Consider the following 576,716-nt stretch of genomic DNA (forward strand, 5'->3'; position numbering starts at 1 on the left):
CGTGAAGGACATCCAAAAAGTGTGACAACACCAGAAATGATTCATCAAGTTCACGATATGGTATTGGATGACCGGTGATTCAAAGTACATGAAATTGCTGAGACTAGGCATTTCAAAAGAACATGTAGGATATATTTTGCATGAATTGCAAATGAAAAAGCTTTGCGCAAGATGGGTGCTGGGCTTGCTCACAGCAGATCAAAAACACACTTGCATGAAAATCTCTAAATAGTGCTTGCAGCATGTTAACAAGGAATAAAACTGATTTTGTGCATCGATTTATTACTATGGATGAGACTTGGATTCACCATTACACACCAGAATCCAAACAGCAGTCAAAACAGTGGACAGAAGCCAAGTTGTCCAGCGCCAAAGAAAAAGTCGGTTCCATCAACAGGAAAGGTCATGGCATCGGTGTTTTGGGATACTAAAGACATTTATTAATTATCTTGAAAAGGGTAAAACAGTAACCGGGTGATATTCTGATCTTTTAACCAGACGAAAAAAATTCGTGAGAAAAGATCTGGTGTGCAGAAGAAATAAAATCAGGGCAATGCATCTGTCCACAATGGTGTTTTGGCAATGGGAAAATTAAGGGAACTGCACTATGAATTGTTGAAACATCGACCCTATTTCTCAGATTTAGCTCCCTCTGACTGCTGTCTTTTCCCAAACACTTTTTCGCTGGTCAGAGTGTTTCTTCGAATCAAGAGGTGATCGCAGTTGTAGAGGGGTATTTATTTTGCAGATCTTACTTAGAACCACTACAGGAAATGGGATAATGGCACTGGAGCATCGCTGGAATAAATGTCTTAGTCTTAAGGGAGATTATGTTGAAAAATAAAAATAATTTTGAAATTATAAATTCGTTTTTGTATTATTAGGCCAAGAACTTTTCAGATCACCTTGTATTATAGAATGTGAGCCACTCTAACAACCTTCCAGAGAGCACCAAACCTAGAGTCGCCCAACTTTGACTTTGAAATTATCCCTTCCTCACTCAGTCAAATTTATCTGCTGTCTTTATCCTCTTGTAATGCTAGCAACCATTCTGAGCCCTTTAATTTCCTCTCCTTAGAAATTGATTTTCTCCAATTCCACTCCTAACAGAAAAATCCTAGATTTTAATGTCCTTAACACCAGCTGGCTTTCCTCCTCCAAGCAGAGATGTCGGAACATTTGCCATCACTAATGACCTTACACAAATTGTTCACATGCCAACCAGAATATCAGATAACCCGAAACACTTTCCAAATGCTCTGGATCTCTTCCTTACCAATGACCCTTCCAAATATACAGTGAATGTGGTGAGCCACCTGGGTAATTCTGACCATAATCTAGTGCTCATCTCCCCCATGCAACGCTTACAATCACTCCCACACGAGCAGTTTGTCATAGCAGTGCCAAGTGGGAACAGCCTCCTAGACTGCTATGCTTCATTCCCATGGTTGGACTATTGTTTCCAGCCTTCTAATCGAAACATTCACCGAATGTATTAATAAAGTAATCCTCACTGGCATTGAAAGATATATTCCCTACACTATTCTGAATTGCCATTCCCTATCTAAACCCTGGTTCTCAAAGATGTACCAAGACTAGAAATGAAAAATCAAGCATACCACAACTAGCTGAAATCAAGAACTCCATCCTCTTCGGTTATACTGAAGCCGAAACTGATGCAAGAAAACAATGAATGCTTCCAAAACAATTTGAACAGGCAAAAAACAATGCTTGCCCAAATGAGAGCCGTGCCTTTTTGGTCTCTTGCCAAAGCACTTGGTCGTAACTTTTGCCATATGCTATTCCTGTCCCCCATCATACCCAGATGGTCCTATTGCATCGTCGCCCACAGAAAAACATCTCCTAGCTTCCAGTGCACACAACTGACAATTGCAAATGCCCCCAGTCATCCCAACTACCCAACATGCAATGCCCCACATATATCCTTTTGCCAGAAAGAGATCAGAAACCTATTGTCTAAATTAGACACAAAACATCTTGCCTCGATGGGATTCCAATTGTTCTGGAGGTCTATGCACCAGAACTGACTGGGATATCCCAAAGCCTGGAAATTGGCCTATATTCAACTCATTCTTAAGAAGGGTGACAAATCACTGCCATCTAACTACTACCCTATCTCACTCACCTTAGTCCTGTCTAAAGTGATGGAGAAAACTATCAATTCTGAACTCCTGCACTACCTTGAAGGCACCCAGCTATTAAACAATCACAAGTACGGATTTCGTCGCTGCCGATCAACAGGAGATCTGCTCTCATATATCTCCCACCTTTGGACAAATGCGAAGGAGAAATTTGGCGAATCGCAAGTACTTGCACTTGATATCTCCAAAGCTTTTGACTGCATCTGGCACAAAGGCTTACTAAGCAAACTTCCATCATTTTGGACTGTCTCATGACTTCTGAAGTTGGATTGCCAGCTTTCTGTCTGGATGGTGATGGTAGACGGTTCCCTATCCTCTCACCATTCAGCTAATGCTGGAGTTCCACAAGATTCTGTTCTCTCACCAATCCTCTTCCTTCTGCATATCAGTGACCTACTCCAATTAACTTAAAACCTATCCTCTCACTATTCAGCTAATGCTGGAGTTCCACAAGATTCTGTTCTCTCACCAATCCTCTTCCTTCTACATATCAGTGACCTACTCCAATTAACTTAAAACCTAATACACAGTTTTGCAGATGATAGCACATTGCACTGCTCCCTTTCATTTGACAAACCTTACTCTAAACAACTTACTTCGACGTACAGGACATCAACCACCACTGCCCTCAATTCTGACCTCCAGGCCATCCTTCAATGGGGCTCAAATAACCTCGTCAACGTCAATTCTAGTAAAACCCAGTTCTGTCTTATTTCACACAAAAATTAACCATTTCCCCCAGTATTATTTTTGATAACACTCAAATTTCCAGACAAGAGGAAATTTCTCTTCTTGGAATTACCCTGACATCAGTCCTCTCCTGGCATAAACACATCACAACCATTGCATCATCAGCTTCCAAAAAACTAGGATTTCTCTTTCACTCAAGACATTACTTCACTTCTAAACGGCTGTTAACCTTATTCAAGTCACAAATCCGCCAGCTATCAAATACTGCTCTCACATTTGGGGTAGGGCTCCTAAATGCTCCCTCAAAATGTTCAACTCAATACTAAGGAGAGCAATTAGACTGATAAATGACTCATCTCTTACCAACTTACGTTACTCGCTTTCACAGAGACGTTTGGTCTCTGAAATTTGTGTATTCTACAAATATTTCCATGGATAATGTTCATCTGAAATAGCTTCAATGATTTTCCCACTCAGTACTAAGCCCATTGGAACACGTACAGCTGCCTCCCAACATCCTTTGACAGCACACCTTGAATCCCACAGAATAAGTTTATTTTCCTCCTCCATCCCTGCTACTGCTGTACTGTGGAACAGTCTTCCTTATATATTTCCCAAGGAATACAATATATACAGACTTTTAAATGAAATGTCAACAAGTTTCTCCTTTCCAAACCCACTACCCATAGGTTGATCAACCAACCTCTCGTGTATGGGCCCAAAATAAAAATAAAAAAATGCTAAAACATGATCTTCCCTTAATGAACCCATGCTGTTCATTGCAAAGTAGAGATTTTCTGTCAACCCATTTCTGAATGCAAGCCCTTAACAACTTTTCCAGAATCTGCTCCTGAGATACTTATCGGTCGATAGACATATCGGTCATTGTGCAATAGGATTGCCATACATCCTTTTCATATGGAATCTTCCCTCCCTGTTCTGAGACTCAAATTATATAGCATGTTTAAAGGGATAGCCAGTTCAGCTGAACAGGCTTTTAGCATCTGCTGATATCTCAAGAGCTCTAGTACTTCCTCCTCATCCACATGAGTTTGCTTATACGATGAAGAGGTAGTGGGGAATTCAAAGTTGCATATACCAGGTTGATAGCTTTTAACGAAATGGCTACTCATTAGTTGAACAATCACTTTTGCATCAGACACCCGCACACCATCTGCATTCAGTAGAGCTATTCTTTCAAATTCGTTCTTTCTTTTACTTGCAGCATAACGATAGAATTCTTTTGGGCTGTCTTTAACTTGCAGAGGCAGTTTATTTTCATGCCCGGACTTAACTTTCCGTACAACACTTGTGACTTTGGCCTGATGATTATAATTATCATAACTGACATCCTTATGAACACGATATTCCTTCCACATCATCTTTTTCTTACGAATCTTGCTTAATTAGATTACACATCCATTTCACTCCTACTCTATTTATTCTTTGAATTCTAGGCCTGAGGACATTCTGATATCGCATTATTTAAATATATAAAAGCCTTAGCAAACTAATTCTCTGGAATTTATTTTCTTTTCTAATAACCCAATTACAAAGGGTTGTTTCTTTAACATTGGTAGGGGAAAGTCCACTTTTCGACTTTCCCGCCAATGCAGATATGTCCCTGGTCTCTTATTTAATTTACTTTGTTCAATATGTACATAAGCAATCATTTACTTTTTCTTATTTATACGTTTCTTGATTACTACCTTTTTCTACACTTAAGACCAATCAACTCAGGAATTGCTTGTGAAACAAGACTTAAAAATTTCTCCAGTCAGTAATCTTTTAGCTGACAGTCTAGCATAATGGCACAAGTCTACACAGACCATAAGTTAACTTCAAGTTTTCTCTTTGCGGCTCCTCATAATAATAGATATTCCAGCACTTGTTTCTCTTATATATGCACTGATTTGTGTGTGCATGTAGCAGGTTGATAACGTAAAATGGTATGAAAGGAGGGGCAGCTCGTGCATAGGCACTGAAGAACTGCAGCACCCCCAATTTTTCTCGATATATAAATATATTTATTAATTTATTTATATTTGCTTGTAATTTTATCATCAATAATCCTATACAATTCACTTATTTTGTATAAAAAATAATACAAATCCATCTTGTAGCACTTAGGAGGCTGAAGGACGCTAGCAGCACTGTGTTTACAACAGTGTCATATTGCTACGCGCGCAAGCATATGCAGGTCATAGTGAGATGCGAGCTATTAGCGTAATGAGGCACTGTCCGTCGCGCAGTTCCACTGTTGTTTATATGCAGTTTGTGTCAGTAGTACAGTGTTCGTAGTGCTTATCGTGTTTACTCCGTAAACACTATGTATCCCATGATCAACAAAGAAAAACTTAAAACTGAACTTCGAGTATTCTACAGTAGACCCGTCATGCATGATTATTGTAAATTAACTCACTTGTTAAAATTTATAACAGAAAATAATTTAGCTTGTTCTTAGTGAAATTGCTGTATTGATAAAAATTCTCTTGACAATTCCTATGACTACATCAGAGCCTGAACGCTGTTTTTCAAAATTAAAGAGAATAAAAACATTTCTGAGGAGCACTATGAAGGATAGGTTAAATGCACTTGTAATGATTTCAACGGAGAAAAAAATTCTTCAACAGTCACAGAAACATCAAGGAAAATGTTATTCACCTTTTCGCTCGAAACAAAAACATGAAGAATGATTTTATTTTTAAGTAATTTTGAATTATACCAAACTGTATAATTTTATAATAAACAATATTTTTTAATGTTTAATTTTTTTAAATTTTTACCATAATTTTAATATTTTATCCAAAAACGTATACACTGTACTTACAGTGTGTATGTATATTTCGCAAGTTGCAGCACCCCCCCCCTCACGATTTCAAGCCACGATCCGCCACTGGAAAGGATTGACTGGTATTTTTGTAGAGCATGGAGAAAACAATGTGTATCCAGCACAGTTTAATTCCTTCTGGCATAAGACCAGCACACTCATACATTAGTATATATGTAACAGAAGCTAGTATTACAGTAACTGTCCAGCTTAACAAATCTGAATTTTCCAGAAGGGAATTATCAGTTTGTAAGGTACCATTTATAGTTTTTAAGTAGTGAATTATAGTAACTCCATATAAACATCCAGTGCATATGAGAACTTATTTGCAGACAGGATCAAAACTATAGTGTAAAAATGAAAAATACACAGATCAATATTCAAATCATTTCTGTTATCATTTTATATTAATACTCACTGTCAAACACCACGGTGTCAAATGGTTTATTTTGGGTGGTCCTCACTAACAGACCACCTTATCAACCATGCCGTCCATTGTTATATGAGTTTTATACACCCTTCAAGTTATATGAGTCAGTTATAAGAATAAGGCTAATCCTCCTCCAATAAACTATGTTGATGACATTTCATCTGTTTCCAAAGTTACCCTTCAATCACTCCCAGGTCCCTTGCCTACTCTATATCTTTCTATAGATTCCCACCAATTATAAAATTTGCTAAGTTGGCTCTTTCCAACCTACTATGATCTGATCATGTGGATGGATGTTGGTAAATGTCTTTAGATAATTATAACTTTTAGACCATAACCCTGTATATTAGGTTGAGGTGACTTGAAAGAGTTGTGTTTAGTATCTGGAACAGGGCTTCAAGATTATCCAACCCTTCTTCCATTCCATTCATAATACTAATAATACTAATGTAGGTAGTACAGTTACAGCCCGAGTTGCGTAAGTAATACATTCTGTAAACCGTTACGTAACTCGAATTTTACGTAAGTCGAATTTGTAAATTACATACTTGTATGCATTAATTTTTTTTTGCCATTAATTAGATATTTTCCATTTTTAACATTTTTCATTTTTGGGGCGATTAAAAAAATCAATTATAAAAAATTATCAATTACATTTCAATATTATACATAGTGTAAATTTTATATCCTTATATAAGGACATATAAGGCCTTCTTATATAAGAATTCTTAAAAAAGTTATATATATAACTTATATAAGGCCTTTTCCTGGATAATCAGTAAACTTAACGGTATCTGCTTCTGTGTCAAATCCTCGATCCAGTGAGACAACAATTTCTCCATCTCTGATATCCAGCCACTTCTTGGTAATAATTGTGCCTTCAACGCTACCGCACCTTTCGGGCATTCAACAATGCAAACGTTATTCTTCGCTATTGTATTCACTGTCAAAATAGGTCAATTTATTTCCCCAGCTATTGTTGATAGAATTTTCCCGCCTTCATACATATGAATTTTTTTCAATTTTTCTTCTAAAGTAATTGCAGATCTTTGTTTTTTTAGATTTATTTCCAGCGCATTCGGTTTTGCATTTGCATCCCGTTTTAAAGGTAAAAAAAAACAACGAAGCCTGCAGTGATAATAAGTGACTGAGCTAACGAGCGAGGCATCTACTACTGTACTGCAATAAGGCTGTCAAAGATGCACCTGCGCAAAGCCGCAAATGTGTTCATACACTCTATCTTACGTAACTGCGAATTTACGTAAGTCGCGTGTTACGTAACTCGGGGTGTAACTGTATTTACATTTAAAAAATGCCTCCTTGCTTACCTTCCGGATTTCAAATATTTCTCCTGTATAACATTGAATTGGTCATATCTCCACCCATTCGGTTTATTCAAACCTGAAGAGCCACAGCAGGTCTTTTCCAATTTTTTCTCTCATCTGAAGACAACAGCATATCGCCATTAAAACTTTTCAATTAAATATTTCATGTTAAAGATACCAAGCTATTTTAAACCTGGTTTTACTCCATTTCCCAAGTAAGCATACAGACCAATAAGTCAAGTTTGCGCCTGCACGTAATGCAAGTCTAGCTGACCCTGTAGGTAGTGCAAGACCAAGATAACTCATGGTAAAAGTAGAATAAGCTCTGATCACTAATCTTAATATTTACCCAAATATTAAGGTGGGTAAATATTAAGATTAGTGATCAGAGCTTATTCTACTTTTACCATGAGTTATCTTGGTCTTGCACTACCTGCAAGGTCAGCTAGACTTGCATTACGTGCAGGCGCAAACTTGACTTATTGGTCTGTTGGCTCACTTGGGAAATGGAGTAAAACCAGGTTTAAAATAGCTTGGTATCTTTAACATTTATTATACCCAAGATAAAATACTTTCTACAATTAAATATTTCATTTAATTGTAGAAAGTATTTTCTACAATTCGAATATATAGACGCTTGGGCAGCGCTTTGTAAAAAAGATACCTATTTATGCTTCCTTCTGCTAATGCCTCTTATTCCCATATGGAGTAGGTGAGGCCATTTTAGTCTGATCTACCTTTTGTAGCCTGAGTATTAGTTACATTCCACCATTAGCTAATCGGAGATAGTTTCCCTTAAACTCTCACTAATGTTAAATGGCATCTGGTGAAGAGAAGGCATCAAACAAGTTGTCAGTTCATGGTTCAGAACGATATTATTGTCTGAGACACTGGGTGTTCCCGCAGTCAGTTTTCTTGAGTTTATAGGGCCCGAGCTTCCCGGGGATATTCCACTATTACAAGGGGGAAATAGATCTGAGATAGAAAAGATTCTCTCCTTAGGACAATTTTAATAGATCTTTGTTGGCAGAAACGTGTAAATTTCGGCAAGCATCGATATTACTGTGTAATTTGCGCTTATTATTTACTTTGATGTTTCTCTAAAGATCGAAGACCATTTCAACAATGTTTTTGTATTCATTGAGACGATACCACAACTGATATTTTAGATATCGTCTCTCAATCCTTTATCAGATAGCTTTCTGAGAAGAATTTCACCTGAGGGATTGCTATATATATATATTTTTTAGAATTTATTCTGTTTATGTTTCCTTTAGCAATCATTATCATTCGAATTCTTAGTAGATTTCACCTAGCACATTAATCTGCTTAGAAATGTGGAAAGTAAATTATACTTGATAAATAATCCTATTTACCCGATCGTGAACAATCAAAAGTTTGCTCCTGAACTCAGAAGACAATACCGAAAAATAAATAAATAATAAAAATAAAAATAAGTCTAGAAGAAGATAAATGTAAAAAATAAAAAAAAACGACAAAAATCCATTCCTACAAAATGCAATACTTCCATAACCACTTCACTAACATTTGTGGTCTTAAATCTAACAATACCATGTATGCCACCACTTAGAAGCATTGGATTACAACTATTACCTCTATCATGTCGTCTTTATCACTCTGCCGGCCTGGTTGGCAGAGTGGTTAGCGTATCCGCCCTCCAGCCAAATGGCTGCGGGTTCGAATCCCGCCATGGGCACGGATATTTGTGATTGTCTTAAAATATTACTGGTGGTGAAATTACTGGCGCTGAATATATCAGCGGTAGATGACATTGGTGTAGATCAGGGCTGTCCAAAACACTACCCGAGGGCCGGATGCGGCCCGCGGAGAGATTTTGTGCGGTCCGCCGGTGGGGTTTGATTTTCACGAGAAAAAAATTAAAATAACAATTTGAATCGAATGCTTATTAGATATTTTAATTCTATCACTAATCAATAATTGGATGTTGGTAATTTTATTTGGCGTTTTTACATCACTATATACCCACATGTTTTGCAAATATTAGATGTGTCAAAGAAGCGTTCTGACACTGTGTTGTTCCAACGCTCATGCTCTGGGCGCTTACGGGGAATATGAGCACGCGATTAGTGTTGTTCGTTTGTTCAGCTATTGAGGTTGTGTCGCTGCTGATCACCAAATTACTAGATACGCATTGTGATGCGGCCCTCGGATAATTTTTTTTTAAATGCGGCCCTCGGTTTACCTAAGGTTTGACAGCCCTGGTATAGATGATGAAGGTTGGTGGAATGATGGAGACGGAGAGTTGTGGAGTAGGTGCCTCCCTCGATGAGTCGTTGGACTCCCTGGAGGTGTTACGTCATAATAATAATAATAATAATAATAATAATAATAATAATAATAATAATAATAATAATAATAATCGGACGCTACTACCTATTGGTAGCCTTAAATGCTGTTACCACCTCGGCTTTTCAGTTTACACATGATTTCTAATTCCACAGGAATGAATTTATGCATTTGTGAAATATAAGATTCTTTGTCAGACGATGCTAAACTCTGAACCTCTCTCTTTTATGTCTTCTGGTTCAAAATTTCCTAGCCCTATTCTTATATTCGTTTGTTGTATTCATCACTTTCCAAATTCATCACCACTCTGATCTTCTTTCATTATTTGTCTTTAAAATTTGACTTTCTACAGTCCAGATATTCAAGCAGTGAGGTCATGTTGAAATCAAATCACAGATCTTACCGTCTCCATTTCACTGGAATTGTAAAAGGAATTAGAGTCTGAGGAAATGTGGTGACTCTCTATAGTGCATTTGATCTGATATGACACAAAGGCCTATTTATCAAACTGCTAATAACGGTCTAATGTTCACTCTTGAAAATGGATTGAGAATTTCATCTTTGGTTTCTCATTACATCATCGTGGATGGCTTCCCTTTAGCCCACTTCCTCATAAATGTTGAAGTATTCCTGAGATCTGTACTATTGCAATAGCTCTTCGTTGTATGTTAAATAACCTCACACAAACCTGAAGTCACACTCAAGGCTTTGTTGATGAAATTACGTCCTTATTCTTTCCCATTCGACAGACGTTGCAGTACTCAAATATGCCAATATACAAGAATCTCTATAATATGCCTCAAATATTGATCCATTGCGATATTTCATAAGGGACAATCTTGTCAACTTTGATACCTACCAAAACATCTTATCCTATTTCATACAAGAATAATCCCTTAAAAATTTCTCTATGAATGCTTGTTACAGCTAGAAGACAGTAATTCATTTATTCTCCCACACATCATGCTTGCATTCTCTCAAACTCAATCCAGTCTTTTTCACAACAGAGGTTCTGTTAACGTCTTGTGATTTTTCTGTAGGTATTTCACACACACACACACACACACACACACACACACACACACACACACACACACACACACACACACACATGGAAGCAAGTGCTGTTGTGAGAACTATTGAATCAAATTTTGGTCCTCTTTCATTCCACTTAATTCTGTACTTTGGAATTATTTTTCTTACATAGGGATGGGTGAAGAAAGAGTTAGGAAGTGAAATTCAAGGGACATGTTGCAGAAGGTTATACGGAAAATAAATTTTTGCTAGGAGGTCAATTCCACTGTACAAAGTACGCGTTTCGATTTCTGTTTACACACATCTGAATCTCTGGGTAATAAGGAAATATTTGTGAGATGTAGAGGCGAATAACTAAGTCTTTCAGGACTCTGGAATGTTCAGTGTTAGATGTGTATTTCACATCTAATACTGAACAACCAAATCCCTTAACACATTAAGGGATCTGGTTTGCAAAGCTTGGTGAAGAGGAGAAGAGATGATATGATAGATATCAGGTTGATAGGTTGTACAGGGCTGTGAGTAGTAGGGGAAGGTCATCCCGGAAACTGTGTAGCAGTCATGTGAGTCAATGCGTTGCCAGAATATGGTGAATGATACAAACGCTGAATGGTTTCATATAAAGTATGCGAGATGTGTTCAATGAGTGTGTGACCGCCAGTTGTGACGCTTTTGACTTCATGGAGTCCATAAAATAATACAGTCGACTCTCGACTTACGATGGCCATTCCATTAACACATTCTCCGAATACCTCACTCTTTCAAAACCATGGACTAGGGTGTTACTGTTGCTACTGAGGATTAGAAAACCCATGGAGACTTTAGGAATGTATATATAATGTCTTGCACTGTATACAAAGAATGTAGTTGTAGCATAGTGTACGGCGAGAGCAGAGTATATGAATGGAGTTTTGAAGAAGCTACTGGAAATATGTTCATACATTCCCACGATTTGACAAAAGACACGCCTTGCAAGAGATAGGTGACAAGAGAGCATCTAAAGCGTTAAAGTGGAAGGTTAGTATTGAAGAAGGTAATCAACAGAACAACTTCTTTATTACCTGGCGATCCATCAATTAATTAGCAATCACCAATATGAATTATGCTAATTCTCCTTCTATAGCAGATTTCCTAGCTAACCGTATCCACCTTTGGTCACAGGGCATGGAAAGTTTCATAGAATCTCACGTGATCGCTATTGGCATCAAGGCCTTCTCAGCAAACTACCAGTGCTGAAGTATCTCAGCATTGAAATCTAAAATCTGGCTTCGTTATATTGACGATGTTTTTCTTATATGGGAACACGGCCCAGACAACCTCAAAGTTTTCTTAGTTCATCTAAATAACTTTCATCACAACATGAAATTCACCTCTATAAGTTAACAATTGTCTTTCTTTTTTAGACATAAAGCTAACCAGGAGTACTGATGTTATTAAAATTTCAATCTTCAGGAAACCAACACATACAGATAGATATCTTCACGCATCCTCTCACCACTTCCTCCTCCACAGAAATATGGCATTATATCTACTCTTGCACATCGGGCCAGATCCTTATTATCAGACGACGAAGAGTTTCAAAATGAACTTAATTTCTTCAAAAAAAAAAAAAAAAAAACTTTGTCAATAATGGTTTAGCGCCAAAAAGTATTAAGAAACTTCTTTTTCACCGTCGTCAACAAACTAATTAATGTTCTACTACCCCCAGAGCTTACATTTCCTTGATTTACATTAGTTCCCTCTCCCCCAAACTGGCTAGAATTTTTAAGAAGTTCGACATCAAAACGTGCTTCTCTTCTATTCTTAGTCAGCCAAAAGAAAAACATCACCATCTTCAGTTCCCAGGAGTATACAGAATTATTTGTAGTTGTGATAAACTTTACTACGGACAAACTGAAAAATCAATCTTTCTCCGTCTTGAAGAGCACAAAAGAGACATCTCTTATAATAGAATCCGAGCCAATGCCCTCGCCAGCCACGTCTTGTTCTCTGTAAACTCTGATGAAGGCCGCCAACACCAATAGGCTGGAATCAAACTTCTAATATTCACAAATGTTACGATGAATTTCAAAGACGTATCCTGGAGTCAAAAGAAATCACCCTCGATTCTACCCACATGAATAACAACCTAAGCTATAATTTGCCAGATTCACATAGCTCTGCTGTTCAGTGCTGGCGTTCTCGCGAGATCACACGCACTCGTATAAATGTAGCTAGAACTGAAGCACGGACTCCAATTTAAACTAAACTGTAGTTTTTTTTTTTTTTTTTTTTTTTTGATAGCTGGGTTGTTGTGGTGTGTGTAATGTTTCTGTCGGTCTTTTTGCATATATCTTTGTACTTTGACACCTGACGAAGGTGGCTTACCAACGAAACTAGTTGTGTCCGTATTAAACTTTTATTCTTAATTATCTCGGGGATTAAGTCATTAAAATTATTGAACATATATATATATATAGTTATTAGGATTGACTCTGGATGTATACATTTATAAAATTAATATTTAACTGACTAGAACCCGAGAAAGTATAACACAAAAAATGTTAATAAATCATAACACAAAACTTATAAAACTAACAAGGCAAAATAACATGGACTTTCCAGCTTAATAAAAAGAAGAAGAGATTAGTAACAGTCATATTTTAGCATGAGTTGAAAGTGAGTGACAGCTAATTTTAGAGCTCCAGTACTGGATTACTGCGCTATGGGAATCAGGCAATTTGTCATCAATTCAAATATGACTGTTACTATTCTTCTTCTTTTTATTAAGCTGAAAAGTCCATGTTTTTTACCTTGTTAGTTTTATAAGTTTTGTGTTATTTCTTACTCACCTGAAGAAGTCGGGACACCGATGAAACTAGTCGTGATTTATTAAAGTTTTTTGTGTTATACTTTCTCGGGTTCTAGTCAGTTAAATATTAATTTTATAAATATATAAGTATATATATATATATATATATATATATATATATATATATATATATATATATATATATATATATATATATATATATATTTATATATTTTTATATAAATTTTATATATTTTATATATTTATATATTTATATTTATATATTTCCCATCCCCTTCTTGGAGATGTGTTTTGGCATTAAGGGTAAATATTAAGATTAGTGATCGGAGCTTGTTCCACCTTTGCCACGAGTTGCCCTGATCCTGCACTACCTGTGGGATCAGTTAGACTTGCATCAATTGCAGGCGCAAACTTGACTTTCAGTCTGTTTGCTTACTTGGGAAATGGAGTAAAACCAGGTTTAAAATTACTTGGTATCTTTAACATATTTATACCCAAGGTAAAAATACTTCCTACATTTATATCTCCTCCAGAGATTTTTATTTAATAAGGTTAAAACACCTTATGGTAACTTGTTTTGGCAAAATACTTACAAGCTCTGTATGACTAAAATCTTGGTATTTCCAGCCTAGCTCCCACTGACGAGACCTCAATAAAGGTCGAAACCGGTCTGGGTAGTGGCCCCTTGCCTTTAATACAAAACATAATACATCCCCTTCTTGAGATGTGTTTTGGCATTAAGGGTAAATATTAAGATTAGTGATCGGAGCTTGTTCCACCTTTGCCACGAGTTGCCCTGATCCTGCACTACCTGTGGGATCAGTTAGACTTGCATCAATTGCAGGCGCAAACTTGACTTTCAGTCTGTTTGCTTACTTGGGAAATGGAGTAAAACCAGGTTTAAAATTACTTGGTATCTTTAACATATTTATACCCAAGGTAAAAATACTTCCTACATTTATATCTCCTCCAGAGATTTTTATTTAATAAGGTTAAAACACCTTATGGTAACTTGTTTTGGCAAAATACTTACAAGCTCTGTATGACTAAAATCTTGGTATTTCCAGCCTAGCTCCCACTGACGAGATCTCAATAAAGGTCGAAACCGGTCTGGGTAGTGGCCCCTTGCCTTTAATACAAAATATAATACATCCCCTTCTTGGAGATGTGTTTTGGCATTAAGGGTAAATATTAAGATTAGTGATCGGAGCTTGTTCCACCTTTGCCACGAGTTGCCCTGATCCTGCACTACCTGTGGGATCAGTTAGACTTGCATCAATTGCAGGCGCAAACTTGACTTTCAGTCTGTTTGCTTACTTGGGAAATGGAGTAAAACCAGGTTTAAAATTACTTGGTATCTTTAATATATATATATATATATATATATATATATATATATGTGTGTGTGTGTGTGTGTGTGTGTGTTAAAGATACCAAGCTATTTTAAACCTCGTTTTAATCCATTTCCCAAGTAAGCAAACAGACAAGTAAGTCAAGTTTGCGCCTGCAAGTATTGCAAGTCTGGGTGATCCCACACGTTGTGCAAGTCAAGGCAACTCGTGGTAAAGGTGGAATAAGCTCTGATCACTATTCTTAATATTTACCCTTAATGCAAAGCACATCTCCTGGAAGAGATGCATGATGCTATGTATTAAAGGCAAGGGGCCACTACCTAGACTGGTTTCGACCTTTATTGAGGTGGGTGAGAGTAAAGAATAACCCCATCATCGGCCTATTGAAAAATAAAGGGGTCAGAGTGCCCCCGAAGAGAAGTAAAAGAGGGGTAAGGAAGTGACAGAGAGGTCAAGGTGGGGTGCTGGGGGGGGGGAGGGGAGGGGAAGAGGAGAGGAAGCGGAATAGGATGGGAAGGGCGGGTGGGGAGGTGGGGGTAGGGAAAAAGAAGAAAAATAGGCCTCGGCTCATTATTCTCAGCTTGCTAGCTTAAAGCTATCAAGTGATATTTCCTCACCCTCCTTGGAGATTTGCCTCAAGAAATCAAAAGGACCACGGAGGTAGCCGGTGCCCAGGTGACCCGCCCCTTCAGGGCAGCCCGCCTCGAGTTGGCCTGCGCTGCCTGGGTTTTTCCTCCGAACTACCTCCGTGGGAGACCAGGAAACAAAACAGACCTTGGGGGGGGGGACGCAGAGACCAAGAAGATGACTCGGAGTGGAGCTGCTGCTGCAGATGGAGATCTTAAAGCAGCAACAGGCAGAACTTGATGGTGTTGTTTCTGACACAGGATTGGAGGTGAACACCACTTGTTGTTAAATTTTGTGTCACCCAGAGCCTCTCTCTCGAGATGTAAAAACCTCCTTAAGGAGCCATAGAACATATAGAGGACGATCCGAGAGAAATCCAACAGACTGGGAGGATTAGCATAGTTGGAAAATTTTTCCTAACCTTCCAGATGTGATATTTAAATTCATTGATGATAAATATTAGTAACTTCTGCCTGTTGTTGGCTGGTGGAGCGAACTGCAGGAAGATCACTTGCTCCTGCAGTAGGAGGGGGATGCGGAGCACGTCGCTTAGCCTCCTCCAGACGAAGATGGAAATGGGACACCCGTAGAAAGCGTGCTCTACGGTGTCCGGGCTCCGGCAGAAGCTACATAATGGGTTCCAGTTGTTGTTGAACCACCACTTATTCACATTGACTGGAAAGTGTCCAAAGGCTATCCTCCAGGCCAGGTCCTTTCTCGACGGGTAGCCTCGATGTTTAGAGAGGTGGCCGAAGAGGATGTTATTGTTGTTGATTCCTAGATCCGGAACGTCAGTATGAAGGATGTTAAGGAGATGATCATACCACATCTTGCTGTTCCGGATCCCGGCAGTGTTGACACCCGACGAGTGGAGTTGTTGTACTAGCTGGCAAAGTCTATTGTAATCCTCTGGAATATCCGCCTTGGGACCCTGGTGGGCTGGGATCCCAAAAAAGGGAAGCTTAAAGCCTAAGAAATACCGCACAGGATAGCTGCAGGGATGGTTTGTCTGTAGTATCCTGCTAAGATGGAAGGCGGTATTGCTCAGGTATTTGATGTTAAGGACGGGGAGGCCAAAGTCCCCCAGCTTCTCCGGAAGTTGAAGGATCTTCATGGCAACCTCCTGGCGTAGACTTCCCCAGAAGAACTTCAAGGGTTTCCTGTAAAGCCGAAGTTCTTGATCCTCGCTGATGTTTGTTATATTCACGACGTGCTGGTACATAGGGCACAAGATGGTCTTGATGACAGTAGCCCTAGAGGAGAGCGACAGCTGTCCGTTTGTCCAGTCCTTGAGACGCTCGACTGTGGTGTTGATAAGTTGTTGAACGTCGAGCACGGGCTCTGCTGCAAATGGGACCCCCAGGATGGTGAGGGGGTCCTCCTGTAAGGACGAGACCCATGGGGATGTTGTTTAGGTCCCAGACTCCATACGTCTTGATCTTAGTTTTGTCAGGGTTGGGTGTTAACCCCGACACTTTGAACCTCTCTAAGATGTTGAAGAAGCTCTCTATGCAGTCGTTGTCCCTGAGGGTGCCCACCACGTCGTCCGCATATGCAATTACTTTGGAGTCATCCGTGGTGAGTGGTAGTGGAATCCCTCTCACAGCACGTGAGCTGTTGACTGCCCGTAGAAATGGCTCAAGGGCTAGTGCAAAGAGCAGTGGACTGAGGGGACACCCTTGTTTGATCCCTTTCTGGATGTTAATGGGGTCCGAAACATGTCCGTTGGCGAGGAGGCAGGTGGAGCTGTTCATGTAGCTTCCTCTGATGATGGAAAGCAGTCCGCTGCTGACCCCGACTTTCTGCAGGATGTTAAACAGAAAGCAGTGCCGGAAGCTGTCGAACGCTCGGTTGAGATCGATGGTCAACAGTGCCATTGAGTACATCTTAAGGTTGACCAGACGTAGCAGTTCTCGGATGAGGATGAGATTAAACTCCATCGATCAGCCAGGAACACCATACACTTGTGTGCTGTTGATGACGTATCTCATCCCCAGCTTCAGTCTGTCATTGAAAACACGGGCGAGGATCTTGTAGTCCGTGTTCGACAGACTGATGGGCCTCCAGTTTTTGATGTTGGATGAATCCCTGTTGGCTTTGGGGATGAATACTGTATGGCATTCCACGAATTCTCGCGGCACGTTCCCTGTGTTGAGAAAGTTGTTGAATAGTGCCACGAGAATGGGGAGGATGTAGTCCCAGGCTTCTCGATAGAGTTCTGTGCTTAGTTCGTCTGGGCCAGGCGCTTTCTTTGTATGGCACTGTTTGAAGGCTGATGTTATTTCGGCCGCTGTAATTGGTGCATCCAACCCTGCTTGGATGTGTACAGGGAAGGGGTCAATATTCCAACAGGAGTAATCTTGGGGGGTACTGTTGTCCTGGTAGAGGGTATTGTAGTACCCCCAGAAGGCCTTCAGGATGTCGGGTGTTGTGGTGTAAGTACACCCGCCTTCAGTGATGGTGGTGATGGTTCTCTCCTGTCGAAAATTGACATAGCGCCTGTTGTAGAAAGCAGCCGATTGCCTGTCTTCCGAGCGGAGGTGGAGTCGGATCTTGGTGTTCTTGTCTTCCACTTGCTTCTGTCTCTCCGCTTCAATGTCGAGATTAATGTCACGGATGGCATTGTGACATGGAAAGCCTTGGCGTTGGCTGGCCATGAACCAGCTTCTTTCCTTGTATAGATCACGAAGGCGAGATCTTCTGAGGAAGGCACGTTCTAGGCCCCATTTTATCATGTTTTCTTTGATGTTAAATTTTAGTTGTGCCCACGCGTCCCGGTTCCAGCCAGCGGTGCTCCAAGTGGAGCACAGTTGGTTAAGCTTAGCCGAGAACAAGGACGGGAAGTCTGGTGGTAACTTCCAGGGGCCCGGACCAACTTCTACTGCTTCTAGTGGATGATACGTGAGCACAACCATTTTGTGGTCCGAGATGGTATATTTATTTTGAACGTGCCTTATGGCTTCGGATCTGGAGACAAGGGAGGGTGACAGGTAGAACCGGTCGAGCCGTGTGCCGATACCTTGGCCTGTCCACGTGTAATCCCGACAGTAGGGGTTGTGAGCCCTCCAGATATCCGTCAGCTGGAGATTCTTGAGGTTAATTCCCAGTTGCCTGTAGCCAGCAGTACCTGTATTGGGATTACCCCCTACTTTATCGTAGGCCGGGTCCGCCACGCAGTTAAAGTCCCCCATCAGAATGACGTGATGGGCGCCGTATAAGTAAGTGTAAAGTGACTGGAAGAAAGTCGATCTTGATGTTGGATCTGCCGGGGCGTAGATGTTAATGTACCTGGTGGTACAGCCCCGGTACTTCCAGTCAATGGCGAGAACTCTCCCTTATGCATCCCTCTGGATATTATGGAAGGCTCCGAGGAAGGGGGCTAGCATAAGTACTCCGACCCCGGCGCTGTTTCTGTTGCCGAAGCTCCAAAACGATGTTACGGGGTACTTATGGCTTAGTTCCTGCATGTCCTTGTAGTGGAAAAAGTGTGTTTCCTGCAGGAACAAAAGCCGGATGTTGAACGCTAGCATGAGCTTCCACACCTCCTCTTGTTTTGATGGTGAGCGGACCCCTCTGATGTTGAGCGAGGCAACGCAAAAAGGGGGTGGCGGCATTATGATGTTTTACGTTGTTATACCCGGCCTAGGTCCTTGATTCGCAATTGCTTGACATATTTTATTAAGGCTTCAATTTGTGTGGGGGGGGTAGTATATCCCGCACCCTGCAGACCGGCTGCCAGTTCTGCATACGAGCTCGAGAGGACCTCGAACTCATGACGACTGTTCTTAATCTTGAAACTTGTTAATTTATTGTTCACTATTTGATGGTCAAAGCAGTTGAACTGGGAGCCGGTGTGTCTACTAATTTTAGAGTTAATGCTCTCTTGATGGCGGGAAGGGGTTTCCACCTCCATTTCGGACTCAGATGTTGTTGAGTGTCCGTGCTTTTTCTGGAGCGGCTTCGATGTTTTTTCCCCATTTTAGGGGAAGCCTGCTCCTTCCTCTTCTTAGGAGGTTCTTTGGGGGGTGGAAGTTGATGTTTCCCTTCCTCTGTCTTCTGTTTTTCTGCAGGGTGGACGCTGACTACTATAGGGGAAATATTAGAAGCGTCTACAGACGAAGCCTCCTCCGATGTTGTTGAGGGGGGGGGATAGCTGGTGAAGTGTTATCCTTGGCTTCATCTGTATCCTCGGTTGTTCATTGTTCCTCCGTCGCTGGTAGTGGTACGGTTGAAACGACCGAGGGGGGGGGGACTGTTTCCTCAGATGATGTTGTTGCTGGGGGGGGGAAACAGTACCTTCTGCTGTTGATGGTGCAGGACGTTTCGTAATTTTCCCTAGAACTGTTTGAGAGAATGTTTTCTCTCCGATGGTGTTGGGGAGTACCGGAAATTCACCGGCATCTAGAGCAGGCTGCGGGTTCAACGGTTCAATCGGTGCCCCTGCCCGCTCTGCAAATGTGTGCAGAGGACACGATGTTATTTTGTGCTCTGTATTGGAGCACTTTCGGCAGGGGGTGTGGGCACTGGCTGGAGATGTGCCCGACGCCGACGCAGTTGAAACACTTGGCTCCGGGGCAGTCACTACCCAGATGTTCAGTCGAGCCACATCGCAGACACCGTCTTTGTACCCCGGGATAATTAACCATGACACGCGACGTGCCGATGGTAACGAGGTTGGGCACTGGCTGTCGCATGTCCATGGTAAAGGTGACTTCGCCGGAGTACCAGGCGGGGTCCTCCTTAGAGACGCTCTTCTTTATATTACTCACTTTCCCCCACTTACTAAAAGTTTGTACAAGCACGTCTTCTCCGGCTTCTAGATATTCCATAGGGAAGCGGTCGATTTTAATTTGACGTACTTGTGACCACACCATGGTAGAGGTCACCTGCTTCCCTTGGACGGGGAAACCCTTTAGTTGATCTCTCGAAGCTAAATTCTTGACTACTATAAGAAATCGTCCTCCTCCATATGGGGTGAAGGAGTAGATGTTAGAAACTCCTATTATCTCCTTAAGGGCTGTAGTGAGTGCTCTATGATCCTCCATTCCTAGAATCTCCACTCCTAATGTCCGGGTCCTGGGGGGGGGGGACGGGGATTACTCTGCTCATTATTAGTCTCTGCGTTCTAGAAAAAAAGAGAAAAATAAAGAGTCCTAAGACTCTGTAAGAAAATCCCGTAGTGCGTATAAACGCACTACCAGCAAGTTAGTAGAGTTTAGTACTAAGAATACAAAAGGTTAGTACAACAAACTAAACAACAAGTATAAATAACAAAATATTAGTAAGTAACAAATTCAACAATGAATAAATACAATACTGTCCTGCCGCAATTGAAGTCTCGTCAGTGGGAGCTAGGCTAGAAATACCAAGATTTTAGTAATACAGAGCTTATAAGTATTTTACCAGAACAAGTTACCAAAAGGTGTTTTAACCTTATTAAATAAAATATCAGGATGAGAGATAGATATAGAAAGTATTTCACCTTGGGTATAATAAATGTTAAAGATATCAAGCTATTTCAAACCTAGTTTTTGATCGGTTTCGACCTTTATTGAGGTCTCATCAGTTGGAACCAGGCTTAGAAATACCAAGGTTAAGTAATACAGAGCTCATAAGTATTTTACCAGAACAAGTTACCATAAGGTATTTTAACCTTATTAAATAAAAATCTCAGGATGAGAGATACATGTAGACCGGTCTGGGTAGTGGCCCCTTGCCTTTAATACATAGCATCGTACATCTCCTCCAGGAGATGTGCTTTGCATTAAGGGTAAATATTAAGAATAGGGATCAGAGCTTATTCCACCTTTACCACGAGTTGCCTTGACTTGCACTACGTGTGGGGTCACCCAGACTTGCAATACTTGCAGGTGCAAACTTGATTTACTTGGCTGTTTGCTTACTTGGGAAATGGAGTAAAACCAGGTTTGAAATACCTTCGTATCTTTACCATTCATTATACCCAAGGTAAAATACTTTCTCTATATATACAGGGTGTCCCAAAATTCACGCAAGATTTAAATTTAGCGCCATTTGTGCGGTAGTGTTGCCAGCGAGAAAAAAAAGACAGCGTGACAGCTGACAGTTCAGAGTTATTAAAAATGACCACACACAGCGAAGAGAGTTCGTTGAATGGATTATGGAACAACAACAAGTGGATGCTTATTTTTCGAACAAAATCATCTTCAGCGATGAGACTCATTTTCATCTTGATGGCTTTGCTAATCGACAAAATTGTCGCATTTGGGATTCAGAAAATACACGAGTGATTGTTGAGAAATAAATGCATCCACAACGTGTCACTGCTGGAGGGGAGGCGGATTTTGGGCTGGAGGAGATATAAATGTAGAAGGTATTTTACCTAGGGTATAATAAATGTTAAAAATGCCAAGCAATTTTAAACCTGGTTTTACTCCATTTCCCAAGTAAGCAAACAGACAAACAAGTCAAGTTTGCGCCTGCAAGTGATGCAAGTCTAGCTGATCCTACAGGTAGTGCAAGACCAAGGCAACTCGTGGTAAAGGTGGTATAAGCTCTGTCCTCCAGAGATTTTTATTTAATAAGGTTAAACACCTTATGGAAACTTGTTCTGGTAAAATACTTATAAGCTCTGTATTGCTAAATCTTGATATTTCTAGCCTAGCTCCCACTGACGAGACCTCAATAAAGATCGAAACCGGTCTGGGTAGTGGCCCCTTGCCTTTAATACAAAACATCATGCATCCCCTTCTTGGAGATGCGTTTTGGCATTAAGGGTAAATATTAAGATTAGTGATCAGAGCTTATGCCACCTTTACCACGAGTTGCCTTGGTCTTGCACTACCTGTAGAATCAGCTAGACTTGCATCACTTGCAGGCGCAAACTTGACTTGTTTGTCTGTTTGCTTACTTGGGAAATGGAGTAAAACCAGGTTTAAAATTGCTTGCTATTTTTAACACACATATATATATATATATATATATATATATATTATGTATTATATTAATTATATATCTACTCTATAATATAAAATGATAAGCTTTTTTTGTAATATTTTTGTGTCACGTTTTTTGTCAAGTTATTTGAAACGTTTTCAAACTCAAGTTTTCAAAATTCGAGTCATCAGAATTCAAGGAGAACTGGCCTACCAGTCCGGAACTCGGGGGGTTGGGTGCTGTAGGCGCCAGGGGGAGGAACCCCCTAGTATATATATATATATAATGATAAGCCTTTTTATGTCACGTTTTTTGAAACGTTTTGAAACTCAGGGGCTACCCTGAGTGTCGAGTTTTCAAAATTCGAGTCATCAGAATTCAAGGAGAACCAGCCTACCAGTCCGGAACTCGGGGGCATTGGGCGTCGTAGGCACCAGGGGGGGGGGGAGTGGCGTATCCTCCTAGTATATATATATATAAAGATAAAAATATAAGTTTATAGGCTTCGTTGCTATAAATAGTACGCAATGCCATTCCATGCTTCTTAAACTTGTCTTCAGAAGTTCCATCCTTTGTATTTTTACTTATTTAGGAGATTGGTGTGTGTGTGTGTGTGTGTGTGTGTGTGTGAACAACAACAAGCAATAATAAAATATTTTTGCTTGTTGTTGATCAGATTAAGATGTGCCGTTCACACATGTTAATCATGTGTCAACAGTTAAACGGGTTCACCAAAGACGAGTCTTGTTGATATCGTGTGCGGTGTCTCAATCATTTATTTATATTTATACTTCACTTGTGTATTTTTCCCAAGAAATAACACCGTATCCTTGGCATGAAATGTTAAAATTCACTGTATGCATTTTTATGCGTAATAGGCATTTATCTTCCAGTTTTGTTATTAGTGATAAATGATAACTGATTATCTTAGGATTCAGTTGTGTGTGTGAATACCGTAGCGCAATTGGAAGAACGATGGTACGTTGCGCCCTTCGATTAGAAAAAGCCTAAGTTCGATTCTCGTCATGACGGGAAGAATCTTTATGTTGACTTTTTCAATTGAAGATGAGTTAGCCGATCTCATACGAAGGCAGCAGGGTTTTTTCTCCCGATGGCGTTGATGTAGGTGATTGGTAATACAGATTCTGTGTAATAGTGGAGACTGAGAGTTGTACAGTAGGTGTCCTCCCACGATGAGTCTTAGGCCTCCTTGGAGGTGTCATGAATAATAAAAAAATAACGTATGACATTACATCAAACACAGTTAATATACTTCTTCGTATTAAGAATTAATATAGTACTACTATTTTAATTAGAATACAGCTACAACTGGATAAGTAACGTATTATGCTGTGAAAGAATTTTGTCTTGAGTTTCGTCTATTTCTTCTTGAAAATTTCATAAAGTGATATCGAACACTAAGACAAATATGGACTCAAATTATGATATTCACGTCAAGTTCCAAGTCATATTTGTAAATCTTCGATCGCTTCGGATTTAATCATGACCATTTCAATCTGTGGTCTTAACACTTCGTTTTTCTTCATATCAATACAAACTATTCTGAGCAGTTCATAAGGATGACCCAGTCGAGAAGCATCTTAGCAGTATCCCTTGTTCACTGTAACTTCTTTTCTCCGCCACCATTTTATTTTTATGTGATTAATTAATTTTTTATTTTCCCTTATCGGCAATCGACTTCTTCAGTGAATTTTGTGCTTGACGTAGAGATTTGAAAATAATATTCAGAAATATGCAGAAATTCCTCCTAAAAGAAGGTCAATATTGCAATGTATATAAAATTGTGCATCGGTTTTATATTAAGTGTAGCAAAACGGTTATTTTTAATACAATTCTTGGGTATAAAATGTATTATGTAAATTCCAGTTAATCTATGTGTATTCTTATTGTCATATACCAAACGTACCCATGATTTTGTTAGCTTAAAAATATTAGGCTTCGTAATGTTAAAAATAAATACAAGAGACAAAATTTAACAAATCTAAGAAATTAGACACAATTGTGATTAGAAACTGGTTTAATTGACGTTACAGTAAAATAAGGCAAAGTGGAACCAGCGGGAAATGAAGGTCCCATTCTTTGCCTTATAAGTACAGGCGTAAAGTCTCTATTCACAATGACACTGAAAACTTGGCGGGTACATTTTTTTTGTTGTTTTTTTGTTTTTTGCACAAACCTAGATGGTTGCATGTACATCGAAATAAGTTTTTCCTTAGCAAGAAAACAAAATACTTGAGGGGAATTAGGGATAAGGTGACCGCAACAGTAATGATAAGCTACAATCAATTCTGCTTGGGTTAACGATGACGTACCCGTAATAAGCAGTGCTAGAGAGGCTGCCAAAACGGTCTATAGAAGGCTAGCGAACATTGAGCATGGCGACTGCAGAAGGGGGAAAAAAATTAGGAGGAAAAAAAATTTGTATTGTCACGATGGCTCCAAAGATGAAGATAGGAAACTTAACCAGCTACTTTGTTTATATATATACATCTTGACGATAAAACGGAGACTCCAACACCACAGGTGTGTAGGAGTAATTAGCTCACGCTGAAGACCATTGTTGGATCACCTATTCATCCATTAGCAGGTTGGATATGCGAGAGGCAAGACTAGAAGGAAGGCCGAAGATGTCTGTTTCTGATGCCTCTACACATGCGCGCTACAATCTCGCACGCATCCATACATACGCACGTTACACACACGCACATACATACAATACACATGCACGCACACACTCATACACAGAAACACACACATACTGGTCATTTCAGCCCAGAAAAAAAAAAACGAAAGAATGTGGGAGACTTCTCATGGACTTGAATGAATCTTAAAAAAGAGCAGTGAAACATCTTATGTGCTCCCACAAATACTTTTCTATCCGTACCTGGGCACGAATGAGAATAGTTTAAACTGCAGATACTGCATACCGAAAAAATAAGAAAAATGCACTGAACGGGAGAACTAGCTAATATTTTTTATCTATTTTATTTTTTTGGCAAAATCCGGAGTTTGACTGTAGATCTGCCAGTATGTCAACGCAGGAATCGTGGTCCCAATGTTTGTCTCCCGGGTCCTAAAAAGACTACATTCTCGGAGAAAGGCTTTGCTAAAAAAGACTGGTAAAACTGTGGATGTATATATAACTGATCGATCGATTTAATAAATAAAACATTTAAGAACGCGACTAATATCTACCACGAAAGCCAACGCCGACAATACTAAGAATTTATAATACAGTACTTGGGATTTGCGGGGAAAGAGATCTCGATATGATATTGTTAGTATTATCATTTTTTTGCTGACTTTATTTAGCGGGATTTTTTTTTTTTAGATAAGCGGTTGAAAAAATGCAGGAAGAAACAATATGCGACTGACCACAGACATACACAGGAGCCTTGATACATGACGGTATAGGTTGGTTACTGCTGCAAGATTCTCTTTTTTTAAAAAAGTCATAGATGAGATTAAAGAGATTGTGCTCGTGTCACAGCCTATGCCAGGACTAGATTGAGAAAAGCCACATTTGGGAGAAAAAGTTGTCACTTTCATTATTCAGTGTTGTCGTCATCAGGAGGAATATTATCGGTGGATTGCTTATGTCCGTCAATCCTTGATCGATGATTTCCTATTCGAGTGTATTGTCTGTCAAGTTAGTGGAAGTTGGAAATTCCCAACTATTTTAGTGGACCAAAATACATGAAGACAAGTGTCGAAATTGAAAGGCACTTGAAACAGTCAAGTGCCCATGATACGAAACATCAGAAAAAACACAACGGATATGCACATACTCGACACGGGAAACTAGAGAGGGAGAGGATTAGGGGGTTGGAGAAGAAAGAAGAGTCTAATGACTTACCAATCACCACTCACAAAAAGACACACTTCAGACTTGGGGCTCTAAGCCTGAAGCAGAGTCTTTTTGACACTTATTTTGTTACTATGAATTACGACCTTGACCATGTCCGTACCGATAGTCATCATGTGATGGATGTAGCGACACACACAACACACGAACGAATGCATCAACAAACGAATAGCACAAGCAAACCAGTACGGGTATTGGAGGTGAGGAAACGGGATTGTAGAGGGGTCATAAGAGATGAAAAGGTTGGTGGAATAAATAAAGGGGGTTCGTGTACTGTGGGAGAGTTATGCAATGGGAGACTCGGTATAGTGAGAGCAAGAAGTGGTGCGCAGGACTGCATAACATGACGAGGGGTGAATACGACTATGGACAAGCCCGCCTCAGTACAGCCCACATCCACGCAGGTTGTTGGCAATGATGACATCCGTAACTGCATCGAATACGAACTGGATGTTGGTGGTGTCGGTGGCACACGTCATATGGCAATAGATTTCTTTGGTCGTCGACTTGTTTTTGGCTTCAAACTGCGCCTGGATGTAAGCCGCGGCTTCACCGTATTCTTGGGCTCCTGGAAACCGAACGAGAAATAAATTTTGATATCAATCTTCGAATAAAGGATTCAAATATATAAATGCATTCTAACATATCAATGCAATTAATGGGCATATTGAATATATCCTTATTCATATAACAAGTAATGTTGATAATTGAAAATTGCAGCAAAGGAGCCTATGAAGTATTCTCCGTGGTGAAATATTAAGTTCGTATTGCGCTCGAGTCCATTCATTATTTTTTTGTGGTGCAATTGAAAGATGACAGTGATAGATATACTTAATCTGTAATGCTTACTACTAAGATAAATCTCACATTCGTTGTTAACATTTTATGATTATTCGGACCATTTCTGTTCTTATTTATTCTTAAACTTATGATTGTTCATTTTAAAATTAGAATTAAGAGTAAGTGACAAAAGAAACTCACCTGTATATTCAGGGAAGCAAATTGTTAAGGGGGATTTTTTAATCTTTTCCTCAAAGAGATCCTTCTTATTAAGAAATAAAATGATAGAGGTATCAGTGAACCACTTGTTATTACAAATAGAATCGAACAGCTTCAGACTCTCTTGCATGCGGTTCTGTAAGGAAATAAATATATAAATGACAAATAAATATATAATATATACATATCATAACACACACTATACTTCAAATATAATTCGACATAAGTAAGTTATAATCCCAGTAGACTTGAATGTAAAAATATGGTTATCCAATTTTTGAGCCTTTCAGAAAGAACAAAAAAGTAAAGGACTTAAAATCTCTATCAAAAAAGCATCAATAAAATTGTTCTAAAAACAAGGACGTGATTAATTGTCAAAACTGAAAGCACAACAATTAAACTTTGCATACAAAAATGAAATTTGTACAAATCCATAATTCCTTCAAATCTTCTTAAGGTACACGAGCAGATCATGGTTTGCCATTGTCGCTCTCGTATCCTGATGATGACAGTTCAGTACATTTGCCATGAGCATGGCCTACTTAATTATTTGATTACAATCAATGATCGGCTTATGTGATTAGAAATCAATATATTCATCTGGAACAATATATTGTTCTAACGTTGGACGTTTAACTGTGGTTAGTTGGATTAGGGTCAAGCTGCCAGTTTCTTGTGTTTGTCATTTACGTATATTCTCAGATCACCTTCTTGTTCTAGTGCAGAACCGAAGTTCAGAAATAAGCAAACTGTTACATTTTAAATATGATAATACTAAAATATTCTAATTTCATATCCGGAGATTTTTTTTTGTGTGTGAAAACATCCAGCTCTTTACTTTAAAATAAAATTTCGAAGTTAAAAATGATTAGTTCTGTAATCTTGTGATTTGGAGTGTAACACCGTATAACATGTCCTAATTTCGCAACATGTCCTATAATAAAGCATAGCGACTTTATTTAACTAATTATTACATGATTTTTTTTATATTACCTCAAACACATGAGAGATAGATAGTACATAAGTAGGTGCGCACGCGCCTACCTACTACTTACCTACTTTGGGAAAGTGGGTAAGGAGAAAGAAGGAAACTGATAATAATATTTTTTGAGTAACTGAACGCTGGTTTTTATACTCTAAAAAATAATAAATAAAGAGTATAAAAACCAGCCTTTAAAGAGATAAACTGGTGGGGAAAGGTTTTTAAAAGAACAAAAGTACGAATGAAGAGCCTGTGTAGTTCAGAAGTAGCGTTGCAAGTCATGGAGCTTGGCCGCCTGAAGAAACACCTAGGCTCAAATGTAGTCGCTAACTAGAAGAAAATATTTTCTAAGCCTTTTTTCAACAGGTTCCCGAGTTAGTCGATCTCTGGCACGGGCAAACAGGTATTCTAACCTGGAAACTCTGGTTTTTCGTGCAGTAAACAGGAGAAAATCGATCGTAGAACCCACAGCATCTCAGACAATAAATATTGTATATAATGTTAGGAGTACAGACCACGAGATGGCGGCATTTATCAGTCGTCTCTTCACTAAATGCCGTTTGTGATCAGTGATAGTCTTGGGCAAGCTATCTCTGATTGGCTACTGCTGGAGATTGAACTTCCTCTCAGTCTCCGAAAGTTAGATAGAGCTAAACGGCTTGGCTTCCTATCTGTAAGTGAATAAAAGGCTTTAGAGGATTTACTTATATTTTTTTATGAATGAGGAGGATGACGAATTGGTTCGATAAGTTCTTTGTTAAACACCATATCGATGTCAATTAATATTAGCGTTTTTGCCTTAAAGGAATGTGGAAGAATAGTGGCCAATTCACCACTTTAATACTACATGAAACTTTGACAGGTGACAAAGTAGGCAGAGCGATGCGTTTATGACATGATATTTTTGTTACAAGAAAAGTTCTGATATCGTGTAAGTTAGCAATAACAGAAATCTGAATTTGTCTGTAAAATTGACTATTCTATAATTCAGATGTCTTCGCCCCTTGTATCTAGATAGGCTCCTTGGAAAGAAGTCAAGAAACACCTCATGGGCAAGTTGCACGAATCACGTGTTTATAGCCGGTATAAATTGAAGAATGTGATGCTCCTAAGTCAGTGCAAGTGCGTCCGGGTGAAGTGGAAACCACCTACTCTCAAGTGAACTGACGGAGTTTCAAAGAGGCGTTGTGATAGGATGCATACTGCAGGTCTATCAGTTCGGCAAGCTTTTGACAAATTGGGCCATCCCAGGTCAACAATCAGTGATACCATACTGAGATGAAAGTGCAGGAAGTCAACTGCAAGTGCTACCCACATTGGATGACCATCACACTCACCGAAAGTGACAACAGGATGCTACGAAGGATAATAGGTAAAAACCTCCATTCGTCGGCGAACACATTGAATACAGAGTTTCGGAGATCGACTGGAACATGAGTGTGCACAAAAACACTCAGAACCGAGGCTCACAACATGAGTTTCCATCGTAGGACCGCACAAAAACACTCAGAACCGAGGCTCACAACATGAGTTTCCATCGTAGGACCGCAACATGCAAGTCCCACATTACCCGAACCTACATGCAGCGTCGTCTTCAGTAGTGCAAAGCGCGTATATGGTGGGATGTGGAAGCTTGAAAAGCTGTGTTATGGAGCGCCGAATCAGCTCCATCCTCTACCGAACGGATTGGCTGGTGTAGGTGTGGCGGATGCCCATGAACGTCTCTTACCAGAGTGCGTAACCTCATCTAGGAAATTCGGAGGTGGCGGTGTGATGGCATGGTCCTATTTCTCCTGTTTGGCCTCGAACCTCTGTTTGTGGTGCCACGAACATTGAACTCCGAGAGTTATCTGAACATTTTGGATAATGCAACGCTTCCTACTTTGTGATGTTTGTCACATTGTCTTTTTCAGCAAGACAAACTGCGCGATTTGTGGACATGAACGTTGCTACAGTTGACTGTACGCCATAGAGTATTGATCTCAACCTACTGAACATCAATGGGATGAACTGGAGCGTTGGGTGAGGTCAAGGGACTCTCTCCCATAATAGTCTAGGACATCATTGCATGCTTATAGGAACAACCGTCCAAAATTACCATTGATCTCTATCGTCCGCTTGTAGAAAGTATGCCTCGTAGGATTGCTGCAGTCACTGCAGCTAAAGATCTTATTAAGGTAGGCACTATGACTGTTTATTCCTTACAGTATCCTCTTCCCCATTGCAGAATGGCATGGGATCACTAGTTCAGGAAGTTTTGAATGACTGACCATTACACGTTTATTTAAACTAAGGACAAGAATGGCGTATTGTGTCACCACCAATTTCTATGTAGTAGTAACAGCGCGGATCAAGCAGCAGACTCGGAAAATCTGAAAAAAGGAAACTACCCACCATGATAAGGAGCGAACGACCATAGAGTAAACTGACAAGCCATTGCAGTGAGTGGAATATATCTATAATATTACAAGTAGGCCTGCATGCGACCCTGATCAAATTTCCTGATAATCACATGAACAGGAGTTTCCAAACCTTTCCATGAATTGTATCCAGATGTCAATGATTACGGCTGAGAGATCTGATCTGAACAGTGAAAGCGGAATTCATATTGCTGGCTATTAATTAGTTGACAAGCCTCAAGGTAGTGAATAGATTACATGGATATTGGCTTCTCAGTTATTTTCAACGCAACCGAAGTGAGAACAATGCGATACTAGTTTGATGGCCGACTTTTATCTCACTTTAGTTCGTGGGCTAACATAGGTTTTCCTAGTGTAGCCTAGATACTAGATGACAATGAAAGATAGTAAATATGAGCCCGATTTTGGGATATATTTGGATGATACCGTCACATCCAGAAGACATTTGATGGTATCTGAATAGCTATTCAAATATCTTCTGATTTCGTTTTGACGATAGAAAATATATGGAAATTGCAGGAGTTGGCCTTTGGGGAAGTATTTTGCCTTAATATAATGTGCGTAGGAAAAGAAGAATGACGCTAGGAGATTAGCGTTATCGTTTACGGATGTTATTAGGGTGATATATTAATGAAAGAGAGATGAAAGCATGGAAGGGCAGAAATTGTGCAATGGGCTTGTAAGGGGATCAAAATGTTCGATTCTCATTTTGTTCGGAACAAAGGCCTTCATTCCAGCCTGAATCATTTCGGTTATTCAATCTTAGGAAGTATTTCGGCGAAAAGATATCAGAATAACTTGGTCTCTGGCTTCTAGATCCAATAACATCTCCCCATCAGTAATCTGTCCTTTAGATATATGCTTGTCACCGAATAGAGGCAAGCATATATCTGAAGAACAGATCAGATTATTGATGATAATGGACAACGTTGTCAACAGTCAATTTCTTCACCACAAAAGGCACATCAGTTAATCGGCGACAATCAGTACGGATTTTTTTCGATCTAGATCCACGGCTAACCTCAGCCTACACACCCACCACTGGACACGTAATATGGAATGGTTTCGGAGAAACATGTGCTGTCACTCTTTGCCATTTCCATCGCTTTTGATAGTGTTTGGCATCGAAGACTGCTAAGCAAACTGCAATCCTAACTGGTACTATGTTTCTGTTATTTGGCTAGCCAGCTTTCTGTCAGGTAGTTCAATATGTGTGGTGGATGGCTTCGATATTTGCAACCAATAATGCAGGAGCCTCAGGGCTCTATTTCATCATCCATCCTCTTTCTTCTATACATAACCACCTACTCTCAATAACCACTAATCTCATCCACAACTTTGCTGATTATAGTACAGTCCATTCGTCCTACCCATTAGACAAATCATTAAGTGATGACAACTTAAAATTAAACATCATCTGCAAACGGTGCAGTAAATACGGATCTGCGTATCATCCTTCAATGGGGCGAGGATTATATGGCCATCTTCAATACTACCAAAATGCAGCCTTGCCTTGCAGTCTCACAAAAGGGATCTCAACTCATCTTCTCTTACTTTCAGTAATACACAAATCATCGACATGATTAGATCTCTCTCTTCTTGAACCAACATTTACTTTAAGCCTCCTTCCTCGGCATCTCAAAAACTAGGCATTCTCTCTATTAAAGATGCTATTTTACCCACCCATACTAACCCTATACAAATCCCAAATTCGCTCCTCTTTAGAATACTGTTCATACATCTTGAATGGTGACCATAAAATTCCCCTAAAAGTTTCCATGCCAGAAGAGAGCAAGCTGGTGGGATCATGCATGCACGGACTCATCCTCTTATCTCACAGATGCTCTGTTTCAGCACTATGTCTTTGCAACAAGTACTTCCATGACCACTGCTCCAATGAATTAGCAACATTATTCCTTCACTTTGTATGGTACGTGTTAAAACAATAGCAGCAGCTACCTAAGATATGCTTTCGCTATAACAGCAAACCATTTTCACTCCTTCTTCATCTTCCTCTTCCTTTTTTATTCGATGTTACTCTGTCCTCTTGAATAGCCTTCCTTCTAAAGCGTTCTCAAACAATTACAGCCTTCAACTGCTCAAGAAAAATTACGAATAAATTTCTTTTCCAATCCTCACCTGTTGTATCCCATCACTGATGTAGCCTTTTATCTCTCGTGTACAGGATCAATAATAGGAAGGAAAGGTGGAAATCAAGGAAGTTATGTTTAAAATAAAAGTTGGACGCTAATTGGAGAGCTGATACCTGCAGTGTAATTGTGCTAAGAGTTGATTAAGGAAAGAGGTCGAGAGTGTTTGGTGGATGATGTCTGTATAAATGAACAATTTTTCTTACATCATGATTAACACCAAATGTTTTGGACTTTTATGATTTTATGGAATTTTATGACATTAGATGATTAGAAAAGCATATCATGAGTTGTAACTCATGTGGCAGAGTCAAACATGTTCTCAAAGTGTAAAGATATAAAACAGAGAATAGTCATCTGCCTGGCATGGCCCCCACAAGGCTGGGGCTGACAGGGCTCTAGCCTGGGGACCCGGAATTAGAGGGCCTCTTGTCGGGGGTCGGCCAGTTAAGCGAGACTAACAAAAGACAAAAACAATTTATAAAATATGAATGAATATGTGCCGAGAGGGATTACTAGCTTTTGCAATCGTTTCCAACTCATTATCCATCTTTTTCAGACTTATGGTTACGCTTCTGAACTTCACATTCGAAAGGATTTACTTTAGTTTTCGGTTTTCGTTCCCATCTCGCTTTCTCCTTCAACACTGAATATACTGAATACGCAATTTATTGTGTTCAGTGTTGAAGAAATACTTCAGATTTTATAAAGGTATGTTAATGACAATGTTTTGGCACAAAATATTAGCAAATATTGACAATAACAACATTATTATACAAAGTAAAGGAATATCTCTTGAGGTCGAGTCCGCACTTATAAGAGAATTAGTGCAAGAGATAAAACCCTTACGTGACTCGTGGGAAAGTGTTGTTCAAGAAGCAAAAGTAGTTGCTGAAGCAATCGGTGTGCAACCTCAATTTGGCGAAAATCGAGAAACTACTGTAGAACCTGGACAAGATTTCGAAATTTTTGTAATTTATCCAGTATTGGATTTCATTATGAATGATTTAAAAACAAGGTTTGAAGCAGCAGATAAAATATGCGAATTATTCTCACCTATTTTAAATTTCCACAACTTGGACGATGGTTAACCTATCGCAAAAGCAGCAAAACTTGTGAATGTGTATGAAAAAGATCTATCAGAAAAGTTATTGAATCCAATAACTATCTTCACCTTAAAAGTATTCATAAGATAGTTTTTGGCACAGAAACAAGTCCGGTGAGACTTCTGAACACAATTTATGACAAAAACCTGCAAGGTATATTTGCCAATATCTGCCTCGCCATTAAACTATTTTGCACAATACCAGTTACTGTTTCTTCAGCTGAGAGATCATTCAGCAGACTGGCCAATTCATTGAAAACATGGCAAAGAAGCACAAATAGCCAAGAGCGACTTAATCACCTAGCAATTTTGTGCATCGAAAATGATTTGGCTAAGCGAGTTGATTTTGCTGACATTATTGATAAATTTGCGTCGACGAAAGCTAGAAAATATACTTGGAAGCATTTTTGAATATTATTATTAGTTTGTATTATGTAGATGTTGGTAGTTTTTTAAATAAATATTACTTTTGTGTTATCATTTAAACTAATTGATCCTAAACCCTGTAGACTGTATAGCAATGCGTTGTCCTTAACCTGAGCGACAAGTAGGGGCCCGCCAAAAATCCTGACCTGGGGGCCCGCTTCAGGATGTGGAGGCCATGCTGCCTGGATTATTAAAATATAAATTTAGATAAACAAGTTAAAATATCCTCTAGAAGAAGCGAAATGGTCTTTTCTGAATGGCAGGCTTTTGGATTACAGTACATGGACAAGAGTACAGAGAAAAATTAGCAGACTGTTTTGTGGTATGAAAGCGACAACAGTTTTGTTCTGCCACTGTTCTAGTCGTAGAAGCAGTCAGCACAATTTTCTTAGTGAGTTTGCTCCATAATCTGTATAATAACGGTTAGTTTTTTTCTCTTTCTCAGTAACACACTAACAGAACAAACTAAAAGCTGGAAGCAAAACGTTTTGGAGTTTCATTTCGATCTTTCTATTCCCATAACTATTCTGCGCAATTGACTCATCTGACTACCTAATTTTTAATTTTATAGTTAACCAATTAAATACAGCAATATCCCCCGATTAATGCGCCTCCGATTAGTGCGTCATTTTTTTTTTCTATACCTAAATTCGATTAGAGCGCCTACATACATCTCAAAAATAAATGTTACAGATTTAAAAATTTTTCTATCTATACTTTCTTTATGGCTAACTATTTTAAAAAATCACTCGCCAGGATGAAATAATTCATTACCGATTTAAAACATTTTACAAAGTTATTTTTAATGGCATACTACACTATTAAGTCATACTACACTATTAAGCCGAACAATTAAGTCAACATCCAAAGGAGAAGAAAGAAAACGAAGAAGGTCCTCTGAGAGAGATCCTCTAAATTTACCGCCAAAATTTATGTCGTCTGCTAATTACACAGTACAGGCAACCCTCGGTTTACGCCTCAGTTCCGTTCCTGAAAAAACGGGAGTAAACCGAATCGGCGTAAAACGAACCCAATTTTAATGGGAGGTATGAAGTTATGTTCAAAAAATATGCACATGAAGTATGTGTAACATTATTATATTTAAAGCTTTGGTAATACATATTTGTTAAAATAAAATGATTAATAAAGAAAACAAAACAATAAAATTATATGAAAAAAATATGAAACTTCGAAAAGATATTATATATTTATTTCTATGTTGAAGTTCCTGGTTTCGAATCACCTGCATTTTTTTTAAAGTATCCAGTGTTAACTGCCTAGATTTTCTTTTTCTTTCTTTAAGGAGTTCAGTGTAAGTTCGAATAGATGCGATCACACTCCTTTTTACGTTCGCACTCCGTTCCCGATCGTGGTCCATTTCGCAGAGTTCGTCAGTCAATGTCTCTAGTTTGCAATGATACGCTGTAAATCGGCCGTTTTCATATCTCTCAGAGGACCTTCTTCGTTTTCTTTCTCCTCCTTTGGATGTTTACTTAATTGTTCGGCTAATTCTTTTAAGTCTTCATTTGAAAGTGGTTTACCATGGCTCTCTAAGACTTCTGTCACATCTTCAGCTGTAATATCGTCCACTCCCACTTCTCGCGCAAGCTTGGTCTTCAATAGCATTCTCCTCTTGCTTTAATTCCTCGAAGTCGTGCATAAATGCTGGAAGAAGTTTTCGCCATGCTCCTTTTAAACACTTTGCTGACACGCCGTTCCAAGCTGTCTCGATGTTGTTAATGCCCTTCAAAATATCGAATGACCGCCAATAGTATTTAATAGTTTTTCCTTAAGTGTCCAAGACGCTTACCATTTCCATAAATGTTATACGGAGGTAATAGGCTTTGAAGATTGATATAATCCCCTGATCCATCGGTTGCAAAAGCGGTGTTGTTTTGGGGGGCATGTAAACAACCTTGACATCCAATGGTGTTCTTACTTCAGCAAGGTTTTGAGGATGTTCAGGGGCATTATCCAAGAGAAGCAATGCCTTCGCTGACAAATCATTTTCTTTACAGAAGCGAAACACGGTAGGACAAAAATAATTTGTGTACCAATCTATAAAAACGTCTTGTGTAACCCAAGCTTTCTTGTTCCATTTCCAATAGACTGGCAGCATGGCTTTTAGACCCTTGAAGGCGCGTGGTGTCTGTGAATGGTACACCAACATTGGTTTAAGCTTCAAAGTTCCGGAGACATTTGCACCTAACAAAAGCGTAAGTCTATCTTTTGCAGCTTTAAAACCTGGAGCGGAACGTTCTTCACAGGAAATGAAGATGCGTGATGACAAGTTTTTCCAGTAGAGCGCAGTCTCATCATCATTAAAAATGAGATCAGTAGGATAACTTCCTTGTTCTACACAGTCTTGAAATTCTTTGGGAAAAGCAGCCGCTGCAGCAACATCTCCACTTGCCACCTCACCACATAATTTGACACTGTGACACTTACTTCGAGACTTAAATCTCATGAACCAATCTTTGCTTCCTAAAAATGTTTCTTCGCCTCCATCTCTCTTTTTAAGATCCTCAAAAATTGTTTTTGCTTTCTCACTTATAACAGTCTGCGTCAGAGGAATGTTTTTCTGATTCAAGTCATCCACCATAATGATCATAATTTTTCCATTTTTTCATGAAGTTTACCCCTGCTATAACTTACATGCTTTGCATTTAGTGCTGCCGTAGATTGTTGCGCAGACTGTTTTATTCTATCTGCATTTTTAGTAAGTATGAACTTACCTCCATCGACTGTAGTAACAGTCGATGGAGGTAAGTTCATACTTCTACAGACATTAGCATGTGTCTGCCCATCTTTCATGCTTCGAATCACCTCCATCTTCTTTTCAAGTGTGATTGATTTTCGTGCCTTCTTAACACCAAGTTCTGCTAATTTTTCTGCACTTCTATTATCAGACATGGTATGTCTCATAATATACGTACTTTATCAATTTTAATACGTATGTACATAAAAAAATTAAATAGAATAATTAGGTAGATTCAACATTAAAACTATGTTTGATACATATACGTCGTAGCAGTTCGGTAAACACTCAAACACTAGTGCCTGCTAGCGTCGTTTCTCAGTCAACCACACTACAGTAAGAAAGCACGCGCAGGTAACCGGCGTTATTGTGAATCAGCGTAAACCGAGGGCTGCCTGTATTTTCATGATCATATCTCGTGCCTCCTTTGCAATTGCTTACGTTTTTTTTTTTTTTTTTTTTTCATTTTAAAGTATTTTCCCAACCTTAATCGTGAGTAAAAAATTAGTGAGCAAAAAAAAAAAAGTGGAAGTGTGAAAATGATTCGAAAAATAATCTCATTGTTGGAAGAAAAGTTTGCAATAATAAAGAAAAATGAACAAGGCAAGTCCAGAACAAAGAAACAGAATAGGGCTAAAACACAAAAATGGGCGAATCAACTATAAGAGCATATAGCCTACATAGCGAATCAACTTTAAGCAAAGCTACTAAATACTCGTACAAAGAGAAATGTAAGGCTGCTTCAAGCTTATCATGCATGTACTCGAAATCATATTATAATGATTGAATTAGAGCTACGTCTTTTTACATGGATCCCAGATTGTAACCCAAAACGGATCCCGCTAAGCATTGACCTTATTAAATCAAAAGCATTAAGTCTCTTTGCAACCTTGAAAGAAAGGGCTATAAATGATGGAAAAGAAGAAGAATTCAACGCTAGTGCTGGGTGGTTTGAGCCTTTCAAAAAGAGAAATAGCCTACATAATGTTCTAATCACAGGCGAAGTTGTAAGTGCAGATAAGGAGGTGGCCGCAAATTATCCAGAGATTTCGAAGAAAATTGTAGAAGAAGGGGGGGGGAGGATATTGGTCACAATACCCTTCCCCTTTCTTCCACATTTCATCGACAAATACTTAATGTCGATAAGACCGGTCTTTTTTTTTGAAAGTGAATGCCTTCCAAGACTTTTCTAGCCAAATCAGAGAAATCTTAGCCTGGTTATGAAGTCCCAAAGTCGAATGAAATTACTGCTAGAAATATACGAGCCGATTAGAAGCACATTCTTACACATTGTGCAAATGATTTTAGAGACTTTTCAAATGAATCCAAGTTAATTAAATGTCATTCTGAGAAATGAGGGATTCCGACCTGCTAAATCTAGATGCACAGCGGGAAGATCCTGAAGAATATGAAGAAAATTTAATCACTGACAAGCCCAAAGAGGTTTCACAGAAACAATTTGAAAATATTTTTCGTACAATCGAAGTTTTTAAGCAGAAATGCTTAGATGCTGACCCTAATCTTCATCAGGGTCAGCATTATAAATATCAGGCTACCAAAGAAGCAGTAAAATTTGCAGAAGTAGTAGAAGAGGTAATAGAGTCATACCTTTCAGTTGTATGAAAAATGGAAACAGAATACCCGCCAAACTACGTTAGCATAATTCTTTGTTAAGAAGTAGAGTAATAAATTTATATTCTGAATATGTTTTATTGTCTTTCAGCTTCATAGTTTCCCTTTAACTATGAGATATATCCTAATTCTTTTATTAAAAAAAATTAAGGGTCAAAAAACAAATTTGAGGAACGAATTATACTTTTTTCCCATAGGTTATTATATTCGATTAGTGCTTTTTCGATTAATGCATCTGTTTTAAAGAACGCATTAGGGGCATTCATCGAGGGAATGCTGTAGTGAACTATACACCAACGAAATGCGTATTGTTAACACGATCAACCAACAGATATTACAAACAAACAAAAAAAATGCTAAATTGTTTTCAAAATGACAGTGCGTGCGTGCGTGCGTATGTGTGTGTGTGTGCGTGCGTGCGTGAGTGTGTGTGTGTGTTAAGCTTTTATCTCGCAGTAACCTCTTCGACGCTTTGCAAGTCAACAGCTGATAAAACATTTCACAGGTTGTGATTAAGTTATTCTTGCTTTTATGTATACTACAGGATGTAAAGAAATAGGAGTATCCGATATAGAAAAAAATTTAATAATTTGCACTATTTTTTTAAAGACCTGAAGATTGTTGTATATGCAGGCGTAGACTTCTGTGGCTAATTGGTTCAAAAGATATATTTCGGATTACACCACATATTTTATTATTCAGTTATACAAAATACTGAAATAATAGTTCCCGACAAGTTTCGTAAATCGTAGGATTTACATCTTCAGGGGATAAATAGTATAACTTAAAGTTTAAACGAGAGAATTAATAAACACAAATCATTAACCGTCTGGCTATTCATAAACTCAAATAACAAAATGCAGATATGAAACCTTATTGATGTTGAACAATACTGGACGATGTCACGTGTTCTTGTTCTCGTTCATACCATCTGAGCTCAGATTGAGGTAGATTTTTTATTAGAGCTGACCATATTTGATGGAGAATTAAACCTTGATTTTTATTGCATTGGGTTGGTTTTTTTAGTATATTAGCAGCTTCTTTAAATTTCCTTATATAACTGTTGTTTTCTATGTATGACATCGTCGTTTGCCAGAGTACATTGTGTCCAGTGGAAGTGGTATGAAAAGCAAGACTCGTTTTTTGTTCACTTTTGTATTGTACGTCTTTTTGGTGTTCAGCCATGCGTATTTCTCCAGATCTTCCTGTCTGTCCTACGTAGCAAATCCCGCAGGATCAATGGATTTTGTAGACGTAGACTCCTGGTTTTTTAAAAGGATGATGAGGTGGTTTTGGTAGATGTAGGAATCTTGAGAGATTTTTTCCATAGGAAGGAAGGATAGATTTATGTTGTGTTTGTTCATTAATTTGGCTGGCTTATCTGTAACATTTTTGATACAAGGAAGCGAGATTGTATTTTTGTAATCCTGTTTTATTGTGTTGTTAGTTGGAGGCATTTTAAGGATTCTCTTGATGGTTTTTGTTTCATACCCATTCTGTTGGAGGATTTGTGTTAAGTATTTTAGTTCTTCATTACATCTTTCATGTGTGCTGGAGATATTGTATACTCTGTCTCGAAGAGTTTTAATTATGCTTATTTTTTGTGAAGGATGGTGGTGTGAGGCTGCATTTAGAAATCTTCCTGTATTGGTCGGCTTCCTATATACTGAGAATGAGAGTTTATTTTCTTCATTACCTTCTAATAGAATATCTAGAAAAGGAAGTTTTTTATTTTCTTCTTGTTCTAAAGTGAATTTTATGGTGTTGAGAAAATTGTTGAGATAATCTTTGAAATTGATAAGTTCATCTGTTGTTCCATTGAATATGATGAAAATATCGTCCACATAGCGTATCCTTCACAAAAAATAAGCTTAATTAAAACTCTTCGAGACAGAGCATACAATATCTCCAGCACACAAGAAAGATGTAATGAAGAACTAAAATACTTAACAGTATTTTAGTTCTTCAACAGAATGGGTATGAAACAAACACCATCAAGAGAATCCTTAAAATGCCTCCAACTAACAACACAATAAAAGAGGATTACAAAAACACAATCTCGCTTCCTTGTATCAAAAATGTTACAGATAAGCCAGCCAAATTAATGAACAAACACAACATAAAAGTATCCTTCCTTCCTATGGAAAAAATCTCTCAAGATTCCTACATCCACCAAAACCACCTCATCATCCTTTTAAAAAACCAGGAGTCTACGTCTACAAAATCCATTGCTCCTGCGGGATTTGCTACGTAGGACAGACAGGAAGATCTGGAGAAATACGCATGGCTGAACACCAAAAAGACGTACAATACAAAAGTGAACAAAAAACGGGTCTTGCTTTTCATACCACTTCCACTGGACACAATGTACTCTGGCAAACGACGATGTCATACATAGAAAACAACAGTTATATAAGGAAATTTAAAGAAGCTGCTAATATACTAAAAAAACCAACCCAATGCAATAAAAATCAAGGTTTAATTCTCCATCAAATGTGGTCAGCTCTAATAAAAAATCTACCTCAATCTGAGCTCAGACTGTATGAACGAGAACAAGAACACGTGACATCGTCCAGTATTGTTCAACATCAATAAGGTTTCATATCTGCATTTTGTTATTTGAGTTTATGAATAGCCAGACGGTTAATGATTTGTGTTTATTAATTCTCTCGTTTAAACTTTAAGTTATACTATTTATCCCCTGAAGATGTAAATCCTACGATTTACGAAACTTGTCGGGAACTATTATTTCAGTATTTTGTATAACTGAATAATAAAAAATGTGGTGTAATCACCGAAATATATCTTTTGATTGTTGTATAGTTTATTAACTCCCAAAAGGACGCATTCGAAGGTGAACGAAGAGGGATAAAACTGTTCTTTAAGTTTGGAGTTGATGGGCCATGACTAGCTGATGAATGCGTCTTAAAAGATTCAAAGAAAAGGTATTGAATTGTAGATGTCAAGTCTGATGAGTGGACCATGGAAGTATCCATAAAAATGCAATCATCAGAATTGGTGAGTGTCCGTTCATTAGTGAACCTAATTTCTCCTTTTATACTGGATCAAAAATTTTTGTGAGATTCTTACGAAAATTTCTTACAAATATTATCTCAAGTATGAAAACAGTATGTAAGTTTGGACGTCTTTACTATTTGCAGGAGGTCAATAGGTATTCAAAGCTAAAGTAATGTAATGCCTAAATAACACAATGATTTTTTGGATGCTAATGAGATGTTACTTCTGATATATTTATGTCAAAAAAGATTACATAATAGAATTATTCTGAAAAGACACATGCTGATATTGAGTTATCTTATTGAAGAATGGGTAGGAGAGCAGAACATGGATTTACAAAAGTAGATATTCTTAAAAAAATTATAAGATTCTCATAGATTCCTGTGGCACCCAACATTGCATACAATGATGATAAAGATCCATCCATCATTAACCGTAATGTGCGATTTACTAATTGCAAAAGACGGACAAAATCAACCATTATATGGAAGCTTATTAAGCTTACATAACATACCTTTGTACTAAATCAATCAAATACTTTAAAAATATCGAGAGCAACTGCTTGAGTTTCTTCAAATATTCCATAGTATTTGTTGTAAGGAGGATGACCTAAACAAGAATATCCCGTATCGAGCAAAGTGGGAAATTCATAAGTCGCTATTATTTATAAGTTGAGAGGTTTCAGTTAACGTAGATTTTGAATTTTAATGGTTTCATATTACCTTAGAAAGAGTTAATGCGAGAGAAACTGGACGGCAATTTAATTTGGTAGTCAAGATTTGTCTCCTTACTTAGGAACAGATTAGATACGGGAATCTTAAGAGGATCTTTTTAGCTCTGATTTGTCTTTCATTATTTTTAGTTGTGACAGCTTTTCTTCCCTTGCATATTTTCTAATCTACTTTTTGAAAGAGGAATGGAAGAGAAAGATTGATGGAGCTACCCCTTATGGAATAAGAAATATTTTAATAAAATGTATGATTCTTTACAGCCGGTATGCGAATTCACATTTCATGATACAGCAATATAGCAAAAATCACATATTACAAGGACAGCATGCAAATCTAAGGAGAAAACAACCATCCAGTACTGAGAGAATTGGTTGGTCCTGTACTCTCAGTTATGGCGTCATTAAAACATTACTTTTTTTCTGTTGTTACTACTTCCACCCACAAAGATTGTAAACTTATAGTATATTCTTATCGTGGGTAGGCTAATGCTTTTTAAAATTTTTATTAATTTTTATAATTTTGGCATTTTCAATTCAATTTTAGATGGTCCGGAAATCCTGCTTTACAGATCAAACAACCTTTACAAGCCCAGCCTCCAATAATCGTGGTTATTTCAATTATTTTTTGTTCTCCCAGCTTGAGCCAATCGTCTAAAATTACACTAAAATGATTATACGAACACGAATTTAAAGATTACACTAAAATGGTTAAACTCGAATTTAATGGAAAAGTATTAATGGAATCGTAATTAATGGAAAAGCATTTTTTTTTAAAAAAAGCGAGTCAAGGTTTCTGAGTATGAAAACAAATCAGTAATAGGAATTTAGGTTAATTTCGTAAGTATTCGACAAATCAATGCCTTTCAGTGTTGCTGTCTTCAGTGTTCTGGATATATCAAATTCCAAAATAATTAAATTTTTTACGATTTTTTTGTCATCCTGTAGATGTCGCTGACTCATCGTCTGAACAGTAGTGGCGTCATTGTGACTGGCAATATACATTAAGCTCTCAGTAATTAATTCGTTTTTTTAATTCATGTCTTTAAGCATAACCATAGACGATAATATTTTTCAAGATTAATGAGTGTCAGTTCAGAAGAAGTTTGCGCTGAGCAGGCAAGCATCGAAATGTTTTTATATTACTTACTAAAATCACTAATTTGCAATACTATTTAGTTTCGTATATCTTAACGCGACGATAGTCTTGTTTATCTGAAGTAGTTTTTCGAATTAAAACGCTATGGAGTCGAAGGGAGAATGCGAGAGAAGAAACCTAATTTGCAATTTCACGAATTTTTTCAGCCATTTGGCTAATCACATGTTACGGGAAATCAGGAAAACATAAATCAGAATTCGTATTTTTAAAATGCCCAGTGGAAAGTAGAACAATTATATATGTTTGTCATGTCATATCTAATCGCGTATGAATACTATATTGAATAGGTTAAAAGGTAAATATCTAATACTGTTTTTTTTTCCATTTTTTCTTCTTCTTTCTTTATTTTTTCTATACTGAAATCCATCGAAATTAACGCTGACTTTTAAAGTCTGTTTTATATAACATGAAAAATTGACTAGTTTAATATTTGGTTGTTTTCGTATCAGATGCAATATTAACTACGATGTAATATTTATTAGCCAAGAATTCGTCTGCAAATAGTAAAACGATGTCAAGAAAACTCGCCATATACATCAAATACATTTAATTAATTAATTATATTTATGACACGAATATATTAAATGACACCTGATTCAGCACCTCAAGAAGTCTATCAAACACTCGAAATGACAGACTGTGCTATTATTAGCGCAGACTATCATAATTACTTATAGATCATTTGATCCATCAAGAACTAAAGAAGCATTCTTCAGAGGCGTTAACTCGGAACTGTGAAACCCCCGCAATGCTCTGATTGTGAGGTTTCACGATCTTGGTTGCGCTCTCTCAGACACATTGGCATTTGTCAAGTATATCTTTTGATAGTATGTATGCTTCCTGTATTTTTGTAAGGCATTAAAGTCTGCTATAGTTATTGTACGTTTAAAATCACTGCCTGGACAATGCTCTGGAGTCATTGTAGCTGGACAGCCGTTTAAAAATGGATCCATACGTGGAAAGGTAAATAAATATATAATTTTGATGTTTAATGAAAATTAATATTCTAAATCAAAATTTATTTTTATGTTAATTAATTTATATTAATTAACATAAATTCTTTGAAGAAAGACAACAAAAACTAGCGTGATTTGCATTGAAATATCAACTTCAAATGACTTCGAATTTTCTTATAATATTTATTGTAAGAATGTTCTTGAGCGAAAAAAAAAAACAAATTTCTGACAACGTGCACACAACCCGGAGTGATACTTACAGTTGTCTCGTCTTCATGCAGCACCTGGTCGTATTCACTCATTGCCACACAGAAGATAATTGCTGTGACATCTTCAAAACAATGAATCCATTTCTTCCGCTCCGATCTTTGTCCACCAACGTCAAACAATCTGCAACAACACAAACAGGTTATATTTCTTATTTAGTAAGGTGTGTTTAGAAATAAGCTTTTCTTTAAATAAAAAATACAATGAAAAGTGAATAAAGCAGTATGTGTGTGTGTGTGTGTAAGGGCACGGGCTTGAACATTAGGTTGCAGAAAAGTAAGCAACAGCTGAAGCTATTTCTTTGTATACTATCTATTTATCGAACTGAAGTTGGCGTGGAACACACATAATGTCAGCAAGGGGGTTAGATGCATTTTAGTTACTGCCGAATATGCATATATTTACTTTTGATCACTGGTCTCGTTTTTTATTAAACAGAGATTTAATATCCGAGTTAATTCTGATTTCTGAATATATAAAGATGCGAGTTTTTAACATAGCTTGGAAATGAAAGCTTGGGTTTCTTTAAGATGGGTAGATATACAGTGATTTTCTAAATGCTTGACCGGTGTAAGACTCTCTATGCGATCAATTATTGGAAGAAAGGTGATATTAGATTTGTAAACTTCAGGGTTCCTTATAGTTGGGCCAATATGATAAAGCTTTAGCTTGATAATGATTTCTTTTCACCCAAGAAATTGTCACGTGCAGGTATTTTGATGAAAAGGGGAAAAAATACAAAAACAGTCAGCAAGGGTTCCCATCGCTCTCCCACCAGTTACTGTAGAACCCAGACTTAGAGAAAAGAAAAGCATTCAGCATAGCTACTCTCTAATCTGTAGTTGTGTGTTTGCTATTTAGATCCATGGCCCATGCACATTAAATGCATTTTTAGTGCAGGTAAGCAGTCCGTACATTATCAGATTCTATTATTAGAACCTTTCCCACATGCATACATAGATTATACACAAACAATCATACCAACATCCAACCCAGCAATAATGACATTCTAAAAATACTAAAACATAGAGCCAGAGATCAGCTGATGTCCCTAAAATAAAAACGCTGCATTCCCTATTTCTCTCCCCTTCTCTAAATACACAATACCATAGAATAGCAAAATTATTCCTACTCCTATTCAAACCACACATTAAATTAGAAATTCTCGGTTAACTTGAAGTTAAACTCCATCCTCTATATCACTCAAGAGTATGAAGTGTTCTGTGCTTACATATTGACCCGCCATGTACACACAGGGCATGATCTGTGTGTACATCTGTTTGGTAGAATATAAGAAATACTTTCGCTGACATCATAATGGCAATTTATGACTGATACACCATGCTTTCTCCACTTCTTCAGGATAATATGAAAGTAAACAACAGTTCTACATACTGTAGATGTGTTTCAACTCATAGAGACTATTCTGGGAATTAGCAGCGGCAATGACGCACTCCACAAACCTAAATAATTATGGCTGCATTAATTTACCAAAATTTTGAGAGACATTCATTTTAAGACTGGCTCCAACCTAACAACTGCAGACTTCTTTTTATACAATAGAGGGCGCACCAAAATAGGATGTTAGTTCGCATCATCTACAATTTTAAATTGTTTCCGCTATTGTTTGATTGTTAGTGCCTATATATTGTAAGAATTTGATCTTGCTCCGATTTGAAATACAGAGAAATACTGGCAGCTAAATAAATTTTATTTTATTTCATTCCCACCGCATTGCTTGATACTGGTAAACCTAAGATCAACGAAGAGAAAATGAAGATTAGAGAAAGAAATATAGTTTGAGTTATGAAGTATCCAAGGAAAACGGCTTGTTCACTATTTAGATTGCGAAAATAAAGTCTCAGAAAACATCCAAAGTGGTAGCTAGAAGTGGCACTCAAAACTGGAAAACGATAAAGAAGCAAATGGTTGCAACAAAGGTGGCAAAAATTTTTGAAGGTAGAGGAGATCATGAAGAGAACATTTTGGATTAGGAATCTTCTGACACAGAATGTACAAAAAAAAAAAAAAATGCCACCTTCGGGACGGAAGAAGTCATGTAGGGGTGAAGTAAATCTCCGAGCGAGACCAAACCTAATTTCTTGGAATGTATCGATATTTGAACAGTTGGTGTTAAGCCTACCAGTTAAGATTCTGTTGAAAAAAAAAAGTCGGATCGAAATGTCTACAAGTAGTGGTACACATTACTGATAGTTGTATTAAGACGACAAATGTTGGTGAAGTTCTTTTTTTTTATGATAATCCGTACACGAGAGGTTACTCAACCAAGTAACTTAGCACTGTACGTTTTATGAGTTTGAATTTGGTGTTGAATTGTGAAGGAATGTTTAATGGAAGCTTCAGCTTTTAACAAATTTAGAGGAGATTGTGGCAATTATCTACGCACATTTTTATGAAGAGTGAACATAGAAATATTTCCAGAAAATGAAAGCAGCAGAAATTGAACATTATGTATGAAAGAGAAGGCTTTAGCGAATTACCTGAGAGATGTTCATTAATCAACTTATATGCTTTCTTCTGTATTGAGTCAACTATATAAAAATAAAATTGCGATATAGGAAAGGAGTCAAACTCTGGAGCAAGCACAACCTTCAGATCAATTGGAAAAATGCCATGACGACTACGAGACATTTTATATCATGTTTGGACAGAATGTTCTTATCTCTTTTTAACGAAAAATTGAAATGCGCATTGTTTGTTGCATTTTTGAAATGGTTGGAAGACATCAAGATGATTCATTCAAAAATTGGAGTAAAAGTAAGATGCCAGGAGACCGGATTTTTTTTTTTTTTTTTTTTTTACGTTTTTGTAAGTAAAGATGAACTAGAACTATCTGAATGGAAATGAGAAGACAGGGTTGGAAAAAAGGTTCAACTAATATTTTTGGCACAAGACCAGAAATAACTATTTGTACACGATGTCCTATTTTCCCACTCAAAATTAGATTTGGATTTTTTTAGTCGCAACTATTTAGAGGTGAAATTTTCGATGAAATGTAACTGCAATGTGCTTGTTTTTCAGCTGTACAGCCGTGGTACAATTCTTGAAGAACCAAGGCATAGATAAAAGATGAGAATTTAAGGCGAAATGAGGAATAAACTTGTCGATGTCACCAATAATAGTTGTTTCAACAATGCATTCAGCGCAAATTCAGAAAACAATAATTCAACCAAAAAAATTAGGAATCGCGAAATTTGTCCCACTTAGCATTGTTATAATTGCAGACAGAATGTAGATGTAGGTGTGTGAATGTCTCTCCACTAAATTAACTAGAGTTGGTACGAGTGGTAAACAACATACCTTTTATACTTGAAATTGTCATTAATAAGAAGCTATTGTCTGAAAAGTGATTATGGTTTTCACTCTGATAGGCATATGAAAACTTTTGTGCGAGACTATTGGTGATAGCAAATAGCTCGATATATCTACCCTCTTGTACAGGGGTATCTAGTATGACAGATTGTATTTTTGTTGTTTATTTATCGTATAGATTTATTGTTGCATTTTATGAATTTTGGTTTTTGTGAAAGATTTTTTTCTCATGCCATCTCATTAAATCATATACTGTATGTGCTGTAATTCGGGTTAAAGGAGGTCTAACATGGTATTAAATAAACGTTTCTAATTCAGTCGCTGGTATGTGTAATTCCAGTACATCCAATCATGTGAAATCATAATCGACAATTGATCAACGTCTAAAGCAGTTGTCTCAATGTGACCATAAGACTGTATTAAACTGCTGGTTTTGGCGGACATAATAAAGATAAATAAATATATTACGTCGTTTATGATTGTATGGACAATATATATCATAAAATTTCTGGTCTAAATTAAATAGTTAAGGTTTTAAAAAATATTTTGATAAATATTTGCCAAATGTTGGCGCGAGCCGCTTATTCGACACCACTGGTCTAGAGTATTGCGGCAAAAATAAATAAATAAATGATAAGTAATGAGAATGAATTCGAAAAATATGGATAAGTAAAATATTTTTTAATTATCCATATCCACAAAGCAAATGAATCCATTTGTTCGAACATTCACATAAGCTTTAACTCGGAAACTCGTTTGCTGCTGATTGTCTTGTGAATTCATAAACATTATCAGATCAACTTCAATTTCAATTTCCAAAACAGAAAAAGTCTCTGCTGGAGCCAACTGAGAAGAATAAGAAGAGTGGTTGAATACAATTTGTGTAAATTATGCACTTCTTCCACCATTTCAAGGCTCCAGGTCGTTTACTGTTATCCATCCACTTCGTGGAAAATTTGATGCAGCTGCCCCCCCCCCCACACACACACACCACCACCACCACGCCTCTTTAAATCTCTTAACCAGCTAAAATGTTTGTGTTCGGGATAACGCGTCATACTCATTCGCTGTTTTTAACATTTCATACGTTTCGAAATAGAAGGTGAATAATACAGGAGTTCTCCACCCGCACGCATTCAATGATTTTGTACTATCTGCAGTAGTGTCATCTATCAGTCAATCCAGAAATGTTTTGAGGAGTATTTCGCAACATTTTAAGTGTTTTAAGTGAGGAAAAAGTGGGACTTTTTTTCCAGCTTTACATAAAACCTAATATTGAACCATTATTCATTCAAACACCATTCACAGAGAACATTCGTAAAAAAAAAAAAAAAAAAAAATCACTCGTATGTTTCTCTAGTTCCGACTCCCGGAGTTGAAACTCTCCTCTTTAGATACGTTTTATTTATCTATTTTTTTGACGCAACCTTATTATTTTCATTGATAAACAAACTCCTTTTCTGCCATATTTTCTGTGGTTTACAACCGTACAGTTATTCATGACAACCGGAAACCACCTTAACCCGTCCAGAATTCTAGGCAATTATATAGGTGTTTTAGGTTGCTAAGATGTAAGCAGAAAGACAGTCGCAACATACTACCTGCATCTGCGTTTGTGAACTGAGCTTTTAAGTTCAGTTTATTTCTTAGATGGGAGGAAAGAACTGCAGTTTCCTGTAATGACCAAAGAACTGCCACCTGGATCTTAATTAATATTTTCCGAACATTTTCCTCATTAAGAAATCAATACAGGTCAGTTCATGGATGATATCAAAAACAATAGCCTTCAATATTCTGTACTTTTAAGTTTAATATCAGTGATTTTATTAGGTTTTCATAAAGATAGCAAAATATAAAAATAATTATTCGACGCTTTTTATTCCCTAAACAGAAATTTTAGTATAATGAGAATTGAAAAGAGCTTCCGTAACTCAATCGAAGCCCTTTGCTCGGAAAGACTTGGGTTTGATTCCCGTCTATGACGTGAGGAACCTTTAGTTCAGGGGTTCCCAACCTTTTTGGTCCACGTACCCCCTTGGTTTTGTAGTAAATTATCTGGTACCCCTATTCATTGTAATAAGAAATAAATTCTTAAGTTTACCATGCAGGTTCAAAAAATATAAGAAATAAACAGCAATTAAGTCTTCATAAAAGCTTTATTCCGTAAATAAATCAATTACATTGTCATAAAATTGTAAAATCTTTATTAAACTGTAGTAAATCGACTAGTGAGACCCTTGATTCTGTTTCTTATCCACCAACAGTTTTATTCTTGGTACAGTTTTTGAAATAGATACCCGCATATCACGTTCAGGCTCCAGTTTGTTTCTTGTTTTGGACTTCATTGAAAACAGAACTGAGAATCCTGAATCACATAGATAAGTCGTTATAAATGGAATTATATCCATGTAAGCATGTTTGGTGATTGCGGGATATGCGTCTCCAAGTGTATACCAAAACGTTTGTAACTTCATTGATTGGAATTCAATTCGGAGTTTCTTGTTATTGCGGAGATCAATTAGCTCGTCTTTCACTGGGTCGTTGTCACTGCTTTTTTCTAAATCAATATGAAAAGGGTTACGTATCCAAACTTCATTCATTTGGTCAGGAGTAATTATTCTTGCAACTGCCTCTTTCAAAGTTTTTAAATGCAATATAATGCTATCACGAACTTCCTGTTTTAGTTCATATGCCGGATCTGAAGTGATTTCATCAAGAGATTTGAAATTGGCAAAGTTACCTAACTCCACCCTTCTTCCCCAGAGAGTCAATTTTTCTTGAAACGATTGTATCTTTTCTTCAGCCTCCGCGAGAATGACATCTGTACCTTGCAGTGAAATGTTCACAGAATTAAGAATTCCAAATACATCAGAAAGATAAGCCAGAGAAATCTCAAAGTTTGGATCTTTGAAATATGAAGCAAAAGCAGATTCTTTTTTCGACTAAAAAAATTTCAATTAAATTTCTAAATTCAAAAATCCTTCCTAAAACATTTCCTCTGGATAACCATCGTACTTCTGTATGAAACAGCAGTACGATATGATCTGCTCCAATCTCTTCACATGAAGATTTAAACACACAGTGATTCAATGATTTTGCTTTGATAAAATTCACAACTTGAACAACAACATCCAAAACGGCTTTCAAATTATGTGGAAGTGTTTTAGATGCTAAAGCATACTGGTGAAGGGTGCAATGGCTTGTAAAAATATTTGGGATGATTTCTTTAACTAAAGCGGTGAAACCTGATTTTTTCCTCAACATAGCGGGAGAACCGTCAATACAAATAGATTATTCTAATTCCCATGAAAGGCCATTTGAAAAATAAAATCATTCACCAAATTCATAATGTCCACTGCCTTTGTTGTTTCTTTCAAGGGTTTACAAAAAAGAAATTCCTCTTTTATTTCATTCTGATGTATATATCTAGTAAAAACAAGAAGCTGTGAGCAGTTAGAGACATCAGTTGATTCATCCAACTGTAAACTAATTCTTGCTGGACTTTTCTTGATTTCCTCCACTACCTGTATATGTATGTCTTCTGACATTTCTCTAATCCGATCACAAATTGTATTATTTGATAATGGTATTTGAGCAATTTTCTCTTTTGCTTCTTTACCACACATCAATTCAACCATGTCCATATCACACGGCTTCACTAATGTCTCAGCAATTGTATGTGGTTTCTTTTCTTTGGCGACCCTCAATGCGACGCGATAACTGGCCTCCAGTGCTGGCTTCTTCGGGGTAATAAATCCATGGTCAAGAAGTGTGATAATCTTACCAAATCGTGCTCGTTTTATTCTAAATGAGGACTCTGACTCGTTAGAAGGTTCGGGATGAACATTCTGAAGATGATCCCTCAATTTTAATGGCTTCATACTGTCATTGCTGAATATCTTTGAGCAAATGAAGCACTCCGGTTTTTGCACACCTTCTTTGTCAAGCACAAAAGTAAAACCATATTGCACATATGAATCTTGGTAACAACACCTTTCTTTGGCATGGCTATTCCTTGGGTCTGCAAAAATAATATTTTTTTGTATATAAATCCTGATCTAACCTTTCCTTTTTGAAAATAAGCTAAAAAATAAATAATATTTTAATGTATTTAAATCTTGATCTATCCCCATATTTTTAGAATAGGCTAAAAATAAACTATAAGCTACTTACGATTAGATTAAAATTTAGTCAGCAAAAGTAATTTAGCTAACCTATGTTTATCACTGAAACGTGTGTACTCTCAGCATATCGAAATGAAGCAGTTGGAGTGTGTATACAGTGCGTCACAAGCATGCGCAGGAGTTGCAGATGCCGCGGAGGCGTGCCTCGAGGGAACGCCGATCTGGCAATTTCACTAGCTATCTTGAATCTTAACCGGACATTTCGAGTTATCGGACCCTGCAGTGAGAAAAAAAGTCTATGCAACCTCACTGTGTCCGAAAAGAGACCTGAAATGTTGCTGGTGTGTGGCTGACAGACAGTACCAACATGGAATAGCCCGGAAATGTTGATAACATTTTTGGAATATATTAATAGCATAATATACTTTTACAGTTTATAATATAATTTACCATCTATTCACCGTACCCCCTGGACAAGTTTCCTGTACCCCCCGAGGGTACGGATACCCCAGGTTGGGAACCCCTGCTTTAGCTGGTCTCTTTCGACGAAAGGTGAGTTAACCGGTCTCATACTAAGATGGAGGGTTTTTCATCCCTCAAACACAGGCAAACCGGTCATAATATACTACGGCAAGGAAGACCACCGGAAACCCTTTGCTCATAATCAGCTCCCTAGTACGGTAGCATATACTACCCCCACCAGCCGTATGGTTGAGGGAATAGGATAGGGAAAATTGAAACATAATATATAATGTTCAGTTTTATATGCCAAAAAACAAAAAAAAAGATTTTAATGCTTACTTGAAATTTAAATTTTTAAATGAGAAATGCACTTCTACAATTCCAGTTGTTTTTACTCTCGTCCTCAAAATGTCTTGTTCTGTAGGCATGTACTCCTTCTTTCCGAGGCGTTCTAAATCATCCAGGAAACTACCAAGATAAAAATGAAACTGAAATATGTTTCACCGTAATAAATATAATTTTAATGATGAAGTACCAAAATGTTTAAACTAATCCGTTTAATCCAAATCGTTATTCTTAAAGAAAAACAATTTTAATTAAAGTTATAATATTTCCAACAATAATTTCAACAAGCAATTCTAAAATCGTTTAAAGGTTTCGCCGAGTATCGCTGATTTCAATAACATCTAAACACAATCCTGCATGAATATCTCGTGCATTATTTGCTTATGTGAAAGTCAGTACAAACAAAGGTGGTAGGATTTTTTCACCAGATACTAAACCGGAATGATAATGTAAATGCTGAACACTATCGTAGTTAACTGGATCGGTATCGGATAGCCATTCATCACAGGTGCTGTGGATTGTTGTGTGAAGGCAACACGTGGCACGAAGGTACCTTCCGCACTCTGTCAACGGACATGCGACGGTTACAGTATAGCCGGAAGTTCTGGACCATACTGCTCTGGTCTGGAATCTAGTGAAAATTGCTGACACAATTAAAAATAAAGAATGCACTACACTGTAGTTTTTCCCTGCTTCAAACTTAGTCAATTTCCTATTCGAACAAGAAACATTTATATGAACCAATATATAAACATCTTTGGTGATTATGGAAAAATAAATGATATGCACCAAAGTACAATCATATATTGTCTATGCATCTATATTAGAAAAGTCCTTAATCTCTGCTTAACGCTTGCTCGTAGACCCACACCATACCATGCAAGATTTCAAAACAATCCGACAGGATAGAATGGTTAATCCCTATTCCAGTAGTTTCCTATATCTATCTATATATATTGCATGTGATGTTTTGTTTGCTTGTTTCGCGGGCTGAAAAACTTGCGGGAGAAAAAAAAACCCTCTGCCACCGTATGAGGCCGGCTAACTCATCTTTAATTGAAAAGTAATGTCTTTCATATGAGTGTTTCTTACTTTCTTTTTTGAAATACTCGTATTATATAAATTTTATAATCAGACATACTTTTTTTTGCTAAAATTCAGTTTCTAAATATCGAAGATAATTTATTGCATTTATGTACACTAACCATGCTGTCAAAAGTATCGGCATATCCAAGAAATACAAACAAAATATGTCTTTTGTCGGGATCATAGCATTTAGTGTGTGGTTCATTTTCCACTTATTTCTAGGAGATTAATCTCAGTTTTCCGTGCAGAACTAACCTAGAGTTCTGTCAATGTTCAACACGTTATCCTGTTTCAATCCATAAGTGTTCAGTCAGGTTTAGATTGAGGTTCGGAGTCGGACATTCAATTAGGAATAGGTTGTTATTCTCAAAATGTTCCATACTTGATCTGTGAAAGGCACTACCTTATTGGAAAGGTATGACCATTCACTGTATATTATAAAAGGAAGTTGCAAGAAATATAACGTTCTCCAGACAGGTTTTAAAAAAAAATCTATTGGCAAGTCCAATTTTACGAAAATCATCCTTTTCTCTTCTTTCTGCCGCCATGCTTTACAAGTGAGAGAATGCATCCCTACCCCCTAACATCCCTAATTGCAACATCACCCACAGAAAAAGCTAATCTCCTGGCTTCACACTTTGCCTCCAATGCACGCATAACTGACAATGGCAAATACCCCCCAGTCATTCCAACTGCCCAACATACAATGCCCCCTGTATCCTTTTGCCAGAAAGAGATCATAAACTTGATCTGACTCCAATTGTCCTGAAGGTCTGTGCAGCAGAACTGACTCCTATCCTATATTCAACCCATCTAATTGCCGCCCTATCTCACTCACCTCAATCCTATCTCAAGTGATGTAGAAAACTATCAGTTCTCAACTCCTACTGTGCCTTGAAGATACCCAGCTATTAAGCGACCACGGTGACCTGCTCTCATATATCACCCATCTCCGGACATATGTCATGGAAAAATTTGGCGGATCCCAAATAGTTGCACTTGATATCTCTAAAGCCAGACCAGGTCTGGCACAAAGGCTTACTAAGCAAACTTCCATCATTTGGACTGTCTCCGGACTTCTGCAGATGGATTGCCAGTTTTCTGTCTGGACGCACACTATGTGTGATGGTAGATGACTCCCTATCCTCCCACCATCTAACTAATGCTGGGGTCCCACAGTTCTCTCACCGACCGTCTTTCCTCTTTATATCAGTGACCTACTTCAGTTGTCCTCCAACCCAATACATAGTTTTGCAGATGACAGCACATTGCACTCCTCCCTTTCATTTAAAAAACCTTACCCTATAGAACTCACTTCAATCCACAGAACATCAACCACAACTTCCCTTAATTCGGACCTCCAAGCATCCTCCAATGGGACTCAGAGAACCTCGTTAACCTCAACGCTAGTAAAATCCAGTTCTGTTTTATTTCCCACAAAAAAGAGCCATTTTCGGCCCAGTATTATTTTTGATAATAATGAAATTTCCAGACAAGATGAAATTTATCTTCTCGGAATTATCTTGACATCAGGCCTCTCCTGGCATAAACACATCACAACTATTGCATTCTCAGCTTCCAAAAACTAAGTTTTCTCTTTCGCTCAAGACTTTACTTCACCTCAAAGCAGCTGTTAACCATATAAAAATCACAAATCTGTTCTCACATTTGGAGTGGGCTCCTAAAAGCTCCCTCAAAATGCTTGACTGAATATAGAGGAGAGCAATTAGACTGATAAATAATCCATCACTTACCAACTAACTACTACCCCCACTTTCACATAGACGTTTAGTCTGTGCAATGTTTATATTTTATAAATATTTCTATGGAAAATGTTCATCTGAAACAGCATCAATAATTCCCCCACTCTGTACTAAGCCCACTGGAATACGTACAGCCGCCGACCAACATCCTTTCACAGTAGTACACCTTTAAACTCGCAGAACAAGTTTCTTTTCTTCCTCCTTCATCTCTGCTACTGCTATACTGTGGAATATTCACCCCCCCCCCGATGTTTTTCCCAAGGAATACAACATACAGGCTTTTAAATCAAATGTCATCAAGTTTCTCCTTTTCCATCCCACTACCCATGTACGGTACTAAAGTACTATAGGTTGACCAGCCAACCTCTCGCATATGGGCCCAACATAAAAAAAAATAAAATAAAATAAAAATTTACAGTATTGCTTTCCAGGTTTCGTCAGTTCTACCTATTCCTCCATTCGATTCATCTCGTTGGCATTTTCATCATCATACCAGTCTAAAGCCATCGAGTCCGATTTTTACTGTTTATGCTTCATCCTGCGTGCCATTTACGTTCAAATTGTACATGATACTTTACATTAGACGTATTACGTATATTTTTATGACGCCATCTGTGCGATTTGCGCAGCTCCTGGTTGAATGTTATGTGTACAGCGCGCTTCTATAGGTATATCAAAACTTTTGGCAACTATAATTATATTTTATTTTGTTTGGCGGGATTTCAGACGTCACTATTACTCTCTCTCTCTCTCTCTCTCTCTCTCTCTCTCTCTCTCTCTCTCTCTCTCTCTCTCTCTCTCTCTCTTTGTCTTATTTCCACTTGAAAAATAACTGCTTTTTTAAAAACAAATAAAATTCCCTAAAGTAAATGTGGATATTCCAACTGAAATTCGATGTTCGCAGACCATAAAACACACACCGTTCATTTTAATGTAGATCGCAACGCAATGGTTTTGGGACAACCTTTATATCACTTGCCAAGTTTTACGTGATCCTCTTTGTATAAACTTGAATTATAAGTAAAACCACGTCTGCGTTGAAAAATAAATATTTTCAAATGAATAAATAAGTAGGCTGGAACAGCAGTATTTTGGCTCAATCATGATTTATTTAAAAGCATAAATATATTGATACGCACTACACACACACACGCACATAGTTGGAAACTTAACAACTACGCGCATGAATTATTTCTAAATTATGGCATAGCTATCGGCCTGAGGGACATGAGAAGGTGGTACTCTCCCTTTGCAGGCTACGTGTTTGAATTCCACTATAGCACTTAATTTTTAGGCGGTTGGTAATTTACATCGTCCAATATGAGACAAACATCCTGCTTATCTGAAGGTTGAAGTGACTTGAAAAAATCATGATTGCTGTCTAGTTCAAACATGTTTATAACCTATTTTGTGTATAAGATCGTCACTAAAAAAATTTCAGCAGTTTCTACAACCATCTGTAGCAACTTAAATGAGTTAGCGATTTATCAGGCTTTTATCTTTTTTAAATAACGAAACCTGTGGTGCGTTCATAATTAGAAGAAACACACGTATAAACCACAGTGAAAATTATTTAATTGTAAATATTTCATCCTAAGTATCTTAGGATATCATCATTACAGTATTTAAACAAAAATTAGGAATAACATACAGTTAGGGCGCATGATTACAATAGAATCTCATGAAAACGTGCATAACGTGCTAAAGTAGTACAAAAAAAAAACGTTAATTATTTAACACAGTTTTGTATGATAATTTCCCATACTTTAGGAATAGTAAGAACATCGTTGCGGTTTAGGTTTGGTCTGTGTAGTAGGGCTTCAGAACTTTCTTTGTATAAACGTTGATGTTTAAATAAAGATCTATGTAAAAGTTTAGCCTTTTCCCAATGGATCCTATGGTTTGGATTTTCAATTCCGTGTTGAGAGAGGCCAGATTTCTGCGGTTTAAGAAGACGAATGTGGTCTTGATGTTCCGAGATGCGTTTCTGAACAGACCTACCTGTCTGTCCAAAGTAAGATAATTTGCATGAACATGGAATCTCATAAACACCAGGTAACATCATGATGATGTCCTAAGATACTTAGGATGAAATATTTACAATTAAATAATTTTCACTGTGGTTTATACGTGTGTTTCTTCAATTAGGCTTTTATCTGATTTTCAGAGAGTCTCCGTAGCTTAGTGGGTATCTGCGATGTCCTCAAATTTCATCTCTGGAGCCAAGAACTTTTATCAGAGTTGAGTTAGCCGTCTTCTTATACAGGAAGCAGAAGGGTTTTTTCTTTCGGTAAATCAGACTTTTTAACCCGCCAATAGAATACACGTGTAATTAATAGGCATAATACAGGACCCCCATATCCTTAAGTTGCTTTGGCCGTATTTCTAAATAACACTAGCAATATACTAACATTCTGGTTTCCTGTGGTGACCAATGTAAGCATATCAAATTCAATCCATACGATCATTAAAAAAAAGACAGTGACTAACATGAAAATGATAAATCTAAAAGCAACGGCATTTCAGTATTACACATTATAAATTTTTTTCTCAAGAAAAAGAAACAAATCAGTGATATGATTGATGAAAGGTCTTGACTTTCAGTGTTAACCTAATATAAGTTAACTCTGAGGGAAATATTTTTTTTTCTTTTCTCATTGAATACGAAATATTAACAAATGAGGTACTCAAATTCAAATATTGAACGTCTAGGCTGTAAATAATTTAGAGAAAAATGTTGTACTTCGCATTAAAGCCATGAAGAATGAGAAGTAAATTGCCCATTATACCACTTATAAAACCCACAATTATTCCAACGGATACCTTTGAGAAATATCTTATTAAAAGATGGAGGTACAATGCATGCGTTTTCTTTAAAATTGTTCAATATATTATGAATCTGAATTTCAAACTTGCATGAAGTAGTGATGAGCCATTACTGTCGATAAACCATAAACAGACTACTCAAGAAAAATATTTTAATTCATCTAATTTTTGATATTTTTTCAAAAAATTTCAATAAACGTAACGAATTCATTGATTTATTTCATTTCATTTTTCTTTAAAAAATTATGCGATTCTAATAATGACGTTAAAAAACGCACAGCTAAAGCTACAAGTAAGTTAAAATTAATTTAAATTATTTTAACTATTGTATTTATTTTATTTCTTTACTTTCATCATTGTTCTTATGTTGGAGGTTCTATTTATCTTCTTATTCATCTTCCATAAATGATCTCTGATTCTTTCTTTTCTACCATGTATTAAAAATCTCCTTGTATCTTTTTCATAAAAACCCGCTCAATAACTTTTCAGAAATACATTATATGTCATGCGGAAGGGATATGTGAGAAAAAAAAAAAAGAATGTTGCAAAATTGACCACCAGAAGCATGTATGATGTACCGAATGTAGATGTAGTAATTTTTCTGTGTGTGTGTGTGTGTGTGTGTGTGTGTGTGTGTGTGTGTGTGTGTGTGTGTGTGTGTGTGTGTGTGTGTGTGTGTGTGTGTGTGTGTGTGTGTGTGTGTGTGTGTGTGTGTGTGTGTGTGTGTGTGTGTGTGTGTAAGAAGGAGAAAAGCGACATAAGCAGAAATAACACATTTTTATTCACTGCCATTATGAATTCATGGGCTGTCCTGTTCAATGTGCTGCCCTTCCCGATACGCGACAAACTGCACTGTTGTGTCGTGAACAACAGCATAGTGTGTTCACGACAGAACGCAGCTATTCGGAACTGGTGTTGTGCATATGCTGCGTTACTGTGTTTCAGACTGGCCAGTTATCAGGATAACCACAATAAACGCTGTTTTTGAGGAATCCTCAGGGCCAGAAGTTACAGAGGTCAGATCAGGTGAACGAGACGGCCATACAGTGGGAAAGGCACAGATGATCACTGGCTTTCGCGAAATTCTCGAAGAACCACTTTTACGGATCGACCGATGTGTGGATGGACTCCATACTGCATGAAAATGAGTGAATCCAAGCACAGACGCTGCTTCATCCTTGGCACAACAAAAATGTTTTATCATATTGCGATAGCTCTCGGCTGTAACTGAGCAGGTCACAGGATCCGACTGGCGAATGTCCTCAAAGAAGAATGGTCCGATGATAAACGAAGCTGTAAACCTGCACCAGACAGTAACTTTGAGTGAATGTAAAGGAATTTGTTGGATTGCATGCAGGTTTTGCGTAGCCCATACCCGGAAATTGTGGATATTCACAGCTACGTACAGTGAAAGTGAGCCACATCTCTCCACAAAATTATTCACGGCCACGCAACGTCCAACTCCACTCGAGCAAGGAATGTTAAAGCGAATGTAAATTTCATTAGAAAATTCAGAATCTTCCGTAAAATTTTCCAGACAGTTGTGTAAGGCACATCCATATGTCTCGATACAGCACGTGCATCGAAGAAACCAGCGCTGTAATTCATGGCCTGCTCCACACGGCAGTAGCCGGTCATCCACTTGTGAACTGTTTGGTTTGCAACCTCTGCTAGGTCTAACTCCTAACGATCCCGATTCTTCAAAACCACTAATCATTCGTCGCAGAGCACATGGAGATAGTGGACCTCGTCAACATTTGTTCAGACTGAGAAATTCGCGAAGCACTTTATTCGCGAATAATTTTATTATTCAGCCACTTGACACTCACTCTTCTTATTCTCCTAACTCTAGAACGCAATCTAGCATCCCTGTCAGAGTGCGTCATCAACTTCAGGAGATCCATGAACACCTTCCTAGCACTATTATCGCCTGTCTAACAAATTTGTCATGCCAGCGTATGTATGTTTACAAGCTACTGTCGGAGTGTTTCATATTCTCCTGTTCATAATCCTGATTGAAACGAGCATGTGGTTAACCCATATCCCATGCTAGCACAGCATGATCACTCTCACTAATAAAGTTCTTATCTCATGATAAGAACTTTATTCTTATCATCATGTTGGAACGTTAAATTTAGAAGAAAGAAATTATTCAATTCACTTACAAATGTTGGTTTCTCTGTCCCTGTTAAACTTCAGTGATTCAGTTTACACCATTCCTTTTATCTCTCATATGTGAATATGACAATATCTTTCGTATCAAATATGAAAACCAACCCAAAGATATTGTCAAAGATATTGACAATATCAAAGGCCTGGCTTCGAAACCTAAGACGCTAAGGATCTTTGTGAGAGTTTTTCAACTGCAGGTAAGTTAGCTAGTTTTAAAAGGTGGGTTTTCTTTCCGGAAACTCAGGTTTTTCGACCTTCCGCACGACAGACAAACCATTCAGAACACATGCAGTTAACATACATTACAAGCTGGACTCGCTGCCATTTCTTTGACTGCCATTCAAAACAAGCAAACAGTATATTTTTCAATTTTTAAAGTGGCTAAAATACGTGAAAAGAAAAAAAGGAATAGGGTACGTACCATGGTAGCTATCGCTGACAGTCAAACTCTGTATCTCTTTTATATAAGAAATTAATGAAAATATGGAATTTTTAAAGAAAAAGCACCATGTGGATATATGACATTTTGCAATACATGTTACCGAATTTTTGTAGCACATACATAGACAATAAACGCCTAACTTAATATCAAACAGGAGGTTTCAAGACTGATAAGCATATTCAACAAACTGCACTAATACTCTTTGAATAGAATTATTGTAATCTGCATGAAAATCATTTGAAAGTAATACAGGGTTTATAATTTAAGAGAATGTAAGACGATATTTCCCCTGAATTAGCCCAGGATTTGCATATTCCTTTTTCTTTTTATATGAATCCTACTACGAAGGTTGTAAATCTATTGAGTATCTTGGGTGGACTAAGGGAGTTTTAGATGATCCAGAAACTATTCTCTACAGACGACCAAATATAGAATTTTTAAAGTCTCTTCAAACCTGTAGTAAGAAAAGAGGCAGTCTTATGTTGTATAATGATATTTATCTACAGTCAAAAGACATTCTGAAATCCATACCTCAGAGAGATTCAAAGCGTCCTAGTAGTTGAAGAGTGGAAACAGCTGTCAAATGGCTAACCGGTCGACATTTCGGATTAGCAAAACAGTGTTCCCTGTATGGAGTTAAAGCTATAATTCAGTTTATTTAAAGATTGGTGTATAAGTAGCTCGCTTTGCAGTAGCGAGCTTATACCGTTTCCATAATTTAGTATTCTTCTAAAAAACTACTTAATGTCTTTATACGTACCGAATTTCAGAATTCAATTCAACTGGAAATGTCTTAAAAAGACAGAATAGGAGAGCATATATTGCTCCCATACCAGTTTTGTGATTTATAAAACACAGTCGTTGTAGCTCGTATTCATGCAGAGTTTAATAAAGATCGGTTCAAAGTTATTAGGACCGATAAAGACGCATGACAAAGTCATCACATGTTCTGGATGTGAATTATCTAAACTTTTATCTGCTTTAATTTATTCAATAAATCAATTAACAAATGTTAGTTTATCAAATTATTTAACCAACATGATATTTAATAAACGTATAGTGATAACAGATAAACAGAATTGTTTCAAGAGCATCATATCAATATTCAGGCTTCGGTCTGCTTATCAATAATAAACCCAGGAACCTTTTTTTAAGAATAAGAAAAAGATTTCAGAATAGCGAGATAATATGATATTCTTAAAGGAAATACATCTGTTGAATTTACTCTCCACAATCTATGACACAATGACGTCGAGAAATTTAATGATTCTGGTTAAAGTATAGTCGACAACCTAGAGTAGTCTAACAAAAGCATATTCTAGATTTTTCGACTGTACTTTGATCTCAGTAATTTTCTCGACATGTCACAGATTGTGGAGAGTAAATGCGACAGATGTATTCCCTTTACGAATACCATACACAATATTCGAACATATTCAAAAATATGAACAGATTTTGAAAATGTTACGTTTCCAAATGCGAATATTTTCAAAGCTTTCTCAGAAATGTGAATCGAATAACTTATTTGGGATCCCATTTTGTAAATGTTATTATTAAATCAATAATAACCTTACTGAATTACGGCGAGTGATATGGTTATCAGAGATACTCATCTAGCATGTTGAATTATCATAAGTTGGTCCAACAAGCTTAAAGGTGCTTGTCACCAGCATCTAATTCCTCCCCCCCCCCACCCACACACCCAGAGATGGGTGTGGGGGGTATTGAGAGGTGGCTCAGGATCTCAATCCATTAATATAAAGGCGCTATGATATTCTTGTGACCATTCTTAGACGATATTCTGTAATAATCTTGGTGAAAGTGTACACTGTGCAGAGTAATGTGCTATGAGGGCATATACTTGGTTAGCAACGATGTTCGGATAGACTGCATCATTCAGTCTTTGATCGACTGCTATCAAAGAATCGTGTCGGCTTTTCAGGTGAGTTAGCTGATCTCTTATAGTTCTTTACTTGGGTAGCAAGGATTTCTTTCTAGAAACTCAAACTATGATTTTTTTTTATTCCACAAAAGGGGTAAACCAGTTGTTTATCTGTTTTGTTATATACTGGCCTCATGACTAGCTTCTTTAGCCATATTTGTAACCAAACGTGAGAGCCACCGCCTCATTATGTTGACTAAACATAATTGGGTCATGCCATAGGAACTGGAGTATGTCAAACTCCGCGCCTTTCTCCAGTGTCCGATGCTGATCTTTCGCCATCTTAGCCATTGCAACATGTGTCTGTTGGATAGCTATGTTACTTTTTATCTGTTTTTATCCTCCATTTGGGAGTGTAAAAATTCGTGAAGCATATTGAGCTGTGCATTCATTTGACCTAACATAGCATGTATACTAGATTTTACTATTTCAGCAATATTCTTTGTCTTTCGCATGAATCCAGCCATATGCCCGACATTGATTTAGTGGAATAAATAAAAACATCATCCAAAGAAAGAGAGGTTGCTGAGAAAGTTTTCAAGCTATTTTTAGGTTGTCTAGCTGCCTATTTCATTTAAAGTTCGGAGATCACGACCTTTGCTCATTATCACACTCATGAATGCAGATAGTCTACTGCAGATACAATCTATTTATAGCGGCTGTTTGGTCGTGTATTTATCTTTATGTTATGGTAAATTCCTTTTCGCATATGTGTCTAATTATTTTGGTCCCTGAGTATATATTTCCTCCTTTAAATAAATCTAAATCTACTACCCGATGAAGATCACTTCATCACAAATCTATAGCTCACTTAAGCTGACTGTAACACAATCACTTATTGTGATGCTGTTTTTAATAAAGCAAATGTGCAATAATAAATACAAATATAACTTCCGTTTATGAATTTTTACGTCATTTATGGACTCCAAAGGTTTCTCATTTTCTTCGATAGGAAAGCATTTTGCATAGAAAATACATTTCAACTCACATCCCTCATAAAATCGGCAGTCGTTTTCTCCCATCCACGGAGCATCGCCAGTAACTTAGTAATACGCTAACCCAATAAAACAGATGTTAAAATCGTCTGTCCTTCTGTCTACATGCTGATTTACAAAGTAAGTTTATTTTTGGTCAGTCGTTGTTGCCATATGGGTAGCAGATGTTCTCTCAAACACTGTCATGTTTGGGTTTCCGCTTTTGCGACAGTAAACGAACTACTTATGATCATACGTAACTGCCCGTAGTTTGGTAACTGGAAGGGAGCGCAAGTGATTACGGATATTAACGTGTGCCGTAAAATAACTGAGCTGGAATTCTCAAGACGGCGACGTAAAATCGGAACCGGAGGCGGTATGTGGCCCTGAAGTAAGCCTAAATACGAATTTGCTATAAATAAATGGACTTAAAGGTGAACTTTTTGCGTATTTCGATCTGTTTTTATAATCTGTCTTATAAATAAGCTTTCTATAATACGAAATGAGAAAATGAAGAAACTACCACAGTTATTAATACCTACAGAACCCTTTTCTAGTCTTTTTCCCATAGTGATTGTTATTTACAATTGCTTCAGGGGCAATTTATCATGTATGCTAATTGTGTGTATTCTGTGGCCACTGTTTTGAGGAAGTAAAAACCTGAAGTATCCATGATAAATGCACGCGAGTGAGCGCGCGTGTGTGTGGGTTATCCAGTTAATGCATGTGTGGCACATAATTATGTGCTAGTCATTTTAAAATCTCCATAGCTCGCCTTGGTAATTAATGAGCTTAGCCAAGAGAGAAAGAGAGATCAAAGTCGATGTTGGCATCAAATAACATCTATAATGCGTCTTTGTTTATAGTTCTCTCTTTCTCTTCTATTTTTGTTTCGCAGTAGTCTGTGTGTGTGTTAAGGTTCATATTTCGAAATGTCTATTAAATGGATGTTTTATACAAACAAACACCACCACATTATTTATAACCTACTATTTGAAACTGATGTTACATGTATATTAAGGAAACTTTGTTACCAAGCCTAAACCACTAACTTAGCATTGGAAAAGTAAAAGTCCGTGAAGCCAGTGGTGGAACACGAATCATGATGTTTTTTTTTTCTGTCTCAGAAGCTGTCAATGATTTAATGCTGGGGGATATTACGGTATTCCCTCCCGTTTTTTGCGAATGCTTCAGAATGTTCTGCAGATGTATTCGATAATAGATTCATCTTCATATTCCGCTTTTCATAGAATATAAATATTAAAAACGACGACTTCATCCCTAATCATGAAATAAAAGCCTTCTAAAATAAAAGTAAACGGTAAGTACAAGCGATAAAGCTATGTAAAAGTGCAAATATTTTTAAAATTTCAATCAAAAATGCACTAAGATTACAAGTGAAGTTGCCTTTTTACTTCTATCTTTAATAGAATGGAAACAAGTATTCATTTTTATTGCTGTCACCGTCTATTGCAGTGAAGTTTACAGTTTCCTCTCTGCTCTTTCCTTTTCCTATAGATCTGCGGTGACATATGACGTCAGCACAGTTTCACCTATCGATGCAGTCACCATGGAAACGGCACCGGACAGGTTATTTACTCTTTGCTCATATATTTCCCAGCAGGAGGATCAGCAGAATTACAAACCCACCCACTCACACACACACACACATGCGCGCACGCACGCACGCACACACACACACACACACACACACACACACACACACACACACACACACACACACACACACACACACACACACACACACACACACACACACACACACACACACACACACACAGCATTGCGAGGAAAAGTAAGAGAACAGAAAAGAAAAGCAAGAGGCAGAGAAAACAAAACATTAAAGTCGTTTTAGACATGAGTAGTATCAAATAACCTTTATAATGTGTGTTTGTTTACAGATCTTTTCCGCTAGCTAAAAGCATTAATTACCCGGATAAGCCGTATCAAAATAACTAGCAGTTAATTATGTAGTACTGTGCTGCTGCATGCTTTGCCTACATGTGCTTTGGATTAACTGGTAAACATTAATTGAAAACATATTATTAATAATAATGGCACCATTGCAGTGAGAGTAAGGCAGCAAGCCTTCCAGGATGTTTGTGTCATGGGAAGAACCAGGATCGATGCTCAGAGGTAAGCAAATAGAAATCTTCCTTGGCGAAGAATTAAAAGATAATGATTCAAGATGTTTTATTTAGAAATGCAGAGGCGTAGCTAGAGGGGGACGATCCTCCCCGGGCGGCACTTTGAGCAGTTAATTCTAAAATACAGTTTCGAGAACTCAGTTCCAACTATTGTAATACTACAGCGAATTTTCCTCACAATTGCTGTAAGTGTTGCTAGTTGTGAGAGGAGTTTTTCTAAATAAAATTGATTAAGAATTACGTATATTACTATGAAATAAGCTTCGACAGTATCATCAAACGATTTTGTTAATAGAAAAGCAAGAAAAATGACATTTTAGAATGTTGAAATTAAAGTTTTACTTCAAAAATAAACATAGTGTTTTAATTCATTTTCCTGTACATCGTTTTGACTTTTTGTAGCATGTTTGGTGTGCATTGACAGGGACGGAAAATTCAGGGACTGCTCCGGGCGGCAAAAGCTCTAGCTACACCACTATAGAAATGCTCTTCATTTTTTTATCCTAAGCATTAGAAAATTAGAACCCTATAAGTCCATCATGGATAGAACAAATAAGTTAAAAATATTAACCACTCTTGAAATACTATAATTGTTTCGATATACTCTTTCAGATGAGCAATATACAGGAGGGAAACAATTTATAAGAATTAAAAATATTAACTAAACATTAATAGGTATTTCTTTACAGATAGAGAGTACTGCAATGGGTTCTCCCCTCTCATCCATGTTGCCCATTTTTACATGGAGAGTTTTGAAAAGCATGCTCCTGACATAGTTTAATTTAAGCCTGCTGCATGGCTAAAATATACTGATGTATTTTCAATTTGGCCTTATGGCCTAAACGCATTAGACACGTCCCTCCTTCACCTCAGTAGTCAACATCTACGGATATATGAAAAAATAAATTAATGATTAACATTACTATTCTAGTCTTTACTATGGAAAAAAGAGACTAAAAGTAGTCTGACCTTTAGTATGCAAAAATAGATTATTAACCTTTCTAGACACTTTAGTAATGCGTCTCCTAAATGGTAACCTTTATTTATTGTATATATGCAGAAAACTTACATTTTCTCATCATAATCCCCCTCCTAACAGCATGGTATTGTTAAAACTCTTACTAATAGAGTCTCTATACAAATGAAGCATGTCTTCCAGTTGAACATACACCACTTTTTCTACTGGTAACATTCTACATAATCCGACAGAATTAACGAACTTAATCTTTCTCTCTCAGTCCTCAACGTTATCCACATACAAATAGCAATGCAATCACTGTTCCCTATACCTGGCATGCTACAATCTTGAAGAATACAATTGAAACTTTAACTAAAAGCGAATAATCGCTTTCAGATAAACAAGATGATTTATTAGTTATCATTTCACTCCATACTAATAGGTTTAAAATGATGTTTTGACTAGTATGTTTGACAATGATGTTTCTCTCTTAATTAAAAAGTGGAATATATCGCTAAGAATTAATTAGATATTGTGAAGAATTCAGCAATTAAAACTATACAGCCTTAACAAGCAATACTCGAATTGCACACACTTCACTAATCGCCCAAATCACTAATGTAGTTGAATGATCGATAAAGACTTTTCGTGTTTACACTTTATTGTCGCTCTATTAATAAAGCCGGCTTTTCTTCTGTTCTTTCCTTTCAGTAATGGTTTTCGCCGTTACGTATTAGTCCTCTAAATTTAGCGATCAAAACTCATCTTTGCTTTCGATATGGTAAGGATTTCTTTATCGGCGTATGAAAACATTGGATTAAAACTCAGGAATACGAACGTGCGAGAACCAGGGCTTAAGTTCAAAATGCGGACTCATTTCAATTAGATATTTCGTGTACTTGAAGGGAAAAAAAGGAGAGATTTCAAAGATAAGAAATTTTTATCTTTTAGTTTTCTTAAGTAATTTGATGGGTAAACAGATTTGCAGTCTTCGCACTGTTGCTCCACATCGAAAACATTTGTGAGCGGAAAACTTGGGCCTACTGTCAGAAATTTACTAACTTGGTAGTGAAAGAAGGTGACAAACCCTTCATGTGATCATAAAGATCAATTACTTTGTTGGTCTTGGAAAAGTAATTGATAAAAAAAAACACCAACTGTTAAGTTATCGGAAGTGGCTTTGTAATGTGGATGCAAAATCACTTTCCATATAAGCTGAGCTGTGTAAAAAAATATAAATAAATAAAAAGTTTGATTGAAGAAGAACACGCAAAAGGAAAATTAACTCAGCTTGACTAAATTTTAAGAAATAAAAGAAATAATCTCTATAGCCAAACTACGATCTTTAAAAATCTTAGTTAAATATCACCTCTAGAAAGGAAAAAAAAAGACATTTAAATTGCTGAAAAAAAAAGAACTTTAATCGCAAATTACTTTACTAGAAAAACGAATGGTTAATTGATAAAACTCACCAGATAAATTTAATTTTAATGAAATAGAAACAAATAAATAGGACTACATTAAAAAGATAATGTATCATAGAAAACAACTTGACTGGATCAAAATTTATAACCATTTCAGAAATTAGTATCTGATTTGAAGTTCATCAAGAGTTCTTTTTTAAAAACTGGCTTAAGGATTACAGTTATCCGAGGGAAAAACTATGTATGGCACAGAAAATTAAAAATTGAAAAAATATGTGCTTGCACATTACTTGCTACGTACAGTATCTGATTGACTCCAAATCATTACTCACACTAACGCATGAGACATTGTTTTACTGATATAATATCATGATGTATTTTTAAAATATACCGTTAGATATGTATGATATACTTCATAATCTTCCCATATAAATAGTATTTTCTTTTCTTCTCCTGATTCATCAGCTTAACATGCTATTAATATCTATGATAGTTTTATTCCATTGTTGTCTTCTTCCATTCTGCTAAAATTTATTTTCCAATTTTCTGCAGTTGCTTAATTCATTGTCTTTATTTCAAAAACAAATTTATTTCGTTATCTGAGATGTATTGATTTACTTCCAAGAACGAAATCTCTGTAGCTACGTCGATAACGATGATGTCGTTTGGTTGGAAATATCTGGGTTTGAATCTTATCTAGAACGCGAAGAACGTTTATATGAAAATTACAGGTTCTCATATGCAGATAGCAGATTTAAACTCTTGGAAAGTAGAGTTTTTCATTCTACAAAACAAGCTAATCGACTTGGAAAACATAATATATCGGCGTTATAGCCCTAGTCGCTTCTGCCTCAATTTCAAATAACCCAACCTAATCCGAAAATATTCAGAAATGCTTCTTATTTTATTACAGGATATTTCCTTTGTTGTGCACTGAAAAGAATTTCGATATATTCTTATTTTTTTCAACCGAAAAAAGCACATGTTGCATTAACTTTCCATTTGCGGTACTAAGGTTCTAGTGGGTGGATTACAATAATTACATTTGTTCTATGTTTTGTGCAGTCCTAAAAAAAGAGTTAGTATATAATTCTTGTCCATTGACATTCTTCTGCTTCTATCTTTTTGGGTTTCACTTTTGCCATTGGATTCATTATTATGAAAAAAATTATCAGTATGGCCATTTCTTAGAAATATGTTCAAGATAGTTTACCTTCTATTTCTGAATTACATTCACTGTCGTTATTTATTTATTTATTGCCTTTTTCGCATTCTTTTGATTACGTAGGTTCTCTATTGATCCCTCTGTGTATCCACAATATCGTGCATAGGCGTCTGTATATATCCAATTTTATAATTATGCCTAAGATTTTTTTTAATTTATTTATTCTCCATGAAACAACTCCATATATCAGTATTCATCACATATATCATTTTATTGTTGACCATCTCAGGCTCTAAATTCATCCAAGAGGATAATCAAATGGATAAAGACAGATTTCATTGTGTTTCTCTTTATAAAATAGTTTCTTCGCAAAAAGGCTAAATGGTCTTTTATCTTTCGCCATTATGGTCTCAGTACATCGAACACCGATTAAAAAAGAAACTATTGAAATTTTCATCACATTAATTTAGCTCCTTGTTGATGCTATACCTTTGAAATTTCGCTTTGAAAGCAAAGCGACATTTAACTTTTTCTTTTCAATTTCGCTTTGCTTTCAAGTATTGGGACCCTGTGTAGCTCAGTGGATGTGGCGTTTACACACCACGGCGCTTGGCCGCACGAAGGAAGACTTGGTTTCGAGTCTAGTCGGCGACTAGAGGAAATTTTTCTAAGCCTTTTTTCGATCGGTTCCCGAGTTAGTCGATCTCTGGCACGGGCAAGCGGGTTTTTCCTCCCGTAAACTCAAGAAAATCGACCGTAGAACCCACATTATTTCAGACATTAAATATATGGTTAGGGACCACGAGATGGCGGCACATTTGAGCCGTCTCTCTTCACTGCGTACCACTTAATTAGTGATAGCCTTGGGCCATCTATCTCTGATTGGTACCAGTGGAGATTGAACTGCCCACTCAGTCTCCAAAATTTAGATAGGGCTAAATGGCCTCGCCTACTCCCCGTATACGGGAATAAAAAGGCGTTAGATGATTTTTTTTTTTTTTCAAGTATTGATACATAAAGGTACGGATAGACAAAATGTTTTGATTTTTTTTAATATATTTGAAAGTTCCTGTTTGTAGTTCATGACTCAATATTCTGATTAGCCAAGCGAAACAATTACCCAAATTAATACTAGAGGCTCTACAAGAGAAAAAAGAACAAACAACATCTATTTTTTTATTTGGTTTCCACTTCCTTAATACCGTTTCAAGATAACATACATAAATAAAATGGTAAATGTTGTCGTTTGAACAGTACAGTTACTTTAATTAAAAGTACAACTGCTGATGTGTTTACAATCAAATGACTCCAGCCTCCTTGGACTTAAACTATAAATAATGAAACACATTTTACTAAGTTTACTATCAGTTGATAGTTTTTTAAAGCAGAACTTCCTAACAGAAAATAATCAGATAAGAGGAATTTAAAGTCAAAGTGTGCATCATATAATTCTTACTTACTATTTGGCGCTGTCGTTCAGCTGATATTCGTTAGACCTGCCAAAACATTCCTGAACTCCAGAATCAATCCATAACCGCTTCATCGCACTCAGGAGTTCTTCAGAAAATGGTTCGGTATCCTCCATTCGAGATACTACGTCGAACACCATTTTTGCGTCGGCCTATAGTCGAATAAAGTACCACATTAGCTATACTTTCTGTTATACCACTAGATTCTTCAGCGCGCTAATTGCCAAAATTATTAGACGATATTTGCATCTGCGACTTTAAATATCATCTAATATTCATAACAACGTATTTTATTGGTTTACTTATTGTTTATTTAAATGATTGCTATTCACGTAATGATCTCGACTAACCATTTACTTGCTTGTATTCTTAATCATTTATTTGCTTATTTCCTTAATTATTTAGTTTTTACTTGTACGTATTTCTTTACTTCTTTATGTATTTCTTTGCTTTAATATGTAATTTTACGCACTTGTTTTCTTTATTCATAAACGATTGATTAATTTTTTACTTAATTATTTACTTGTCATAGTTGTCCCTTTTTAATATACCTGAATTTGTCAATTACAATTACACTTTCTGTTTACTTAATTTACTTGATAACTTATTTTTATGTTTGTGTTTGTTAACGTGTTAATTATATTCCCGCAAATAATTCATAAAATCATTGAACAAAAAATAAAATAAAAACGTTAATAATTATTTTAATTTATACCATTTTATCTACAATACATAAACATCTAATGCTTATAAAATATGTTATAAATAAATAAATGTGCTTTTATAAATATATTTAGAACTATTTACATATTATTTATAAATAATTTGTAAATAGCTTACATTCACTCACAATGTCTGGCAGCTTATTCCAATCACTCACTACTCGACATGAAAAGACCAGGACTTGAAATGCTTGGTACTTAATGTCTTCCTAATCAACTTTTAGGAAGACATTAAGTATTATTCTTACCTGACATGAGCTGCAAAATTTTCTATATTGTTAGATCCCCTTACCCAGCTTGTATGTTTCTATATCTCAGCTTCTTCTTCTGTTTCTCAACTTTGAAGGCCATACTCCTTTAATCTATCTTCATATGCTAAGTGCCACGGGCAAGATATGAACTCGGTTACCAGGGGCTGTTTCCTCATCTCCATGGAACCCGAGTCTAGATTTGGTCTTAGCAAGGCCTTGTCAAGTGGGAGAATACAGCCTCTAATTTTAACTCGCGGTCCTCCATCACCTTTAGGTCTCTAGATTCATGATCCCCCTGAAATTCCCATTAATATAATACTCAGTCTGCAGTGTCCTAAATCTAAAATGCAGACTGCACTTAGCAACATTAAACTCACGTTCATTAACATTTTCCCATAGAATCAGTCTGCACATGACATCTACAGGGATTCAGTATCAGATCTATCCATTATCACCCGACCTAACTTTGCATCCCGCATATAACCGAATGCTTTCTTGAAGAACCATTCTCAGTATCATTACTATACAAAGTTAAACAGGAGAGAGGAAGAGAGAGAGAGAGAGATATTCATGGACAGAACCCTGTAGTACTCCACTAGTCAACCTCAATCTCTTAGACCGAGAGCTTCCTTATATACAGTATATTCTTTGTTACCTATCAGATAACCACCGTCCAATCCTTACTAGAGGCTTATTTTGCAAACCCATTCCCTTGAGTTTATATAATAATTTTCTGTGTAGAATTCTGTCAGATGCCTTGGCAAAATTCAAAAACATTATGGAATATCCATTTCCATTATCCAACTCTGCTGTGATTGTAAGGTGTGAGAAGATTGGTAAAGCGAACCCCAACAAAGCTATTCTGTCCTCTATAAAAGTGTCGTCTACCCACCTCTGGATGCAGTTTCTGACCAGTCTTTCCAATACCTTAATGACTGCAGAGATACAAATCGATATAAAACTGAGTGCATCAAGTTTTCCTTTACTCTTTAACAGTAAGATTATCTTGCATTCCTTCCATTCATTTGAATCGTGTTCATATGTAGACTCGGGTTAATAACGTAGGGGTATTGTAATTCTCTTGAACAATCATTTAGCACACTTGCCGATGTCTCCAAACCCACCACTATTTTCCCGTGTGATTCTACCTAGGCTTCCAAAGAATCAATGAACACTGTACCCAACTGATTACCTAACGAAAACTCGGTTATTTTCAGTGCATCAGACATTTTCTGACCGTTGACTAAGATTATCCTTTTATGATCATTCTTCTTTTCACTTGTCACATATCCAAAGAATTCTGTCGTATTTTCTTTGATCTCTTCAGCTGATTTCATAGCCTGACACTTTCCTCAGCAAGGTTGTCACTCTCTTGGCTTTATACGTTCATCTGCCTACTCACCACGTATCTTCCAATATTAAATCGATAATGTTTTCTTTTTGTATACTTCCCTCTTTAGAGCTTTGTTCATCCATTTACTTCAGCTGTGATTTATTCCCCTAACTCCGGAAAGGCAGTCAGCTATAGCTTCCTTGATTATTTCTTACTGAATTTCTCTACCATGCAGTTTCTCATGCATGGCACAGTGCAAACTGTTTTCGCAGTTTATTATAGTCGCATGCCTAATAGTTCCACATATACTACCTTTTTAACAAACTCCTATCTGCTTGGTGCTACTATTCAAGCTAAAACTGTTAAAGGCATACCAATTACCTCATTTACAGTCAGACTCTCATATGATAAAACAGATTTAATATTTTTGTACTACGAGTCTCTTCCATAACAGGCTGCTTAAGAAAGTTGTACCTCGCTAACTGTATTAATTCTCTTTCCTTCTTCTTACATAGTTTCTCCTCCTTCCAGCGTACCTCCCAATAGTCGAAATCACCCATAATAATAATAATGCTTCTTGTATGTAAATACAAGACGGATTGTCGTGTGTCCACCAGTTATGTAAATTATATACTTAGGAATTATTTTTATAAAAATATTTAAAAATATTTTTGTAATTACAGTATATAATTTTATTATATAGATGTTTCATATTTAAATATGCCTCAATGTTAATTGCCTCAGCAACATATAATGTTCATGAGTAGTTTATAACCATATCAAGTGAATAAATTGCATTAGGGTTGCAAGCTGTGAATACTACTACTACTACTACAACTACTACTACTAATAATAATAATACATTTTTCATTAATAATTATACATTTTAGTCAAAATATAAAAATCAAATTAATTCTGTTTTTTTTTTATTTATGTAAATTTAAATATTTGGAAAATTGCAAGAACAAATATACAATGATGATCAACTATAAGCATAGCGCTGGTAGGTAAAGGGCAATCTTTCCCTTGCTAAATAACGTGATATGTGAAAAATGCAATTTGCTAGAAGACGCACAACATGCTTGTATACTGCATGGTTAATTATAATAATGCATAACCAATGCTGGCCTAGTTGGTCGAGTGGTTAGGACATTCAATCTCCAACCAACAGGCCTGCTTTTCGAATGCCGCCGTGGACACGGATGTCTGTGATTAACCTTACATAAGAGATGAATTACATCACCCACTGCGAGGTCACCGTCCCGCTTATCGGAGACCTGAAAGTTCCATGTTTGGTCTCTAGAGGAAGGTTTTTCGAACCATGCAGAAAATAAGTAAAAAGTTAAAAAATTATTAAAAAGTAGAAAAATCTTAGCCCATCAGCGCACATCACTTCGCGAGTGGGAAGTGATTAAAAATAAAACACATAATCAGATTACATAATATAAAATACTTGTTCCCTGTAGAGGTTAGTCTTGAAACGATGGACAATATATTTTAATTTTTATCGTATTAGCTTCACAAAAACCAACCTCCTAACCATCTTTAGCCGGACCACGAAAGGAATGTATAAATATATCCTTTTTTTTCAGTTCCTGAGTTAGTTGATCGTTAGGGTATGTAACGATCGACTGTAAGGTTTATTCTTCTGTAAACTAATCACAAATGCTGGCCTGGGTGGCCGAGTGGTTAGCGTATCCGCTCTCCAGCCAAAAGGCTGCGGGTTCGAATCCCGCCGTGGGCATGGATGTTTGTGGTTGTCTGTGAAAATACTAGTTGTGATGGTCGGCGGTAGATGGCGCTGTACATTATGAAGGTAGTTGCGGTTGGTGGAGACGGAGAGCTGTAGAATAGGTGCGCTCCCTCGAGGGAGCGCACCTACTAAAGACTACTAACACCTACTAAAGACTCATCGAGGTGTTATTACATAACATATTATTATTATTATGCCCTGGAGGTGTTATGTAATAATAAACTCAGTTCTTAATCCTACAATTTTTAAAAAATCGACTATAGAACTCACTAGAGTCGATTTTAATCTTTAGTGTTTTTGTATATATAACACGGCGACAGTTGTCTGTCGTACACTTGCCCTAATGTCTTGAAATTGTTGTAGCTCTGAAATCAACTTCCGCCGACGTTCCGATAAGCTAAGGTAGACCAGCTGTCCACCTATTTTGAAAAGTTAATGCTAAGAGAGAGAGAGTTCCAACTAGTCCCTTTGGAATAAGGCATTTTAAGCCGAGCTCAAGAATACTAAGGGCATTCAAAATGCCTCCAAATGTCAGCAAACCGTTTGCAACTTAATTTATAGGTGTGTGTGTGTGTGTGTGTGTGTGTGTGTGTGTGTGTGTGTGTGTGTGTGTGTGTGTGTGTGTGTGTGTGTGTGTGTGTGTGTGTGTGTGTGTGTGTGTGTGTGTGTGTGTGTGTGTGTGTGTGTGTGTGTGTGTGTGTGTGTGTGTGTGTGTGTAAAGAGCACTTTAATTGTAGGTGAGCTAGCTGATTTCACATGAAGTTGGCGATTCTTCCCCTCAAGACACCAGGATTTCATCGCCACAAACAACCAAACAGGCCATAAGAACATACGCATTTTACGTGCAAAGATGGGTATATAACTACTTTATCCTAGCAAATTATTGTTGTGGAAAAAGCAAAATATTTGGCAGGTCAGTGGATCGTGCATCATAGGAAAAGACCGAAAGAAGAAGTAATTTTTCACCAGGATATTTCATGAAATAATAAGTAAATAAAGTAAAGTAAATTAAATAAAGATACGCGCTCTTATAATTCCAGAATTATTATGTATCTTTTTGTCTTATTATTTTGCTTTTATTTTATTTAAACCAACTCCTTTTAATCCCTTATAGGGAGTAGGCAAGGTAGTTTTATCCCTCTCTAACTTCTGGAGACTGTGAAGGCAGTCAGTCTCCAATAGTAGCCAATCAGAGATGGCTGGATGTTGTAAGCTGTCAGTAATTTTAAGCAGCATCCAGTGAAGAGAAAACAGAGAGGTGCTGCCATCTCGTGTTCCTTAACCCTAACACAACATGTATGTGTCTTGAAATAATGTGGGCTCTACGGTCGATTTTTTTGAGTTACAGAACGACAAACCGAGTTCCCGTATAAAAAAAAAATCCGCTTGACCGTGGCAGAGATTGAAAAAGTCTGGAACCAGTTGAAGGCTTAGAAAACATTCCTCTAGTCGACGACTATAATTGAACTTAGGTCTTTCTTCGGACGGTCTAGCGTTGAGGAAGCAAACGCATCTTCCACTGCCACCATTTTATTAAAAACCAATAGTACATATTATGCATCATAGTAAATATTTGCCTCTTCCACTGAGCTACACATTCCTTTTATTTTATATTTTATAATATTTTAATAGTATATTACAATGCCAAATAGCGAGGAAATATCTTAATTAAATGAACAGCATGCATTATTAACTTTCGAAATAATGGCTTATAATATGATTTATAGTACTATAATACTATAAGTTATTGCAAACTACTATAAGGAAACTGCACAGGGAAATCAACCAAAACACTGAATCCACAAATATCTTAGATGAAAACAGACCTATATGAAATGGCAAGAGGAATTACTTTTCTGATTACCATAGAATAACCTAAGCAAGTTCCGTCTATCAAAATAGATGGAATCCATATTAATCACTATTAATTTAGAAGGGAAATTTTAAAATAGTCAAAAGGTTAATGGATTTTTCTCCTTCAGATAGATAAAACATCTCGGGTAGCGTTTTAGATCTTCTAGATTTAATGGTCAGTTTCCTTTCTGATTCTAGACAGTTCGTAATGGGAAAATGGCTGCTTTTATACATAAATAATCAAACTAATATGGGAATACCGAACATGACGTTGCTAACTGTTTCCATTTTATATATCAATAATCTGCTGCTTTGTTCAAGCAAATATAATCCACAGTGTCGTTGGCAATAATGTACTAACTTTTACATTATTTCTTATTTATTATTATCTACACTTCCAAACTCTGTTGGATCACATGAGACCTGCTGGTCAAAAACATACAAAAAAACGAATATCTTTTTAATTCGATTCCTCTGTTTTCATTCTTCGGAAAAACCTTCTTTCATACACGCTTCCTAAAAACAACGTATCGCATTCAAATCCTGTGTTAATAAAAGTCTACTTGTTTTTCTTTTCTTTTTTTTTTTATCCTCAATCCTCCATCGATTCATAGATCTAACAACGTTTATTGTTTGCAACATTTTTCTCATTTTGTTTTACTATTAAATAACTTAAACTAATAAAACGTTATTGTATAACGTTTAATCATTAAAGTTCGGTTTATTTAAATCGAGCTGTTTTCAGTTAAAATCAAAATTTATGCAATTAATTTATTGACACGCCAAGAATTGTATCCTACGAGACAGAGGGCGCAACTGTTTGCAACAATGAAAATTCAGTCTGATAAACATGTTTTATTTTTAAGTAAGCTTCTATGCATTATGGCAAGAAATAAATTGTCTCCTTTTGCTACTTAAGCTACTGTCATATAATACTTTTACTTCAGTAAGTAATCCGTGCTGCTAAGAATAGGAAGCTAGAAAGTTAGCTTTTCATAAGTGATTCTCAATTCTTGAAAGAGGTAACGAATTGCCACATTGTTCATCAATAAAATAAAGTACACCTTTTAAGCCAGTGATTCTTAATCGGGGGGGGGGGGTGCTGAGTCCCCCCCTAGGGGTCAGCGGAAAATTTATAGAACGTTTCTAGTTTTTAAAATTTTGAAATCTCTTAAAATAATATTTTTTTGGTCTTTACTTTACTTTGTTTCAAACTTGTATCGTTTTGTATTAGTAATCTGAATTATGCAGTAGTTTCTTTTGTGATGGCGCCAAAAGTCGACTTTCCACTGCTGTCAACATTGCCAGTCGTGTCATCTGCCTACTGGATACGTGAACGCGTGATAGAAGTGATTTTCTGAAGTTTTAAACAATACTAGTACGAATGCATGGAACTTAACGCTGTTAAGTGCCACTTGAGTGCTATTACTTTCAGTGCTGTAATACTGATTTTTTAATTCTTAAAATTTGCCCCCTTATAAAATGAGCAAACAAAGAACTCTATTTGAGTTCCTAAATATAATTACATCTGGTAGTTCAAGAACAAGTGAATATAGTGATAGTGATAATTCCACGGATGATATAAACGCATGTGAAACAGGAAATAATAGCATTGAGTAACATAATTGAAGCAAGAATAGACCAATTAGTAGAGTGTTCAACAACAGGTCTCATTAAAATACATTTAAGTAAAGTTGATTTCTGTTTTCTGACTTTTTTTTGTCATCATAATCAGTAAATAAAACCACTATTTTTAAAAAAAATTTTTAATTATTATTATTATTATTATTGCGTTACTACAAACTAGGGGGAGGGGGAGTACGACTACTAAAAGATTAAGAACCACTGTTTTAGGTGATATAATGCCCATTGCGTAATTCTGACGTTGCCTATTTAAGCAATATAACGAGTAACTTCCAATATATTTTATAAATTAAATTGTGCTGCTGACAATATATTTTAGAGTTAAAATTTTGAAAATAATTTAGGTATATATATTAAAAATAACAGCCTGATAATATTTTAAAGAAAATCTTTTAGTGAGTGAATTCACTTCAGTAGTATAAATACTGAGGTGAAGGTACAGCTGTTTCGACGCTAATTGGCGTCTCTTCAGAGGGTAGGCAGGATTAGTTTCTCATTGTATATATACTACTACTATGCAGATCTTTTGTTTCTTTCGTTCTTTCTGACAATGACACATAAAATTCAGTAAATGGCTCTTTCCAAATGAAGAAAATGTGTTTTGGCCACATTCGAGATATTTTTTCATTTCTATAAAATTAAAATTATATTTTACTTAATTTAAAAAATAAAAATATTTTGGCCATGGTCAAAACACATATAGTAAGTGCTTTATTATGCACTTATTTTTCGTATTGATTTATGCATGTGAGTGATGAAGTTTCATATTTAGTAAGACTGATGATCCTGAGAAAAAATCCACTACCCTTACAGCTGCCTTATTATACTTGGTGTTTGAAGAAGCAGAAATATTCCCGTCTTCCAACTTACTTTTATTATAAAGTCAAATTAAACGATTTCAGCAATTAATATTGTATTTTCGAAGTATTTCAATATATTTGAGTAATTAAACTTTTCAAAATGCTTAAAAACTAATCTTATATTCTGATTCCCCAAAGGATTTTGGAAATTAAGCAAATATTTTGACGTTGTCGTCCTGGTTGAAAGAGTCTTTAGTGTATCCCTTCACTGACCACCAGACTGCGGGTTCGAATAGACCGTGAGCATGGATGTTTGTGATTGTCATCGTCGGCGTGAAACTACCGTCCCATTTTCAAATGACTTGAAAAAGTTCCATGTTTAATCTCTAGAACAGCGTTTCCGTAAAAATGAATAAAATATACAAAAATGATATAAATAATAATAATAAATAGAAAAAAAAAAATAGCCAGTCTACGGTACTAATGCTATAGGCTTACGATGTTTCGTGGGTGGGTGGGAGTATTATAAAAAACATTCTTCTACTTATTAATATAAAGCAAAGAAAACTAACAAAATAGGCGAATAATAAAAAAGATTTCCGAAGTGCAAGTTTCGTTTATACTCCAGGAAGAACAGATAAACAACAATTTCTGAGTACTGGAAAGATCTACCAGTAGCAGTCTATTATTTAATCATTATCTTCTTGTGTATGATACAAAAGGGATGGGCTATTATAATACCAAGTATTATAAATAGTCTCCAAATAATTATAAACTTTCATGAAATCAGTCATGGAATTTGTTATTTGTGCAACTCTTATATTTCGATCTTTTAACGGTCTAAATGCATCAGTATTCTTTTATCTCAGTCTTCCTTCGGTATCATTTTCTTTCTCTCTTTCTTTTTTGCTTTTAAATACTTGTTTTGCAAAACATTCATTTCCATTTTGTTGAAGTCATACAACTTTAGATCAGCTGTGCTTATATATCTTGAATGTTTCTGACGGTAAGTAGTTTTCTAATATATTCAGTGTATTCAGTCTTTTAGTATATCATATTTTTAATATGATGTCATCTCTCACTCACCTAATTTAACCTCTAACTCTTGTACCTTTTCCATTCTTTCATCAATTGTCTTATTTCTAACCCAACTTTTAAGTTCAGAATTTCAATTCAGTCATCTGTTAGAGATGATTCAATTCATGTCATTCTGTATAATCCACTCGACATTTATCCCTAAAAGGAATCCGGGGAAAAAGTCGAAATAATATTATAATATAACATAAAGATTTTTAGTTTTATTTTTTATAATATATTTAGCTGCATTATTTATAGTATTTGCAAAGCGAATCCTAGAAATAGGGAAGATCAGTTTGAAACATTCGTTCTGTTTTTTATCCGTATAGGGGAATAATAATAGAAGATGTCTCGAGTGGAGAGGTGTCCCAGGTGTTTTAACTGAGTCTTCTTCTTTCTGGTCACCGATGTGATTAATAGTAGTCGTTATTCGTTAGGATGGCGCATCATCACAGAAGGATAACGCCATTTAAAGGTAAGAACAATCTCATGCTAGGATGCATTATAATATAGAGTTACATAATTGGCGTAGCGTACTGTAATATAGAATGATAATCAAATAATTGTCGTCAGTAGCAGTTGAAGGTAAACTTCTGACTTAGATCAAAAGCGAGCAGTTGCTGCTATCGATTATCTCTGCTCAAGGTCGCGTGACAGAACGTCTATCTCGGGGGTTTGAAACTAATGCAGCAACAACTTGCAGAAGAGATGCCACAATGTGAGAGCCATGCCACACTGCTGCAGAAAAATTAGACGGTTAATTTTTTTTTAAGAGTTAACGACTACTTTCATTTCCTTGGTGAAAAAAAAAGAGGACGAATTCGTATTACAATTCCTTTCTTCATAATTTCTAAAGCTCTCTTTGGAGGAAAATTAGTTTAATATTTTACAGTTCTTTTGACAATAAACAATAACATAAACTAAAGCAGTTCCTGTTATTAACAAGAATATTGATATGACACTTAGAAGGCAAGAAACCTGATATTACTAAGCTGCGACAAGGAAAACATGAGAATAATTATGTACCTTTTCATATAAAAATAAAAATAAAATGAAAAGTGGTTATTCGAAATGCTCTTCAAACTACTATTTCTGAATCTAAGAGGCTTAATTTCAGCAAAATATTCTTAGAAACACGCACCGCATGATATACAGTACAAGCATTTGTAGAAATGCTCGTACTGTATATCATGCGGTGCGTGTTTCTAAGAATTTGCATTACGTTTTAAAAAAATAAATGAAAATAATAACCGATAGTTATTGGAACCACTACTGCCATATGTTTTCTGTGCAATGTACTAAAATATGCGTTTTTATTTTTATTCTTAGGTAAGATATCTTGTCCAAATTTTCACATACACACACACCTACAAGCATGCGCTCACACACACTTGCATTTCTATTATATGTGTGTGTATGTTCAATTATTTGGTATCAGACCAACTTTAGTTAGATTAAGGCTTTTTTTAAAATTTTAATTAACGTCGAGGATGATCGTCACCTGCCTGTAGTAGCTCACTGGCCTAGTTAGCAAAGTGGATGGCGTAACCGCTCTTCAACCAACACTCGGATTGTCTTATAGTATAAGACAATCACTTTGCCTTATTAAAAGCCTGAAGTGGCTCAAAAAAGTTTCATGTTTGGTCTCTAAAGCGAAGTATCCAGATTGTCTAGACATTAGTTCATCCAAGTTATAGGCCAACTGCGCTTCATGAGCAGGAATCGCATTAAAAAAATGCTAAAGATAATGAGCGAAAGAGCATGGAGGTTTATCGATTAACCGTGGGCTTTTTTCCCAGAAAACAGGCAAATCATAGACAATTGCATAGAACTAACATAAGAAGGTGTCATATACTTGAACGTCTGGTATCCCTCTCTATTTTTATTCGAAAACAAACTACACTTGACTTGGCGACATTGATGATGATGAAGAAACACAAAGAAAATTAGAGCGTTGTCACAAGAGGCAATCTAAGAAAGAGAGGAGGAACAGGAAGATTGTTCATGACAAGGTTCTAAACTATGAAACTGACGACTAATAAAATGCATCTATGATGACAGGCGATGATGGGTGACGATTCTGTTGGTAGTGATAAGGAAGTAACAAGTTGAAATTTTAAGAAAGCTAATTTAAGAAAGCATTATAAGAGAACTTGAAGTCATGAATTGAGAGTCATTCAATGAAAGAACGCTAAGAGTAAATGAGATGCATTTATGGACATTTTGCAAATTAAAACTGTCGCAATTTATTCTGAGAAGGAAATTTAGGAATAAATTCAGCTGAATTAGTAAATTCCTCAAATAAACTTAAGGGGAAAAAACTTTATTAAATTTATACATTTGAAAAAATTACCTGATAAGTAGGAAAACACAATTAGTATTAACGTAATTGTTAATTAAGGATTGTAACGTTAAATTTGAGTTGTAGTTATCCAGGAAATCTAAGATAAAGCTTAAAGATTTATGTATACGTGTAGAAAAAGTAACATAAATATGACTGCTGAAGCTATCACAATGAGGTCTGAAGATATGATTTCGAAAGATTCTCCTTTGATAGCTGGCAATTTCTTAAATCATTTTGCATGTGAAATGTAAATGAAGGAAACTAGAAGGTAGAAAATTACAGAGTGGTAAGTGTGATTCACCTAACGATATGATATATGAAATGTATTATTTCCTGATATTTTAAAACTTATAATAAAACTGGAAGTTGAGCGGACGTATCGCCATTAGTAGTCGTTTAAGTGACTGTTGGGAATTACTTAGGTTGGAGTATATGCCGGATGGGTGGGGGCGGTAGTAAAGTTTACGGGGCCTCTAAAATTTCTGCATATGGAAAAGTTGAAATTTCTCTTGCAGCCTGGTATACTTGTGTGGCAGTATTAAATTATTGGTCTTAAACCAATTCTAATTAAGTTTACTATTTTTTTACTATCACTTATCAGCTGTTAGGAATCACTTATTGAACAAGGCAAAGCAGAAGTTCATTAAAAGCCATCGATTTTGACAGGACTGCGAATTTTTTATGAAGAAATCATTAGAAAAATACAATATGATAATGCCTATAATCTAACTTATTTGATTAAAATATGCTAAATTGGTGATAATGATTATTTAGCGAGATGGACAAGAAATTGGTTCACATGTGACTAATAAGGAGGTAATGGGCGGATGATTGGCATGCAAGAATCAGATGGTTCAAAACGAAATCCCCTACGGATTTGGTTTTAAGGTAGGCCTTTGTTTAATACATTCATTAAGAATTTAGTTCCAATGATTAAGGGTAATCAATTCTCTCCAAGATGACCATAAAAAGTTTGGTAAAGTGAAGAGATGTGGAAAGAGATTAAAATCTAATATGTATGTGGGTTTGGGTATTTCTGTACTACGGAATTTAACTTCAGGAATCATATTTGGAAAGCCAATTAGTGAAGATTAGAATCGTGTTAACTTAAAAGAATCTTCACTTGTATGTGAAAAGAAGTTCGGAGGCCATTTTATGTTGTTTTTTATGCCAATATTAAGTTCTGAGCTTTCAAACAGCTCGATAAGATTCACATAGTGTGTGTGAAAGGATTATATCGTGATAATTACGAGACTCAGCTAGTTAACTGTAATTCGATAAACTCAGCTAATCAAAAGAAGACGACGAAACAACTGAAGAATGAAAATCAGTGTAACATATAACGTAGATTGGACATGATGGCACAGTCAAATGATGCATTTGACCGCCAGGCCTATCATGTATTACGTCCCATTTTTAGCATAATAATATTTTTAGCGGATCATTTGTTGAAGTTCATTCTTATGGAATGTACTTCACCATAGTGTGAGGAATAAATAGCCGGTGGGCATTTTGGACCATTCTTCCTGTAGGCATGTACTGACATACTGGACGTTGTGGGGAAGACGTCCTTTGACCTTACCTGACGCTCCACTTCATCCCACAGATGTTCAATAGGACTGAGATCAGAGCTCTGTGGAAGCCAGTCAAGTGTGGTGACGTTCATGTCCACAAACCACGCAGTTACAGCAGACTTGACACGGTGTATTGTCTTGCTGAAGAAGACAATGGTCATTTCTGTAGAAACACCACAAAGTAGGAAGCATTGCATTGTCCAGAATGTTTAAATACCTCTCGAAGTTCAACGTTCGTGACACCACAAACAGAGGTCCAAGGCCAAACGTTAAAACAAGACCATACCATCACACTGCCATCTCCGAATTTCATAGTTGGGAGTTACGCACTCTGATAAGAGACGTTCATATACAAGTCCCACATTACCCGAACCAGCATGCAGTGCCGTCTTCAGCGGTGCAAAGATCGTGTACGGTAGAAGATGTTGCGTGATTCCTCACTCCATAATACAGCTTTCCAAGCTTCTGCATCCCACTGTACATGCTCTTTGCACCACTGAAGATGACACTGCATATTGGTTCGGGTAAAGTGGGGCTTGCATATTCCATTCCTACCATGGAAATCCATCTTGTGAGTCTTGATTCTGAATGTTTTTGTGCAGATGCGTGTTCCAGTCGATGTCCGGAACTTCAATGTGTTGGTCGACGAATGGCGATTTTTGCATGTTATCCTGGTCCCCTGCGGTCACGTTCGGTGAGTATGGTAGGTCGTCTACTGCAGGTAGCACTTGCGATTGACTCTCTGCACTTTTATCTCAGTATGGTATCACTCATTGTTGACTTAGGATGGTCCAATTTGTCAACAATTTGCTGAACGGATAGGCCTGAAACATGGCATCCGATCAACTCTTCCAAATATATAAAGAGTTACCAATGTGACTTTCGATGGTTTGTAGCCAAAGATGGTTGATATTAAATAGATCTGCTCTAAACAGAATGGCGGAATTCATAAACACATACTGGTAGTCATTAATTAACGGATAGACCTCCAGCCGCCTTCGAAAGATTATAAACCTATATTATAAACGAATGGTTATAATATATTACTACTGTGGATGGGCTAAGAGTTCGGTAGTCTGATAGCACTACTCTAAAGACCAAACCAGGAACTTTTTCAAGTAATTTTAGGCCTTCTATAAAGAAGTATGATCTTTGCCAAGCAGTGGAATTCATCTTCCACTTAAACACAACGACAAATATCCATTCCCACTGTGTTATTCGAAACTACGATCTCTTCAACCGCTCCGCGAAATTTCGCCATTATTTTCGATAGAATTGAGATGAAGAAAGAACTATAACTTAATCTTACTGTTATCTCTGTTTTCTCTGAATCGGAATATAACTTGTTTTCATGATAAGGATAGATGTTAGAGGAATAGGAGATGTTGTAAAGACAATATATGATAGGTATTAATTCCAAGGCACAAATTTTGTGCACAGCCGTGGTTGACGGGAAGCATCTTGATCATAAGATTTGCTGGCATAGCTATTAAGGATTCTCTGTCTTTGTTTCGAAAGACTACACGATGCGCTGCAAGCTGTTCTTTTTTTTACTGTGGCAGTAATTTGCCTGATCGTAAACAGAAGACTTTTACAAGGAAACAAAGCATTTTCGTTTTACAAAGATTATCTGTTTCAGAAAATTTGCCTGTATAATTTAAAATAAATTATTTAATATGTACATTATTCCTGTGTTGTTTACTTATGGACGTGTGACAACAGCAACGACTATAAAGCAGAAGAATGCTTCACATAACAAAAAGGATTAAATTTAGAAATAATAGAATAAGAGAGCAAGCTTGATTATAGGATTGTGAGGTATTGTAAAGCGTTTAAATGGAGATGGGGTGGCCACAATAGCAGATCAGCAGACCAAATGTGGACCAAATTAAGCACTGGCTGGATGCCAAGAGAATGAAAGAGAAGCGGAGCTCTCCAAAACAAGATGGAGGGATGATGTACGAATGTTTGAAATGGTGGAAACTTTACGAAAGTGAGATGGTGGAAATTGGATAAAGATAGAAAGAAATGAAAAGTAGTTGATGGAAAGAAGAAGAAGAAACAGGAGCTGGAGGAGAAGAATGATATCAGGAAATCAGCTTTATCGAGTAATGTTACAGAGTTGTTATATGAAGGGGAAAGAAAGAGAGAAAGAGATTAAAACGAAAGGAGAAATATTTGTAACCGAATAGGTTTGACAAGGCATCAGAATGCTCAATTGCATTGCCATTTGAGAAGGTAACAAAAGTTTTTCTGTATTGTTGTCTTCAAAGTTGGGTTGGATTTGTTGAAGTTCCTGTAGGAACAGTGGTGTATGTTTCTATAGCAGTGGGGGCTAAGTGCAAAGGTTGAGGTTTTAATAATGGAGTATTTAGGATGTAATGAGAGGTAACGGTCTTCATAGCGAGAAGGTTATTTCATTTATTAAGTTAAAGCAGTTGTTTGGATCCCGAGAGCTAAATAATAGTCAGGTGGATAGAAACGAGTAAAAGCAAGCATGGATGCTTTCCAATTTAATACTACTGTAGTGCCAAAGCCTCCATAGCTCAATTGGTACATTGAGCAATTTGGTTGGAAAGATATGGGTTCCAATCCCGTCTAGCACGCAAAGTACCGTTCTTAGAGCTTTTCAGCTTTAGGTGAGTAAGCCGGTCTCATATGGAGGTCGAATGGTTTTTCCTCCAGGAAACTCGAGCCCGCAACCAGAAAAACCGATCAGTAGAACACACGCAATTTCCATACAGAAAAGAATACTCATAGGGCTAACCACTTTATCCTGAAATTACGGTTACGAAATCCAAGGGTACTTGGAAGGTCGTGGGCGCTTAAGAGTTTTTTATAATCACTGATGATGATGATGATGATGATGCAGTGTCAAAAGATATGAAACTGAAGCAGGCTAAGTCAAAGAAGTGGGCAGAAAAGGAAAATGAACTAAATTATGGTCTGAGTTATCCAACGAAGAGCTGACATCCACAGTTTATTTGCCTGGATTACTTGTTTAGAAAATTTCCTCCAAGGTATGGTTGAAGGTTACCTGTTATTTATTCTGACAGATGCGCAATCTGTGTTCTATCATTACTAGTAACAAACACTGGCTTTCTCACTGAAAACAGAGAAGGAAAACAGTTTTGAATTGTGAGCATTGAATATGATCTCACTGTTTCTGCATTTGGCCTCCGAAAATGCGAAAACAGAAACAAATAATCAGAATGGTTATCAGAATTCGGAGAGCGATAAAGGTAACAAATAAATGCAATAGAGCGAATTAAGGAACTTTTGAGCCAGGGAAGATTATAAAGAAAGACTCTATATTGGTTCGTATTCTCTGACATTGCATGTTGGAGTATGAAATTCTCCAACATGGCACATTGAATATATGCACATTTACGATGTATGTTTGTTTGTGAAAATTTCTGTTTTATTGTGTTTTGGTTGTATTTTTGTAGTTTTTAATAAATTTTCTTATATTTTGGGTACTTTTTATGAATCTTTTAGTAATGTTATTTTAATGGATTTTTTTTCTTATCCACGAATTTGCTGCATTTATTTATATGTTATTCATGGTTAGTGATGTCGCACACATCTAATTACAATATCAGCATAAATTGTGGGAATACAATTCTTGTCTTACATTTTCGAAATACTGTTATTGCGAATTCAATACAATTCAGTACACATGAATGAGTTCCATATTATCTTTTGCAACATTATCTTTCTGTTGACATTAAAAAGCTTTTTTATGCTTATCACATCGTTAACACATTCAGTGTTGATATGATACCAGCAATATCATATTCACACTGAGTAATTAAAGGTAATCTTTATAAGGAAAGGAGCTTCCGTAGCTCACCTGGATTCGAATCTAGAACGCGAAAACCTCTGTAAGATAAAACTAACCACCTTATCCTTAGAAATTAAGGTCAGGGAACTCAAGGACCCTTGGCCGTTAGGTCATAAAGGCCTGTAAGTACCGGTGATTATTATTATTATTATTATTATTATTATTATTATTATTATTATTATTATTATTATTATATAGCAGAATCTTAAATAGCAAACTAATGAAATATTCCGAAAACTTTATTTTAGAAGTACAGAATGGATTTAGAAAAGGACGATCATGTATAGACCCAGCCTTTTGCCTAAAATTAACAATAGAGAAAAGAAGAGAATACAGTTTAGAAACACATATTGCATTTATTGCCTTTGAAAAAGCATTTGACAAAGTTAAAATAAACATATTATTTAACATATTAAAAGAAAGGCAAATACCAAATAATATTCTAAAAAGCTATCACAAGTATATATGAAAAGAATCAAATAGAAATAAGATTAAATCACGAGCTATCATATACGAGAGAGATAAACCAAGGGGTCCGACAGGGATGTCCCCTCTCAGCAACTCTTTTTAATATCTACTTAAATGAAATAATAATAAAATGGAATAAAAATTTACATCAAGGAATTAAACTTTCTCCTACAGTAAACTTAAACACTCTCCTCTTTGCCGACGACCAAATAATAATTACAAATTCTGAAGATAACTTACAGAAAGCTATTTTAGATCTAAATGAGATATCCAAAGATTATGGTATGATAATATCAACAGAAAAATCAAAAACGATGGCCTTTAAAGGACAAGATACAGCAAAAACTAAAATAGTAATAGATAACAAGATCTCAGAACAGGCGAATTCATTTAACTACCTAGGATGTACGATCACATATGAAAATGAAAAAGATATAAACGTAAAAATTGCAAAATATTTAAAAATAACAGGTGTAATTAACTCTATATTTAAACCAAACCTAGTTCAAAAACAAACCAGACTAAAAGTATACAATACATTAGCCCTACCAGTCTTAATGTATGGAAGCGAAATCTGGACAATAAAACAAAAAGACAAACAAAGATAAGATTAACATCAGAAATGAAGTTTATGAGAAAAACTGCAAAGTATACCCTATTTGATCACAAAAGAAATGAAGAAATTATGAAAGAATTAAACCAAGAACCGGCAATTGAAAAAATTAAAAAATATAAGCATAAATGGATGGAACACGTTCAAAGAATGAAAACAGAAATATTACCAAAACAAGCCTTAAAGTACAAGCCATTAGGAAAAAGAAAACCAGGACGTCCTCTTAAACAATGACGTCTAAGGCCGGAACAGGCAATGCTAGGCCTAAATCCTTGATACGCATGATTATTATCATTATTATTATTATTATTATTATTATTATTATTATTATTATTATTATTAAGCCATAAATGTGAAGAAAAGAGCACATTTAATGTTACACTGAATGCTACTGTAATTATATAATATTAAAGAAATAAAGAAGTTTATATATTGCAGTTCTATTTTAGAAGCAGAGTACTTATAAAAAAAGTCTATTATAAACAAGATGCTGTTCATTGTTGTTTTGTGAAATGTAAAGGACTTATTTAACAGCAAATAATGGCTTGTTTTTTTCTTTTGCATAAAACAAAAACTGCCACCAGGTGACGCGACTTCATCTACAGCTTATAACTGTTGATCAAGCACAAGCTAAAGACCATTATTATGTCACTAGCAATGCGGAACTTCTGTATTAAATTTCAAACTTCCGCTCACAAGATATACATGTCTCGTAGGTAGTTGCAGCGTGGCTGGATGTTTGTCTACTACGAGGCACCAACCTACTGTTTAAGAATTAAGAGAAAAGTAAAAATTAATGAGGAGTTACATTTAGTAGAATTTGACTAAATTTATTATGAAAACTATTTTAAAAAGGAAAACTTCGGATGAAAGCTAAATTTCTGTCGGTTTATATACTGCAAAAATCAGTGTTTGATAACACTTCGAATAATTTGTCGTCACGCAATCAGCCATCACTGGCATAAACCCTTCAAAGAAATTGAGTAGATAGTCAATGATGTTTTTAATTTTAAGCCTACAGATTTTCGTAACCCTTGACGAAAAATGTAAATTAAAAAATAATTAAAAGTTTATTGCAAAATTAATTCTATTTTTACTTCAATTATTTGCTTTTATTATTCGTTAAATCTGTTGTAATAATCATTGCTCTTCACTCTTAACTTAACTAGGGATGACTAAATGTCTCCATTTCTACGAGATAGTCATTATTCAGTGAATGGTATCATTCTTTCACAATAAGCTATGCAAATAAAAGGAAGCGTATTAAACTTCGATAAATGATTGCAAGTTATTGTATCTAATATTATAGCAGACTTTCTTTTTGGATATTTTTATTAAAAATATTTAGTCGACAATTTTATCGTAACATAATTAAAATACAAAACTAAACTAAAATAACATAACAAAACCTTTGGGGCATATAAATATGATTTGTGTGTGTGCGTGTGTGTGTGAGTGAAACAGATAAAGTGTTTCATGAATAGCTGGAATTTGTTATTTTGGGAAAACAAATGCGTGTGAGGGAGGTTGTGCAAAATAAAGGAGATAAATGGGATGAAAAAAAGGATGAAAAGAAGTTGATTTGTTAGGTTTAGAGCTGGACAGTAAATGGATATCGAGTAATATTTTATTCTTCTTCGTACCAGTGGCGGCTCGTGGCTTGAAATCGTGGGGGTACTAAAACTTTCGAAATATACATACACACTATAAGTACAGTGTATACGTGTTTGGATAAAACATCAAAATTATGGTAAAATTTAAAAAAAAATAAACATGAAAAAATATTGTTTATTATCGATAAAATTATACAGTTTGGTATAATTCAAAATTACTTAAAAATAAAATCCATTATCATAACCTCAATAATGTTCTAAAATAAAAACTATAACAAATGTTATGTCTTTAATTGTAATGTCCAAATATTTAAAGAGACGGAATAAACGCGATAAGCACTACGAACACTCTACTACTGGCGCAAACTGCATATAAACAACAGTGGAACTGCGCTATGGACAGTGCCGCGTTACGCTAATAGCTCGCATCTCACTATGACGTGCATATGCTTGCGCGCGTAGCAATATAACACACTGTGGTAAACACAGTGCCGCTAGCGTCCTTCGCCCTCCTAAGTGCTACAAGATGGATTTTTATTATTTTTTATGCAAAATAAGAGAATTGTATAGGATTGTTGATGATAAAATTAAAGATTAGAAGCAAATATAAATAAATTAATAAATATATTTATATATCGAGAAAAGGTGAGTTAGCCGATCTCATACGGAAGTAGCAGAGTTTTTTCTCCCGGAAACTCGGGTTTTTCATCCCGCATACAGACAAATCGGCCTTTCAGAACACACGCAATTTACAGATAAAAAATACTAGTTGTATGGCGGTAGATGGCGTTGATGGAGATGATTGGTAATAGAGGTTCGGTGTAGCGGTGGAGACAGTTGTATAGTAGGTGTCCTTCCGCGATGAGTCTTCAGACTCCTTGGAGGTGTCACGAATAATAATAATAATTATAATAATAATAATAATTGCGGGTGCTTCAGTTCCGCACTGCGTGTGCACGAGCTGCCCTTACTTCGTATTGACTTAAAGAAAAATGGAGAATGTGGTGGTCAATTTAGTGGAGCATTAATCATGAAAATGCCTGTAGATGAGATGAAAATTCTCAATATGCTAGACCAGCAATTTTCAACAGGTGTGCCGCAAGATTTTGATATAAAGGAATAAAAATTAATGTAAAAGAAGCTTTTTTTTGCACATTTTGCCTACAAAGTATACGAGGAGTAATAATGTTTATATTGCATCAAAAGGAATTGTTAAGAGTGAATAAAATTTATGATTATATTGGTATAATACAGATTTATTATACCTGTTATTGTAGATATACATCGCTGTATCGTTTATGGGTTCCTCCAGTTGTGCGACAATTATAGCATGCGCTGTGATTACACTGTAACTTCGGCGCCGTATAAAGACGAGACAGATTTAATCAGCAAGCAACGGAACTCTTTCAGCATTTTTCTCGCCGACACAGCTGAATCTGTTTCATTTCTGTAGGATCTATTTCGTTGTGTTACAACGGTGTTGAATTTTAGTGAAAACTATGAGTGCTGTACTTTGAAAACGTTACAAGACCAGTGATATCAAGTGATACCCGTATTTCTTTTAACTGGTAAGAGTTAATTAATTTTTCTTTTACTTTGGCTGATTTCTTTTATTTTCTTGACATCTGTAGTCAAAACACTTGTACTCAATGGAACTCGTCAAGCAAAAAATGGACCAAATTTGTGACAATATCAGAAAAAGCTCAAGAAGCAAGTCACGCTGTCGCTGAAATAGTTGCCAAAAAGATAAAATCTCACACATAATCGCCAAAGGTGTGGTGAGGAATCAACTAACGCCACTGCGCTCAACTTCTAGCATTCAGATTTGTTTATAATACAGATATCATAGAACAGTTTTTATTTTGTCAACCACTCCTGGAAACAACAAAGGTCCAGGATATTTTTTATATTGTTAAAAATTACGAGTACAGTATTTCAATTCTCACTTGTCCTGGCAATCATGTATTAGTATTTGTACAAATGGTGCTTGCTCTCTGTCGGGAATTGTAATAGGATCTGTCACGCTGGCTTAACAAAAGAAACCCAGAATTGTTTTTATTCATTGTTTTCTACACAGAGAAGTACTAGTTTCAAAGTACAGTGGTATCTTGAGATACGAGTTTAATTCATTCCATGACCGAGCTCGCAAGTCAAAATGCTCGTATCTCAAATCAATTTTCCCCACTAAAATTAATTAAAATGAGATTAATTCGTACCAGCCCCCCAAAAACCACTCCAATTTTTTATAATAATGTATTTATAATGAACAAATATTGTATACAAACAAAATAAAACCAAATACATACATACATGTAAAAGAGAATCTAAAGAAATAAACAGATGTTGGCGGAGCCGATTAGCGTATGGTATTAATTTTTTTCTTTCACTTCACTTTTGCTTAATTTAATTTTCTTCTTCACTAGTTTTTTCTTTTTTGTCACGCTCTGGTCACTTTCATCCGCAGGGCGTTTCAATAGAAACCTGTCCAAGGAGCTTTGTTTCTTCCTCCCTTTTAGAATGTTTCTGAAATGAGTTAGGCAAGTATTATTAAATAGCGCCGCTGCACGACCACTTGCAACTTTTTCAGGGGGTTTCTTTTCAATAAAGTCCGAAACTTTTTCCCACATTGCCAACACTTTCTTTATCTCACTTGAAGAGACAACCTCATCTGCCTCTGCGGTTGTACTAATCTCCTGCAGAACCTCCGTATGTTGCTGCGTGTGTAGTTCCGTCAACTCTTCCGTCGTCAGTTCCTCGGAATGTGCGGCGACAAGGTCTTCAATGTCTCCCTCATCCACCTCCAGGCCATGGACTTTCCGAGGGACACAATCTCCTCCAGCACTTCTTGTTCAGGTCTAAATCCTTCAAAGTCCCTTTCAGCCGCAGCTTTTTCCATGCAGGGGTCAAGGTCCTTTTTGTAACACCCTGCCAGGCCATATCAATAATTTTGAGGCATATGACAATGTTGTAATGGTCCTTCCAGAACTCTAGAAGGGTGAGGTTTGTGCTCTCCGTAATCTCAAAGCAGCGTCGGAACATGTGTTTGATAAAATGTTTCTTGAAATTGGAGATCACCTGTTGGTTCATGGGCTGTAGGATAGGGGTAGTGTTGGGTGGAAAGTAGAGAACCTTTATAAAGCTGAACTCCTCGAGGATATCGTCCTCAAGGTTTGGTGGGTGGGCAGGAGCATTGTCAAGGACGAGAAGGGCTTGCAGGGATAGTAAGTCATTGACCTCGAGGTATTCCTTAACAGCAGGCCCAAAGACCAAGTTGACCCACTGCACAAAAAACTGCCTGGTTACCCACGCCTTTGGGTTAGCCCTCCACATAACCTGCAGTTATTCTTTTAAAATCTTGTGTCTTGAAGGCTCTGGGGTTTTCTGAGTGGTATACGAGCAGCGGCTTGATCTTGCAGTCGACACTCGCATTTGCACACAGTGCGAGGGCCAGCCTATCCTTTATGGGCTTGTGACCTGGCATCTTCTTTTCTTCTGCCGTTATATAAGTTTTGCTTGACATCTTCTTCCAGAAGAGCCCTGTCTCGTCACAGTTGAAAAAACTTGTTGGGGGATGTATCCTTTGGCTTCAATCAATTCAGAAAAGGTTTTTACAGATTCCTCAGCTGCCTTAGAATCAGAGCTCGCTGCCTCACCATGCCTGACAACGGAGTGAATGCCGGTCCTTTTTCGGAAATTTTCGAACCACCCACGACTGACTTTTAACTGCTCTTGTGAAGCTTCCTGTTCTAAAGTATCTGGGGTCTGCTGCAGCAAATCTGCGTAAATGGATCGTGCCTTCTCGCAAATTATAGTCTCTGTCACAGTGTCTCCTGCGAGCTGCTTCCCTGTCAACCAAAAAATCAGCAGGTTCTCCATCTTTTCATGGACAGAGTTGCGTAGCTTTGAAATAATTTTAACGCCCTTAGCTGGAGTTATAGCCTTTATCGAGTCCTTCTGCTTCAGAATAGTACATATCGTAGAAGTAGTGCGATCGTACTGCGTTACTAAGTCTATTATTCTTACGCCTTGCTCATGTTTGTCTATTATCTCACGCTTTAATCCCATGGATATCACCTTTTTCCTTTTCTCACCACTGTTCTTTACACTCACCTTCTTTGGACTCATGGTTATACGAAAAAAATTAGCTAAATAACTGTACATACAAAAAAAAAAAAAACACAAAATTAAAACTCAACACGACAGAAAGGCTTCTGCGGTGAGGTAAACATGTGAACTGAACGACGCGCAAGACTCGAGAATCTGAGCAGAGTGGTGGTTGTGACGTCACCGAAGCAGGCTCGTATCTCAAATGCTGGCTCGTAACTCAAGGCAAAAAATCGACCTAGTGACGGCTCGTATCTCAAAAAACTTGTATGTTGGGGCATTCGTATCTCAAGGTACCACTGTACTAAACGAGACGGTCAAAATTGTTAATTATATCAAAAGTGGGCCATTACAATCGAGATTGTTTGCAGCACTATGTTCTTCAATGGAAGATTCTCACACGCATCTGCTAACGCATACAGAAGTGAGGTAGTTATCTCGGTGGCGAGTCCTGTCAAGGTTCAATGAACTAAAAGAGGAGCTTCTAACTTTTTTGACAACTCAACAATCTCAGTTAGCTGACTTTCTTAGCGTTGAACTGCAGTGCAATAGGGTTGCGTTCCTTGCTGTTTTTTTTTTTTTCAAGCTTCGAACACTCTTAATAAAAGTATGCAAGGAAAGTGAAAATATACTTACTTGCACCGACAAAATTAACGCTTTGGCAAGCAAGAATCAGAAGAGAATACACAGCAGAAATGTTTGAGCTAACAAAAGGTTGCAGACCGAATAAAAATTTATAGATTTGATTTTACGATTGCTTAGCAAAAATATTGAAAAATATTTCCCTCACTTGATGTATCGTCCTTAGATTGGGTAAGAGAAGACAAGTGCGTGTCAGTTGGCAAATCTAGACACTGCAGAAGACGACGAGCTAATGAAAATAAGGAATGACAGAGGATTAAAACTTAAACATTTCAACAACAGATACTATTTCATTCTGCTTCTCGCTTCGAAGTGAATATCTCATTATCACTAAAAAGGCAATTGAAGAAATTCTTCCTTTCTCCACTTCATATTTGTGTGATGCTAGCTTTTCTGAAATGAAACAATAAAAAACAAGAATAGTTCGCCACTTGAATGGAAGAAGAGTTGACGGTATGCATATCGACAATCCGACCTCGCACAAAGGACATAATGAAACAACGCCAAACTCAAGTGTTATTAATTAAAAAAAAAATACATTTATGTTATGTATGGTATATTAAAAAAATATTAATAAATAATTACTCTAATAAATAACTTTGGTTATTCTTTTGTATTTCATTACAAGGTGTCATAAAGAAATAGGTTTTCAAAAAGAGGGTTTTCATAAAGAAGGTTACGATAGGGTGGATGGCGTTAGTGTAGTTGATGGATTGAATGGCTGAGACAGAGAATTGTAGAGTAGGTGCCCTCCCTCGATGAGTCTTTGAACTCCCTGAAGGTGTTACGTAATAATAATATTTTTTTCGATTACATTCTAAACAGACGAACAGAGAGAGTATACAGAAACAACAGGATTTTTACCTAAATATACCACCACGAAATATTATTTAGTTTTTAATTAAAATTAAAAAAAAATGATATAATTGAGGTGTTTTGAATGAAATGATGAGTTAGCGTGTCTCACACGAAGTAGAAGTTTTTTTTTTTTTTTTCTCTCCCGGAAACTCGGGTTCGTCCCTCGATACAAGCAAACCAATAGCAAATAGAACTACGGGAATAAGGATTAATCACCCTATTCAGTCGGATTTGGTTTCGAACACCTGCCCGGTGAAGCCTGGGTCTACGTGTAAGCGTAAATTCAGGAAAGGATTAATCATTGCTCACTTCAGGTATAAGAGAAGTACTGTATATGCCCATAGAGGGAATGAAACCTTTTCAGATAATTATTTAGCAAGCTCTAAAATAGAAATATTAACAAATGGAGAATGAAATAAATAAGAAAAAAATTAAGAGATATACCAAGTGTAAAGTATATTTTGTTGCAAGAGGAAATAAATATTCTGTCAAATGTGATTAAGAATATGCTTTTAAAAAAAGTCCAAAATCAACGAAGACATAGAAAACGAGAACTTGATAAAAGATAATCCACAAAATTGTCTCTGCATTACTTAGAAAGAAAAAGAAAATATTTAAAAAGAACAGGATTAAAAACATGGAACGAAGATATAAAAATGCTAGAAATTTTGGGTGTTAGATTAATGTCATCGCTTTGTGTGAGACCATCACATCGCTTAGTGGATGTCTAAAGTAAAAAAAAGGTCCATTTTGGTCTTTAGAGCAAGGTTTCTTTTTATCTAACCTTTATCCCAGGTAGGTGGATTCCAAAAATAAATAAATACAGAAATAAACACAAGAAACAGTAGGAATATAAAAATAAACTAAATATAGTGAAAATATGGTAAAGCCAGCTTACCAAGATTCCTGGGACAGATTTATGAATAAAATAGAAAATATACGAGGACATGGAAAACAAGAAATAGCCTATAGGATATTAAAGAAATTAAATAATAAAGAGAAATACAGCACCAGTATGTCTAAGAGAAGGGAAATAATGAATATATTACAGAAATTTACTTATAACCTAAATTTGAAAAAGAAGCAAAGAAGATGCCGAAAATAGAAAAGTAAATGGACTGGATGGTAATAAATGCAGGTCATTGAAAGTAGAATATTTAAAACGAAAGTTATCAAACAGTTACTGAGGAAGAAATATAAAGTAACATCATATTAGTAAAAGCTAAGGTCATACCTATATTTAAGGCATTATATGGAAATAAAAATAAAATAATAAATAAATCCTCTGTTAGCACACCGATTTTCAAAAAATAGTGGAAGTTATTCTTGTAAATTGGCGAGCTTCCTGTAACCCCGTGTAGGCCACTATTGCTGAACCCACGGCTATCGGTGATTTTATAGCGGAGCTCAAGTATAGCAGATAGATTCTAATTCCTAACACTCACATTGCTGTCTGAAATCATTAATTCTAAAGTCGTTATGTTCTTCTGAGATGCGGTATCTGATATAAAGAACGGGTGTTAAATCTAGAGTAACAGTTTTGAACACAAATGGAGGAATACCATCTGAATCATGAGATTCAGATGGTATTTTGAATCTCATGATTCAGAATTAATATCAACCCCCCCCCCCCTCACACACACACAGAGCGCACTGCGGCTACTGAGCCCACCTAGCGGCAGGTTTTGACAACAAACTGCCATTTGCCACGTTATGCTATGAACATTAGTCGTCGAGTTACATTCGCTGAACAGAGCACGTGCACAAGCTGTTCATCGAATTAGTGATAAAGTGACAATGGAAAAGCAGTGTGTATGTGTGTGTGTGTGTGTGTGTGTGTGTGTGTGTGTGTGTGTGTGTGTGTGTGTGTGTGTGAAATTTTGCTGCAAACGTGGTAAAACCTTTAGAGACATTTCAATTGCTTAACCAAGCATGCAGAGAGGACTGTATGAGCCAACCGCAGTGCTATGAGTGGTTTAACACTTCCATTGCCAAGCTGAAAATTGGAATTTCGTGTGGTGGGCAAATTTTTTTTATGTTTTTATTTAGTTAGCGACGTCCACGCTATAACGCGTGATCGGCCGTTTGGTGAAAACTCGCATCACGCGTATCGTTCATTGCCAAGCTGAAAATTGGAATTTCGTGTGGTGGCCAAATTTTTTTAATGTTTCTATTTAGTTAGCGACGCCCACGCGATAACGCGTGATCGGCCGTTTGGTGCGAGCTCGCACCGCGCGATATCGCGTGATTGGCAATGAACATGTTAAACGTCGATGGATGAGTCGATCAAAGATCAAGATGATGTTGGTTGTGTTTATTAATTGGAAAGGTATTGTCCATTATGAATTCGTACCATGTGATCGGATGTAAACAAAAAGTTGAACCATGAAGTTTTAGCGCGTTTGAGGGTGTGCACAGGAAGAGGCCTGAATTGTGGGAAAAAACCAGATTTGGATTTTTGCACCACGACAATGCTCATCCGCAGTTATATTGCTAAACATCAGACATCCGTTGTGCCCCATCCGTCCTACATCCTATTCTCCGGACTTAGCCCCAGCAGACTTTTCCTGTTTCCCAAAGTTAAAACCACTTTGAAAGGACGTCGTTTCCAAACCACAGAGGAGATTCAGGAAAATGCGATAAGAGAACTGCGCCATCACAGAAAGTGCATTCCAGGAAGCATTCCAACAATCGAAGAAACGTTGGGAACTGGGTATCGCCATTAGAGGGGACTACTTTGAAGGGAACAGTGCTTAATATGTTGTAAAATGAACAATAAAATGAACACGCCTTGTATAGCATTATGGAACAAGAAGCGTTGCCATAAGGCCGTACAAATGAGATAAGTGTAAAAATTATAGAGGAATTAGCATATTAAATACAGGTTACAAAACATAATAAAATTCTGAATCAAATACTTTACATCATCAAATACTTTACTCTCAGAAAAACAATACGGTTTTCGATCAAGGAAATCGCATGAAGATATTATATATCGATATGCGAATGCGATCTTCCATGGATTTCCTGCATTTCAAAAACAAAGTATTGAAAAGAGCTGATGATTTAACTTGGAAAAACACATTTAATCCTTACAGATTTTTATAATATACGAGGAGGAGATGAAAAGTTCTGATAAACACCAAGAACAAAACTGATATAACCACAAGAAAGAAAGAACATATCTTAAAACTCTTTAACTCCCCATGTTTCATGCTGCAAGAAAACCGCAACTGAGATTCACCGAACTTTGTGTGAGACTTTAGTTGACTGTGCCTCAGCATATCCGACAGTTGCTAGATGGGTGGTCATGTTTAAAACTAAGTATCATGAGACAACAGATACCCCCCAGGTCAGCAAGACATTCCATTGATATCACATCTGAAATCATCGATGCAGTGCATACCATGATCCTTGTTGATAGACGAATACCAGCAAAAACATTGCAAAGACTCTGGAGATATTCAAGAAACGAGTTGGAGTCATTATCCACCAATATCTGGACATGCAGAACTCTCAGCGAAATAGGTCTCCAAATGTTTGAATACCGACCAAAAGAGAGAACGTATGCTGTCATATTAAGGGATTTTGGGTCATTTTGAGAAATCAGGTGCAAATTGTTTGGCTCGTATCGTGTCTGCTGATGAAACATGGCTTCATCACTATGACCCAGTAACCAAACAACAGTCAGTGGAGTGGAGACACAAAAGTTCTCCATAGTCAATGAAGTTCCGCTCCCAAACGTCAGCAAGGAAGATTCTTGCCATTGTCTTTTGGGATATTGATAGTGAAATCCTTACCAAGTACCTAAATAAAGGTGAAAGTGTTACAGAAGCAGTTTATGCAACATCTCTGAAGGAAGTGAAGATTCTCCACGGGAAAATGAGCAGAGGCGTGTTTCTTTTGCAGGCTTCTTACACTGCTCATGAAACTCAACAGACAATACACAACTTGAGCTTTCAATTTCTACCTCACCCACCCTATTCGCCAGACCTGGGCCCCCATTTGACTATTTCCTATTCCCAAATTTAAAGAAGCACTTGAAAGGAACAAAAATTACCAGAAATGATGAAGTCATATGTGCAGCTGGGGACTGGTTTGTGCAACAAGGGAAAAACTTTTTCTCAAAGGATTGCAAATGATGCAGCACTATTTTAATAAGTATATAACACTTCATGGGGTATATGTAGAATAATGTATAAGTTACATGGTTCTACCTCAATTCCTTCATGGTGATTATAACAACTTTTCGGCACACCTTCGTATATACTGTATTACAGAAAAAAAAGGTATGAAGCTAGCAAGATGATTGATATTAATACAATGCAATATTTTGAGATATCATCTGAATGGATCCAAAGATCAGTTTATGAATTAAATAAAATAAGATAGCATACAATCTGAAGATCTAAAAAAATTCAACATTTTAATTTTTGAATTTGAATTTTGAATTTGAAAATTTGAAGATCAACATTTAAATATAAGGATGATAGAAGATCAAAAACAGTCAAAAGATCAAACAGTAGAACATGCGATGCAATTTAAATACTTAGGTTGTATGATAACATATCTGGAAGACAAAAGTGTACATGATTTGTCGAACGATTAAAAGTACTTTGAATTAAAAAAAAAAGAGAAATACAGTTTACGTTTTATAAAGGCAACCACTGGCACTCTAATTATATTACAATGGTTCAGAAAATGTATATGACATGGTGATGAATTTGAATGGAGAAAACTGTTTAAAATGCACCCTGAAGTGTAAATGAAATTTTATACTGAGATAATTATACTTGCAAATCTGCACTGGAACAGAAGGATGTACAGGAAAATGGTTTCTTGAATCAATTGTATTAAACCTTATATCCAAATAGGAGATATTAATCTTAGTTCTTATTCTACACAGATAGTATTATCCTTCAAGTCTACAAGTGAATATTTTTATTCAAATTAAATAATTACTGTCAAGATTTGGTACGAAAAGCAATAACAGAAAACGTAAACGATGAAAGTAGGCATAAAAATAGAAAATATTAATAATATTTATCAGTTGTGAAGCTATATAACAAGACTAACATTATAAGTACTTTAATTAAAAATAGCAAGAAAATAACTACAAGCTACAGTTGGGGGGATACGAGTAGGAATTCTTAAAAGATTATAGTGTAAGAGATGATCATTTTAGAAGTGACAAATAATGCATCAATTTGAAAGAAAATTATTGATATATTGTGTATAATTATCATACCTTCTAGTACACCCCCCCCTTTTTTATGTCATCTATCCTATCCTATCCTGGTTTACATATAGACCTATCCTTTTACCTTGTAGGCATTCGGAACCGAGAATTCTACGGAATAGGTTGGTTGCTCCTTATTCCAGGAGTGTCTTATGACTGTAGTCGTGTGTATTCACGGGGCCGGTTTGCCTGTTCTGTGAGAAAAACCGGAGTTTCCAGGTGATTAAACCCTCTACCTCCATATGAGACCGGCTAACTCACCTTTAGTCGAAAGAGACAGATAAAGGTTCCTCACATCGTTGACAGGAATCGAACCCAGGTCTTTGTCTATACTGACTGAGCTACGGAGACTCTTTTGAATACAGCAGGAAATTATAACAAGTTCGACAACTGCTCAGATTCTGAAGAATGCTTTGTTCCTCCTCTACCCTAATTGAAGTAAACAAAGAGATATGTTTCAAGAAAAGGCTTCCTTATGAAGAAACCTGTAAAACCCTTTAAGTTATATTTCTATAATGCTTAAACCATTAGGTTTGGTTCTCAAACTCCAGATTGGCTGGGAAGGTAAGCAATTTGCTTCCCAATATTGGGATTTTAATTTGCAATGCTAACATTGCAATAGTTATGAAAATGAAATCATGTCATTTTGAGGTAATGAACATCGATCTCTTTTGTACTTTATCATGCTTGCAAACTTTGAAAGACATTTGAGATTGTCAGTAGGCCTTTTTAGTTGACAAGTTATCAAAGCTAATCAAACAAGTGCATCCAACGACCTGCTATTTTTGCATTAACGAATATTTTAAAAGTTTACCAAAACTAATAATTAACAGCACTTGAGAAAAGAAATAAAATTTCTAGTTACTTCTTTAAAACTATCAAATAAATCCCTTGAAGAAAATTCGAGTTATTTTAGATGCGATGCTTTAGTCTAGTTATGGGAAATAAAAAAAAAATATTGTGAAAGGTCGGTCAAGAAGATGATTCATGTCTGCGTTCAATAAAATGCGATACAACATAAGTAGACCGAACATATCTTTAACGATTTCCGCAAATATATACAAAATCGTATTTTCATATTTTTCACGAAAAATATTTTAAACCAAACATTTAACACACCTTATTGTTTTACTAGATATTCATAACAGTTAAGGATTTAATTATCAGTCAGTTTTTATCACTTTTAACATCCCAATTTTAGTTGCATCATTACAGAACACAATACTACAAATCGATATGGTTTGACGGTATTGGATTTGAGTATTAATTTATTAGTTGATATTCGTTAAAAAACAAACTTGATAATGTATACTTTGTTAGCAGCTAAAGGTCAGCCGATAGTTTAAAAATACTTCTTTCGGATCTCCTCTAGCAATTTCGTTGCTAGAGCAACAAGAGCATAGGATGTAAAATTTTATCGCTGTGCGCATTTGTTTTATCTTTAGACACACTTAAGCAATGCATGTCAATTTTTGAAAAATTAACAGCAATCACATGCATGTACCCTGCAGGTTTTCTCTCATTATTTGAACCTCGGGTTCATATTAGTTGTGTGTGTGTGTTCGCTTCTCACCCACTTCATACTAATGGTTTGTTCCACTGTAGGGAGATCATAGGTAGCAGCTGGATAAGAGTAACAAGTTTGCTGCTTGCCTACCGAGAGGGACGCTTTTCCACGAAGGTTGCTATAGCAACTGGTGGTGCTGATGACAAGCAGTTGAGTAAGCCGGGATTGGCAGCAGTTGCTATCATAAGGCAATAGAACTTAAAGAAAAAATACTTTATATGAGCATACAGTTCAGTTAAACTCGCATTTTCAATTCATATTGACGTTAGTTTACGTAAAACGAGACAGAACTATTCAGCCATTTTTGTTAGTAATATACTCTAATTTTTGAAAATTCTGTACACTTTTATAGAAAGTTAATACAATATGAATTAGTCAAAAGGAACTCGGTTCTGGGCTTCTTTACGACAGTTTGCTGGCTTCTTATTTTGCCTGGGAGAACAACTTCTTTCATATTTATGGGGGAATTAGAGAAGGGACAATTCTGGTACACATCTGTTTTAATTAATTTTGATACATTTAAACCTACATGAAAGTAAAGTGTATATTAAAATATTAGTTGGTTGTGCAAAATTCCAGCAGTCAGGGTTTGTTTACGAGACTTGAGGCTTAGTCTGAAAATGAAAAACTAAATTAAATCAAAACAAGAATTTAAAAAATACGAAAAACGCACGCATGAACTTAAATAGTTTTTGCGTACTATATCAAGAAAGGAATAAAACATAAACAGATATTATGGAACTATACTAAATAATGAGCTATCTTTTGAATGAATTAAAGGCACTGGTACTCAGTTTTCGAAGGAGAAAAAAAATATTAAAAATAATAAATCCTTTTTATACAGTAATATTTTCCATTACGTTTGTTTAGCATTTGTATAAACAAAAACAAAACCGCAAAACAAGAACTTTCGTATAAAAACGATACCTAAATGTTAAAAGAATAGGAAATTAAAATTGCATAGCATAATATTCTAATAACACGTTTATCGGTGCTCGACTGCGAGTTCAAAACCGTTCAAAAATTTATTAATGGCATTTCCTAATTCGTAACAAAGACCAAAGAAGATGAACCAATCCATATATGGTATAAAGTTTTCTTGGAGTATTTTCAATTTATTCTTAACGACAGATGTGTCCTTCGTTTCGTCATTCATAAAATTAAAAACAAAAAATTTCTCTCTGATGACGATCATAGAGAAATCTTTTTTGTTTTTAATTTATAGTAAAGAACATTGAGAAAAGTGTGGATGATAGACGATTTTGCGTCATCCGGTGTGAGCCCACCCCTCTGCTTATTGGAAGCGTGAAGTGGGCTTGAAAAAGTTCTAATTTTGATCCCTAGAGCAGTTGAAACTGGATTATGCAACCTCTACAACACGCGTGTGCTAAACTACGATAGATTTATACTTTAGTGGAAAGGATTATGACGTTTAACGAATAAGTATTCATACGTATATATATATATATATATACGTATGAATAACATACGTATATATATATATATATATAACATTTATTAAACCAAATGCTTTCGCCAGTAATTTACTGAACTTTTCAGTGCATGAAAAAAACTCTATATGCACAGCTCGCAATACATCATGAAAATTTAAAATATAATACTAAACAAACATGCGTGTGCCGCTCAATTGGTGTCAGCATGGCCTGGTCAGTTTGAGACATCATCTCCCATTCTTATGACCTAAGAAAATTTACCAGATCCAGATGATTTATACTGGGTTATTACGATTTAAATGAGGACTAACCTTCATAGTTTGGGCAGGTTCTTTCAGAAACCTCCCAGACAAACTTAGAAGAAGAAAAAGGAGAAAGATAATCCTAGGGATTAGTTTGTTTCTTCCTGGATATCTTATAATCATTAAGAATAGTTTATGATCATCAAAGCTACAATTAATGTGTGGAAAAGAACAGGATTCCACCAGTCCTTTGTGAATATTTGTGGACAGTATTTCTATTTTTATCCATTACGAATAAAGAAACTTCCCAAATGTCGTAATTCTGTTTGAGGAGAAAAAATTAGAGTAGAGAAAAAACATTGGTGAACTTTCTATAGATGAGATCAGAAAAGTGGTTTGTAATTTCTCTAAAAAAGGCTTATATTGCGATCTCATCTGTTTACCTTGTATCAAATGCATCTCTGAACACATAAGACTCTTCTATCCAAATAAATATTGGGATCATTTTCACACCACTATCAAAATATCAGGTGCTATACCTGAAGAAGAACTACCTTGACTCACTGTCTTATCCTAGAATGAACAAACTAAAGATCATACATTTGTGATATTCGGATGAACTAATAGAACTCATCTAAACAACGTATATCGAATTTCTGCAAAAAAAGAATTGCAGAGAATGCTTTAATAACACCGTAAGTTACACTACAAGGCTCAGATCCAAGTCTGAGACAGTTCTGGAAGAAATTATTGAAATCATTTAAACTGTAACGATCCAGTATAAAATTGCAGAAACTAGTCGACTGTCTTACACAAGGATAATCTTTAATATTTTCATATATATATTCATAGGCACTGCTTTGCCGAACGAGCCACCACCATTAGTCAACTTTCATCTAATCATGTAAGATCACAAGCAACCTATGGTCACACCCATGTAAACTTCAGCTCCAATCTCATTATTCTCCTACTCATTTTCAATTCCATCTACCTATACTACTTGGAAACCGACTTTCCCATGCCAATTTCTCTAATGAATACAACCAGCAACTCTTCAAAAATTCTCATTAACAGTCTTTCATGTTCTCTGACCATCTGCCCACCCATGACGCTGGTGCTGTAGATATTGTGTCTACGGCATAGGAGTGCTACAAAGTGTCTTAAATGTACTATGTATTGAAAAAATACAATGCTAGGAAAGAATCCAATGCACACTCCTTCCCCACATGGACAAGATACATCATGCAATGTAACGAGTCACGTGTTTGTAGCTAGTATAAATTGGAGAAATATGATGTTCCCAAGTACGTGCAACTGTGTCCGGGTGAAATGGCTGCTAGAAGGGAACTGATGGAGTTTGAAAGAAGCGTTGTGATAGGACGTCATGTTGAAGACCTATCTGTTCGACAAATTGGGCCATCCAGGTGATACCATATTGAGAGGGAAGCGCAGGAAGTCGACTGCAAGCGCTATCCGAAGTGGACGACCCACCACACTCACTGAATGTGACTGTAAGGTGCTATGAAGGATAATATGAAAAATTCGCTATTCGTCAGCCGACACGTTGAATGCGGAGTTCCGGAACATCGACTGGAACACAAATCTGCATAAAAACATTCAGAACCGAGACTCATAACGGGGGTTTCCATGGTAGGACCGCAGTATGCAAGATCCACATTACCCGAATCTGCATGCAGCATCGTCTTCAGTGGAAGCTTGGAAATCTGTGTTATGGAGTGAAAAATCACGTTACACCATCTACTGAGCAGGTGGACGGGTGTGGGTGTGGAGGATGCTTGGTGAACGTCTCGTACCAGTGCGTAACCTCCCCCCCCCCCCCAACTATGAAATTCGAAGGTGGCGGTGTGATGGTTTGGTCTTGGAGCTCTGTTTGTGGTACCACGAACATTCTGGACATTCTAGACAATGTAATGCTTCCTGTTATGTGGCGTCTCCACAGAACTGACCATTGTCTCTTTCAGCAAGACAATGCACCGTGTGTAATTGCTGTAACTGCTTGGTTTGTGGACATGAACGCCACCACTGACGCTTTGATCTCAATCCTATTGAACATCTGTGGGATGAAGTAGAGCGTCGTTATGTATAATGTAAAGTATAATGAGGTTTAGGGACTCCGCCCCACAACAGTCCAGGACCTCATTATACGCTTACGGGAAGAATGGTCCCAAATTACCATTGATCGCTATCGTACCTTTGTGGAAAATATGCCCCGTATGATTGTTGAGGTCATCGCAGCGAAAGGAAGTCTTACATCCTATTAAGGTGGTCGCCATGACTGTTTGTTCCTCACACTATGGTGTTCGTGGACTTTTTACCAAGTAGTGTATCTGTCAATACGTGGTACACGTAATTTTTCATTAGGGAGAAGTTGTTAATTTTTTTCTGTACTTATTATTCCTAGTTACAGTTTCCATGCAAATATCTGTGGACACTGCATTACTGAAAGCGAGTTTTGCTATCTTTTTCACGTCATTGAAGCAGCTTGTTCGTTCGTTCTTACCCCTGATTTTAGATTCTAGCATTATTTTAGATTAATTTTTGAATTTGTGAATGATCTTATTAAATTAATATTAATCAGTTGTCTCAATACTAAATTTTTTTATTTATTATTATAAAAATTTCATAATAACCGAAATACATAAATATACTGAATTATCAATGGCTTGAAATCGTGGGGATGCTGCAACTTTCGAAATATACATACACACTTTAAGTACAGTGCATACGTGTTTGGATAAAATATCAAAATTATGGCAAAAATTAAAAAAAATCAAACATGAAAAAATATTTTTTATTATCGATAAAATTATACAGTTTGGTATAATTCAAAATTACTTTAAAATAAAATCCATTCCTTTAACTGTAATTAAAGGAATGGATTTACACTTTTTGGACATTACAATTAAATCCTTTAATTGTAATGTCCAAATATTTAAAGAGACGGAGTAAACGCGATAAGCACTACGAACACTCTACTACTGACGCAAACTACATATAAACAACAGTAGAACTGCGCTACGGACAGTGCCGCATTACGCTAATAGCTCGCATCTCACTATGACGTGCATATGCTTGCGTGCGTAGCAATACGACATTGTGGTAAACATAGTGCTGCTAGTGTTCTTCGCCCTCCTAAGTGCTGCAAGATGGATTTTTATTATTTTTTATACAAAATAAGAGAATTGTATGGGATTGTTGATGATAGAATTAAATATTACAAGCAAATATAAATAAATTAATAAATATATTTATATATCGAGAAAAATTGGGGACGCTGCAGTTCCCAGTGCCTATGCACGAGTCGCCTCTGATTATCAGCATATTCTATCTCTCGTGATTTGGTTTATTTGATGTTTTAGTGAGAAGTTTATTCATTGTGGACATACGTACTTTGAGATTTTTCTTGCGTGTGTGTGTGTGCGTGTATATTCCTCATGTTGAAATACAGTTTATCAAATAAATAAACACATTTTCATTAATTTTTTCAATATAAAAGTAAGCGAAATGCTATTCATTGCTGAATTAATCAAATTAATTACTGCAATAGAGCTCATTGTAAATGTTGAGCTTTTTTCATTAAAGCTAACTGTATTAATTAATTAGAGCTTATTTCATTTTGCCGAATTTGAATATTGAAATACCTCATGGATAATGATTTCATGTGACACTTTGTCTCAAAACGAATAAAAAAAAAACACAGTCATCTCTGTAGTAGTTTATTTTAAGCTTCTATGAATAAACTCATTTGGTTTAAATTAATAAGCGGGGAAAGTAAGCTGAAATTTACGTGGATTTCGAAATCATAGCTTAACAAAGATGTTCTGTATACGAGGAGAATCGCAACATTCGTAGAAAAGATTAAACAGGGAAAAAAGGACAGAAAGGCAGCACTAAGCTTTAGTTACGAGTTGATTATGATGGCAGTGGCGAAATTTATATTACCTAAACAACTCACTCGATTGGCGATATAACTGTAAAATGTTATAGCTTTTATTAATCTACGCTCGGGTTTGGCTTATATACTCTGGACATATGTTTTGCTAATTTTGTCACTTCAAATAGTTAGATTGTAATCAAAATTGAAACGACGACAAATTTTAATAGAGATATTAAATACTAAATTTCAATATTTCCATCCAGATAGCGAGGAATTTTGAAATTTAGTATTTAATACTAAATTTCAATAATTTATACAGCCAGAGAAGGGGGGGGGGGGTTTATCCTTCCTTTATCGAAAAGTTTATCGAAAAGTTTATCCTTCCTTTATAGTCCGATTGAACAAACAATGGGATGGAGATACATTAATGTTTCTTGTATTATAGTTACAACTTCATTAAAAAAATAATAGATAACTATGGCCTTCCTTCCTTCCTAGTTCTTCTCAGACATTTACAGACTTTCGCTTCCATATGTCAAACAACATTTGTCTGAACATTTCGCCAGACTTTTGTGCTAAATAAACCTTTTCTCCTTCCATCTAGTTGATAAATTAAACTCGTTCTTATTCTACAAAAGTTTTAATTCCCTCTTCTTTCCTGAGCGCTTACAGAATTACCTGTTCATGCTGTTGCATCGACAACAGTTATGTTTCATGACTGTTGTCAGTGACTTATTTATATTTATTTATTTCATGATTTTTATTTATTTTTCAAACTTAAAACCAATCCCTGAAGCTAATTTTGGTAGTATTGCTATGTAGAAGTTAGGTATAAAATTGGTTACTGCTTAGACTTGATGCTGTTGTCTTCCTATATATATATATATATATAGGAATTCTTTATTTATATTCTTTATATATATATAGGAATATATATATATAAAGCAAAGCTCTGATCATGGTAGGAGGGTAACAGCAACAGCCAAGCCTCAGTTAAAACTTCATTGGCGATGCGTAAGTAAAGCTAACTAAAAATTTAAGACGATCCCTAGACCACTCCTCTCTATAGTGGTCGAAAGACCGTCTCACTCAGCGTTAGTTCCACTCAGTGATGGCCTTCCACCGAGCAGAACCGCTCATATTCCGAAGAAAAGCATTCACCGACAAAGCCCTTCACCGGGCCGTGCCGGAAAACACTTTCCCCGGAGACTCAAATTGCTCCCTTAAGGCAAAAACGTTAAGAGAGCGAACTCAAACTCTCGAATCTCTGCGTCCCAAGGGGTAACAGCAACAGCCGAGCCTCAGTTAGAACTTCATTGGCTATAGCATTGCTATCCATTACCCTCCCGTCTTGTCTTCCTATAGTCCTTATAAGGACTGGCTTAAAGGGGCGAAGCAAGAATGCTTTTCATCTTCCCCGTTATCTGTAGAGGACACTGTAGGTATAAGGTGTTATTGAGCTATTAAAGCTCTGATCATGGCAGGAGGGTAACAGCAATAGCCGACCCTCAGTTAGAACTTCATTAGCTAAGCATTGCCATCCATTACCCTCCAAGGGTATTGAATTGAATGAATCAGTCACCGCATCTCACGGTCGATTGATTTATCCGTCTTCCTATAGCCTTATAAGGACTGGCTTAAAGGGGCGAAGCAAGAATGCTTTTCATCTTCCCCGTTATCTGTAGAGGACAGTGTATGGATAAGGTGTTACTGAGCAATTAAAGCTCTGATCGTGGCAGGAGGGTAACAGCAATAGCCGAGCCTCAGTTAGAACTTCATTGGCTACAGCATTGCCATCCATTACCATCCAAGGGTATTGGATTGAATGAATTCAAACCTTTTCGTTTTCCTATAGAGATTTATGTGGGAAATTAAAATAAAGTATAAATAAATAAAACATAGGTGTAGGAGAAAAATATACCTTTTAGCTGGAAATTTTAAAATAAAACAAATATTATTTTTTAATTTTTTTATATTTTTATACGTCCATACTTATTATTTTTTTGTTTTGTTTATTTTGTGGAAACAGGTGAAGAGATTACTATGAAAGCTAATGTTCTGTAAATTGCTGCGATTCAAGTATGGAATGCATCTGTTGAGAATAACTCCATCTCTTGGTCTTCTTGGGAAACTCTCCGAAAATTTTATTACACACAGGTAAGCTCAGAGAGAATTTTAAAAAAGAAAAGAAAGAAATATATGTTTCGAAATTCAACAAAAATAGTTATGCTGCTTCTTCGAGATGCCTTTACAAGATAATTCAGATTCAGAACAGTAATTGGATTCAAATAAAACACTTTCTTTTTTCTGAAGGCGTAGTTACACGCAAAAGTCTAGTTAAGGACACGATGAAGCGGGGGGAAAAAAATCCAATGGATCTTTCAGCTTCAACATGCTTCATGGGAGAAGGACATTACCGTGCTTGAGGCGCAATTATTAGTCAAGCTTAAGCATCGTTACTGCAGCAAAGGGAACAATACCCTTACACACTCAACTGGTAGCTTAATTAATACTTTTGAGGCAAGCGTTCATTATCCTTGACGAAGAGCCAGGGAAAGGACTATTAAGGTAAATGGGGGTTCATTTAAACTTAAAAGAGGACTGAAATTAATGCTGGAAAGAAAATAGTTAAAGATTATGTTATAATACTTGAAATAGTACTCACGTTTTACATGTATGTCGGATTGTAAGAAGTCGTAATTAATATAGGTAGCATATACTAAATAAAATACAGTACTGCTTATAAAGAGAAAATTTATCGTACATTTCACCTAAATCATTTTACTCAAGTAATTATTATAATTATATAAATGATATAAATGAATAGCAAATATCATATAGTTCGATCAAGCATGTCCTAATAAGGACTGTTTCTTAAGTTCTTAAAAGAACTGGGCGATGGACTGAGTCCTTGACTCTTTATCCCGTCATCTGAATGAAGTAAATCTGGATGGATAGAGTGTTATTGAGCTAAAAAGCTCTAGTCATGGCTTGGTAACGGCAATAGCCGAGCCTCAGTTAAAACTTCATTGGCTATATAGCATTGCCATTTGTCACCCTGGAAGTCCTAAAAAGGACTTTTCCGGGAATCAGGTGTTCATTCCCCTCTCTCTTCACGATAAGGACTGTTTCTTTTTGTCTAGAATCTAATGCATTATTTTAAAATATTAAAAATAATTTGGTGTGTATCGGAGATTATTGTTATAAATTTCCATTTTTTAGTTAGTCATTTATTTTATTTATGTATTATTTTATTTATTTTATTTGCTTTTATTCTATTTAATAATAAATCGGCTTCTTTTTAAAATGATATTTGCAAGCCTATTCTGGAATATTCTCTAAATCATCGCTTTTTTTTTTATTTTAAATTTAGCTCTTATTTCATTGATTATTCCTAATACTGGTTCTGATTACAGTCTGGATCTGTATTAAGGAGAAATATAATATTTATATTTTGGAAGATTTTTTCTTTCCGAAAATAGTTCATCTTGCAATCACGCCAAACAGCCAGGATTCGCAATTAACACACACACACACACACACACACACACACACACACACACACACACACACACACACACACACACACACACACACACACACACACACACACACACACACACACACACACACACACACACAACCACCGAATTTGTAAACTGATTCCTTTTTTAAAATATCTGTTTGAAATTATTTATTATTTATTATTTATTTCATATCCAATAAATTGGCGTCTTTTTTTGTAATATGACATTATACTCACAGCATCATTACTTCTGTTACCCGTTTGTGAAGTATTTTTCGTGTAATGAGATCTCATTTCGATTATGATTTGTATTTTTATTATATTCACATGCGTCTTGGGATGGATAAACCTACACAGTATTAAGTTAAACAATGGCAGAATGAATTTTTTTTTTTCCCCTTATTATGTGGAATGTTTTGTATGTGACTTGGGTATAGCACTCGCGTATCTTTTTCACCGAGTTGAGCACAAACCACGTGGTAACGCGACACACACACACACACACACACACACACACACACACACACACACACACACACACACACACACACACACACACACACACACACACACACACACACACACACACACACACACACACCGGCTAGAATAATTCGATGTGATCGGGTAGTCGAATGGCTACGAAGCCTACCGTAAACAGCTCTTTTTTTTTCCCCTCTACGCACTCTTCGCAAAGGACTCAAGTTATTACCGCTGACTCGTTGGCGCCATGTGTCGTTCCACCGAAACACGTGGATACGCACGTCATTCAATTCCTGTGCCCTCGTTCAATAGTTTTCGACTCTTCTGAACCTCTAGTCGCATTGAGAGAGAACTAGAAAGCATCGATCGATGTTTAATGGTATTTATAGATTGTTTAGCGAGTTGCTAACAGAAGATGACGAAGTTAGCATCTCAATTTTGTTGAACAGGCAAACCCCCAACACTAAATATTATTCGATCATTTCAATGATGAGTCCGTTTGGGTGTGGTATTTGTAGGCAATAAAAAAGAAATGATTGTGTGTAAAATATAACTAATGATTGATGTGATGTAATGGTAATAATAATTTTGATTATTTAAATAACAACTGCGAATAGATTGAATATCAAGACAAAATGAAATCAATGCTGATTTTCGAATAGACATCTGCGATTGAGAATGAAATTAAAACTATTGCATATTTACGTATAATATTTGAATCTAGAAGACTTCATTTAATATTATTGATACAAAACACCATAGTTTTATGTGAACGTAACTGAAGAGTTGACAGTTGTTGGGTTAGAACTCACCTCCCGTTCATTGTTGATAAAGCTGATACCTAAGTTGGGCATAGCACGCAGAATGGCCACCATGGATTGAATTGTGTTGCTGTAGACAACGGGCTTGTACTGTTTGAAATCTTCCTGTGTGAATCCACTGTCGTGAATAATCCTAGAAAAAATGTAAATCCATTAATTAGAACAAATGTATGTAGTCAATGGAATTGTTTTATGTAATAAACACGCGATGGATACAAGAAAAATTGTAGAATCATTTGGATCTTTAATATTCCCTATTTCTAATTATATTATTAACTAATAAAACCAAAACAATTTTTTTCAGCTGTACACTACTAACTAAATCAATGTACTAGCTAAGTACACTGATCAGGATTCCTGTGTATCTTTTCTCGGGCATCTTCTTATATGAAAAAAGACCGTTGCCATTTTCCTAACAAGAGTTTCTTAAAGATAATAAGACAATAAAAAATAATAATAGCATAGAAGTATACAATGCACACTTCAGAGGGCTTCAGAGAGAAGGCATATCTGCACGTACCGAACAAATAGATCAACTCATTAAATAACAGATGGACACACCTAACAATTTTATTAATGTAACAATTACTGGGAGACTTCTCTGTTAAAATTCAACGTACACCTCACGTGACTTATGTTCTTAGTAATTAGACAACTATTGCTTCTACGAACAATCGTTGTGTTTTTCTTTTTGATATTGTCTTTTGGCTTTATAAAGCTATTATTTTAAAAACAAGCCATTATTGTTTTTAAAATAATACAGTCTGTTAGTTGAAATGCCAAAATGCTATGCGGTAAGTACATATACTCGTATTTAGCATAATTTGACCAGCTGGTCACGTGTTGGTGGCATTTGCCCAATAAAAGAACGTCGATACAGTTCATTCAAATAAAAATTTTGAATAAGAAGTAGTTACTGAAACGGAAAGAAACAATCTGAAGGACTCCAGTTCATCCGCAATACTCAAATCGTAAATGTTCGATAAATTTACAAACTCTTCATGGATGAGTACTTAAAATAATAATAATAATAAACAGAAATCTAGATGTTGTTCAGTTCCTTGAACTGTTCACAGTTCTGTCGCTAAACACACGATTTTTAAAATCATTTAGGGAACTGAGTCTTATTGCTTTATAACGGTTGGTAATATCGTAATTAAATCAATTGAAAGCGTTAGAAGGGGAATATCAGCATTCCCATGACCCCACAGTCAATCCACATCACCGTTCATGCCAAATGGTAAATTCTCCAAGGGATGTATCCATATAACGATTTTAATTAATTGAAGAGCTAAAAGGTTTTCACAATTGTGAAACATCACTATGGAGCAACGCTGTTTACTGTTGTTTCATGTACGATTGGCATAATCATTAAAAGATTAGCAGTAATCACTGGATGAATGGTGAACACACACACACACACAACGGATGCTACAGACCAACAGGAGAGCGATATTGTAAGACACATCGTAACACAGAAAGCAATCTAACATATAGATGTAAAAATTACAGCTGAAAAGCCCTTATCGCGTCCTAGACAGGATTTGAGCCATTTTTTTCCTAATCTAAGGGCATTGTGGATGATATTGAGTAAGTTATGGCACGTACAAGCCAAACTTCACTCCTAACAATATTCTGGTTAGTCGTGCGTTGTGTAAGGCTCGTTGTGATTAGAAACTTATCAATGAACATCTGTAGAATGAATAGAGAAATCCTTATGCACGTCACTAAAATCAAATGGAAGCATTTAGGTACCGCATCCTCCAGTAGAACCTTAAGAATGCTAGCGATGGCATAAGGAGTGCAAAGGCTTCTTCTCGTTTGGACTAAGATCTCTTTTCAAACTGCTTCGAGGAAAAAAGAACACTAAATGGTCTACTGCCATTTTGGACTATTCGAAGTTCCATGTAGCGTTGTGACAGAGCCGCCGTAGTTTAGTTGGTATTGGTGATGCCCATTGGGTTGAAAGACCCAGAGTTTTGATACTTACTGTTAGTTTATTTCTTCTATGGAAAATTATTTATTCGTGCTTTATTACTTTTTTCCAGTTCATTGACTCCTGTTATCTTTCGGACAAACGTCCTATGAATGTTGTATTTTTTATGCAAGTCCCATAAAGGCTGTTAGTACAATGAATTTCACGCTACTCCAAGCGTCCAATAAGTGGAGCAGTGGTAGAAGTCTCAGGGTCAGGCAATGAAATTGATCTCCCACCTAAAAACATTCGCATGCATCTACGCTGTATTCGAAGTTACAGCCTGCTAACTGAAAAGAAGGTTACGCTAATCATGCGACTAACTATCTACTTTAATTCCTTCAATGTAACTTTATTTTGAATGTTTATCGTTTGCTGGTAATTTTTCAAATCTCGAAACCACTTTCATGTGATTTATTGAATAGAAAATTTTTGAAGCAAATAAACATGTAGGCATTCTTAAATTCATACCTTTTATCCTATTGACAAGCCACTTTGCATTTCACTAATTTCATTTATAAGTTTTAATTTTGTACCTTTCGATGTTATCATTAAAAACAATTGTTAATATGGTAATGCTAATTAATGTGGGCCATATACAGTTCTTTTCTTTCTTGTATTTCTGGGTAACTATTTCTAGTACTGTTGAATGATTTTTTTTGTATATTTTCCACAGTATACTCTTATTAGATGGGGATAGATAGGGAATTCAGCCTATTTTTATTCATTTTTAGTACTTTATAAAATAATTTTATTTATTTATTTATTTGTTTCATCATCTTTAAGATTTCATCATTTTTTTTCATTGTCCTTTTTGGAATTATTTTTTCATCATTTTGTAGGTTTTGTCGACCTCATTGACTGAGCGGTTAACAAATGTCCTCTCCAACTAGCAGGCGTCGGGTTCAAATCCTGCTGTGGACATAAATGTTTGTGATTGTCGGGAGATGAATTTCATTATCTAGTGTATGACCATCATCACGCTTACTGAAGCCCTGAAGTGGCTTGAACAAATTTCATGGTTGATCTATAGAGCAGAATTTTGTGGACTATGTAAAAAAATAAATAATTCCAAATAGAAATATAAAAATTAATGAACAAATTTTTATAAAAAACAACAACAACAACTTAACTTATCCATATTACTGATATGCTATAGGTTTACGACCTTTCGCAAGTAGAAGATATAAAAAGGATCAAGTTCCTTTACACTTTACCATTTATTATCTAACGTATTTCTAATCTTACTACATTATCATATAATCTTTGGAATTCTTCACTAGCTTCATTATTTTAAATATTTTTTTCTTCTAATTGCCTTCCTTTAGAGATGCATGTCCTAATCTAATTTATCCTGGCTAACTTTTTCTTATTTATTTTCGGTTTAGTTTCAATATTTTCTAGACTACCATCTTAGTTAATGTCACCTCCCGAGTTTTGATCTCTTTAATATAATTCTTAAACTTATTTTTATGCTTATGAAATCTATTTGGTTTCTAATAGAAACTGAATTTTTCCAAAAGGGTATTAACAATATGTAAGTCTTTTTACATCTATGTCCTCTTTGATTTGGTTTCGCATATCCCACTCATTTAAGGTATTATTTTTTTTATTTCTTGTATAAGCGTGTCAAGTTCCTCTTGTCCCTACAGTATTTAAACATTCGTGTGGAAATTCTAAATCTCCTCTTCGTTTTTTTCAGCGTTGTTGTATCGAATGGAACTGCCCAAAATTAAGTTAACGTTTTCTGTAGTCCTGAAAATCTCATATTTCCAAGTTCAGTGTCTTTTTCTCAATTACTATTGAGAAGAAACTATTACTATAGCATTGAAGGTTGAAGAAAGATAAAGACTACCATTTTATTGGAGAAATGGGCTAAAAACGTTGTTTCTTTAACAACATTTATAAGAAATATTTGCTCAATAATGTGACGAGTGACATTGCATTTAAAGATAAGCAATGTCCTGAAGTTTATGGAACACAGAAACTTTTCACTTAATTTTTTTCAATATAAAACTAGTTTTTATTTGCTATTTATGTCTTGTATTGTCTTGTATTAATTCTCAATTATAGACGGTGCTTATTATGTAAAAAGGTTTGACATTTTGGGGTGTTTTGAAGATTTAATCCAAACAATAAATACGTGACAAGTATTGAGAAATATAAAAGCATTCTTCCACAAGTTTTAACATTAACAGAATAATCGACTAATTCAAAAATCCAATAAAGAAGCCTTTTTGCAGTAACCAGTTAAGGTGTATCTTATCACACTTGCATAAAAGAGTGCAACAATTACATCAAACAAGGTGCAAACACCTTTGATGAAAATAGTAGTAGAGAACAGGTTAACTTTTAATTTTCAACAACAAGTCATATTCAAAACGTTACACGATAAACTGAAAGACTCAGAAAACACCAACTATCTCTTTGTCTATGGTTTATTGTGTTACAAAGCTTCGACACAATGGAATACAACCATCGTCGAATCACCAAAAGAAAAGGGAGTAAACAAGTAGGCTATACTTACAAGTATTGCACGAAAGCCATCTACTAACAAATGGTAACAATATTATTGTTTTCATCCAATCCATCGAAATCAATTTAAACAAAGTACACTAAGAAGATTTCGTCTATTTTTTCTTATGGCAATTCTCAAATGTATCTTAAAGGAAATCTGAAAGAATAGAGAATTAATTCAGATGGAAAAATACTAAATGTAATTCTTTTGTCTAATGATGTTCCTCCAATTACTCAAATCCCTTCAGAATTAAAATCAATATTACATGAAACAGATCAGCGATGCGAAAGAGTGTATGGATTGAAGATATATTCATACAAAATCAAGTGGATGAAAAATTTAGAAATAAACCAGCTATTTGTAATTGTTATAATCGTATAGATGATGATGATGATGATGTTAATAATAATAATAATAATAATAATAATAATAATAAATCAAAGCTTAATTTTTAAATTAAAGTCTAATATTTAATGGTCAGAAGATCTAATTATAACACGAAGTGCAATAGAAGGATGGAAGCATATGCAATACACAGAAAATTTGAATAAATTAAAGAATAGAAAATTCATTTTTTTCCGTGTCATAATCTTCATAATTACTTTAAACACCTCAATAAGAGATTGCTGTTGGATTCTTTAGTCTCCATAGTTCATTCAGTATCGATGATTCCCTTTGCCGAAATAAACCTTGGTTCGACTCCTGTAGAGTGCAAAGAACTTTTATAACAGCTTTTCAACTGAAATTAGTTTAGCCGAGTATTATACTTATACGTACGTGGAAGAATTTCCCTCCCGGAAACAGCTTTTTCATCCCTTTAACTAAGCAAACCAGTCAGGAGAACACACAAAACCAGTTGGCAGGCTTCATAACCTCAGCCGCTTCGGTTGTAAATCAAACAACTTGGCTAAAGCCAGTTAGATTGCCGATAGCTTCGTTGTTGCTACTTTTACGACAGTATAACCGCTCCGTTACAGTGCTAGGTGTTTTTGAACAATCTGCTAGACTGTTCAGCAGATTGTCCAAGAACACGTACTTCGTCGTTGTCTCCTTGTAAATCCTTTTTCGCAAACAATATTCTGTGATTATTACAGCTTTTTCTATCATTATTTCAAGGATTTTATATTACAATCATTCAACTTAAGATATGCAGATTGTTGGATAATTTTGGTGATTGAATGGGATATAGATGTATGCCCAAGAAACGAAATCCGGTTCTGCTGATAAATCTAAGTAAAGTGGACAGAAAACGAAATGAAAAATTACAAAGACGATATACAATGAATGTTCATTCTGTATCAAATACCGGAAGTGAAGGATACTATTAAAATGTTCTTCCTGTATCAAATATTTTGATCAGAAGGGAAGTATACAATCAGGACTTAAACTTGATTGATGACAAGCTATTTAGGATTTCTGGGGAATAGCCAGAGGAAGCATGCATGCAATCAGCTATTCTTGAAAGAGCTGATTTGCCTAGATCGTACGGGATCTGGAGAAGAAGAAGAAGAAGATTGATGTCAGACGATCATCCTTTTCTTTTTATGATGTTTCGAAGATATACTAGAAGATGTAGCATCCAGGCCTCTTAGTGTGAGGTGTGAGGATGAAACCAGAATGTTTACTGACAAACGAACAGGAAGATAATTTTCTGCATTTGCACTTTCAAAGTAGGATTTGCATTTCTAGGTGTTTTTTGTTGTTGTGAGCTGCAGTGTAACTTTTATTTCCATGAAAAATTTTTTTCATGAAAAAATGGAAACGATATCATCTCATTTGAAACAGTTGTAGTGCCAAAAGACACAAAATGAAGACGGACTGGGTGACGATGTTTTACAGTAAACGAAATATGAACAAGGATATTGTCTGAATTAATATGAGAAGAAATAGTTAAAATCTAAAGTATTCACAGATTCGAATTCAGAGATGAGTAATGAAAGCGGTTCGAACGGTTATGAAATTTGCACAGCAATACAGATAGCAAATCGATTTAGCAAAGAATTCAGCAGAACAGCTCATACAGAGGGGGGGGATTCTAATTTTGGTACTTTCCATCACGGGATGTTAGCTCTGACAAATGTACAAGTGCCAACGATGTGACGGCAGGAATCGTGTGGAATGTTAAGGAAGTTAAATGGACAGTAGTTGATGAGGTGTTATTGGCATGTAGAGTTCTGTAAGAAATAACAGATCTAATATGGATGTAAAAAAAAATTGTATGAATTTTTACTGCATTTTGTTCGATTTTAGTTGTATTTTATGGATTATTGCTTTATTTCAACATTCTTTACACACACACACACACACACACACACACACACACACACACACACACACACACACACACAGAGAGAGAGAGAGAGAGAGACCAGGAAACGTCAGTAGGTAGGTTGCAAACAAAAGCAGAACGAATAATTTGGTGAGGAAAAGTTACAAAACGTGAGCATGCGTGTCTACTACTTGTATGGTCATCATCCAGATTGCCACCTGGTGATGTATACTGAAAACTATTCACTATCGACCAGAGTGCTGTTGTTTCTTGAGCGCAAAAGGAACTTTCTGCAGAGCATTTATAAAGAAATGTATCCTGTTTATTGGGAAAAGTGTTTGTCACGTGCAGTAGTTCAAAAGTGGTCCGAAAATTTAGCCCAGACGCTCGACACGTCACGATAAATAAAACAAGCGAAATACGAATCTCAGATTATACACTTCTCCCCCTTTCTTTATCAGTCCTTCAAATCCATCAGCATGGAATTCTTTTGTCTGTCTCAACTCCGTATCCCATTTTCCAACTCCTGGTCATCAGCAAAATGTTTAACACCAAGGTGCTGTAGAGGGTGGCCAGATGTTGTAAAATGGGATACGGAGTTGAGACAGACAAAAGAATTCCATGCTGATGGATTTGAAGGACTGATAAAGAAAGGGGGAGAAGTGTATAATCTGAGATTCGTATTTCGCTTGTTTTATTTGGCATAACCTTTTTTTACTGAGTTTCCCTTGCATATACAGTTATACTCGTACATTAAGAGAAAGAAGAAAGGTCTTCTAAGCGCCTCCCCAATTCCACTATGATCTGGAATGGGGGAAGGCTCTGGGTCACTGCAGGATTTTTAGTGATTCTTTTATTACTTTCTTTAAAGAAAAATATTTAATAGCAGCATTCTTCTGATCATCACAAACGATTAGACCACATGAGGATAAAATACATAAAAAATAGAAAGATCATGCTCGATATCATCCTTCAAGATAAAAGGAGATATTGTACTAACCATTAAAAGATTCATGTGACAATTAATAGGTCATAAATGCAAGAAACAACACTCCAAAATGGACAAAGATGATATCCAAATGATATCCCCCCCCACAGATGGAACAAAGCCACAGAAAGACCAAAGAATTATTGAAACAATGAATGTGAAGTGGCTGCATCTCATTGGCATAGTAAAACTGAACTAAAAACAGCGAAAGAATTATCCGCTGATAATTTGCAACAACCATTCATTTCAGTAATTTAAAATAGCTGCTTATCTCTATTGATAACATAACAATATTTGCATTCGATTGATAATTGAATAAAAAATTGAATTGAATGAAATATTTTTTCTCTAACAAGTATTCAAAGGGAAAGTGTAATAGGTTTGGAATTTATTTAAATGACCAAGCCATCGTAGGTAGTTTTGACAGTTAATGAAATAATTTATTTTTTGTTAAGTTAACTATCTAAAAATATGAAAAAATTCCAAACATTTTGTAGTTTAATTATAATATTTTAGACCGCTTGAAATCTAATTTTTGATAGTTTTAATCTAATCCAATTGAACGAAAAAAACGGAATTTATTATGTCCATCTGCAACGTCAGTTCTTTTAACCTCCAGCGATTGTATGTAACTGATTCATTGCCTTCGTTTAATGACTTGCTCGAAGAGTATTTTATGCATTTTATGGAAATATAAACATTTATACACTAACGTCCAATTACGTTATAAAATAGTACCAATATTTATATAGGATATTCTGAAATAGAATTGATTATCAGTTAATTAATCCTAACACAGGTAGATCTAAAGAAGGAGAAATCCCTTATCTTGGAGGATGAGGGATCGTATCTATAGTAAAAGAGCAATAATAAGACCAATAAAGATCAAATAGGTTAATACAGTAATAAATCAACTTCCAAAAGTATAATTTCTGAAAATATATTCGTAATTGGATGCATAAAAGCATGCCGTTTCGTTAATTTTAAATTTTCCCTCTTTATTTTAAATCAACAAAATTATTTTGTCAAAACGGGAAATATCTGTGGGAGATGTCTGAAAAAATAATTATCAGAATTTCTCCCCGAATACATTTCTGTTTGTATATTTGAAATCATGCATTACTAAACCCCACCAGTGCCTTACATAAATCATTAAAATACAAACAAACAACACTGATCTCTCTCTCTCTCTCTCTCTCTCTCTCTCTCTCTCTCTCTCTCTCTCTCTCTCCCCTAGTCAAAATGGCCAGACTCAACGTCTCGCATTTTTGAGTCAGTCTCTCGCAACTCAAACAATGATCATCCTGTCTAATACAAATTTAAGAACATCTCCTTCCTCGAAATATTCACGCATTTTGTACATAAATATTTATTCATAGTAAAATAAGACGAGACTAATTTATACTGGCTTACATATTGACTTCTACAGTCGGTTTTAATTTGCATATAAAGTAGTATTTCCAATTATCGATATCTATTTTTATCTTCGTCATTAACACAGAAGAAATTTCCGGAAAGTTGATTTTATCAACTGTCCGGAAATTTACCTTCCTTCAATAACTTTTACAAACCGGTCATTCTCATACAATGGAGTTTTATGAGGTTCGGTTGCAGTCATCGACTTAAGGAAGTTTTTAGGCATTTTTTTCTTTATTTGATCTGAGTTTCAAGTGTCTGTCTGGAGCGCTTACTTGGACCCATGTATATCAAATTGCATTTTCAATACTATCCGTACAGATGCTGAAACAAAAATATTATTTTCTTCATATTTACCGATTTTTTAAATAAAAATGTATTAAAAATAATACAAGTGAATTATTCTACAAAAATATCGTCTAAATCTGCACTGCTTATAAAGAAGTCAACGGATAACAACACCCATGGGCAAGGTGTACCGTGTCGTGTAACGAGTCACGTGTTTGTAGCCAGCATAAATTGGAGCCAGTGTAAAACAGGACGTTGTAGCATTCCATGTTGTAGGGCTATCTGTTCGGCAAACTGTTGAGAACTGAGCCATTCCAGGCTAGAAATCAGTGATACCATACTGAGATGGAAGCATAGGGAATCAACTGCAAGTGCTACAGCAGCGGACAACCCATCACATTCACCGAACGTGATCGTAAGGTGCTATTAATGATTATATGCAAAAACCGCTATTCGTCAGCCGCCACATTGAATGCGAAGTTCCTGGCATCTACTGGAACACGAATCTGCACGAAAACATTCAGAACCCACGCTCGCAACAAGAGTTTCCATGTTGCGAGCCTGGTTTCTGAATTACCCGAACCAACACAACAACATAGTGGGAAATGGAAGCTTGGAAATCTGTGTTATGGAGCGACAAATTACACTACACCATCTACTAAGCGCGTGTGGGCGTGGTGGATGCCTGGTGAACGTCTTTTACCATGGTGCGTAACTCTGGCTATGATTGGAGGTGACGGTGTGACGGTCCTGTTTTTTCTGGTTTGGCCTCGGTCCTCTGTTTGTGGTGCCACAAAGGTTGAACTCCGAGAGGTATCTGAACATTCTAACGTCACCACAATTGACTGGCTTCAACAGAGCCCTGATCTCAACCATATTGAATATCTGTGGGATGAAATGAAGCGTCAAGTGAAGTCAAGGAACGTACTCCAGGACCTCATTACATGCCTACAGGAAGAATGGTCGAAATTACCCGTTGATTTGCTATCGTATGTCCCGTAGGGTTGCTGTAGTATGTGTTTAATGTTCAAAATATTAAACTCAGCAAAACTGCTGCACAGTTTGTTTAATCACTGTTGCAATAGTAAGAAAAGCTGTTGCATAAATTCTCAGATCAAGTTCTCAAATGTAAGTCTGTGTTCTCAGCGCCGGCTTCGTTGGTAGCCTATCCACTCTCTAGTCAAAAGGCTGTGGGTTCAAATGCCACCTACGGCAAAGAAGTTTGTCTTTCATCTTCATACATTTATTAAAACGGTATTCGATTATACATGTTCACACTGAAGAATAGTTCGGCGATGATTAATTATTAGCTATTTAACACAGTTAGAGTAATTGTGGAAATTAATATTGATAATATTTTAATTGATTATTGAAATGAATTAACCATTAAAAAGATATTCAGTGCTTAGCGAGCTGGTTTCATTAAATGACCTGTATTTTATTTTATGTCATTTTAGTGTTTCATCGAAATTTATAAAGCTTTTTGTAGCGTTTGCTTTATTGTATGAGCCAATGAGCGTTAGGTTTAGTGTAACTCTTCTTCTCATTTCCACATTACACCTGAATTGGTAAGGATTCCGAATTACTGTTGTCATTTAATCTAAATTAGCAAACCAAGAAAATAATACTGCTACTCAAAATACTGAAATACAAGTGAATTAAATGATGTGAGGGATTAGAAATATTTATTGAGAAAAGAATCATTAAGAACCAGAATATGAAATTCATACTGTTCATTATAGCATGCGCAATGTTACCATACTTATGAATGTTCACTGTAGGCATACTAAATTTCCTTCTAATCAAATAATCTTGCCATTGGCCTGCGTATACATTTCTTCCGGTCATTCATGTTTTGTGGCAATCGGAACATATGAGATGCTCTTCAGTAACTCCAGAAAGAAACGTCATGGAGTAGTTAGATCGGGTGAATGGCAGCCAGACTATTGGTCCACTGGAGCAAGCTATTGCAGCTAACTGTATATTCAAAAAGAATGTCAGCGTGATGGATGTGAAGGGGGTGTTACATTCTTGTTGGAAGACACCACTGGATTTGTCCTTAAGGAGCAGTAGTAATAATCATACCTTCAGCATGTTGCAGTATAAACTCTTTCGGTTGCTGTTTTTAAGAAAAAGAATGTTCCATAGATTATGTCACACATGTGACGTCACAATAGCTAACTTTGGAACTGTTACTTTAATGTGCCACGCTGAGGTATGGATTTTCAGGATCCAGTATACAAATGCCATTTTGTTCTCTTTTCCTGATATCTAAAACGTAGCTTCGCCACTAAAACTTTGCCTCCCTCTCGATGCGGGCCATTATGTCCATGTAAAACATTCAACGGGCTACTTTATTGTTGTATACAATGGCCTTCAATACGGGTGAAATGAAACTCCAAGATCCAAAAGGCACAGTCTTGTCCACTTGCCATTTTTCTCTGCACCAATTCGACAGGTCGGTACAATCATATGTTCTAACAGTTACCATTGGAAACAATTCTTGCGCTTGTGTACACTGTTCCGATTTCAAATTATGCATGATGTATTTGCCTGCAGTCAATTGTTTTTTTCGTAAAAATTGTTTTAGACATTACTGTCATCATTTTGACTCACTCTATATATCCAAACTAAGAATGTCTAACGTATTATAAATATATAAATAAACGCAAAGCAGATATTACGAGCGAAAATTTAAATCTCATTTCTTTTCAAGATATGAAACCCAAAAACCTCTTTAGTCTGATTAATTCAGAAATTAAGATTAGCCAAACAATATTTGTGTTTTAAAAAAATACAGTTTTTTTATTTTTATTTCTTTCGATTTTTCTGTTTTGCCTGTGAAATCTATTTAGCCCTGGTCTCTTACTATACAGGAAAACCTCGCTTAAAGCGAATTCGTTATGCGCGAATGAGTGAAATGATACCATTTCCCTTTTTAAGCGAGTGATTAATCAGTTAACTGATTAATCACTCGCTTAAAATTTTTTACGCTCGATTTTTTTACGTTTTGCGAAATCTTATGTTACAGGAAATTTTTTTGTCACCAATCTGCAAGGAGTGAAAAAGCTGGAAGTCATTAAGAGATACGAAAGTGGTGCTAGTAATACAATGATTGTGAGACCTGGGATACAGGTCTACAGTTTGGACCATATTAAATAAAAGTAAAGAATACAAAGAACAAGGAAAACTTGCTACTGCTTCTTTAAGCATGCAAATCATCCGAAATAGAAGCCATTTAATGATCGAGATGGAGCGTCATCTATCACTCTGGATTGAGGATTATGACCAAAAAAGAATACCGCTTAGTACAAGGAATATGCGCAAAAGCTCTGAATATTTTTATTGAAAGAGACAAAATTTCGAGAGGAATGAGAAAGCTTTACTGCGAGTTTAGGGTGGTCTGACCATTTTAAAAATCGAGCTGGACTGCATAACGTAAGAACAACTGGGGAATCTGTTAGTGCTGATAAAGATTCTGCGGCCAAGTTTCCTGGAGAATTGTAAAGGATAATTCAAAAGGGTGATTATGACGATCGTCAAATATTAACGGCGACGAAATTCGTCTCTTTTGAAAGCCTATGCCAACAAAAACTTTCCTAGCTAAAATTGAAGCATCTCAACCAGGATACAAAGTATCTAAAAATCGTCTTACGCTTTTATTAGGAGGCAATGCAGAAGGCAACTTTAAACTCAAGCCTATCGTGCACAAAATCCAAGATCTAACCTTGTTTAAGAAATCCAGACGGATGGAAAAGAACTTGGATTTAATGAACTAGATAATGAAGATGTAAGAAACTTGCTCGATTCCCATTCAGAACATTTAAGCGAGAATGATCTCCTTCAACTAGAAGAACAGTGTGCATATAAAGAAGAAATTAAGGAGTGCGAACAAGAAGAGAATGCTACGACTAAGAAGCTACCTGCAAAAGAACTTGAGCTAGTTTTCAATCACATTGAGTATACTAAGGAAATTTTGTTGCATGCTGATGCTGATATATAACGAAGCTTCGAAGTCCGCCGAAATTTTGATAAAGCGAATGCTAGCTATCGCAAATTGCATGACAAGATGAAAAAGTCGAGTACGATTCTAACATCTTTATTTTTTTTTGTGTGTGTGTGAAAAACGTAGCTCAATCAAATGTTTAGACATTAAATAAAAATTTAAGCAATTGATTTTTATCTTCTAATATAGCTTATACTGTATTTTTTTTCCAAATTTACGCTAACTGATTGATTAATTATAATTTTTCCTAGTGTTTATTGTATTCGCTTAACGCAATTTCGCTTAGCACGCATTAATTGATGGATTAATTAATCGCGTTAAACGGGGTTTTCCTGTATCGAAGTCGGAATGCTAATAAAAAAGAATTTTTATTCTTAATTAAGTCCAAAACTTAAACATGTGATTTGTATCCCTTAATTAGGCCTGCTTACATTGTGTTTCTAGATGAAACAAACAATGAAATCTAAAGCCATATGATGTATTTAACTGCACCTGTTCTACCCGTGCAATAATGTGCAATATTTGAGACAAAGCCTTCAGGGAAAAACTCTTTATCTTACTCTATTACCAGTGGAATAAGTTGATTAAACCGAATAGCAAATTAATAAAATCTCTGTTTGTATAACCAATATAAAAATTTTTGAAATTAATTTCTGCAAGTTTGACCTCATTCGAATTTTATCTCTTTTAATATAAATAATATAAATAAAATATTTTATAGAAGATTTATGTAGACTTAATTATCAATGCAAGAACTCGTTTACGTATTTTGACAATTGACATTTATGTCTTTAGGGGTGAAGCAAGATGCTTTTCATATTCCCCGCTATCTGTTGTGGTTGCAGTGAAGGTAAAATTTATGAGCAGAATGCTCGCCCTGATTGGGCATGGAGATTATGCATCACTAAAGGAGGCCAATATAGCTTTTGGTCTTCTGTATTTGAATATGTCCGTTGGGTCGTATGCTGTAGCTTGTTGAACCAAATCGTTGGGATGTGTGGACGTCTTTAGGAAAAACTTGGTGGCTAAGGATCGTAGAAAAGAGAAGATATAGGGAATATTTGTGTCTCTGTGGAGTTGAGTGTTTCTAACATACCACGGGGCATTCAAAATCATTCTCAGGCACTTGTTCTGCACTCGCTGTATTTTGATGATGTTAGCATTAGAGGTGTGGCTCCAGGCCGGAGAGGCATAGGTGATTATAGGACGAATCGTCAACTGGTATAGCTGCAATTTGATTCTGTTGCTGAGCTTGCTATTTCTATTAATTAGCGGATAGATCTGTGCTATGGCTTTAGATGTCTTTGTGCATGCAGACTTGTTGTGTTGATTGAAAGATAGCTTTTTGTCGAGAATTACACCCAGGTAATTTGTTTCTGACTGCCAGGGAATTTTAATATTGAATAGTAACAAATCTCCTACAGGAGACATTGGCCTTTTTGAGAAAAGAACGGCTGAGCTTTTCTGGGGGTTGACTTCCAATCTCCATTTAGAGAACCAACCCTCCAGCTTTAGAATGTTTTCTTGAAGCTTTCTGGTAATGAAAAGGGGTCTGAGAGATCTGGTTAGTATTGCCGTATCGTCTGCATATAGGGCCAAAATGGAAGTCATCGGATTGTGTGGGATGTCTGACATGTATACAGAGAACAGCAATGGAGCCAGCAGAGATCCCTGCGGCACTCCAGCAAAGATGTGGCGCTGGGAGGATGTAGAACCGTTGATTTTTACTTGCATTGATCTATTTTGAAGATATGAGTGGATTAAATGAACCATTTTAGGTGAGATGCCGGCTGAGATAAGCTTGTGCAGGAGTCCAAAATGCCAGATTTTGTCAAATGCTTTGGATAAGTCTAGGAAAACAGCGCCTGTGTACTGGCGCCAGTTGTAGCTGGTTGTGATGTATTCAACAATTCTGTGGATTTGCTGGGTAGTACTATGGTGTTGCCTAAAACCAAACTGTTCTTTTGGAAGGATGTTTAGGTCATTTATTGAGGTTTGAAGTCGTGAGAGGATGACCTTCTCTGCAACCTTACCCAGATTTGAGATGAGACTGATTGGACGATAATTTTGGGGTAGGTGTGAGTCTTTGCCTGGCTTATGTATGGGAATTACGTCAGCCAGTTTCCAGGTGGAAGGAAAATAGTGAAATCTTAAAATTGCATTTATTATACTGGTCAGGTACACTACTGCCCTCCGGGGCAGAAGTTTAATCACACGATTAGTAATGCCGTCTGGTCCAGGAGCTTTTTTGTTCTTTAAATTTTTAATAATGTCATATATCTCAGCAGGTGATGTTGATGCAATATGGTCAGTGCTGGTGATAGGAAGTTTGAGTGAGTGTCTGACCTTGCTGTGAATCTTATCTATGTGGTCAAAGTCAAGGTTTCCATACTGCATTGCTCTTCCAAGCTGTGCGCTATAACCTCTGCTTTGTCCACATCTGTGTGAGCAAGGCCCTGATCAGTTAATATTGGGGGAAGGGATCTGCCTTTGTTTTTGGTATTTTTCAGTAGTCCCCAGATGGAGTGATCACTAGGTGAAATGGAGGATAACTTTTCATCCCATACATAGTCTCTGTGAGCTTTCAGTGCATCTCTTACTGCCCCATTTAGTCTGTTTAGATTTGTTTTGTCTTGTGGTGCACACGTGTTACGGAATCTCTTTCGAGCTCTGTTTTTATCTCTGATTAAGTTCATGATGTCTTCAGGCAAACGATCTGGCTTGCGGGCAGATTTGTAGGAGGAAGCTACCTTTATAGCAGAATTAATTTGTTGTGTGAGATTTGTAACTGCAGTTTCTACTTCTTCTTTTGTGCGTATGTGAGGAACAGGTCCAATATGATCCTTGAGTGCGGCTGACAGTCTTTCCCATACAATGTAGGAGTGAGAAGGAGGACACAGGAATTCCTGATTTCCCAGCTGCAGCAGTATTGGATTGTGATCGGATGATAGTTCATCCATAGAAATGATACTGTACTGAAGTTTAATATCCTGCAGGATAGCTATATCCAGGATATCAGCAGTGCCGAACGTACTGAGATGAGTTGGTTCGGTGGGGCCTGCCACAACAGCGTTGCTTGATCCTAAGTAATTGAAAAGGATGCAACCATTCTTGTTTGTGGTTGAACAATTCCAGGCAGGGTGCTTGGAATTCAGATCCCCGGCAATAATGGTGGGCCCTCTGATGCCTAAGATGGCATTTAGATCAGAGTGAAGTAGAGATTTTTGGGGAGGGTTGTAAGCTGAGTAGATTTTCAGTTTGCCAGTGGAGCTGGTGACTACTTCCACTCCTGTGATCTCAAGGTTAGTGGTTGAAGGAATGCTCACAGAGTGGTGCTTAATGTAGTTTTTAATGAAGATGGCAGTGCCACCACCTCTGTAGAGTAGTCTGTCATTTCTGTATAGGTGATAGCCCCTTATTGTAGGGTTGTCTGAGGGTCTTAGATGAGTTTCGCTGATTAGAATAACATCTGGCTGATACCTAGATGTGAAGGCACGGAGTTCCAGGATTTTGTTTTTGAGGCCATTTTCGTTCCAAGCAACTATCTGAAGAGATGCTGGAATGAGTTTGTTACTATTCATTTATGAGAGCTGTGAGGATGACCTGTGTTTCACGAAGAAATCTTTTAGTGGAGGTTTCAGTAGGGTTTGATAGGCTAAAATTTTGTAGCATGTTTGCTAGTGAGGCCGTGATAATAGCTGTTAGGTTTTTAGGTGCTCTTGGTTGATTTTGTTCTGGAATTGGCCTAGTTGTACGGGTCACATCGGCATAACTTCTTGTTTGCTTTTAGTTGGAGGTCTCCGACTGTGGTCGATGAGTCTCCGGTTTTGATGTCTGGGCCGCTGGTGTTCTTGTACTGTAGGAGGAGGGCTGATTGATTGCCTCCATCCGTCTGTTCTTTGGGTGTTGAGTACATCCTTTGTAGTTCGCCGGATGAGGGCCACTACAGTTGGCACATTTGGCCGAGGTGGTCCTTGGCTTAGTGCAGGTATTGGTTGGGTGGCTGTCTCCACATTTTAAACATCTATATTCTGCTCGGCATAGATTCTGGGCATGGCCAAACTTTTGGCACCTGTGGCACTGCCCAGAAGATGATCTTTTACGGAGTGGTTCCGGTGTGACGATGAGACCACAGACTGTTTTTAAGTTGTAGATATCCTTATATATTTTGTGAATCTCAACAAGGACTAATGGCATGGGAGTTTTGTCTGCTTTGTACATTCTGCTCACTTTGACTGGTGGCAGATCCTGAGAATTTAGGTCAGCAGCGATTTCTGCTGTGTCAATGTCTTCACAGACACCACGAAGGACTACTTTTAAATTTTTTTCTGAACTGAGCGCAAAGGTATGATACTGGATGCCTCTGTTGTCCAGTTCCTTGGTCAACCTTCTGTAGTCTGTCACTGTTGCTGGCTGAATCTTTATGCCTTCATCCATGTTTTTGGCCTTAATGAAGCCAATATGCAGATTGGACATTGTGGATCGTAAAGCTGCCCACTTTTGTTTTTCTCTAAGGATGACCGGAGGCACCTTTTCTTTGGGAGAGGTAGCGGCGTCCGAACCCTGAGAATCCTGTTCCATTACAGTATTGTCATTGTGCGGTTCTTCTGTTGTTCTTCGCTTTTTGCGAGCACGCACTTCTACAAAGTCTGAAGGTGTAGAAGGCATCGATAGTTGTGGTCATTTATCAGGCTAAGTTATCAATATCACTTGGTGGTTTATAAATGCTATATGAAAATAACCACTAATAATTTTAAAAATAAGGCAAATGCTTAAAATTAGTCGGAACAACATTAAACTTACAATCTACGTACAGACTCACATATCTGTTGTTGCAGATTTTGTTGGAAGAAAACTGAAATATATCCAGACTTTTATTGCATTGAGCTGAATTACGGACTTTACGTGTACAGAATCTTAGTAGCTTGAAGACGATTCCATGATGACGATGAGTCTTTCTTAGTATTAGCGCGCTCATTTCCAATTCTCGTTCCTCTAAAATACGTATTTTTATGTGTTTGTCTAATATATTTGACATTGGCATGAATTTTGCAATGAATATCATGTAAGAAACTGTTTAATTTTGTTGTTGTTATTATTATTATTGTCATAGTTTGGGGTTTCTTTGATCTAAGAGAGTTTTCTTGGTTGGAATGTCAAAGATAAGATTGGCTCTTTTTAAAAGAAGCCAACATAAAAGTTTCCTTCACTCTATTAAATAGACTAGTAACGTTCCTACTATCAGATCTGTAGTGTTTTTAAACGTTGTAACAAACTGAAAACAAGTGCATTAGCTGATATGTGTTTTTAAACATATTTCGTTGATGGTTTTCCAAGTTTAATACATACTTTTACATTATTTTGTAATTTAATATCACGCTTTGCACTCTCTACTTCAAAAGTTAAACAGGAGAAACGATGAAAATAACCTTCTCTCTCTCTCTCACGTCAATGTGGTGAATAACACACACACACACACACACACACACACACACACACACACACACACACACACACACACACACACACACACACACACACACACACACACACACACACACACACACACACACACACACACAGAGTCAATATTCAATTCTGTCTGTTTGAATTTTTTACTTTTTATATATGACACCCTCTATAGCTCAGTTACGATGCCCTTGGTCTGTGATCTAGTTCGGATCCAGTCTAGAATACGAAGAAACGTTATCAGGGCTTCTTTTCGACTGGAGGTGAGTTAGCCGGTCTCATACGGTGGTAGCAGGGTTTTTCCTCCCGAAAATTCGGTATATCATCCCGCAAAACGGGCAACTGATCAGAAGAAAAGGACACGCGCGATTGACATCCATAATACAATATTATGCAGACGGGATTAACTGCTCTATTCCAGTATTGTTTACAGAGTTGGTTTTCTAAGAAACTATGTTGCGTCTTGGCCGTGACAGACCATTGAGTGTGACACTCAAGAGATATATAAACTATCCCTTGCGAGATCAATTTGGAATGCAAGTAAATCACAGAGAAATACAGATGTAGTATTGTTTGCAGATGATCAAGTTGTTGCACCGAAATATAATATAGAAGGAGTATTAAAATCATTAATGAAATCTCAGAAGAGTACAATACGAAAATATTCAAAGAAAAAAAAATAATAATATTCAAATGAGAAAACTAAATAATAAAATATTAGAAGAAATAACTATTTAGAGATCGCTTGGATGTGCTGGCATATGAAAATGACTGAGCACATTCTCATATGATATATGCAGATATTGACATTAAAATATAAAATTTTGTATATTCTTTCTATCATGGATTTTAAGCCGCGTTTCCTGTTTTGATCTCAAGCTATCGCTTTCTTAGTCTTCCAATTCTTCTTTTCCATTTTTTTTTATATCCGTATAGTATTTTAATTTGTAATTCCTACCCACGAAGTTATAAACCTATAGTACGGTGGGAAAAATTTTTTTTTTTTAATTTTATATATTTTCTACATAATCCTGAAACTCGGTCATTGTCTCATTGCAGGTGATGACATTCAAAAACATCAATCCCTCCATTGAAATCGAGCCTGCAGTCTATCGGTTGGAGACCAGGCGTACTATCCCCTTGACTAACTAGACCAGTAAGTCTGGTTAGTCAAGTGGATAGTAAGTAAATATAATCAATGTAGATAGAGCATCGAAAGCCTATGATAATAATAGTACCAAAATCATCATATATAAATAAACTAAATGAAAAAAGAAGAGTTGGAAATATACCACGAAAGAATGGCCCATTTGACATAACTCCACGACAGAAAGAACAACAACAGCTACCACCAACCACCAACCACCCCAACAACAACAACATAAAGTTAATGATATGTTTTTGATAATTTTGTTATCTACAACCGGGTATTTACATCTAGTGTTTTAAGCCTTTTATGGTCACTAAAGATCACCTTAATAATACATAACATCATAACATATCAAGTTTATGCAATATTACTTTTGGAGTAATATTGCAATATTACTCCAAAAGTAATATTGCAATATTGCATTGCATTTTGGAGTAATATTGCAATATTACTCCAAAACGAAGCAATATTACTGCACACTTTATAAATTTTATTCCCAGAAACTCAGATATTTATCCTCGCAAAACAGACAAACCAGTCAAAGAACCCACACGGTCAACCGAAGTTGTAGTTGCCTGAGATAATATTAAAAAACCACAACCGCTTCTTTCTTTGATAAATATTAATTGTAGAAGCTGAATTTGTATGCATAAATACAAAACAATTGTTGTATTTGTATATTTACTTTTCCTTTTTTAATTGTTGCGTATGGTACAAAAGACTATTTTAATTACTAAAACAATATTTTTTAGAATATTTTAATGCAGTTTAAAATATTAATAATATATTTTTGATTCGCTGGCCCAGTTTTATTATTGTCATTACTATTTATTAATAAAGTATTGTAGTTTCATATGCTGTTTTCACACGTCATCGATTTTTATTTTATTTATTTTATTCTATTACATTTTATTATTTTATTTTATTTTATTATTCTATTCCATTTTATTCTCTTCTATTTTATTCTATTCGTTTTTTACATTTCAGATGTATTTATTAATTGCTGTAAAAAAAATTATTTTTTTATTTTATTTTCCCTTCAACCTTGAACATGCGTAGCCAGCGACACGCAGGCGACATCTGACCGCCTAATCCTAGGCGTAGTTACCGTATTTCTGGTTCATTTCTGTAATTTAAGAGGCAAGCGATGTTAATCCGAGCCTTGCGTTACCACAGAGAACAAGTAAGTATTAAGAGACTTCGAAAGATTATCAAGTACAACACTTATTAGGTATCATTCAGAAATTTAAGTGGCCAGATCGGAGTGAGTTAGCTTGAAGTTTTGAACGACTGGTTTATATTTGCTTTAAAAAAAAAAATGCCATCCTTGAAATTTTTCGTTTCTTTTTCTCCTTGCTAATTTGTACTCATACACTTGGAACAAGTTGACCAGTTCCGCGAATTTCTGAATTTTATTGACCTGTTTTACATGCGCCAATAAGTTGTAATAGTTATGTATCATATATTCTATTCTATCTATGATTCAATGCAATTAAATCTACATTTAATTGCATTAAATGTAGATTTCATTAAATCTACATTTAGTTGCATTAAATGTAGATTTCATTGCATTTAATTAATGCTACACATCTATTTGTTTAAATCACTAAACAATTGTTTTTAATTTATTGTAGGTGGCGTTAAGCTTCTGTGACGTCACATCCGGTTTTAGCAATACCGCTTATATTATTCTTCTGAACAATTGGGAGATTGCATTCAGCGCACGCTAAAACAAGCAAATAAACAATTAACTAAATACGTTAAAATTAAACAAGTAAACGCACACGTAAAAAAAGCAAATCAAGTAAATGAGCATGTAAAAATGCAAACAAGCATTACCCGACAAAAAAGTGAACAGTTAAGTAAACACATCTACGCACACACGTCAAAATGTAAACCACATACAAAATGTAAGCACGCTTAAAAAAAAAAAAAAGAAAAAAAAAGCATATTTTAGCAAACGTACCCGTAAAAAAGTACATAATTTTAGTAAGCATTCGTGTAAAAAATGAACACTTAAATAAACAACTACCCGTAAACTAGTAAACAAGTAAATTACGTCGTCAAGACAATCATATGTTCGCTGACAGACGCAGATATTGTCTGATGGTTTCGACGACGTAATTGCGAATTCGCGTGCTACGCGCAGTGAAGAGTCTAGCATTAATATGAAATGAAAAGTGTTTCTTCCGCCTAAAGACCCAGAGTGCTATACAGTTAAAGTGGTTTATATCGAGTTCTTCAGTAGAACCAGAATCCTAGGATTCTGTGATGAATTTGGATGTTATGTCAGTTAATTTCAAATGTAATGCACCATTGAATTGTCGAAAATGCCTATTTTTGTTAAGTATAATTGTTTTGGAATGAAGGATCAAGAACATTCATCATATTACGGATACAATACAGATATTACCACCGACAGGGATGAGATGAAAATCAAAAAACAAACAGAATATGAAATTCTGGAACACAGCTTAAACAAAGTTTCCCTGGTAGAATGTATGTATAAAGTCAGGTCTTTCTTAAGAGGAATAATATAGGGCTGAGTTTTAGTAGCAATAACGCTGACAAGGCTGAAGAATGGAGAGATCAATGTTTAAGGTCGTAAAAGATTCAAAACGTCATTTATATATTGCGTAAATGATATTAGCGAAGCATAGAACGAGGTCTGGATCATTTTATTATGGAAAGGGAAATCTGATACTGGGATCCCTAGAGGAAATTGACCAACTAATTACCAAGAGTCGAAACTAGATCGTAACATGGTATTTTGATAAATAGGCCTTTATACTAGATGCTAGCAAACCTTAGAGATGTCTAGAGCGACTACCCGAGTTTCTCCAAACGTTTCCATGGCTTATGTCGAAAACTGGTTGGTGATAGCTACGAGATCTGCTGTGAATAGAGAAATGGTTGAATCTATACTTGTGGTCGCTGATAATTTGATGGGACCAGGCGATGGAATTATTTTCAAACTTATTTCTTTATGAACAGACTGAATTAGGTTTCTTAATTCAAATAAATGGAAACCAGATGTATACGTGATATATATGGTATATTTGAAAAAGGAAAACTGGCTAAGGAAAATCTCAAGAAAATCTGTAGCATAATGAAGATTAGCTGGTATTCCCATGGCAACTAGACGGTTTACACTCGATCGCTTGCTAATAGTAGATACTTAAATTATTAATAGTTAATACGTAACGTTTTTTAGTTTAGTCATCAGAATTAGAAAAGAGAAGTCAGTTGTCCGCCTGGTTGATTGAATAGTTAGCATATCTCCAAAACTCTCCAACCAAGAGGGCGCGGGTTCGAATCTCGCCGTGAGCATGGATGTTTGCGATTGTGTTCAGGCGAGAGTTGAATTTTATTGTCCTATGTCAGACCCTACTTATTGGAGGCCTGAAGTTGTTTGAAAAGTTCCACCTTTGATCTTTAATCATCAGAGTTTCCGGAGTATATAAAAGTACATGGAAATAAAAAAATATAAAATTAAAAAAAATAAAAATCATTAGCCCACTTACGGTACTATAGGTTTACACAAAAACCATTCGTTTAATGATAAAATGAATGCAACAAAATGGAGCGGGGAAATTTTGAGAAGAGCAGGTCAAAATAATTTAATACAAATAAAATCTAAGTTTAGCTAGTTGCATGTGAGATAAATGCCTCTTTTATTCAACTAAAGTAAGTGTCATTAATTTTCAGGAAACATTTTATAGCACAAAAGGAAAAATAAGTATTGTCATTTTAACATTTCCATGACTATGTTATTTCCATCACTAACAAGTCTTCGTTGGATTCTATGAGTGCTTTCATTGAACCCTTCGAAATATTTCAGTACCCCCTCCCCCTTCTAGGCTCTTACAAATTCCTTCCACTCACTCCAAACTGCGTAGTGTTTGGCAATAGTTTCCTCAATTGAATATTGTCTTCCAGTTCCAACTGGGAAAAAATATCTTGAAGTGTAAAGAGTTCGAAGCAACAATTGCATTGGTCTAAAAGCCTTCTATAGACAAACATCATATTTGAAATCGATCCAAATGAAACTCCATCTGTTGAGCTTACTCGATAATAATCATCAAACTGTTTTCATGGAGAACTTTTTGAGTCCTGTCGTATTTTTCTTCCTTTCAATCGCTCTTCAGTGGATGAATGTCTACCATTATTAACAGACGTCACTCCACTTTTGAACTTCATAAAAATTAATCAAATATTTGAGTTCTCTTCATGGTCCAAAAGAAGCAAATGGAATAACTCGAAGATTTATGTCTTGGATTTTCACAGTTTGAAGAAAACGATGCACTTTTGAATGGACGAAGCGGAAACTAACAAACTGCAAAGGCACAACACAGAATAACACTTCAATACTCGTATATTTCAATAACCCAAACTACAACTTCGAAATAAAAGCAAATTCTACTCTAATCATTGATAATACTCCATCTTGCGGAGAAGGAATGCAATAACTTAAGTTGGATCATCGAGCAATCGGTCTGAAAAGTTTGATTATCTGTCTCTTAAGATCTGTATTGAGTCACGTGATGAAGATCCTTTTACAAATTGAGCATTTGAAGAAATTCGATATTTGTTTAAAAGATAAAGATTACAGTGCACAATTAAAAAATGAGACTAGTTGATTCCTCGTTCTAAATTATCCTATTACGATTGCTGTAACCTAAATTGATTAGCATTATGGACGGACAGACGGTCTTCGTAATCATACCATCATTCCAAACTATGATACGAATAGCTCCTTCTGTAATGCTATTATTTGAAACAATTGCATCCAGCTTCATCCTCGTGTGAGTTTTTCTGTATCTATAATACTCCCTCGAGCCCCTCACTTTTATGTAAATCCTAAATGTATAATAGGCTTAATGATTTTAAGCCTATCATACATTTAGGACTATGGGTGGGTAAAGAGTTAGATAATCTGGAAATACAGCTTTAGACACCCAAATATTGAATTTTTTTTTTCAAACCACTTCACGTCTTTCCCCAAAATGCAGACGAATTTTGTCTACTATCATGTGATATTTAGGTGGTAGCCGAAGCATCTATGCCATAATGAGATTCAACTAACAGCCTTCTGCTTTTGACAGCATCGGTCTAACTAGGAGGTTTGACTACGTTCGAATCTCCTCAGGGAAACCAAGAACTGTTATAAGGACTTCTCATGCATAAAGAAGACCAGTATAACTGTTTTTCGTCGAGAAAAGCAAGCAAACTATCAGAACACTCCCACTTATCAAGAAGCGTAATACACTAGCTTTATGTCAGCAGCAATTCCAATCAACCTGTCCCATCCCAATACTATTTTAGACTATTCTTACTTCAGACATTTTCGACTTCCGATTACAATAAATTATGTTTTTCAAATATCCTAGCGACTGCGCTACATCATTCTCTCTCTCTCTCTCTCTCTCTCTCTCTCTCCTATGAATATAATTCCACTCATCTAAGCCGGATATTATTTACTACTTACAGCATCACTTATCTCTTTTTTTTCTATTACTACGTCAACGATTTTCTTCTCAATTGCATATTTTACATGGTGAATTTTTACCATATACGAGAGATTGAAACACCATTAGCATAACAGTGCCTCGTGTGATTTATGTGAAGAAAGGGTTAAGAGGAAAGAAAGAATCCATTGATGGGTTCTTTAACAGCTGGAAAAAACAGCAGGCTGTTCTGAGGTAGGTTGTTCCGAAGGACAGAATTAAATGGGATTAAAGATGAAAATGAGAAATTTCATGTTGTGCTATGATAGAAGTTGCACGTGTTCTTACATGTTCAGAGGGATAGTCGAGGAATGACGGCGGCCAGTTCAATAGAGCAGACTCTTGTGATAACAATCATAATGCAAATACAGAAAATTCATAAAAAAAATACTGCATGGAGTTTGTAAGAGAGAAGCGGTCATCTATTGAATGCACTGTCCTTTTTCCAGACAACATTTAGGGCTATATTTTGGTTCTCTTATTCAGGCTGCCCCACCCTAAATGTGAAAATAATATTTTAAGGTCTGGCAGATTTGGATTTATAAAGTATTGACAGTTAAGAAGGCGAGAATGTCTGTAAATCATCAAAAGAAAGAAGAAATTTGATGGCTCAATGGCTTTTCATGGGAATGTAAGGTGACATCGTAGAAATCACAGAAATGCAGTTAATGCTCTTATAGGGCAGCCAATCCTCTTTGCGTATTGTTCTATCTCTGTCAACGTGTATTCTTTGTGTGTCTTTCGAAATGAAAAGCCAGATTTTCTGGGAGGAAACCCCCCTTCCCTGCCACTTCCGTATAACACAAGCAAACTCATCTTCATTTTAAACGCTCTTATGTAAGTGCTTCGTCTTCCAGGCTGGATTCGAACCCAAGTAGTTACAACCAGAGGCATCATTGTTAGCGATTGACCTGCAGATTTGTAAATTCCTAAAGGTAAGGGAGAAGTGAAGGAAAGTGGGATTTTTCTTATGATCCCACTGTTTAAGACATTGATTATGGAAGATATTGAAGCTTAGAGTGTTTAAGGACAGTAATATTTGTCTGGAGAAGAGGAATGGTGTGCAGAACTATGGACAGGACAGGACTTGCGATAGGGCGAGTCGATTGTTTATGTATATGGGGAAAAGTACTGGCGAAGGCATAAAGCCATGTGATACTATGCTACATTCTCATAGCATAGTATCACGATCCAATTAGGAATCATCTGAACAGAGGAAATCATCCAATGAGGCATAATGAACAACCAAAGAGGGAAAATGGTGTCTAGTTGTAAAAGGTGGAGGGTTGATCATAAGGTCAGCCTTTATAGATACTGGCTGAACTTTCTATACCAGAAGAGTATGAAAGAGTTTATAGATAATACAGGATGTTGTTAATTCTCGAACCCAATTTTCACAGAAACGGGGGGGGGAGATACCATCACCATCAAAATGTTTTGATTTGTATCTAATCATTAATAGATTGAATCCAATTTCAAAGCAATAGATTTTGCAAGGCACCAGAAGGCTCACTGCCATTCGAGCAGGAGGAAAGTATTGCATTTAATCATTGAAAAGTCGAATATGGATTTGTGGATGTTTTAGCATATTTTTGTTATATAACCAGGTATTGTACGGTTCCCATGAGTTTTGAGTGAGGTGGAGAATGAAGGTTCTCATTCCAAAAAGAATTATTTCAGTTAATGAATCAGAGCGAGTGTCTGGATAGGGAGAGAAGAAACAGTCATCATGCAGAAGAGTTGAGTTTCTGCTAGAAATACAATCTTCGCATTTAGATGTATGTAAATGACGTCAGTTTAGAATATAATAATCTAAAAACTGCAAACATTACTGCTAATACGAATTAATAATTACTAACGGAGGAAAAAGATCGATGAATATGGTGTAGAAAACCATCCACAGTTACAGAGTGAATTCTGATAATGTGGGAAAAAATGACGAAATGGAAGAACCTGTGCAAGCAAATATATTTTGGTTAATGAAAAAAATATCAAGTATAGTGTGGAATCTTAAACAGAAACAAAAGAACAGTTTTTACGGTATTGTTGACGATTGTCTGGCGTGGTTGGTTGAAGTAAACATTAACCCGACATCAATTCATTAGAGAAACACACGACTGTGTGGGATGTATGAAGTCATTCATCCTTCTCATATTACTATGATAAAAAAGCAACTAATTGAAAAAAATGGGCCATTATATATAAATAATTGATCGATATGTTTCAAACCATACAGAAAAAAATAACTAAGAATCAAAATCAAAACCTACTACGTACCAAATTCAGTTTATTTCTTTCATTTATTAGCAATATTTCGATGAGACAAGTATCTTCTTGAATTTAAAAAAAAAATGTTAAAAACCGTTTATCTCGGCAACCAGTTGTGAAAAGATAAAGAAACAGATGTTTCGATATCACTTTAACACATCCCTTCCTTAGGAACATTAATAACGAACAGTGCTTTTGATAAAAAAAAAGAAAAAAAAACATGAAAATGATTTTGAAATATATCTGCTGTTGCTAAGCTACGTTCACAGTTAATGTTGCTCAACTACAGTGATATATTTATTCTTGAGCTTTGCGTGCGGCATTAAATTAGTTCGAATAAAAATGAAAGTAGACGCTCGCTAATAACCGAACTTTAGCCACAATTCGACAAGTGAAGATAATATTTTTTCCCCTTCTAATACGTGTTTCCATATGTTGTGTTTAAGGTTCCATTCGACTGTTGATTAGTTTTGAGAGAGAGGGAGAGAGTACCTTTAATATTATCAAGCAGAATCATTTTGTCACGTGATGCTGGGATTAAAAAAAGGTTCCTAAAAAAAGACAAAATATGACATTGAAAGCCAAGTATAAAGTAACAGGGTGTAATCATAACGAAACTAGATATAGAAATAACGACGCAATGGATTTTCTATGAAACTAACTAATCATATAATGATAACGTTTATCAAAAGCGAAATCCTGTTAGGTAAGCTGATTTTAATATTTAAATGTGCATGAGCTTCAATTCTGATAGAATTTGTCATTGTGTATTTCGGAAGGAAAGAAAGAACGATTAAAAAATTAAAAAAGCAAGCATAATGATATTACCTAATAGAAGGGAAAAAAATGTGCAAATACAGTATTATTAAAATCGGAAAATTATACTGAAAATAATTATATGCAAAATAATATGCAAATGATAATATAACATATTATTTTCGTACTGTTTGTTAAAATGAAACGAATGTTATTTATAAAACAACTATAATCTACGATGAGATAGTACAAAATTTGTAAAAGCTATGTTCACAAAAATTTTTGTGATGGCATAGCATTTCCAAAATTATATACTTTTCCAGGTCTAAATAAAATGCTACCCAAGGTTCTAAACATTCGTCAGAGAAGGATACATATACATCGTTGAAGAGAAATTATAAAGTACCACTCTAAATTTTTTTTGTTGTTGTTCTGCGATCTCTTTTGACATTGGAAATAAAATATGCAAAAATTGCCATTGGCAAACTGTAGATATTCAGATAAAGGATTGATATGTTTTTATAGGTTTAAGAAAAAACGGTTGCTTTATTCTGGTTTGTACCAAAAACAGAAAAGTAAAATAGTTATTATTCTCCTTCAACCTTCCCTCAGGACGGGTAGAGTTCCCTGAGGAACCCTGTATATCCGTAATAACACTAGACGTTTAGTGTTAGTAATACCACTAAAATATTTAACATTCGAATAACTGATTTTTAGAATTATTATAGATCAGATAGTCGGGTTCACCATTACCATAATACGTTGAAATATAAGAAGAAATATGAAATATTTCTGATAGCTATTGGTTTTAATTTTCAACAAGCTAACATAAACACAAGTTGCTGCAAAGAATGTGAATAGATGGTATCCATGAAGAAACGGAGAAGGCAGTTTGGAGTTGGACGATAAAAGAATGTGTCTGGTTTCTGCATATGTATACTAGGAAATTGTTCGAAATATGTTGGAATAAAGAATCAAGAATGAAGAACAAATGCTGTTTAATTTTGACGGTATATATCAGAACACAGAATTATAAGTAAATAATTATTTATTGACTTATCGCTGATATTTCGCTGGTGTTATAACCAGCATCTTCAGAGCACAAAAACAATTTGTCACAGTACGTGAGACTACGACAACATGGTATAATAAAGGGACCATTTTAAAGACTAATCAGACAGTAAACGTTCGTAGTGACTGAAAAATGATGCAGTTCTAATCATTACTCGAACTGAACAGGACCAAAAACAAAACGTTATTAAAACCAAGGATTCAAGAGGAGTTGACAATCATATGGAATAAACAGTTATACAAAGAAGGCTATAGCGAAACGTTATCCTGTCTCATAACTGCATTTATTCTCAAATCTTCCTCATAAAAGAAAAAATACCATTTCCTAGGAGACTTCGATACTCCTCATATGAAACCACCTAACTCGTTTTAACCCGGCTGTTACAAAGCTCTGTAAATTTCCCCTGTGCCCTAAAACGGCAACATTTAGAAGAAAAATGACAATTGGAGCAAACATATAAATAAATATATCATCTAAGGCTTTCCCCATGAAAGAAAGTTTGAAATGATACATTTATTCCACGAAATGTTAAATTTGTTGGTGTTCTCTGGAAACCAAATATTTTTCTGATACAAAAACATGCTCGTGTGTCGTGATGAAATCTGGAATATATGGGATAGATTTTGAATAAGCAAAATTTTTATTTCCTTCCTTTCCACTAAAAAATTGACAACTATTTTTATTTTTCATAAAGCTAGTTTTCTATATTAACAATTAATATCAATCGCTTTCCACTGGAGAACATTTTGAAAGAAAGAATTTGTCTTGGATAAATACAACGGTTGTGTTTGTAGTTTTGTGTTAATCCCAATATTTCAAAAGAAGACAGAAAAATGTGAAAAAACAGAAAGAAAATAAAATATTGAGAATTAACTGAAATGAGCTATTGATCAGACCCCCCGCCCCAAGAATAAAGCAGAAAATGTGGTCATCCATTGAATTATATTCTTATTATCCTCAAGTAGTCCTATTAATGACAATAGAAAGCATGAAAAGTTCTATATTATCCGAATTGCTACACTGTTTGGAAACCTTTACCTTATAAGCGATGGGCCAATATGATTCTACTAAAACTAGCTATTTTCCTTGAGATATTTTTGTTTGTATCATTCCCAATTCGATCAAGTCTAGATATAATAGATATAGCCACTTCAGTTTCTAGTGGGACATTCCATACAAGACCGGAAACACCAAACCACTTAAAGATATTCAGCTGACGCTGTGGCACGATATCCCAACGCCAACAAAATTCGACAAATTCTTATCCATTCAGATCTACGCATATTCTGCAACCTGCCTCGAACCCTGATCTGTACATATCTGACCACTCCTGTAAATAATAAAATTATCATTTATGCTGTGGACATTGCCTCCACTACATGCAATCAAACAAAAGAGCTTAAAATACTACTGGAATCAAGCTCACACAGATCAGAAGAGACACAGGATATGCAACAATCTATTCGTAGGTGTAAAAACAATTGTCTACAATTTCCACTTAAAATACGTAAGCGAAAATGATCATTCATTTATCACACAGTCTAAGACAGACCTTGTGTGGTGTGTACGCAAGAAACTACACAGCTGAGTATGCTTGGAGTCTCACTACTCTAACTCGATTCAACCCTTGGTGTCCACGTTCAGGCGCAAACTTGACTTACCTGTCTGTTTGCTTACTTGGGAAAAAGGATTAAAACCAAGGTTATAAAATTACTTGGTATCTTTAACACACACACACACACACACACACACACACACACACACACACACACACACACACATATATATATATATATATATATATATATATATATATATATATATATATATATATATATATATATATATACAGAGAGAGAGAATAGAGTAAAAATATATATTCAGAGTCTTCTGAAGCTTTTTACAACATCCGACAGTTTCAAGAAAATATACTGCATCTACCACTACGCTAGGGCATTCATGCTCACCCTCTGCACGTGCCTCGCAATGATGCAGATACGCAGTAATGGCACATCTTGTCTACTTCAACTAAGCTCCAGTAATAATGAGCGAATAAGAATCTTTGTCGCTTTTACATCATTCCAGTTACCTTGGAACAGACATAGGACTTGTTCACATATGCCCTGGATGCCGTCTGTTGAACCTGCAACCATGTGTCAAGAAAATTGCTGCATGTGCTCCTTACAAATAAGAAGGGATACAGCACATGTAACTTCCTCTTCATTTTCCACTAAGGTCATCATCCACATTGAGTTGCACTCTTGAAGAGCTTACATATAAAACAAGGCAGAATCCTTCTTGAATATCACAGTCATAGAAAATGAGCAATTTGCAGCCTACTTCAACGAGGCATGGAACCTTTTAAGAAGAAAATGTGAACACACGATGTAACTGAAAGTGATCCTGCATCATTTTTCCATGATAAGAAAGACAACTTTTTTCTTGATTATTTGGTTCTTTTCTCCTTTGTTTTTACAATCCTTTTTTTTCTTTTGTCATATATATTACATATTTGGTAAAATGTAAATGATTTTTGTTCCAGTTATTGAAATGTATATTTTTATCGAGTTTAAATCACAATTAAATGGAACTTCTCTTGACATTAATATGTCAAGATAAGCCTGACCCGCCTCGGTATTCAGAAGAAATTGATGTTGTTTTACCTTATTCTAAAAGTTCATTTTCTGCTAATCTTACATCTTCTCTATTACCAACCAGATGTTTCAAAATGCGCAATGATCATCTCGATCCTCCTCAGAAATTTTACGCTCAATAGAGACCGATTGCATTGGTGGACGATCTCTATAACACAATGATGCCGTGTGTAGGCAAAACCTAAAGGAGAAGGTACCTGATATTTAGTGGGGAGGGCTGTTCCAGTGAAAAGAAACAACTGGAATGACAGTTGAAGTGTAGAAACAGGTTTGTGAATTTCAAGTCGGATTGTAAAATGATGTTGAGAAATCTTCATTTTCCTGTTCAAACACTTCTCGTGTTTGAACAGGATTAGAGCAGAGACTCATGAAAGTATCTATAGAAGAATCATAAGGGTGAAACGTCTGTGACACAGTGGATGAAGTGAGTGAGTAAGAGATATATCATTGATCAATCGGACTTCTATCCTCCCCAAAACAGCGAGAATTTCGTTGGACAAATTTGATATTTGCACATAGTAGGTTGTGGATGAAAAATAGCATCTCGAGCGAAAAAGGATATCAAGTTTTTAGATACAGAGAAGATAAATTTGTATTTGCGATGTATTTGTGCCAGGAAAAACTAAAGGATAATATCACTCTGAAAAGAAAGATTGATGCCTGGTGATTTGTGTGTTACTAAGAATAAGAAGAAGGAGGTGAAATTAAATCCTTTTTTCATGAAAATATAGGCAAGACCCTGTTTTGATAGCACTGAAGGTGACAACTTATCTTCACCCCATTGGAGAATACCATGTTTAAAAGATTATAGTTATAGTTATATGTACTCTCAGCAAAACTATGAATAGTTATGATAGAAGGCTATTTGCATATTGGAGAAAGATGGTATGAAAAAATAGAGTCATTAAACACTCTTGCATTAGTAGAGAACACCGTCATCATTACTTATAATAAATCGCCACAAAAAATTGACTATCCGATTACAGAGCGGAAAGCAGGAGTGGACATTTACTTCATAAAAATCTTCAATTTCCGTTTTGTATCTCTTATCCATTTGCAGTCTAAGTTAAAAAAAACTATATTACTCCTGTACCTGTTTATTTGTCTCTGCTTAGGTCTAGTATCGCGCAATCTTTTCAGTGAATATTTCTTAAAATTTGCAAGGGTAAATATTTAAACAAAATGTAAACAAATTTCTGTTCCCTTTAACCCGCCCATAACACTTTTGCCAACTTATGGAATTAGTAGCCTATGTCAACATTATGGAATCAACTTGGATAGCTTCTATAACATCAAGTGGGAATACTTTCAAAAGAATTCACTGAGTGATCATGGAGAAAGCTGGATGACAATTGCAAAACATGAAACCCAACTGAAACTGACTTCTATCTATAGATAGTGAATGATAATCAAATAGAGAGAGAGAGAGAGAGAGAGAGAGATCCCCCTCTGAAGTGACAGTGATGAGGGAGAACTGAAGGAAAAAAAATGTTTCTCTAATAAGCCAATAACTGAGTGGCAAATTCACTTTCTCTTTTTTAGAAGTGGATGAATTATCCTATTAAATATAAAACGCCAGTCAAAGAGAAGAATGCGATAATTGCAATAACTAAATAGAATGAAAATATCAATTCTTAACAAGACAGAAGATGAAAATAGGAGAGGAATATTTGTTAGTATTTATTTCAATTAATCCATTTACGAGGAGATGTAACTACAAAATAAACAACCTTTTATACTGATTTATTATGTAATGAACTGAGATATGAACAAATATTTATGAACTTATATTGCATAATCGACTGTGTAAGAGAAGAAAAGAATGATGAGGTAATCCTTAAAAAACTGCAGTTGGATATCTGACATAATGATAATTGCATCATTGAAAACAATTGAGAAAGAAATTCTATCTCCACGTCCCACAAAAGAATCCGAAAGCTAATAATGCCTACACATAGCATATTAATTTCTAAATTTCTGCTGCAAGTGACATAAAATATCTAGGTACTCTCTTTTCTTCTTGGGGATAGGTGGGTGTGTTTACTGTCGATCGTGTTCTTTGTTAATTTCAGAATATCGTTGGATGTCTCCGTAGTGCAGTGGAATACGATACCTATCTCGCAATTGGAGTAGAAAGATGGTTAAAATCGTATCGGACCAGAGAGGAATTTATCGAAGCATTTGTTGACTTACTTTTTTCGAAAAATGTGGTGTCACCAAAATCCAATTTGGATCACTGTTTCAGAAGAAAATATATTTTCTTCGGGAATGAAAATAATCCATATTTTTCAGTTAATTAAAAGAAAATCAACAAAATCTTTCTGACCTGGTTGGCCAAGTTAATATCATTTTCAATCTCCATCAAATAAATTGTGGGTACGTATCCCACTGGTGATGGACTAAAATAGCTTTAAAAAGTTCCAGGTTTAATCTTTTCCTCATTATATAACCCTGAACTCATCTAAGGTATTAATGTCTGATAGGGTGATTCATATAAAAAAAAACCTTTTAGTGAACCAAGAGAGGTTAGATCTAAAATAACTGTTACTAAGTCGTTGAAACTGCATAACAATATACGATTACTAGCTGAAATAGTGGTTCTTCGAACAGGGTGAGTTTACAATAATATGTATAAATTAATAAAAAATATTTCATTCCCATTATAGCTAAAGTATTATAAGGTATTATAAGCCAAAGTATTATATTATATACTTGTTTTAACGCTGCTTTAGAAAGTACTTTCCTCACCACAGCATATATGTAGAGAATATTACTGCTACTCGCCCTGGTGCACACTAATATAAATGCCCATGTGTGAAACAGCAGACTTACATCATCTGACTCATTAATGAATACAGAGGGGAGGAAAAATATGTCTAGACTCACACACACACACACACACACACACACACACACACACACACACACACACACACACACACACACACACACACACACACACACACACACACACACACACACACACACACGCCCTCACACTGTCCAAGGTTGATGCATCACCTGACTCATTTCTGTTATTGGTTTTAATATAAAAACATTCACACAAAAATATGTACTTTAACATGTTCATTGCCAATCACGCGATATCGCGCGATGCGAGTTCTCAGCAAGCGGCCGATCACGCGTTATCGCGTTGACGTCGCTAACTAAATAAAAAAAATTTAGTCACCACACGAAATTCCAATTTTCAGCTTGGCAATGAACGATACGCGTGATGCCAGTTCTCACCAAACGGCCGATCACGCGTTATCGCGTGGACGTCGCTAACTAAATAAAAAATAAAAAAATTTGGCCACCACACGAAATTCCAATTTTTAGCTTGGCAATGGAAGTGTTAAAAGGTTGTATTCCTGGTATTTTTCTTCTTCAACAATACATCGCTGTAATTTATTGGCTAAAATAATGAAGTAGTCTAGGTCATATTCAACAACAAAACTTAAAAATATCCCTAAAATTTCGCAGGATTGATTAAAACGTTGGTGTGCGTGTGTAGCCCGAAAAAAGAGACCTCATTTGAACTTTATATATATTAAGATTATTTATTTTATTAACTTTATATTAAAGTGAATAAAACGTTCATATAAATAGATGGTTTATTACGTGAAAAAACAGGTTGGACCGGGTTGTTTGGGAACGGCTGAAGCAATGGAGGTTATGAGTCCAGTGTATTACGTTTGTTTATTTGCATGTGCTGTTGTAGCTAGTTTTTTTATCGGACGGAAAATTCTCCTGGAGAACAAACCCTACTATCTCCTTATGAGACATGCTAAATCAGCTTCAGTTAACCAACATTTATAGATGCTGGCCTGATTGGCTGAGTGTATAGCGTAATAAGTCATCAAACAAAACATATTACCAATTCGTATCCCAAGATAGCTTGGATATTTGACGATTGTCTTTGCCCGGTATGAACCCATTACCTTGCTATTGGAGAACTGAAGTTCTTGCAAAAGACCGTGTTTGCTTCCTTTATTAAGGTTGCTTGATTATGTAACCCTTTTACCATCTGCCGTTTAACTTACGATAGATTTACAGCGTTTCATGAGTAGGAGCATAAAAAACATACATAAAGTTCATTGAGACGTAGGGAAACAAATAGCAGGAAAAAATGATAAAGATTATCTTAATACAGAGATATAGAGGTATATAATTTAACTCCTTTAGCTGCTCATTTGATTATCAACACGTCAGACTTCAACAAAAAAAGGCATTTGTTTTGTAAATGAACTCATTTTTAATAAATGCAGAACATGCTGCTGTACATTGTTAATGTATGTACAGCAGCATGTTCTGCATCAAAGATATTTAATGAAAATTCGCAAATATTACAATGTTAAACATGATAATAATTGTCAACAAGCACAGAAGTGTCCCGAATTTGTGCAATTGTTGGAGTAAGTATATCTTAAGAGAATCAGATCTTTAAAAGATGTAATTGCTGGGCTTGTAGAGTGTCATTACATCTTTCTTATTGAAAGGTTACTGCCTCCATGAGCTGCTAAATTCCTGTCAAGAGGAGATAAGCAATGTAAGAACGGTATTCGGTTACCTCTATGTGTGTGTGTGTGTGTGTGTGTTGTGTATGTATGTGTGCGTGTATGCATGCCGATCATGCTTTATCGTTGCAGATAAACCTCTCCTGCTCTCTACCTCGTTACCATGGTAAGCCCGGAGTATCTTCACATTACGGAAATGTCAAAGGTTGAGAGACGCGTGACGTCGCTAGCCCTATCAGGACGGTAGCTGGCCGTAAAAATAGCCGTATATTTCCAGGTACATCGCTGGGTGACTTAGTTTGCAATCTGATCAACCGTTTCCTTTTTTTTTTTTTCTTACATTAAATTCGCATATACCTATCGCAAACAAATTTTAAATGATACAAATTCGATTCGCCAAAAGCAATAAAGCGATGAAATATCTTGAGGAAAAATGCAACATTCGATTCGCGTAGTGTACAAATACACAAACGCATTAACAAAAAAATATTTAGATATTCTCGGTTGCAATTCATGAAGCTATTCTAATAATTATTTATATGTTAAAAAACATGAATCCATAACATCTGTTTAGCGCATGCGCATGAATTCTAAAAGCTCTCTCGATAGCGTTACAGTGCATACCTTTACTAACAAATAATATGAAGCTACCAGGAGGTTTGGACTTTCTTTCAAGTTAAGGATTTTAGATATTACTAAGTAAGCGCGTATCAGGAGATGCCTATGGAAACTACAATACACAATCCGTTTAAATCCTTTGAATCTAAAATATATTCTGGTAATCTAATAACAAAAATAATGGTAATCATTATCAGAATTTTAAAATATTCTTAGTCATATTTAAATTACAAGCAGTAAATTAATACATCGCACTTCAATAGTTAGAAATCAATAATGATGTCACTGCTCAAAATATTGGCTAACATATCAAAAGATTACGTAACTGATGATATTAACAGCTTCAAAGATGATATTAAATTAATATAATATCCCTCGGTTTTATTCTAAACATTCTCATCTTGAAACTAGTGATATTTCTTTTCAAACAAAATCATTGTGTAGCCTACGAAGTGAGGTTTGTTCTGAGCCTAATCTTAGCTCCGTAGATTGTAATACCGGTTTTTTTTTTTTATCAGCGTATCAAAATGTGCGCGTGATGCAACTATATGCAGTTTTATCAGTGCTATGTAATGTAAGTTGAGTATAACACGCTATCAAAAACGTCACTTGATCCTATAATGTCATCTTCATGACCGCTTATATCTGAGTTTTATCATTTATCTACATGTTATGATAGCGCATTCATGACATTTGTCCTTCGGTTAGAAATACCTAGGTTCCAATCCTTTCTAGGATGAGAGGAATTTTACGATGGCTTTACAAATGATCAATAGTTTGTTGGTTTCATGTAGAGGAGGGTAAGGTTTTCTCCTCCTAGAAATTTAGGGTTTTCATCCCGAAAACCAGGCATAAATAACACATACACATAAAAGTAACTGACACAATAATACTGGCTTCATAACTTTAGTTGGTTCTGTCATTCCAATAATCTAACCTTCATATTAAAGCCATTCGTATTAGTCAGCCTTTCAATAAATGAATTGTAATATACAATAAATATACAATTCTAATAGCAGAAAACAGAAACAAATTAATCAAATTACTGCAGATACTAACTGAAGAAGGTAAAGAGTGTGAATGAGATACAAATGCAACAAAAAGACCACATTTACGAAAATCTCAAATGAAAACAGATCCGAGCCAGAAATATTCATAAACAATATGAAAATGGAACATACAAATATTTAAGCACCTACTTTACTGCAGATGAAAAGCAAGATAAAGAAATAAAAATAAGAATGGCCATAGCTAAAGATGCATTCTTTAAAAATAAAGATCTTCTCAGAAGTTTTGTGAGTATCGAGACAAAGAAAAGGATGATAAGAACATCAGTGTGGCCAATTTTCACATATGGACGTGAGACCTGGATATTCAAGTAGAGAGTAAGGCCTTTGAATTGTGGTGCTATAGGAGAGCTCTGAAAATCCCATGGACAGAACATGTGACAAATACAGATGTCCTACAGAGAATGAGAACACAGAGATCTTTATTACAGGAAATGATCGAGAGAAAGATGAGATTGGCGGGACATGCAATGAGAGGTTCAGCAGGACAGAGGATACTAACAGTTTTAGAAGGGAAAATTATGGGAAAAGGATCGAGGAGGCAAAAAACGAAGGACATGGCTTGAAGATATAAGATCATGGACAGGATCAAATGGTTATGCAGAAACAAAAAGGAAAGCCACCAACAGCGAGAACTGGAAGAACATAGTGCTGCACCCTCTCTCTGAGGAAGCTACATGAAGAAGAAGAATGTACAATAAAATAATTTTATATATAATAAATGAAATAGTTAGAAAATAAGTATATGCAGTTGTCAATAAACATTATATATTTTCTAATTAAAATATTTCATCAAAACGATTTTAAAATTGAAATCACACTCAAGGAACAAACGTTTATCTATAACCCATCTTGTACCACTTCCCGACCCTGTAAAGACGGTTCTACTGCATTGTTGCAAAGTAATATAGGAAAACAACAGCGAGTGGAAATAATATTTATTAACTGAATAACTAAAAAAGAATTATTTCAAAAGGCAGGGAAGGTAGCATAATATTAATATTCTGATCTTTCAAAGTAATAATAGAAATGAGACAATAGTAGTTAACTATAATAACAAAAATATCAAGAAGAATATCAGAATTTCGAAATCTATAGAATATGCGATTGTATAGAGCCGTTATTCGGTTTCATCAATCAAAAATTTACTAATCAAAAAAAGTAAGAAGGCGATCAGACAATCATTCACATAAATTCAGAACCGAATTCTTGTACAGAAACCTCGTAGATTATCAGAGCATCTCTAAGTTCATTATGCCACTACGATGATCTCATTTTAGTGGCATATTCTCATTGAGAATGCTTTGGCAATAAAAGTCGTTGTATTAAAATGGCTGCACATACTTTAGCGGACATCGTAAATCCCAAATTATATTCAATTCTATCCATGTAGAGTTGATTTATTATTGCTTTTATAACTTCGAAACATTATCAAAAACTGTGATCAGTGCAATGAATCTAATTGAATCGAAACTTAAGGCAGTTCAACAGAGTTTTGTAAGGATTCCAAATACTGAATTTTAATTAAATTCATTCAACCAGAGGCTTTGAATACGAGTATGTATAGCAACAGAAGGAAAGACAAAATGGATCAAAAAGCTGATAATATACCTTTAGCGAACACTTTTTTTATTATTAAATGATATATAATAGAATGTATTATAGACCAGAGCAGACTAATTGTCTGCCAAAATATGTAGAAGTAGCATAAAAATACATTAATCAGTAACCCCAAAAGCGAAATTTAATATTATATTCTAGAGTTACGCATGCACTTTATTGGCAGATGCTCCAGGAGGTACATAATATTCAAATCTTGGAGAAATGAACTTGTCATATGACCTTTGAACTTCAGACCTCTAAGAGTCAACAGAGATCAAAAGTTCCAAGGGGACATTGCAAGAGTTGGAAACATTACACAAAACATTACTGCAATGTTAAAGAATATACCGGCTAATAGAGATAAAAAGTTGGTTTGTGCATTTGTAAGTAGCATTAGCTAGACCACAAATGAATTGTTATATGTATATTTGATCACATTCATTCTAGTGTAACGCGGAAACTATCCAGAGATGAGTTTCTAAGGCTGTATCAGAACTCTGTAATGTTAGTAGACGAGAGGTTGAGGAAATATAAATTGCACAATTTAATGGACTGATAGAAAGGAGGTAATACGATAAACGCTCTTAAGTTGGTGAGGATTTTATTCTCACCAACTTAAGAGAGAGAGAGAGTAGAGGACAGGATCAAACAGTCATCCCTGGAAGTTGTATAATGATGTAGTGAAGAGTAGATATTTTTCAAGAAAGTGGAAGACAAGTGGAATGCATTTCCAAAATGTGTTTATTAATGAGTAAGGTTCAGTATAATGGATGTTTTCAATTTAAATGAGATCATCTGTAATAATGTATTGACTCCATTGAGGTTTATCAATAATAAAAGCCCATTTCGAGTTTCTTCGTGTTAGGCTCGATATTACATCTAAGTAACCTGGCTTCATAGAAACCTACGAAGTCTCAATTGCGTGTGTTGGTTGGCAGGTTTGTCTTTCTTGTGGGAAGAAGAAACACCACAATTTTAAAGTGAAAAAAAAACTGGGCATCTCAAAATTGCAGCAGCTAACTCATTTTCATTTAAAAAGTCTTTGTGAAGGTTCTTGTCTCCTAGATTCGATTCCAGATCTTTCCTATCAAAGGTAGTAGTCGTTACCGACTCGGCCGTAGAGGCTCTAATAATGATAATAAGAAGGGGGGGGCATTTAGAAATTAATGTGATAGTTCCATCATACATATTTGATCAACCGGACATCTCGTTTCAAAGATGAAGACATTTTCGAAGGAGTTTTAAGAAGAGTGACTGAGATGTTATCATATGTGTGAAATGCATGAAGAAGACTGAAGGAATTCCATCTGCAGAGTCTGTTGAATAGGAGATTACTGAGAAAGGGTGGTTTCTAAGATTAACGCAGAAGAGATTTTTAATAAAGTGTTGAGATACAAGGACACAATAAGAGGTTATTCGTAGAAATTGTATACGAAATGTGTGCGAAAAGGAGTAGGAGCAGGTATTTTGCTTAGAGAGTCGTGGGTGAGTATAATGCATTGCCTGAGAGTGTGGTAAGTGCCGAAACAGTGAACGAATTTTTTTTACAAATATTGTATATGACGTAATGATATCGCAATTTTTCTGACTTCATAAAGCTCTGAAGATGATGATAATAAGAAAATGTCTAGAATAATAGTACTACCTATTGAAATCAGAGCATTTTGAAATATCTGAATTATGTTTTGCATCTGGAAACATTGTAATCTAATATTATTTAAAAAAACATTTAAACCTGAATATGAAGAGAACAGTTACATTTACATTAAATAATTACTGTAATGATTGGAATTCATAATGTCGTAATATGTCGTATTATATTGGTGGGATTAGACTAGAAGAAACTGATGAGGCTAGGGATCTTGGAGTTTTAATAGGTAGGAAGTTGAAGTTCAGGAGCCATTTAGCAAAGATAGCAAAAACAACTCAAAAGGTGATTGCAATGATGAAACGAACGTTCACATGTAAAGATAAGGATGTTATTTTGCCTCTTTACAATGCCTTAATAAGACCTCACTTGGACTATTGTGTGCGGGTCTAGTCTCCTTGTTGCTGTTGTGATTCTGATATATTGGAGAAGGTACAAAGGAGAGCGTTAAAAATGATATCAGGATTGTGGAACACTGATTATGAAGACAGATAGAGAATTTGGATTTCAATTGATGGAATGTTTCAATTTATTGAGGGGGGGGGAAGGACGAGAGGCCATCATTGGAAGCTGAGAATGAAGGCCGCCAAGAAGAGTGTGAGGGCTAGATTTTTCTCTCAGAGGGCGGGGCGTGATTGGAATGGATTGCTATTGGATGTTGTGAGTGCAAGCAGTGTGAATGAATTCAAGAATAAGTATGATAGCTGGTGTGTGTAGTATGTCGCCTCCCTCGATGAGTCTGACTCCCTGGAGGTCTCTCTTAATAATAATAATAATAATAATAATAATAATAATAATAATAATAATAATAATAATAATAATAATAGCAAAGAAAAAGCCTTTAGGGTTTATGGTGGTTTTGACAATACTAGACCAACAGACGAAAGACTTCTAGGTTCGATTTGGATAACCAGCTGGAGAAATGTTTTATATTTCGTCAGCTATTTCTGTGCTAGCCCGTTCGTTTATTAGATAAGAAGGTTTTTAATCAAGAAAGAACTTCATTTCCTAATCGTGCTACTCGAAAAACACTGCCTTAAAGCAGACATGATAAGAATATATGTAGTGCAAGTAATGTTGATGATTCATGTTACTTTTTAAAGAATATTATCTTATAATATATTAGAACAAAATAAATTATGCGTGTACTATATTTGCTGATATTTTTCTGTATTATACCAGAAGTATTTGGAACACAAAAGCACTTTTTAGAAGCATAAGACACTACATAGAAGTATGCAGTGAAAAACAATTCAATGGTATAAGACCATCAAAAGAGAAAGCCAGAGCCAAACTCCTCTGAATCCAGAGACAGCGATGCCAGTATTATAGTCTCTCAAATTTTAAGTAAATTAATGCTTGAATATACTACTCTAAAATACATTATCAGATTTTAATGTCCTTTATTTAGTATTTTTTTTCTTCTATCTGAACACTGCGTGAAAGGATATCCAAACATAATCTGTTTGACGTGATTTTCCATAATGATAGTAAGTATATATTTCTTATGTTCTTCAAGGAAGGTGTTACCACTTCTTTACACCTGCACAAGACAGTTTTACTTCCAAGCCCATGTATCACTTGGTACACTCATAAATGTGTAACCGAAAGACTCCATTTTTCTTTACAGAACGCTTCAGATTTGCCTGTTTGAATGCACATCTTTTTCTACTCACTTTAGAACTAGCATGCATATGAAAGACATATGGTTATTTCATTCTCTTTCTACAATGATCAGAACTTAAAGACAGAATATTTGTCTGAAGAACGTAAAAATGCATACACTACTATTATTGTAGGAATTCAGGTGTAGAAGACAACGCGTCAAAGAACATAACGTCAGATGTTCAAAAACACAGTATTATACAGAGAAGCTGTTAGAAACCTGAGATGCTACCGTCAACAGTAATGAAAAAATTCCTTCTATCTTCTCTTAACCAGCATTTAATTTATCCAAAAGTTAAGAAATTCCATTTCAAACGCACTTTCGGCCAGACGTTACCTCGTCTCTAACCCCCAGAGAGCAGAGAATTGTATTTTTTGTTACACAGAACTGTTTTCACTATATGCTTTGCTATAATGTTATGTTTAAATCTGGAAAATTATCAGAAAACGTAAATCCATAGTTTAGTTTATCCTGATCGGTGTTGTGAATGATTACTATTAACACAAATAGCAACTAAATAGTCAAACGAGTGTCGGAATTTTAAATTATGGTGAACTGTGAACGGGGTTTATTTGGAGTTACGGCCGAAGCACCTAAGACTTATAAAGGTTCTTCACATCCCAGATAGGATTTGAACCAATTGTGTAATCTACGTAATCTATGGTCTACCTCACTGCTAATATCATTTAGATGTGTCCAGCATCCTAACGAAAGTGAAAACTCGTAAAACTAATATTCTTCAAGATTATTTAATAGCTCATATATTTATATAACAAAAATATTATTATAACTAAGATGAATAAGGACAACGCTACCGTTATAATATCCTTATAATGAACCAAAGAAATTATAAAACAGGATAATATTTCAAAAGACTATACTTTGTTTGATCACAAATAGACACCGTATTAACTACACAAAAAGATAAATACACAAATTATTAGAAAAACTTATTTCTTACCTAAAGAAATTGCTAACAAGATGAAATACTACTATGCAATTCTTCCCAGATACACCTTAAATGGCTAATTCACATCACTCTCTCATTACTATAACCCTAGTTTTATAAAAAATAAATTAAAAAAAAACTAAGCTTTTCAAAACTAGTTTAAAAAATGTCATCCTCAAAATTTCAGACATCATGATCAAATAACATTACTTCGATTTCAAAAATCTGTTACTTGTGGTGATACATTAAGTCTTTTAATTAAGTCTCATTCTCCCAGAGACATTTCTGATTTTTCAGATTCACTGTTCTTGTTAATTATTTCATGTGCAGCTGAAAAATATCCAAAACATTTTGTAGTATCGTCATGGATCCCGCTCTGCCCTCCCTTAGTCAATTTCTTTGAAAATAGCTCATAAAAATAGCTACACTGATCTCGCCTCTAGTGGCTATAAAGTTAATTTACTTGCTATTTGCCCACACATGCGTAAACAACATTGCTAATATTTTATTATTATTATAAAATATTTATTATAATATTACCAGTCGGAACCTTATTTAAAATCACACATTAAAAAGCGAATGTATGGAACTGGGAGATTTTAAAGTAGCTTGAAAAATACCAAGGCAACTCAGCAGCTTATATTTTCTTAGCACATAATGAATTTCAAATTTATAAAGTTTCAGAAGTTCCTGGACTATTGAATAAAAATTAATATTTATTATCCTTTCTATTTCATAATTGTATCTATATTGTATATATATATATATTATGGTGAGTATTGCATATATTATGGTAAGTATTGCATATATTATGGTAAGTATTGCATAGCGTATAGCGCCTGTATAGTTGTATAATATTTATACAATAATCATAGAATTGTTGCATTTTAATATATAATAAATATATTTATATTATATTATGCGTAAATGTAATATTGATGTAATTAACATTTGGTTTTATTGATACCTCAAATTGTTCCAGGAAACAATTAACTTATATAGTTAACTTATATATATATATATATATACTTACATTTCTAGTGATGCCCTATTTATATTTTTATTATGATAAAACTTTTATGGTTTAATTCAAACCTCTTTATTTAAATATTATCACTAAGGGAATTATTATTAGTATTTTTGTTATTTCGTTACTTTTCATAAAATATATCTTTTTATATATTTATTTTGCTAATATATAATGATTATACCATAAATTATTTACACATGAATGTTATTTGGGTTTCCTTTTCATAAAATTAATAAATGACTCTAAACCAACAGACACAAAATACTGAAAAAAAGATGATTAGTTATAGACTCATTTTTATTAAGAAACTGGATATAGTAAAACAATGCAAAAAGTAATATGTAGGATGTTTGAACAATAAAGTTGTAAATAGATTAATAAAAGCTTGAAGTTGTTTTTGATCTCCTAATAGATCATTGTGGGTTGAGTTCTTTATAATTAGCATCAACCTAGCAAAAACATTTGAGAAGTATATAATATAATATCTCAAATTCATTTATTTACTGTTCAGTTTGCCTATATTACCGAAGACAAAAACCATGTAGTGCCGACTCAGACCAATTCAGACTGGGCTATTATGTTCCTGATGTCATAGGTCAATTGAAACTCAATGTCTTTCAAACGGCACATGCGATTCTTCAGCCTCTGCAAACAGCTTTGACTTAAATACTACCTACACATTCTTCAAATCTAGTAGTAAATGCTACAGTCGTAGAAACTGCTATACAAATTCGTAACATATCAGGAAGAAGCTTTTCTGATCTCAGCTTATAAACTTAGGTTGTACAAAAACGATTTCAATATCTCTTCTACATTGCACGTGATATGTTTCATTTTGGTTGAAATTCGGTTAACTATCACGCTTATTGCTCGGACAGACCAAGCAATGTTTCTGCCTTTGTTTAAAGAGCGTCATTCACAATTGGCAGAACCATGCTAACCTAGCAAGCGAAAGAATTAACTTTACGTTAATAATCACTACAATTGAGAAACATATGCATAAAACAAAAGCCTTTGAAAACAGTGAAACCATTTTCAGTAACCCTAAAATAATACTTAGGAAAATTATATTATTTGTTATGTGCAATATAAAGCACCCCATTTGGGGACTAACTGAATAAATAATTTTATGTTGAATATAAAAAAGTGGTATTCGAATATTTGTATAATGTTGATCTTCCTGGGATATTTTTATTTAGATAGAGATCACATCTGCATGCAACTTCTATAAATCTTTCCATGGTAAGTGTTCATCAAAACTATCGTCAATAATCCCTCCTTTCTCTCTACCAAATCTATTAAACATGTGAAGCCAACACCCAACGTCCTTTTACAGTCAAATTCCCTACTCATAGAACAAGTTTCTCTTCCTCCTTCTCCTCCTCTTCCTGCTGTATTCTGAATGAGTCTTCCCTCCCATGTGTTTCCCAAGGAATACAATGCACAGGTGTTCAAATCTAATGTGAACAAGTTCCCCGTTATAATGTAATTCTACGCAGAAAATAAACTGAACATATGATTTTAATCTGGGTATCTGATAATGCTTATAGTGGAATAAAGTGCTCTTTCCGGAGTTTCTGTAGTTCATTCGGTATGGATAATGCTCCTTGTTTGAAAATGTCTGGCTTTGAATCGGGTCTAGGATGTGAAGAACTTCTTCAAGTTGTTTTTTAAAAAAAAAAAAAACAGATGAGCAGAATAGTTGAAATTCCTCAATCGATCTTTCTTTTTTTTTATCTGTATAACATATTAAAGAACCAAACATTTAAATATGTTTGGTTCTTTAACATGTTATACAGATGAGCTGACACACACAAAATCTAGCAGCAGAATTATTTTATTGGATTGACTACCAGAAATATTTTGTGATCTGTAATGATGTATCACTCAAATGTAAGCGGGTGCTATATAAATCATATTTTATGTCGGTCTTTGCACATTGAACTCAAAAACACGGAATCTAAGAAACAGAGGACAATGTAAGATATAAAGTGAAAATGAAAAGGATTACGCAGAAAGAGGAAAGAGCTTATTTAACTAAATCAAGTAAGAAGTGGATAAGAAATAAGGAGAGAAATAGATGAACAACAGAAAATATTTGTTAGAAAAAGTAATAAACAGCTAAGGACCGAGGAAACTCGAATGCAAATAGCTGGGAATTAAAAATGAAAGCTGCATTTTATTTATGTGTTTTTTTTTGCTAAGTGTGTGTGTGTGTGTGTGTGTGTGTGTGTGGAATCATTGAGAATGGTTTTCAAGGGTGACTTAGAAACAGAATTAGAAATATGTAATTGTATCTTACGATATATCCATAAGTCGAGCTTATTTGATAAAATACTGATATTGATAACTGAAAATCGTTTGTTTTCTTCAATGGATTACAATCCTTAATTTATTAAAAGTATTTTCTTATATATGGAAATGTGGCCCTAATTGCACGAGTGGTTAATGAAGCTTCGGGTTCGAATCCAGCATGGGCATGGATGTTATGTTAATGTTTTAAATACCTCAAATATCTTCTTTTACAGTTAGACCTATAAAAAACAACTCAGAACATTCAGAGTCTGGAAATTATTTCCAAAGAGTTTTTTTTTTTAAAGTTAATGACAGACATTTCTAATTCGCTACCACAGTGCTGGACTACATAGACCTACAATGTTTACGAATGTCAAAAGAATCTACACGTTGAAAATTGGTTCTCCCTTAACAGCCATCATTGAAAGGCTTCCTTCTTTACCCATTGAAACCTAGTTATTACTTCATAGCTTGTTGGCTAAGTGCCAACTCCCCCTTCGGAGCTGTGAATTCGCTGGCGATGTGGTGTTTGCCAATGCCGTGTGCAATGGATTCAACTAAAACACGGAATTGGAGTCCTAAGTTAAAGTCAGGGATAAAACAGAACGACCTCAAGAAGCAATCAAACATAGAACTTCAAGTTCATGTTCTTTCTTATATTACTAAGTCGACTTAAATGACATCTTTAATTCATCAATTACTACCGAAGGTCCATTTACAACGCAATTTCTTTCTTTTGCGTGACTTTATAGAGTCCTTAATTAAAAAAAGAAATCTTAGAAGGTCATTTGCACAATATCATTGAACAGAAACCAATCAAAAACACCATCGTTATTTAAAAATAGATTAACGATTTTTTATATATTTTGTGCGTCTGTTGCAAATTGTAAAACTGTTTTTTTTTCTTAATAATAAGAATAGCAAGTACATTTAAAACATTGGAATATATGATTAGAACATAAATACATCCTCTAACGCCTTTTTAACACTGCACCACTTCTAAAAGGACATTAAAAAAAAACATAAAATAATTCGCAGATGACTGTCTAAAAGAATTTTGGAATGCACGACGGTAAGTCTGGTTATGGGATAAGTTTTGAAATCATTAAAAAAGCATGGAGAAATATTGTTAATATTGTTAGCATACGATACCGATGAACTGAATTTTTCATTGTGTATTATTATTTAGAGAGAAAGAGAGAGAAAGAAGGGGCGGAGATTTGTATGTTTTTATGTTTCTAATTATAAATAACTATAAAACATGGCAGACGTTTTCATACCATAACAACGGTAGACTGTTTATACTCTCTTATCACATTGTCAACAACCACCTACCGGCAAAAATTTGACTTCCCAATCAGCGTTATTGATCAAATAATTTTGTCAGCTAGGATTTTTAAGCCTAAACTAAGTGCTTCACTGCAGTAGTCACGCTTTAAGACTATATAATTTGATAAATGTTGTATATTAGGTATTAAAATTAAAATAAAATAATTTAGACGGAAAAATGGATTAAGATATAAATTTATATTTTTAAATAATAAAGAATGCAATTTAATTTTGTTTATAACACAGCATATAACATTATCTTATTTGAAATGTATATTACAGAAAATAATTAAAATTAAATTGTGATATATAATTAACTGTCTAGAAGTTAGGGTAATTTAGTTATTATGTCTGCTTATTGAAAAAAATATTATTTAAAATATTAGGTTATTTATTTTCTGGGGGGATTGGAGGATGAAGATAATCTGGCATGTCAATTCTAAAGGTACCAACATGGCTACAATTAACTTGTCTTCTTACTAATTTCCTGCCTAGTTGGCCGAGTGATTAGCGTATCCGCTCTTTAGTTAAAAGTTTGTGGGTTCGAACCTCGCCAGGTGCATTCAGCCTTCTTCTAGCAGAAGGCTTCACTCCCAGAACCCTTTGGGAGTGATCATATGGCGTCAATTAACGGCCATTTCGTGTTCCTAGCCCGTATTATTGTACGAGTTCTACGCTATATATATATATACATACATGAGGGCGATCTGGAAAGTTCTCATAACGCCTAGAACAAAAATGATATTAAAGCAACTGATATAACAACAAGAAAGATCCTACTAGTAGCAGAGTTATGCCAGTAACTTATGTTCTTATATCTTATAATCTCGTGTGTTTTTTCCTGTGGTTATATTAGTTGCTTTAATATCATTTTTGTTCTAGATGTTCATTAGAAATTTCCAGATCCTCTTCGAGTTGGGCTTTTCTTAGAAAGTCCTAGAATTTCGACAATACTTTTACTGTTGTTTTTTTTACTTACGTAAGGAATAGCAAGTGATATATAACTATATAAACGTCTTTTTTTTTCTTTTTTTTTTTTGCTTGGCGGGATGGCCTAATAGATGGCACTTAGATCTCTAGCAAAAACAAGACGTGGGTTTAAATTCCATCACGAACACCTATAGTGTTCGCGAATAGTGGCAAATTCTCCGTCAGGTTACTTAATATTCTTAGTACATCCAAAAATTGCACACGGTATGCTCACATGCTCACATCCTTTTTGTTGAGGGGATACACACAATCTCTCTCTTTCTCTCTCTCTCACACACACTTAAATATAAGATTTTCTTGCACTTAAAAGATCTAAGATGGACAACCGGATCGAACTTATATTTTACACAGCCATTATTTAGTAATGTGCAGAATGTCTTAATTAGATCAGTTTCAATAAAAAGGTTGATGTTATACAACCAAAATTCCACGTTGGTTAGTTGGGTGGAAGAGGTTTGCTCGCTCCAACCAATAGGCTGTGATTTTTAGTCCCACTGTAAACAAGGATGTTTCGTGAAGGCCTGGTAGGGAATGAATTTCACAATCTGTTTTGAGACCACCACTACCACAACCCCGCTTATGGAGTCCTAAAGGGGATTGATAAAGTTCTATATTTGGCCGCTATCTAACCTACATCTTAAAGTCCGAAACATTTGTAACAATTTATGAATAGAAGTCACATAAAATTAATGTAAAATAAATGAAATACCAGCAGACCAACTTAGTACTAGGGAGTGTATTTACTAGCGTTTAGTACTATAGTAATAAAACCCATTTGCTGCATTTTCTTAACACTAATTACACCTTGTCTCTTATCACTTAAAAGACCTAAGATGGACAACCGGATTGAACTTATATTTTACGGCCATTATTTAGCAATGTACAGAATGCCTTTATTAGAACAGCTTCAATAAAATGGCAATCATATTTCTGATCATTGAAGAAATATAGCCAAGTTGGCATTGCTATGAGTCAGGGTCTTCCTCTTGGTCGACTGCAAGAGACTTGTCCAAAAGCACGGGCACAGAAATCTGATTTTTTTTCTTGTATATCGTTGACGATATCATGGTACAATTTTATCGGAGCATTTGTAATTGCACACGGGTGTAATTTGTAATTTCATATACGAGATTACATATTACAGAATATGATGTTAGTATCAAGAACATAAATCATCTGCCAACACGGCAAACTATCTAAATGATGTTTGATATGTTTTTTTTTTTTTATCATTTTCATTTATGTTACCAAAGTACTATTGTTGAGATACCTTTTCCATATACGGATTCTTATAGGAAAAAAATATTCATTCGCATCCCTTGTCCTCTCGAGTCCGTTATATAAAGCAATTTGGCATTCAAATGTGTAGATTTATGTGCAATGAATTCAAGATTTTCAAAATTTCTGGCTTCAGGGGTATTTAGACAGATCAAGTAAGTATCCTTCAGTATTCATAGGTTTTCAATAGATACCAAAATATGATTTGATACTTTAAAATAAGTACATATAAGATGTTTTTCCACTTCGAATCTGAAATATTGAAGCATCATTACTATCCAGGCGGTGTACGAAGGATTCTAAACTACATGTAGTGTTCCAAAATGAACAAATTCTGCAATATCTGAAAAGAATAGATTCCAACAGGAATATTAGTAAACAGGGGCTTGACACTGAAGCTTGATAGTATGATTATGTCTGAAACTGAGAATTCTATTTAGTTTTCTAACTAGATCATACTAAGTTATTTGTAAAAGACGAAAATCTTAATCTCCACAAAAACAATGGTTGCAAGGTATTAGATATTAGGCTAGATATAAGAATATGGCAAACAATTAACCCCTAACATAGAAAGATATGCGTTAGTTCCTAACCAGTATAATCATAAAATTCTTAAAAGCCCAGCGGAATTCATACTACAAGACTTCCCTTATCCTATTTAAAATAATTAATACATCAGTTCATGATTCAGGATTAAAGCTTTCCTTTATCTGTAAAAATGTGTCTGGAATCGATCAAATTCTAGTAAAACAATAGTCACAAATCGGTTAATTATAAAGAGTTTTAAACATAAATCTGGTCATCCACCTTTGAACTATTGAAGAATGAAGAATACTGCTTCACTGACCAATATACAAAATGTAGATGCTGTTGATATCCACAGTGTTGTATACTATACAAAATTATGTCAACAGAAAAACAATAATAGTCCACCATATTGTGGAACTTAAAAGATTGGCGTGTTTTAATCTTGTACAACTATTGTACCTTTACGTGTGTAGTTTATCTAATTTTAGATCTATTTCTTGTACAACCCATTTAGGCAATTAAATGGATTAAATGAATATATTTGTTTAACTAGCCTATTTAAAATTTTTTTCTCTCGTATATTTTTTCTAGTAATATCACTGATGATTCTATTTCTAATTACTATAAGTATACAATTAATATTAGAAAAAAATAGAAAAAAATCAAAACATTGTAGAAAAAATTACTGGTGCTGGTCGTTTATCGGTTTGTTCTTTTAAATCACAAAATTGGCATACTGACAATAAAAAAATAAAATATAGTAGCTTAAAAGAGAATCAAATGTATACACTAAACTTGATTGACACCTTTAGGTGTCAATCAAGTTTAGCGTATACATTTATTCATTTAGATGAAAATTATCAGCAAATGTTGCCCTCTAGCAACAACCAATATCCACTGTAGCTGTTAGATTAAGAACAGTGTGTGCGCTCTCGTGTTTAACAAAGTTGTTGGACTGTTCTTCAATCCCAAGTGTTTACTTCAGGGAAGCCATACGCAACTTGTGACAGTCGATTTAACCATTACAATCTGTACTCTGCCTCTTATAGATAAGGGACACTTATCTGTTAATAACCATGTTAAATAACTTCCTGCTAAGAGCACCCATGTAAGCAATTATTCTCTTCTCTGATATGTACTGCTTCCGTTTTTGTGAAGTAGTGATAGTAGATAATACAAAAAAAAATCTACTACGGGTGTGTTATATTTTTAATTTCCTAAATTAAAAGGCTTAAATTAGGAATTAGGAACAAAAGGAATTAGGAATTAAATTCAAACGGAGGATTTCTTACTGAAAATCATTCAACTTTGAAATGTGTTAAACATTTCAAATAGTGCTGAGCGGAAGTAAAAAGCAGTTTCTTAAGATAACAAAAAAACTTAAATATTATTCAGAAGTATTTAATGACTTAAGGGCAATATCAACTAATATGTGGGCTATTTTTTCTTTGTATCTTCTATTTTTCACATCTGATAGACAGTGTTTCTGTTTAAAAACAGTTTATTATTATTATTATTATCCTGCAGGCTGAAAACTTAAGTCCGTCTACATAAATGTAAACTCACAAATTGCTGAAATCAATGCTTTAAAACTTTACATCTAACAACTACTACGAATGTGTTCAAAGTCAGTTTGTGTGAGAAGAAACCCAAGTATCAGAAGAAAAATAAGTCCTACAATTACAGTCCTCAGCAGACTTACTCTCCACACACACACACACACACACACACACACACACACACACACACACACACACACACACACACACACACACACACAACAGCAGCAACAACAATAAGGCTAAATTATATAACATTATTCATAAATATATAATTGACTTATTTTTCAGCTACAAGTATTTCATTCTTTCTTAAAATTACATACATCAATATAACTAACTTATTAAGGTCAACCCATATTTTCCATCCTAATTCTTTAAAAAATGGACTCATTATATGGAATTTAGCTCTCTCTCTCTCTCTCTCTCTCTCTCTCTCTCTCTCTCTCTCTCTCTCTCTCTCTCTCTCTCTCCTCTTCACTATCTTTTTTTTATTATTTATTGTAGTACAACCTAAACCACCTTATAAACTATCGCATTAAATCTTGTCATAATCATGATACAATCTCCACTCTAAGAGCAATTACGTCTTAAGAATCCATACTTCGAGAAGCTTCTTTAAATAACTTTGATTTCCTTGATATCCATCACGTATACAATAAGAATGTATATTAAATTTCGATATTCCAAAGCACTCTTGACTGTATGAACTTTATATTTCGGTCTTCTTTTGGATCTTTTCCTGCCATTCTAGCCACATTCTTGAATGCTATAATGTCAGGTGCTTTCCTAAATATTTTTAATATCATTCTGTCATTGATGGCTTCTGTTAACTTCCATAATTTTGCTCACAAAACTCTCACAGAAATCTGTGAGAAAATAGGTTGATCTTGAATCAACTGCCTTACTTCTAATATATATAAATCCATAAGCTAAAATCAGTTTAAACACTGTTTTGTATTGGTAGCTTGGTCGTTTAGCTGATTTCCGTGTCTTAACTCTTTCATTCATATAAATTTGCTTCACTGATTTTACTCGTATCTGTTTGCATCTTTAATTTGATATTTTCGCTCGAACGATGCTTAAAAATGTGAAACCTGTTCAGTATTGGGTACCGAGAATGCATTTGATGTTTTTTCTCTATCTATTTCCATAGTGTGTGTCTTTATTGTTAATTTTTAAATCAGATTTCTCAGAGGAATTATTCATTGGGATAAAAAAAAAACTGACGACTTGCAACAGATTTATTGATAAGGACGATGTAAACAGAATACAGAACTAAGAACATCACCTATAAATATTAAATTCATTACAATTTTACTAAAGATCGTGGTCTGTGTAGGTTATGGAGACTGTGTACATCCCCGCCTCTTACTTCATTTTACATCAAACCGTCTTTTTGTACTTCCTTCAGTTCTAACTGCTGACTTAAATATAGAGTATAACGTCCAGTTTGTTCCAAATAATTGTAAATACTTTTCCTCCTGATACCTTGTCATATGTTTCTTGCAGATCTATAAAAGTTAAACACAGATCCGTGTTATGTTCCCACGATTTTTCGACCACTCGCCTCGATGTAAAATTCTGAGCCAAATACCTCCTATCCGGCCTTGAACTCAGCTTTCCCTTCCACAACTGATCTTTTCAAGTATGCTTGCATAAATATCACTTGGTACACTACCTTGAACACTCAGTAGGGAAATTCCTCTGCAATTCTCACATTCAGTTTATTTCATTTTTCATAGATGGATTCTATATATTCTAACTCAAGTATTATATATATTCTGCCAAAAAAAATGTGATTGGAATATTACTATTGCAAAAGATCCACAGACAGTATAAACAGTAAAAGTAACAGATAATGTTCTGCATAAAGAAGTTAACACAGGATAGGCAGCAGAAATATTTTTAATTCATATGATACACAAAGCTCAAAGCAAAATTCATAAAAAAAAATCAAAGTAAAGCAAACTAAAATATTCTGTGGAATTATTCCTCTCAATGTGGAAAAAATAAGTCTTGTAGTTAGTTACTATACGCAAAGGCCAAAAAAGAAAAATCACTCTAAAAGAGTTAGAAATACTTTTCAGTTTATTCATTTTTAAGTAGATGAAATGTAACTTTAATTACTATACTATATATACTATATACTATAATTACTATACTATATATACTATATACTATAATTACTATACTATATATACTATATACTATAATTACTATACTATATATACTATATACTATAATTACTATACTATATATACTATAATTACTATACTATATATACTATAATTACTCTATATATATATATATATACTATAATTACTCTATATACTATATACTATTTATTCATTTTTAAGTATTAAAATTCTGATCATGGCAGGAGGGTAACAGCAATAGCAAATAATATCGCTTTCTATATGGATTAGGAATATTATAAAAATTTTCTTGTGTATTTCATTGAAGTACAATTACACATTAAAATAAATAAGATATTTTACAAAAGTTATTTATTTGTATAAAATAAAATTATATTTCTAACGTATAAACGCTTCTGTGAAATATACATTCTTTAAGCTAAATAATTCTAAAAAAATTAAAAAATATATATATATATGACATTATTGGTATCAAAGGTAAATGGCTAGTAGGATGGCATTTGTTTTCGAATTATGAATTACAATAATAGTTGAATACTAGATGGAGAGTTTCAACAATGGTCCACACACACTTTTTTGGCAGTTTTTTTTTAATCTCCGTTTGGGAATTTGTAATTTACAGATTAAAAACCGTTAGTGAGCAGTTCGTTTTCCTCACATACAGCTTCGCTTTGCCGGCAAGCCACACACACACACACAGACGCACGCACGCACACACACTTGCGCGTGGCCCGGCAAAATGGCGACCACTGATGCGTCTATCGATTTCCTATTTGCAAATGGAAACGGGAAAGAGAGAGAGTTGGCTGTTTGCAAGTGACTGATGTTAAAAATAAACTATTCTAAACTTCCCTAGAAACTAAACGAAAGATAATTTAACCTGTTTCTAAGAGCTTTTAAAAACTATATATATTTTGCATCATACATCCGAATGAATACGATGATGTATACGAAGTCAATGGCTTCAAAGCGAGAATGACACTTCATGTGAGCTGACTTAATATGCATGTGTGGTGTTCCTGTATATAACACTCGTTATATTAATGCTCGTGAATAATCGGTAACTATTAAAAAGGAGGACAGGTAAAGGTTTAACCAGGTCCAAAAATGTCTCATTTAATATTGGTGTGCGCGTGTAGTATGTGTGTGTGTGTGTGTGTGTGTGTGTGTGTGTGTGTGTGTGTGCAATGATGGCCACACCCATTTGACATGGCTGCCCCGATAGCTTGGTCAAGGTCTGCGTTCAACAGATAAAACTCGACTTAATTTTTTAAAAGAACTTGGAAATAAAGAAAGTACTTACTTCATCTGTTTCACTATCGTGCTTTTTCCAGATTCTCCGGCACCTGTAAAGGAACATAAAAACTACATGAGAAAAAAAAAAAAGTAATGATCGCAAATGCCGGTAGCATTGGTACACACATCATGATTTTTGTGATGGGTAGGGATAAAAAAGAATGAGGGAAAATAAGGGCATGTCAAAGACTTTCGGTCCATTCCTTAATGACCATCAGCTGCCGAGAAAGAAACTCTATCGAAAATAGATGAAGAATATCCGGAACACCTCGGCCACTTTGCAACGTTTTGAATGGCTGGAAAGATGGACCGAGGCTTAGGTAGCGTACCATAGCGGTGGTAACACTAAATATGGCGTACAAAAGCGAAGCAAATGTACTTACCCAGCAGCAATAGTTTTATATCCTTTGCAGCTTGTATTCCATCTTCTTTGAGATTCTTCTCAATCTGCTTGCTTCTGGCCAAAGCGGCCCTTTCTTCGGCACTCATGGCACAGCCCATTGCTGCGACAGAACAGGCTGATTTCCCGTGCTTACTGCTGTCACACTCCGCACAAATGGAAAAGGGGGAATCTTTAAACAGAACTATAGTGGCTGCACCTTCGGCAAGTCAAGAATCACACGTCCAACACTGAGTGCAAGAATATACAATCCTCACTGGAATGGAAAAGAATCCTTGCTTGTTGTTGATACCGAAAGATTTTTTTTTCGTGTTTTTTTTTTTTTTTTTTCGATTCCCCCCACAAGAAACGCTGTCACAGTGCCACTACTTTCCAAGCCGACCACACTGCACAAGGCTATGATAAAGAGAAGTAGTCGCGATCGGCTTCCACCAATCACCACTCAGAATGGCGTCCCCAGTTTACGGTTGCCATAGTTCCGCATCATGAAGACTCACGGGTTGATGACGTCAAGATGCCGCCATTTTGTGTCAGTTTAAAAATGTCACGGCGAAGGGGTTGTCAAAGTCACGTCGCCCTGTGTTTTAGAAACTTGTCGACAGGGGAAGGGGCTCCGTCGGTTACGTGATAATAATTATGCACTTTTTTTTACAAAAGGAATTTAGGGGTGGGGGAAAAAAGAACAGATCTGGTGGCACGAGTTTATATGACGTGTTCCAAAAGTGACGGACGAACGATATGCCGGGACGGCAGTTAAAGCGCGTCTCTGCCGCACACACTGTCCGTCGATAGCAATGGACTGACTTGCCACAGGAAGACTACGGCAGCTTTGTTATCCTATTCAACGCTACACTACCGCCACGCCTAACATCTGCTCCCTCACCGTGCGTGAAGTTAAAGGTACGAACCATTACCACGCACTTCTGAGCAACGGTGTTATTTACAGTAAGAGGAAATTTAAGGTGGGTCGACCCTTATGGTAAATGATTAAAAAGAGAGAGAGAGAGAGAGCATGTTGCATAAGAATACAGACAAGTCATGCACACATACATAAAGTAAATATAAAGACGGGGAAAAATATTATTTATTGTACACTGTTATATGATGTAGAATGTTTATTTTCTTCGTCATATTTTTTAAATATTTATCAACATCAGATGCTGGAGATGAAAGGATTCTGACCCAGAAAACGAACTCATTAATCGTATGTCAAAGACTTCGTCTCAAATGTTGCTCTGTTATACAACATGCAAAGTAATAGTATCACGAAAATTTTAATAACAAGTATTCAGAATTTTTTTTTATATTTTCTATAGTACTTATACAAAAAATAAAAATATTTATCTCTTGTTAAGTATATACGTAATTTTTTTTTTTATTTTGAGTTAATATTTCTAGTTACATTAATTTTAAAAATATGGTATTTTTGCAGCATTCAACTAAAGTGAAGAGGTCACTTGTAGGTAAAGTGCTCCATAATGCAAATTGATGATTATCCTATTTTAGGTAATGCACTAACGCCCCAGAAACTTAGACTGTGAACGATCACAGTCTAAGTTATGGTCCTTATATTTACATCTCGTACTATAGCTGACTCTGTTAATATCTTCCAAGAATCTAGAAATGCATTCCAAAAATTGACTTTACTTCTCTGTGTTTTGTTTCCTCCATAGGGTAATTAATACCACAAAAACAATTACCCTATGGAGGAAACTATACACCTGTGTGTTTAGTAATAATTCTGATATAAAAAAAAAAAAACTACCGAACAGCCTTAAATCAATCATAATACAGCTATAGATATCAGGTAGTAATTTATTCACCGGATATTTCATTTTTATTCTGTATTAATATGGAATTAATATTATTCATGTTTCTGTCACAAATTATATTATAATATACTTGTTTTCCAAAATAAAAAATGCGTTATTTATTTTAAATAATGATTGACATTAAAATAATATCTATTTACACGTAATACTATATCGAAATTTATTTTACTTATTTGATTATCTTTTTTTTTTTTGGCTTTTTTTTAGAGTGATAAAAATTAAAATTAAACTCTAAATTGTTTAATAGTAATATTATTATTTTTAATAATAATAATAAAGATAAAAAATGGATATTCATCCTTAAATTATACTGATTATTGCTCAAGTACTTATTCACAGAGTCTTCTTCTGCAGCTTCTCCCACTTAAGTGGGGGTCACTGTTGATGATGAGTCTCCTCCACATCCTCCTGTCTTGGGCTGTCACCACATCCAAGTTCTTCTTCCTCAAGTCCTCTTTTACGAGCTTCCTCCATCTCTTATTTGGCCGCCCACGCTTCCTCCTTCCTTGCACATCCATCTGCATGACCCTTCCTCCCACATATTCGTCCTCCCTCCTCATCACATGACCAAACCATCTCAACCTTGCCTCCTGTATTTTCGCTCCTAAGTTCGTAACTTTCACTGTTCCCCTCACACGGTCATTTCTCAGACGATCCTTTCTGGTCACACCGCACATCCACCTAAGCATTCTCATCTCTGCTACTTCCATCCTGCTGATGTTATTTTTCCTCAGGGCCACAGTTTCTATAGCATATGTCATAGCTGGTCTCACTACTGTCCTATAGATTTTGCCTTTCAGATTGATCGGCATCCTCTTATCGCATAACACTCCAGCCATCTCCCTCCAGTTCCTCCAACCCGCTTATATCCTGCCTCCCACTTCCTTCTCAGCTCCTCCATCTTCTTCCACTGTTGAACCTAAGTATCTAAAGTCCATCACCTTCCTGATGACATTTTCTTCCAGCTCCAGGTCTGTCTCCTGGCCGCCGCCCACTGTGCAACACATATACTCTGTCTTCTGCTCAGTCTCATACCTCTCTCTCTTCCAGTACTTTTCTCCATCTTTCCAGTTTAGTTCCCGCTCCATCTCTTGAATCTGCACACAGCAAGATGTCATCTGCATACAACATTGTCCAAGGCGCATCTTCTCTCACCTCCTCCGTCACAATGTCAAACAGAAACGGACTTAATGCTGACCCTTGATGCAAGCCAACTGTTACTTGAAAACTTTCTGTCTATCCCAGACAGGTCCGAACACTTGTCTTCACATTTCTGTACATCTCCCGCACCAACCTGACATATTTCTCCTGAACCTTCTTCTCCCTCAGACACCTCCAGACTTCTTGCCTTGGCACTCTATCGTATGCTTTCTCCAGATCAATAAATGCCAGATGTAACTCCCGTTGTTTCTCTCGAAACTTCTCCATCATCTGCCGTAACCCAAAGATAGCATCTGTTGTTGATCTACCAGGCATGAAGCCAAATTGTTTCTTTGCAATCTCCACCTCCTTCCTCAATCTTCCATCGAGAACCCTTTCTAGGAATTTCATTGTGTGGGACATCAACTTTATTCCTCTATAATTTTTACAGTCTTGTGTATCCCCTTTACCCTTGTAGATGGGGACAAGAGTACTCTCCCTCCTTGGGTATATTTTCCTGTTGGCAAACTTTCATGAACAGGTCCCACAGCAAATCAATTCCCTCTTTCCCCAGTGCCTTCCATGCCTCCACTGGAATCCTGTCGGAGCCCACCGATTTTCCATTCCTCATCCTCTTCATGGCCTTCGTCACTTCCACTCTACTGATGTTCTGAACCATCCCCTCAGAAGGTTTCCCATCTTCTCTGTGAGTCCTTGCATTTTCCTCATTCAAAAGTCCCTCAAAGTATATTCTCCATCTGTTTCTTATGTCCACATCCCTCCATAATACTCTACCTTCAGTGTCTTTGATCTGCCTCACATGTAAGATGTCCTTAGCTGCTTTATTTCTACATTTCGCTAGTTGGTAAATTTTTCTCTGTCCTTCCTTTGTTTCTAATTGATCACAGATCTTGATATGCCATGGCCTTCGCCTGTGTCACAACTCTCTTGGCTTCTTGCTTTCTCTCTCTCTCTCTCTCTGTACACCTCTCTGTCCTCTTCCACTCTTGACTCATCCCACTTCTGCTTTGCCTTCCTCTTAGCTGTCACTGCCACTTGTACATTATTATGCCGCCACCAACCCTCCTTCTGCTCTCTAATCTTTCCAGATGTCTCACCAAGCACCGCGATTGCACAGCTCAGGATTACTTTTGAATTATGTTTCCACCCATCTTGTACACTTTCCAGTCCATCCGAAATCCTCTCTAACACCCTCTCCCTAAAACGATTCCTCACACTCTCTTCTTTTAAGCGAAACCACTTAATTGTCTTCATCCCATGGCTTCCAGAGGTTCTTATCTTCGATCTTATTTTAAAGTCTGCGCACAGCAGTCGGTGTTGCTGTGCCACTTGATCTGTTGGAATTACTTTACAATTTGTCACAACCTTAAGATGTTTTCCTCTAGTCAAAATGTAGTCAATTTGTGAACTGTTGTTACCACTCCTAAATGTTATCAATGTTATTCCCTCTTGTAGAAAAACGAGTTCACAATTGCCAGATCAAACGCTACTGCAAAGTCCACAACCCTCTCTCCTTCCTGGTTCATCATTCCCACTCCGTGGCCACCGTTTCTTCATCTAACACGTTCCAGAACTCATTTTTCTCCTCTGCTGTACAGCCAACTTGTGGGGCATATACACATAATACGACCACCCGCTCTTCTCCAAGACCCAATTTCATTCGCATGATCCTGTCGTTCCTTCTACCCGCTTCCAGTACTTCGCCCTTCATTCTGCCACACACCACAATTCCTACACCATTTCTTCCATTGTTATTCGCTCCAGAGTAGAACAATTTATATCCATCTCCCAGTTCCTTTGCCTTTCCCCCCTTCCATCTTGTCTCCTGCACACATAAAATGTCCAACTTCCTCTTCCTCATCATGTCTGCCACCTCTCTTCCCCTTCCAGTCATGCTTCCAACATTCAGTGTTCCCACTCGCAACATCCTCTCCACCTGCTGGGCTCGCTTCTTTAACCGCACCCGCCCTTGATGCGGTAGCCCTCGTCCACTTCTCGAAGTTGTAGGGCGATGTAGTTGCGCGTCGCTTAAGGGGTACGCCCTAGCCCTTATATCATTTTCTCTTTGACTCATATCACAGCTAGAGCTGGCAGTGAAGTTTTACGACCGGGTGCCCTTCCTGACATCAACCCTCGCCATTTATCCGGGCTTGGGACCGGCACCTATTGAGGCTAGCTTGCCTCCTTCGGTGGCTGCATAAGACGAAATGACTTAGCAAGATAGGAAAGATTCACCCCTAGCCCTCGAATACTCTAATAGCATCAGGGGGGAAGGAGCAAGGAGAGGAGAAAGAAGGGGAGGGACCAGTCTACAGAATAATATAACAGATGTATATTACATGAAGTAAGGCATGGTCCAGCATCTGGTACCTCGGGTTTGCCATGCCCGTACTCACTAAAGTGAGCCCTTGAGGTTATATACTATGTGACACATAGTCACAGAGTATATTAGAAAAATACAAATGCAGAATTTAAAATTAAAAAAAAAAAGGAAAAACTTATTCACTGAAGAAGGATATTCTTATATGCCCGTACTATAGGAAACAAGAAGCATTCCCCCATAAAAATATCCTGGAACCTCAGGTTTTTCATCCTTCACAAAGAAGATAAACGGCCAAACATAAACATTTTTTTATTGGTCGCAAAGAAAAACAAGAAGAAAAAATATAACAATAGTTCCCAGTGGTGGATGTATTTTTTTTTTTTTGGAAAAAAAAGTCTGCCACTGGAAAACTGTTTCTTTTAAGGTGTGTCTTTCTTATTGTGTCATTCGTTCTTTCAATGTGTATGTTTAACTTTTAATGCTATCATGTAGTTCGTCTCATTTTTGAAGTAGTCCAAGTTCAAGAGTAGGACCTGTTGATAATACTCGATGCTGATAAATGCTCTCTGAAGCGAGATGCTGTCAAGTAGAAGGCGATTCAGTTAGTTCGTCAGGCTTCTCTCGCAGACTCTCTCCAGATATACTATTTGAAAGACGTACTCTAGTTCTACTGTGTAGTTATTCAACAGGTGTGTATGGGCGCTGTTTCCCCGAAATGGCTGCCATCGTTTCTTCACTTTCCTCCTCAAACTCATAAAATGCAGAAGCTTCTGACGCATTTTATTCTGATGCGTAAAAAAAAAAAAAAAAAAAAAAAAAGGAAGAAAGAAAGAAAAGCAGCCTCATAGACGAATGGAATGGACACACTAATCCGATAGGTGCTTATGCCTTTTGCGAAACACACCTAAGACGTACTACCATTCATCAGATAAGCATCGACATCGTGTATTTTAATAACTGAAAATTCATGGTCACATTTGGATAAATCTAATCTAAATCTAATATAGTAGAAAACATCAACCAGGAGCATAGATGCTGCGTGAATGTCTTTAGGCTGTAGATGAATTTCCCCCGTCCGGTGTGAGACCTCAACTTAATAAAGGGATTAATTGCTCTGAAGAAATTCTAAGAAAAAGTTTATCTAATCATTAGCCGATCCACGGTACTAATATACTAAGACATCACTGTTTTAGAATAGTCTGAATTTATTTATAAAAAAAGGTCTTAAGAAGATTTTTTTGTTTATGTAAATCCACTTAAGAAAGGCTATTAGCCTATAGTACATTAACGATTATTGGTTGGGATTTAAATAAACAAACAAAGTCTTCTTAAGGCGTTGTTTTGTAAAATAAATAAATGTAGAGTATTCTATGCAAGTACTGTCTTTAATGATAATTTGTATTTATATATTTGTTTGCTTCCTGTTTATTTTTCTAATTTATTTCAAAGATGATCTTTAGAAAATGGACGAGTCCTTCGAAATCACTTTTCTTTCCCTTTATCAGCTGGTACTAAATGTAGAATTAAATATATATATATATATATATATATGTAATAAATTTTTTAACTTGGGGATATTGTATATTAGGATAACGAAGTTATTTTAACTCCTAATCCCAAGTATGCAAATAATTAAGTTTGCGCCTGAAACAAAGTTCAAGTCTAAATATGATACAACACCAGGTGTTGTATTGTATGCAAACTTAATTGTTTGCATACTTGGGGGATTAGGAGTTAAAATAACCAAGTTTATAAAATAACTTGGTTATCCTAATATACAATATTTCCAAGTTAAAAAATTTATTACATCTATATCTTCTCCAGAGATTTTTATTAAAAATAAAAACACCTTGTTGCAACTTCTATACCACCTTTAGACTTGAACTTTGTTTCAGGCGTAAACTTAATTGTTTGCATACTTGGGATTAGGAGTTAAAATAACCAAGTTTATAAAATAACTTGGTTTTATATATATATATATATATATATATATATATATATATATATAGTCAGGGAAATTCTGTGTTGTTCAGCGCTCAACAAAGCACTCAAAACAGCCCATTTAGGTATAGACCCTTCTATATAGGTGAAGCAAATACATCTCTGACTACTGAGATGACTGCTCCGACTCCTATCTTAGGATGTAATGTAGTAATGCATGCCTTAAACAACACATTCGTGATGCTGTATGTATATGTATATTTTGTTATTCATAGACGGCGATGCTAATTTTCATGAAAGAAATAATTCTTAGTTTTTTTTTTGTAATAATCGAGAAATCCTGTATTAGTTCTCTGATTTAGTCTCCCACGTGAATGATACACATCCCACAGCAGGGCGGCATTCAGTCTTAAAACTACGTACTGTCGATGTTCGGTCTATCAACCGAACAATGATCAAGCTGCGATACTGCGCGTGTCAATTCTATCTATTCTAACTTCGACTATTTTATTGGTGGATGAAATTTTGAATAAAGAAAAGTTTTCAGACAGTTAAATTCGTGTCATATTTCTGCCAAAGAATTTCATCGGATACAAATACACAGAGAAACACACACATAAAAATTAGAAATATAGTAACAGATATTACTGGACGAAAGGCCTGCCTTTGTTTTAAACTCTTCAATGTACGTTGGAGATGCTTGTGTATGTGAATTGACTTACACATTAGCTGAATCTTAGTTGAGTAGCAGTCTGATAAGTTGATCATTTTTTTTTTTTTGATTGAGACCTTTAATTCTTACATGTTACAGAAGGCCACTTAAATAAAGCCATTGAAAGTTTAGCTACACACTGTGAAAACCAAAAAAATCAAAATTAACCATACTAAATCAGAAATCTGTGTTTTTACTATTAATAACCACCTCAGAAAGTGGAGACCAAAGATTAAGCTAAACAGTCAACTAATTACATTTAATGAAAACCCCAAATACCTTGGAATTACTCTGGATCCTTCGCTAAGCTTCAATAAACATATCAACAATGTTGCAGTCAGAGCAAAAAGAAGACTAAATAGCATGAAAAGTATCTCAGGTAAAGAGTGGGGAGCCGATGCTAAAACCTTAAAAGTCACACATACCTCCATTATCCGTCCCATAATGGAATATGCTTCACCTATCTGGATGCAAACATCGCAAACCAGTTTAGACAAGCTTATAAAAATTCAGAAAAATACAGTTAAAATCATATATGGACTAAGGAATACAACTCCTGGAAAATTAGCTGAATTCGAATCCAACCTTGTTCCTTTAAAAATTAGGTGGCAAGAAAATCTTACCAAATTTGTAGAAAAGAGCCAACCTTGCACATCATAGAACAAGTGAACTTTTTAAGAACTGGAAATCAACAAACAGAATAAAGAAAAAATCAACAATGCATGAAATCATAGAAAATAAAATTCCCTTGGATTGTCCAAATAAAATAGCCGACTTCCCAGCATTTCCTCCAAATCAAGACAGGAAAAATATAGTTATCAACTCTGAAATAGGGAAACATGAGAAAAAAAGCCTAGAAAATCCTGAAATCTTGAGATCATTAGCCCTTTCAAAAATAATGAAATATGGACCTGACTCAATAAAGATCTACACAGATGGCTCCAAAAATCCAAATGGCAATTCTGGGAGTGGCGTACTCATCTATGGCTCTCATAATAGAACTAAAAACAACTAACAGTATTGGATGCAACTCATATCATGCAGAATTAATAGCAATTAACACAGAACTGCAATATTTGGACAAACAAAACCCGCAGGAGTTTATATTTTTCACAGATTCCTTAGCAGCCCTTCAAGCTATTAAGAACTGCTACACTAGCCATCAAGAAATACTTATAGACATAGCAAAAAACATAAACAAACTACATAAGGATTCCGAAATAATCTTCCAATGAATCCCATACCATGCGGGATTAAAGGGAAACAAAACTGCAGATGAAGTAGCAAAAATGGCCGCAACATCAAGTGAAACCACAGATTTCGATCTTTTTAAAACCACCCAAAAAGAAAACATAAAAAGAACAATTCTTCAGGACATGACTCACCACTGGTACTCAGCAGAAAATCCAGGAGCTACTATCAACTCCAAGTTTAATCGCAGTGCCACTACCATGATCTCTCGCCTCAAGACCGGCCACACAAGTCCAATCAAGTTTAGCAATGGCATAAAAGTCTTCCCCACCTGCAAAATCTGTAACATCAAGGAAGCATCACCAATGCATTTGCTAAACTGTATGAACATTCCCAAATGTGAACTCGATAACAACCCAGAAAAGGTGCTGTATAAAATACATGAACTTGACCTCTATGATCTGGTGTAATAATACCATTGGATAATAAAAAAAAATAAATCAATAAAAAAATTCTTACATGCTGTAAGAATTACAGTATATGTATTATGTATAATGGTTAGCTGTAATCAATATAATGAATGTGTCTAACATCAAAGATTCTAAGTTAGTTCAGAAATGTATATAATAGATAGCAGGAGCTTGTCTGAGTACTTATCTGTAAGTGTTCATATATTTTGCAATAGGTAAGTTGTTTGTTCCTCAGTATCATAGCGATTAATATCCCGGCCTACACTCAATAGGCTGTGATTCGATTCACTTCCTATTTACTGGAGTTCTGAAGAGGCTTGAAAACATTCTAAGTTTAGTAAAACATAGATCCAGCATCATTTCAAAGCCAAATATATGTAGAAGCTTTAAAAGTTTCGAGCACTGACCATTGAGCTTATGAGAATACAATTCTCAGCATTGGAGTGGTCTTTGCACTAATTAAAAGACACGAGCGCTGTCCAAGCTTTCGTATATGCGCCTTTTATTTGTACATCTGATGAGCCTCGGTAGCTCAGTCGGTATAGACGAAGCCCTTTGGCTAGGAAAGATCTGGGTTCGATTGCCGTCAGTGACGTGAGGGACCTCGATCTAGTTTCTTTCGACAAAAGGTGAGTTAGCCGATCTCATACGCAGGTAGGGTTTTTTCACCTGGAAACTCGTGTTTTTCGTCCCCCCCAGAACAGCAAACTGGCCCCCTGCATTCACCTTTTCCTCGAGTTACGGTTGCGAAGTCCAAAAATAGTTGGAAAGGTCGTGGGCGCTTAAGTACCCTGTTAGGACCACTGATAGGATGGGATTTGTACATTTGATAAAGGTTTCACTGGTCTGACAGCCTGTTTCGAACTGATTGGTTTGAAAGACGAGGCTAAAACTTTAAGAGAGCAAGAATGTGAGAATATGCGAAATATCCTTCAGCAATGGGTTAGGGAATTAACTAATTTATTAGCTTTCAGAAAGAATAAAACTGTCATAATGGCTGAAGGATGAATTAATTAAAAGTAATTCTATTCTCGAGAGACTTGTGACATTAAATTAAGAATTATAAACACGTTTACACAAGAATATTTTAATGTTTGCCAAATATTTCAGTCTGAATCTAACAGACTATCCTCAGTGGCTTGATAGGAACAGTTTTTACAAGGTGGAATACAAACAATTGATCATTCAAGAGTAGAACGAGTCGCGTGATGTTACATTGCGATCCTACTGATCAAGAACCTTCAATTCTTACATTAATTCTTACATAAAATCCTAATTATCCTACAATCCAATCCAGAACAACAAAGAATCAATACGTCGAGTTCCAATTCCATATATTTCCGGGATTTCAGAACCAATTTCAAGAATTCTGAAGAAATATTATTTAACAGCCACTTACAGGGTGTTCGGGATAAATTTGACAGTTTCGTAAGGAAAAAGAAAATCTTCTTTGTATCTATTAAATTTAATGAATTGACAAAAAAACATTACAGGCAGAGTTAATTACAATACTATCAACAAGATTTACTCAAAATAACCACCATTAGCATCGATCACAGCTTCAATTCTGCTTCGGAACCTCGAACAAGCTGATGCTACAGTCTACCTGGGAAGGGCCGCAAAAACTGTTTTAATTTTATCCATTAACTGGGCTTTTGTATTACTGGAAGTGCGATTGGTGTCTTTTTCAACTGCGCCCCATACAAAATAATCCATGGGGTTAAGGTCTGGGGAGTTTGGAGGCCAAACATTTGGACTGGTGAAGTCGTAGAAATTTTCAGACAACCATTTTTGACTTTTCCCAGAGGTGTGGCAAGGGGCCGAATCCTGCTGCCATACATACGGCCTACCATTGGCTACCCTTGTTATCCAGGGCTTGACTACAGTTAGCAACTCCACGAACAAAGCCCGAATTCCAATGCCAGGGTTCTTCAACACCTGTTCCTGCAGATTTGCGAGGAATTCTGCTGTACGAACGCAATCAGATCGTCTGCTAGGGATCTTTCTTCTTGCTACATCCTCGTAGTCACCATTGCAAGTCTCTAGTTCATGCCTGATTGTTTTTACTGTATTCAGGGAGCATTGGGCAGCAGTCGTAATATCCTTATTTTGATGGCGGGCACGAATCATCATGATACAAGTTATTCTCTTCCATGATTCAGGTGGGTTCCAGCTATCCATCCTTTCTGACATCTTGTATATGAATGAAGAAGGGTCCAAACTTTTAAATGAAGAGAAGTGTGTGTTAATACATGTAACTTACGGAAAAATATAATTAATTATAAATATGTCAAATTTATCCCGAACACCCTGTATATCCCTATTAACAAAATATCCACCTATTTCCCCTCTTCTAAAGATAAACGCTCAACTATGTCTCTGTCTGGTGTACATCAAGTTCCTTGTAACTGCAATCTGTTGTAATTTGGACAAACAGGACGCTCTATAGAAAAAAGAATACAAGAATATCAATTATACATTCTTCACAACAAATCCGATAAGTCTGGATTAACGCAGCACGGGAAAGAGACAAGCCACAACATCCTCTGGTCCAAGACTCGCCTTGTTCACAGATGTCACTATAAATTCGAACGCCTATTTAAAGAGAGTGCTGAGGTCCTACTTCAACACCCTAACTTCAATCGAAATGACTGTATATCCTTGTCAAAAATATGGGAAAGTTTAATCCGGATAACATACTAAAAAAAAAATTTTTTTTTTGATTGAGACCTTTAATTCTTACATTAGTCTAATGTTATCTTTAATTGAATTTATAAATGAAGATTGTTATATGAAACTGTGAATTAATACCTATAATTTATTCATCACTCTGATGAAATTTACCTTTCTTTAGTGCTTAGTTCATCACGCGGCTCGTTCTACTTTTGAATGATCAATTGTTTGTATTCCACTTTGTAAAAACTGTTCCTATCAAGCCGCTGAGGATAGTCTGTTAGTTTCACGCTGACATATTTGGCAAAAATTAAAATATTCTTGTGTTAACGTGTTTATAATTCTTAATTAAAAGTAAATTATGTACAATGTACATTATAAAAAAATAAATAGCAGAGCTTAGCTACTTTTAGTCAGTTTTGCCCTGGTTATCATTTGACGACTATTCTCACGAAACGGCCAGCACTATCGTCACGATACTGGTTCTGTATATATTTCACGAGTGGTTGTTCCTCCAGTAATTCAGTTACCCCCCCCCTCCCCGCCCCTCACAAACCTAAAACTCGTCTAGAACATATTAGGTTGTTTTATCGTAGACGTCTGTCCCCTGAAAAAAAAAAAAAAAACATCATATCACAGTCACCACATTATATCTGGTCATTATTTTGTGCTTTTATGAAGATTACAATCAACGTGATCATTGACGTCATCAGATGTCTTTAATTTTAACCTCCAGATTGGTTTGTGCTAACAAAGAACTTTCCTTTTTCAAATAGTGACTGAATTTTAAAATATTAATCTGTGGAATTAATAAAATAGCATCACGCCTCCTAATACGCTGTGAAATATAAACGCGGATTAAATTTATGGAAGAGCCAACGAAACAACTCACAGACGAAGAGGGACATTTTTTTTCAGTTAAAAAAAAAAAAGAAGTGAAGAGTAGAGATTTAAAAAAAAAAAAAAAAAAAAAAGACACGCCCGAAACCGATGATCAATCATATCTTACAGCTGTGAAAGCATTTGTAACTGCGTCTGCTTGCTCGGTCACGTGATTCAGAACGTCACTTCGAAAGGAAATTAACGCTTACACTTCTCTCGGATAAGTGTTGTGTAGCTTTAAAGTATGCAGATAGGTTTTCTTTTGGACAAGTTTTATTTTTGGTCTAAGAAAAGCGTGAAGTAACTTTTAGTCATCTGATATATTTTTGAAATGTGCAAATTGTTTTCAGTATTTCACAAATGCTCATTCTTATTATTGCTGAACGAAGAAAAGAAATATTTTTGCTTTGATTTGATGGTACATATTCCCTCTTTAAATCACGGATTCAATAAACTATTCCCTCATTTTTAATCATATTTCATTTTTATCACTCCAAACGTGAGCAATCTATGAGCAATCGAAGAATAGATGATTTTAACCGTTCGGTGTGAAACCACCATCCTCTTACTGGGGGCCTGAAGCAGTTTAAAAGCGATTGATTTCTTAGATTAAAATTTCTGGCTTATACAGTCATTGCCCATTATGAGCACTAAGCATGGTAGATTTATAACTTTTCCTACATGGAAGTTCCATAAAAAAAGCTTTATGGCACAGAATCGAACGTCACAGGACTGATTTTTATTCGAATTGCAAGACTATAAAATTTCTTTGGATACCTCTAAACATCTCATGAATTTAATGTAGCTAAGCGAATCTACAGAATGACTAAATCTAAAAATTCTTCTTCCTACTACGCATTTATTTTTCACTCTATTTTCAGCCTTTTCTTTTTCAGCCTTTCATTTGTATATATATATATCAAAATATTTTTCATCTCGTCTTCTTTTCTTAACATCCTGGAAGCTTCTGATGTTATTATTCCTTTTAGGAACAGCCCCCAGAGAGGAAGTAATAACACCATTGGATGGTAAACTACAGAAACGTTACGTCACTAAAAAAAAAAAAAGTCTGGCAGTGAGGAAATCGTCTCTCTCTCTCTCTCTCTCTCTCTCCGCCTCTCTTACCATTTACAACCAACACTATGGATGAAGTATTTTTCAGAGCTGTTGGAGATGATATTTTCTTAATACAGGGTTATAGTTGAAAAACCTTTCCGAAGTTTTTAAATCAACTGACATTCCAAAATCAAGTTTACAGCCGAATAAAAACTTTTCTATTTTTTTGAATGTTAGACTATCTTAGTGAAAGGCTAAAAAATTACCTTAGGTCTAAAAATTATACCACGTTCAGTCTTATCATAATCTACTTCAAAAGTTAGAAAGTACATTAGATATTACGATCCTCAGTTCTTCACCTCATCGATGACAAGGTGGAATTAGCCAAAAAAAACTCCATTGTTTGTTTCTACATTTTAGAAAAATAATTATAATAAAAGAACTACTAGAACCTCTGTTCTAGTAGTTCTTCTACAGAGAAATAGAAAAGAAACCCAGTAATGATGAGATAAAAGTGTTATCCTCTCTCTCTCTCTCTCTCTTTCTCTTGTATATCATTTCATTACAATGAATTTAGTTAAAATCTTTAGGAATTTCAGCATTTAAACTACATTCGTCATATCTCTAGCTCAACCACTGTCAGTACTTCGATCAGTATGCAAAATCACAAAAAAATAATTAATAAACAAAAAAACATCCATAATACAACGTATTGAAGAACACTTCAGTGGCAACACTTAGTGGATATCCAGTGATTGAACTCTTTTCCCACATGCATCATCCTCTGTAAATCCAAACGATGACCAATCTAGAAGACAAGAAGTTAAATGTATAGCTTAGGATTTCTTACATCAGTGTTATCACAAGACTGAAATGAAGACATTAGAATCTATAGAAATTATGTTGAACTCAGACTATATGATAATAAAGGTTTTCATAGCTGAATCAGATTCGATAAATCGCTTTAGTTGGAAAGACCTGGGTTCGAATCTTATCTGGGATACGAAGAACCTTTATCAGGTTTTTCAATGGAAAGAGTGAGTTTGTCAGTCTCAGACGGAAGTGGAGGGATTTTTCTTGGGGAAGGAAGACAAATCGACCAGCAGCGTACACTCAATTTACACACAAAAAAATATTTAGACATAAACCTAACCACTTTTTTCAAGACTACTTAGCAGCAGATTATTATCAAGTCGTATGATAGAATGACAAAACTAGTAATACCATTATTGATAGTTATAGACTCCTTCGGGACTATTCAGCCATATAAATAGTATAATACAAATATTTACAAAAAAAAAAAAAAAAACATGGTGGGATTTGAACTCGCAGTAGGCTGTAGACCGGATACGCTAACCACTCGGAATTATTAATAATAATAATAATTGTAATGTTTTATTTATTCAGTAATAATAATAATATACTATCTCAATTTTAAATTGGTGAAAATCGAAATGGATAAATAATTAATTACTACTTTGTAATAATATCGAATTTTATTAAGTTTAATAATATTAAAAAAAAGAAGTAAAAATAAATTATAATTTTTTTTTTACTTCTTTGATTTTAATTCAAACTAATACGAATTAGTATCAATTCACATTTGAAACTTGGCAAAATTGTATTCATTATTTAAATACAGAAAGCAAATTTTGTCAAATACTAATTAAAAAGTGATTTTTTCTAACAATGAATTTTTGTATTCGTTTGCTCACAAACGGTCCAAGTCATCAAAGAAATCCAAAAAGTAAGAAACTATCAATGTATTAAATGATTCCAGTAAATTAAAGCATGGACAAAAATTTCTGTACTCAATAAAAAAATAAAATAAAATCTCTTTTTATGTCTACGCATTTACCATTTGGCAGCACAGGAAAAGATAACACATTCAAATGACGATATTTTTGCGACAGACAGACTGCTGTTATCTGTTTAATGTTTGGAATGAAAGTAGCAGAACTAATGGAGTATGACGTCATAAAATAAGCGAGGATATTAATTGTTACCAAAGTTTTTACTACCAAAAGAAATAATAAAGTTTATTGGGAGTATGATTACAATACTTATAAGTTTCCGTAAATTTACAGTATTAAATCATTATTCCTACAATAAGCAAGGGATTTCCCCCCCTGTAAATGTAAAAATACGAAAACGTGAAAAAAAAACCTGGCTGAGAGCATCTTCATGACATTAAAAAAAAAAAAAACGTTTTCCAGCAGCCGTTATTTAGTACAGGTTGGAAAAGTTAAGACACGTAAATAAATCATTTATTTACGCCAGTTTTGGCTCAAGAAAAACGCCGACCTTTGGTCATCAACCTACACCATGAAATATTTTTCCATTTTGGCAATAAGATTGTCACGTTTGCGAATAATTGTAGTATTTACTGTATAGTGCGACGTACGTTTAGCCTGTGTGCAGCCTATTTCACTGTTCAATACATCGTCACTAAATTTAATACTTTTGATCTCATAGCGTTTTCTTTTCATTGTAAGCAACAGCACCCTTACTTTGAATTTTATCTGCCATTATTAATAACAGTAAAATAAAATAACAGTTATATAAACAGTTTATAATTCTCAGCGAAACACACACACACACACACACACACACACACACACACACACACACACACACACACACACACACACACACACACACACACACACACACACACACACACACACACACACACACACACACACACACACACACACACACACACACAAAGTAGCGAATAACAACGACATCGTTTTAATCAGTTTGTCAATAGAAAATGATTCTATTGGCAAAAACGTCTGGTAGTTTAACAAAACTTTATATGCATTACAAATAACAAATTTTAATGAAATCCTTCCCGCAATATCCGGATATAACTAATCGTATTATAGAGTAATACAAAACGCATCTAAAACATTAAATATTATGCAGTTTGTGAAATGCGTCTAAAAATGAAGAGATTTGAAAGATTCATTTCTTATATAATAACGTTTGTTGAGAATAATAACAGCGTATTAAGAGATGTTACTCTAAATTTTGAAGAGTTGATGTGTCGTACTAGTCGCTAGCATTGTGTTTAGATTAAAATAATAATTATATCAATGAAATGAAGTGGATTAAATGTCATTGTCGCTATTATGCATTCTAAACTAAGTTTTGTCGTCTTCATCATCATGAAAAAACTTGCTTAAACCCATAGAGTGAAAGAGCCATCATATATTATACCTAGGTCACATAGGAATGGGTTTCGATAATTTTTGACAAAAAAAATTGCAAATAAAAACTGATAATAAACATGAAAGTTGGTATGAATTGAGTATACGAACTGTACACGGAAGTACACAATATAAACTACTACGAACTATGTCATATTGTGTTCGTGTGTGCCCATAACTGAATGATGTCTTGCTGTTGTTATTTAACTCACAATAAGACAAGCAGGTGTATCAGTGATTCACATAGTGAGTCATCGAGTCTCCAGCAGACAATCTATTCAGTTGCATGGTTTTATTGGGACTCACGTAAATAATATTTTTAAAGCAGATATTTTTTTATAGACATCATACCTTATACAAGTTGGATAAAGCCTTTACTGGGGTTGTTGACCTTAAATATCGAAGATAAATTCAGTATACCATTCATTACATAAAAGACAATGAAAAATTGACTCATTATTCTGCTAGACCTATTGTTATTTCATTGCATTGTGCATAATACAAACTATTGCACTATAAGTTTCAACAATAAAGAAGGTTTATTCTTTTTTAGGAACGGCATATTTATTTGTATTTGGATAACGTGTCTTTCTCCCACAGTACAGTAGTGTCGTAGGCGAGCGAGATATCAGAAAGTTTGCTTTCTATTACTGCAATGTATAAAAGAAGTATTGTACATTGCAGTGATACACACACGACTAGAAATACCAATTTTGATGTTGATCGCTGCTAAAAGTTGTTCTAGAAACATTACATCACCATCAGGAATCTTTTTCTATTATATATAGAGAAAAATTCCAGGTATTTTATAAATATCAATTTTTAATATGTTTAATACAAATCGATCGAATCTTTCAAATCTCTAATTGTGGGGGGGATAACATTGCAAGGGTGGGTGGACTTTAATAACATCTATATTTATCTAAATAATCAACTAAAACTGAAAGGACTTTTGATTTCAATCGCAATAACGAAATGCTTTCATAATTATATTAATAGTTCCTTTTGCCAGGATGGAAATTAATGAAATTCAATATTTGAATCCCTAATACGAATCTTGTAGTCACCTCATTGGTTTTAATTAGATCATTTTGTTGCCAAAATGAGCTAAAATGAATCTTTAGCTACTGTAATTTATGACATGGCTGTACAAGAATGCTATTGTGAAAGGCATCCATTTATTATTGTGTCTGTCGCTTCCTTACTTGATTGGTGAAATCGAATACTGAGTTCTGTGTAATGCTACATTTTCTATGTTTGGATTGAAATTCTTAGATTGTTAATAATGTTGTTATTGAGTGATTATTACTGGTCCGTTTCCATTTACGTATGTAAATGTCAAAGTTAGCATTACGTTAGTATAACTTGCGAAATAATTATTTTTTACTTTTTTTTTTGTTTATAAATACATGTGTTATTCACACGTATATTTTTGTTTTCCGTTATCGCTTTGAAGTATTGTTGTAGAACTGACTTTACAGGGGTCAGGGAATATGTAGTATCAAATCCAGATATCAATATCCAGAAGGTGATTTGGTATTAAAATCGTTTAACTGAATATTTTAATTACGAAAAAAAAACGAAATGCGCCTGTGTGTAGTCGTATGGAAATGGTGTTTGCTTTCATATTGCCAGTGTTCAAAGAAGGAGCGTTGAAGGATCGTTAAAGATACGATTAGATAAAATTTTCTTTCTAATTACCTTGTTAGTCGATCTATGGTACAGGGACGTTGGATTTTCCTACAGAAATTTTGTTTTTGATGCCACAGCTAAAAATTTGACCGTAGAACTCACACTACATTAGATATATCACATACGTGTCAGCGTTTAGGACTAACATAGCAGCATCTGTCTGCCATATCTCTTCCTTGAAAACCTTAATTCATTGATAGCTTCAGCTCACTATCAGTGATAGCTGAAGAATGAAGACCGGGCTGCCTACTAATCTTAAAAAATGTATCTTTAAAACCTTTTTTCTGTTTTTTTTTATTCTCAATAAAAAAAAACAGAAACAAGGTATCTTTTTTTTAATAATAACTGATGCATTAAGTGTCATTTAATTAAAATGGCATCTACACTTGTGCCCAAAAACCTAAGGACGGACACCATTTCTGAAGATTACAGTCGCAAATTCGGACTAATCAACTTGTGCCAATTTGTATAATTTGCGATTTCGAGTTGAAAGTGGGTACAGATTCAAATTTTCAAATCGCGCTCAAACGGGTGACATGGTAGCCCTCAATGGGATAAAAGGCAAAATCCATTTTAGTGAAATGAATTTTGAGCTTCCTTAAAATCTTTGAAATGGATTTGGCTGCAGCTTTTATCATGGAGGAATAAACTTTCAAACTTCAATATCTTTTAATGTCTCAAAGACATCATCTAGGTGATTTCACATGGGGAAGAATTATTGGAAAGCTTGAAGAAGGCCACAGAATTAGTGATATTTTCACAGAGTTTTGAATTTTGCACAGTGTTTATCGGCTCTGGGCAGCATTTCTAACTAAAGGAATATGTTGCAGACATTTGCTAAGAAGTCTCCTTTGTGTTCGTGTTCCACCATGAAACACGAAGACATATTTTTTGGTTATAACAGCAAAACGTAATCGACGCATCATGGCATTTTTTAAATACATAAACAAAGAAATAAAAGAAAAGATAAAAATAAAGCAATAGATTTTGAAAAATGGGTAACTTATTTTCAAAATATGTGGACTGATGATAATAAAGAAGTAAAATTTTATACAACAAAGAATGACCCAACGGAAAATATTACACCAGAACTGCTAAATACAATTAAAAAGATGAAAAACTGGAAAATACCAGCATAGACAATATAAACATGGAAATGTACAAAAATCAAATGAAAATTTTAATGAAAGAGTTCTGAAATTCTTTAATATGGTTGGGATTTCTGGAAAAACTCCAAACTGTTGGGAAAAGTACTGGTTTTTCCAATTTATATAAAAAATGAAATAAAGATGATTGTAATAACTACAGAAGAATTGGCCTGCTGAATACGGGATACAAAATCTATGCAATAATGTTAGAAGAGAAATTAAAGAGTATTAGAGGAAAAACTACTAGAACAACAGAATGGATTATGAAAAGGCAATTCTTTCATGGATTCAATTTTTACTCTGAAATTATAAAAAGGAAAAGAGAATATTTTCAACAATAAACACACGTGGCCCTCATTGATTATGAAAGAGCCTTCATAAAATAAATATAGAAAAATTGTTTAAAATATTTTTAAAAAATCAACCAACTGCACAGGGAAGCATTGACTATACCGTTTCAGCCCTATCTAGCTTTTCGGGACTGAGATCAACCTCCACTGGTAGCCAATCAGTTGTCTCTGATTGGCTACCAGTGGACAGCCAAAGGCTATTACTAATTTTAAGCAGCATCCAGTAAAGAAAATGTTAACAAGTGCTGCCATCTAGTGGTCCTAACTTTAACACAGTATTTTTAATGTCTGAAATAGTGTGGATTCTGCAGTTGATTTTCTTGAGATTAGGCAACAGAAAAATCGAATTTCCAGGAGAAAAAAATCCCACATCCATGTCAGAGATTGTCTAATTCCGGAATCGATCGGAAAAAAAAGATTAGAAAAAGTTCTAATCAACGACTAGAATCAAACCTAGATCATTCTGCTTTGTTTAAAATATAAATCGAGCTAAATATAACAAACAAGTTCTTACAGTCTCTTCAAGAAATATATAATATGTAAAGTAAATAATAATAACAACAAAAATAGTGACTTTCAAAAGAGAATATTAGACAAGTACATAATTTCAGTTACCTTGAATGTGGTTTATCTTATGAAGATGAAAGATATAGACATTAAAATATCAAATTTTGTTCAAGTAAATACATAATAAAAAATATATATTTACCAATCCCTTGTACACACCAGAAGCAAAATATGTAACGTCTTGTCTAAAACAACTTTATTATATGGATAAGAAACCGTTTTTATTCTTGTTATTGACGTAACATAAACAAGAAGGGAAAAAAAACAGATTCAAACACAGAAATGAAATTTCTCGGAGAAACAGTTCGATAAACCGCGTAGGACCATAAAACAAATAAAGAAATTTTACCTTTCCAGAATATAAAACCAATTAACAATACTAAATATAAAGAAAAAATAATTAGAATGTCTAAATCGAATGGACATTAATAGATTACCATGAATATTATACAAATATAAAATAAATGGAAAAAGAAGAATTGGAAGACCAAGAAAGCAATGGCATGAGACTGGAACAGGCCACCTGGCTTAAAGTTCATGATAGGAATAATAAAAGGAAATCGGTGGTCATATTCATCTAAATGACTGTACTCCGCATACTTATTTTTGTATTTAAATTGTAGAGTATTTGGAAGTGGCTTGTGTAGCCCTGTAGAAATGTCGTTTGCACTCAAAGTGCTAGGCGGCCTGAAGAAAGGCCATTCTAAATTCGATTCTAGTTACCGTCTAGAATCGAAATTTTTCTAAAAAATTTTTCTAAGACTTTTTTTTTTTCATTTTTGACTGATTCCCAATTTAGTTGATGTCTGTTACTAAAGGTTTTTTTCTCTAGTAAACTAGGATTTTTTCATCCTGTAAATGCCCATAAAATCAATAACAGAATTCAAACTATTTCAGACATTAATATATAGTGTTAGGGTGACGAAATGGAGTCACTTATCTGCAATACTTTCGTCCCTGATTCTAATTAAAATCACTGATAGTCAAGGACCAACTATTCTGTGATTGGCAAAGGGTGGAGGCTATCCCCCACTTGGGAATGGAAGCTAGCCTTTGAGAAACAAAAGGTTAGCAGATAAAAATAAAATAAAAGAATTTGAAAATCTGATATAGAATTATGGTATGTTATACCATATGTATAACTAAAGAAATCAATTATAAAACTAAGTTACATGTAGGCATCACAATCATATTTTTACGAGTCAATTTTCTCTGAAGTGCTCTACATAAAAACTTACTTTTGTTAATCATTTCATTAAATAAATTTGAATGTAATGACAATTCATGCCATTAGAATCCATCATGCAAAAATAGCAATGACCATTTTTAGTCAGATATACGAGTAATGTTTTTAAACTTTAAATAATTTAATCGAGCCTGTGTAGCTCAGTGGATGTGGCGTTTGCACACCACCGCGCTAGGCCGCACGAAGGAAGTCTTGGTTTCGAGTCTAGTCGGCGACTAGAGGAAATTTTTCTAAGCCTTTTTTCGACCGGTTCCCGAGTTAGTCGATCTCAGGCACGGGCAAGCAGGTTTTTCCTCCCGGAAACTCGGGTTTTTCGTCCTGTAAACTCAAGAAAATCGACCGTAGAACCCACATTATTTCAGACATTAAATATATTGTGTTAGGGTTAGAGACCACGAGATGGCGGCACATTTGAGCCGTCTCTCTTCACTGCGTACCGCTTAATTAGTGATAGCCTTGGGCCATCTGTCTCTGATTGGGTACCAGTGGAGATTGAACTGCCCACTCAGTCTCCAAAAGTTAGATAGGGCTAAATGGCCTCGCCTACTCCCATATATACGGGAATAAAAAGGCGTTAGCTGATTTTTTTTTTTTTTTAATAATTTAATCACTTCAAGTATTTTAAAGGTAAATAGCTAGTAAAAACATGAACATATTTAAAAACTATTGTTTTTAAATATGTTCATGGAATTGATCATGCAGTAAAAATTGTATGTGTAGCTCACTGTCGTATGTGTCGATCTCTCGCTAGGACAAGCGAATTTTTTCTCCCGGAAACTCGGTTATTCGTCCTGTAAACTAAAATAAAAAAAAAAAATCGATCATAGAACCTACACTATTTTCACACAGCAAACGTAGTGTTAGGATTAGACCACGAGATGGCGGCACTTGTCAGCCGCCTCTCTTCCCCGGATGTTATGTATAATTAGTTATTGTCTTGGACCAGCTATCTCTGATTGGTTCTCGCTGGAGATTGAACTTCGCCCCTCACTCTCCAAAAAAGTTAGATAGGGCTAAAAAAAGACTTCGGCTATTCCGTTATATAGACTAAAAGGTGTAGGCTCATTTTTTAATATAAAATACGAGAATGAAGTTTGTCTGGCATCAGTTTTATGCTGGGTGTCATGAAGAAATTTTCATTTAAGCCTCAAATCTTTCTTTGACAAGTTTTTTAAGAAAACCAAAATCCTGAACATTTATAAGTAATGTGTAGTAACGGAAGGTATCAGGATTATGACTGCTTTTGCAGATACTTTTATTGTTATTAGCTTTCTGAAAGATAAGTCATTTTTCATTTATGTTTTAGTTAATAATATTAGGTTACCTCATTGTAGTGTTTGTTTTGTAAGGGTGTGTTATTGATTGAGTTATTTAGTTAGTAAGTAAACCTTGTATTTCTTTTGTTTGAATACGATATTATCGGCATGATGCCAATGCGATGTCGAACAATGGCGACAAAGACGCCATTGTTGAGTGATCAGAATTTCGCGAAAATTAAAAGATTTATGGAAGAAGAAGAAATACAGGAGAACAAAACAGACTTAAATAAGGAAATAACACCGTTGCATGTTATCTTACACAGGACAAAGCGTGAAATCGAAAACTTGCAGAAGCGTCAAGAGATCAGTAGTGCTGAGATGAGAAAGAATCAGGCAGTCCGAGGTTAAACAAACGACGAAAACAAGATAAGCAGAAAATTATGTGAGGAGACATTATGATCAGAGGGGATATAACAAAATCATATTTCATGTAGCAAAAATTAATGATATTACTCATGCCATCCAGATGTCAAAAGGTAAGGTGAAAGAATTGTCTTGGTTGTCTCTAATGAAGCAAAAATGAAGAGCGAGAACGTGAAGATTATAAGTTCCCTGCCACCCTATGATATAGACATATTAAAGAAGAGGACGTTGGTAGCAAACATACTGAAGATGCCGAACATATTGAAGTGCAAATTCAGGAAAACTTAAACAATTAGGGTGGATGGAGGTGATTGTGTGTGAAGGTGGCTATGAGGCGAGTGTGAGAATCAACAAGTGCGAAATCTAGTCTTTCAAACAAATATATTGGATAGGGTAGTCAATTCAGGAAGTAAAGGTAGTTGGGGCCTAAAAGGATGCTGCAGCTTATACTGATGTCTAACGTATCAGAAAAAATAGTGAGGTGTTTGGGGCATTGGTTAGTGCAACCTCGTAAACGTTATAGGCATTACTGACACTTGAGTAACAATAGATGATGTAGTTACAGGGTTTAGTATTTTCAGGGAAGATAGGGCAGGAGGAGGAGGGGCACTCCTGATAATAGCAGATGAACTGCAGCCAAAATGATAAGCAATCTAGGCTAACAAGACAAAATATACAGTTAGTTGTTGCAATAGGCCAGTGGGTTCCAGGGATGATGTGGATGACATGTTTCAGCAAATCAGTATAATGAATGCGGATCGATTAATTATTATGGAGGACTTCAAGTATGAAGATATAGACTAGAAGGAAGAAATATCAAACGGCAGGAAGGAAATAGAATTTATACACCTACTGAGAGATAATTATTTCAGGCAGAATGTGATGGGGGGGACTTGAGATGCAAAAACTATTGGACCTTGTCATAGGAGCAGAAGACCTATCATTAACCAAAGTGTCCACATTGCTTCCGATTTGGAAAAGGACTATACGGTCTTGACTGGGAGATTACAAAACATGAGGAATATTCTGTCAAGAAGGGATATATGTAGAACTACGAGTAATAATAGATTGTATATCTAAGGTAAGGAGGGTGAACAGCCAGGAGTTAGATGGATGAATTATATATTTAAACATAAGCTACTGAAAAAGAAAATGCTGTGGAGGGTAGATAATAAGGAGGAAGGTGACCAAGAAACACGTGAACAGTACAAGGGTCAGGCAAAATATAGTAAGGAAGACAACATCAGATTATGAAAAGAAACTAGCTGTGCAGGCCAAATGAAATCTTAGCGTTCTTTCGTTATGTGGCAAGTAAGAGGAAGAATGACTAAGAAAAAATAACCTTCATGAGTGCTGACGGTCATGAGGAGAAAGAGGCATATAAACTACATAGTTGAGTTATTCAGTGACCACTTGGTAAGGGTAAAAATCAAAATGTGGTTACTGCTATGACATATGTAAAAGAAATTTGAGGAAACAGACATGGATGAATTAGAGGATCTTAGGATATTGAAGAATCTCAATGTAAATACAACTGTGGGATTAGATGTGATATCAGTTCGTTCTTTGCAAGAACGTGTGCAAAGGAACCGGCAGTGCCTCTGACTAGGCTCTTTAATTTGTCTGAGCTCTAGCAGAGTTAAAAGGGAGTGGAAAGAGGGTAAAATAATTTTCTTGCATATATGGGAGGTTCTAAAACCGCAGTAGCAAGTGATAGACTAATCAGTATCTAATAATAATAAGAGTAATCAGTACCTCAAGAGTGGTGGCAAAAGCAGTGAAAAAATTGGTCAAAAAGAGAAATCAAGTATGGGCGGAGACGATTGATACTGTATGAGTGGAAAAATATGACTTTGTGAAGAAGTATGTCATGCCTTTAATTTACTAACTTTTTATAATAGTGACAACTGAGTTTGATGAAGGAAATTGCTGCACAATAATTCTGTTGGATTTTGCTGACATTTGACCAAATACCACATGAAACTCTGTTATGCAAATTACAACAAACGGGGATGGATATCGTACTGGTTATGTCTATAAGAGTAGTGGCCACTGGACAGATATCACAAAAGTATGTGGAGGAACAAAGTATAGGTGAAAGCAGGTGATTAGTGGTGTGCAAAAGGTTCAGTGCTAGGACTACTACTGTTTACTTTGTACATTAATAATATGGAAAATAATCTGGAAGGAAATATTCGGTTATTTGCTGATGATACAAAATTAGGTAGAGTAATAGTGAATCAAGGTGATGTGGAGAGCTTACAGAATGATTCAAATAGACTGTAAGAATGAGGAAAATATAATGGATATCAGTTTAATATGAAGGAATGTAAAGTTATGCATTTTGTGATAAGTAGATAATAAGCTATGTGCGCCATTGATGGAACTGCACTCCAGGAAATAGATAAAGCAAGGGATTTAGGTGAGGTAGACAAAATTTATGTTTAGAGGACATATTGTTAAGGTAGCTCATAAGTTTATTTGGCTATTGAAGAGCACACTAATAAGTACAGATGAGGACGTTATTATTCCTCTTTATACAGCCTCGATACGTCCACATCTCAATTACTGTACTGAGATCTAGTCTCCTGGGTTTCTTGGGGATGAGGAAGAGGAGAAGGGGATGATTCAAAGAGAATCAACCAAGATGGTGAGCAGGCCAGAACATTCCCTATGAGGACAGATTGAGGGTATGGATTACATAAGTTGATAGGATAAAAAGGAGGGGTATTAGAGAAATATTTAAGTTACTTAAAGGATTTTATAAGATTGATGCAGAGGAAATATTTCAGCACTTATGCAGATAGGCATCAGAAGACTTTATCGTTGAAAGTAGAGTGAAAATATGGTTGGTACGGGAGTGAAGATTCGATTTTTTTCTCTTGGAGAGATGTAATTGAATGGAATGAGTTGCCAGAATCAGTTTTTAGCACTCTCTCTGCTAATGGGCTCAAGGAGGGGCACAATAGATTTTGTGAATAATTTGGGTCTCAACGATGAGTATTTGGAATCCATGGATGTATCCGTACAATAAAAACAATAACAATGATATTGATTTAGACATTTTTGTCAAAAATAATGGATTTAATAAAAGGTTCCAAAACAATTTCACAAGAAAATTCAATTAATCCATTTCTAATTAATAATTTCTAAAGAGCCTGTGTAACTCAGTGGAAGTGTGTTTGCGCTCTTCAGTACTAGATCGCGTAAAGAAAGAGCGAAGAGCGTAGTAAGTTCGATTCGAGTCGCCTAGAGGAATCAAGTTAGTCAATCTCTGGCATGGGCCAGCGGGTTTTTTCTCCTAGGAAACTCGGGTTTTTCATCCCCTAAACTCAAGAAAATCGACCCCCAGAACCCACACTATTTTTCAGAAATTAAAAATATTATGTTAGCCCTCTCTTCATTGTGTGCCGTTTAAATTAATGATATCTTTGGACCAGCTATCTCTGAAAGGCTACCAGTGGAAATTAAACTGTCCACTCAGTCTGCAAAAGTTAAATAGGACTAAAATGTACCCGTTTACCCTATAAGGGAATAAAAGGCATTAGCTGATAAATCTTCCCTTTTCTAATTCATTACTACTTCATTTTCCGAACAGGTTGATCCCCTTTTTAATAGCAATAATTGGAGGAAAAATAAGGTCTGATTCATATTTAAGCTGCAGAAATTGTATTTAGGATGTCATTTTCAGATTTCTTTTGTAAGTTAAAAAAAGACTTAAAAAGCCCCTTTCAATTCGTTATGCCAAAAAGAGAATGTTTTAAGCATTTTTCCTGCAATTAAAAAATATTTTAAGCGTCTTGCAAATTTAGATTTAACTGATTTATGAATCAAATTATAATATAAGTAGGCCACTTTGAAATAGCCATTAGTTGTATTTTTTATAAACCATTTATCTGTAGCGAAAGATTTTGTTAAAAAATAAGTATAAGTAAAAAAATAACTATTTGCTCATTACTGTTTCTGATATCACGTCACGTCAGCATATGATCAATTCATCATCACCAGACCTGGATTCTGTCACTCTCACCCTCCTATGTATGAATTTGCACGTCATTAAACCTGAATAGTTAAAGTTGGGTGTCATTTATTAATTTTTTTATACTTAATATTTTGATTTTTCTCTATCCATAGCACACATTTTTGTATCTGAATTTTTATATATTCTGAACACAATTCTTTCTCAAGGATTATATACTTAACTACATATCATATTTTGGCAAACACTCCAGTTGGCCACATTCAAAGTCAACGCTACATGTTCATTCCCTCTCTCTCCATTTGGAGAGACCGGAGCTACCTGTATTATGGATAAATTCTGTGCCTCCATCGCTATATCCAGCACACTCAAATCCCAGGTCTTTTCCATGCTGTTTTAAGTGATTATGTTATTAGCTGAATAAATTCCATTTTCTTCATTTCAGAAAACCAAAGATCTTTCAGAGTTCGATAAACGGCTTATTGTGGGTGCCCATCTGTCTGGAGCCACTATTTTGAAAGCAGCTGACTTGTTTCTCAAAAGGCGAGATATCCTGGGCTTTTAATAAGTGAGAAAATAATCCACATTGCTTGGGTAAGAGGCGTAATTGTCATCCTAAGACAGTCCGTAAGGAACGAGATCGCCGTCGACCGAGAAGGCTAATACAAACAGAACTTCATGTGCACAGCAATTGACTGAAGCATTTAATGTCGGCTGTTCTGTTCCTGACCCATATCTCACCAAACTATGCACAGAAAATTGAAGAAAATCGATATTGGTAGTCACATGCCTATAAGGAAACCACTGATTTCTGCAAAGAACCAGCAAGTTCATCTAGCAATGAATCCAGCTTGTCTTGTAAACACAACTCAAGATTCTGGAGGTAGTGTCATGTTCTGTGGGTATAGAACTGGTCCCCTGATATTGTCGAAAGGGTGGGTATTCTCCAAGGATTATATTAACATGTTGCCAATTAAGTCCATTCTGCAATGTTGACTTTTTATCCAGCAGATGACAGTTGTTTAATGCATGGCAATGCTACTGTTCACTGTACAATAATTATTTAGCAATCATGACTGCAACTTTTACCATCTTTCCTGGCCACGACAAAGCCTGGATATGCACCCAAATGCGAATATATAGGATGCATTAGGAAAACAGATTCGGGAGCAAAGTCCTCTTCTGAAATGTGAGTCAGTTAAAGAATGGCATGGTGAATGTCTGGTATGTTGTAGACATAAATGCAATCCATCACCTTGTAGAATCTGACAACCTGCATATGTGCTTTAATTTGGGTTAAGGCCCAACACGAGTATTAAATAAAGTTTATAATTCAGCAGCTGTTATGTGCATATCTTCCGTTGCACCCTTATCTCAGTGCGGTAGTGTGGGTTGTGCGAATGGTGCCCTCAGTCCCTGTGCATTCATCCTAAGGGGCACCATTTAGACACAAAGAACAAATTTTTTAGGGGAACCTTTTCTCATCTGTCCTCAGTGCGATCATCACTTTGGTACTGAGAGTCTATGGTAGGAACTATATTTTTGTCCTCTTGGTCTTTATCCCAATACCAGATAGATGCATTTGCACTTCTCTAATTGCTTTACTACTGAACCTCTATTTCCGTTTACAGCAAATCACTGATAATTATCAGTGATTTTGAAGAAAACCATGAAGGGAATAAATTATAATTTATTCCCTTCATGCTTTTCTTCAAAATCCAGTGCTCATTATATTCCATTACAACTACTTTTTTCTCTGCACAACACCAAGTGCATCAGTAAGAAGACAAATTGAACAATGTAAAAAAAAAAAAAATAAATAAATAAAAATTCTTATTCTCACTGTTTTTGGGAATAGTATAACAAGCAATGTTTATCAATGGCAATATATTCCATTACAGCGATTTCTTTCTCTGCCAACACCAAGTGCATCAGTGAGAAGACAAATTAAACAATGTAAAAAAAAAAAAAAAAAAATCTTATTCCCACTGTTTCTGGCAATAGCATACCAAGCAATGTTTACCAATGGCAATAGTATCACAAGTTCAAGTCAGACTTTCAAAGGGCCAAATGCTGCAAACTTGCCTCCTACCCAAATGGCATTTGCTCTTTCTAATCCTTTGCCAAGGCCATTGGGTGCAACTTCTGACCACTCAGGCTTCCACCACTCTCACATCTGGATGGTGCAGTAGTTACCTCAGCCAAAGACAAGGTCAACTTACTGGCCTGACTCTTCAGATTCCTGCACTGATGACCTGGGCAAAGTTCCCTCCACACTACCAAGAATGGTTTCCTTCATGTCGGACAGTCTTCCAACAAAAAGAAATCTAAAGTATCCCAATAACCTTAACACAAAGCATCTGCTTCATGATGGCATTCCACCTGTTAAAAAATTGTGCCCCAGAACTAAATTGCCTTTTCAGTCTATTCTACAACATGGAAGTAGGTCCACATCCAGCCAATTCCAAAGAAAGGTGATAAAAGTTAACCAACGAATTACCATCTAATTACTCTAATTTCTGTTCTAAAATTATGGAGTCATTACCAACCAACTCTTGAACCACCTACTCATACGAACTAATCAGTGACCAGCAGTATGGATTCCACCACCTACAGCCAACCTTCCTTTTGCCACCCACCTCTGAACTCATGCCATAAAGAAATTTGGAGAAACTCAAAAGTGGTTGCCCTAAATATTTCATCTGGTTTGGCACAGGGACCTACTTAACAAACTGCCATTATATGGTCTGCCTTCCTCACTGCAACTGGTCTGCCAACTTTCTCACTGGTTGCCATGCATCATGGTGGACAGTTTACTCTCCTCAGATTTCTCCACCAATGCAGTTGTACCCCAGGGTTCTGTTTCATCCACTCTCTTACTCTTGTATATAAACGATCTGCTCTTGACTTCCAATTCTGTTCATAGCTTCACCAATGACAATACACTTCATTCCCCCCTTTTCATTCGACAAACCCTGTGGTGCTCAAATATCAGAATACTCAAGATCTACCATGACCAGTGAGCTGAGCTCAGATCTTCTACCTATATCTCACTGGGACAAGCACAACCTTGTAAACCTCAATGCCACCCAAACCATACTATTTGATCTTCTGCAAAAAAAAACTTACATCCCTTCCCTTGAATAATACCAGGATATCCAAACACCATCAGATTTCTCTACTTAGACTGATCTGCACTTTCGATCTTTCCTGGCACATTTCAACTATAGCTTCTGCAGCTGTCAAAAAAATTGTACTTTTTCTCAGAAGACACTACTTCACACCTCCACATCTCTATTATAGTCCAAATCTGTCCAGCCATGGAATATTGCTCCCATTTTTGGGGACAAGCACCAAAACCCTAAGATAGCTCAATTCTATCCAGAAGAGGGGAAATCTGGCTAATTAATGATCCCTCTCTCACAGACATTCTGTTTCAGTATTGTGCCTCTTCTACAATATTCTCATGGACAGTGCTCTGCTGAATTGGTCACTATTATTCCTTCACTCTCCTCTAAAATCATTAAAACAAGAGCAGAGCCACTGCTAACCAACACCCCCATGATAGTCCATCTTGAAACTGACCTAACCAACTTTACTGCTTCCTTCCTCTTCATCCCATCTACTTCTTCCCTTTGAAAGTTCTACCCCCACAATCTGTCTTTCCCAAAGATTACATCCTTCAGCCATTCAAGAAATATGTAAACAGATTCCTCTTACCCCACACAATACTAATATGCTATGTCTTATGGCCTTTTGTGCATGCATGAATCGGGTAATTAAAAGTACAGGTTTATATTCACACAGTCAAATTAGAAAAACTAAGTTGTAGTTAAGCTATAGGATACCAAAACAGCTTGCCATCATTGCCAACAAGATGAATGCAGAGTTCTGGGCACCAATATGAACCTGCACAAAAACATTCAGAACTCAGGCTCACAACATGGGTTTCCATGGTAATACCACAATATGCAAGCACTACATTACTCAAACCATCATGCAGTCTCATCTTCAGTGGTACAGAATGTGTACAATGGGACAACATGGAAGTTTGGAAAGCTGTGTCACAGAACAATAAATCATGTTACATCCTTTACTGAGAAGATGAATAAGTGTCAGGTGTGAATATGGCAGATGCCCAGTTAATGTCTCTACCAGAGTGTGCAACCCCAACTATGAAATTCGGTGGTTTGGCCTTGGACTTCGGTTAATGATGATACAATGAATTCTGAGAGGTACCCGAACATTCTGGACAATGCAATGCTTCCTACTTTGTGGCATTTCTATGGAACTGACCATTGTCTCTTTCAGAAGACAATGCACTGTGTCATAAGGCTGCTACTGTAATTGCATGGTTTGTGAATATGAACATCACACTTACTGGCCTCCACAGAACCCTAATCTCAACCCGATTATACATCTATGGGATGAATTGGTGTCAGATGAGGTAAAGTGCTTATATGCCTACAGGAAGAATGGCCCAAAATTCTCATCGTTATCATATGGAAGGTATGCCTTGTAGGATTGCTACAGTCATTGTAGTGAAATGAGTTCCTACATCTTAATAAGGGTGGGTGCCATGGCTGTGTGTGTTCCTCATACTATGGTGTTTGTTAACTTCTTTTCAAGCAGTGCATATATATATATATATATATATATATAATATAATACAGCGCCAGTGCCTAGTCTTTTTCTTGTGTGTGCGATTAATGTTTGACGCCTTTCCAAAAAAGTTTTTTTTTGAATAAAGTGTGAAAACGAACAGGAAATGAAAAACAAATGAAAACCGCTTTACAGCATGTTACCTACGGATTAGTTCTACTTATACAATTTTTTTTTACACGGAACTCAACAATTAATCATAAGTTGATTTATGATACATCAAAAAATAAAGAACTATTTTAGGTATATTTTCGTAAATTTTAATCAAAAATTAGTGATATAATCAGGTCCAGGATACAATTTCAGAATTTATTTGTTCGTTTCCGGGAAGATCTGAATGGGCCCGAACGGAAGACGACGTACATTAATAATTATATGTACCATTCTGTACCATTCGTTGTTCGTTTAAACTCTTATCTCATATTTTTTGACATCTTTTAGGCGCCTTTTCTTCTGCGGTGCCTGTGTATATTGCACACTTCACACACGCCACCAGCTGGGCCTATGTATATATATACACACACATATATAAATATATATTTAAAACTTTCTACAAATATATATTTATATGTATACACACAATTAAAAAAAAAAAGAGAAAATCCTCTGTTCTCCCACAGTGCTTTTGCACACTAGGTTTACAACCTTCTGCAGGTGGGAGTAACATAAAAACATATACAGAAACAGTGATGGACTGTAATAAAACATACAAGTATAGCATATAATTCTGTTTAAACATGCAGGATTCATTTCTTGGTAAAATCCTTGCTATACAATGAAACCATGACAAAAGAATACTGTCATGGTTTCAAGACTGCTACCACTTATGTAAGGGCAAGGTCAGCTACGGCAATACAGAAGATCCTGATGGACTCAAGCTCCTAGTAAGTTAAATTAATTTATAGATGAAATTTAAAGTTTCTTTTTTTGTAAGTAATCCTATATTTCAAGGTATGATAGGTTATTATTCTGATCTTACAGTGCACAATTAATATCTGATAAAGTACCCTTTACTCAGAGCAGAAATGTATAACTGTACTAGAATTACAATACCAAATGCACAAACTGTATAAAAATTTGAATTTGTGCATGTCTTGACATAATATATTTAATATATTTCATCCACATTTCACATATATTTCAGCACATTTTATTCAAACTGTATATAAATATTGATATATAAATAACATTTTCCACTGGAAAAGACCTTGACTTATTTCAATTAAAGGTAAATTAGCTATTCTCAATATTACAGCAACAGGATTTCTACACGCAGTAAATCTGGTTTTTTTCTCCTAAACTGATAAACAAGGTTAGAAGACCCATACAATTAACTCTGTGGTACAGATGACTGATCACAGTATAGTGTAGCAGTTGCACATGAGTCCTGAAATTCCATGGAAGTGCTATAAGATTTTTCACTTGACAAGAAAGTATATTTTTGTTTGTGCATCAATTATCACAAATTTCACCAAGTTTGTGCATAGCAATCATGAAGTAAACAGCCTCCATATAGATGCATAAATTTTCTTTGCTTGTAATTGGATAAGGATTAAAACAAAAATAATTTTTTTTTTAATCTTTTGGATTCAAGTATAATAAACTCCTGGAAAGTGTTGTCTAATGTATAATATTAATGTAAAATACAACAAATTTTTTTGTTGTTTTGTAAAAATTAAAACAATACAACAATCACTAAAATATTTTATTTATTTTTAATTTATTATTAGTGCAATTATGCTTGTTGCTTTAGGGAAAAAAAAACTGTTTAAATTTCAGATGCACATCATCTTGGATTACCTTGCTAGTAATCCATATATTATGATTATATAACACACTGTACTATTGACTAATATTATACAAGCTGCCTTAAATTTTGCACTACATTATGATACAGGTGACTCAATCACTTCACATAATAATAAATTAAGCCCAATCCTTGGTAATCCAATTTAAATTACTAACATATATAATTTCTCAACAACGAGAAAGCAATTTTCTAATACAGCTGACTCTCAACTATAGTAAACTTCTAGAGACCAAAAGGAAGAATATGTTATAGTAGAGTCTGCTATAGTGAATTTCATTCATTTAAGGTACTGACAGTACAGAGCTTAAGCATGGACCTCTTCGTAATTTATTATATTAAGAGAATTCACTACTGGTGATGCTTGCTATTGTGAGAGTCAATTGTATGTCTATTGGGTTTCCACAATTCACTGAAGGATTAAATGATACAAGCTGAACACACATCTACACATTATTTAAAGTGGAAAAATTAAAACCTAATATACTAAAAAACTGCTTGCCAGAAAAGAAAAAAAAAATGGTACTTTATTGGGTCTATTTTTGAATATTTATATCAAAGAATCAAAATATATAAGCCAATTAAAATTATTTTCTGCATAAAGAAAATCTATGTCAATTTAAAAGAAGATGAACATTATTATTAACAAACCTTCATGGTATCACTTTGACGAATCGAGAGTGAAAACAATATGAATACCACAAATTTAGGTCATGAAATGCCATAGAGTTAGACTAAAGACCCTAATAAAATTGGATTATTAATTCAAAGGCAGAGAATGATAGCAGTTTTAAGAAAATCTATATTGCAAACAAATATTCATCCAACAGACTAAGATTTACTGAACAAGTGAATCTTAGTCTTGATACCATAATCAGTCTTTACACTATCAAATATCCATTTAATTTCTATTTTTTTTTTCAATAAAAGGTAACCAAATTTATTTTAAGAAAAAAAAAAAACTGACACTCCTGCCTTAGTTAGTGAGGTCAACAGAATTAAAAATATAAAGAACACTTTGAGTAAGTCCACATCAAAATATACATATTTTTTGCATAACGTTTTTTATTCTTTTTTTTTTTTCCCTTTCCAAATGACAAGAGAAACACACACACAACTCTCATTAAAAATGTTACAATCAAAAATTCCATACCCAAAGCTAAGAATGCTTCAATAGGAACCAATAAAGATTGCTCTAAACTCAAACTTAGAATTACTTACAGCAAAATATAGCAAATACTAAATCTGTATCACAGAAATTTCCACCAATTTTCCTTACACATTAATAATTCCCATAATGCAGATTTCAGATGCAAAGATTTCAATTGGAAGAAATCTATTATGATATTAGTTAAACAAAGATAACACACATATATATGTATTTCTTAACTAATTCTCTTTGTTACATTTTCTTTGTATATGAGTCACTGAGCATCCAGCACCCAGCTTTGTTATTAAAAAAATTATTCTATAGAAAAACTGTACATCTTAAAATAATGAGGGAATGTTATTATAAAATATATATATATATATATATATCAAGAAGACTCAAATATGCATTCTTAAACTTGAATAGCTCTTATAAAAAATACTTTGCATTATTATAGTCAGTTATGAGGTTGTATACTGAGATGAACTATATGTATATTCCCACATGAAATAATATGAATATTTTTATACAGTATCTATGTCCTTTACTCGTTCAACAAAATACAGGCACTGTTGGCATAATAAGCATTCAAATGAAATGTCCCATATTACATAAGCCATGGTAAACCATATTAAAGAAGACATGAAATTTATATATAAAATTTGAATTTAGCACTTTTAGTACTAGTTTGCAACTGTTTCTTCAAATAGTTAAGACAAAGCAATTTCAAGTATTCATTCAAAAAAATAAAAAGTATTCAAATTAACATCATATGACTTGCATATTAAACAGTATAATAATAATATGTTGCCCAAAATATTATGATGACATTAAGGTTTTTCAAAACAAAGCTTTGCTTAAGGATCACAACAGCCTCCATGCTGAAAAGATAACTGAGTAATTGAGTTCCACACAGCACATAGCTGTATGGAACAGTACCATATTGAAACATGGGTGGAACAAGCAAAGGAATTCAGAAACACATATTGAAATAGGCAGTACCAAGACAAAGACTAAACCAGGTGAGATATTTCCAAACATTATCTATAAGATATTATATTCAGGCAACAGAAATGAGAAAAAGAAAGGAGTAGTTACAGAATTCCACACTAAGCAACAAAAATCAACTTCTCATATGACAGGCAATTTCAAGTAAGTAGTGATGTGAATATATTTCAAATTGAGACTCTAAATAACAGTGAGACATTTGTATGCATGGGTTGCTAAAGAATTTTAAAGGGAGGATGCAGAAAATCATAGAGAGAGAGCTTTGATGCAAAGGTAAAGATGATTCCTGTTGAAGACCTAAACAGGACTTCAACAATCTGGAGAAAAGAGCAGAACTATTAATAGTATTCATTAACAATTATTATTAATGCCATGCTCACATGGAGCAAACATGGTTTTAGTAATGATTATTAAACACACAAGAAAGACAAAAAGACTACTAAAAAATACTATTAGAAATATAGGAAATGATCACTAGAATGCAATAAATATGTTTGAATACTTGCAAAATGGCAATTAGCTGTAGATCGGACAAAATAGCATCTTTTGGTTTATTTAATAATAAAAATAACTTGCTAAACAAAATCTTTTTAACATTATAAGAAAACAAAGAAGAATATGCATCCTATAAAGAGCTATTCTAATAACAAAAATTAATGTAATAAATTACATTTTTTATAATGCATTTTCTGCTCTTCCTATTATCATAATGACTTTTCCTTTTATGAATGGTTCTGTTGTGTCCTGAATGATCAAAATTTGGATAAAAGATTAATTCATTCAGGATCTAACAAATCTTAATCATAGGCAGAGAAACTTATACTTTGGCAAGAAAATAAATATGTATATTATATCTTTAAAGCAGAACTGAAGAAATGTTTAATTTAGAAATGTGAAACTTAACCTATTTTGTACAGAGTCAAAAAGGGGAATTTATATAAAATTATAGTTAAATTAGAATATCCCATTCTATGTAGTGTATGAGAGTAAATTGAATGTAGGCTAAGGTCCAAAGGTCACGCTTTAGCTGTCCGTTATAACTTATGCAACTAATGTATATCCTAGTTTACGTTGTAATTTCCTTAAACTATTTAGTAAAAATGCATAACCAACATCTAAGCCTTTCCACAAGAAGTATAACTTAGGCTTAAGGAAAGGAGAATTTATATGGAAAGCGAAGCTCAAACGCATTCTCGGAAAGACGCTACGCGCGATAGATGAGTGCTGTGCGGTAAAAACGTAGCGAAGAGAGGGTGCCAGAGGAGGTGGTATAAAAGGGGTTTCCCCCTTCTTGAGGTTTTTTGGTTCCTGTTTCCTGTGCTCTTGGACGTTGGCTCTCCCTCCGCCAATGGGGTGATTCTGGATCGGCCGTAGAAGTCATGAGTCGTCTACCGTAGCTTGCGAGTCAAGGCTAGCTAACTCTTCGTAGCAGAGTAGCTAAGCAATATTGAGCAACTGACAATGCAGATGAATGGCAGCGGTATCAGAGAGAGACCAGAGCGGCACATCGCCTTATCGACTCGGGGGAGACCAGGCTGTGCAGTCATCATAAGTGATCCCGTGGATGATAGCCTACAAAATTGCCTTGATGTCTAGACAAGGTTGCTGATAGAACAGAAAGTCATTCCATGGGATGGTAATGTAGAATGTTTAAGTCTTATTTCCAGTTAGAGATATCAATAGACTCTTATATGTTAATTTATGTGCGGACATTTGATAGAGAACTTTAGAGATTACCACATTTGCCAGTGACCTGTCCTTATTTGAAGAAAGTCTCCCAGGAAGGGATCTGTATGTGAATTAACTGTGATATATTGTGATATACGATTAGTGACTTGAGAGTGATTGAAAATCTAATAATTTAAGCTAGTAATTTGTACATTTTACGGATAACTCTGTAGAGCAAGTTATTACTCATGTCCTATTGGGTTAGTAATGATATCTAAATTTTACTAGGATAGTGATTAAGTTAACCATGTGTTTAATATATTTCTCATGTGTAATTCTTAGACCTCAATAAATATGTTTCATTTCATTTACTTGAAATCAGCCTGTCATATGAATTTGAATTGCCACTCATAAAAAAATTACAGAACTTAGCGGGAGGGACACAGGATTATAATAGGAATTTACGGGCCACGACTGCACGCAAAAGCAAAGTGAAATAGGTAAATCGAATTAGTGAGTAGAATGAGTTAAATAAGAGTGGTAGAACATCCATTACTGTGTATTATTTTGAGTGAGCCACCTTGGATAAGGGTCTCATCTATCCTCTGTATTGGCTGGCGCAGCATAATATAAATTTGTCAATATCTAACAGGGAGACTGTCTCAGAAGATAAAATTAAGGGGTTTGTCCCAAATTTAGACAAAGCCTCTAATGAATGAAAGAAACACACGTGACTAAACTTAGGAACTGCCAGAATGATAGCTTGATTAAAGAAAAGAAAGTGATAACTGAATTACTGGTTTTGATGGACAAAATATTACAGAAACCAGAAGAGAAATAACTGTATAAGTGAGTAGCAAAATCATTAAAGTAACAAGGAAAAGTAATGATGTAACTGTTCTCAACATAAAGTAAATATTTTTCCAATCATGATACAGCATCATTTTATACAACTCCTATTAACTTATTGGGACATATCATGAAAAAATGGGGATGGAAGTCTTAGGTGAGCACATTTTTTGTGTAGTGAGTAGGATTTTGCATAATTTTTAAGCCCTGATGATCCCCATGTAGTTTTCAGCAGAATAAAAATTTTAAAAAAATGTACAAAAGTTTTAAAAGAATTAAAATTGAGCAGTGCAGTTCTGCAGAAATGATTTTTGTATCTACAGTACTGGGCTACCCAAATTGAAAGACTATGTGTCTGATTCCAGTCACTATAGGATCTTTTTCTAATCGACTAGTTCAAGATAGTCAAACCTCTGGTATGGACAAATGACACTTTTTTCACTTGTGTTTTTAATCCCAAAACTCAAGAAAGTTGACTGCAGAAATCGCATTATTTCAGATGATGATAATAGTGTTAAAGGATCGCACAAAATGGCAGCAGCTGCCCCTGCTGTACTGTTTTACATATGCCTATTAAATAGGCATATGTAAAACAGTACAGAACAATATTCAATAGTTAGGGCTAATGGTTTTTGCCTACCATCCTTTTGGGAATAAAATACGTTAGATTTTTTTTAAATTTAAAATTGAGTACCTTTCAGAGATGATCTGCAGACTCACAAAATGCACAAGTTTTAAGAAAAATGTTAAGAATTTGAAAATAACTATATCTTACAGGCTGTGTGGTAAAATGGAAAGAAAACATTGAATGAATCAGCCAAGAAAGTTAGAACATCATGGTAGATTCAAGGTAAAGAGAAAGGCTAGAAAAGAGAAGATTGTATTGAAAGTTTATGGCAAATTAAAAAAGCATATGATTTTAAAGAAACAAAGGTCACAGGATGATGGAAAAATTGATGATAATTATGAAATTGGCAACATGTTTTGACTCATATCCTAAAATGCAGTTATCCAGGCTATAAAATTCTGAAATACTTTTTTCTGATATACCCAACAAAAATAATCTGTTTTTCATCAAAACTAGATGTATATTTCATGCAATAAAATTCCTTTTGCATATGCTCTAACAATTGCCTTAATAAAAATCTCAGTGTTTCTTGACCTTTTTTTTTTTAGCAATCATCCCTGAAGGACTTTTTTTTGGTCAATTTTCTTTAGGTAACTGTCCTCTAATGCAATTTGAAAGGATAACATACCACTTTTATTCAGTGGGATCCATGCACCTGGTGCTATTTAGCTAAATACTAAATGTTTGGTTAGATGTTAGATAAACTAATTTTCATCTCCACCCCATAAAATGCTCCTGTTGAGTAACATTGATATAGATAAACACATCTGTTTAGATGGATTTTTTTTTGAAAAATCCTTGTGGTTGGAGGGAATAATTTTTTCAAAATTAGAGTAGCAGATTTGTTAGGCCTGTGCTATCAGTTATCAAAAAAAATATGTAAAAATGTATCAAATGTTTCATCAGTGAATTTTTATTGGATAATATTCAGTGTACAAACCAACACAGCCATTTTACACACAAAATATGCATGTTTTAGTGTGTGCTGCACATGCATGCAGACGAGTGAAAGATGCAATTCATTTCAAGTCATTTGAAGTTTGTTAAAATCATTAAATGCAGAAATCACCTACCAGAGATTTTCAACCAGTCTAACAAATGTAATTTATTAGACTCTGGTTGAAAATCCAGTCTAGCAGGCAAAGAATATTTATTTTATCAGAACTTTTCAAATGAAGATGAGTTAGCTGGTCTCATATGGAAGCGGTAACATTTTTCCTTCCAGAAACACTGGTTTTTCATCCTGTAAAACAGGCAAGCTAACCAGAAGAGCAATGCTTAATTTACAGATATAGTAGATACTGTAGAAAAAATTAACTGCACATAAACAGTAATCAGGTTTCTAGGAAGCTGTCCTGACAGGCCAATTGAGCCTAACACAAAAGGAAGACGGATGTAACTACCTTTGTTAAGTTTAATTAGTTTAATTTCATTTTGAGAAATATCTGAAATTGCTTTGCCTATTTTTTCCGTTATTATTGTCTGTCATGATTTATTCATCACAGTGCTAGTTGGTCCCCTAATTTTTTTATATAAAACAAAATGATACTGTAAAAAAATTACTATTTCTGCACAGCATTTGGCTTTATTAATTCTATTCAAAATATTTTCAAATTAAAGACCAATTTTCATTAAAAATTATGGCACAAAAGGCATAACAGTATAAGTTAAATGCAATGCACAAATATAATATTGTTGGCTCAAACTTTTCAGGCAAAATAGGAATATTTTACTGCTTCACATACACACAATTTAAATAACTATTTTATTACTTTCAAACTCTGTATATGCATAAAAATTTTAGAATGAATTACATAACATGCACCTAATGGATGCAATAACTTGTTAATAATAGCAAGTTTAGTGCATGCCTGTATTCCATCTAAATAAATAACAGAAATACTTCAGAAAAGTATAATGCATAGACATACATACATACATATATACCTGCCAACTCTTCCAATTTTAGGTAGGAGATTTCTGATTTTTGACCCACAGATTTATTATTATTATTATTCGTGACACCTCCAAGGAGTCCGAAGACTCATTGTGGGAGGACACCAACTGTACAACCCTCTGTCTCCACTACTACATAGAGCCTCTACCACCAATCACCTACATCAACGCCATCTACTGCCCACCACCACCACCGTTAGTATTTTTTGTCTGTAAATTGCACGTGTTCTGAAGGGCCGACTTTTCTGTATGTGGGATGAAAAACCAGAGTTTCAGGAAGAAAAAAACCCTGATTTTTCATAAAGAATGCTGATGTTACACACTGATATTAAATCTTATTTCGAAAAATCAGCAATATTGCATACACAATATTTCACTGTTACCACAAGTTCAGTGTTGGGTGTAATTTCAACTGCAAGAAGAGCATGTTGATTTCAAGCAGTCAGCATTAAAAGATACAAACTAATTTTACAGGCAAGGATGACATCTGATTATGCAGCTCTTGTGTGATAGCTCAGTTTTAATATTGATAAGGTATGCATTTATCCTTCAAATTAATGACATGCAATAATTCCCATATATCAGAGAGTTCCTACATGTATCAGAAGCATTGTAGTCACTAACACAGTGTAACATGCAGAAAGGTTTGGATGTTGTTAATCTTGATATTATTTTACAGTATTATTTAACTTCAGAATAATAAAATAAATATAACTTATTTAAGCATCAAATATTTTGCTGGATTTCTAAATTTACCACCTTGGAACAAAAAATTTTCACAGAACACAAGACACTAACAATCCAGAATTGTGGAAGCAATTCAAAATTGTAGATAAAAAAACTTGTATCCTGTCACAACACCCTACAATGATGGATTTAAAGTAGTAGAGCCAGCATCCTAAAATGCACTCCACTTAAAAAGTCAAATAACCATCTATCCTTTCTAGACAAATTAGTCACTAATTTTTCATATGGTTTACGATTTCTTTTTGTTTACAGAAAACCAATACACATACTACTTACATAAATAGTCATACCATAACCCAGCCCCACAATACAGTATCTTTAAAACAAATACGGACTGTTCCCAAATTTTGGGAGGCAGTATGTATTTTCTTCTTCCCCCGTCCATATCCATCAGAATTTTGAACTATTACCACAGTTATTTAGTTGTCAGCACCTTGTGCTCGATTCTGCAACAAGTCTTGTGTGTGTGTGTGTGTGCGCACGCGCACACAAACACACGTTCTGAAAATACCGGTTTGATATTCAACAAAATATCAGCAGTACAATAAATTATAGCATTTATGTTGTTCTTGAAGTTGTGAAAGTCAGTACAGTTAAATAATTAATATTCACATTAATGCACTTTACTGACAGGTTCACAAAACTGTCAGTAAAGAATGTATCTGGAAAATCAGTAAAGCCAAGTAAAGATTCTACAAATATTGGAATCTGAAAGAGTTGGCAGGTATGTATACAGCACATATAAAAGTACACAATGCCAAATTTGATTCTATGTAATATAGTTTAATTAAAAGTATTGATACAATTTACAGATAAGAAAAGGCTTCGAAATAATAAATAAACAGTGAATATTTATTTAAATAATAAAAAAAATCACTTTGTAAAAATGCATACACTCATATTGCCTGTAAATAATAAATACAGCAAAACTGACAAAACCATTATAACATCTATGAAATGCCAACATTCTAATATCAGCAGCAGTACTTCCAACTAATTAGAAAAACAAATACTATTAGCTGCATTTTTAAGAATACTTCACTGAGAAGAACAATTTTGTGTTATGTAAAAATTATTCTCATCAATTTATAAACAATGTAACATAAAACATTACAATGTTATATATTTGTTTACATAAAACCATTTATCATCATATTGCAATGAATATGGGGGAATAGTGCAAGAGAGAGAGAGAGAGAGAGAGAGAAATAATAAAAATACTCACTGGTATACAATATAATCAAATTACTGTATTTTTTTCTTTTAAGGCACGTGTATATATATATAAAAAAAATCTTCAACCCCCTTTTAATGCAAATTCATAATCTCAATAAGTAACACATTTATACCCAGCTGTAGTATATACAGCTTTTCTGTCTTTTAGTATTATGAATTGCAAATAATAAAATATGCAAGAAGTATCTAAAGCATTTTTTTTTCACAGTTTATAAAAGCACTTGTTTGTTAAAAACAAAATTGACAGGAAAAAATATTAAAATTAAAAAATATATATTCAGCTGAATCATAAAAAAAAATAACTATGAAGAAAGAGGCTGTATGTCATTTCTTCTATAAGAAGGATGCACATCTAAGCTTTGGTTCATAACCTGAAGCCTTCCAACATGGCAATCATGACAAAGAAGGTGATTCTCAAGAGGATAGCATCTTTTATCAGGTTCATCTGTGAGCTGCATACCACAATCCTGTACAAAGACAAAAAATTTCGATATGAAATGCTAACACTGCCTACCAATAGAGTTAAGAATACTCATGAGAGATTAACCTTGAGATAAATCTTCAAGGAAAATTGATGTTGAAAAATAAATCCAAACTAAAAAAATATAAACAAAATAAGTGTGTATAAAATTCATTTAATAACTGACAATCAAAATAAACTCAATACAAATGTAGATAAATACTTTTGATAAATTCATAAAAATGTAGCAAAGTATAAATACATCACACTAATAGCCAGAGCTGTAATGATAGGAATGGTAATTAAACACATGCTTCCTAAAGATGGGGAAAAAAGATTAACCACAGTTATCCACTTCATCTTGTGTGTCTAAAGATATGGATACACAGCAATGTCTAGGTCTGCCTCTTACGGTCATACAGTGTTATCAGTGCAGTTAAAATTAAAACAAACAAACAAAAAAAAAAATTAAAAAATTAAAAAGAAAACTAAAAAAAATCCCTTTCACATCCACTTCAACATTTGTAGCATAAATACTAACTTAAGTGATATGTACTACAACCACCTACAAACAACCAAAACCTGACCAACTGCATTTGACTGAATACCAAAATTGCAGCTACAGTAACCATAGTCTACCTTAATTGTCCAAATTACAATATGCATGATTCCTTCTAAAAAAAAAAGAATACTTTCATCTCTCTCTCTCTCGAGAGAGAGAGAGAGAGAGATTCCTTTCTTCATTATGTATCATTCATCTGTTTGTTTGTACTGTTTTCCTGATTTTGAACAGTTTAACCACTGATTTTTTATTCTCGAGGCTTGATCTCTTCCACCTTGGTGACCAGAATTGCAAAAAGAGTGCTAGTTGGAGTTGTGGACTGAAGGAAATCACCCAACACTAGATCTTTTCTTCAGCAGTTCTTCTTCCAGGTACACACACTGTTGAGGTCACCTCCTAATGGTAACTGAAACCATAATTAAACACACACATATGCCACAGTGGAAAACAATATTTATTTTACAATGTCTCACTGATTGATGTCTTACAATACACAAGATGAAATATTTGTAAAATAAATATTATGTTCTACTGTGGCATATGTGTGAATGTTAATTATGGAAACTCTACAGATCTCGCTATACAAGAAATTCAAACCATAATTTCTTACCATTCCTCAGCCATTCACAATCTTAGGTCCTTTAGCCTTACGACAATGCTAAGTGGGAAGATCTCCAGGATTTACATCTGCTCCTTACCAAAGTTAAGACTATTTTTTCCACTTTCCAGATCCAAATACTTGCTCTGATCAAGTTACAGAAATTATCCATTTAGAATAAAGATCTCATTTCCCACTTCATTTAAAATTCAATATTAATATCCAAGCCATAGTTTTTCCAAGAATTGTGAATGGCAGTTTGTGGAGGAGGGACAGTTCATTCTCAGCATTTTGCAATTGTTGTGAGCACTCTCCTCTTGCACACTTTTCCAGTGGTCTCTTTGCAAAGGCAACTGGATGCAATTTCTATCCCTTTGTGCTCCCACTCCCACTTTAGCAATACTTAAAGGATAATAGTGACTGCTTGGCATCATTCTTCTCATCTGACTCCAGCCTTGATGACCAAGGCAAACCACCTCCAACCAATATTGCCTGTAATTTTTGCTAACCAATGTGCACATGAAAAACATTTTGTGTGCAACTTTCTAGTCTCAGACTCAATGTGTGTAGTAGCCAGTGCTCACAATATCATAAATCACAAGCCACAAACTCTTAATTTGATACATCTAAAATTGGTAACATCTTTATTAATAAATCTTGTACATTGCATGCTAAAGATTTCTATAAGAGCAACCTAAATGCTTACAACTTCAGCTACTTAAATACTGCATATGCCTGCAGTTATAAACATGTCATATCTTTCCAGCAACTCAAATTTAAATGAATTTGCAGTTCTTTTCCACTTTAATTTTGACAGTGACACTCTTGGAGATTTTATGCACTAAAACTACTAATATTTCTAATATAATATAATATGCGAGCACTAAATTAATTCACTTAAATCTGCATAGTTGCAAAAATCCATCACCATTTGCATGAGTTCAAGTGATTGTACTGCTGTCCAGGGCCAGTTTTATCATTAGGCGAACCTACGCAATCACCTATGGGCTCCAAGACTTCGGGGCACCAGATTTTGCTACATATAAAACTAACAGGAACTCCTGTATTCCATAAAATTCATGTATGTAAGCGTACCATTTCTTTGCTGGACATGTATATATGTCCAGCAAACCTGGATATTCTGTCCACCTGCTGAAAGAACATTGATAAGAAGTGTAGTTTGACAGTCATGTCCATTAGAAGGGGCAATAATCCTTCACGCTGAAAAGAACATTTAACTAGATTACTTGGCATATGTAGTAGCTATGTTCAGTTGCTTACAGCAAGAAACTGCGATTCTTGCTGTTTGCTCGGTAACCGGAATCCAAGTTATATCAGACTAAATACCTTTGAGTTGTATTAATTTTTTGCTGCTTGTTTTTATCGTATAATTATAGTTTTTAATGGCAGCGTAAAATAAGAAATCCTTTCATACTTTCTTCACTTCATATTGTATCACTTTGGAAGATCAATGTCACTATCAATTTTTTGCTAATTATTTTTGTCAAACAATTATTTTATAAATTCATGAAAATCTGAATCTAAAAATGAATGCAGCCTCCACCTGTTCCAAATTAAGTTTTCTTTTTTATTCATAATCTTAGTTCGAAGGTTAGTTCAGAGATTGCACGAAGGTTCGCACTTTTAAATTTTGCTTTATAGAGAATCATGTAAATCTTGAATCATATAATGTAATGCATGATTTTTATAAACATAATCTGTAGGTTTTTGCATTTCAACTTTCTTTGTTTCCCCCAATCACTCCCTACAAATCGAAACAAACGGCAGTTATGACGTCAACTGTTACGTACATATTTTCGGTATTATTCGGCAGTTTTGAAGTAGCGATATTTTACCTACACTTTATCCTTCGAAACATGTGTACATGCGTCAAAATGAAATTTTATTTTCAAAATTTTCATAACAGAATTAATTTGTCTTTAATAGCTAAACCCCTCCCCCCAAAAATTTATCACCACACACACACACACACAAAATACTGCTAGATAACATATGTCCACTTTCTTTTTGTTTGAATTCGTTATTTTTTAAAGTAATTGTACTGTTGCAGTTTTAAGCAAAAGACAAAGGCGAAGAATCTGATAAAATACCATTGGATATAAATTTTTGATATTATTATTATTATTTGACACCTCCAGGCAGTCCAAAGACTCATCGAGGGAGAGTGTGCCAACAACATCGAACGATTGGTCCCCTTCCAACTACATATATTAAAAAGACTCGCAATCGGAAACCCCCCGAGTAATGCAGTTTAACATAATTTGTTCATTTAAAAAAATTAAAAAAAATCGTTCCTAAAATTGAAATGTGCACCCCATATAATTTTATTTTGCAAGGAAAGAAAGCAAAATGTCATTTATTTCAATAAATGTTATTTAAAAAATATAAATATTTGACATAATATTTCGAATGTAAACAAACGTTTTGATTATTTATTTTTGCACATGTGAAATTCGTTTTTATTTGGGAAGAGAGACAATAAATAAATTGTGCAGCAAAAAAGGGTCAAATATCGTAGGACAGTAAAGCAATTCCAAGTAATATACAGTGCACATAAAGACAATAATCCATTAACGGCAGGGGGGGGGATAATTGCATTTTATACATTTTTATCAAGTCAAAGAGATTTTGAGTATATTTGCAAACAGATATATTCAACATAACTTAACCAGTTTTGTTGTAAAAAGTGCTGCATTTGAAGAAATATTAGCAGCATAATAATAAAATAGCATTATTATTAAGAAAGGTTTTGCTCACTTGGGAAAAATGGAGTAAAACCAAGTTTAAAATTGCTTGGTATCTTTAACATAATTATACCCAAGTTAAAAATACTTTCTACATCTAGATCTCCTCCTGAGATTTTTATTTAATAAGGTTAAAACACCTTATGGTAACTCGTTTTTTGGTAAAATACTTACAAGCTCTGCATTACTAAATCTTGGTATTTCTAGCCTGGCTCCCACTGATGAGAACTCAATAAAGGTCGAAACCGGTCTGGGTAGTGGCCCCTTGCCTTTAATACAAAACATCATGCATCCCCTTCTTGAAGATGTGTTTTGGCATTAAGGGTAAATATTAAGATTAGTGATCAGAGCTTGCTCCACCTTTACCACGAGTTGCCTTGGTCTTGCACTACCTGTGGGATCAGCTAGTCTTGCATCAATTGCAGGCGCAAACCTGACATTTTGTCTGTTTGCTCACTTGGGAAAAATGGAGTAAAACCAAGTTTAAAATTGCTTGGTATCTTTAACACGTTCGCTGCCAACTACGAGTATACTCGTAGTTGGTAATCCTGCTTCACAAGCCAGCTACGAGTATACTCGTAGGACGCTTACCGCCGGGAACGAGATTATTGTAGTGACCTTGAAGAAATGAAAATGCTTGGCCTGTGGGGCTAGCTTCAAAACTGTGTATTCTCATAGACCGTATATGCTCTGTACAAGCCAACTACGAGTATACTCGTAGGTCGTTTACCTCCGGTAACGAGATTATCGTACGGACCTTGAAGAAGTAAAACAGCTCGGCGTAGGGGAACAGATCATGCCAAAGTAGCGTGGCAGCGAACGTGTTAACAGCATTATTATTATGCCGCTTATTATGATTATTATTATTATAGAGTCCTTTTAATTATGAACTCTATAAAGATATATTTAATAAATTGTTTGTATTTTTGTGTTTTTAATTAAATAAACTAGTTTCATTTTGTCAATGGTTTTCGCTTCTGAACTACCTGGACTATTGTTCTTATCAATTTTACTAAATTCCAATCTCCTTCTCTGGAAATTTTCTCTTAGTAAATGTTTCACTTGTGTTGACCAATCACCGACTTAGCAGTTTAATCCAAAGATTAAATATATGGTCAATTTAATCCATAATGTTCTTAAAAATATTTCACCCTGTAATTTCTCAGAATCCTGTTAGGAAAGAACAGATCGCTGAGTATTGAACTTGCGATCATTTTCAGACACGTTTCTGAGACAACAGAGGTTTTTTTGTGTGCTGCTGCTATTTGTATTAATTAGTGGGTAAGAGCAGTTTCTATATCACATAAACAGAGCATTTGATTTTCAAGTTTATTATTATTTATAAATTAAATTGATTTTTCAGTTCATTTTTTGTGCATCAAGATTCTAGTTATTTTAGGGTAAAATGTCGAGTAAAAAAAAAGTGGTTGTTAGCGAGCATAGCAAGTTATCCTTACTATTGATTGCGTCTATGTTTTAACTAAAGCTGGAATTATTATGCTTATTATTGCAACTTAAAAAAATCAAACCTGGAGTTGAATAAATCTTAATAATTGTGTGATAAAGTTGGAACTGAATTAATCCTATATATATATATATATATATATTATATGCTTTTTATGTGAATCCCAGGCTTCCAGGGAGTGAGGTGGTCTCGCACCAGGCGACAAAATTTACCTTCCACCTAAAGTTGGGCGGTTGGAAAGCAGATACATTAACCATTGTCAACAGGGAGGCATACTGTGCATGTTACTGCAAACTGAAACGTTTTATATTTATATTTAGATCCATGTTGTAATTCCATAAATATAATGAATTTTGCTAAAATTTTTATTACCATAAATTCAAAATTTTTATTTTTATTGAGAATATCTGAATTTTACAGTTGATGAAGTTCCTATTTTTACCTTGATTAGCAAGCTTAATTTGATTGCATTTAAATTCTTTTCTTTTTTTTTTTTTAAAAAAATTTTATCCTTATACAATTATTTAAGAAGCAACTTGCACCAAAATAAAACAAGTGACCTGTCGTTATTATGCATTGAATCAGATATAATGGACTCGATTAATTATGATAACATTATAGATATATTTGCTAAAACCAAAGCCAGAAAAAAAAAACTTTGTTATTGATTTTTTTAATTTAAATTTGAACTGATTTATTTTTATACTTTTTTTAAAATGCAAATATATGTATACCAATGTTGTATTGTGCTATTAAAATTAGTTATCATGGAAATGTTGACTTATTTTCAATAAACTAAAAAAAGTGCTTATTTTTGAGGCCTCATAATGATGTTGTGCCTTGGGTCTCCAAAAGTATAAATGTGGCTGTGGACTAAGTCAGATGCATTTGAGAAATTTGTCAATTATGTTCATAGAAAACGATATTGTTGAATTATTAGATTATAAATGTATGATAGATAAGTTATATAGTTATAACTTATAAGGTATATATAATTGATAAATACTTCATTAAGTTTACTTAATGAAGTATTTCATTATATAAATGTATAAAAATTTATTTGTGAATTACTGAATAGTTTAAAGTCCATTTTTTTATAATTAAGTTTATTTTAATTTATAAATATTTCAGTTACCGGATTTTGAAAATGGATAAAAAGAAATCGGGTTTTCAATATCGCAAACATAAAGCGGAAAAGGAAGAAAGTTTGAAGAAACAAGAAGGTGCATTTTAAAAATATCTTTGCCGAGAATATCGTAATCGCATACAAGAAGAAAATCTTCAAGATTATTCGTTGGATAATTCGTCTATAGTTTCGATTAATGAATTGGAAGAGAATTCTACAGATACCAAAAATTGGATTAAAACATCGAAGGAGAAATCTACAGATCATATGAGTATTGTTGATTCTAAAGCTGGTTGTTCTACAGATCCAATCATAAAAGGATTTGATTTTACAAATTTAAATTATAATGATCCAGCAACTTGGTGTCCTGTAAAATTTTCCGATATCAATCAATTATGTTAACTATTAGTTGATGGACCCGAACAAATTCATAATTTTGATTTTCTGAAAGATAACAATAATAGAAGATTTTCAATGACTCATTATACTTGAAGACTATTTAATGGGAAGACAATGCAGCGTTTGTGATTATTGTATTCAAAATACACTGATTCTGCATTTTGCTTCTGCTGTTTATTATTTGATCAATGGCGGATTAACCTTGCTGATTCTGGATTGAAGGACTGGAAAAATGCTTCTTCTATTTTAGCTGCACATGAAAAAAGTCAAAGACACGTTGAAAATTACCATAAGTGGAAAGAATTAGAAATTCAAATAAAAGAAAAGAAAACCATTGATGAAGAGAACTTGCTAGTTATTAGAACAAAGGAGAAACATTGGGTGCAAGTATTAGAATGACTCTTCGCTTTAGTTTGACGTTAGCTACTCAAAATTTATCATTTCGAGGAACAAATGAGACATTGTTTTCGCATGGAAACGGAAATTTTTTGAAATTTGTCGAATTTCTAGCCAAGTGTGATCCAATGATGAATGAACATCTTCGAAGAATAAAAGATAAAGATACATATGTGCATTATCTTGGAAAAGATATTCAAAATGAAATAATAAACATCCTCGCCAATGTGATAAAAAAGAAAATTTTAGAATCTGTTGTTGCCGCAAAATATTTTTCCATAATTATTGACTGTACGTCCGACATTGGTCACACGGAACAAATGAGCATAGTACTTCGATTCGTAGACACTAGTAATAGCACGGTTTCTATAAAAGAACACTTTTTGGGATTTATAGAAATAAAAAATACCACTGGAGAATTTTTATCAAATGAAATACTAGGAACTCTAGACAAATTTTCATTACCAATACAAGATTTATGAAAAGGCGTGCAGCGACGAATTTCAAATATTAACCCGAGAGCAATGTATGTTACCCTAAAAGATATTCAAAATGAAATAATAAACATCCTCGCCAATGCGATAAAAAAGAAAATTTTAGAATCTGTTGTTGCCGCAAAATATTTTTCCATAATTATTGACTGTACGTCCGACATTGGTCACACGGAACAAATGAGCATAGTACTTCGATTCGTAGACACTAGTAATAGCACGGTTTCTATAAAAGAACACTTTTTGGGATTTATAGAAATAAAAAATACCACTGGAAAATTTTTATCAAATGAAATACTAGGAACTCTAGACAAATTTTCATTACCAATACAAGATTTATGAAAAGGCGTGCAGCGATGAATTTCAAATATTAACCCGAGAGCAATGTATGTTACCTGTAGTTCACATTCATTAAATTTAGTAGTGAATTGCTGCTAATACTTTAGATGCCACAGCATTTTTTGACGTGGTACATCGTCTATATGTATTTTTTTCCGGTTTGACTCGTCGATGGGAATACCTAAAAAGACACAAGTAATTTTACACTCAAACCAGTCTGTGATACACAATGGGAGAGTGGAATTGACTCATTAAAGCCCCTAAGATATAATTTGTCTGGTGTTTGTGAAGCACTGCAAGAAATATCTCAAGATGATAGTTTATGTGGATTAAGTGGAAATACCATGGAATTAGACAAGTAGTCTTCTTAAAACTTTAAGGAAGTTCAAATTTATCGCATCCTTAGTAATGTGGTATAATATACTTTTTGAAATAAATTTTACAACTTCAGAATACAAGCCTTGATATAAATGGTGCCATAAATTGTATTAATGATACAAAGAATTTCTTAATGATAATCCGAAATGAGGATGAATTTGAAAAGATGTTAACAGATGTGGAAAAAAATCGCTGAGGTCTTAGGTGTAACATCTAATTTTGAACAAGAAACAGCAGACTTAGAAAAAAAAAAGAAACAATTTGTGTATGAAGCAGAGGATGAATTAATAACAGATTTTAAACAAAAATTTAAGGTAGATTTTTATTTTTCAATTATTGATACCGCAATTGCATCTGTTGATGAAAAATTCAAGCACATGTCTACAATTAATTAACATTGTATACAATTAAAAGTTTGGTTTTCTTTTAAATATATGAATTTCAAAAAATTACTTCAGCAGAACTGCTTAAAAAATGTTTGATGTTGGAAAATTATTTAACACATGATAAATCTAGAGATATTGACGGAACAGATTTATGTAGTGAATTACAAATAATAGCAAGGCAAATTCCAGAAAATACTTCCTCATTAGATGTCCTTTCATACATATGCAAAAATAATTTAGAAAATAGTGTTCCAAATGTGTTTATTGCTCTGAGAATTTTTTCGACATTGCCAGTATTGGTAGCAAGTTCAGAAAGGAGTTTCTCGAAATAAAAATTTACACTCGCTCTACGATGGCTCAGGAACGACTCACTAGTCTAGCAATAATATCTATAGAGCATGAAATTGCATCTACAATCAATATAGATGAATTCAAAACTTTGCCAAAGCAAAAGCCTGAAAGATTAAGTTTTCATAATTTTTGTATTTAAGATATAATTTTCTTGCTATACAGATATTAGGAGTAACCATATATGATACATTGTATCATATATGATTACTCCTATACGTATACAAATGTATTGGTTTTGATTAATAAATTTTATATATAAACATTTATATATAAATGTTCATAATGATATTATTTTTATAAATATCCACGTGTATGTGTGCTTGTGCGAGTATGACAAAATATATATACAGCAATCCCTCGATTAGTGCGCCTAATGAGTTCTTTAAAACAGGCGCATTAATCTAAAACGCACTAATCGAATATAATAACCTATGGGAAAAAGTATAATTCGTTCTTCAAATTTCTTTTTTGAACCTTAAATTTTTTTTATAAAAGAATTAAGGTATATCTCAGGGCCTAGTTAAAGTAAAATCATGAAGCTGAAAGACTATAAAACATATTCAGAATACATTTATTATTCTACTTCTTAACAAAGAATTGAGCTAACGTAGTTTGGCAGGCATATTGTTTCTTTTTTTCATACAACCGACGGTATGGCGCCCTATTGCCTCTTCTACAAATTTTACTGCTTCTCTATTTAACAGGATCAGCCTCTGCATTGCTTCTCAAAAACTTCGCTTGTACAAAAAATATTATTCGCCACCGATTGTTATAATCCGCTTGCAGGCAATTTTTATGACTGATCATAAACAGCGGTATTCTCTTTCCCAAATGTTGAAAGGTTTCGATGTGTGAAATTAAGGATACACAAATGTTATTAGGCGTTCTGGGTCCGAGCTTTTCGACATATTCTCAAATATTATTCTCCTGAGAATATTTCCACTATAAAATATTTATTCATAAAAAAAATGCTTAGAAAACTAAAATGACAAATTCCAGGAACTTCTCACGGAACACTTATTCACCTTCCGCAGAAACACAGTTTAGGAAACCCTGGTATACATAGTGTACATGGAAGTAGTGTAGTATGCCATTAAAAATAACTTTGTAAAATATCTTAAATCTGTAACTAGATTATTTCATTCTGGTGAGTGATTTTTTAAAATAGTTAGGCATAAAAATGTATAGACAGAAAATTTTTAAAATCTGTAACATTTATTTTTAAGATGTATTTTAATTGGTAGATTTTAATTTTAATTTTAAGATGTACTTATATGGATTTGAAGCACACTAATCGAATTTGGGTATTGAAAAAATGACGCACTAATTACTCTAATCACTGCATAGAGATATTGTATGGGGGGGGGGGCGCCAAAATTTTCTTTGCCGAGGGGCATCAGATACTCTCGCACCGACCCTGCTGCTGTCTGACAGATACTCTAAAGTTTAGAGTCTAAACAAATATGCAACTGCAACTTGATGACATCGGCATCAGTGTGCACATATGGCACAGGCTAAAAGTAACTGATTAGAGTGTATTAAGTTGAAATGGGTTAGAGTAATATTGTAGTGGAGACACTGAAGAAATTAAGAGTATGATTTATCTTATAATTTATTTTTATAGTACTTTCAAAAATTATTGACTGTAAATTAGAAATTTTGAAAGGAAAAATTTTGTGCATGCAGTTACCAGGCATGTACATGCATATGCACTCAGTTGAGAAGGAATATTGCCTCCAACTACAGTAGAAACAGGTCTCCTGTGACTTTATGCCAAAAAAACCTAAATAAAAAAGCTTCTAGTTCTGATGATGATACCCCCCCCCCATACACACACCAATTGTACTTAACAGATGTGCCTCTTAAGTACAATTGGTGTGTACTTAAGAGATATGCCCTCTGGAAGCTAATGCCTGTCCTTTATCATTGTTGCACCTTATTATACTCAGCATCCATCCCACACCATGGAAGCAAGTTAATATTCAACCCATTCCAAAATGTCTGCCAAATTACTGACCTACTGTTCTCTAAAGTAAATGGAGAAGGTAATCAACAGTCAACTTCATTATCACAAGGAGAACTAGCTAATTAGTGACCACCAGTATGAATTTGGCTGCTAAGATCTACTGCAGGATTTCTCACCTACATCACATAATATTTGGACACAATTTTTTAGGACATTTGATAAAATATGATATAGAAGGCATCTCAGCAAATTGCTAATTTCTGATCTACCTTTCACCTTTTAAAATGGATCACCAGATTTCTCTTAGTTTCTTTGCTGCATGTAACGGTGAACACTATTCTCTCTTCAGATTTCATTACCAATGCAGGTGTACCTGAGTTTGTTATATCATAGACGATATAACAAACTCAGGTTGTTATATCATCTATGCTCCTTCTGATAAATGTGAATGTCCTCTTACTGACTTCAAACTATTCAGTTTTGCTAATGATTGCTCTCCATTTCTCTTTCCATAAAATAAACCTTGCAGTACTCAAACATCCCAAGCTTCAAGGATTTTTGTATGAGTGGAAGGCATGGAAAGTACTATCAGCAGAATCACTCACTCACTCACACACACACAAAATCTGACTACTGCTTCAGTTCTTCTGATCCGAACACCTTCTCAGACCAAATAACAGAAATCATCCTCACAGGAATGAAGGCTTTCATCTGCTATTCCAGTCTAAACTCTCAGCCATCATCCAAGCCTTGCTTCTCAAAAAAGTGTGCCAATGCTGTAAAAAATTGCTTAACACAATTGGCTCAAGACAAACTCCAGCTGTCCTCTCAGCATATACTGTAGCCTGCAATGGTTGAAGAATCATCACCAAGTCCAAGTCAGACTTTGAAAGGGACAAATGCTGAAAACTCACCTCCTGCTCAAAAGACAGTTGCTCCTTCTGGTCCCTTGCCAAGGCCATTGGGTGCAACTTCTGCCCACTCACTTTTTCACCACTCTCACATCCAGATGGTACTGTAGTCACCTCACCAAAAGACAAGGTCAACTTACTTGCATCACTCTTCTCTTACAATTCCAACATTGATTACCTGGGCAAAGTTCCCTCCACTACACAAAGAGCAGCTCCTTTCATGTCTCCCATAGTCTTCCAACAAAAAGAAATCCAAAGAATCCTTAACAATCTGAACACAAACAAGGCATCTGATCCTGATGGTATCCCACCTATTATGTTAAAAAATTATGTCCCACAACTAACACCTATCTTGCATTGCCTCTTTAATCTATCCTATTCGACTGGCATCTACCCAACAACATGGAAACAGGTCCACATTCAGCTCATCCCAAGAAAGGTGATAAAAGTGAACCAATGAATTACCATCCAATTGTTCTTACTTCTGTTCTCTCAAAAATTATGAAGGAACAACCAAATCTTTAATCATCTAGAGACGTATCAACTAATCAGAGTGACCAGCAGTGTGGATTCTGCCACTCACAATTTACAGCTCATCTTCTTGCTTTCACCACCCAACTATGGACTCAATAGTTGGGTGGTGAAATTTAGAGAAACTCATGTGGTTGCCCTTGACATTTCAAAGGAATCTGATCAGGTTTGGCACAGGGGCCTACTCACCAAACTGCCATCCTATGGTCTGCCTTTCGTACTGCAACTGGATTGTCAACTTTCTCACTGGTTGCTCACTACATGCCATGGGTGCCAGCTTATTCTTCTCAGATTTCCCCATCAATGAAGGAGTACCCCCAGATTTCTGTTCTTTCACCACTTTCTTCCTCTTGTATATAAATGACCTGACCTGCTCTCATAGACTTCCAATCCTATCCATAGCTTTGCTGATGACAGTACATTCCATTCTTCCTTTTCATTTCACAAACCTGTTAGTGCTCAAGTATTAGAATCCTCAAGATCTACCATGACCAGGGACCTGAACTCAGATCTCCTAAGCTATATCCCAGGGGGAGGGACAATCTTGTAATCAGTTCTGTCTGATCTCTTGCAAGGGCAAGCTTGCATCCCTCCCCTTACCTTCAGTAATACTGAGATATACAAACATGATCAGATTTCTCTTCTTGGACTGACTTGTACCTCCAGTCTTTCTTGGCACAACCATATTTCAACTATAGCTTCTGCAGCTGGCAAAAAAACTGTCTACTTTTCGCACAAGACACTGCTTCACACCTGCTAACTCTGTACAAAGTCCAAATCTACTCAGCCATGGAATATTGCTCCCTATTTGCGGTGGTGCACCAAAATTTTAAGATTGCTCCATTCTATCCAGAAGAGGGCAATATGGCTAATTAATGATTCTTCTCCTCTCTCTCTAACAGACCTGCTTCAATTCCTCTCTCATAGATGTTCAGTTTTCTGCCTTGTGCCTCTTCTACAAATACTTTTATGAACAGCGCTCTGCTGAACTGGCCACTATTATTCCTCTGCTCTCCTCCAAAATCATCAAAACAAGAGCCACTGCTAACCAACACCTTTTACAGTCCATCTTAAAACTCACTGAACCAACTTCACTGCTGCCTCCTTTTATTCCATCTACTATCCTTTGTCCTTTGGAACAGTCCCCCCCCCAATCTGCTTTCCCCAAAGATTACAACCCCTCAGCTGTTCAAGCAAAATGTGAGTAGACTCCTCCTTTCTTCTATTCCTCTTGACACACATGGCACTAGCGTGATATAGGTCTTGTGGCCTTTCGTGTGTGTGTGTGGACCAGATATTAAAACACACATATGCACACAAGTTTTTCGTTCCTTACCTCTGATTACGCTCAGCTCAATAGTCAAAAGTAGTTTACTCTTCTTCAACTATCTAGCCTTTCCTAGAACAATCATATCATTTCTAGAGCATTCTTAGCTTCCAAAATATGTAGTAATCCTCCCCCCCCCCCAAGATATTAATTTTCATCTGTCCAGCTATTAATGCTGTACAAATCCAAAATCTGCCATCTTTAACATGTTCATTGCCAATCAAGCAATATTGCGTGATGCGAGTTCTCACCAAACGGCCGATCACGCGTTATTGCGTGGACGTTGCTAACTAAATAAAAAAATTTAAAAAATTTGGCCACGACACGAAATTCCAATTTTCAGCTTGGCAATGAAAGTGTTAAAAGACTGCTCCCCCATTTGGAAGAGGGATAGAACAAAAACCCTCTAAAAATTTATGCCATCAAAAAGAAAACAGCTAATTCACCTCTCTCACTCTCTGACTCTCCAGTCACTAATCTCACAGACAGCTTGTTTCCTACTTTTTACCTTTTCCATTAGATTTTCTATTCCATGGGCTGTTTCCACAGAACTGGTTTGAAATTTTAATCACTTCTGCTAAACTTACAATCACATGAAATGCAGCAATCTAATATTCATTTAAAGTTCAGCTGCTAACCCACAAAACTTGATATTCCCACTCAGTGACAGCCGGTGAAAATTTTAAGTGGGGATGCTGCATATACAAAATAAAATAAAAATAAAAAAATTTTAAATAATAAATTCTTTTCCTAATCAGTAACCAATTTATTAATAAATAAATTTACATATTAAAAAATTACTTTATTAAAAATATTTCACCCTCACCACGAACAAACACCAATAATAAAAGTTTCATATCTCACAGAAATAACGTGCGCAAGCATATGATATGCTGCCCAACCAAGCAGTGTTGGAATGACCTTGTAATGTGCAATCACAAGCACAAACGAAAAATACAAGAATATTTGCATTAAACAAGATGTTTAAAAGAAAGAGAGGGGATCTACTTTTTTTTTTGACAGCTGGAAGTCGTAAAAGGGAATACTTTGTGAATACCGTGTAGAGTAGATAACATAGGTAGGTGAAATGACAGAGGAAGAAAGTTTGGTTGTACTATAAATGGATGTTGGTCAGCTACTGGCACATGCTTTTATAAGATAGGAGGAAAATGGACGTGGTTCAACAGAAGAGCATTCCTCTTTTATAAGCAATTGAAGACCAAACTCAAAGAACTGTGTATAAAAAACAATTAAGGTAGAAACATTCATATCGCTAGAGTGAGCTTCTGTAAGAGGATTATCAATTAACATTACATGCATGAAGAGACAGAATGAAACTACTATCCATTTGTTGGGGTATTGTTTTAGCTCTTCTGGCACATCAGCAAATATGTAAAATATATAAACCTTTATTTGTATATAAAGATTTAAGTGTGTATCAATACCCCCAAGTGTATAAAACTCAGACTGCTAAAATTGGTGAAAAATGCAATTACTGAATTAATGAAGGCAGTCAATTAAAACAGCTTCAACAGGACTAACATTAGGTAGGTAATAACTTCTCATTAAGTAAGCATGTGCAAGATGACTGCCCATGTTTGTGGAGCAGAGCAAGATCAACTTCCTCTTTATGGTTACCAGATAGACAGGACTACCATAATTTAATTTCAGGCTTAATCTGATAGTTTGTTGTTATTCTCTCAATTCTATGATATGTACCAATCTGATTTTTTTTTTTTTTTGTCTCATAATTCGTCTATAATCAGTGTAAGGTACAGACAATGACCTAGCTGCAGCAAAGATAGCCTCATTTTTCTTAATGCTAATGCAGCTTGGAAACTAATATAGGCAGACATTTCAGATAAATTATGGAGACTACAACTGTGTTAGAATTAATTACTTTAATTTCCTGACATTTTGACCTTCACATTAAGGTCATCACATTTGGAGTGTACACGCACATTATATATATATGGATCTGCACAGTTAGCCTACTGGCTATGTGCTTCACAGCCATATGCCTGGGGAAGGAGTGTCCTAGGCTCGATTCCCGTCGATGACGTGAGGAGCTTAAGAATCTTCCTCAGCCATAGCGTTAGATGGTCTTGGGCATGGACAGCAGGGTTTTCCCCCCAGTTTATTTGGGGTTTTTCATCCTACAAGCAGGCAAACCGGCCTCGTGAACACACACGGATACAGTCATGAATATCGCCCTTAGGGGATGCAGCAGAGGAGTGGTGAACCGAACTGGCTGGATTAATACACCAGTAATCCCTCATTAGAAGGGGACTCAACCCGTCCTAGAAGGATAGGACGGACGGACACACACACACAGAAAGAGAGACAAGCTATATTACATTTCAAACAGTATGCCAAAGAGACAATGATCTGATCAACCGTTATTCTACTGGTCTGACTTCTGGTGAAGAAAAAAACTACTTCAAAGCAATATTCTATTTATAATATCATCAGAGAACAAATTCATGTAGATAGTTTTAGTTCTGATAAACACCTAGAACAAAAATGACATTAAAGCAACCGATAACCACAAGAAAGAACATATGAGGATATAAGTTGCTTTAATATAATTTTTGTCTAGATGTTTATCAGAACTTTCCAGGTCTCCCCCATATATCTCTACTGGGCAGAAGGCAGATGCAGCACACTTTTAATAAGAGGATCTATTGACACATAAATGGCAACTACATCTTATGTTTACCAAGCTACTTGTTGGAAAGGGATATGATTATCCACAAAGATGGCAACTGCACCATGGGCAGGTCCATCCCCCCAATCCTGTCCTTACAGATGATGGCAACATATCATAATGTAGGATCTTCACTGGTGTTTATGTGTCTCCTGCAGACAAAAGCACACTGGCTTATACTTCTACAAGAGGGCTTGGTATCACTGAAGTGTTGGTGGAATCTGCAACAGTTCTACTGTAGGAATCCTTTCAATATTTATTTTTGGTGGACCCATGTCACTTCAGGTGATGGAAGGTCTTGTTATTTAGCATTTAAATTTTTTTTTTTGGGAATTGCAAATAGACGGTGTCCATCTATTCCTTCTTCAGAATAATATTTAAGACATAATGAAATTTATGTATGTCCAGGATTAATGGATATTAAGGTTTTTTCCCCTCTGAAGTAAGGAGGTATCCATCCATCAGGTTTAAAAGCAAGTCTTCACTCCCCCACCTTTTACTAGCAGGTATTCTCATGTAGTTGAATCATTTTTAGAATGCTTTTACTTCTGAAAACATTCCAAAATGATGTAATGTAAAATAATGTTCACAGGCTGTCACTGGAATGTTTAACATGGGGGGCCATGTTAACCCCCACATCCCAAAAAAATCTCTGTTGAGATTATGAGTAATTTCATCATCTAGAGTAGATGTAATTGTTAGCATGTGGGACTGTCATATGTATTAAAGTCCCCCTTAGATACTTATTGTTACTCTTACCTTTTCAGTGTGAGAATATTCCACTAGATGCTGTTGTAGTATATTTACTCTTTGTCTCATGATACACGTTCCACTTAGTCTTGATCTGTGAATCTCTTTTTTTATCCTTCCACATTCAGCATTATGCTGCCAAAGTTGGAAGAAAGCAAGCATGCTGGATAAGCTCCCTTGCACTTTGGGTGTTTTACATTTAGAGTCTTTAATTTTATACTCTTTACTGCCATGGCAGGCAGTCAGAGCACAAGTATATTTCTGACACTTAAAGCAGCACAAACGATTCAGTTTGCTGAGCCTATCATGGCAGTTGAGATACCAACTGCCTGCTTTAACTGGTGTCAGGGAAAAGGGGATTCTGGGTGCTAAATATAAGGATTATATTTCTAGCCAGTGTCAGGATGCTATTCGTATATATGAGAATTCTTATGGCTGTCACTCCTTGATCTTTTAACTCAGAACATATCACATCAGGAACATCTAGGAAATTCCACTCTAATGTGACTATTCTCAAAAAAAGTTTAATTTTGTACAGGGTTACTGTAATTGGTATCCCCCAAATAATGTTGCATAAAAAAATTGCTTTGCTTCTGCAAGATGTTTAAAAGTAGACTGGCTACTGAACAAAGATTTTTTTAAAAGATAATGAGAGACCTACCAACCCATACAAATTTACCAGGATAAAAAAGGCAACATTTTCCCAATAGGACATTCACATTTTGAAGGTATTAATGAGAAATTATGGTACAGTTGTCTCCAATGTTTTCTGTTTCTTATTTTTGTTATCTGTTGATACTGCAATGTTTTTCTCCTTCATTTGGTTGGGCCTTGTTCTGATATATTGCTCTTGATATACATGAGAACAGAAAACTCAATATGCAGCATTAGAGTTGCCCATCTACTAAGAAGCCACATATGAAGCCCAATGACTAGCAGTGGAACACCAGGGCTACCCTGGAATCAAGGTGACCCTGGTGCTCCATTCTCCAGCCTTGGACCACATTCCCAGACCATGGAGGGGAAGACTTATTGCAACACTGTTGACTCTTGCATGCAAGCCCACAAGCCAAACAATCTTGGCTGGGCAGTCCAAAATCGATCACTTTGTTAACATGCAGAGGAGGCAGGGCAAACCACTGCAGTGGCAGACTACTAGGATTCCCGCTTCCTTTTTTTGTGCACGACTCACAAAACTGCTTTAAATAAGCACTCAGCAGTTGAGAAAAAAAAAAGAAAGCTTCTACTACAGGTAACGAGCAATAACTAAGTGCTCAGTTCATGCACAGTCTGCAGATAATAAAATACTTGATCCAATTTTAAGCAAATACAACTCCACAGAAATTCACTATACAATATGCTGGTTGCAAATGACTCCCATGTAAGGTAGGAAGGCACATGCTACCCTCCCTCTCTTCCATGCAAAAGATATTCAAGGTCCAGTTTATATAATTTCTACAAAATTATATAGGCATAAAACACAACTCATATTTTGTTTCTGATACTTAAAGAATATTTAAATATTCTTTACTACAAATATACTCCTTTTAGGAATTACAGCATCACTTTAGTATACACCTCAGACATTAAAGTACCAAAATAAAGCATGTGATTATATATATATATATATATACACACAATGGCCATGCAATAAAAGTTGGGAAAAATACAAGAATGAATAAAATGAAAACATTAGCTAATTGTTAAGACATTACCCATTTCTCTATTTCTGGCAACGTAGACACCCCCATGGGCAAAGTGCATCATGCCATGTAATGAGTCACGTGCTTGTAGCTAGCATAAATTGAAAGAATATGATACTCCTAAGTCAGTGCAACTTTGTCCGGGTGAAATAGCAAGAAGGGTTTGATAGAGTTTGAAGGAGGCATTGTCATATGATGCCATTTTGCAAGCCTACCTGTTCAAAAAAATTGTTGACAAATTGGGCCATTCCAGGTCAACAATCAGTGATAGCATACTGGCATGAAAGCATCAATTGCAAGTGCTATGCACAGTAGACAACCCACTACAATCAATGTATACGACCATAGGGTGCTAGGAAGAATAATATGCAAAAACAGCCATTTGTTGGTCAACAATGTGGAGTTCCAGACATCAACTGGAACATGAATCTGCAAAAAGAAATTCAGAACCAAGACTCACAACATAGGTTTCCATGGAGGACCATAATATGCAAGCCTCCACATTACCTGAACCAACATGCAGCATCATCTTCAGTGATGCAAAGCGCATGTACAGTGGGACACAGAAGGTTGGAAAGCTATGTTATGGAGTGACGAATCATGCTACATCCTCTACCAAGCAGATTGAAGGGTGTGGTTGTGGTGGATGCCCAGTGAATGTATCTTACCAGAGTATGTAACCCCAACCATGAAATCTGGAGGTGGCAATGTGATGGTATGGTCCTGATTTTCCTCGTTTGGCCTCGAATCTCTGTTTGTATCACCAAGAAAAATGAACCCCGAGATGTATCTGAACATTCTGGACAAAAATTTGGAAAATAAAATTAGTTATGTTTAAACTAAAAAGTATGAAATAACAAATATTTTTTTACATGTATCACTAAAAAAATATTATTCTGAAAGTTTTCTGGTTTGCAGTACACACTTCTGGTCCCTTATAATGAAATTATGATTATGCAAATTTCACCCACAAAAGATCATAAACCTGTGACATTAGTACTATAGTAGGTAAGAGTTGAATAAAAAATAAAAAAAAAGCAACAGAATAAGGATGACAGAAAATTTCACTTCTTTGCTAATATTTGGAACCCAAACTGACATTCTCAAAAAATAGTGTGTCATGGGATTTAATCAACCCCAATACTGGTATACAAAATAAAGAAGAAATTTTATTTGGCAAATCAGACTTACCTCGTGAAAAATTCTAGGTTCCTTGACTATAATTTATCTCGTCATTTTGCCCACTTTCAGGTATTCAATAATAATAATAATTATTATTATTATTTTGGTGACCTCTGGAGTCAATAGAGTCATGGTAGAAAGCCCACTCAACCAGCAACATGTTTATCATAATGAACTTTGAAGTTATTTACACTCCTTGCATTCAAACCTGTAATGCATTCCACTCACAACTCTCCACAAAAAAATCTACTCCTCACACCCTTCCATCACCACATCTTTATACAACTTCCAGTTTTACAACTTTTTTATAATTCCTTCTGTATTAATCTGGTAGAATCTCTTAATTAACTTACTTAATAGTCTCTCTCATGTCTCCTATCCACCAAACTGTAATCTGCATTCCCTAAAATGCTCTTCATAACCAACACTCCAGAGTCCTGATATAACTGATCATTTGTCTTTGGACCCTCTCTACTGTTTTCACACATCACAATGAAAAACCCAATCTGAGCACAATAGTCCATGTGTGTGGTCAGACAATCCTTAACCATCTATGAATTTTTTATCATAGCAGCAATATGATGTGCAGTCTTTGCAACAGTTGCAATGCCCTTGGAACTTTAGTCTGCTGTCTAGCATCACCACAAGATCATGAATCTCATCCATTTTCTAATATCGGAACCTTATATCTCTATACCTTGCATTTATTAAGATTAAAACTACAATCTACTCATAATTCTACCTTACTTTCTATCATCATTTGAATTTTCCATCATTACATTTGAAGATGTACCCAGTCAACCAGCATGAAGTATCATTAACAAATAAGTTAAAGAGTAGGGGCCCAAGAACAGAATGCTGAGGTATGCTGCCAGTTCGCCTTCCATTTCTGAGATGCTGCTCCATCACATATAACTTGCTGATATCTTTCAGAAAGCCGATCTTCAATCCATCTTAACCAGTGTATTATCCAAACCTGTCTTATGTTTATCTATCTACCAAATGACTTCGCAAAGTCCAAGAAAATCGCTGTATATGAATCTCCCTTATCCAACACATTCTCGTGTTATCATAAAATGTAAGCAGATTGCTGAAGGACGACTTGCCTTTCCCAAACCCATGCTGACCATCAAATCTTATGTCCATTGACCCAATTCTGTATTCTATTCCTAATCAATTGTTCCAAAATTTGGATCACCATTGCAGATATACAGACCAGTCAACCAGTCTATAACTGGAAACTTCTGGCCTGCAACCATGCTTGTGGAGAAGTATTATTTTGCCTTGTTTCTACACCTTAGGAACCTTCCCTGCTGCAAGACTTTCATTAAATAACAAGTCAAGGGCATGGCAAACTCTTCTGCACATTCTTTAAAAAATATGTGGCAATATATCATCCATTCCCAGTCTCATTAACATCTAACCTAAGCAACATTGGATATACCTCTGATTTTTTTCTCCTTTAATTCTCCTAATCCTTGCCTTCCTTACATGTTGCACAACAGCACTCAGCACTGTGACATACACTAATGAAGTATTCATTAAATAATTCCACTATATCATTTGCTATGGTTACTCTGCTACCATGACTATCCACCAGTGTCAACCTGACACGATTATTTTTCCTCTTGCTTGCCACATAGCAAAAAAATTCCCTTGGAGTAGCTCTGACCTAACTGCCAATCTCCTCTCATATTCTACTTTTTCTTTTATAACCATACTTATCACTTTTCTGGCTTACAGTTATATTCTTCAAGCAACTGTTCACTACCATCTGTCTTGTATCTCCTCCTCCTCCATAAATTCTTCTGTTACATTATAATATAATAAATTTAGTTTAATCCTTTATCCAAGTGTGAGCAAACAAAGTTTGCGCCTGAAAGTATCTTCAGGACTGGGGTAAGGTGGTACAACACCAGGGCAACTCGTTGCAAAGGTGGAGCAAGATACCAACACTCCTGTCTTAGTATCTCCTATAATGCAAAACATATCTCCTTGCGGATATGTCTAATGTTATGCATTAAGGGAAGGGCCACTACCCAGACTAGTTTTGACCTTTATTGAGGTCTCTTCAGTGGGAGCCAGGCCCAAGTTGAGATACCCGGCAGAAGCATTAGCTAGTCATCTCTACCTATAGGAGTTACCAAATGGTGTGCCACCCATTATAGGAGATACTGAGACAGGAGTGTTGGTAGCTTGCTCCACCTTTGCAACGAGTTGCACCACCTTACCCCAGTCCTGAAGATACTTTCAGGCGCAAACTTTGTTTGCTCACACTTGGATAAAGGATTAAACTAAATTTATTATACTCTAACCAAGTGAAAAATAAACTTTCAACTTCTGTTACATTGTTTACAGAAGAAGCAATGTTGGATTTCACTGTTCATCAATCTCAGTTCTACTCTATTTATTTTCTTAAGTCCTGGTATGCAGTTATGCATTGCTTTTATATAGTACCTTATCATTTTCCATGCACTGTCAACATCTTTTCTGAACGATTCGTTAATCTAATGTATTGTTGCTAGTTGACCACAGACCTTCTCATAATCGACTACCCTATAGTTTTACACATAGACCTTTTTGGTTAATAAATTCTTCCTGCTTGACTACCTTCCAAACCATTACCTCATGATCTCTGTCACTGATAGGTGGTAGTGTCAATATCTCATTCACATCTACATCCTGTGAGGATGTTACTAAATCCAACACCAATAAATCTTGTATTACTTCCATCACATGCTGCCTTAGATATATATGGTATGTAATTATGCATTGCTTTTATATAGTGCCTTATCATTTTCCATGCACTGTCAACAGCTTTTCTGAACAATTCATCAACCTAATCAACAAATTCACTCTCCTTGTTATCCTACAATCTCTTCTTTCCAATCCACATTCCTATAATTAAAATCTCCCATTAGGATCATCTTCCTTTTACTCGCCCAACTAATTTTGCTAAACATTTCACATTCATTGCTCTCCACATTCCCTAGCCTATAACAATATCCTAGTAGACAGATATACTACACCATCTGTCCAAAAAGAAACTGAACTTTTGATAGAAAATAAAACACAGGACAATTACAATTATTTAAATCATTTATTTCATATCAATATACTCTCCCTCAGCTTTGATGCAGCATTTGGCACGGTCAATTAATTCGTTAAATGAGTTTTTTATAACGGTTTTTGGGATACTGTTGAGGGTCATGGTTGCCGCTTGAATCTTTTCAATGATGTCGTATCGCTTTCATCGGCAAATGAAGTTGGGGGAAGAGAAAGAAGTCACAGGGTGCTAAATCAGGTGAATACGGCAAGTGATCCAACACACAAACTTGGTTTTTGTTCAAACACTGTCTCACAATGTTCAAATGATGAGATGGTGCATTATCGTGCAAAAGTGACCAGCTGCCTGCATAACGATATTCATGCCATATGTGACGAATTCTTGCTATCAATTGCTTCAAAACTTCGAGATAAAAAACTCACCGTTGACCGTTTGGTCAAGCGGAATGAATTCTTTGTGAATAGTGCCCTTGGAATCGTAGAAACAAATCAGCATTGTCTTTACTTTTGACTTCTCCAAGCAACTTTTTTTCGAATGCCCCTCTTCTGGTGGTCTCCACTTAGCACTCTGGCACTTTGTTTCGGGCTCATACTCAAAACACCACGTTTCGTCACCAGTAACGATCGTTTCAAGGAAGTCTGAGTCCTTACGAACAGTTTTAATGAGGTCCTTGCAGTGTTCAATTCGATACATTCTTTTGGTCGTCGGTCAACTTGTGCCCAAACTCTCTGTCAAAATGTTGTACACAGTTGGTTTTGGAATCCTCAATTCATCTTCAATCAATCTCACAGACGATTTCAAGTTTTCTTTGACGAAATCACACACTTTTTGGATGTTAAATTCACTCAGTCCAGTTTTTAGACAGCCGGGCTTTTTCATCATCCTCAAGCGTCTCACAATCACTTTGAAATTGCTTAAACCACTCATAAACTTGAGTACGGGATAAACATTCATCGCCATATGCTTTTTGAAACATTTGATGCATTTAAGTAAAACTTTTACCAAGTTTAACACAAAAGTCAATCGCAGCTCTGTCTAAAACTCATTTTCCGACTGTTCATCAAAACACACTGTCACTCTTAGCACTATAACTCGGCTTCTAATGAAACAAATGTCATAAACAGTTGACACAACTAATGAAGGTTGCTGCTTTCGACAACAAAAAGATACAACAGGTGGTGCCACTAGTTTCTTCTATTTTCAAAAAGTTTGGTTTCTTTTTGAACAGAGGGTGTATTCTACTGATCAACTTCATCCCAAATAGCTTCAAAATCTTCACATGCATCGAAGGACACAATTTCTATGCTATCATTAATAATATTCCTCTCCTCTCTTCACCTTTCTATTCTTTTGGAAAATTCTATACCCTACCATTTCAAGTTCTGACTATATCATCCTCAGTCAACCAAGTTCCACTTATATCAATTATCTTTCAGTGTAATGATTCAATCAATTCAACAAACTCAGCTCTTTTATTTCTGATACTCCATACATTAGTACACAAGCATAACAGTTATTCACTCTTTGAGGCCTTCCCGTCAACACAATCATTGTATTTTCTCTCTCTCTACTACACATTCTCTCTTCATACTCCCGTGATGAGTCTACTGACTCCATGGAAATACCCGGTAATAATACTGACCATCCCTGTTTCCTGATCCTGACATTTTCATTCATATTCTTATCATACCACTATTTTCTATTTCGCATTGTACCATTCTGTCCTGCTATAATCACTTTCTCACCTTTGTATCCATCCTCTTCCCATCATTCCACAACCTGCTTCTCAACTCTGTCTCTTAGCAGTACTAATTTCATAATGAACCCTGTGTACCCTTAGTAAACAACAAGTGCTCCAAATAACCAAAAACCAATCCAAATGCATTCCATCATCTCCTTCTCAGTTCAATACTTTCATATCTGTGTTAAAAAAACGTTTAATTTTCTTGACCAAAAAGCTCTGGAAAAACTTTTATTGGGATTATATTGATCAAGTGTATATAATAAAATATCTCTCTCTCATAATAAAATTAAAAATAGAAAAATTGGGGTTAGCGTTTCATTTCTCAAGAATGAACCATACCATAGAGTGGGATAGAAGCAAATTCCTTACATGGAGGCGGACTTCTGCTCCCGAATTTTTAAGGAGGCCACAACAGTTGCCCGCTGTACACAAAACCTTAACAGGAACCAAGGACTAATCTTGCCTGTGATCTGGAAGATCCTTATCAGATCCTTCAACTCGCCAGAACTGAATTATAGTGCCAACTATAGAACGTTCCTAAATAACAACAAGTGAGATCATCCACGCTCTATGAATGTATTGTACGCGCTCTGTTCTTTGTTTAATATAATTGGAATCGGTTGATTTTAGTTTGTAACAGTTTTTTACTTTTTAGTGCCTTACATCAGTTATGTACCCTGAAGATGCCAACAGACTTAGTTGGTGAAACTAGTTGGTATAACTTAGTTGTTTATTATATACACTTGATCAATATAATCCCAATAAAAGTTTTTCCACTCTCATATCTGGTCAACAAACTGATCACTTTCCAACACCTGTTCCTTCTTTCTATGCAAAGCATCTGATATTCATTTTTTTGTATATCACCTGGAAAATATAGCTTATGTACCCTATTTTTTTGCTGCATCTTTAATGAGTGAATCACCATATAAAGCAACCTTATCATCTTTAGATACTTGCTTCTTCCTATTAACCTTCTTTTCATTTACATCACGTATTCTCTTCCTTAAATGTTCAATTTCCTGCTCCATACATTTAACCTGATGTCATTTTCATTAACTCTTGCCTAAGCTCTTCCACGTCATTTCTATTATTACTGTTGCAAGCACTTTCATCCATTTTCTGATTATTCCTGTCATTCCCCATTCTCATTTTTGGAACACCCTAACCTGTCATTGCACCTCTCTCGCACTATAATAAGTTCCTTTTTATAATTTAATCCAGCATTTCATAAATCTTTAACTCTAATTTACACTAATTACAACACTTCTAGTTTTATCAGAAGTTAGCAATGAGAGAGAGAGAGAGAGAGAGAGAGAGAGAGAGAGAAATCTCAAGTTCTTCTGTCCTATTAGTGAAAGTTTCATTATGGTTTGCACAAGTATTTATTAATTTCTTTCCATGACAAGTGCTCAAAGAAATCAAGCAACATTTAAAATTTTCAGCCTTCAGATTTCCTCACTTGGCTAACAGCAATATGCAATAAAAATACCACCTTTCTAGAAATTATATTAAGACAGACGCTCTTGAAACTAAAATGCTATTAACAACGTACATACTGCACTGTTTTCAAAAAATGCCAATAACTGGTCTTTTATTTGTTTTTGAGGAAAATATTATGCAAAAATGTACTATTTATTTTAAAATAAACAAAAAATGAATTACTCTAGGATTACTATTTTCAAGCATGGCACATATTGCATCAACATAAAAATTTTTCAGTTATATAATAAAACGATTTCACATAGTAATCAAATAAACAGTAGATTACTTAATAGGACAATCATGATGGTACATCTGAACTGTTGATCGTCATGTCATTTATATTTGTGCCATTTTTCCATCATTTAAACTAGTGATTATACTGGTGCATATGCTGAAGACAGTTGCATAACAATAAGAAAATATTTTACCAATGAAGCATATCACTTTTTTAAATAATTCATTAATGTCAACTTCTGAGTAATAAGGTAAATTCCGAGACCATTTTCAATACAGAAAAGTGTAACAAAAGGCAACAGTGATCAGCCATAATATTCAGCATTAAAAATTAAGATAAATTTCTTGAATAGTAGGCAACATCGTGTGAACAAATGGGAAACAGTATTGAGACACAGTTCTTTCCAGTGCTTTTTTTTTTTGGTTGGTATTAAACAGTATGGCATAGCAGCACCTTTATATGCAGTGACATGACACATACAGATGCAGTATGATTTTAATCCTCAACTTTTCCTGCTAACAAAGAATGTGTACTGGCACCTATTGTTTTGTCAAACAATAGGTGCCAGTACCTATTCTTTTCTGCAACCCAGAAATCTTCAATCTGTTTTGATAAGGTTCATTCCATAGACCTGCTATCATCTTGGTCACTCGCCTCTGGATCCTCTCAACTTCCTCCCCATCAAGAAGAAACCTAGGTGACCAGATCTGGGCACAGTAATCTAGATAGGGTCTTATCAAGGCTCAATACAGAGGAACAATAACTTGCTTATCTCTGCTCATCAAAGTATTCTTCAGCATCCAAGTGATTTGATGAGATGATTTAGCCACTTTTGCGATGTGCCCCCCTAAACTTAAACTCCTTATCCACCAACACTCCCAAGTCCCTGGCCTCATCAATCTCCTGGAGTACATTTCCACCAATGTGATATACTGCTGCTAATCTTTTCACCCCAAAATGCATAACCTTACATTTTTCCACATTAAATTGACATCCATTCTCCTTAGCCCAGACCACCAATCTATCCAAATCATCCTGCAAAATTTTGAGATCTTCTGCATTCATTATTTCCCTACCCAACTTAGCTTCATCAGCGAACAAATGAACCGTTCCTCTCAGATCCTTTCCTATATCATTAATGAACAAATGAAACAGCAGTGGTCCAAGAACAGAACCCTGCGGCACACCACTAGTCACAGGCCGTCTTTTGGACTCTACTCCTGAGTAAACTACTCTCTGGTATCTCTCCATCAACCATCCTCCTATCCATCTCACCAACCCTATATCCATTCCCATATATTGCAGTTAGGGATTAGACTTCCATGTGGTATCCTTGTCAAAGACCTTAGCCAGGTCCAGCAGTATCACTGTAAACCCATTACCCTTATCCAGTTCAGCCGTCACTGTGTTATAAAACCTGAGCAAGTTACTGAGGCATGATCTACCTTCACAAAACCATGCTGTCCCCCATACAGTATCTCATTTTCATATGAACATAAATTCACATTAAGAGAGAGATAAGATACAAGTACTGTATTTACTTGAATATAACTCACATTTTTCCCCAAATTAAAGTTAAAAAATTGTCGTGCAAGATATATGCGGGAATTTTCAGAAACAAGTTTTCCAAAAAAAAAAAAAACTACATTGACATTCATAATTAAATCCTCAGTATCATTATAATTTATAATTGCTCACATCATTTATAAAATGAATTCATTTAAATTTTAATTATCAACATTATTTATGCGATCAGCTGCTCACTTTCATCATGTGATATATTTCAATCTTTAGTGACAAATTTATAAGATTTGAGATACGTTATGAACAATCCTTCAGGAATGACTAATGAGAAGTGAAAGCAGAGCACGAAACGGACAGCAATGGTAGGCTGGTAGAGATAGCGCAGCTATGAAAATGTACACGATTATTAACAAAATTTTGCACGATTCAATGACAAAGGCAAGCCGATGATTGTTGAATTGAAATGATGATTCTCTTCAACTGATTCCAAAATATCTGTAACTGCCATAGCAACGTTCAGTAGATTTCTTAGTTTTAAACTTTTTTCATGTGTAAGTTACATGCGAAACTTTTTAATTTCTTTTTATGTAAAGTAAAATCAAGGATGCAAGATATATGCGATGGCGAGTTATATTTGAGTAAACACAGTAGTAAGAAAATCTTACTACTGTATTTACTCGAATTCTGAATTCTTGTTGACAGTGATGTTTTGAGAATGGCATAAGAATAAAAAAGGGAATTTAAAGATGTGAAGTACTCACCATCTTGATTTGAGCAGCTAAAAATGAATACTGCATTGAAAAGTAAAATATTGTTAAATTGTGAATGAAGATATTTATAATTAATAATACTTCATTCATAATTAACATGATCTACCATATCATAAGCAGGACTTATTTAAATTTATTTTTTTGGTCTCTTGCTTATAAAATGTTATTCATGTAATTCCTTTTGAGTTTTGTTAGTTAATTTTATTTATGTAATTTTAGGGTATATCATAGACATGAAAAGGCTCTGTATTAAAGTGTCATTTATTTTATTTGCTTTATTCCTTTAATAATAATATAAGAAACTATGATGTATGTAATTTTAATATATCCAAGATTCTTTGTGATATCATTTGATTGGTTGTTGTGAGAAAACATGCAAATTTCTCCTAGCATGTGTTGGAGCATGAACTACTGTATACGAAGGGAAAAACAAGTCTGATGTGAGCCTGACCGGTCAGAACCAGTTATTGGCAGGAAAAAGGAAGGAGCGGATATGAAAACAAAAGTAACGAGAGAATGGAATAGAGGAGTATAGAGAACGGTAGCTGGAGACTGGAGGGAGGGGAATTTTGGCGTGCCAAAAACGGAATTTAAAGGACCAGGAATCACTTGACAATTTAACTTACCTTTTTCTGAGTGGGATTTTTACCAAAACTACCTAACGCCTAAGAGTGAAATAGTGCTAGAAATAGGTTAATACATATAAGAAAAAGAAGAAAAGGTGGATAATTTAAACCAAGTGCATAATGGTTATATTCTCCCGAGTCTGTAAATCAGTCGCGGAAATGGAAAAGTCTTTTAAGTTTGTGTTACTACAAAGTAAAAGTCAGCAAGGACTTTAAAAATTGTTGTTCGATCTCCTTAAGATGTGATGAAGCTATATTCTGGTAAGATTACCTATACTATACTTAGTAAGAAGTAACGAAAATTAATTCTGCTGAAAGTAAATTGTTCCTAGTTGTTGCATTCAGTGAGTCAAGATTTAATGTATGATGTGCTAAGACTTTTCCCTCTTCAAGTGACAAGTGCTATTTTATTGAATTAAGTGTTCATTGACTGCACGAGAATATTGAGAAGCATATTTGTTGTAATTTAGGAATCTCGAACTTACAAGAACTAATTTTGATTAACTGAGCTTAGAGAATTACAAATAAATGTTTGGTGGTTCACGAGTTGTATTCTTTCTGAATATCTTGAACTGATTTGATATTTAAATGTTTTGAGATGTAACCTTGATCAGAGTAAGGTTATGATAGAAGTTCTCTGTAATAAGAAGAATAAGATCTGTTAAATATAATCTTTAATTATAAAGTTTAAGCTCAGCTGAGTAGTATACTAGAATTTTAATGCGAGCTTTATATTCATTTAATTATAATGTCTCTGTTGGAATACTTTGTTATGATGGAATTTATGTGACACTGCATTAAATAATTTTATTTGAATTGAATCTTGTATTTGCCTGATTGTTTCATTGCACCACTCATTAAAATAATACGAATCTTAGCGAGAACCCTATGTAGTAAGAATAAAAACCTCGGCCTAAAATCAGCTTATGATAACCTAATACAGTTGAAGGTTGATTTATTTAAATTGCTCTTGCAATTAAGAATATGGAGTGGCGCAGTATAATATAAATTTTCTTTATATTTGATTGATATATCAGCCTACAACTAGTTAAATACTAAAGAGAGAGAATTGTAAGATGATGAAACGTGATTGAGAAGAAGCTACGAACCAACAATATCTATGAAAAGTTTTTAAACCTTTCATACAATATAGAAACAAATTTTGTTTCATATTGAAAGAAAATTAAAGCAGCTTTCAGAGGTCGATTATAAAATTTGACATACAATATTACTGGTAAATAAAATATAAAAAGCTGATTTTTATAAAAATTTAAACAAAAATTATATGTTGAATTTTTAAACATTTGCAGCAGAAATAAAATATATAAGAATAACAGGTTATACAAGACTAGATAAAAGAGAAATGAAGACATACTGAAAGAACTAAACCAAACTGCAATAACAGAAACCATAGAAAAATACAGAACCAAATGGAAAGAGCATCTAGAATAAACGACAAGTGACAGAATACCTAGGAAGATGAACTACAAACCAAAAGATTGAAGAAACAGAGGCAGAGTGATGAAATGTTGGGCTGATACCAAAACAGGCCACCTAGATTAGATTAATGAAAGGGAAAATAAGGTTTTAAACATTCAAAAACAACAGGCATATTCAAAGAATCTGTAAAATTTGATTGTATAAGGCTCAGGTAGATTACAAAAAAGCAAGGTAATGACTGCACTCATTAAAGAAACAAGGCAACCTATTAAAATGACAAAAAAAGTTAAAGCTAACAAACAACACTCACACATAGGTACAAATCATCAACCCTCAAAAGGAAGGAGTATCTAAGATGATCTACAAGGAGAAAGGTATGAACAACTCTGTGACTCTGCATAGACCAAGACTGACAGAGTCTGATCATAGGATTTCTTGATTTCTCTGATATACTTTGATGTTGGTCTCCCTATCTGGATGTTCTTAGCAGCCTTATCTGCCTTAGTGAATCAGTACATATAATGCATCTTCAATAGCATTTAAATTTTATATAATTTAATGCAAGTCTAAAAGTATGTTGCTACATTCTAGCAGAATTTGATTAGATATTATGAAGACAGCATCTTTTTCTTTGATGGATCTCTGATGATTCCATTCCCTCTCAGAATATGTCCGATCCAGTTTCCCTTGCTTCTTTTTATCCTCCTTAACAGACTTCTTTCTTCTTCTACTCTTTTTAAGACCTCTTCATTAGTTATTTTATCTGTCCATTTGATTTTTTCCATCCTTCTCCAAATCCACATCTCAAAGCTATCCAAAATCTTAATTTCTTCTTTCTTCAATGTCCAAGTTTCAGATGCATAGAGGGCAACACTCCACACATAACATTTTATTAGTCTTTTCTTTAGGTTTCTATCCATTTCATTTCTGAATAAATTCCATTTTCTATTAAAGGCATCTCTTCCCATCACTATTCTTGTTTTTATGTCACTTTTACATCTTCCATCACTGCTAATAACACTTCCTAGATATTTAAATGTCTTTACTTGATTCAATTTTTCCCCATTTATTCTGATATCCATATTTGCCTCTTTCCTTGCTATTTTCATCACCTTTGTTTTTCTGATGTTAATTTTCATTCCATAATTGATACAAGAGTCCAATAATCTGTTCAACAGATGTTGTAGTCCTGTTACAGTATTTGATAGTAATGCCTTGTCATCTGTGTATCTTATTGCAAATATCTGTCTACCTCCAATCTTTATTCCTTCTTCCGAATCCTTCAGTGCTTCTTTTAACGTTGCTTCGGAATAAATGTTGAACAAAATTGGTGACAGAGAACAGCTTTGTCTTACTCCTCATCCAATGATGCCTGGTTCTGTTGCACAATATATGTCTCTCAACAGTTTGTCCCATATATAGTGAGATAATTAGCCTTCTGTCTTTCCAATCTATACCGATTTTCCATTACTTCCACCATCTTATCCCATTTTACATCTGTATATACAGGCATAAAATCAGAGAATTCTGCTGAAAACTGATGACAGACAGAAGAATGTGTGGAATATGTCGATGTAAACTATAAATACATTATTTTCATTTTACATCGATTTTAATGATCTTTAATTAAAAATTATTATTTATTTATTTATTAAAAATTAATTATTTCTGAATACAGACATCCCTCATCTGTATTCAGAAATAATACTGTTTCTTTTTCACAATTTTTAGCACAATTTCATATATAAAAAAATTGACCAGCATATTTTATTAAAAATCAACTAATTAATTAATCCCAAAATCCTAAATTAAATTAATTCAGTTTAAAAGCAAAAAAATCATAAAACTAACAAGTAAAATAATATTAAATTAAATATACTTATCTTTTAAAAGTGTCTTTTTGTTTAAATTTGTTTTACTATAAATTTACAATTCACACTTCACTCAGCGACTCACTAGATACAGAGAGCAAATGAACTTGTCGCTTTTCCAACAGTCATGAACATTTTTTTTGCAAATCAGAAAAAGATGAACCAAAAACAGGAACACTTGTTTTATTGCAGCAATAAAACACATGTTCTATGGCTACCCAACCATGGGCTGAAACAGACCAACCCATAATAAAATTTTAAGACAAAGCGTCCTGTGATCAAGGGTGTAAAGTTACATATCTCAACCACTTTTACGATTATAATTTGTGGAATTTTTTACTCAAACCCGGAGGCAGTACTCCATTCCCCCCCTCCCCCCCATGGATACCCATGACTGTGCGATTGCATCTTTATTAATGTATGAAAGTTTTGAGAGTGCATAGCGCATCAGCGCTCATCTTAATTGGCCCAATGCAATTAATTGCAGGATAGCTGAATACTTTTGTAGTGGGGGAAACAATCTGTTTGTTTTAGGATTTATTAGAAAACAACAATGAAGGTGAATGCTATACAGTCATCCCTCGACTTACGTCTGTTCGAGTTACGTCCGTGATCCCATAAGGGAATAAATAAAATTTTCAGGTATACTTTTGAACAAGACGCAAGCGAACATAACATAATGCATGCACAGTGGCAACAGCACTTTCAGCGGCAACCTCTCTTGGCAGTCGGCACATGTCTTCAACCTCTGTTGATTTTGTATTTGAGAAATGGGTTATTTGTATATTCATCGTTAAATATTTGTTTTGTGTACCATGGCCCCTACACACAAAAAATACCTAGTGAAGAATCACAGAAAAAGAGGCGAGCAATTAATCTTGAAATGAAGTTGCAAGTTATAAAGGAACATGAAGCTGGTAAGCCCATTAATGTGATCGCACATGACTTCGGATGGTCTCATTCTACAGTGATGACCATTTTGAAAAATAAGGATAAAATCATAGAGGCTGCGAAAGGATCTGCTTCCATTAAATCGACGATAGTGACTAAGCAACGACAGGATAAGGAAAGTAGCTTTTCCTTATCCTATCGTTGATAAGGAAAAGCTACTTGCATCATGGATAGAGGACCTGAACCAAAAATGCATACCCCTTAGCATTGTGACCATAACTGCTAAGGCACTATGTCTCTTCAGCATATCGAAGGAGAAAGCTGAACCCGATTATGACTACGAATTAAATGCTTCATCCGGTTGTTCATGAGATTCAAGTGGCGCTTTGCGTTGCATAATGTGAAAATGTATGGGAATCTGCATGTGCCGAGAAGGCTGCCAAGGAATTTGTGGGAAAATTGGATAAAATTATTACGGAGGAAAGTTATTTGCTATAGCAAATATTTAATATGGATGAGACGTCCCTGTTTCAGAAAAAAATGCCTGCGCAGACATTCATCCACATAAAGCTAAAATCTTTACCTAGTTTCAAAGCTCTCAATGCCCGTGTTATGATTGTTACGGGTAATGTCGCTGGATATACACTGAAACTATTTATGATATGGCACAATGAGAATACAAGAATTTTCAAAAAAATTATGAAGCATACTCCCAGTTTATTATCGAAGCAATAAGAAGTCGTGGATGACTCAAAAATTGTTTCAGGATGCCTTAATCAACTGTTATGTGAGTAAAATAAAACCTATTGTGTGAAAGAAAATATAGAATTTAAAATTTTATTAATTCTAGATAATGCTCCAGGTCATCCGTCTTATAGTAGTAATCTTCACCAAGCTCAAGGTCATGTTTCTCCCTCCAAACACTACTTCATTGATCCAATTGATGGGTCAGGGAGTTCATGCAGCATTTAAGGCTTATTAACTACGGAGAACTTTTTCACAAGCCATTTCTGCTACTGAAGAATGACTAGACTCTCATGCAATTCTGGAAAACATTCAATATTTATCATGCTATTAAAAATATTGCTGTGGCTTGGGATGAAGTGACCTCTCAATGTATGAGTGGCATATGGAAAAAGACATTATAAAAGGTTTGTGAATGATTTTGGAAGTTTGTAATAGTGAGAATAGCAAACAATCTGAATGTCGAAGTGAATGATGACAATGTAGTTCAACTCATACCCTGAAGAGTTGACCAACAAAGAATTGGTTGAACTGGAGGAACGTGTTGCAGAAGAGGAAAAACGAGAAAAGGAAGAGGGGGAAATAGAAACAGGAAAAGGTAGTTAAACAATTTACACTGAAGGGTCTTGCAGAAGTGTTCTCTGCAGTTAGCGATGTTCTCAAAATTGCTGAAGTTGAACGCTATGTTGAACGCTACTTAATAATAGAAACGAAAGTACATGATGCATTTGCTTGCTATGAACAAATTTATGGTGAAAAGAAGAAGAAGAATAAGGACATTTTCATCAAAAAAACAAAGGTTACACCAGAAGAGCCACAGCCTGATCGTTCACACAGGGAAGGTAATGAAGATGTGACTGTGGAAGAAGATTTGAGTGATTATTCTCCTGTTTTATAGTGGCAGTAATGCACAATACAGTTTTATAATAAGGTTTAAAAATTAAAATGACAGTATACTTATTACGGTTAAGTCCCTAATCCCTATAACTCTGTTGATTTAATATATCGACTTATGTCCACCGGATGGAATGGAACTTGGACGTAAGTCGAGGGGTGACTGTATTTGGTTGGTATATTTGAAATACTCAAAGATGAAAAAATGTGAACCATCATTTATAAGACATGTGAGAATAGGAAATGAAAGGAAAGAATAAGTGTGAGTAGAAATACTTTCATTAATGATAAACGAATTATTAATAATTAACATTTGTGATATGTATCTACTATAAGTTGCTGGGTAGAGCGAGTAGCACGATCCTATAGAGTCTAGACATGAATAGGTGAATTTATGATGACATAATTAAAAAAAAAAACTTAAGAGACAGAGTATGGCAGGAATAAACATGGTTTGATGGAGCAGCAAATCATCTCGCAAAATTTGTTGCACATGTTATGTGTACAGGTATCCCTTGCTTAACGCGGTTTTGCTTAACGCAGGATTTGATTAATGTGGCGAAATTAATTGTGGCAATCCCTTGATATATGCGGCAAGAGTTTTGGTTAACACGCCTTTAACCCTGCAGAGCTCGCAGCTGATCTGACAGATACTTGCATAATGTTTAATATAAATATTCTTACACAATTCCGTGTATAGCTTGGAGGTCATGAGTAGCTGTGCATTCATATGTTACGAGTGCTATTCCGCACTGTTTTTTGCTGTCAGTTTTTGGTTTAACACATGTTATGTAAAGGTTTGTGATATTTGACAGTAAATTGTATCCGAGAGATACCACGACCTCCGATGTCAGTATAGTATGGTTTGGTTGTTGTTTTTTTATTCTTTGTTCAATAATTTCTAGATTGTAACTGAAAATAAATAAACCATTATGTATTAATGAAATAGAGAGCCAAAGGCTTATTTTTATCATATATATCCCTCAGGAGATGTGCTTTACATTATGGAAACTACTAAGGAAATTGATCTGGAGCTTACTCCACCTTTACTACAAGTTGTCCATAAGATTGCTTATGCTTGCATCCGCCCAAACTTTTAGTTTCTATATATTTGGTATGAAGCTCTTGTAGTTTTTATATTCGGCTATGAAATAATGTTGGATTCAATATCCACTTAATTTGTACTATCATGTATTATATTTGCAGCATTTTTTCTTTATGTTTTATTGCTTGTTTGCACAGGTCTGGAGAGTCATCCTGCTTGTTATCGTAGAATTTATGCCGATAAGAAAAGAACTAAAACTGTTCAAACAACTCTTGATAACTTCTTTTGATAAAAAAATTGCATAAATAATGTAGGTACAAGTATTTATTAAGCATTTACTTTGCATTCATTTTTTATCTTTCCTAAGAGTACCATATAAAACGAATTATTAATACAGTAATTGATCATGGATGAATTGTAATTTTTACCATTGATTATTAGATTTGATTAATGCGATTTTGATATATGCGGTAACATCGAGGGATTAATTAACCGCGTTAATCGAGGGATACCTGTATTTCTCTGGTTTGTGTATATTTTGCTCCATCTTCCAAGAATTTTCTTTTGTTTACTGAGACTCAGTATACATAATATTAGAATTATCCACACTTTTGGGAATCCTACATTCGTGTTTTTTTATTTATTTATTTATTTATCTTTTAGTATCAGCGGTTCTTCTGTCTTAACAATCTCACATATGCTGGTATTTTGTTGTAGATCAACAACGTCTTATAATACACAGAATATTCGTTTTTATTCAGAAATTGATATTTTTTTAAAATGTTTGTTGTTTAGGAAGACTAGAATAAAAATGTCTCTATACCGTTAAAAAACTTTGACGATGCTATACCGCACAACAAAGAGAAAAAACAATTAGCTTTTTTTCTCCTAACATCTGCTTTCAAATTTTCAGTTCCAGAAAACATGTGTGACAGCTGTTTGTAATACAGCCATAGGATACAGAAAGAGCTCAACTCATGACAAGTGACAACGTTCGATTGGATTGGTTGATACAATAACCAATCACAGCCACTAGGTGAACTCACCCAGTCTCACTTTCTCAGCAGTTTAAAAATACTAGAATGCTAAGAATTTGACCTGCTGCACCCTCTTTACATCTTTTCAAAGGGTTTCAAAGGTGTATGCATTTTGAAAGCACACCCAGACTATTAACACGAATGTCATGCAATGTTTACGCATAGAAAAGTGCCCTCTTCATGAAGCACTAATGCTTCATTACCTTCATGAAGAGGACAATGAAGCATTAGTATTTTGTGTTCAATTTTAGGAATCATGAGAAGTCTGCAAACAATTAGGGGAGACTTTTAACGAGAATAAATGCAAAAATATAATATCGGTGATGCTGATATTTGGTGGATGAGCACTGCACGCCCAGAATATTCGTCCCCAGTATATATATATATATTTTTTTTTCCTGAGCCTGTGTAGCTCAGTGGATGTGGCATTTTCACACCATGGCGCTTGACTGCACAAAGGAAGACTTTGTTTCGAATCTAGTCGTCAACTAGAGGAAATTTTTCTAAGCCTTTTTTTTTTTTTCAACTGGATCCCAAGTTAATCAATCTCGGGCATTGGCAAGCAGCTTTTTCTCCTGGAAACTCCAGATTTTCGTCCTTTAAACTCAAGAAAATCGACTGTAGAACCCACATTATTTCAGACATTAAATATATTGTGTTAGGGTTAGGTACCATGAGATGGTGGCATTTGTTGAGCCGTCTCTCTTCACTGCATGCTGCTTAATTAGTGATAGCCTTGGGCCAGCTATCTCTGATTGGCTGCCAGTGGAGATTGAATTGTCTGCTCAGTCTCCAAAAAAGTTAGATAGGGCTAAACGGCCTTGCCTATTCCCTATACGTGAATAAAAAGGAGTTAGCTGATTTTTTTGTAATTTTTATTTATTTATTTTTACATAGTCTGGAAACCTTGTACTAGAAACCAAACATGGAACATTCGTCCCCAGTGTGACCACTGCTCCTCATAAAAGGAGCAGTGGTCACACTGGGCAATGAAATTCATGGAAAATGAACAAAGGGCAACAAGTCAAAAATTAATAATTCAACTGTTTTCATGAAGGGTAGCTTTGGAGTGCAAATTATTTCTTTTTTAAATTTTTTTTATGTGGTTCCCACTTATGAAAGGTTATTATAAACCTATAGTGCAATGTTCAGCAATTACACACACGTGTGTGTGTGTGTGTAATATAATATAAATAAAGTGATTGTCAGACATACCAAAAATGTTTTGGGAAAATTTGGAGAAAAGAGCAAAGCTAATAATAATGGTAAATACCTGTTGGATTTCTGCTCAGGACATGGACTGGTTATTACTAACACCATGTTCCAACATAAAAATGTGCACAAATTCACATGGAGAGAAGAAGCAAGGAATAAGAAAAGTCTCATTGATTATGTTATTGTTGATAGTGATGTTTTCTTCCTAGTGCAGGACACCAGAGTGTACAGAGGATTAGAAATTGGAAGTGATGATCACTATTTAGTCTTGAGCAGAATAAAATTGAATTTCATATTGAAAAGAATAACACGTAAAGCGAATCAAAGTTGAGCAGCTCAGCTCTCAGATGTGAACTGTAGACTAAAATACACAAAGATTATTGAAGAAAAAATGAAAGAGTTTGAGAACAGGAATCAAACCTTGGAGATTCAGTGGCAAACCTTGAAGAAAACCCTGATTGATTCAGCCAGAGAGGCATGTGGTAAGGTTGTCTGCAAAGATAGAAAAATCAGAACTCCATGGTGGACACAGGAAGTTAAATTGGCAGTGAAGGAAAAAAAGAAAGCATATCAAAAGTTCCTGGCAAATAAGTCAGCTTGTGCTTTTAGAGAATACAGAGACAAATGTAAGAAAGCTAAACACTGTGTAAAACTAGCTAAACAAAAGTAATGGGAGGACTTTGGCAAGAACATAGAAAATAAATATCAAGAAAGTGGTAAGATATTCTGGAGGTTGTTGAAGAAGCTTAGAAATGGAGGAAAGAGTGCTGTAAAAGGAGTTGGAGATGATAAAGATGACATGAAAACAGGAGAAAAAGATATCCTTGAAGTATGAAGTAATTACTTTGAAAAATTGCTAAATGAAACAAGCAATGATAGCACAGTGGTAAAAAACACTCAACAGGCAAACAGTCAGGAATACATATCCATACTTGAAGTAGAAAAAGCCATCAAAGGCTTGAAATGTGGAAAGCCAGCGGGAGTAGATGATATTCGACCAGAAATGCTGAAGTATGGTGGTATAAAAGTCTTACAATGGCTGCACTGCATAGTTCAGAAGGCCTGGACAGAGGGATGAATTCCTAATGATTGGAGTAGAGCTCTAATAGTACCCATACATAAAAAGGGAAATAAAACTGAATGTGAGAATTACAGAGGTATTTCCCTACTGAGTGTTCCAGGCAAGATTTATTCAAATATACTTGAGAAAAATTGTGGAAGAAAAGCTTGGTGAAGAACAAGCTGGATTCAGGCCAAATAGAGGCTGTCAGGATCAGATCTTCACTTTACGACAATCAGTTGAGAAAGCATGGGAATATAACAAAGATCTGTATTTAAGTTTTGTTGATCTGGAAAAGGAATATGACAAGGTGCCAAGAGAGAAGCTATTTAATACGCTACTCTTATATGATGTCAATGGAAAATTATATCAAGCAGTACTTAGTCTTTATCTGAGTTGTAAGTCAGCAGATAGAATTTAAGGAAGATGGTTTAATGTTGAATCTGGTGTGAAACAAGGATGTACATTATCCCCTCTGTTATTCATTATCTATATGGATCACATTATGAAGGAAAGTGGTATTAAACATGATATCAGAATTGGAGATGTTAATGTGAGCTCTTTGCTTTATGCAGATGATGTCATACTTCTAAATAAATCTACTACAAGTTTGCAAGATTCTCTGACTAAATTGAATAACTGTTGTAATAGATATGGTACGAAGGTCAGCAATAAAAAGACAAAGACAATGAAAATAGGTAGAATTGTTGAAAATGTCAACTGTGTTTTGAATGGGGGAACCTGTTGAACAAGTAAAACATTTCAGCTACTTAGGCACTATTTTTAGTGAAGATGGTAAATTAAATATGAAAATAGACAATAGAATCAATAAAGCTGGTATGGTAAGAAATCAATTGAATAAATTCATATGGAATAAGAGAGAAATTTGTCGGAACACTAAATCAGCTGTATACAAGACAGCGTTCAAACCAGTTTTAACTTATGGATCTGAGAGCTGGGTCAGAAGTAAAACACTTGACCAAAGACTAGAGACCACAGATATGAGAGTCCTGAGAAAGATTAGAGGCATGAACAGATGGCATCAATGGCAATATCATATTAAAAACAAGGATATTAGGAAAGAACTTGACATTGTCAGCATCCAGGAATGCATTAGCAGAGCTAATCTCAGGTGGTATGGTCACTTGAACAGAATGGGCGAGGAAAGATTAGCAAAACAGGTGTTCTCTGCCAGGTTGGCAGGAAAATGACCAAGAGGACCAAGATATAGGTAGATTAATACGGTACAAAGTGCCTTAGACGATAGAAATATAAGATCTGGTAATGTTGGAGTCTTGACAAGTAACAGACTGATTTGGAAGAAAATTGTAGATAGGAAGTTAGTAATGATGTAAATTTTTCATTTATTAGTACTATCATATCCTGTACACCTCTTGAGGATACATGTCAGGAATTTGATGATGATGATTATTTGAGTATTGTACAGATCGTTGATTTCGCCATACTGAAATGCATAGCAAGATCCGAGACACAAATGCCATATTCATGTTTGGATATGATTTCTTTTTTCACTTCTATCGTGGTTCTTACAACTTTTCTTTTTGCTTTGCTGCTATTACTTTTTCAGTTCCATGCTGGCTTATTTAATTTATTTAAAAAAAAAAAAAAAAAAAAAAAAAAGAAAATCAAGAAAAGGCACTGCAAATTCGAGCAAGTGTCTGCACTGAGTGGAGGCTACGGCATATCTGATGCTCTCCTGCCATCATCTCAGCCCGTGGATGCTGGTTTGCCTGTTCGGGAACCAAGATTCTGTTCGGAAACCGGTGCATTTTTTGTTCGGAAAATATGTTCAGGAACCGATTTGTTGGAGATGAGAGTCATTGGACAACCGAGATTCCACTGTACACACATATATATATATATATATATATATATATATATATATATATATATATATATATATATATATATATATTTTTTTTTTTTTGTAATTTTTATTTATTTATTTTATTTTTTACATAGTCTGGAAACCCTGCACCAGAGACCAAACATGGAATGCTTTCAAGCCACTTCAGGCCTCCGATAAAAGGGGCAGTGGTTGCACTGGGCGATGAAATTCATCTCCCAATTAAAGACAATCACGAACAACCATTCCCAAGACAGGATTCGAACTAGTGACTTGTTAGTTGGAGAGTGGGTATGCTAACCACTCAGCCAACCAGGCCGGTTATGAGAGAATTAAACTACAATAGTCACTGACTATAAAGGCACAATAAATTTTATCTGATTACATTTCAGTAAAAACTAATTTCTGCTTTTCTTCTTGCTTTATTGTCAAGCAGTCTCAATTCTGTTATTATTTATTTATATTTTCCTTTATCTTAATATTTTCTATCTACTGTAAGTAGCAACAATGAAATTAAACTTTCCAAGAAATTATATTCTTGTTTAATTCTTTATTGAAGTGTAAGCAAATGAAGTTTGCACATGAAGTACTTCATAACTATATCAATTGCTTTAGTATCCCATAATGCAAAACACACTGTTTTGGATGTGAAAAATGCTATGCATTATGGGAATTCTATATGATTAATGCATTATTCAACCTTAGTATCTCTTTAGGGTATCTCTTGCTCCATGATGAGGCCTCAGTAAAAGTCAGAACTAGTCTAGTTAGTGGCCCTCCCATAATGCATAGCATTATGCATGTAGGAAAAGGAAGCATGCTTTGCATTATTATTATTACCTGACACTTCCAAGGAGTCCAAAGACTCATTGAGGGAGGGCACCTATTCTACGACTCTCTACCGTCACTACTCAATCCACCACCACTAGTATTTTATGACATACTAAGGAAATTTACATGAAGCCATCAACCTCTACATGCAAAGTAGCCTAGTCATGAAGATACTTCACATGCAAACTTTGTTTGCTTACATGTGGATTAAACAAGAATATAATTTCTTGGCAAATGTAATTTGCAACACATGAAAAAACTTGCTACAACTATCTCTGATTCAGAGTATTTTAATAATAAGGAGATCAACCTTTTGCTACTTGTATGGGAAATGTATGACTTCTGCATTAATTCAATCTCATTTTCTCCTCTTGGTCTGGCTGCCACTGATGACAGCTTGCAGTTCTGCTCAGTGGAAGGTTTCTAACTGTCACCGAGTGCATCCACTAGTAAGCCATCTATCTTGGAGTGATTCAGGTCATGAGTGTATGAGCTTAGTAGTGATCCTTTTAAATCACTCAGTGAGATTTAGAGTGATCTTAAAAATCACTCAGAATATTTTGAGAGTTTTTGAGGTTCTCCTGCACTTTAACCAGGACATCAATGGTCAAAACTGGTATGGGCAGTGGCTTCCCTATAATACATAGCATTATGTATGTCCAAAAAGAAGTGTGATTTGCATTATGGGATACTAAGGCAATTGATGTCAAGTCATCAACCTATATATATATATAGAGAAACAAGCCTAGTTTTGAAGATACTTCACACGTAAACTTTGTTTGCTTTGTTTACTAAACAAGAATATAATTTCTAGGCAAGTTTAATTTAATCTGTAACCAAATGAAAAAACAGTGGCAATGTAATAACTGAGACATCGTTCTCATTCTTAAGTGTTTTCAGTTCCTATGACAAAATGCTTTTAGAGTATTCCTTGATGTGTATGATAAACATTACAATTAAGCTTTGTAAAAAAACGAGCTCAAAAAGGCATTTTCTGTCAAATAGGCAAACAAGATTGGCCTTTTGAAACTAAATTCATGCTTGAATCTACATGAATGAATTCATATTTAGCAGTAAAGGTAAGCCATGATCTTAATCTTTGAAATTCAAAGTATGTTTCTCCCATCCCCATCATATTGTTGGGACACTCATATAAAAGCAACTTAAAAATAAATAAATAAATAAAAATAATTTTTATACTCACCTCACAGACGTAACAATCAACATGAAAATCCCTATCCATGGAGACTACTCTGACTGTTTCGTCTGTGCCCTGAATTTAAAATAGAATACAGAATTTTAAACAATGCATATCTTATTTTACACCACAATAGAATGAGTTCTAGGTGTGCTTACATGATGAATTATAATAGCTTTATTTTTAAAAATTTTTTTTAATAAATTATATGATGGAAACCAAATTTTGCAATACACGGGTCACAAACTTCACAGGAGATTATGAATCTGCTACAACATTGCTTATTTCAGGATTCTAGAATGAAACTAAAAGCAAAGGAGTTTGGTGTAAATGACTTTTGAATTTGTTGATTATCTTGTCTGAAATTAATGAATTTCAGATAAGTGGAAAGTGGAGAAATTATTCACTCAGCCAGCAAAAAGAACTGCACTCACTCATTAAATTTTCTTGCAGTTGGGTTCAGTATCAAGTATTCTGTAAATGCAATGCTGCCGCACGCTCATTTCCCTCCATCACATGGAGAAGATACGATGCAGCAATTGTAATATCATATTAATAAATTTGCAATTTTATTGATCCTTTGCCACATTAGCAGAGGAGTTCTGCTTGAAATGAACCAGGAATTTTGAAAAAAAGGAAATAATAAATAAATAATTATTTTTTTATTTGGGGAAAAATTATCTACTAGCACTAGTAGCATTTAGAAAAGAGGAGTTTATAATGTTCATTAATCCATGAGCAGTGAACCTTTGCAGATTGTTTTCTGAAGACTTGAGAACTACAGCTGACTAGAACAAACTGGGTAAAATTTTTCAACAGTTACTCAGAAATAAAATTTCACTATATCACACCTCCAAGAAGATTAGTGCAATGCAGTCAAAATCATCACTGTGACTCACAATGAAGTGAAGACTCAAAAATCATTTTGAATTGCTGGTTGATGTACATAATAGAATGATTTGTAGTGGACAACATATGTACTATGATGCATTATCAAACTCCTGATATGTACTCTGAGGGGGGGGGGGATATTATGAGAGTACTACATGAAAAGTTTACATCATCATTACCAACTTCTTATTGATAATTTCCCTCCGAATTAATCTGTACTGTCAGGACTTCAATATTGTCAGATCTTATGTTTGAGTCTTCTAAGGCACTTCACTATACATCAAATTCACCTAGATCTTGGTCTCCCCCTAAGGGGCTTTTTCCTGTCATCCTAGCAAAAAAAAAGCACTTGTTGTGCTTTCCTCTCCCATTTTTTTAAAAATAATATCATCTTAGATTAGCAATGCTCACACATTCCTCATTGCTAATAACATCAAGTTCCTTCAGATCTTTCATTTTTAAATAATCATGAGATCAAAATTGGAGATTTGTGTCAGGTCTTTACTTCGTGTAGATGATGTATTCCTAAGCAATCAAGTACATGTCTGAGGGATTCCCTAATTTGGACTTCATGATGCAGTTAATGTTTTCAGTGTCCTGCATATTTTCAGTCTTTTTAGTACCAAATTTATTATAGATATTGTTCTGCCACTGATGCCATCTGTTTGTTCGCTTCCCTAATTTTTCTCAAAATTCTCATATCTGTGGTCTCCAGCTTGTTTCACTACTGGAATGCTGTGAGACAGTTTGTTGTTATTATTGTGGTCTCCAGTCTTTGATCAATTATTTTATTTCTAATCCAGCACTCAGATCCATAAGTTAAAACTGGTTCAAACACTACTTTGGATATAGCTAGTTTGTTTTGAAACTCCCTCCACTCTACCAAGAACTGCTCTTTCCACATCAGCCTGCCAAAAAGAAAGCTGAGGAATCCTTAATAACCTGAACACAAACAAGACATCTGGTCCTGATGATATCCTACCTGTTGTGTTAAAAACTTGTGCCCCAGAACTAACACCCATTTTGTATCACCTCTTCAATCTATACTTTTCAACTAACATCTACCCTTCAACATGGAAACAGGCCCACATCTAGTCCATCCCAAAGAAAGGGTGTTAGTTCTGGGGCATGGTGTACAAATTAGCAACAAATTACTCTCACTTCTCTCTAAATTTATGGGGAAAGGCACCAACAACCAACTCTTGAACCACGAGATCTACCAACTAATCATTGACCAGCAGCCTGGTATTTTGTACTTACGATCCACAGCAGATCTAACTTTTGTCATCTACCTATGAACTCAAGCTATGGAAAAACTTGAAAAAACTCATATGGTTGCCCTTGACATTTCAAAGGCATTTGATTGGGTTCGGCATAGGGGCCTACTTAGCAAACTTGTCATCCTATGGTCTGCATTCTCACTCTGCAGCTGAATTGTCAATGTTCTCACCTCAGATTTCCCCACCAATGCAGGGGTATCCATGAAAGGGTTCCATTCTTTCATGCACTCTCTTCCTCTTGTGTATAAATGACCTGCTCTCACGGACCTCCAATCCTATCCATAGCTTTGCTGATGACAGTACACTCCATTCCTCCTTTTTTGTTTGACAAACCTTGTGGTGCTCAAGTGTTAGAATCCTCAAGATCCATTACGACGAATTTTCTGAGCTCTGATCTCCTAGCTATATCCCAATGGGGCAAGGAACAACCTTGTAGACTTCAATGCCAGCAAAACTCAGTCCTATGTGATCTCTTGCAAGAAAGAGTTCACCCCCCCCCTTACCTGCAACAATACTCAGATATTCAAACATGATCAGATTTCTTTTCTTGAACTGACTATATCTCTGATCTTTCTTGGCACAAAAAAACATTTCAACTATAGTTTCTGCAGCTGCAAAAAAACCTTTTGTACTTTTTTTGCACAAGACACTACTTCACATCTGCCAACTCTATACAAATCCCAAATTTGCCCAACAATGGAATATTGCTCCCATATTTGGGATTATGCTCCAGAATTCTCTCTCTCTCTCTCTAAGATTGCCCTCTTCTGGATAGAATTGAGCAATCTATTCTGGTTAATTAATGATCTCTCTCTCGGAAACATTAAGTTTCTGCCTTGTGTCTATTCTACAGATACTTTCATGGACAGTGCTCTGCTGAATTGGTTACTATTATTCCTTCACTTTCATCTAAACTCCTTAGAAAAAGAGCCACTTCTAACCAACAACCTTTTATAGTCCATCTTGAAACTCACAAACCAACTTCACTGCTTCCTTTTTCATTCCATCTATTTATGTGTTCAGCTGTTCAAACAAAATGTTAACAGATTCCCCCTTTCTTCTTATCCTCTTGCCCACACACACACACACACACACACACACACACACACACACAGCACTAATCTGCTTATAGGTCTTGTGATCTTTCATGTGTGGATCAGATATATATATATATATATAAATAAATTTATTTAGGTAAGTCACTACCATACCAGCTTTGCTAATTCTGTTGTCCTTTTCCATATATAGTGCACCATCTTCACTAAAAAGCTTGTCTAAAGAGCTGAAATGTTTTACTTGTTCTATACAATCTCCATTCAGGATGCAGTCGGGCATTTTCAGTTCTGCATATTTTCACAGGTTTTTTTTTTTTTTTTTGCAGATTTTTGTACCAAATTTATTAGATATTATTCAACTTAGTTAGGGAATCCTTCAGACTTCTACTAGATTGTTTAGGAGAATACCATCTGCATAAAGTAAAGATCTGAGATGAATATCTCCAATTTTGATATCATGTCTAATACCACTATCCTTCATAATGTGATCCATAGAGATGAATAATAGCAAAAGATAATGTGCAGCCTTATCTCACACCTGGTTTAACATTGAACTATCCTCTACTTCAATTCTAAAAGCGGACTTACCACTCAAATATAAAATACGTACTGCTAGACATAATATACCATGTACAACATATAATTATAATGAACAGCTTTACTCTTGGACATGCTTTTTCAAGATCTACAAAACTCGAATGTTATATTCCCATGACTTCAACTATTTGTCTTGAAGTAAATCTAATCATGACAACCTCTATTTGGTCTGAACCCAGAAAGTTTTTGTCCAAGTTTCTCTTCTGCAATTTTTGTTATCCTCTTCTCAGATATGCTTGCATCTTACCTGGAATACTTAGTGTAAGGAAATTCCTCTGTAATTCTTACATTCTGTTTTTCATCTATAGCAGGGATTCTCAACAACATTCTGTTGTTGAGAATCCCTTTGAAAAATGAAACCTTTTAATGCAGAGAATTCATAGAATAAAACTGATATGATTTATATGAAAGTATTTAAGTGAAATTTCTTGAACTGCAGAAAAACTAAAAATGTGAATTGAAAATAGCATTAAAATTTAAGTTAGTAAATGTAATGCAAATTATTATTATTAATTTTTCAGGAAAAAGAAGTAGCTATAGAATTCAATACTAAACATGAGTCAAATTTCTTGAATAGCAAAAACTTTTAAGTAGACTGATGCTGAAAAATTCCAAGATAAATTAGAAAATTAGGCTTATTTGTTCCTAAGGTTCTAGGGATGGTTATAGTTGAGAAGAAATAAAAGAATTTCCTCAGTTATTACAAAAAACTAACAAAGATAAAGAAAAGATTGGTCTTGTAAGAGACTTTAAACACAAAGTATGAAATGAATCCTAAAAATATAAGTTGTTTTGGAAAATTTTGGAGGAGTAAAGCCAATAATTTTAAGCACCAGTTAGAGTTTGGGATATGGATTAGTTATTACCTAACACCATGCTCCAACATATAAGGAGATGGAACTAGCATAGTGCATATCAAAAGTAGTATTGCACATGTCCTAAAAATAAGTGCAATTTTAGTGAGACTGTAAAGTTGAGCATGCGTGTTCATGAAATTTAATATGGAATAATGTTTAGAAAGTGGTTTTCCATGGCATCGATGCATACAAGAAAAATGGCACTTTTGCGGAAGGTAAGGATAAGAATGGGGGGGAGGGGAATTTGGTTATTACTGTTAAGTTTGAACATCATCAAAAGGTAATAGGAGAAGAACAGGTCTATTTTGTGAGAAAAAAAGACAAAACTCTGCTTTGGAAGCATTGAGGGTCACTAGGTTTTCACCCCCACTGAAGAATAGTGTGGCAATATCAGTGTTTAGGACATCTAAGCACTGATGATCTTGAAGCTTTAGATGTTTGAGTACTGCAAGGTTTGTTGTATGATTCAAGATGAGGAGTGCAGCAATCAGCAAAGCTTTGGATAGGATTTAGCATCAGGGAGAGGAAGTCATTTATGTAAATTGAGGAAGAATGTGGGTGAAAGAGCACTGAGGAACACCTGCATTGGTAAGAAAATCTGAAGAGAGAACATTTCCCCACCATCACATACAGTGAATGACCAAAGAGAAAACTAGCAATCCATAATGGTTGGAAGTCAGACCAAAAAAGGACAATTTGCTAAAAACCAGCCCTCAAACTGTATCAAATGCCTTGGAAATATCCAGAGCAACAGCACAGCTTCCTCTAAATCTTTCCATGGCACATGTCCAGAGGCTGGTTGATGTGGATGAAGAGATCTATGTGAATCTTGATTGGCAGAATCCATACTAGTACTCACTGATGAGTTAACTTCAATACCTATAAGAACTACTTACTATTCGTTGCCTTCTCCCATTACTTTAGACAGTTACTGAGGTAAGAGCAATAATCATGGAAGCAAGTATAAGCGCTTGCTTCATGTTATGGCATGAGTATGGCAGCCTAAGTAAAATATAATATAGCGATGATAGCGAACAGGTATTGGTTCAGGAGCACATATTTCAAGCACAAATGGGATACCATTAAAGTCAGAAGCCTTTTTTGGTATCCAGGTTGTTCGATATATAAATAAGCATAAGCCAGGTACATAGCACCTCAACTCCCTGATCAACAGGCTGTGGGTTCAAATCACTGTGGTCATGGCTGTTTGTGTCTTTAGGTAGTAATTGTTCAGTATCCAGTGTGAGACTACTACCCTGCTTATTGGAGAGGCCTTAAGTGCCTAGCAGATGTTTTGTGTTTGGGCTCTACAGCAGGGTTTACAAATTATCCAATTTATCCCATCCAAGGTACTAAAATTTACTAAATGTATTGTAGCAGCAATCAGATCACATTGTAAACTACTATACCAGAGAACAACTGGAGCAGGTAATATCTCCATACTTCCTACCCTATGCTACCAATCTTTCCAGTTACCATCTCAAGAGACAAGTAGAAATAGTAAAACTCCTTCCCTTCTTTAAGATATCCTTGAAGAAAGGATGGAGTTTTACTGTTCGTATCTAAACATCTCAGCATAGTTATAGGATTTCAAAGAAAATGATGAAAATGTCACTCCATCACATGGATGAATCTGCTTCTTATTGTGGTCTGAGGCCAAGTAGCCTGTTCCAGTCTCATGCTATTATGTACTTGGTCTTCCAATTCTCCTTTTTCCATTGATTTTATATCTATAGAGTAATTCTGGTATTCTGCAATTGTTCATTCAATATGAATGAATTTGTTTATATTTACCTATGTAATTATCACTTTATTTATATTCCAGGATTGTAAAATTTTTTCACTTGCTTTATGGGCTCTGAGTACACCTAGCTATTTTTTCTGGGAAATTTCATGTCTGCTGTGCGATTTGTTTTTCATTTTTCTTTTTATTATTATTATTATATGGGTATCTCTATGGAGTCAGAACACATCGTGTGAGACCAACCTTTATATATGCACACCTATTACCTCTCCTTAAACTCATTCACCATCAAGATTCTGGCAATCCATTCCACTCATTCACCATTCTCCATTCAAAAAGTGTAGCATGCCCATCCTTACTAACCACACTCTTACACAGATATCAAGGAACCTACTTCTCTCTCTCTCTGAAACATTTCCTTTGCATCAATTTTTATAAAACCCCTTTAATATAAGTTTTTATCATGACCCCTCTTTTCTGCCTATCAACTAAACTTTGTAACTCATACCCCAGGTTTGTAACCCCAGGAATATATGGACGATGGCTAACAAGATTCGTATAGGCCATGGTGTATGTGGAAACTTACTTTCAAAGTGGGATAAGATACCAAATCCCCACTGTCCCTGCGGAGCCAAGACCTAAACTATTTACCATATAGTACAGGAATGCGAGCTGCCAGCATATCCAGGTGACTAAGGATATCTTTGACCTATCCCCAGAGGCGATCAACTGGATCAAAAACCTAAATTTTAAAATATGACTAATCTTCTGTCTGATGCTTGTCATAAATTTCATATTTGTATTTGCCTGAATGTACTTTTTTCTTTTTTTTAAATGTGTATCTTATCTATACTCATGTGTATTATATCTTATTGTCTTTTAACCATGTGTACAAGCCATACGATAAATAAATAAATGTAACTCATACACCATCAGCCCATCCTCATAGGGAGCATTCCACAGATCCATCACCACCTTCGTCACTCATCTTGATTACTGTGCATAGATACCCAGGTGACCAAATCTGTGCACAGTAATCAAGATGCGACTTACAATTTGCCTACTATAAAGTCATAGCCTTATAAAGAGGGATAATAACTTCCCTGTCTTTATTTGTTGGCATATTTTTCAACATCCAAGTAATCCTTTCAGTTATTTTACCAACTTCTGCAATATGCCCTCAAGCACTTCAACTGCCTGACCACCATTACTTCCCAAGTCCCTAGCCTCATCAATAAGATACACAATATGCAACCTTTTCAACCTTAAGTGCATAACTTTACATTTCGCAACATAAAATCGATAATTATTCTTTCGCTCACAATGCCAATTTACTTAAAAGATCCTGCAGGATATCTACTTCACCTCTACAAACTACTGCTTTCCCAGTTTTGCATCATCATCATCATACAACTAAATATTGGCAATTGATGTGGTCATCAATTGCCTTATTATCCCATAATACAATGCACATATGGCAAAGAAATGGAGCTAGCTGAGGAATTAGATAAGTACCAGATCGACATAATAGGGGTGACTGAAACAAAAAATGCTTCGACTCGCGACAATTTTACTCAGCGGTCATCCAATACCACACTCCTGTCGGCCCTTGAAAATCCGAGGCAGAGAGTACGATTTTCGTGTTGGACCTTAAGAGAGTCATAGTTACTCCCACCGTTTACCCACGGGTGAGTCTGTTGCCGTAGTATGACAGAGAGGAGTTTAGAAGGAGGGTCATAATCGCAAATGACATTATGCGCAGGTTATGCAGACGGTGTGGTATGGAATTCGTGGACGTGTGGAATGAGTTTGATGGGCGAAAGGATTTATACAAGATGGATGGCCTGCATTTGAATGGATCTGGTATGGATCTGGTGTGCGGAGACTGGAAAAAGTGTTGCTGAATGAAGTGAAAATGGATGTGTAGAACAAGGGAAACTAGAACTACCAAGGAGGGGGGGGGGGGATATGCAGACATCAGTGAGACAGTTTGAGTGTAAGAATGTATATAATGTACCTGAGCCAGCACTAAGGACAAAAAAATCGGAATGGGATAGTTAGAATAACACATCAAGATAGGGGTGGGACAAAGAGACCACTGCATTTCAAGTATACCAATGCCAGGAGTATTAGGAACAAGAAGGAAGAAGTTTTGACCTTGATTGGCTCTTCCTGGCCACAGGTTATTGGCATTAGTGAAACATGGCTGATGGAAGATGACATAGTTAGTGGGATAGAATGTGTAGGTTATAGTGTGTTTAGGAGGGACAGAAAATAAAATGGGGGAAGGGGTGTTATTGATGATAGCTGATGAACTGCAGCCAAGGAGAATTGAAGTTGTATTACAGGATAGTGAAAATAGCTCATTTGAGGCTATTTGGTGTGAGATTGAGACTGGCAGAACAAAATATAAGTTGGGTGCTGCTATAGATCAGGTGATGGAATAGATGGTGGAGATAGTATGCATAAACAAATTGATGAAATGAGTGGAAAGAGGGTAATTATTATGGGGGATTTCAACTATGGTAACATTGATTGGAAGGAGGAGAGGACACATGTGAGGAAGGAAATGGATTTTATTCAATTATTAAGAGGTAACTATCTGAGACAGCATGTAATTGAAAATACTAGGGGTGTAAGAGTGCTTGACCTGATAATAGCATCTGAGAATTTGACTGTAATGAATACGACCATGTTGCCACCTATTGGTGAGAGTGATCATAAGGTCTTGACCTGGGAGGTGGCTAAAGGTGTGGAATTTTCGATTAAGACAGGGTATATGTGGAATTACCGTGCTGGCAAGTATGACAAGCTTAGGAGATTGCTTGGATCAGTGCCATGGCATGTACAACTGCAAGTGCTGGATGTCAATAGAGCATGGGAAGTGGTCAAGGAGCATTTACAGGAGGTTATGGCTGATTGTATACCTAGGGTCTGAATAGTAAAACAAGTAGGGGTTAAATGGATGAATAACACCATTAAGCTTGAGTTGCAAAAAAAAAAAAAAAACAACTGTGGAGGGAATTTAAAGAAAGAGGTGACCTGCAGGCACATGAATGGTATAAAGTGAAGGCCAGAAGGGTAACGAATGTGGTAAAAAAAGCAAAAGTGGATTATGAAAGGAAACTAGCTATGCAAGCTAAAGAGAATCCCAAACAGTTCTTTCAATATGCTGCAAGCAAAAAAAAACTGTACACGGCAAAATGATTTTTAACGAATGACGATGGTAAGGAGGTCACTGAATCAGTCGATATAGTGGAATTACTGAGCGAGCACTTTGAAAGTATATCATCCAGGTGGTGACATTGAAAAAAATGAAGGAACCATCAGTTTATACAGGAATTGTGATGAATGAAGTGGAGGTGAATAGTCTATTACAGAACCTTAATGTGAATACATCTGTGGGATTGATGGTATACCGGCATGGGTCTTGCATGAAGCAGCTAAAGAATTATCGGTGCCCTTGACTATGTTGTTTAATCTGAGTCTCGGGTCTGGTTTAGTCCCGAAGGTGTGGAAAGAGGGGAAAATAGTTCCACTACATAAAGGAGGATCCAAGACTATGGTTGCAAATTACCAACCGATCAGCATATCAGGAGCTGATATGCTGATCGGTTGTCAAGGTCTTGGAGAAAGTAGTCAAGGGAAAAATACAGGAATGGATTGATGAAAATGAGATACTGTATGGAGGACAGCATGGCTTTGCGAAGGGTAGATCATGCCTCAGTAACTTGCTCAAGTTTTATAACACAGTGACGGCTGAACTGGATAAGAGTAATGGGTTTACAGTGATACTGCTGGACCTGGCTAAGGCATTTGACAGGATACCACATGGAATTCTAATCCGTAAACTACAACATATGGGAATGGATGTAGGGTTGGTGAGATGGATAGGTGGGTGGTTGATGGAGAGATATTAAAGAGTAGTTTATTCAGGAGTAGAGTCCAAAAGACGGCCTGTGACTAGTGGTGTGCTGCAGGGTTCTGTTCTTGGATCACTGCTGTTTAATTTGTTCATTAACGATATAGGGAAGGATCTAAGAGGAATAGTTCATTTGTTCGCTGATGATGCAAAGTTGGGTAAGGCAATAGTGAATGCAGAAGATGTCAAAATCTTGCAGGACGACTTGGACAGATTGGAGTTCTGGGCTAAGGAGAATGGATATCAATTTAATGTGACAAAATGTAAGGTTATGCATTTTGGGGTGAAAAGATTAGCAGCAGTATACCACATTGGTGGAACTGTACTCCAGGAGATTGATGAGACCAGGGACTTGGGAGTGTTGGTGGATAGGGAGATGAAGTTTAGGGGGCACATTGCAGAAGTAGCTAAATCAGCTCATCAACTCACTTGGTTGTTGAAAAATACCTTGATGAGCAGGGACAAGCAAGTTATTGTACCTCTGTACCGAGCCTTGATAAGACCTCATCTCAACTACTGTGCCCAGATTTGGTCACCTAGGTTCCTTCTTGATGGGGAGGAGGTAGAGAGGATCCAGAGGCGAGTGACTAAGATGATAGCAGGTCTATGGAATGAACCATATGAGAACAGGTTGAAGATTTGTGGGTTGCAGAAACTGGTTGATAGGCAAAAAAGGGGAGATATTATTGAGACATTCAAATTGCAAAAGGGTTTCTATAGGATTAATTCAGAGGATATTTTTGAGATCAGGACTGGTGATGGGAGAACTAGGGGACATCTATGGAAGCTGGGCAAGAGTGTGAGAGTTGGGTTCTTTACTTTTAGAGTGGTAAATGAGTGGAATAAACTGGCAGAGTCTGTTGTGGGTGCTACGACGGTGAGTGAGTTCAAGGCAAGGTATGATAGATACTGTGAGAATGTTGTATATTTGTGTGGACATGATGTTTAGGGCCTCCCTCGATGAGTCTAAGGACTCCCTGGAGTCGCCTGTAATAATAATAATAGTAATACTAAGACAATTGATGTGAAGTCATTAGCCTCTACATACAAGTAACCTAGTCGTGAAGTTACTTAATGCACAAATTTTGTTTGCTTACATTTGGATAAAGAATTAAGCCAAGAATATCATTTCTTGGCTAGCTAGACAAAGAACTTCAACATTAAGAAACACTTTCCTTCAAAATGCTATAGTGAGCAGGACCGAATCAACACCTGCTTGGGCCCGTGGCAGGAAGAGAAATGCGAGGCCCTATTACATTTCCTAATGTTCAATAATAATAATAATAATAATAAGATACACATCGATTTTGAAGTCCCAAGTAATTCCACTGGTGAATGTGAAGGCGATATTCAAAACAAAAATAACACAACAATTCACTCCTTCCCACCCACACGCTTCTCCATAGCAAAACTAACATTATAAAGTGACTTTTCTACATTTTGATGTAGCAAAATCATATTTTAGGTCACCAAAGTTAATATTTTGTAAAATCTCATGTTCAATGATCATTAAACTTAGGTGGTTTAATCGTGACTGTGCCATTACTGTTTCTTAATTCATTTTTTAATAATTTCATTTTAGTTCACAATAATAGAATGGGGGCCTCCTAAACAGCAGGGCCCGTGGGAAGTCACAGGGTTCACTGTTACCTTAAAACAGCCCTGATAGTGAGCACACCATCTCCAGACTACTCAACCAACATGAGACAAGAGAAATTTCTAATGAAGAAGAAAACAGAGAATTCATGTTCCCATATATTAGTTCTGTTTCATAAAATTAGCAAAACTACTTAAGAAATATAAAATCAAAGTAGTATTTGTCCCTTTATCAAGATTGGATCATTACTAAGATCTGCAAAACCTCGACATAGTCCACTTCAATATCCAGGTGTTTATAGGCTATGGTGTAACTGCCGGTCATCTTACTATGGACAGACAGAAAAACCAATTGAACAACACATTCAATATCTCAACATGTTCGAGATACTGAACACCATAGGGAAGCCTTGTCAAGCTTTGTCATCACATGTGCTCTCTTCAGCTGATCCAAAAGATGCTTCGCAAATGAGACATCAAGTTTTATGCGATAAATCAGAACTATTACACTATTGCTATGATAGAGAAGAAAGAAAATTTTGGAATCTTTGGAAATAGCATTAGATTCCCAATGATTTAAATATTAATCCTTTCTTTTAGTGTTGCATGGTGATCAGCATTCATTTTAGAAATTATGGACTTTACAACCATGTTATAAATAACTATTTTAATTTCCCAATGTTTATATTAAGATTATCTTCTGGAGTATATACAAATATATAGAAGAACAAGCTGAGTTACATTTTACACAGTAAGCTAAAGAAACGATGATTTGATCACCGGTTATTCTACTGGCATGACCTCTAGCGGAAAAAAAAAAATACAGATAAAATTACAAATTAATTATTTAGAAACTACATCAAAGCTAAATTCTATTTAAGATAACATGAGAGAAACATTCTTTCTTATAGTTTCTTACAGTAACAATGATGTCCTATTTTTAACATTACAATTGTTATATTAGATTTAGGATTCTGAATAATCTACAGTCCTGTTTATGGTTAACTCTTAGGGAGAAAGGTTCCATGGGTAGAATATGTGCCTTCCATATGCTTGGGATTTTTAGACCATCATTATTGTTCAGATTAGGGTGTTTGATAAGAATCTCACCGACTTCCTTAACATGTTCATTGCCAATCAAGCGATATCGCGTGATGCGAGTTCTCACCAAACAGCCGATCACGTGTTATTGCATAGACGTCGCTAACTAAATAAAAAAATAAAAAAAATTTGGCCACCACATGAAATTCCAATTTTCAGCTTGGCAATGAAAGTGCTAAATTTGCATTCATACCATGTTTTGGTGTGATGTAAACAACTGGTGCTTTTCCAGTCAATTCTATGTAAAGTGTTCAGGGCATGATCAGAAAGGCCAACTTCACCATAGTTATTATATTTAATGTGTCATTTATGTTCCTTTTGTCTGATAGGAATTGTGCGTCCTGTTTCCCCTATATATGGTAGATAAGAGGTGCAGTAAATACAGTATACTCCAGGGTGGGCCAGCAGAGGGAGTGGGTCTTTGGATGAGCTGAGTAAGCTTTTTAATTTAGCAGGAGGTTTAAAGGTGGCTTTGAGGTTGTATTTCTGTAGCATTCTGTTTATTTTATCTGATGTCCCTTTAATGTAAGGAATGATTATAGTTTTATTGTAGTCTGGTTTATCTTTGTTTTTTATTAAGATCTTGTAGAGAATTTTGTTAATTGGCTGTAACTATTTTTTAGAAAAATATTGCTGATAACTTTAAATTCATGTTTCAGCGCATATTCATTGGAGCAGATCTTCAAAGCTCTGTTTTTTTAGAGTATTAATGACACCTAGTGTTTGTGTTGGGTGGTGGTAGGAGTTTATGTGTATATATTGGTCAGTATGTGTTGGTTTCCGGTAAACAGTGCAGGAGAGACTGCCAGAAAGAAGATGTGTGAGAAGTGTATCTAGAAACGGAAGTGTGTTCTGTTTTTCAATCTCAATTGTGAACTGTATGTGCGTTTGTGTTGTTTGTTTAGGTGGCTAAGGAAAGTTTCTAATGTCTGGCAGTCATGGGGCCAGATTGAGAAAACATCGTCAACGTATCTAAGCTAGACTTTGGATTTTAAAGGAGAGGATTCTAGAGCATGCTGCTCAAAATGTTCCATATAAAAGTTAGCAATGGGGGGGGGGGGGGGGGGAATTAATGGTCAACCCATGGCTGTGCCTTCTTTTTGTCAGTAGAAAGCGTTTTGTGATACAAAATAACCAAACCATAATACATGTGCAAAGAGCGCAGCAATATCTGAAGGGAATTTATTCTGAAAAAGAAGGATTGTGTCATTGATTAGGACATTCATAAAGAGGGCAGAGACATCGAAACTGACTAATAAATCACCTTTTTCTAATGTAATGTCTTTGATTATGTTTATGAAGTGTTGTGTGTTTCTGATATAGGAGGGGGAATGACCTACCAACTCCTTGAGTGTTGCCACTAATTTCTTGGCTAGGTGATAATTTCCGGGCTGTCTATACCTTCGACTATGGGCTGGAGTGGAATGTTTTGTTTGTGTATCTTTGGTAGACCGTAAATTCTTTGGTAGACCGTAAATTCTCAGGGAACGAGCGTAGCGTGGAAGTAATTTTTTTGACTGCATCTTCAAGCCATGTAGTAATTGATTTAAGTAGTTTCTCTGTTTTCTTTTTTATTCTATTGGTTGAGTCGTAGTTAACAAGTTGGTATGTACTATTGTCCGAGACTAGCAGATTCAGTGGTTTGGTTTAGAATAATGGTGGCACTTCCTTTATCGGCTCTAGATTATTATGATGTTCGGATTTGATTTTAATGATTTCACCTCTGTTAATCGTGTTTTGTTAAGTTGCTTGTTATTGTTTTCTTATGATTTATGTTTAAAATGTTGGCGGTTTCTAAATGTATTTTATCTGCTATGTTATTTGGGATGAATCTTAAGCCTCTTTCAATATTATAAATAAAATCCAGTTTGTTTATCGATCTGGGTGCTATGGTAAAATTTAGACCTTGACTGAGTAGTGAGAGTTCATCTTTGTTTAAAGTGTGGTTGGATAGGTTAACAACATTACTCTTACCTGCAGATGATTGGTGGCATCTGTTGTTTCTTGCTTCTGGTTGGTTGTTAACGTTCACTGTGAAGAAATTCGAATATGTCCATTGGTTTTGTCGATTGTTTAGTATGAAATTTGGATATGAGATATTCTTTCTTAGTTTGAAAGATATGGTTCGAAGTGTTGTCCATAATCTTTTCGAGGTTAATCCAAATATTTGCATTCAAGTAACTCGAAAGTTCAGATTTTATATTTTGTACCTGGTTTTGAGTAACAGCCAAGTTTTTTTCTCGTAGCTTGAATCTGTTCTCTGAGTAACACTTTCTCCATGCGATGGTATATTCGTTGCGCATTTATTTACTAAGTAAATAAATGTTATCAACTTATTCCAGTGTTCTGTTCTTATAAACTTCATAAAATCAGCAATGATTCTTTTGACTCCATGGAGGTCTGGTGTTAATAATAATAATATATTAAAAAGTAGAAGAGATGGGGTTCATCTCTGCCATACTCCTTTTGATATATCTTTCTATTCTGATATTTGTTACGATTTGCCTACTATTTTATTTCTTGAATAGACTAAGAGTTGGATTTGGGTATTTAAATCAGCTAATGTTAAACAATTTTAAATATTTTAAACAATTAATTTATCAAAGGCTTTTCATAACCAATAAAGACCACATGTTTCTTTTTGAAATTCTCTTCTCTTTTCAATTATTAATTTCAAAATAAAAACTGAGTCTATGCAAAAGTGGCCCTTTTCAAAACCATTTTTTTCCCCAATAGTTTTTCCTCTGCAATACTGGTCAGCTTCTCTTTTAATATCCCTGCATATATCTTATAACCTGCACTTAGTGGACTAATTCACCTATAGTTATTACAGTCATCTTTATTTAGGATTTTCTTTTATAAATAGGAATAACCAGTACTTTTTTCATTGAGTGGAGTTTTTCCAGAAATCCAAAACTTAAAGAACTTCAGGAGCTTTCATTAAATTTTTTTCATGCATTTTTGTAGCTACATATTTATATTGCCTTCTCCAAGCCAAAAGGTGTCATACCTTATTATTAAATTACTCTGGATCAGAGAAAACTTCCAGCAATTATCTCTGATCCAGAGTATTTTAATAATAAGGTGCGACACTTTTTGGCTACTCGTACATGAATATATGACTTCTGCATTACTTCAACCTTAGTATCACTTCTAGGGGTCTGGCTCCCACTGATGAGACCTCAATAAAAGTCAAAACCAGTCTGGGTAGTAGTGACCTTTTCCATAATAATGCATAGCATTATACATGTCTGCAAGGATATGTACTTCGCATTATGGGATACTAAGGCAAGTGATGTGAAGTCATTAGCTTGTATATACGAGTTGCCCAAGCCTGAAAATACTTCAGGAACAAACTTCATTTGCTTACACTAGGATAAAGGATTAAACCAAGTATATAATTTTTTGGTATCTTTAATTTATAGTTTAAACAAGTGGAAAAACTTCCAACAACTAGATCATTCTTTGTTTATGAAATTTTACTTCTTTATGATCATTAGTCCAAGGTCACCCATGTTTCTATGTCTACTGTTTGTATTTTCATCTTTTTCTTTGTTCATATATTTTATTTATTTATTTGTAATTGTGTGCGTTCACCATTCCTGATGTGCCTGTATGCAGAATGAAAAACTTGAGTTTTTCTGGAAGTAAAAACTCTACCTTCATATGAAGCTAATTCATCTTCATTGAAAACGCCCATATAAAGATTCCTCTCATAACAACAAAAATCAAACTAAGGTCATTTCCAATCGAAGAGCACAATGTTCAGTTAGTCTTCTGACTGCACTACACAGGCGCTTAAAGAACAAAGATTGGATAGCAACAGTAAACTTCACTATCAGACTAACACAGGAATGAGGAAGTTTGACCTTGTAGTAAAGAGAGGATTGAATTAATCGTTACTAGGATACAACTTGTGGGTGCTGGTCAACCATTCACTATCGTCCATCATGAGAAAGCTACCTACCACGCTGAAACTCAAGTGGTGCAGCTACTTCAAGAAAGTACAACATTATACAAAAACTTACATTTAGACCTGTATCCTTTACAAGTAATGGTGTCCAGGACCGGCTGGTGGTGTGTGCAAAGTGTGCAATATACACAGGCACCACAGAAGAAAAGGCGCATAAAAGATGTCAAAAAATATGAGATAAGAGTTTAAATGAACAACGAATGGTACATATAATTATGAATGTACATCATCTTCCATTCGAGCCCCTTCAGAATTTTTTTTGTACTAACTCTCTTCTTCACTAACTTTTATTATGTCCTCTAGTACAGCCTGGTTCGGCCAATTGCAAACTCCTGGTATCTAACTTATATGCAACCCGAATTAACTTATAAGCTTCAATTAAATGTCCTCTCTGTTTCCTGTTAGATAAATTCAAACTGAAACTAGCCAACTGATTCTCATAATTATCACAATACAATACAAAACCTCTACACACTCAGTCGAACTTTTCTACATACCTTAAATTTTCTTGATATTGGGAGCCATAACACAATATTGGCCTGACTAAGGACTTGTACAGCAGTATTATTACATCCTTCCTCCTAGCTTAAACTTCTTTTAATTAAACCCACAATTTGTTGCACTTTTACTAGCTGTAGTAGTACCAATATGAATATTCCTATTTTTGTATTCGCATTTCAAAAACTTGTCACAATTTATATCCATGTAATATTATCTTCCTCAATTGTGATATATACCTGCATTTGTTCAAATTAAATTTTAACTCTAACTTCCCTGTTCATTTTTCCCAATGTCTTTCAGGATCATCCTACAAAAGATGAACTTAGGTCATCTAAAGAATCAAATACTCTACCCAATTTCATGTCATCAGCATGACCTCTTCATAAAAGGTAAGCAGATTTGTCATAGTCAATCTCTCCTTAACAAAATAATGTTGTGCCATACTCAACAATTGATTCCTGTCAATTGAAAAATCTTCAATTTTTCATCTGTCAAGAATAATCTTGGATGAGATTCTTAATATCCAGGATTATATCTTCTTCCTCAACTGTATAAACAAATGTACAAAAGTACAGACTATGATATATACAGCCAAGTATATAACTGGTTGTTAGGACACCATTATATTTATATAATGGTGTCCTAACAACATATTTCACATTTTCCATTACAGAAAAAATGTAAGTCAGCCTCTTCATAATGCAGTCATTGGGAGCAAAAAAGAAATCATCTGATTTATGAAGCAAATTTTCAAAAGCGAATAAAGATTTATATGTATAATTTTATCAGAATTGCATTTGGAATTTTCTATATCATGAAGACTGTTACAAATACTAATTTTACAAATAAAATTTGATTGAAAACATTCAACCTACATGACAACTTTATGTGCCCACCTGACACAGAAAGGACATAATATACCAACAAGCCAAGCTTTCCTGCTTGAGTGAAATGTGCATGAAACACTGTTCAGCACAAATGTCACGTGGATGTCAAAAATAGAACTTCTTGATGGATAAATGTAATTTACTTTATTTTAATATTGTTAATTTAACACAAAGAGGTCAAGATTGGTTGGTTAGGTGTTTTGTATTTACAGCCAGAGTAACTAAGGCTATGAGGCCAGTGTATTATGAATATGTGTGTGTGTGTCTTCTTCTGACTGGTTTGGAAGTCAGGTCAGGCTTGGTAGCAAGAGTGGACTGGCCAGGTAGGATACCAGGAATTTCCCAGTAAACCAACATGAGAATGAGCCTAAAGATCTATCATGATTTTTTTTTAATCAGTCAAGCATCATTTTTATTTTTAAAAAAATCATTACTAAAAGAGCCTTTCACTTGAGCAGCAAATGTGGTGACATAAACATACAACAATTCAATTAACATGCTTGGGTAATGGCCCCCAGCACTCAGAGGTATTGTATCCTCCACTATTCAAACTTGTACCGCTCACTGTCAAGCAACTGAGTATCTGCCTTTGGCTATTTGGCATTCATTTACTTTGTGAGTAACTAGATGTATTTATGACTGCTAAATAAAAGTAATGACTATTATATAGTGTTATAATGTTAATAATATAATCATAAATACATCAAAACAGGAAGTGCAAGGTGGTTAGAAGAAATGAAAAAAGAAAAAAATTTACAACCCAAATTAAAAACATAAGAATCTGATGAATATATTCTCATAAAAACCACTTCCCAATCAAATGATGTAGAATATGCAATCTGTCGAATATGTAGAATATATAATATGCAATATTATAATATCGAATATGTAGAATATAGAATATGCAAAATTAAAAACATAAGAATCTGATGAATATATTCTCATAAAACCACTTCCCAATCAAATGATGCTTCATTTGTGAATGTGATTAACCATGCCCTGTTCCTATCAATGTCACTGAATACAAATTTTGGTGCATCACTGGTTGCTCAAGGTTTGAAAAAACTGTATTAATTTGATTCTACAAAAATATTTGCACCACAAAGTTCTATGTCAGTTCTTTTTTGCAGTGCAGATATAAATAAGAGTGTAGAATATGCAATCTGATGTTAATCAGGCTACTCCATCAAATTCACAATCATTTGCTGGTACCCTTTTAAGGTAATAGTCCTCTTTCTAAGTGTATGCAGAATATTCAGTACAAGATCTACTAATGCACTTTTCCACATGGTTCATAACTATATAATTCTGGTGTTCTCTTATAGCTGCAGATCAGTCAGATAGTATGTAATATGGGAAGCTTACACAGGTGATGTATTCTATATACTCCAGGTATAATAGGTGAACTCATCTGCTGGAGAACAAGTAATAACAGAAGCTAGTTTTCATACTGGTTTATAGTAAGTTTGAGGGAACTGATAAGAACTTTAATATTTTCTGATACTCCTTTTCATAGAAGGAACAAAAACAACAGTTTTTGGAGTGATCTAATGGCTCTCTATTAGCTTGTCTAATACTAATGTTTCATACAGCCTGTTTATTTTATTAGGATTGTAACCATCATTAAGGAAATTATTGGAAATTTATTTTAATTTCTTTTAGGAATAAAATTTCACTTGAGCAAATAGCCATAGGTGAGATAATGCTTTTATTATGCCATAAATCTGCCTGGGTTGGTGTGTGAATTAATATTCAGACATTAGTTAGAATGTACGGATTTTCTTTGAACAGAATAAGAGAAATAACATTTAGAAGTCTGGTAAGTAAAGTATAAAAATATCAAACCAAGTTGCTTTCAATTTTTAAAGTAAAATTTATTCCAGGGTGTTGGTTATTTAAGTGTGACAGTATATCTGCTGAGTTATGGCCATACAGCCAGATAGCAAACATCTCAATGTAACACAACCAGAGAGAAAGAGGTTTGGGAGAAGAGGATTTTATTCCTTTTTCTTCAAACATTTCAATGAAAAAATTTACAAGCAGTAGCAAAAGAGAAGAGCAGCATCACCATCTCTTCAATTTAGAAGTAAATTTTATTATGCCAAATGGAATAACTCAGTTGCATCATAAAACAAAATTTACAGCTGGGATTTTTTTAAAAATTTTTTTTTTTTAATTAAGGTTAATGTTTCTCTCCTAAAAAGAATGCATCCAAACTAATTATTGAAACTAACTTAGTTTCAAATTTCTGGTTAACAATTTGAAATGAATAGAATTTTTAACAGATGATAATGAATGTCCTTACATGTTGTGTTAATGTTTATGCTAAATATTTAACTAAATTATACTACAAGATGCCAGGACACTAGAACTATACCAGCCTGTGTTAAAATCAAGGCTAAATTCCATTCAGCAAAAACTTTAAAAATATACAAAAGAACTAGTCAAGGTCTACTTTGAAAACAAATAGGGGCCTCTATAGTTAAATCTGAATAACATCTACACAAAAATCTTAGAATTACAAAATGAACTTTATTCCATCCTTAGTACTAAGTATAGACCACTTTGCTGACAATGTGATGATCCAACTAAAAAGGTTTTCAATCAAAGCAAAAGTAATTTAATGAAGAAATATGATCTTCACCACTGACAAAGAACAAAAATAACAACTCTTATTGTCATCAGCTCGTCTTCAGTATCTTACTAAGTCAGCCATCCAGGTTCTTAACAAAGGATTTAAATTTTACCCAGAGAGCCATACAATCAATATGACAGCAACAGATCAGATACATGATTTACCTGATGAAGTAGTTAAATGTTCATCCTGATGTAGCTCATATTCTAACAATAGTTAAGTCAACCAGAAGTAATTTCACTACTGAAGAATGCAGAGTACTATGAGATCTCCAAAAAATAAAGAAAGAAAGATATAATAATACAGAAATGATAATAAAATACTGGGTAGCCATAATTAAAGAGATGTTCAGAGAGGTAACGAAAAATGTATTGAAGAAAATTCAACTGAACCTGTAAGTAGACTCTGGAACATGGGGTTTTTATTTACAGAAGATAAAAAGAGTGCAAAATTCTGCCACCAGGAGACATTTGGTGCTATAAGGACATGGTTTGGAATTAATTAAACAGTAATGCCTAGAAGAGACAAGAAATAATGTTTGTGCTAGTATAACTTACAGATGTTGTTCAATATATCCTCCTTTCAGATGTTCTAAGAAGAAGAACTGCATTCTGTGAATGATATTTTCTACAGTGGAATGCAACAGATCTGCACTGATTTGTCTCACATGTTGCATTATTCTATCTCTCAAGGCAAGAGTCAAGGCATCTTCATTGCTGCAGTTGCGGAACAACAAAGTCACTGGTCCTGTCGGGGGACGTTCTAAAAAGTACAGGCCAATAATAAACAGTGTAGTGAAACAATACCACACTGTGACTTTTGGTGAGTACTGATGGAACACTAGGATTATTCACAGCCCAAATACTTCAATTGTGTGAGTTAACACTACCATTCAGATAAAAAAATGTGTCTTGTCACTTACACAAGATCATCCACCTCCATTTAAGCTAAAAATATCAGGGCAAACTGCAGTCGAGTTTCTGTATCACCATGAAGCAAATTTGAGTATGGGAGATCTTGTACGGAGTAAACATCAGCATTTGACATAGGATTTTCCACACAGTTGAGTATGGCATGTCCAGTTGCCTTGGTATTGCCTGAGCACTGCTGGATCCTTGTGTTAATCATTCCATGTACCACGACAGCATTTGCAACTTGAACTTGTTGAGGAATAATCCACTTGAGCCTTGTTCTGGCCTCACTGCTAAAGATCCGCTATTTTCAAATCATAAAATAATTTTTCTACGATTTGTTATTGTCATTAGACCTTTTCTCTATCCTTCAAATGCTGGAGTTCTCAGAGCACGGCATTAGCATTATCTCATTGTTGATAGTCAAGTTGACTAGCAATGCATGTTCTAGGAAGGTGAGACCCATAGCACCTCAATCTCATCAGAATGATCAAAATCTATTTCAAAGTTCCTTATATCCACCAACTTGTCAGTAGAAACAGTGAGATTATGCAAATATCGTGTGATTCTAGCACCATATGTGTGGCAGAAATCTGTACTATTATCTTTTGTAAATAAAAATAATGTGATCCAGAGTGTACTTACAGAAAGTTTAGTTGAATTTCATCCAATATTTTTTGCTACCGGGCTCCAAAACCTCCTCTTTAATTATGGCCACCCTGAAAATAATCATCCTCCTTCTCTTCCATCCTCAAGATGGGTAATAATGGATATCTCCAAAAATAGAAAGATGTTGACACTTTTAAGAGACCATCCTATGGATCAAGCTACTGACAAAAATCTTATCAACTCACAAAAGAAAAATGTTTCTATGTTGATAATAAAAAAAAAAAGGTTAAAACATGGCCACCTTATATAACCAAAAGCTGATCCATACATCACCTACATACCCCCCTCTTATCTATGGCATTCCAAAAATACACACAATTCCTATCATTCCTATTCGGCCCATAGTTTATAACAGAGATAGGCCTATGTATAATACATATTTAACTAAATATTTCATAAACATTAACACAACACATAGGACATTCACCATCATACATTAAAATAATCTAACATCTTAGTTTTGATATTAGTTTTCTATTTACAAACAAATTGTTTAAAGAAACATTAATTTAAAAAAAAATATGTTTCCTACTGATATTACCTTACTCTTTTGTACTGTGATCCAATAGGGTTATTCTGTTTAGCATTATAAAATTTATCTCCAAATCTATTCTTTCGATGCTTACAAATATTTTTTTCTGGAAACTTTTGAAGCACTAAACTGCTGACTGCATGTTATCTGGCAGCACAGCCACAACTCTTTAGATGCACTTAAGTAACCAATATTCAAGAATAAAATTTACTTGAGGCCTCTCTTTTCTCTTCTATTGTAGCTACGATTTCTTGGGTTAGCCACTGTTTGTTTGACCAACCTTTCACAAAGCCATGCTGACCCTTATACAGCATCATATTTTTAACTACTCATTCTTGAATTCTCTTTTTTACCACCAGGCCTGAGATACTGATTGGTCTATAATTTGCTAGTGTACTCTTAAAATGTCCCTTATGAAAAGAAACAATTTTGCCCTCTTTCCACCCCCTTGGAACTCTCCCAGGGCTAAGACTTAAAGAGCCTAGTCAGAGAATTGCCAGTTCCCTTGCACATTCTCGTAAAACTCTAACCAATATCCCATCTAATCTCACATCTGTACTTACACTGAGATTCTGCAATATCCTAAGAACCTCCAATTCATTCACCTCTGTTCCCACATTAGTGCCTGTCACATAGGTTAAAGCAGTAACCTCACTAGTGTATAATGTATTTAAATAAACCTGGTTCCTTCAGTAATAAAACTGACACCCCTACAAGTTAATAATTTTGCAATTTTCATAAAGAATTATGATTATTTTATAATTATTTTACATAAATAACATTTATGAATAACATAAGTTATAAATGAAAGTAACAATACTGTATAATAGAATGGTGCTGACTAATTAATTCAACATGTGGAATCACTTCCATTTTTTCCTTTCTATTATTTTTTGCTGAGGAAAATGTTAGCTGTACAGTTAGACATTATTTTTAATCTATTGTTTAAATACTAATATTAGTAAAACTTTCACTTCTTTTTAAGTTCTTACAATGTTGTTCACAGTAGACCAAAACAAATTATCTGTAACTCTACCCACAATGTCATAAAAATATAAAATAAATAAATCACAAACATTGCTGAAATGCTGCATTTATACTTATGAAAACATAAGTATTTCGTTTTGGTCTGTTGTTTATGTTTTTGATTTTTTTTTCCTGTTGATTTTGAAATGTTAATTAATTTGAATCTTTGTAAATATAGGAAATGTAAAATGATGCCCTCCTGTATAATGAATGCTGTTCACCATTCAGTTATACTGAAAGAACAAACTCAACAGGTATGCTCAAATTCCATTAAAGGGCATAGATATTTATAAAGTTATCAGATGGGAGATGAATATCATTGCACAATGTGAAACTCTACCCTGCCTGAAGTGGCTTGAAAAAGTTGCATGTTCTCTAGAGCAAGATTTCTAGAACTATTTAAACCTTTTAGTCAACTACAGTACTAATATACTCTATAATAGGTTTACCACCTTTCATGGGCAAGATCACATTAAAAAAAAAAAGTGCAAGTTTCGCCCTAGTACACAAGAAATTCAATAATAAAATGTACTATCAGTGGTGATGAATGACTTGTGTTCTAGTAGTTGATGGGTTGTGGCATTGTGTGAAGGTGGTGGGTTTTTTGGAGTAATGTGTCCTCTTATGATAAGTCACTGGACCCCTTGGAAATGTCACATATTTTATATTCTGTATAAAAAATTAATTGCCATATCAATAACAGATGGATTCAGAATCTGTCAAGCCATATTATACTTTTAAAATGGTTCTTATTGTAAAAATTCGTTCCTAATTTATGCAAAATGTTATGTACATGGTTGGATATTTAAAACTGACATGCACATTTTCATTTACAATACTATGCTTTCAATTTTAAATAACTATGAGGCTAAAACTGGTTGATTATGCTATGAATTTTATGAAAATGAAAGAAATTTTATATACTGTGATATAAGAGGTTTTGTTGGACAGTACTGAATATACTGAGGTTTTGCAATCTGGTAATACAGCTTAGCTCATGAAATTGATACCAATATCTATTCTGAGGATGGCCATGCTAGGGTTAAAAGATTGATCTTAATAACTTAAAAATTGATCTTATTTATGGATTGCAAAAGTTTATAAAGTGAACTCTATGGAGAAGATAGTATTTTTGAATGTTTATCATTATTGCAAAGTAAACAAAGCAAATCAGCTGTTTTGCTGATTTGCTTTGTTTACTTTGCAAATAATGTAAACAAAGTTGTTTACATTATTTGCAAAGTAAAGAATGTAAACAATTTACATTATTTACTTTGCCCCCCATACACCTTTCATTTAAAGACATTTTGAATGTTTAAGAAAGTGTAAAAGTGATGTAGGCAAAAGTGTAAATCCTTTGCCTACATTAAAGTCTGTTGCAAAAACTACAGAATATGGGGATTGGAATATAACCTATTGGTTTGAATAAGAGATTGGTGATAGACAAGTATTAGAAAGTGGTATAACCCAGAAATCAGTCCTTAGACCATTGTTGTTAATCTACAGATTAATGATATTGTAAAGAGGCTGACAGGAGATGCAGTTGTTTGCTGATGATGCAAAGATAAGAAGGGCAATCAGCAATGCTACCGATATCTAACATTTACAGGGTGATCTGAATAGGTTGGAAGTGTGGGCAAATGGTAATGGCTCCCAATTCAAATGTTAATAAGCATAAAGTTATGCACTTTGGCATGATGCAATATCCAACATCATAGTATACTGTGGGATCATGCTTGGATAACTGACAAGACTGGAGATCTTGAATAGAAAGCTGAAATTCAAAGATCACATAATAAAAATTGCAAATACAAGCCAGAGGATAATTGCAATGATGAAATGAACACTGATATGCAAGTCATTTTGCTTCTTTACAAAGACTTGATATGACTGAACCTGGACTACTGTACTCAGATTTGGTCTCCTAGGTTCCAAAGAGATAAAGCAGCTATGGAAAGGTTGCAAAGAATTATAAAGATGACATCGAGATCATGAAATGTAGATTATGAGGAGAAATTGAGAGTATGTGGACTGCAGACACTGATAGATACAAGGAAGAGGGGTGATATGATAAAAGGTGTATAAACTTTTAAGAGGACATTATAGAATATCTGTTGATAAAATTTTTCATTAAATGGAAGGAGGAGAGAAAATAAGGTGGCATCTGTAGAAGTTAAGTTTGCATACAGTTAAGAAAGGGATGAGAGTTAGATTTTTTCCTCAGAACCATGAGTGAGCGAAATAGCGAAGTAGTGAGGGTGAATGAGTAAGCATATGACAACTGGTGTGGGTGATGTATGGCCTCTTTCAACGAATCCTTGACTCCCTCAAATTCTAATAATATATGATAAACATTTACTTTTTTTTTTTATATGTACCTTCCACCTATTAAAGGTTTTTGTTAACCTATGGTACATTGTACTGTGGATGGGCTAAGGATTTTTCTTTTCTCATTTTATATAAATTTTATATTTTTTTATTATTACATGACACCTCAAAGAGTCCAAGGAGCCAGCATATACAGAAAACTTGCTCTAGAGATCAAACAGAAATTTTCAAGCCATTTTCAGGTTCCCAAATAAGCAGGGAAGTAGGGAAATGGTTTCACAACAAGTGATGAAATTCATCTTCCATCTGAAGGCAGTCACAAACATCCATGCCCACAGCAAGATTCGAACCTGATGCCCATCGGTTGGAGGATTGGTACACTAACCACTCAGAAAACAAGATTAACCTTTAAATAAATTCAAAATTTGCTTTGAAACATGGCAAAAGAAAAAAAGCTATTTAGTGTATGAGAGTGGTCTGAAAAGTTCTCAGCCTAATAATAAAAAACAAACTTATAATTTCAAAATTATTTTTCAACATAATCTCCATCAAGACTAATACATTTATTCCAGCAATGCAACAGCATCATTATCCTGTCCCTATAGTGGTTCTCAGTAAGATCAGGAAAAATACCCCTCTACAGCTGCAATCACCTGATTCAAAGAAAAACGCTGACCAGCGAGGAAGAGTTTTAGTTTTGGGAAGAGATAGAAGTCAGAGAGAGCCAAATCTGGGGAATAGGGTGGATGGTCCAACAGTTCAGAGTGCAGATCCCTTAATTTTCCCATTGCTAAAACACTTTTGTGGGCAGGTGTCTTGATGAAAATATGATTTTTTTCTTCTGCAAACTGGGTCTTTTCTCACGAATTTTTTTTTGTCTAGTCTGGTTTAAAAGATCAGAATAATATTCTCCAGTCATTGTTTTACCCTTTTCAAGATAATTAATAAACAAAATGCCTTTAGCATCCCAAAACACCGATGCCATGACCTTTCTTGCTGATGGAACTAACTTTGTCTTCTTAGGCACTGAACAACTGGTTTCTGTCCACTGTTTTGACTACTATTTGGATTCTGGTGTGTAATGGTGAATCCAAGTCTAATCCAAAGTAATAAATTGACAGTTTTATTCTTATTTAAATTAAGGGAATATTAAATCCCTGAAGCCTATTGGCTCTTTACATTTAAGTAATTTCTACACCCAACTGCAGAACATATTAAATAAGACCAATCCTAAGGATCACATTTTGATAATAAATAGGAGATCTCAACGCAAGAATTGGCAATAAACCATATAAACCAAACATAGGACCTATCAGAGAATGTAACTGTAATAGAAATGGAAATAGATTAAGAGATTTTACTATAAGCAATAACCTTAAAATAATGAACACCTTCTTCAAACATAAAGACATCCACAGATACACCTGGGAAGCAAGAGACACAAGAAGCATTATTGATTACATAATCAGCAATATCAAAATGTCAGAAATGATAATAGATACAAGAGTATACAGAGGATCTGAAATAGAATCGATCATTACCTTTTAATTGATAAAGTAAAATGGGAACCAAGATGGAAAACAACAAAAAAGCACAAGGAAAATCGAAATTTTGAATCTTTCAAAGTTAGACTTTTGGACGACAGTAGTATTAAAGACTTGTTACCAAAAAAAGATTAAAGAACTGGATGACAAGTATAAAACAAAATCAGAACATAGAAAAATAATGGTCACACCTAAAAACCATAATGACAAAAGCTGCAAAAGAAAGTTTAGGAACAAAGAAAAAGTGGAAAAGAAAAAGAGTTCTTAGGGACTGGGATGATGAAATTAAATGCATTATTGAAGAAACGAAAAAAGCATATAAAAACTGGCTCAACCTAAAAACAATAGAATCAAAAATCGAATACAACAGAAAAAAAGCAATAGCAAAAGCAGCATGCAGGAGAATAAACTGAAACAGATGGAACAATTTTGTAACAAAATTAGAGAGAGACTGTAAGCTCAAAAGACCTAATGCATATAAAATCCTCAAAGATCTAAGCAACGAAACTAGAGAAAAAATAGATATTAATACCATTAAAATAGAAACATGGCAAAATTACTACCAAGATCTATGGTATGATGAAAACATTCAAAACAGAAAACTACCCTTTGTAAACATCTCTGATAACTTGGAAAACATCACTCCAGAAGAATTAACAGAAGCATTAACCCAAAGCAAAACAAGAAAGGCTCAAGGAGAAGACAATATAAACTTGGAACTTATCAAATATGCAGGACTTGAATTCTCACTCAGGTTACTCAACTTTTATAATATCTGGAAAGAAGGAAAATGCCCACAAGATTGGACCAAAGCAATAGTTATTCCCATCTACAAAAAAGGACATAAATCTGATTGTGACAATTATCGTGGAATCAGCTTACTTAGTACCTGATATAAAGTATATGCAAAAATCTTAGCATATAAAATTAAACGTATAGTAGGCCCAAAATTAATAGAAGAACAAAATGGATTCAGAAAAGGAAGGTCTTGCATAGACTCTGCATTTACGTTAAAATTATTAATTGAAAAACACAGAGAAATGAACATAGAAACACATAGCTTTTATAGATTACACCAAAGCATTTGATAAAATTATCACAGAAAAAGTATGGGAAATTCTAGAAGAATATGAAATACCAAACCAACTCTTTAGAGCCTTATATAATATATATCAAGATAATAAAATATCTGTGAAGTACAATAATTCAACATCAAGCTGGAAACTAATAAATCGAGGAGTACATCAGGGTTGCCCTCTCTCACCGGTTTTATTTAATATATACATAGATAAAATCATAAAAGAATGGAAGATAATTAATGAAGGAGGATTCAAGATAAATTGTAACACCAGATTAGCTACTCTTCTTTTTGCTGATGACCAAATAATCCTTGGAAATAATGAAGATGAACTACAAAAATCATTATGCAGTCTAAATAATCTGATAAAAACATATAGTATGGAAATATCAACAGACAAAACAAAAGTCATGGCCTTCAAAGGTGCTAATCCAATAAGCAGCAAAATAGTAATAAACAACAAAATAATAGAGCAAGTAAATACATTCAAATATTTAGATTGCACAATGAAAATGAATATGAAGTCATATGAAAATGAAACTGGGGAGGGCAAATTAGTCTTCACAGTGCCGGTCACAAGCCCGGATAAATGGGGAGGGTTGGCATCCGAAAGGGCATCAGGCCATAAAAAAAAAACCATGTCAAAACCAATGATGAAATGTTGGATAACAGAGAAAGGACCATGGCTAGGGCATCCCCCGTAAGCGACGCGTAGTTCTGTCGCCCGAGGACTGTGAGAAGTGGGCTAGGGCTACTGAACCAAGGATGGGTTCGGCTAAAGAAGCAAGTCCAACAGAAAGAGAGTGTGTGCAAAGTAAGAATCGGGTCACTGAATGTGGGTACGATGAATGAGAAGAGTAGGGAGATAGTGGATATGATGAGAAGAAGGAAGCTGAAGATTTTGTGTGTGCAGGAGACAAGGTGGAAGGGCAATAAAGCAAAGGAGCTGGCGGAGGGATATAAACTGTTTTATAGTGGTGTGAATGAGAAGGGAAGAAACAGAGTTGGAATTATCATCGATAAGGAGCTGAAGGGTGTAGTCTGCGAGGTGTGCCGAAAGAATGATCGGATTATGAGCGTTAAGCTTGAGATGGGAGGAAGTGTGGCTACTATAGTGTGTGGCTACGCCCCACAAGTAGGTTGTGATGAGGAGGAGAAAGAGACATTCTGGAGAGAACTTGACCAAGTAGTAATGGGAATCCCTGATGGTGAGAGAGTGATCATCAGAGCAGATCTGAATGGGCATGTAGGAAGGCGACGAAGCGGTGAAGAAAGGGTACATGGGGGTTGGAGTAGTGGTGAAAGAAATGAAGGTAAAAAAATCATAGAATATGCTGTGGCCTTCGATCTGGCTATAGCTAATACGTGGTTCAAGAAGAGAGTTGGGCATCTGATAACCTATAAGAGTGGAGATAGAATGGGTCAGATTGACTATATTATGTGCCGTAGAACATCTGAAGGAGGTGAAAAACTGTAAAGTGGTTAATGGAGAAAGTGTAGCGGCACAGCACAGGTTGGTTGTGGTAGACTGAGATATAAAAGGGGAAAAGAAGAATAGACGGAAGTGGCGGATACAGAGGAGAATAAAGTGGTGGAAATTGGAAGAGGAAGGCCCAAGGAATAAGTTTAAAGAAAAGGTATTGAAAGAAATGAAGTTACCAGAGGATGTGGAAGAATGGTGGGACGTTAATAGTCGGAATATTAGAAAAATTGGAGAAGAGGTGCTTGGTATAACATCAGGAAAGGGACCGCCTGAGGATAACAAGGCATGGTGGTGGAATGAGGAGGTGCAGTTGGAGATCAATGAAAAGAAAGAGGCAAAGAAAAAATGGGACATGCCTGGAACTAGAGCCGACAAGGAGGCATATAGATTAGCGAAGAAAAATGCAAAGAGAGCATTGGCAAAGGCGAAAGCGAGGGCAGTTGATGAGGTTTATGAACAACTGGAGAGAAACGGTGGTGAAGCGAAAGCCAGAGATAAGGCCTCGAAAGACATAACATCAGTCAAGCAGATAAAGGATGCCTCAGGAGTAGTATTACAAGAGGAGGACAAAATCAGAGGAAGATGGAAAGAATATTTCTGTAAACTACTAAATGAGGAGAATCCGAGAGAGAGGTGTGAGGATGGAGAGGCAAACGAGAGAACGGTGCAAGACATAAGAAGAGAGGAAGTGGATTGGGTACTAAGAAAAATGAAGAATGGAAAGGCTGTGGGGGCAGACCAGTTACCTGGGGAAGTGTGGAAAAGTTTGGGCAGTGAGGGCATGGATATGTTATGGGATCTGATGAGGAAAATAGCCCAACAGGAAAAGATACCAGAGGAATGGAGGTAAAGTATTCTCGTCCCAATCTACAAAGGAAGAGGAGATGTTCAAGACTGTGGCAACTATAGAGGGATCAAGCTGATGTCATACACATTGAAGATATGGGAAAGAGTAATTGAAGGAAGGATATGGCAGGAAATGAAAATTGGTGAGGAGCAGTTTGGATTTATGAAAGGTAGAGGACAGCGGATGCGATATTTGCACTAAGGCGATTGATGGAGAAATATAGAGAGATGCAAGTGGATCTGCACATGGTGTTTATAGACCTGGAAAAGGCATATGACAGAGTGGCCAGGCAGGAGGTATGGAGGTGTATGAGGAAGAAGGGGGTGTCAGAAAAGTACGTGAAGTTGGTGAAGGAGATGTATGAGGGAACAAAAACTCAGGTCAGGTCTAGTGTCGGCATGACAGAAGGGTTCCCCGTTATCGTAGGGCTACACCAAGGGTCAGCTCTGAGCCCCTACCTCTTTGACCTGGTCATGGATGTACTAGTGGAGGATGTCAAGAAGGAGGCACCATGGAGCATGCTGTTTGGATGACATTGTTCTATGCGAATCATCCTGAGAGAAGCTTGAAAATACCCTGGAGGAGAGAGGCATGAGAATTAACCGGGTGAAGACTGAATATATGTCAACAGGGAGTGATGAGGATATGGCCATACGACTCCAGGGTGAAAGGCTAATTTCAGGGAAGAAATTCAAGTACCTTGGGTCGGTTGTCGAGAGGAATGGTGACTTGGATGAGGAAATACAGCACCGAATAACCTGAGATTGGATGAATTGGAGGAAGACGAGCGGGATCCTGTACGACAAGAGAGTGAGTTGTAAGAGGAAAGGAAAGCTGTATAAGATGGTGGTGAGCTGGCGATGCTCCATGGTGCGGAGACATGGCCTATAACCAAGGCACAGGAGAGGAAGATGGAGGTAGCGGAGATGCGGATGTTGAGATGGATGAGTGGTGTGACAAAGAAGGACAGGATAAGGAATGACTACATCAGAGGGACGGTTAAGGTGGGACCAATTGGCAAGAAGATACAAGAAAGTAGGCTGAGGTGGTTTGGACATGTAGAGAGGAAGGGTGAGGAGTATGTTGGTAAATGAGTGGAGTATATGGAGTTGGAGGGAAGGAAGAAAAGAGGCAGGCCCAAGCTCAGGTGGAGAAATAAGGTGACAGAGGATCTTAGGAAGAAAGGATGAAGTCCGAAGGACGCCCTGGACCGGAGAACTTGGAAGAGGAAGGTTAACAATCGGTGTGCCGACCCTGTTTAACATGGGATAAGGCATAATGAAAGAAGAAGAATGTCATATGAAAATGAAGCTCATATAGAACCAACGATATTAAACTTCTTAAAAGTAACAAGCATTATAAATAAAATTTTTAAACCCAATTATGTACAAAAATACACACGAATAAGAATACAATACAGTAGCTAAACCAACCTTACTTTATGGAAGTGTGTTATGAACAACAAAAAAAAAGCAGATGAAAGAAGAATTGAATCATCTGAAATGAAATTTCTGCACAGAATTGAAGGAGTCAAAATAATGGACAAAATGAAAAGCAGTGAAATCAGAAAAAAACTTCGAATTACAACCTCCCTAAATGAAACAGTTATTTGTTATAGAGAAAACTGGAAAGAACACATACTAAGAATGAATAGAAGCAGAATACCTAAACAAATTCTAAATTACCACCCAAAAGGTACTCGATGCAGAGGAAGACCCTTAAAAAGATGGAACTGAGTCCAGAACAGGTCACTTGGCCTATAAGCCTGGAAAGGAAAAAGTACAGAAAAGTATATAAGTTCTTTTCGCTATACCCTTGGTATTAATTTGGTCTACCTACTCACTGATGAGACCTCAATAAAGGTCGAAACCAGTCTGGGAAGTGACCTCCCACCATAATGTACAACATTATACATCTCCTAGGAGATGTTTTACATTATGGGATACACTAAGAATACTTATCAGAGTTTTACCCACTTTTGCTACGAGTTGCCCTAGTTTGCACTACATGCTTTAGCTTACGCTGGTATTCGCCGATACTTTTATAGTTTACTATATTCGGCATGAAACTCTTTGATTCCGATCTTTGAGTCTCTTATTCGGTTTTGAAACAATGTGGGATTTAACATCTCCTTAATTTAAATAATGCTACATAGCCGAAGTGAAGCCTATCGGCTCTTTATATATAAGTAGTTTTATTTTTTAAAATGCTCCAAGCACTGTTCAGAGATTTTCATGCGAGTGAGTTTTTGATCTGCTGATTTCAGCAAGCACGGCACCCATTTTGCGCAAAGCTTTTTCATTTGCAATTCTTCATGCAAAATATATCCTACATGTTCTTTTGAAATGCCTATAGTCTCAGCAATTTCATGCACTTTGACTTGCTGGTCATCCAATACCATATCATGCACTCAATCAATGATTTCTAGTGTTGTTACACTTTTTCGACGTTCTTCACATGGATTATCTTCAAGGCTGATACGGCCGCGTTTAAACTCGGCATCCCATTTCTTAATTGTCGAAAACGAAGGAGAAGAGTGCTCATAAACTTTTAGGAACTTTGAATGAATTTCTTTTGGTGTTAAACCTTCTTTTACAAAGAATTTTATAACCACACGATACTCAATTTTATCCATTTCAAGGGATACAGACAACACTTTTGCTTCAGACAGCTGTATCATTTTGGAGATTTTATTTGCTACTTTAAATGAACAAAAGCAACTGGAGCTTTTAGATATGTTTTGGAAAATTTTGAGCAATTCTACAATCTAACTGCTACAGCAGCACTTGATGGCATAACTGCAAACCAATAAACATAACAGCTCATTTTATCCATTTCTATTATCTATATCAAAGCAATCACAGCCAATCAGCAGTACCAGCTAGAAATTCTCGATACTTCTTCCCACCATATTTGTGATTTTAATTCACCAAATGCCAATTCAGATAAAACTTTATAGAGATTTATCGTATTTACTCGAATATAACTCACACCCCTGAGTTTACTTTATGAAAAAAGAAATTAAAAAGTTTCACATATACCTCACATACACACAAAAAAAATTTAAACACGTTCACATCGGGGCGATCATAACTTGTTCAACAAACTACTTAATAGAATGACTTGCAATTTCACGTGGATGCTTATGACAGATGTACAGAAACAACAGTGCTATGTTTCTACAGATATGGTGTTCCTTTTCAATAGATACTTTGTATCTATAGATGTGTCAATGGTTTATAAACTGGATTATGATTTGAGGACACTCTGATAAGCACACGAATGAAAGATTCACTTGAAAATGGGAGTTTCATTTTCATAAAAAGAGCTCCACCCACAACAGAGCCACAAGCCAGTAAGCAGTAACTATGTATAGAACACTAAGGTTATAAACTGAATGCCATAACAGGCCTTTGAACCTGTTCCTAGACCATGGAGAAGAAGACTTACTGCAATACCATTAACCACTGCAGGCAACCCACTAGTTGATTTTTCTTGGCTGGGAAATATAAGACATTCTGCTGTAACAAGAGCCAAAGCATTGCATGCACACTACAAGGATCCCGCCACTTTCCAGATGTCTGTGGGTTGCACTGCATGGCAAACACAGTGGAAGGGAGTTGAATCCCAGTGATGGTCTGAAAAACAGAGTAAAAAAGACTAAGGAGCAATGTAATGAATATGGAAGAAAAAAGAAAAGAAAGCCAGAAAAAAATTAAAATGGGCCAAAACTATGACTGGCATTTTCATTTTTCCTACTACACTACCAACCTTCATCCTACTACTCACAGAAAACAATCCTCATGAAAATTTTTCTATGGGTAATGATGAATAGAACTATCTGAGTGAAAACAAAATGGAAGCAGTGGACAAAAATTATGGCCAATAGCTTTGGCAAGGGACCAGAAAGCATGAGTGCCATATAATAGTTTTAACCCTCTCAAAACTGGTTTTTATATATGCTGACTGTTTGTTTACGATCATTTCAAGCTTTGGTATAAATATAAAAGAAAGATGGTGATTTCAATGAATGTCAGCTATAATATACGTGATTCTTCTCTTGAATTCAACCTTAATACTTCTTGGAGGACCAAAGCTTAGATAAAGGAAGAACATTTCAAGAGGAATGAATGTTTCCATACTTATATGGAACCATTTACCATAACCAATTGTGTGTTCCAACACAATTGTTTAGATCAGAATAATGAAACCAATAAATATAAGCATAGAGATCACAGATAATTAGATGTGCATTCTTAGGATACCAGAAAACACAGGGATGAGAATGGAAGAGTGAATATTGCTCCATAAGTAATTAAGAGAACATAGATTGTTCTCTTAATTACTTGTAGGACAAATAATATTTACCATATAATTATGATTACTGATTGGAAGATATCAAATGAGAGTAGTAGAATTAAATGGCATTCTGGTGTGTGCGTGCAGACATGCACAATTTGGTTAAGATCAATATGATAGTTAAATGCTTGTCTCTGAGGAAGACAACGTGGTTATTATGAAGATGAACTGGAAAAAACCAGAATAATACTACTTTTCTAACAGTGACTATTTTTTCTAAAGTCAATGTAATTATTTTTAATTTATTGGTTACTATAAATCAGGCTGAACATTACAATTAATAAAATTTGAATTTTCATGAATATATTCTGTTTGATAATAATGACAGTTATTAAGAATTATAAAAAAGTTAGCACAAGAAAAGTATATTTAATATACTGCCAGATATTTCAGTTTGAAAATAAACTATCATCAGTGGCTAGACAGAAAACAGTTTTTTGGAAGGTAGAATACAAACAAGTGATCATTCAAAAAAAGAACGAACTGCACGATGTAACATCGTTAATCACATATCATTTCACTGAAGAAAGGCAAACAAAAGAGTGCAGAATAGTTGAAAGTATAAATTTACAATGTCGTACAAAAAACTTAATTTATATAATCATACTAAAGACATCATTAGCCAGATGTACCATCTAGAAGGTCTTCATTAAAAAAAAATAATAATAATAAATAATAAATAAAATAAAATAAAAAACTTAATGTTAACATTAACATTTCCCATAATATGGGAAAGTATGGATCAAACTTTCCCATATAATTAACATAAATAGGCATGCATCGCGATTCAGGTTATGGTGGTGAAATAAGGCCTCAGCACTCTCTTTGAATAGGTGTTTGAATTTATGCCGATACCTGTGTAGAATTTTGAACCAGATAATGTTGTGGTTTGTCTCTATTTCATGTTGTACCAATCCAGACCTATTGGATTTGTTGTGAAGAATATAAGATTGATATTCTTGTATTCTTTTCTCTACAGAGCTTTCAGTTTATCCGGGTGAAATAATGCCTCAGCACTTTTATGCAATTTATGCCGACATCTGTGTAAAAGATGCATTTTGGACCAGAGAATATTGTGGTTTGGCTCTATTCCGTGTTGTGCCAATCCAGATTATCGGATTTGTTGCAAAGAATATAAGATTGATGTTCTTGTATTCTTTTTTCTATAGAGCTTCCAGTTTGTCCAAAGTAAGAAAGATGGCAGTCACATGGAACTTGTATACACCAGGAAGAGACATAGTTGAGCGTTTATCTTTAGACAAGGAGAAATAGGTGGATATTTTATTAATAGGAATATAAGTAGCTGTCAGATCATATTTTTTTTAAAATTCCTGAAATTGGTTCTGAAATTCCGGGGATATATGGGATTTGAACTCGACATATTAATTCTTTGTTATCTTGGTTTGGCTTGTAGGAGTCAAACAGGTGTTGTGCAGTCCTTTTTGAAGAAGCCATTTAATTTCATGTATTGTTTGATAGTAGAAAGTTCTTCTGAAAATGAGGGGGTGTTGACCAATTAGTTCTAGCTCGTCGAATTAAACATTTGATTCCTGTCTTTTAAGAAGAATGATGTGTAGATTGTTTGAGAATGTAACATCCAGTAAAAGTGGGTTTTCTGTAGACTGATTTTGTTAAATTACTTGATGGTGAGCGGATAAGAAGGATGTCCAAAAAGGATAATTTGTTGTCTTTTTCGATTTCTGTAGTGAATTTGATACGAGGGTGTAACGTCTTCATTAAAAAAGTTTAATTTCTTCAGTTATCTGTTATTGGGGTTGTGATCCAGTTCTTGGTATGTTGAGCGATCTCGTGGTAAAAGAGAAATGTTTCTTTTGTAGAGTATTGATTATGGCTAAAAAGAAAGGTAGGGAATCTCTGTTGTGAGGCCATACTGCAAAAAAGTCGTCTATATATCTAACCCAAGATGAAGGTTGAGGATATATATATAGATGAGAAAAGGATGTATTCTAAATGCTCCAAATAAAAGATAGCTAGAGCAGGGGAAAGTGGACTTCCCATGGCAGTTACTTCTACTTGGTTGTAGAATTTATTTTGACACAAGAAATATCTGGAGTGCATTACGAATCCGAATAATTTTATGATATCTTGCGGGAAGATGTTATTAAGTAGTTGTCTCTTTGAGAGGCACATTTGTAAATAGAGATTCTACATCGAAGCTCACCATAAGATCAGTAGGTTGTAAGGAGACATCTTTAAATTTGTTTAAGAAATCCAACGAGTCAATAAGTTCACTAAATATTTGGTTATGCAGTAAGTAGGTGAATCAATACAGTCTACAATAGGACATAGAGGTCTGTCTTGTGGATTTTTGGTAGACCATAAAACCTAGGAGGTCTTGCAAAATGAGTTTTTAACCTGTCTATGGTGTCTGCATCTGAATTTATAACTTCATCCAGAAGGGAATTTAATTTCTTCAGTTATCTGTTAGTGGGGGTCATGATCCAGTTCTTGGTATGTTGAGCGATCTCGTAATAAAAGAGAAATGTTTCTTTTATAACTTCAAGAATCCATAATTACTGTAGCTTTTCCCTTGTCTGCTTTGGTGATAATAAGGTGACTGTTGCTTCTAAGGGAACGTAGAGCTTTCTTTTCAGACGGAGATATGTTAGATGGAGGAAGCTTGGCTTTAAGTAGGGCCAATGCAACTTCTAGGCAGAGAGTATTAGCTTTTTCACTGGAGAGGTGAAATAAGTTACATTCGATGTTAAAAAGGAAATCTAAATATGGAATCTTTTTAGGGACTATAACTAATTCATGTCCTTTTGAAAGGATAAGTGTTTCACTATCTGTTAAAGGGCATCCGGACACGTTGATAACCCAATTATCTGGATTATCACTCTTTTCTAAAAAAACTCCTCGAATTTCTTAAACAAATTAAAAAATGTCGCCTTACAATCTACTGATCTTATGGTGAGCTTTGATGTAGAATCTCTATTTACAAATGCACCTCTCAAAGAGACCTTACAACCACTTAGTTAACATCTTCCCACAAGATATCATAAAATTATTCAGATTCGTAATGCACTCTGGATATTTCTTGTGTGAAAACAAATTCTACAACTAACTAGAAGGAACTGCAATGGGAAGTCCACTTTCCGCTGCTGTAGCTAACTTTTATTTGGAGCATTTAGAAGACATTATTTTCTCATCTATATATATATATATATATATATCCTCAACCTTCATCTTGGGTTAGATATATAGACGACTTTTTTGCAGTATGGCCTCACAACAGAGATTATGTACCTTCTTTTTTTAGCCAAAATCAATACTCTATACATCTTCGTATCAAATTCAACATAAAAATTGAAAAAGACAAATTATCTTTTTTAGACATCCTTCTCATCTGCTCACCATCAGATAATTTAACAACATCAGTCTAAAGAAAACACACTTTTACTGGATGATACATTCTCAAAACAGTCTGCACATCATTCTTCTCAAAAGACAGGAATCATCAACTGTTTAAATCGACAAGCTAGAACTAATTGTTCAACTCCCCATCATTTACAGAAAGAACTTTCTACTATCAAACAATACATGAAATTAAATGTCTTCTCCAAAAGGATTACACAACATCTGTTTGACTCCTACAAGCCAAACCAAAACAACAAAGAATTAATACGTCAAGTTCCAATCCCATATATCCATGGAATTTCAGAACCATTTCAAGAATTTTAAAGAAATATGATCTGATAGCTATTTATATTACAATTAATAAAATATCCACATATTTCCTCCTCCTCGCCTAAAGATAAACACTCAACTATATCTCTTCCTGGTGTATACAAGTTCCGTGTGACTGCCATCTTTCTTACTTTGGACAAATCGGATGCTCTATAGAAAAAAGAATACAAGAACATCAATCTTATATTCTAAACAAATCAGATGTCTGGATTGGCACAACATGGAATAGAGACAAACCACAACATTCTCTGGTCCAAAACTTGTCTTCTACACAGATATCAGCATAAATTCGAATGCCTATTCAAAGAGAGTGCTGAGGCCTTATTTCACCGTCCTAACCTGAATCGTAATGACTGCCTATTTATATCAAAAATATGGGAAAGTTTGATCCATATAACATATTAAGTTTTTTATTTTATTTTTTATTTCTTAATGAAGATCATCTAGATACTAGATTTGTCTAATGATATCTTTAGTATGATTTTATAAATTAAGTTTTTTGTATGACATTGTAAATTTATACTTTTAGCTATTCTGCACTCTTATATGATATGAAATGATATTGTGATTGATGATGTAACATCATGCAGCTCGTTCTATTTTTGAATGATCAATTGTTTGTATTCTACCTTTTTAAAAAACCGTTTTCTGTCTAGCCACTGATGATAGTTTGTTATTTTCAAACTGAAATATCTGGCAATATATTAAATATACTTTTCTTGTGCTAACGTGTAGATAATTCTCAATTTCATGTCACAAGTTTCTCTCAAAAGCAAAATGACAGTTATGTGAATATTCGCTTCCTTTGGAATATAAGTTCTTAAGGATGACTGATGTAGCATCAAAACACTTAGCAAGGTAACTTAGATTTCTCAAAAGCATCTATGTTATCCATCATATTTCTTTATAATATGAGCTGTGCACTATTTAAAATTAAGAGGGACTTATTGCAGCTTTGTATGTTTACAAAATTATTCTATGTGAAAATCATTTTTCATTAAAATGATATTCCATATTTTCTCTCAGACAAAGAAACAAGAAATTAGAAGAAAAAAAAATATAGAAAATACCTCAACTGGAGTTATTGCCTGACCACATGCTGCACATTTTGGAGCATACATTCTGTAAAAAGAAAAGAAACCAAGTTAACAAGAGTGGCAAAATTGTTTAATGTTTCTGAGAATGTAAAGAAGCAGAAGCAGCTTAGAGAGACAGTACATATTATATACTGTAGCAAATGCAAGCAAAAAGCAGACCAGAAGAATAATGCTTGATGAGCTTACAGGAATTTAAAAGTTAAGAAATAGATGTGGTCAGGCAAGAGTGAAACGTTATAAAGCAAAATCATAACAAAATGAATGAATCGTCATAAATTAAATCCTTAAAACAGCAAACCCTGATCTTCAACCAACAAGTATTTCATGAAACAAAGCAGTGAAACGCCTATGTTAATGTAATTTAAACACAATATTTAGTGATGCTATTTTTACAGGCACTTGGTGACAATGACTGACAAACTTATCTGTTCCTAATAGGTAATTTATATGTATTGTGTTGCTTTTCAGTTATTCTTATAATTATAATCTGGAAAACACTGCAATATGAGAACTATCAATGGAATAGCACTTTAAATAAATAAATAAATTATCCATTCATAAAATTAAACCATCCACCTAAATTCTCCATTAAATAAAAGTACACATTTGGCATCAATAAAGCTCATCATGGTTTCAGATATTATCTATCATTATTGTCATCATTTACTTTATATCCTGCTGGACTGAGCATGATATACTGATAGCCCACCATAAATAAAATTTAGCACCTATCAAAAATTCACTTTTCTCATTTTTGGAAATTAAATACATGCCAATCATATTTTCATGACCAACATATATCACTATTATTCTACTACCCATCACTCCACAAGTATCAATGAATTAAGAGAACAAAAGATGCCCACCAAAGGAAATAAATAGCTGGTACTTTAATGATTGAAAATGCATGGAGTGATTAGACTATGTTGCATAAAACTGCAAAAAAAAAAAGATGAAACAGGTTTCACAAAAACCAACTGAATAAAAATTTTCTTTAAGTGCAAAATTAAGAACCCCCTCCAGAAAATTTAGTTAATTTGAAGAATTTTATCCTTGACATTATCATACACTTGATGCCGAAACATAAATGTGATATATGCAATTACAAAAATACACTAAACAATAAAAGAAATGAATATATACAAGCAGATTTTTCAGGACAAAAGGATAAGAAGTGAGATTAAGTGAAGAAAAAAAAAAAAGAAGAAAAACAGCTGGAAATGAAGGGAAAATATATCTAGAACATTCAGGATGGACTGGATCTATAATTCATATTTGGAAAACTGAGCAACAACTGAAATGATTTATCTGGAAATTTTATGTAAGAGGCATACTAAAAATATCAATAAGGCATCAATTTTAAATGTATTATGTGCAATAAAAAAGAAAACAAAATAGTTAGAAAATTACATAAGTTGGAGCAAACAGGGGATGGACATGAAACTAGTGAATGGATAAGAGGGTGGCTAATAATCATCAAAGCGTAGGTATAATAGATCAGAATCAAAGTAAAGGTAAGCATATCAGTGGTGTCAGAAGGCTTCATATTTGGGCCACTGGTGTTATTTATATGGTAACGATATTGGAAATAATTTGAGTGGGGAGATATGCTGTTTGAAGAGAGCAACAATTGGTAATAATAATATAAAAAGACTGGCAATTAGAACAAAGGATAAGTGTTCAAGTGCAAAGTTATGAATGTATTTTGGAACGAAAAAAAAAAAAGTTCTGTGGGTCGAATATATGCCTTCCATATGTTTGGGATTTTGGCCATCATTATTGTTCAGATTGGGGTGGTTGGTAATAATCTCACAGGCTTCCTTAAATTTGCATTCATACCATGTTTTGGTGATGCACTAGTTGCATGGTATGAACGCAAATTTAAGGAAGCCTGTGAGATTATTACCAACCACCCCAATCTGAACAATAATGATGGTCTAAAAATCCCAAACATAATGGAAGGCATATATTCGACCCACAGAACCTTCCTCTCTAAGAGCAACTATAAACAGGACTGTAGAAAATCCAGGATCCTAAATCAAAAATAACAATTGTAATGCTAAAAATAGGACATCATTGTTACCAAAAGAAAACTATCTGTAAGAAAGAATGTTTATTCATGTTATCATAAATAGAATTTAGCATGACGTAGTTTATAATTTTTTTTTCTCACTAGAGGTCATGCCAGTAGAATAACTTGTGATCAATTCATTGTTTCTCTAGCTTACTGTATGTAATGTAACTCAGCTTGTCCTGTATATTTGTATATGCTCCAGATGATGATCTTAATATGAAGATCGAAACAATGGGATATTAAAATATAATAAATTTAGTTTAATCCTTTATCTAAGTGTGAGCAAACAAAGTTTGTGCCTGAAAGTATCTTCAGGACTGGGGTAAGGTGGTACAACACCAGGCACTCCTTGCAAAGGTGGAGCAAGCTACCAACACTCCTATCTCAGTATCTCCCATAATGCAAAACACATCTCCTTGCGGATATGTCTAATGTTATGCAATAAGGGAAGGACCACAACCCAGATTAGTTTCGACCTTTACTGAGGACTCTTCAGTGGGAGCCAGGCCCAAGTGAAGACCAGGCAGAAGCATTAGCAGGTCATCTCCACCTATAGGAGTTCCAAATGGTGTGCCACCCTTTTTTAATAAATTACTCTGGATTTAGAGAAAGATGTTGAAAGTTTATTTTTCACTTGGTTAGAGTATAATAAATTTAGTTTAATCCTTTATCCAAGTGTGAGCAAACAAAGTTTGCGCCTGAAAGTATCTTCAGGACTGGGGTAAGGTGGTACAACACCAGGACACTCCTTGCAAAGGTGGAGCAAGCCACCAACACTCTAACCAAGTGAAAAATAAACTTTCAAGGATATTAAAATAGTTATAATATGGTTGTAAAGTCCATAATTGCTAAAATGAATGCTGATCACTGTGTAACACTAAAAGAAAGGATTGTACATACTCATATAGCATATTTTTTTTTTAAAAAGTGTATTTTGTAAAAGTATTCCTTTTATAGTGGCACCATTCATTATGACAATATTTTGATAGTCATTTTGGCATGTGCTGAAGAAAATTTTATTTTGCTTGATTTTTAATAATGATTCTAATTAACAAATTTCATTTAAACTCATTCTGTTAATCAAATATCCAACTATAACAAACAAACAAACAAACAAACACACACACACACACACACACACACACACACACACACACACACACACACACACACACACACACACACACAGAACTATCATTTCAAATAAAATTATCATGGGGAAAGGGATATTTTCATGTACTACACCTGAATCTAAGGTTGTATCAAAAATAAATTTTGCTGCAATCCACCAAAATGGCTAAATACACATTGCAGGTTATTAGTAGGTTATTTTAAATATTTTCACACTTAAATTGGCTTAAGTATTGTAAATCTTTTTTTTTTTTTTTTGTCAATTTGGAACTAAAAATAGTCCAACAGAAACCAGAATTGAAACAATTTAACAAATTTTAATAGAGATTCTCAATACAATGATCTTTCTATTATTACTTTGAATAACAAAATCCTCAGACAATCCTTGAATGTGTTAACAAATCTCACTTATGAAACAGTTTTATGTTTCATGCCTTCAGTCAACCAACATGCTAGGCCTCGTGAAGAGATAAAATAACATCCTTATCTTTACATGCCAAAGTTCATTTCAGCATTGCAATAATTCTGAGTTATATTTCCAATCTTTGCTACATGGCCCTTGAAGTTCAACTTCTAATCTACTAAAACTCTAAGAAAAACTACCTAGTCTGATCAGTTTCTTCTAGCATAATTCCACCAATATAATACGACACTGGATATCTAATCACGCCAGAGTGCATTTACTGATATTGAACTGACATCAATTTTCCCATGCTCACAATTCCAGCCTATTAAAATCATTCTTCAAGTACTGCATATCAGCCGCATTCCTATAAGTTTCAGTAAGGAAATACCGTGAGTAGACATAATACTAACTATTATAATAACGGAATTAACTCACGTCAATTATTCTTCATTCGTAGAATTTTCACCTAAGTATCACAGGTATCATCAGTATACGTACAAGGCTAATTAAACAATAACTGTTATATTCACAAAGTGCCACCTAAGTAGCTAAGGTTAAATTTCCTAAATTTATTTAATTATCATAATTTAAAAAAAAAAATTTTTTTTTTAAATATATATATGTGTATACAATTATATGTTAGGAAAGATTTGCTGCTTCATAAAGTACTATCTCCCACAAGGAGGAAAGACGTAGCCCATCGGATCTGTTTAGGTAAGGGGAGTGAAGTAATGTTTCACATGTTTCTTTGTATAGCCGTTCCATTAGGAACCGACTTTTGTGAATGACTTTTGTCTTGTTCCAATTAACTCTATGTCTGGTGTCGATGGCATGTTCTGCAATTCCAGACTGTTTGGGTTCAAGGTACTGGATGTACGACTGGTGTTCTTCTAACCGGATCTGAGCAGATCTTCCTGTTTGTCCAAAATATGATAATCCACACGAGCAGGGAATCTGGTAGATATCTGGATAGCTGAGATGTGGGAGCTTGTCCTTTGGAGACATTAGGAAAGTAGAGATTTTTCTGACAGGTCGAAAAGCCACAGATATTTAGTGGTTTTAGCACCTTAGCTATGCGTTCACTAACCCCTTGTGCATTGGGGATAGGTATACATGTAAGTTCTTCTGTACATTAAGAGGATGCTGGGGCACAACTACTTAAACTCTTTTTATGAAGGACTTCTTATAGCCATTGGATATGAAGGAGGAATTAATATACTGTAATTGTTTTTTTGTAAAAGTTCTCCTGAAGAACAAAAGGAGTGGGCTCTATGAACTAATGTTTTTATAGTACCTGCCTTTTGGCTGGGATGGTGATGTGATTCAGCATGGATGTACTGGCCTGCATGAGTCTCTTTCCTATAGATTGAATTGTAGATAACCATCTGGTTGGCAAAGAATAAAAAGGTCTAGAAATGCTAACTGTTTATTTACTTCTACTTCTAGGGTGAACTGGATCCTTGGATGAAGTGCATTAATTTTTGAGAGAAACAGTTGTAGTTCTTCTGAGGTGCCCTTCCATATGGCAAAAATGTCGTCCACATATCTGAATCAAATGTTAGGTCTGGGTGTAATGTTGTCAAAGATATGCTGTTCAAAATGCTCTATGAAGTAGTTGGCAATAGCAGGAGATGTTGGATTACCCATTGCTGTCCCTTCGATTTGTTGGTATAACTGGTTTTTGAAGGAAAAATAACCAGACTTTATTACAAATTCAAATAATTTCACAATGTCTGGAGGAAATTCTTGGTGAAGTAATTCCATGTTGTCCAGCAACGGAACAGCATAGAATTCATAAATAGCGAAACAACATCTAGACTAATCATAATCGCCAAATTGTCTAGATCATAGGTGTTCCCAAAGTGGGCGGTGAAGCCTTCTGGGGGGGGGGGGGGGGGCTATAGTGGGATCAGAAGCATTTGGGGGCGTTCAGGCAGTCTAGGGGTCGGTGGCTCTTTATAGAAGAAATTAATAATATATATTTAAAAATTAATTATTTTCGTGATTTTGCGATTAGATAATCATTTAAAATTTAAATATTAAATTTTAATTCATTTTATGCCCATCTTAAACGATCAATTTTTTTTTTTTTTTATCAATTTTCTATTTCAATTATTTAATCATTTGAAAATTTACCATGTCAGATAGAAATAGATGTCAATTTTCTATGTCAACGAGAAGATAGAACATGTATATATGTGTGTATAATAGGGGGGCATTACAAAATTTATGTCTTGCAAAGTGGGCGGTCCAAAAAAGTTTGGGAACCTATGGTCTAGATGCAGATTGGAAATTTTATTTCTGAAGTTCACAGAATTTTTTATATATGTAGCAGTTCTTCTAGTTGAAGAAGTGAGTAAATTTGACAGAAATTTTGATATTTTGTAAGTGGGACAACCTATACAGTCTACAACCGGTCTTAATGGAATTCCTGGCTTACGTACTTTTGGAAGACCATATAATCTCGGTGGGGACCCGAAGGAGGTCTTTAGTGTTTTCTTTTCATCTTCATCCCATATCGATATTTTTTCTATAAGGGCATTAAGCTTTTTTATTTGACTACCGGTAGGAATCTGAAGTGAGGGGCCTTCAGATTCCTACCGGTAGTCATATAAGTTGAATAGTCATGGAGTAACAGTGATATTTTTCTCTCGTATTCTCTTCTGTCTTGGATGACTACAGCCTTCCCTTTGTCAGCTTTAGTAATAATTAGGTTCTTGTTATTTTTTAGCGAATTCAGTGCTTTTTGTACAGCATACGATAGGTTCGGCCGTGGAGGCTTGGCGTTGAAAAGAATTTTTGCACACTCGAATCTTGTTCTGTTAGCTGTTTTTTGGGGGGTAAGGATCGAATACCTCTGTCTATACTATGGAAAAAGTTTATTATGGGTAGTTTATTCGGAGCAACGGCAAAATTATGCCCTTTTGACAGAACGAAAAGTTCGCTGTCTGTCAGTGGGCAGCCTGATACGTTGATCACTACTCTATCTGTATCAATGACAGTATTGCTAGATTTGAGGTGGCTCACCAGTGAATCAAACTTGCGTTTCAATCTACCACGGGAAGCATTAAAAATCTTTCGGTATGACATTGATGAAATGCATAAAACGGTGTTAAAATTTTCAGTGTCTAATACTGATTCTATAGCGTTCTTGATATCTATTATTTCTTTGTTCAGAAGGGCAAGAGATTTCTTTGCTTCTTGTAGCTGACAATTTAACAGTGACCTACTGACCTTTAAATAAATCCGATGGGCTCTTTGAGACTTAAAAACTTCTTTTAGTTTATAGCAGGTAGGAATAACCTGAGCCAACTTACATCGCTTTAAGAATATTATTCTGTTAATGCAATTCGCCTTCTTAACTAATACTTTACCGTATCTGGCACATCGTTTGGAAGTAGACTCTGCGTGAAGTCTCGATATAAGTTTCAGTAAGGAAATACAGTGAGTAGACATATTACTAACTATTATAATAACATGATTATGAAACATAAACATGAAACATAATTATGATAATTGAATAACTAAATTTAAATAATTAAAATAAATAAATAAAAAAAAAAAATAATAATAATTAAATAAATTTAGGAAATTTAACCTTAGCTACTTAGGTGGCGCTTTGTGAATGTAACAGTTATTGTTTAATTAGCCTTGTACCTGTACTGATGATGCCTGTGATACTCAGGTGAAAATTCTACGAATAAAGAATAATTGTCATGAGTTAATTCCGTTATTATAATAGTTAGTAAGCCGCATTCCTGATATAACCCTGCCTATTTTTGCATCATTGGCAAATAGCTGTATGTTACCTGTCAAATCCTTCCTATTGTCATTAATGTACATATTGAATAACAGTGGACCAAGGATTGATCGTGGTGGTACATCACTGGTTACTTTAAGTCTTACAGACTCACATCCCCTCATATAACACTCTTTGATATGGAAGGGATGGTGAAGTGCAATACATAGCCTCTCCCACTCAAATGTCAACCTCACCTTCTCATGGTCCATCCTGTTCTAAAAGTACAAATGAGGCACTGGCGACTAAGTATGGGCGGTATAATCCTAACAGAGTAAATGCTGTTAGATCTGTCTGTCCAGAGACATTAGGTAGCAGCCCTACCACTGGACGCACCGAGCGACAAGCTAATAACCTGCCGCAGGGAAATTCAAAATACTATCAAGTCTCATAAGGGAAAAGACCACAATTCAGGAAACAGTAAACAAAATTGGAAAAAGAAACACATAATGAAGATTGCAACATGAAATGTAAGAAGCACTGCACACAAAGAAGAACTTGATAAACAACTAAACCAAGCTAACAAAGATATGTATAGTAACAGAAAAAATAAAAAAAACAAAAAGATACAAAAAAAAAAACTATATATCAGGTGAAAATTCTATGAATAAAGAATAATTGTCACGGGTTAATTCCGTTATTATAATAGTTAGTAAGTGGGGTAAAAAAAAGAAGAAAGAGCAAAAGCAGGTATAATGATTATGGTACATAAATTCCTAAAGAACAATATTGTATATTACAACTATTTGAATGAAAGACTAATAGAATTTAGACTCAAGACATTAAGAGGCCACATAACAATAATTGGTGCATATGCACCAGAAGAGGGAAAAGAAGAAGACAGTAATATATTTTATAAAGAATTACAGAATGTCACAGATAAAACAAACAAAACTGACTATTTACTACTAGCAGATTTAAATGCCAGAATAGGAAACAAAAAATACAAAACAAACATAGGTAAATTTGGCAAGGATACATGTAATTAAAATTGGTGTGGACTGAGCTATTTTGTCATTATAATAATATGAGAATAATGAATTCAGTGTTTAAACACAAGGAAATACATAAATATACTTGGTCAGTTAATTGACCATGTTATTGCAAATTTAAAATGAGTGGAGTTAATTTTAGCCGTAAGAGCATAACGAGGCTTTGAATTAAACTCTGATCATTATATGGTATCAGCAAAAAATTCGATTTAAACCAAAGTGGCTAAAAACATATAAAATTGAAAATTTTTACCAAGCTGCAAAATTTCTTCATTACAGGATCCCCAAGTTAGACAACAATATCAAAAATGCACAAATTTAAAAACAGAAACCACACATGAATAAAGTGACATGAAAGATGAATGAGAAAATTTGAAACAAATTCTCACAAAAGCAGCAACAGAAACCTTAGGAATAAAGCACAAATGGATTAGAAAAAGAGGACTACAAGACTAGAACAAAGAAATAGAAAATATAATAAAAACAAAAAAGGACAGTTACCAGAAATGGCTAAATTCCAAAACTATAGAAACAGAAATAGAGTATAAAAGAAACAGTGCAATTGCAAAAGGAGAAGTAAGGAAAAAACAGAGAGAGAGAGAGAGGGAACAATTTCGTAACAGAACTAGAAAAGGATTTATTTAAGCCACAACCCAAAACCTATAAAGTAATAAAGTACTTTATAGGTTTTGGGTTGTGTAAAATAGAAACAATAGATTTAGAAAAATGGGTGATATACAGGGTGTTCGGGATAAATTTGACATATAATTAATTATATTTTTCCGTAAGTTACATGTATTAACACACACTTCTCTTCATTTAAAAGTTTGGACCCTTCTTCATTCATATACAAGATGTCAGAAAGGATGGATAGCTGGAACCCACCTGAATCATGGAAGAGAATAACTTGTATCATGATGATTCATGCCCGCCATCAAAATAAGGATATTACGACTGCTGCCCAATGCTCCCTGAATACAGTAAAAACAATCAGGCATGAACTAGAGACTTGCAATGGTGACTACGAGGATGTAGCAAGAAGAAAGATCCCTAGCAGACGATCTGATTGCGTTCGTACAGCAGAATTCCTCGCAAATCTGCAGGAACAGGTGTTGAAGAACCCTGGCATTGGAATTCGGGCTTTGTTCGTGGAGTTGCTAACTGTAGTCAAGCCCTGGATAACAAGGGTAGCCAATGGTAGGCCGTATGTATGGCAGCAGGATTCGGCCCCTTGCCACACCTCTGGGAAAAGTCAAAAATGGTTGTCTGAAAATTTCTACGACTTCACCAGTCCAAATGTTTGGCCTCCAAACTCCCCAGACCTTAACCCCATGGATTATTTTGTATGGGGCGCAGTTGAAAAAGACACCAATCGCACTTCCAGTAATACAAAAGCCCAGTTAATGGATAAAATTAAAACAGTTTTTGCGGCCCTTCCCAGGGAGACTGTAGCATCAGCTTGTTCGAGGTTCCGAAGCAGAATTGAAGCTGTGATCGATGCTAATGGTGGTTATTTTGAGTAAATCTTGTTGATAGTATTGTAATTAACTCTGCCTGTAATGTTTTTTTGTCAATTCATTAAATTTAATAGATACAAAGAAGATTTTCTTTTTTCCTTACGAAACTGTCAAATTTATCCCGAACACCCTGTATTTCTAAAATCTCTGGACAGATGAGAACAATGAAATAAAATTTTATAAAACAAAGAATGACCTAATAGAAAATATCACAATGTTAGAACTGAAAAATACAATAATGAAAAATAGGAAAACGCCAGGAGAAGACAATATAAAGATAGAACTATACAAAAATGCAGGTGAAAAATTTAATGAAAGACTTCTGAAATTTTTTAATATGGTTTGGATGTCTGGAAAAACTCCTAACTCTTGGAAAAAGCACTGGTTATCCCAATCTATAAAAAAGGAAATAGAGAAGATTGCAATAACTATAGAGGAATTAGTCTGCTGAATACAGGATGTAAAATATATGCAGGAATATTAAAAGAGAAGCTAAGCAGTATTGTAGAGGACAAACTACTAGAAGAACAAAATAGGTCAGAAAAGGCCGATCCTGCATAGATCCAATTTTTACTCTAAAATTATTAATAGAAAAGAGAAGAGAATTTCAACAAGAAACACATGTGGCCTTTATTGATTATGAAAAAGCCTTTAACAAAATTAATAGACAAAAATTGTTTAAAATATTAACCAATTTAAACATACCAAATCAATTTTTACAGTCCATTCAAGAAATATATATAGGAAATAAAATAGCAGTTAAATTAGTTCACATCTCAGAATGGAAAGATATATCAAGAGGAGTATGACAAGGATGTACCCTCAACCTCTGCTTTTCAATATATATATATATAAATAAAATTATAACAATCTGGAAACAGTACAACCCACTTGGTATACAAATAATCCCACAAATGAAGATAGATACACTACTATTTACAGATCAAATAGTATTAGCTATATCAGAAGATGATTTACAAAGATCATTAAAATCATTAAATGATATCTCAAAACAATATAATATGACAATATATAAAGAAAAAACAAAAATAATGGCATTCAAAGGAGAAAACCCAATAAAGTAAAATAGCGATAGATCATAAAATATTAGAACAAGTAAATACTTTGTAATTTATTATTATTATTTTTATTTATTATTTGACACCTCCAGGGAGTCCAAGGACTCATTGAAGGAGGGCACCAACTCCACAACCCGTCTGCCATTCAATCACCAACTGACCACAACTACACCAATGCCATCTACTACCAACCACTACTGGTATTTCCATAGACAATCACAAACATCCATGCCCACAGTGGGATTCGAACCTGCAGCCTGGAGAGCGGATACGCCATCCACTTGGCTAACCAGGCCAGCAAAAGATAGCCTCCCCAGTGTGGAATTGAATCCCGGTCTCCCGCATGACAGGCAGGAATACTAACCACTATACTACTGAGGAACTTAATATGATGTGATTAGGATGTGATTTATCATATGAAGAAGAAAAGGACAGATACTAAAATAGAAACTTTATCAAAGTAAATAGCATAATAAATAATATATTTAAGCCATCCCTAGTACAAAAACACACTAGAATCAGACTATATAATGTCTTGTCAAAACCAACTCTACTATACAGAAAAGAAACATGGACCACAAAAAGGAAAGATGAAAAATTAATTCAAACAGCAGAAATAAAGTTTCTCAGAAAAACAGCTGGATATACCAAGTGGGACCATAAAACAAATGAAGAAATTTCACAATTCCTGAAAATAAAACCAATTAATTACTACATAAGACAGTATAAACAAAAATGGCTAGAAAACATTTAAATAGAATGGACAACAGCAGACTACCAAAAATATTATACAGATACAAAATAAGTGGGAAAAGAAGAATCAGAAGACCAAGAAAGAGATGGCATGAGACCAGAATAGGCCACTTGGCCTAAAATCCATGTTAAGAAGAAGATAGCTGTCAGTCAGTCAACCTTTGATCCATGCTAATATTTTATAATCCAAATCCATATTCTCCAATTCATGCAACAGTCTTCCATGCTGAGTTCTGTCAAAGCCTTAGCAAAATCCAGAAGTATCATGGTGTATCCATTCCCCTTGTCTAACTCAATGGTAATGTTATCATAGAATATGAGCAAGTTGCTAAAACATGAATTTCTCTTAGTAAACCCATGTTGTTCACTGCAAAGTAGAGATTCTCAACCCAAGGTCAGATCAACACAACAAACCCTAACCAACTTTTCCAAAAATCTTCACCACCATTCCAGAGATACTAATAGGTTGATAGTTGGATACATCAGTCTTTGTACAACCCTTGTGCAATGAGATTACTACACATATTTTCCACTCCTGTAGAATCTTCCCTGTTCTGTGAAACTCAAATTATATAGCCTGGTCAAAGGAATAGCCAGTTCAGCTGAACACTGATTTAGCATCTATGATGATATCCCATCAATCCCTACTGCTAAATTCTTATTCAGTTAGTGCAACAGCTCTAATACCCCCTCCTCATGCACCCGATTTTTTTCATTAAGTGAGCACACACAAAAAAAAATAATAATAATAAAAAATTGATAACTATTAGCAAAATGGGAACTCGTTTGTTGAACAACTTTTTCAGCATCTGCAATCAGTAGAGTTATTCTTTCATATTCATTCTTTCTTTTACTTGCAGCATAACAATAGAATTCCTTGGAATTGTCTTTAGCTTGCAGAACTTTCTTTTCATACTCAAGTTTCCATACAACAACTGTCCTGACTACTGTTTCGAGCTGGTTCAAAAACAGCTGTCAGGCCAGTGAAACCTTTATCAAATGTACTAATAAAAGGTGAATATATAATGACACTTAGGCAGTGCCCAGATCTTTTAAGTAGTCCAAGTTAAGGAAACTCAGGTATGCCGAGGATTGTATTTTTGTAAGATCTCAGGTCAACTTAAACTTTCATAGTTTCTACAAACATTCAGCTTTGAAATAATGTTGAATTTAATATCCACTCAGCCTATCTAATTTTACATCACCGAAATGAAGCCTTTTGGCTCTTTCTTTAGTAATTATCTTAGATGGTTTAAATAATAATTAGCCAATGAGGATGGAAAGCTCTGTATGGCTGTACACTCAGTCTCTCTAGATATTTTATTATACTATGCAAAGCATCTCACAAGTGTATAACAAATTTGAATGCACAATGTCCAGAGGGAAATCATCATACAGATGGTAAACAGTATCAGTCAAGGGGATGTTAAGTGAACAGATAAATTATATTGAAGTTGACTAAAGTAACAGAAGAATATAAGAAAATATCCTCAATATTTTTCTAGTAAGTTGTAGATTCTTGATAAATGAGCTATACTGAACAATATGGACACTGAATAGAGAGAAAAGAACTTAGCCATTCTTTATGGGAGAGTCGATACAGTTTTCCTAACAAGTCTCACAAGAGAGCCTTTTCTATGTTTTTTTTTTTTGGAATACCATATAAACAGGAAGTCCTCCCAAAATGAATGCATAGTTTCTTCACTATACTGTGATTCCAGAACACATTTTCATTCAGAAGCTTATTCAAATGTGTAATCTGTGAAGGATAAGTCTACTTAATTCTTGATAAGTATATGTATTCTGTAAAAAGAGGTCTGTTTTTCTCTCAAAGTACTCTTTATCCATCACCACTATGGTGTTTTCCTTTATCTGCTTTCAAAACTTTTTCTGCAAAGAGCACACGAAATTCAGTTATACATAAATTAGGAAATGTAACTTGTTTAAATAGTGCAGCAGCAACTTCTATGAGTAGTTTGTTAGCATTACCACTTGAAAGACAGGTATACAATAGTAGGAAAGACTGATTTTGGTATTATGCAAAAAACCAGATACAGAATGGTTTTACGCAGTGATTTTTTTGGAAAAAAATTAGGTGTTGGTACTCATTCTTTGCTAGCAGAAAAAATTGCAGATTAAAGGATATGAAAATTAAAAAAAAAAGTATTTACCTATATTGTTACCCTTCTCATTTTTTACTTTATGGTTCAGTTTTATTTTTAGTATTACTCCTTAGATGAACAGAACATCTGCAATAGTAGGATAAAACCTAGTAAAATGATTTAACACATTCGCAAGAGGAAGAGACAAATCGACTTGTGTTGTACTAAAACTTCAGGGAAGACACCAGAAATTGTCCAGTGCATATCTGGTATATACTGGTAGTTTAGTACTAGAATGAAAATGACCATGTATACCCCTACATATCTCACAGATGCAAGTAAAACAAAGTAAAATTTTACTGTAGCACTAAAAATAGCACAGAGTCAATGTATACTATATTTGTTGAAAAGTAGAGTAATTGAGAGGCAATTATTCCGAGTCACAAGCTGGTGTGAACTTGTTAATATATAAACATAATGAAAGTAATTTAAAATTCTAAAAATAGTTATAGCAAATATCTTAACAATAGGTGTAGTAAAAAGGCAAATTTTTTAAATACACTAAGGTAAACGTGTAAGATGATTATTATTGTTACTTTTTCAAAGAAGTCTTTGAAATACGTGATGCCTCCAGGGAGTCCAAGGGACTCATCGAGGGGAGGGCACCTACTCTACACTCTCTGTCTCTACCACTCAATCCACCAACTACAACGAACCGCAACTACCATCATCATCTACACTAATGCCATCTACCGCCCACCACACCACTACTGACATATTCACAGACAATTACAAACATCCATGCCCACGGCGGGATTCGAACCCGCAGCCTTTTGGCTGGAGAGTGGATACACTAACCACTTGGCCAATCAGGCTGGCTGATGACGGATACTAGATAAACTTAAAAAATAAATGAATATTACAAATTTCTAAATGTATCACATCTGTATGTCAATCGTCACTGTTAAATAGAGGTGTCAGTACAATGTACTGTTGCATACCTTACCGAAAAAAGAAATGGTTTTAGGTATAATGGCAAAATCATGTCTTTAAGCCAGCACACTGGTTTCAGCATCAGTCAACAGACATTCAGAATCCATAGCCCACATCAACATATTCAGGAGAGTTCCAGGAGTTTACCCTTACTTGGGCAGCCTACTTACCCACATGGCCTCTGGTTATCACCCAGTATATATCAGAAGCTTACCTTTACTGGCAGATACACTATCTGATCAAAACTATCTGGACACCTACTCAAAACTGTAATCAGACTGTCCCTGTGACACACTTTCCAGCAGTGGACATTAATATGGTGTGAGTCCACCTTTTGCTTCTATGACAGCTCTAACTCTGCTGGGAAGACTCTACCAGGTGTCTGATTGTCTCTGGAGGAATGGCAGCCCATTTTTCCTGAAGCGCTGTAGCCAGAGCAGTTCATGATGTGGGTCATTGGGGGGGGGGGGGGTATGGAGTGAAGTCAGTGTTCTAATTCATCCCAAAGTTGTTCTATGGGATCCAGCCAGTCCATTTCTGGAATGTTATTGTCCACAAACCACTCTCTCATAGACTTTGCTTTATGTCAGGTAGCATTGTCATGTTCATACAGACAATAGTCATCACCAAACTGATCTTCTACCGTGGACAGTATGCAATGGGTCATAATGTCCACGTACCCTTCTGCATTTAGATTTCCATGTAGTGTTACAAGAGGGCCAAGTCCATTCCATGAAGAACACCCCCCTAAAACACTGTAATGCCACCTCCTCCAAATTTCACTGTTGGCACTATATGCTTGCAGGAATGGCTCTCCAGGCATTCGCCACACCCAGACTCACCTCCCCTTAGACTGCCACATGGTAAAGTGCGATTCATCACTCCAAATCACACATTTCTAGTTGTCCACTGTCCAGTGGCATTCCTCTTTACACTACTGCAAGTGGTGTTTAGCATTTATAGGAGAAATGCTTGTTTATGGGCAGCTGCTCGACCATGGAACCCCCCATTCCTCTTAACTCTCAAAACACAGTCATGGTGCTAGCTGGACAGTTAGTAGCACTGTGGAACTCCCAGGTGATTGTTGGAAGTTTTTCCACTTGGTTATACTATAAATATACTTATACTTGGTTATACTACTGTGCTTTGCATTATGGGATGCTAAGGCAAGTGATGTGAAGACATTAGCTTCTTTATACGAGTTGCCCCAGTCCTGAAAATAGTTGAGATGCACACTTGTTTGCTTACACTTGGATAAAGGATTAACCCAAGCATATATTTTCTTAGTTCTTTAATTCATCCCAGGTGATTGTTTAACTCGATCTGGCAAATTCCACAAACCACACTTGACACTTCTTCGAAGCGTGACAGTCCCTGTCTGTCATTAAACGGGCCTATTTGACCATAATTTTGTTGTGGTTGTGCCTTCATATTTCCACTTCACAATCATGTCACCAACTGTTGACTTAGGCAACTTGAGGAGGGTTGAAACACCTCTGACAGATTTCTTATTGATGTGGCAACCAATAACTAGTCCACGTTCTAAGTCACTGAGCTCCCTCGACCTACCTATTCTGCTTGTACTTCTTATCACTGAATAACGCACACAGCTCCATGCCTCCTTTTATACCGGTAAATGAGGTCGTAGTGACATCTAGACATCAGTTGTAATTTGTAACTGATGTAACTAGACATCAGTTACAAATTACAGAGGGGTGTCCGGATACTTTTGATCATATACACTATATATGATCAAAGTTCTGCTTGTCATACCACCCAGCAAATGAGGTTTTGTTTTCATTTGTGTTCTTCATCCTTACAACAAGAGGAGTCTCTCACCACTGAAGCTTTGTCAATGGAATCAGATGTCTACAGCCTCATCATATTCAATGGATAAATTCCATTAAATGTGACAAATTCCAAGTAATCTGAATTGCAATAATTGCTCGCGCTCACTCCTCCCTCCAAATGTTTAGTAGAGTCATCCTATGTAAATATTAGAAACAATTTATTATATATTTAATATGATCCTTCTGACATGTGGTACTTGCTGTTATTGGCTACGCAATTTTTATATTTGCCTTGTATTCTGTTTCTTTAAAATGCTTGTTTGTCCTCTACTGATAATGTCCTGTAAGTTTCAGTACAAACTATTTGTGCTGATAAGGCTGAGATCAATCTTCTCCAGTTAGTTTTTATTAAAGTTAGTGTATCCAATGCGTTTTCTCTCTTATTTTCTCAAGTACACTTGTATTAAACTTGCCTGAAACATTCAGTAGATCTACCTACCTATCATCTTGGGGTGCACAAGGCTGAGATCAATCTTCTCCAGTTAAGCCATTTTTTTTTTCTTTCACAACTAATTCTGCTTCTTTCAGCTCTCTCAACCAGCCATATTTCTTTGTTTTCCCTGTCATTCTTTGCCAAGTTTTCCCCCCCTTTTCTTCCTTCTTTCTGAAATCCATGTTTTAAAGCTGCCCTTAGAATTACTCCTCTGTCCATTCATAGTACATCCAATCCATTTCCAACTATGCCATATTTCACTGGTGATACTTTTTTTTTTTTTTTTGCTCCTGTCTGTTTACATAACCTTGTCACTTGTTAAACATTGCTGTCTAAATTTTTAATATTTTACACAAACACTTTCTTGGAAAACTTTCATTTGCTTCTTATTTCTTTTTCAGTTTCCATATAATATTGATCATAGATGTCAAAATTCTTTGCACTGCCATTGAAGACCTTTATTTTGATTTTATTATGAATTTGGATGATTTTCATATATTTTTTAATCTTCAGAAGGCAGTATTTGCTATTGTCAATCTTTGTGTTATATCCTTGACAGTTCCACTTTCGGTATCAACATCAATACATTAGCTCCGAAGTATGTTGGTCACTTAATTTCTTTCTAGCATTTGTTGTTCAATTTAAAAGCTTTTGTTTATTCGTATTTAAGTTCAACTCGGAAAAGCAAAGCTATCTTAGTGATGGGGTTGACCCTCGATCCAACTTCAGCTTAGAAAAACAGGTATAAATGAAATTAAACTTATTAATTTTATGCATCTGCATATGTATTTTTTTTTAAGGTAACAATGACACAGTACCAGATATAGGACTTGATATGAGATGGTATGCAATTAAAAGTGTCGAAGATGAAGAACTGATAAATGAGCATAGAAATATGTATCAGAAAGCCAAAAAAACATGAAGAAAACCAACAAGTAAAAAAAACTTGAATTAAACTATGAAGTTAAAAATTAAAATACTTTTAGTGATGATAGCACTCTTCATTCCACTTGCTCATATGATCTTCAGAAACATATTCCTGTCTTTTTTTTATCTTCACAAAAAATACTTTAGTTCATCTCCTCTTATCTTTCATAACATTTAGATTAGGGCCATGACATTAATAGTTGGGACCAGATCCCCCCCCCCCCCCCCCCCCCCTTGGAATGACACTAGTCCTTTCCTTGCACAAATACATTATATCTATAGCATCCCCAGCTTCCAAAAAAGCATTGGCATTTTTCCCCTCTCAAGATTTACTTCACTTATCTAAGAACTCTGCAAATTTCAAATTTGTCCAACCTCAGAATAATGCTTTCACATTTGGGGAAGAATACACAACACACTCTTCTCCATTGTCTCATCTAGAGATATTTCCATGGATGTCATTTAGTAGAAATAGCATTCATCATGCCCTCAATGCTAAACCAATATAATACAGGCAGCAGCCTCCAGCATTAATTTGTTCAGTTGCTAAGTGAACAAACCTGTTACTTCCACTTATCTTTTATTTCACCTACCTCTGTTCTCAGGAAAAGCACTGATGGGTTATTTTCTAAAGGCTACAACCTCTAGCCTCTTCAAAAAGATAGACAGATTCCTTCTCTTAAGTCCTGCCCTCCTCCAACACACGCACTGAAAGCCTTTGTGTGTGTGTGGGGGGAATGAATAGCTTGAAAGTACAGATAAAAATTAAAACTGCCCTAAATCAGTTCTAAAAGTAACAACAAATAAAAATACAGAAAGAAAAACTTTTGATGATACAGGTTTTAATTATCATCATCATCATCAAATTCCTGCCATGTACCCTCAAGGGGTGTACAGGATATGATAGTACTACATGAAAAAAATTATATCATTACTAACTTCCTATCTACAATTTTCCTCCAAATCAGTCTGTTACTTGTCAAGACTCCAACATTATCAGATCTTATATTTCTATCGTCTAAGGCACTTTGTACCATATCAATCCACCTATATCTTGGTCTTCCTCTGGGTCGTTTTGCTGCCAACCTGGCAGAGAACACTTGTTTTGCTAATCTTTCCTCACCCATTCTGTTTAAGTGACCATACCACCTGAGATTAGCTCTACAAACGCATTCCTGGATGCTGACAATGTCAAGTTCTTTCCTAATATCCTCGTTTTTAATATGATATTGCCATTGATGCCATCTGTTATCATGAATTTCAAAATAACTAATGATTATTTTCTTTACTCGCACTTACAAAACACGTGCCAGAGGCAGTGTTGATAGTTCAGCCGCATCCTCTTCCAGGCAGCACTATACATGCACAGCTGAAAGCAGCAACTTAATGACATCTTGTTGGGCCGGGAAGGAGCAGTTTGTCACCAGAGTCAATGGCGATCAGCAGTTATACCTGTTTGAGGTTATGTTCTTATGCATTCAAAATTTCAGTGTAATTGTGCTGATTCGTTTACTTCTTAAACAAATTGACTGTTCATGAACAATTGATCATGAAGGGTTTCCTGAATAGTGATAGAAATGGAGATACCAGTGCTCCTTCAACTAGTGGTTAAAGACTAAATATTGCTAAAGAACCTAGAGTGGCCATTTCTGATATTGCACCATGTTTTGATAAACTTTGTTCTCAAAAAGCAGGCCCATCCATCACATTAGACTTTGACATTTAAATGTTTGATTATTTTTACAGAGAAAAATTAAATACTTGTTAAATATTGTTTCATTTCAGTATTTTTCATTTCAGTTAAATATTGTTTCATTTTGATACATATTTTGGTTAATTGCAAGTGTTAAAACTAATTTTTATTGTAGGCCTAATATTGTGATACTTTAATTATTTTATGTCAAAAACTGTTAAATAGTATGTAGAAAACACAGAATAAACTGAATAGAACATCAAACTTAGTATGACTTCTATTTTGATAAATAAAACCAGTGTGTGTGTGTGTGTGTGTGTGTGTGTGTGTGTGTGTGTGTGTGTGTGTGTGAGGGGGGGTAACAGTGTTTTCTCTTTTGTCAGGTGGGGCTCAGAGGTAAAAAGTTTGAGAACCACTGGCATAAACGAATGGTTGTGATAACACTTCTGAAAATCTTCAAGGGACAAGATGAATCAAGTGTTAATTTTGGTAATAGTATTTAGAGGATATGAGTGTAGATAAAGTGATCATTCTGCCTCCAATTAAGAAAGCAACGCAGCTCTGGCCTATAGATGATCAAACATTTAAAATTTTCAATTAAAAAACTGTTATATGGAATTATGGCATAAGAAATTATGACAAACTTAGGAGGCATCATGAAAGAGTAAAATACTATAAACAACTGGAGGGGTGGGGGGCAATCAGAAGTGCATAAGAATAAGTCAAGAACAGCCAGAAAGCAGACTGACTCTTCAGGGTTAGTAAGATGAAAGAGGACACAAGTTCAATGGATGAATATTAATAACAAGATATTATTATAGCAGCAGGAAATATAGAGAAAATGATAAATAGATACACTAGAACAAAAACAAGTTAGAGTACAATGGATGATAAAGAAAAATAGCATATGCAGACAAGTCAGATAAAAAAAAATCTATAGTTCTTTTGTTATGCAACCATCAGTTGGTTGCATAACAAACGTTATTCTTTTATGGTTATAAAAGAATAACGAATTCGGAGCAATTCGAAGAGCAACAGTATACTGTGCCTTTCGACTGGAAAAGGCCCAAGTTCGTTTCTTGCTGTCATGAGGGGAATCTTTATATGGCCTTTTTTCATATGTAGGTGAGTGAACTGATCTCATACGAAGGTAGCAGGGTTTTTTCCTTCTCAGAAACTCTGATTTTTCATCTTCTTATGTACAGGTAAATCAGTCTTCAGAACACATGCAATTTACAGACAAAAAATATTATTGGAGGTGATGATGGGTGGTAGATGGTATTGATGGTAGTTGTGTATAGTAGTAGGAGAATTATGTAGTAGAAGAGATGGTTAGGCGTGTGTAGCTGAGTGCCCTCCCTCGATGAGTGCTTTGACTCTTTGAAGGTATCATGTAATAATAATAGTTTTAAGTGAATGAAAATGGCAGAAGGTGACTACAGTATAAGCAGTTGTAGTATCATTTGAAAAATATTGTCAAAGTATACTTAACAGGTAGAGATGACAAGAAACTAAAAATGAATCAGCCAGATCCTGAATGTAGATAAGACTAGACTGCAAAAGTTGCTATTATATATTTTAGAGGATTATGTGAAGAAAGCAATGACTTCTGATATGATTATTTTTTTATAAGAATCAATACTGTCACAAAAATAAATAATGCAGGATATGGCTTGTGCATAGGCAGTGACATGCAAACATCGTCTGCATATCACTGTCCAACATGCAGTTTTAGATATGCTAGTGCCAAGACTTCATTCTCAAATTTCTCCATACAAATTAAATGAGATCTTTCACTACTGCCTGCAATCTTTCTTCTTTATCTGGAAAAGAAAGTTTTACATGCAAAAATATGGTTTAATGATTGGTTTCCCACTATTCCTCCCATTGGCAATTTATTTATGGAGAAATTTGAGAATGAAGTCTTGGCACTAGCATATCTAAAACTGAATGTTTGACAGTGATATGCAGACGATGTTTTTATTGTCTGGAAACATGGTGGTAAGTAACCAGAAAACTGTGTGCTTCCTGAATAATCTCCACCTCAAGATTAATTTTATGCTGGAAAATTAGAAGAATAACAAACTACCTTTATTTGAATGTTCTTATCAAAAAAGTGGAGGCATAGAATGATGTTTATAGAAACTCACATGGGGCCATATCTTCATTTCTCCAACCTCAATAAAAGTTAGGTATCACCACAACCTTAAAGAAACAAGGTATTTGTTCAAACAGCACCTTGGAAAAAACCAAGGGATATATAACATGCATGCTCTCTATTAGGAAAATAACTACCTACAGACTTCATGAAACAATACACAGACTGCGCATAATGTGTCTTATTACACACATTGTTATCAATTGCTTTCATTAAAAAAAAAATGAACACTTGAAAGTGTTCAGAGCTCTTTGTATGTTCTCTACATCTTTTCATGATGACGCTGTCAATTAATTACACAGCAACAAATGCTGAATTTCATTTTATTTTGTAATCAAATCTATAAGTCATCATCATCATCATCATCAAATTCCTGCCATGTACCCTCAAGGGGTGTACAGGATATGACAGTACTACATGAAAAAATTACATCATTACTAACTTCCTATCTACAATTTTCCTCCAAATCAGTCTGTTACTTGTCAAGACTCCAACATTATCAGATCTTATATTTCTATCGTCTAAGGCACTTTGTACCATATCAATCCACCTATATCTTGGTCTTCCTCTGGGTCGTTTTCCTGCCAACCTGGCAGAGAACACTTGTTTTGCTAATCTTTCCTCTCCCATTCTATTTAAGTGACCATACCACCTGAGATTAGCTCTGCTAACGCATTCCTGGATGCTGACAATGTCAAGTTCTTTCCTAATATCCTCATTTTTAATATGATATTGCCATTGATGCCATCTGTTCACGCCTCTAATCTTTCTCAGGACTCTCATATCTGCGGTCTCTAGTCTTTGGTCAAGTGTTTTACTTCTGACCCAGCTCTCAGATCCATAAGTTAAAATTGGTTTGAACACAGTCTTGTATACAGCTAATTTAGTGTTCCGACTAATTTCTTTCTTATTCCATATGAATTTATTCAATTGACTTCCCACGATACCAGCTTTGCTGATTCTGTTGTCTATTTCTATATTTAGTTTACCATCTTCAGTAAAAATTGTGCCTAAGTAGCTGAAATGTTTTACTTGTTCCACAGGTTCTCCATTCACAACACAGTTGACATTTTCAATGATTCTGCCTATTTTCATTGTCTTTGTCTTTTTATTGCTGACCTTCATACCATATCTATTACAACAGCTATTCAATTTAGTCAGAGAATCTTCCAGACTTGTAGCGGATTTATTTAGAAGTATAACATCATCCGCATAAAGCAAAGAGCTGACATTAACATCTCCAATTTTGATATCAGGTTTAATACCACATTCCTTCATAATGTGATCCATATAGATAATGAATAACAGAGGGGATAATGTACATCCTTATCTCACACCAGATTTAACATTAAACCATCTTCCTGTACTTCCTTCAATTCTAACTGCTGACTCACAACTCAAATAAAGACTAAGTATTGCTTGATATAATGCCCCACTGACACCATATAACTGCAGCGTATTGAATAGCTTCTCTCTTGGCACCTTGTCATATGCCTTTTCCAAATCGACAAAACTTAAATACAGATCTTTGTTATATTCCCATGCTTTCTCGACTATTTGTCGTAAAGTGAAGATCTGATCCTGACAGCCTCTATTTGGCCTGAATCCAGCTTGTTCTTCACCAAGCTTTTCTTCCACAATTCTTCTCAACCGTTTCTCAAGTATACTTGCATAGATCTTGCCAGGAACACTCAGTAGGGAAATACCTCTGTAATTCTCACATTCAGTTTTATTTCCCTTTTTATATATAGGTACTATGAGAGCTCTACTCCAATCATCAGGAATTCGTCCCTCTGTCCAGGCTTTCTGAACTATGCAGTGCAGCCACTGTAAGACTCTTATACCACCATACTTCAGCATTTCTGGTCGAATATCATCTACTCCTGCTGCCTTTCCACATTTCAAACCTTTGATGGCTTTTTCTACTTCAAGTATGGATATGTATTCCTGACCGCATGCCTGGTCAGTGTTTTTTATCACTGTGCTGTCATCACTGCTTGTTTCATTTAGCAGTTTTTCAAAGTAATTACTCCATACTTCAAGGATATATTTTTCTCCTGTTTTCATTTCACTATAAGTATTACTCTATATTATTTATTTTTGTTTCTATAGTCATTGTAGGTATCATATCAAGAATGTTAATGTTAGTGCAAATAGCAGAATAAAATAAATAAAATAAAATTCCAAGGATCTGGATGGCACACATTCAGCCAACCTAATATGAAAGATTCAACATAAGTCAGGACTCTAGCCAATCCGCTAGTATTAGAAACCATTCCACTCCAACTGGCTGGAATAATGTTAATATATGTATATAGTAGACAACACAAATAATAGGACTCTAGCGTTGATGTATAATTTTTTATTTTTAATTTGTATTTTTTTTTCCACCAGAGGTCAGGCCAACAATTGTGGTAGCGATTGGTCAGTGTCTTTAACGAACCAGTTTGATTGTAGTATAGCTTGTTTCTTGTGTATATTTGTACGCTCCAGAAGATGACCTTGACATAAAGGTCGAAACGTCGAATTGTAGATTTTAGTTATATTAAACTAAAGTTTTTATTCAAACACGGTAGTTGTCTCCATAATTTTCAAAAATGCATTCGGATCACCGTGCAAGCCTAAAAGAAATTTTTCCCATTCCCATACAAACACGTCTTCCTTGTGACGCATTTGTATGGGAATGGGAAAAATGCTGCAGCAGCACCTTGCAAGTTCAGACTTTGTGAAAAGGGACAAACCATGAGACCAAATCCAGTGACAAATGATGTACCAATTTGAAGAGACAAGCAGTATGACAGTCGAACCAGGATAAACATAAATCTGAAATTCTGCAAACGACTGAAGATTGCAATTGCAGTGTTGAGCAATCAAATGAGAATGCTGTAGGTTCATGCAGCGCACATACTATATCAAGACAATTAGATTCGCGATACACAACAGATATGAAGAACTTTGCAAAAAGCATTGCAATGCTACCCACATAAACTCAGACACAACTAAGATTGCAAATGGGAGATGCCAGCATCTGAGAAACATTTGCATTGACATTTCTGGCACTTTTCTCATTTTTTAAAGATATGGCCACAGTGTTTAGACCTTAACCCTTGTGACTCCTGGCTTTGGGATTACCTCAAAAGCATGGTGTATCGGACTCAAGTTCTTCTTGACAAATTTGAAAGACAAAATCGCACATCATGTGCAAAACCTTTCAACAAATTGGTTGCATTCTGCTATAGACAATACTGTGTGGCAGTATCAGCTATTGGACCTATTTTTTTGTATTAAACAAACATAACTATTTACATAAAATTTGTTTAAAATGATTTCATAAGAGATACTTTCTCTCTCTTATACACAGAAATTTAAGTTTAATTTCAGAAATTAGAAAAATATATGTTAGGAGTTTCTAACAAAACAAAGAAACAAAACCATTTACTGATCTTTTCTAGAATTAACAACCTTGACTTCCAATACATTCAATACAATCAGTTTCAAAAATGAGAGCCATTTCACTCTGATTCAAAATTAACATTCTTCTCAAATAATTATCTTTCCTTAAACTGAAAGAAAGAAACATTAATGTCCTACCCCAGCAGACTTTGCTGTGAACATTTAAAAGAAAAATTACCATCTTCAGAAGATCATCTATGAGAAGTAAACACTTAGAATAAATTCTTGGCTTGACAATTATCTAAACAATCCTTTCTACTGATGAAATCAGTTCTTTTATTCTCTCTCCTGTATACCCCTTGAGGGTAAATGTCAGGAATTTGATAATGATGGTACCATGAAGAACACCTCTTAGAAGATAACACAGCTTGAGACAAAATGTTCTGTCTTGAAATTAATCCACTGACTGGAACAAAGAAACAGAGCAACAGCAGACCAAATTATTAGAAGAATTCAAATTTTCCAAACTACAACTATTTTATGCTTTTAAAACAATATAAGGTCTTCTAGATTTTTATCTTCTAGTAATCATTTATCATTTGAAAAAAATTCTTTCAGATAAATCTGTAAATATCTGATTCCATTCTCTTAAACATTTTACTCTCTTCTCTCTAAAAAGAAAAACTTTTCTCATTTCAGTGAAAAACAACTTCAACTACTGCTACTAGTTGAGCTGCCTCAATGTCTGCATATGTGCACCCTCGCTTCAAACTGAAAGTTAAATTCAATAATGCTCTTCTCATACAAGTAGGATAGTAGAAACATGTAAAATACATTTAAGGTAAGAAAATTAGTTTCATTATATTGTTTCAGTTTACTTAGTAACAACAATAATTTCTTGATATATGTTGGCCAAAATTAAGTTACAGTTCTTGAACTTGAAAAACTGTCAACTTTGCACATTGGCACCATTATGAAACACTGCTGAAGTTTGCCAGCTTATGTTAAAAGTTATTACTAAACGTTTAATAACTTCAAAATTTTATAAAATGATTTAACATATTTTTATTATTTCTGTGTAGATGAAGAAGTGAATGTAATTATAATGATAAATTAAATTTCAAGACAGTGTATTAAAAAAAACCTGAGTGCATTACTGTAAATGGATGGGGGGGGATAGAATATATTTAATTATACCAATCTCTTTTCAATAGGATTGCTTGATACATAAATCAGATAATTTATTAAAGCAAAAAAATAGAGTGTAGCTGAATGAATGCATCAGGTACTACACATTAATGACTGAGCTGCTGAGGTTCACAGAGAGAAGTGAAATGGAAGGTCAGGTTTCATAATCAGGCCTTAATCAAACCATACACGAGTTATTGTGTCCATCCACAGTAAGTAATCGAGATATTTGGCCATAAGAATTTTAGTAAAGGAAAGAGAAAACATTGATGTTCTTCCCATGAAAAATGATGTTACCTCACTAAAACATCAACTAAGACACTGATGACAGAAGGGGATAACCAAGATAATATAAGAACTATGGACAGCCTTAATCAGTAGAATTAAAGAAATTATATAATATACACTAATTAAATGGGACAAAAGTGAACAAGAGACTACTTTGAAGCTAAAAAGAAATCTGGAAACAAATGACCAGATATCTCAATGTGGAGAATAGTAAATGGGTAGAATGCCTTGCCAAAGGAAATGGTGAGCGGAGTGAGCAAATAAATCTACAGAGTTAAGACACAAGATATGGTAGAAATCATCCAAAATTAATTTTTCGATCTCACAGAGGAAAGACAATCCAATTAAAGTCACTTGAGGCAAGATAAATAATTAGGAGTGTTTAAAACATAACTGGGAGGAGACCTCCATGCAGTCTTTTAAGGAATGTGGTGAATGGACAAGGGTTCTGACCTAATGGCCAATCTCACTTTCTCATAGTGCATCCTCTTAGGTATCTACTTGGATACTGAACAAATGAGGAGGGCTGACAATTTAGAATTTGTCAACTAAACTGTATTCTTATTAGCTTAAAAAAAAAAGTAAAATGATAATACAATATGACAGAATTTAATGCCTGTTGGGGCATCACCAGGTTAAACAAGACTCCTGTTGTTTTCATCAGGAAACCAAGGTGAACAGAGCAAAGACAAAAACTATAACAAATCCTGGAATACATCACAACTCAACATCAGCAGAGTTCAAGATTGGTATTATCAAATGTAAGAAGCATCAATGGAAAAGAAATGGAACTAGCAGAAGAAACTTTAATGCCTGTTGGGGCATCACCAGGTTAAACAAGACTCCTGTTGTTTTCATCAGGAAACCAAGGTGAACAGAGCAAAGACAAAAACTATAACAAATCCTGGAATACATCACAACTCAACATCAGCAGAGTTCAAGATTGGTATTATCAAATGTAAGAAGCATCAATGGAAAAGAAATGGAACTAGCAGAAGAAACTAGTGACTGAAACAAAGAAGACAAAAACAGGGGAGATCTTTCTAAGAAACCAATAGTTATATTCAGGCAATAATAATCAGGGAAAAGATGTGGTAGCTACAGTATTCAACACTAAACATGAGGATAATCTTGAGTTGCAGGCAATCAAGTCGAGTGATATAAGCAAATAGCTGAATTGAGAACTAGACAATGAGACTTATTTGTGCTAAGACTCCCATAGAAAGTTTTACTATGGAATTAATGGAGGAAGTTTATAAGCATTAGAAAAGGCAGCTGACACACAAAAAAAAAAAAGGAAAAGTTGGTCCTTGTTGGAGATCTAAAAAGCAGAGTAAGAAATGATTATCAGCCATATAGAAATGTTTGAGGAAAATTTGGAGAAAAGAACAAAGCTAATAATAATAATGGTAGGTGACTGCTGGATTTCTGTTTAGGACATTGATTAATTATTATTAACACCATGTTCCAGTATGCACAAATTCCCATGGAGAGAAGATGCAAGAATTAAGAAAAGTCTCATTGATTATGGTATTGTTGATAGTGATGCTTTCCCACTTGTTCAGGACACAAGAGTATACACAAGGTTTGAATAAGAAGTGATCACTATTTAGTTCTAAGCAGAAAAAAAAACAGAATTCATACTGAAAAGAAGAGTGTAAAATAATGTTTTAAAACAAATCAAAGCTGGGTAGCTTTCAGAGGTGAAATACAGACTCAAATACACAAATATCACAGAAAAAAAAAAAAAAAAAAAAAATGAGAGTTTGAAAATAAGAACCAAACCTTAGATATTTAGTGGCAAACCCTGAAGAAAACATTCAGTGATTCAGTCAGAGAGGTATGTGGTGAGGTTATCTGTAAGAATAGAAAAATTAGAACTCCGTGGCAGACTCAACAAGTTAAAAAGGCAGTCAAGGGTAAAAAGAAAGCATATCAAAATTTCTGGCAAGTAAGTCAGATGGTGCTCTTAGAGAATACAGAGAAGAGTGTAAGAAACTGAAATAATGTGTAAAACTAGCTAGACAAAAGTTAAACAAAAGCATGGCAAGACTTTGGTAAAAACATAGGAAATAAATATCAGGGAGGTGACAAAATATTCTGGAGGCTATTGAAAAGCTTAGAAATGGAGGAAAGACTACTTAAAAAAATATTAAAAAAAAAAAAAAACAGAGATGATAAAGGCGACAGGAAAAACTTAAGATAAACATATTCTAGATGTCCAGAGTAATTATTTTGAAAAATTGCTAAATGAAACAAGCAGTGTCAGCACGGTGGTAGAAAACACTCAACAGTAATGTAGTGATTCTAGTAGCAAGGCTTATACGTTGGTTAGACATAACTGGTAATTAGTTTACGGAATTAACAATACAAATGAAGTATATTAATTAAAGGTAACTTTAATGAATCACTTCTATATGTCGGCAACGTCACATTGCCATCTTCAGGAACATAAAGATATGGTATGTGCACGCAGGCACCAACATTGTGTTAGTGCCGGCCTGCACATACCATATCTTTATGTTCCTGAAGATGGCAATGTGACGTTGCCGAAATATAGAAGTGATTCATTAAAGTTATCTTTAATTAATATACTTCATTTGCGTTGTTAATTCCGTAAACTAATTACCAGTTAGGAATGTAGTGAGGAATACATATCTATACTTGAAGTAAAAAAAAGCCATCAAAAACCTGAAGGCAACTAGAATAGATGAAATTCAATCAGAAATGCTCAAATATGGAAGTATAAAAGTTTTACAGTGACTGCACTGCATAATTCAGAATGCCTAGACAGAGGGTCCAATTCTGGATGATTGGAGTACCCACAGGTTCATAGTACTCATTCATAAAAAGGGAATAAAAGTAAATGTGAGAATTACGGAGGTATTTCTCTACTGAGTGTTAGTGGTAAGATTTATGCAAATATACTTGAGAAAGGGCCAAGAAAAACTTGGTGAAGAACAAACTGGATTCAGGACAAATATAGGCTGTCAGAATCAGATTTCACTTTAAGATAATTATATCTTAAATTATATCAGTTGAGATATCTTGGAGGTATAACAGGATTTGTATTTAAGTTTCATAGATATGGAAAAGACACATGACAAGGTGCCAAGAAGAAAGCTCTTCAAAATGCTAGTTATATGGTGTAAATGGAACATTATATCAAGCAATGCATAGTCTCCATTTAAGCTGTAAGTCAGCAGTTAGAATTGAAGGAGGTATAGTATGATGTTAAATCAGGTGTGCAATAAAGGCACTCTTTATCTCCACTGTTATTCATTATCTATATGGATCACATTATGAAGGCAAGTGGTATTAAATTTGCTAATAAAATTGGCAATGTTAATCTTAGCTTCTTACTTTATACAGATGATATTATACTTCTAAATAAATCCAGTACAAGTCTGCAAGATTCCCCGACTAATTTGAATAACTTTTGTAATAAATCTCATATGAAAATTGACAATAAAAAGACAGACTTGAATATAGACAAAACACTGAAAACAACTGTATCCTGAATGGCAAACCTATAGAACAAGTAAAATATTTCAGCTATTTAGGCACAATTTTTAGCGAAGATGGCAGGTATGGTAGGAAGTCAGCTGAATAAATGTATATAGAATATGAAAGAAATCAGTCAAAACACTAAGTTAGTTGTATACCAGACAGTGTTCAAACCAATTTTAACTGATGGATCTGAAAGCTTGGTTAGAAATATCATACTTGATCAAAGACTGCAGACCACATATATGAGAGATATAAGAAAGATGACATCAATGACGGTGTCATATTAGAAATGAGGATATTATGAAAGATCTTGACATTGTTAGCATTAAAAAATCTGTTAGAAGGGCTAATCTCAGATGGTATGGTCACTTAAACAGAATGGGAGAGGAAAGATTAGCAAAACAAGCGTGCTATGCTAGCAGGAAAAAGACAGAGGAAGATCAATGTGTAGGTGGACTGATACAGTAAAATACAGTAAAAAGTGCCTGAAGCAGAAATATAAGATCTGATAATGTTGAAGTCTTGCCAGATACAGATTAATTTGGAGAAAACTTGTTGATTGGAAGTCAATAATGGTGTGACTTTTTCAAGTTATCTTGTTAGATGATGATGATAATAACATGTTTTACATATTATATTATAAATATACATTACTTACTTGTGGTAATCATTTACACAATATATTTTATTGTCCATATCAATCGTAAAAGGAACACCATCTAGGCATTCATTACAAACACAGCATCGGAAACATCCTGGATGATAAGATTTTCCCATTGCTTGAAGGATCTGAATAAAATAAATAAAAGTGTTTGCTTTTTTTTTCCTTTCAAAAACTGAAACATTTAACCCATTATATTTTTATAATTTTATTCACATATCAGGAACACATTAAAATGTAGGAAAATAATCAAGTTTTTGGAATCAAATCATCAAATCAGAGCCTTTTGTAGTGCAGTTGGAAGAATGACAGTACATTGCACCCTTCGATGGAAAGGAACTGAGTTTGATTCTTGTGTGACAAGAGGAATCTTTATCAAGCTTTTTCAAATGAAGGTAGCAGAGTTCTTTTGTTCCCAGAAACTTGGGTTTTTCAACCAGCACACACAGACAAAAAACTATTTGTGGTGAGTAGTAGATGGCACTGTGTATAGGTTGTGAATTAAGTAAGTAGTGGAGACAGTGAGTGAGTAGTGTGAAGTAGAGTAGAACACCTTCCCTCAATGAGTCCTTGGAGGTGCGACATAATAGTTATAAAAAAAAAAAAATACTTAAGTCATTTCACCACTAAGTACATGCAAAACTTAACACTGTTGTCCCAATGAGTTAGTGTAATCAAAGTTTGACACCTTGTGTTACTAAATTACAAAATAAAAAAATAAAAGGTTTAATGAAATAATATATATAAAACATATCCATAACTAAGTAGAGAATTTTTTTTTCTAGTTATACTTACTCATTGAAATTCTCAGTATCAAGTAAAGAATTCATCACGGTATTTCCTACTGAAATAAAGAGCCAAAAGGCTTCACTTCAGTGATGCAAAATGATTCAAATTATGCAGACATTGAATCCAACATTATTTCAAAGCTGAACAGAGAAACTACAAGAGTTTCATGCCGAATATAGTAACTATATAAAAGTTTCGGCAGATCCAAGCATAAGCAAACCTTTCACGACAGGGACAACTCGTGGTAAAGGTGAAGTGAGCTCTGATCACTTTCTCATAATGCATTTCTCATAATGTAAAGCACATCTCCTTGCAGACATGTATGATGCTATACATTATGGGGGTCACTACCCAGACTGGTTTCGACCTTTGTTGAGGTCTCATCAGTGGATAGGTAGACCCAGATGTACATACCCAGGTTGAAGTGATGCAGAAGTTATACTTTACCATATCCACTGATGAGACTCAACAAAGATCAAAACTGGTCTGGTTAGTGAACTCCCCCCATAATGTATAGCATCATACATGTCCACAAGATGTGTTTTATATTATGGATACTACTAAGGAAAGTGATCAGAGCTCACTCCACCTTTACCATGAGTTGCCCCATCAAGAAAGGTTTGCTTAAGCTTGGATCCGCTGAAACGTTTATATAGTTTCTATATTTGGCACGAAACTCTTGTAGTTTCTCTATTTGGCTTTGAAATAATGTTGGATTCAATATCCACTTAATTTGAATAACTGTATTTCCTATTTTCCTCATAATTTCAATTCAAACAATCATGAAAAGTTAGGTAGATTTTCTGCATATAATATGCAGAAAACCTCCCAACAACTTTCAGATTCACTTTGCAAATATGTCACATTAATTCCAAGGTTCATTTACATCTGCAAAACCACATGCATTTTTCCTAACTGAAATTCAAATATCAGGTTCTTAGGTGCTAGTGCTACTCATATCAGTTTGTCTTTATATCAGAACCCACACATGTCTATGGAGAAGACAAAGAGTAAGCCTGTTTATTCCTCCATGGTAAGTCAAAAGACTTACCATGGAGGAGGAAACTAAAACACCTAAAACAGACTTCTGAGACAGTCTCCTCTTGGAGAAAGTATCAAGAGAGTGGTAATTGCCCTCTGACATGGAAGATTCAATTGGAAATTTTTTGATAAAAAAAAAATCAAAATAAAACTGTTTAGGAAAGCATCAATAGAAACATCCACAAATGATCCAAATTTGTAATGATTTTTTTTTAAAGATATCACATTGTTTTGGAAAACAAAGATTCCTGCTCTCCCGAAAGCATAAAAGATGAGAGTTAGCGATTTTTTCCAAATCTTGAATAGGCAGCAGGTCAAGAGACATTGAATGATGTTTTGTTGGCATTTGTGGATCTGTATCTGTCTTTGGAAAGGCAATAATAATTAATAATAATAATTGCTCTTTGACAGGGATCTAGAAATTCATTTTCACAATATAATTAAAATTATATTGTGTAATATAATTTGGTGAAAAGGTAGAACAGATGATGAGAGATGTTTGACCATTCATAAGGATCTCATCTAGTCCTACAGTTGTTCAAAACTGAAGCAAAGCAGCACAAGCAACCTGACAAATTTGTAACAGAAACATAAGAAAAGTTTGATTTTTAATTATAATAATGAAATTTAAGGTTTGCATCTATAAAATGTATGCATATAAGAAGTACAGAATTCATGGCATGAAGCGGGGGGGGGGGGAAATGTGTAAGAAACTGAAATGCAATATTTAAGCAACAATACTAAAAATTTAGAGTGCTAGCATTCATTAATTCAATGTGTAACTGTTGAAAGGAGTTCAACAGTTACAAATCTGGTACATAACCTTCTTAGGCCATTTCATTTATGTGCCTTGTGTGTGTCGCACTACAGTAGCATCTAAAGCTTTAATTGTTGGCAACATTTAGCATTTCATTAAAGTCTAGAAGTTGTCATTGTGCATCTTCTATAGATGTTGTTTTTAAGTAGTTCTAGTTTGTAGCATTGAACATCATGATAGGAGACTCATTTTACAAAACTTGTTTACACATACTCATTCTTTGGTATACTATATTTGGCATGCTGGTTGCATATCTCACTTGGAATCCATATACAAGATGTCTATGAGACATTAGTGATGAGATATGGGAAGTGATATTAGTATACTTTCTGTGACAGTAAAGAATATGCAACCTATTCCTATTTCAAAACAGATAAGGAAAAAGGATAATTTTTAATTTAGTCACCACTACTAATTGCAATGCTGCACGACTGTAAATATATCTGTCAAGTTATCACAACCATTCTTAGAGTAAACAATGTTTATTTGCATGTTACAGGAGTGGCCATGTTTGACTTTGTGCTTTTACTTAAAAAAAAAAAAAAAGGTGGGGGCAACTAATTTCAAATGAAATCTTTCACCCATCTTTCTTTTCCCAAATCATCAAGTTTTTACTGATGTACACTAACAACTGCGGAAAAAATCATCTGGCATTATACCTTTACGTGATAATAAACACCAAGTTTAAAATATTAATAATTATTATTTTTATCCCCAGACAACTATGGAGTCAAGAGACTCATCATGGGAGGTCTCACTGTCATACACACAATTCATCACGCCATGCTTTAAATATATTCACCATCTCTGTATTCACCACACTCTCCGGCAACGCATTCTAATCATTTGTCACTCCTGCTTCCCACTCCATTGCTCACACCCTCCTTATACAGCTTCCAGGGATAACCTCTTGCTTACTTCCCATCTACCACCATTTTATGAAAAACCTCTTCAATGTTAATCCTATAAAATCTCTTTACCAACCTGTATGTCTATCATATCCCCCCCCCCTCCTCCTATCCACTTAACTTCATAAATTACATCTTCTCAACCTTTTTTCATACTCAACATTCTAGAGACCATATACCACCTTAGTCAATTTGCCTCTGGACCCTTTCCAATATCTCTTCATTGTTTTGAAAACCAAGTGACCAAAGCTGTGCATGGTAGTTCATACATGCATATAGCCTAATGAAGTCCTTATATGGAACCAAAATCTCCTTTCTACAAGTCAGTGTCCTCTGCATCATTGCCAGCATTCACTGGCTTGTCCTCACAATTTTAGCAATGTCAATTAAACATTAGATCCCATTCATCATCATATCAAGATCTCTTATTTCCTCCACTTCCAACAACACATCTCCAACCAAGTGTAAACTCTATATCTCATCTGTTTTCCAAATTTTAAAATCTTATGCTTTGCAACATTGAACTGTCATTCCCTCTCCCATGCCCATTCATTGTCTGTTTAAGTCCTCTTGTAAAGCCCCAACATCTGCTCTACTCCACATTGTTCTTCCTAACTTATGTTGCGCCATAATGCCTTCCTCTGTATTGCATGCTTAATCCCTTCATTCATCCATTTCACACCTATTTTATTTAACCTTCTGACACCCTTGGAATACATTTATAATTACTTCTACTAGACAGTTCTTGAATAGCACCCAAGCAGCATTGGTCTCTTTTCCATCCAACTTGTCATTCCATGCTACAGTTTCAAGCTGTAGATTATGAAAAAAATCTCAGGATTTTTTTCATAATCACCAGCCTTGTAGTTCTACAAATACCCTTTTCTCACATGGCTGGCAACCATCTAGAAAATAACTTCATAGTTATTTTCTAGATGGATTTTCTCACCAAATGGAGAGAGGGAGATTTGACACCTCATTTATAATGACATCCACAGATGATCAAAAATTCAAGACCTTCAAATCCTCATGTGTCCTCTGATACATACTGCTTGAAGTCGTAGATCCTCAAAAACTAGAGAAATTCATTTTCTTTACTTCTGGTTGATATCTCATCATCCCAATCTGCACTGCCATAATTAAAATCATGCATAAATGATCACCCCTTTTACTATTTGATTGGCTAATTTGCTTAAACATTTCATGATCACTGCCCTACACAACTAAGTATTTCATTCTATTCACCTCTATCTCACACTATACTGCCTCAAACCACTGCCATTATTTTCTTTGCATCTCCACTTTGCATGGGCACAACTCCTTTTCTATCATCAATAGCACTCCACCTTCCTTTTTACTTTTTCTATCTTCACGAAAAACATCATACCCTTCCATCTCTATTCCTATCAGGATGTCATCTTCATCCAACCACGTCTCACTTATTCCAACAATTTTGGGTGAATGAACTCAATCAATGCAACAATTTCAATCCCCTTGTTTCTGATACATCTTGCATTCACATACAAATATAACAGCTCATTTCTGGATCTATAACAAGTTTTGCTGATACCGCTTATTAGATACAACTTCTCCATGCCTTCTTTGAGCCATTCATTTTTCTCCTTGCCCATCCCAGAACCTTCTTCAAATCCAAATGTTTTCCCTACAAACCAGGATCCCATTTCTTTCTTTCTGCATACACATTCACTTCCTCTTTGGGCATCAAACTCTCTCTCTCACACACACACAGTGTTTCCCTGTATGCCCTGAATCCTCCCCCCCCCTCCCTGTTTCCATCTGTCTGTCTTACACACTTATTTTCTCATTCTCTAATGAAATTAAAGCAGTATACTCTCTGCTGTCCTTGAACAGACAGAATTGCCAAATTTCAGGCTTCATCTGGAATATTTTATTTATATATTCCACAATGTTTGATACTAGGATAGTAGCCTTTTTTATGATCTACTTATAACTTGTGCAGTGAACAGGTTAGTGATAGTCTCTTAAAGTGACCTAGCTACAGTGTTTGCAGCCTTGTTTCTCTTCATCTAAAATTGGTTTAGGATCCAACAGAGATTAATCCAAAAGGAACCTCCCGATTTAATGCAGATGTGGATGGCAAACCAACTTTTTAATGCCCATAGTGAATGAATGATGCACTTTTGGTAGCTTCAATTTGATATAGAGTAGTTCATGTAGCATGCAGCTATATAGATACTTCTTTCTAGTGAGATTTTCTTAACATTGGTAGACTCATTTTAATGGCATTCTGATTTGTGTCTGTTCTATATAGACAGACAGAAATCAGAATATATTGTTTTGTGTTTGAAAGAACTGATAGAGGGGACAGGAAGCATGATCGAGTGTGGAAACACATATATGTTCAGTGGCATTCATGTAGTATTTTCTAGAGCTTGTAACAGTGCTTTCATTTGTAAACTAAAGAGATGTGGCAAATCTCATGAGTGTCCAAATTTTCTTGCTTTGGACAAAAGATAGTTGTCCATGTGGGATGGCTTGGAATGGACTTTATTTTGATTTCATATTGTAAAGACAGCTGCTAGCATCAAGTCTGTACAAAGAGATTCATTTGCTTCAACATAAAAATTAGGAACAGGTAATGTTTGACATGTACCATCTATGATTCTAACTGCTTTACAATGAATAGGATTCAAACTATCTGCATGTGCTGTCTCTAGCAGAAGTAAAGATTGAGTCTTAATCTGCTCAGTATGTGTGGAGCAAAGAACATGTTTGTGTCCTAAGAGATAGTGTACATATGATGTTCATTGTTCTCTGTCATTTATCTAATAGTTATCATATGTGGGGTAGAAATACTGGTTTGTTATTGAATATGAGTTACAAGAACTTGGACTGTTGCAAATGGATGAAGACTAAGTCTGCAGCAAAAGTGCATACAAACAGTTTTCTGTGGATAGAACTTAAATCCATTTACAAACTGATGCCTACGTAGAAAGACAGTCAATTATTTCCTGCAAACTATCTGTCTGTTGCCCTCATATTATGTGAATGACAAAAGTTGGTGAAAACTACCAATGCAGAGGACATTGGTTATGATAGGAGGAAGCTGTTCTGTTATCGAGTTAACTATGATAGTTAATAGTGTCACTTAATACAGATATTTCTAGTGCTTGCTTTTGGCAAGTTCAATGAACTAAAAAAAATTATAATAAAAAAGAGGGAGGTTCTCTATAAGACTAAAGTTGCATAGGTCTAAGTACACTAAACATCCCAGCCACATTCTGGAATGTTTGGTGTACTTATTTCTTCCCCATCTTCCTTTATTTGAACAGAAACAGATACCAAATGCTCATTTTTTAGCAAAGCATTTCTAATGGATGTTTCCAATCTACCTTAACAAACCTAGAGTTGATACTTTTGGAAGCTAGATTGTCTTGAAATAAAGGTTATTACTTTCTAGAAACTACAAAATATGAGTTAATCATTTTACCCACCAATGTTTTGCACAAACAAGCTGTTAATCAGAGCTATTGACAATTGTTTTAAAGTTTGGATGCTTACCTGGCCTGGGAGGCAATAATAATAATAATTAACATTTGCTACAAATGGAATCCAGAAATTCATCCTCATAGAAAATTCTGTTGTAGAGATAGAGCAGTTGATCCATGGAAGATAACAGATGTTTGTCATCTATCACCACTGTCATCCAAGTGCTACAGAACCAATGATGTCATCTGGTCCACAGTACTTGGATGACATTGAAGCAAAGCAAAAAACTTAAAGTATCAGTTTTAAGTTCTTCTTTCTTGAATTGCCTATTGTAGATTTCTAGACCATTTGAAGAGATCAGAATCATATGTTTCAGCATTACATTTCAGGTCCAGCAATTCAGGTGTATAAGATAATATTGCCAAAGTTCTGGCAAAAGTCCACAAAGACATCTGCAACTGGTTTTTGAGTCCTCAATTACTTCCATTAAATTTCAGGGTCAAAACTTGGGGTTATATAACTCCCCTTCAATTTCTAGGTATTCCACACTGCTTTAATTTGGCTGATTTGGTTATGGAAATGCAAACGGGATCTAGGTGTCCTATTTCACTCTAATATAAAATTATCGTGCTCAAGCACATCTGAAGATGATTAGATTTATAGTGGTGGATTATATGTGGATGATGCCCACAAGCTTTGCTTTGAGCTTTCATGGCAGCTATGCATTCCACCATAGTTTAAGAAAAGGTGAAACAAACTCCATGTTTTGGAAACTGCAGTTGTGGAAATTATTATTGCATACATCATGATCCAGTTTCAATGATAGGAGATAGCTGACCAATGCAGAATCAAATTCTACTAAAATATGTTCCAGCTGATCTCATTTCCATGATATCCATGATGGAGAACACAGTCATCCATGGATAAGAGTGGTATCAGAGGGAAATGATGACACCCATACGTGTTAATTTAAACTTCTCACTTAAACAGTAGAACCACCTGAACATAGAGAAAAGCCTCCATGGCATGCCAGCAGTATCCAAAAATTGGACACCTCTGCATCTACAAAGAAATCCAAAATTATTAAAATCCCAAGTATATTGGATGGAAATAGAATCTGATGTCTTAGATTTTTTTTTTCTTGGCAAGGAAGACTTGGATTCTAGCCATTCACAGATGAACCTCCGATGAATGCCACAGTCATCCAGAGATATATCTGCACATCTGACATAAATGCTGTAAACTATGATAAGGGACCTACTAAAAGTCAGATTGCAACTGTCTCTATACTGATATTCATTAATAGATAGGGAAATGGAAGAGCTATCAACCTTGTGTGCAGTCTAATCTATTCCTTATGGATCATAGTGACCTCCCATTTAGGGTGATTCAAAAATATGTACATGCACTTTAAATATGTATACACTGCTTGGAAAGAAGTCAAGAAACCATAGTGCAAGGAACAAACAGCCATGGCTCCCACATCAATAAGGTGTAAGACGTTCCTTACACCGCAATGACTGTGGCAATCCAATAGGGCATACTTTCCACAAGTATACAAGAGAAATCAATGGGAATTTTGAACCATTCCTTCTGTAGGCACATAATGAGATACTGGACTGTTATTGGGTGGACATCCTTTAACTTCATCTGATGCTCCAGTTCATCCCATAGGTGTTCAATAGGGTTGAGATTAGGGCTCTGTGGAGGCCAGTCTTATAGCAGCAGCCTTATAACACACTGTAAGAAAAATAGCAATATACCATTACACCACTACCTCGAATTTCACAGTTGAGGTTACACATTCTGGTAAGAGACATTCAAGTGAGCATCTGCCACACCTACACCCATTGATCTGCTCAGTAGAGGATATAACGTGATTTTTTCCCTCAATAACATAGCTTTCACATCCCATTGTACATGCTCTTTGCATCATCACAGAAGACAACAGTGCTTGTGGGTTCGGGTAATGTAGAACTTGCATATTGCTGCCCTACCGTGGAAACCCACATTGTGAGCTTTGGGTTCTGAATGTTTTTGTGCAGATTCATGTTCCAGTTGATGCCTAGAACTCCACATTCAACATGTTGGCCAACGAATGGGAGTTTTCCCATATTATCCTTCATAGCACCCTATAGTCACATTCGGCAAGTCTGGTGGGTCGCCCACTGTAGGTAGCACTCGCAGTTGATTTCCTGCATTTCCATCTCAGTATGGTTTCACTGGGGATGACCCAATTTGTCAACAATTTCCAAACAGATAGGCCTGCAACATGGCATCCTCTCACAACACCTCTTTCAATCTCTGTCAGTTTCTTTCTCATTGCCATTTCACCTGAACACAGTTGCACTGACTTGGGAGCATCATATTCCTCCAATTTACATTGGCTACAAACACATGACTCATTACATGGCACAATGCACCTTGCCCATGGGGGGGGTCCATTGACTTCTTTCTGAGCAGTGTATTTCATGAACAATATGAATTATTTTAATGTTTTGTGTATTAAACACACTTCTTTGCTTTAAGCTCTCTCTCTCTTTTTTTTTTGTACAGATACCAACATAAAGGATATAATAAATTTAGTTTAATCCTTTAAAACTTTCAACATAAAGGATAGAAAACACTCTTTTCCATGCTGAATTTTCTGAACCATGGATAGGTCACAGATGAAGTGATTTTGAGTATCCTCCAAGATCTCCTTTGGCCCTTCACATCTTTGGATTTTTTTTTACATGGGGGACACTTGAAAAATTATGTTTACGGTCACAAGCCACAAACACTGAAAAAATGTGGAGGGCCTTACAGGATGAAGCAAAAAAAAATTTCACCTGACCTGTACCTTTTCAGAACTGTTGAAGAGAGATGTTGCTCATGTATCTGTGTTGAAGGGGGGGACCAGTTTGAAGTTTGATTCGGGTAGAAAATTGTATGCTCTTCAGCTTAAAAAGCATATTAAAATTATTCATAATATTCAGGAAATACACATATTTAAAGCATGTATACATAATTCTGAAACATCCTATCTTGAGAATCTTCAACAGATTCCAAATAAATTTTCTGCAAGGAGATATTGATGTCATTTGGTTTGGTTAAATCCATGCCACTGTAGGAATATATTTATTATTTATGTTTGGTAGATCCATCTTGCTTCCAGTGTTGAATGTGAGCTTTTGTTTCTCTCTATCTTGGATTTTATCATTTTAGGATGTTGTAGATGGTGAGTGTCCAAGTCTTCCTCATCAAGAAAATAATCCAAAATACCAAATTCCACTCCATCCAGCATATTTGGAATTGTAATAATTTTGAATTGGATTTATTCAAAGATACAGAGGTATCCAATTTTATGTTGGCATGTCTATGGAGGCTTTTCTTTATATTGTGTTTTTTTCCCTATTATTTACTTACTTAAAGTAAAGAATTCTCATTTCATGGTAGCACCTTTGGTATGAGGCCATATAGATTAGATTTCTTAATGTGCTCTAATCAGCAATAGGCTAATTGATAAATCAAAGAATTTAGGGTAATTGTGAGAAGGCTGGGGCAACAGTTATGTCAGTTAATGTCCCCTTAAATACCTTTTTTAGTCTTATCCTTTCATCATAAAGGGTTTCCACTATACATGTCTTCAATATGGTATAATTTCTGTTTGTCTCCTGACAGGTAATGTTCTAATCTGTTTTAAATCCTTTTCTCATCTTTCTACCTTTAAGTTGCTTAAAAGTACGATCGGTGTTTTCCTTTACAATCAGCTAATTTAGGTATATATTTATATGCATTTTTTTTTTATTTTCAAACTCTTTGCTGTCACATCAGGCACAGATTACAGAGCCACAACAGGCATTCTGAACACATTTATGGCAATTGAAGCATCTCAAAAAATTAGGGGCAGAGCCTGACAAAGTAGATGGAATAGCATGCTTTAACTGATGTTGGAGTGTTAAATAAAAGGATGATATTTCTGGTTGGCATTAGATTAACATTCCTATGGTATCAGTATTTGTATGGCCAACACTCCTCAAGTTCAGTATATCCCCTTTTATTTGGAACATCGAGGAGGCACCATTCTGATATCACTCTTATGGAACAGTTCAAGGTTTTATGGGGGTTAACTATAATTAATATTTCCTTAATCAAAATATTAATTAATATTTTGATGCTGCATAAAGAGTTGCTCTGAATTCTTCCAGGGTGTTTCAACTAGTATATCTCTTGGACATTTTTTTTTTCCCGTTGAATTTTAGGAAGTGCCCGCCTTTCTAGGCAAAGAAGGATTATATTTTCCCAATTGGACATTTGTATTGAAAGAATTATGAGAATAGATGACAGGTACATTGAGTGAAGTATCTGTTTTCACATGCACTATAATGACCTTCCAATGACCTATGTTCCTGGCCAGGAACATGGATCATCACAAGAGTTAGTACGTCATGGTTAGACTAACAATGATAGTCTGAAGAATTTTTTTTTTTTTTTATGTTGCTCTCACCCACAAAAGGTTATATGCAATCTATAGTACATTTTTTTTTCGTACTATAACTGTACTGTGGGTGGGCTAAGGATTTTTTTAAATATTTTTATCAATTTTATATAATTTTTTGCATTTTTTTATTTTTACATAGTCTGGAAACCTTACTCTAGAGACCACATATGGAACTTTCTCAAGCCACTTCAGACCTCCAATAGGTAGGACAGTAGTGTCACACCGGATGATGAAATGCCTCTTCCAACTAAACACAATCACAAACATCCATGCCCAATGCAGAATTCAAACACACAGCCTGCTGGTTGGAGAGTGGGTGTACTAATCACTCAGCCAACCAGACTGGTAAATGGAGGCTCTACCACAAACAAGTGTGACATGTGGACAAGTGTTATCAGTTACAGAGCCTCTTTCGAAGCATAGCTGAATACTAAGTTGCTAATAAATGGCTAGATACCATGCAATAGAACATAACATCCTGCATTAGGCATATCATGCTTTGTCGCCATCCATCTTTTAGAATGTATCATTATTTTGTACTTTTTATGATGCTGAATGAACTGTGAGAGGTGCTTTTCTATGTATACCACAATGTCATTTTTAAGAAACATAAATGATACATTTGTAAAGCAATTATCACACAGCATCTAATTTAAGTTACAATAATTTCTATATATATAAATACATACCATTTCCATTATTAAATGGCCACAAACTGCACACTTTTCTGCGGTCTGTTGAAATCCTGAATACTACATAAAATAATATTAATTTGAAAACTGCAGCTTAAAACTATTTTTCTTAAAGTTATCTGACAGTATGCATAAAAATCTTCTAATGCTGATTATATAACAATCACTTAATCAGGAAACTATTCAAAATAAATTTAATAGAGAAAATTATTTAACACTTTGACTTTAGCTCCACTTTGTAAAGTGGAGCTAAAGTCAAAGTATTGTTAAATTATGTATGTATGCTTGTATTGCATACCGGCTTCTATGGAGATACTCTTGAAGGAATAGGAAGTACTTTTGACTTTGTCCTTTAAGGTGCACGTCCAACCATTAATTTTATAACTAACTTGTTAAAGCCATATTCAGTTGTTAAAGTGTACTGAAGTAAGAAGAAGAAAATAATTTATTGAACTTACTAATATGTCACTGGATTTCTAACTAGCATCAACAAATCACATATTATGAATGTAATAAACAATCAGCATTCAAATAGATCATTGTAGGACAATTCAAATTCTAACTGAAAATGAGACAGTACATTATATGGGGTATCCTCCTGCAATGAGTCCTTGGATGTGTCAAATAATAACGTGCTAACAAGCATCCAACCTGTAGAGGGTGTTTGTTAGGACATTTCCTTCAGTTACAATTTGAATTGTTGATCTGTGTTAAATGCTGTGATGATCTGTATTAAATGCTGTACATTTAATACAGTTGCAATTTGTGCTCTGGAGATGCTAGCTAGAATCTAGCAAAACATCATTAATATTCAACAAATGTATTTATTTACTTCTGGTGTTGTTCATACCATGAAGCACTTATGAATAACCACCAACATTTAAGCATATCTATTCAGAAGATAGAATATTAAATAATATATATATATTTTTATTAATTAAATAAAAGTAGAAATCAAGAATAATTATGGATATAAGAGACATCGCAGAAACTGTACTAACACATTAAGCAGCTGAAGTTATGAATGAATTTGTAAGTGCAAAAAGATAAAATTTACTTGACAAAAAACATACAAAAATAATACAATAAAAATGACAATGAAGTGCTTGTAGTTTGTAACATCAAGTTATAAATTTTTTTTGAGTGGGCTGATATCCTATTCCTTTTGGTGTATTTACTGATTTTTTTTTAACATAATCCAGAAACTCTGCTCTAAAAACAATGAATTTTTTTCAAACCACTTCAAAGCCTCCAAAATAAGATGGAAAATGGTCTTATCTCCATAAGATGAAATTAATCTCCACTTAAAGATGATCACAAATGTCATGGTCATGGAAATGATCAAACCCAAATCCTGTTGAGTGGAAAGCATATATGCTAAACCACTCAGCCAACCAGGCAGGTGTAGAGTTAGTTATAGCAAAGTAAAATTTTATTATTCATAAATAATATTTGACAAGAAATTATATTTTTTTTAATCCTATATATAAACATAAGCAAACAGAAGTGTGCTTATGGATATGGGTGCAGTATCTTCATGACTAGCTACTTTACATCATTTTGCTCACTGTATGTAGAAAATCACTTTTATAACAATTTAGCTTTCAGTAACTCCATGGATTTAGCTCCCACTTATGAGACCTCAATAAAGATTAGAATGGTCTAAATGGTCTCTTTCTGTCATGTTGTACCATCATATTATATTGAATCTTAGGAAAGAACTTGACATTGTTAGCATCCAGGAATGTGTTAGCAGAGCTAATTTCAGGTTGTATTGTCACTTAAAGAGAATGGGAGAGGAAAGATTAGCAAAACAAGTGTTCTCTGCCAGATTGGCAGGAAAAAGACCCAGAGGAAGACCAAGATATAGGCAGATTAATATGGTAAAAATGCACCTTAGAAGATAGAAATATATGATATGATAATGTTGGAGTCTTGACAGGTAACAGATTGATTTGGATGAAAATTGTAGATAGGAAGTTAGTAATGATGTAAATTTTTCATGTAGTGCTATCATATCCTGTACACCCCTTGAGGGTACACATCAGGAATTTGATGATGAGGTAGTCTCTTCCTATAATGCATGATATGACCAGCTGGGGTGGGGGAATACTGAGTATTATGAGATACTGAGGCTGTTTTGATTTTTTTATTGCATACTGAATACACCCCCCCCCAAGTTCTGCTATGCTGCCTCACCGTGGCGGGGGGGGGGGGGGTGGCCCTGGGTGGGATGGGCGAAGCATGTCAGAGTATCATTACTCCTGGTAGGGCCTCCCAAAGCATGAAGGCCATCCCACTATGTCCAGCTAAATGCTAGCAGGCAAAGACAGAAGAGGAGATTGGCACCATCTGTCTTAATTTACTGCCCATTAGATATTCATGGCGAAGGATTTAACACAGCATACCATGCCGGCTCAAACGTCGCCCAGTTCAACAAGGTCCGTATTGCCATTTGGTAGCAGCTCCAGGGGTAGCAATGCGAAGTTAGCGACTGGCGCTACCACTGACAAAAATAACGGAAAAACTGGATCCAGATTCAGACTCCGCAACCATTTAATGACCGGAACTTGGAATATTAGGACTCTGCTACAATCAGGTCAACTCAAATTACTACAACACGAACTAAAAAGATATAAATGGACTGTTATAGGACTTTGTGAAATTCGATGGCCCAAAACAGGAGAGCTAACAACAGATGAAGGACATTTGCTTTTTTTACTCTGGATGTGACTGCAGCAGAAAGGAAGGTGTCGGGTTTTTGATACACAAATCATCACGAAATTCTGTCATGGAATTGCTCAAGTCCACCTGAGAGGAAAACCACTCAATATCACCATCATACAGGTCTATGCCCCAACCACAGATCATGAGGACTCTGAAGTAGAGGAGTTTTATGGTCAACTTAATGCAACAATCACCAGAGTGAATACAAAAGACCTTTTGATTGTACAGGGCGAGTGGAATGCCAAAATTGGAACAGACATCAGCAAGGATTATCTCCCATTTGTCGGACCATATGGCTATGGGGAGACAAACGAAAGAGGTTTTGAATTGATCAATTTTGCCTCGCAAAATGAACTTACCATTACTAACACTCTATTTCCCCATAAACCTTCCAGAAGATGGACATGGACTTCCCCTGATGGTAAAACACACAACCAAATTGACTTTATCCTTGTAAGCACAAGATTTAAAAACTCCATCAACCTCACAAGAACCAGATCATTTCCTGGAGCCAACATTGGCAGCGACCACGATATGGTCATCGCAACTGTGAATATGAAAATAAAGGAAAGATTACCTACAAAATCAACTCGTAAAAGATATAATATAGAAAAATTAAAAGATCCCCAAATAAATACACTATATAAATACAAATTAAAACAAATTTTTGACACAGGCTTCAAGAAACATAATAGTATTGAATCTAAAACCAAATACTTCTCACAAAAGATAACTGAGACAGCTGAAGAAATCCTTGGATACAAAAGGAAAATAAATAAACCATGGATAACCAACAATATTTTAGACCTATGCGACAAAAGAAGATATTTGAAATCTCATATTAATAGTGGTGATAATAGAGAACAGTATAAAAATATTACTAAGATTATTAACAAAGAAATCAAACATGCTAGAAACTTATGGATATTGGATGAATGCAAAAATATAGAAGAGGACTTAAATAAAAATAATTCTAAAAGTATTTTTCAAATTATCAATAAGCTAACCAAACCTTTTACCACAATTAATTGGAGCATAGAAGATGAAACTCCTATCACGGATAACCAGAAAATAATTGATAGATGGAAATGTTACGCAACCAAGCTTTTTCAAAAGGACCCTCAACTGACCGATGATATTTTGGACGGAATTTTGCCAGGAGGTTCAGAGGAAGGAGATTACCCGGTATTAAAAGAAGAAGTTATTGCAGCAGTTAGCTCCTCAAAAATTGGAAAATCACCGGGAAGTGATGGTGTCACAGTGGAACTGATATGCGAAGGAGGTGACATCATCATAGACACCTTGCTAAATTTATTCCAGGATGTATGGAACACAGAGACTTGGCCATCTGATTGACGGACTTCTGTCCTTGTACCTATCCCTAAAAATGGAAACAGCAATAAATGTAGCAACTAGAGAACAATAAGCCTGATTAGTCATCCAAGCAAAATCCTGTTAAAAATACTATTGTCAAGAATCGAAAATAAAATAGAAAGCAGACTATCAGATGAACAAGCAGGTTTCCGGAAGTCCAGAAGTATAATCAACCATATTTTTACAATACACATACTAGGCGAAAAATACATAGAACATAACAAAATAATCTGTCACAACTTCTTAGACCGTCAAAAAGCTTTTGACTCAATATGGCACAAGGCATTATGGAAAATTTTAGAACATTATGGTATTGACAACAAAATCATTAGGATTATTAAATCTCTTTATTCCTCATCTGATGTGAGAATTGAAATTAAAAATTACAGCAGTGAACCGTTCCAGGCAGAATGGGGGGGGGGGGGGGGAAAGACAGGGATGCATCTTGTCCCCCTCTTCTTTTTAATTGTTTTCTGGAATATGTCATAGATGAAACTCTTTATGAATATGACACTGGAATAGTAGTTGGCAGACTAAGAATAAATAACTTACGTTTCACTGATGTTATCGATCTTCTGGCAGAAAGTGAAGAAGAATTACAAGAGATAACGAGCCGTGTTTTCAGAACATTAAAAAAATATGGATTATACATAAACCTACAAAAAACAAAAACAATGATAATCTCAAAATCAGACATCGAATTCTTAAAGATACAAATTGGCAATAAGCAAATTGAGAATGTAAAGAAGTTCACTTATCTAGGGAGCACATTGAGTCAAGATGGTCATTCAAAAACTGAATTGCTAAGGCAACCGTGGCCCTACAGAAGTTAAAACCATTGTGGGGAGATAACAGAATAACAATCACAACCAGACTAAGACTAATTGACACCTTGGTGAATTCTGTCCTTTTGTATGGTTGTGAGGCCTGGACTTTATTGAAGGAAGATGAGAGGAGACTCCTGTCTTTTGAAACTTACAGAAGACTTTTGAGAATTCCCTATACCGCTCACGAAACCAATGAAAATGTCCAAAAACTGATTGACTCAATAGATGGGAAAAAAAGGGAAAATATTCTGACAGTCATCAGAAGAAGACAGATGAAATGGTTCGGACATGTGGAGAGGGCTAATGGCATTCCAAAGCAAACCCTAGAACTAATCATTCCGGGATCAAGGATTAGGGGCCGACCTCGATTAAAATGGACTGATAACATCAAAAAATGGACAAATTCCTCCCTTTTTCAACTGACATCAAGAACAAGAGACCGAGACGACTGGAGGAGGCTAGCAAAGAGTATCACCTACCAGCCATGAATGACCCAAAGGTTCATTTAGGACTATGGGAGAAGAGCATCTGAAACTATACTGGGCTATGATAAAAGTTAGAATGCATGAAGAACTAACTGGCTGGCCTGGTTGACTAAGTGGTTACTGTACTCACTCTCCAACAAACATGCTGTGAGTTTGAATCCAGCCATGGATGTTTGTCTTTAAGTGAGAGATGAATTTCAATGACCAGTGTGAGATTGTCAGCCTGAATTGGTTTGAAAAAGTTTCATGTTTTGGTCTCAAGAGTAAGATTTCCAGACTATGTAAAAAATAAATAAAAAAAAAATCTTTAATCTTTATGTATGCATGTAATATTATAATTAACAATATTATATTAAGTTTGTATAAAATTAATTTTGTAAATAATTTATAATTAGATTTAATTTTATAATTAATATTATAAATAATAAAATATAAAAGTTTATTATTCAAAATTAAGTGGATATTGAATACCACATTATTTCTTAGCCAAATAAGAAACTCAAAGATAGGAAATCTAATCTAAGAGTTTCATGCCGAATATAGAAAACTATATAAAGATTGGCGAGTCCAAACATAAGCCAACACTTGGTAGTGCAATGCTAGGGCGACTCAAATCAGATAAAAAAAGTTCAAAACTATGAAAACAGGCAGGAACATGGAAACTTCAGCTGCATTTTCAACATTTTTTCTATAGGTTCTCATTGAAAACCTATACAAAAAATATCTCAGTTATTTAGGCACAGTTTTTAATGAAGGTGGTAAATTAAAGATAGAAACCGACAAAAGAATAACTATGTCTGGTATAGTGGGGAACCAGAAGAATAAATTTATGTCACATTTAGTGTTATGGATCTGAGAACTGAGTTAGAAATAAAGATGACCACAGATATGGAAGTTCTGAGAATACATAGGGGGTCTGGTCTGAATAGACAACAATTGATGTCTTCTGCCATTGATGTCTGAATAGGCATCAATGGCAGAAGTATTAAAAATACTGGAATACTATAAAAAATATTAGGAAGGAACTTGACATCATTAGCATTCAAGAATGTGTGAGCAGAGCAAATCTAAAGCAGTATGATATGGTCACTTAAACAGAAAGAAAGGAAAGATAGTGAAACATGCATCTGATGCCAAGATGGCAGGAAAAAGATCCAGAGGATGATGAAAATGTTAGATACAACAATGTTGGAGTGCTGACAAGTAATAAATTTGGAGGAAAATTGTTGATAGGAGATTACTAATAATGTAAACTTAATCACATAGTACTGTCATAGTAGCCTGTACACTTCTTGAGAGTACATATCAGGAAAATGATGATGATAATGTATCTATGCTATTTGTGCTTGGCTGAAGTTTTGTGAGGATCACCCTTGAAAAATCTGAGATTCATGCTCAAAGGGATTTTTGGTTCAGTATTAGAAATTCCCATCCATCAAAAAAAAAAAAAAGCCACACATAAATTGTCCACTATTTGACAGACAATGAATGCACTCAGAAATGGAATTGCAAGATCCCTTCAGATGCCATAACCAGCACTGCAGGAAACTGAGCTGTTCCTGGACCATGGAGAAGTAGATTTAATAATGTCCAAAAACCTAGAAAGTCCACAAGCTGATTGAACTTAGCTGGACCATCTAGGACCACTCATCCTGCTAAAGAAATGCAAGCACACCACCAGCACTGCAGGAAACTGAGCTGTTCCTGGACCATGGAGAAGTAGATTTAATAATGTCCAAAAACCTAGAAAGTCCACAAGCTGATTGAACTTAGCTGGACCATCTAGGACCACTCATCCTGCTAAAGAAATGCAAGCACACCACTAGAATATCCCTTTCTGGAACTCCACAGGTTGCACCACATGAAACTAGCCACAAATAAACCGATCAATAAATGCTAAAGCCATAAACACTTATATCAAGTTCTTTTGTTGTTTTTTTTATTAGAAAATAAATATTTTCTTATTTCATTCCTATACCCAAGCATAAATAAACAAAAGTTTGCACGTGAAGTGTTTTCATGTTTTCACAGCTAGGCTAGTATATCCCATCAACGTGGGCAACTTGTGGTGGAAGGGACTTCCCAGTTATGGTGGCAATTTTCTTCTTCTTCCTCTTTTTTTCTATGCTTTTCTTTCCTATTCTGCAGATCACTGGGATCTAATGTTCTCCCACCATGTTTGCCTGCCGTTTGATAGATGAGCACATGGCAAACATGGTTGCATGGTAGCGAGTGGCAATTAGGTGATGAGAGTGGAGCAAATGTTAACAATGTGGACAGTATTGACAATAGAATGGAAAATGTTAGAATTAATGTCAAATGTGCAGCAGTGGAAAGATTGGAGAACAAAATGGACATAAATAAAGAAAGAGTATGCTTGAATGTTATCCTTCAGGACAAAGCAAGAAATTGAAAAGTTGCAAATGCAGCAAGAGATTAGCAGGGCTTCAGACTACAGGTAGTCTGAAGTAATAATAAAGACGGAATGAACAAATGAGAAAAATAAGTTAAGGAGAAAGTTATGTATGGAGACTCAATGATCAGGAGAGTAATTAATGAAAGTATAATAAAATCATGTTTCCCTGGTGTAAAAATTCTCAATATTAGTCACAGCATCTGTATGCAAAAAGACAAAAGAACAAATTATCTTGGTGGCACAATTGATTCTGAGAAGTGAGAAGTATTCTGTGAGTGAGGATGTAAAGGAGTTGTTAAAAGAAAAACTGATTGTAAGTCTCTGCCATGACAGAGGTGAAATGAGGAGGAGGGCATTGATAGCTAATGAATTAATACATAGGTTGTGCAGAAGGATTGGTGCAGGATTTGTGGATGTGCATTTGATGGAAAGAAAGATTTGCATAATGCTGACGGACTGCATCTAAATGGTTTTGGTGTTAGGTGTCTAGCAAGCTTTGTTCACCGAGCATGCTGAAGTACAAATTCAGGAAAACTTGAGCAATTAGGGTGGAAGCAGGTGAGTTTGTGTGAAGTCACCCATGAGGCAAGTGAATGTCAGAATGACCAAGTGAAGAATCTAGTCTCTCAAACAAAAATATTAAATAGAGTAGTCAATTCAGGAGTAAGGGTGATTGGGGAACTAAAGGGATTCTTTAGTTTTTATATACTAATGCTAGAAGTATCAGGAACAAGAGGGAGGAGTTTTTGGCATCGGTTAGTGCAACCTTGCCAAAAGTTATAAGCATTAGTGAGACTTGGCTAACAGCAGATGATGTAGTTATAAAGCTAGAATATGAAGGGTTTAGTATTTCAATGAAGATAGAGAAGATAGGATAGGGGAGGAGGGATACTGCTGATGATAGTGGTGGCTATTCGTTTGAAGCAGTCTAGTGTGAGATTAAGGCCAGTAAGACAAAATATACAGTTGGTTGTTGCTATAGATTAGAGGATCCCACGGACAATCTGGAAGACATGCATCAGCAAATTAGTACAAAGAGTACACAGATCAAGTGATTATTACGGGGGACTTCAACTATGGAGATAAAGACTGGAAGGAAGAAAGATTGCATGGCAGGAATGAAACAGAATTTATACACCTAGTGAGAGATAATTACTTGAGGTAGCATGTGATAAGAGGACTAGGGTTGTGGGAGTACCGAACCTGGTCATAGGATCAGAAGAACTATTCATAACCAAGATGACCACAATGCCTCCGATTGGCAAAACTGACCATGCAGTCTGTCTTGACTTGGGAGATTGTAAAACATTAAGAATATTCTGTCAAAAAGTGGTATATGTTGAACTACAAGGCAGGTAATTATGGCAGGCTTAGGAGGAGGAAGCTGAAATCTATGCCATGGCATAAAACACTGCAATGGAAGGATGTTAGAAGTGCATAGGAGATAGTTAAGAGGCATCTAGAGGAAACAATATTAAATTGTACACTTAAGGTAAGGAGGGTTAATCAGGCAGGAGTTATATAGATGAGAAATATCAGTACTCATTAATATCATGCGCTGTAGAAAAAGAAAATGCTGTAGATGGTATATATAAGGAGAAATGTGACCAGCAAACTCACATGACTCAGGCAAGAAAGGCAAAATCAGTAATGATGTAAATTTAATTATGTAGCATTATCATAATATTCTGTATACCCTTGAGGGTATATATATTGGAAATGACCTATAAATGAGACTCCAAAACCTGTTTTATGTTCTTAACCAAAAATAAAGTAGAATTCTTAGACTATCCCAAATAAGTGTATTAACCAGATATACATAAAAGTTCTCTAGCCACTGGAGATAAAACAGGACTGTAGGTATTCACTTTACTCACCAAAATTATTACGAAATCAATTTTATTTTGCATAGTCAGCTACAACATCCGAACTTCAGCATATTCAATCTTTCCCCAAACTTTTCCATCATTACCTATTATCTGAACATCTAACATAAGTGTACATACTGATTTCTATTGTCCATCTTTCTGTCCTAACCTTAACTTTCCCTTTCCATCCAGACACCCAAATTATTTCAAATATTCCTCTACCAAACCCAAAACTTAACAAAAAAGAACAAACACCATCTAGAAACTTACTAATGTAACTTACTAAAGTTTACCTTGTATTCACATGTATGTATGCACATACATATGAGGGTGGCCTGAAAAGTTCTCGGCCTTGACCATAGATTTGGAACACTATCAGCAAGATTTTTTTTTAAGTTGGTACATCTGTCATAAGCATCCATGTGAAATTGCAAGTCATTCTATATAGCTGTCTGAAGCAAAAGGGTTGTCCATATCCCTTGAAATGAATAAAATTGAGTATCGTTCAGCTATAAAATTCTTTGTAAAAGGTTTAATGCCAAAAGAAATTCATTCGAAGTTCATAAAAGTTTATGGGCACTCTTCTCCTTCGTTTTCGACAATTAAGAAATGGGCTGCCAAGTTTAAACGTGGGCATACCAGCCTTGAAGATGATCCACGTGAAGGACGTCCAAAAAGTGCAACAACACCAGAAATCATTGATCAAGTGCACAATATGGTATTGGATGACTGACGAGTCAAAGTGCATGAAATTGCTGAGACTATAGGCATTTCAAAAGAACAAGTAGGCTATATTTTGTATGAAGAATTACAAATGAAAAAGCTTTGCGCAAGATGGGTGCCAAACTTGCTCACAGCAGATCAAAAATGCACTCGCATGTAAATCTCTGAACAGTGCTTGGAGCTTTTTAACAAGAATAAAATTGATTCTGTGCATTGATTTATTACTATGGATGAGACTTGGATTCACCATTACACACCAGAATCCAAACAGTAGACAGAAGCCAGTTGTTCAGTGCCAAAGAAGAAAAAGTCAATTCCATCAGGGCATCGGTGTTTTGGGATGCTAAAGGCATTTTGTTTATTAATTATCTTGAAAAGGGTAAAACAATAACATGGGAATATTATTCTGATCTTTTAACCAGACTAGACGGAAAAATTTGTGAGAAAAGACCCAGTTTGCAGAAGAAAAAAAATCATCTTTCATCAGGACAATGCACCTGTCCACAAAGGTGTTTTGGCAATGGGAAAATTAAGGAATCTGCACTATGAATTGTTGGAACACCCACCCTATTCCCCATATTTGGCTCCCTCTGACTTCTGTCTCTTCCCCACTGGTCAGCATTTTTCTTCGAATCAAGACGTGATTGCAGCTGTAGAGGGGTATTTTGCAGATCTTATTGAGAACCACTACAGGGACGGGATAATGGCACTGGAGTATCGCTGGAATAAATGTATTAGTCTTAAGGGAGATATGTTGAAAACTAAAAATAATTTTGAAATTATAAATTTTTTTTTCAATGTTAGGCCGAGAATTTTTCAGACCACTCTCGTACATACATGAATATACATACACAACTTATCTAAAAATTAAACTTGATGTCAAAACATCGTTTAATTTTTAGTTAGTTATTCCTAATAAAACAGTACTATCAACAAGTTTGTTTTTTAAATTGTTATGAAATAATACATGCTAAATGTTTATGGTACTGTCACCTTTGATAGACATCTCCTGATGTAAGGTTCACAAGAGCAGCAGTACCATGTTCTTATAATTAGGATCTGATCCATACAATATCTTAATTCGATTAATTTTTAAAAAAATATTTTCTTTGTCCTTCCTTGATTACTCTAAATATGGTCTTGTTCTATCTATTGATTCTAAAAGATGAGAGAAGCAATTGAATACTTGCAATAGTACACTCACGGTTTAATCTTGGGGGGGGAATTGAGTAGACGATTTGAGAATGCACACTATGCATCGCATATGACCTATGACTGAGCATCTGCAATGATTGCTAATTCATAAGTAGTATAGAAATAGAAGACACGATACAACATAAATCAAAAAATGAATTTTATTAATTAGGAAAAGATTTCTGGAAAATTTTCTATTGTTTTATTCCCTTTTTCTTGGGGGACATTGCCTCCCCCCCACCCCTCTGGGTGCACCACTGAATACTTGTAATTCAAAGCTGATTTGACAATTCACAAATTCTGATAATTTTGTCTAGTGACCAACAGTGGAGCATGATCATTCAAGTAGAGTGTTTAAGTATATTATCAATTATGGGACTATCTGAATCAACATACATAAAGCTTAAGTATATGCCAAACTTTATAGATAAGTACTCTTACCAAATAATCTTCTTCACAGTACACTTTGCCATGAACATTATAAAATGCTTTGCCCCGCAAAGCACGACCTAGGGAAGAAAAATGAGGGCATTCACATTCAATGATATAACTTACAAAAATCTAATAATACAAAGCTTAAATAAGTCATCAATGGATTAAGTTATCTTCTTTAACCTAGAATTTAATTATTTTCATTGAGACAAAGTATGACTTAATAACTTAATATTTTATAACTAACATTTAACTAAAATGCATTATAACTTTTGTAACAATATGAGACATCAAAAGATTCTGACATTCCATATTTTCTTTAAACAATTAGTAAAGCTTAATGACATTCCATGTGAACACATTAGCAAGTCAAATTCAAACTGCATACTTGGACAAAAACATGCTATGTATTTTATGTGAACTGAATGAAAGAGCTAGTAAAACATAGCATTTGACTCCTGATCTGAATTTAATCAAAACTGGGCATAAGCACTTGATTCTAATCCTTACATCGATTCATACTTAGAAATGGTAAAATGAAAAGTGCTAGTGGAAATACATACCACATGTGATAGCATAATTAAAAAATGGCCTTCACACTGAACAAAACTGAGGAAGAATTCCTACAAAGTGCAATCACATAACTTTCTTGGAATTTATTATCATCAAAGCAATACAGAATCTTAATACTCAACAGGAGAGTTACACTAATCATTATTCATATTCTACCTGTCATACCTCTGCATATTCACTGAATGCACTCAAATCCTCATGGCAACCTATTCCACTATTCTGAAAAAAAAAAAAAAATCTTTCCTCATATTGTTGTTAATTGCAATTTTATTCAATTAAGAAATTCAGGAAGAAACAGCAGAGATTAGCTGTTGTTTCTTCCTTCATACCATTTTAAAAAATACCGTCTCCATTTATCCTAAAATCTCCTCTTAATTCATATATTCTGATCATATCTCCTCTCTTCCATCCCATTAATCAAACTTTACATCCTCATAGCTAACATTCCAAAGTCCCTATCACCAGCTTTCGAATCTTTCTACTCATGACACAAAGGCAATCAAATCTAAACACAGTGATACAATATAAAGAGATACAATACCTTCCTTATCCCTAATCAACAGATGTTCTTCAACATCAAAGTGACCTTTTGTGCTGTTTTGTTAACCTCCAATATGTTTAATATCTGCAATCACTTGCAGTTCCCTAACCTCTCTAACTTTGTGCAGTGTGCACAAAGTTATCCTATCAATGTAATACACAGCCCGTAAATTGCCTTAATCCATAATGTTAAACTTTGCATGAATAAATATAATAAATTTACTTTAATCCTTTATCCAAGTGTAAGCAAACAAAGTTTGCACCTGATGTATCTTCAGGACTGAGGCAACTCGTTCCCCTCAGTAGCAGGTTCACCCTGCCACTGAGAACTCTCAGTGTTGGCTCTACCCTGTGGCGGGCTCACCCCACCACCGAGCAGAGCTGCTCATATGTCATCTGAGGGGTAACAGCAACAGCACTGCCTCAGTTAACTTTATGGGCTACAGCATTGCCATTCATCACTCAAGCTTCCAACTGGTTTCGACCTTTATTGAGGTCTCGTCAGTGGGAGCCAGACCCAGAAGTGGTGATACTAAGGTGGAAGCAATGGAGAAGTCATATTTACCTATACGAGTTGCCAAAAGGTGCTCACCTTATTATTAAATTACTCTGGATTTAGAGAAAGATGTTGGAAGTTTTTCTTTTTTTTTTCCCCCGAGTAATAAGAAGAGATACCTTTTGGAAACTCATATAGGTAAATATGTCTCCATTGCTTCCACCTTAGTATCACCACCTCTGAGTCTGTCTCCCACTGATGAGACCTCAATAAAGGTCGAAATCGGTCTGGGATAGTGGCCCTTCCCTTAATGCATAGCATTATACATGTCTGCAAGGAGATGTGCTTTGCATTATGGGAGATACTAAGACAAGTAGTGATGAGAGCTTGGTCCACCTTTACCACGAGTTGCCTCAGTCCTGAAGATACGTCAGGCATAAACTTTGTTTGCTTACACTTGGATTCGCATGAATGAAATGACAACCATTATCTGTCGGCCATTTCAAAACTTATTGTAGGATCTCTATATCACCTTCACTTACAACTGCCCCCCCCCCCCATTTAGCAGCATTAACACCGTCCCTGTATCATACCACCAGTCACCTACTCTATATTCTCTCCACCAAATATTAATTTTATATCTATCTATCTAGCGATTCCCCCCTCCTATTCATGTTATCAGCTTCATATCCATTCTTACTTGCTCCAAATTAATCTAACTCTTCTCACATCTTTTTCATCACGTCACTTTATAATCTTCTTCTAGGTGATATCATTGTCATTTTATCTGAAAAGATGATCATTCACTAATCCAACTATTTCTGCTTCTCACATCTCACAATCACCCATTTCACTCACATGTTCAACCTCTTAACTCTGGAAATGCAGTACAATTGTGCTATCCACTCCCAAACACTCCTGGCCATTTTCCATGGGCTGTTAATGTCTTTTTCTTATGGTTTATGATGCCTTGGTTCTACCACAAGCCATTTTCCAAGTATTATTATGCGACACCTCCAGGGAGTCCAAAGACTCATCAAGGGAGAATGTGCCAACAGCATCGAACAATTGGTCCCTCTTCCAACTACTAACCGCACTCAGACTTGCGTAACTTTTTGTGTGAACCATTAGTAGCAGAGGCTCTACCAATCGACTAACCTTTGCCATATTACCTGCTATGTAGGTCTACACATACCTCTTATTAACTAAGCATTCCATACATTCCATGTAAAGACCACAGGATCAATCTCCCCAGTTATGAGTAAATCTGTTACCTTACATAAATCACTGGATGCCATCACGAGGACTCTTAACTAGCATTTCCATTTTATCACATGCTGTTCCATTTATCTACATAAATGGAATTTACGTAGATACAATGAGATAATTACTATTTTCTCCTTCCAATTTGTCTCCATAATTATGTCTCAATGACTATTTGCCCTTCTCTCACCAATTTAACTTGCTGATGCATTAAACCATATGCCATCGCTTCATAACAATAAGGTATGGCTGGCTAGCACCCAGGCGATCAGATCACTTCATGGTCACCCTCACCAACTGAAAGAAGATTAAACATTCCATTAAAAATAATAACATCCTCAAACAAGAAGATCAAATCTAAGACCCTTGATCCTGTTATTTCTTGTTTTAGTCGTTTCCTTATGTCTTCGTTTCTTAGTCTATCCAGCAGAGATACTCCAAGTAATCTTCTTAGCCAGCCCATTTCAGCAGTTAATCATTTTTAGGACATATCTTGGTTCTCTAGGTAAGCCTAATTCACTTTTAACATATAATATTTTACAAACATAGAGCTATACTGTTATTTAATATTTCAACTACTCACAATATTTGTTCAGCAGACAGTCTCTCACAAACTCTTGTACACACATAAGTTTCCTTTTTACTTTTCTTTCTACTTACTGGCATGTTCCTGTTCTTTCCCACCAAATTTCTTTCCTGTTTGGGTAGTAGATGGTGCCTTTCCTCACTGGATCCTTAACATAGCAGCGATGTATAGTTCCTTCCTTCCACAGCAACTCAACACATTTCTCACCGGTGATCCAGGTAGATGACTGAGCTTATGAAGCTTCTCTTTCACTTCCGATAACGATTTAGCAATACGGGGATTTAGGTAAGAGAAGTCCTAAAAGAATCCTAAGAAAAATTTCTTCTTGGACGATCTGCCTTATATAGACCTGAACTCTGTTGTGTGCATGTCGCTTGGAACTGGTCACGTATTTACTTTCAGACATGCTAACATCATTCTTTGCACGTCTTTGGAATTCTTTGTCCATGGCAACTATGGTCACGTATTGATCACTGGACATGATGATGTCATTCTTCGCAGGTCTCTGGAAATTTCCATTCATGGAAATTCTCAGAATTTTACACTAATCTTGACATTATCTTACTGACTTAACATTATTTAGTAGCTTTATTTGATGATGTCATGTGCCATATTAGTTTAACAAAGGCTCAATACAATAATTTTACATAAAGGATTATTTAACAATTTTCTGATTACATTCTCCTATGCCAGCATCATACTTGTTCTTGAATTCATTTACACTGCTTGCATTGTAAGCAGTGTAATTGCATTGGATTTACACAACATCTAATGGAAATCATCCCAATCACGCACAACTCCATGATAGAAAAATCTAGCCCTCACCCCCTTCTTAGCAGCCTTTATTCTCAGCTTTCAAGGATGCCCTCTCGTCCTTTCCCCACCCTCCATAAAATGAAAAATGCCATCAACTGAAATCCTGTGTGACCTTCCAGAAGTTTGTAAGTCTCAATAATATCACCCTCTCTCTTTCTCTCTCCTGTTTGCAGTGTCTGTAGTCTACAAATTCTAAATTTGACTTCATAATCAGTATTCCACAATCCTGATATCATTTTTAACACTCTCCTTTGCACTCTCTCCACTATATCAGAATCACAACGGAAAGACCTGTACACAATAGTCCAAATAAGGCCTTATCAAGGCCTTGTAAAGAGGCAAAATGACATCCTTATTTTTACATGTGAAAGTTCATTTCAGCATTGCAATTATCTTTTGAGTTGTATTTGCAATCTTTGCTACATGGCACCTGAACTTTAATTTCCTATCTACTGACACTCAAAGATCCCTAGCCTCATCAGTTTCTTTTAGCATAATCTCATCAATATAATACAACATCAGATATCTAATCAATGCCAAAGTGCATGACTTTGCATTTACTGATGTTAAATTGACATCCATTTTCCTCCTGCTCACAATTCCGGCCTATTCAAATCAATCTTCAAGCACTGCATTTCAGCCACATTCCTGATTACCCTACCTATCTTTGCATCATCAGCAAATAGCTGTATGTCGCCTGTCAAATCCTTCCTAGTATCATTATGTACAGGTTGAATAACAGTGGACCAAAGAATGATCCTTGTGGTACACCACTGGTTATTTTTTTTTTTTTTATTAATCTTTGTACTGGTTATGGGCAGTACTACCCTTACATCTCGTTCAGACTTGATATAGGCCTAAGCCTTTACAAGTGTTTTACACTATGCCTGTTCTAGTTATCATTGTAGTCATTCTCTGGGGTGGCAACGCCATGCCACCAGTATGCCCTGTAGGACCCTCAAGGAAAGAACTTTTATATCCTTCTGCATAAGCCCAAGCTGTTTTAAGTCCTTATAGCTATCTGTGCTCCATACGACATGTAAAGAGATGGTGACACTGGTAAACCTCAGAGGTGCCCCATGCTCCTCCCATATCTTACTAACTAGATCTTAGTTATTCTTATAATAGTTTACCTTATTATTATGGCTATAGGCTAGTGGGCATCCTATTTCCACCACCTGGGCATCAACTACCCAAATGTCACCATCTCTTTTAATCACTAAAATCAAGCTGTCAAGCCTCCGCATGTGGACCCCATAGGTGCAGAAGCAATACTGGGCTATATGAGACAATGTCTCACTGTAGTGGCGGCCAGCCCTACAGTTTGAGTTGTCACTACCCCATCGAGCTGTGTGGGCTCGAGTGGACAGGGCACTGATCCTCATCCTGATAAGATCAATATACTCGAACCCAGGGAGGAGTCTGGTGCCATCCCTTACCCAATCATGCTGGGGAGGATCCAGATATGACTCTTTTAAAAGGAGCAACATCTACAGAACAGTACAACAGAAATGCCTATCTCTTGTGTTCTGCAGATGCTGACTCAATTAAGGTACCTTGATAATGGAACCAGCCTTTAGTCTGCCTAAAGTCTTCTTGTATTAATGGGCTACAGAAAGCTTCTCTGCAGATAGGGGAAAGAAGATAGTTCTAACTTCGCGATTCTGGACAGCCACAGGTGTGGGATCAGCCATCTAAGTGATGGAACCCCGAGCCCACCATCCTTCACTCTCGCATGTGGAAATATGCAGTAGGGGTGTCAGGTGGCAGTCAGTCATGATCTCACGGATGAACGGATAGTCCTGTCCATTCAGAACAGTACCTAGATATATGTCCTACCAAGCACCAACTTATGGTAAAAACGAGGTAGGAGATAGTGGGAAAGGAGAAACAGTCTTTGCTGGGGCTTGAGAGGAGCTTTCCTCAAAGAAGCGATCCCAGCTTCTAGGATAGAAGGGACAGAAGACCTTCCCTTTGGGGTGAACATAATACAGAGATATCTCCACTCTTCCAGGACAAAGCATGCAACAGCCTCCCATGCATGGAAAATTCTATAGTCTCGACCTTAAGCTTCTTGTCACGACCAGAGGGGGGACAGGAGCTAAAAAGCAGGACTTCTCTAGATTAATAGAAAGGCCTCGAATAGAGAAAAAGTCAACTGCCAGGTCAAAGAGTTCCTGCAAGCCTACCTTAGTAGAGGCTACGGGAATAAGATCATTCGCAAAGGCCATAGCATTAAAGGAAGAAGTGCCTAGAGAGTAGCCTACATGGCTAGGAAGAGAGTGAAGAAACTCATCTATGACGCAGTTAAAGAAAAGGGGAGACAGAGGATCACCCTGGCGAGCATCCCGCACTGCGGGAATAGAAGTTGCACAGGACCCTGTAGTGATAGTGATGGAGCTTCAAGTGTTGCCTATTCCTGGATGTCCATGACCCTTTCTTTCCCAAGCTATGCTTGGGAAAGAAAGGGTCATGGACATCCAGGAATAGGACATCCAGGAATCTGGACATCATTCTGGACATTCTGGAATAGGACATCCAGAACATCCAGGAATCTGGACATCCAGGAATAGGCAGCACTTGAAGGAGAGCAGAAAGGGAGAAATTTCACAACTAGTCTGGATTTTTACAGAGGGGCTATTGACTTCACATCAAGTGCCTTAGTATCCCATAATGCAAAAAAACATTATGGGAAGGGTCACTACCCAGACCTGTTTCGACCTTTATTGAAATATCATCAGTGGGAGGTTCCACACGGTTAGCCTAGTGGCTTTGCGCTTCACAACCATATGCCTGGGGAAGGAGTGTCCTGGGTTCGATTCCCATCGCTGACATGAGGAGCTTAAGGATCTTCCACAGCCATAGCCAAGTTAGCCGGTCTTGGGCGTAGACAGCACGTTTTTCCCCCCAGTTTACCTGGGGTTTTTCATCCCACAAGCAGGCAAACCAGCCCCATGAACACACACAGATCTACAGCCATAAATACTTAACCCCCAATGAGGGGGCTCAACTCACCCCAATAGGGACGGGGAAGAAAAGGGGGGAAACTCCGTATAAATAAATAAATAAATAAGTGGGAGGTCAGACACCAAGGATGTAGAAATCATATGTCCAATATACAAGTACAAAAAAGATCTATTATCTAATTATTAAATACTCTGGATAAAAGATAGTTGTTTAACTAGATCCTAGCATTAGTGTGACCAGGGCCACACCAAACCGAGGGTACAAGGTGTACACCGCACCCAGGCGGCAACATTGATAGGGCAGCATTTTATGTAGCTAATATCTAATTTGGATTATACAATGCAGTATTAAGGGCAGCCGATAAAAGTTTGCACCTGGGCAGCAAATACCCTTGGCATGTCCCTGAGTGTGACAACAGAAAAACTTTCCACAACTATATGACTTCTGCATTCCCCCCAGCCCCTTAGGTATGGGGCCAACTAATGAAACCTCGACAGAGGTTTAAATTGGTCTGGGCAGCGAATCTTCTCATGTTTTTGAATTATAAGAACATGCGTCGTTTTATGAATGCTGAGATGGCAGACATGCACCTTGTTTACGGGTTAGCTGATGGTAATGGACGAGCCACTGTACAAATGTATCAAGAAAGGTACCCAAAAAAAAAAAAAAAAAAAAAAGAAGTGTACCGCATCACCAAATGTTTGCGCATTTGCATCAGAATTTGTGTGACTATGGATTATTCAGGGATCGCAGGCATGATAGTGAGTGGCCACGATCAATGCGAAATCCTGCCATGGAAGAGGTGGTGTGGCATGTGATGGACAATAATCAAGAGAGAAGCACACGTGTCATTGCCTCTGCTATAGGAGTATCTCAATTCAGTGTATTGCGCGTTTTGCATTCTGAGTCCTTACATCCATTTCATCTACAACAGGTCCAGTTACTGATGGCTGAAGATTATCCTCGAGATGTGGAATTCATGCAATGGTTTCTGCAGAAAAGTGCCACAGACCCGGATTTTCCAACTTGTGTTCTGTTCACGGATGAAGCTTCATTTACCCATGAAGGGGTCTTCAATCACCACAATGCTCGTGTGTGGGCCATTGAGAACCCATATGCTGTGCGATCACATGCTGCACAACAAAGCTTTGCCATTAATGTATGGGCAGGTATCGTCGCTGACTGTTTAGTTGGCCCATACCTGTTACCACCCCGACTGGCCTCCCAGAAGTATCGGACCTTTCTGGAAGACGTTCTGCCAGATTTACTGAACAATGTTCCAATGACTGTGCATCGGCAGATGTGGTTCCAACACAACGGAACACCAGCCCATTTTGGCATTTCTGTGCGTCAGTATTTGGACAGGTCCTTTGGGGCTTGATGATTATCAAGCATTGATTTCTTTCTGTGGGGACCCTTAAAGCCATGGTGTACGAAACGCCCGTTGCCTCTGACATGGACCTCGTGGCAAGAATCGCCATCGCCACTGCTAATATCTGGGAAACACCAGGTATTTTAGAAAATATACAGCAATCGATGCGTCGTCGGTGTCAGGCATGCATCATTGCTAATGGTAGTAACTTTGAGCACCTGATGTTAAACCATATTATGTATCCAACTACTATTGAACTGTTCAGTTACTAATAAAGTTTTTTTACACTATTTACTGCCTTGTGTTATTTCTGTATCTTTGTGTCCCTGTTAGTACCTTCCGGTGACGTTTCCAGTCATGCTTTCCTATGTGAATATGGTTGATCCCCCCTCCCCTCAAATTTTGTACATGGAATTTTAAACCACCTTGTGTGTGTGTGTGTGTGTGTGTGTGTGTGTGTGTGTGTGTGTGTGTGTGTGTGTGTGTGTGTGTGTGTGTATTATTTATTTATTTATTTTTAAAATAAGTTATGAAATGTACTGACCTTTTTTAGTTATCTTATATTAGCTACTTAGGTGACACCGTTTGGAACTGTCAGTTATTGTTTAATTAGCTTTATACATGTACTGAAGATTCCTGTGATACTCAGGCGAAAATTCTACTAATAAATAATATTAGTAGAATTTTCAGATCCTGAGAAAAAAGACCTGGGTTCAATTCCCATCAGTGACATGAGAAACCTTTATCTGGTCTCTTTCGACTAAAGGTGAGTTAGCGGGTCTCATACGGAGGTAGGGTTTTTTTTTTTCAACTGGAAACTGGTTTTTTTGTTCCCCAGAATAGGCAAACCGGCCCCATACACACATGGATTACAGTCATGAATACATTCCAGCCATATGCCGGTCCTGAGCCCAGATAAAATTGGGGGATTGGGGAAAGCAATGGTGAACTACCATGTAAAAATCTCACCGGGAATACTTTGTGGGTGGTACACCTACAAGGTCACCTATAGTTCGGAAGCGACTGAAAGGGAAAACCAGAGAGAATGCTACTGATATGTACAAAAATGACTAAATACAGGGATACTGCTAATCAATAAAGTTCTGGGCTGATATTTATGTCTCATGATTCATGTCTCTTTCTATACATTTTGAACTATTTCACTGTTACATTTAGCTCTTACTACAGCAACTGCAACTACAAACTCACTACTATAATAAACTACTAAAAAGTCATGACCACAGCTCCACAGATACATGCCAAGCTAAAAGAAATTCACTTATAGCAAAGCATTTATTCACCATATTGAACATCTTTTGTGGTCTCTATGAGTCTGCTGTAGTTAGAATTAGCTGCATATATTGAACTCTTCCCCTGATATTGGTGTCTGTACTATCCAACAGAATGTAATGAGCATTAAAATCTACTACTATAAGAAGTACAGGTATGTCAATTAACAAACATTCTTTTACAGTCCAACAGCAAATGCACCAATCCTGCCTCTCCTTCAATGCTGCTATTTCTGTGAACAACCTTTCCCATGAAGCATACTCACTAATTACAACTTCCAACAATTAAGTAAAATATCAATAAATTCCTTCTACCTTAATTCTTGCTTGAACGATACTATGTTATATGCTCTGCAACCTCTCATATGGGTGGGATTTTTATATACATAAATTATATATTTATAGATTTATTTATATGTTTTGAAAAAATATGGAAAAAAAGAGCAAAGCAAATAATAGCAATAATAGTAAGAACCTGCTGATTTGTTCAGAATACAGTCATTACTAATACCATGTTCCAACATTAAGATGTGCACAAATTCACACTGAAAGAAGATGCAAGAAATAAAAGTCTCATTGACTATGTTATTGTTAACTTATATATCTTCCTGACACTGGGTCAGAAGATAAGAGTATGCATAGGATTTGAAACTTAAGTAATTACCATTTAGTTTTCAGCAGAATAAAACTGGATATCATATTGAAAAAATGTGTAACACTCAAATACAATTCAAGAAAGAAGAGTTGAGTCGGAAAATAAGAACCAATCCCTAGAGATTTGGTTGCAACAATGAAGAAAACTGACTGATTCAGTGAGAGAGACATGTGGTGAGCCTATGTGCAAGGATAGCAAAATCAAAATTCCATAATGGACTAACAGGAAGCAAAACAAAAGAAAGAAGCATATCAAAAGTTCCTAGCAAGTAAGTCAGTTTGTGCTCTGAGAAAATACAGGAAAAAAATGTAAGAAATCAGAACTAGCTGAACAAAAGTCATGGTAAGACTTGGATAATAACATAGAAAATAAATATCAGGAGTACAGTAAAAGAAATCAAAGATGATAAAGGTGATATGAAAACTGAAGATAAGTATATCATAGATGTCTGGAGTAATTACTTTGAAAGACTTAAAGGAAACAAGCATGACAGAACAGTAGTAGAAAATTTTCAACAGGAATGCAATCAGGAATACATATCAATACTTGAGACAGAAAAGCCATCAAAAACTTAAAACATGGTAAGGCAGCTGGAGTAGATGATATCATCATCAAATTCCTGATATATATACCCTCAGGGGTGTACAGGATATGATAGTATTACATGAAAACTTACATCATTACTAACTTCCTATCTACCTCTTCCAATTCAATCTGTTACCTGTCAAGACTCCAACATTATCAGATCTTATATTTCTATCTTCTTCTTATATTTGACCAGAAATGCTCAAATATGGAGGTATAAAAGTTTTGCAGAGGCTACACTACATAATTCAGAAGGCCTGGTCAGAAGGTCAAATCCCAGATGATTGGAGTAGAGTTCTCTCATAATTATTAACCTTCCATAAAAAGTAGAATAAAGATGAATGTAAGAATTATAGACAGTGTGGTGCACTCAGGATTTAATCTTAGGGAGAAGGGGGGCGAGCACTCAGGATTTAATATTGGGAGGGCGGGAGAGTTGAGTAGACGATTTGAGAAGACACTGCGACCTATGATTGAGCATCTGTAAAGATCGCCAATACATGATAGTCATGATCTCCTTTGGCCTGGGCAAATAAAGTAGCGCTCGGTCCACTCGAGCACTATCTCATTCGCCTTGTGCTCACAGCAGCTGTGATTCCCGAGAGCTATAGGGTATTCTCACCTTATGTGACCGCTAATTTATAAGTAGTATAGAAATAGAAGACATGACACAACACAAATAAAAAATTTAATTTTAATTAGGAAAAGATTTTCGGAAAATTTTCTAGTGTTTTTTCCCCTTTCTTTTTTTGGGGAAGAGGGGGGGGCGGACCCCCGGGAGCACCACTGATTACAGAGGAATTTCTCTAAGTGTTCCAGTAAGATTTATGCAAACATAATTGAGAATAGTTGAAGAAAAATTGTGATAGAAAGATTGGAGAACAAAAAAAAAAAAATGAGTTTGGGCAAAACAGAGATTGTCAGGATCAGATTTTCAATTTATTACAAAGAGTTGATTAATTATGGGAAGAACATGTCTCTAAGTGTAGCAAATCTGGAAAAGGCATGTGAAAAGGTGCCAAGAGAAAAGCTGACTGCAGTTATATGATGCAAATAAGACATTATACAGACACACACACACATCTATATTTCAAGTTGTAAATCAGCAGTTAGAATTGAAGGAGATACAAGAAGATGGTTTTATGTTAAATCAGATGTGAGACAAGTGTGTACATTATCTCCACTGCTATTCATCATTTATATGGATCACATTAGGAAGGAAAGTGGTATTAAACTGATATCAAACTCTGAGATGTTAATTTCAGCCCTTTACTTTCGATGTTAGTTATACTTCCACATAAATCCAGTATGAGTCTGTAGAATTTCCTGACTAAACGGAATAACTGCCGTAATAAATTTGGTCTGAAAATCAGCAGTAAAAAGATAGACAATGAAAAGAAGCAGAAACGATGAAAAACATTAACTGCTTCTGAATGAAGATTCTATTGGGCAAATAAAACATTTCAACTTGTAGGCACAATTTTTTAGTGAAAATGGCAAATTAAATATCAAAATAAACAACAGAATTAGTAAAGCTGGTATGGTAGGATTAGTCAAATGAATAAAATTAGTCAAAAGAGAAATAGTCAAAACACCACTGTATGTAAAACGGTAGTGTTCAAATCAGTTTTAACATATGGACCTGAGGGCTGGGTCAGAGATCACAGACCTCTGTGATCTCTGACCCAGATCATGACTCTGAGGATTATGCAAGTTCTAAGAAAGATTAGGGGCATGAACAGCTAGCATTAATGGCAGTATCATATTAAAAATGAGGATATTAGAAAAGAGTTTGATATTGTTAGCATTCAAGAATGTATGAACAGAAACAATCTCAGACAGCATGGTCACTTAAACAGAATGGGAGAGGAAAGGTAACAAAGCATTTTTTTAAATCCAAGATGGCAGGTAAAGACTCAAGGTATAGATGAACCAACACAGTAAGAAGTATGTTAGAAAACTGAAATATAAGGTCTGATAATACTGGAGGAAAATTGTCAATGGGAAATCAGTGATTATGGAATATTTTCATGTAGTACTATCATAGTATTCTGCATACCTTGCAGATACTTATCAGGAATTTGATGATGAACATATCAGTGGATTTGGGATGCAAGAGCCTCCACAGAACAGTTCAGATGCACTTCATCGAAGTTGAAAGTGTGTAAGAGGTAAGGATGATATTTCTGGTGGGAAACAGATCATCTCTACAAATGAGATGTGCCTTAGAGGTGTCATTTCTTAATCTTCAATCCTTTCTTTTAATGTTACACAGTGATCAGAATTCATCTGGATAAAAATTATGCAGACAATAACAACTTCCATGTTAAGAAAAATTACTTTAATTTCCTAACATTTCGACCTTCATATTAAGATCATCATTATTAACATGAAAGTTGAACCAGCAGGAAATTAAATTAATTTTTCTTAATACCTTAGTAGCCTCCATAAATTTTTATCAAAAAAATGAATTTTTGATCTATGTTGAGGATGTCCCTGATAGGGCACCTCTAGAATAATTTAGCAATTTATGGAGCAACAACATGCAGTAATATACCATTTATCCAATTCACATCAGGAAGGCAATTTGCTGTTTTTTAAACTGAAGGGTCAGATAAGTGAAGTACAATTACATGGTGCTTTACCATAAGTTGGTTGACATGAAAGGGTCTTTAATCAAGTAAGCTTTTGATTAAAGTTGTTAAAAGCTTTCTTGATAAAATCATTTTTCAAAGATGACAGATTTGATAAAGTTCAATTCTTGCTGTAGAAGATCATCAGTGGAAGATATAAATATAAGCATGATATAATAGTCTTAATGGTTCCAACTTTTTTTTTTACTGGGATGATGATGAGAAGCAGCATGAATACAATGATCAGTATGCTTTTTTTTTTTTTCCTTTAAAAAATTGAAAATTGTAACTTACCATCCAAGCTAGAGACGACCAATTTCTATATCTCCTGGAGATCTTTATCAGATTTCATTTCTGTATATTAAAGGAATTTCTAAATGTATTGCTAAAGTTCTTAGCCTTCTTAACAGTTTGTTGTTAAGAAGGCTAAGAACTTTAGCACTACTTTCCTTTCCTAAAAGACAAGTTCTCTTAGCTAAAGACAAGCTCCCTCCACTCAGTTTTCCATGTGTCTAACAGATCCCTTGCTCCTGTAGTTTGTCTTACTTTTGACAGTCTGGTAGATCTGCAGCCATCCATCGCATAGAACAGAGCTGTCCAAAGCACTGCCTGCAGGCTGCATGAGGCCCACAGTGCAATTATGTGCTCCCACTTGTGGGTTTTGATTTTCACAAGCGAAAAAACAAAATAACAATTTGAATCAAATGCGTATTAGATATTTTAATTCTATCACTAATCGATAATCTCGATGTTGATAATTTTATTTGGTGTTTTTACATATACCATGCATTTTTCAAATATTAGATGTGTCAAAGAAGCGTTCTTACACCGTTTTGTTCCAGCGCACATGCTCCAGGTGCTCACGGGGAACGTGAGCATGTGATTAGTGTGAAATTAGTGTTGTTCATTTGTTCAGCTTTCAAGGTTGTGTCGCTGTTGTTCACCAAATTACTAGATACGCATTGTAATGAGGCTCTTGGATAAATTTTTTTTCCTAATGCAGCCCTCGGATTACCTAAGGTTAGATAGCCCTGGTGTAGAACATAAATCATACATCCAGCATCATGAACTGGAGTGGTGTGGCCTAACATAACATGCCATCTCAAAACATAAGATTCTTTGGGAAAAAAATGAAACTCTCAAATAAAAAGTGGATTCCTTGTAGAATGTTTATACAAAGAATGCTCTGAGGCATTTCTAAACTGCTCACATTAAAACAGATCTGACGGCCTTCAGTTATCTACTTTATAGGAAATATTACTGTATCAATCTTCTGTAAATTTCTGATTATTATCTTATAATATTTTTTTCAAATTAAGAATTTACTGACAATCTGCTGTCTTACTTATGCTGTAGTGCATTTCTTGAAATTACTTCTTTTACAGCATTTCATTTTTTGTTCTGTTGTTAATGTACTGAGGATGGCTTTGCTACTTAGGTGAAAAAATTTTACATAGATTAAATTTACTTCCACATAAGTTTGAGTTTCCAACTAATTTCTACAGACTAATGACAAAGAGACAATGTTGAGCAGATCACACAGTCATTGCCTAAAGTATGAGTAAGTGATATGAAATGTTCTTGCTCAACAATTCCATCTGGGTTTTTCTCCAATGTTCATAGCTTTGAACTGAGAGTGTAAATAAAATAAAAATGGTAAATAACAGGCAGAGTGCAAGTTTGAATTTGCGCATAATCTGAGGATGCACTGTATAATTTATTATTATCTGTGAATCAAGTTTCAGACCTAGATTCAGACTGGAAATGTACATATGTATAATTCATACTCAAATACCTCAAGCACTGAGAGGTATGTTGTAGTTATATAGTGACTGCAGTTATAAAGTACATGTTTGAAATTCAATATTAAATGACCTTAAATAAAAAATCTGTGATACAGTATTTCTGATGAATAAGGGATAACTCAAAACGTTTTATCTACGAAATGAAAATGTAACACTGTATATACTAAAAAAAATAAAAATAATAAAAATAGTTTCAAGTTTCAGCCACAAACAAGCAAAATTCAAAATAGCAGCAACTTTTATTTTTAACTGGAAGTGTTATAAGACACATGGAACTCACCACATGAACAGCAGATAAAACAATTTGTATGATACAAGTTTCCCATTGCTTGACATGCCTGTCCAGCTCCAGTTACTTTTTCTCCACAAGTGTGACATATTCCTGGATGAAACAAATTAAACAAGAAATCATATATATGTGCATATGTATTGTCATTTAGCTCAAATCTAGATACAAGATTATATCTAGTTATGCACATAGATTTAATCGAACGTACAGATATTGGGATAGCTGGAAGTTAACAAAAATTAGTTAGCATTAGTTAACTGCCAATTCAATCCAGTAACTAATTATCTAAACCCATAAGTTGCAAATTAAATATCAGCCTGTCAAGAAGTAACATATCAAATGGCTTTGCAAGATCCAAAAATATCACAGCAGCTGCTTTCCTTCATCAACTACTATTCTTACTTTATTATAAACTTCCTTTAACAAATCCATGCTGGCATGTGGAAAGAATCACCATCTATCTATTGCAATATAGAAGCCATTACAAATTTTTCTATTATCTCAAAAAAAAAAAAATCACTAAAGACATACAAACTAATCTAATTCTATGATGCTTCCATTTTGGACACCTTTATCCAAGAGCACTAATTCAACTTATTTCCACTCACAGGTCAACCCAGTTGCAGAACTTTCAACAAACAAAGTCAAGCACACAAGTAGTCTTTAAGCATTCTGATGACATTCGGAGCATCAAAACAAACATTTCATTAAACTGCTATGCCCGAACTTATTCTCTCCCTCTAGATTCACGAGAGGCAATTCTTCTGATCTCTTTCTGGGAAAAAACAAGGGGTACTGAATGTTCTCAAGAGGCTAGAATCCTCCTCCCCACAAATAATAACAGAACTATCTGGATGCTGCTATGGTTTAGTCTTCAATAGCTTATAAGCAATTAAGGTTATATTGCAACATTCCTGGTTAAAAATATAACTGAAATTAAAAAATACAGCAATCCCTCGATTAGTGCGCAATTTTTTTTTCTATACACAAATTTGATTAGTGCACCTATATACATCTTAAAAATAAATGTTACTGATTTTAAAAATTTTCTATTTATACATTTTTTATGGCTAACCATTTTAAAAAAATCACTCACTAGGATGAAATAATTTAGCTATCGATTTAAAACATTTTACAAAGTTATTTTTTAATGCCATACTACATTATTTCTATCTACACTATGTTCCAAATTTAATGCATAAATTAATGTCGCCTACTAATTACATAGGATTTTGATGATCATATCTCGTGCCTCCTTTGCAATCGCTTTCCTAATTTTTTTTTTATGTTATTTTAAAGTATTTTCCGCGAAATGAGCGAAAATATGGAAGTGTGAAAATGATTTGACAAGTAATCTCACTGGAAGAAAAACTTGAAATAACAAAGAAAAATGAACAAGATGAGTCCAGAGCAAAGATAGGACAAGAACACAAAAATGGGTGAATCAACTATAAGAGCATTTTAAGCAAAACTGCTGAATACATTGAGAAAGGCAAGGTTGCTTCAAGTTCATCATGCATGCATGCATTCGAAATCAAAGTATTATAATCATTGAATTAGAGAGACGTCTTTCTATATGGATGGAAGATTGTAACCAAAAACAGATCCCTCTAAGCAGTGATAAATCAAAAGCATTAAGTCTCTTTGCATCCTTGAAAGAAAGGGCTATCAATAATGGAAAATAAGAATTCCATGCTAGTGCTGGGTGGTTTGAACGTTTCATAAAGAGAAATAGCCTACATAATGTTCTAATCACAGGCGAAGCTGCAAGTGCAGATAAGGAAGTGGCCACAAATTATCCAGAGATTTTGAAGAAAATTGTGGAAGGGGGCTATTTTGACCAATAATTTTTAATGTCGATGAAACCGGCTTTTTGGTAGTGAACACCTTCCAAGACTTTTCTGGCCAAATCAGAGAAATCTCAGTCTGGTTATAAAGTAGCAAAGTCGAATGAAATTACTGTGAGAAATATGCGAGCCATTTGGAAGCACATTCTTCCCCTTGGGCAAATGATTTTAGAGGCTTTTCAAATGAATCCAAGTCAATTAAATCTCATTCTGAGAAACTGAGCGATTCCGACCTGCTAAATTTAGATGCACAGCAGGAAGATCCCAAAGAATACGAAAAAAATTTAATCACTGACCAGCCCAGAGAGATTTCAAAGAAACAAATTGAAATATTTTTCGTGCAACCGAAGTTCTTAAGCAGCAATGCTTAGAGGCTGACCCTAATAAAGAGAGAAGCAGTAAAATTTGCAGAAGAGGCAATAGGGCCATACCATCAGTTGTATGAAAAAAAGAAACAGAATGCCCACCAAACTACGTTAGCTGAATTCTTTGTTAAGTAGAATAATAAATTTATAAATTTTTTGACCATATGATGAGATGGAATAGATGGATTGATTCATTCAATCCAATATCCTTGGAGGGTAATGGATGGCAATGCTGTAGCTAATGAAGTTCTAAATAAGCGCCTCCGTAGCGCAATTGGAAGAACGACGGTACATTGCGCCCTTCGATTGGAATAGGCCTAGGTTCGATTCTCGTCGCGACGGGAGGAATCTTTATCTGGTCGATTTCAATCGAAGGTGAGTTAGCCGATCTCATATGGAGGTAGCAGGGTTTTTTCTCCCGGAAACTCGGGTTTTTCATCCCGCATACATACAAATCGGCCCATCAGAACACACGCAATTTACAGACAAAAATTACTAGTTGTGGTGGTGTTGGAAGTGGGCGGTAGATGGCGTTGATGGAGATGATTCGTAGTAGAGGTTAGGTGTAGAGAGAATTGTAGATGTCCTCCCACGATGAGTCTTCGGACTCCTTGGAGGTATCAGGAATAATAATAATAATAATAATAATATTCTGAATATGTTTTATTGTCTTTCAGCTTCATGGTTTTCCTTTAACTAGGTCCTGAGACATACCCTAATTCATTTATAAAAAAATTAACAATCAAAAAATAAATTTGAGGAACGAATTATACTTTTTCCCATAGGTTATTATATTCGATTAGTGCATTTTCAATTAATGCACCTGTTTTAAAGAATGCATTAATCGAGGAATTGCTGTAATCATAAAATAAATTTGTTATAAATGTTCTGCAAAAAAAATTTCTGAATATAAAAACAAAAATCTAAAATTCAAACAAATTAGTTTAAAAATGAGATTACTGAAATATATTTGATTTCTTTGTTTACAAAAAAAAAAAAAAAAAAAGGCAAAAATAGAAGAGTGTGACAAAATCTGGATAGGGCTTATATTATTAAAAACAGAGGGCTTTCATTAATGAAATGGAGATAGTCCAATAAATGAATGTTTTCAAGAAGCTAGATAAAACATTCAATTGTCCAACAATATTCACTCATGGGCATGATATCACTGCTCAACAAAGAGGGGGATGAGATGACTATAACCTATCAGGAGTCAAGCAAGACCATATAATCAAAGAGGAGTGGATATGGGCAACAATAAGATTTTAAGACTATAATGACTGAATTCAATCAAGTGAATTTACATCAGTGACCTATAAACAGTATATATTTCAACTTCATAAAGTCTAATGCAAGCTCTATGGCATGTAACTCAGAAGTGTAGTTACTGCATTTCATTTAATACTGTGCCATCTCAGAAAACAGTAGATCCCACTAAAAATGATTTTTAACCATTTATCTGAATGTTTTGAAAAGCTGCTGGTAGATAGGGATTAATGTTTTCCTACACTACCTAAGAGAAGCAGCATGATGAAAGTTGTTGTAGCATGCATACAGTTGTTTACAGACATCTAAAGCTTGTAAACGTTCTTTACCATGCTCTAAGATGGAATATATCAGTCTCATGTGTATTGGAAAAATTTTCTTAACATGCAACTGCTAGAGTTGAAACAACAGCAATGGTTTTGCCCAGTTTGATTTGAAAACTGAGAATGGGTAATGTTTCACCACTTAGTTTCAATTTCCTGATGTTGAAAATATCTGACAAAAGTGTGTGAAAGAGAGAGATGGGATACATAATCAAATTTTGATAAGTGCATCAAAGAACACTAGTCAGAAGATAAAAAAGGTGAAAGATAGGGTATAAAGAATATTGGATGGTCTGTTGCACTTATCCCTTAAATGACATGTGCATAATAAGAATGTAACATTTTTTGAAATATGAGTTATAAGGATTTTGCCTCTGGTGCAATCAGAATTATTGTTTGTCTAGTCATAACATAATGCCTAATCAATATAAAGGCTACATATGAGGCAAAAGTGCACACAAATATGGAAAGAAATTTGAAGAAGTTGTAGCAGGAGATGAAGGATATTTCCCATATACAAGTAATGGAAAGGTGTCCCCATTCCCATTCAAGTGCCATCTCCTATCTAGGAGGGTGACAACCATGATGTGACTCATGGTTAACTATGGGTGTTATGACGTGTGGTGAAGACAAGTTTTATATTGGCTATAAATCCATGCATGTTCAAGGAGCTGGTTTGCCTGTTCTGAGGGACGAAAAACACGAATTTCCAGATGAAAAAAATCCCCTATCTCCATATGAGACCAGCTAACTCACCTTTAGTCGAAAGAAACTAGATAAAGATTCCTCACGTCATGGACAGGAACTGAATCCAGGTCTTTCCAAACAAAGGGCTTTGTCTATACTGACTGAGCTACGGAGGTTCTTGGAAAGGTGTCACACCTTATTATTTAAAATAATATGGATTAGAGCAAGTTGTTGAAAGTTTTTTTTCTACTTGGTTATATATTAAATTAAGGTGCCAAGAAATTTAATATATAACTAATAATTAATACTTATTTTATAAATTTATTACAATATTTAAATATAATTAATTAATAAATTATTTTATAATTTCTATAACTAATAATTTAATATATAACTAAGTGAAAAACTTTCAAAACAACTTACTCTAATCCACAGTATTTTAATACTAAAGTGTGATGACATCTTTTAGCTACTTGCATACGAGGTGCACCGGCCATATGTGCAATGCGTGCGATGCACACAGGCACCAGGATAGTAAAGGCGCCAAAGAGGAGGAAATACTTTAAAAAAAAAAACGTTTTCTTAAAGTGATTTTTTTATTGGAAGTGGGAATAGGGGCACCAACTAAAGTTCTGCACACAAGCGCCAGACACTACAGGCATGCCCCTGCTTGCATATGGGATATATGACTTCTGCATTACTTCAACTTTAGTATCTGCTCTGGGTCCGGCTCCAGCTGATGAGATCTCCATTAAGGTCAGAATCAGTCTGGATAGTGGCCCTTCCCATAATACATAGCATTATACATACCCAAAAGGATGTGTGCTTTACATTATGGAATACTTAGGCAATTAAATGTGAAATCATTAGCTTCTATATACAAAGTAGCACATGAAGATACTTCATGTGCAAACTTTGTTTGCTTATACTTGGATAAAGGATTAAAGAATATAATTTCCTGACATCTAATTTAATATATAACAAAGTGAAAAATACTTTCAACAACTATAATTTTATAGTCAATATAAAACTTGTTAAAAAACTTCTATTATAATATATAGAGCTTTTTAGCATAGGTTACAGTCCATCATGAAACAAATAGTCAAATCTAATGACAAAAGTATGTCTTGTGCCTACATGTGAAATGATACTTCAATTTCAAAAAAGTATTTAATAAGTAATTAATCAAGAATTTTTTTTTTATAAAAATGTGAGCAGAGAAATTTTTAAAACCAGTAATTTCTAATATCAAGTTCATCACTTGATATTAAAAATGTTACTACAAATGTTTTGTTAAGATATGGCTACAAATTATTTTAACTATTTTCTACATTTAACCTGATATAATAACTTAATATCAGGATGAAGGATGAATTTTCCAGTTCTATACAACCTTAGACATGTTGAATTGATGTCAAATATATTTACCACAGAGAGACTAATTGTTGAACAATTTATTAAGTTTTAATCTCTACTAGTTCTTATGGAGAGTAAAATACACTAAACCATAATGAATTACTAGATTTTGTAACACTTAAGCTAATGGTATCAGTAATACAAAACACCTCAGATTAACAATGTGCTTGTGTTTAATTCACATTGTATTGTGATGACCATATGGTTCGTAGACTGAGATCTGTACGTGCTATGCTTCTGAGGAACGACAACCAAACCTGATGTAGGATAATACTGTGTTACTCTAATTTATTTCTGATGATTCTTTAAATGTTCAAATTAAGATATTGCAATCAATGCATGCCATAGCATTAATGATTTGTCTGTGCTATATGGGCTGCTGATCCAGTTTTTATTTATTTTATTTTTTTTTTACATGTACTTGGTGAGTTCTGACGAGCATCTCTCGACCAGTCTTTGTGTTTCACACAGCATGAGACACAAAATAAAAAAAAGTATTTTTATTGTTCATAAAAATACCTTTTTTTATGAACAATTGTATCTTGTATATTCCAGATTTTTGTTGGGTAATGAATCTTCGCAACATTTCGTAGAGAAACTGAACAACATCTCAATCTCCAATACAGATCTACTCGCCAGCTTAGATGTTGCATCTCTATTCACTAACACCCCTGTGGAGGAAGTCATCAACATTTTAGGAAGTTTGCTCCCACAAGATATTACTTCTCTGTTCCGTCATTGTTTAACATCAAACTTTTTCACATGGAATAAAACCATATATCAGCAATTGACTGGCCTTGCAATGGGTAGCCCCTCTCTCCATCTTGTGCTGATCTCTTTATGGAGGATTTTGAAAGTAAAATCCTATCACAAGTAGACCCTAAATCCACAGTATGGTGAAGATATGAGGATGATATTTTTATTGTTTGGAACCACACAAAATAGGACATGTTAGACTTCCTAAACAAGATCAACTCTTTACACCACACAATCAAATTTAGTCTAGAACTTGAAAAAGATAACCAATTACCATTTCTGGATACTTTAATTAAGAAGCTAACGAATGGTGGTATCAACCTCTCAGTTTACCGCAAACCTACCAATATAGGACGTTATTTACATTTTACTTCCTCCCACCACATTTCTCAGAAACTTAGCATTGTGCACATGCTGAAGAACCTTCTCTCCTTACAACAGAGCAATAGGACCTCCAGAAAGAACTATCTCTGATATCCAACAACCTTACCATGAATGGATTTCCTCGAAGACTCGTCCACAAGATACTTTTCTCTGACCCCCCACAAAGACAACGAGATGACATACGTTATATTTCTACCATCGTCATTCCATACTTGGGGACAGTTTTGAATAAGATTGCAAAACTCCTTAGACCACATAAAATAAGAGTGGCCTTTAAACCTACAGAAACGATTAGACAATTCTTAAGATCTCCAAAAGATAACCATCCTTTCTTCAAATATGCTGGAGTTTACAACATACCCTGCTCGTGCCGCTTGAATTATATCAGCCAGACTTCAAGGAGCCTTGAAATTAGGCAAAAAGAATACATTGGTGATGTCAATAATAAAAGAGAAGAAAAATCGGGATTAGCTTTTCACTTCTCGAGAACGAACCATGTCATAGAGTGGGATAGAAGCACAAATCCTTATATAGAGGAGTACTTCCGCTCCCGATTAATTAAAGAAGCCACAGCAGTTGCCCGCTGTACACAAAACCTTAACAGGAACCAAGGACTAATCTTGCCCGTGATCTGGAAGACCCTTATTAGATCTCTTAACTCACCAGAAATGAATTACAGTGCCAACCATAGAACGTTCCTAAATAACAAGTGAGATCATGCACGCTCAATGCATGTTTTGTATGAGCTATGTTCTTTTGTCTAATATAATTTGAATCAGTTGATTATAGTTTGTAACAGTTTTTTTACTTTTTAGTGCCTTACATCAGTTATGTACCCTGAAGATGCCAACAGCCTTAGTTGGTGAAACTAGTTGGTAAAGCATAGTTGTTTATTATATGTACTTGATCAATATAGTCTCATTAGAAGTCTTTTTTATAACTGCTATGGTCAAGAAAATTAACATTTTTTAACATGAATTAAATACTGTCGGTATCCACATTAGCACAAGCCCAGATAATTTACTTAATGAATTCTAATATGAATTATGCCAGCCTAGTTGGCCAAGTGGTTAGTGTATTCGCTTTCCAGCCAAGAAAATGTGGGTTTGAATCCCACCTAGGCATGGATGTTTGTGGTTGTCTCCCCCCCCCCAACCTTCATACATTCATTCATGCACATGAATAAACACTCTCCTAAGATGGATTGGGTCACCATGGGAGAAGTAGACCCAACCCTCCCATAATGAGAGAGGCATTCACCCATGTAGTGGATGGAAAAGATAGGCTGATCATCATCAATATGAATTATAATAATAAGAGTTATACTTAGGGAAAAACTGCATTTTGGAACTATTATCAGACTTCATTTAGTGATAAATGGAAAGAAATTTTCCAACACTTTCATAATGAAATTATGAATGAGATTCCTTTTGATATGAAACTATTGTTGAATATGACACTGCTCTGTTCCATTGCTTAAAGCAGAAATGGAGCATGGATAAAAATCAATTGCACATACTGACACAGTAAAATCGATGATAATTATAAAAACATACTTCAAAGGAATTAAGGGCAATGATTTTCAGATTTTGTGAGTAATGGTGTATGATACAGCTGACATGTTCTTGTTTTTTTTTATATAAGAAACAAGAACATGTCAGCTGTATCACCCAAATATCCAAGAAACAAACTGCTGGACTACAAGTAAATTTTGAGGAACTTGTGTATTTTAATATAAATTTCTATTATTAAAAAATTAATGCCAGTTTAATTGTTTTATTTACAATTACCAATTTATCTCAATTACTTATTACATAATTCCTGCTACAAAAAAAAAAACTTAATTTGCATCAAAATATTAAATAACAAAATACCTAATTCTGTTCCAATTGCTATTGATAATTATTGATTATTGTAGTAGAAAAGCGAATTTCAGGTCACTGAAATTTTTTTTTTTTTTTTCAGGAAACCCCCCCCCCCCTCACAGTTTATGTCCTGTTTTTTTGTGCTGAATTTTTGCATGTTCATGGGAACCAGGTACCCATCCCTATGTGTACAGATTCTTCTTATGGCTGTCACTGCTTGGTCCTTGAGTTCAACACAGATCTTATCCAGAAAATCAGGGGGGGGGGGGTTCCCACTCTAATATTATACATCTAGCAAAGTGTGTGTCCATCCACAATTAACATTCCCTGTACATAAAGTAATTTTTCTATGGTGCTAGTGGAGCTGCTTCAATAAGGATATCCTGAACATAATTTCTTTACATATTTTGGCATTCTGGACATTACTCTGTTGAATGCATGAAAAAGTAGTATTTTTTGTTGCATCTTATGATGCTTTTTGTTTGTTATTTTGGTTTTCTGTTGATGATTATATATGTTGTGAAGCTAGCTGGGGCTTGTTGGGGCCCCTAGTAAACAAGAGGATGAAAATTACCAATTCTCATGAGTTGTTTGATTCTGTGCCAGAGCTCCCCACCCCACCACAAAACCACACATGAGGCACCCACTCACCAGCAAGCAATGACTGCAGTTGGGAGTGGAATACCAGGGTTATCCTAGATGCTGCACTGACATCACAGCAAGCCTTGGGCCCTGTCCCCGGACCATGGGAAAGGTTACTTACCGCAACACTGTTGACCATTGTAGGCATGCCCACTAGATGAATGATCTTGGCTGGTCCATCCAAGACCACACATTTTGCTAAAGTGGTGCAAGACTACCAAGATCCTCCTTTCCAGATGTCCATGGGTAGCATTACATTGCAAACATGACAGTAAGGCATTGGATCCTATTGATGGTGGTCTGGAAGATAGGATAGTACAAAAGACTTTGTACCATCATGGGAGGTCCCCACCCTCCACCATTTATTATTTTTACATGAAGTGTCATCTAAAAATAATCACTAGAGAATACCATTATTTCAGTAATCATTGTCTTCAAATGTATACTCCAAATTACTGAATAATTTCTCCTGGGTTCAAGATTACATATTTACAAGTGCCTACCAGTTCCTCAACTTTCCACTAATCAACATATGCTAGTCATTAATTTCCAACATCAACATCAGGAATGTCTGACCACATTCATGCCCTCGACCACAGAAGCACGATTCTTAAGATTTTTTCAGGACTTTATATTGCATGTCTAGATGCTCCTGAAGACAGACTTAAAATTGTTAATAAACTTCTATTCTACATGCTAGTAGTTGAACAATAAATGATGTACACTATCCAACTTTTTGAGAAGGTGAAAAGCCAATTTAAAAGAACTATAAAATTAAATGCTATGAAAAACGCATGCGTAGAGGTGTGTAAAAGTGTTCACTTTCATAAGTTCACAATTTTACAGTGCTATATGCAAGAGTTCCATAAATAAATACTGGTTTTTCATCCTCAAACACAGATATACCATAGTCAATTAACATAATACACTCCCTCTCCCACCAAAGCTTTAATTGCTTTGGCAATAACTCTAGACAGGCCAACAATCGAAAATAAAAATCTGAAAAATAACAGGTGTTCCTGCTGCTATAAAAGGCATCCTTCCCATTTTAAACAATGATTATTAATTAATATTAATAGTTACTGCAAATCCCAATGAAGCCCCCATGGAACAAGATATCAAATAAACGAGAACATGCAAGACAATATTTTTGATTGGGTGGTAGAAAGGAAAATCTTAATATCCAGGAATTCTCAATAGTGAGAATTTATATGTATAAAAACCCACACACTCAAGACATAACACTGCAGGCTAAAAAATTAAACAGCTGAACACAAAATCACAACAAGTAAAGAACTAGCAAATCAAAATGCCAGCTCTTTTATGATATTATTATAGCATAAATGATCAAGCTTGTTCATTAAAAAAAAAAAAAAAAACAATCCTTGCTTAGAATCAGTGTATGTGTGTGTAATGAAGACACACACACAACATCTGATAAACAAAAGTATGCAGGAAATTGCTCAATATCACATCAAATATAATGTTAAAAACGTTTATACCACCCCATTTGTTTAATTTGTATCTCAGTTGCACCATTTCAAGGTTCTGTAATATTCTCAAAAGGGCAGGGGAGTTTGGACTTTCATCTCATGAGAAATTGATAAGTAGTTTGGGCCAGTGTCCCAGAACTGTACTAATGGTTGATAAATGAGTCTATAAACAAAAATTAAAATTTCGCTTACACTTGTTAAAATTTGCTGTTTTGAAAACGGCTAACGATGTATGTACAAAATTTCACTAATACTTATTTCAATATCGCTTACATTAAGAAAAACCAGTACAAACTGTTCATACATAATTGGATGGTCACATATTTTCGTATGACATGAAAGCCATGCCAGTTGTAAAACGTAGCAACCATAGCTGATAATAGTTACGTTTGGCAGCATTCAAATGACGCAAAGAAAACTTTTGATTTTGTTATGATGTATTTTCCATAATGACAAATTATTACGCGTAAGCTATACCACTCTTTGCTAAGTAAGCTAAACGTTTTTTTTTTTTTTTTTGCCTTACGGCAAATCTGCTAAAACATTAGCATCCCTGCTCCGAGACGAAAGAATATACATAATTAAAGATCACGTGCACGTTCCGCTTATCACGAGCTGGGATTAGAATATATCTTGTACAATGTACAGACCAAACACTCAACAGATCATTCGCAACAATGCACTCGGGCCTTAGGCTTCGATAGCTTTTGAGCTGCGAAACTCCAACCACCGACTGTGTAATTAAGGATATGCACACATCTTCGTGACGGAAAATACGGTCACCAACTCTTTTTCACTTTTTCACGCTGTTTATTATACACGTAAGCACAGGAATATATATATATATATATATATATATATATATATATATATATATCTTGTACAATGTACAGACCAAACACTCAACAGATCATTCGCAACAATGCACTCGGGCCTTAGGCTTCGATAGCTTTTGATATATATATATATATATATATATATTGGGAATAAATTTTTAACTTGGGTATATTGTATATTAGGATAACCAAGCAATTTTATATGCTTGGTTATTTTAGCTCCTAATCCCAAGTGTGCAAACAATTAAGTTTGCGCCTGAAACAAAGTTCAAGTCTAAAGATGGTACAACACCAGGGCAGCTCATTGTAAAGGTGGTTAAAGCTTTGATCACTATTCTTAGTATTTTCCCATAATGTAAAGCACATCTCACTAGAAGATGTATACTGCAATGCATTATGGGTGGGGTCACTACCCAGACCGGTTTCGACCTTTTTTGCACACTTGGGATTAGGAGCTAAAATAACCAAGCATATAAAATTGCTTGGTTATCCTAATATACAATATACCCAAGTTAAAAATTTATTCCCATCAATATCTCCTCCAGAGATTTTTATTAAAACTTAATACACCTTGTTGCAACTTATATAATTAAAGTTGATAAGGCTTTGTATTACTAAAACCTTGGTATTTAGGGTCTAGCTACTCACTGAGGAGACCTCAAAAAAGGTCGAAACCGGTCTGGGTAGTGACCTCACCCATAATGCATTGCAGTATACATCTTCTAGTGAGATGTGCTTTACATTATGGGAAAATACTAAGAATAGTGATCAAAGCTTTAACCACCTTTACAATGAGCTGCCCTGGTGTTGTACCATCTTTAGACTTGAACTTTGTTTCAGGCGCAAACTTAATTGTTTGCACACTTGGGATTAGGAGCTAAAATAACCAAGCATATAAAATTGCTTGGTTATCCTAATATATATAATATATATATATATATATATATATATATATATATAATTAATGCAACTTTATTTGATATTCGATCTGAGAGTAACATCCGTGTTAAGCTAGTGCAAACAAGATAGAACGACAATAATGAATTTAAAAAAAAAAAAAACACTGAGCAGTGCGCTATGCGCTATCATAATAAGGTATAATAGACGAGATGTAATGTAATGATACACGGTTAGAAATGCCGACGCTTCTCGTCGGCATTTCACTATGTGAAAAGTACCTTTGAAAACCCAACTCTTTCCAGAGCGTAGGCCGGAGAATTACATATATGGCTAATGATTTACACCCCCCCGCTCCCTTCAAGATGTAAAATCTCGGAAGAATTTACAAAAAATTCATTTCTCCTGCCCCAGTTTTTATTTCGATAAACAAAACACAAACCAAATAAATAGGAGGGGGAGCGGAGGGGGGAGGTTCGCCCCGGGCGACACTTGGAACGTTTTTGAATTTTTGCAGTTAATTCTAAAATACGTTCTCGAGAACTCAGTTCCAACTATTGTAATACTACAGCGAATTTTCCTCACAATTGCTGTAAATGTTGCTGGTTGTGAGAGGAGTTTTTCTAAATAAAACTGATTAAGAATTACCCACATTACTATGAAATAGACTTCGCCAATGTCATCGACGATTCTGCTAACTGAAAAGCAAGAAAAATAACATTTTAGAATGTTGAAATTAAAGTTTTACTTCAGAAGCAGTGGCGCACTCAGGATTTAATTTTGGAGGGGGCCGAGCGTTCAGGATTTAACCTTTGGGGGGGGGGCGAGTTCAGTAGACGTTTTGCGAATACACACTACACATCGCATACGACCTATAACTGAGCATCTGCAGTGATCGCTAATCCATAAGTAGCACACAACATAAATAAAATAAATGAATTTTAATTAGGAAAAGATTTTTGGAAATTTTTCTAGTGTTTTTTCCTTTTCTTTGGGGGGTGCCCAGGCCCCTTGCCCCCCCCCTCTGGGTGCGCCACTGTTCAGAAGTAAAACATAATGTTTTAATTTATTTTCCTATACGTCGTCGTTTTGACTTTTTGTAGTATTTTTGGTGTGTATTGAGAGGGGCGAACTCAGGGATCGTCCCGGGCGGTAAAAGCTCTAGCTACACCATTGATTGCGTGACGCCTCCATCGAGAGAATTCTCCATTTACACACAATGCAATCTACTAATATTTCCGCCACTAATATTTCTGTCCGTAAATGCATGTGTACTCTTGCCGATTTGCCTCTATGCAAGATGAAAAACCTGAGTTTCAGGGAGAAAATCCTCCTACCTCCGCATGAGATCAGCTAAATCACCTCTAATTGAAAAAAGCCCATATGATTCCTCTCGTCACGAAGAGAATGGAACGCGGATATTTTCAAATCGAAGAACACAAGATGAAATACGTCCAATTGTATTTCATCTGCATTTGGGCAGCCTTTAAGAATTTGTTCAGGTCGATTATGTTATTCAATGAATGCCTTGCATTCAGTATTAAATTTTGGATACATGATTGTGCAGTTTTGCCTAAATTCACAAACTGTTGAGTTGTGAGAAGGGATTAAGCACGTAGTCAGTGAGACGTACAAACACAATTTCAACCGCGCACCGCTGATTTAAAAGTTTAAATCCCCCCCCCCCCTCCCAGGCGTCTACGGCGCCCAAACCCCGATTTCCGGGCTGGTAAAGGCCGGAATTCGGGGTTTGGGCTATCCTTATTATGATAGCGCACGTTTCAAATTTCGGCTTATTTTTTATACATATGTTTTATATATAGAGAGTAGATACAATATTACACACAATATTTCAAGTAAAAATACAAACAAAACATTAGCCGGACTGGAGAAACTGAAAACTACAGCCTGACCCAAAAGTACACAATTGGCAACTCCAAATAACAGCGATTTTTGTTACTTTATTTTTACAGTCCAGTAAAAATATAGAATATGTGCATACCTAATAAGTGATTAGGAGTACACACTGCAAAAGCTGTGTCCATTTCTGAGCAGCCACTTTTTACATGCACTGCCGCTAAGATACGCCACTTGGAGAGAAGTCAAAGAGTACTCCCCCCCCCCCCATGGGCAAGGTGCCATGTAACGGTGCAAGTGTTTGTAGCCGGTATAAATTGGAGGAATATGGTGCTCCCAAGGGAACTCATGGAGTTTAAAACAAAACGTTACGACATGCCATGTTGTAGGCCCATCTCTTCGCAAAATTGTTGACAAATTGGGCCATCTCAAGTCAACAATCAGTGATACCATAGTGAGATGGAAACGAGGAGAGTCAAATGCAAGTGCTACCTGCAGTGAAAGACCCACCACAATTACCAAACATGACCATAGGATGCTATGAAGGATAATATGTAAAACCTGTCATTCATCAGCCGACATGTTTAATGCAGAATTCCGGACATTGACTGAAACACGAATTTGCGCAAAAACATTCAGAACCGTGGCTCACAACATAGGCCCGCCATGATAGAAGCGCAACACGCAATGCAACATAACTCGAAACAAGATGCAGTGCAGTGTAGTCTTCAGTAGTGCAAATAGCGCGTACAGTGGGATGTGGGAGCTTGAAAAGCTGTGTTTTGAAGAGACGAATCACACCCGTCTATCTACCGAGCAGATAGACGGGTGACGAATGTCGATGAACCACAACTGTCTATCTGTAACCTTAACTATGAATTTCGGAACAGATCGGAACCACTTAGAAAACAAAATCACGCTAGATGAACTGAAAACCGCATGCACATCTTTGCCAAAGAACAAATCTGGCCTTGATGGTCTCACGTCAGAGAGACCTTGATGGTCTCTCTGACGTGAGAGACCTTGATGGTCTGGAATCAACTCGGACCATGTCTCCTCAAAACACTGCAAGAAGCCTACATCAATGGCCTCCCACAATCCGTCACGACCTCAGTAGCACAATTGATACCAAAGAAAGGAGACCACACGGATATCCGAAACTGGCGTCCAATCTCCCTAATTAATACCGATTGCAAAATCATTTCCAAAGTTATAGCAAACCGAATAAAGCCAACACTGCCTGAAGTTATTGGCCAACATCAAACGTACTCTGTCCCAGGAAGATCAATACATGATAACCTCCATTTAATAAGAGATCTGATCCACATCGCAAACAGCCAACATGAAAATCTAGCACTCGTCAGCCTTGATCAGGAGAAGGCTTTCGACAGGGTAGAGCACGAGTACCTTTATGAAGTTCTAAAGGCATTTGGCTATGGTCCTCTCATCATTGAAACAGTGCAATTGCTTTACAGAGATGAACATGTCTGTTTAAAAATCACAACAGGCTCACTCGCGCTTTGTCATACTCTCAAGGGATCAAGCAAGGATGTCCCCTCTCCGGTCAATTATACACACTAGCCATAGAACCCTTCTTAAAAATAGTACACCATCTCCAAACGAACCAGCATAATAGAGCCACATCAAAAAATTACCCTATCAGCATATGCCGATGACGTCACTGTAATAGTCCGAAATGAAGAAGAAATGACAGTAACCGAGGAAGCACACAGACTATATGCACAAGCCTCAGGGGCCAAATTAAATTCTGCAAAAACCACGGGCTTGTGGTCAGGCAGATGGAAGTCTAGAAATGATTCTCTGATCGAATGTACCTGGTCAAGCGAAGGACAAAGATACTTAGGTGTGCACCTTGGCAACACCAAAATATATAACACACTGAACTGGACACAGCTGCACAACCGTTTTAAACAGGTGCTAGGTAAATGGAACAGCGTTCGTTCCATGTCTTCACTTAGAGGAAGAGCACTAATAGTTAACCAGATGGCTGCAAGTGCCTTATGGCACACCCTCAAAGTATTCACACCTCCTGAAGAATTTCTTTACCACATTCAAAAGGAAATCAAACGTTTCCTCTGGAACAAAACTTACTGGACAACATACCCTCAACTCTGCAAGCCACTCAGCAAGGGAGGTCAAGGCCTGATTTCCCTTGAAAACAAGATTAGATCCTTCAGGATAATCCTCCTCCTAAAGACACTTCAATGCAATCACAGTTATGTAGCCACCTTCGATTACATCATGAAATCATCCACCAGAGGAGTTGCACTTTCCACAATCCTCCGAATGGCCAGTCCTGCACCATTTCCTCCTAAACTACCTCATTTTTACAAAGATGCTCTACAGCGGTGGAAAAACACAGGACTTCATCACACACACTTACAGGATCAGAGTCAGCTGTACTACTTACAGAACCACTATTTTCGAACAGAAACTTAACAAGTCTCACAACTGGCTAGCCCTTCCTTTTCCCTACATGGAACTGGGCAGGAATAAGAGTCATAGGGGACCTCCTAACCCAGACCCTAAAGTGGAAAGCATTCACAAGCCTACCAATGAAGAACCCAAAAACTGAAAAGCAATATCAACAGCTGCAAGCCTACATTATAAAAACCTATCCAGATATCGCTACACCCCAGGAAATCCGTATTCCTTCTAGAAACTGCTCGGGGCCGATATTCCATCTTGTACAATCTGAAGCCTCACTTCCAATTCTTCCCTCCAACTACAAGAAAATATACTACTTCATGTCAGTGTCTCCATCCTCGCCCTTCTTATATTCATCCTTAACCCTCTCATCTACAAGGCTGCATATGCCACTCAGTTTTCAGTGAATCTGCCATATAAATCGAAGTGTGCCAAACCAGATTCCGACATACAGTGGAGACTATGGCATAACATCCTGCCAACTCCTAAGCTCTACAAATTTCAGCTAAGAGAAACGGATCTGTGTCTATTCTGTGACGTTTCAGGTACCTTGGAACACACATATTTAACCTGTCCCGCAAACAAAGTGATCATCACCTATGCCCTGAATACTGCCTCTAGCACCTGTAACTACGCACACAGCCAAGAAGACTACTGGAATTTAGTTCACACGGAAGAAAACAGACAGAACATGCAATTTCCTCTTCATCTGCACTAAGGCCGTCATCTACAGCTTCTACCTAAAACAGACAAGAAATAACCAGCACCCATCCATCACTGAAACTGCACAAACCCTCATGTATATCCTCCGTCGGAAGCTAAAAAGCAGGCTTTTATTGGAACTCGAGTACTTCAAAGAACTGTTGCGAAATTCATAGAGGAGTGGAATCCAACTGGTACCCTCTTCTGGATTGACGACGACAATACGTTTCATCTGAAAGATAACTCAGACTGAAACTGAACTGTAAATTTTGAATTCATTTATTGCACTCTATTGTATACCTACCTGAAAGGAAAATGTTTCTTTCTCTGTAATATATATACTTATAATATGCAAATAGTCCTTGTTACCTATCGTCTAATGTATATTTTAACAAGTTAAAAAAGAAAAAAAAAAGAATTTCGGAGGCATGTAATGGTATGGTCCTATTTTTTCTGGTTTGGCCTCGGACCTGTTTGTGGCGCAAGGAACATTGAATTCTGAACATTCTTGACAATGCACTGCTTTCTACTTTGTGGCGTTTCTATGGAACTGACCATTGTCTCTTTCTGAAGACAATGCACCCTGTAATAAGGCTGCTGCTGCCTGTGAGCATAAACATCACCACATTTGACTGGCTTCCATAGAACTCTGATCTTAACCCCACTGAACATCTGTGGATGAACTATGGCGTCGAGTGAGCTTAAGGGAGGTCCGCCACAAATAGTCCAGGATATCATTACATGCGTGGACGAAAAATAGTCCAAAATTCCCATTGATCACTATCGTACGCTTATGAAACGTATGCCCAAAGGACTACAGTAAGGAGGTCCAACATCTTATTAAGGTGTGTGCCATAGCTATCTGTTCCTCACACTATTGTGTCCACTGACTTCTTTCCAACCAGTGTATATCACAAATCCAGTCATTCTTCAGAATACTGCTCTGAAATATTCGATGATTCCACCCTTCCTCTCTTTTTTCCCAAATCACTCAGATGTTTTTGCATTATCCATTTTCTATGGAAATTTTCCTAAACACCGTTTTGCTGATTGGTTCCATCATTTTTCCACTGTTCTATAAGCTGTAATAATAGAAACTGCTTCCAACATCCATCCACAGCTCAGTTTCAATCATAACAAACTTCTTTTCCTCTCCTTTCATTTCATCTATTACTGTCGTCTGGATCAACCTTCTTTTAAAGCAGTGATTCTTAACCTGGGCCGTAGCGCCTCCCTAGGAGCGGAAAGCATTATAATACTACTAATATAAAAACTTTTTCGATATGTAGATATTTTTATTTATCCGATTTGGTATTAAGACAACACGTGGGTTTTTTTTTTTTTTTTACTCAGTGAAATTGAAGCGAAATATGTCCTAGTTTTTTCTTTTCTTTGTTTACATTAGGTCGATTTTATTCTGATTGCCGTTTATCACACACACTATTTACCAATAATTGCCCGGACCGGACACCCCCTGTTATTTGAAGTTATGGAACATTTCAAGTGGGCTGTCACATTGGCGGCATGTCCATATGTGCCACTGACGCTCAACTTGAGCATCCAAAATCAACGGTTGGCGATGTGATTAACAAATGGAGACGTTCTGGCATTACTAGTGCAGGAAAACACCCAGAGCGGCCACCGAAAATGACTAACAGGGACAAGAGGGTGTTAAAACCGGCTACAATCGGCAACAGATCATCCGTGATGAGTTCCTTAGCGACAGTAACACCATGGTGAGCACTAATACTGTACGAAAAGAACTCCATTTACCGGGTTTCCACGGAAGAGCATCGGCACACAAGCCGAACATCACAACAACGAACAAGGCAGCTCGTCTGGCCTGGTGCAAAGCACATGTGAACGGAACAACTGACCAGTGGAAAACGGTACTCTGGAGCGATGAATCAAGGTTCACCTGTTTCCCGTCGGATGGCAGGGTGCGGAGGCAGCCTGGTGAACGCTTGTTACCACAGTGTGTTGTACCCACAATAAAGTTTGGTGGTAGAGGAGTAATGCTGTGAGATGCATTCAGATTGTTTGGGGTGGGACCACTGTCATTGTTCAGGGTTCTATGAAGGCAGTTCAGTATCTTGATATTCTGGATAATCAGGTGCTGTTTACAATGTGGAGTTTTTAATGGAACGAACCGTGTTACTATCTAGAAGACAATGCACCATGCCACAAACCTGTGAACGGGAAGAGATGGATGTTAAACGACTACCCTGGCCTGTGCATAGTCCTGACCTCAATCCCATCGAAGAACTGTGAGACGAATTGGAGAGGTGATTGAAATCCAGAGCAGCATGTCTTCGATCTGTCAGTGAACTCAGTGTGCTGTTTTGATGGAGGAAATACAGATAAATTCCACCTGATATGTGGAAAGTCTCCCTCAAAGGATGCAGGAGGTGATCAAAGCCAAAGATGGACATACCCAATATTAGAGTTCGCCTGCTGGTATCAATTGTAAATTGCTAAAGTGTCTGGACAAATATTGGTAGATAGTGCGTGTGTGTATATACACACACACACACACACTATTTATTTGGAACAATTTACTAATTATCTTGGTCAGGCTAGTTGAACACTAAAATCTGAAAACCTAGTCTGTCGTGAATTTAAGCCTCTAAAAATTCATGATAGATAAATGTCAAATGTTTTCAAGAGTCAAATTAAATTTTAATCAATGAACGAGAAAGCAATATTTAACATTGATTATATAAAGAGATGTGGGGAAGAAGAGAGAGAGAGGCAAGAGAAACGATGTACATACATGTTTAGACCATACTGGTTATTCCTCCCATGCAGATTCTTGTATTCACAGATTGTATTAAGAGAAAATAAAATTTCTTTATCCTTCTTAAGGAATACGTGTACATTCTTATAAGGGTTATATATGTAAAAAATTAAAAATAAAAATAAATTATTCAAATGATATATTCAAACTGTTACACAATATATGGAAAAAGCCGTCAAGTTAAACTCCACTCTTAATCTCAGAAGTATCATTAAATCATTACGTAAGAACATGTTTGATTCGAATTTTTATTAACGATTTTTTCTACACTCAAATTTTAGAATCAATTTTATTCCAATAATAGACAGTCTTATTAAACTGATATATAACCTTCTCAATTAATGTAAAAAGTATTCAACGATTTCAAGGCAAATGCTGCATTGTTCATGAAATACGAATAATAATATAATTTTAACAATGTAATAAAAGCTTAAGTAAGAAGGAAGCTCACTAATCCCGTTAACCTTGGCAGATGCGACGCATTTGGCTTATAAAATAATTTTGACGTCAGAAGCGACTCTCCAAAACACGTCACGGTTTGTTGCCAGCAACTTGTTAATTACTGGTATGTGTCCACTGTATGTCACACAACGCATCAACAGTTTCATTAGCTTAAGTAGGTTCAAGAATTATACTAATTACTGGGAGGGTCAACAATATTCGAGATTATGTCTACTCGAATTACGACGACACTGTCTTGTGCAAGACATGGCATTACAGCGATGATGCTTTGAGGATTAATCACTTCCAAGGAAATAAATTACACAATTTTTGTATGATTAACTGCAATGAATCAACATTGTTTCAGTGCGCTTCCATAGAGCAGTTGGAAGAATGGGGCATCACATTTTTCGATTGGAAAACAGTTTAATTCTTGTCATAACGAGAGATATCTTCATGCGTGCTTTTTTTAAACTGAAGGTGAATTTAGTCGATCTCATACAACGATAGCAGAGTTTTTGTTGTTTTTTCAGAAATTCGTTTTTCACACCGCATATAGCCATATCAGCCTGAGATCACGCGCAATTAACAATTGAAAATACTATCGGTGGGCGGTACAGGGTGCAGTGTATACTTGGAGGATGATGTAGTATAGACCATTGTTTCTTACAACCTTTTTGAGACTGCGGAACCCCACATATACAAATTTCTTTTTCGCGGAACCGCTATAAAATTTCATAAAAAATTATCAGAAAGTAAATATGTCAATGAACTATTACAGCAGAATATTTTAATCAAGAAAACATGATACATAATATTACAAATAATAAAAAACCTGTTTAAAAATTTGCATTTTCTCCATTCACTCAAAGGATTTTATTTTTCTTTTCAGAAAATACGTCTAAAAAGTTAGAAAATGTATGTATGCTCGAGGAAAATCCTACAAGTGTTCACAGAACCCTAGATTTCCGCCGAATACAGTTTAAGAAACACTGTATCCAATCAAGATTTTGTGTTATGGGGTGCCCTTCTGCGATGAGTCTCACTCCTCTCAGGTGTCACGTAGTGATAATAAAGGTTACGAATTCGGATTCTGAGATTAAAGTGGACCAAAATATTGACTATCTTATTAGAAAAAATAATGCACACCTAAGAGCAATGCTCAATAGGCTCTAATATTCAAATAATTAATATGAGTATTGCGGAACAAGGTTTGCGAATGAATTTTTTTCTCGCGTAATGATATATGTGGTAAATAACTAAACACGTTTACACCGTATTTCAGTATCTTTAGGACGAATGGAAATAAACTCGTTTAAGGATTGACATTTTAATACATACTGTACTGTTCTTCTTAAGGAGGCTATATGTTTTCAAACTGCCTGATAAAGGGACAAAATTTATATAAAATTTCACTCCAAAGAACTTCGCAACGCTATGTTCTAAAAAAGAACAAGAATTCTGAAAATAGCGAAATAAAGTGCGACGGCAAAACGCGTCAACGTACATTTAGTTGACGCGTTTTGACCTTATGTAGCAAATTTCTGGTAAATATTAGAAATATAATTCAAGCAATTCAGAGAATAGCGGTTAATAACTTATCACGTACTGGCCTTAATTATCAATTGTTAAGGCAGTGGTTTGTTTCCTTGTGTTAGTTTATTTTATTTATTTATATTTTATTTCATTTTATTTTTGCGAGGGGAAGTAATGGTTTTGGTACGTCTGCTAAAGATTAAGGGTAAATATTACAGTTGACTATATCGAAATATCCTCCGTGAGCTGTCCGATATTCTGTTTCTAAATATGAAGACTTCTTAGAGTTTCTCTAATTCGCGAGATTTAATCAAAAGTTGAATACAAAGAATGCTTTTTAAGTTCCTGTGGTTTTCCATGATAAAAACAGGTTCGTTACGTTATTTACCTTTAAGTTGAAAAAACCTGGGTTCGAATCTCGTTAAGATGAAAAGAACCTTTATAAATTTTTATCAAGTACAGGTGAGTTAACCATCTCCTACGGCAACCAGTAAGGTTTTCCCTGGAAAATCAGATGATTTTTCATCCGGTCAGAGAATACGATGCAGTTTAACATACATAATACACTACCGTATATCCTTAGTTGTTTCAGACATAATTCCAATCAAACATAAAAGAAAAAAAATAGTCTGCAAGGAATTTTCCATTTGGGAAGGTTTTCGGGTGCAAGTCGACCAACCATATGATCCTTTCCCTAAGACAGTGTCTAACTCCATATACAAAAAAATGCTTTTAAGTAGAAGATTCGCTATTTCTATGACCAGCAGGATCACGGTTATAAGCGGATTAATACAAAAAAAAAAAAAAAATGGTAGTTACACATAAGTATCTAAATACGCATAAAAATATAAATCCGTTTGTTTGATCAAGATGATTTTTTTATCCCATATCACTAATTATGGCATTAACTGAGCCGGATTGGTCACGTGATTAGCGTATCCACTCTCTAACCAATCTACGGGTCTGAATCCTCCTGTGGGAATGGATAAATGTTTATGAATGTGTTTAGGTGGGAGAGGAAGTTCATCGCCCGGTGGGAGAACACCGTCCAGTTTATTAAAGGCCTGAAGTGGCTTGAAAAAGTTCTATGTCTGGTCTGTTGAGGAGGGTTTTCAGACTAGGTAAAAATTAAGATCACCAAAAATACATGAAATAGAAGAAAATTTAGTCTACTCACGATACCAATGTACTATAGGTTTACAAGCTTTCGCGGATGGGATTAAAAAAGTTACCGGCCGTGAATCTACAGGAGAAAAGTAATAAACTAGATTCACAGCGTAAAGTCAACACACTAGAAATTTCGACATGTCGACTTTTGCTCAAAAATCGGTCTACTCAATAGGCATCACGCGAAACATACTGGCTCTGCAGTATTTTTGGGCTGATCATTAGGAATTTGAACGCTATGGTTTCTCTCTGGCAATCGAAGTGTTATCGTCTCATCGTTCCCCCCCCCCCCCCAAAAAAAACACATACACAATTTAAATTTTTAACAAAACAGTAGCCCTACTTACAACATGCATATTTATTGCGCAGTCGTTTAGTAGTACAGTTTAACTAAAACAGGAATTATGTTTTATTTCAGCCTTTCTTCCATAGGCTTTATTAATTATTACAATGCATTTTGTTACCACTCACAAAACATTTTTTTTTTTTTTATCACTGTGGAGAAACCAAAATCAAGGAGAATGTCAGTTCAAGTATGGAGCATGCTAGAGAAGGCTAAATCATAAATCCTTATTAAGAATACATCATTTAAATAATCAAAACACCTTTCAAAACAAAATAGGCCTTTGCTGTTAATTCCATAATTAATTAAATAAGTTATTTCTACATTCGAGGTTGTATTAAATTATATCTCACTTCTAGACTGTACTATCATTCTTCTCTGGTACTGCAAGCTAGAAATGACGGTAAATATTAATAGCAGGGGACTACAGATTAACATACGAAAGCATTTGATACATGCCGACTGAAGACGTAAGCTATTATTGATGTAACTTGAAGATCATATTTCCATTCATAAAAACTTTTCTTGGAAATTCTTTTGCCTAAACACGCATTTTGCTTAATGCCAAATTGCTTTACAAATGCCAACCGAGGTTTCGACTGTGATTTTTCAATCGATCTTTCAATGTCTAGCTTATACTTTTTGCTCAACCAACAATGTTGTACTTAAATTCACAACAGAAATAGAGACTTTGTGAGCTAAAATAAATTAAATTTATTGCAATACTGAACAGGTGATAAATCAACGGGCAAGAAGTCAAAATCTAATAGAAGTGCACCAAGGTATATTAAATATTCAAATATATTATAACAGTCGTAATATTAAACAGAAATATGTTTACTTAACCCACCAGCCAATTGCTTCCGTACGATTTTCTAGCTAAATTATACCCTTTTGAACAGTCCTAAACACAAGCCCAATCCAGTACGGAACAGGAAAGCAGTTACGGTGAAAGAACGAAAATCCCATTTTCTTTTCAGGTCCTGTGACAATGCGAGAACCGGATGTGAAGTTTCAGGGAGTCTTGGAGATATTGTTGTTGCAACAATAAGTCCTTCCTGTTATTCCAATCTTTTCTCCTTTCTAGGTGAAGAGAAAGTAAAATGAGTAATAGTTATTGCACGAGCTTTTATAAAAATTACCCCTTGTGATGCAACCCGCCCAATTTCATTCACTGTCATAAATATCTTTATAAGTGGAGTAATTTTTAACATATTTCCTATTCCTCAGTACTATGAATTCGTTGTTGATTACATCAAACAGTCTCACTTTACTAAATCCATGAGAATAGCAGTATGTTTCTAAGTATAGCTTCGAGCTCATATAAGAATTCAAAAGAGAGAGAGAGATAGCTGTTTGATTCGATTGGTGCTTCTGAATAGATGTGTGTGCGCGCGCGCACTATATACAGAAAGAATGAAATTACTACAAACAAATCATAAAAAGGTGCATATTGCATAGAAGTGTTTGATTTTCTAGAAATACATACAATGATTCAAATTCAACGACACCCTGTACTAAATGATACAAGATGCTAGCAGAGTACTACATAAGAACACTAGCATAGCTTTTTGTAAGATAAAACTTAGCAATTCTAAATTCGTCTTTAATGTCTTATGTATCTTCATTTTTCGTATTAAATTTTTCTTAGAGAATCGATCTGACATAGCATTTTCTACATCTTTAAAAACTGCTGATCCGATCAGTCTGTCAGATCGTGTATTGTATCTTTTTATGTATAAAAATACGAATACACTCCACTGTTTTATAAACAGAAATGAGCCGAAATTCCGAAAGCGAATGTTTCAAGGCTATATTGTTAATATTACTGTTAAAGATATACAGTATATAACGTTCCTGTTATCTTCGAAAGTCCCCCCCCCCATTATCTCGCATAGTTTGAGATATTTTTCGTTCTCCGATATCTTAACACTGTGGTCTAAACACACTTCACGGTGCTCTCCAAAAGATTATTATCTCCTCATATATAAGTCGTAAAACGTATTCAAAAACTTCCAAAGTCGTTGTTTTTGAAACGTTCTGCAGGAAACTAAAGCAACCAGGTCCAGTGTCTTTAACTGTGTTATCTAGCGTTCGCTTGTTTCGTGAGATGGATCTTGTGTCTTGAACGGTTGTTCCAGAGGGACGTTGGTTGGAAAGAAGCAAGTTCGGTACGACTGAAATAGGACGAGGAAAACATGCTGACCTGCAGCTACTCATGTAAATACTGGTTTGGAGAAATGATAAAAGCCAGTTTAGCAAAACGGCGCCCATGAAAATACATATATAAAAACTAAAAAAAAAAAAAAAATTAGCTAACGCCTTTTTATTCCCGTATACGGGAGTAGGCGAGGCCATTTAGCCCTATCTAACTTTTGGAGACTGAGTGGGCAGTTCAATCTCCACTGGTACCCAATCAGAGACAGATGGCCCAAAGCTATCACTAATTAAGCGGTACGCAGTGAAGAGAGACGGCTCAAATGTGCCGCCATCTCGTGGTCCCTAACCCTAACACAATATATTTAATGTCTGAAATAATGTGGGTTCTACGGTCGATTTTCTTGAGTTTACAGGACGAAAAACCCGGGTTTCCGGGAGGAAAAACCTGCTTGCCCGTGCCAGAGATCGACTAACTCGGGAACGTCGAAAAAAGGCTTAGAAAAATTTCCTCTAGTCCCCGACTAGACTCGAAACGAAGTCTTCCTTCGTGCGGCCAAGCGCGGTGGTATGCAAACGCCACATCCACTGAACTACACAGGCTCAAAAAACTATAATGCAAAAATTTTCTTTTCTAGACGAATAATTTTAGGAGGTTCTGGTGCACCACCATCCTAAATTTGTGAACAAATAATCAAATGTTGGGCTGATTTGGGATCCCATATAGGGTAAGCAGCTGTACAGGTGCGTAGTATCTTGAGCTAAAGGAACATGTTTTTCGAACCTGAGGAGCTATACAGTAATTGTGCCAGATTAAGTCACCCAACAAGAAATCCTATTGTCTGAAGATTTTGGTAGTACCAAAAACGTAAGGAAACGTGAAATGGAATCAGACAGATCTGAGTTTTGATGTACTGAAGTTGACAAAGTTACCGTTGCCCTAAAGAAGAATGGAAAGGCAGGGTTTTTTTTGGGGGGAGGCAGTCATATAAGATTATGAAAGTAGACTGAACACTATCCGGTTTGTCAAATGAAAAGGAGGAACTGAGCTGTTATAGTATGGACAGCTCAGTTATAGTATGTTATAGTATGAGTGAAAATCCGGAGCACTCAGTCCTCCAGGATTCTTAGAAAATCTGACAAGAGAAAGCCATTCATCAGGACACGTAGTGAATGAACGACCGAACTAAGCACTCCATGAAAATCGGACCATAAGATGGTAGTCTGGTAAGAAGGTTCTATGCTAGACCCAATTAAATATCCAAAAATGCCGAGCGACTACACAGATTGCTCCAAATCTTTTCATTACTGGGACTCAACGGGGTAGAAAAACAAACAGTGGATTGACGGGCAAAATCCGTACTAGTATAGTCACTAATTACTTAGTCGAATTCCAGGTGGTAAAGGCGTAAAGTACTATTTGAGAGAAATGAGAAGAAGCAATGAGACGACAGTTTAATGGCAGCCTTATCTCCTTCCATATTGGATAGATGGAAAAGATGGATGATATTAGATGGGTAGTAATTATAAAACAAGTTTTGAGTACCACTGGGGGAAAGGTGTTATCATCGTTACTGTCACTTTCACGTATTTCTCATTACATCTCTTAATTGAAGACTTTGCAGCAAGAAGGAACAGTTCCGATAATATTAAATTTTGGAAAGTAAGTAGAATCTATTCAAAATAAACAAATAATCTGTTACTCGAGACGTTTTAACAACGTATAATCTACCTATGAATATATATTTGAGCACTGGATGAATTTCAAAATTTGAAGCTTCCTTTTTTTTTGCGCCAAATTGTTTAAAATACGTTAATCTAAGGTAAATAATTAAAATAAATAACAAAGTATTGCTACAAAACTATTTATTATTACATGGGAATATGTCAGAAAATACCAAACACAGTTTTACACTGAAATATTTATACGAAATCATGAATATAGGTAGCAAGTTGTAGCAAGTACATTATGAACTCTGCATTGGTTTGTTGGAGCTGCCTCGTTCTTACACCAATCTATTTAGCGATTTTTTTTTTTTTTTTTTAAACATACAGTGCAATCAATACTCAATTTTCAACCGAAAATAGAGCTGCCTCTTTTTCGCAGCAATATCTTCAATTATCTAGTCTAACCATAAATACTGTTACAACTTGAACAGCGCATAAACCTTTAATCTATCAGTACATACAAAAACACATGTATAACGTGCATATATCAGCACTCAATGTTCGAAATAGGCCCATTTTGCCTTAGTCGCCACATATCAATGGCGGCACGCACAACGTCCAACAGTAACGCTGCCACTGCACGCTCCAAATCCTTCTGGCTGGAGATGCTGGGGTGTCGTTTCTTGCAGGCTACTCTCTAGCTCCAACCACAATTTGAAGTCTAACGAATTCAGATCGGGACTTCCAGACCAATCGTAATGATGATATGTGGTCGAGCACAGTCGCCTCCAACCACTATTGTTCGGTCCTCACCTTGTGTGCAAGGGTTGAGTCCTGTTGGAAGGTAAACCACCTACCATGAAACAAGGTGTTGTTCAGGAGCCGTACCACAGGTTCCAGCATGGTGTCTTGATACAGAGGTTCTGACCTCTCTGAATCCTGGGTTATATGACTCAATGGTGAAAATATTGTCATCTGCGAAAAGGATATCTCTGTGTCTGTTGTTCGTGTACCGCCGGAGAAGTGCCTTTTGATTTTAATCACCCTCTGCCGCGTAAGCTGTGGTGTTAGTAAATGTCCAGTAGAAGGAAGATAGGTTCTCATTCCCCCCCCCCCCCCAAATCATCAGTTAGTACATGTGACATCGTTCTCTGCGAAACGTTCACATCTCGCGACATCATTTTCTGCATTCTCACAGGATTACAGCAGTGGCGTGTGCCTTCACAGCGCTCACGATGCTGCATCCTAACGTAGGGTGGTCGACTTGTTCTTTGGCGATCAGATACGTCTTCTGCATTGTTATAAACGGTTAAATGTCTACTACACAAGCATCCTACTGATCTCGGGTGTTTTTAGCGAGTTGGAAATAACAGGGTGGCTGCATTCCAACCTTATAAAGTGCTATTACAGCTACACAGTTCTCATAATCTCCCCACTGCATATTAACCCATACAGGTAGACAACTCTACTAATAAACAAGCAAATATTGGTTGCGCACATCGTCGCTAACTGAACCGGACTCGCGCGATTCTGTGGGCAGCGCGGAAGTTGTAACAGTATTTATGGCAACATTGTGTATATTATATTTTTTATTTATCGTCAGGAAGAAATAATCCAATTAGTTTTATTTCTCCGCTTTTGAAACAAGTTATTTACGATCAATCATCATGACCCAGGATCGATTAGCCAGTCCTTCAGGTTTATATAATAAAGAAAAGAGACAATCATCTTTGAAGTATGAAGAGCTCATTAATATTAATACTTTTGCAGTTCAGAAATACAACTGCCACGGTTAAACTATTATATTCTAAATCAACATTAAGGAAATTAGCTTTTTTTTTTCTTTTTTCTTTTTTAATTTATAGATATTATTTTGAAGTAACTTTTTGACGGGAAAAACCAATATACCATGATACTTGGGATATTTCAGTTTACGTATTCAAATAAATATGTAATGTGTCACTAACGTTTTCTGGTAGCATAGCATCACAAGGTAAATTTGTACAGTAACTAGGAAGTAGAAACGTAAAAACATCTCGAACTCAGTGATCTATCCCTACCTCCGTCCTTCGGAAAAGCTTCCACCATAATGCGTTTCCCAACAAACTGCAAATTTAAGAAAAATGCCAACAGATTTCTTCTTTCTCAACACTTATCTGCATCTCACACATGGTATTGATGTGCTATTAGCTTGACCTCTCATGCATGGGATTTTTTTAAAAAAAAAAAGGACAGCGACTGCTCCATGAGTAGGTGCATCTCAATTCATCTGTGATTACAAGTAATAGCGAAATCCCTTAAGATATATTTGAAAGCCAATAAGAACCCTATCACCTGCAGATATACGGGTCGATTTGCATAATCCATAAGCATTCCACTATAAGAATTTCCCTATTCCTTTGGCTTTTGTAGGCAGACTTCCGAGACGGTGACAGATTACCTCTGTCTGGCTTGTATTTGTCATTTGATTTTGGGAAGCACGGACAGTCAGTGTCCAGGTATTCCTCTGTAAAAATGAACACATTTTTCTGTCATATCATGGTTGGTTCTTGTGTTTAAACTTTGGATTAAAAAGGATTCATTTTTCTGTAGCAGTGTCAGGAGGTTTTATTTTATGTAGTGTTGGTATGTCTGGTCGGAACTATTCTATCAATCCTACGTATCAGAATATGCCGCGTACCGATCACTCTCTGACCTTTAATCTCCGAACATATCTCCTTCTGAAATGTCAAAGAGATCTCATTCGGATACCACTCCCTCTAAAAAATGTCTTATGGGTTGTTAGGGTAATCAATATTTCGATGTATGGTGCTCGCAGTAGCTTTTCTGAGTGTCGCTGATGTTTCCACAAGAATATCGCGAGGAATGCTTTGGTAGATTCAATCCTAACCGTTATGAATAAAGAAAGGTGACATTTTCCTTAATGTCTATTAACCTGTTGCAGATAATAAAGAAACGATGGTATATTTATATATGTGCGATGTTTCTATTTCTTACTTCCGTTATCGGAAGTAAGAAATATCTACATTTAGTTGGAACCTTGAGACGAAGCTTGAAAAATGAGAATAAAGGATTCACATTCAATGGAAATTCTGGCTCGGTGCTACAGTTCTCCGCCCAGCAAGGATCCACAGATGGGCACCCACTACCGTGCAAGAAATAAATACCCTCAGTGATAGAACGCTAGGTTAACCCGGGCATTGCAGCAAGTTTTGGGCTCTGTTCCCGGGAAGTTTTACAACACCGCTGACCTTTGCAGGCAAGTCAACCAGATCAAATGAATCCTGGCCAGGACATCCCGTCCTGCCAAAGTAGTGCAAAACTACTAGGATGTCCACGGGCTGTACCACACAGCGGCAGGGCACTTGGATCCAAGTGACGGTGGTCTGGAGAATAGAAATGCAAACTCAGAAGTAGAGCGAATAAATACGGGTAGTACCAACACGAACAGGTGAGTGTGACCTCACCACATAAAGAGATATTACGCCAGTATCTAGTAAAGCATATGACATTTTTGGTGGGAACTAGAATTAACTCGTTGAAGGCACCCTAAAGCCCCCCCCCCCCCTCGGAGAGTTCTCTTCGCAGGATCGTTATTTTTTACAGGTATAATCCAACGAAAGAACTTTCTCCCCGAAACTTTTAGACACAAGCCAATACCTACCCCTTTCCCTTCAATCCTAACTAGTAATGTTTTCCAATTTACTGGAAAAACATTACATTGCTGTTTGGGATTAGACAATGTCTATTGCGCCAGTAAACTTCAACATTACTCTGCCCTATAAATGTGTGTTATAGATTGCGATACAAAGTGCGTTCCATTTTCAACTGTTTCTATTAGATATTTAATACCATCTTCATTTCTATGATTGGCAAATTAATTTAATACTACTGTCTCTGAAGAAATAAGTAAACGATCGATATTTAAGGACAGTTATTTCTCTCAATGCTTCACCTCTAAGAGCTATAAATGAATAGTAATGACACTCATCATATAACTTCCTTCCACTATAATGAAGTCACTAATGAGATGAGTGTAAGGATTCTATGGTCGAGTGACATTCGTATTATTAAAATGAAGAGTGAGTCCTTTCTCAAGTAGGATTTTACCTCTCCCCCTTTTGTTTTGCTTGAATAAAAATCTGTAAAAGGATGAAGAAGTAAAATAGCCTAACCCCAACATCTTGTAGGTATTGATGAGGTCTTATGGCATTCTGTATTGCATCTGTTGAATATGACATTTGCCATGGAACTTTCACAGATAGTCCCCGCATATGCTACAATTCCTTAGCAATAACGCAAAACCTGAAATTGGATTTCAACGGCGACTAAGTGAGTTGACCTCTCAATATTATGTTTCAACCTCAGCTTCACCAAATAGGTCTTAGAACTTCCACACCCGGATGTCTGCAGGCGGCACAGAATACCGAGGGCACAGTCACGCAGGTGAGACAGCGACTGGTTACCACGGTAACATCTGGTTTCCCACGACGGCAGCAAAGGATTCAGCGCGTGGTTAGTGACGTTCGCGGCTCCACGACATTTCACGTTACAATGGGACACAGTTCCTATTGAATAAGAAGTACAGTTTCGACAAAAGGCCCATTCAACATCAGTCACGTTACCATTACGAACAGTAGATTAAAACTAATACCAGGTTCGCCAAATTTTACTGTACAAAAACTTTTCGTGGAATAAATACCGAGCAAATTGCATGTTATATATACAAGTATTTCATATTTTCAACCAATAGCAATATTTATGTTTAATCAGTTTAATCTTTATTACTCTACATTATTATTTCGTGTACAGACTATTTTCTATGTTAAACATCTTAATTCTACCCTCTTTTCCACAACTTATTCAGAAAAGAGGGAGAAGCGACTGAACATGGCGTTGGTCAAATTGGCCATATGACACTATTAATTCTAAACTATAAACTACTTATAGACATGTCATCCATAATTTGACAGAAATAATCCAGCCTAAAGTGGTGGTAATGACGATTTCAGCATCATTTCATCCAGACGTATAAAATACTTTAACCACTCTTACATTTTTTTGATTCCCGGAGCAATTTTTCATGTAGAATCACTATGAAAATTTTTTGTTCAGACAAAACTGAAAGAAAAATGCAGAGTGATCAAAACTGGAATTGTTAAGTCCTGTTCAGTAAGAAGTGTGCCGGGAGCACAAAATGACTAAGACAATTATTCCACACGTGAGGTTAATACCTCAGTACCGTAAATGGGCAGAAAGTTGGAGAGGGAAACAAAACAAAAAAAAAAAAAAAAAGAAAGAAAGAAAGAAAGAAAAGAAACGGCAGCTGAGTGCCTGTGTGAAAGAGTAATGAACTGAGGAAAGAGATAGAGGTCATTAATAATAAACGGAGTTCTTAAGGGAACCACCCCCAAATGCCAGAAGAGTAGTATCCAATGTTAGTTAACAGTACTGTAGTTCAGGGGTAAAGAAATGCCTGGAAAACCTGATGTCCTGAAATGATACTTCTGATACCAGTAAGCTAAGAAAGAATAAAGGTCAGTTATCGCAGGAAAAGAAACATCCTGGACCAGAGAATTTGGGTAGTGCCATAAGCAAAACCGGAAGAAATGGATTTTGTTTTGCAGGAAGAAAAAGGTGTCAGATTTGAAAACATTGAAATTTATACAGTTGTAGAAAAAATAACCACTGAAGAACGGAAGTCAAAAATCAAGGGTGATTCAGGGGAGAATTCAACAGATATTCTTGTGTAGTGCAAGGTTTATTAAATTAGAAAGGACTGACATAATATCAACAGCAAAAGTGAAAACTGGGATTTGAAGTCAACTGAGATAATTGTTGATACACAGGAAGAAGAGAGTCGAGAATGAGTGCTGTGGTATCCTGGCAATGACTGTTAAATTTGAGGATAAAAATCCATCAGCGATCTCCTGTAGCATGCAGTCACAGAGAAAGCTGGCAACCCACTTACAGAAGTCAGAGGAGACCATAAAATGGGAGCTTATTTAATAGAGTTTTGTGCCAAACTCAAATGTCTCTGAGATATAAAGAACAACCATTCGAGTTTCTTCAAACTTGTCCATGATATTTGTTCAAAAGGTGGGCGAGATCTCTGATTAATGAGCAGAATCCGAACCATACATCCAATTTCCCTCCTTCTTTATATAAATTGCCTAAAACCCTAATTAAGGGTTTTAGGCAATTTAATGCAGTTAGCATGCCGTCCCTCTAAGGGTAAGTAAATTGATGTTTACAGGGTCAATATGCCTGTTTTGAGGAATGAAAAAGCCCAGTTTCCGGGAGAAAAAAAAAACCTTCACCTCCGTATGAGACTGGCCAACTTACCTTTAATTGAAAGAACGTGATAAAGGTTCTTCGCATCATAGACAAGATTCGAACTCAGGTCCTGCTAACCAAAGAGTTTCTTCGAAACCGACTGAGCTACGGAGGATCCGAACTGGTGATCATTTATTTGGCCCAGAGATTTCCATATAATATCGAAAAATGATTCTTAATTATTTCACCTTACTTCAAAATAGAGGTAAGAACAATTGGATAGTAATTTTATGCGAACTTCTGTAGGCCTTATATATATATATATAAAAATAGGTGCAATGTGAGCCAATTTCAAATCTGCATATATATACTACTGGAACAGGACGGTGAGTATAAAAAGGTGACATAATAGGGAAGTCAACTCTGGAGTACAAACCTCGAGAACTACTGGAAAATACCATCTGGGTTTGGAGGGGGGGGTAGTAACCAGATTGTACAAGATTTTTTGTATCTCTTTCTGATGAAAAAATCAAAGATTGCATTGGTAATTGTTATGAGTTTGGAATGGTAAGATATTCACTGAAATCATCCATACAAAAAATTGGAGAAAAAAATAAGTAAGAAGCCCCCCCCCCCGCCCGGATCACATGCAACTGATACATTTCAGTGCCTAAACATTGGAAGCAGGATTGGCCAGAAGTTATGACTAAAAGCTTTAGCAGAGCGTCAAGGAAGAATATTTTCCATTTTAACAGGATTCAAGTTTCCTGCTTTTGACTCTAAAAATAAGTTTTGGGACATGTTGATCAATACAACCATTTATATGCTAAAAAGGAGGACCGAAATTTCAATGAAAGTCAGTTGCGATTCTCATCTTGAGTAACACTAGTAAATTTTTGGAGAACTGAGGTTTAGATAAAACAAGAATTTAAAGCGAAACGTGAAATAAACGTTTTAACACCTAAAAGAATTGTTTCAGTGATGCGTTCAGTACAAATTTTTATATCTGAAAACAATCTAACCAAAGAAATGAATCACAAAAATCGCAACTGTCATTTGGAATCCTTATAACGCTAGATAAGACAGGTTTTATTTCACCGTTTTGACCAATAATTCCTCCGTCTTCATGTAAAATAAAGAAATTTGCATTTAGGATCACAACGAAAATATGCCGTTGATAATTAATCTTTTTAGCGAAATTTAACGAAGTTTTGTCTAGATTACGATCATAAAAAAATGTGCATTTCGTAATCGTTAATATTCACAACAATTGAATCTAAAGCAGTTTTCGGCATACAGAGTGAAATTATTTTTGCCATTTTTAAATTTGAAATTAAAATTGCAAATGAAACTATTCCACAAATTTTAAGAGTGATCCTAAATACTAAATTACATTAATTTTTGTCAAGCCAGGAAGAAATTATTCCAATCGCTTTGTTAATAAAAACTGTCAAATTATAATGGGAGGAAAAAATAACTACTATCATCATTCCCAAGAATTTTTATTGTTCCAATAGAAATGGCTTTAACGGGGTGGGGATCTTATCTTGAACGATTATATTAATAACGAAAACTACTTGAAAACTGTACAGGTAACAAACTGACATTTTTCGGAGTGTAGATGTTTCCGTTGCAACGTCGTAGCTCAGTCGGTATAGACGAAGTCCTTTGATCGGAAAGACCTGGGTTCGATTTCCGTCCGTGACGTGCGGAACCTTTATCTGGTCTCTTTCGACGAAAGGCGAGTTAGCCACTCTCATAAGGAGGTAGGGTTTTTTCCACCTGGAAACTCGGGTTTTTCGTCCTCCAGAACAGGCAAACCGGGCCCGTGAACACACACGAATTACTGTCAGGAATACTTAAGAACCAGCCGTAGGCCTGGGTAAAAGTCAGCTATGCCAGTCCCGAGCCCAGATAAAATGGGGGGGGGGGGGAATTGAGATGGTGCCGTACTTCCCTGTAAAAAGGGCCTCACGGTCAGTGTATCATCATACCGCTAAATAAATAAATACGTTATATTCATATAATAATTATTATTCAAATTCAAAAATTATACAAATAATAACTGTTGATATAAATAATAATTCAAAGTTAATATCTTTGAAAAATGAATACGCATTTTGAAAAAAAAAAAAAAAAGCGTCTAAAAATTGCTTTTCTAAGAAAATCTAATGTAGTTCTTTCAAACATACTCTTCCTATCAGTACGTCAAATCTTCTATTTGACTTTTCTCGTAAAAAAAAAAAGGGGGGGGGAGGGGTGGTTGTACAGCGCCTCAGTATACCGTAGCTGAAAGATCAAGACACGGATCCTTTCGAATGGAAAAGATCCAAGTTAGATTTTCACAACAATGGTAACTTTATATGATTTTTTTTTTCAATTCAAGATAAGTTAGCCGAGATAACACGGTTTTTACTCCCGGAAACAAGTGTTTTTCATTCCGCATCCAGGCAAATTAACGACGAGAAAATACTTATAATTAGACAAAAAGGCTATTAGTAAGAGTACAGATGGTGGGCTGTGTGATGTAATCCTTGGATTCCATGAAGGTGTGGAATAACAGTAAATAAACAGCTGAAAGATGAAATACAGAATCTTTAAAATTATAAGAAAAGATTGTTAAGAAATGCAACATTTAACACACACACACAGTGCTCGAGGAGTGAGTGCTTATCTCCAAGATCTGAATGATGAATCTTCATAGACTGAAGTGAGCAGCCTGCGAAAACAATTTCAATATTCGGCAAGCTGAAATATTCGAAGGAGATTGAAGGTTTCCATAACAATAAACGCGATGTTATGAAAGTATACAACTATAACTGCTTCATAATGAGCTAATCAAGAGCATTTTTATTACCCTCACTCTCGTGCACGTTACGATAGTTAACCAGCTTCAGGTATGCTGTAATTTCCGGTCATTTACTCTAGCTGAACGTCTTCTGTATGCATTTATTATAAAGTTACACGAGAAATGGTAGTCCAATTTTTTTTTCCCTCATAAATTCCTCGTACAAAAATTATCAAAATTGCTTCCGATGCAATTCTCGGTTTGTTTATTTATTTGACTGTGTGCAGCAGTAACGTAAGAACGCCATGGTGGAATTGTGGCAGTTGCCAAGGGCACTGGTATCAGAAGGAAACCAGTAGCAGGATGTTTTACCAATTATCGAGATTGTCACACTAGGAAAAAAAAAAAAAAAAAAGGCGCGTAGCTAAGAATTTGCCACGGGGCCAAAATCTAGCTACGCTACCGGTGAACAGTTTCAGCATCTAAAATCGATTTATTTTGAACGGAAGGAATTGGCGAACAGTAGAAACATTTTAAAGCAAAATATTTCTGTTGTTCGTCAATTCACGGGGCAATTTCCTCCCTCCCCACGCGCCCAACCAATTAAGCCCGTTTTGCACTTGTTAATAACTCTAATGCTATATCTTTCAACTGAAAGTAACTGGTTAGTGATAAATATACAATGAATGAGTATTGGCTTTCTATAATACGAGACGGAATGTTCCTATTTTTATTAGGATTAAAACGATGCAGAAAGCTTTATGCGTCACTGAGTGGCTGTGATCACTCGCATAAACACAGCACACAAGCAGTTCAAAATGGCTGCTGTTATAAAATGCACGTAAGAAGCGGTGAGTGAATTTCTCACTGAGAAAGATGCGAGTCAAGAAATTCCAACCAGTCTGAAAATGTAGGGAGAAGATACTGATGACAATACCGAGTTCAGTCTATCAATGAATGCGAATGAGGTCTTTCTCTGTGACAGCGCCCGGCCTTACAACTATGAAAGGATGCAATCAAAGATTTAGCTGGAAAGATTTTCTCCATCCAGCCCGGACGTTCGGTTTCTCATCAGCACGTTCGGACTGTCGCCTGTTGGATTCTCGCCAACGATAAGCAGAAAGATCCTGTTCGTGAAGAGTTCCGAAGTCAGACTAAAGGGTTCGAATAGAGCGCCTCATTCAGCGATGGCAAAAGTATATATATATATATATAGAGAGAGAGAGAGAGAAAATGAAGACAATGTTGAAAAATGAGGGAATGCTCATTTTTTTACTATTGTTTAATAATATTTTCTGAGGTAAAAAAAAAAAATTACCTTCGTACCGACTCCGTCCAAACCCAGTAAGTGAAAGGTTAAGTTGAGACTGCGGTTAAACATTGTTTTCCACAGCTAACACCCGTCCTGCATGGGCTGTACAATCTTTATACATATCTGGTATTTATCTTCTTTAATATTCGATTTGAATATTTTATAGCAAAGAGTGAAAGCAAATGGGAAGCTCAAGCTACACCACTGGAATCCAGTGGTGTAGCTTGAGCTTTTGCCGCCCTCTCAAAAATACTACAAAAAAGTCAAAACGACGTATAGGGAAATAAATTAAAACACTATGTTTATTTTTGAAGTAAAACTTTAATTCCAACATTCTAAAATGTCATTTTTCTTGCTTTTCCGTTAGCAAAATCGTCGATGACATTACCGAAGTCTATTTCATAGTAATGTAGGTAATTCTTAATCAATTTTAATTTAGAAAAACTCCTCTCACAACAAGCAACACTTACAGCAATTGCGAGGGAAAATTGCAGTAGTATTACAATATTTGGAAACGAGTTCTTGAGACTGTATTTTAGAATTAACTACAAAAGATTCAAAGTTCCGCCCGGGGCGGACCGCCCCCTCTAGCTACGCCTCTGGATACAGCATGGTGGTTGCCATATTTTTAACAACTTTAGAGATACGCGAGAAAATGTTAAACGCCAATTCGCCAGCTAGTTTCGGTTGGTATAATTTAACAACTATCTTTACGAAATATATATTCGAAATATCTTTACGATAAATGTACACGTAACGTTGTTAAGCCATGGAAAATGATTATTATTTTGTGATAACAGAGAAGGAATATAAAAATTAAGAGACGTTCTCTCGTGTTCCAAAATATATTTTTCACGATATCCGGAAACTTATGGAAGTATGAATGTAATGAGGCCAATTTTCATATATTTTATTAAAAATATGAATGTGCATCATTTAGAATTTGATTCTCGATTGGAATTTAAGTGATCATGACTAAGTATTATCGAAAATAGCGCCTCACTACTCAGCGTTGACAAAACAAAAAGATATAAAACAAAACAAGAGAGAAAGGTTTTAACAGTCTCTGTCCGATAGCCGAGATGAAAAAAAAAAAGAAAAAGAAAAAAAGCAAATGACATACACTAATGTATCACTTAATGTGCAGAGAGGAAGATGCTATGGACCGTTTGCCATTATTTAGAATGGCTGAATGCACCACAGTATTATGCAAAGAATAAGATAGTAGTATGGTGTAGAACTTTTAATTGTACAGGTAGCCCCCGGTTTACGACGATTCACAAAAACAACGGTCTTGAAACCAGGTCAAAAATATCAAATGAAAAATTTTCAAAAAATGCGTAACTATCAGTGTCAAACTGTACGTTTTAGTTAAAAATTGATTAAATCAATAAAATAACATCAGCCATATAAGTAAGAGAAGTGCAGTAAAGTCAAGTGAATGTGAACCTGTTGCTAAAAAGTCACGTAGATCTCTCAATGCTGGAAAAGAAAACGGGAGGTAATTCGTAGACTGGAGATTAATATCTTAATGCGTGTAGAAATCCATCGACTGCACAGTCGATCATGAAAAATGCAGATAAAATAAGAACAGTCAATGCAACACGCAATGCCATAGTGCGCGACGCGAGTGAGTGAAAAAAAAAAAAATTGGAAAAATTACTGCAATTGTGGGTTGATGACTAAAATAAATAAAGATCATTCCGTTGCCTTATAAGTAATAACAGCGCGAGCCCAATTTTTTTTTTAATCTTATGGGGGGGGGGGAAGTGTGATAAGAACACTTTTATCTAGCAAGGGATTTAAACTTCGCAGTGTGAAATTTAAGTGGCGAGGTGACAGGTGTAGATGCTGAGCAGCTGCAATATTTCCTGTGCAGAGTTTCAAGCCATTGTAGAAGAGAATAATTATCCTCCTGATCTCAATTTTTATGTTTACAAAAACGGGCTTTATTGGAAGAAACTGTCATCACAAACCTTCACTGTACAAATTACATGAACCTCAACGCAGCTTGGGAATAGGTGTCAGCGAACTGTTTGAATGAAGCGTGGAGCAAAATTCTCCCAGAATTTATGCACGACCATAGGACTGGTGGAGAACATTGATGAAGAAGTTAGCAGGATGGCGCTATAGGCAAGATTAGACGAGTTTACAGATGATGTCGATATCTGTTCAACAACTGTTACAGCAGTTTTCCAATGAAGACTAGGAACAATTAGATCAACAGGAGGAGGAAAAAGATAAACTTCCACTAAAATCTGAAAACGAGCTATCTACAATGCTTCCTTTCAGAGATGGAGATCCTCACCGATGAGTACTGTGAGATTGATCACGAATGGGAATCAAGTGCGAAAGTGAAAAGTAGCGTAATAATATATATATACTGAGTTACTGAGTTGTCATTACATATCATTACATCTCATTTATTTAAAGTTTCTTTAAAAATGAAAAAAAATTGTAAAACAATGACATCCTATGTATAACCCAAGAGCATGAGCTCATCCGGGTTACAAGAAAAAAACAATTACACAGCATAAATAGTACAAAAAAATATTGACAATATGTTTAGAGAATAAAACACACGCAACTCATATGTACACGTGAAATAAGAACAGTTCAGTAATTAAAAAAAAGTACACAAAGATATTGACAATATATATATATACACACATATACATATATACTGGGGGACTCTACCTCCCCTGGTGTCTATGGCGCCTAACCCCCCGAGTTCCAGGCTGGTAAGTCGGTAAGACAAAAGTGACATAAAAACGTTTCAAATTTCGGCTTATCTTTTTACACACACACAGAGAGAGAGAGAGAGAGAGAGAGAGAGAGAGAGAGAGAGAGAGAGAGAGAGAGAGAGAATCATATATACAGTATATTTATATTACACATATGCAGAACAATCTTCTTCTTCTTCTTCTTCTGCAGCTTCTCCCACTTAAGTGGGGTCACTGTTTCTTATGAGTCTCCTCCACACCTTCCTGTCTTGGGCTGTCACCACATCCAAGTTCTTCATCTTCAAGTCCTCTTCTACCAGCTCCCTCCATCTCTTCTTTGGCCGCCCACGCTTCCGCCTTCCTTGCACATCCATCTGCATGACCTTCTTCCCACATATTCGTCCTCCCTCCTCATCACATGACCAAACCATCTCAACCTTGCCTCCTGTATTTTCGCTCCTAAGTTCGTAACTTTCACTGTTCCCCTGACATAGTCATTTCTCAGATGATCCTTTTTGGTCACACCGCACATCCACCTAAGCATTCTCATCTCTGCTACTTCCATCCTGCTAATGTTATTTTTCCTCAGGGCCACAGTTTCTATAGCATATGTCATAGCTGGCCTCACTACTGTCCTATAAATTTTGCCTTTCAGATTGATCGGCACCCTCTTATCACATAACACTCCAGCCATCTCCCTCCAGTTCCTCCAACCTGCTTGTATCCTGCATCCCACTTCCTTCTCACCTTCTCCATCTTCTTCCACTGTCGAACCTAAGTATCTAAAGTCTCTCACCTTCCTGATGACATTTCCTTCCAGCTCCAGGTCTGACTCCTGGCCACCGCCCACTGCGCAACACATATACTCTGTCTTACTTCTGCTCAGTCTCATACCTCTCTCTCTTCCAGTACTTTTCTCCATCTTTCCAGTTTAGTTTCCGCTTCTTCTCTTGAATCTACACACAGCAAGATGTCATCTGCATACAACATTGTCCAAGGTGCATCTTCTCTCACCTCCTCTGTTACCACCTCCATCACAATATTAAACAGAAACGGACTTAATGCTGACCCTTGATGCAAGCCAACTGTTACTTGAAAACTTTCTGTCTGTCCCAAACAGGTCCGAACACTTGTCTTCACATTTCTGTACATTTCCTGCACCAACCTGACATATTTCTCCGGCACCTTCTTCTCCCTCAGACACCTCCAGACTTCTTGCCTTGGCACTCTATCGTATGCTTTCTCCAGATCAATAAATACCAGATGTAGCTCCCTTTGTTTCTCTCGATATTTTTCCATCATCTGTCGTAACCCAAAGATAGCATCTGTTGTTGATCTACCAGGCATGAAGCCAAATTGTTCCTTTGCAATCTCCACCTCCTCCCTCAATCTACCATCAAGAACCCTTTCTAGGATCTTCATTGTGTGGGACATCAACTTTATTCCTCTGTAATTTTTACAGTCTTGGGCATCCCCTTTACCCTTGTAGATGGGAACAAGAGTACTCTCCCTCCATTCCTCGGGTATATTTTCCTGTTGGCAAACTTTCATGAACAGGTCCCACAGCAGGTCAATTCCCTCTTCCCCCAGTGCCTTCCATGCCTCCACTGGAATTCTGTCGGGGCCCACCGCTTTTCCATTCCTCATCCTCTTCATGGCCTCCGTCACTTCCATTCTACTGATGTTCTGCACCATCCCCTCAGAAGGCTGCCCATCTCCTCTGTGAGTCCTTACATTTTCCTCATTCAGAAGTCCCTCAAAGTATATTTTCCATCTGTTTCTTATGTCCACATCCCTCCATAATATATTACAATATATATTGTATATTTATATTACACATATGCAGAACAATGCAGTTCAATAATTACTTGAATATTTTGTATTGGTTAATTTCTCTTAGTATAAATTGGTTGATTACTTTTTATACAATCAGATTTCTGTATGTGTTCATGTTGTTTTCCTTTCGTATTAAGAGCGGTAAGCCGTTGAAGATTTTTGGAGCCAAACAGATATACTGTTTGTGTATTATTTCTTTTTGTGCTTTAGTGATAAAATATGTTAAGCCCGTTTTTCTGTAGAAGTATCTTTTCTAATACTTACGTACGTACTGGTTATCAGTCTTAAGAAAAGTAGCAGCCTGTAAATACTGTATATAGTTGTCTAAGTGGGAGGATATTTAATACGGTATATTTAGTATTCGCTGTAGTGTATCTATATTTAATGTTGGTTAAAATGCGTATTAATTTATTTTGTAGAGAGATTAAATGATGTCAGTGTAGTGTGATATGTTCCCCCAGCTTAGTATACTGTACTGTATAACTGTTTGTATCCAGGAGAAATATAATGTTAACATTGCCAGAATTAAGAAGACTCGAGATAGCATAAATCTTACTCTGTTGCATACTTCTGTAATATATTCATTACGTTTTGAGATTTTCAAAGAAAGAGGTAATTCGACAGTCAACCTGCACTTTTTCAAAAAATGGGAAAATTCTTCTCGACGGACGTCTTCTGCATTACGCCATTTTCAAAAGAGATAAATGAAGAGCCTTAGAGTGTTACAACATTTAATTAAATTTGGTTATTTTATACTGTCTTATCATATTTATTACACTGATTTATATTCATAAAAAATGCTGTTTTTTTTTTAATTCATGTCACAGCTTTCAATATTATACCGACTATGTCAATTTTGAGAGGGGACTGGAACCTTACTCACTGACTTCAAAATGACTTCCATTATTAGTTATATATTTGTACAGGAAAAAAGTTTTTATCTGAGTGATACTTCATGAATTTTGATTATCAAGTCTTTTTTTTTCTTTTATCGTAGATAAAAGTTTTTTTCTTTATGTAAGAAATGGCGATATGTATTTGTGATTTAATTCTACCATAATCTAATGACAAATATCTCGAAGCATCCAGCACACCGCCATCAATTCTGCTGATTTTTTTTTAAAAGTAAAATTGAATAATCATATTCATGTTTAATATTGCATCATACGTACTAAAAAGAAAAAAAATGTTTCAAGAACGTTCAGTTATATTTTTATGTTAGTTGTTTCTAATAAAATTACAATCAGCAATAGTAGCGTACCATATTGATTTACCTTGGGGTTCGCTTATTTGGACTTCTGCACTTTTTATTTATTATTTTTACCTCAGTAACGTTAAGCTTGTTTCAGGAATTCCAAGTTAATTTTACTGACTTTAGAAGAGAGCTGCACACCAGAGGTATTGGGCAGTGCAGGAGATTCTTGACAATTTGTGTTCTTGTGGGGAACTTTTGTGGCCGGTCGATATTTTCTCTCTGTAGGCAGTTTTATAACAATTTTACTCGTGTTTTTCAGTTAGTTTTTAATACATGGGTGTGGTATTATTGATATTTGCTCAAGCGTGTCTGATTTGCATTGGTGTCAGTGTATTACTATCATATTTTTATATCGTTTATCGTGTGTTACTCATTATTTTTACATTTTCGAAGCTCAGTATATATTTTATCTGCGTGTTTCTTGACGAATTCTACATTCAGTAGTTTTCTTGCTTTTATACAACTGACTGAAATATCTCAAACACTAGAGCTTACTGATTCATAATTATTTATTGCTTTAAAGATCGGGTGAACACGATGAAACAGAATAACACAATCAAAATGAAAAGTGAATGTTTGTTTAGAAAAAGGACAGTTTGGATTCAGGAATACAAAGAGGAACTAGAAAAGTAATATTATTAAGAAAAATATACAAAACTGGAGTAAATTTCCATAACATACACTAAAATAAGCTTCTTTAAAAAAAAAAAAAAAGGGAAAAAATCGGAATTGATTGGAGAGAGAATATAAATTAAAGATGAATTACGAAATTACAAAAATAACAATAATACAGCAAAACGAAGAAAAATCGCCTTGAGCTGGATGTGCTTTAACAAATTCTGCAACGTTATTAAAATTCGGCAATAGCCATTCATTTTTGTTCTTTCTGTAATCCATCCTCCAATATTTTATATTTAAACAATTTGCGATTTTCTTTTGGATCTGAGATCCCCCCCCCCTTTTAATACACATACGTAGAACTTTAAAACTCTAGTGTCTCCTCCCATCGTAAGACTTCCTGAGGATTTCCATTGGATCTGTTAGCTAGACTTCGCCCTCACACTGTGATGTTTCAAGTCTTTGCGTAACTACCATGCTAAAAGGATTTCCTTATCCTACAAGTGTCATGCATCTTCGCAACACATGAGTCAAAGTTACGCCAAGTGAAAACATTTCTTTTGTTTATTTTGCATTTGAAGTATGCAATTACTATCTGGTTATAAAAATAAATTACGCATATTAGCATTTGGAAAGAGAATTTTGTACGACAAATTATTTCATTATTCATTTATCAAGATACGATTTCATTCTCAGCAGCGCCTAAGCAGTATTTTTCATTCATGTTTATAACAGTGAATTTTAAGTTACGAACAGTTTCTAACTTCGAAACTGTATGCTTAGTAACATTAAGCTGGTGAAATCGGTCAAATTTTGTATCACTATATAGCGATTTTTTTTTAAATTATTAATGTCATCATCATTCCTTAAAAAAAGCAAGATAATCTAAGTTATAACTTATACAGATTTCTCAAAGTATATTCGTAAAGACTAATTTGTCAAAACACTTTCAATTTCAAAAACAACACTAAGCAGGAAATTGATGTCAAGGCTAAAGAGCAGGAGACGATTTTTATTTTGTGAATTTTTTCCGGGAAACAAGCTACAGTCACGAACATGTATTGGCACCAATGAAGACATTCCATACCTATGAGGTAATACAAGGTAGCACGTAAACCATGTCTATTTTGCGTGTTACAATTAGTTTGCTTGTGACAAAATGCGTGAACGAGACAGAAAAGGAGTAAAAGATGTTAATAATGGAAGGATCGCCGCTATACAAATACGAGAATTTTGTATGCCTATTAAACTGCACACAAATGTTGACCAAGTTCTTAAATTCTTAAAATGTTACGGCTATTACAACTATTTTTTATTTTATTTTATTTTTTTATTCGTATGCTGTTCCTTTAGGACCGGTTGAGCCCTCCAACACTGAAGAATTGATTTGTATCTTATTCTACAAGGAATCCACGCCCCACTGTACCTCCTATATAAGAAAAGTTAATTCCGGCATATCAAAACTAAACCTCCATGATTGGTTCGATATAAACATAAAACACGACAGCCTAAGAACGTTAAGTTGGGTGATTATTTCTCAAACACTTTGGTATGATACCCAAATTTTTGCTTTACAAGTAAATTACGCAACTAAGCAACTAAATATTCCTAATAACTTTTTAACCATATTTCTTAAGGATTTATTCTAAAGCCAGACAAAGCAAGAAAATAATAATTTTACCTACCTAAGGTACGGTAAGATATTTGTACGAAAGCATAAACTAAGATATTGATAAGTTCAACTAGGCGTACCAGCTTATCTTTGAATACTAATACAATTAATATACTGATACTAAAAAAGTATACTAAAGAAAAGTCACGTAATTATAATCATCAGATTCAAATATCTAGCTCCTAAAATGATTCGATGATTAAATTTTCCCCCTCTCAATATAAACTTACACCCCCCTCAAAAAAAAAACTTTGACAGTGATAATCTCAGCTCCTAATACAATTCTAAATGAGTTATCTGTGTTGTAAAAACATGGCTAACTAGTAATAGCAATCTCCACTTCTTACTATCTACAGCTGAACATATCCACAGCACTGGAAAGGAGAGAAATTTGCTAAGCTATATCAAAAAAAGGGTAGATATGATTGTTGATAACCTTGACTGCCTAATTGATGAAAATGACATTTAAATACATCAATTAGGGGTCATCCAAGAGGTTATTAAATTAACACCATTAATTAGTTATTTTTGTAGTGTAGCTGTCTGGTCTTTACACTTTAGTTTTGTTTATATGATAGAAGGATAACACTTTGGTGTGTGTGTGTGTGTGTGTGTGTGTGTGTGTGTGTGTGTGTGTGTGTGTAAATACCAGCTTTGAAAGATGGTAAATTTATCATTTACTACCAGAGTGGCCCCAGCTTCTTTTCCCTACAGACCAAACACAGTACTTTTTCAAGACACTTCAGTCCTCCAAAACAGGGTGGTTGTTTACATAGCATGATGAGAAGCATCTATGGCAATTTACTATTTTAATCAAGTTCTTTCAGAAAGGCTATGATATGATTAATCACTGAAACATGCAAACTGCAAACAATTAAAAAAAAATTGCATGCTACCAAATTAATGTTTAAAATGTTTATGTAGGTGCGAGAAATGTTTTAGGTTATAATTTCTATGGGAAATGACCGAGTATAATGGATTTTCCATGCTTAACAATTCATTCAGCTTCTACTGAATCAGTTGTTTAGCGTGGAGGAGTTATCAACAGCTGATTCAAGTAGTCACAATGATATTAGTTCCTCAAAACATGAAATTTAAGCAATAGAATACCATTATTCCAGAAAGTCCTATAGCCATTACCTCCTCCGTAGGAACACCAAAAAATAAATAAATAAATAAGTAAATCTAGGATACTCTTATTGAATCTTTCCACACCAAATAAATAAAATAATAGAATAAAAAATAATACTATTCCTACTAATTATAACAGAAAATAAAACAGTGGAAGTTTTAAAAGATATCAATTATGCATTAATAGTAATGTCAATAATTCGAAATATTTCGCACTTTTAACGACCCCACTTATAGTATCATTTAATCTCCAAAAGTGGGCTTTCAGATTGGGTGCACTATTTCATATTTTTACGCACCAAATAGGATTTTGCCCTTCATGACGGTAACCGAATAAACAAAATTCCTATCATCATTACACACCGAGAACGTCATCTATGATTACAGATGGCAGTCCGAAACACTCCCCATTACTACACACCATCTGTTGCTTGGTTCCACCACGTGGCTGCTGTGCAACAAACTATACACGCAATGAACGCTATCACGGGTCAGCAAACAGCGACCTTGGTGTCAGTCATTAAAACGCGGAATGCACGACAAGCTGTTGATGATTCTGCTCGGGAAACATTCGGGGAAGCGCTTCGAGGTAGAAGACAAACACTTTCCCATAGCTAGAGGTGTTTTTACTCGGTGTCAAAGGTTCGTCTTCAAAGTGAATCAGCAGGCTGGCGTTTATCTTCAATATACATCAGAGCGACTGTGGCAACATTTTCCCCTTTCTAGTTTGCAAAGAGCGGAAATTATTAAAGTACCCAATAGACAATTCTTTTTATAAAGGCTGAATAAAGACGTAAAACACAAGAGAGACAATGCACCTTGTTTAAAAAATATTTTCTATTCATTTTCTTTTCATCTTGTCAAATAATATTTATATAAAATCAGTCATTTAGAAGAGTATCCAAAATTTAGGATTTTTTGTTGTTTGTCGGAGTCTTTGTTATGAGTATAATTCACATTATTTTCAACCAATAATATTTCGAATTTTGAAACCTAAATTCGGATCTTCCTTAGCACTTTCTCCTCTTTCTTCCATCTAGTATACACAAAGATCGTAACAAGTAAGAGTTTCAAGAAGGGAAAAAAGAAAAAAAAAATGGCATCATGTAGAGCATTTTTATAACTACGCTCACTTAAAAAAAAAATCCACTTTTTTAAGAGTGAATAGGAAATTATTTTAATTGGCTCAAATACACGGTAATTGCGAATATAAGTATATTCATACAATTCGTTTTGCAATATAACTGCAAGCCAAGTTAGAAATACTTATAACAGCAAGGTAAAATAAGATTACACGAACCGGCAGGAGAGTTGGTTCTAAGGTACAAGTAAAAACGGCGGAAACATTTTCCTTCAATAATACTTATATATATTATAAAAAATTTGATTTTTTTAAAGATGTAAGGAAAATGTAATTAATTTCAAACTTTATTTAAAATTAATTTTAATTTCTCATTAAAGAAAGTGGAATGCTCCACTTTCTTTAAAAAATCCATTTCGGATATCTCTGAGCAGACAGAGCGAATTCTGGCTTCGATTTTTTTTTTATTTATTTTTTTTTTATTTATTTTTTTTAAGCATACCAAGTCGGTACAGACGTATACCTTTTAACTATGATCTGCTTTAAACCAGTTACTTTATCTTCCTTTTATCCATTTGCTTAGAACGCCCATTGTAGAATTTGAAAATTATATCTACTTCGGAATACAAATATTATTATTTTAGAATGTTTGGGATGTTTTGAATAAGTCCGGAAGGGCAAGGTTATGCCCGGGATGACAAATGAAGGAAATGTTGACTCATAAAAGCGAAGTCGAACAATAAAACTCGACAATTAGGAACATGATACTAAATGGAAATAAATTTTTTATTAGCTGTTTTGTGCGAGTTGCACCACTCTATGAAGAACCTTATTTTCTCTCTCTCTCGAGCTGATATTCATTACAATGAAAGCATTTGTTATAAAGCAGAGAATTAACAAATGCGTATCGATAAGACAGAAAAATACAAATAGAAACAAAATGGTATAATATAAAAATACTAAATTTAGCAGCAAAATGAGTATATTTGACACTGAATTTAATATTTTGTCCATCTGGACGGATTTTACTGAAATCCCTACAAAAATTTGCCGAGCCATCTCGATTTCTGTTTCGACTGAAACATATACAAGATCACAAAACTTTGAAATAAATATTACAAGAACATTACTCCGGCTGGATTGGAATTTAATAAAAATTGGGATTTATTAAGTGTATATGAATATGTTGTATGTTCATGCGGTTCAATTTTGGAAATGTTCATTCAATCAGATCACTTATAGTGGCAAAAGTACATATCTACAATACAGACCAATCATAATTATCATTAAGAGTCTGCTAATGAATTTATATTTTGTTATATACATAGATTGTAGCAAACAGTTTCCAGTCTTATGGAAAGCTGAAATCTCAGGGGGGGGGGGAATGTTCAATTACCCATTGTGGATAGGTATCTGTAGCCTTGTAGCAGTTTCCATGATCAAATCTGCAGATGAAAGACCGTACAGATTCGAATCTAGTCGCTAACTGGAAAACTTTTTCTAAACTCCCTCCCTGCTCCAGCCGGCAATAGATTAGTCAATCTTCTTCAGGCAAGTAGGATTATCCGTCCGGAAACTCGAGTTTTTAACCAGCGACACAGAAAAATCAACTCATAACTATTTCATACAATCACAGTTAGTGTTAGAAACAGATGATGGGGCATTTGTCGGCCATAATCGTCATCTAAATCTACAAATCCTCCGTAGATACGAACAAATACAGATGACTAAGGCTAAAATCCGGCTACGTACCAATTTCCAAAAGTGGCTGAAAGAATTCCGCCAATTCCCATTAGAAAACGCAGAAGAATTTGGAGGATTTATTTTTAAAATTATAATCGCAATAGAAATGAATGTTGTCATTATGCAATAATGCTGTTTACACTATTTTATGATTGTGTACTACAATTTTCTTGTGTGCACTTCTTAAAAAAAAAAAGAAAAAAAAAACGACGCGTGAGGATCCTTGCAATCTTCTTCAATACAATAACGAATCAAATCTTCAATCTGCGGCTGATAACACAGCTAAAATCACACGTTTCTATTATTCTAAAAGCAACATGAGACATTAGCTAAGCGAAGGCCGTTGTGAACATTTGAGCACACAGCATTCGCTTCCCACACTCCAACCCCGATATCCTCTTAACCCCTGATTTCCTGACCCGAAGGAATAAATGCCGACAAGTTGTGGAAAAGGAAAACCACATTTCAACCAACAACAATTTCAGGCTTTGTTTTCCTAATTAAAATGTTCAAAAATTACTTATCCTATTCTCAGTTTAAGATTATTACAGTACTTCACTTTAAGAGAGCAAACAGAACCGAAAGCCACTAACACTATGAAATTAGTACGATAATAAATATTTCCTGCAGCTATTACACGCAATAAAGCGAGTTATTTCAGTGCTCTGACTTGCGAGCTGAGTACTAAGGATGCAAGTGTAGATTTAATTAGATAAATGCTTCAGGACAAGCGTTACATTACCGATTAATCCTAACAGATTAATCTACAGTTATATTCTTTACCCTCTTTTAGTATTCGCCAATGTCAACCAATGGTGAAGCTTCTTTGAAAATAGCATATTTCGATGATCGTATACAACCATATCTTTCAGATTTTTAGAGATGTCCAATGCAAACGAAAAATGTAATACGTATACTATAAAAGTAATTTTGAAATTAACTTTTGATATTAAATACCAAATTCCACATAAAGTGTACTATTTTGTCCGCGTTATGAAGCAGCTTATCAAAGTAACTACGTCCTTCAAAGTGCCAACATCTAGTGCGCTGTTACTCAGAGTTTACACATGTCCAAGGCCAAGCCACTAAATCTGCAAGGATCGTAATATCAGATTTCGTTTAGTACAGCATGTTTCAAAAAAAGTTGTTGGTGTAAAGGGAAGAAATAGCACTGAATGTTTTTCGCATGCCCTTTTCTCGAGTTCTTAATATTTTAATTTATAAAAATACTGACAAAAGAAATACGAACTATTTACATTTTATTAACAGTATATAGAACATGAATAGTCACAATTACAACACATTAAGATAGCTATAACAGAAGGGCGTTCAACAATTACATCGTTACTGCAGGTAATGTACGAGACTCCGTGTTGTTAGATTTAAATTTAAATAAATAAATATTTATTTAAATTCTCCATATTTAAATATAAATTACGAGATTCTTTGTTCGCAACGGACTATTAGTCAAGTGGGAAAAGTAAAACTTGGTATCGAAAACAAAGAATGTGGAACGGGTGCACAGATTTCTGTGACACCCTTAGTCACAAGAGCCTACCGAAATTCTGAATTGATTATATAATCAACTTTTTTGCTTGAGCGAATGACTATCCGCAGCAAAGTATGTTTGCTAATTATTGAAAAGTTCTTACAAATGGCATTTCTGTATCGTTACTTAGAAACAAAACTTTGTTTACAAAATAAACGATTTTTCTTACGCAGAAATCGACAGAATCATAATAAAAAATTCAATGGCAACTTTATGGAATCAACAATGAAGATATAGTAATAATACGAACACAGCTAGTGGGTTGTTCTGCCCAGTAACTACAGCACTCAGAACAGCCCACAATACTGGCTGTTTCATTCATACTTACACCATTAATTTTAGAAAACGCATGAGTACCCTGTACTCATGCGTTTTCTAAAGTCAATCAGATCACGTCCCTTACCCATATCGATCAGCAAATTCGAATGAACGGTATATCCAACGCACACTTTTAGTATTATGTACACTGGCTTTCGCGGTAAAATAATGGAGTGTTTATAATATTGGCTAGCCTGTAGGTTCCCATCTTTTGTACATGGGACTGAATTTAAACATTTAAAGCCGATGTAGAAATCTTGGAAGATGATAATCAAAATATGATAAACTTCAATCACCTATGAGTTTAAAGTGGTTTTTTTCATCATCTTCCCAGTAAATTAACGAAATGTGAATATAATGGGAAAATGTAAACTCATGAAATGAGGATGTGAGTAAATGTAATGGTTCTTGATGCTATAATTTGAATTCGTCCTTAGCGAAAACAAGAAATCTGTGCACTTTGATTAGAAATGACGTTCAAATCTGTTATGATGCACAAAAAATTTATAAGAGATTAACTCACAGGAAGTCAGCCATACAAGAGTCGGTAGGATCAAACATGCCAAAAGTACAATGGGTCTATCTACAAAGTCGTCTGAACATAGAAGAATAATTAGTGACCTAAGGTGCTGAAACCCAGATTTAAAGACATGAAAGCAGGAAGTTGGAAAGGGAAAGACCTGAGGGTTACAGTGACTTGAATCCTCTGTTAATTATCCAACAGTCCTTTGACCGAGTGACCAATGTCCATACTCTCCCGATGCGATCTTGAAGACTCGAGCGGCTTGAAAGTACCAGATCTATAAAGTGGCTTCCAGCTTACGTAATCTCTAATGTAATTTAAAAGTTTCTTTAAATTACATTAAGGATTAAAGATTGCGAGTTTTTTTAGGAAACACTTAATTACAAGATACTAGAAAACTCAATTTGTTTCAGCAAATCAGAAAGGGAAAGGCGGTAAAAATTCAGTTTATTTTCTGAACACACAAAAGTGTCCAGTAAAGGCCAATAGGAATACTGATCGACAGTTATGTAGATCAGTACGGCAAGCCAACGTACGTCATCAGTGACACGTCATGACCAAAAGGATTATGCATTCCCCTTTCTCTTAAAGTGTCACCAACTGGCTTATTAAGGGAATGGGGAAAATCTATCATTCTTTTACAGTTACGTGGTAATCTAGTGACAGCCCAGACAATGACTAGATCCGCGAGCATGTTTACTTACAATTCTACCACGTGTTCTCTAGACTGTAAAAGCATTCATGGCATTTCCTGTGAATAACAATAGGATAGAAGAGCAGGCCAAGGCAAACCTCTTCTCTTCGCCACCTCACGCCCCACTTCTCCAGATCAAATTTCCAAAACTGGTCTTAGTAATAAAAAAACAGGAGAAAATAGGCGAGCAAAGTAAACAGAAACAAGAACTTTAGTGGTGCATTTTGAAAGAAAGTCATCAAGCGAAGCTCCATTACCTCGCTTGTCAGTTTTCCTTGCCCAAACGAGTAAACCTGAGGTTAGTGTCCTCTGACTCTGCATTAACAACTGTTATCCCATTTGAAATCGAATAAGAGAAACTTCAATGACACCCATCGGGGCGATTTAAATATTACTTTCATCAAGAAATTATAAAAATGGGATTTTTTAACTTCTTGCAAGTTTTTATTATTATTACTGTAACAGAACAAATGTCATTTGTCAATATCATGTACGACAATTCTGAGATTAAACTTTTATAAGTTAATTCATAAATCAATTTTTATCAATTATTTGAGAGTGCATAGAATGATAAAATAATTTATTTCTATCAAAATTACTTATTTAAATACTGTAAACTGATATTTTGTTAGACTTAATATATACATGACGGTTAAAGCTCGTAAGATGATTCCAACTGCATGCGCACAGCACTAGCTCGTTGGCTGTGAAGTGACTAGAAATCATGCAGGAGTTCTATGGAAGAGCCGGTCTCTACTAAATGGTCTCAGGCCAGAAACATTTCTGGCAGCCTATCACCATGTCGCTCAAGATTCTTTCAGTCCCAACTCCCCTCCCTTCATCAGTGGCTGATTTATTATTTTCTTTCTGTTCCGAAGTCAAGAAACCAAATCTTAGCTCTTAAACTGTGACGTCCAAATAATGTGAACCTGGCTTCCGCAAGGTTAAGAATCTCAACCAACTGTCTGAGTCCCTCGATCCTAAGAACAGTACTGCTCTACCAAGTAAGGCTGTCATATATTCAGTATCCTGAAGGAAGCTTTTGGAAGGTCTGAATGTTCAAGATTTAATGACAACGGTTATCTCATAAGTACCGTATATTTTAGCAAACACTGGTTTGAGCTAGTCAACAGAAGCAAAACTAGTAGGAAATAAATCAGGATCCTTTTGTATACCTATATAAGACGATTTCAAAATGTATAAGTGCATGATGTAGAAATAACGATCCGAGTATCTGAACTTTAATACGACTGGTATTATTAGCTCACTGCATACGATTTACATTACTTTTGTTCTGCAGGTGTTTACTCTCAACAACCGGTTGCACTTGATAGTTGATGTGCGACCAGTGTTTATCTGGTTCTTTTTCGTCAGTTACATGGTTCACGAGATGTAGTATAACTGCCATCCTCACATGGATTAGCCACCTAATGGAATACATAACCGCTTTATTGTGTGTTAATAAACATGCAATTCAATAGTAGACTCGACACTATACTACCATCAACCATGAGAACAGAGGTGAGCAAAGGTGGCAAGTTTTCTAACCCAAGAGCCACATTTGGATATTTTCCAAATGTTAGTGAGTCGCAAGATATTTTCTAAAAGATTAATTATTAAAAATAAATACAGATAGATAATTATATTCACCTTAGGTTCTTTAATTTCTGCGCGTAGAAAGCTTACGTTGGGTCATCATTTTTTGCTGTTAATGCTTTAAAATCTGGCTGATGTGATCTTAAAACGGTGTGAAGAAGCTCAGTTAGGTTTTCGTGAGAGCGCAATGCATACGCATCGAAGTCCTTTATTGTCGATTCAAATTTTGTCACACGTGGCTCGCGAGCCGAGATTTGGCTGTAGTTTCAATCTTGAATTTTTACCAAGTTTATATCAGAATTAATCATTTCTGCGTCCGAGGAAAAGTTTGAAGGTGAAAAACTAATTCCACTAAGCACACAACTATGGTGAATAAGGTAGAATTAAAAGAAGCGAGTAAGCTCAAATGGATGGAAAAACAGTGGATTATTTTAAAACGTCATTCAGTAGCGGGGCTGTTTTAATACAGCAGTTTCAGGCTATGTCAGACAACGTAAATCAAACTATCTTCTGAATAATTTTTGAAAATAAAAATGATCCAATTTAAGCCATAACTAAGATTAATTACTCAACTGTTACTAAAATTCCATATTCAATTCTGTTTACAAAGTAGATTTCTTAAGTTGCGCAAACAAAATAAACCTTAACAGATTCTTACGAACTGTTGCGAAACGTACTACCTAAAATTGGAGTCACAAGAGCAAAGTGAAGCTGGCAGTAGCACAACAAAAGGTCTACACGAAGTGGCCACTTTATTAGGAACAGCATTTTACAATGAGTGGGGTACCCTTTTTCCTTAAGAACGGCCTGTGTTCTCTGTGGCACTGATTCAACTGTGTCTAAAACGTTCCTCTGGGATGTTAAGTTAAGGAGATAAAAATCCCTTATTGTTTTTCAGCCAGTAAGCGAAACTAAGATCGAAAACTACGATCTGAACGTTTCATGCCGACGAACTGTCGGCGGATCCAAGCGTAAGTGACCACTTGGTAGTGCCACCAAGGCAACTCGTTGCAAAGGTGGAGCAAGCTCCCTCACTATTCTTGATATTTTCTCATAATGTAAAGACACACAGCTCCTAGGAGATGTAGCACTGCTTTACATTATGAGGAGAGGTCACTACCCAGACCGGTTTCAACCTTTTTTGAGGTCTCATCAGTGAGTAGCTAGACCTGGAATATCAGAGTTTAAGTGAAAAGAACTTACATACTTTCGCTACACGAATGCCAGAAAGGTGTGTCACTATATTATATTATAATGTATTATAACTAAGATGAAAAGCCAAACGGCTATTTTTTCTGGCGAGGTTGATAAGTTAAGGGGATAAAAATCCCTTATTGTTTTTCAGTCAGTAAGCGAAACTAAGATCGAAAAACTACGATCTCAACGTTTCATGCCGACGAACTGTCGGCGGATCCAAGCGTAAGTGACCACTCTAGCTACTCACTGATGAGACCTCAAAAAAGGTTGAAACCGGTCTGGGTAGTGACCTCTCCTCATAATGTAAAGCAGTACTACATCTCCTAGGAGCTGTGTATCTTTACATTATGAGAAAATATCAAGAATAGTGAGGGCGCTTGCTCCACCTTTGCAACGAGTTGCCTTGGTGTGGCACAACCAAGTGGTCACTTACGCTTGGATCCGTCGACAGTTCGTCGGCATGAAACGTTCAGATCGTAGTTTTCGATCTTAGTTTATCTTACTGGCTGAAAAACAATAAGGGATTTTTATCCCCTTAACTTATCAACCTCGCCAGAAAAAATAGCCGTTTGGCTTTTCATCTTAGTTCCTCTGGGATGTTTGCCCACGCTGTCTCAATGACATCGGCCAGTTGTTGGAGATTGGATGGTGGCACTGCTCGTTCCACCTCATCCCAAAGATCATCTACTGGATGTAGGTCTGGGGACTGAGCTGGCAAGTGAAGTAAAAGGACTCACTATCATGGTCCTCGAACCACTTCAACATGTTATGTGGCATGGTGCATTGTCTTGTGGGAAATACCCATTTGATAAAGCACGAACTGTAGCCATGATTAAGTAAACACGATCAGCGATGATGTTAAGATAGGCTGCGGCATTCAGAAAGGGTTCAACTAGTATCGGATATCTAACGTGTGTCAAGGACGCTCAGCACATCAAACACAAAAAACAGAACCGTCAGATATCCGTCTGCTGCATGATTTATATAGCAAACTACCGTCTTCAGGAACAATGTTTTTCTCGATTGGGAGGTGTTTCTAATAAAGTAACTACTCAGTGTATAAGCAAGCAATTTACGCCTAAGTTGACCATATCTGAATTTCGTAGTAAAAATGTTAAGGATTCCAATATCAGGTTTCATGCAATTTTGAAATACTTATATCTAGAGCTGCGCTATGGTAGGCGCAAAAAAACAAAATTTAATATCACCGAATGTTTTCGCAAAGCAGAAACAATAAAGAAGATTGTAACGCATTTAATTTCAGATAACGCATCTTCATTGAGCATTCACGTTTTCAATAAATAAAAAATAACTACTTCGCTGAATTTTAATAGCATTTACATTTCTGGCAATAACATGAAAATGAATGCCATATGGCGACATCACATTAAGGGTTATATCTACATTCTGTAGTAATTTTATCGAACCAGCAGCTAGGGAGTACTTGTTTGAAACATCCGTAAGTACACTCTGCCAGTAATGGTGACCAAGTGGATAATGTTTCCCTCTCCAGCCAGTAAGGTCGCTAGTTCAAATTCCACCACGACATTGGTATCTGTGAATGTCTAAGTGGTAGATGAATTTCATTTCTCGGTGCGAGACCATCACTTCCCCTTGTGTCCGCGCGGTTAGCCTAGTGGCTATGCTCTCCGCAACCATATGCCTGGGGGGAGGAGTGTCCTAGGTTCGATTCCCGTCGACGACGGGAGGAGCTTAAGGATCTTTCTCGGCCATAGCCAAGTTAGCCGGTCTTGGGCGTTTCCCCTTAGTTTATCATGGGGGTTTCATCCCGCAAACCGGCCCCGTGAATACACAGGCTACAGTCATAGGAATATAGTACTTAATCCCCTCATTAGAAGAGCTCAACCCCACACGAATAAATAAATAAAAACTGTCCCTTGTCTGGTCTCAAGAGCAGTGTTGTATTATCTGGTAGGTGATGTATGGCATCTTTCGCTGCCATACATCACCCACACCAGATGTCAAACTAATTCACACTTGATGCACTCATCACTTCAATAAGCAGACTGTTCCATTACTGCTTTTAGAGAAAAATCTAGTTCTATCCCCTTTCATAACCACCCATAAACTTAATTTCCATGGATTCCTCCTCCCCCATTGTCTTCTCCACACCTTCCATATTATTAAAAATTTTATCAATCGGTATCTTATAACATCCTCTCAGAAGTTTATTCCATAATCCGGAGATCATATTTGTAACTCTTCTTTTTCATCCATTCCATCTTCTTTATTCCCTCCGAACCCGAAATCAAAAGTTCAAGTAATAATCTAATTCAGCATTGCAATTAGCAAAAATTGTAAATGCAGGTGGAGCTATGTAACCTTTGAGCTTCAACTTTCTACTGACCATAACTGCAAGATCCCTAGCCTCATCGGTTTCTCCAAGCATAAACCCACCAATATCTTGTTGGAAATTTCATCACGCCAAAATGCACAACTTTACACTTCCTAACATTCAATTGCCAGCCACTATCATTTTCTCACAGTTCCAGCTTATCCAAATTATTCTATATATGCTATATCAATAGCATCTCTAATTGTCCTGCCTATTTTTGCATCAGCAAACAACTGGGCATCTCCTGTCAGGTCCTTCCCAATATCATTAATGTGTGGATTGATCCCTAGCCTCATCGGTTTCTCCAAGCATAAACCCACCAATATCTTGTTGGAAATTTCATCACGCCAAAATGCACAACTTTACACTTCCTAACATTCAATTGCCAGCCACTATCATTTTCTCACAGTTCCAGCTTATCCAAATTATTCTATATATGCTATATCAATAGCATCTCTAATTGTCCTGCCTATTTTTGCATCAGCAAACAACTGGGCATCTCCTGTCAGGTCCTTCCCAATATCATTAATGTGTGGATTGAACAATGGTCCAAAGACTGCCTTTAGGGTACACCACTTTCTAATGCCCGTCACTCAGCCACCGAATTATTCAAGTGAGAATTAATATTCCAATCTCATAGTCTCCAATTTATTAAACATGCTTTTCGTGTGGTATCCTATCACATACTTTAGCATAGTGCATGATTCTTTTATCCATCTCAGCCATAACAATACAAAATAGGAGCAAATTGCTCTAACGTTACCTCCAAAGAGCAAACCCATGCATTTCTATGTAAATTACAGCTCGACTGCAATCCATTTATGTATGCGACTTCTTACGAAGTTCTCCGAAATCTTCGCCACCATTTTCAAAGATACCTATTAGTCGGTATTTAGATTCCATAATAAATTATGCATATAAAACTTGCAGAATGTGAAATATCCGAGTATTATATATACTCGTTTATTTCATATATAATGTCACTGTGTATTATTCATGTATTTTATGAAATTGATTACTTTGCTACAGTTTTCTGTAGGCTATCCCTATTCTTATTAATCTCCCTCTTCATGTACGAGAATCATTTCAAACAAGTTTTGTACAATGCGCATGCGTGGCCAACAAGATGCGTTAATATGATGCAATAGTTTCTATATCACATCAATTGCATAAGCAAGACTAATTTTAACATGTCACTATTAATTTCATAAGAAGCTATACTTATTATTACGTGACACCTCCAGGGAGTCCAAGGACTCGTGGTGGGAGGGATACAAAAGAAATATTTGAGTTTATTTTTCTCCACTATTACGGGACTTGGGTACTTTTTCATCTAATACACTCGTTTCTTCGCAGTAATGATCTTCCATAACAAAGGGTGTGTGGGGGGGAGGGGAGAACTGCATACTATGCGAATACACATAAGTTTCTTTTTTTTCCTCTCATTTGGAAAATCATAAACTGGCAAAGTATTTCTTTCACGAAAAAAGCCAGGAAAAAAATACTTTGAACTTACATCTGAAAATCTAAGAAATTAATATTTCGAATGAAATTTAAGAAGAAATAATACTAATAATTCTTCCCAAGCAATTGAGCTTCACAATTGTATAAGGAAGAGGGGGGGTAGCACAACGGTCTATCTAATACTCACGCATACATGAATATACGAATATCAAGGGAAAGGACCGGAAAATGGTTGAAGAAAGAAAAATATCTGATTTTTCTTCCTTCAACTACTACGGTCATAAAGGTCGTAGTTAACATCAAAAGCTTTAGTATAGTAACGACTGACTGTTTTAATAGTTCTATAAATGAACACTGCAAAATATTCGAGCCGGAAATACTCCAAATAGGCACTGAATATGCTCCTTATACGACAGCATCGGCCGGCAATAAGTAGGTGCAACAATTCTAGAATTCGTGTTCCACCCCTACCTTTCGACATAACAGAACTGGTACCAGGTCGGTTGACTCATCGACAGTGGGAGTGAGCAGTTTAGCGCCCATCTAATTGAGTAACTTAAGGAGATAACGCAACGCCTGTCTATGGGAAACTAAAGCTCTGAACCTATTACTGTAGGCAGTAGCTAGTAAACGGCAATGCATTACTACTGAATTTAATAATAATAATAATTTCCTGGATCTAAAGAAAAATGACCCATTTGTCCCCAAATCGAACTTAATTCAGGAGAAATTTCGCGTTTACTGGACTGAAAACAGATTAACAGTACTTTAACTCATGGAGTTGTCCTGTCAGTGACCACAAAAAGCAAAGGAGTAAATAGGATATCCATGCAATCTGAAACGTTTCACAATTCACAGTCGAGTCCCTCTGAACCAATGGTATTCCGCTACCATCCTTGCAGCAAGCACTACTGCAGCCAATAAATTCAATAGAGCAAGCAAGTGTATTAACCCTCTGATCACATCAACATTTCGGGGGGAGGGGGAGGCAAGAAGAGAGTGACGTGTAGTCAACGACAACCACAAGTTTTCTTTTATTCTTTCTTTCTTTTTTTTTTTTTCTTTTCGTGCCGATTCTTCTAAAAAAAAAAACATCTCAAATCTAACATTTAGTGCAATAAGTGACTTATGAAAATCCTGGAACCCTGCTCTGCAGAGCAAACGTGGAACTTTTTTCAAACCACTTCATGTCTCCAATAGGAAGCAGCTTAATGGTCTCTCACTAGTCGACGAAATTCATCTTCCACCTAAAGACTATCAAACTTTCAATATCAGATTCGAAAATCCGGCAGGAATCCATTCGGCCAGCCAGGCTGACAAATTTATGCCACTTTTTGTACTTGATACTTAAAAATTCAGGTGTTCTTCTCAATATTCTATACTATTTCCTGTAAGATGATCAAGCAGTCCACTAGAGAATCAATTTGTTTTCAGTATTAATAAGTTAATAGAGTAAACAAAAAATCACGTGGCAAGACTTTTTATAAAGTACTCCTATTCAATTTTATGTACATTATTCAGTGGATAATTGCGTTTTTTTTTTAGCATAGTCATGATTTGTTATCTTTATTATTACAGGCCAAGCCTGACGTGATAACTCACATTGTAGAGTTCATAGAATCTAGAATTTGACACCTTTTTTTTATGTTGGGTCCATATATGAGAGGTTGGCTAGTCAACCTATAGTACGTTGGTACCCTATATATGGGTGTACCTGGGAGAAGTAAATTAAAAACGCGCAAATAACAAATCGAATTTTATTAAGAGCAGTGTATCTACCCATTCTTGATGCGGAAGGTATCTCCAAAGGCCACAACTATCTCAAGTATTTAACTGTGCGACGATAAATCAATAGCTCACTTTCCCCCTTGGCAGATACACGCTTCCTTCCCCATCTTCATTTGATTAATTTTTGTTCATGCTGCTAGGCATAACAGGAACGTTCGCAAATCTCTATTTATAGTGTAAATTAACACAATTTCACTATATGTAACTCCTTACTTTCTTATGCCTTACATCTGGAAGGCATAAGGTTCACAATTACTGTATCCAGATAATGCCGTTATTTTCACTTCAATGAATTTTGAGAAGTCACCGTTGGCATTTTCCCTAGTATTTTATGCACTTGCAATTGGAAGGAAAATTTTCCTTCAATAATCAATCAAAAATTTCCAAAATATTTTTTTTTCCTTTCTCAAAAATGTATTATGTAAGTAATACTCCATTCGAGACATTAGCAAAGTAAACTCGATAAAAAAAAAAAGGGTTTTATTACTTCTCTTTACTCCCCACAAATTTAAAACAATATTATTACAGAAAACCGGGCTTACTTTAAACTTGCTAGCCACGTCAAACCAAAAAGAAGGGAAGATAGTAAGCTTAATGTGCCCCACCCACCTTGTATACAGGTTTTTAATGAAATTTAATTAGTACAGTGGTATCTCGCTAATCCGAACCTCTTTAGTCCGAACCATCCAGTAATCCGAACTGCGGTTTGAAAGGGAAAAAAAAAAAAAAAAAAAAGACTTATTTATTACGTGTTATTTTGTGTACTATTATTTTTATTTATTAATTATTATTTTAACTATTATTATTTATTTTATTATTATTACAGTATAGCTACGGTGATACACAAAAAGAGGAAATTCAAAACGTGCATAATTTGGTTAAAAATATAAATCCAGATGTTGAAATTTCACAAACAGATGTTAGGAATGGATTATTACAGGTAGAACCGAAAGTGAATTCGGAATCAAATCAGATAGAAATTATAAATATGACGCTATAGAATGAATCAGAAGACGATGATGATAAAGAGCTCCACAAAAAAAAAAGTAAAACATGAAGAGGCAGCTGACAGTTTTAACATGCGTATAGAATGGGCTAAGCTGAATGATACGCCATTCCACAAAATTTTGTTGCTAATGCAGCTCCGAGAAGCATTCGAAAAAAAGTTTAGCTTCCAAAAAGCAAAAGAAAATCAGTGACTTTTTTACAAAGAAATAAAAAAAACTTTTTTTTTTTGGATTATTTTGTGAAAGTTTTGTGTGTTATGTACAAGAAAGTGATATTTTTACGCAAATTAAGTTATGTACTGAAGTATGCAATTTTATTAAATCAGAATCCTCAACAATAGAGTACACACAAACTAATTTTTTTACTAAAATAAACTTGTGTGCAGTATTATTTTTTTAGGTTTTACATTACAGTAGCTTTTTTTTTTCTATCCGTTACTTCATTTATTTACAGAATTAAATTGATGTACCATTAGAATCTGATTATTTTTGTTTTAAACGCTAATTATTGTTGTCTCTTGGCGGGAAATTCGCTAATCCGAACGAGCACGGTTTTTATTAGTTCAAATTAGCAAGATACTACTGTACTACACTATTTCTTTACTAAGGATTTGTGTACACATTACCGTTTACACAATAGTGGGTTAAAACTGAATGACTCAAACTACCTTACGCCATTCTTATCTACATATTTCGAGAACTTTTGAAAGTATGCCCATATGTGAACATATAATTCGCAACCAAAATATACATGCCTGTTTTAAGCAAGCGATCGCTTTCCTGATGCTATGTTTTAAGGAGGTCGATGAATAAAATTATACAGTATGGTAAATAATACAAATGAAATAAGAATTATGTATACATGCAGTAGTGCACTGAGGATTTAATCTTGGGGGGGGGGGGACGAGTTGAGTCGACGATTTGAGAATACAAACTACGCATGGCATACGACCTATGACTGAGCATCTGCAATGATCGCTAATTCATAAGTAGTATAGAAATAGAAGACACGACACAACATAAATAAAAATAAAAACAAGAATTTTAATTAGGAAAAGATTGCTGCTCTAGAGCAGCGCTTCTTAAACTTTTGCCACTCGCGACCCCTTTTCACCTGAGAAATTTTTACGCGACCCCAGATATATAGGTATACAAATCAAACATTTACTGATAATAATTCATAAAGAAATTTATTTTAAAACAATTCTTTGGTATACATATAATTTTACCATTTACATAAAGAATTACAAACAACAGCCTCAAATCTGAATTAATTTTTAGTCGTTGCGCGTTCAGAAACCTTTTACTGTTGCCAAATGTCACATTCGACCCACAGTTTAAGCAGCTCTACTCTAGAGCATGGTTTCCAGAGAATGTAGAAAATACAAAAATTAATAAAAAAAACGTAGGAATAAAAAAAATGAAGGAGAAATAACGAATTAGTAGGGTTGTTCCTCCATATTATGCATACTGCATTTTACACAATCTGATTATAGTTTTGATAAAAAAAAAAAAAAGAATCAAATCAACTGTTAATTGAATGATCTCTCTCCCACTGGATATGTCTAATATAGCTACATTACTGTCATATCTGCTCTTAAATCCATTTTTTTTTGGCTTATTATTATTAGACACCTCCTGGGAGTCCAAAGACTCATCGAGAGACAGTGTGCCAACAGCATCGAACGATTGCAACCCTTCCAACTACTAACCGCACTCAAACTTGCTTAACTTTTTTCGTGCGCCATTAGTAGCAGAGGCTCTACCAATCAACCAACCTTTGCTATTCATGCTTTGTTACTGGCAAAAACCTAATATTTATGCTGCTTACATTTTTATTTATCAAGGCAGGGTAAATTAATGGACATGAAATTTTGATGGTAGTAACATAAATGGAATTAAAACTAAATTATTATTATGCAATATATTATGATGGTTTCAGGTGCTAAAGGTTCTAAACATGGTCGTTTGTTAAAGCCATTTCAGAGCTCTCAATAAGCACGGTAATCACACAAAATGATTAATCCTTTTCTTCATGCTTACACGGTGATCGGAATACAGAGGTCAGGCCAATAGTTTTTACGGTTGACCAGTAACTTTAGCATACCATGTAGATTGTAGTGCAGCTTGTTTCTTTGTATATGTGTATACTCCAGATGATGACCTTAATGTGAAGGTCGAAACGTCAAGTGATTATTTTAGTTAATATTAAACTGAAGTTTGACTCTAACATGGTAGTTGTTTCCATAATTTCTAAGATATACTAAATTATTAAGTTAATCAATCACCTGACTGAAGAAGAAAATACAAACTGGATCAATGAGACAAGGTGACAGTAGACATGGAGAGAAAGAAAGGGGGAGAGGGAAATGAATAAATCAGTTATCCTGTCAGTCAGTTTATATTAATTTAATATAAAATTTAACAGCATCAACTCCCAAAACCACATTAAGACAAAGTAATATTTTGTTGAATACAAACCAGCATCCGCACAGCACAAAAGCACTTTTCAGGGGAAAAAAAAAAGTACCTTATAAACTAAGTACTGGTAGATCAATTCATTTAGTGTAGCAAAGAAGTTAAAAGCAAGAAGTCCTAAGGGAGCAAGCATCCTCTGAGGTATGTGCATATATAGGTAGATCAAATGGCAAATGGGTAATTTGGGGTAAAATCAAAGTAACATTTTGGGTAATTTAGCCATACCTACAGTTTAGGCAAATGCTTCAGTACTAATGCCAACACCAAAAACAGACTCTCAGATCATAACAGCTATGTAATATTACTGTTCTCTTCCATCTAACCATGTATGAAAAGGGGAAGGAGAAGTTCAAAGCATAGTCTGCCAGTGCTAACCTGCCATAATGATGATAGCATATGTACTTCAAGGCAGACACTTCTGTCTGAAATATTCCAACTTGCAGTTAATATATTACACTTTATACATTCATGATTGTGCCAAATGACAAGGTTTATCTGCAAGAACAGAGAAGATTTGTTAGTCTGACATGTTATTTAGAAGTGGTGCAAACATATTTATATACCACTTCAGATAGATATAAGAGAAGGAGAGGATGGAGGGGGGGGAGTGTAGTATATTATCTATTTTATGAATGTTGTAACCAGCAACAAATAGTATGGTGCAAATATAATGTTGGAGGTTTAATGGATTTTTTACAACACTCAGAAAGGATTGAAAAGAATTTAATACTTCCTATATTTCGTCCATCACTACGACATCTACGGGGATTACAAAAATAACTAATGTAACATAACACAAATATCGTACAATACTAAGCCCAACCACGTGGGTGACACTAAAGTCCTATCTAGGTGGAGCGCCCTCTAAGGGCAGTTGTAGGTGGCCTGGAATATAAAGTAGGATCTCTGGTGATGAGTGTTTCCCAAATTTTCGGAAGCTTAATGCAACCGTATTTATTACGATTTGGTTGATTTCTAAGGGCTGCTGCTGCTTCTAAGAATAGTGTCTCTTTCTTGAATTTGCTGTGATGGAGCATGGTGGTTTTCTTCCATGATACTCTGTGGGTGGTGTCCAAGACATGGTCAGCCAAGCCTGAATGACCATAGTTGTGTTTACAGATGTAAGACTTGTGTTTCTCTAGGCGGATGGATGCTGATCTGCCTGTCTGTCCAAAGTACGCCAGCTTACAGGAACAGGGTACTTTGTAAACTCCAGGCAGAGAGAGAGAGAGAGAGGAGGGGGCTGATCTTTCGTAGAACAGATAAGGGTAGCAAGTTTGCTATGATATTATTAGTATTGTATGATATTTGTGTTATGTTACATTAGTTATTTTTGTAATCCCCGTAGATGTCCTAGTGACTAGGACGAAATATAAGAAGTATTAAATTCTTTTTAATCCTTTCTGAGTGTTGTAAAAAAACCTTCAACATTATGTCTTCACAGCACTTAAGCCTCTATACACAAAGTATGGTGCAAATAGTTGAGTTCAGAGACAAGTACTGCATCGCTATAGCAAACAGGTCCCCCCCCCCCTTCCTGCACTTGGGTGATGGTGAATATAAGTTTTAAAGGCAGAAAACTGGAATAGGATGGTAACAATTATTTTAATCAAAAATGGCAACGTTTCATCCCATCATTATAGACCTCAAAAGTGGGGTATTATTTCCACACTGAGAGCAACAGCCCACTGACTTATTACTGACAAAGATGAACTAGGTGAAGAATTTCAACATTTAAAAAACACTTTCCTTCAAAATGACTATAATGATGGCCACATTATTTCTAGATTTAACCAACATGAAGAAGAAAACAGAGGCTTCATTATGTTTCCATATATGAGAAACTCTTTCTCTATTCTCTAAATTTTGTCAGTTTTATGAAAAATTCTCTATTTTCATAAAACTGGCAAAAATATTTAAAGAACATAAAATCAAAGCAGTATTTACCCCTTTATCAAAATGATATCACTACTATGATCTACAAAACTTCGACGTACACCCAGATACTTAAGTGAGTTATCAGCTATTATGCGATTACCATTCATTTTACTATTGACAGACAGAAAAATCAATTGAGCAGTATATTGAATACAATAGACATGAGGAGAGAATTGCATACCATAGAAGAGAACTGTATACCATAGAAGCTTTGTTATCACATGCTCTATTCAGCTGACCCACAAGATGCTTCGGAAATAATACATCAGGTGTTATCAGATAAATCTGAACTATTACACTGTTGCTATTATATAACGGAGAGAAAAATTCAAGAATCCTTGAAAATGGCATTAGATGCTAAACATCTAAATATAAATCCAAATATCAACTTGTCTGAATATATCCAGTGATCATTAGCCAAACACATGTACGGTATATGAATGTGTAAACACAAACAATGCAATGCAGAATTAGAAATATTTTTTTAAAAAACATCAGTCTCTTCTATAACTACATAGCGGTTATCACCTTTGTTAGTCTTTACTGTTTCTCCACTAGTTTGTATGTTTACAACTAGAGAAATCAAATGCATTTAGGATGAAATGCCACATTTTTAATTAAAATAACTGTTACCATCTTATTCCAGTTTTCTGACATATAAACTTATATATATTTGTAAAATATATCAGCATGAACAGTGAACGAAACAATTCAAAAGATGTTCGGAGAGTGAATTCAAGTTGATCAGGAGTGGCCATGGACGGGCTATCATTTCTTATCTCTCGATCTAATCAAAAGCAAAATTACAAAAATAATTAACTGAAGTGAACGCTTTCATCCCTATTCTCCACTCCAAATCTTCATCCATTATATAATCCTTTGTTTCCTTCTAAGTGTTCCAAGTCCATCCAAACAAAACATACAACGTAATATATCACAAGCAGATTGAGCATGAAGCTGGAATTTTTCTTTCTCAGTCTAATAAACAGAAGTGTACAATACATGCAAAATACATTTAAAAACAAAGAAAAATAGTCAGCTTCTTCCATTCCTGAAATGATGAATCAAATGAATAAACCATCTTTACAATACCAAAAACAATAGACTGCATACTTCTGTTGATCTTTTGTAAGAAAAAAAATTATACAGCCTAATTACCAAATAAAAGAAATATTAATAAATGAATTTAAGGTAATAAATTAGTTTTTTTTTAATACCACATCTCCCCCTCCCTCACTGAGTTTCATGTACTAGAAAATACTTTCAAATATAGAATGAATAACTTTACTTCAGTTTTGCAAAATAGAAAACAGTCTTCAACATAGTATCATCTTCATAGACTGCAATGCAATCCAAAGCTCATTACATAAGGAAGTTTACTGTATTAGCAGCTTTCATGCTGCACCTTAAAATCAGTCTATATGCCTAACTCTGATAACATACTACTTGCCACCATTTTTTTAAAATAAAACTAGTCATTAATTGAGAAGCATATGAGGAGTTGAAAAAAGTGTATTCTTCTTGAGATGGTTTTTATATATTTAATTATTTTTTTTTTTAAGTAATATTCAAGATTTCAAAGGCTGAAAAATGCTATGGTTATACTCTTGATTCCAGGGAAGAAAAAAAGAGAAAAAACACAACCATGAAAAAATTTGTTACAAGTTCCACACAAGGAATGTTTTTCACTTTAAAGTACTAATGGATCCTTTTGGGATTAACAACAAAAAAACACTGAGAAATATGCTGTCTATCTCCTTTAAAAATCAGAATATTTGATATTAAATTGAAACAATGTAAAAATTATCCAAGGACTATAAAAAGATGCACCTCAACATAATTTTGGTTTAAAGTAGAGAGTTGAAACCAAAACAAAAAAAAAAATAGTTTGATACATACAATTCCCAATATTAAAATTCACTAAAATCTATGAGATCAGTTTAATATGCATATAGACAAAGCTATGCTAACAGATATCATTCTGCATCTTTTTTTTTTTTTTTTAATTATACTATGACTATAATCAGATTATGGACAATAATCAGATTTTATAATTACAAATATGAAATCCCTACTTCAATTCACTGATTCTGAATTCTAGTCAAATATTCAGCTGAGCTATTCATCCAAGTAACCTATACAACCAGAGGCAAACTAGTCATACTAGTTATCAGGCAAATAACAGGAAAGCCAGCACTACCCCAAGTGTTTTGATGTTAGCAATACTTATGCCACATCAATTGAAGGTACTTTCAGCTCATGTGCAAGATTTTTTTTTTACTCATTTTTCTGAAAGTATTTTTAGTCCATGGCAAAAAAAAAAAAAAAAAAAAAAAAAAAAAAAAAAAAAGTAATACCTAGTTTGAATGTGTATATAACCCAAGTTTAACAAAGAAAAAAACTCAAAAAGACAGTTCTAGAAATCATTATTGGTATGCAAGCATTCAAATAAGATTCAATAGTCAACTTTCAAGAAAATTAAAGTCTTAGTTATGAATTATAATCATTACTGAGATTGATTTCTTTCTTTTCTTTAGTGAAAATAAGAAATGAATTATGGCCTATTCTGATTGTTATCACTTTTTATTTTTTTTAAATCTACAGTTAAACTCTAAAGAATCAATTAATCCAACCAAGTCAGTAAAATCTAACTGTGCTCCAGGCTTACAAGTATCATTACTATTACTACGGCGACTCCAAGGAGTCCTTAGACTCATCAAGGGAGGCCCTAAACATCATGTCCACACAACTATTCGACATTCTATGAGCAAACTAAAGATTAACACAAAGATGCACACACAAAAAAATTTTTTAAAAAACCTGCTCTAGAAATTATACATGGTACCCTTTCATGCTATTTGAGGCCTCAAATAGGTAGAATAGGTCTCAACATCAGGTAATGAAAGTCATCTATCACCTAAAACAAAGATCCATAGCGTTGGATTCAAATCTTACTATGCCACCCTAGACATGTGAACAGAATACTGTTCACATGTTTGGGGGTGGTGCACCCAAAATATTCCTAAAATTTTTTGATGCGGTCTCCAGAGGAGAGCAATTTAGCTGAGTGATGATCCCCCCTTACTAACTCACTAACTATTATCCCCCATAGACACTGTTTCAGCTATTATCTTTTATGGATAATACTTCCATGGCCACTACTCCAGAGAATAACTAGTAACCATCATTCCTCCACTTTCGGTTAGGCCTCTTAAAAGAATTGCAGTAGCTGTTCAACATCCTTTTTCAGTCCAGCTGTAAAACACACTAAGTCTGCTTCTCTTCTTCCTCATTAATTCCTCTACCCTCTGGAATAGCCTTCCTAATGAAGTGTTTCCTAACAACTAACTATTCAAGAAAAATTTCAAGACTTCTTTCCCATTGTTTACCTGCACCCACACGATGCTAATATGCTATAGGTTCATCTACCTCTCGTGTGGGTCAATACAATTTTTATCCCCCCCCCTCTCTCTCTCTCTATATATATATATAAAGCCGAAATCTGAAACTTGTTTGTGTCATGTTTTTTGTTTTACCAGCCCGGAACTCGGGGGGGGGGGGGGACACCAAGGTGCCAGGAGCCCCCTAGTGTGTGTGTGTATATATATATATGTAAATAAGTTTTTTTACCTTGGGAATAATGTATATTATTATATATATTACTATATATATATATATTCTACACACACATATATGTAGAAAGTTTTTTATCTTGGGTATATTATGTATTCAAGATGCCAAGTAATTTTATATAAACTTATCTTGCACTAATTGCAGGTGCAAACTTGACATACTTGTCTGTTTGCTTACTTGGGAAATAGGATTAAAAACCAAAATTTTTATAAAATTACTTGGTATCTTGAATACATTATATATGCATGTTGCAAGCTGAGACACTGTTTACTCAGCATTGTTATAAATAACTCTTTTAATTTCCTGACATTTCGATCTTCATATTAAGATCATCATCTGGAGCTATACAAATATACAGGACAAGCTGAGTTATATTACATACAGTGAGCTAGAGAAATGATGATTTGATCACAGGTTATTTTACTGACATAACCTCTAGTGAAAAAAAAAAAAATTAATTATTTAGATACTACATCAAGCTAAATTCTATTTATGATAACATGAATAAACGTTCTTTCTTATAAATAGTTTTCTTTCAGTAACAATGAGGTCCTATTTTTAGCATTACAATTGTTATTTTTGATTTAGGATCCTCGATTATCTACAGTCCTCCTTATTTTAGAGAGGAAGGTTCCGTGGGTCGAATATGTGCCTTCCATATGTTTGGGATTTTTAGACCATCATTATTATTTAGATTGGGATGGTTGATAAGAATCTCACAGGCTTCCTTAAATTTGCATTCATACCATGTTTTGGTGTAAAGTAGACAACATGCTATGAATGGAAATTTAAGGAAGCACGTGTGCATGCACGCACGCAATCCACTAACTTAAACAGAATGAAAATAATTCATTTGCGTTTTTCATGGCCAGCCTGGTTGGTTGGTTGAGTGGTTAGTATAGCCACTCTTTAGACAAGAGGATGCTTGTGATTTTCTTACTAACCACTTACTATATATACTGCTGTAACCCATGTCCTGACATAGTGTGACCTTTGATGTCTTTGCGCCATAAAAATCAAATCAATTCAAGCATTTGTTTTTTAACGTTACTGCTGCTTCTCTCATTTTTACATTTTTCTTCTCATTACCTTACCACACTTGAAAGAAATTACAATTAGCACTCAAAATAATTAACTTCACATTCAAATATCTATTAATATATACTAAGAAATGTTTGTTGACAACAATAGCAAAGTCTACCATAAGTAACAAAAATAAAAATTTGGGATAAAATGGATGACTAAGGAAATCAAAATGGAATTGCAAAAAAATTGGCTACAGAAATATGAACAGAGTGAGAGGTGAAAAGCACGAGATCAGCACTACATTCAAATGAAAATTCCAAGGAATTCTTTTATGTAGCCAGCAAGAAAAGGAATGATTGTGGGCAATGGTTTTGCTAAATGGAAGAGGTGGTCAAGAGACCAAAGTAATTAACACACTAGAACTGTTTAATGAATATTTTTGAATATTTCATTCTAGTGAAGTAGGTTTTATTCCAAAGGGGAAAAAAAGAGTGTTGAAGGAATAGAAGTGAGTAAATTAGATGTGTTTAGAATATTAAGTATTCTGGATGTCAGCAATAGTTGGACTGAATGAGGTTGGCATGTGTTTTAAATTGAACTGGTTCTTTAATGAAAGTTCTGTAACAGGAATATTCTCTCATAGCCCTATATGCATAAGGACTGTGAGAGAATGGAGGTACCACAGACCAGTTAGTTACTGGTTTGTAGTTTTTCTGTAGATGCTAAGATGTTTAAGAAATTGGTAACAGCTTGTATATAGAACTTGGGCAGACAAGGGTGATATCTGCAAAGGTCAGCACAGATTTGTTAGGGATGGAGGAGGCACTCGTTTTAATAACCTAGTTGTTTTATTATAAAAAGCAAAAAGAGTGATTCATGAGGGAAATGCATGTACTAATTTTTCTGGATTTTGTATATCAAAAGCATATGACAGGTTGCTACATAAGCTGATAGTTAATCTGCAACATATGCATTTAGATGAAGTAGATTGGTGTCTGATAGATATTAAAGGGTTGTGTATAAGAGAACAATATCAGATAGAAGTTACAGTTGGTTTCCCCAGGATTCAATATTAGGACAATCACAGTTGAACCTTTAAATCAATGATATCTCAGGTAGATAAGTTGCTTACAGATGACAAGTTGAATAAGTTGAAAAGGTGTTCAATTGCTACATATGAGGGTGGGTTTGAACTTTGAGATCTGTAGACAGATAACTATGCAGAAGGATATAACATGCTACAGAGACAACTCAGAGGAAAGGCTCTGATCTGGCCACATCTGAACTAACATGCTCATATCTGATCATTAGGATTTGAAGAAGATGAAGATACTTTGGAGAAGGTGCAGAGGAGGTTGATCAAAATGATTTCAGGGGTGTGAAAAGATGAGGGAAAAAAATGGCATTTTTATGGTGGAGATACAGTTTTCTTGTTTTTTTTGCCACTCTTCAAACTTGCTGCTCCTAGTCAATGCTTTAGTTAATTAGTTGGTGGTGATGGCCCTGCTGTGAAATGTTATCTAGGGATAGAATTAGGCATTTAATCTGCAGCTTGGCAGACAGAAGACAAAAGGGATGATATGAATGATACATCTAAGCTTTAAAAACAGGTACTTAACAACATGAATATGAAGAAGATTTTTCAGATAGTGAAACAGAAGGAAGGTACAGGAACTAGAGTCACTCTTGGAAGTTGTGTAAGGGAGTGGGGGAAAAAAAAGAGTAAAGAATGTTTTATTTCAGGAATATTGTGGATGAATGAAATGCCTTACCTGAATGTGTTGTGAATGCTATGAATGTATGATGATACAGACAAAGTAGATCTTCTCCAATAAGTCCAAGGATGTTTGTAATAATAAGGGGTGCTTAAGGGTCTAAATCAGGAGGAGACCTCTATGAAGTCTTTTAAGGAATGCACAGAACTGACCATAGCCTCTAACCTAATGACCATTCCTCATCTTCTTGTGGTGCACCCTGTTAGGTATCTACCTGGATACTGAACAAACAAGGATGGGTTGGCAATGGGGAATTTGGTTGACTAAATTGTATTCTTATTGGCTTAAATCATCATGCAAATTGATGGTACAACATGACAGAATTTCATGCCAGCAGGAGCACTGCCAGGTAATCAAGGCACCCATTGGTTTCATCAGGGAACCAGGGTGAACAACGAAAAGTCAGTTGCTTATAATCCCAGAACACATTCCAATTCAACATTGCCAGAGTTCAAGACTAGTAGTATCAACATAACAAGTATCAATGGAAAAGAAATGGAAATAACAGAAGAACTGCAGAAGTACCAGATCAACATAATAGGTGTGACTGAAACAAAGAAGACAAAAACAAGCAAGATCTTTCTAAGCAACAAAGAGAAAATGTTATATTTGGGAAATAATGATCAGGGAAAATAAAGTGCAGTGATGGCATTCAACACTAAATAGAAGGATAATTTTCTTGAATGGCAGGCAATATCAAGTAAAGTGATGTGGGCAAATATCAGAATGGTAAACTGGATGATAAGACTTATTTGTGCCTATAGTCCCGAAAAAGATTCTACTAAGGAAGAAGTGGAGGAATTTTCTGAAGCATTACAAAAGGCAGATGATACAACAAAAAAGGAAAAGTTGATCATTGTCGGAGATCTAAACAGCTGAGTAAGAAATTATTACCAGACAGACATGTATTGGGAAAATTTCTACTGGATTTCTGTTCAGGACATGAACTTGTTATTACTAGCACCACATTCAAACATAAAAACATTCACAAATTCACATGGAAAGAAGATATAAGAAAAGTCTCACTGACTAATGTTATTGTTGACAGTGATGTTTTCCCACTTGTTCAGGACAAGAACACAAGGTGTGTTCGAAAAAAGACCAAACTTTTGCTATAAAGACTTGATTACTCATTTTACAACATTTTAAGCACTGTCCCCCTTCAAACTAGTCCCCTCTACTAGCAATACACCATTCCTAACGCTTCTTCCATTGTTGAAATGCTTCCTGGAACGCACTTCCTGTGATGCACAGTTCTCTTATCACATTTTCACGAATCTCCTTTATGGTTTGGAAAAGACGTCCTTTCAAAGTGGTTTTAAGTTTGGGAAACAGGAAAAAGTCTGCTGGGCTAAGTCTGGGGAATAGAATGGATGGGTAACAATGGATGCCTGATGTTTTGCAATATAACTGCAAATAAGGAGCGACGTGTGAGCCAGCACATTGTTGTGGTGCAAACATCCAAGTCTGGTTTTCCCGCAATTCAGGCCTCTTCTGCGCACAGCATCCCTCAAACATGCTAAAACTTCCTGGTACAACTCTTTGTTTACCACCTGACCACATGGTTCAAATTCATAATGGACAATCCCTTTCCAATCAAAAAACACATCTTGATCTTTGACCGATTCATCCGTGCTTTTTTTTTTTTTTTTTTTGGTCAAGGAGACCCTTTCCCCACCTACTGTGACAATTGCATCTTGGTTTCAACATCATAAGCATAAACCTACATTTGATCTCCTGTTATGATGTTCTCAAGAAGTTTGCATTACCATTTGCATTTGCAAGCAGTTCCTGACTGATTTCAACACTGTTCTCTTTCTGATTGTCAATCAACAAATACGGCATGAATTTTGCACTGACACAACGCATCTGAAGTTTTTCAGTCAAAATTTGATTAAACAACTATTTCCATGAATCACAGTGCGGACTCTCTCGACATGGTTGGCATCTGTTGATGTGGAAGGTCGTCCAAGCCTGGATCTTCACTAACCGACATTCTGCCCTTTTTAAAATGTTTAAACCACTCATAGTACTGCATTTGGTTCATACAGTCTTCCCTGTATGCTTGGTTAAGCAACTGAAATGTCTCTGTAAAGTTTTACCAAGTTTTCAGCAAAATTTCTCACACACACATTGTTCTTCAAGCTCTTTCAATGTCACTTTGTCACTAATCCGAGTGACAAAGTGAGCAAGTGCACAAACAGCTTGTGCACTTGCTCACCTCAGTTGATGTAACTTGACAACTAATGCTCATAGCAGAAAAGAGCAAGTGGCAGTTTGTTGTAAAAATCTGCTATTAGGTGCATTCAGCAGCCACAGCACACTCTCTGTGAAGGTTGGCAAGCTATATTTAAAAACTTTGGTCTTTTTTGGAACACCCCTCATATACAGGGCATTTGAAATTGGAAGTGGTCACCATTTACTTTTGAGAGGGATAAAATTGAATTTCATATTGAAAAGAATAGTGTAATCTTCTAAGATAAGTTCTTGAACTCCTTTAGTTCACAGTTTACATCTGAAAGCTGCTCAACTTTGATTTGAGTACCATATTAAAATTGAGAATATTAGGAAAGAACTTGATATTGTTAGCATTCAGAAATATGTTAGCAGAACTAATCTCAGGTGGTTTAGTCATTTAAACAGAATCGGAAAGGAAAGATTAGCAAAACAAGTCTTCTTTCCCAGGTCAGCAAGAAAATAAGACTCTATGGAAGAGACCAATATCTAGGGATTGAAGCAGTAAAAAAAAGTGTCTTACAAGACAGAAATATAAGATCTAATAACATTGGAGTCTCGACAAATAACATTAATTTAGAGGAAAATTGTCAATCATAAGTTAGTAACAATATAACACTATCATAATATCTTATGCACCCCTCCTCAAGGACACATGTCAGGAATTTGATGATGCTTATTGTATAATCCATATTTAATGTATATTGTGTAATATAAAAATTGCATAAACCTGTCTTCCTTGAATTATACAATTTAAATTTATGAATAAACTGAAATCTGCTAGTTGAAGGATATAAACAAATTTTCATAAAAATTATTTAGGTTACTTATTTATAAAGGTTACTGTTATTACATTTCCTAAAAAGATACTCACTGAATTTAATACTTTATATCCTGAAAATCATGATGCACCTATACCCAATATTAAACAAAGAAAGCATCTATTTTTGGTTAGAGAGATCTAAATGAATGGGAGTATATTAAAGAAGTTATAATACTATTTAAGGACAGAAGTCACTTACACAAAAGTGTGTATTATATTCATTATATTAGAGATAAACATTATGACATCTTCCACTTACGTCTCCATTTTTAAATGAATTATATTAAATAAGGATTTTTAATTTGCTGTATCTGTACGTTTTTTGAAGGCAAGAATGTTACGGTACTTGGACCTGATCAGGCTGAAATGGCATGTAATCAGGTGTTGAAGATGAAGAACTGATAATTTAAGCATAGAGATACTTATCAAATAACCAAAAATTGATTAAAAACAAACTAAGAATTTAAAAGAGCTGAAAATAAAGAACAAAAAGGAACATAAAATCTGTTATGTACATGGCAAGCCAGCAGCATGATGGTGAACTGGCTGTTTTGTTTTAAAACATTGGCTGTAGAACAAGTAACTGACATGCAGTATATTAAAATATTTGTAATATTCAGTTTTGTTTTGTTTTTCAACTTATATACTTAACTTTTTTTTATTATTATTAGACACCTCCAGGGAGTCCAAAGACTCATCGAGGGAGGGCAACCTGCTGTTTCAGCCACTCTGTCTCTGCCACTCAATCCACCAACTGACCGCAACTAAACCAACGCCATCTGTCACCACTAATGTTTCCAAAGACAATCACAAACACCCATGCCCATGGCGGGATTCGAACCTGCAGCCTTTTGGCTGGAGAGCGGATATGCTAACCACTTGGCCAGTCTGGCTGGCTGAGTGGTTAACTTATTTCAAAATCATTAACATAGCATAACTTAACAATATCAGTAATAATTTTTTTTATCCTATTTAATTTAATTTTTCTTGCTAGAAAAAGAATGAGTACTAGCATTTTTTTTAAGACCCCCCCCCCTCCTGTGTGCGCCACTGATGGGATCTTTGTTTATGGCATGGTGTTTTTTCGCTAGTGATTCAGGCAAAGTAATTTGGTTTTATTTTCTTGGAAATCTAATTTAAACATCTGTAATACTTTAACAGATAACTGTGAACTTGCAACAGTGATCTTCTCAATTTCACGAATGTGTTTGGATTATCGTTAGGATATCTCAGCAGTGTGATTTTTGTTGTTGCTAGTGTGTTTTTAGCTCATTGGAAAGTCAGTAGTCTGGTATTGCAATATCAATAAATGTCCAATTAGGTGCAACTTTATATAGCAAATGGCAGGTTCAATATAACATATAGCATACTGACTGGCAGTTAAAATTATAAACAAGATAGACATGTTATTATACCATAATAACATGTCTATCTGGGCTACTGTGGTTCTGTGTTTTAGTAAATTTTGTAGTTTGTTGAGGATACTGAAGACAATTTTGTAATCTGAATATTTAAAGATGTATTTTATAGATTCATAATTTTGATATGAGAATTTTAAGACTATATAGGAGTTTGATATGTTTTTTTGCAAAGAAGGTAGATGATTTGGGGTTGAGTGTAATCTGTTACTGCTGGGGATACTGTCAAGAACAGCTCTTTTAGACAGGTGATTTCTGGATTTAAATCAGTGATAGAAGATGAGCTTTTGAGAATATTGCATCTGCAATGAGTTATTAGATTTCATGGAGGAATGATAACAATATCACTACATACAATACAACCCAAACATGCCTTTGAAATTGAAGTCACTATTATCAATTTCCAAGAAAATTAAACCAAATTACATTGCTCTGAAGCACTAGCAATAAAATCCACCCAATGTGCCATAACTTACTCATATGACTCTCAAACCAACCAAATGTTCCAATTCCAACACTCTTGAACTAGTCAAACTCCCAAATACTCTCAACTCAACTCTTCTCAATACTTCATTTCATTAAATTATGTGACAAGTGCACAGTTAGTTTGTTCTACATATGATGCCATTTAAAAACAAAGTGGCCAGTATACCATCATGCTGCTAGCTTGCCATGTACATGACAGTTTTATGTTCCTTTCTGTTCTTTAATTTCAGTTTTAAAATTTGTTGTTGTTGTTACTAGTTTATTCATGTTTTTTGGTTATCCGATAAGCATCTCTACACTCAAATTATTGATTCTTCATCTTAAACACCTCCTAATTACATACTATATCAGCCTGAACAAGTCCTAGTCCAAATACTATTATTCTTATCCACAGAAAAAATGCACACAGGTATGTCAAATTAATAATCCTCATTTAACATAAATCATCCCATTTATTTAGCATCTCTATAACTTAGTTAGATAAATTAAAAAAAAAAGGGGGGGGGAGAGGGTGTTCTCCATTATCAAAAATAACTTTGCTTTCTTTGTTTAATCACAATTTTTCTTTATCCTTATCTCAACATATTTTTTACTTTTAAGATATTTTGTTTATAATATTTACCAAAAGTGCCAACTCCAAGGATAGTACATGAAAAATATTTTTTATTTAAAAACCAGTGAAACTCCTGCTACATTAAAGGGAGGCAACCCTGAAAGTGCTGCCAGAGTGGTAAATAAGGGAGTAAGAAATAGTGGAATGCATTGTCTGAGAGGATAGTGAGAGTGCAGACAATGAGTTTAAGGAGTAATATACAACAGACTTAGTGATCTCTAAAACACACATCTGAAAATGTCCTATTTCTCATTCTATGGAGGTCCCTGGATAATAAAAGTCAAGTGCTACTGCAAATTTATCACTCATAACTTTCCAATAATAATGCGGTACAACATGTATCTTTGTGTTCATTGTAATTAAAATGCTTAAGAAATTTAATTTTTTTTAAAGAAATTAATTTTGAAAGTAAATTTAAGAATAAATTTTCTCCAAGTACATTTTTGAAACCAATACTTCTGCTACAAAGCAAGCCAAGATTTAAGGCATCTAGAATCAAGAAGATAAGTAGTTTACTTGTATGCTAACTAGTGCAGAACAAAATACAGTCTGTCTGCTATTATTCATGGCTGTTACCTTTAACTCATGCAGATATAATTGTTAATAACTACCATCTTATTGCCGTTATGAAAAAATTATTTGAAATAAGGGATAACATGCAATATTTAGTTTTCCCTTTATTTCCTTCATGTATATATGAAGGATTAATATGAACATTGTGTATGTGGTGTAGGAAAATAAATTTTCCTACACCACACGAAAGGAAGGAAAGCAATGTGTTGTCAGGCAAAATTGTGTATCGGTTTGGAATTCAACTGGAGTAGGTCATTGACCTATAGTAGGAAGAGGAGCAGATGAGAAAACAGAACATTGTGGAATCGACAGCATTAATTGCATAGTTAGAAGATAAGGAACCATCTACCATCACATGTCATTGCAGCCAATAAAAAAATTTAAAAAAAAGCTGGCAACCCAACTGCAGAAATTATAGGATAGACCAAATGATGGGACCTTACTTAATAGGTCTTTATGTCGAAATCAGCCAAAAGCTTTGAAGATACTGAGAACGAGTGCAACCACTTGCTGAATTTTTCCATGGTGTTTGTTCAGAGTCCTGACAATGATTTATTAATTGGATGCCTTTAAGGGAACATAAGAATTGGGTATTGATAGTTTTTCTTCCATTATTTCAGAGAGAAGTGAGGTGAGAAAGAGATTGGTTAATAGCTTGATGGTAGTGATATGTCAATTCAATTTCCTAGAGTTGACAGGAGGCAATTCTAGAGAGCAAACTTTCAGGATAACTGGAGGACTGCCACCAGGACCAAGTAACTGTCTAATTTCTAATTTGGATGATATTCTTCTGATCTCTCTATCCTTTTAACAAAAAAAAAGGGCAGAGGCAGTGCCGGATTTACATATAAGCTAAAAAAGCTACAGCTTAGGGCCTCGCAATCTTCCGGGGCCTCAAATAAAAAAACAAAAAGACCAGCTGATGTAATTTAAAACAGTAAGGGGCTTCTGGGTTTTGTATAGCTTAGGACCTCAGCAAGTCTAAATCCAGCCCTGGACAGAGGAGACATTGAGTACGGAGCATTTGGAAAGGTTGGAGAACTTACCAGGATCAGTTAATGTATACATTGGAGGAGAAGTATGAAGCCAAGAGATGGGCTTTTTCTCTGGGTGATGACAATAGAACTATCTGGAGATGGGGTGGGAGAAGAGTTGGGAAAAATTATAACCAACTGCATTGACAAAAGACCAAAAGGCTTAACTATCATTTGGACGAGATGAAAGTTTCCAGCTTTTTAATAATTTTAAAGATGCACTGATAATTTTCTTGCAACTGCTTCGAGCTTGGCGATAAGCACTAAAGTTAGATGGAGTTCATGATGAAAACCAGTTGTGGTATGCTCAGACCACATATGTGCATAACTGACCCTTGGTAACATTACAGGTGTTTATGATATTAATAAACAAAATGAAAGCTTAATGTCGAAAAAAATTGCAAGACCATGATCCCAAAGTTGCAGTCATACAGCCAAGGTTTATTGCACTATTAGTGTAGTGAAAAATTAATTTCGTTTTTCATATATAAAGCGGTATTTCTATTTACTTGACTTTAATAAAAATTAAAACTATTCAAAGTTTCCTTGAATTGTACACATTAAGTTGAATTAAAATCAGGTAAAATTAAATCATGTGGTATCTAGTTATTTCATGTAAGATACATGATGAAATTTAAAATTAAAATACTATTTGAATTAATTCCTTGATGAAGAAAAGGAATGGAATATTTGCTCAGTGATATATTAGCATACACTAGAAAAATTCATATTTTGACATCAGTTATAATAGGACTGATTAAATTGAATTCGTTTTCATATAATAAATTTAAGTTTTAGACTTACCAAAAAATTCCCCTTCAGGATTAGATTCTAAATCATCTTCTATCTGTTTTGTAAGTGCTTCAACTTTCTTTTCAGCCTCTGTTGGACCTTTAGGTCTTGGTGGTGTAACATTGTATGGCAACAAAGTCTTGCTGTTCAACGTATTTGGTTTATATCCTAGGCCTGGATAAGGAGGTGGTGGGGAACAGTTCCCCAAAGGCTTAACTCTAATGTTGTTATTCGATGTTAATACCTGAGAATGAACAGGCTGTGGCAAGTGTTGAGAACCTCTTAAATGTAAGGAATGTGAAGTGGTTACAGGAAAATGTGGGGGCATTTCATTTGTTCCTGTCAGTACAGAACTAGATACAGTAATATTTGGCAGTTGGGGATGAATTTGTTGTCCTCTTGCTAAAGAATAAGTATTGGAATTAGCTGCTTGGGGATGATATGCTGTTGTATATGGTGGGCACGATCCAGGTAACATCTGATGACTAGTTGTGACTGTGGCTGCAGGATGATAAATTCTTGGGGAAGCTGATGTCAGTGTTTGTACTGGATGGGTACTTTCATAAGGTATTGTGCCACTTGAAATTTTATATGTATTAGCTGAGCCAACTACTTGACAACTATAACCAGCACAAAGAGGAACTGCATTACTGTTGAGAACTCGAGTGGGAACTCCAGTTGTCTGCAAATGAGGCACTGCTGGTTTTGTTAGTGCAGAAGCTGTTTTAAGAGATGTAGCATATGACACTGGATGAGGAGTAGATGAAACTATGTTTGTTTTTTCTAAATTGTGTACAGGTTTGTCAACAGTTAAAGAATTAATGTTTGCACCAACACCCAAGGCAATAGTGTTTCCTATATGTAACTTATGTTGCAAATCTTGAATATTTGCATAAATTGGGTACTCTGTACTTTGATGTGGATAGGGAGGTGGAAGATCAGCTAAGGCACTAACTGATTTTGGAACATTTGCTAGGCTCGATCCTGGACTTGAATGCTTTGAATCTTGTGAGCTAATGGAGGATCTAGGACTCTGCTGAAGTTCCAAAGTAACATGTGATGGGGAATGAATGTTATTTACTTGATGTTCAGTTATCGAACTTATTCTTCCAGCCTGAATGCTCTGGAGGTTTTCATATATTGGACCTGTTACACTAGCTCTAGGTGAATTAGAATGTTGAGACTCCCTACTTGAACTACTGAGACTACTCCGTGGGCTAGAATGAGTAGAATCATGACCACTACCACCTGTCCTATGAACTAAATGTGTAGAAGAAAGTGGAATACTCTTATTAGCACCAATAGATAAACGTGACAGCGCATTATCATCCATTTGAGAAGATGCAACCACTGTCGGTGTAGCACGAACTGCTGGTAAATAGCCTACATTATTAATATTGTTAGAATTCATACCATTAGTTTGTCCAGCACTAACTGGAATTCCATGAATTACTCCAGAAACAGGTTGTTTAGGGGTAGCAAAACGCGAAGCTGCTATAACACTGGCTCGGTCAATTTTGGCATATACCGGAGGCTCCTTAGGCTTCATGCCAGTTGGCACTAGAAAGCTTTCGATCGCTCCGACAGGTTTATTATCCGAGGTCTTCGAGCTTACTGCATTGGCATTTAGTTTTCTATTGATGACACTTTCATTCCGCCTTCCAGCCAAAAAACTAGTCGGAGGATAATCATTCCGAAGAGGGGAACAACTTTTCTGTTGTGTATTAGTATTGTTATTTTTAATATTAGCAACAACTTGGGCTTGATTCGTCGCACTCGAAAGTAATTTTCCATAACTACACTCCGTAGGAGCAGACTTACCTAAACAGTAATTCTTACTATTTAAATTTAAGTTTGCGTAGAGCTCCCTCTTTTTTTCAAAATCCTCTCCAGCCGATGTTTCTGAACGCTTTGGAGTTGTAGAAGTTGTTAATAAATATTCTCGGGATGGCACTTCAAATAGATTTAAATCTTTCATAATGCGCGAGGCATCTTCTTCTAACTCATCATCATAGAGATCCATTTTTCCTGCATCCGAAAAATCTGAACAACGCCCACAGTTATGATAACACTGAACACAAGCACCGGTTCGAACAAATTAAACAAGCAAACACAAGAGAACGCATACACAGACATACAACATCTATGCCATTTTAAGGTGGTTGCTCAATCTCATTGTGTGACGTCACAAAGTAGCATCTGTAAACAAAGGTAAATATTTAAAAACAGTACATGTATTTAATATCATTAGTTATAAAAAAATACATTCGTATAGTGAGCATCTCTAATTGATTACCACTTAAGCATATTTAATTCTAATACAAATAATGAGAAAAAATTAAATCAAGGGCAATACACAAATCCCCACAAGAGGGCAGTATTCTTCATTGCATAAATACACTTCAAATCACATCAATAATAAAATTTTACATAAAGTTAAATTTAATTATCCTACTACTACTAATACTACTACTACTAATAATAATAAAAGTATTTAAAATTTAGCTGTAAACTGAACTTATTATGGAAAAAGTAACACTGACGTAGACACAAAGATCTGCCGGCATCTTCCTCCCTTTACACAGTGCAGAATTGCCACCGTTAATTAAGAGGAAAAGAGGAAGACCTTGGAGTAGATATCTTCGTGGTTCTAGAAGTAATAGCATTAAGACTAATGTATCATCAATCATAAATGAATCAGATACATACCAGAAGATACTAACATACAATAAAGTCGTTCACAAATGAAGGAATGTCAGAGCTGTCAGGAACTGACTATCCACTAAGTGAGGTTTCTGTTTCTCATTCAAATATATATCCTAGTCCAGCTCAGAACTTCCTTCCATCTGTGCAGAGTTCAGTGTTGGTAGAAGGATCGCAACAGAGTGAAGAAGCAATAATAGAAATGAAGAACTCACAGGCGGTGGCAATATCTTTTGACAATTTGTCCCAAGATCTAGTAACGAATACGACGCCTATTCTTAATGCTGTTAAATTAATCGAAACTCGCCTAAATAACATAGAATCAGGGTCAAGTAGAGATAGCCAAATATTAGTTCCTTGTTCTCTATCACCTTAATTATCATCTACTTCTTGTCAGGTTGCACAAAGTATCATAAAAGATATTGAACCTGGTGTCTCGCTCTTATTACCTGGAACTGCGGTTTCGCCTGTTGCCAGTCTTTCACATCAAGACAGTAGTAGTAGTTCCATAATGATGAAGCCTTGGGATATATCCATGCCTACTGCTGTTCCGCCAAGCATTCATAAAATACATGAACACAGCTTCCTCTGCAAGGTCAGAATGTCGCTCAGGAGAAAATACGTGTCTATTAATTATCCTTCGATATTCTTGTCACAATATCAGTGTGAAGTATATTGCAGATGCTGCACAATCAAAAGTAACCAAAAGCATAATATGAAACTGCACGAAAATATCAAACACTTGAATCTTCGTGTTATCATATAATGGATCTGAACATGAAAGCAGAGTTGATGAAGATGATTATCAAGAGACGAAGTGCATGCGAAGTGAAATGAAAAGAATTACGGATATTACGGATATAAGAGGGAAAAGAATGAAAGGAAAGATAGCCATACGAAAGATGTAACGAATGATTCGAGAGTGACTCTCTATGGAGATTCAATTACTAGAGGTGTGGCGAATGAGAAGGTGCATAAGGTATGTTTTCCTGGTGGTAGAATGAGAAAAGTGATTGAAGCGTTGGACATAAAGGGAATAAGAAAACAAAAGAGATGGTGGTTGTAGTAGGGACGAGTGATTTGGATGGGAACAAGGAAAAAGTCACATTGGATATTAGGAGGTTATTAAGGTGAGAAAATGATAACAGTGTTGTATGAAAGGTAGTCAGCGTGTTGCCAAGGGACGATAGTGATGAATTGAGGTGATGGAGTGATGAAATGCAATCCTTTCTCCCCACAGTTATGTGAGGAGAAAGGAGTGCATTTTGTAAATGTGTTGGATGAATTTGAGGGACAGATGGAACTGTATAAAGAAGGTGGGCTGCATTTAAATGGTTTTGATGTGAGTCGGCTGGAGAGAATTGTTGCTGGCAGGAGAGGTAATGATGTAATGAACAGATCTGAGGTGGTGCAAGGTGATATGAAAGAGTATAAAAGCACGGTAAGGAGACTTGAAAATGTAGTAAATGAGAGAGTGGAAGCACAACACAAACAGGGAAACGTGGAGAGCCAGGGTGGACAGGGAGAAACTTTATGAAACATGTGGATGCTGGATTCAGAGGTGAATGTGTGAGTGGGAAAAAAGATCCCACTCACACCCAAACTCTCCCCCCCTCCCATCCCAGGTCATATTGATGACCTGGGATGGGAGGGGGGGAGAGTTTGGGTGTGAGGAAAGTTATAGAATTGGTGGTAATATAGAGGAAGGGACTTGGGAAGGTACTGAAGAGACATCGGAGAAGTGATGTTCGTAGGACTTGTAGAACCAGAAATGATTTCTTACGTTTGTTTACTAATGGCAGAGGTATTCGAAATAAAGGGAAACGAAATTGTTGCATTAATTGAGTTCTCCTCAAGACTGTTAATATAAGAGGTACATGGTTAGATGAGGATGACATCCTGATAGGAATAGATATGAATGGATATGATTTTTTTCGTGAAGACAGACAGGGAAGAAAGGGAGGATGAGTACTGTTAACTTAGATGAGCACAGATGCGTTGTGCCCATCTAAGGTGGATTTGCAAGGTGCAAATATTGGCCATGGTTTTCAAGTAGAATAGTGTAAAATTGAGGTGAACAGGATGAAATATTTAGTTTGGTATTGATATAGACCTTGTAATATGAATAATGAGTATCCTACTCATTGTATAGACAAATTAGTCTGGCTAGCAAGAAACGAGTGATGATTATGGGTGACTTTTATTATGATAATAAAGACTGCATCTGAGGACAAAGAAAAATAATTTTTGAAGTAACTGTCTCTTAAGGTTTTAAGAGACAGTTACTTTAGGCAATGCATAACAGAGGTTACACGAGAATCAAGGGGATTGGATTTGATCATCTCATCAGATGATCATATAAAAAAGGTGTAAAATCTCCCATAATTGGTGAAAGTGACCATGAGAGGATCACTTGCAGGGTTACCCGTCTGAGGACATCTGTTAGACAGGGATATATGTGAAATTATACAAGACTGGTAATTATGAAAAAGCTCAGGAAACAGCTTGCAGCAATAAACTGGAAAGAACTAGATGGAAAAGATATCAATGCTGCTTGGGCCCTATTTGGTGGAGGTAATATCAGAATGTATTCCAAAGATTAAGAGGGCAAATAGACCAGGTGTGAAAATGAATCAAGAGATAAGGTATGCAATCTGGAAGAAGAAGAACAAGGTATTATGGAAGAAGCACAAGATGAGTAGTTATAATAATCAGTTGCAAGAGATGTATAAAGAACAGGCGAGGAAGGTGACCCGCTTGGGAAGGGTAGCAAAAGTGCAGTATGAGCAGCAGTTAGCTAATGTGGCCAACAAAAAATCCTAAAGAATGTTTTCGAAATGTTGCTATTAGAAGAAATAATGATGATGGTATGGTAGGTATACTCCAAGAATAGGATGGGATTGATTAGTGAAAACGGAGGAATGATATCCACTGCAGAGGATATAGTTGAGGTATTTAATGAGTAATTTATAAAGGTATTTCATTCTTGTGAATGCGACATCATGCAGAAAACTTGAATGCAGTGGGAAAGAAGGACGAGAAAGAACTATTAGTAAGTGAGGAGGAGCTATATGAGGAAATCAATAAGCTTGATGCAAATAAGGCTGCATGACTTGATACTATATAACCACATGTTTTGAGGGAACATTCCCGGGAGTTAACAACAGCTTTTACATATCTTTTTAACATGAGTCTTGCACTGGGATAAGTTGCAAAGGAATGGAAAGAGGGCAAAATTATTCCAGTTCATAAGGGAGGTGATAATACTAGGTGCTTTGAATTCTAGACAGTGTGTGTGTGTGTGTGTCTGTAGTTGTGGTTAAAGTGTTATAGAAGTTAGTTAGGATCTAGATTCAGAAATGGGTTAACAAACCAGGAAAAGCAGGACAACACCATCACTCCACCACCTCTGAATTTCATAGTTAGTGTGATGTACTCTGGTAAGAGACGTTCACCAGTCATCCACCATGCGCCATCGGTAGAGGGTATAGCATAATTCTTTGCTCCATAACACCACTTTCCAAGCTTCCATTTCCCACTGTTCGCGCTATTAGGCACTAAAGACGACAGGGATATTGGTTCGGTTAACGTTGGGCTTGCATATTGCGGTTCTACCACGGAAACCCACGTTGTAAGTCTCGGTTCTGAATGTTTTTTGTGCAGATTCGTGTTCCATTCGATGCTCAGAACTTCGCATTTAACGCGTCAGTCGACGAATGGCAGCTGTTACATATTGCCCTTCTTAGCACATTGTGGTCACATTGGGTGAGTGGTACCTGTGCGTGGCTTGCAAATGACTTCCTTTGCTTCCATCTCAGTATAGTATCACTGATTGTTGACCTCACCTGGGATAGCCCAGTTTGTCAACAATTTCCCGAACAGACAGGCCTGCAAATCATGCATCCTATCACAACACCTCTTTCAGACTTCGTCAGTTGCCTTCTCACAATGCTCTTTGGTGACCAGCATGGGTTTTTTGTTAAAGGAAGGTCGTGTTTCAGCAATCTGCTTACCTATTATAATAAAGTTACAAATGCATTGAATCAGAGTGATGCACACACACACACACACACAGTGGTATATTTATATTTTGCAAAGGCCTTTGATAAATTGTCACATGACAAGCTGGTAATTATATTGGAACAGATGGGACTAAACAGTATATTAGTTCGCTGGATTGGAAACTGGCTGTCTGATCGGTATGAGCGAGTTGTCTATGGAGTAGCGATATCCCTGAAGAGGAAAGTTATTTGTGGTATACTCCAAGAGTCTGTTTTGGGTCCATTGCTATTTAATTTGTATATAAATGATATTGGGAGAGATCTGAATGGTGATATGCAGTTGTTTGCAGATGATTATTATTATTATTATCATGTGACACCTCCAAGGAGTTCAAAGACTCATTAATGCAAAGTTGGGGAGAATTACCAGGAGTAGAGCAGATGCTGTAGCTTTGAAGAGAACTTGAATACACTCGATGAATGAATAAATGCTTGGGGATGTCAATCAATTTATCCTTGAGTCTTTTACTCTCCACTGCCTTCCTTTATCTGATTATTATCATCATCATCAAATTTCTGACATGCATCCTCAGGAGGTATGTAAGTGTTGTGATAGTAATAATGGAAAGGTTGCATTTTATTTAATTCTATATGATAAATTTTACTGGGGCTAATTTTTAAACAGTGCGGCCTCCATTCTCCACGTGAGCAATTTTTAGAGAGACCTTACCAGATCGGTAAGCAGTATGTCCCAAAGTACGTATATATAGTGATGAGAAACGCATCCCCCTCCCACAATCCCAGGTGGCACAATCAAAATTCACGAGGAGAATGGAGACATATGATTACTAACTATTATCATATGACTTTTTTTCGCAATACTTCTGGTACAAAAATGCAGATTTGGTTAAATCCTTGCTAAGTTTATTTATTTACATAGTTTATTAAAATTATCTCTGCTATTATACTTAAATTTTAACCTTTACCTAGGTGCAAGAGTGCATGAATGCATGACTAGCACGATTTTACGCTTCTCGCAAGATTCTCCTTTACACACACACACACACAATAAGAAACTAATTCTTTAATCCAATCTTTACATACTGCTTCCTTATGTCTTTCTTATTTTATATCTGCACCGTTTTTCACTTTTCTTTTTTTCTCTTTTGGTGTGCTTGTTACTTCTTTTACACCTGTACGCTCTCATAGTAACTTCCGTGATATTGAATCTATAAAAGATTCTATTCCAGTCACCACTTATAGGAAATTTTTCTTAACCATTCTTTGGATGATTTCAATCGGTCGATTTTTCAGATTTTTCACTCCTGTCAATTTTTTTTAAAAACTCGCAAACAGCCAGTGGCGCACTTAGGATTTATTCTTGGGAGGTGGCGATTTGAGTAGTAGACGATTTGAGAATACACACTACGCATCGCATACGACCTATGACTGAGCATCTGTAATGATCGCTAATGCATGATACCCGTGATCTCCTCTGGCCCGCCCAAGCACTACTTTGTTCGCCTTGTGTTCACAGCGGCCGTGATTCCCGAGAGCTATAGATAATTTCCACCTTATGTGACCGCTAATTCATAAGTAGTATAGAAAAAAAGAAGACACGACACAACATAAATAAAAACATGAATTTCATTTTTGGAAAATTTTCTAGTGTTTTTTTCCTTTTTCTTTGGAGTGCCGCGGGCTCCTTGCCTCCCACCGTTTGGGTGCGCTACTGCACTTGAAAAATCAATGGTAGAACACCGAATTGTACATGCAATAAATACTAGTTAGAATTATGAATACAAGATGAACACTGGTTGTTTGTCGTGTTCTTGTTTGCCTATCGCGTAGTATATTGCAGCAATCAAGATTCTTGGAAAGTTTGGCTTTTCATTCCATAAAACAAATGAAAGAACACAATCGGATAACATATAATACATTCACCGTATAACTTTAGTAATTACTTTAGTGGAATGTAAACAACCAATCAACTTACCAGTATTGAAAGAAAAATAGAAAAGAATGAAGTTTTATTTGGTTCTGATACTCCTCCTTTTTGACTTGGATTTCCTGATATGAGATATATAGGCCATCCTTTAGGATTGAAAGGAATTTGGATTAGAACGAGAATAACATATTCCACTGAGTTTTTTGCAATTAAGGCTACAGTGAAAAAGAAATGGTGTCAAATTTCAGGTATCAACTAAATGTACCGAGTGATCAGTACTGTTATTTAAAGGGGCTTTTTTGTGGGTGCCCGTCTGACTGGAGCCACGATTTTGAAAACAACAGATCTGACTCCTTTTTTAAAAGGTATGATATCCGGAGAGTTTGATCAGTGGAAAAATAATCCACATTTTAAGAGGCGTAACTGTGATCGTAAGACAGTCTGTCAAGAAAGAGATCGTCGTAGTCTGAGAAGGTTTGTACGGACAAATAAAACTTCATGTGTGTAGCAAATGACCGACGCATTTAATGAAGGCTATTCCCGACTCACCGAACTATGCTCAGGGAACTGAAGAGGATCTATACTGGAAGTCGCATGCCTGTACGTAAAATAAAAGTTTCTAATTCAGTGGCCGGTATGTGTACTTTGTAGGTAAATCGTATGTGCTCTTGTGTTCTATTTCTACTTCATAAAATACTGACTCATTCTGTGCCGAAGCGTAGTTTTATTCACGAGCGTTGATTAAGGTAATGAAACTTTTATGTAAAACTGGAAAATATTTAATGAAGATTACATGTCCTCTCTCTCTCTCTCTCTCTCTCTCTCTCTATTTCTATTCATGAAAGGTTGCTACCCTATAGTACATTATTACCGTGAGCAGACTAACTCTGAAAGAGCTGGATAACTCTGAAACTCAAGAAATCAAATATGGAAATTTGTCAAGTGAATACAAACCTCCAGAAGAAAGATGGTGATCTCATACTGAGTGATATAATGCATATCACCTAAAGACATTCCCAAAATAAGTACTGCCCATGTTGGGATTCGAACCAGCAACTTGTTTTTTGGACAGCAGCAACAAGTGCCCACTACCATGCGGCATCTGTTCTCAGAAGTCTTCCAATTATGCACCATATAATTTGTCCAGGCTGCAAGGAATTAGTTCGAAAAACACACAGAGGACAAGGTCTCTTAATTATCCTGTAACTTCATTTCCATTTGAATGGATTTGAAAGGGATTATCTGCATCTTCTTCCATTCAGGACTATAGGGTAGCTTGAAGACATCATGGCTACATATTCTCATCAACATTCTTTATGTATCTGGTGGAATTGACGGTATGCAGGATATCTGTGCAAATAGTCATCCGAAAGCGATATTAGGCAAGCGATTCTAATTCAACGTTACGTGTCCAAATATTTGACAATACTTGTACAAGAAATTTACAATGTATATGTTATTGCTTTGACTTTTGTCCCACTCCAAAACGAAATAATTATTTTTTATATATATGTGGTCTGAGGATCGTAAATCACGTTGTGTTTTTTCAACAGTGCATTTGTTTTTATAATTTCAATTGCAAAGCTGATTTGTGTATTCTCCAAATTCCTATTGTTTTTACATTTTGTAATGTTAAGTTAGAAAATGATCATAGACAGTCATAAAATGGTACTTTCAGGCATTCTTTTAGAGTGACACTGTACATTGTCATAACAATTGCCCTCAAGAAATAATTTTGCTTTACTTAATTTTGCCATAACAAAAAAAGTACACTTGCAATAACTGCATACTTTAATAAAAAGCCAAGTGCAGCATTTTAAAAAGATTATCTATTAGCAGTTTGTCATATGTTTTTCCAGATCTAGATCTACAAAACTCAAATACAGATCCTGGCTATATTCCCATGATTTCTCAGCTATTTATCTTAAAGGGAAAAATCTGATTCTGACAATCTCTATTTAGCTTTAACTCAGCTCTTGTTCTTCTCCAAGTTTCGCTTCTCAGCTTCAGGAATGACGAAGGGTAAAGTTGGAGGCCAATTCAAATTACCAACCCAAACAGTTTGGAAAAATGGTTTGATGCCCGAATATGTGGCATGTTTTCGTATTTCTTGGTAATATCGTTATTTGAAATATGCAGCATTATGAAACCTTTGTACTTCTAGATTTGAACATTTTTGGTAGAATATCATTTATTTCAACTGCCTTTCCATACTTCAACCTTTTTGTGTCTTTTTTCTATCTGTAGTATTGTTTGGTACTCCAAATAATTCCACGATGGACTTAGTAAGCTTTCATGTCACCTTTATAATTTCAATTCCTTTTACAGTACTATTTCCTTCATTTCTAAGTTTCAATTGTCTCCAGAACATTTTCCTCACCTTTCTGATATTGTCTTCTATATGCCAATATTTCCCCTAACTTTTACACACTCTTACATTTTTCTTTGTATTTTCTCGATACACATGCTGACTTGCTATAAACTTTCGATACGCTTTGTTCTTTTTCCTGACTACCTCTTTAAATGACTAAGTCCAACATGAAGTGATTCCTTCCATCTTTGAAGGCAATTACTTCTCATGCCTCTCTGGTTGAATCAAACAGTATTTTCTTCAGGTTTCGTTCTTGTTTTCAAACAGTTTATTTTTCTTTTTTTGAATAATATTTGTATATTTGATTCTACAGTGACATACTGTTCTTTTCAACATGACATCCATTTTCATCTTGCTCAAAACTAAATGATGATCACTTCCTGTTTCAAATCCCATGCATAGCATTATATTCATGAATATATCGCTATCAACAATAGCATAGTCAATGAGACTTCTTATTTGTTTTGTCTTCTTTCCTTGTGAATTTCTGCACATTTGCATTTCAGAGCATTCTTTTTGTAATGATTATTCCATGCACTGAACAGAAACCCAGCGAGTACTTACCATTACTATTTGATTTCGTATTTTCTCCTAATCTTCCCAAAGATGGCTATTGTCTGGTATTCATTTCCTACTGTACTATTTTTCCCAACCAGCCTTTCCTTTTTCTTTCTATGTCAGCTAACTTCCTTAATAAATGGAAAAATTCCTCTACTTTTTCCTTAACAGAATCCTCTGTGGGACCATAGAGGATTCTGTTAAGGGACTCATTTTGGTGTATGTCCACCTCACTCTTCTTGATATTGCCTACCATTTTAGGTTTTTATGCAGTGTTCTTCTTCTTCTTCTTCCTATGATTCTACAGTCAAAATCAAGCCTTGGCCTCCTGGATTTGTTGCTTCCAACTGTGTCTCTCTTCAGGAACTTGCTTCTCCAGTTCGGACATTGCAATATGATGATGCTATTCTGATGAATGGTAACTATTTCATGTTGTCATTGGTTTTCCTCTTGGACTTATACTAATAATTTTAATACTTATAGTCCTCTTATGAATACATTCATTTTTCATATGAGCATGTCCTGTTCAGTCCATGTTTTTTAACTTGATTACACCATCTAGGTTCTTTATAGAGTTGGTATAACTCATGATTATATTTGATCCTCTAAAGACCTTTATCATTCACTGAGATAAATATTTTTAATCCAGTAAATGATGATGATGATAATCTAAGGATTTTCCTTCAAAAGTGGAAATCAAATCCTCGCTGTAAATATCCAGGTTTCACATCCCTAAGCAGCAATCGAACGAATTATCGGTTATATATTTGTACTTTAGACTTCGAATGGATACCTTTTGAGATGAGCACACAAAAAGATATAAAAGTGCAGAATCGAGATAAAAATATTTCGCTTCTGCACTTTTGCTATCTCATTTGGTATGCGTATGACCATTACTTAAATATTTGAATTATTAAAGTATAAAGAGCTAATAAGCTTCATTTCGGCAATGAAAACATTACTTAAATTAAGGAGATATTAAATCCCACATAGTTTTAAAACCGAATAAGAAACTCAAAGATTGGAATCAGAGAGTTTCTTGCCGAATATAGTAAACTATAAAGTTTCGGCGGACACTAGCGTTAGCCAATGCAAGTGATCCTAGTACATAGTACATTACTGGGCAACTCGTTGCAAAGGTGGAGGAAGAAGTTCAGATCGCTATTCTTAGGTATTTTCCATAATGTAAAAACACATTTCTTAGGAAATGTATGCTGTTATTACATTATACTCGTTCGCAAAGTACATAAGTTCTTTTCGCTATACACTATGGTATTAGGTCTAGCTGCTCACTGATGAAGCCTCAAAAAAGGCTGAAACCGGTCTGGGTAGTGACCTCCCTCCATAATGTAATAACAGCATACATTTCCTAAGAAATGTGTTTTTACATTATGGAAAATACCTAAGAATAGCGATCTCAACTTCTTCCACCACCTTTGCAACGAGTTGCCCAGTAATGTACTATGTACTAGGATCACTTGCATTGGCTAACGCTAGTGTCCGCCGAAACTTTATAGTTTACTATATTCGGCAAGAAACTCTCTGATTCCAATCTTTGAGTTTCTTATTCGGTTTTAAAACTATGTGGGATTTAATATCTCCTTAATTTAAGTAATGTTTTCATTGCCGAAATGAAGCTTATTAGCTCTTTATACTTTAGTAACTTAATGGTTGCACCTGTTTGGAAAACTCGTTCGCAAAGTACATAAGTTCTTTTCGCTATACACTATGGTATTATTGTCTAGCTGCTCACTGACGAAGCCTGAAGATTTTTTTTTTCCCACGCGATCCCGGATATCATTTGTTATTGTTGGATTTTTTACTAATATAGTGTTTATTATTTATTTTCGTGTTGTACTAATACTAATATTTTACTTTATTTACTAACTGTACTAACTTGCTGATAGTGCGGTCTCCGCACTACGGGATTTTCAGAGTCGCAAGACTCTTAATTTTTTTCTTTTTACTTTATAGACGCAGAGATAAAGATGAGTAGACCAGTCTACGTCCCCCCCAGGACTAGGACACTCGGAGTGGAGATTCCAGGGTTAGAGGATCCCAGAGTTCTCACCACAGTCCTTAAGGAGATCGTAGGAGTTAATAACATCTTCTCCTTCACCACCTTTGGAGGAGGACGATTTATTTTCTTCGTCAAAAATGCGGCCACGAGAGATAAACTTTTAGAGGGCTTCACCGTCCAAGGGAAGCAGGTGATCCCATCCATGGTGGGATCACAGGTTCGTCAAATCAGAATCGACCGCTTCCCCATGAATACATAGAGTCCGGAGACGACGTGCTCACACAGACATTTAGCAAGTGGGGGAAAGTGAGCAACATCAAAAAGAGCGTCTCCAAGGAAGACCCCGCTTGGTACTCTGGCGAGGTAACTTTTACTCTGGACATGCGGCAACCCGTGCCAAACCTTGTAAACATCGGCACGTCGCGTGTTCTTGTGAACTACCCCGGAGTACAACGGCAATGTTTGCGATGTGGCTCGATCGAACATCTGGGGAGTGACTGCCCCCGAGCCAAGTGCTTCAACTGCGTCGGCGCCGGGCACATCTCTAACCAGTGCCCACACCCCTGCCGTAAATGCTCTGCCACGGACCACACAGTTACATCTTGTCCACTAAGAACATTTGCAGAGCGGGCAGGGGCGCCAATTGAGGCACTTCCCTCGCAGCCTGCCCGAGACGCTTCATCTCCAGATCCACCTACCAACAGCGGGGAGAAGAAGTTTACCCAGACCATCTTGGGTAAAATCCCGAAGCGGCAATCTGCAACAACACCAGCAGAAGGAACTGTTTCCTCCCAAGCAACAACATCTGCTGAGGAAGCAGTCCCCCCCTCGGAAACTTCTAGTGTTCCACCACCACCACCACCATCGGAACAAGAACAGTCTACAGTCGAGGGGAGTACAGAAGAAGCAATGGATAGCGAAACAACTACAGCTATCCCCCCCTCAACAACATCAGAGGAAGCTTCTTCTGTTTGCGCTTCACAGACTTCCCCTGCAGTAGCCAGCATTCCACTCCCTGCAGAACAAAAGACACAGGAGGGGGTACAAGACCTTCCACCTCCAAAAGAGCCTCCCAAAAAAAGGAAGGAAGTGGCTTCCCCAAAATCGAAAAAAAAACACCATCGAAGCCACTCCAGGAAGAGCACGGACTCCACAACATCGGAGTCCGAAATGGAGGTGGAAACCCCCTCCAGACACAAAGAAAGTGTCAATTCCAAAATTAAAAAATTTACCGGCTCCCAGTTTAACCTCTACGATTATGACATCAAGGAAAACAAGATCATCAGTTTTAAGATTAAGAACATTCGCCACGAGTTCGAGGTACTCTCGAGCTCGTGTAGTAAACTGGAAACCGGTCTCCAGGGAGCTGGATATTTTACCTACCCCCTGCAAATCGATAACTTAGTCAAATATGTTAAACAGCTTCGCATTAAAGACTTAGGCCGGGTATAAAAACATCATAATGCCGCCACCCCCCTTTTGTGTTGCCTCTCTTAACATCCGAGGGCTCCGTTCACCATCTAAACAAGAGGAGGTGTGGAAGCTTATGCTAGCGCATAACATCCGGCTCTTGTTCCTGCAAGAGACACATTTCTTTCACTTCAGAGATATGCAGGAACTGAGCCATAAGTACCCCGTCCATTCATTCTGGAGCTTCGGCACAAGTCAACGTGCCGGGGTCGGGGTACTTATGCTAGCCCCCCTCCTCGGAGCCTTCCATAACATCCAGAGGGATACAGAAGGGAGAGTCCTTGCCGTCGACTGGAAGTACCGGGGCTGTACCACTAGGTACATTAACATCTACGCCCCGGCAGACCGACCATCTAGGCCTGCATTCTTCCAGTCGCTCCATCCATACTTATACGGCGCCCATCACGTCATCTTGATGGGGGACTTTAATTGTGTGGCGGACCCGGCCTACGATAAAGTAGGGGGAAACCCGAATACAGGTACTGCTGGCTACAGACAACTGGAAACCCACATCAGGAATCTCCAGTTGTCCGACATCTGGAGGGCTCATAACCCCTACTGTCGGGATTATACTTGGACAGGCCGAGGTATCGGCACCCGAATCGACCGCTTCTACTTGTCATCATCCCTTGTCTCCAGAGCCGAGACAATAAGGCACGTTCCGATTAATTCTACCATCTCGGACCACAAATTAGTCGTGCTCAGTTACCATCCATTAGAAGCCGTAGATGTTGGTCCGGGCCCCTGGAAGTTACCATCAGACTTCCCGTCCCTGTTCTCAGCCAAGCTTAACCAACTGTGCTCCACTTGGTGCACCGCTGGCTGGGACTGGGACGCCTGGGCACTACTAAAACTTAACATCAAAGAAAACATGATAAAATGGGGCCAGGAACGTGCCTTCCTCAGAAGAGCTCGGCTCCGTGACCTTTACAAGGAGAGGAGCTGGTTCGTGGCTAGTCAACGCCAAGGTTTTCCATGTCACAACGCCATCCGTGACATTAATCTCGACATCGAATTGGAGAGACAGAAGCAGGTGGAAGAAAAGAATACTAAGATCCGTCTCCACCTCCGCTCGGAAGATAGGCAAACGGCCGCTTTTTACAACAGGCGTTACGTCAACTTCCGGCAGGAGCGTACCATCACAACCATCAACGAAGGCGGACGTGATCACACTACAACACCTGACATCATGAACGCCTTCTGGGGGTACTACAGTCAACTCTACTCAGACAACAGTACCCCCCAGGATTACTCCTGTTGGAATATTGACTCCTTCCCTGCGCACATCCAAGCAGGGTTGGATGCACCGTTTACAGCGGCCGAAATAACATCAGCCTTCAAACAATGCCGTACAAAGAAAGCGCCTGGGCCAGACGGCTTAAGCACGGAACTCTACCGAAAGGCCTGGGATCACATCCTCCCAATTCTCGTGGCAATCTTCAACACCTTCCTTAACACCGGAAACTTGCCACGGGAATTTTTGGAATGCCATACCGTCTTCATCCCGAAGACCAACAGGGACCCATCCATCATCAAGAACTGGCGTCCCATCAGTCTGTCGAACACGGATTATAAGATCCTCGCCCGTGTTCTCAACAACAGACTGAAGATCGGGATGAGATACATCATCAAAAGCACACAAGTGTATGGTGTTCCTGGTCGATCGATGGAGTTCAATCTCATCCTCATCAGAGAAGTGCTACGTCTGGTTAACATCAAGCAGTACTCCATGGCATTGTTGACAATCGATCTCAACCGAGCGTTCGACAGCGTCCGGCATTCCTTTCTCTTTAACATCCTAGAGAAAGTCGGGGTTAGCAGTGGACTCCTCAACATCATCAGAGGAGGCTACAACAACAGCTCTACTCGCCTCCTCATCAACGGACACCTATCTGACCCCATCACCATCCAGAAAGGGGTCAAACAAGGGTGTCCCCTCAGTCCGCTGCTCTTTGCTCTAGCCCTTGAACCGTTCCTGCGGGCTGTGAACAACTCTCATGCGGTTAGAGGAATTCCACTTCCTCTCACCATGGATGATTCCAAGGTAATCGCCTACGCGGATGACGTGGTGGGCACTCTTATGGACAACGACTCCGTGCTTAACTTCTTTAACATCCTCAAGAAGTTTAAAGTGTCGGGGCTAACATCCAACCCCGACAAAACCAAGATCAAGTTGTACGGAGTCTAGGACCTGCACAACATTCCTGCAGGCCTCGTCCCTACTGCCGACCCCCTCACCATCCTGGGGGTCCCGTTTGAGGAACAGCCCGTGCTCAACATCGAACATCTCGACAACAAGACCGTCGAGAAACTCAAGGACTGGAAAAATGGACAGCTGTCACTCTCCTCCAGGGCTACTGTCATCAAAACCATCGTATGCCCTGTGCTTCAGCACGTCCTGAACATCACCAACTTCAGCGAGGATCAGGAAATCCGGCTCTACAGGAAGCCCCTGAAGTTCTTCTGGGGCAATCTACGCCAGGAAGTCGATCTCAACATCCTTCAACTTCCGGAGAAGCGGGGGGGGGTTCGCCTCCCCTCCTTTAACATCAGGTACCTAAGTAATACCGCGTTCCATCTAAACAGGATACTGCAGACTACACATCCCTGCAGTTATCCTGTGCGGTATTTCTTGGGTCACAAGCTTCTCCTTTTTGGGATCCCAGTCCACCAGGGTCCCAAGGCAGACATTGTTCTAGAAGATTACAACAGATTGTGCCAGTTAATGCAACAACTCCGCTCGTCGGGTGTGAACATCGCCGCGATCCGGAACAGTTCCACATGGTATGAACATTTTTTTAACATTCTTCATACCGACGTTCCGGATCTAGGAACTGAAACAACATCCTCTTCGGCCACCTCTCCAAACATCGAGGCTACCCGTCGAGAATAGACCTGGCATGGAGGATAGCATATGGACACCTTCCAGTGAATGTGAACCGATGGTGGTTCAATAACACCATGAACCCCCTATGTGACTTCTGTCGGAGCCCGGACACCGTGGAGCACGCCATCTACCGGTGTCCAATTTCCATCTTTATTTGGAGGAAACTAAGCGACGTGCTCCGCATTCCCCTCCTGCTGCAGGAGCAGGTCATCTTCCTGCAGTTTGCTCCACCAACCAACAACAGGCAGAAGTTACTAATCTTTATAATAAATGAACTTAAGTATCACATCTGGAAGGTAAGAAAAAATTTTCTAACTCTGCTAATCCTCCCAGTCTGTTGGATCTCTCCCGGATCGTATTTTATATGTTCTACGGTTCCTTAAGGAGGTTTTTACATCTCGAAAGAGAGGCTCTGGGTGACACCCTATTTAAGAACAAGTGGTGTTCACCTCCAATCCTGTGCAGTGTCAGACATAATAACATCAAGTTCTGCCTGCTGCTGCTTTAACATCTCCATCTGTAGCAGCAGCTCCACTCTGAGTCATTTCCTTGGTCTCTGCTTCCCCCCTGAGGTCTGTTCTGTTCCCTGGTCTCCCACGGAGGTAGTCCGGAGGAAAAACCCGGGCAGCGCAGGCCTACTCGAGGCGGGCTGCCCTGAAGGGGCAGGTCACCCGGCCACCGGCTACCTCCGTGGTCCATTCCATCTTACAAGCCAGGCAGCGAGACGGGGTGAAAGAATAGCATCTGATAGCGCGGAGCTAAATAGATGTGAGATATGAGCTGAGGCCTACATTTCCTTATTCCTATTCCCCACCTCCCCACCCGCCCTTCCTATCCAATTCCCTCTCCTCTCCCTTTCCCCTTTCCCATCCCCCTCATCTCCCCACCTTAACCTCACTGTCACTTCCCCTCCCCTCTTTTTCTTTCCTACTAGGGGCACTCTGTCCCCGCTATTCTTCGTAGACCGATGATGGGATTTCCCTCACTTTCACCCTGATTTTTTTTTTCCACGCGATCCCGGATATCATTTGTTATTGTTGGATTTTTTACTAATATAGTGTTTATTATTTATTTTCGTGTTGTACTAATATTTTACTTTATTTACTAACTGTACTAACTTGCTGGTAGTGCGGTCTCCGCACTACGGGATTTTCAGAGTCCCAAGACTCTTAATTTTTTTCTTTTTACTTTATAGACGCAGAGATAAAGATGAGTAGACCAGTCTACGTCCCTCCCAGGACTAGGACACTCGGAGTGGAGATTCCAGGGTTAGAGAATCCCAGAGTTCTCACCACCGTCCTTAAGGAGATCGTAGGAGTGAATAACATCTTCTCCTCCACCACCTTTGGAGGAGGACGATTTATTTTTGTCGTCAAAAATGCGGCCACGAGAGATAAACTTTTGGAGGGCTTCACCGTCCAGGGGAAGCAGGTGATCCCAACCATGGTGGGATCACAGGTTCGTCAAATCAGAATCGACCGCTTCCCCATGGAATACATAGAGTCCGGAGACGACGTGCTCAAGCAGACATTTAGCAAGTGGGGGAAAGTGAGCAATATCAAAAAGTGCGTCTCCAAGGAAGACCCCGCTTGGTACTCTGGCGAGGTAACTTTTACCATGGACATGCGGCAACCAGTGCCAAACCTCGTAAACATCGGCACGTCGCGTGTTCTTGTGAACTACCCCGGAGTACAACGGCAGTGCTTACGATGTGGCACGATTGAACATGTGGGGAGTGACTGCCCCCGAGCCAAGTGCTTTAATTGCGTCGGCGCCGGGCACATCTCTAACCAGTGCCCTCACCCCTGCCGTAAATGCTCTGCCACGGACCATACCGTTACATCCTGTCCATTAAGAACATTTGCAGAGCAGGCAGGGGCGCCAATTGAGGCACTTCCTTCACAGCCTGCCCGAGACGCTTCATCTCCAGATCCACCTACCAACAGCGGGGAGAAGAAGTTTACCCAGACCATCTTGGGTAAAATAACGAAGCGACAGACTGCAACAACACCAGCAGAAGGAACTGTTTCCTCCCAAGCAACAACATCCGCTGAGGAAGCAGTCCCCCCCTCGGCAACTTCCAGTGTTCCACCACCACCACCACCATTGGAACAAGAACAGCCTACAGTCGAGGGGAGTACAGAAGAAGCAATGGATAGCGAAACAACTACAGCTATCCCCCCCTCAACAACATCCGAGGAAGCTTCTTCTGTTTGCGCTTCACAGACTTCCCCTGCAGTAGCCAGCATTCCACTCCCTGCAGAACATAAGACACAGGAGGGGGAACAAGACCTTCCACCTCCTAAAGAGCCTCCCAAAAAAAGGAAGGAAGTGGCTTCCCCCAAAGCTGAAAAAAAACATCATCGAAGCCACTCCAGGAAGAGCACGGACTCCACAACATCGGAGTCCGAAATGGAGGTGGAAACCCCCTCCAGACACAAAGAAAGTGTCAATTCCAAAATTAAAAAATTTACCGGCTCCCAGTTTAACCTCTACGATTATGACATCAAGGAAAACAAGATCATCAGTTTTAAGATTAAGAACATTCGCCACGAGTTCGAGGTACTCTCGAGCTCGTGTAGTAAACTGGAAGCCGGTCTGCAGGGAGCTGGATATTCTACCTCCCCCCTGCAAATCGATAACTTAGTCAAATATGTTAAACAGCTTCGCATTAAAGACTTAGGCCGGGTATAAAAACATCATAATGCCGCCACCCCCCTTTTGTGTTGCCTCTCTTAACATCCGAGGGCTCCGTTCACCATCTAAATAAGAGGAGGTGTGGAAGCTTATGCTAGCGCATAACATCCGGCTCTTGTTCCTGCAAGAGACACATTTCTTTCACTTCAGAGATATGCAGGAACTGAGCCATAAGTACCCCGTCCATTCATTCTGGAGCTTCGGCACAAGTCAACGTGCCGGGGTCTGGGTACTTATGCTAGCCCCCCTCCTCGGAGCCTTCCATAACATCCAGAGGGATACAGAAGGGAGAGTCCTTGCCGTCGACTGGAAGTACCGGGGCTGTACCACTAGGTGCATTAACATCTACGCCCCGGCAGACCGACCATCTAGGCCTGCATTCTTCCAGTCGCTCCATCCATACTTATACGGCGCCCATCACGTCATCTTGATGGGGGGTTTTAATTGTGTGGCGGACCCGGCCTACGATAAAATAGGGGGAAACCCGAATACAGGTACTGCTGGCTACAGACAACTGGAAATCCACATCAGGAATCTCCAGTTGTCCGACATCTGGAGGGCTCATAACCCCTACTGTCGGGATTATACTTGGACAGGCCGAGGTATCGGCACCCGAATCGACCGCTTCTACTTGTCATCATCCCTTGTCTCCAGAGCCGAGACAATAAGGCACGTTCCGATTAATTCTACCATCTCGGACCACAAACTAGTCGTGCTCAGCTACCATCCATTAGAAGCTGTAGATGTTGGTCCGGGCCCCTGGAAGTTACCACCAGACTTCCCGTCCCTGTTCTCAGCCAAGCTTAACCAACTGTGCTCCACTTGGTGCACCGCTGGCTGGGACTGGGAAGCCTGGGCACGACTAAAACTTAACATCAAGAACAACATGATAAAATGGGGCCAGGAACGTGCCTTCCAACGAAGAGCTCGGCTCCTTGACCTCTACAAGGAGAGGAGCTGGTTCGTGGCTAGCCAACGCCAAGGCTTTCCATGTCACAACGCCATCCGTGATATTAATCTCGACATCGAATCGGAGAGACAGAAGCAGGTGGAAGAAAAGAACATCAAGATCCGTCTCCACCTCCGCTCGGAAGATAGGCAATCGGCCGCTTTTTACAACAGGCGTTACGTCAACTTCCGGCAGGAGCGTACCATTACTTCCATCAAAGAAGGCGGACGTGATCACACTACAACACCTGACATCATGAACGCCTTCTGGGGGTACTACAGTCAACTCTATCAAGACAACAGTACCCCCCAGGATTACTCCTGTTGGAATATTGACTCCTTCCCTGCGCACATCCAAGCAGGGTTGGATGCACCGTTTACAGCGGCCGAAATAACATCAGCCTTCAAACAGTGCCGTATAAAGAAAGCGCCTGGGCCAGACGGCTTAAGCACGGAACTCTACCGAGAGGCCTGGGACCACATCCTCCCAATTCTCGTGGCAATCTTCAACACCTTCCTTAACACCGGAAACTTGCCACGGGAATTTTTGGAATGCCATACCGTCTTCATCCCGAAGTCCAACAAGGACCCGTCCATCATCAAGAACTGGCGTCCCATCAGTCTGTCGAACACGGATTATAAGATCCTCGCCCGTGTTCTCAACAACAGACTGAAGATCGGGATGAGATACATCATCAAAAGCACGCAAGTGTATGGTGTTCCTGGTCGATCGATGGAGTTCAATCTCATCCTCATCAGAGAAGTGCTACGTCTGGTTAACATTAAGCAGTACTCCATGGCATTGTTGACAATCGATCTCAACCGAGCGTTCGACAGCGTCCGGCATTCCTTTCTCTTTAACATCCTAGAGAAAGTCGGGGTTAGCAGTGGACTCCTCAACATCATCAGAGGAGGCTACAACAACAGCTCTACTCGCCTCCTCATCAACGGACACCTATCTGACCCCATCACCATCCAGAAAGGGGTCAAACAAGGGTGTCCCCTCAGTCCGCTGCTCTTTGCTCTAGCCCTTGAACCGTTCCTGCGGGCTGTGAACAACTCTCATGCGGTTAGAGGAATTCCACTTCCTCTCACCATGGATGATTCCAAGGTAATCGCCTACGCGGATGACGTGGTGGGCACTCTTATGGACAACGACTCCGTGCTGAACTTCTTCAACATCCTAAAGAAGTTCAAAGTGTCGGGGTTAACATCCAACCCCGACAAAACCAAGATCAAGTTGTACGGAGTCTGGGACCTGCACAACATCCCTGCAGGTCTCGTCCCTACTGCCGACCCCCTCACCATCCTGGGGGTCCCGTTTGAAGAACAGCCCGTGCTTAACATCGAATATGTCGACAACAACACCGTCGAGAAACTCAAGGACTGGAAAAATGGACAGCTGTCACTCTCCTCCAGGGCTACTGTCATCAAAACCATCGTATGCCCTGCGCTTCAGCACGTCCCGAACATCACCAACATCAGCGAGGATCAGGAAATCCGGCTCTACAGGAAGCCCCTGAAGTTCTTCTGGGGCAATCTACGCCAGGAAGTCGATCTCAACATCCTTCAACTTCCGGAGAAGCGGGGGGGCTTCGGCCTCCCCTCCCTTAACATCAGGTACCTAAGTAATATCGCGTTCCATCTAAACAGGATACTGCAGACTACACATCCCTGCAGTTATCCTGTGCGGTATTTCTTGGGTCACAAGCTTCTCCTTTTTGGGATCCCAGTCCACCAGGGTCCCAAGGCAGATATTGTTCCAGAAGATTACAACAGATTGTGCTAGCTAATGCGACAACTCCGCTCGTCGGGTGTGAACATCGCCACGATCCGGAACAGCTCAACATGGTATGAACATTTATGTAGCATCATTCATACCGACGTTCCGGATCCAGGAACTGAAAACAACATCCTCTTCGGCCACCTCTCCAAACATCAAGGCTACCCGTCGAGAAGGGACCTGGCATGGAGGATAGCATATGGACACCTTCCAGTGAATGTGAACCGATGGTGGTTCAATAACACCTTGAACCCCATGTGCGACTTCTGCGGGAGCCCGGACACCGTGAAGCACGCCATCTACCGGTGTCCAATTTCCATCTTTATTTGGAGGAGGTTAAGCGACGTGCTCCGCATCCCCCTCCTGCTGCAGGAGCAGATCATCTTCCTGCAGTTTTCTCCACCAGCCAACAACAGGCAGAAGTTGCTAATCTTCATAATAAACGAGCTTAAGTATCACATCTGGAAGGTAAGAAAAAATTTTTCTAACTCTGCTAATCCTCCCAGTCTGTTGGATCTCTCACGGATCGTATTTTATATGTTCTACGGTTCCTTAAGGAGGTTTTTATATCTCGAAAGAGAGGCTCTGGGTGACACCCTATTTAAGTACAAGTGGTGTTCACCTCCAATCCTGTGCAGTGTCAGACATAATAACATCAAGTTCTGCCTGCTGCTGCTTTAACATACCATCCGCAGCAGCAGCTCCACTCTGAGTCATTTCCTTGGTCTCTGCTTCCCCCCTGAGGTCTGTTCTGTTCCCTGGTCTCCCACGGAGGTAGTCCGGAGGAAAAACCCGGGCAGCGCAGGCCTACTCGAGGCAGGCTGCCCTGAAGGGGCAGGTCACCCGGGCGCCGGCTACCTCCGTGGTCCATTCCATCTTTCAAGCCAGGCAGCGAGACGGGGTGAAAGAGTAGCATCTGATAGCGCGGAGCTAAATAGATGTGAGATATGAGCTGAGGCCTACATTTCCTTATTCCTATTCCCCACCTCCCCACCCGCCCTTCCTATCCAATTCCCTCTCCTCTCCCTTTCCCCTTTTCCATCCCCCCTCATCTCCCCACCTTAACCTCACTGTCACTTCCCCTCCCCTCTTTTTCTTTCCTACTAGGGGCACTCTGTCCCCGCTATTCTTCGTAGACCGATGATGGGATTTCCCTCACTTTTACCCTGATTTAGCTGTCCCGAGAGAAAGCTCCATGTTCCAGCTCTGCAGTGATAACTGATAACTGATGTGGCATGATGGATATCAGTCCCAAGGGCTCCAATCCCTTTGTCTCTATGAAATAGTCTTGCATTAAAGATTAGCGAGCACTTGGCTCACCCTATTTAGGGCTGTATGGAGGCACCTGAACCGATAAGCAGAGCTGTTTTCGGGCGCTTATGTTTCCACCTGTCGTGTTCGTCATAGTTAGAAGACTCTCGAATGAGTTGATTTGGATGAACAGCTGCTTTGGCAAAATAAGCAGCAGCACTGTTATGGAGGAACGTGGGAATATCTGGAATATCGGCATCACGGTGTAAGAGAGCATTTCTGACAAACCACGGAGCGTTAAAAACCATACGGAGGCACTTGTTTTGAATAACTTGTAGCTTGTTGATGTTGGTGGGGGAAGTGTGACCCCAGGCTGGAGATCCGTAAGTTAACGATGGTCTGATAATTGTTTTATAGATCCGTAGTTTGTTTTCAGTGCTAACTTGTCTTCTTCTATTGAGGAGAGAATAGAGTTGTACAATTGCAGAGTTTGCTTTTTTGCATGCATAAACTATGTGGGAGTTAAAGTTTAAATGGTTATCAAGTTGAATGCCTAGATATTTGGTGCTAGTTCTCCATGGGATGGCTGTGTTAAAAAGTTTAACTTCTCCAGAGTGAGATGCTTGTCTTCGTGTGAATAGAATGGCAGTGCTTTTATCGGCATTTACAGATATTCTCCATTTTCTGAACCAGTCCTCCAATTTTCTTGCTGCAGTTTGTAATCGCTGAGTAGCAATATTAGGCCTGAGAGATCTGCTAAGAATTGCCATATCATCCGCATAACTAGCTATAGTGGTTAGTGATGTGCTAGGAACATCAGAAACAAAGATGTTAAAAAGCAGCGGTGAGAGTAGCGAGCCTTGAGGGACACCAGCAGTGATTTTTTTCAGTGAGGATCGAATTCCACGCAACTTGACCTGGATTTTACGGTCCTGTAGAAAGGAGTTAATAATTTTGGTAAGGTAAAGAGGGATGTTGGCTGTAATTAATTTATAGATGAGACCTTTGTGCCACACCTTATCGAATGCTTTTGCAACATCTAAAAAGATAGCTCCTGTGTGCTGTTTCCAGTTAAAGCCTGTAGTGATGAATTCAGTCAGTCTGTGAATTTGCTGTGTAGTGCTATGTCCGGTACGGAAACCGAATTGTTCTTTCGGAATTATGTTATTTTTATTCACCTCCTCATTAAGTCGGTTGAGAATGACTCTTTCTGCGATTTTTCCTAAGCATGATAAAAGACTGATAGGTCTATAGCTCTGTGGCATTTGTGGTGCCTTACCAGGTTTAAGGATAAGGAATATATCAGCTTGTTTCCATCTTGAGGGGAAATAATTTAATCTCAGAATTGCATTAATAATGGCTACTAAATGCATGACAGCTTTGTGTGGGAGGGCTTTAATTGTTTTGTTGGTAATTTCATCTGGACCAGGTGCTTTTTTGTTTTTAAGCTTCCTAATGATTGAATAGACCTCTTTAGGTGAGGTGGGACAGATATTTTCACAGCTACAAGGTTTCCGAAGCACAGAGCGTACACGACGGTGTATCCTCTCTATGAAGGTCAGATCAGCATGCGTATAATTAGGACGGCACTGAAGCTGGAGGGCATCAACGAAAGCTTCCGCTTTTTCATTATCTCTGTAAACAAGACCTCTTTCTCCGTGAATGGGCTGGATATTAGAGCGATCTGTACGGAGAGCTTTAGTCAACTTCCACAGAGAATTATCTTCAGTTTTGAGAGAACAGAGTTTTCTTTCCCATTGCTGGTTTTTGTGATCTTTTAATGCGTAACGAACTTGGTTGGATGCTCTATTTAGTTCTCGACGGTCTTGTGGAGATAGTGTGTTGTGATAGCAGCGTCTGAGTCTATTTTTGTTCCTGATCAGAACAAGGATTTCTTCAGGAAGTGAGTTGACTTGAGCTGGGGTGGAAATAGAACAAGCTGCGGATAAGCCAGCGTGTATTTTACATTCAAGATTGCTGACTGCCACGTCAATTTCTTCACAGGTGGAGATAGTAGGTACTGAGTCTATGATAGAGTTCATTTTTGCCTTGAATTTTGCAAACTTAGTGTGGGATTGGTTGGGAATGAGCTCAGGCTCCCCCCCTAAACTTAAGAGTACTGGATTGTGATCTGAGCTGAGCTCGTCAACCACTTGAAGTTGAAATTGATGACAAATATTGTTAAAAATAGCAATATCCAAAACATCAGGTCTGCCGATCGCTCCATAATGAGTTGGCTCGATTGGGCCTGCAATAACAATATTTCTCTTTAAGGCAAAATTGTAGAGGATCATTCCGTTGTTGTTAAAACTCTTGCTGTTCCATAAAGGATGCTTAGAATTGAGATCTCCTGCTACAATTATTGCTTCATTTGTATCTAGTAGCTGAGAGAGATCAGAGGGGAGTAAAGGTTTGCCAGGGGGGTTGTATACAGAATAAATCTTTAAGCTGCCTGCATTGTTGGTATGAATTTCTATGCCTGTCTCCTCGAGGTTAGATGTATTAGTCTTCTTAATCTCATTATAGCGGATGCTTCTTCTGACAAAGATGGCAGTGCCTCCACCTCTGGCATTGAGTCTGTCATTTCTAAGTAATGAGTAGTTTCTGAGTTTGGGATTATCGCAGGGACGTAGGTGAGTCTCATTAATGAGGAGAATATCAATTTGTAAGTGATCTATAAGTTCCTGTAATTCCAAAATTTTGTTGTTGAGACCGTTTGCATTCCAGAATATTATCTGTATAGAATTTGATGTTGAATCTGGATTAGTCATTAATCATGGAGAAGATGACTTGAGTATTCCTAAGGAATTTGTTGGTATCGGCCTGGCTTGGATTTGTTTTGCTGAAGGCCATTAGCATCTCCCCTAGTGAGGCAGCGAGAATTGCTGAGGAATTTTGACTGCTAGCTGCAGGGAGTACCTCGGTGTTACGTGAGGAAACCACAGAAGCATAAGATTGATCTGGTGTAACTTTTCGTGCTTTGATTTCAGGCACAGATCTCACATTATTTTTCTGCGTGGGCTGAATTAACTCCTGTCTAGGTTTTTGAAGGTTGGATGGGTGGAGAGAACAGCCCTTGTAATTAGCAGGATGTGGGCCACTGCAGTTCGCACATTTAGCAGGTGTGGACTTTGGCTTGACGCAAGTGTGCGAGGGATGGTTGCCACCGCATTTCACACACTTGTAGTCTGCTTTGCATAACATTTGCGCATGCCCAAATTTTTGGCAGCGATGGCATTGACCAGCCGATGCCTTTCTTCTTATTGGCTCGGTCTTGATGACCAAGTTGCAGACTATTTTAAGATCATAAATTTCTCTCTGATCTTTACTGATCTCTACTAAGACCAGAGGCATGGGACGCTTGTCTGCTCGATACATTCGAGAAATCTTGATCGGCTCCAAGCCTTGTAATCTAAGGTCAGTAGCTATTTCTTCTGATGTTATGTTTTCTACCAATCCTCTGATCACTACCTTAAGGTTCTTTTCACTTTTGAGTTGGTAAGTATGGTATGGAAATTTATGATCGTCCATAAGTCTGGTTAGCTGGCGGTAGTCCGTTGTTCCTTCAGGCTGTATGCGGACTCCGTCATCTGTGTTTTTGGCTGATGAGAACTTGATGTTATTTTTCTTCATCGTCTCTGCAAGCAACGACCATTTTTCCTTAGATCGCAAGACTACTGGTGGGATCCACTCTTTGGGCTGTATCGGTATATTTGTCTCTGTTCTTGCACTAGATTGTGCTGACGTGTCCATTTGAGGTGCAAATTCAGTTTCTGCAGCAAGAGACTCTTTCTTTCTCTTCTTTCTGCTGACTTCCTGATAATCATTGGAATCTATGTCAGTTGTTGTGACATTGTCATGTGTACTGTGAGGAGAAATTTCGGAGGTTTGAGGGTCTTCTGTCTCGACCTCCATAACCTGATGAATTTCAACTCTTCCTGGCCATTTCGTGTGCAAAATGTTACCAATTTGCCGAAAAATAGCTAGAAGTTCTTTGAAAGAGAGATCCTCATATGGTGAATCCATAATTAAATCCAGCTCTGCAGTGAAAGTATCCCAGCCTTGGATTCCAGTTTCCAGACCCCGAGAGAGAGCTCCTATTACAGTCCTGCTGCCTTGGTAAGAACCCTTTGTCTTTTTTTTCTTCTTTGGTTCTTTTTGTTCCCCCTGTACCTAAGTTTAACAGGGTTTTCTTATCTGCAAACAGGGAAAGCTTGGCCTTTTCTACAGGTCTGTCCTTTTGTGGACTCGGATCGTACAAGGGTCTACTCTTCCCTTTTTTTTTTTGAAGTATGTCTTCGGCTCTACCGAGAGTAAGAACCCTCGGGTTCGAAATCGACGCAAGGGTACACAAGAGGACGTTTGCGAAAGCGCTAATTGACTGCGTAGGGGCAGATAATATTTCTGGCTTTACCCCCTATGGGGGTGGCAGATATCAAGTAGTTTGTAAAAATACAACAACAAGGGAGAAACTACTCAAAGGGGTTGAGTGTCAAGGGAAACTTTGCCATCCTTTTGTCGTTGGTAGCATCTCTAAAAAGATGAGAATAGAGCGATTCCCTCTGGAATACCTAGAAGGAGGCAACGACATAATTAATCAAGTCTTTTCGAAATGGGGAACCGTACGAGATGTCCAAGTAGGCAAAGACGCTGACTACCCTGAATGGATGTCGGGGGAAGTCACGTTCTCGTTAACGATGAAAACAGAAGTTCCGAATTTTGTAATGATCGGATCGGCCAGGGTAATGGTGAGTTACCCGGGAGTGAAGAGGCAATGTTTTAAATGTGGAGCCCTGACTCATCTCGGGGCCAAGTGCCCGAGGTTAAAGTGTAAGAACTGCCTAACAGCGGGTCATACACTAGCACAGTGCCAATCGGCATGCCTAAAATGCGGCATTAAGGGCCATAAAATAGACACCTGTCCGGACAGAAATCTGGCCGAAAAATTGGGAGGCACTATTACGCCCAACACGGAAACAACAGCCCAAAATGTTATTGGCGCAGAACCGAATGAGTTCCCCACCCTGAAGGCCGCGCATGAGGGAACAACAAAGAATCATGCCGCCACCTCCGAAACACTGCCAAGTACACCAGTGGAGAAGCCTGCAACCAGGAGAGATGAAGGGCAGGAGGAACTGGCCACCGATCAAACCGCCACTACAACCGAAAATAACCAGCAGCACCAACAAAACGGAACTATCACTGCAGTCACAATAGACGAGGACACGGAGGCAGTAGATATGGAAATCAACAATGCAGAAACCACACAAAAGAGGCCAGCCAGCCCTGAAGAAGTAAATATTAAAAAATCGAAACAAGGAAGTCCAGCACAAGTTGGAAATATAACGTCAACTTCAGAACCCACAAAGTTCCCTCATGCAAAGGCCAATGCACCTATATTGCATCTCTTAAAAGATTTCCCCGAGGAGGCGGCGAGACTAAGAAAAGCTATAGAAACATTCGGAGACATTCAACTGATACTCACAGGACAAAACGGGCCAAGAGTCGTCAGTGCAGAATGGAACGACGTGTTTGTCGATAATATAGATGAAATCACTCCTGAAAAGATCATTGGTCTTATCGATGCAGAGGACGACGTGGGACTAGCACTGCACAGAGGCCTCTACATGCTAAACCACGTCCGTGGAGACAAATTAGCAGATCTCATCATTCATTAAAACCCACAACAATAGACAGCAGGAGGATTTAAACCTCGCCTAACAAGTCAGTCGACTCCTAGTATCGATCCGCCAGAGCGAGAAGGAAAAAAAAATATATATATTCTGGTTTGTTTTTTCTTCTTTTTGTCCTCTTTCAGATTAGAATTTTTGTTGTAAAAAAGGTCTGTCTATTCCACACAGGAGGGGGTATCCTGAGAACCTGGGCTGCGAAGGCTTACACCGAGGCGGTGCAGCTCCTTGTGGGCTGCATCACCCAGGCCAGGCTCTGCCCCCGCTCTTCTCAGTATTAAACTGGTCATTCAGGTTGAAATTTCAGAATTTACCTAGTTTCTTACAAATTGTCATATGTAATTTTTAATGTTATTTACTAGTTCCTCTTTTTCATGTGGTGCTTCTTTCATTTGTTTTTCCCCACTTTCCTCGGGCAGACACCTGAAGAGGTGACTGACCGGGGAAAGCTGATAAGAACGGATGGAGGGAGATAATGTCGGAGATCTGCTTGGTGCTGACATTTAAGTCAGGCCAAGTAGATCGACTGAGGCCTCTTTTAACTATCTACTACTATCCACTCTATCTTTTTCTCCTCCTCTCTCACTATCAAGCTGACTCTCAGCACAACTTTTAAATCTAAAGAGGCCAGTGATGAAAGGCATGAACTCCCATTAAGCCTCAAAAAAGGCTGAAACCGGTCTGGGTAGTGACCTCCCTCCATAATGTAATAACAGCATACATTTCCTAAGAAATGTGTTTTTACATTAGGAAAATACCTAAGAATAGCGATCTGAACTTCTTCCTCCACCTTTGCAACGAGTTGCCCAGTAATGTACTATATGTACTAGGATCACTTGCATTGGCTAACGCTAGTGTCCGCCGAAACTTTATAGTTTACTATATTCGGCAAGAAACTCTCTGATTCCAATCTTTGAGTTTCTTATTCGGTTTTAAAACTATGTGGGATTTAATATCTCCTTAATTTAAGTAAAGTATTTGAATTATTTTTCTACAATATTTCAAGGTTCCCAATTTTTACACTTGTATCAGTTAACTGATTTTACCCTGATATTAATCATTATTTTAGATTTCTGTTGATTGATTTTAGTCATATCTCATATGCTGAATTTTCTAGTTTCAAATATGTTTCCCCTGCTTTCTGCTTGGTTCTTGATATGATGTTAATGTTGTTTGCATATGTACAATCTGCAATTATTTGTTTATTAGGGTGTCTTTACTATCTACTGGTAACAATCGGATAATGTATAATATAGTATATCGGATAATATATCACTTTATAATTGTGATTTAAAAGAAGTGCGCACATTCTATTAGCACTTCTTTTCCGTTGGTACTTCCTACGATGCTGGTGCCAATTTTGAATTTTGCTGATGTTCAGTTGTGTTTATCTAAATACTAAATTTCATTAATCCAATCCATTTAAAAATAAATTACTGTTATCATTTCGAATCGCACTGAAATGAAAGCATTTCAGTAATTACGACAAAATAATAATCTTTCATGTTGACTCTTCAACTTAAGATCAAAAATAAATTAATTCAGTCATCAATGCCACGTAGGTAACTGGGTGGCATTGATGACTATCAAATACACTTCGCTTCCGAAACCATAATTTTAATAGTGTAAGCTGGTTACTCATATCTATAACCAGTGCTTGTGTTTGGAAGTTATGCAAGGGTGCTGCATTCCGGTAACTTTATTAACCACCTTACCGGCCATTAAAGATCAAATATGCACCCTTAAAAGCTTTGTATCCATCATAAATTTCAATGTAATATCAATGGTATTACAATTTTAATATGCACTTCGTATCCATGGAAATGTGGACGAATATATACAGTATATATACCGGTAGCGTGGTTAACAGTGAACTAACAGTTACGGATGCAATACATTTAAAATTTTGTAATAAGCAGTAATATTTACATGTTTACTTAGTATGCAAATAAGCTTAGTTATATAATGAATCTTACATTTTTCTTACGTCTATTCTTAAATATTTAATATTTGCTATATAACTTTAAAAAAATAAATAAATAACCTCTTTTTTGCTTATTTTTTACTTATACATTACTTTTCTTTATTCATTATTTTTTTTTTATGTTGTGCCCATGCTCAAGAGGTTGGTTGATCAACCTATAGTGTGTTGGGAAAGGAGGAACTTGTTTACATTTTATTTAAATGACTGTAAATTGTATTACTTGGGAAACACAGCAGGTGGGAGACTGTTCCACAGCGCAGCAGTTGCAGGGATGAAGGAGGAGGAAAAGAAACTTGTTCTGTTTGTTTCTAGGTGTACTGTGAAGGGATGTTGAGCAGCAGCTGCTGTTCCAGCGAGCTTAGTATTGAGTGGAGGGATCATTGATGTTATTTCAGATTATCATTTCCCATGGTATTATTTGTAGAATATATATATTGCAGAAACCAAACGTCTGTGTGAAAGTGGGGGGGGGGGTTGAGTTGGTAAGAGATTGGTCATTAATAAGTTTGATTGCTCTCCTCTGTATTGAGTCAAGCATTTTGAGGGAGCTTTTAGGGGCCTGCCCCATGGGAGCAGTATTCATACTGGGTGGATTTGTGATTTGTATAATGTTAACATCTGTTCAGGGGTGAATTGACGTCTTGAGCGAAAGAGAAATCCTAGTTTTGTTTGAAGCTGAGGATGCAATGGTTGTGATGAGTTTATGCCAGGAGAGGTTTGATGTGATGGTAATTCCAAGAAGAAAAATCTCAAACTGTCTGGAAATTTGGGTATCATCAAAAAACTACTGGGGAAAAATGGTTCTTTTTTATGTGAAATAGGACAGAATTGGGTTTTATTAGCATTGAAATTGATGAGGTTATCCTAACCCCCATTGGAGGATGGCTTGGATATCGGAATTGAAGATGATGGTGGTTGATGCTCTGTAGGTTGAGGTGAGTTGTGTAGGGTAGGGTTTATCAAATGAAAGCGAGGAGTGAAATGTGTTGTCGTCTGCAAAACTGTGTATTGTGTTGGAGGTCAACTGAAGTAGGTCATTGATATAAAGCAGGAAGAGGGTTGATGAGAGGATAGAACCTTGTGGTTTTTTACTTGTGGATTTACATTGCTTAATAAATGTGTGTTATATATTTAATTTGCTGTTTTTATTCCAGAAACCTTATCACACTATGAAGTAATAATATCAGTAAATATTATTTTCTACAAAACAAGCACTGTCTATACCTGTATATACTAGATGGATATATATTTTATGTAAATTGTGCATGTTTAAAAGTTTTGAACTGGAATTCGAACCAAGTTTTCCTTGTTAAATGATCATGTCAATAGCGGTTGAGCTTCGTAGTATTATGATCAAAAGTGAATAAAAAATATATTTAATTTCATAACATGAAATAACTTCATTACCAAGTTTTGTAAGTAATGCACTTAAAACTGCTCCATAGAAAGATGCATGCTCCAGCCGGCTCTTATAACTGTTCCCACAGAATGCAGTCTAAGTTGTTTAATAAATAAAATAAAAAGAAAAAAATATCCAATGGAAGTCGATGGAACTCTTCTTTTCACAACTTTTCGAAATCAGCACTCAAATTTACTATGTAATTTTCTTCAACCTATCTAGCCATAGCATCTGAAGTACAATGTGGTGTATTGTCATTTTAAAAAAATAAATGGATCTGTTCCATAAACCTAGCTAAATAGGAAGCATAGCATTATTTAGAACTCTTGCAAAATAGTTAGCGTTCATTCTTCCAAAATTTCAATCAAAAGTTAGAGTTCATATAAGAGAATTAATTCCAGACCATTACACACTTCAGCCATCAATCTTTACATTTGGGACATTACCCCTCATTTCGAAGTCTTTCCCTTAGAATCCAAACTTGTCCCTGTCTGTCTAAGAAGAAATGCAACTTGACTGTTGCATTTGATCTCAGAAATCGGTTTACTCGCACCTGTCAGTAGGTCACGTGGCTCATATATTGATAATATACACAGCAGAAAACATACTCCATGCCATCTTCTTCAGCCATGAAGACCATGCACGAGGCGGATTCTACAGACTAGTGCTTTTGGCTCAATACATGTATATCCCTCTCTGTAGTGCTCTAGGAACCGCGACTCCTCGGATCATTACACCGCTTTCTGCTCAGGTATGCTGCTTTTGCTTACACCAGAAGGTGCTTTTGATTATGACCTATGGTGAGGAGAAGGTATCGTGTGGGTCTTCTGCTCTGGAAGCCTAATACGTGCCAGATTTAAGGAACAATAGTTGTTACAATTAAGATGTTTACTATGGCAAACCTCATCACTGTTGATTATGTCTTAGGAGGTGTAATACCCTTCGTTTACTATTAGCTCACTGAATCTTTCTGTGGTGGATTTTCTTTTTGTATACTGAAAACTTTAGACTGAGATCTAACTGTCTTAGAATTAGCAGATGTAGGTTGGAAAGACAACGGTCAGGTTCCAGCTCTAGGTTTTCTTTGATCTGAATCCTTTTATGTTTTGTGTTAATCTTTTCAGAATCCATCGACGATCGTTTGTCTATTTGTGCAGTTTAATTTTATCGTAATTTATTATTATTATTTTTCCCTGGCTAGTGTAATACCGTGAATTAATTGCAAAGTAAAATCTTTGAATGATGTCTGGAGGGAAAATATATTGTCGATAATCAAAATATGAGTCAAAACGGACGCCTACAGACGAATTAAATTCGGAAAGAGCATTTTTTTCTTTTGCTTTCTACTTATTATTATTACTTCACACCTCCAGGGAGTCCAAATACTCATCGAGGGAGGGCACCTGCTCTACAACTCTCCGTCTCCACCATTCCACCAACCGCAACTACCTAGATGGCCGCCTAGTACTTTCACAGAAATCACAACACATCTATTCTCACGGAGGGGATTCGAACCAGCAGTCTTTTGGCTAGAGAGCGGATACGCTAACCACTCGGCTAACCAGGCCGGCAAAAACACTGAAGGAATGACGATGTAGAGCGAGCGCTCTACCATATGAGCTACGCCCCCCCCCCCGACTTGATTATAATTTTAATTTTCAAAAAAAAAAAAAAAATGCTGAAAGTTTAGTTTTATTCCGAAAAAGAAAATGAATATTAGGCTACTTAAATGGTTATCTTATGCACAAAGAAATGCTTAATATAGAAAGTTTTTTACCTTGGGTATACTATACGTTAAATGTACCAAGCAATTTTATAAACTTGGTTTTAATCCTTTTTCCCAAGTAAGCAAATAGAAAAGTAAGTCAAGTTTGCGGCTGTATAGGTAAAATTTATAAGCTCTGCATTACTTCAACCTTGGCATCTCTGGGTCTGGCTCCCACTGGCGAGACCTCAATAAAGATCGAAACCGGTCTGGGTAGTGGCCCTTTCCTTTAATGCATTGCATCATACATCTCCGTAAGGGAATATGCTTTGCATTAGGGGAGATACTAAGGGGAAAGTGATCAGAGCTTACTCCACTTTTACCGCGAGTTGCCTCAGACCTAAACATAGTTCAGGCGCAAACTTGACTTACTTGTCTGTTTGCTTACTTGGGAAAAAAGATTAAAACCTAGCTTATAAATTGATTGGTATCTCTAACGTATAGTATACCCAAGGTAAAAAACTTTCTACATCTTTCTCTCGTCCTGAGATTTTTATTTAATAAGGTCAAAGCACCTTGTACAGGTAAAATTTATAAGCTCTGCATTACTTCAACCTTGGCATCTCTGTATTACTACAATCTTGGCATCTGCATTACTTCAACCTTGGCATCAGAACATGGGAGGGGTGATTAATACTCTTAGAGGGTAATCGATGGCAATGCTGTAGCCAATGAAGTTCTAACTGAGGCTTGGCTATTGCTGTTACCCTCCTGCCATGATCAGAGCTTTAATAGCACCTTATCCCTACACTGTCCTCTACAGATAACGGGGAAGATGAAAAGCATTCTTGCTTCGCCCCTTTAAGCCAGTCCTTATAAGGATAAGGAACCTTGGCATCTCTGCGTCTGGCTCCCACTGATGAGACCTCAAGAAGGTCGAAACCGGTTGGAAGCTTGGGTGATGAATGGCAATGCTGCCCATGAAGTTATCTGAGGCACGGCTGTTGCTGTTACCCCTCAGATGACATATGAGCAAATGAGTGTCTCTGCTTGGTTGTGGGGTGAGCCTGCCACGGGGTTGAGCCAACCGGTTCTGAGAGTTCTTCTCAGTGGCAGGGTGAGCCTGTTACTGAGGGGAACAACGCCGAGTTTTTGGAGTTTGACCTGCACTTCAACATTCAATAAAGGTCGAAACTGGTCTGGGTAGTGGCCCTTTCCTTTAATTCATAGCATCATACATCTTACTCCACCTTTACCACGAGTTGCTTCAGACCTGAACATAGTTCAGGCACAAACTTGACTTACTTGTCTGTTTGCTTACTTGGGAAAAAGGATTAAAACTAAGTTTGTAAAAATGCTTAATATATTGCATTATTTGTTATAAAAATGACAACATCGAACCTAACGCACGAAAAATTTTTTGCCTACCTCAAGCTAGAGTATCATCTTACCAAAATAAGTTTCTATCTCAATATAAATTATAGAGTAAAATTTAAAAAAAAAAATTTCTATTATTTCTAGAGAATGGTTCACGATACGTGAATTGAAATATCTGTAGTTTAATCAGCCTTAATTAAATAATTTTTCAACAGTGTCTATGTGTAGCATTATTATAATTTTATTGTAAATCTAATTACAATTTACAAAATGTAAGAATAGCTTTATTAAATCAGAGTTTGTTGAATACATTTAATTGGATTTTCTCCAATATAAAACGAATAATATTTTGTATAATTACAGAAGAAATTTCACTGATTCACCTGTCATGAGACCTAAAGATTTGAAAAAATTATATAAATAATTATTATCGAATAATAAACTAGTAGCTCTTTTCCTGAAGGTGATTTCTCATTGAGACTAGAACCGATCTTCAAACACTTGAATAAGATTCGGAATACTTTATTTAAATCTGAAAGAAAAATTGGAAAATCGTTTTAATAAAATGGTTTAGAAAGCATTTCAGCAAAAGTTTGCACGAGATAACAAACGATAGAGATAGGTAAGCGATCATCTCTAGGAAATGAATAACTAAGTCCTTCATTTACAATGGGCGTAAAATTAAAATACGACGATTCACGAATTTAAATTATATATATATATATATATTTATATTTACAGAAGAGCAATTAAATTAAATTAAGTTAAAAATTCTCTCCCTTTCTCTGAAGTGATCGAACTTGAATTGGTTCACTATTTAGTCAATAGATGGCAGTATGTTTCATATTTGTGTTTCTTGACGTGCTAACAATTTAATTCCACTAGTGATATTATTATTATTATGTGATACCTCCAGGGAGTCCAAAGACTCACCGAGGGAAAGTGCGCAACAGCATAGAACGATTGTTCTCCTTCCAACTACTAATCGCGCTTAAATTTGCTTAACTTTTTTTTGTGAGCGATTAGTAGCAGAGGCTCTACCAATCGACCAACCTTTGCTTGCGTATAAAACCGATTGAGCTTGCTTAAATAACAATTATGATCAAAGCAAACTTAGGCAAGTAAATCAGTATATTGTCTGTTAATTGTGTTCTCCAGCAGGTAAAAGACTTCAACATTTGGAAGAAAAACTTATATGCCGTCCTACAATAGCGCACTCAGGATTTAATTTTTTTTTTGGGGGGGGGAGAATTGAGTATACGATTTGAGAATACACACTACGCAGCGCATACGACCTATGACTGAGAATCTGCAATGATCTCTAATTCATAAGTAGTATAGAAATAGAAGACACGACACAACATAAATAAAAAAAAATGAATTTTAATTAGGAAAACATTTTTGGAAATTTTTTTAGTGTTTTTAGGCAGGGCCCGTCCCCCCCCCCCCCGTCTGGGTGCACCGTTGTGCTGTATGTCTTAGGATTTCTTGTGCGTGGGGGGGGGGGGGAATGACATAAATAAATAAACAAACAAATAAATGATATAGGACAACGCGATAACTTTCACTTTTTGCAAAGCCCTTTTAAACTAAAGTTCCAAGTGCTATATATATATACATATGTATGTAAAAGATACTTATAAAGTATAATATAAATATAATATATATATAATTAAAAAATATATTTTTATAATAGCTCCACACACACACACTTCTGGCCCGGTTGACCGAGTAATTAATTTATTCCCTCTTGTACCAACAGGCTGTGTATTGTACCAACAGGCAGTTCATTGCAGGTTGGAATCCTGCAATGAACATGGATGTTTGTGAATATCTCTTAGGTAAGAGATGGATTTCATCGCTGGGTGTGGCCTCCAATAAAGGGGCGTTGTGACCAACGCCCCTTATTGGAGATCTAATGTGAGTTGAAAAGGTTCCAGATTTGATCTTTAAAGCAGGGTTTCCTGACTATATAAAAATAAACTAAAAGTATAAATATATATAATATTAATGAAATAAAAAATTCTTAGCTAATTCATGGTGGGAGTTTATTATTGATATAAAAAATTTTATAAAATTCTCAAATTAAATTATACACCTTTAACTATTTTATATCAGAAAAATATAAATTTTTTCATATATATCGGCGTATCAATTCATATCACTTTATATAAAGCTATGTTTTTTTGAAATTTGAATTAAAAATAATTTTCTTAAATGCATTTTAAAACATCAATAATGCACTGTTATCATTTGAACAGACAATTCGTAGAATATTTATATGACGATTATTTCGTCCCTACATGAATTTAAGTGTCTTTTTAAACATACTTTCACATTTACTATTGTTCTTTTAACTTTTTCATTTAAAGACTTTTTTTAAAAAATAAACAAAGTCCTCAAGTTTAGAAGAAGAAGACGTGTACAATACTTACAGTTATGAAACTGATAGGATTATTAACTTTGGAAGAAAGAGGATGATAAGAGACTCCTCGAGTAGGTTCTTTTTCATTCTAAAAAGAAAATAAAAAATAAGTTTTCTCTTACACGTGTAAAGCTGTTATTTAAAACATTATGCAATTTTTTTTTTTTTTTCAGAGCTAGAAAGTTTTATGAATGAACCTAATGCAATATTAGAATTGTGCGCCATATAAGATGAAATCAAAGTGCTTTATACCTAAAGGGTACGATTTTTTTAATTAAAAAATTCAGGGCAAGTTAAATTCATAATTATAGGTAATGAGTGGCATTTTGGATCCTCAGTGACGGATTAAAATATAGTAATAATAACGGTAATAGACATAATTTTGAGTTATATGAAGTTCTTATTCATATCTAGAAATATTTAAAAAATCTTTCAATATTCCATTTTTATCAAATATATGCGTTAACATATGTTTCGAAAGACATCCAGAGTCATATAAACTGATATATCAATAATAATGATAGGATGACAATCAACGACAACTACTTGGGTGGGGTTTCTGTATATTCGATGTGGGTAGTGGTCCTTTCCATGATAGTAGTATGGGTGGCACTTCTGACCAGATCAAGATCAAGATAAGATAAGGAAAGTGGGCGTGTCTTCCTGACGTCATTGTGAGTGACGTCATGATTTTGGAATTTCCAACAACCATCTATATAAAATAAAAAAAAATAAATAAATAAAAAAAACCGTATGTTTGAGTGACACCAGTATATAATTAATTATTCATAAAAATCTAATCACACCCGCCATCACGACATACTCTAAGAATTTCCACAGACGACAATGACAGATGTGTGTCACATTTAACTTAAACATAACAACTGCTCGTATGTTTTTGGTAAGCGTAATTCTAATACTGAATAGTTTTTTTTTTTTCCATAAGAATAATCATAGGGTATATATTAGAGTATCAACATGGATACATTAGCGATTTTTTATATCTAATATGTATATGTGTGTGTGTGTGTGTGTGTGTGTGTGTGTGTGTGTGTGTGTGTGTGTGTGTGTGTGTGTGTGTGTGTGTGTTTAAGGACAGGTTTCTTAAGTATATAATTAATTATTCAGAAAAACTCGAAACACGAGAGCCATCACGACTTTCTCTAAAAATTCCCACACTTTAACAGGAAAGAAATGCCCAAAATGTATTGGAAAATTAGTACAACCATCTATAGAAGAAAAAAAAAACTGTATATTTGAGTGACATAGAATATAGTTAAATTAAATTATCATTCCAAACTCAATAACAACAAACATTCGCGTCACGATTCCTTATCTTATCTTGATCTTGATCTGGTCAGAAGTGTCCACCAATGACAACACGATTACTTATCCACTAATATTTCCCTTTCCATTCAAAACAATAACGTCACTTATTTACAACTAACAAATGACGTCACTTATCTACATCTGTAAACAACACACACCCACGACACGAATCCTTATCTTATCTTGATCTTGATCTGGTCAGAAGTGTCCCACCAATCACGACACGATTTCTTATCCACAAATATCATCCTTTCCATTCAAAACAACAACGTCACTTATTTACAAATAACAAATGACGTCACTTTTCTACATCTGAAAACAACACACTCCCACCTCACCATTCCTTATCTTATCTTGATCTTCATCTGGTCAGAACTGCACCACCAATCACAACACGAATCCTTATCTCTACCATCACCCATAATCCCATACGCGAACCAAAACACAACAACAGAAGCCAGTGACACACTTGCCCACAGAAAAGTTCCAAACATTACACACCCATCAAGCCACGCCCACAATGACGTCATCAACCAATCACGTCACGATTCCTTATCTTATCTTGATCTTGATCTGGTCAGAAGTGCCACCCATACTACTCATGATACATAGCAATATACACCTGAAGGAATGTATACTTTGCATTATGGGATACCAAGGCAATTAATGTGAGTCGCTAGCTTCAATAAACAAATTAACTCTCAAAGTTTGTTTGCTTACACTTGGATAAAAGATTAAACCAAGAATATAAATTTTTGGCATCTTTAATTAAATTTATAAAAAAAGTAAACAAAACTTTAAATCTAGTGTATTTTAATAATAAGTTGTTACTCCTTATCATTAAAATGACACATCTACTCATATATTTATTTCACAGACGTGCACGTTTTCACACTAGAGAGTTCCAGAGGGTAATAGATGGCAATGCCGTAGCTCAGTAACACCCCATCCATACATTTTCATCTACAGATAACGGGAATATAAAAAGCAGTCTTGCTTCTCCCATCTAGCCAAAAAAAAAAAAAAAAAAGAACATTTTTACCTTTTAGCGATTTTTTTAGATGTTTTCAATGTTTTTGTGAAGTGGATTTTGATATTAGATTAGTTTCTTTACTTAACCATAAAAATCAAAATTAATGATCTAACGAACCTTGCTTTCGTAACCAAAATATCCAACGTCATTGAAATTTCCAGCCTGCAAGAAAGATACAAAACATAACCGTTATTTTCACAAGACCTTGATTTATGAATAATAAAATCAGCGAATATTAAGAATTAAGAAAAAATACTATTAAAGACAGAAAAAAAAAACTGAGTATTTTTCAACCCCAGAAATCAGAATATTTAACACAAATGGGGAAGATATAATTGATTCTTATGTTTATTCTAAACGTAGATAAGGCATAATAAATTGTTATTGTGTTCTACAATATACATAAAGCTTACATTGCTAAGTTCATTCTCTATATCCGAATCTGAACTTCCGCTATCCATCTACAGAAATATTATAAGGAGTAATATTATAAGTATTACTTAAATATTATAATATATTTTTATTATATATTATAATAGATTATACATATTCTTTTGTCACATAGCACGCTTTTTTATGTTACATATTATAAAAATTAAGATACAGTATTTGCAATTTATCCATAGCTATTAAACCTCATTTCTGAACTACTCTGCACATGCGCAGTTCTTTCTGTTGAGGAACATAATGTTTACCAAGTCAGCTAACTTTTCAATAATTAAAATTCCTAAACAATGTTAGTTAGTCCAATTGAATTATTCCTGTTTTTTGACCACATGTTTATTAAAAAATACTGTTTTTTTTTTAAAACTAAACAAGTACTAAAAAACAAACCCGACAAGTTTCGTCAGTCGTCACACTAATATATTCAGGGCTAAAGAGAACTAACATTTTAAAGCACAAACTATAGGAAATTATGAAAAAACAAGTTCATTTGTTGGTATTATGACCATCAAAAAAGTTCGTTAAAAAACCGAATAATAGATCTATACAACCGTTAATACATGTTAGCTGGAAACAATGCTATTTATGTTAAAATTATTTTCTTGACCACGAAAACTATGGAAATGACTTCTATTTGGATTTATTGATCAAGTATTTTTTAGAACAACAATGTTATACCAACTAGTTATACCAATTAGCCCTCTCTCACCATCTTGTGCTGATCTTTTTATGGAAGATCTTGAAAGTAAAATTTTATCTCAAGTAGACCCTAAACCCACAGTATGGTGGAGATACGTAGACGACATTTGTATTGTTTGGAACCACACAAAAAAAGGACCTGTTTGATTTTCTAAACAAGATCAACTCTTTACACCATACAATAAGATCTTCAAAAATCTAGATCTTCAAAAATTCCATACTCTAGATCTTCAAAAAGATAACAAATTATCATTTCTGGACACCCTAATCAAGAAGCAAACGAATGGTCGTCTCAGCCTCTTAGTTTACCAAAAACCCACAAATACAGGACGTTATTTGCACTTTAGCCCCTCCCACCACATTTCTCAGAAACTTAGCATTGCACACATTTCAAGCTTTCCGCATTACAACAGATCAACAAGATGAATTATCAATGATATCTAACAACCTCACAATGAATGGCTACACTCTGAGACTCGTCCACAAGATACTTTTCTCTGATCCCCCCCCCCCACACAAAGACAACGAGACGACACAGTATATTTCTACAATCGTCATTCCATACGTGGGGACAGTTTCTAATAAGGTTGCAAGGCTCCTCAAACCCCATAGAATAAGAGTAACTTTTAAACCTATAGAAACGATTAGACAACTCTTAAGATCTCCAAAAGATGGGCATCTTTTCTTCAAATATGCTGGAGTTTACAACATACCCTGCTCGTGTGGTTTAAATTACATCGGCTAGACTTCAAGAAGCCTTGAGATTAGACAAAGGGAGCACATTGAAGACGTTAACAACAATAGAGAAGAAAAATCGGGTTTATCCTTTCATTTCTCAAGAACTATCCATATCATAGAGTGGGATAAAAGTACCATTCCTTACATAGAGGAGGATTTCCGCTTCCGAATTATTAAGGAAGCCGCAACAGTTGCCCGTTCTGTACAAAATCTTAACAGGAACCAAGGATTTATCTTGCTCGAGATCTGGAAGACCCTCATTAGATCTCTAAACATACAAGAACTGAATTATAGTGCCAATTATAGAACGTTCCTAAATGGCAATAAGTGAGATCTTACACGCGCCATGCATGTATTGTACGCGTTATGTTTTCTCGAATATAATTGGAATCGGTTGATTTACAGTCTGTAACAGTTTTTAGCTTTAAGTGCCTTACATCAGTTATGTACCCTGAAGATGCCAACAGCCTCAGTTGGTGAAACTAGTTGGTATAACATAGTTGTTCTATAAAAAAATACTTGATCAATAAATCCAAACAGAAGTCATTTCCATGGAAACAATGCTATTTGATGTCGCGTTCTATGGTTCACTTTCACTCTGTCCGAGGTCTGAACTGGGTAAATTTTTAATAAACACTGACAAAAAATCAAACTCTGATTTTTGTTGCATTGCGTAGGAATTGTAATCATATTTGCTGCCTCTTTGAATTTTCTTCAGTTTTTATCAGTGTAGGACATGTTTGTTCTGTCCCAGAGTACATCATGACCAGTAGAAGCTGTGTGAAATGCCAAGCCAGACTTATGTTCTCTCTTTTTTTGTACGTAATTTTGATGTTCGCTCATGCGGATTTCTTCCGATCTCCTTGTCTGGCCTACGTAGCCGATGCCACAGGAACAGTACTTGTTTTTAGTACTGTTTTTTGTTTAGTTTTAAAAAACAGTATTTTTTAATAAACATGTGATCACAAAAGCGGAATAATTCGATTGAACTTCTTAACCACAGAAACCTCTGCATGATTAATGTTAGTAGTCCTTACCAGAGAGGTACTCGATAATGGAAAAGGAACGTAGACAAGACATAATTCGTATCCAGATGGGACAATTCCTTTTTTCAACTGAAATCAGATAAAAAGCAATTGAATATCTATAAAAAAATCAGTTATTTTTCATTATAAATATGTGTAAATGCTCAAAATATTTGATTTTTGATTTATATAAAGATCGTATTTTACTTTACCTGCTTCCAGGGAATTGTTCTGCCAAAAAATTTGTGCTTCAAAATCTCTTTATCTTTAATGCGATGCTGTGGATCCTTCGAAATGAAAATGATCGTAGATTTTAATAAAATTATGTCAATGAAATGTAAATAACAAAGCTGTTAAATTCTTCTATTATTATTTCATTAGACCTGTTCGTAACTTGATAATACTGACCACAGGACACGATATTATAAATTTGGGCATTTGCTACAGGATACGCAGCTACCGTCAAACTGGGTGGATGCACATACCTGTTATGTGCGTTTACAGAACTAAAAGTGACAAAAACTGGATTCACGTTAATAAATTGACTCCTAAAATCCCCCCAAAAATTTTTGGATATCTGGAGTAAAATTAACGATTAATTTTAAAATGGAGAACGAAAACATGAATACTATGACATATTTAGAATTAAAATTAACAACAACCTAAGCTGGAAACCACATAAATATACGACATTCTTACTAGCTTAAAAGTGCTGCTGCCATCTATCCATCAGTTTTATAAGTTTTGCGGAGGACAGATGTTTAAAGATCAGTTGAATTTTACTTATTTGATTACTCAATTTTATTTATTTACTATCATTTATTTTCCTCTGTGAATACCGAGCTAAAATTTCTCCTTTTTTGGTTGCTTACCCAACAATTCAAAAGAATATTTTTGACACAAGTTAGATCGCTGAACATTTGGAAATTTTTGCTTGTACGTTACACTCGACTACTTAAAAGGAAAAGTATGATTAGGGTCGACGAAAGAATGGGGGATTCGATTCCCGGTGGGGAAAAACTTGTTTCTCCCATCAAGGTCGGAACGTCTAATAATGGCACTACTGTGGAAGACGTATACAACATTCGGACTGGTAGGCATTAAACGAAATGTGTATTATATGTAGACAGTTATTTTAATTTTAGTTTTCTTTATTGTTATCATTTATTTAATAATTCCTTTCTTGCTGATCCACTTTGATCACCATCTGTTTTACAAACTTCCGTGGGTGTTGTTCCATTGATTTATTGTACGTCCATAGTTCATAGAACCGGGGCTGGCAGATTGTCAAGAATAGTCAATTCATGCTGAAGGGGAGGAAGAAATAAAGGACGTACGAATTGGTCACAAACACGCGAAATCACGTGCTTTATAAGTAAAATTTTCCAATTGTTATATAAGCAAAATAGCTACCACTTTAAAAACTACAATGTTCATAAAAGAAAAGTTAATTTTCTGACATGTAATAACAAACAACTCATCCCACAAGACGGATTGATTACTCTATTAACGGAATGGATTCTCCTTCTTCTGCCATGCGCAGAAGTGTCGAAGGGTCTCGCATTAGTGGGTGTACAGTAGCAACCATCATTTTTTTTTTTTTTTTTTGTTACGCATGTTAGAACATGAACAGTAGCTGCCAACTGTTGACTCTGTTTTGTAGAACACCTTCCTCACGAAATATTCTCCAACAATTACAACATCCGGCTTTTCAAGAAAAATATCAATAAGTACCTCTCACTTGTCCGCGTGGTTATGCGCTTCGCAGCCATATGCCTGGGAAAGGAGTGTCCTGCGTTCGATTCCTGTCGCTGATGCGAGAAGCTTGGGATCTTTATCAGACATAGCCAAGCTAGCCGGTCTTGGGTGTGGACAGCAGGGTTTTTCCTCCCGCAAACAGGCAAACGGCCCCGCGAACACACGCTTCTACAGACATAGGATACCTCCAGGAATAAGGAGTAACCAATTTATTCTGTAGGATTTCCTTTCGGAATGTCTACACGGTAAAATGTGTAGGTCTACGCGTGAGCGTAAATCAGGAAGAAGACCTCTCACTTAATTGTTGTCTGTAGTATACTCAGGCTACAGTGAAATGAAAAGTTCTGCAGACGTGCAACTGACTGAATTTTATATACCTTTATACAGGCATTATTAGATCTACTAATCAGTCAGCGACATGAACACCCATACTCAATTACAGACATAATAAGCTTGCCTTCTACACTTAGTTGCTTCGATTCGATCGTAAATTCAAAACAATCGAACACTAAACTAACTCCTAGAATTCTAACCCACTCAAGTACTCATTCGTTGTAGGCCACTGGCCATACCTTCGGCATAGTCCCACTGTTAATAATGCTCCCGCATCTCTAAAAATATCCATATATCCATATCCAGAAAATTCAAAGCCTAACATCGTTTTATTAAAAAATTTTTCACTGGAAAGAAGTTTGTGTAAATAAATACTATTCATTCAGAAAATGAAAGCACTTGTAAATGAAGTATAACTGTTATTTGACAATTGACAATTGACATTTATGTCTTTAAGGGTGAAGCAAGATGCTTTTCATATTCCCCGCTATCTGTCGTGGTTACAGTGAGGGTAAAATTTACGAGCAGTTTGCTCGCCCTGAATGGGCATGGAGATTATGCATCGTTATAGGAGGCTAATATAGTTTTTGGTCTTCTATATTTGAATATGTCCGTTGGCTCATATGCTGCAGCTTGTTGAATCAAATCATTGGGGTGTGTGGACGTCTTTAGAAAAAACTTGGAAGCTAAGGATTGTAGATAAGAGAGAATATATGGAATATTTGTGTCTCTATGGAGCTGGCTGTTTCTAACATACCACGGGGCGTTCAGAATCATTCTCAAGCACTTGTTCTGCACACGCTGAATCTTGATAATGTTAGCGTTAGAGGTGTGGCTCCAGGCTGGAGAGGCATAGGTGATTATGGGACGAATCGTCATCTGGTAAAGTTGCAATTTGATTCTGTTGCTGAGCTTGCTATTTCTATTAATTAGCGGGTAAATCTGAGCTATGGCTTTAGATGCTTTTGCACATGCAGACTTGATATGTTGGTTGAAAGATAGCTTTTTGTCGAGAATTACACCCAGGTAATTTGTTTCTGTCTGCCAGGGAATTTTAGTATTGAATAGTAACACATCTCCTGCAGGAGACATTGGCCTTTTTGAGAAAAGAACCGCTGAGCTTTTCAGGGGGTTGACTTCCAATCTCCACCTAGAGAACCAACCCTCCAGCTTTAGAATGTTTTCTTGAAGCTTTCTAGTAACGAAGTGGGGTCTGAGGGATCTGGTTAGTATTGCCGTATCGTCCGCATACAGCGCTAAAATGGAAGTCATCGGATTGTGAGGGATGTCTGACATGTATACAGAAAACAGCAATGGAGCCAGTAGAGATCCCTGTGGCACTCCAGCAAAGATATGGCGCTGGGACGATATAGAACCGTTAATTTTAACTTGCATTGTTCTATTCTGAAGATATGAACGGATTAGATGAACCATTTTTAGTGAGATGCCGGCTGAGATAAGTTTGTGCAGGAGTCCAAAATGCCAGATTTTATCAAATGCTTTAGATAGGTCTAGGAAAACAGCTCCTGTGTACTGGCGCCAGTTGTAGCTGGTGATGATATATTCCACAATTCTATGGATTTGCTGGGTAGTACTATGGTGTTGCCGAAAACCAAACTGTTCTTTAGGGAGGATGTTTAGGTCATTTATTGAGGTTTGGAGTCGTGAGAGGATGACCTTCTCTGCAATCTTACCCAGGTTGGAGATGAGACTGATTGGACGATAATTCTGCGGTAAGTGTGGGTCTTTGCCTGGCTTATGTATAGGAATCACATCAGCCAGTTTCCAGGTGGAAGGAAAATAGTGAAGTCTTAAGATTGCATTTATTATACTGGTCAGATGCACTATAGCTTTTCGAGGCAGCAGCTTGATCACCCTGTTTGAGATGCTGTCTGGTCCAGGAGCTTTATTGTTCTTAAGTTTTTTAATAATATCATATAATTCAACAGGTGATGCGGGTGCAATATGATCAGCACTGGTATCCGGGAGGTTTAGTGCATGTCTAACCTGTCTGTGGATTTTATACAGATGATTGAAATCAATGTTGTTATAAGATGGTTTGCACTGATCCTCAAGATTTTTAAGTATGGCTTCTGCCTTATCTGCATCTGTGTGGATTAGGCCCTGGTTTGAGATTATAGGGGGGAGGGATCTGTTTTTGTTTTTGATGTTTCTCAGTAGGTCCCAGATAGAGTGATCAATAGGTGAGATAGAGGCTAACTTTTTATCCCAAACTTCGTTTCTATGCGTTTTAAGTGCATCTCTTACTGCTCCATTCAATCTATTAAGCACTGTCTTATCCTGAGGAGCGCGAGTGTTACGAAATCTCTTCCTAGCTCTGTTCTTCTCTCTGATCAGGTCCATAATGTCCTCAGGCAAACGATCAGGCTTGGGAACAGGTTTCTGGAAGGTTGCAACCATTATAGCGGACTTAATCTGTTGGGTGAGGCTAGTCACTGCAGAATCCACATCTTCTGGTGTGCATATGTGTGGGACGGGTCCTATTTGATCCCGAAGTGCTTTAGACAATCTCTCCCACGATATGCCTGAATGAGGAGGAGACAGGCATTCTTGTTCTCCCAATTGCAGTAGAATTGGGTTGTGATCCGACGACAGCTCGTTTAGTGATGTAAGGCTGTACTGTAGTTTAATGTCTTGCAGGATGGCTATATCCAAGATGTCAGCAGTGCCAGATGTACTGAGATGAGTTGGTTCGGTAGGTCCAGCCACAACAGCATGGTTTAATCCTGTGTAGCTAGAAAGGATACGACCATTTTTGTTAGTGGATTTACTGTTCCAAGCAGGATGCTTTGCATTGAGGTCTCCAGCGATGATGATCGGTCCTTTTACTCCAAGGATGGCATCCAGATCTGAGGTCAATAATGTCTTTAATGGAGGGTTGTAAGCAGAAAAAATTTTGAGGTTCCCAATTGAGTTTGTGAGAACATTGATTCCTGTGATTTCGAGGTTGGTGGTAGTAGGGTTGGTTATTGAGTGATGATTGATATAGCTTTTGATAAGAGTGGCTGTACCTCCACCTCTATACCCAAGCCTGTCGTTTCTGTAAATCTGATACCCTCTGATTTTCAGGGTGTCAGCAGGCCTCAGGTGAGTTTCATTAATTAGCAGTATATCTGGGTTGTATCTATTATTAAATTCCTGGATTTCTAATAGTTTGTTTTTTATACCGTTGGCATTCCAACCGATAATCCTAAGAGAGTTTGGGACGATTTTTTTCCTATGCATCAGAGAGTGCAGATAATATGGATTGGGTTTGCTGTAGGAATCTTTTTGTGACACTTAAGGATGGATTTGAGTTGCTGAAATCCTGGAGCATGTTTGCAAGAGAAGAGGTGATAACAGCTGATAGATTTGAGTGTGGAGTATTCCGGTTCTGAGTTTGTACTATCTGTTTGGAGCGGGCCACATCAGCATATGTTCTTACTTGATGTTGAAGATTCGTTTTCTTAAGGGGCTCAGTTAATGATGGGCGAGCACCAGTTGTCATGTTCTCACTCTTGGAGAACTGAGTAGCCTGAGCTTCAGGAACTCTCGCATTAGATGACGAGGTAGATTGATGACTGGGATCATTCCATCTGTTTTTGGGATGATGCATACACCCTCTATAATTAGCAGGGTGGGGACCCCCACAATTAGCGCACTTAGCCGGGGTGGTTTTTGGCTTGGCGCAGGTGTTTGTGGGGTGATTCTCGCCACATTTTACGCATCTGAACTGAGCTTTGCATAGCTTCTGGGCATGGCCAAATTTTTGGCACCGGTGGCACTGCCCAGAAGATGATTTCTTTCTCAATGGTTCTGTGGTGATTTTGAGTCCACAGATTGATTTTAAATTATAAATGTCTTTGTAGATGTTATGAATTTCTACTAAGACTAAAGGCATAGGTGTCTTATTTGATCTAAACATTCTAGTGACCTTTATGGGGGGTAGTTCCTGTAGGTTAAGGTCAGTAACTATTTCATCTGTGTCAATATCCTCAGAGACTCCTCGTAAGACTACTTTCAGATTTTTTTCAGAGGCAAGTGAAAATGTGTGATATTGGGTTCCTCTAGTATCCAGTTCCTTTGTAAGGTTTCTATAGTCAGCCACCGTGGTGGGCTGAATTCGTATTCCCTCGTCTGCATTTTTAGCAGACGTGTAATGAATTTGTGAATTTGCCATGATGGTTCTGAGTGTTGTCCATCTCTGCTTTTCCCTTAGGATAATCGGTGGCACCTTTTCATTGTGGGAAACAGAGGGATCTGAAATGGGAACATCCTCTTCCATACCAACAACATTTGTTGATTCAGCAGCAAGAATTTTTCTCTTCTTACGTGCGTGAGTTTCTTCTTGATCAGAAGGATTAGAGGTAGAGACAACTAGATTGAGTTTTTCCTCCACTTGTGGGGAGTCTTCATTTTCCTCAACTTCAACTTCAGGTGAGGAATACAAATTTAAGTAGCCGGGCCAATCCCGTTCAAACTTTTTGAGGAGCTTTTTAATAAAACTGAGTGCTAGCTTTTTATCGAGTGACTCAATAATAGTGTCGGGGTCAATCATGCTAGTAGGCCATGTCAACTTGAACTTCTTTTGTAGTTTATCAATGAGTTCAAGAGCTGGCTCTCTTTCGAGCAGATCAGCAAATACGTCCAGGTCAGGCACGCTCATATCGATTTAGTTGCGTATGTGCGTTAATAAAATATCCCGCAGGTCTAAAGACCTGCCAGCAGAAGTTTTTGTAAAATATCCCGCAGCCGCAAAGGACTACCAGCAATATCAAGCATAGGCGCGTCAACTAGCAACAAGATGTTAAAATACAACAACGACACTAATGGCAGTAGGCCTAGCGTATCGCCTTTGCGAAGTCAGTTGACTTACCTTGTATGGGAAATAAAATGTAAAATGCCTGTTTATTGCGGCAAGCAAATAACTGATATTACTAATGAATATAAGCATAAATCTCTGAAAACTTATCAGTCAAATACACAATTCACCATCAATAACACACGACACAAAACACTAACACGCGAGCCGCCATTTTTCCACTCAGTCCTCTCCAGAATCGTATAACTGTTATGTGTTTTAAAATTTATTAAGGAATAGTCATATCACTAAAATTAAAATGTGTATTTTGAAAATTTTACTATATCATTAAAAGTATAAATTACTGAAAATATTTTCTTAAAATATAGAATATCATTATATATTTTTATATGTTATATATAAAATATTTAATTTTGATTAATATTTTTGAGACCAATTTTCTAAATCGATAGTTTTAAAATCAAGCTTTTTTTTAAAAAAAAAATATGTTACTCCCACCCACGAAATATCTATAAGACATTTGTAGTGTGGATGAGTGGACCAGTAATTTTTTCTATTTGTCATTATTATTTTTTAACTTTTTTTTTCTAATTTTATTTATTTTTACTTAATTTCCGGGAACCATACAACAAACATAAATCATTTTTTAAACCACTTCCACAACCTTTTAAAATGTAGACACATATATTTTCTGACGTCTAGGTTGAAAAATATTGTCACAGTAAATAGGTTAAAACCATTCAGGCCTTGCATTAATATTTTAAAAAAAAGTAATAATAACAAGTGGTTTTAGTTTATTAAAATTAAAGAAAAATTGGGTACTCAAAATATCAAGATATTATAAGTAAATTTGTGTTTATAAATAAAGTTCTTTACTTACCAACTGTAGCAAGTCCTTTAAAAATTGTCTTTCTCGTTTACGTAGAATGTCGGGAATGATAACCTTTCCATTTTGTAGTGTTGCTATATATAAAGCTATAACAGAAATTTGGTAGATTAGCAGATTGACTGGATTTTCTTAATAGAACGGATAATTCATAATATATAAGAATAGCATAAATTTGATGAAGGCCACCTTGAAACACTAATATCTTCTTTGCTGGTAGCCTAAAGTGGAAGAATTATGTGTGGTTCCGGCTTCTTTCCCCAACTCCCACCTTCTAACATGGAGTGCGAGGGACAGTCTTCAAGGGCATAGTAAACATAATGTGGGAATCAGAACCAAATTTAGTGTATAGTAGTCAAGTTCCGCAGGCTGGCTAACAATTAGTTGGCGCATCATTTCGCTGCCATCTGCACCTAGATCGTTCCTGGTGGGAAACTTTGTAATGGTATGTGGGAGACACTGTGAAGGCCACGGCCACGCTATACCATAGAAATAGGACTCATTGATTGGCCAATATGTCTGAGTTTATCTCCTCACATTACATATTTTACTTGATCATTTTCTTTTCACCTCTTAATTAAACACCATAATGATTTAAACTCAAGTAGATATAGTGCCGGTGCAATTAAACGTAAAAAAAAAACTTCCTCAAATATCCCTCAAATTTTAAAAACACTGAAAAAAATCTTACAAAAACTCGTCCACATTCGTAGCGTAAACATCAGTTTAAATTATGTGCAACCGTCGCCTGTAGACATTCCAACCCAATCTCCTGTTTTAGACCAAATCGAAATTACTAACAGTAACAGCCATTGTTAACTGTCCAAGCTATATATCCTCGTTGCTTCCTTCTTCCACCAGGGTGGTACTTGTGCAATGTGATGTTTCTTTCCAGAGAATGCGCCTAATCTTAAATATCCTATTTTTGACTTGTGTATTAAGATTTTTTGTCCCATTATCTACCATTCATCTTTAATGCTCACCTATTTCTGTAAATTATTCTGACCTCTTTGGCTTCTAATTCCTGAAGCTTGATTTCCTGATCCAACTATCTTAAGGGTGAAATCAGCTTCTTCGTGACTTTAATGTTCACATCTCCAAATGACTCGCTATTTTCAATTCACCTAACAAGCTGAAAGAGATGCTGAGCTATTTCCTGAAATCAATGACTTTAACCAATAATTCTCTCTATTTCTCGCGCAACACTTTCGATTTTTTCTTAAACAGTTCTCCTTCCTGGGCATATTTTAATGCGATCTCTCCTCTTTGACATCCAGACCTTTTTAACCTCATAGCAAACCTTTTGAACCTCCTCAGCCATTTACAAACTCGTATCCTTTACACTATAACAACGCCAAGTGGGAAGAAATCCTAAAGTTTTACTTCTCCTTTCCATGGTTAGACCATTGTTTTCATTCTCCAGGTTCTAGTACTTACTGTGACCATGTGACAGAAATTATCGATGTTAGAATTATCTGTCTTCATTCCACACTATCTTCTAAATTCCAAGACATGGGATTCCCAATAGGTGTTCCAGGGTGGTATAAAAATAACAAAATAAAATAAAAGGGGACATATGGTTTTAAATGGCCGACAAAAACTCCAACATCACAAAATAATCGTTTAACAATGCTAAGTCTAACTTTGAAAAGGCTAAATGTGGAAAACCCGCTGCTTGTGCCAATGCAGTCTCACCTTCTGATCAAAAGGTGTTGGTTGCAATTTCTGATTATCTGTGTTCCTGCTGCTCTCTCTCTTTCTCATCCAGATGGCAGTATTGCACCATTGAAAGATAAATAAGATGGCCTCCTGATCCTTATCATCCAATTACACCATCGATGACCGAGGTAAATTATCTCCAATTTTACTTGTTAAATGGTATCGCATGCCTTCCGCAAAAGTCAGCAGAAGAATCTCGAACAACCTGTATAGAAAAAAAGGCTTCTGGTCCTGACGGTATCCCAGCAAATGTGCTTCTGAACCGAAACTTATTCTTTATCATTTCTTCATTATATTACATTCAGTTTGCATTCATTCCCCCTTAGTATGGAAGCAAGCCATGTGCAGCCGATCCCCCCCCCCCCCAAAAGGAAACAAGTATCTACCATCAAACTATCAACTAATTGCTTTCACTTCAATGCGGTCTAAAGAAATAAAGAAGATCATCCACGCTCAACATCTTCAATGCCCGGAGAGCTGTCAACTAATAAGTGACCACCAGTATGGATTTTAGCAGTTAAGATCTACGGCAAATCCTCTTGATTACATCCACCTCCTCTGGACATATGCCATGGAAATTTGGAGAAACTTGTGCTGTTCTATTTCACATTTCCAAGGCATTTGGTGTGATTTGGCATCGATGTTCAAGAGATGTGCTTCTCTTGGAGAGAGGGCTGCACGGATTGTTGTTGAGCCCTTCACTGCACATTATTATTATTATTATTATTATTATTATTATTATTATTATTATTATTACGTGAAACATCAAAGGAGTTCTAGGTCTCTGGTGGAGAGTGCTGTCTTCAAATTTTCCTATTAATGCAGATGGACTTATTTTACCTGCCTTCATCTTTTTATATATAAATAATCTTTTCCCACTGACTTGAAATCACATCTATAGGTTTTTTTTTTTTTTAGATTCATATGCAAATATTATAAAGAAATCGGTTTTGATATCTTAATTTTATCTAATAGACGTGTTTATTACTAAGTAATAATAACAATGAAACATAAACAGAATACAGTATAAACTAAAGGAGTTACTAATGACTCACCTTTAAAAAGGCCTGTTTTCTTTGTATTAATTTTACTCATTTTGTCATCCACTATTTCTGGAATCAAGTAAGATTTTCCCATAAAAAGGCGATATGCAATCACACCTACTGACCACCAGTCAACTGCTTTATCTATGGAGCAAAACAAATATTGCTAATTGATTATTTACTTAATTTTAACGACGATATTTCAAAAAAAAAAAAAAAACGGTTTATCAAAATAATTTTTGTCATTATTTTTAATCTCTTTAAGAAATGTATGTAATAAAAATTATAATAAACTTATACTTGACAAGAAATCATGTTTCATCAATATATATCATAATAAGTAAACAAATAGCTTAGTTTACAATAAAAAGTTATTAATCTTATCATTATTAAAAGTTATAGTTACATAACACCTTCAAGAAAGGTGAACATTTTTTATTTTAATATAAACTATAAATTACACGTCAATAATAATTTTAAAATATCGATATATATCAATATATATATATATATTTAATAAATTGCCTTAAAAAGTTAACATATTAGCCCAACCATCACACAACTATCCATTGTATTTTAATAATAAAAAAAAATTCACAATTATAAAAAAAATTCAAATGAAAAAAATTATAAATTAGTATGCAAAGTAGCCATTTATTTATTTGTTTCAGCTTGTTTAATATTATACGAATTTCGTATTCAAATCTGTCAAGTTTTTTTTTTTTTTTCATGCACTAGGTTTAATTTTCTTTGCCAGATTCGCTAGCATCTCTTTTCCAGATGTATTATAAGTAGGGAAACAATTCACTAATGCAAGAAAATAATAATAATAATAATAATAATAATAATAATAATAATAATAATAATAATAATAATAATAATAATAATAAGGTTTAATATTCATAGGTGCTTTGTTTTCCCCAAAACTGAAGCGTGTGTAAAAGTTGAAAATTGTTAGCATTTATATCAAACGTAATTATGCAGATCTCACCAGGAAGTTCAATATGAAAAGATTACGATAATATAAATATAAATACATTAAAATATTAATAATAAACAAAACTTTTCGTAAGAAGGTAATGATACTCACCATATTCTTCACCTCGTAGGATTTCGGGAGCTATGTAACCCCTTGTGCCTGCAAACCGATGAGAACTCCCTTCATTCTACAAATCCGGAAAAAAGCAGTGTACATTTAATTTAATACAGTTTTAATCTCTTTAAGAAATGTATGTAATAAAAATTATAATAAACTTATACTTGACAAGAAATCATGTTCCATCATTAATCATGAAATCATTAATAACCACCTGGTGGTGGTTAATAACCGTTCTTAAAAGATAAAAAAAAATAAAATCGATATAATTCTATTATATTGATACCATGATTACAATATTAAATATCTATCTCTTATAAATTAACAAGAGAATAATTAAAGTCATTTGAAAATATCCCGCTCAGAGCATGTTTTTCTACATTTTAACGAACTTTATCGAGTTACTTAGTGATACCTGAAAGCCAAATGTAACTTAGTTCTAAGCTGTAAACATAATATCAAAGAAAGAAATTTTAAAAACTTTTGACATATGAAAAAAAATATTAAATCTTAAATAAAACCAACTGTAAAGTTTAAATATAATTTAATATTTTAATATATTATTAAAAGTTCTTTAAAAAATTTAAATATATTTAAATTAAATATATACACCTTAAATTTTTTTCAAACTGCGTATTAATGAACTGATACTTACGGTGCTTTCGCTAAATCCTATTAGTTTTATGCAGCTGGTGTCATTTACAACTAAGATGTTCTCCAGAGTAATATTGCGATGGATGATACCTGCTCAAAGAACAATATTAAAAAATGATATAAAATAAAATAAGTTTATTTTTATTCTGTAAAATTAAATAGGAATCTCTGCAACTTTTTAAAATTTTCCTGAGGATAATGTATTCCCACTAGGCACACTTCCGTCTCATATTAATATGAGACGTAAGAAAATATTGAGTTTCCCAGAAGAAAGGCATTGTAAGCCTATTTTTTGTGGTCTGGTCCAATTCGCAGTCAAAATTACTTCAGTTCCTGGAAAAACTCGTTGAACTCCTGTATGAAGTTCACTATGGAACGAGAATCCTAGAAGCGTCTACCCTTTTTGGATACCTTAACAATCAGAAATTCTATAGGTCATGCTGAATTTTCAGTTTATCAAAAACCAACCTTTACTGGCAAATAGATTCATTCTTTCTCACACCATCATTCATCATAGAAGACAGGTATTATCAAGAATCTTGTATACATAGAGCTCTTCCGATTCCCTTTTGTTAGAAGAACTGAATAAAATTAAAATCAATCTAATGAATACAACGAAACTTCTTTCTTTCTTTTAAACCTTTTTATACGCACTTCTGGCTATAAGTTTCTCCCAATTCACTCCAACTGTTTCTATCCTGAGCTTGTTGGTGCCAGAGTTCCAATTGTTTTTCTTAAATCATCTGACCATCTTATTTCAGGTCTTCCAGTTGATCTTTTACCTTCTTATGTCCTGCCACTCCAGTAAAACTTTTGTCCATCTATTGTCCTTGAGTCTTGCGATGTGTCCCGTCCGTCTCCATTTCTTTCGAAGTATGTTTTCTCCAATATGTAAAAATTTTTAGCTCTTAAAAAATATTTAAAATTCTAGTTATTATTTCTTCATTTCTGATTTTATCTCTGAGTCTTATGTTTAGCAGACATCTTTCTGTTCTCTGTTTTTTTTTTTTTTTTTTTTAATCTATTATTTCCTTTTTGACTGGCCAGGTTTACCTTAATAATGTTGTCTCTCATCGCATTCTTTTCGTTTTGTCATTATTTTGGTTTTCTTAGAATTAATGTCTAATTCCAATTTCTAGTGATTTAGTTGTTTGATCTTCTATCATATCTTTTAAATCTTTCCTATTGTTTGCAATAATAAGAATATCATCAGAAAATCTTAGTTATTTAATTTAATTCCATTAATACTGACTCCTGCATTGGATTTGGAACTTCTTTGGGAACTGGACAGAGTCCTTGACTCTTTATCCCTTCATCTGATTTTAGCTTGTGTATGAGGGGATTATTGTGGGTAATTTACCCGCTCTTTGTGAGCATTTTGTGTTGTATCAGCTTTCTCTTGCGATGGAGGATTTCGGTTTTTTATGTTTGAAACGATCTCAGGGTTTGTAGTCTGTTGCCTGTCGAACTCGCTGATTTGGTGATTATGTGTGATTGCGAAGAATTTCTATACAATGCCTATCATGTAGGTCTTGATATCTGGAAGGTTGGCTTCTTGGTGTAACTGGAGGTTTCTGATGAACCAAGAGGTATTAAATGTCATTCTTAGGCATTTGTTCTGGATTGTCATCGGACCATTTTAAATTTCATATATATAACAGCGTTAATGCGAAGAGAAATGGTGTCTCCTTGCCTTATTCCTTGATTTCTGAGAAAATTTTCACTTATTTCATTAAGAATGATATTTGATGTAGCGTTTCCTTAAATATATTGTATTATATTAATGAATTGTTTTTCAATGCCATAATTTCTAAGAGCTTCTATTATTGATTGCGTTTTTATGCAATCAAAATTTGTAAAAAAATCTATGAAGGCCATGTGAACAGAAGGTTGTATTCATTGCGTTTTCAATAAGCAGGCTTATTGATTGAATATGATCCATTGTACTGAAGTTCTTTTTGAAACCAGCTTGTTCGGGGGTTGTATTGAATCAAGTCTTGTTTCTAATCTATTAGTTATAATTCTAGTGAAAAGCTTATAAATGTGGGATAACAAACTAATAGGTCTATAGTTTTCTCATTTTAATTTACTTTATTTTTTATGCAGTAAAATAATGTTTGCATTATTCCATATTTGGGTGTTTCTCCTTTTTTGATGCATCTGAAAGAATTCCAATATCCCACCTTAAAAGAATCTCTGAACAAATAGCATGGATTCTTAGCAAATTCCATCTACACACTTCCTTCAAACCAACGCGGAAACTGTCTTTCTTCTTACCATCTACAAAGGATACATTATCACCTCTCTCTCTCTCTCTCTCTCTCTCTCTCTCTCTCTCTCTCTTCTCTCTCTCTCTCTCTCTCTCTCTCTCTCTCTCTCTCTGTCTCTCTCTCTCTCTCTCTTTACCAAGTGTCTATCAAGTGTCCTGCTCAGGTCATCTCTGCTCTTTTGTATAGACTGGCCGTTTTGCTTTGATTAGAATGCAGTAACATTAAGACGATATATATTTTTTCAATTCAACATGTCCGGCCTTACTTCTGATAATATTAACAATAGGCACAGAGTTCTTTGCAACCAGAAAAAGATTCTTCATACCAGCAGCTTCAAATCTGATCGTATTTTCCTTGAAACATGTGAAACCCTACGAAATTGTCTGAACCTTGACTGCTCTTACTGCATGCCAATTTCTACGTGTGGGAAGCGATTACTATTAATTGTTCATATTATTATTATTATTATTATTATTATTATTATTATTATTATTATTATTATTCGCAACGTTTAGAATTGTTTCTTTGAGCTCTAATCATGTAAACCTGCAGACTCAGCTTCGAACGAGACACAAGCTAGAAAGACAGTTTCTTATGATGCATGTTGCGAATGTAGTTAATGGAATTTCTCCCTGACTATATCAATGTTCTATATCTATATATTGGGTGAAATATATCGGAGTTTTTTTTTAAAATAAAATTCTATAGTTTTCTACATGTATAAGCCGTATAAACATCTATAAATAGCTCTAGTACACGTGTTCTCTTAAAACAATTACATTTTCTCCACCCCTCCAATATAGATACAAAGAAGATAACTAAAATATAATTAAATGAAATGCCTACAAGGATTAATTAATTACACTTAATATGGCAACATTAAGTGTAATTAATTAAAAAGTGATTAAATTAAATAAAAAATGTAATTAAAAAAGAAATATGCATTTCTTTGTTTATGGAGAAACAGTACTTTAAATATTTTACGATATCGGAAAAGTTGCGGTTACGAGTTTCAACTGTTCTAATGTCTTCTTGAGGAGAAGTGGATGAACGCCAATATGAAGTTTATATTTATATATATATATATATAAAAATATGCTACTTAAAATACGTTAAGAAGCAAATGGTCTGATTGGGGGCGGGGGAAGAAAAGAAATTTGCAATATTTCCATTTACGAATTTCAGCAAAATCTGTCTAATTCAATGACAGACATAATTGCGTGTAAAATATTTAATCTTTTAACATATACATTGAAATTGAAAATATTTTTCTTTTACATTCAGAATTTATTTCTTAAGATTCTGCTACTCAAATATCAACCAAGGAAGCTCTGAGGAAAATCAATAACGATATTCCTTACTTCCATTCATATATTTCTTTCGACAGTGTTAGTAACTTACCATTATTTTCATGCAAATAGAAGACAGCTGCACAAAGCTGAGCCAAACACAGTCTGATGTTACTTTCGGTCATAGCACCTTGTTGATTTAGATAATAATTGAGATTTTTCCCATCGATGTAATTCATGATGAATATGTAGCTATAAATATATGTTCATTAAGTACACAAACAGGTAGAGAATGTATTCGTTGAACACAAGATGATTATAATTGTTAAAAACTGTTAGGTAAGGAACTACGTGCAAGGAAAATAAAAATTGCCAAAACATAATAACAGATTGCATTACCGTAACTGTTCCATAAGGAAGGATTATAATAATAGATACCAGTGTAAATATTTTCTTTGAAACTAACCTTTTCTCTGTCTCTACTGAAATAAACAGATGTACGAAAAAGGAACAGCCCGCAATTGCTTCTAAATTCTCCTTTTCTTTGACCATCATCTGCAATAGTTGTTTTATTAATGCAAAGTTATTTCAAACAATACATTAACAATGCGTCATGTGATCATTAGCACTTTTAAGAAATAACTCCGAAGATTCTGTAAACTGAATTCCTTTTTAAAGTGAAATTATACTATTAGTACCGTGGACAACTGAAGGTTGAAATCTTTCCGTTATTGGTATTAACGATGTACTAAGGCTGGAAAGATTTTCTGATTTGAATGCCGTCTAATTTACAACGAACCTTTATTAGGACTTTTCATCTGAAGGTGAGTTAGTAGTAATTTTTTCGTGTTTTTTTTTTTTTTTTTCACTGCTCGGAAACTGTGGTTTTTTTCATCCGGCATAACCACCATATCAGTCAGAAGAATGCATGCAATTAATAGACATAATACGTCTCATAGTAACCTTGGTTACTTCGGCTCATTCAAAACAATCTGAAAATACGACTTTTCCTTTCTAGCCATATTAAGCCTCTCTAAGAAGCAGGGTGGAAGTCTCATACAAGAAGAAAATCACTTTCTCCCTAAACTATAGCCTCACTTACCTTATGAATAAATGAAGACTGTAAAAACTAAATATGAAGCCCTTTTCCAAGTAAACGCTTGATGTGTAACTGTAACGGAAAGAGGTGCTTCTAGGAAATTCTGGAACTTAAAATTTTGGGTACATAAATTGTTTTTATAAGATTTTTCGTAAACTATTACATGAAATGATTTCATTAATTAATTTATTTAATTATTTTTATTATTCAATGAATTAATTTTATTTCATTTAATTTTGTAATGATCTTTCTTCCCATCTTTTTATTTTTTTCATCAAGCTGATATATCTGAAATCAGGTTTCCGGTATTTTACGAATGTATTTTTAATAATTTGCATTTTCAACATTCAGTTTGAACTAATATGATATTTTATGTTTCAGCCTGCTGTTTGAACTAATATTTTATGAATGTATGTTTAATAATATATATATATATATATATATATATATATATATATATATATATATATATATATATATATATATTAAGATTTTAATAATATACTTTATTTATTAATAAATAATTAAATTTATCGTTTATTATTAATCTTATTATTTATTATTCATTTATTATTAAAATAAGATAAAAATAAATCGCCGAACGCCCGTTATTCCTCAAAGAAAGTGTTTGGAGATCTGTTTTAATTTTATTGGTAAGGTGGCAAAACTATTATTTAAAAAATAAAAATAAGTAATTCCCTAATGTCTTTTTATTCTTCAAAGGAAGGGAGCAAGACGTAACTCTTTTAGTCAAAACTTTAAAAATCGGCATGCACCCTGTCTCCCTTTGTTACATGCTCTGGTCGAATGCCTTTCTTTCAAATATTATAACAAGAATATAGCATTGAACTGCTGCCTTCTGATATTCCTAATCATAACTTAGTTTCAGTGTTATCAAATAATTAATGAAGAAGAACTCTATTCATTATCTTCTGTCAAAAATCGATTAAAAATGACGAAGAAAAATTTCCAGTAGTTGGTTAATAAACTCGAGCCTGTACTTGCATAGTATAAACTATACTAAAGAAACAAAATATGATTTATTAATTTGCGAATATTTCTCTGGATTTCGATGTTATTACAGGATTGCTACAATATTCTGCCAGGACGTCCTCTAGGACCAGATAAAAACCGTTAGGCTAGATATAGGCTTAAATTGGCTATGTCCCAAATCTTAGGTAAATTATTGCCGAATGGTTATTTAGACTAGGGCAGTGTTTCATTGCCGTTCAAACCACACTTATTCTGAAAATAGTATCTCACATTGCAACACAGATGTACTGCAGTTGTTTTTCCATTTCATTCTCTGTGATGAGATAGTCTGCCATTCCTGATTTGCAACATCCATGACAGTGAATGTAGATTTTGTGTTCTTCAAGACAACAGATTTACCGGTTTTTCTAAAGTAGACTAAGTTGAAAGCACATGGAACTTTGTGTACCCCAGGATGTGTAAGAGGATAAAGTTCATCCTTCGAAGAATGGCTGAAGGTTGCCAGTTGGGTGTGGGGTCTGAAAGTGAATTGTGAAAGTGAATGGGAATTGTTTTGTAGTGATCTTGTGTGTAAGGCTCTATTTCATAGGATTGTAGCTATTTTAGAAAAGTGTTCGGAAGATAAGTTCTGCAGCAAGAGCAATGTTATTAGAACAAATAACCGTATCTCTGGGGTATGTTTTGACGATGCCGTACTGTTGGAATGGATGATGTGACCGCTTTTTTACGTAAGTTCCAGTAGGTGCCTATAAACATAAAAAGATAATGAACTGTTTGGAAGATGTGTAACTGTTTAAAATACACTTCATAGCGTTTTTTGCTATGAAGTGTATTTTGAATGTTGGTTGTTTAAATGCACTAAAGGTGCCTCGTCCTGAAGATGTTCACACGAGATGCTTTAACATTCACATTATAGATCAGAAAAACTACATTTACTATTATCATTATGGCAAGTGAAAACTCTTCCACCAAGGTCTGGATACCAAGTCCAGTTCAGTCACACAGGATTAAGTGAAAGCGACAAATGTGCTGAATATAAGTTGCTACAAATCTAATAGACTGTTTTTAGAAGCAGATTCTGTTATCAAGCATTCCTTAACCTCAATTGGTACGCATTAATTTCCGAAAGATTGAAGGCAGCTACAACGAGATCTCAAGACCGAAAACATGAGAGTGTTGTGTGAAAGCAAGTCAGTGAAGAGAAGAAAGAAAGCTGTTAAATACGCTTCTTGAAAAACCGGGGGGTGGGAGGAGAAGGTTCCTCCAAAAAATGGAGGAAGACGGAATGAAAGAAGAGAATAAGAAGTTGGTTCAATAAGTGCGCTGAACTACATATGGATGTTGACCAGCATCTTCTCAGTTTCGCTCGTGATTAGAGGAAAGTGGAAGAATAGTGATAAACAATTCAGTGGAGTAGGATTGTGTTTCGATAGTATTAAAGTTCACCAGATTATCTGCTCATCTCACATAAAGTTATACTAGTTACATAATACAAGGTTTCGTGAATTAAGAAGAGGAAAGGTGTGTACTGTCATCAGCAAAACTATGAATATGATTGAATGCTAATAAGAGAAGATCAAAGGTCAATGATGGATAGGAGGAAGAGTGAAAGAGCACGGAGATATTCCAGCATTAGGAAAAATCCAATAAAGCGAAACCATTCACTAGGATAGGTAATGAAACGAAAGAGCACCAGAAAAGAAGCCATCATCCACTCACGAAGGGTGGATACTGGCTTCTTTTCTCGTTTTCGAAGGATGGAATGAGGTGTTAAGACAGTTACTTGGCAAAAACGACTACGACTCGAACAGATCCTTTGGAAATATCTAGAGCAAGGAATGGCCAACCTATGGCGCATGATGATTAGAAGTGGCGCCTTGAATCTCAATGATAATAATTAAGGGGTATTTATGCAAAAAGTATTAATTAACCAAAAACTGATTTGTAGAGAAAAAAAAAGCTAAAACTTAGTAATTATTTTTAGCCATTTTATTGTTTTCGTGCACATCTTTTCACATTCGCTTGTGTGATCCTGATGCGCCAAGTGTTAGCAACAGCGGTGCCGGTTGGTTTTTGTCAGGCAGTTTACAATTGACACTCGTTCGCTACGGAGTTGTGTTTGGTTCCTTGGTAAACATTTGCAGTTTTGTACTTTTTCGAAAATGTTAGCCTTGTTTTTACATTCAGTTACCAATCACAATGTAAAAGAAAATGAGCAAAAGAAAAACATAAGGTGATAGTAAGCCTGTAAATTCAAAGAATAGTGGGAAAACGAGTTCTTATTTATAGCGAATAAATAAGAACTCATTTATTAGAACGGTTTACGTCAGGAAAACCATTGTGCATTGTTTGTGTAAACACTTTTTCACATAATAAAAAGACGTGATCTTAATAGACACTATAAAACACATCAGACTGAATTTAAATTAGATTACTGTTTTCAGTAACTAATTTAACTTCAAACATTTAAAGCTTGGCGAAATCAAAACAAACTCAAAAGTCTCATTAAGGTAAGAAATGTTTATCTCATTTTTATATTAAATAAATATATCATGTCTATATTAACATATTTTTATTGGGAGTTTAAAGGGTACAAGAGTTGTATAACGCATCTGAACTGGCATGGAACATAAAAGGTTGGCCACCCCTGATCTTGAGCGACAACTTGAGTTTCCTAAACTTGCAGGGCTTGTATCCATAGGTGGAAGTAGTTAGGATATCTGCTGAGGAGCTAGCATGGAAGATTCCATATTGATGATCACTAATTAAATAATATGTCTTCAAGAAGTGAAGTATATAAACGTCAATTATCTTTTCAATTATTTTCTGGAATATTGATGTGAGAGAAATAGGATAAGAGCATGATGGTCGACTTTTTATTTCCTTTTTTAAGTACAGTCTGGATAAAAGCTTGTTTTCATGCGCTGTTAGATAGAAGCCAGATGAGTAGGACAACTTGTAAAGACGATACAAGATGGGTGTTAATTGTGAAGCACAATCTTTTAGTAAAACTGGAAGAATATCGTCTGGGTCGAAGAACTTATTATTATCCAGGTTGCTGAGTAATTTCCTGATGCCCATTTGACAACATATAAGAAGGCATATTCCACGGTTTCTGGAGATTTCTCTTGGTAGTCTCCACAGGAGTTAAAGGAAATGATTGATGCCAAGAGGTCTGCCTTACCATCATCAGAATAAGAAGAGCGTTAAATGCAGAAAATGAAGATAACAATTGAGGCAAAGAAATTTTGAGCCAAAGTAGATCAGGACTTTGGCATTGGACATGAAACCTGCATTAAGCACGTGATTCTCTTCTTTTTGTCGAAGGATGATGTGAAGTCTGAAAACTGAGATAAATGGAATCTTATAGAATGATATATGACGTTCAGTAAGGAATAGCAGATCGAGTTTGGATGCCTGTCACTGGAGTATGTACACGTCAATGTCAGTATTGAAACAAACGGTAAATTTGATGTGGACTTTTGTTTTCGTTGTTGGTTTTGCAATATATATATATATATATATATATATATATATTTTTTTTTACTGGTGTTTGTGGAACATTTTTTCTTACCAGTGACATTTTAATTTGCTATGCTATCTTTCATGGTGGAGTAATAATACTGCAAAAAATTATAGAGCAGGAGCATGCAACAAATGTGAAGAACTCGTGGACATGACTCCAAACGTCGCCTGGATGGCATCCTCAGCAAGCTGCTCTTCTTGGATCTCCCCCAAGCACAATCAGACAGAGTATGCAGTAGTAGTAGGATTATAACGGAGGTAACCAGGAAGCCTCCAGATATGTAATCATCAGGTTCTATGCTGTGTACTATCCAGCAGTACCACACTGTACTCTGAAATGTACGAAGCAATTGCTCCCTAGTTAATTCATTACAAATGTGGATTACTGAACAAGCCCATTATTCACCCTACATGGAAAAAACTAGAGACGCTACTCTAGAGACGAACATGGCAACAGCCACTTCACTCCTCCAACAAGCAGAATGATGGTGGCCCTTGGAATTGTTTCTGCAGCTACGTTTTTTACCTATTGTTCCTATTGTTTTTGCACACTGACGCACGAGCGCGTGTGCTGGTATGTACTTTTATACAATTTTTCTTTCTTTTTCTTTTTTTAAATAGAGTATTCTTAGAAACCATCATCATTTGCAAGTATATGTTAAAGTATAAACCCTGTCCGACACTCACCCACCCACCCACCCACTGGCTTTGCAAATAATATTTTGGAAGTTCCCGGAAATTACAGCTGTAATTATTGACTAAGCTTAAATGGGTTTTTACTTCTTGTTAAGGTAAGTTTTTCATTTATTTAATTAAAATTTGAAAAAAATAAGGATGGAGGAGAAATTATCATACACATCAACATTCACCTGGGTTCATAGTCCAAATCCCTGCTGGTTTTGAGACACAGAAGTCAAAAATCTGTGACTGTCAACATAAGTCATTACTACAGATAGTTTTTGACACACAAAAACGGTTCTGATTTTGAAGTCATTTTATAATTATTTTAAAAAAAAAAAAAAAGAAAAAGTCATCGTATTCTTGTACACTGACATCATTTTTATCGCAGTTTTACCTAGAGCGTACAATAAATTTTTATTGTTTTGACAATTAAAATTCTTATTTAAGCTCTGGGAGAAATTATAGTTCTATGTCAGCATGCCTATATCACGTGACGATATAGACATTAGTTTGCATAAAACAATGTTCAAACTGGTTTTATTAGAATTTTCAGCTGTCGATATATCCAACTGTGCTGTAGAATATGTAGAGGATAGGCGATACGAGTTTATTTATTCGTATGATGATATAAGCCGTGAGGCCCCTTTCACGAAGTACGGCATCATCTCAATCCACCAATATATATATATATATATATATATATATATATATATATATATATATATATATATATATATATATATATATATATATATATATATATATATATATATATATATATATACAATTTTTCTTTCTTTTTCTTTTTTTAAATAGAGTATTCTTAGAAACCATCATCATTTGCAAGTATATGTTAAAGTATGATATATATATATATATATATATATATATACAGGGTGTCCAAAAATTCATGCAAGAAGTAATTTTGATAGAAAACACAGGTTTTTAATTAAAAATTGTAATTTCTTATTGATTCATTAAGTATACAGTATAGGGTTATGCATGGAATAGCATATCGGGTAAATGGCCTCCACGGCTTTGCTGGCACATACGCACTCTTTTGTAGAAATTTTCCATGACCGTTTTGCATAAATGTGGCTGAATTTCGTTGATACAGCGCTCCATTTCCTCCTTCAAGGCGGGTGGTCGTGGACTTGTTGGCATAAACCTTAGACTTCAAAAAAAACCCAAAGAAAAAAGTCCAACGGCGTTAAATCACGTGATCTGGGCGGCCAATTCTGATCACCAAAACGGGAAATTACACGACCAGGAAATGATTCATGCAGTAATTGAATTGTTTCTCGGGCTGTATGGCACGTGGCACCGTCTTGTTGAAACCACATGTCGTCCACATTCATATCTTGCAATTTAGGCGCAAAAAAACTGTATTATCATGTCGCGATAGCGAGCACCATTAACTGTTATTGCCTTACCATCATTAGTCCATTTTCGAAGAAGAATGGACTAATGATGCCTCCAGCCCAAATTCCGCACCAAACAGTGACACGTTGTAGATGCATTTGTTTCTCAACAATCACTCGTGGATTTTCTGAACCCCAAATGCCACAATTTTGTCGATTAACGAAGCCATCAAGATGAAAATGAGCCTCATCGCTGAAGATGATTTTGTTCGAAAAATAAGCATCCACTTGTTGTTGTTCCATAATCCATTCAACGAACTCTCTTCGCAGTGTGTGGTCAGTAGGCTTCAGTTCTTGAGTCAGTTGAACTTTGTAAGCATAAAGATGCAAATCTTTCGTGAGAATACGCTGTAGAGAGCTTCTCGAAATGCTCAATTCAAGACCACGGTGCCGAATTGATGTTCCTGGATTCTCAGCAACAGTCTCAAGATGTTTTCTGTTGAACGACGGCCAGAGTGTATAAGATCACTAATTGATCCAGTTTCCTTGAATTTTTTAATTTATCTTTTTACAGTTGATGAAGTTAGATCACTATTCCAACCATATTTTGTACGAAAATTGCGAGCTGTAGCTGCCAAACCTTCATTATTTTTAAAATATTGCTCAACAATGAAAATGCGTTGTTCTTTCGTGTAACGCTCCATTTTTAATAACCCTGAACTGTCAGCTGTCACGCTGTCTTTTTTTTTCTCGTTGGCAACACTTTACCGCACAAATGGCGCTAAATTTAAATCTTGCGTGAATTTTGGGACACCTTTTATATATATATATTTTATCCGTGACCGGCATAGCTGACGAATGAGGCCTATGGCTGGGTCTTAAGTATTCCTGACTGTAATCCGTATGTTCATGTGCCACCTGGCGGTGAAATAGCTGATTATGAAATTAAGGGAATAGTCATAATATTATGATTGGATTATGTATAGTAGTGAATATGACGTGAAACTCTTTGGAAACTTAAAAAAAAAAAGAAAGAATGATTTGCTATTCTACACAAGCAGAAGTACAAAGTATTCAGTTTTAAAACATTTAATACTTTCTTATATGTTCTTCATTTTGATATTTAGTTTGGAGCCTTCCTATAGCATGTATGGTATGGATAAATCGAAAGGTCTTTGACAGTTTTCTTTTTTAATTTAATATATTGCATTGATGTGAGCATTTCACAAAATCCAAATAGAATCTTTGCTGTGGTTTTTAAAACTTTTCCTACTAGTGACGACATTGCAGTGATGCAATGGGCTTCCAAACAACGAAGTCGTATACAATTTCTGTAATCCCAGAATGTTACACATCAAATGGAATTTATAGGGAGATGACTGTTGTCAATAGCCAGTGATGGGTGACCGATGGTTCAATGCCAATGATTAGGACAGGTCTCTTATTCCGAGAACAACCCCGGACAATATGGCTGTCGTAGAAGTTTACTATTCGACAGTGTGAGTGAAAATTTGAAATCAAACATCACTGATAACATATTACTTACAAACAAAACTATTTAAAGTAACATTCATTATCGCTTATATTATAACACGGTGGAAACACGATAGGTGCTTGAGGGAATAAAAGAAAAAAGCAAAAGAACTGCGAAACTTAAACTATGCATGTTGCATTCAGAATTTTTGTATTGCATCGTTAGAGAAAACGAATGCCGAGTCCACCATTACACTACAAAGAGGTAGATCAAGAGTATAGTAAAGTATAATATAGAGTATAGTATACTGTAGTAAAGTAAAGCATTAATAGGAAGATTTCGCTAGGTTGTTTATAAAAATTATGATCAAAGCAAATAAAACTATGAATCCAGTGTAAGAAGTCTACTAATTGAATGTATTCTCAGGCTACTTTGTTTTGTGGTATCAAACCCCTACTCTTTCTGTAGAATATTGGCAAACCCATCCTTCATCTGATACGTCTTTATAGAAGTTCTTAGCTGTAGATGGGATTCCAGCACCATGTGCAGACAGGTGACTTTATACCCAATTACGACAATGTTGTTAGTGGTTTCTTTCCAGCACACTAAGGTGGAAGCTGTTTATTTGGTTTTTAATTGCTATAGTTATTTTAATTACCACATCATTAGTTAATGTTTATGCTGAATGAAGACAGCATGTTAAAATCCAGCCACAAATGTTTACATTTGTGGCTGGATAAACTTTGGAAAAAGTTGAAATGATATGAAATAATTACAAAATTTTGGTTAAGGTGACTCTCTCTCTCTCTCCCTCTCTCTCTCTCTCTCTCTCTCTCTCTCTCTCTCTCTCTCTCTCTTCTGTTGGTCAAGGCCCTCTTCTTCCTTCTTGATGAGGTAGTAACATTTGTTTTTCTATTATGCACTATAATTTTGTCCCAGTTGATGATTTGCTTAAATAATTTTGTTTAAATCTATCGAAAGAGACATCTCTTCTTCTACAGATACTTTTCTCCTTAAAGAAACGTGCTATTATGTGATAATCATACAACGAATACACACCAAGCATTAGGACTACATAATTAGCCTTTGTAGTTCTGAAGCCTGAAGTTTAGATTAGCATTGCACGGATTTTATTATTTGATCTGAGAATATAATTTGAAGCCACTTCGTAATAATGTCATTAAGCATTTTTGTGATAAAAGCACTGTCATGCTCATATACATCCCATTTGCAAATGGGATGAAATCGAGGGATATGGATAAGCATGGATGATCTCTGATTCCATTCTTGGGCTGGTAAAGTCACAGATCATAAAACCAGTCATTCGTTTATCATTAAGTGGAATAAAAAAATATCTTGTACTTCAAAATAGCAACTAAATGAATGGTAGAATCTGAGGATTTTTCAATGAAGGTAAATATTTTGCTAAAAGAGATGAAACTGGTAAAGTAATTCTGCTGTTATCTAGTTGAATTATAGATGAAAATAACACTGGTTTGTACATACCGGGTGAATACTGTAGAAAGCTTTGGAGAATACTTTAAGAGCTAATAAACGGCCTGTCACAATGTTCCTTGTTTTCAAGACTGTTTTATCCGGCTCGTTTATAATCACATTGAGAATTTCCAAATCGGTCAACCTGCAGTGTATTGTCGATTTTTTTGGCCACTAAAATTAAAAACTAACTATGAGGAATATGAATTATTCTCTATTTAATCTCTTTTAGAGATACTTCAGTAAATTTTAAGCACTCTACAGCTAAACAAGAAATGTAACAAAATCATCTAACCTCCTCTACTTCGTCATCTTTTCGGAGAAATTTAAATAATATGTCCCGACGAAGTGTCCTGGTCTTGCGAGATGGATTTAATTTGAAAACGGTGTCGTACTCGACTGATAAGAATTTTTCTGGATGCCAAAATCTTGAGTAGCCACCTTTACGTGGTCTTGTGGGAACTGGAACCGATTGGGATTCCCAAATCGGATAAGTTAATTCATTTCTGGGCGCTTCAATAATGGATTCTTGTGATGTTTTAACCTTTAGAAGGAAAAAAAAAACTTCATTTATATTAAGAAGAAAAGTGAGCCTAAAACCGAGACCACCTAACTGAAGTAGGTTAGGTGATCGTAATATTTTGGCTCATGAGTGTATTCAGTTAGGAACTAACACAGCCCGGGAGGGGAAAATAAAACAATGCATTGATATTTATAACTGTTCATTCTTTTCCAAATCCCTCGGTATCATGAACACTTTTCATTCTTAAATAATGAATATGGTCAGATATATTTGATTAATATCTTCCGGATTTAATTGTATAGTTTATAATATATTTTCTCACTATAATTTTTAGTTGTTCATTAAAGAATATTTCGATCTGCGTTGCTTACCCTAAAACTTTGTATATTATCTCCAGGTATTAATGAACTGCTCTTCCAAATAGATGTTTCCGATCGAGATACGTCCATAATGATCTACATCATACGCATAAATTTAAAAAAATGCAAGAATATGTCAGATCCCAGAACTATTGTTTCATGTGCTAAAGCTTATATAAATGGAAATAGATTGGGAAAATACATTGTTTCGATAACAATGAAGCTGAAAGTAATTTGGTTCTCAGTTTCATAATTGTTAAACGCAAATTATGTAATGGAGACTAAACAAATAGCGAACCTATTTAGATTCCTATTTAGGGAACATGTCAATTTTTTCAACCCCCCCACCCCCCACGTTCTAATGCTAATTATACTTTCCAAAGGGAATGGGTAGGATTCACATCTACTCTCAACGTGCAAGTTTATAAGGTACGAGAATACAACAAATAACTGCCGCCATATTGTGTTCCTAATCCTAAATATTATTACTTTGTGAAATAACATGAGTTCTATCAGTTTTTTTCGGAATTACAGAATGAAAAAAAAAAAAAACTCTGTTAAATTCTATAAAAAGACTGAAACAGTTCCCCTAGAATGCAACTAGAATGATATTGTAGTCTTCTCCTGTTGGCCTAGTGTCATGGAAGTGTGGAAGTATTTATATCATCATTTTGCCTTGTTTCTACAAGAATGATTGCTTTTATGTTTATAGATTCGCATTAACAGAACACAATTTTGTTTGAAACTACTTCAGAGACACACACATAAATGTTTATAAATGATTTATTAAATATTTTACATTTCAAAATTTTGATTATAAGTAAGCTATTGTGAAATTCGATGGCAAAATGGACGGAATGGACTGCATCTTCGTGGAAAGAAAATTCGCCTGAAAATATCGATAAACAAATTAAACAAAAATGTATGTGTTTAGTCAATGTTTCAAAAACATTGACTTTAAAATAATAATAATAATAAATATTAATTAAACTATTTGAAAACTAGACAGTTCTGAATGCATACTTACGTCTGTTTTTAACCTCCTTGGACATAATCTTCCCAATTTCCAGGATAATATCCACCATAATCACCATACAAATCTCCGTATTTCCTATATCCTCCAAGTCCTGCATATCCATACAGTTTATCGCCATAATCTAGATCGTCTCTGCCCATATCAACTTCAGCATTCGGGGCAAGTATGTGCCAGAGGTTGCTTAAAAAATTCTGTTTAGGTCTATGTAATAAGTACCGTCTGTGGTAACGAGGAAAATACTTATAGCCTCCTAAAGGAATTTGAACTAGACCTCCTGAAAAGGCCCACGGTCTCTCCCTGTATGTTAAAAGCCTTTTAGGATATCTCAGTGGCCAACGTCTTATACCGTTTGCAAGGAGTAAAGATCTTAAATCATTTCTCGGATAAAAAGAATTTCCAACATTTGCTGGGATTAAAGTTTCTCCAGTTTGGTCTGTACAGATGAACGGTTGATTAGCATTCCCTAGAATTGTGTCACGAGGAACGTGCATTAGTCTTCCGTAACCCGAAACCGAGCAAAAGACAGTTGCCGCAGAAAGTAGCGCCACCTGGAAAAGTATATACTTGTTTTAAAATACGGTAATCAAATGAACTTTTTATTTAAAGTTTACCAAGAGTTTAGAGACGCGATGAAAAATATTTGCATTTAATTTAATGAAACAAAAGATAGCATTAAAGTGTACGTCAAAGTCATTATTAATGTTAATTAAAATATGGTTATAATGATTTTTTATTTATTTTAAAACGATTCTGCTGATAATTTCTTCCGTCCATTGGGAACAAGAAGCCTGAATATCTCTTGTATATGCTGGAATTACTAAAAACACTTGTTAAATCTGTCTAAAAAAAGTCTATATAGTAGCTTGTACAAAATCTGACAAAATGAAATGTTAAAATTATTATGTTATATATAGTAGCTTGTACAAAATGTGCTGGAATTACTAAAAACACTTTTTAAATCTGTCTAAAAATTTATATATGTAGCTTGTACAAAATCTGACAAAATGAAATGTTAAAATTATTATGTTATTTTTCTAGCTTGTAAGCTAACATGACATGATAATATCGTTATGCAAGAGATAAGGTAATTTGGCCTCAACAGTAACTTTATGTATAAAGCAAGATTATTAAATATTATTTATATTTGAAATTAAATGGTGTTTTCAAACCAATTTCAAAATAAATAAATTTTTTAAAAAATTTAAAAAACATTTATATAAATTCATAGAATATTATTCTTCTATTATTTTTATATATAAAATTAAATTTATTATAAAATACATCTAGATATTAAAATACTTAAATAACAACTATGAAATTGTTTTAGATAACTTTGGATAGTGGTTTTCAAACGGTTCGTTGCCCACCTCACGAGTGAGAGGATGAGACTCTGGGAACGCGTAGAAATGGTCAGTTTTCTTGTTTATATTTTCCAGATCAACTCCTGCTTGTACTCGATATTCGATCCACTTATTTCAATAAACATTAAAACACATAACGTCCATGTTTATTTCGTTAACATTATTACATTGTAAGTTACCCATTGTGGTTAACTGTGGTTATTATAAATAACTACAATATAGTTACTTCAACAAAATTTAAAAAAATAAAATAAAATAAAATAAAACGTTATTTTTATTTATTTATTTCAAATTTAGTTTTGGCCTAGTGGAAATTATGTTCATAAATAATCAAAAATATGTTGAAACATTGATTGGAAAAATAAAGAAAATAATAATAAAAAAAAAAGATAATAGTACTAGCCTGGGAAAAAAAATACATAATAATAGCATCAAATCTTGAACCAATGAACTTCATAAAAAAATCAATTTTATGACGTCATCTTTTAGAAAAGCAGGTTTTTTTTTTTTTTTTTTTTCAAAAAATCAAAATAATTAAATATAATCAAATTTACAACTCAGCATCTATAGTTGCAAAGTCTGTCACTAGATGACACTGCATTAGTAACACTAAAGCTAAGCTTGTATACAAGTGAACACATAATTTAATGTGTTAAGAAGAAAGTTGGTTTTAAATAAGTTTACGTATAAACTTTCCTACCAAGAATCTGTAGGAAACAAAAACTAACTATCGCCATAAATAAACAACAAATTGGTGTCAGACAACAGTGTAGAGATTATTAAAGAGAAATCTTCCAACCAACTTTAAGTAATACAGAAAATCAATGACAAGGTGACACCTTAATTATATTGTATTGGTATTGTCTTTATATGGGATGAAGGCTTCATTCGGCGGATAAATTTCAATGAATGTATGACAAAATAAAAAATAATGTAATGTTGAATGGTTGCAATATTTAAAAAATAAAGCTAACCAGAATTTACGGGCTATTCCAAAAATAAAATAAAAAAAATAGAATTAATATTAATAATTATAATATATAAATAAAATAAATAATATAAAATAAAATACGAAGTAGTGAGTAATTTAGATTGCAATGAAGAAGTAGTCAGCTGTACTGCATAAAGCACAGTCAAATGGTGATCCCCACCCCACGTTGCTAATACCAACTGCCTTAAATGATATCTCTTGTAACATCTTCATGTATTAGCTACTCAATAATCATGTTTATATCAGAAATCCGTTAAATGTAGTAGGACGGATTTCTCTTTAATAATCTCTACACTATTATTGATTGTAAAAAGAGTTACATATCTAATATTATTAGATATGTAACTCTTATTAAAAAGATTACCAAAACAAGCCTTAAAGTACAAGCCATTAGGAAAAAGAAAACCAGTACGTCTTCTTAAAAGATTCAGCGATGACTTTTAAGGCCAGAATAGGCTCCTTGACATGCATTATGATGATGTAATATTATTTTAGAAAATTTTATAATTATATATTATTACAATTATACTAACCAAATCAAAATTACATTATTTTACTGCTCTAGCGGAAGAATCCTTTAAATTTACTGACTCTAGCGGAAGAATCCTTTAAAGACCAGACCTAATTATTTATGAGTCCTTATAAGGACTGGCTTAAGGGGCGAAGCAAGAATGCTTTTCATCTTCCCCGTTATCTGTAGAGGACAGTGTAGGGATAAGGCGTTATTGACTATTAAAGCTCTGATCATGGCAGGAGGGTAACAGCAATAGCCGAGCCTCAGTTAGAACTTCATTGGTTACAGCATTGCCATCCATTATCCTCCAAGGGTATTAATCACCCCATCTCACGGTCGATTTTTCTCTCCCCTCTCACAAAACTTATATAATAAGTTCTTGCTTCGCCCCTTTAAGCCAGTCCTTATAAGGACTAATATTAGTCCTTATAATAAGGACTGGCTTAAAGGGGCGAAGCAAGAATGCTTTTCATAGTTCTTGCTTCGCCCCTTTAAGCCAGTCCTTATAAGGACTAATATTAGTCCTTATAATAAGGACTGGCTTAAAGGGGCGAAGCAAGAATGCTTTTCATATTTCCCGTTATCTGTAGAGGACAGTGTAGGGATAAGGTGTTATTGATTGAGCTATTAATTAAAGCTCTGATCATGGCAGGAGGGTAACAGCAATAGCCGAGCCTCAGTCAGAACTTCATTGGCTACAGCATTGCTATCCATTACCCTCCAAGGATATTCGGATTCTATCCCTCTCACAAAACTTATAGTCCTTATAAGGACTGGCTTAAAGGGGCGAAGCAAGAATGCTTTTCATCTTCCCCGTTATCTGTAGCGGACAGTGTATGGATAATGGGTTACTGAGCTATTATTAAAGCCCTGATCATGGCAAGAGGGTAACAGCAATAGCCGAGCCTCAGTTAGAACTTCATTGGCTACAGCATTGCCATCCATTACCCTCCAAGGGTATTGGTTTCTCTCACAAAACATTTTCAATGATAGAATATTACTTCTTCATATAAAAACTACTAACTGGTGTATGAAATTTAATTAATATTTGCATAAGAAAAATAGTTTAAAATGATCCTGAATTTGTAATATTAAATAATAATTATAGTTTAATATTAAAAATAAATAAATATTTATAAAATAATTAGGCTATTAATATATTAATGTATCAATACTATATAAAACATTAATATAATTATTTAATACCCTCATAATGATATTAATTTAATTATATATATATATATATATATATATTATATTATATATATATATATATATATATATATATATATATATATATATATATATATATATATATATATATATATATATATATATATTAAAGTATCTTAAATATTAGATTATAAAATATAAAGCATTAAATAATTCCAGATATCAATTTATTTTATTTAATAATAAAATAGATAATTTTGACAATAGTAAATGTTTGTTATTATTTATTTATCTTTTTTTTAAGGAATACAGGTATCCCTGCTTAATGCGGGTTTGCTTAACGCGGGATTTGATTAACGCAGCGAAATTAATTGCGGCAATCCCTTGATATACGTGGCAAGAGTTTTGATCAACGCGCCTTTAACCCAGCGGAGCTCGCAGCTGATCTGACAGATACATGCAAAATGTTTAATATAAATATTCTTACACAATTCAGTATATAGCTTGGAGGTCATGAGTAGCTATGCATTCATATGTTACGAGTGATATTCACATGATATTGATATTCATATGATATTCCGCACTGTTTTTTTCTGTCAGTTTGGTTTAACACATGTTATGTAAAGGTTTGTGATATTTGACAGTAAATTGTATCTGAGAGATATACCGCGACCTCCGATGTCAATATAGTATGGTTTAGTATTTTTTTTTTTTTTTATTCTTTGTTCAATAATTTCTAAATTGTAACTGAAAATAAATAAACCGTCATGTATTACTGAAATAGAGAGCCAGAGGCTTAGTTATCATACATGATCCTCTAGGAGATATGCTTTATATTATGAAAAATACTAATGAAAGTGATCTGGAGCTTACTCCACCTTTACTACAAGTTGCCCATAAGGTTGCTTATGCTTGCATCCGCCGAAACTTTTAGTTTCTATATATTCGGCACGAAACTCTGGTAGTTTCTATATTCGGCTATGAAATAATGTTGGATTCAATATCCACTTGATTTGCACCATCATGTATTACATTTGCAGTGTTTTTTCTTTATGTTTTATTGCATTTTAGCACATACTAGTAATGAAAGTATCTTTCAGATATACCGCGACCTACGCTGCAATTTTTACCGCCGCGGGGCTCCGCAGGGTTACATTTACCAAGCAAAAACATGCAAGCCTCGTAGCGTGAGCATCATGATGTCATTCCTCTTACGAATTATTAATACAGTAATCGATCATGGACGAATTGTAATTTTTATCATTGATTATTAGATTTGATTAACACGATTCCGATATACGCGGTAACACCGAGGGATTAATTAACCGTGTTAATCGAGGGATACCTGTATATAAGTACTCAGCATTTTGTTTTGAATATTCTCTAATTGTGTGCACTTGGGTGTCATTTAAATATTTTATGTATGTATGAATTAAAGTATTATTTACTCCTTTCATCAGAATGCAATCGTTACTCGAATCCGTTAAACCTAAACACAGTTTTCTGGAAGAAAAAATATCAAGGAGTTGAGGGCAGAGAGAAATCCCTTGAGTAAGGCATCGAAGAGCATGCTAGAGACATGGAATACCAGAGACAAAAGGCCACAGCTTTCATCACGAGTCTTCAGCTAATCCACATAGAAGAATAAACATCTGATTCTATGGATTAATTCAGTAATGTTGCACCGCTGTTATAAAAAAGACAGAGAAAAATCTCGTAATCTATGGAGAACGACCCTCTGAATGCTATGATCAACCAGATATGAAACAACAATACGCCATATGTGTGTACAGTAATAAGCCCATGTTCAGAGCTCCTTTGAATTATTGGAAACCTACATAACCCTGAATAACAACATATTATGTTGTTACCATCTTTTACTGTTCGCAAGTTTGCTTATTATTATTATTAAGTGATACATCCAAGGACTCATTGCATTAGCGCACTCTACTCCACTATATACAACTCATCATCTCCCCCACTTAATCTTACTACTACTACTACCACCATCAGCACACAACGCCATCTACTGCCTACTACTACTACTACTACTACCACCAACAGTAGATTGAGTCTATAAATGTTCTCGAGGCCTATTTGCCTTTAAGAGGAATGAAAAATTCGATTTTCCAGGGCAAACACTCTGTTACCTACAGTTGAAAAAGCAAATATAAAAATTCCTCTTATCATGACGAGAATCGAATATGCGTTTAAGCATAGGCATATTAAAAATAAAATATTCTTGATAGTTTATTTTTTTTTTAAATCTAAAGAGGTCTCACACACTTAGGATGTAATTTGTCCTTTTGTTAATAAATATGTGCATATACTACAGTTGTATATATAAAATACAGCACTGGTCAAATCTATGGCCGCGAGTCGCATGTGGCTCGCGAGGTTGTTCCATGCTCCCTAGGCAGTTTTTTTTTTTTTTTTTTTTGTGTGTGTGTGTGTGTTTATTATAAAAGACAAAAATTCACGATACATGCACAATATTTTTCGCAGATATATAAATACATATAATAACATACATAAATACAATACATATAATATTTTTCACATATATACAAGCAAATATTAAAAAACGAATACCTACTACCATAAATACTGTTACAACTTGAACAGCATACAAACCTACCTTTAATCTATCAGTAAATCATTTACAGCTTTCAGCACATACAAATCGCATATATAATATAACAAAACTCAACTATCGAAAATTCCCCATTTTGCCTGCATGCATGCCCAAATTTTTTGAGACCACATATCAATGATGGCCAACGGGAACCCTGCCACGGCTTGCTCCAAATCCACCTATAGACAGATGATGCTGGAGTGTCATTTTTTTGCAGGCTACTCTCTCTCAAGCTCCGACCGCAATTTGAAGTCCAACGGATTCAGTTCGCGACTTCCAGATGGCCAATCAGATGGGATTATGAGATCGGGCACATTCGCCTCCAACCACTGCCGTGTCGTCCTCGCCTTGTGTGCAGGGGGCTGAATCCCGTTGGAAGGTCCACTGCCTACGATGAAACAAGTTGTTCAGGGGAAGTACTACAGGTTCCAGCACGGTGCCTTGATACACTTTGAAGGAGGTTTGGACCCTCTTTGTCAGAGGGTCTAAACCTCCTCCAAAACGTAACATTTTAAATTAAAACTACTGTTTTCTACCTATAGAACATGTTACATGTTATGTTCTAAGTCACGATTCAATAAACTCCCCTTTTACAGCAGTATTTTAGTATAAAAATCACGGTTTAACCAATCAGCAAACTTGGTATAAACAAAGTAGTAAACCACTGGCCCCTCTTTATATAAACAGTATCAATGATTTATTTTAAACTTTACATAAGTAACAAGAAAGCATAAAAAATGCTTTCTGGTCAGCGATATCAATGCAAATGACTTTTAAGTTTCGTTAGCAATTTCATGACTTAAATATTCAACTATGATACTCAATAAAACAGTACCACTGATTGTTGAAAAATTCTTTGGGGTTTGCGATGTCAAATTTCAGCACTATAGGCGTTACATCATGTAATGTAACATAAACCTTTTAATGAAAATATCAGACCGGTCAACAATTTGAAATTGCGATAAGATAATTATTAGGGTGTAATTAACATTAAGTCAAATAACAGATTTAATATTCTGAATGATAATGTTTGTGAATTTCACACTTCACTCATGCAATTAATTTAAAAATCAACAAACAAACAACAATCATATACACGCTGAATACATTCGGATTGCTTGAGACTATGAATTTAAAGACTGTCCTGCAGTCTTTAATTGCTAAAGATTTCATGAAAACTTCAACAATTTGGCAAATCGCAACTACAAGCATCGAGGACCTAAAAGGTGGAAAATCACAAACCATCCCGTGTTGTAAGTAGCTTTAGATGTAAACACCAACTTCTTTCTCAGACTACACTTAGTTCCATCATACTCAAAAAACCTTACAAGAAGCAAGTTACTCAGCTAAAATAATGAAATTCGCCATTTGTCCTTATACAGGGTGTCCCAAAATTCCCGCAAGAAGTCATTTTGATAGAAAACACAGGTTTTTAATTAAAAATTGTAATTTCTTATATTGATTCATAAAGTATACAGTATAGGGTTATGCATGGAATAGCATATCGGGTAAATGGCCTTCACGACTTTCTGGCACATACGCACTCTTTTGTCGAAATTTTTCATGACTATTTTGCATAAATGTGGCTGAATTTCGTTGATACAGCGCTCAATTTCCTCCTTCAAGGCGTGGGTGGTCGTGGGCTTGTTGGCATAAACCTTCGACTTCAAAAAACCCCAAAGAAAAAAGTCCAACGGCGTTAAGTCACATGATCTGGGCGGCCAATTCTGATCACCAAAACGGGAAATTACACGACCAGGAAATGACTCATGCAGTAATTGAATTGTTTCTCGGGCTGTATGGCACGTGGCACTGTCTTGTTGAAACCACATGTCGTCCACATCCATATCTTGCAATTTAGGCACAAAAAACTGGATTATCATGTCGCGATAGCGAGCACCATTAACTGTTATTGCCTTACCAGCCGCATTTTCGAAGAAGAATGGACCGATGATACCTCCAGCCCAAAATCCGCACCAAACAGTGACACGTTGTGGATGTATTTGTTTCTCGACAATCACTCGTGGATTTTCTGAACCCCAAATGCGACAATTTTGTCGATTAACGAAGCCATCAAGATGAAAATGAGCCTCATCGCTGAAGATGATTTTGTTCGAAAAATAAGCATCCACTTGTTGTTGTTTCATAATCCATTCAACGAACTCTCTTCGCTGTGTGTGGTCATTTTTAATAACCCTGAACTGTCAGCTGTCACGCTGTCTTTTTTTACTCGTTGGCAACACTTTACCGCACAAATGGCGCTAAATTTAAATCTTGCGTGAATTTTGGGTCACCCTGTAATAAGGACTGGCTTAAAGGGGCGAAGCAAGAATGCTTTTCATCTTCCCCGTTATCTATAGAGGACAGTGTAAGGATAGGGTGTTATTGAGCTATTAAAGCTCTGATCATGGCAGGAGGGTAACAGCAATAGCCGCGCCTCAGTTAGAACTTCATTGGCTACAGCATTGCCATCCATTATCCTCCCAGGGTAACAATTCTCCTCGCCATTTGTCGTTACAAGGATTGGCTTAAAGGGGCGAAGTAAGAATGCTTTTCATCTTCCCCGTTATCTGTAGAGGACAGTGTAGGGATAAGATGTTATTGAGCTATTAAAGCTCTGATCATGGCAGAAGGGTAACAGCAATAGCAGAGCCTCAATTAAAACTTCATTGGCTACAGCATTGCCATCCAATACCCTCCCAGGGTTTCATCCATCACTCACATACCTTCTCAACCACTGACCTCGCCATTTGTATTATATATACTGTTAGTTATTTAGAGGGTATGAAAATTAATATATGGTATACGAGAGCGATGATTGGCTGCGCACTACTATTATTCAAAATTTGATAAATTACAAAATATTTTGAAAGCAGTACATTTAGTAAATAACATTTTTTAATTATATATAGAAAATTCACTGAAATAATTTTTAATTTAAATGTTATTATTTTGCTTTTTTTTTCCTTGTCTTTCCAAAAACTATTGTGTTGTGCCAAATCCATTACCCTCGCAGAGTTTCATCCATCACTCACATACCTTTTCAACCACCGACCTCGCCATTTGTCCTTATAAGGACTAGCTTAAAGGGGCGAAGCAAGAATGCTTTTTATCTTCCCAGTTATCTGTAGAGGACAGTGTAGGGATATCTGTAGAGGACAGTGTAAGGATAAGGTGTTATTGAGCTATTAATGCTCTGATCATGGCAGGAGGGTAACAGCAATAGCCGAGCCTCAGTTAGAACTTCATTAGCTACAGCATTACTATCCATTACCCTCCAAGGGTATTGGATTGAATGAATCAATCACTGCATCTCCTCGCCATTTGTCCTTATCCTTATAAGGACTGGCTTAAAGGGGCGAAGCAAAAATGCTTTTCATCTTCCCCGTTATCTGTAGAGGACAGTGTAGGGATAAGGTGTTATTGAACTATTAAAGCTCTGATCATGGCAGAAGGGTAACAGCAATAGCCGATCCTCAGTTAGAACTTCATTGGCTACATTACCGCCCATTACCCTCCAAGGGTATTATTAATCACCGCATCTCACGGTCGATTAATCTTTCAAATCGCCATTTGTATTATATATATTGTTAGTTATTTAGAGGGTATGAAAATTAATATATGGTATACGAGAGTCATGATTGGCTGCGCACTACTATTATTCAAAATTTGTTAAATTACAAAATATTTTGAAAACAGTACATTTAGTAAATAACCTTTTTAATTATATAGAATATTCACTGAAATAATTTTTAATTTAAATATTATTATTATTTTTTCTTGTCTTTCCAAAAGCTATTGTGGCGCCATCTTGTACCATTATACTAACATCTCACTCGAAAAATTAGTACACAGATCACTTATCCCAATTTTTGGTTCGGAAAGTAGGACCATTCTAATCATATCTTTAATTAGCACTCTAATAAGTTATTAATTAAATTTGGATGAAGATTTATCTGTGTTCTGTGTTCCTCATTTAGTATATATATATATATATATATATATATATATATATATATATGCTTAAATTATTACGAAAAATAGTTATACATCTTATCAGCAAGGATTGCACATTATTTTACTATTTAAGATAAATGAATAAACTTAATTTGACAATTAAGTCTATTCATTAGAGACAAGTCACAATAACGTAAGATTAACGCAGTCAGAACTCATTTCAAATATTTCGAGTTAAAAGGCTAAACAAATTCGTATTCCTTCAAACTTATCCGCAGTCAAACATACTGAATTGTCAATTATAATTAATACATCCGCTTAGTTAATTATTAATTTAAATTAATGTAATCACTACAAAAAGAATGTATTAATTCCTGTTAATTTAAGAAAAATGAAAAAATAAGTATCGACAAACTACTCACAAAAATCTTCATTGCAACGAACAAAGATACCACGAAGCAAAATGCAATCCGAGAAGGCTTAACTGCTCTAAATGATTGTTATTATCTGGTTTTATATATCCTGTGTACGTGGGGAAAGGTTAGAGGGCGTTGTTGAACACGTACTATTTCTTTCATACAGTTTAACCAAGATATATTTCCTGAAGGGTGACAGGCATCCTCGAGTGGATATTTACTTACCTTTCATCTCCAGCTATACTCTGATGAAAGTAGCCTCAGATTTATTTTCCTCTGAAAGATACGATAAATAAAGCTTATTATAATCTTCATTTTGTTTGATAAATTAGGAATTTTAGCATATAAAGATGTTCTAGAAGACCACTAAGATGTGAAATGAATGTGTCAAGAATCATGGAATATATTTATTTATTGCGAATAGAATCAAATTTGAAACCACAAAGAAACTTCAAGAGTTTTGGACGCTTTTTAACGAGATCACAGAATAATTACGATTTTTTTTTCCATGGCCACCACACGAGGAAGCGAATGAATTATTTTATTAACGAGATCACAGAATAATTACGATTTTTTTTTCCATGGCCACCACACACGGAAGCGAATGAATTATTTTCTGTTGTTTTCTGTTGGGAATAATTAGCGATCATCATATATAAATCTTATATTGAGAAATATTAGGTGTAAAATATTATTTAATCACTCTGTAGTGTAACGTATAATTAGGAAAATTTTTTTTTCTAAAATAGTATATTAGATTAACAATTTTAATTTTAATTTTATATTAATAATTTATCTTAACGGATGTATTTAAATATCACTGATGTTTCGTTAACTTAATGTATCTCATCTTAATAAAGTTGAATTTCTTATATTAATTTCTCATTATTTAACTGATTTCTCACATTCGAATTCGATTGAATTTCTCATATCAGTAGAAAAATAGTAATTTATTGCTTATTATGTAACTACTTTATTGTCAACTATAATCCAATTTTGCTAAGTTGATTATTAATTTTCTGTAATATTAGAAATTTTATTGTGTATTATTTTGAAAAAATATAAGACAAAATATTTATGTTTTATTATATCAAATATTAAATTATTTTTCTTTAAATAATTTTATAAGAGAAAATATTTTAATATAAATTCGGACTTTTGCCAGGATTTTGTGTTATCGGAGAACTATGAAACGAAAAGGCGTTTGACATGATCTTTCTTAAAGTTCTTAAAAGAACTGGGCGATGGACTGAGAGTCCTTGACTCTTTATCCCGTCATCTGAATGAAGTAAATCTGTATGGATAGAGTGTTATTGAGCTAAAAAGCTCTAGTCATGGCTGGGTAACGGCAATATAGCCGAGCCTCAGTTAAAACTTCATTGGCTATAGCATTTTGCCATTTGTCACCCTGGAAGTCCTAAAAAGGACTTTTCGGGAATCAGGTGTTCATTCCCGCTATCCCTTCCCTGATCCTTCTTGTTGACATGATCTGAAAGTTACAAATCCTCTTACCTGCCACTTCTGCAAACTGATCACCGATGTATTGAGGTTAGAATGATATACTCAAGGTCTTAAGATAAATGAAGAAGAAAAATCGAAATGCATAACTGGTTTCTACGTGAACAACATTCCATTATACTGTACTTAATCAGATGTTTTCATTTCAAGAGAATGTATTCAGTGGAGTGTTTGAGTGTAATAGCTTTAATTTCTTCGAAAACTTTTCTCTGCGACATATTCAGAGAAAAGTTTTCGAAGAAATTAATACACCCACCCTCTCATTAATAGTAAATTAATGAGTGGGTGGGTGTATCATAAATATTTTAGTATTGTGACTTTTGAAGTGCTACGAACATAAAAGAGATGTTTTTTCCCCTTATGGTTCAGATCTCCTATTAATATGTTCTCACACCACTATTACAGTTAATCTTACCTTTATCTGAATAAGCCATATAAACAAACGTCGTTACTCCCCCCCCCTTATTTTTTTATCCAACATCACCTTGAATGGTCAAGTTACAGAATCTATCTCCCAAGCAATCTGCTTAAATTTATTGTGATGCGATGTAAAATTCTAATTTCTTTCCTGGTCCTTCACCCAAACGTGCCTATATAAGTGGTTACGAAACTTTTTCCCCCCTACTCACCAGAACACTGGATGAGATGAAATTTTTATTGTTGGAACATGTTTAGACAAATAAAAAAAACTCCAAGACACTAAAACTATAAAATACAGTTTTAGTGTCTTGTTAAATGAGTAGTTAATTTTTCTGTATACAAAAGCTGTTTCTTCCTTTAATGAAAGAACTTCTTTTCATACTATAAAGTGCTTGTTTACTTTTTTTTTTTTTTTGCAATTACCAATCTTAAAAAGAAATTTATTCGACCTTCATAATCTAATCCTCGAATCCAATAATAAGCTTTTTTTCCTCTCCAGATTGATCCACTCAGAACATTATATTGCAATAAATATAATTGTGAAATAAACAACACTTTTCTAATGCCATCAACAAATTTGTTTTTATTCTTTATAATTTGAGAACAGTACACAAGAAAGAAATCATTTACAGTGTTAAAAGTCAGCAAGTCGGATTTTTTACTATAGTAGTATGAAATGAAATGTTTTTTTTTTATTCCAATCAGGTATCATATTCATTATTATGGCAATATTACGATAATACGAAAATAAACTTTCTGTTACGCGGTTTTATTTCCATAGTAATCACACCTTGCTTCATGGCAGTATATGAAAATAGTACAAAATGTGTAGATATATAGATAGTACAAAATGCGTATCAGACCAGGGATATTAATTTTATCTTATTTATCAAACTAATTTATATTATTAATTTTACAAAAAATATAAATATATTTTATTGATAAAATTATTTTAAATACCTAAAATAATTTTCTAAAATTCTGAAAACAAGCTGTACACCTTTAAAATTTTAGTATTATAGTAGTATAACTAATTTATGACTGATCTCCAAATGCCTTTAATTATAATTTGTTGAAAGATTCAACTCTTTTCACTTTTTTTCCCTTATGGTTTCAGATAAAAGCTTTTATTTATTGTAGTAATAATAATAGAAGAGAAATTTCTGATTTGAATGTTTCATTAGAGTGTTCTTCTTCCTAACATGGATTTTAGATCAGGTGGCCTGTTCGGGTCTCATGTCATCTTCCTACTCTTCTTTTTCCAGTTATTTTATATCTGTATAATATTTTCGGTAGTCTGCTGTTGTCCATTCGATTTAAATGTTCTGTCCATTTTTGTTTATACTATCGTATGTAGTAATTAATTGGTTTAACATTCAGGGAATGTATAATTTCTTCATTTGTGTTATGGTCCCACTTGGTATGTTCAACTGTTTTTCTAGGAAATTTCGTTTCTGCTGTTTGAATTCGTTTTTCATCTTTACTTTTTATGGTCCATGTTTAGAGTGCTAGTTTCCATTAGTGTTGAGTATTGCAAAAAAAAAAAGAGTGAATTTGGATCCAGTACCTTTTAATTGTGTAGCTCCAATTGAGGAGACACGAGGTAATATCCAAGTAAAAATTTTAGTTAAGTTACAGTTTACTAGAATGAGGATGCTATTTGCGTAAATTTACAAATAATAACATTACAGTATGAGAAAGTTTGGACTGATAAAATAAACACATGGGTCACATATTGTTGCCATATTATTATTGTAATTCTGTATTTTTATTTGAATACCACCAATGTCCTTCCTCTTACTTATGCATTGCAAAAACATGTGAACGAAGGTGTGCGAGAGATATACCTTATTAAAAAGTAAAGAAGCAAATCTTGAGGATTTTAAAGTTATAGCTTATTTATTTATGTTTGACGTACACTTTTAGTGAAATAATGATAAACATCACAACTTTCTTTATTTTTTCCATATCAACTAGGAGTACGCGGCTTATTCATTGACACAGGTATACTAAAAAAATACGATATATTTTAAAATAATATAAAATATAAATGCCTTATAAATTACAGTAATATATTATTTAAACTATGCGATATATTAATTTTTATGAATTGGTCTTTATAGCACAGAACTAACGTAGTAATTTATTAAATTTGGATAGTTGTTTTGCAAAAATTATTTATCCGAAAATAAATGAAAATGCAATGAATGCGTTTACGACAAAGGAGGCAGCCTCATAAAGCATGAAAAACACTTAATCATAAAATTGCTGATACCGCTGAAGTTTCATTATAATTTTATCTGAAACGAATAATTTAGAAATAGTGCAAGGGCTGTTACTTCATATTTCGCACTTCCCTGTTCATGATCCAAGTTGATCACGTAACTGAAAAGTATCGGCTAATTACTATACAGCAGGGACGAATTCTCCATGCTTGCTGCGCAAGCTCATTAATTGAGAAATAAGTAATATTTATTTGTTAATAAATGCATGCATTTATAAGCATTACATTTAGGCTTTTATTTTTGTAGACAGAAGACATCTTAAGCTTGCGCGGCAATAATTGGGCTTTGTGTTGTGTATCGAAGACCGATGCTTGCTCGTCTAGTCAAAGCTACCTTGGCTTGCGCGGTTGTGGGAGCATCCAGGTCCTCGCTGCAGCACTGCGATTTCATGCGTGCGCATAGCCATTTCCGCTCCCTTCACGTCGTCTTAAACACAACGCCATACGCAGTCAAAGTAGCTCTAGCCAGTGAGCTTCAGCCAGTCTTTACAAGTGTGCGTGTTGCTTGGGAAAATTAAGTTACAACCGACTTTTTTATGACGATGTTATTGACCAGTTCATAAAGAAGAACGTAGGGTAGAATTTGTATTCAAGTAGCTAAATTGAAAAAGTTAGAATATCATTTGTAAAATAAATGTTGCATTTGTATGATTAAATGTACATAAATTACTAAATATATAGTTTTAAATGGTCAGCAATTCATTATTCCGCTAATCAGACTTCAATCGCACCTCTCACTCCCTGAATGATAACAAGAGCAAGCGTGAATTTCAAGACCAGCATTTGCCCCTGCTAGACAGTACAATGCAGTCACTTTGATTGAGTCTCATAACTTCTTTGTGGTTCCTAATGCAGTGTAAAATACAATATATTTCATGAAGCATTTCTATTCGATTCCATGCAATCAGGTACAGTGCAATACAACACAATATTATGTTATTATCCTTATAGTACTTATAAGGACTGGCTTAAAGGGGCGAAGCAAGAATGCTTTTTATCTTCCCCGTTATCTGTAGAGGACAGTGTAGGGGATAAGGTGTTATTGAGCTATTAAGGCTCTGATCATGGCAAGAGGGTAACAGCAATAGCCAAGCCTCAGAACTTCATTGGCTACAGCATTGCCCATCTATTACCCTCCAAGGGTATTAATCACCGCATCTCACGGTCGTTATGTTATTATATTATATATAACATATTATTATGTTATACATATATTTAGCATTATATTGTGTACATATCTATATTATAGCTATTTATTATTATATTATATATACATAATATACTGTATTATATTATATATATATATATTATATTATATTAATATTATATATTTATTTTCTCTTATTTATATTATATTATATTATATTATATATATTATGTTATATTTATATTATATTATATATATATATATATTATGTTATATTTATATTATATTATATATATATATTATGTTATATTTATATTATATTAATGTTATATTTATATTATATTATATATATATATATTATGTTATATTTATATTATATAGTTATTTTTTCTTATTTATGAATCCTCATATTGTATAACTTCATATATAACCTTATATAAGGACTGGCTTAAAGGGGCGAAGCAAGAATGCTTTTAATCTTCCCCGTTATCTGTAGAGGACAGTGTAGGGATAAGGTGTTATGGAGCTATTAAAGTTCTGATCATGGCAGGAGGGTAACAGCAATAACCTAACCGAACCTCAGTTAGAACTTCATTGGCTACAGCATTGCCATCCATTATACATTCCAAGGATTAATTGCCAGTCTCCTTTTGAGCTATTAATTAAAGCTCTGATCATGGCAGGAGGATAACAGCAATAGCCGAGCCTCAGTTAGAACTTCATTGGCTACAGCATTGCTATCCATTACCCTCCAAAGGTATTGGATTAAAAATCCTATTTGAATTTTTCAATCCCAATCTCCTTTTGGCATAACTTCTTTGCCTTTAGATAATTTCTATTTAAAAATAAGAGAGGTGTACTTTAATTTGATTAAACTTAAGTACACCTCTTTAGTTTAATAAACAGATAAACACAGTTGGATTTTAAATTTTTAGAAAGTATTTTTTATAATTATCATTGTGATATAAAAATAATTCCTTACATGCTAACGCACACCAGTCACTAGTGTTCAGGCTATTGAGAAACTCAGTATATGGATAAATCTAAACAAGTTACGTTTTGGCACACTCCTTATCGTCTCAATCGAATTCATATGCCATTTACAGTCTTTTTAACCATTCTCTTCTGTTATACTGGTATGCATTTCTGGCATAATCTTGGTTTCTGTTTCTATTTCTGCGTCTATCTTGTCCGTAGTCATATTCATATCCTCCTGAAATTCCATGGTCTCCGTAACCACTGTTCTGGGCGCATACATTCACCGTGATTACCAACAACAATACAAATATGACCACCTATAAATGAAAAGAAAAATTGAATATTTCGCGATTTTTGCTACATCGATTATGTGATTAAGTTTTAAGAAAAACAGGATTAGAGAAAAGCAGTTTAGAAAAGAATAAATATCATTCCCTTACCTTTTTCATATTAGACACCGTTAGCACTGCTTTTCGTTTGGAAACACTAATTCAATGAAGTGAATTTTCTCTTTTATAGAAACCGTTTTCCTATGAGTAATTTAAATCTATGTACGTAAGATATGTTGCTTACGTAGATGCAGATTAACCATCATATAAAGAAGTTATTAATACTCAAGTAAGTATAGGAATAATCGTTTACCTTCTCTCCCAATATACGCTATTTCTATTAGAAGGTCTTTCTCACAAACAATCGGTTTTCGTCATTACAATTCTATTTGACGTCATAAATGGAGACTCGGACACGAAAAGTATGGCATGAATAGCGAAATGGGGAGGAGGGGGGTTGGCAATGACCCTCACCTAAAGCCATTGACGAAAAGGCGTTGTATTTTTCTGACTCACCTTGAGTCTTATGTTTGGAAACTGAAAACCGGAAGTCTTTGCTATCGCTGAAAATATTCAGCTCCCTTGTAGAACCACTTTACAAGTTTCTTTATTTTATTTTATTTTATTTTATTTATTTATTTTTTATTTTTGGCTGGTGACTTTGTGTACAGGTTTAAGATTAAAGACCTGAATAATTATAATGAGCGCATATGCATGAAGAAATGCCTAGAATGACTGATTATGGTTAAATGAGATGTTTATAACGAAATAGAAAGTAGTGAAATTGTATAAGGAAAGTTAACAATAAAAAAAATAAAGTTAAAAGATAAGAATTGCCTCGGTATAGTTTTTATTTAATAGTACATTAGTACCGTACGTAGTCTAAGAATTATTGTTTTATTAATTTTGGAATTTTATTTATTAAAAAATTTTTTTGTTTATTATTTTTAGATAATTTGGAAATTCTTCTCTAAGGACCAAACATTGAACAATTTCAAGCCACTGCAGCCCTCCAGTAAGTGGGTTGATGATTTCGCACTTTATTCTCACCTAAAGACATTTTCATAGACTGTTAAAAAAAATCTTACTGCCGATACTGTCAAATTAATCTTTGAGCTAAATTGTAATCTCTACCAATTTGAAGTTCTAAACAGGTTTTTCAGGGAGGAAAGGAATGCCTGTGATAGACTGAGTGTATGGTAGCTAATTTGGATTAAACTGTGGTACAGAGATACTAACCTCCCACTATTTCAGTTTCTCCAGAAAACTGCGTTTTCATCCTCCAAACAAGAAACCTGGCTGGAAGAAAACATGCAATTAATAAACGTGATAAACTGGATTCATGGACTTAGTTGTGCCGTAATTCTAACCGAACTGTTTCTGCTATTTCAAAGGGAAACATAACTTCGTTAATTCATTTTTTAAAATATTTTTATCTTTCGCCTCATACTGAACAAAATTAATTTTACAGATATCAAACAACTGTGGAGATAACAAACAAAATAGTTCTGCAGAAAGAACCATATTCTTATGCTCTGTAGTTGGTTGTAACTTCAATGAGAGCAGATCGACAAAAGGCAGGGATGGACTATCTCAGGGAGCTAATAGGAATTTCCCGGTGGGCTGACGTTCGATTAGGCCTAAATGTATGGTATGGTATGGTGTTTTATTATTATTTTTTTTAATTATTCATCATTTCTCAGGTAATTTCACAGACCAATTTTATTTATCAGTACTCAGCTGTTTACTGGTTCGATTTTAGTCAATGACAAGAATCAAATTTTGGCTTTGATAGTAGAGAAGGGTTTTTCTTCTAGAGGAAGCTGTAATTTTACAAGTAATTGATAATTTAAAAACAATATCGGCACGCACACACACACACACACACACACACACACACACACACACACACACACACACACACACACACACACACACACACACACACACAGAGAGAGAGAGAGAGAGAGAGAGAGAGAGTGAGAGAGAGAGAGAGAGAGAGAGAGAGAGAGAGAGAGAGAGAGAGAGAGAGAGAGAGAGAGAGAGAGTATAACTCTGGTATCATAGGCTTTGTTGCTTCTGCCTTCATTCAAACCACTCCCAGGCCAGGGATTAAAACAGAGATAAAAACGTTGTCCCCTTTCCCCCTTTACAAAATGATAAGGGAGATCATTCAATTATTTATAACCAGGGGCGGCCCGTGCATAGGCACTACGGAATGCAGCACCCCCAATTTTTCTCGATATATAAATATATTTATTAATTTATTTATATTTGCTTGTAATATTTAATTTTATCATCAACAATCCTATACAATTCTCGTATTTTGTATAAAAAATAATAAAAATCCATCTTGTAGCACTTAGGAGAGCGAAGGACGCTAGCAGCACTGTGTTTACCACAGTGTCATAGTGTGTCATGTTGCTACGCGCGCAAGCATATGCACGTCATAGTGAGATGCGAGCTATTAGCGTAATGCGGCACTGTCCATCACGCAGTTCCACTGTTGTTTATATGCAGTTTGCGCCAGTAGTAGTAGTGTTCACCGTGTTTACTCCGTCTCTTTAAATATTTGGACATGACAATTAAAGACACAACATTTGTTATAGTTTTTATTTTAGAACATTATTGGGGTTATGATAATGGATTTTATTTTTAAATAATTTTGAATTATACTAAACTGTATAATTTTATCGATAATAAACAATATATTTTCATGTTTAATTTTTTTTTTTAATTTTGCCAATATATTTATTATTGGCAGTACTTACAGTGCATATGTATATTTCGAAAGTTGCAGCACCCCCCACGATTTCAAGCCACGAGCCGCCACTGTTTATAACAAACATGAATTATAACAAACTTACTAAAGTCTATATTTCAGATAATTGCATACATTTTTTCTTATTGGTAACATAAACAAAATATCATTTCAGTTATCCTCCGTTAACCATATGAGTTAGCCTAAATTATCTTCGCAATTCCAACTTCCTTCTGACTAAAACTCAATACTAACTGAACTCAAAATACGATCAGCCTGATAATTATTTAAAAACATTAAAGTGAAAGGCAATGTCTACTTCTGGAGGAGATGCATTCTAACTGCAAATATCCACATATATTGTTTCGACAACATCCTAGCAATTAATATTGAACAACTGTGTTTATATCATATATTGAAACTGACGACCATTGTCTCCATAAATCCATGTCGCTCTTACTTTCAGGAAATGTGGATTGCTAGATGGTGGGTTGTAGATGCTCTTTATCCTCAGCTGAAACACAGTCATGAATACAATGAGACCCAAAGTATAGGTATTTCGTGCACAGTCGCCAGAACCAAATACACCGGCACTCCATTCCATTCCCTCCTCTCTCTCTCTCTCTCTCTCTTTGCTAAATCGTGTTTGGAAAAAGTCAATGCAGTAGTAGTATGAGTGTGGGCATTATCAGGAATCTGATGTTTTCTCTATTTGGACGTCCTCTGCATCCCTACTTGACATCATGGATAACAACATAAGCAAGTATAATAATCCTGCGGTTATCCCCCAGCGGATCTGTTCGACATTTCTTCACAATGAGTTCTGGTCTTAACACGAATATAAATGAGGAGCTCACTGTGTAGTTATCCAAGCCTAGTCTTCAATAATGAATCCCAAATAGTATCTACAACCACAACCTATCTTAATTTCCACCACAATGATATCACATGAGATAACGTTTCATCTTGGAGTGATGTTTAAGGTTTCCTAACACATACAGGCGAAGTCGCACCATCCAATGGTCTTTCTTCTATCCTTTATCACTAGATGGTCATTTGTTTTCTCCTTCTTGTCGCTCGCTCATTGTGTATTTGTGAATGATTTTTTTTTTGTCTCCAGACAACTTTCCTACTAATGTAACAGCTCCACAATGATATTCTTCTTTTCTCGTCTATCCTGTTCATTCTTTATATCAATGAACTAAATGACCTTTCTGTCCACAGTTTCGAGTACTGTAATTCATTTTATTTATTTTTATTTGGTAAAACCCTGCAGTGTTAAAATTCCTAAACTTCAAGAACATTCGAGACTTGTGCCTAAAACACTCATGTTTATTCCATCCTTCAATGAGAACAGAATTAATCAAATTCTCTGTTTTTATTCTTAAGTAAAAATAAAATTTTGATGTGCTTACACTTGATAATATGCATCCTGAAACTTTGTGTAGTATTTGCCAAATTTACTAAATAAATGGAAAAAATGCTCTCCCATTTGTTGGGGGGGGCACACTGTCAAAATCCTCGGAATGTTATAAAAAGAGTCAAGTTTTCTTTTATAAGATCACTCTTATCATTATAGATAAATTCCATGTATCTACACCTCTGTCCAAAAAGAAACCGAACTTTTCGAAAATAGAAGAAATTAGTGGCGCCACCTGTTGTATCTTTTTGTTGTCGAAAGCAGCAACCTTCATTAGTGTTGTGTCAACTGTTTATGACATTTGTTTCATCAAAAGCCAAGTTATAGTTCCAAGAGCAGTGGCGGCCCGTGCATAAGCACTGCGACACTGCAGCACCCCCAAGGAAAAAATGAAAAAATTAAATTTTGTTTGTGTTTATAAATAATAACAATGCTTACAACATTATATGAATGCAATACAACATGTTAAAGGTTACAGCTTATGTTTTGACATTGATTGAATAGTTAATAATTGGAATTGTTCGATTAACGCTTTAGATTACGAAACAAATGCACTGCGATCTAACGCAGCGTCGGAATTATCACATTCGGTCAATTGCAGCCAGACTCGCCGATATTCATTTGCGCTTCTCATTGCACGTTACAAGTGAATCTGACTCTTTGGGCGGTGTATCGTATGCTTGCGTGCGTTATTTCTGTAAGATACGAAACTTTTATTATAAATTAAATTAATTTATTCATAAATTAATTTATTTATTAATAAATTGGTTACTGATTAGGAAAAAAAATATTTTTTTTTATTTTGTATATGCAGCACCCCCCCTCCCCCCACTTAAAATTTTCACCGGCCACCACTGGCCAAGAGTGACAGTGTGTTTTGACGAACGGTTGGTCGTCAAAACACACTGTCGTACGCGATGCCGTACGCGACGAATTCTTGCTATCAATCGCTTCAAAATTTCGAGATAAAACTCACCATTGACCGTTTGGCCAGGCGGAACGAATTCCTTATGGTTAATGCCCTCGCAATCGTAGAAACAAATCAGCATTGTCTTTACTTTTGACTTCTCCAAGCGACTTTTTTTCCGATGCCCCCTCTTCTGGTGGCCTCCACTCAGCACTTTGGCGCTTTGTTTCGGGCTCATACTCAAAACACCAGTTTCGTCACCAGTAACGATCGTTTCAAGGAAGTTTGAGTCCTTACGAGCGGTTTTAATGAGGTCCTTGCAGTGTTCAATTCGATACATTTTTTGATCGTCGGTCAACTTGTGGGGAACAAATAGCGAATTCAATTTACGAAGCCCCAAATTCTCGGTCAAAATGTTGTGCACAGTTGATTTTGGAATCCCCAATTCATCTTCAATCAATCACACAGACGATTTCGGGTTTTCTTTGATGAACTCACACTTTTTGGATATTAACTTCGCTCAGTCCAGTTTTTGGACGGCCCGGCTTTTCGTCGACTTCAAGCGTCTCACGACTACTTTGAAATCGCTTAAACCACTAGTAAACTTGAGTAGGGGATAAGCATTCATCACCGTATGCTTTTTGAAGCATTCGATGCGTTTCGGTAAAACATTTACCAAGTTTAACACAATCAATCGCAGGTCTCTGTTTGAAACTCATTTTCGGACCGTTTGTGAAAACACACTGTCACTCTTGGCACTATAACTAGACTTCTATTGAAACAAATGTCATAAACAGTTGACACAACACTAATGAAGGTTGCCGCTTTCGACAACGAAAAGAAGCAACAGGTGGCGCCACTAGTATCTTCTATTTTCGAAAAGTGCAGTTTCTTTTTGGACAGGGTGTATCTATTGAAGATATAGCAGATGCCGGCATCTACGATTTCTACATTTCCTCTGCTGATTAAGACAAGATACCTGTCCACATTCCAACTTAAAATCCATAAACTAGCTTAGGTTCTTGTTCTTATATCCAATGACATAACTCATGCAGTTGTCCCAAAGATAAACTGCAACTAACTGCAGGCGGTCGACATAACTGCCATGGCAATGTTTTGCATGTGGAATTAATATTCAGTATTAATACAGAAAAAAAAAAAAACTGTACTGAATAACTACAATGATATATGTTATTAAGTAAACGGGTTTATTAACAAAGAAATATAGGTCTACACATTATAGAAACATCCACAACTATCTTGGTCGAATAGAGCATTACGGACGGTAGATTACGTGCTGCAAATTGGCGCTTTGTGTTTCATAACAGGTTCTTTGTCATCTCGGAGAACAAGAGTTGGGACATATCGTGTAACTTTGTACCTCTCAATCCACCATGAAGGCGGGTCATGGTGGAATATCCATTTCTTCAACATATCCCAAACGCAGGCATTAAGGGATGTGAGATCACGAGAACGTGAAGGGTACGGGAATTCTGTGAATCTCAAAATGAACCTCCCGGAGAAGTGTTCTGATAAATAGGCTCTAAAACCACGTGATGTGTGACAGATTGCAATTGGAATACCTGCGCACGAAATATCTCAGGCTTGGCCCATTTGCTCTACCAACTACGCATGAACGAAAATAATGCTGAACAATAAAAGCCTTTTCTTCCAAAGTCAACACCACTGCTACAGCTAAATGTAATGGCGTAGTGTCTACACGTGCTCTTCTACTAATGTACATGCAGTCGAACGACACATCTCATAGCGCGTGTACTGAAGGGGGGTATCAAAGTTCAGTGTTTTTTTTTGCGTCACACTGTATAAAAACATGAACAAAAATGTGTTTGAGTCCAAATTTCGTTATTCTATCTTAAATATGTGATGTATAAATATTCTAAATATGCACAACCTTTCTACTTAAGTGTTTTTTTTTTTTTTTTTTGCAAGTAAGATTTTCCTGTTGTTTATTTTGCTCGTTGTAAAGCTTTAAAAATTAATATTGTATTTCCTATATTTGACTTTTTCTCTCAGAATAAGCTATATAACGAAATCAAAGGACTTCCTACAAGCTGAAATCTTAATTACCAATAAAAATTTAAAAGAAAAATATGCAAATCGAATGACGTTTTGGAACTATTCAACAGTCTGCATAAAACACTTGTTTCTAATCCTTCTCCAAACATATTTGGGTAAAAACTGAAACGAAAGCTTTGAAATTTGCAAGTTCTCACTTTACTAAACCTTTCCTTAATTCTTTATAAGACGATAGTTATTTTACTGGATCAAATTAACTGGAAAATGTGTAACAGTACTCTGTCTAACCTATAGATGACAATAAGAGTTCGTACTTTTTTTGTGTGTTATAGAGCCGAAAAAGAAGCGAAAATATATAAAATGGAAATAGGACATAGTTCTCTTCTTGGAAGCGCTGAGATCGCTATCCCTCAAGTAGGTCTGAACTTTTTGATAGACACTGGTATAAGTGGAACGTGACTCAGATCACATTGGGATGAGAAACACTTATAGCAGCGATAACATAAGTGCTCATATTCCAAGAGGATGTTGTATAACACGGGACTGTGCATGTGTTCGATTTACACATTCTTAAAAATGCAGCTGACCATCTTCACTTAAGACGTTCTAGTTATTTACCTTCAGATTGGGTTAATTTTGGATTATTAACAACACTGATATTTTCGGGAACAGTGATTCTTATGAAGTCGTATTGATATGGTAGTTGCTATAGAAACAGAGCTACGGTAAAGATATAGACAAAAAATTAAATCGCCTTTCTCCTCCTATCTCCTTCAAACTTTCAAGGGAAACATATAATTTTCCCTTTCACCCCGGGATGTGGTAATTACAAACTGTCAACAACAGTACTCGTTCCAAAGGTCAGAAAATTGCACACGACCTACAGTAAAGACTGAAATAATTTGACTGTTAGATTCTCAGAATTCAGCTCTAACCTTTCAGTATCATTGACCACTCTAAACACACTCGAACAAACTCCTTGAGACAATGTCATGCACGCCATTTGATCTCTAATTTTTTATGTCATTTATTGCGTAGCACTTATGTTCACACCCGTGAAGAGAGAGACGCTTGTCAAGCATCTTCGGAGATAGTTGGCCAAGGGAAAATCCTGAACAGTCCAATTACAGTAATTTGATCTGTGTAATCACATCTAGAGAATGCTTGGCAGTTGGAAACGAAGGTCATGTTGCTCTTTGATCTTTCCCTCCCTATTCGCATTCTGTCGTTATATTTAGTCCGGAGAGTTCTAATTTGTAGTTATTCCGTTTTCTTTCTTTTTTTTTTTTTAATTTAGTATACAAATGAGACTTTTACAGATGACCTTGTGAAAGACAACTGGAAAGGTAGGTCTAAGAGTTAGCTTCTTTTTAGAGTACTAAAATAGACCTTGATAATGTAGGAGTATTATTAACGTTGTCTAGAAATTTGAACATGAAAAAAAGTTAGTTTAAAATGGCATCAAAAATTTAAATTTATTCAAACGAACATAAGTGCTACGCAATAAATGACATAAAAAATTAAGAAAATTAATAATAATAAAAACAATATATTGGACACGAATACCATGGACTAATAAGTATAATTCGAAAAAAAACTGGGAGTTCTATTTATTTATTTATTTGCATTTATTTTAATGTATTTTTATCCAGAAGAAGCCAGAAGTTTTAATGTTGAAATCAGTAGGTTTTATTATCTTTGTAGTTATCTACGACCCAATAAAACTCAGATCCAGTTTTTCTAATAAAAAATGATATATTTTAGAACACGTTGTGTTATTTATTGAACATGGTCTGACTTTTTTGTATTTCCAAAACTTTTCTTAGTTTATAACGTTTTATCAATTTGATACATCCCAAAATTTGAAGAATATGTAGTGAAAAAATAAACAGAGAGAATGAACCTCTATGATTCCATTGTTTTGTTGCCATATTTGCATCGTTCGCATCTTTGTATTACAAAAAAAAATATATGTTACAAATTTTATCCTTTTTTACTAAGTTTTAAGTTTCAGTTTTTTAATTGTATTTAATTTGAAATTTTACAAACTCAAAATATAAAAAAGAATCAACTCAGGTATGACAACAGTACTTCTTGAGCTGAAATTTAAGAATATAATTCAGTTCAAAGAAAAGACCCAAAATCCGTAAAACTCAGGTATAAAATGTTGGATACACGAATTTTTTGCTCAGCTTCATTCATGCTCCTTTATAAAAGTGGCTTTGTTCATGTACATTAAAACAACAACATATTTACTATAATTACATAATATTCAAACTGTTATGTAATTATGTACGTATTGTTTTATTGTATATGTAATTCTAATATCATTCATTGCAGATATAATGAAAATGACTGATCGATTTTGTTAGTTTGATAGACGTCAAATTTTAATCTATTTTCTAAGCCTTTTTTCGACCGGTTCCCGAGTTAGTCGATCTCTGGCATGGGCAAGCAGGTTTTTCCTCCCGGAAACTCGGGTTTTTCGTCCTGTAAACTCAAGAAAATCGACCGTAGAACCCACATTATTTCAGACATTAAATATATTGTGTTAGGGTTAGGGACCACGAGATGGCGGCACATTTGAGCCGTCTCTCTTCACTGAGAACCGCTTAATTAGTGATAGCCTTGGGCCATCTATCTCTGATTGGTACCAGTGGAGATTGAACTGCCCATTCAGTCTCCAAAAAGTTAGATAGGGCTAAATGGCCTCGCCTACTCCCGTATACGGGAATAAAAAGGCGTTAGCTCATTTTTTTTAGCTCATATATATATATATATAGACACGTTTTGGAAAATCTAAAATTTGATAAAAAGTTTGTCCAAATTTGAAAATTTGTGCAAAAATCAAGCACTCGATCTCCTTAAAAAGCTATTGAAGAAATTTGAAGTCGAGGAACCTGGTTATTTAAATCTATATTCAGTGAAAAACAATGACCCTGAAGGTGACAATAGGGAAACAGAAGGTGAAAAATAAATTTAGTGATCTCCCGAGCTAAAGAATTCTAGGAAGAACATGCTCACAATAAGCGAAGGTCTGAAGAGGTATTTAAAGATGAGCAAATGGAAGAAGACACTCCTACAACAGATATTTCGAGCACCGTTAAGGAGAAGGTTCCTCCAATCATTCTACAAGATAAAAGCAAATGGACGTTGATCATATCAATCATCAAGGACAGCAAAATATCGCTACTCGCGGGCAAAAAATACAGATGGAGCATAACAATTCAGCCCGCTACTGTTGGCGATTACCGTGAACTAACTAATTTGATGGATGATCTTACCGTACAATATCATACATTCTCCCTAAGTAGAAAAACTACTTAGTAAAATTTTACGATGCTGTAAAAATCCTAAAGTTTGTATTTAGAGAAGTCACTGAGGATATCATCTCAGAGGAGATTGCAACAGATCTTATAGACCACGGTTTGCTTCCGATTAAAGTGATGAGGAGGTATAGAGCTGACAAGCGACCGATGCGTTAATGGAAATTCACAACTCTTAAAAACATCTACGAGTTAACTTCAATATGTCTCGGGATCACTCTTGAACTCTTAGTCGTGATTGTTCGGAGTATTGGTGATGAATATACTCATTGGAAAGAAATAAACAGCCATAGCGCCCACCTAAACAAGATGTAGGACCATGCTATCACACTGCCATCTCCATTCGGAAGTGTCCGCGCGGTTAGCCTAGTAGTTGTGTGCTTCGCAACCATATGACTGGAGAAGGAGTGTCCCAGGTTCGATTCCCGTCAAAGACGTGAGGAATTTGAGGATATTCCTGAGCCATAGCCAAGTTAGCCGGTCTTGGGCGCGGGCAGTAGGGTTTTTTCCGCCAGTTTATCTGGCGTTTTTCATCTTGCAAGCAGGCAAACCGGCCACGTGAACACAGGGGGGATCTACAGTCATAAATACTTAATCCCCCATGAGGGGGATCAACTCGCCCCAATAGGGACGGGGGAGAAAAAGGAAGGAAACTCCATACGATTAAATAAATAAAATTCGGAGGTGGCGGTGTGATGGAATGGTCCTGTTTATCCTGGTTTGTCCTCGGACCTCTGTTTGTGGTGCCACGAACATTGAACTCCGACAGGTATCTGCCTGAACATTCACGACAATGTAATACTTCCTTCTTTGTGGCGTTTCTAAAGAACTGACTGTTGTCTCTTTCAGCAAGACAATGCACCTCAGAATGTCATAGTTGGGGTTACACACCCTGGTAAGAGACGTTCACCAGGCGGATGAACATCAAGTGAAGACGTTCATCAAGTGAACGACGTCCACTATACACGCTCTTTGCACCACTGAAGACGACGCTGAGTTTTGATTTCAGATAATGTGGGGCATACATATTTGGTTCTGAATGTTTTTGTGCAGATTCGTGTTCCAGTCAATGCACGGAACTCCACATTCGACGTGTCGGCAGACGAATGGCAGTTTTTATATATTATCCTTCGTAGCACTCTACAATCACGTTTAATGAATATGGAATAGTCAAGTGATATTTGAAAGAAGGAGTAACAGATTGCATTATAAAGCAAGAGTTGCAAAAAAAAAGAAAAAAAAACAAGAAAGTCAAAGAGGGAATTTAAAAATAAAAAGGCAATCAGAAAGTTCATAAGAACTACAAAACACTGACCAGAAGGACGAACATTACGGTAAGGAAATCAAATTCAGAGTTCGAGAGGATATTAGCTGGGCGAGCTAAGGGTAATCCAAAAGAGTTCCTTGAATACGTGGCAGTTAAAAAGAAGAATGAATATGATAAAATTATTCTGATGAATGCTTGTGATAGGAAAGTGCTGGAGTAGAAGAAATAGTTGAATTACTGAGTGATCGCTTTGCAAAGGTGTATCATCCAGGCGTAGATATTTAACTAATGCACAGGGTTGCCATAATTAAAGAGAAGGTATTCAGAGCTCTGATGCGAAAAATGTATTAGACGAAATTCAACCAAACTTGGTGTAAGTACACTCTGGAACATGAGGTTTTGATTTACAGAAGATAAAAAAAAAGCACAAAATTCTGCTACCAGGGGATATTTGGCGGTATAAGCATATGATATTTACACAATCTCACTGTTTCTAATGGCGAATCCGGTGCTATGGATCTCACCTTTCCGAACGTGCGTTGCTAGTCAAGCTTTACTGTCAACAATGTGGTATTACCTCGCTTCGAGAATTCCGGCGTTTGAAGGATAGAAAAAAAAGGTCCAACAAACGACAATAACAAATCTTAGAAAGATGATTTTACGATTTGAAAATAACGGATCGTTAGCAGAGGCCAGGACAAGGGCGTCAACCGATTATTCCTCAAGTTGGTGAAGTTGCAACTTGGAACACGCAATGAATAACGCACAAGAGTCCAGCAATGCTCGGGCAACACAAGGCAACTGGACATGCCATACTCAACTGTGTCGAAAATCCTGCTTCAAATGCTGAGATTTTCCCCTACAAGATCTTCCATACTCAAGCTTTGCTTCATGGTGATGCAGAAACTCGACTGCAGTTTGCCCTGACGTTTTTAGCTCGAATGGAGGTGGATGATGCATGGCCATGGAAGATCTCGTGGAGTGACGAGGCACATGTTTATCTGAACGGTAGTGTTAACTCGCACAAGCCGCATTTCGGCTGCGAATGACCCTCATGTGTCCCTTAAGGCAAACCCCTTTACACTCACCGAAAGTCACAGTATGGTGTGATCTCACTGCATCGTTTATTATCGGTCCGTACTTTTTAGAACTCACCAGACCAAACTAGTGACTTCTATCGTCTCTGATATTAGGTATCGAGAGATGCTGCGCAGCTTTGTTGTTCTGCAATATATATCATAGTAGCAAGATTTCAGGCAAAGCCATTCAACATATCAATAGTCCAGATATATGCACCCACATCTGACAGCACAGATGAGGATATTGACTTATTCTACAAAGATCTGACAGAGACAATAGAAACAATACCAAAGCAAGATGTGCTAATTATTGAAGTAGATTGGAATGCCAAAGTTGGAATAGATAATGATGGTTATGAAAGAGTCAAGGGAAAATATGGTTTCGGAGAAAGAAATGAACGAGGTGAAAAATTGTTAGAATTTGCTGTGGACTACGAAATGATGATCTGTAACACAAGATTCCAACAAAAGGAGTGTAGAAAATGGACGTGGCGATCAAATGATGGGAAAACCAAAAACATGATTGATATGATTACGATTAAAAGAAGATGGATAACATCAGTACAGCAATGTCGAACTTTTCAAGGAGCGGATATAGACTCGGACCATAGTTTAGTGATTGCAAACATCAAGATGAAATTAAAAAAGAAATATAAACCCCAACATCAGCATAGAAGAGATACAGCACGAATAAGCGAAGCAGAAATAGGAAGAAGGTAGAGAACAGTGTTAGAAGAGAAACTTAAAAGTGTGGAGAAAGAAAAAAACTCGAATTTAAGAGTGAAAAGAGTAATGAAGGCGACAGAAGATGCAGTTGAAGAAACAGTACCAGAAGAAGAGAAGATCAAGAAAAAATGGATTACACAAGAAACACTGAAGTTAGTACAGGAGAAAAGAATATTGATGATAAGAAGGGATACATCAGAACAAACAGAAGAGCAATATAGAGTATAATGAGGTGAAAAAAGCAGTCAGAATGGATAAAATGAAATGGTTAGAAGCCCAATGCAACAATATAGAACAGTACTGTGGAGATCATAAAATAAGGGAGGTATACAAAATGATCAGAACCATTAATAGGAAGTGGCAAACAAAACAGACCACAATTAAAGATGAAAAAGGCAAAGTATTGATGAATAAAGAAAAAATTGTACAGCGGTGGACAAGATACTGTAGTGAGTTATATGAAAAAAAACTAGATTCAGATAGTGTTGGGAAACTGACTGAAGAATTGAAGCAGATATCACCACCAGGTAATGAGCATGATGTGGACATTTTAAGAGGAGAGGTAGAAAAAGCAATAGGACGGCTAAAACACAACAAGAGTCCTGGTAACGATAATATTGCTGGAGAAATGATTAAATATGGTGGTGAAAGTATGGTTACAGAAATGCACCAACTATGTAAGATGGTATGGAAAGAAGAGAAAATGCCAGAGGAGTGGGTGAAATCAATATTAGTAACATTATACAAGAAAGGAAATAAGCTAGAATGTAAAAATTATAGAACAATTGCCTTGAGAAGTCACCTTGGTAAAGGGATGATGATCATATTGACAGAAAAATTGAGAACACAATTGGAAGCATACCTTGCAGACGAGCAAGCAGGATTTAGAAAGGATAGAACTACAATTCAACAGATTTTGACAATGAGGTTAATAGCAGAGAAAACTAGGAGAAAAATCAAAAACATATATACTTGCTTTGTTGATTTTCAGAAAGCATTTGACAGTATTGACCAGAAAGTGACATTAGCAGTTCTGGAATCCTATGGAATTGATAAAAAAAAAAAAAACTAATAGCTATATTAAAAGATGTTTATCAGAATGCAGTTGCAGCAGTTAGAATAGGTGATGATTTGGGGAAATGATTTAAAACAAGCAGAGGTACTAGATAGGGAGACCCAATATCACTAAGCATTTTCATCGCACATTTAGAAAGAGCAATGGATAAAATGAAAGAAGATGTCAAAGGAATATCTGTACACAGAATGAGAATTAACAATCTGAGATTTGCAGATGACATTGTTATTATTGAAGAAGACGAATGAGAACTACAAAAAACACCGAAACTGTTAAATGAGGAACGGAAGAGATTTGGACTTGTTATGAACTTTGAAAAAACAAAGACAATGGTATTTGGTGAGAAGAACATGAAACAAAAGATACAAGTGGATGGAACTGATATAGAAAATGTAGAACAATTCACGTATTTGGGAAGTAAACTGACATATGACTTGGACTGTAAAAATGAAATAAAGATCAGGATTACAAAGGGAAGAACAAATCTGAAGGCCATGGTTAACATCTGGAAAAGTAAAGTGATCAGTCTGCAAACAAAACTAAGAGTATTGGAATCATGCATCTTCAGTGATGTACTGTACGGATCTGAAACGTGGGTAATAAATAAGGAATCAAGAAAAAGAATTTGTCATTTGAAAAAACTTGTTACAGGAAGATTCTAAGAATAGGATGGCTACAGAAAATCACCAGTGAAGAGCTCTATCAGAAGATACAACCAAATCAGAATCTAATGCAGAAGATTATAAAACGGAAGCTGTAATTATTTGGACATATCTGTAGAATGAGTGAGGACCGGAAGATAAAGACATTTATGTTTAGTATTTTGGATGGTTTAAACAGAAGAGGTGGACCATACAGAGAATGGATAGACGATATAAAAGATTGGTGTGAAATGGGTGTACAAAAACTGCACCACTGTGCACTGGACAAAGAAAGGTGGAAGAAGATAGTGAAGCAGCATCAGACATCAACGGGCAGTGAGCCCATGGTTCGTGATGGTGATGATGAACTGCAGTATCGAAGATGCCTTGGCTCTACCATATTCATACACAGTTGCACTAACTTGGGAGCATCGAATTCTTCCAATTTATACTGGCTGCAAACACATGACTCCTTCCATGGTACGATGCATCTTGCCCATGTGTGTGTGTGTGTGTGTGTGTGTGTGTCCGTTGACTTATTTCCAAGTAGTGTATAACTCAGTACACCATTCTTGAAGGAGGTTATGAAAAACGTAGTCACCTTAAATGCTACTAAAACCCAATTTTGTCTTCTTTTTCTTACAAAACGAACTCAATTTTTCTTCTGTTATCTTTCATAATGCTCAGTTTAACAGTCAAGACCAGATCTCTCTCTCTTTCTCTCTCTCTTATTTTAACACTGTCCTCTTCTTAAAGAAATTCCAAAGTAAATTGTTCTTCTGGTCCTCTTCCTAAGACAGCACTTGAAAGAAAGAAAAGTGAAGTATTTTGACATTCTCATCATTTATTACTGGTTCATAGGTCAACTCGATTGACTTCTGTTATTTAGATTTCCCCATCTTTGTCAATAACTTCTCTGTTTTACAGGCGATATACACCTGAGAAAAATCGCAACGCAGCTTTTAAAACCCATCTTCTAAACTTAGCCCCAAAAGCCTTGCTTTTTAAGGAGTTTTTAGGAAGTTGACAATTAATTAGCTTTGTATAAAATGTATTATTACTTTGCGATCATTGAAAATTAATTATAACTACCCAACAATATAACAAAGTGTAATAAAAATAAAATATTTCTATATATAATACATAACGACTGATTAATCGCAGTGATATTCATCGCTACGATTAATTAATTATATAGAAAATTACATATACAGTATATGTTATAAAAATATTATAAATAATAAAGATCTATTAAAATCCTAAAGTATCTTTCTTATAACTAAATAAATCCGATTTTATTTAGAATATGATAAGACACCATTTTATTTTATAATAGAATATTATATAATTTGAGTCTCTGGGGAAAGTGCTTTCTGGTACGGCCCGGTGAAGGGCTTTGTCGGTGAATGCTTTTCTTCGGAATATGAGCGGCTCTGCTCGGTGGTGGTGGGGGGCATCACTGAGTGGAACCAACGCTAAGTGAGACGGTCTTTCGACCACTATGGAGTGGTCTAGGGATCATCTTAAATGTCTAGAGTTGGCTTTACTTGCACATCGCCAATGAAGTTCTAACTGAGGCTCAGCTGTTGCTGTTAACCCCTGAGACGCTGAGTTTCGCTCTCTTAGGTTTGCTCCTGATGAGGGGGGGGTTGCCTGAGGGAGCATTTTGAGTCTCCGGGGAGGGTGTTCTCCGGCAAGGCCCACTGAGGGGCTGTGTCGGTGGATGCTTTTCACTGGAATATGGGCGGTTCTGCTTGGTAGTGGGGAAGCCCGTCACTGAGTGGAGCCAACTCTGAGTTGGACGGTCTTTCGGCCACTATTGAGTGGTCTAGGGATCGTCCTTATTTTTAGAGATGGCTTTACTTATACAGTAGCCAATGAAGTTCTAACTGAGGCTCGGTTATTGCTGTTACCCTCCTGCCATGATCAAAGCTTTAATAGCTCAATAAAACCTTATCCCTACACTGTCCTCTACAGATAACGGGGAGGATGAAAAGCATTCTTGCTTCGCCCCTTTAAGCCAGTCCTTATAAGGACTCGATATGTGCTGATCTTCAATATTTACTGATCTAAGTTAATATTTTACTTTATAAATCTTATTCAATTTTTAATTTCAAATTATCATCAGCAACAGATAGCAGCTTCTATTAATTTTTCAGTTTTCTATTACATGCAGTTTTATATAATTTGAACGTTCACCTTTATTTGTATTTCATTTACATTATTTTTAGTCTTCTTTATATTATTATACTATTTTAGTATTTTTTTTCTTTTTGACGCTTTTCCATTAGTGAGTGAAAAGTCAAATGACCGTTTTAAGAAGTTTCTGGGGGTTGGTCTACAGTTAAAACTGATCAATTAAGGTCTACTTTTCTCCTATTATAATCTCGCTCTGTTCACCTTTACAGAATCTGTTGACTATATCCACCTAACTCACCTTTAGTCGATGGAGACCAGATAAAGGTTCCTTACGTCACTGACGGGAATGGAATCCAGGTCTTTCCAACCAAAGGCCTTCGTCTGTACTGAATGAGCTACAGAGGCTTAAATGATAATATGCATCATAATAATCATATGTTCTGTTTAAAGTTGAAATTTACGCAAAAATTCATCCACTCTAGTAATATAACTTGCCAGTGAAAACAATATTCCTACCTGACATGCGCAGTATTGTTTAACACTATCGACATCCCTTCCATCATTTAGTTTATATATTTTCGTCAGTTTCTTGGCAAAATACAATTGCATTTTCGGGCTACTGACTTCGATAAATTAACCATATTAAAATAGACCGATGGGGATGAAAAATAAATTGCATCAGAAAAGCAGGATAATTTTTTATGATTTAAATGCATTTTTTTATCGTATAATAACTTTCATAATATCTTTGAACACGCTGGTACATGTAGACAATATAATATGAAACCTGGTTCGGAAATAATTCAACCCTTATAGAGCAGGTGGATGATTTGACGCAGTTTACGTCATCGTAAGAATGCGTCTTGACGCAGCCAGAAAAATGACTGGCTATCCTTGAGAAAGAAACGTTCAACGAATTCTTTTTTTTTCTTTTTTTCTTTTTTTTTTTTTGTGCTCCATAACCTCTTCACATTGCCAGGAGCAATAATTTTCTGAGAATATAAACTCACGTTTTGTGTGTAAAATACCACATGTACATGCACAATGCCTTTGTAAAATATTGCCTTTTACTCAGATATTTTACAAAAGATTCTCGAATAATACTAAAATAAGCGAGAACAAAAATAATAAACAATTAATAAACCAATAAGTAGTTTATTGGAAATGCTTTATATGCAAAATGTTTGATTCTTGTCGATAGAGGGAGCCACATATTATGTGTAAAATTACGTAAAATTCCATTTGTGTTGTAGTTTAATCCAGTGCATTTTCCTGTAAAATAAAACCACAACACAAATGGAATTTTAGATATTGTAGATATTGGTACAGCTTGTAGATATTGGTAGCTATCTGAATTTCTCCATTTTATATAATAATAATAATAATAATAATAATAATAATAATAATAATAATATAAAATTTTAGCAGCTACTGTCTTCTATTAATAAACAATGTGCCGCTAAGTAGCCAGATTGATTTTTTACAGGACAACCTTTGGAATAAAAGTAACAAACGTGTGTTTACAGTTTTGACCGCTAGAGTGTGTTGTTAATCGCAGGTGCAATTTTCAAGTCGGGTGACGCAGCAGTTTTCGTGTGGCAACCGTTGAAGTAAGTGTGAACTGGACAACTGACCAGTGGAAAATGGTGGAGCGATGAATCAAGGTCGTTTCCAGTCTAGTGGCAGGGTGTGGGTGTGGAGGCAGCCTTGTGAACGCGTGTTACCACAGTGTGTTGTACCCACAGTAAAGTATGGTAGTGGAAGAAAAATGGTGTGGGGTGCATTCAGCTGATTTGGAGTGGGACCACTGGTCGTTGTCCGTGGTTCCATGACGGCAGCTCAGTACCTTGATATTTTGGATAATCAGGTGCTGCCTACACTGTGGAGTTTTTATGGAACGGACCCGTGTTACTATCAAGACGACAATGCCACGTGGCACAAATCTGCAGCTGTTATGGAATGGTATGAAGAGATAGGCGTTAAACGATTACCCCCTAGCCTGGCCTGAGCAGAGTTCTGACCTCAACTCCATCGAATATCTATGGGATAAATTGGAGCAGCGATTGTGGTTCAGAGCATCACGTCCTCGATTTGTCGCTGAACTCAGTGCTGCTTTGATGGAGGAATGGGGATAAATTCTACCTGATATTAGCCGCACATTGGTGGAAAGCCTCCCTCAAACGGGTGCAGAAGGTGATCAAAGTCAAAGGTGGAGATAACGATATTAGAGTTCGCCTGCTAGTATGAATTGTAAATTGCTAAAGTGTCCCAACAATTATTGGTGGATAGTGTATGTCTTGTCATATGCATATATCCTCCCCTAGCTAAGCCAATCCCACCTTCTGGGATTACTTGATTCCAAAATGGGGATATTGAGAATCTCACAGATATTGCTGCTGGAAATTTTGCTTACTTGGAGAGTATGGTATCCATATTTTTAAGTGATAGACAACTTCTGTTGTCTGGTGAAATGCCACCGTCTTGCTTATTACTGGCCTGAAGTGGTTGTTGTCGTATTTGGTATCTAAGGAAGAAAGTTTGGACTTCTATCCATTAGCTTTTCTTTACAGCGAGTATTATATCCTTTCATACTGTTGTGATCTAAATCCTCCTTCAGTCGAGGGTACATCAGTAAAGTAGTTCCACTGATCAACCACGATATGCAAGCAAAATTGACTATAACAAATCCAGACCATCATCTTTCTACTTATTTTCGATGTCGTGTCTGAACAGTGTCCAAGTATAGCGGTATGCGGGATATATGTGCGGCATGAATTTGAGTGCTCTTTGAGTAAAAAAAAAAATGTTTACAATTCTGCCACTTACAGTTTGCATTCTGATAGTTTGGAAGCAAGTCTTCTGATATCTTCCCAACTGTGATGAAATCATAATCATGTTTTATCACGTTTACAGTTTCCTGTAGGCTTTCAGCAGAAAGACATGAGAAGAATGCTCGGAGACAAACAACTCTTCTAGTAACTCTGCTATTGCTACTGTACTCGGGGGAACGAACTGGCCTACGGAACACCGGGGATTGTCTGGTGGACCATCGTGTGAATGAGCCGAAATATCTGTCATTTATTTATTTATAAGTTTAAGGTTTAAAAAAGTGAACTTTTTTAAACCTTATCTTCAACCAAGGTATCCTATCAGAGGACTTTCTCAAATTTTTCTCAAAAGACGGCTGTGTTTTTCCCCATTGTGATCAACACTATTGGCAATTATTGACTAGCACCCTTTTTAAAAAGATTCCTAGAACAGCTGGTGACAAGTAGTTTGCATATACGCTGCGCAAGTGACTTCTATTTTCACTGTATAAAGGTTTCTATATCAACGAGATTTTCAAGCGGAATTTGTAAAACGCAGGTATAAATTGTTGAGGAAAATGAATGATCACGGTAATATAATTATAATGTTGCCAATATATTGAACATAACTGATTTTTTTTCGTTTTTTTTAAAATTTTTATTTTAGCTTAGCAGATGTCAGATTTTAGCTACGCTTTAAAAATCATTGAATGAACAAACTAATGCTGTTTTGAGAAAAAATCATTCTGATCTCAAAAGCGAATATTTCGAAAATATATTTGAAAAAAAAGTTTTTTTTCATAACTTATTACATTTCGTATTACGGATATCATATAAAATAACAAATTCATAAAAAATGTCAACTAATTTTTTAATAAAATAAAAGTATACTTTAATTTTTTTGAAATTAAACAAAAATTAAAATAATTATATATTTAATAAATATATTAAATAAAAATGTTTAAAAATATAAATTAAATAATTTTAGTTAACAAATGTAAACATTATTAAATACATCAAAAATTTCATTTAATAAATACGCTATAATAAACACACAGTGTTTTTATTATTATTACTATTATTACTATTATTACGGGCAACTCCAGGGAGTCATTGGACTCATCGAGGAAGGCCCCAAATCATATTCATCACAACTATTTGACATTCATACAGTATCTATCATACCTCGCCTTAAACTCATTCAATGTCACAGCATCCACCACAGACTCAGGGAGCGCATTCCACTCATTCACTATTCTAAAAGTAAAGAACCCAGCTCTAACACCTTTACTAACTACACTTTTGCCCAGTTTCTATGGATGTCCCCTAGTCCTCCCAAAACCAGCCCTGTTCTCAAAAATATCTTCTGAATTAATTTTATAGAAAACCTTCAGTAATTTGAATGTCTCAATCATATCTCCCCTCCTCCGCCTATCAACCAATTTTTGCAACCCACAAATCCTCAACCTGTTCTCATACGGTTCATTCCACAGACCTGCTATCATCTTGGTCACTCGCCTCTGGATCCTCTCCACCTCCTCCCCATCAAGAAGAAACCTAGGTGACCAAATCTGAGCACAGTAGTCTAGATGGGGTCTTATCAAGGCTCGATACAGAGGAACAATAACCTGCTTGTCTCTGCTTGTCATCGTATTCTTCAGCAACCAAGTGATTTGATGAGCTGTTTTGGTCACTTTTGCAATGTGTCCCCTAAATTTCAATTCCTTATCTACCAACACTCCTAAATCTCGTGCCTCATCAATTTCCTGGAGCACGGTTCCACCAATGCAGTAAACTGCCGCCAATCTTTTCACCCCAAAATGCATAACCTTACATTTTGCCACATTAAACTGACATCCATTCTCCTTAGCCCAGACCTCCAATCTATCCAAATCATCCTGCAAAATTTTGACGTCATCTGCATTCACTATTGCCCTACCCAACTTCGCATCATCCGCAAACAAATGAACTGTTCCTCTCAGATCATTTCCTATATCATTTATGAACAAATTAAACAGCAGTGGTCCAAGAACAGATCCTTGTGGCACACCACTAGTCACAGGCCGTCTTGTGGACTCTACTCCCGAGTAAACCACTCTCTGATATTTCTCCGTCAACCACCCTCCTATCCATCTCACCAACCCTATGTCCATTCCCATATGCTGCAATTTACTGTTTAAAATTCCATGTGGAATCCTGTCAAAGGCCTTGGCAAGGTCCAGTAGAATCACCGTAAACCCATTACCCTTATCCAGTTCAGCCGTCACTGTGTTATAATACGTGAGCAAGTTACTGAGGCATGACCTACCCTTCACAAAACCATGCTGTCCCCGATACAGTATCCCATTTTCTTCTATCCAATCTTGTATTTTCCTCTTGACTATTTTCTCTAAGACCTTGACAATGATTCCTGATATGCTAATCGGTCGGTAATTTACTACAGCAGTCTTGGAACCACCTTTATGCAGTGGAACTATTTTCCCCTCTTTCCACCCGCTCGGGACTAACCCAGACCCGAGACTCAAATTAAACAAAATGGTCAAGGGTACTGACAATTCTTTAGCTGCTTCTCGTACAACACGAGCTGGTATACCATCCAATCCCACAGATGTATTGACATTGAGGTTATGCAATAGACTACTCACCTCCACTTCATTAACCACAATTCCTGTATAATCTACTGGTTTATTCGTTTCTGCAATGTCACCACCTGGATGATATACTTTTGCAAAGTTCTCACTCAGTAACTCAACTATCTCAACTGATTCAGTTACCTCCCTACCATCGGCATTCTTTAAAATCAATCTGCCATGTACATTTTTCCTTTTACTTGCTACATATCTAAAAAACTGTTTAGGATTCTCTTTAGCCTGCATGGCCAATGTTCTTTCGTAATCCTTTTTTGCTTTTCTTACCACACTCGTCACCCTTCTGGCCTGTGCTTTATACCGTTCATGTGCCTGCCGGTCACCCTTCTCCTTAAATTCCCTCCATAGTTGTTTCTTTTTTTGCAACTCAAGCTTAATGGTGTTATTCATCCATTTAACCCCTACTTGATTTAATATTCGGACTCTAGGTATACAGTCAGCCATTGCTTCATGCAAGCACTTCTTAACTACCTCCCATGCACTATCAACTTCTAGTCCTTGCAGTTGTACATGCCATGGCACTGAACCAATCAAACTCCTAAGCTTGTCATACTTTCCAGCCCGATAATTCCACATGTACCCTGTCTTAATTGAAAATTCTACACCTTTAGCCACCTCCCAAGTTAAGACCCTATGATCACTCTCACCGATTGGTGGCAATGTGGTCATATTTGTTACAGCCAAATCCTCAGATGTAATTACTAGGTCAAGCACTCTCTGACCCCTAGTATTTTCCATTACATGCTGTCGCAGATAGTTATCCCTTAATAACCGCATAAAATCCAGTTCCTTCCTCCCGTGTGTCCTCTCCTCATTCCAATCAATGCGACCATAGTTGAAATCTCCCATAATAATCACCCTCCTTCCACCCATTTCTTCTATTTGCTTGTGCATACTGTCACCACCATCTTTTCCATCACCTGGTCTATAGCAGCACCCAATTGTATATTTAGTTCTGCTAGCCACAATCTCACACCAAATGGCCTCAAATGTGCTCTTTTCTCTATCCTGCAATTCAACTTCTATTCTCCTTGGCTGGAGCTCATCAGCTATCATCAACAATACTCCTCCCCCCATTTATTCTCTCTGTCATTCACTATACCCATCACATTCAATCCCACTAGTTATATCATCTACAGTTAGTCATGTTTCACTAATACCTATAACCTGTGGTCTGGAAGTGCCAACCATGGCCAAAAACTCTTCCTTCTTGTTCCTAATACTCCTAGTATTAGTGTACATGAATTTAAGACCCCCATTAGCCCCAACCCTACCTTGATGCCTTATATTAACTATCCTACTCAGATTTGTTGTCCTTATTTGCTCTGGCATATTATATTCATTCTTACATTCAACTGCCTCCATAAGGACTGTATCTCTACCCCCCCCCCCTTAACAAATCTAGTTTCCCTGAATTTGCACATCCACTACATTCAGCAACACTTTCTCAAGTCTTCTTACACCATAACCATTCAAATGCAAGCCATCCATCTTATATAGATCCTTTCGCCCATCAAACTCACTCCACACATCCACAAATTCCACACCACTCGTCATACATAACCCACGCATAAAGTCATTTGCAATGTTAGCCCTCCTTTTAAACATTTCACTGTCATACCGTGGCAAAAGACTAATCATTCTAACTCTCTCACTCTTTTCTTTTGCTACCTCAAACAATTCATTCAGGTCTTCTATCATTTCCATTTTATCTCCTTTCAAATCATTCGTACCTGCCACAACAATCATTTCTTTCACCCTTTCCTTTTGCTCTCTAATAGACGCAGTTACATCCTTTAAGGTCGCACCAGGTTGGTACGGTTTTGTCAAATCCTCTACTAACACACCTCGTACTAACGAGTCTCCATACTGCACTCTATCCTTCATTTTGTTCATGTTCACATTCATACGTCTATTTTTCCTGTCATACCTTTTATTATTGGTTGGTTCATTCAGTCTACTTTTGTTCATGCACTCTAGCTGCTGTTTTGCTCTTTCTATCGCACTATTCAACAACGCGATCTCACTCAATGCATCTATCTCATCTTTTTTGTTCTCTGAGAAACCATTTATACTATCATTCACACTTTCTACATTCACACTCTCACAATTTTCATGTATAACCTTGCCGTTTCTTGTCATATCCCTGTTTCCTTCATTCTGAAGGTTGACAAAAATATCACACTCACGATCCGAAATACACTTCAATTCTGCATTCTCCCTACATTTTCTACACACATTCAATCCTTTATTATAATCTAACCACACTCCGACCGCACTCCGCAAAGCGTACATTTCACAGCTAGTACACTGACTCATTTCTTTTATGCTACCGTTCTTTGATAACGATGGCGAACCTTCATTACTGGCCGCCATTTTCCTTCGCACAGGTGCCATTACTTATCTGTGACGTGTTTTGTCAAATTATACCCTAATCTTTAATAATTATTCAATTAATAAATAAGAGGAAAAAAAGTACAAACATCAGAACATTTAAGTACTAAATATTATTAAATAAAATGAAATATAACTAAATACAGTAACTTAGCTTCGTTTTGTCTTCCACCGTTACGCGTTCGATTCCGACGTTACCAAAATATATTATATCACGACAGCAACTAACTTCCAAAAAACAACCACTGAAGTACACTCGTATTCAGAGAAACAATTTAGCACTCAAAAACGTAGAAAAACGGGGAAAAAAGCGGACTATTCACCGATTAAAAATCACTTTCTTCTGCACAGCTCAAATTCACCGCCACGTGCTACGGCGACGCTAGCGCCATTATAGCATGGGAATACCCCGTGTGATGGTCGAGATGAGAATAGCCCCAATTTAGCCCATGCATGTCGTACGAGGCGACAAAAATGGGTACCCAGTGTGGGTAATGGATGGCAATGCTGTAGCCAATGAAGTTTTAACTGAGGCTCTGCTATTGCTGTTACCCTCCTGCCATGATCAGAGCTTATAGCCCTATATTATCCCATTCATATTACCCATTCAAACATTTTCTTCAACAGATAACGGGGAATATGAAAAGTATTCTTGTTTCACCCATCTAGCCAAAAAAAAAAAAAAAAAAATTATAGAATATGGCCCGGATAAGAATAGCTCCGCTGTAGCCAATGAAGTTTTAACTGAGGATCGGCTATTGCTGTTACCTTTGCCAAAATCAGAGCTTATAGCTCAATAATACTCCATCCATACATTTTTTTCTATAGATAATGGGGAATATGAAAAGCATTCTTGCTTCACCCATCTAGCCAAAAAAAAAAAAAAAAAAAAATTCATCGGAGTATGATTATGGACGCCCCATGGTTTATCGGAAATTCCCAGATCGACAGAGAAGTCAACATTCCTTTCTTTCTTTCTCCATGATCTAGAGGAAATATTCTGCACCAAGACACGTAATCATAACTATGGCCTTTAAAGGACAAGATCCAGCAAGAACTAAAATAGTAATAGATAACAAGATCTCAGAACAGGTGAATTCATTTCACTACTTAGGATGTATGATCACATATGAAAATGAAAACGATATAAACGTAAAAATTTCAAAATATTTAAAAATAACAGGTGTAATTAACTCTATATTTAAACCAAACCTAGTTCAAAAACAAACCAGGCTAAAAGTATACAATACATTAGCCCTACCAGTCTTAATGTATGGAAGCGAAATCTGGACAGTGAAACAAAAAGACAAACAAAGATTAACAACAGCAGAAATGAAGTTTATGAGAAAAACTGCAAAGTATACCCTATTTGATCACAAAAGAAATGAAGAAATTATGAAAGAATTAGACCAAGAACCAGTAATAGAAAAAAATATATATATATAAACAAATGGATGGAACACGTTCAAAGAATGTAAACAGAAAGATTACCAAAAACAAGCCTTAAAGTACAAGCCATTAGGAAAAAGAAAACCAGGACGTTCCTCTTAAACGATTCAACGATGACTTCTAAGGCCGGAACAGGCCATGCTAGGGGTAAATCCTTGATTCGCATGATGATGATGATGATGCTTCACCCATCCTGTGAGTAACTTTCTGCTACTCAGTCCGAGAGTGTGAATTGGGCTTGAAGTGAAGAGGGCAGGGAGTGATTGATGGACGGAGATTGAGAGAGTGAATGAATAAACGCGCACTGTTTTCATTTTCAGAGGTGTTTACTGTTTCTCATATTGCACTGGCTTCGACCCAAATCGAAAACCTACTTTCTCCCCCACTGCACGAAAAGTGCATGAGGTTAAATGGCTGTGTAGGCCCCACCCGCAACGAAGACCAGTGATGGATACAACTGGTCTTCGTTGCGGAGACCAGTGTTGGATACTAGATTTCTTAGGGAGGTAGGAATTTGGAATCGAGGCCAAGTGAGAACACGACGACACTCCCTCCCCAACTCTAGATGTTTTTAGATATACATTGTTTGCTAGTAGACTCTCAAATGTGTCTGCAGGATTTTACTGGTAGATCTTCTGATCTATGGGATTTGCTAATGGGCGCTCAAGCCTACAAGATTACTTGTGAATCAGCCCGCTATACTCCCGGGGATGAAAATATCTCCATCCAGCCGGCACTGCTCGATTAGGCATGGAGAACATTAATGACATCATCCAGAACTCAGAATTCAAGCGCTTGACCTGTTTAAGAGACTGTTGAAAAAGTTCAAGTCAGAGTGGCCTATCTTTTTAAACTTATATGCTCAGACAAATGACCCCGAAGGTGAAGAAGAGGACACAGAGAGGGGGGGAATCACAACTTCCCCCACCTCATGAGAATTTCCGACAGAATTACTTCCAGAGAAACACACAAATAAAAGGCGTAGGACGGTAGAGGATCACGTGGAGGAGGACTCTCCAACGCAAGATGTCCCGATTAACAAGGTAAGGGTCCCAACAGTTAGTTTACGGAACAAGAAGAAGTAGACCTCAGTCTCACAAATCCTCAGGGAATATAATACTCTTACTCCTGGGCCAAAAACATGGAGGAAGGGGTGAAAATCCAACCTGCGTCGGTCACAGACTATCGATAGATATTTATGTCCCGGTGAATCTGGGCATTCCTGATGAACCACGGGGCATCCAGTATCATTCGCAGGCACTTGTTTTGTAGTCTTTGTAGCTTGAGGATGTTTGTCTTGGAGGTATGGCTCCAGGCTGGGGAGGAGTATATAATTGTGGGACGGATCACTGTCTTATAGAGTAGAATTTTGTTTCTTGAGCTTAGTTTGCTGTGTCTGTTGATCAAGGAGTATAGCTGGGCGATAACTTTTGAAGCTTTGGTGCTCTTGATGTGGCTGTTGAAGCATAATTGTTTATCGAGAAGTATTCCGAGGTATTTTGCTTCAGTTTTGCCACGGAATTTTAGAGTTGAACAGGGTGATGTCTCCTTTGGGGGATGCTCGTCTTCTTGTGAAGAGTATCGTTGTGCTTTTCTGGGGGTTTAATTGTAGTCGCCAGTCTGTAAACCATTTTTCTAAATTCAGGATGGTGTCTTGTAGTTTTTGGGTTACGAGTTGTGGTTGGCGGGATCTAGCTCGTATAGCCGTATCATCTGCATAAAGGGCGATGGTGGATGTGAGAGGATTTTGAGGGATGTCTGTCATATAGATGTTGAACATGATCGGGGCTAGCAGTGATCCTTGAGGAACTCCAGCGAGGATTTTCCTTTGGGTTGACATTGTTCCATTGATTTTGACTTGCATCCTCCTGTTTGAGAGGTATGATTTAATTAGGTGTATTATGTTTAGTGGAAGGTTTGCGATGATACGTTTGTAGAGGAGGCCTTGGTGCCAGATCTTATCGAAGGCCTTTGAGATGTCTAGGAAGATGGCTCCAGTGTGTTGATTCCAATTAAATCCTGTGGTGATGTATTCTACCAGTACATGGATCTGTTGGGTGGTGCTGTGATTTTGACAGAAGCCAAATTGTTCTTGTGGAATGATATTTAGTTGGTTTACATGATCTTGGAGTCTGATCAGGATGATTTTCTCTGCCATCTTCCTTAAGTTGGATAGCAGGCTGATGGGATGGTAATTTTCAGGTTGGTGTGGGTCTGCCTGGTTTGTAAATTGGGATGATGGCAGCTATTTTCCATGACTGGGGGAAGTGCTACCATTTGAGGATGGAGTGGGAGTGTATGATGTTTGCCAGATGTGCTATGGCTTTGCGTGTTAGTGCCTTGATGACTTTGTTAGTGATGACGTCGGAACTTGGGGCTTTTTGATGATGCCAATTATTTCGGTAGGTGAGGTAGGCATTATAGGGCTTCGATTTTCATCAGGACGATTTACTGTGAACCTGACTTTTGCGATGGATCTTGTATACATGACTGATGTTTAGGTTCTCACATGCAGGACTGCATTGTTTCTCTAGGTTTCTTGCTATGGCTTCGGCTTTGTCAGCATCTGTGTATGCAAGGTGCTGTTCTGCTTGGAGAGGGGGGGGGAGGGATTTGCGCTTGTTCCTGATGTTATTTAGGAATTTCCATATGGAATGATTTGCTGTGGAGATGGAGATGAGCTTGTTGTCCCATCGTTGATTCCTGTGGTTCCGGAGAGCTTCTCAGACTGATTTGTTTAATCTGTTGAGGGCTGTTTTGTCCTGGGGAGCACGTGTGTTGTGATATCTTTTTCTTTGTTTTTTTTCCCTTATTAAGTCCATGATTTCTTCCGGGAGACGGTTTTGTTTGTGGGTAATCGTGGGTACTGTGACTGCTGTTATGGCTTTATTGATTTGATTGGCGAGGTTCTTTATTGCCGTGTCTATATCTTCCTTGGCTTTAATATGGGGAACCGGACCAATGTGTTCTGGTAGCACTTTCCTAAGTTTCTCCCAGACCACGGAGGTTTGGGGGGAGGGAGGTGACTGGTCTTTGTTCCCTAAGTAAAGTAGGATTGGGCTGTGGTCTGATGATAATTCGTTCAGTGCTTGAATTCTCTACAGGTATTTGATGTTGTGTAGGATGACGATGTCTAGGATGTCGGCTGTGCCAGTTGGGCTGTGGTGGATTGGTTCGGTGGGTCCTGTCACGGCAGCGTTGTTTAATCCAGTGTAGCTGAAGAGGATACAGCCATTTTTATTTGTGGTTCTGCTGTTCCAGGAGGGATGTTTGGAGTATAAGTCCCCAGCGATGATGATGGATTCATTTATGCCAAGTACAGCATCCGAGTCAGAAAATAGCAAGGTCTTAGCGGGGGAGTTGTAGGCGGCGTAGAGTTTAAGTCTTTCAGTTGAGTTTGTGTGGACTTCGACACCGATGAGTTCTAGGTTGGAGGTTGGGGGGGTTGAGTATTCCATTCTGCCTGATGCAGTTTCTGATAAATATGGCTGCACCACCACCACCTCTGTAGTCCAGTCGGTCATTTCTATACAGTGTGTAGCCTCTCAGTTTTGGATTGTCTCCAGGTCATAGATGAGTTTCATTAATTAGGATGATGTCAGAGTTGTATCTGTGAGAGAATTCTTGAAGCTCCAGTGTCTTGTTTTTTAGGCCATTAGAGTTCCAAGCAGCGATCTGTAGTGAGTCTGGGAGTAATCTAGTTTTGTTCATTAACAAGCATTGATAAGATGGTTTGAGTTTCTTTTAGAAATCTTTTTGTGGAGTTTGGTGAAGGGTTTGATTTTCTGAAGCATGTTTGCCAATGAGGCTGTGGTGACTGTTTTCATGTTTGGAAGAATTTGGTCCTGCTGGATATTTTTGGATGGGCGGGCTACTTCGGCGTATGTCTTGCTTCGACGGGGGTTTCCAGACTGTTGGTATTTTCCATTTGTGAGAGCTGGTGTTTTGTTGTGTTTTGTTGGGTGCCAGGCAACTGGGAGAGCCGTCGACTCTGGTGCCTGTGGGCAGGGTTGAGAGATCTGTTTCCTTTGTTGTCTGTTTTGTTCTTAGGGTAATGACTGCAGCCTCTGTAGTTTTCCGAGCGAGGGCCCTCGTATTTCGCCGGTGAGGCCCTGGGTTTTGAGCAGGTTGCTGTGGGGTGGTTTTTCCCACATTTGAGGCATTTGTAATCTGCTCTGCAGAGTTTCTGTGCGTGTCCATACTTCTGACGTCTGTGGCACTGGCCCGAAGATGCTCTTTTCCTTAGTGGTTCAGTTGCGATTTTCAGACCACAGATCGTTGTTATGTTGTAAACGTCCTTGTGTGTGTTAGGTATCTCTACGAGTACTAGGGGCATTGGACTCTTGTCGGCCTGTAACATTTTGCTGACCTTGGCAGGTGGGAGATCGTGGAGGCAGAGGTATTCAGTTATTTCATCTGCGCAGATGTTTTCTGTTACTCCCCTGAGTACAACTTTTAGGTTTTTCTCTGATTTCAGAAAGTAAATATGACATTTAATATCCAACTCATCCATGGTTTTTGTGAGGTGTCTGTAGTCGCTTACAGTGGCAGGCTGGATTTTAACTCCGTCGTATACGTTTTGGCCCATGAATATGCAATTTGGTTGTTTTGCATAAGAGGCCTGAGGGCCGTCCATCGTTCTTTTTCTGGTAGTGCAATTGGCGAGACTTTTTCATTGATGGGCGTGGGGAGGTCAGTGTTGGGGGAATCTTCTTCCATTCCCTCGTTTATCCGAGTCTCTGCTGTTTTACAGTTTTTTCCAGCATGAGTTTCTGTATGGTCTGTGGGAGCAGAGATTATCAGGTTCATCTTCCCTTGGTGTTGAGTTGTCCCCTTCTATGTAGTCATCTGTCGCTGAATATAGGTTTAGAAACCCTGGCAACTCTACCTCAAATATCTTCAACAGTTTTTTGAGGGGGTCGAGGGCCAGCATCTTATCCAGAAATTGGACAAAGTCGTCGGGACTTAAACTGTTCATGTTTAAAAGTATTCCGATATTCTTACCTGAGAAATATATATATATATATATATATTCAAATATATATACAGGGTGTCCCAAAATTCACGCAAGATTTAAATTTAGCGCCATTTGTGCGGTAAAGTGTTGCTAGCTAGTAAAAAAAGACAGCGTGACAGCTGACAGTTCAGGGTTATTAAAAACGACCACACACAGTGAAGAGAGTTCGTTGAATGGATTATGGAACAACAACAAGTGGATGCTTATTTCTCGAACAAAATCATCTTCAGCGATGGGGCTCATTTTCATCTTGATGGCTTCGTTAATCGACAAAATTGTCACATTTGGGGTTCAGAAAATACACGAGTGATTGTTGAGAAACAAATGCATCCATAACGTGTCACTGTTTGGTGCGGATTTTGGGCTGGAGGCATCATCGGTCTATTCTTCTTCGAAAATGCGGCTGGTCAGGCAATAACAGTTAATGGTGCTCGCTATCGCGACATGAAAATCCAGTTTTTTGTGCCTAAATTGCAAGATATGGATGTGGACGACATGTGGTTTCAACAAGACGGTGCCACATGCCATACAGCCCGAGAAACAATTCAATTATTGCATGAGTCATTTCCTGGTCGTGTAATTTCCCGTTTTGGTGATCAGAATTGGCCGCCCAGATCATGTGACTTAACGCCGTTGTACTTTTTTTTCTTTGTGGTTTTTTGAAGTCGAAGGTTTATGCCACCAAGCCCACGACCACCCACACCTTGAAGGAGGAAATTGAGCGCTGTATCAACGAAATTCAGCCACATTTATGCAAAACGGTCATGGAAAATTTCGACAAAAGAGTGCGTATGTGCCAGCAAAGCCGTGGAGGCCATTTACCCGGTATGCTATTACATGCATAACCCTATACTGTATACTTTATGAATCAATAAGAAATTACAATTTTTAATTACAAACCTGTGTTTTCTATCAAAATTACTTCTTGCGTGAATTTTGGGACACCCTGTATATATATATATATATATATTCAGTAGTCCTTATAAGGACTGGCTTAAAGGGGCAAAGCAAGAAAGCTTTTCATCTTCCCCGTTATCCATAGAGGACAGTTTAGGAATAAGGTGTTATTGAGTTATTAAAGCTCTGATCATGGCAAGAGGGTAACAGCAATAGCCGAGCCTCAGTTAGAACTTTATTGGCTACAGCATTGCCATCCATTACCCTCCAAAGGTATTAATCACCGCATCTCACGGTCGATTGATATGAACCTTCCAGCATTCAGTACAGCGCATTTGCATATAATTACATTCAGTACCGCGCATATGCATA

At 35.9% G+C, this 576,716-nt stretch overlaps 4 protein-coding genes across 5 annotated transcripts; all 4 read right to left on the reverse strand.

Annotated features, from left to right (window-relative positions):
- Positions 1-24,558: 24,558 nt before the first annotated feature.
- LOC150103361 (guanine nucleotide-binding protein G(o) subunit alpha) lies at positions 24,559-172,413 on the reverse strand. Its single transcript, XM_090397356.1, has 8 exons — positions 171,619-172,413; positions 171,243-171,285; positions 114,360-114,501; positions 71,636-71,796; positions 53,250-53,378; positions 44,985-45,114; positions 27,374-27,527; positions 24,559-26,960 (listed from the first exon to the last, which is right to left on the reverse strand). Exons 1-8 carry the CDS (start codon positions 171,734-171,736, stop codon positions 26,773-26,775), a joined length of 1,065 nt encoding a protein of 354 aa, XP_090253482.1. The 5' UTR covers positions 171,737-172,413; the 3' UTR covers positions 24,559-26,772.
- Positions 172,414-212,687: 40,274 nt separating this feature from the next.
- jub (LIM domain-containing protein jub) lies at positions 212,688-455,202 on the reverse strand. 2 transcript variants are annotated; one of them, XM_090398070.1, is made up of 8 exons: positions 453,144-455,202; positions 371,479-371,580; positions 355,628-355,695; positions 343,570-343,632; positions 331,369-331,499; positions 300,398-300,449; positions 259,810-259,878; positions 212,688-215,933 (listed from the first exon to the last, which is right to left on the reverse strand). In XM_090398070.1, exons 1-8 carry the CDS (start codon positions 455,152-455,154, stop codon positions 215,769-215,771), a joined length of 2,661 nt encoding a protein of 886 aa, XP_090254196.1. In that variant the 5' UTR covers positions 455,155-455,202; the 3' UTR covers positions 212,688-215,768. The 2 variants fall into 2 exon arrangements, with proteins under 2 accessions (XP_090254196.1, XP_090254197.1); XM_090398071.1 differs by lacking the exon at positions 300,398-300,449 and having other exon boundaries at positions 215,797-215,933.
- A 35,155-nt stretch (positions 455,203-490,357) lies between these two features.
- On the reverse strand, positions 490,358-513,684 carry LOC150103363 (uncharacterized). The gene is made up of 10 exons (XM_090398414.1): positions 513,599-513,684; positions 509,929-510,017; positions 509,268-509,343; positions 508,190-508,321; positions 505,410-505,504; positions 497,829-497,903; positions 497,629-497,706; positions 494,828-494,872; positions 492,359-492,436; positions 490,358-490,455 (listed from the first exon to the last, which is right to left on the reverse strand). The coding sequence occupies exons 1-10, from the start codon at positions 513,669-513,671 to the stop codon at positions 490,450-490,452; spliced, it is 747 nt and encodes a 248-aa protein (XP_090254540.1). The 5' UTR covers positions 513,672-513,684; the 3' UTR covers positions 490,358-490,449.
- A 12,078-nt stretch (positions 513,685-525,762) lies between these two features.
- On the reverse strand, positions 525,763-537,141 carry LOC150103364 (uncharacterized). Its single transcript, XM_090398382.1, has 3 exons — positions 537,085-537,141; positions 526,023-526,579; positions 525,763-525,884 (listed from the first exon to the last, which is right to left on the reverse strand). Exons 1-2 carry the CDS (start codon positions 537,094-537,096, stop codon positions 526,031-526,033), a joined length of 561 nt encoding a protein of 186 aa, XP_090254508.1. The 5' UTR covers positions 537,097-537,141; the 3' UTR covers positions 525,763-525,884; positions 526,023-526,030.
- Positions 537,142-576,716: the final 39,575 nt, after the last annotated feature.

This window comes from Typopeltis vanoorti, chromosome 9, assembly GCF_054136105.1.
Source record: "Typopeltis vanoorti isolate ZY-2024b chromosome 9, IOZ_Tvanoo_1.0, whole genome shotgun sequence".
Taxonomy (NCBI): Eukaryota; Metazoa; Arthropoda; class Arachnida; order Uropygi; family Thelyphonidae; genus Typopeltis; species Typopeltis vanoorti.

What these genes read in the sequence shown, in the direction of transcription:
- jub (XM_090398070.1), bottom strand. Translation starts at nt 455,154, where the DNA reads ATGGATCTCTATGATGATGAGTTAGAAGAAGATGCCTCGCGCATTATG. An exon ending in GCCATTTAATAATGGAAATG is followed by an intron (nt 331,500 to 343,569) that starts GTATGTATTTAT and finishes TATTTTATTCAG; the next exon opens with ATCCTTCAAGCAATGGGAAA. An exon ending in TGTGTAAATGATTACCACAA is followed by an intron (nt 300,450 to 331,368) that starts GTAAGTAATGTA and finishes TTCTTTTTACAG; the next exon opens with AATGTATGCTCCAAAATGTG.
- LOC150103361 (XM_090397356.1), bottom strand. Translation starts at nt 171,736, where the DNA reads ATGGGCTGTGCCATGAGTGCCGAAGAAAGGGCCGCTTTGGCCAGAAGC. An exon ending in ACGATAGTGAAACAGATGAA is followed by an intron (nt 114,502 to 171,242) that starts GTAAGTACTTTC and finishes CATTTTTTCTAG; the next exon opens with GATTATTCACGACAGTGGAT. An exon ending in TTTAAAAATTTAAATTTCAA is followed by an intron (nt 45,115 to 53,249) that starts GTAAGCATTAAA and finishes GTGTTGTTGCAG; the next exon opens with ATTGTTTGACGTTGGTGGAC.
- LOC150103363 (XM_090398414.1), bottom strand. Translation starts at nt 513,671, where the DNA reads ATGACCGAAAGTAACATCAGACTGTGTTTGGCTCAGCTTTGTGCAGCT. An exon ending in GAAAACAGGCCTTTTTAAAG is followed by an intron (nt 505,505 to 508,189) that starts GTGAGTCATTAG and finishes TTTCTGTTATAG; the next exon opens with CTTTATATATAGCAACACTA. An exon ending in CATTATCGAGTACCTCTCTG is followed by an intron (nt 494,873 to 497,628) that starts GTAAGGACTACT and finishes TCTTTCTTGCAG; the next exon opens with GCTGGAAATTTCAATGACGT.